The sequence below is a fragment of the Macrosteles quadrilineatus genome, unplaced genomic scaffold (genome assembly GCF_028750875.1).
Source record: "Macrosteles quadrilineatus isolate MER2022 unplaced genomic scaffold, UCM_ALF_1.0 Scaffold_2__2_contigs__length_208266976, whole genome shotgun sequence".
Taxonomy (NCBI): Eukaryota; Metazoa; Arthropoda; class Insecta; order Hemiptera; family Cicadellidae; genus Macrosteles; species Macrosteles quadrilineatus.
The window spans coordinates 11,525,623-12,001,645 of NW_026542595.1; the positions used below are offsets into that span (position 1 = coordinate 11,525,623).

General features: G+C 35.3%; 13 protein-coding genes across 16 annotated transcripts; 6 read left to right on the plus strand and 7 right to left on the minus strand.

Moving 5' to 3' along the window:
- The first annotated feature begins 283 nt into the window (after positions 1-283).
- Positions 284-60,984, plus strand: LOC128986165 (uncharacterized). 2 transcript variants are annotated; one of them, XM_054406348.1, is made up of 6 exons: positions 284-390; positions 1,968-2,384; positions 7,387-7,823; positions 41,178-41,293; positions 42,968-43,183; positions 60,643-60,984. In XM_054406348.1, the coding sequence occupies exons 2-6, from the start codon at positions 2,008-2,010 to the stop codon at positions 60,697-60,699; spliced, it is 1,203 nt and encodes a 400-aa protein (XP_054262323.1). In that variant the 5' UTR covers positions 284-390; positions 1,968-2,007; the 3' UTR covers positions 60,700-60,984. The 2 variants fall into 2 exon arrangements, with proteins under 2 accessions (XP_054262323.1, XP_054262322.1); XM_054406347.1 differs by lacking the exon at positions 284-390 and adding an exon at positions 545-644.
- Positions 60,985-63,087: 2,103 nt separating this feature from the next.
- On the minus strand, positions 63,088-78,963 carry LOC128987684 (putative transferase CAF17 homolog, mitochondrial). Its single transcript, XM_054408665.1, has 3 exons — positions 78,760-78,963; positions 68,155-69,343; positions 63,088-63,221 (listed from the first exon to the last, which is right to left on the minus strand). Exon 2 carries the CDS (start codon positions 69,303-69,305, stop codon positions 68,175-68,177), a length of 1,131 nt encoding a protein of 376 aa, XP_054264640.1. The 5' UTR covers positions 69,306-69,343; positions 78,760-78,963; the 3' UTR covers positions 63,088-63,221; positions 68,155-68,174.
- Positions 78,964-82,391: 3,428 nt separating this feature from the next.
- On the minus strand, positions 82,392-83,633 carry LOC128987883 (uncharacterized). The gene has a single exon (XM_054408958.1). The coding sequence runs from the start codon at positions 83,631-83,633 to the stop codon at positions 82,392-82,394; it is 1,242 nt and encodes a 413-aa protein (XP_054264933.1).
- A 331-nt stretch (positions 83,634-83,964) lies between these two features.
- LOC128987889 (uncharacterized) lies at positions 83,965-86,631 on the minus strand. Its single transcript, XM_054408969.1, has 2 exons — positions 86,339-86,631; positions 83,965-84,772 (listed from the first exon to the last, which is right to left on the minus strand). The coding sequence occupies exons 1-2, from the start codon at positions 86,629-86,631 to the stop codon at positions 83,965-83,967; spliced, it is 1,101 nt and encodes a 366-aa protein (XP_054264944.1).
- Positions 86,632-88,539: 1,908 nt separating this feature from the next.
- On the plus strand, positions 88,540-92,308 carry LOC128987899 (uncharacterized protein K02A2.6-like). Its single transcript, XM_054408982.1, has 3 exons — positions 88,540-89,206; positions 89,402-89,623; positions 91,530-92,308. Exons 1-3 carry the CDS (start codon positions 88,540-88,542, stop codon positions 92,306-92,308), a joined length of 1,668 nt encoding a protein of 555 aa, XP_054264957.1.
- A 5,975-nt stretch (positions 92,309-98,283) lies between these two features.
- On the plus strand, positions 98,284-182,707 carry LOC128985869 (unc-112-related protein-like). Its single transcript, XM_054405822.1, has 10 exons — positions 98,284-98,845; positions 170,543-170,776; positions 171,944-172,194; positions 172,546-172,748; positions 174,597-174,807; positions 175,468-175,655; positions 176,275-176,512; positions 178,084-178,296; positions 180,152-180,388; positions 180,797-182,707. The coding sequence occupies exons 1-10, from the start codon at positions 98,704-98,706 to the stop codon at positions 180,995-180,997; spliced, it is 2,118 nt and encodes a 705-aa protein (XP_054261797.1). The 5' UTR covers positions 98,284-98,703; the 3' UTR covers positions 180,998-182,707.
- Positions 182,708-182,915: 208 nt separating this feature from the next.
- LOC128987069 (small G protein signaling modulator 3 homolog) lies at positions 182,916-222,101 on the minus strand. Its single transcript, XM_054407751.1, has 16 exons — positions 221,765-222,101; positions 213,770-213,969; positions 210,832-210,930; positions 210,002-210,165; positions 209,524-209,734; positions 208,454-208,584; positions 204,859-205,092; positions 204,289-204,383; positions 203,605-203,750; positions 193,760-193,857; positions 192,828-193,010; positions 192,553-192,663; positions 191,650-191,817; positions 190,566-190,708; positions 189,831-189,991; positions 182,916-189,572 (listed from the first exon to the last, which is right to left on the minus strand). Exons 1-16 carry the CDS (start codon positions 221,831-221,833, stop codon positions 189,380-189,382), a joined length of 2,406 nt encoding a protein of 801 aa, XP_054263726.1. The 5' UTR covers positions 221,834-222,101; the 3' UTR covers positions 182,916-189,379.
- Positions 222,102-226,543: 4,442 nt separating this feature from the next.
- LOC128987068 (ralA-binding protein 1) lies at positions 226,544-256,628 on the plus strand. The gene is made up of 12 exons (XM_054407750.1): positions 226,544-226,827; positions 232,912-233,050; positions 241,890-242,116; positions 245,016-245,132; positions 245,602-245,743; positions 246,141-246,318; positions 248,547-248,677; positions 249,145-249,328; positions 249,744-249,933; positions 252,193-252,361; positions 253,959-254,040; positions 256,317-256,628. Exons 1-12 carry the CDS (start codon positions 226,743-226,745, stop codon positions 256,428-256,430), a joined length of 1,758 nt encoding a protein of 585 aa, XP_054263725.1. The 5' UTR covers positions 226,544-226,742; the 3' UTR covers positions 256,431-256,628.
- Positions 256,629-256,786: 158 nt separating this feature from the next.
- Positions 256,787-274,665, minus strand: LOC128985871 (uncharacterized). Its single transcript, XM_054405825.1, has 8 exons — positions 274,642-274,665; positions 268,880-269,111; positions 266,657-266,860; positions 262,024-262,208; positions 259,886-259,994; positions 259,506-259,664; positions 258,250-258,362; positions 256,787-257,433 (listed from the first exon to the last, which is right to left on the minus strand). The coding sequence occupies exons 2-8, from the start codon at positions 269,100-269,102 to the stop codon at positions 257,215-257,217; spliced, it is 1,212 nt and encodes a 403-aa protein (XP_054261800.1). The 5' UTR covers positions 269,103-269,111; positions 274,642-274,665; the 3' UTR covers positions 256,787-257,214.
- Positions 273,880-342,747, plus strand: LOC128985870 (radial spoke head protein 4 homolog A). Of its 2 annotated transcripts, none has more exons than XM_054405824.1 (11): positions 273,880-273,971; positions 291,180-291,291; positions 324,645-324,841; positions 326,511-326,598; positions 327,624-328,034; positions 328,542-328,661; positions 330,157-330,322; positions 331,415-331,572; positions 331,691-331,914; positions 334,707-334,842; positions 342,467-342,743. In XM_054405824.1, exons 3-11 carry the CDS (start codon positions 324,690-324,692, stop codon positions 342,584-342,586), a joined length of 1,575 nt encoding a protein of 524 aa, XP_054261799.1. In that variant the 5' UTR covers positions 273,880-273,971; positions 291,180-291,291; positions 324,645-324,689; the 3' UTR covers positions 342,587-342,743. The 2 variants fall into 2 exon arrangements, with proteins under 2 accessions (XP_054261799.1, XP_054261798.1); XM_054405823.1 differs by lacking the exons at positions 273,880-273,971; positions 291,180-291,291 and adding exons at positions 319,474-320,047; positions 321,753-321,939 and having other exon boundaries at positions 342,467-342,747.
- LOC128985872 (vacuole membrane protein 1-like) lies at positions 293,357-301,197 on the minus strand. Its single transcript, XM_054405826.1, has 2 exons — positions 300,925-301,197; positions 293,357-294,863 (listed from the first exon to the last, which is right to left on the minus strand). Exon 2 carries the CDS (start codon positions 294,836-294,838, stop codon positions 293,654-293,656), a length of 1,185 nt encoding a protein of 394 aa, XP_054261801.1. The 5' UTR covers positions 294,839-294,863; positions 300,925-301,197; the 3' UTR covers positions 293,357-293,653.
- Positions 342,748-360,646: 17,899 nt separating the features above from the next.
- On the minus strand, positions 360,647-388,165 carry LOC128986607 (U3 small nucleolar RNA-associated protein 6 homolog). 2 transcript variants are annotated; one of them, XM_054407056.1, is made up of 11 exons: positions 387,948-388,165; positions 382,863-383,019; positions 382,117-382,243; positions 378,558-378,704; positions 372,002-372,239; positions 370,518-370,686; positions 369,814-369,915; positions 369,287-369,482; positions 367,919-368,158; positions 361,716-361,980; positions 360,647-361,448 (listed from the first exon to the last, which is right to left on the minus strand). In XM_054407056.1, the coding sequence occupies exons 2-11, from the start codon at positions 382,949-382,951 to the stop codon at positions 361,270-361,272; spliced, it is 1,752 nt and encodes a 583-aa protein (XP_054263031.1). In that variant the 5' UTR covers positions 382,952-383,019; positions 387,948-388,165; the 3' UTR covers positions 360,647-361,269. The 2 variants fall into 2 exon arrangements, with proteins under 2 accessions (XP_054263031.1, XP_054263030.1); XM_054407055.1 differs by having other exon boundaries at positions 387,907-388,164.
- Positions 388,166-442,970: 54,805 nt separating this feature from the next.
- On the plus strand, positions 442,971-446,421 carry LOC128983942 (uncharacterized). Its single transcript, XM_054403219.1, has 3 exons — positions 442,971-444,537; positions 445,600-445,697; positions 446,326-446,421. The coding sequence occupies exons 1-3, from the start codon at positions 442,971-442,973 to the stop codon at positions 446,419-446,421; spliced, it is 1,761 nt and encodes a 586-aa protein (XP_054259194.1).
- Positions 446,422-476,023: the final 29,602 nt, after the last annotated feature.

Here is a 476,023-nt window from a genome sequence, read left to right on the forward strand (position 1 = left end):
ATCTCCTTTCTACCCGGTGTTCCTAACACTAAACGTTGTGTTATATACTTCGATGGCACCGCTGCGACTGCTGCGAGCTTTTCGCCGCAGGAATTGGACTTTAGACTAGCCTACTGCCACGGCCGGCCACCTTTACTGCGCATGCGACAGAAAGAACCAACTCAGTTCCAGCATAGACAATAGAATCCAGCTGTTGTTGTTCTTGGTCTCGTTCGTATCCAAATCCATCCTCCTTGCATCAGCTCAGCTCACTAGCTCAGCGCTCAGCTGTTGCAGTGCAGTGTGCAGTGCAGTCGTTATGAATATGATACTTACCTAACCTAAAACAAAACCTTAATACTGCAAAATTGATTGCAGCCGAATTTGGATTATTTTCTTATGGTGATTTGTGTAAGTATAAGCATAGACAATATAGAAACTAACCACATTTTTTTTAGTCTGTGGTTTAAGTTTTCTGAATTTGCACTCATGAGGTTTATCTAAGTCTCCGTCTAGGTTATGTTATGATGGTTGATGGTTGGTTATGGCCGGGTACCCTCTTACTCTTAGCCTACCGTAGTTGCCATTAGTGCCTACTTCTACTTCACTAAATTTCTTATAAATTTTACTTTGTCGTTGGTAAAAAGAAATTGTTCCTTTTAAAGGTATTTGTCTTCAAAGAGGTTTTAAAATATTTTACACCAACCAGACTAGGATATTTTAAAGGCTATTACACCTTAGATTGGCCAGGGCTAGGCCGACTTTCTTGTAAGGCCTATCCTATAGAAAGATAAAACTTGATCGCATTGATATATTTGACTTATGCCTTATTTTCAAAATTATATCATCAATAGGAAGGCTACCTAATCCTATTCCTATCTTAATCACTTTTCCCTGTTGTTTTGTTCCTGTCCTACATCCTTGTAGGGATGAGCATCGTTAGGTCAACCATTGATGTACCGATAACATCAATGTTTTTCGATTGTTTGTTTCGATTTTTCGTATGCTTTTGAACTCTCCAGTAATGGAAAACATCGATAGGCTTCATCAATAAGTTACTTGGCCATAAACATCGGTAACCTACCATCGATGTAAAAACATCGAACATTGATTGATAGGAAAGCATCGATATTTCAATAACATTGACTATTGATGCTCATCCCTACTTCCTTACAGTGATGAGACATTCAAATACATTGATCTGAATACAGTAAGATAACAGATTGACTAGCTCTCAATTCTCAAGAGATATTTTATGTAATAGGCTAGGGTTTTTTTTCATAAATTCATCAACTTACTTCTCAAATGTTTATAGGTAAAACTGTGATAACTTATCCTACTCCATCATAAGTTTAGTTATCGATAGTTGCAATTGAAAAAGAAGTTTGGTTGGTAGGTGTATGGCTCTGGCGAGTGGGATTTTTTTATAGGAATATTTCTCTTTTCCGTGTATTTCTGCTATTTTGTCGGTAATGCAGTACAAACCCATGTATACCCCCTATTTTTGGGGCGAAGAATCTGATAGAACCATCGCCGCCCCCTACGACCCCCCCTTTTTACTGACAACGGGAGGAAATGCCTCCCAAATAAAATATATATTTTATTCATTTACATTGATTTATTATGTTATCATCCCATACAAATACACCCTTTTTAACGCTTATATTATGGCTTTAGAGAGTTTGTCGGTAAAGCAGTACAAACCCAAGATTATCCCCTATTTTATATACGTATATAAGTTACATCCCCTAAAGCCATTTTTAGGCCTATAGTAAAAGGGGGATTTTTTTGCCCCCTAACAGGAAAAGGGGGCAATGTAAGTGTTAATAAAAATGGTGTATTTGTATGGAGGATAGCATAATAAGTCAACGTAAATGAAAACAAATGTAGGTATATTTTTTTTGGGGGGGGGGGCAGATTCCCCTTTCCTCTAAATTGTTTCAAAAATGTAATTCAGCTCCGCACATCTTAACACAATTTTGTTTTAGGAAATCTTTGGAAATATACTTACAATATTACAAAATAAATATGAAGAAAAAATCAAAAAAGAATTTACAGCAAACAAATGAATGCGGCAATAACAATGCAGATAAGAAGTCAAGAAAAGTAGATCCAGGTTCCTCAGCAAAACCACCTTCAGAAGGTTTTAGTGACAAGGGAAAGCTAATGGAAAAAAGAAAACGGAAGAAAAGTGAACCCATGGAATCTAGTCAGAAGACAAATACGTTTGGAGAAGAGATAACTACAATGATAAAGAAACAAAAAAGCTTGCACATTTGTAAGGATGAGGGACAGTATAAACCTGGAATGTTATCAGATTTCCTTCAAAAACAGAAATACGGTCATCTGATTTTACCGTGGAAGTCTACGTTTGGCATGGGAAAGTCTGATGATAGTGTTTCCCTGTAAGTAATAACTGATAAATTATTGGCGGTAATTTAGTTTCATTTTTTAAGATAGGCCTACCTCAAAAAAATATCTAGGGGCAATTCCATAAAATGGTCAACCTCTATACTTTTTTGTCAACTTTATCAAACCCATTACTGTTATACATTTTTGGAAAGCTCGTTAGTGTAGCTTTCCACTCATAACATTGGTTACAAAAAAAAAAATAAATAAAAAATATATACATGTTTTTTTATAGACTACCGTTTTTTTTTTTCGCTCCGATTTACAACCATGTTGGTTATTTTCATAACCAACAAACAAAATTTACTCAAATAAGCCTTATGAATTATTTTTTTGATAGTTTAAGAGTAAAGCTAAATATTAATGCAATTTAGAATTAAGAAAAAGGTTTTCTGTCCACCCTACAGATGTTTAACATTAAGAAAGATTAAATTCTACGTCCGACACCAAAAATGTACGTTTAGTTTTACTGTGGCTAGAGGGATTTTTTTTAAAGCTTGAAAACTAGTATGCAAAGCAAGTTTACATAGGTCTAAATGATCCATGTTTGGAAAAAAATCTATCATGTATGGTTTTTTTTTAATCATGGTGTCGGACGTAGAAAATATTTCCTACGTCCGACTCTACGTCCGACACCAAAGTACTAAAATTGGGTAGTGTATGTTAAATACCGTAACATGCTGCATCCTTATATATAATTCTGTAAGACAAAATTTTTACCAGAAAATTGTGGATGTCTGGTAAGTCGCAGAAAAGTGGGAGAGGACTTAAATTAAAGGTCTTGACCCCAGGGACTCGGGAAAAATAGCAGAATTCCCATAAAGTTACCAGAAAACAAGATATAACGTAAAATATCCACCATAAGAAATGCATGGGGACTGAAAAACGTCTGCATTCTATCAGCTGTTACTTATTTATTTGCAATGTTTACATTTATTCCGAAAGTCAATGTTGGTAAATAATGTTTCAAAATTAATTGTGTTTGATTTTTTTGTTTTCCGTTTTGATAATGAGCGAAGTAACTGGACAGGGTAGGGGAAGACCTGCAAGACGTGGAAGAGTGTCCAGGATTTCAACAGTCTTAAGAAATGCAAAAGAGAACGTCATGTAGGGCCTAACTGTGAAAGAAATCCAGACGCTATTTTACAACCTGTCTTTAGAAGAACGCTGGAAAATGAGTTGAGTGTTGTTTTTTTCACAATCTAGGCTAGGTCCTCTTAAAGCACTTGCATGCATTGTGGCGCATTTCACTTCACAGAAGAGGCCACAAATGGACATTTCAACGCATGTTGCCACAATGGACATGCCACAACCACAAGTAAATGACGAACTAAAAGAACTGGTTTTACATGATTCGAACTTCATAAAAAACATAAGGCAATACAACAGTGCAATGGCTTTTGCGTCGCTTTCCACTACACAAAAAGAGATTCAGGGAAATGGGCCTTACTGTCTTAAAATTCAGGGACAAATGCATACATATATTTCTGACTTACTACCGCAAAATGGGGAGTTGCCTTCATAATAATTAATAATAGCCTAATTGCATTACACCTTTACATTTGGTTCTCAAATTGGAAACTATAACAGAATTCGTAAGATTAAAAAACAAATCATTAGTTTTAAACTAGAAAAGATTTGCAATGTTTGGCTGTATGATTTCATCTATGATTCGTCGTTCTCCGGGCTCAGGCCAAACCGTGTGCACGTTTCCATTTGTAAATATGTTGTGTTATTGATTTAATCATTATTTTACAATTGTATTTCATTGACACAACAGAAGCAACTATAAATACGACTTATAATATACGACTCCAACGGTCCAACGGAAGGAAAACCAAGATATAAAACGAAAAAAACACTGTTAATTTTAAGTTACAAAAAACATAACATAACATAACATATTGATAATTTTAAAAACATATTTCGAAGGTTTGTCTTTTTGTATATGGTTTTTTTATTGTAGTCTAAATTAGGGGCTATGGCCCCTTCAGGCCACTAGTATACTATAAAACCCTAAGTTGAGTTTTTATCATAGTACTCAATTAACCTGCACTAAGGAACCTTTCAGTTTAGTTAGATGTAAAATTTATCCCACACCCCCATTGTTAAACATAAATAAAAACATATCACCCAAATTTATAAGTTTTTGTAAGCTTCAAAAGTAAAAAAAAATATATAACATTTGCTACAACTGTTGGTTATTAAATCTCCTAAACTGTGTTTTAAAGTATTTAAACAAAACCCATATAGGCTAACATGATGGGAAACCAATAAACGTTTAAGTGTACACATTACCTATGAAAATATAATAGCATGCCAGAAAGTTCGCAATATGGCAACATTGTTTCTCTGCACATGATGGATGATGATCTGGAGCACACAAAAAATCAAATTTACTGTTATTTGAACTTCTTGCTACAACAACTAAAATCAATCCAACCAGATATTACTAAGGTCAATGTATTTTCTGATGGAACATCAGCTCAATTCAAGAATCGCTTTATGTTTTCAGTTCTCCCTTTTCTACAGAGTAAGTTTGAGGTTGAGATCCACTGGCATTTCTTTGCAACTTCCCACGGCAAAGGTGTGGTTGACGGCATAGGAGGAACCGTTAAGAGAAGTGTTTGGAACTATTGCAAAGCCAATGCAGGTCATGTTCTGAGCACAGCAGAAGATTTTGCCGAGATTGCTGCTTTAAGGAACCCCAATGTTTTAGTTAAGTTCATTTCAAGTAAGGATATTCAAGAAGCAGTGATTGAGGGTCTGCAAATATGGGAGTGTTCCGTACCAGTACCTAACACTCACAAAGTGCATTATGTGACGGCAGCTGGATCAAAAGATTTCTTAATTGTAGGCGACACAAGCGACGATTTAGTAAAAAGAAAAGTAAAAATTGTTCAAAATCCGGAGTCTTCGGACAGTGATGACTCAGAACAGGAGTATGGCGAGCGTTTCGAAATAGAGAGAAATGACCTAAACCTTCAGGATTTAGTGCCTCAAAAAGACTGGGTTGTGGTTAAATACGATAATGATTACTATCCAGGTGAAGTACAGTGTGTTGAACAAAATGAAGCCAAAGTGAAAGTAATGCATTGCTCCAAGTCAGGTGCATACTATTTCTGGCCAACTGATGAAGACTGTATTATGTACAAAGCCAAAGACATTGTGAAGACAATTGAGCCTCCTGAACCTTACGGAGGAACAAGAGACCACTATAAATTTAAAAGTATCATCGGTCCACTTCCAGATGTGCTCCCTTGAACACATTTTCTCATGTCTTACTTTTAGGCATATAACCCAAAGTGCCCATGAATTTTTCATTTCATTATTTTTTTTAAAGAGACTAATTTGTAGAGAATGGGTAATTTGTAGGAATTAAGAAGCTGTAACTTTTTTAAGTTAAATAAGCAAAATATCTAATAAAAGATGTAAAGTGTTTATCAGTCTTTTACTTTTTCCCTGAAGGTAAAATGTCAAACCATATTGTGCAACGTAAATGTTCGAAATTTAAATATTTTAAACCCAGGTATAGAGGATTTTAGTAATTTTATTTGCTCAGGCTCATTTAAATGCATGAATAAATGTTTAAAAGGTTTCATATAAAATTGTGAACGTTTTTTTACATTTAATTACTACCTATTATTTGTAAATCTAAAAAAAATCACACAACCTACGTCCGACACCAAAAATTCTACGTCCGACACCGTAGGAGATTTTTTTTTGTGTCAAAACTATTGAACCAAAAAACTTGAACCTAGGCTCTTTTTAAAGCTAATAAGTTTCTTTACATCCATGATTTTTTCTGTTGTTTTATCTCTTTAAAATTCACAGATTTTTAAAGTCAAATAAGGAAAAAAGAAATATCGATTTTGTGCACTCTACGTCCGACACCGCAGGAAAAAATTTTTTTAGCCATTAAAGATTTTAAAATTTAAAAAATGTTACATATGAAAATGTTCTTAAAGAACTGTTCTTTCAAATAAAAATACTAAAGATTAAGGTTTTTTACAAAAAGTAATTTTAAAGCATTAAAATAGCAGAAAAATGTGTCTGAAATCTACGTCCCCCCCCCGATTGCCCCTAAAATATTAAAAAAATTATCTTTTTTAACTTTGCAGCACCGTATTTATTTATTTTTAAGGAAGAAAGGCTGTTTAGAAAGTGGAAGATGTACTTTAATCAAATTGTATAAAATAACACATCTATAATGGGTAAATCCAGTGGCATAACCAGGATTTTGTTTGGGGGGGGGGGGTCGAAACCAGTATTACAATACTCCCCATAGAAAAAGGGGGGGGGGGTGGTGGAGCTTCCCTAAAATTATGGTATTTCAAGGTGCTTAAGGTAGTTTATAACACCTCTGAGGGCTCTAAATTAGAGAAAAGTCTTGGTGTAATACCATTCGGGATTGCCTTTAACTGTTTTGAAACCTTTATGAACAAGTTTCCAAAACAATATTACTAAGTTTTAGGCCTATTGAATTTTTATAAACTTTTGTTTTTGAATGCATATATTTAGGTAATATTTATCTACATTTCCAAAAAGTAAGTCAAGTAAAGAAGTAATATATATATATAACCAATACCGTTTTATTTATAATTTTACCACATTTTTTAATGGATGGTTATACTACACCAAATGAAATTAAATTAAAATCCTTCTTTATTGAGGCGAACTTAGGACCTCATGGTACTTTCTTACAGTTAACCCCTAAAAAACTAATAACAACAACAAATTAATAACAAAAAATACAATAAAGTTTGTAACAACTAGTAATAAAATAGCATAAATTTATTGATCTTCCCTAACATACAGTCACACACACAGACACCCTCTGCTGCATCCAGGCCTAACGCACGCCATCCGGGACCAACACAAGACATGACTGGGCTGATATTCTGGTTCTGAGCTTCGATGCAACATTTTTATATAGTGGTATTTATTTAATTTGGTCATTATATGTCGTGTTGATTTTGCATTCATCATTATTTTCAGTGATCAAGATGAAATCAAGAAGGATAAACCAAGGATAAAAATCAATCCATTGTTTGATACATCCAAAAGAAATAATGTAAATACTACTCTTACAGAAAGTTCAACTTATACAGTATTTGTTGGGAATCTGCCTCCAGAAATTACTGTAAACCAAGTCAAGAAGATTTTTAAGAAATTTAGCAATACAATAAGCAAAATCAAAATTAGAACAGAAGAAAGACAAAATCAGAAACTTTGCACCAGTAGCACAAAGATTGACCGTGTAAATGATCAAAGTAAACACGCAACAGTCAAATTTAACTCTCTGGATAGTTACAATACAGCACTAAATATGACAGGAAAATTATATAATGGACATCATCTAAGAATAACTGGTGCTAAAGGTGAAACCACCTCAGATCCCGAAAAAAGTATTTTTGTGGGAAATTTAGCAGTGGGTTCGTACGATACTATACTATTTATTTAAAATAATCTCTAGGCTATAGTTTTCCCACCAAGGCATACAAAGGATTAGTAGATCCTTAACCCTCCAACTGGCAATGAGCAAACTCTGTAGTGGCAAAGCATTTTTTGTGATTTTGCAGTCACATTTTTGAAAATTCATATAAACTAAACCAAATGACATAAAAAAACAAAAAAAAAGGCAAATTTCACGATTTTGCGCTACAATTTTTGAACAAAAACCAAATAAATTTGTTCTCAAGAAATGAAGTTAAAGTATACATTTTTGTAAAATCAATAACATTGGAGATAAATAAAGTTAGAGTTGTTCATGGGAAATGATCATTACCATAAATCTTTATGACTTTTATGTTAAATTTAAAAAAATCTTAATTATTTTTTATACAAATGTTTTGTTATTCAAACGTGTAGGCCTATATTATTTTTCAAACACATAAAACCCAAATACCAACTACATAAGATAAAAGTAAATTTATTCTCCTACATGAAATTATATCTTACTTACTTTCCGTGTCCGGAAATCAGACTTCGCTTTTCCAAAAATTAGCTACCGATATGGCTTTGTCATTCGCTTGTAAAATATCATATAATGTGCAAGACTGGTCTAGGTGTGGACAGATCAGCATATGGCCAGTATCCTGAACAGTACCACACGCACACAAGATGTTTTCTTTAAAAATAGGTATTTACCTTCGTCTACAGCTCAATCTGTTGTAACTTGAGTTACGGCCGTTTCGGCATTATAATGCCATCGTCAGACGTTGAACATTCAGCTGAAGTAGCGTCGTCATAGTTGAAACACAAAACACGAACACGAATAACATTTTACTTTTACAATTAATAACGAAAACACAACGAACAGGCCTGTCGCACACACGGTACCGGTTGACATTGCCACGATCTGAACTGGATGCCGACTGGAGGTTAATCCTGCATCGTTCTTTGCGTAGTGGTGTTATCAGCTGACCTTTGTAGGCCTACTCCTGCCTTTTGTCTCTTGTCCTGGTCTAAAATACTATTGAAAATGATGTGTGATTTATATTGTAGTTTGTCATTTAATATTGTGTCATCAAAATTATTTTCTGTATAGGCTCTGTAAATTTCGTATTCTTCTAATGTGTCCAATTTATTTCCTTTCTTGCTTGTGTGGAGTATATCGAGGCCAGTGTTCAGATCATACATGTCATGGTTTTTATCAACCAGGTGTTGCGCAAAGGATGATTTTTGTTTGTCGGCTCTTGGACATGGGTGATGTTCTTTGTACCTGGTTCCGAATGTCCGTCCAGTTTTTCCTATGTAAAAGCTCGGGCAACTGGCACATTTAATTTTGTATACACCTGACTTCTCACTTTTGTCGATTACACGATCAGAAACGTTTAATTTATTAATTGTCTTGTTGTTGGTCTTGAACGCCAATTCGATACCATGTTTTTTCAATTCTTTCGTAAGTGAGTACTGAATTGAATGTGAGTACTCTACACACACATACTTCTTCTTTTGTGGTTGGACGTCTCCAGACTTTTTGTTTTTCATCTTACTTAATAACCTGTCAATCATATTGCTGTTGTACCCATTAGATAGCGCTATGTGTTTGATCAAATTGAGTTCTTTATTAAAATTGTTGTCTGACATTGGAACATTTAACAATCTATATAACATACTATTATAAGCGGCATATTTCTGTGATGGTGGATGGTATGACGTGTTATGGATGGTTTGGTTTGACGTGGTTGGCTTACGATAAATGCTGAAATCCAATCTATTGTCCAATTTTTCTATTGTCAGGTCTAGAAAATTCATTTTGTTTGACTCCTCGATTTCCATCGTGAATTTCAAATTTGGGGCAATATTGTTTAGATATTTGTGTAATAATTCCAGTTGTCGGACGTTACCGTTAAACAAAAGAATGGTGTCATCTACATATCGGTGGTACTGCAGTATTTTTTGTTTCTGTTTGTTACGATCTGATAGTATAAATTCATTTTCGATATAATTCAAATAAATGTCGGCGAGTATGCAAGATAGAGGGGAGCCCATTGCTAGGCCCTCAGATTTTGAGTAGAATTTTCCTTCAAACTTAAAATAATTCTGTTGAAGTAATTCTTTCAGAAGGACTAAAAATTCATCGACTGCTTCTGGCAACATATTTGAACTGGAAGTCAGGTGACCTTGGACTAATTCCAAAGTTTTCTCCACCGGTACATTGTGTACAAATTAACGATGTCAAATGAAACCAATAAATCATGCATCCTTATGTTTAAATCTTTAGTTTTTTCAATAAAATCATAGATGTTTTTTAGACTAAAATTATTCTGGAATTGGATCTGGTTTCTTAAAATTTGTTCGAGCTTTTTAGCGAGTGAGTAAGTTGGTGCAGAGGTGTGGTCCACCAACGGTCTTATTGGGACGCCTTCCTTGTGCACTTTAGGCAATCCTCACAACACTGGTGCAGTGGGGTTGGTAACCATCAGGCGCTTTATTTCCTCGTCGCTAAAAAGTAGACATAGACATAGACATAGACATATTTTATTTGCACATAACATTCTTTACATGTGTTACATACAGAATAGGTGCATCGTCAGAGTTTGAATTATCAGAATATAAAAAATAAAATAGTAATCAAGATGATAATATAAATTAACAAAATTGAATGATAAAACTATTCTAAACTAAAGGGGCATTGTGAAAATCTGCAATTAAATAAAAGGCTCTATCAATTAAGAGTTCACCTATTTTATCTTTAAAATTATTTTCATTTAGCAATTTATAGTTTGCAGGCAGCACATTGTACAGCCTCAGCCCAGCATATAGTGGACTTTTTTCATAAAGGGTCAAATGGTGCCTTGGAAATCTAAAAATGTTTTCATTTCGAGTATTATATCTATGGTTGATTTGAATTGATTCTGGGAGGTCGTTTTTAGCTGAATGAATGTAGTTTAGTGATTCCAAGATGTACAGTCCTGTTAGGGTGTGGATTTTTAAATTTCGAAAAAGGTTTTTGCATGAACTACGTGGATGAGAGCTGGTCATAATACGGATAATGCGTTTTTGTAGCCTGAATATTGATTTGACTCCGGTAGCCTGACCCCATAAGATTATACCATACCTCAATACTGATTCTACATAAGCATGATAAACCATTTTCAGAGTTTCTTTAGGAACACAGTCCCTTAAGTGCAGAAATACAATTGACATGGATCTAAGTTTACTTTTTAATTGATTCAGATGTACATCCCATTTAAGTGATTCATCTATGTAAACACTTAGAAATTTATGAGACGTTGCCAATTTAAGGGATTCAATTTTATTACCATTGTTTCTGACAGAAAATTTTATTGTTTGCGTTTTTTCAAGATTAAGTTTTAATCCATTGTTCAAGAACCAACCTTCCATGTCATGAACCACATTTTCAAGAGAAGATAGCATTTCAGAAGTACTATTATTTTTTATCAAGGCTGTTGTATCATCTGCAAAAAGAATTAGTTCCTGATCAATAGCTTTAGGGAGGTCATTAATGTAAATTAGAAAGAATAGAGGACCTAAGATTGAACCTTGGGGCACACCTGCCGATAGGTTTTCCCATGGCGAATAGTACTTGATCTTATCCAGTGTTATTACAGTTCTTTGTTTTCTATTAGAAAGGTAAGAACTCAATAGAGAGTGACAACTTCCCCCAATACCATAATCACTCAGCTTGAGCTGAAGGACTGAGTGATCAACACAGTCAAAAGCTTTGGACAGGTCACAGAAAACACCAGCTGTAGCCTGAGACCCGTCCAAAGCCTGGGTAACCTCATTTATAAACTGTGTTAGTGCAGAACCTGTGCTTAAATTTTTCCTGAATCCAAATTGTTTGTTATAAAATAGATGATTGCTTTCAAAATAACTAACCAATCTCAAATTTATGACCTTCTCAAATATTTTAGAAAAATTACTCAATACAGAAATTGGACGGTAATTGTTAATATCCGATTTTAGGCCCTTTTTAAATATTGGTGAGATTTGGGAAAGTTTTAGTTTATCCGGAAAAATTCCATGTATTAAACACTGGTTAATAATTTGAGATAAAGGTTCAGCAATGATATTAACAGTGGCTTTTATCAATTTAATTGGGATCTCATCCCAGCCAACGGATGATTTGTTTTTTAGTGACAAAACAATCTTTTTGATTTCCTCCACATTAGTTAGCCTGAGGCTGCACAATGATATCCCATTATCATTACATATATGTTTCAATGAAGCATGGACTCCATTAACAGTAGCCTTTTGAACATTTAAGTTACTTACTGTATTCGAAAAAAAATTGTTAAAAACTTTAGCAATACTACCAGGATTACCAAGCTCATAACCATTTGTATCTTTCAAAACTATTCTTTCTTTTGGTTTTTGGTTTGTATTGCCAATCTCTTGATTTACAATTTGCCAAGCTGCCTTAGTTTTGTTTTCTGACGTTTTTATAAAATTGCTATTTGCTAGTAATTTTGCTTTTTTTACAACTTTGTTAAATATGTTTTTATAATGCTTAACATATGTAATAAACTGTTGGTCATTACTGAGCTTGGCTTGCATGTGCAATTGTCGTTTTGTTTTACTTGAAATTTTTATACCTTGAGTAATCCAGTTTACAGAGAAAGACTTGGTTTTAGAATTATTACTATTATTTTTAAGAAACTTTGGAGGAAATATAGAATTAAAAGTCAAAAGAAAATCACTTAAAAAGTTACTAAAGTTTTCATTTGGGTTCAGGACTGGATCAAATGTAAAATTAATATTTTGGTTTAAATATGTACAAAATTCATCAATTTTTCTATTTGAAATTATTCCTTTGGTATAGGAACTTGTATTATTATTATTACCAGTAGCATAGACAAAAGGAATACCAAAGACCTCTTTCGGCAGCTGCGCTTGGTTTAGTTCGAGACCTGTCTGTATTGCAGCGCTGCTGTCGCATGACCCGAACATATGGCAGCGCCCAGTGGCAATATGGCGGCGTCCGGTGATTTCTGTATTTAGACGAAGCTGACGAAGGCGTTTCTGTCCGTAGTCAACAGTCTAGCTGTGAATTGCGATAGAGGCAGCGGAACTGGCTGGCGCACGCAGCCTCGCGTTATATCGGTAAAAACCGAGAGTTTACATAGCAATTAGCTTGTGGTTTTTTGTTTATTACTGAGCAATACATTTGAGCACACAATAAGCTTATTGGATATTTGTTTACGACGTCCTTAATTTATTCTTTAGATAATGATGCCATTTGCAAATCACAATGTTAGTTATCATGGCATAAACAATTTAATGATGGATATTAAGTTGATATTTATTTAGACTTTCACTTCAAACTCATTCAGCATTTACGTAGGGGGGAATGTTTACCACCAATTGATGTCCAATGAAAATTATTAGTAGTAGTTTAATATTAAACTGAAAAACACATAACTATTCGTCACTTCGACTCCACTGGATCGTAAGCTTTGAGATGACACTTCAATGCTATTAATCAGTAAAGTAACACAATTCATCGTAACACAATTGTTAAACTGATATGAAATATAGATTTTTGTATGGATTTATAAACAAAACGTTTGATGAAGTAGGCCTAGTTTTGAAACTGTTCAAACTTAGATAAATACAAGTTTGACAATAATTGTCAAAGAGTTTTTGTTACAACTCGGCTTATTTATTTAGTTTATACTAAAAGTTTTTCAATATTGTTAACTTGAGTAAGGTTAATACTACTCAATGTCAGTAAAAATGGACATAGTGAAATTAGACTATGTAGGCTATTAAAAAGATTTTAACCAGTTTATAATGCTGATGTTTAAATTTAAATTAATATGTCTTTTGATTACCTACCAATAATAATATAGTAAGTAATGATATATTAGTGGGTGTCAAGAAATGAATATCACAATATCTTTTTCATTACTATTATTTCAGCATAAAATCTTTGACACGATAAATATGTGTTGTCCAGATAAATAAATAATACTGTACAGATAATATTGCAGTCTACGTTTATGCCTGTTTTTAAACCAGTACAATACACAATGAAATCAGTTGATGAAATAATTAATTTAAAAAATGTCTCACCAATAAAAACCGTGACACAATTTTCTATCCATGTAACAATATTATACTAAAACACGAGTTATTGTATATTGAAATAAAAGAATGACATAAATATACACATACTTACACTTAAAGTACACGGGTAATATGTAGAATTCATGAAAATATACACAATGATAACAAGATTAAAAATTAATTAATTGAGAAATATTTACAAAATTTATTTCTGTAAAAAAGACAAACACAATAATTGTTTACATATTTATTACATTTGCATTATTGGTAAACGCTATGTACAATCCATTACAGTTATAATTGGTCATAGTAAATACGTTTCTGTGCATTATTTTTTAGTTTAAAAGAAATGCGAAAAACAAGTTCAATAAAAACTAATAGGGGTAAAAAAAACAACTTAAAAATTCAAGATATTTAAGATAAAAACGTTGAAATTAATGCACATATTTAAAAATGTACATAGAAAATGGACAATTAGAATTTATCATCCGGTAATAAGCTACGTTATTGAAAGAAGTTAACAGGTTAAATCGATTGAGTTGAAAATAATTTAACTAAAACACTCAGTACAATTTAAAGGAAGGTAAATCACAACTTAAAATCCATACATTTGCATTGAAAATTGTCAAACATTATTGTTCAAATTTGCATTAACAGCGAAATATAGTATTGTAATTCATATTTGGCTTTTTGATGATGATAGTGTATCAAAATAAAAACCTGATATAAAATATTAGCCCTATGTACACATAAATTACCCTGCAATCAAACTTATTGATATATCACCGATGTACTGTGAAGTCTTTTAAAAAAAATACAAAGTTTCTACCAGCTATTTATAAATTTAATCGACATTTGTAATATTTACAGCTGCATAGTCAACATGATTTTTTATACATGCTTTAAGATTCGCAGTTTTCCAATGGAAAAGTCTTTTAGATTGCTCGAAGTCCACTTACACTGTTTATACAGCAACACTTTGAACAGTAGACTTAAGAAGTACTTTGATTGTTTGTCACCACAGTTAGAACAAACCATAAAGTCGCAGCTCACAATTTTTTCAGTTATTCGGATTAATCTACGAACAACGTGTTTTTTGTGACCAATACGCTTGTAGAGTTTGCTGAACACTTTGAATGCTGCACTGGTCACATGCAATGTTCTTTCAGATGGAGACAGTAATCCACTGCTTGGATCCACTTTAATGTTTGAGTATGATTTATTCAACAGCAATAGTTCCTTACGATTTGTTAGAGTAGACCCTGCATCACACATTCTTTGAAAACAATCTTTACATTTGAATTTCTTATTATAGTTTTGCACTAAATAGCCAGAAAAATACACTTGAGAACAATCTTCTAGTGTTACTGCGTCACTTGATCTTGATGAGCTCACAGGTTCGTCCTCACCATTTGACGAAACAGTTGAAGTTTGTGATGAACCGTCCTCTGTTAGTTTGAATTCGGGTGCACTTGATGGTTCCGGGAGAGGAGGCTGGGGTACTTCCAACAGTTTGTCTAGGTCGGGATCATATGATGAGCTTTTAGGTGGCTCCAAAAATTGCTGAACAGTTAATAGTTTTAATGTCGACCGTAAAACCCTTACTGTGGGATTTCTGTTAAAGCCCCCTCGCTGTCTGACTGATGAGAACAAATTTTCCAAGGGGTCTTGGTTGAGCCTGGACGTTAGTAAATATTTACAATTTTCACTCTCTAGAAGTCCAAGGAAGGCAGTGATTGTCAAAATGAAACCATCAAAGCATGGTGGTCTTGGGCGTTTTGCTTTTATTTTTGTAAGACTTGAAAATAATGATAAGGCATCTTTGAATATATTAATTATATGAATGTTTTGGTTGCTTAGGGCACATTTGTCAGGGTTTTTTGAGAAACATCTTCGACTATTCATTGCATCGAAAACGGAATTAATTTTGCCTACAAAATCGGAAGTGTTTAAAGCTGTTGGAGTTTGCAGCTGCCCAGTTGCAACTGCTGTTTTCAATGCAGCAGAGGTCGTGTGGCTGAAGACTTGAACTGCTAGTGAAACTGACATTTTTTGAAAACTGTTGGGCCAGATATGGGATGGAGTTAACTGATGGGCTGCTCTTGTTGTTCCACTTTGTACTTCAATTTCAAAAAGTTTTCTTATGTCGGAGAATGAAACAATTTTGCTGTCAAAGGTAAAATCGTGGTTAAGCAAATTGTTTCTCAATGACTTTAAAAGATGAGGTGGGTCGAAAATAGCAAAGACTTTTTCTCCTTTACCTGTTAAAAAATATGGTTTGTCCATTGTTACACCCAGTTCTTTGTACGCTCTTGAGTTTGTCGAAGACTGGTCACAAACAATCGCTTTGACCGCTAATCCAACATCTGCCAGATTTTCCAGACATGTTTCAATCATAGCTTTGCTCTGTATCCCGTTTAGCCCTTTCTCAGAGACAAAATATCCTATTGGAAGCTTCCACTGGTAAAACAAGCCTCTTATCATGAACACTGTCGCTTGTTTTGCAATTTTGTCGGTCCTCCCTAAAGTTCCCATGTCCTCAAACCCCTCAATCAGATCGTATTGAGGGGAATATTCCAGGCATTGTTTAATAGCCATGTCATCAAACATAACAACGCACGCTTTTTCCATTTCCGTCATGGTATTAGATTTGATTTTTAACTTTTCCATTAAGTTTTTATCAAATCCTGTCGAGTGGCATTTTTTTGATGATAGCCACCGCCTTATAGTTGATTCACCGGGTAAAATCAATATTTTTTGCAAATATTTGTAAGTCGAAGGTGACCTTAGATATAAACTAATGGCTAAATCCCTTTCAGATTTTGTCCATGGCTGACGTTTTTTATGGGTTTGCATCTTAAATAACAAATTTGCCTCTTTCGTTTTGAAGTGGATATTCCCTATTTTTGTATGGTTTCTACATTTGAGTAACTGTCTTTTTAATTTAGATATTTGTGCCCGTTTTGCGGCCAATAGAGCACTTGACTTTTTATTTTTAAGTTCAGTCTTGCTTGATGGAGTTTTAAATAACGTTCTCCTTATGATTTTTCTCGGTAGAATTGGAGATGCGTTATCTATCCAGGTACTCGGCAAAGGAGATACATCTTCTACAATGAAATTAGACGACGGAGTACTTACACATGGAGATGGTTTTTCTGATATTCCAATGTACCTTTTAGGTGACGTCAATTCGCGACGGACTCGAAGAGCAGGGCTTTGTATGGGACTTGAGTACGATGGGCCTGCGACACTCTCGGAGGTAGTGTACGGTTGTGGTAATGCACCTTTTAGAAGACGTCCACTTGGCAAGATGTCTTGCTGCCGAAAATGCCGCTCACATAATTTTCTCTTGCTGAGTGAATCTGGAGATAGGGCAACCAAATCTGGATTTCCTGAAAAAAGACAAATAACAAAGGCTGAGAATCAGCATCGAGTATGTGATTTGTCAAATAATTCTAATGAATTAAAATTAGGTACAAAATAGTACATTTCATAAAATAGTTCAAGAAACCCATTTAATAAATCTATCTGTATCTCAGGAATTACATCCGTTAGCGTGAACGAGTTTGTTTGATATCTAAAGATATCTTTAAAAGTTTAGAATCTTGACTTTTTTAATTTAGGCAAAATGAAAATGAAGTGAAATAACAAATTATTTTTTTTATGAAAAAACATTTTTTTAATACCCTATATATATGAGATTGAAAATCAATCCAGGCAAAAGGAAATTCGCTTAGTCGGTAGGTTTGCTGCAGCGGGGGTATTTGGTTCTCTAAATCGTTCGCAAAATCATTATTTCGGGTAACTTGAAATAGGGAACAGAAAAAAACATATAATACATGTTTCAGTTCGTAAACTTAAATGTTTGTTTGACAAAGGTTTATAAATGTCATTCGAACGCTGCTGATGATCGCCCGATATTTTAAGTTACATATACAGTATTTGTAAACAACCGAGATGTAAACATTTATGACGATTTGTGATTTATATAGCCTCAAATTATATATGGTCTAATTTTATACTGTAACGATAACAAGGTTATGTTCACATAATGATCAAATTAGTTGTTCATTACAAGTAGCGAATGTGTCTTTTTGGTACTTCATATTTTTGGCGTACCAAAAAGAGCCACTTTCGCCCCTATTGATGACAACTTATCTTACTAATATTATAAATGTGAATGTTTGTGTGTTTGTTTGTTTGTTTGTTTGAAGGTCAATCACGCTATAACTAATGGTCGGATTGGGCTGAAATTTAGTATGATGATAGCTTACATTCCCGATTAACATATAGACATATTCTTATCTCAAAAATCCTTTCGGGCTCCGCCCCAGTGGCTCTGGAGTTTCCCATGTTAACCTTATGAGTATTCATATTTGAAAGGGATTTTGTCAGCTGTTTCAATTACACAAGCTTTTCTATGATATTCAATATTATTACAAGTTTTGATGTTTACCAACAGGGTGCAGCACTATTATTTTTTTTTCGTTTATAACAACATAGCTAATTTTAACCAAGCCGTAACAAAAAGCTGTGATTAATGAGAACTATAAAAGTAGGATTGTTTACAGTTAAGTTTAGGATTTTAATTTATAAATTATGTTTTGATATTGTGTGAATCTATATATAAAGCCAAAAGTGCCCATGAACTTTTGAGAAAACTACAAGTCACACCCCCATAAACCATATACTTAATATGTTCGTCATGACGAGAAACCTTGCGCAAAACTGTCCATTATTTCTTAAATTGCCCTATAAGGTCGTAATTGCTTTCCAAAGGGAACTTTCCATATACCTAATGTTAAAAATACCTCAGCTGCATTCATTTGTATGTTATTCTTTCAATTTATTACCTTATTAAAATCAGGTGAGATTTTTTTTGTATTATTGTATTCTGTTTTTTTTATTTCAGATTAACCTAACCAATCAATAGTCTTATAACTTATGAAGTCAAAGGGGTGAAGCTCGTGGGTAACAACTAGTATTCGATAATTTACTTTTTTTATTGTTTATGTGTAGTGGTAGAACACTATTGCTATGGTACATGTGTAATACTATAGCTTCCGTAAATTAACAGAACCAAATTTTCTCAAACTGTGTCCTCTTCCATTGCAAACACAAAGCATGAGAATAGCTGCAATAAGCATTATTTTATTCTTATACGCCAACCCCGTATGAAGGACGGGTATTCAGCTAGTAATTTATAAACTTAAAATCAACTGACCCATGAAAGTACGAGACAAACTAGAGTGATTACTGTCATGGTTTTTTTTTTAACATCACCACGGTGAACTTGTTTCCATCTTGCATATATTTTGCAGAAACTGCAGGTGGCCAAAGGGACAGAAGTGAAAGTTGTGAAGTGCGCAGGCACGTCCTTGAGGAGGGTAACAATAGCGAACGTCCCTTTTTTGTTGGCGAGTGTTGACCCACCAAACTTAACAATGGGCAAGAAAGTGGATGAACGCACCAAAGAATTACCAACCCAAGACCGGCGAATGACAGTTGACAGTTACTCTAGGATGATTTTGAATTACAGTCCAGGAAACAACCATTCCCTTTTATATGCTAGAATATATATATATCTATTTGGAATGTTCATCCATACTTAACATCATCTATAAAATGGTCATCTAATACGCAAGCAGGTTTTTTGTTACAATTACTTCTCCAAAACTACTGAACCGATTGACCTGTTTTTGGTGTTATTGGAAAGAGCGTAACGTGAAGTTGTGCAGGATATATTTTTTTAGGGAACTAATTAGAGAGGGAGGCCCTAGGACTCTTTAAAGTTTCGTATTTCTTAATAAAATTAACATCTGAAACAAACATTGTTATGAAACTCCAGCTGTTTCAGAAATTAAAAGTGAAAAGAAGAACACATGTTACTGTAATTGTAAGCAGTATGTGTGTAAATTATGTAGAAGATAGGCATGGACAACCTAATGAGGCTGTAAGTGGGAAAGATTTTGGGAAATCACTAAAAACGAGATCAGCTTTTAAAAAACTATAAGATATTTACAAGAAATGTTGATTACATTCATGGTAGAAGGAAAATAGATAGGTGTGCTATTCCCGTCATATTCTGACGTCACTCAGATTGCAAACAAAAGATCACCTGCTTATAACTGTCAAATTAGTATGTATTTGTTTTGATTTGATTCTTATTGTTTTATTACGTTAAAAAAACAAGTATAGGAATAATATGAGACTTTCAAAAGTCGGATATACTTAAATTTAAAATGTCATTCACTGAGTCCCATCATAAACATTTAAATTCAAGGCTTTTATCAATGTATTTTTCAAAAAGCTTAGCCAAAATTTATTTCATTCATAAATACAATAGGTTATATTATTTGGATTTCTTCAAACGAATAAAACGATACCTACCCTCTTATTTTTTAGTTGCTTTATATGTAGTTAGTGGAATGACCTAATCCATAGAAAGAGTCTATGATTTAAAAACAACAACTAACAGACTGATTAATTAAGGACACCTCGACCTTAAATTTTCTCCATACGACATTAAGGATAGCATAAAATAAATGTACATAGGCAAGATTTTTTAAAAATTAATAAACATTTTACTTACCAGAATTCTGGGCCCAAATCTTGGCGCTGCATCGCGGAAAATAGAACATCCTCAATCCTTTCACTTTAGCTCTACTGTTCATACATTTCGCATATGCGCACAAATTACCCGCCATTCTGTACTTAAAAATAAATTAAAATTTAACATAAAAACTAATACACTCAATTTGAAGTCTTCGCCCGAACATTTGTCAGCTCGGTGACAGAGGCAGTTTGGCTATGCGCCACGCCGGGTCGAGGATGAGCGCGAAAACATCGTGTACCGATACGGCGGCGTGTGTGACTGAGTGAGTGTGCATAACCGCGCGCGCGCGCGTGTGTGTGTGTGTAGATCAGTTGCCATGCCAACGCCGCGTCGCTTGTACTCCAGCAGACGACGATGCGTGTGAGGACTTAGTTCGAACATGACCCAGTAGAGAGCGGCCCCGAGCAGCGGCATTATTTAAAAATATTTTCCAACGGTCGTTTCAGTTATCAGTCTGTAATGGTCTATTGTCTGTGCCAGTAGTCAATATATTCTTATATTGCCCAGGGAGGCTCAGGAATATGGCGTTATGGTCAGATAAACCTAAATCATTATTCAATTTGTAGTCTACTTTATACATTTTTTTTGTAATCATGTTATCTATACAAGTAAATGAATTGGCAGTTATTCTAGTTGGCTCATTAAACTGCAAACAGAAACCATTACATTCAACAATTTCCTTAAACCTACTTGTGATTGCATCATCCTTTAAAATATTTATATTAAAATCCCCTGTTATAAAAACATTTTTCCTTTTGGCTTTTTTTTGTAAACTAACAAGTAGCTTTTCAAGTTTGTCCAAAAACAATTTACTTGAATTACCTTACTACCTTACTATTATTTACAAGTTTCCTAATTTTCCTTTGGTACACTTTGGTTGGGTCTTTTTTCAATTCTACAATTTGATTATTTGTGATAAACTCTATAACCTTATTTATATACTCTGTTTTGTACATTATTACACTAGTGTTACCTTTGTCTGCTTTACATATTATTGCATTATTGCATATTATTGTGAGAGGTTAATTTTTCTTTAATGCTATTCAAAGCTAATGCATCATTTCTGTGAATGTTGTTGGTTATATTGGATGTTTTACTGTCATTACGAAGTTTTTTATTGAGGTTATTAGTAACTAATGCACGGGCTAAAATGCGCCCATCTTCGTCCGGGATTGTCTTAATAGCACATTCAGCGTTAATAAATTCATTAAATTTTGCTTTTTGAACTTGTTGTGGGAGATTATACTTTAAGCCCTTCTCTAAAACTGATTTCTCATTTTCATCAAATTTGATTTTGGTATTGTTTATTACCCTTGGGTAAAATTCAAAATCAAACAAAACTATGGATTCTTTTGACTTTTGATCATTTACTAGCTTCTGAAATTTCCTATTTTGAGTTGACTTTTTGCACTTAATAATTCTGGTGACAGATTGTTCAACTTGAAATAAAATTTTGTTTAAAGTAATCTGGTGAACATTATTTGCTAGTTCCAAATATTTGTTTAGCAACAATCTATTCAACATATCCTTTTTACGGTAAAGATGTTTTATTTCATTCCTTAACCAAACTTTTTCAGCGCATTCTATAGCTTTAGATGCAGCTAATGACCTGTTTCTAGTCTTTATTTGGATGTATGATGGTTTTATCCCATGTCTTAAACATTCTTTGTTGAATTTTAAGTTCTGTACTGTGTTATGTAATTTCAACTTTATGTTCTTGTATTGTATGGCTAACAATGCTTGACTAGCAGATAAATTAAAATCCATTTTTAGCCCCTGAGCTGTGATATTAATTAAAAATAGGTATTTACCTTCGTCTACAGCTCAATCTGTTGTAACTTGAGTTACGGCCGTTTCGGCATTATAATGCCATCGTCAGACGTTGAACATTCAGCTGAAGTAGCGTCGTCATAGTTGAAACACAAAACAGAAGTGAATGACACCATTCTTTTGTTTAACGGTAACGTCCGACAACTGGAATTATTACACAAATATCTAAACAATATTGCCCCAAATTTGAAATTCACGATGGAAATCGAGGAGTCAAACAAAATGAATTTTCTAGACCTGACAATAGAAAAATTGGACAATAGATTGGATTTCAGCATTTATCGTAAGCCAACCACGTCAAACCAAACCATCCATAACACGTCATACCATCCACCATCACAGAAATATGCCGCTTATAATAGTATGTTATATAGATTGTTAAATGTTCCAATGTCAGACAACAATTTTAATAAAGAACTCAATTTGATCAAACACATAGCGCTATCTAATGGGTACAACAGCAATATGATTGACAGGTTATTAAGTAAGATGAAAAACAAAAAGTCTGGAGATGTCCAACCACAAAAGAAGAAGTATGTGTGTGTAGAGTACTCACATTCAATTCAGTACTCACTTACGAAAGAATTGAAAAAACATGGTATCGAATTGGCGTTCAAGACCAACAACAAGACAATTAATAAATTAAACGTTTCTGATCGTGTAATCGACAAAAGTGAGAAGTCAGGTGTATACAAAATTAAATGTGCCAGTTGCCCGAGCTTTTACATAGGAAAAACTGGACGGACATTCGGAACCAGGTACAAAGAACATCACCCATGTCCAAGAGCCGACAAACAAAAATCATCCTTTGCGCAACACCTGGTTGATAAAAACCATGACATGTATGATCTGAACACTGGCCTCGATATACTCCACACAAGCAAGAAAGGAAATAAATTGGACACATTAGAAGAATACAAAATTTACAGAGCCTATACAGAAAATAATTTTGATGACACAATATTAAATGACAAACTACAATATAAATCACACATCATTTTCAATAGTATTTTAGACCAGGACAAGAGACAAAAGGCAGGAGTAGGCCTACAAAGGTCAGCTGATAACACCACTACGCAAAGAACGATGCAGGATTAACCTCCAGTCGGCATCCAGTTCAGATCGTGGCAATGTCAACCGGTACCGTGTGTGCGACAGGCCTGTTCGTTGTGTTTTCGTTATTAATTGTAAAAGTAAAATGTTATTCGTGTTCGTGTTTTGTGTTTCAACTATGACGACGCTACTTCAGCTGAATGTTCAACGTCTGACGATGGCATTATAATGCCGAAACGGCCGTAACTCAAGTTACAACAGATTGAGCTGTAGACGAAGGTAAATACCTATTTTTAATTAATATCACAGCTCAGGGGCTAAAAATGGATTTTAATGTTTTCTTTGTCTGGAAAGAGACCCCATTTTTGCATGTTTGTCTTGCATTTTGGTACCTCGACCCTGATTCGATTTAGGGTCTTCCACACCGTATAATGCAGGCCTCCACCAGGAGCTAGTTCCTCCCTGGCTGGTATGGGAGGGCAACGTGGCCCCACCTTGCCACCCGATTTCTTGAGAGTGATCCATCCAGGACTCGTGTCCGTGATAAAAAGCTCTTTCTGGACTGAAGCCGTCGCTCTGTAGGTTGGTGGCCGTGTAAGCCCAATTTATATCAATACTAGCTGTAACCCGCGGGCTTTGCCCCGTTTAACTTCTTAATTTTCAAGATTATCTCGTTCGCATGGCTCAATCACGTCCTGGTTGAAGTTTGTTCGCTACGCTCACTCACCTTTAGGTTGGAGCTCGTTCGCTGCGCTCACTTGCCTTCAGGTTAGCTCGTTCGCTACGCTAACTCGCCTCCAGGTTGAAGTTCGTTCGCTACGCTCACTCACCTTTTGGTTGCAAATTAGCTGTTGTCATAAATGTAAAAGAAATAATAGTGCTGCACCCTGTTGGTAATCCTTGTAACTTTAATGCTATTGAACATCATAGAACAGAACCAACTTGTTTAATTGAAACAGCTGTTAAGATTCAATAATTCCATTTCTCATAAGGTTAACATGGGAAACTCCAGAGCCACTGGGGCGGAGCCCGAAAGGATTTTTGAAATAAGAATATGCCTATATGTTAATCGGGAATGTGAGCTATCATCATGCCAAATTTCAGCCCAATCGGACCAGTATTTTTCGAGTTTACTTTTCCCATACACACATACACACATACAGCAACCACCTCTTTTTTATAATAGTATAGATAGATAATAATACGCTACATGAAAATTTGTCGAATGAACTCCTCCGCCATTTCTTAACCGATTTTATCCATTGACGTCTCATTGGAAAGATCGTGTCCTGTAGATTTGCAAACTGACCTTACATTTTTTGAAAAAGTCCCTTGAGCTCTGCCTCAGTTTAAGTTCCCATGTTATCCTTATGAAGAACATAATTGTTTACATTTTGATCAGCTGTATAATTTAATTGCTGTTATTTATTTTTCAATTCAAAGTCTTTTAAACTCATCGAAAATTATGATGACTTTATTTGTTTTTAAAAAACTACTTTACTTCTTTGCAATCGCTTGATTTTGAGCAACGTGTTTACTAGTGGTTATAAAGGCAAATATAAATAAATAAATATGCCTTTTTCATGTGGCGATCAAATCGTTTGTTCACTATGACGAAATGTTTCAAAAACGGGCTAAATGTAATGTCCCAAACCTCAAATTTTGTTAATCTATGTACAAGAAACAGATTAAAAACTAAAAAAATATGTACAAATTTACAACTAACAAAATATCATTCAAAGTGATAAAGTCACAGGCACACCCGCGATATTCGTTGTTGGTTAACAGTCAATAAGTTCAGATAAACCATTATAACAGGTTACGAACCTTAACGTCCAGAATTCCTCAGTCAAACTTCCGTTGGCTAGTTTTGACTACTGAGTAGTCATTTTCAAAACGGAACGTTAAATATTCCATTCATTGAATGTTGTCAAATCTTCTTAAATACAGGTACATTAAAGACGTGTGCCACCAGCCAACTATGTTAAATATCTACTGTGTCATGTATGTGTGTTTAATGTATTTAAGAAGATTTGACGACATTCAATGAATGGAATATTTCAACGCTCCGTTTTGAAAATGACTACTTAGTAGTAAAAACTAGCCAACAGAAGTTCGACTGAGAAATTGTGGACGTCAAGGTACGTAACCTGTTAAAATTGATTACCAATTCCGGAAGGCTTCAACATGATTAAATTTACTTAACACCTTCACTGCTAAAGGAAATTATAAAATGGAATCGTATTGGTAAAAAACTTTATTTTTGTATAACATTCCTTTTTGTGTCCTTATTGAAATACAATATTATATAATACGATCGGAAGTGAATATGACGTCAAAAAGTGACGTCATTATAATGGGTCAGTACTGACCCATCAGGAGCCAGAGTCAGAAAGAGACGGTTTAATGTCACTGAATACATTATATATGTCACTAAAAATATGTGTTCTAAAGATATATGTAGTCATTATCATAAATTAACCAACATAAAATAGTATATCAATTGATTGGAATTGATTATGACTTCATAATGTGATGTCATATACATGGGTCAGTGCTGACCCATCAAGAACCGGAGTTTAAAAAATTGAAGTTCTAAACAAAAATGAGAGATATAACAGATTTGAAATGTTAATATTATTGAAATAAAATAGTTTAACCCTTTCAGTGCTAGGCCAATAATTCATATTTTGTAAGACTTTTTTGTTTGCCTTTTAATTCTATTACCTGTTGTTGAATTTTAACTGTCATGTTGTCACTTCTATATATTAATAGGCAAGCATGTTTCTTTAAAACCATTTTTCTCAGCTCGTGTGTATCGTAGGGAAAATCTACGCATACCGTTAGAAAGCTACTTTCCTGTAGGTGTGCAGAATCCCTTTATAAATTAAAATAGGCTCAAAAATAAGCACAAAAATTTGAATTTGAAATTAAAAAAAATTAACATGGGTCTTATGGGTTGCTATGGTGATGACGAAATAACAACACAATATAAACAGAAAATCAAAACAAATGGAAGACATTCCAATCACATGTTTTATTTACAGTGTGGGGTGAAAATAGAGAAGTTTGTACAAAACATACTTTTGGTCGATTTTTCGACCACGGGGCGTGCTCTCGTTTTATTAATTAGGCTAATTTTGAATAATAACACAATAAGAAAATATATAAGAAAGATAAATCCCGCTATTTGTAGTAAACATTAAATAAAACTTAGTTTTTGTTGTAATTTTCCTGGTTTTCCTATAAATCTTTATTCTGATAGCATTATTTGAAACCAAAATCTCATAAAATCAAAAGACATATAGTTTACAATGTAATAGCCTATTGAATTTAACCTTGATTTAGTTGGACGAGGTTATCGTAATATAGCCATTTTAGGGAAACTAATGTTTTGCAGCAAAGTCTCAGGAACACATTTATGATCACTGTTGTGTTTAAGAGTGAAAATTTAAAAACGTACGTTTTCAGGAAAAGCACTTTGCAAATTTTTTTCCCCTTTTTTCAAAACTTTTATTATTTTTTTTATTTCATTAACATTTAAAGTTTCATAAAATGTCCATGGTAACGCAATATCTTTGGTAGTTTTTTTTTTTTTTTAAAGAGCATCTTTAGTGGAAAAACACAAAATCCTGTCACGACCATAACGGACGTTTAAATGAATATTAAAAATGGTTAATATTATTTTTATAACTATGTTTTGCTATAAACTAATTTACTTTTATGACCATTATACAATAAAAAGGTCCCTGAGCTTTTGGTATATTTGGTTTTTCTAGAAAAAAAAACTCAAAAAATTGAAAATAAGCCAATAAAATCTTTTTAAATTTGTATAACTCCGAAAAAACTTACCTGAGACCCGAAAAATCATTATGTTTGTATAGAGGTGTGCTTCTTTTGTGTATACAACATTGAAATATGACGATATTTTAATTTTTGAAATTTTTATGATAGAAATCATAAACGTGATGGTCAGGGACAAGCGGTACGGTCGTGAATTGTCTGGAATAATCTAAATCTTTCTAAACAATCTTTCAATTATACTGTTAGTTATAATAAAAATATGTGTTTCAATTGAACTAAACTGTTCAATTTACAATTATATTAAAGTTATTGTCACGACCAAACACACTATAATCCATAAGGCTGGATTGGTCGTGAAAAAACCCGCGATGGTCGTGAAACTTTAATCGTGAAATTACGTGTTATTTGGCTCTGTTCTGGCGGTAGCCCTGCACGTCATGTTCGAGGATACAAAGTGGACTTCTAGGATAATCTAGCAATTGAAATATCTAATAAACAAAAATTAACACCATGTCTACTTCATCGAATGACTACGTACGGTCATGGACACACCAAAATTACAAAAAACACAATCTTTCCTTTATTAATCTTGTTATTCCTCCTTTCAACTCGAAACGACCGGCACTACAATCCTGACGTACACCCCGAACTAGTCTCTAAAACCAACTGACTCCATCGACGCCAGGCTTGCCACTGTCGTGCTCCAAAGTTGAAAATTTTTCCCAAATGGTCGTGACGCCAAATCGAGGGACAGACTTATTTTGTCATGGTAGTCAGTTTGCAATGACAATAAAATTATAATATGCACCTTTTATGTAAATTTAATAACCATTGATGACATAAAAATATGGCTTTATATATTTCGGCATGAATAATTAGTCTAAAAACAGCGTGAAAGTTGGAAAATGTACCCTAGGGACACGTCATGGTCGTGAATTTCGAGACTTTAAAAATACGAAAAAAATACCTAGAACCTATTTAAAACCAAATAAATGTGTGTAACATGTTGCCCCCGTCCCAAAAAATATTAAAACACATAATAATAAACTACAAATCCAGTATCTACGAAGTAAAAGGCCAGGGACATGAAAACGTACGTTTTTAAATTTTCACTCTTAAACTAAAAGATTGCATCTAAATAGTCCGTGACTAACTGGTGCTGCTACCTAGTAACGCATTGAACAACCATCTGCAGCGCCATCTGTTCGCAATCGGTGGCGACAGTTTAAATACTGGGTTTTGACTCCCCAGTCTTCAAGCACAGATAGCCGAGAAGGCTAGGGCGTGTGTCACTTGGCCAGTGGCATTCGTCTGCTCGGGTTTGAATCCCGTCCTGTGTGGCAAATAATTGGTGACCTGTGTGTTTGTAGCGATATACTACAACCACTGGGGCATAGTGAGGTGTTCATAATCCTTGGTTTAGACATACACCTCGAAATCATCGGATTGGGCGAATCTTTTAGCTAAGTGGTTGATAGTGTATTCTATGAACATGCAGGTCACCAATGGCCGTTTTGCTATTTTTTGTTAAAATAACCTTCCTCTCTATATCCCTTAGAGATTTTTTAAAACAACGATATATCGTTTCATAGCACTGAAAGGGTTAAAAGAGAATTGAAATTTAATATGATGTCATTAAGCACACAAAAGTAGCAAAGCGAGGGGTGTTCATAGTAACGTGGGTCAGTACCGACCCAGCCGCCTCGGCGGGAGCGAGACGCAGGAACCAACTCAACGTTGAACAAAGCAAGTCATTCACTACATGCTAACGTGGTATAGATCCACCTTCGACCGACCGCTAGGCTCGCACCCGGCCGCGTGAGCAATGGGATCGCCGTGGGTCAGTACTGACCCACCCGCAGCGAACGTGTTTTAAACCAACTAAGGATAGTGTCTCAAGTTTCTAAACTTATGGTCACATTTCAGTCATGGTACAGTTAAATACTATCCAAACTAAACATTTACAACTTATAATCACGATGTAAACTGATACCTAAAGTAAAATCACACCAAACCCCAACTTGTTAGTTGTTGGTCAACAGAGATTGAGGTTAGTTAGTCAGACAAATATTTACAAAAAATAACAGCTGATAACTTCAGCACCAGTGGTGCAATCTAAAACAGTTAAATACCACAATGCACAGAATATCATGGACTTACAAATGAGATACTTTATCACATGGATAATTATATATTTCAGTAAATAAAACGTGTTTTACGACTTCGACTATTATAGTCGCTCTGCCACTTCACGAACATGTAAAAATTAACTGATTTGTTTTTGTTGTTGTGAGATCATATGCAATTATATTGAAATGATTGTTTTGCACTATAATAGAGGAAAATTATTCCTTATTGCAGTGGTATCATCCTTTTCTTTGTAGACAAAAAAAATCCCTTGATATAATTTTTTCGTGTTTGGAAGTTTTGTGATGCGTACATGGTGCAACTGAATTTGCTCAAAATTTTTGTTCCCTTTTGTGTTTTTATTACATTAATCCCTTAGTGAGATAAAGTTCATCTACTGTATGTAAAAAAGTGCAAGTTTAGAATCCATCTTATTTGGAGTTAACCAAAACCTTGCAAAACGTGACTATTATAGTCGCGGCCACTACAGAAACCTCCTTCTGTGACTATTAAAGTCACGCTGCCAGTTAGAGGGTTGGTGTGCATGTATTTTTTAAAATTGTAATTTAGCGAATTTCCCATATATTAGCGAATTTCCCATATAGGGAATAAGCTATTACCGTAGTACTCATAAGGTAAGACCTGGACGCGGGACCGATTTTTTTTTTCGTTTTGAGGTCCCTAGAGGCCAAAAACACCATCCGCTCAAATTCATATATATATATATTTATATATATATTAATAAATGAAATAAATAATTAAACATTCAGGGCCGCTTTCCCCAAATTACGCTTAACTTGAGCTAGTTTAAAATTAAGCTTGAGCTTAAGCCTTTGTTCGTTTTCTCCATGCCCACAGGTAAAAGGTTTAGTTTAAGCGTCCATTTGTTTTGGTTGGCTGCCCTGTTTGTGTTGTTTTCGTGTGGATTGCCTTAGATCAACTGTCAAAAGTTATGTTTATGTTGTATTAAATGAGAGGTTAGGATACAAAGATAGTGTTATAACTGCTGCTGAGGTTTCAATACATTATTAAAGTTCAATTTAATATTTCATAAGTAATTCATCTTGGTTAGGTATCCTTTTAAAGAAGAATAATATGAAGTGATAAAAGAATCCAGGCAATGCCGTTCAGATTACTGTTTGCACATTGTGTAGGCCTATCTGTGGGAACAATTATTTGGCTTTGTAATTTCTGTTCTTGTTACGTTTTGTTGTTCAAAGAATTGTCAGCCTTCAGCAAAAAAATTCTTTCTAAATCGGGGGGGGGGGGGGGAGTCCCTAAATTAAGTGTAGTTTAGTTGTTTTTTGCTTTTTGTATTTAAGATAAGTTGTAACAGTTTCCTTAGTTCATTTTGGCCTTTTACGCTAATCTAATGGCGAATCACATGATTTCAATGCAAGTGTAAGAACAAAGAGACGCATTGTAGTTACTTGATCCTGCATTGGAATATGGAGGGGGACACACGGACATTGTCATCTAGGCATTAGTTGCGCTTCATCCATCATACTGTTTACATAATTTCTCAAAGTCAATATATCCTACACACACATTGGCTAATATTCGAATAAACCTTAAACTCAAGTTTTCAGCATCAAAACCATTATTTTATTTTTATCTTCCCGTCCTCATTAGGACATACTCTCCCTTTTTAGAGTAGTGGTGGTAGCGATACCACCCTGTGGACCCTTGGACTTTACTCACGACCGGTACAATTAAGGAATGTCCCTGATACAAAAAAAATCTATTTGACAAGATCCAATTTTGAGGTTATATTATTGGAAACAGACGACTCATCGACCTCTTTCAACAGCTTTTCTTCTTCTTCTCTGCTGAGCTTAAATAAAGCCTTGTGTTAAGCCTACTGTACTGGTGGCTTAAAATGTTCTTCGGCTTAAGCCTCATTCGGAGAGTGGGGAAAGTCAATATTGAGCTTAAGCTATTACTTAAGCTAAACATCTAGCTTAAGCGGCGTTGGGGAAAGCGGCCCTCAGTACCCTTTTTTTAAGTTATTAATTTATTGAATAAACTTATATAAATATATATATATATGTGTCCGTTAGCACATTAACTCAAGCAAAAATGATCCGATTTTGATGAAATTTGGTACAAACGTGTAAACCTACGTTTATTCGAACGAGTTCGCGATCCAGCATGATCGGACCATGGGAACAGGGGTTTACGGGGGGTTTTATGGGGTAAAAATAGGTTTTTCCCATTTTTGTCCCAAAAAACATAAAATTTAGCAATTTCTTTCCAAACTATTTTGTAGAGCTTAAAAAAACAAATAATTTAGTATATTGAAGCGTTGTTATGCGCCTAATGGTTACGGAGAAAATTCCAAAAAATTGTAAATTTAAAATTCCAATGTTATTCTTATGGAGAATAAGTAAACTGTTGGGGTCGCCGGAATTTTATCCCCCTGGAATTTTACCCCCTGGGCAAAGCTGATGTCACTATGACGTTGTAGCCTGAGTGGCCAAAAGTTTGTTCGCGGCCGGAATTTTACCCCCGCGGATTTGGAAGTCTAATGAAAATAGTCAGAGTGTGATTAATTAGATTGAATTTTACCCCCTGTCCATAAACTAGCGTTTAGACAACTGAAGATGTACAGGCCGGATTTTTACCCCCGGAATTTTACCCCCAGATTCTTACCCCCCGTAATTTTACCTCCTAGCCCAATATTAGAAATTGAATGATTGATTATCTTATTTCTGTTTTTAATTAACTGTAAACATTTCATTATTTAGTAGCCTATCTTTATTTATTTATTTATTTTGTAATCTCAACTAAGTAAACAGAATTCACTGTTTTATTTTGATCATATTAACCAACAGTTGGCTTTAAAGATCGAATCCTGATACTCGAATCTCAAAATTAAAAATAAAAACCTGTTTGATTAGTTAATGTTACAAATAAATTAAATATAGGCTACTTAATAACAAAATGTTTACTATTGAATAAAAACTGAATTAAGATAATTAATAATCATTCTCACTAATTTATATATCTGGCCAGGGAGTAAAAATCCTGGGGGGTAAAATTCCGAGGGTAAAAATCCGGGCCGTACATTCTAGGTTTTAGCGAATTTCCCATATAGGGAATAAGCTATTACCGTAGTATTCATGGTAAGACCTGGACGCGGGACCGATTTTTTTTTTCATTTTGAGGTCCCTAGAGGCCAAAAACACCATCCGTTCAAATTCATATATATATATATATATATTTATATATTTATATATTTATATATATACGAGAGGTCGTCCAGTGGTCGAAACTCGACCAAAAATATGTAATGTACAGACTTCTCTATTTTCTCCCCACACTGTAAATAAAACATGTGATTTGAGTTTCTTCCATTTGTTTTGATTTTCTGTTTATATTCCGTTGTTATTTCGTCACCAGCATGGCAACAGATAAGATCCATGTTAATTTTTTCAAAATTTTAAACTCATTTCTTGTGCTTATTTTTGAGCCTATTTTAATTTATAAAGGTATTCTGCACATCTACAGGAAAATATCTTTCCAACAGTATGCGTAGATTTTCCCTGCGATGCACACGAGCCGAGAAAAAAGGTTTTAAAGAAACATGCTTGCCTATTAATATATAGATAGATATATATAAATATGTGTCCGTCAGCACGATAACTCAAGCAAAAATGATCCGATTTGGATGAAATTTGGTACAAACGTGTAAACATACGTTTATTCGAACGAGTTCGCGATCCAGCATGATCGGACCATGGGAACGGGAGTTTATGGGGGGTTTTATGGGGTAAAAATAGGTTTTTCCTATTTTTGACCCAAAAAACATAAAATTTAGCAATTTCTTTCTAAACCATTTTGTAGAGCTTAAAAAAACAAATAATTTAGTATATTGAAGCGTATATATATATATATAAATATGTGTCCGTCAGCACGATAACTCAAGCAAAAATGATCCGATTTGGATGAAATTTGGTACAAACGTGTAAACATACGTTTATTCGAACGAGTTCGCGATCCAGCATGATCGGACCATGGGAACGGGAGTTTATGGGGGGTTTTATGGGGTAAAAATAGGTTTTTCCTATTTTTGACCCAAAAAACATAAAATTTAGCAATTTCTTTCTAAACCATTTTGTAGAGCTTAAAAAAACAAATAATTTAGTATATTGAAGCGTTATTATGCGCCTAATAGTTACGGAGAAAATTCCAAAAAATTGTAAATTTAAAATTCCCATGTTATTCTTATGGAGAATAAGTAAACTGTTGTAGTTTGCTTGTTTGTGAACATATTTTGATCAAATTTGGAAAATGTTTTTATTTCTCACTACCTATTCACATTTTACAAAAAAAAGTTTTACCCTCCCTGATGCAGCAAACCTAAGTCAAATCAAATCAAATCAAATCAAATCAGTTTATTTCCACAATATATACAAATTTACAATTTTTCAAAAAAATAAAATAAAAATATATATAGCCCTGAAGCATTATACAGTAATTGTTAACGTAAATTAATTCTAGTAAAATTAATTTATAAGTTATAAAAGTAAAAACTTAAATACTAGTTGAGTGTTTGCTCCGGCTTGAATAATAACTAATTTAATATATAATGGAAATGAGTCTACATAGACCTCAGTGGTCTGTGCGTAGACTCGAGTTGCTAAAAATTATATATGTATTTTTTGAGCTAATTTGCAATTGAAGAAAAAGTTTAAAATTAAATAAAAATGTACTAAGTGCTATGGGAACCTGTAAAAATAAAAATAAGTTTAAAGATTATATAAAAAATTGGAGTAAATATTAATTAACATTTTTAATAACAGAATTGTTTAAAGGGGAAGCCAATAAAAATAAAACGGAAAAGAATTTTGTTGGTTGCAAGAGTTTGCAGAGGGGGTCCGTTTAGTGCTGTCAGACAGTGGCAGGTCGCCTGTTATCAGTAGTGATAAGAGCCTCGGCCTCTTCATCGCTGATATCCAATAACCATCTATTAACTCGATTTTTGAATACACCTAATGTAGGAGAATGAAATAACTGAGTTGCTTTATACATAGTGGAATAATTCCGGAACAAAATATGTGCTATGTAGAAACAATTTGTTTTTGAAAAGGATTTGTGCTGCTGAATAGTAGAAATTCCAATTCTATTTGCATATCTTGTATTATGTGTGTGGGTTATGGAAGTAAAAATTGAATTGAAGTTTTTAAATATAAAAATTAGAAGATCTTTGATAAACAATTTTGCAATGGGGAATATTCCAGTTTCATGAAATAGTAAATCTGAGGGGTATCTTTTACACTTTTTGAAACCAGCTTTTAGGATAGACTTTTGAACCAGAATCAGACCTGTGAGATGTGAACTGTACGCCCCTCCCCAAGCTAATATTCCATAAGACAAAACCGACTGTACATATGCAAAATATGTTGATTTAATTTCTTTAAAACTGAGAACATCACTTAACTGTCTAAATGCAAATATAAGTTTTCTAGTTTTATTTTGCAAGAAATTAATATGCTCTATCCATTTCATATGTGAGTCAAAAATTATTCCTAAATATTTATATGAGTTAACTCTCTCTAAGGTATCGCACGAACAACTGTTATTGAATTGGTTGAGACAACTGTGCAAGATCAAATTGGTTAGGTTATAGTCAGCTGTTGACGCGAGAGAAATAGGCATGAATTTTGTTTTGGAAACATTAAGAGATAGTACATTTTGGTCGAGCCATTTTTTTACTAATTTGAGATCTGATTGAGCTTTACTCTTCACACCTTCCCATGTCTTATCCTTAACATAAATCAATGTGTCATCTGCAAAAAGAAACATTTTTCCGAAAATTGGTAATTTAGAAATATTATTTATATATATTAGGAATAAAATAGGCCCAAGGGTACTCCCCTGAATCACCCCATAGTCAACAGGCACCTCATTGCTATTGACTCCATCTATGTATACGAATTGTCGCCTATCTCTGAGGTAGCTTTCGAACCATGAGAGAGCGTTCCCTCTTACACCTATAGCAGATAATTTTGAAATTAGATGCTTTCTGTCTACACTATCAAAAGCTTTTTTGAGATCTAAAAAAATTAATACTGAGCGCAAATTTTCGGATAGAGCACTAAAAATTTCTTTGTTGATATGAAAAAGAACATCTGTAACATTTTTATCTTTTCTGAACCCATATTGACAGTCTGCTAGGATCTGATTCTGGTTCAAGTAATCCACCATTTGTTCCTTAACTATTTTTTCAAGCACCTTAGAGAATGCACTCAATAAAGATATTGGTCTGAAATTATTTTTGTCTTTGTGGGAGTTTGATTTGTATAAAGGAAAAACTTTTGCCAATTTAAACTTGTCCGGAAATATTCCACTAGCCAAACTTAAGTTTATGATATGCAATAATGGTTTAGAGAGTGAATTTACATTTTCTTTGAGAACATCAGCCGAGACACCATCAAAACCGGGGGCAGACCCACCACGTAACGAGTAGACATGTCTGATAACGTCGAGTTCAGTCACTGTCTGGAGTGTAAACACAGTGTCCTGCCTGTAATCTGCGTCGTTGATGATCGGCGGACCGCTGCTATTTATTGAACTGGCAAGGTTATATCCAACAGAAGCGAAAAACGTGTTAAAATCATCAGCTACAATCTTTCTTACATCAGGAGTGATGTTGGATACGTTTGGAAGATATTTCTGAACTGAGAAGGGGTCTTTTTTATTTGATCGCCCCGCCAGCTCGTTCACAACCATCCAAAAGCGTTTGGGGTTGTTTTGATATTGGTTTAATTTTGACCTGTAGTATACTCGCTTAGAACTTTTAATACCACTGGAAATTTGATGTCTTAAATCACGATATTCTTTATTTAAAGTAGCATTAAACGGCTGTTTTTTAATTTTCTTACTAGTTTTATCTCTTTCCCTAATTAGTTTAATCAAATCATTTGTGATCCATGGCTTTAATTTTTTGAACCTCGATGATTTCTTAACAGATTTTTTAGAACTATCTATGGTTTCATCCATGATTTGTAAAAAACGAGATGCACAAGAGTTAATGTCAAGATCGATAAAAAAGTTGCTCCAGTCTATTTGCGCAAGATTACAGGACAGTAGTGTATGATCGATAATGCGTGTAGAAGTATCCAAAGTAACTGACAGTGTATTGGTTGGAAAAGTAATAGTCATGCCTGTGCTGAAATGGTCTGTAACGTGTGTGTGTAATGTTGCTGATTGTACATTTTTCATGTCGTTGTAACGTATGAACATGTGATCAATGCAAGTTTGGCTATTGTTCGTAATTCTTGTTGGTTTGTCTATACATTGAATGAGACCAGCACCTAACAAACAGTTTAAGTAACTGTCGTTTAAAGAATTAATACTCAACAAATCAAAATTTATATCTCCAGTTAAAATAATCATCAAATCTTTGCTCAAATGGTTAAGATAATTTTCTAAATCGTTTATAAATAATTTAGCATCTGAATCAAATGTACGGTATAGTGCTAACAGACAAAATTTGTTATTGTGTAAGTTGAAATTGAGTTGTATTCCATAAACGTCAGCAAATGAGATCTGTGATGCAGTTACTGATAGTCGATTGTTGAAGTAAACAATAACACCGTCGGCTCTATTTCGTCTGTTATCAGTGAGTACATAGTCAAATCCGTCAATCGTCTGTCCCCCTACCCCCTCCTGCAACCAACATTCTGTCAACACAATAATATCCATCTTGGGAATTTCATTTAAATAAATTAAAAATTCATCAAAGTTTTTGGAATAGCTTCTGATGTTTGTGCTTATGACTTTCAATTCGTCATCACCATTATTGTGTGAGAAAAAATTTTTAATTTCAGAAATTGATTTTAGCTCTAAACAATTGTTGTGGAAAAACAAAGAGTTGTCACCATCCGCATTCATCTAGCAGTCTACGCACAAACCACCTGCCCGGCCGGCAATTGTTGATTGTTGAGCCTACTGCTGTTCAATTGTTACATAATAAAGTGTGGTTACTAATAATTTGTTAATGAGAGAGAAAAAGTTCTTACTAAATCTAAATTTAAATGAAATTTCTTAGGAAATTCTGATTGCAACTATTGCATTTTGCTGCGGTACATAATAATAAAAGAACTTACTATTATTAGTGAACAGAGAGAATTAATATTAGCTAACTGAAACTGATAAAAATAATTAAAAAATGGAAAATTTATTACTAACAAAATTGTATGTGCCCATCTTCAAACATATTACTTTAAAACCTATATCTATTTATAAACATACTATCAAAAGATGTCTAAAAATTGAACACATTCATACATTTTAATTTAAACACATTATCTTGGAGTTGTGATATTTTAAGATTAAAACAAAATAGGTAAAATCTTTTAAGTAATATAAAATGGTCTGCTTATCGTTATTAGAAAATTTAAAAGGTAATCTATTTCTTAATTATAATTTATAGAGATTTTAACCTACTATACATTGATCATGAATAAAATTTATGTTAGCCTATTTTGTATTTTCATGAATGAGCAAAAGTTAAAATAATAAAAATAAATAAAGCCATTTTATTTTAATGATTGACAGTATAAGTAGAATATAAATTTTAAAAATGTCTAAAATCGTTCATTAATCTTAACCTAGATATCGGCTAACAGACAAAACTTTTATTTGGAAGATATTTTGTAATATGAGATATTTTACCACGTATTAAAATAAGTATAATCTTCTTTTTTAATCAATCATGAATTTGTAAAAAGTAGTATTGCTAAACATAATAAATAAATAAAAAGAGTATTCTGTCTTCAAAAACTTTAAATAAAGAAAACCTACTAGTCTTTAGCATAATTAATTATGTGAGCTTAAGGTCTTACATGTGGCAAGTCAAACTATTTGTTGTTGCTGTCGTCGTTCCCCTCCTCGGCGTCGTCGGCGACCTCGGCCCCCCTTGTCGGCTTGGCGCTCTGGAGCTTCAGCTTCTTGAAGTCGCTCATCCTTGTTATACGGACGGCCTCGGCCTTCTCAGACTCCTTAACGAGCACCTTTCCATTGAAGTAGCCTGCGCTGTACAACCTCCCCTCTCTCTTCAGCCGACGAGCTTTGCCCAGCAATGTTTTATTGTTCGGTGTTAAATGTTCGTTAATATAAACTGTGCTGGCCGGGATAGATGGGTGGATATCGGCGGTATCAATGCTTCTTTTTTTCCTTATGGCAGACATCCAGGCCTCCTTTGTGCGCCTTGATGTGAACTGGATTATGATGGGCGGGTAGGCGTGCTTGTCCTTAGAGTAGATCCGGAGCCTGTGTGCAATAGAGATTTGAGCTTCGTTGAAAGTAACTCCAAGCGCTCTGGCGATGTGTTGGAGGCAGAGGTAGATGTCCTCCTTCTGTGACACTGGCATCCCTAGGATCTCGATGTTAGCAGCGCGTGAGTGCTGCTCAGCATCGTGAAGCCGCAGCTGAAGATCGCTCACTTCACTTGTTAGCTCACTGTTGACTCCCTCCAGCTCATTGCATCGTTCTATTAGCTTCTCATGTTCGTTGTCCAGTCTGGTAACTCCCTCCTGCAGCCGTTGCACGTCAGATTGTAGTAAGCTGACTGAGGTTAGCACATCATTTACTTTGTCGTCGATTTTCTTGTATATATCGACCTTCAGGGTCCGAATGGCTTCCAGAATAGAGTCCTTATCATCGTTGCTGCGATTAGACGCGCTTGATTTTGAATCCTCAACACACGAATCACATTTTAATGTTTTGTTTCTTGACTTAGTGAAGCTCTGCAGGGATCCAGCGCGCGTGCACGTGGCGTGAAACGACAACTTACAGTCAACACATTTAGCCAAGCAATCACTTTCGCCGACCACTTTATCACATTTACCGCACTTAGACATGATAAACACGATTAGCTCCAAGCTAAAACCTTAGCGTTAAAAAATGAATAATTTTGTATATTAAATCACTTGTTCGGCCAATCCGGGCAGGTAGCGGCACGACTCAGATAAGCAGCGGTCGGAGAGATAGCGCGTCCGCTCCCATCGACTGTCTGATAACAACTTTTAACAAGTACTTGTTAAACTAATTCTATTTAAATAGGGAATAAATGTTATATTTTTAAGTAGACATTTCAGTGTAAATCCAATCAGTCAAATGGAAATTCGCTTAGTCTGCAGGTTTGCTGCGGCGGGGGTATTTATAATTTGATGTGTTCTGATTAAATTCACAACCGTGAAAATATAAGTTTAATTCCGCGTTTAATCCATCGAGCTGATGTCGCGAAACTCAAAAGTTCGCTGCCGGAATTTTACCCCCTGGTTTGTGACGTCACGTTTGCCCAGGGGGATAAAAATCCGCTACCCCGACTGTTGTAGTTTGCTTGTTTATGAACATATTTTGATCAAATTTGGTAAATGTTTTTATTTCTTACTAACTATTAACATTTTACAAAAAAAAAAAAAAAACAGTTTTACTTTCCCTGATGCAGCAAACCTAAGTACTTGTTAAACTAATTCTATTTAAATAGGGAATAAATGTTATATTTTTAAGTAGACGTTTCAGTGTAAATCCAATCAGTCAAATGGAAATTCGCTTAGTCTGCAGGTTTGCTGTGGCGGGGGTATTTTATTGCTTTTGACAATTTTTTATTCCTGTAGACTTGATTGTTGTTATTTTATACTCTTCAACTAACAATACTTCTATTTTTATTTAGGCCTATTTATTTTTTGAGACAAAAAATAGAATGGCTAAATAGTCATTCTCCAGATTTCTTTAAGAAACATAGCTCAAGAAGATAAATATTGTGAAGGAAGATTATTTGAAGAATTTGTGTTAAATAGTAGGCTAACATTGAAAAAGAACTAAATATACTAAAACTATTTAAGTTTATTTTAACAGCTTCAGTACTAAAGGGCTGAGGTCTCTGAAGAGTGTTCTATACATCCACTGTGTTGTGAAATGTGTCCACTGATCTATGGTTAGTCATACATTTTAATTACAGTGTTGGAACACCTAACCATGGATAAAACATAGTCCCTTAGTAGATTTCCCATCCTTATGGAACAGCTGAGGCCAATTTTATTGTTAGTTCTGTCCGGTTTTCTGTAGATGTCGTGTTTTGTTTACAATTTGTTGCTTGTTATTTCAGTAATTTAAAACCTCGTTTAACCAAATAAAACTATCTAATCATAAACAATAATAACTCGTCTACTAGCTAGCTATATAACCAAATAGTGAGACACAAATAATGAGAAACTAACCCTAAAATAATATAAACAAATTGTAAACAAAACACGACAACTGCAGAAAACCAGACAGAACTAACAATAAAATTGGCTTCAGCTGTTCCATGATGGGAAATCTACTAAGGGACTATGTTTTATCTATGACCTAACATTGTCTGAGAACTAACATATAGAATTAATAGAAAAATAGAGTGGGAATGTTGTTCCTGCCCCATTAAACCACTGAATATAATTTTATTACCAATATTCTTTCAAAAGTTATCCAATTAACCTACAATATCAACATCACTGATAGGTTTATTTTTTCCATAATAATAAGATGGAATTTTAAATATACTATTTTTTTATAAATTCGTAACCTTTATTTTGACAACGCTTCTATATAAGTGTAAATATATAAGTGTTATTGTGCATATTTACTAACAAGTAAATTTAATAACATGTACTGGTACTATGCTGGAATAATTTGGTTAGCAAAATTGTCCAAAATTACATCATGTTGTAGGAGATAGTAATTAATTTCCTTTTTTCCTATACTTCCTAGAAAATATATTAATTTGACATAAATTGTATTTTTAATTAGGCCTATTTGTATTTCCTAGGTATATGTGATGATGATCTGTGGAAAACATTTGAAAAATGTGGGGAAATCGATAGTGTACGGGTTATTAGAGATAAATTGAATAAGAAAGGAACCTTTGGATTTGTCAACTTTAAGGTATTGTATTTGTACTCATAAAAAGTTTTTTTTTTAGAATTAACGTTGTCATATGTCATCATTAACCCTAGGACTGGCAATACGACGATTTTCGTCTGTGCTTCGAAAATGCCCTTATGACGAAAATTGTCATATAGTGTCACTTTCTTTTAAACAGCTTAGGCCTATAACTGTTTGGGTACTTTCCTGTTAAAGGGAACATTCATTATTATCGATGATTTTTTTTCGATATATCAATATTTTTGTTTCACCTCACGATATATTGATAGTAACAAATTGAAACATATCAGCTGACAAGTACGATATAGGATAGAGTTAATAAATATTGTTCAGTATCAACAAACAATTTAAAAAATATTATATTGAACAAATTAAACTGTTCTAAACTAACCTAACCAACCAAACTTGCTGTAACATTTCAAAATTCCGTTTGATAGCCTATTCCCCATATGCCTTTTCTGTTATCAAATGGAATATTGAAACGGTAACTTAGCCTATACAGCATGTTTGGTTAGTTATTTTAGGTTAGTTTAGAATAGTTTCATGCCCTAATCCAATTTAATAGGCTATTATTTTTGCCTAAACAAGGTTAGTTCTTAATTTGTAATTTAAATGCGTTGGAAGATATTAAAACAGAAGGAATACCAATCGTGAAGTGAAACAAAAATATCGATATATCGAAAATAAATCATCGATAATAATAAATGTTCCCTTTAACAGGAAAGTACCACTGTTTGGTTAAAAGTATTCCTTGATCTGTTTATAATCATATGTCATTATTATGTGAATATTGTTATTGTTTACATTTGAATCATTTTACAGTTGTACACAGATTTAGTTCAGTTAATAAAGATACTTCTGTTAAATATGAAAATTAGTAAATTATACATGGCACAGTCAAAGAAGATCAAAGAAAGATATGAATATGGATTTTAATAAGCCTGACAAATTGAATGTTATTAACCCTAGCAGTGGCCAATGTTAGAAGTGGGAAATGGCCAAACCCATTTTGGCGATTTTGCAGACCTTTTTTTGAAAATTTGTAAAAATTCAACTGTACAAGTAAACCTAGCCAACCTTATATTCATTTTGTTCGGATAGAACAGGAGAGTCTAGAAATAGTTATACAATAATGATTTAGACAGTGTATTTTTACGGTTTAGAGAAAAAATAAAAAAATAAATTTTTTTTTGAAATTTCAAAAGCAGCCTTGGTAAAATTTTTTCTACAGATTGTTTATGAGAAATTCATATATACATTTTGTAGACAATCTAATTCCCTACATAGAAATGTATAACATGTTAGGAAAATATTTTTTTTATTGGTAAGTTTTTGGGGTGAAATATAATAACAAACGGAGAACCGAAAAAATTGAAAACCTTACAGTGTTAGTTTGTATTGTAAAAAGTTGTATAATATATGTGTATACTAATAATGATATATACACGTTTGTAAAGCTAATGAAGTAAGGAATCCAAAAAAGTCATAAAGTTTATGGTAAAAATAATTTTTTACTTATAAACGTATGTATATAAAAAAATGTTTTTATATTTTAGCGATTTTGTAAAAAAAAATCACAGTATTTAGTATAAAAGGGTGTTGCATTATTTGTCATGTCTCGAAGACAAACACCTCCTCGTACAACTTATTAGTAGTTTGCATTTTTTTTTTTAGTCTGCTGATTCAGTTGCTGAAGCACTGAAACTTGATGGAACACTTGTATTAGAACGAGAGATTAGAGTTAACCAAATCAATAAAAATGCAGATAGCTTATCCAGCTTGATTAATGTTAAAAGGAGTAAAAAGAAAAGGAGGAAACCTCAGTCAAGTACTGTGGATAATGGATTAGAGCCAAAAAAGGTGCTTGTTGAAACTGGGATAACTGTAAAGGTAAGTTCAACAATAGTAGGTACCAAAATTTGTATTTTGTGTTATCAGTTACAGTAGACTCTTGGGCATCTAGGTTGTTGTGCTTATTTTCAAGATCAGAAGAATACTTTCTTGTTATTAGATCAGATTGTTCTTATAAATATCTTGCTTTTTATTGCTAAGGAAAAAGGTTGCCTCAGTCTTTTAAGTCTATATAACCGGGGTTGAATAAAACACTGAATTGACTAGTCCCCATTTACATACTAAGGGTTGATTAATGTTCAGCATAGGGCTAAAAGAAAACTACTTGATTTAACAAGATATTAACCTAAACAACTTTTTTTCCAAATAAACTGTCAATGTAGCACTGGTATAAAACAAAAAATTTTTTAGAAGTGAGTAGCCCATAGTATCATCACTAGGCGTTTGACATATTGCACATTATTTAATCAAACCAAGTTACAAAAAAAAAAAAAAAATACTTTTCATGTAAAGATAACTTCTCAAAACCACTTCCAACTTGATTTCAATTTTGCTATGCAAACAAGCAGCTGTTTATACTCAATTCCATGTTCATCGTGCAGTATGGAACGCTTGTATGTCATGTATTTTAAATAGGAGTTTCCACGCTACTAGCCGTCCTCAAAACATCCATACCCGTTAACCGCTACTTCATACCACTGCATAAACCCTTTTAATTTCGTTTAGGTTTTTATTTGAGAATTGAGTTATTTATCACTTACCTACCTACTCATTTAACTAAAAATATTAAAAGAATGACATTTAAGAACCATTTTGTTATAACTAAAAAAATTACTATAATAATTTATGCACAAATAAAAAACATCTTTACTGGGGTTGTATAGTTGTATAAGGTGGCAGAATATTTCAATTCTGGCGGGGATCATGTTTAGGGTGGTGATAATATATAAGACCAAGCAGATGTGCCCATCCCCCCCAAACCCAGAGGCGCAATCCCCCCCCACCCCAAGCCAAAGGATTAGTTCCCCCCATTTATTCTGCCGTCTATTTAAACCTACCCTCCCCTCCCCCACCAATTTATCTGACAATATTCCCATTACCTCATAAAACGAGCATTTCAAGTATTTAGTAAACTTGAGGTACAAAAAACAAACTTGCTGATGATCAAAATTAAATGTTTAATAAGAAATGTTATTTAAAAATACATCACTATATCTAACTAATAGACGAATTAGAAGTTTTTCAATTTACAATTCAGAATCTATATTGTCAGCCAACATGTGCTCAGTATTGCAATAGACAACGTCTTCAAAACGTACTACAATATACTCGGTGAATTACTCTACTCCAACACAGTACTGTAACTGTACAATATATTAGGTCTTAAGAATTCAAACAGTTTTAAGTGCATTAGTAATACTTTGGAAAAAAGTATCTTGTTTCAAAATTATAGGCAGAGTCACGAAATAAGACATACTTGTTGCTTGCCACTCCCAGGCTGCCTTCTACAAAAATCGCCAGGCAAAATACCCACAATACCTTAATTGCCACCAGTACAAAAGGCTTTTGTGGCGAAGTAATCTTATAATTCGTTTTGATAGCCCCAGGATTAATTTTTATGACTAATAATGGTAGAAACGCATCTTGTCAGACAATCCGTTTGTACACAAAACGATAACAGAAACAGATAGGCCTATCAGTTAACACATGTATATTGCCGCAGGCAGGACTGGAAGTAAACTGAATCAGGTTATGACGGAAAGACGTAGTCTTTGGATTGTCGTCTGTGTTATCAAAACCAAAAACTGATATTGGACTAATTGTAGTGACGGAGGAGAGTGTTGAAAATATAATGGGATTCTCATAATTGAGTTTTCCATTCAAATTATTGACAATAATAACCAATTTATATGCTGGATATAAATGATGGTCTCGAAATTCTACATTACTGCGCGAAAGGAAATTAAACACTTTGAGGAGTTTGAAATATATAAATGCATAATAGCAAAAATTTTTGAGTGAAAACACTCAAATAACAATGAATCCCATTATATTTTCAACACTGTTCTCAGTCACTACACTAGTCGGGTCGCCGTCTACGTGTCACCCCGACAACCCATCACCTCGGTATTTTGGGCACAGACGACAACGTGTCACCTCGTAAAAATATAACGATGCCGTCTAGGTGTCACCTCGTCTAGTTGTCACCTCTTCTCTAGAGGTGATTGTTTGTCGTGTGTAGAGACGACTGCCTGTCACCTCGCACGCTTGCGTCAATGTGTCACCCCGACTACCCGTCACCTACTCTAGGCCCAGGTGACGATCTGTCGTTGCCGTTTACGACAAACAGTCACCTCGCACGCTCGCGACAAGGTGTCACCCCGACTACCTGCCACCCCGACTACCTGCCACCCCGCTCCATCTGTTTACGTTTTCTTATAACGCATAATAGGATTTGTCCACTTGGTTTATCAGCACTACCATGCTTAAAAACAAATAATTGTATATGTTACAATAAATAATAAACAAATAATAAAATACATTATAAATTATTCATGTTTAATCTTCGCTAACTAGATGATACACATAGGCTCCAGCCGGGTAATAAAACTAAAAAATCTAACAAATAATACTGAAATACAGGTAGTTAGAACCGAATAACATTAGGTTGGTTCTGTATACTGCAACAAGTAGAAAAAAAAACAATTGCAATCTAAATGCAGTTATTGAAATGTTTGGACATTTTCCAATGTAGGAGATTTTATAAAAAGATCAGTGACACTGTTACATAAATTTGAGTTTAATCCAACATTGCATGCTCTCAGCTTAAAAAGAAGTCAGTCATTATGTCTGAGGAAATACAAACAACCTTTTGCGATTAAAATTTTTCATGTTAGTGCAAAATATAAACTTAGTTCCAGATCATAACAGGTGTTACATTTGAGAATAAATTTTTAAGACGCCGTTAGACCTTTGACCAATTAATTGAACATACATTGAAATAGCTCATAGTATATTTGGATGAATTAATAATTATTATACACTAGGCCTTCTATGGCCACGAGAGAAATTTGTTTCTTGCATTCAAACACAAAAATGAACTAATTAAATATAAAAAAACTACGAGATATGTCAGAAAAAAATACGTTTCATGCTAAATTAAAATTAAGTTCCTTTACTTTAGCTTACTGTAATCATTAAATTCAAATATCTATTTAATTTTTATAATCCACGTTATTCAACAGATTAAAACTATTATTCAATTAAAAATTAAACCTGATATTCCAAAATATAAGCTTTCAAACAGCACTGAAAGAACTTACACTTAAGAACTTACTGAAGGAAACTTATCTTACATATTGAACACATAACACTTGGGAAGTTCAAGAATAGACTTTTAAATTGTAAAGGATGCATTTACCTGACTTAAGTAAAAGGTATTCTTGTTAACACAAATATACAAACTTTGAGTTTTTTTTTACTTATCGAAATCAAAGATTTTGACTGTAGTTACTGCAGTTTTAAATAACGCCTGTACTGTATAACAACGGTACTTGACAATTGCTCGATTTCGAGCAACAGGTATATAGTACTTAATTATTTTATGAATGCTAATATTATAAATTCAATCTTTCTCAAGTAAGCCTATCGCATGAAAAAACACAATACCGACTAAGATACTATTATTAAAAAAGCTGTATATCTTACCATGTAAACACTTCAAATGTGTTCGCATTAAAACACGTGTCGTTCTGTTCTTTCAAACCCCGAATTAACAAACCAATCCATTGCTAATAAAACGGGTTACTTAAAAAATAAAACAAAATATAACTGTTAACTGTTTAACTGTTATTTAACTGTTAATCACTGTTTACTATTAACTGTTATAAGAGTCGACGTATAAGAGCTCCGCTCCGCTAAAAATCTGGGTTTTCTAATTTTTGTCCCTCAAGACACAAAATTTCCCAATTTATCTATAGACCTCTTTAGAGAGCTTAAAAACAAAACAAATCAGTATATCTAAGTATTTTTGTACAATTATTAATTATTGTACGGAGAAAATTTATAAAAATGTGATCTGAAAATCCCTATGTTATTCTTATGAAGAATATTGTAAAATGTTGTAGTTGCTTGTTTATGGAAATATTTTGATCAAACTTGGCAAATTTATTTATTATATACTGAGCTATTATTCTTTTACTAAAAATACACACTTTATTAGTTTCCCTGTAGCAGCAAACTTAGTTACTCACTAAACTGAATGCTGAAAATACAATTAATTTAAAATCAGTCCAAGTAAATGGGAATTCGCTTAGACTGCAGGCTTGCTGCAGCGTAGGTATTATTTTTTTTACTGATTCTTTGTACTTATTTTTGAGCCTATTTTATTTATATAGGGTTTCCGCACATATACAGGACAATATCTTTCTAAAAGGTTTGTGTAGATTTTCTCTGCGATGGACGGGAAATAAAATATGAATTTACAAAAGACCCATTCTGCTCGGCAGTGTCGAAATAATTATAATATCCTAGAAATAATCAAATTTATTATTTTTGATTTATTAATATTGTTTCTTGATATAGTAGAGTTTTGAACTTAGCTGATTCTAACAATCAATAGTTTAAATTAAAAACTGTAATTCAATGGTTATTTTGAGTCAAAAACATAAACAATACTGGAGCTATTGATTTCAAATCATAGACAAACTTTATAGAAAATATTTTTATGTAGGTTGTTCACCTTGCCTTTGCTTGAAACTCGTCCGATTGGAATGACTAATAGCTTAAATGAAAACCGATATTGCACTGAAGGTTCTTAGACCAAAATATATCTATAGGATTATATAATTATTGAAGCTTGGAGAAAAGATAAGTAAGTACATATAATATATTTGGAATATGGTTTAAATTCACATTAAACTATTAACAAAAAATAAAAAAAACTAAGGAATAAATGTGCGGAGGGGGTATTTTAATCAGCCACAAAGTATATACCATGTAAGGACCGAAAGTTACTTTTAAAACTGTTTGTTATAGAATAGGAAGACCGGAAGCCTGATATGATTTTTTTATATCATACGCACGGTTATTCACTGGCGCACCCACCCACACGTACTGCCAATTAATTGTGTAAATCATCTGTGTTAAATGGATGCTTTTAAGTCCTGAACGATGAATTGAACTTTTATTTCGTAAAAAAAAAATATAAATTTCATAAAAGTATATAAGTTCTCACATCATATCACAATATCTTCAGAGATCGAAAAATGGCAAAATAGAGTGCCAAATTATAATCTGAACTGATTTTACTGGTATGTCATTTCAGTTATTGTGAATTGAAAACAATTTTGAGAAGTTTTTCTAGTGCTTGTTAACAAAACATCTTTAAAAAGTGTGTATCATGTTTTATTTTTGCTCCAGGGTGTTCCAAATCTAGCTACGTCACACAATGTTTGCGTCCATCATCGCGCAGATACCGGGCAGGCCTAATCCGCTGTTGTCAAAACATACAGTAGCTCTTGTTCTTCTCTGGTAATTCCTATCTCTGGGAAGCCGAGGGGGTGCGTCTCAGTGGTCATTGCCACTGCCTCCCTTTTAATTCTTAGAAACAGTGGCAATGACCGTCGGGACAGGGTAGCGCACCCCCTCGTCTTACAACAATGCCTATGTTAACAGCGGGCTAAGTCTGACCAAGTCTACCTGAATATTTCTTAGATTACAACACCGTTTTTAATCCCACTTATTGCATACAACTGCCTCTACATATTTATCTCTACGAAAATTAAGTCATTACTTAAAATGGTAGGTTAAATAATTATGAAGCTCGATGGACCAGGTCAACAACAATATAAAACAAACCCTGATGACTCCGCTCAATTTTGTGGATGCCTCTGCGAATGCTACCTAGTTTATTTTTAATACTAGAGAACCCGCGCGGCTCAATGAGCCTCAAAGTATGAAACATAGCGCCGAAGAAAGCGTAATGCTTATATTCGAGTAATTCTAGTTACATCTTAGAGTTGTTTAAACACTTGTTAGAAACGAATTATAAATATCTGTATTTGCGTCGTAAAGGTTCGCCTACATTATTTCTGCTCTCAGTTTTAACTGATAACTTCTAATAAATGCTAAACGATCTGCAATTCAACTGTTGCCTCACTGATAACCTGTGTTAAGTTATTTAAGTTGGGCCATTTTATTTCTTTGAATTGAGGCATCCCCCTGATCAAACGAATTTTCTCCGTAGAGAATCCTGAAAAGTGGGGTGATGGTGATCTTTGTATATAATATTTATCGGTTGTGACAAAAATAATAGTTTGCTTGTATTCACAAAGGAAAAAAACTATAAAGTAAGATAGGATAGTCAAACATTCTTTTGGAGACGCATATACTAAATAAATACCAATACGGTAAATATTATTCACACATAATAAATGTTTTAAGCAGCCTATATTAAGAAAATTGAAATAGGTTAAATTAAAACCACTAATAGAACAATTCACCACAAAAATCATCATCAGTTTTGTTGTACCGTACCAAGTATAAAGTCAAAGAAGCTGTCTCTATTGCAGTGTTAAACGAATTGATTATCATACTTACTAATATTATAAATGTGAAAGTTTATGTATTTGTTTGTTTGAAGTTCAATCACGCATTAACTACTAGTCGGATCAGGCTGAAATTTGGCAGGATGGTAGCTCACATTCCCAATTAACATATAGACATATTCTTATCTCAAAAAATCTTTCGGCTCCGCCCCAGTGGCTCTGGAGTTTACTATGTTAACCTTATGAGTATTCCTACTTTGTATGGTCATCATTTACATTAATAAGAAAGTATTAAAGTACTAGCTGAGTGTGTCCTTCGTACGGGGTTGGTATACAATGCTTATTGTAGTTAAATACTCGTGCTTTGCATTTGCAATGAGAGAGGAAAAATTTTGTGAAAATTTGGTTTACTATAATCTACGGTATACTATTGTATATAGAACATCTACCATAGCCATAATGTTGTACCACTTCACCTAAACAATAGAAAGCAGTAAAGTTCTGACACTCAGGTTTGTGTTGCTGCTTGGTTCAAATTAGCTGTTGTCATAAATGTATAAAGAACTAATGGTGCTGCACCCTATTGGTAAACCGTATAACCTTTTAATGCTATTGAATATCATAGAAACAAATTGTGTAGTTGAAACAGCTGGCAAAATTATTTAATTCCTTTTAAATGAATACTCATAAGGTTAACAACTTCAAACGAACAAACAAACACACAAACTTTCACATTTATAATATTAGTATGAGCATATGTAATCTTTGGTATGACTAAAGAAAAGAATAGTATTCATATTTAAAAGGAATTAAAGAATTTAGTCAGCTGTTTCAACTAAACTGGTTGGTTCTGATATTCAATACCATTAAAAATTAAAAGATTTACCAACAGAGTGCAGCACTATTATTATTTATTTTTTATATTTTATGACAACAGCTAATTTGAACTAAGCAGCAACAAAAAGCTGTGATACACAATGAAAATTGCAAAGTAGTATTGTTTACATTTACGTATGTATTTTTCTTTTAATTAATAATTTGCGGTATTGTGCGAATGTTTGATAATTTACTTTCTTCTATTATTTAGGTACAGTGGTAGAACATTATGGCTATGTTAGATGTGTTATACTAAACGCAAAGCATGAGTATAACTGCAATAAGCATTTTATACGTATACGCCAACCCCGTACGAAGGACGGGTACTCTGCTAGTTTGTTCATATATTGAATTTTAGTTCAAAGGGATGATCCTATCGGAGTGGCGGTTTGCAGTGGTGTCAAGTTGTCGGTTGCATCGTCGTTAAACCGCCACCTCTCACGCTCGCGTCTAGGTGTCACCTCGACAAGGTGTCACCTCCTCTCTTTGGAGGTGACTAATAGACGCCTTCGTACACGACAACCGGTCACCTCGCACGCTCGCGTCTAGGTGTCACTCCGACTACCTGTCACCTCATTCAAACGGTGACGGGTAGTCGGGAACGATGCGCGACAACGTGTCACCTCAAAACCTGTTTTAAAAGGTGACGGTTGGTCGGGGTGACTGGTTGTCGAGGTGACACGTAGTCGCTGTCCCCACTAGTCCAATATCAGATGTTGAAAGCGCAGACGACAATCCAGAGACCACATCGGTCCATCATAACCTGAACCTGATTCAGTTTACTTCCAGTCCTGCCGACGGCAATGTACACGCGTGAATTGATAGGCCTGTATGTAATCGTTTCGTGTTAAATGTTTGTAACGTATTCTGAATTGGTTATCTATATCTTATATATATATATAATACGTGAAGCCATTTTTTGTTAATGCAACTCCTCCCTTATTTGTGGACCAATTTCAGCGTTTAAGGATTCTACAGATTCGTCTCAACATGAAGTTTTGCAATAAGGTTTTAGAGTTTTAAAATTCCTACTCTTAAGGGTTTGAGATAAGAAATACATAGAACAAATTTTGAAACAAAAAACAGCTGTTTATAAAATAAAAAGAAGCTCATTAGCTTTTTGGGAGTAAATGTTAATGTTTGTAATATTCAGTAGGTTAAGACAAAGTTAAACAGTTAATCAGTTTTGTTGGAAGAACAGAAAATGCCTCAAGTTCCAAGAAGAAATATTGAAAACTGCAGGAGGAGACATTGAATAATAAGATATCTTATGGGCCATTCTTCAGAAAAGGACAGATTTCAATTTTATATTTTTATTTTTATTAAAATTTTTTTTTTTAGATATTTTAATGTATGACCCTTTTTAATATTTTTTACCCATTGCAATGGTCACACTAAATAAAAATCACTTTCATTTTTAGTATTTAAAAACTAGCATGTCCACGGAAGTGACAATAAGTCCACAGAAGTGATTATCGCAACTGCAAATTTTACAAATAAAGTTAAAAAACAAACATAGAATCTAGCAAATAGGTTAGGAAGAATGTTTGCTCTTATTTTTGTAGAGAAACACATAAACTACTGTAAATTAGTATTAGGTTTAATTGCCATTTAAAATAATAGTTGTTAAGTGCAGCAATGCGCGCCGGGCAACTGCTAGGTGTACACAGAAGTGATGTCGACAGAAGTGATGATTTAGCATTTTATGCCTAAAGAGTCTAGCAAATAGGTTAGGAACAATGTTTGCTCTAGAGAATCACATAAACTAATGTAAATTAGTGTATTAGGTTTAATTGTCATTTAAAATAATAGTTGTTAAGCGCAGCAACGCGCGCCGGGTAACTGCTAGTGTCCACAGAAGTGATGATTTAGCATTTTATGCCTAACATAGAGTCAAGCAAATAGGTTAGGAACAATGTTTGCTCTTATTTTTGTAGAGAAACACATAAACTACTGTAAATTAGTGTATTAGGTTTAATTGACATGCATAATTGCTTTTAAAATGTGGTAACAGAAGTGACTATGTTAGCTCGACGATAAATTAAAATTCTAGTTTCACTTGATATAAACAACTAATAACTGAACCGAACACAACCAAACTGATTCTATGTTCAAGATGGTTACTTCTTCTCTGTAAAATAAATAGTGAAAGTTGGCCAGTGCTGCCTGGTGGATTTTTCTGGAACTACATATGCCTGTCCACAGGAGTGATGCAGGCTTTGGTGACCGATCTTCTTTGTTTTTTTTTTTACCTTTAATAGAATGGAAAAAGTAAAATAACAAACAAATATTAATATTCAATGTCTAGATAGCCAACAGCAATTGGATTTAATAATTTTTATTTCAAATTTGTTAGTAAAATCAGCTAATCTTAAGCTAAACCTAGAGGGGGTAACTGTCCACAGAAGTGATATGTCACCTTCTGTGGACGTGAAATGTTAATTAAATTTCATTTAGATTTTTTTCTTTTTACATAAAAAAAAAAAAACGTTGACCTACATATTTAACAACAAGTTATGTATTTATTATCTTAATTTTTATTTATTATTCCTTGGTGACCGTAATCTGTCCTTTTCTGAAGAATGGCCCTTGTGTATGAGGAGAGTAGAAAAAGAGAGGTCTGGTCTAACAGATACCCATTCACTTGGTGAGATGAATAATATTTGCCAGTTCTGCTATGCAACTTGCTTTGGAAGTGATAAAATATACGAAGCACATAGTGTTATCACGGTGGTAAAGTAAAATAAGTGAAGGAATTAGTGTTTATGTATTCAACGATCGAGTAGTTACAGTGAAGTTTATTTTTATGATTCAGGAGAGGCAAATAATATATTATGATGATCAAAAAGATAAAATGAAAATTGCTATCCAAATCTTATAGCTACAATAGTTATCCAACCCATTTCGACAAATGAATCCATACTTTCAAAACTTTGGGACATGTATTAAGAGAAACTCTACTGAACAACATGAGAACGTTCTGATGCCGGGAATATACTTTGACTGACAGACAACACGTTAAAATATGTTAACCAGCTTTCAATAGTGTTGCTGCTTTAGCCTATTCAAAGCAGATTATGGCTGTCCAGTAGGTAACCCAGACTTTGTCAGTAAAAAATGGAGCACATGAAATGGTTGATATCATCATACTTTTCAGGATTCTCTACGGAGAAAATTTGTTTGATTGGGGAGATGTCTAAATTCAAAGAAATAAAATGACCCAACTTAAATTACTTAACACTGGTTAATGGTTATCTGTAAGGCAGCAGTTTTCTTGAATTCTTAATGCTGGAAAAACTTTGTGTTAACATGTTAACTAGAATTGATACAGATCGTTTAGCATTCATTAGAAGTTATCAGTTAAAACTGAGAGCAGAAATTATGTGGGTGAACCTGGACGACGCAAATAGATATATTTAAAATTAGTTTCTAAATAACTTCTTGATCAGCATTGTACGTGTTATTAAATTTACGGAAAGTAAATAAGAGAAACGTCTTATAACACTTAAAAGATATATTTACGCCTATACTGTTACTCACAAGACGGTAAATATACAAAAAAGATGGTAAGTGGTGATTGATTTCGAATATAGGGATACAAGAATCAAGATTTCCATGAAGATTGCAGATATTTACTTCAACAAAGAATGTATCAAGAAGAAAATTACACCACAAAACGCAAAAATCAAGATCAACTGTAACTCCACTGCCGCCAAAAGAACCAAGGAACAAGGAGAGGTATTATTCATCCAAAATATGATCAAACGACTTTACTGTGAAAAAGAAGAACTGAACCTGATTGCCTACGACATCCACCTACAATTTTTGAGATTATACGGACTAATTGCATGGAATCTACTACATGAAGTCGTCAGTGAAGAGGTTGAAGACGCCATGGACCGGAAATATTTACGGATAAACAACAAATTAGACAAGCTCATAGAGAAAAATACACCTAATGAAGACTTGGATAGGACCAGTACAGAACACAAATTCCAGAAGAGAGTCATCAACCTTACAGATATTCTATTCAGTGAAGAAGAAACGAAAATACTGAACTACGGAATGAAGTACAATTTCCCAATGAAGAAGATGGACGAAAACGAACTACTAGCTACTGAAGTTGAAGCAAATGTAAAATCACTCAGAGACGTAGACCATTATGCCGTTCGGAAGGAAGTGACAACAAACGCTTTCACCAGCCAAGGACCCATAGATCCCAGCAGAAAGGAAGAACTGAAGACCTGCAACGAAATAAAGAAGAAGCTGGAAGAGAATAATTCAATCGTCGTGAAAGCGGACAAAAGCAACGCCATCGTAGTGCTTGAAAAGGAAGAATATATAAAGAAGACTGAAGATTTCATCAAAGAAAATAACTTCAAAGAGCTGAAAAAGGATCCAACGCAGAAGTACCAAAAAGAGCTGTCTGACGTTGTGAAGAGATGCACCAGAGTGATTACTGAAGAATGTCGACAGAAGATGAACATCCTAAATTCAAAAGCACCCGTGATGAAAGGGATCCCAAAAATACACAAGAAGAATGTACCCATCAGACCCTTAGTTAACTTTAAATGTGCTCCTACCTACAATGTTTCAAAATTGTTAGCAAGTAAGCTCAGCAATGATTTAGAATTAGAATATATATACAATGTAAAGAATAGTTATGAGTTTGTTGAACATGTAAAGAACATAGATATAGATTCAAATAGTAGGCTAGTCTCATTTGATATCTCAAATCTGTACACCAACATACCTGTAACGACAAATTAAGTAAGTATTAATTATTTATAGATCCAACAGTTTTCAAAACTACAAAGTCTCATTGGTAACTTTTTTTGAGCCATCATAAGGGGTTTTATTATTCAAAAAATCATATAATATGTCTATAATTCTAATAAATTAGATTGTTTTCTCAAAATTCAAAATCAGAGTTTATGCTTATTAACAGAAACTCTAATGCATCAGTAACACTGTTATTTGACACTAGTTATTTTCAAGGCTTACGCTAATTCATCTAACTGCAATAAATTGAGTGAAATTATAAATATTTTGACCATTCAGCATTGTTTAAAGATTAATAAGTGTAAAAACAATAATGATATTAATTGCGTTAGTTACCAAATATGGTTGATCATTCAATGAATAAAATATTTCCCATGTACGTCATTGGAGTTGTAGTATGCTATCTGGTATCTCTTCCTTTGGAAGAAAATTTAAATAGTATTAAAATCCTATTGGTGGATATTTGTACTTAAACACTTCCGTGATTTCATCAGTGTAATGCAGATTAATCTATGATTTTATTTGAAAAAGAAATCTGTTTGTTGGGAAGACACGTTCTAACTTCAAAGAGAGGTATATCGGTTACAGTGTAAGTTTGATTTTTCCTTCGTCACGTCGCGTCAGTTCGTATCGTACTTCTAAGCCAATGAATAACCCTCTAGCACAGTTTTGAGAAATTGGTTGTGGGGTTACTGTTAAAGTTGGAATTCCTTGACATGGGGGATGTCAGTTAGATGTCTCAGCCTTATCAGTTACATAAAGTTGTCAATATAATCTCTCTACGGAATGTTAGGTGTAGTGGAATATACTTGAAGTGAAGTTGGGTTTTATTCTTGAACTGTTAAGGGCCTCCTCATTTATATGGTTGTGCAGCTTCATTGGCAAAAAATAATACGAATGGTAACATAGTAATGTGGCATTTCCAAAAAGCAAAAAATAATGTAAATTTGTTGTTACCTGTAATCGAAGTAACCTCTCTGAAAAGTCTTCAGTATATTGCAGCTTTCCAGCTTAATGACTTTATAAATCATGCACATATTTCTACATAAATATTGTAAAATGTTTTATCCAGTCCCTGTAAACCACTATTAATTTTTTTTAAATATGGACACGGCTCAAATTGGCCCCGTGCCCTTCTGCACTTGTATTACTTTGTATTGTATTACGCAATCGAAGATTTTTCCAATGATTGAAAGCATGTACAGTATGAGAATAATCTCATGAACCTATGATGATCCGTCTAGAAAATATGATAAAATAAAGGGAAAAGGTGTGAAAAAGGCAGACATCAACCCGTAAAATAGATATAAGATAGTTCAATAAGAAATAATTTTAAGATTTATTTTGATAAAAGGATTTTCCACCGATTCCGTAATGGAACTTTATATTGGAACACATGACATGATACAGAAGAAAATCAATTTTAAAATCAGAAAATAACATTGCAAATACTTCTTTTGGGCTATTCTGTAACTCCCAATAAATGTGTGTTGTTTAAAATACAATTTTAAAATTAACAGCTGTTTTATTAAAAAGTATTATCCACATGACCAAAATGTAAACAAATCTGTTGACGGATCTTTAGAGGCTTCTGGGGCAGAGCCCTAAGCGAATTTACGTAGTTTTTCTTTTGATAACTCATCTAGAGACAAAGACCTTTCTTTGGACACCTCCACCAAGTTTCTACGCCCAGCCGTTCTCTCAAATTAGTGGAGACAAAGTTTCCAAATAAATATTTAGATTCCCCCATGTTAATCTTATGGGAGAAAATCCAACTTTGATGGGAGATCCTGCCCAAACTAATAAATATATCAAAAAACTAACAACACTTTGCAAAACTACAGATCAGGGCAATTTTTTTGACACTTTAATCATCAAAATCGGTCCAAAAATGAGGGAGGAGTTCTGTTCACAAAAATCGGCTTAGCGTATTATATATATAGATTCTGTATTCTGCCTGATAATTTTTTCCTCATCGTCCATCCCTTCCCAAAGAAACTTTCTTTTTAAGCCCTCCTTTTCTCCGTAGTCAGTTTGACTATTTCTTACTTTTAAGACATCCAAATTCATCTTCTGAGTACAATCACAAACAAAACCTATGGTGTCAAGTAGCTTGATAGAGTCAAGCAAACTACCTCTCATAATATTAGGGTCCAGCATCAATGCTGCGAGATAGATCGGTCCAATGGCAAATTTATTTCTCTCGATCCAGTGATGCAGTTTTCAGGGGTTGATAACAGGGTGTCCACCGACCGGGAATACCTGGAATTATGCGTGATTTTTTGGTACTTTCCTGTTAAAGGGAACATTCATTATTATCGATTGATTTTTTTCGATACATCGATATTTTATTTTTTGCGAGACATCAGCTGACAACTACGATAAGTAAATATTGTTCTGTATCAACAAACAGTTTAAAAACATTGTATTGAAATGAAACTGTTCTAAACTAACCTTACCTAACCAACCAAACTTGGTGTAACATTTCCAAATCCCGTTTTATATTACTCACATGCATTTTCTGTTATCAAACGAAATTTTGAAATGGTACAGCACATTTGGTTAGTTATGTTAGGTTAGCTTAGAACAGTTGTATTTATGGATCCACATAATTTATTATTTTTGCCTAAACAAGATCAGTTGTCAATTTGTAATTTGTTTGAAAATATTGAAACAGAAGGCCGGAATGGATCGTAAAGGAAAGAAATCAGATCGATAATAATGAATGTTCCCTTTAACAGGAAAGTACCGATTTTTTTAAACCGGGAAAAAACCGGGAATTATGCGTGATTTTTTGTATTTTACCGGGAATTTTCAATTGGCGCGATCGCGCATGAAGATGACGTTTCCATGACCGCGCTCCCGCGTCATAAAATAAAATAAAGTTTCCGTGACCGTAGGAGACGACGACATTTCCGTGACCGCGTGAGACGATGATGATGTCCAAACGGCCGCGGGATGTGTTAGTGATTTTGCCGCGATGACGTTTCCGTGACCGCGGGAAATGATGATAATGTCCAAAAAATATTGCTTCCAGGAAATTATTTTAATTAAGCTACGATCGAGGCAGATGATGATAACTTTACTGTGATCGCGGGATATCTCGTGAGTGGTTAAAGAAAAACAACTGATATTTTGTGTACGGATATACTATGGTTTTACCTATCTTTTGGTGCCTTATGCAAATTTTTACCACTTATAGGGAACGTCCTGTGGAGGATGCAGTAAAAGGTTTTAATGGAAGCCTATGGTAAATGATACATCATTTTAAAGGCCATTTTTTTCTGAGTAAGGAGCCACAAGTTTCATCTCAAAAGGACCACCCTAGCGAAAATGGCGACTGTTTGAAATTTAAAAAAACCACTTATAGGGAACGTTATGTGGAGGATGCAGTAAAAAGTTTTAATGGAAGCCTATGGTAAATGATACATCATTTTAAAGGCCATTTTTTTCTGAGTAAGGAGCCACAAGTTTCATCTCAAAAGGACCACCCTAGCGAAAATGGTGACTGTTTGAAATTTAAATATTCCGTTCCCTATAAGGGGTTTTTTAAATTTCAAACAGTCGCCATTTTTGCTTGGGTGGTCCTTTTGAAATGAAACTTGTGGCTCCTTACTCAGAAAAAAATGGCCTTTAAAATGATGTATCATTCACCATAGGCTTCCATTTAAACTTTTTACTGCATCCTCCACAGGACGTTCCCTATAAGTGGTAAAAATTTTCATAAGGCACCAAAAGATAGGTAAAACCATAGTATATCCGTACACAAAATATCAGTTATTTTTCTTTAACCACTCACGAGATATAATGTTGGTTCCAGACATTTTCAACACCCTGTATAAAAATTGATTACTTGTGTCAGGCAATATTACAGCAATCATAAATTTATTTCTTTACCTGAGAATGCTCTTTCCGATAACTAAAATAGCGAGCTGTGTTAGCGCTAAAACAGCATTGCGAGAGTTGGCACAAGACACGTTGGAAATTTTAGTATAAAAAGTACGACCTGAACTACCTGGAATTTTTCTTTTTTTACTCTTGAATTACTCATGATTTTTTTCTGGTTGGCCTGGTGGACACCCTGTTGAAGGGGAGGGAAAAATTCTCTCTTTTGCCTAGTAAGAACTAAATTTCCCCATTTCAGCTCATTCCAATTAAATTACTCTGAAGAAATAAACTGTAGTTATGATCAAATTTATATTTTCATACTTTTCCTTTAATTAAAGCACTCCTAAATTATATTTTAAAACGTTTTTATTAGCTCGCTTTCTTGTCCGGTACAAATTTTGCAATCAATTTTATACTAACTTCCCGATGAGCTAGACACTTGAAACATAGCTCACAAATGGATTGAGTGGTATTTACTATTCCTAGTGTTTTTATATATATTTTTATATATACTATGACAGTACGCCACTGGCATTACAATGTTTTTTTTTACAATAACATGTAAATTACATTATATTTGACTATAAGTAAAGGGTTTTTATACATCATGTAAAGTCTATTTAATAAGAAATTTTTATATAGGCCTACTGTAATATTTAAATACTTTCAGCAGAACTCCTCAACCTAGTAAGAAGTAAAGCGCTGAATGTTATTTAAATTTTTTCTATATTAGGAGTTTAAAATAACGAAGAAATCTAAATAGAATCTTTATCTGAGGTTTTCACATTTCTGAGGAAGATCACATTTACATTAACAATAATTGCATTTTAGACTTAGTAATAAGACTTTTTTATAACACCTACAATAAATAAAAAAATCTTAATTCATTTTTTTATGCTCTTACTGCTGAAGTTGGGGACCTCTAATGATTGACATTCAAGCACCATTACCATGAGAGAGAAGTAAGGTACAGAGAAAATATTTTATAGTATAAGTTTAAGTGGTGTCTAGCACTAGTTGCTGGTGTCTAGGGTAAAGTCCAACACAGCCCCCTTCACTTTCATGTACTGGTACTCTAAAATGCTCATGGTGGAGGATAACACTGTGCCCTAAGCTATACTAATTTTTGCACAGTGCTCGCCACTCAGGTTCTTCCTTGCTCATCACAAGTATATTTCCTGTGCGATATAGTAGAGCTTAAAGTGCACAGTTGCCCCATAAGCAATTTCCTCTGTACCGTACTTCTCTGTGTTACCATGTAGCTTGACACTTAATTTTATTTACCACCTATGGCCAGACACCCTCTATAAACTTCACCCATGAACGATATAACTGTATGAAGATAATGCAAACTAAACTGATTTCAAAGTGGTGTTTATTATTTATAATGTTTTTCTCTTGTAGACGACTAAGAAGAGGACCACAAAATTAAAGACTCATACTCCTGAAGAAGAATTGTGAATATGTTTATAAGGTCTGTAATTGTAAACAAATACAAAATTGTTTTAAAACTTGAGTTTGGATGTTTCCAAATTAACCTCTTTCACCTTGTACTACTAGCAAATTTATTATACAGCACAGTTGAGTTGTTGAAAATTATTTGCTATTCTATGTTCACAAATGTTAGTGCTACTTCCTCATTTTCTGCAATTAGTTCAAAATATTTTAAGTGTTTTGTCACAAAATATACTATTAATGGGGGAGTGTTTGCTTCTGCCTGGTAGCTTAAAACTTTTTTGTAACAGATTGTATAGCTTCTTTAACTACTGCCAATTGGTTGAATATATATTCATGTACAGTAGAACCCCTCATATCTGACGATGGCATAACCTCGATTATTTTCGACAAACATTCAAATCAACTGCGACGAAGAGAATGTGAGGTAAACGATGGTGAGGGAAAAGTAAACAGCTGATCATGATGTTTTCTAAAAAAGATAATATTATTTTTTGTTGTGTGATTTAAATGAGCAAGGAGCCTTTTCAGAAGAGGACTGCCACTATTTAAACTGCGTAAAACTCACAGATCAGGTTAGGTTAGGTTAGTTTATAGCTTTACTCACCCTTTTTCTTATTTACTGGATATAAATTTATCACAAAAACTCAAAAATCACCTAACCTAAACTGTGTTTTCCACAGTTTAAATAGTGACAGCCCTCTTCTGAAAAAGATCCTATAGGTTTTCACCAAAGAAGACAACAATGATGATTTAACGACCACAGGAGATTTTTAGGGGTTTGTCGCAATAGGCTTATGTGGAAGATGAGTTTAAAATAAATCAACTATCTCACTTGTAAAGAGAGTTATTTTTGCTCCTGATATCTGACCTTTTGGTCGTTCCTTCCATGGTCCTGATATAAGGGGATCTACTGTAACTCACTCACAGCTAACTAACTCACTCACAACTGTAACACACTCATTACATTAAATCAACACTAAAAATGACACTATTCCTCAAAAGCAGATGTTTATGTAGCAAGCTAATTGTTAAAGGTAGTTTCATGAATACTGTCAATGTTGCAAAATTAAATCTTGGAACGAGAAAGATTTGTTTAAACAATCTAACCAAAATGTTTTTGAATTTTAGGAATCTTTAAAATAAAATACACCAACCCTGTACCTATATCTCAACAGGTAAACTAAAGAAAAACTAATTTTTCTTACAGTCATCCGACAAAGTGGGCTTCCTTGCACAGATTATAGTACAGAAAGCCTTACTTTGGTTGGAGCACACCAGTATTCCAACCAAACAACACAAAACTGCATGCTTTTATTATGCACATGATACGTGTATGCTTGAAAATAAGTTGGCAACACTTAAAAGATATTACTTCTACTATCAGCTGGTGGTGGTGGGTTTGGGGGAGCGAGCTGGCGTAGTGGCTAGAGCGCGGGACTTCGGTCCGTGAGGTCCCGGGTTCGATCCCCGCCAAGTCACCAATGGATTTTATCTAAGTGATAATGCCGCAACCCCTAGGTCTAGCCTGAAGTAATGTGAAAAACAATCCCAGGCTCGTGCCTAGCGTCCTAGGACAAAAAAAAAAAAAAAAAAAAAAAAAAAAAAAAAAAAAAAAAAAAAAAACTATCAGCTGGTGCGGCGTTTCCCATTTCGTTCAATGTTTGGATTTAACCTAACCTAAAAACGTGTTTTACAGTGTTTGGAAGACTAATAATTTATATGATTTATAGTAACTTTAGGAAAAAATAATGTGTAATATGAGTGCAAACTGGCTTTGCTGCACTCAAGAAACTTTCCACACTCGCCTCCGGCTCGTGCGTAAACATTTCTCTCATGTGCAGCAAAGTGCCACTTCGCCCACTAGTTACACAAATAACTATTCTATAAGGAAATCAGCTAGACAGGTGCATCTTGAGAGGAATCAATTTTTTACTCCAATTCAAACCCTAAATCTGTTGGATTTTATCCTAGAATCTAGGAAATCTTAGTTACTAGCTAAATTCATTCAAAATTGAAAGTATTTAGAAAAAACTTAGTTGAAAAGTATTTACTTTCTTCTAACTAAAATCTTTCAAAATATAAAGTCATTTATTATTTTAAAAATATTTAAATTGTAGTTGTATATGATTTAAAAGAGTAAAAAGGTTACAAAATAACAAAATATTTGTAAGCATCTTTATTTATCTGCTTTCAGTAATCTGCTATGTAGCTGATTAGGGAATAGGTGAATGTTCTTTTTAGCACAAGAGTTACAGTACAGTTTTTCAAAAAAAGTGCTGCACTCTGATGCTTGGCAGACAGGGTTGGAACAAATGGCACAGTCACCACCAAGAATCAGAAACTGTCCTTTGTTTGGAGGTGAAAATGGGTCTTTCATAATGTACGAGTCGTAGGTAAAATTAATAAGCTTAGAGAATGGTGGTTTTTTGCCCTTGTAATCAAAGTTCTCTGATAAACTGCAAGAAGAACACTTGAAAACTAGCTCTTCTTCTTCTTCAACTTGACTAGAAATCAGGGTTGTCATGCTGAAACAAAATTAAGTACACTTGTCTTTAGCTGTCTTAGTTTCATCAAATCCGTAGGCTACAATCAATTTATAAATTACCGTGGTCTTTGTCTAGGTTATATAAAGGTATGCTGCTTTGCTGAAAATAATTAACCAAGCAAAAATACATTCTCACAAAGAAATGTTCACCACTAAAATTAACTATAGGGTCCAGACATGGTTCAAGTTCCTTAGTAAAAGATTGAATTTTTTTAACTTTATTAAAGAAAGTGGGCCTAATTAATTTCTGTAATGTTTTTTGCCAACTCAAATATGAAATAAACTATTTCCTCAGTTGAAAAAATACTACATACACACACTGAGTTGTAAAAGGTAATCAGCATTCCTTGAAGAAGAGGCCTTTCCTACAAACTCTGGCAGACAGGTGTACTCCTCACCTGGCGAGATATCCTCAAACATCAACCAGATACTAAACACACCATTCTAATTCCTCCGCAGTAAGGGGCCCATCTACATATTACCCAACACTATTTGTAATGTTTTAGAACTAGAATAGGGTGACTTGCCCAGTGAATGACCGCTGCCTATGAATGACCGTTTCCCTCTAAATCATCTATAATAAGAGTTAAATTAAGACAGGAAGTGAAAAATACCTCCGCCGCAGCAATCCTGCAGACTAAGCGAATTTTAACTTGTCTGATTACATTTTTACTAAAATATTTCCACAAATAAGACATATTTATTCCCTATTTAAATAACATTAGATTTAACGAGTGCTTAGGTTTGCTGCTATGGGGAAGGTAAAAAGTGTTTTTTGACCGTACGTCAATAGTATAGGACGAAATAAATAAATTTGCCAAATTTTATCAATGTATATCCATAAACAAGTAAACTACAACAATTTTCATTTTCTCCATAAGAATAAAATGGCAGTTTTAAATTTCACTATTTTTGAATTTTCTTCGTGACTGTTAGGCATATAACAGCGCTCCAATATACTAAATTATTTATTTTTTAAGCTCTACAAAACGGTTTAAAAAGAAATTTCAAATTTTTTTGTTTTTAGGGTCAAAAATGGGAAAACCCCATTTTTACCCCATAAATCCCCCCATAAACCCCCGTTCCCATGGCCCGATTATGCTGGATCGCGAACTCGTTCAAATGAACGTAGGTTTACACGTTGGTACCAAATTTCATCAAAATCGGATCATTTTTGCTCGAGTTATCGCGCTAACGGACATATATATCTATATAAATAAAATTAGAGTTTTGTCTGTACATTGCTTAGAATAATGAACTTTTTGGTTATTTTTACATTTCATAGGTCAGAGAAACCGAATCAAACCTTATCTCAATTTCTGTCTGTCTGTCTGTCTGTCTGTCTGTCTGTCTATCTGTCATTCTCTTGGTAACGCTAAAATACGCACTTTATTACAACTACTCCTCAATAACTATAGCACTGTCCCGCCTGAAACTTATTTTCCAAATACTATACATATATGAGATGGTTTTAGACGTATTTCATCGAATATGAGACAGTTAGATATTTAACAGTAAACCCTTGAAAATCAAGTTTTTGTCGATTTTTGACGTGGAATTTCTGGAAGCCCATGTTAACCTTATGAGAAATGAAATTATTGAATCTTAACAGCTGTTTCAATTAAACAAGTTGGTTCTGTTCTGTGATGTTCAATAGCATTAAAGTTACAAGGATTACCAACAGGGTGCAGCACTAGCACTATTATTTCTTTTACATTTATGACAACAGCTAATTTGCAACCTGGAGGCGAGTGAGCGTAGCGAACGAGCTAACCTGAAGGCAAGTGAGCGTAGCGAACGAGCTAACCTGAAGGAAAGTGAGCGCAGCGAACGAGCTCCAACATACAGGTGAGTGAGCGTAGCGAACGAACTTCAACCAGGACGTGATTGAGCCATGCAAACGAGATCAGATAGTAAAAATAAAAGTAAGCCTACCGTTATAGGATCGACCGGCAGACACAGAGGTAATTTAACCTTTTATTGATTGTCATACCGATCCGGAACAACAAAAAACAACATAAAATGAAGCTATGTATAATAGTTTGGCCAGCATATCTTAAAATATGCAAACCAACTGCTGTTCGTTATATAAGAAGGTTTCAACTGAATATTATAAGATCCCCGTGCGTAGAACGGGTACACAGCTAGTTTGCAACCAAAAGGTGAGTGAGCGTAGCGAACGAACTTCAACCTGGAGGCGAGTGAGCGTAGCGAACGAGCTAACCTGAAGGCAAGTGAGCGCAGCGAACGAGCTCCAACCTAAAGGTGAGTGAGCGTAGCGAACGAGCTCCAACCCAAAGGTGAGTGAGCGTAGCGAACGAACTTCAACCAGGACGTGATTGAGCGAACGAGATCATCTTGAAAATTAAACGTAACAGTAATTTCTTTCCATCTTAGGGGAAACCTATAACTTAGGCGATACGAAGTTCTATGAATTTGAACGGATGGTGTTTTTGGCCTCTAGGGACCTCAAAATGAAAAATTAAATCGGTCCCGCGTCCAGGTCTTACCACGAGTACTACGGTAATAGCTTATTCCCTATATGGGAAATTGCTAAAATTAGTTTAGAATATAGATATTACTCTATTCTTCATATTAAATTGTCATTGTTAATTATTCATGTTTATTGTGATGGTTTATCTTGGACATGTTTTGCATTTTCGTTTTTAGCTTCTGCCACTATAAGATCTCTGCGTGAGGGAAGGCATATTTTATTACCTTAGTTTTGTGAAAAAACTGTTGAAATAGTGATTTCTTTGGATAATATTTAATATTAAGAGTGTATATTAATCTAAAACTATCTGTTTTCATACGTCCAATAAATAAATTTTTATTCAAGCAGTCATGGGTTTGAACTCTAATTTACAATTACAGTACTTCCGAAGTCGGCCATTCACTGGTATAGGACCGGTCATTCACTGGCATGACTTTGGTGTATAAAAAAACAATTCTTACATGCGTAATTGTTCTTTTATGAACACATTATCCACTTACACATTATACACTTGAATACATTATCTCGGCCTGGGTTGAAAATGGTAAAGTTTCATCAAGTCATTTCAAAATGGCGGCTGTTCAAAACTAAAAAAATATGAGGAAAATAATTGTGAATTGTTTTATACAGGGTGAGTTTTAAATAAGTTCCCCCCTACTTTTTTATACATTTCTTAAGATATCAACTTTGAACCACGTCAGATCATTGTAGAGTAGCAAGTACTTCATTTTGACTGGGTTTAAATTTTTAGCCGCCATCTTGGATCCGCCATATTGGATACAAAGTTATTTTTTCAAATGTAAAGGTAGGGTTGTGACCCACCGTTTCAAACAAGACTTTTGAACTGAATACGATGCTGCAATCCACTTAAAAAAATGTTGATCCATTCTAAAGTTATGAGAACTTTTTATAACTTTATTTTTAGTCCATTATAACATTGTGCATTTACAAACTAAGGCCATAATCTCAAAATAGTGCTAGATAAAGATAAGTGGACACCACCATTCATTGTTGACCTATTTTCACTCGGTTATGACGGATGTATTTTTTTCAGCCGCCATCTTGGATCCGCCATTTTGAAATGTGATAAATTATTTTATCCATTTTTGTTATCAAGCTTTCTTGATAAAATATTACAATTATTTTTATTTAAAATGTCAATATTTCAAAAATCAAATATGACAATGAAAAACGGATTGCGGCATTGAATTTAGCATAAAAAAGTAGTTCAAAATGATGGGTCACAACACCACCTTCATATTTAAAATAATTTATCACATTTCAAAATAGCGGATCCAAGATGGCGGCTGAAAAAAATACATCCGTCATAACCGAGTGAAAATAGGTCAACAATGAATGGTGGTGTCCACTTATCTTTATCTAGCACTATTTTGAGATCATAGCCTTAGTTTGTAAATGCACAATGTTATAATGGACTAAAAATAAAGTTATAAAAGGTTCTCATAACTTTAGAATGGTAATGGATCAACATTTTTTTAAACGGATTGCAGCATCGTATTCAGTTTAAAAGTCTTGTTTGAAACGGTGGGTCACAACCCTACCTTTACATTTGAAAAAATAACTTTGTATCAAATATGGTGGATCCAAGATGGCGGCCAAAAATTTAAACCCAGTCAAAATGAAGTACTTGCTACTCTACAATGATCTGACGTGATTCAAAGTTGATATCTTAAGAAATGTATAAAAAGTAGGGGGGGGGACTCATTAAAAACTCAACCTCTACAAAACAATTCACAATTATTTTCCTCATATTTTTTTAGTTTTGAACAGCCGCCATTTTTAAATGACTTGATGAAACTTTACCATTTTCAACCCAGGCCGAGATAATGTATTCAAGCACTTGTGTGCAAAATTTCATGAAAATCGGTTCAGGCATTCGGTCGTTATAGCCAATTCATGGGGACCCAGCATCCTCTTACGGCCGCCATTTTGATTACGTCGTAACGGACGACCGAGGTCCTTAAAAATTGGGGTCTGGGCGGTTTTAGGTTCAGAAACTTGTATACTATAACCACCTAAAATTGCAGCCTCTCTGCCAGAACTGAAATATTTTCCTGCTACCCAACCTGACTACTAGTAGCCTTTTATTGGACTGGATCCAATTTGGAAAGGACACCAACTTTCTTACTAACTCAGATCAGCTGGTTTTTTGGCCAGCCCAATGATCAAGGACAGCTAGGACCAGTTTCAAACTATTGAATTGATTTTGACATTTCTAGGATGAATCGAACCAGCAACCATTTTTTAATGGTATACAAACAATCGGCTAATTACTCAGCCAGTCAGCAGTAAACACACGAAATATGTATCATGCTAATTTAAAAAAATTTGTGTACATATGTACCGTACTTATTTTTTAGATGAAAAAATTCCATCAAAGCAAACTACTTTATTTTACCTTATGTAGACTATCTACTGTCAACTTCTTTTACCACTGCCAAGATCTACTCTGTCTTTAGGGAGTTCTTGAGGCCACCAAAATGGTCTAAACGTCTCTCCCTCAATATTTCCTATTTTAAATTTAATAGTTTCTAAAGCTTCTGTGATTCTCATTAAGCCAATGGCACAATCTCTCTCTAATCCTCTCAGTTTACCGATGGCTGGTTTCTTTTCTCCAGTAACAGGCTCAATAGGAGCATCCAGAGGTATTTCTGCTGATTCTACCTGAGTTTTCAGCACGAGAGGCATTAGTCGCTTCCTAACAACACCTGTATGATGCGTTCTGGCTGTCAATTCTTGACCAATATAACAGCCCTTGTGAAAACTAACTCCATGAAGATAGTCACAATTGGCTTCTAAAGGAAAACATTTTCCAGTGGGTAGCTCATAAATGCCTTCACCAACTCCTAATTTATATCGAAACATGCGATAAGTGAAATCAGAATTTTTCTTATCAATTCCAGATACCCTGAGCCTTTCCACGACATCCTCATTTCTAGGAGAAATCACACGAGTTCCTAACTTTGATAACCTAGGATCAACATACACTAGAGATTGGTTACTAATAGCAATATTGCTGAGATATTTATCAACTGTTGTATTTTCGTAAGATGGAGTAGAGCAAGGTACTACAACCTCTTGTTTAATATTAATTACGTCACTGCCTGGTGTTACGACGGCGCTGGGATTGAAAAGTGCCCATAATTGAAATTCATCATCTACTGAATCAATAGCAACTTTTTTTCTTAGTTTGTACATTTTCAAATGTTTTTCCAAATCTAGCATAGCTTCTTTGTCACACTCTAAGAAAAAAGTATCTTCTTGTTTAGTCTTGTAAATTATAGAGTCATACAATACCCTTCCTTTTGTATTTAAAAACATTGTATACAAACTCTGACAGTGCTGTTCCAAATGCCTAATATCATTAGTCACAATACCTTGCAGGAACGAGATTGCATCACTACCACTCACTCTCAGCAAGCCACGACTTTCAAGTTTCTCCACTTGACAAGTAATACTTGACCACCTTGTTTGAGTTGTATGTACGTTGTTACTGCCTTTTAACTTGAAAAATGTTTTGACCAAAGATTTGGAAATACTTGAAGCCATGCCTTAGTCAAGGAAAGACTGTATTCTTCAATGCAGATCTAAAAAATAAGAACAATTGGATATAGCAATGCATGCTAATCTGCATTATAGAGAGATTCATGAACAATATCAAAATACTCTATCCTTTTCAATTAAAGGGGTGAACTCAAAACACCCCCGCCCCAGCAAACCTGCAGACTGAACCAATTTCAATTTGTCTGATTAAATGTTCACTAAAATATTTCCATAGACAATACATGTATACAGGGTGATCAACTCAAGGAGGCCACCATTGGGATATCGGAAACAGTAAGAATTAGAGAAAACTTTAAACGGGGGACATTCCTTTATTTTTTGTGGCAGTTAAAAATATGATTTTATTTTTTTGAAATTCAGCCGCCATTTTAGAAAGTGACGGCCAACTTTGAAATTTCTTATGGAACACCCTTATCATTTTATGTTTTCGGATAGAACATGCAATTTAAAAACTTTTTTATTCTTGACATTTTTTCGATAACTCCACTCGTTTAGGAGCTACAGTCTATTGAAAAATGACTTCCGATGTACATTTTAAACATCATGTAGATTCTAAACAAGTAGGCTTATAGCAAAAATTCGAAAAGTAAATAAGTCTTAAAATTGCATCCACATTCCATAAAGACCATAAAATACACAGTTTTCCACTTTTCAAGGTTGTCGCCATTTTTGAAATAATAGAATTAATATTTTTAACGAATTTTATGGTCTTTTTGGAATGTGGATGCAATTTTAAGACTTATTTGACTTATTTACTCTTCACATTTTCGCTATAAACCTACTTGTTTAGGAGCTACATGATGTAAAATGTACACCGGAAGTCATTTTTCCATAGGCTGTAACACCAGATTTAAGGTGTGCTTAAGTAGGTTTTAATGCTACAGGGAAGGTAAAAAGTGTTTTTGACCATATGCAATAGTATAGGTCATAGGATAAAATAAATAAATTTGCCAAATTTTTAAACAACATACAGGGTGGAAATTAAGTCTAAGGGCGATGGTATAGCATTAAAACGAATAGAGATGTTTTCTACCAAATTGGGCATATCATTACTGGTAATACTTTTTTGTGTACATGGTGATCGGATGTCACCTATGGGGAATACAGTAAGTTGAAAATCTCAAAGGTAAGCATAGGTTGATATGTACATCAAACTAAAGGTCCTGTTGAACTAAAAACAAAGCCGCAAACCGGGCCTCAAATGGACAATCGAGCCAAAAATGACAGCTGTTCAAAAATTCATTGAATTTGCAATGCTATTATAAGCTACCTCCTCAGGGGGTGTCATAAACAAAAGCATATATTTCAGGCCCGTTTTTGACCCTAACAGCGCCCTAGGCACAACTAATAGTAGCGCCCCTTTGCAATATATATAACGGGTGTACCGACCGGGAAATCCGGGAATCATGCGGGAGTTTTTTGAACCGGGAATAGTGTGAATTTTGTATTTCTACCTGGAGTTTTCAATTTACCGTGATCGCGCATGACAAACGTGACGATTACTATGTCCACACGACGCGGGGGACAATATAATGATGTCTTCATGGCCGCGAGGGGTGGTCAGAATTTGACCGCGATCGCGCAAGTCGAGGATAATGTCCTCACAACCGCGGAATAGATCAGAATTTTGTCTAATTCGGGGTAGACGATGATAATCTCCTCACGACTGCGGGATTGGTCAAATATTACTTTGAGCATGGAAGACGAAAATTATGTTTAAACGACCCGTCCGTGGAAAATAGTAAGAATCTCGCCGCAAACGCGGGAGACAATTACGGATGTTCAGTAAAAGGCCAGCTGACCATATGAGCATACTAAAATAATCCCCACATGTCAACAACAATACAATAGTAAAATTTAAAAAAATGTAAACATTCTGGTTCAAAAAGTGCAATTTTTCTCTCTCGTAATATCGTTTCTTTGTGTAACATCATTCATTTCTCTCTCCTTTTATTTTGACTTGTTTCATTTACCTTTTCCTTTTGTGTGCATTTAATAAACCCTTTTTAATTTGACTCTAAGTTCTGTGTACTGTGAGAACATTTGGACATTCATTAAACATATCTTCTCAACTAGAGACAACATTCGACCGGTCAGATCTTCTTTCAAGACCTTAATAACGTCAAAGTGGTAACATAACTATAGTATAGTTCAGTGTTAAAAATTCAACCAAAAGTCCATAATTATTTTCTGTTGTCAAAATTAAATTAATAACCCATATACAGTCCACTTTTCGGGATCGCATGCAAATACAACCACCAATTTTGTTATGTTTTCCAAACTTTTGGCGCCCCCCAAAAAAGCCAATTGCCTTGCGCCCTAGGCACGTGCCTACTGTGTTTATTCGGTAAATCACCCTGATATATTTATATATTTTTTGTTATTATATACACCAATGATGGCTATTTTAAATGTTACTAAGTTAATTAAAATACCACAGTAACGTACCCTATAAACATTTTATTTTATATTACTTACATGTTTCGGACATTAATGCCATGTAAGTAATATAAAATAAAATTTTTATAGGGTACTGTGGTATTTTAATTTACTTAGTAATATATATATATATATTTATATATATATATATATGCACATACAATGCCGTAAATTTAAGTACAAATGAACAAGAACAACTGAGTAAAAATGGCAGCTGTTAAAACATTTAAAATTGCAGATTCAAAAAATCTTTGAACGACTGCCATTTTTGACTCGGTTGTCTGTTTGAGGTCTGGTCTGCAGCATTATTTTTAGTTCAACAAGACCTTTAATTTGATGTAAATATCAACATATGTACAAACTTAAACTGTAATGAGTTTTACTGGACACCAATCAGCTGATTATAAAGTATTTGGGTGGCAATGAGTGGTTATAAACAAAAACATAATCTCTCTTATGACTGGTGATTTTTAGTCCTTTAGTTGGTGGTAATATATAAGGATTTGTACAGATTTAGTAGTATGGCATAAACTATCGTACGCTACTCGTCCAAAATGTGTTTACCGGACTCGTATGGTAATCCCCTACTCGACTTTGTCTCGCACGGGAACGACCACACTCGTCCGGTAAACACTTCTTTTCAGGACTAGTACCGTAATATACTATTTCCTTGCTATTGTCATGATATGACAACCATGGGTTGGAGCTCATTTTCGCGCATTTGTAGTTGTTTTTTCGAGTTTGTGTTGTGTGCGTTTTAGTTTATAGGCTAAGTGTAAAATTTTTGATACAGACAAATTAATAGAACTTGTTAAAGACAAACCATGTCTGTGGCTGTGGGACAAGAAGCTCAATGAATACTCGGACAGGAGCTGCCAGGAAAAGGTTTGGAACACAAATGGTTTATCCGTTATGAAAGGATGGACCCAATGATTTTGGTTAGTTCCTTTGGTTCCAGCTCAACACACGCTGCACAAGCTAACATAAAGTGTTTTGTCCATGACTACAACGAGTGAATTAAACCATGTTCTAATACAGTACGCAGGCTGGGAAACCCCAACAGGAAGCGGTTCATACGCTCCGTGTGGCCGGGACATTGTCAACGCGGCTTATCATAGCTCGAAGATAAGCCACACAAACGATCCGCCATGTGTGGCCCCGAACTAAAGATTAAATTTTTTTTTTATCCAGCCGGAGGTTCTCATTCAAAAAGTATGTCTAGCCATCATCACGATAACCTACCAGAAAGTACCTCAGCACGTTGTACGAAAATATGCAGGCAGGACTTTATTAGACGACTCCATCTGATAAATCGATTGTTATAGGTAATCACAGGTTCTGGTATGATGTAATTTTTATATGTCTACTTACAGTATTTTTAACGCTGAATCCAAAAATGCAATCAGTTTTTGTCGGAGAGATTCCTAAGTGGCCGTAAAACGAAGGTTAGGATTACGAATCTAAGGATAATTGAGCGGTACTGAAGGTAATGGTAATATGGCGTGGTCTGGACGGATCCGTACTGAGTGAAGAGTGAGGAGTGAGGACTGAGTGAGTAAAGCAACCAACTGTTTATACTTTATCTAATGCGGAATGAAATCAAATCAATTCGTTTTGAAACCAAATTATCAGTTCTTATTTAGGCATGTGAGGAAGGTAGGTCGGGTTTTATGCGGATTTGTGACTGTATTAAGTGTTTTGAAGTGAGGTTAGATTAGGAAGGTAAAGGTTAGGTTATAATGAACCGACTCATTAATTTATGCAACTCCCAGACTGTTTTTGCACTATTTAATTGTGCAATAACAGTCTGGAAGTTGCGTAAATTAATGAGTCGGTTCATTATAACCTAACCTTTAACTTACCTAATCTAACCTCACTTCAAAGGACTTAATATAGTCACGAATCCGCATAAAGTCCGACCTATCTTCCTCACATGCCTTTTCTGACATAAAATGTGATTTAAACATTAATATTAAGGTTGGGTTGGGTTAGGTTGGATTAGATTAGATTATGTAACATCATTTATTAGTTGCTGATGCATTAAATTATGCACTGTGGCACGTTTTCACTTTTAGACACAATGGGATTATGTACTATGGGATTATGCACTATGGCACGTTCATTACCAGACGTTGAGGCATTAGCCAATGGTTGAGGATTGGAATGAGGACAATGATCATGTCGGCAGTGGCCTAGCTTCTATTAGGCCTACTGATATTTAACGTGAATAAATTCTATTTTGTTTTATAATTTATGTTTATGTGATTAATAGTTTATGTATGGTAGTTGATTTATTGTATTTTATAAACAGCACCAAAGTCCATTTTTGAGCGGAGCGAGCGAAGCTCTTATACGTCGACTCTTATGCATTTCGTAATACGCAAACTCCTCCTAGACGGCTGAATCAATCGTTTTCAATTTTGCATGGTGATAAAGACCATATCGGTGAGTGCCAACATCTATATGGCGTTAAAAAAGTCTCTCAGGAATCCGCCCCACTGGGTCTCAAAGTTTCAATGTAATCCTTATGGAAGCAGTATTTGACACGTAAACAAAGACATATGATCAGCTGTTGACTTTTGAATGCAGTAGATAAAGAATTAGCTGATAGCATTATTCCACAGATATTAGAACAGAAACGGTATGGATCATAAATATAATCAAATGACGACACTAGCTTCAGGTCGAGGTGGTCCGTGACGAATCAAGTGGTGAAGGAAGTATTGGAGGAAGTAGTGAAGGTGAGCAGTCTGGAGTGTGGAAACTGTTTATGACGATAAGATTAAGGTACTGTATTTGCATTCCTAAATTTCTATGGGAAGGGAGGAAAACAGGTCCGCGAAGTAGGAAGTGGTGGAGGAAGTAGTCAAGGCAAACTGTCTGAAGTGTGGGGACTGTTTATGGCAATTAGATTAAGGTATATGCAATCCTAAAATGCTATGGAAAGGGAGGGAAACAGGTCCGCGATGTAGGAAGTGGTAAATGAAGTAGTAAAGGCGAGTTTTTCGGAGTGTGGGATCGGTTTATGAATTTTGGATTAAGGTATCTGCAATCTTAAAATGCAATGGGAAGGGAGGGAAACAGGTCCGCGACGTAGGAAGTGGTGAAGGAAGTAGTCAAGACGAGCTGTCTTGAGTGTGGAAACTGCTTATGACGATTAGATTAAGGTATCTACAATCCTAAAATGCTATGGGAAGGGAGGAAAACAGGTCCGCGATGTAGGAAGTGTTGGAGGAAGTAGTCAAGGCGAGCTGTCTGGAGGGTGGGAACTGTTTATGACGATTATATTAAGGTATCTACAATCTTATAATGATAAGGGAAGGGAGGAAAACAGGTCCGCGACGTAGGAAGTGATAAAGGAAGTAGTCAAGGCGAGCTGTCCAGAGTGTGGAAACTGTTTATGACGATTAGATTAAGGTATCTACAATCCTATAAAATGCTATGGGAAGGGAGGAAAACAGGTCCGCGATGTAGGAAGTGGTGGAGGAAGTAGTCAAGGCGAGCTGTTTGGAGGGTGGGAACTGTTTATGGCGATTATATTAAGGTATCTACAATCTTATAGTGCTATGGGAAGGGAGGAAAACAGGTCCGCGACGTAGGAAGTGTTGAAGGAAGTAGTCAAAGCGAGCTGTCCAGAGTGTGGAAACTGTTCATGACGATTAGATTAGGATCTACAATCCTAAAATGCTATGGGAAGGGAGGAAAACAGGTCCGCGAATTAGGAAGTGGTAGAGAAAGTAGTCAAGGCAAACTGTCTGAAGTGTGGGGACTGTTTATGGCAATTAGATTAAGGTATCAGCAATCCTAAAATGCTATGGAAAGGGAGGGAAACAGGTCCGCGATGTAGGAAGTGGTAAAGGAAGTAGTAAAGGCGAGTTTTTCGGAGTGCGGGATCTGTTTATGACTATTGGATTGAGGTATCTGCAATCTTAAAATGCAATGGGAAGGGAGGGAAACAGGTCCGCGACGTAGGAAGTGGTGAAGGAAGTAGTCAAGGCGAGATGTCTGGAGTGTGCAAACTGTTTATGACGATTAGAATAAGGTATCTACAATCCTAAAATGCTATGGGAAGGGAAGAAAACAGGTCCGCGATGTAGGAAGTGGTGGAGGAAGTAGTCAAGGCGAGCTGTCTGGAGGGTGGGAACTGTTTATGACGATTATATTAAGGTATCTACAATCTTATAATGCTATGGGAAGGGAGGAAAACAGGTCCGTGATGTAGAAAGTGCTGGAGGAAGTAGTCAAGGCGAGCTGTCTGGAGTGTGGGAACTGTTTATGACGATTAGATTAAGGCAGTCTTAAAATGCCATGGGAAGAGAGGGAAACAGGTCCGCGACGCAGGCAGAGGTGATAGAAGTAGTAAGGTGAGCAGTGTGGAGTTTGAGAACTGGAAACCGTTTGTAGCAGTTTTAATGTATTTAATGTATTAAATTAATGTATCTTCAATCCTAAAATGCTTTGAGAAGGGAAGGAAACGGGTCCACGACGTAGGGGGTGGTGAAGGAAGTAGTAAAGGTGAGCAGTGTTGAGTGTGGGAGTGGATTAATGTATCTGAAATGCTAAAATGCTACAGGAATAGACTGTAGACTATATGTTAAAATGATTACAGTACGAAGCACGAATCGATACATAGTTTACAATCGAAATTTACAACTGAGTTGACGACAGCTGATTTTTACTCCATAGAGGCTAAACATGATTTTTACTCCCTTATTATTAAAAATGCTAGGGTGAAGTGGGGTAAGTGTAACCACGTTTTGGCATAGTTCAGCTTTGACCTCAAATTGCTATCTTGTTATACATGATATAGTTCTGAAAATTTTTATGCATAATCTTTGACTAATGGGCTTTAAAACAATATGCATTGTTATTAAAAAATAAAATCTTTTTTGGTAAAAAAAAATGACTAAAAATTTTGCGTTTTGTGGTTACACTTGCCCCAGGGTTCGGGGCAAGTGTAACCCCTGCCTGTTAAAAATATATAAAGCATTGAAAAGGAGACATGGGGCAAGTGGCCAGATTCCAAATCTTTTGCTGATTCAAAGACTTTTTGACTTATTAAAATATCTTAATTTTTACTCAAGTTACAAACTTTTTCGTGAACCTCTTCTCGCGTTTTGTGAAAAACGCAAAACATGCAAAACGGAAAGACTACTGTTAAAACATAAAAAACACAACATTAAATGGTACTTAGGCCTACATGGTTTTTAATGTTGTTTAACATGTGTAGAATAAATCTCACAGTAATATTGTTTTTTTTTATTTACATTTGGGCAAGAAAATCCTAAATTATAAAACGGGGTAAGTTTAACGTAAAAGTTATATAATCACTTAAGCAGTTCACTCACAAACAATAATGTTTTTCTACAAACCAACTAACAATATGTGTAAAATTTTACCTTATCTTCTAAATTCCTAATTTTATATTTACAACAAAGTTTTTTTTTCTTTACTGAACATTATATGAGTTACACCCTGGTTACACTTGCCCCGAATCCAAAAAGCCACTTGCCCCGACTGCAAAATTTCAGGGGTAAGTGTAACCACGCTTGTAAAATCTAAACAATAAGAAATAGCACAGATCTGAAATTATATTCAGGTTCTACATGCAAAAATTAGTTTGTAAGCCAAAAACTGTCAAATTTACATTAAAAATGTGAGTATGAAAAATTGTCAAAGTTTGAGGTCGGCACTTGCCGATGGAGTGGAAATGTAAGCCTATTTTAAACATTCTAAAACTATTACTTGCACATATTTTATATGCATTCTTAAGGCTAAATATAACAAAGGAAGGTCCAAATAACAAGATATGATAGTATTTAGGTCCAAAATTAACTTATCAGTTGAGTGATAAGCCGTGGTTACACTAGCCCCCCGGTTACTCTTACCCCACTTCACCCTACTTAGATACCCGCAACGCATGCATTAAAAACCACTGTTTTTACTGCAGTATGACAATTTTTTTTAAACAATATAATATGAACCCTTGATGACTCCGCTCAATTTTGTGGATGCCTTTGCGAACGCCACCTAGTATTTTTAAAATCTAGTTATTGCATATTGTAACTCTGATTTTGCTCTCATGGCGTCGTCTGTGGTTTCGTCTGCTTAGTATAGAATGCAAACAACTGACAGCTGTTTCCACTCCACAAACCTTCCACCCCTTTTAGTGTTAGTCGCCACTAGAACTTGGACTCGTCCATACCACAAATATGTTAATCAATCAACAAAACTGAAGCTTAATATTAATTATATAACTGTACGGCCACTGAAACTCTCCGACCAAAACTTATTGCATTTTTGGATTCAGCGTTAAAAATATTTTAAGTTGGCGACTTATTACAAGTTATCAATTGGATTTAATTTGGTAACATATAAGTAATCAAGAAACTTTTAGGTAATTTATCAGGCTATTACTGTATTATTTAATCTTGTGGTTGGGTTTGGTTACTGTAGTTTTTTTGAGCTGAGCCTAGAAGGGGCCAATGAATCATCACTTAGCCTAAGATCAACCCAATTGGAGATTGGCAGGATTTGGACCAGGGATCTTGGGGAATGAAGTTCCGAGCTTTACCACAGATCCAGCTCGCTCCCTTGAGTAGACTATAGTCAATATATTGATATGATTGAGATAAAATAAGTTACCCTAATTTTGATAGATAACTTAAAGGTAAAAAATGCATTAACTTATAACATAAGTAGCTCAAGTTCAGTACCGGTATTAACGAAAATAGTTTGGGTTTCATTAAGCCCAAGCCTAATTTATTCTGTGTTTTGATACCAAATTGCGTAAAACAATAACTTAGCCCCATGACAATTTATTGCAAATCCTGGTCACCCGGTTTAGAACACCAAATAAATAAATTCTGACCTTTTAAAACATGATTGCCTACTAATCATTAATTTCATGCCAGCTCAAAAAAATTTTATCAGGCCATTGGTTGCTATATTAGCCTAATGTGTTAACTGTATAAGTAGGCCTAACTTAGTTGAAACTAACCTGCTAGCCTAGTAGGAGTAGGCCTAAATGGTGATGTAAATAACGGTTGAAGCAATTTTCAATTTCGACTAATTGGGGTAACATAAAACTATATGACTATTCGAATTCAACTTGAGAATCATAGGAGTTTGTTTAGACCATAATAAAACATAATGATAATTTGTTTTTGTTTTGCTGTAAACACTACTCCACTACTCTCTTTCCTCAGCTCTGTTTTTCAGTTCTCTTGTTCTCTTCTTCTCTTCTCTTACCTGTCGTCTGCACTGAACTTAGCTAGAGCTAAAATAATAACTGGAATGAAATTAAATGAAATGGTTTATTTGCCGTTGATCATATACGTGAGATAGGTATTGTCATAGTGTTAAATTAAATTAAAATAGTTTGTCATAAATCTACAAGTTACAACAGCTAGAAACCAATTTCTACATATGTATTTAAATATTCATAAATATTATAAAATGGATTGTCTAAAAGTTTTGACTATTAATACAACAACAAAGTCAAGCAGTTACCTTATTTTTGAAGATTTTTAGTGTGGTGGTCCTTGCCGATTCATGTAGTTTGATGACAAATTTTATACAATTTGGCTTGTGCGATGTGCCGAATTTTGCCAATCTGTGCTGTGGATTAAATTGAATTTTGTCCTGTTTCGGGTTTCGTGTAGGTATATCTTGCCTGATGGTGAGTAAAAGGTGAAGATTAGTTTTAGTGTTAATTAGAATATGTAGAATGTATAAGTTAGTTGCTGTTAAATTTTCTATTGTCTAAATAAAGGTCGAAAGTGGTCCAATCTATTAGCTCTGCACATGATTCTAAGAACTTTTTTTCTGAATCAGAAGCACATCAGATACGGCCGTTGCATGACCTCAAAAGAACCAGTTCATAAGGCTATTTGCACACACACCGATTTTGAACGGTCGGTAATAAGTCGGTCGATATTTCTTCGGTTCATGGTGCTTGCACACATACCGGATTTTTATCGGCGAAACGACCAGTCTTTGTTTTTGTGTAAAGGACCAGACGGGATTATTGAATACTTATTCCTAAAAGAGTTGTTGCTACGTGGTTATTGTCTGGACATATTAAAGCACCGTAGGATTAAACGTATGTTCTGGATTCATCCAATTATTAAAAGCAGAGAAAAAACGGGAACATTCCACACACTTTTTGAAGAACTAAGGCTTAATAGCAGTAAAATGTTCAACTATTTCAGAATGTCAATAGCATCCTTTTCTATAAAGTCACCCATTTAAAAAGTTATAAACACGCACTACCAAAAATAATTAAAAATATCAGAAGAGCTGCCTTAAATGGAGAATGGTGTAGCGAGAACTGCCGATATGATCAGTAAACAATCGGTGCGTGTGCAAGCTTGTATTTAGTTACGTACGCCACTGCGTCACCGGCACATCCCCGGCACCGGCGGTATGCAGTGACAGTGGCCGGCAGCTCATCGGCATTTTACCGGCGCCGATCAGCGGTCGCGGTCGGGGATAGTGCGGCCGTGGCTGGGTTCACAACGATATGGTAGGCATACGGTTAAGTATCGATCGTCGTAGTATGGAAAGAACTACTATCGAATATCGTAAATCGATTGGCTTCCATAGCGCCAACGCCAACCAGCCGACAGCCAACCAAAACGTAAACAAACAAGTTCAGCTGCTAACTAACTCATGTTTACCAATTTTTATTTTATTTATATAAATGTCATCATATTTTGTAAAAAATATTAAAGACAGACAAGACTTTGACAAATAAGATGAGTGTATTTATTGGACATTATTTACAATCATAATATAATAAAATACCCCCGCCGCAGCAAACCTGCCGACTAAGCGAATTTCCATTTGTCTGAATTGATTTTCAATTAAATATATTTTAATAACATTAGGTTTAACGAGTACCTAGGTTTGCTGCATCAAGGAAACTAATAAAGTGTGTTTTTGAGTAAAATATTGATAGCTTAGTACAAAATAAATACATTTGCCAAGTTTGATCAAAATATATCCATAAACAAGCAAACTTCAACATATTTGACAATATTCTTCATAAGAATAACATGGGAATTTTAAATTTACAATTTTTTAAATTTTCTCCGTTACTAATAATCGAACAAAAATACTTTTATATACTAAATTATTTGTTTTTTTAAGCTCTTTAAAAAAGTCTATAGAGAAATCGGGAAATTTTGTGTTTTGAGGGTCAAAAGTGAGAAAAACCAATTTTTACCCCATAAAACCCCCGTAAAGCCCCGTTCCCATGGTCCGATCGTGCTGGTTCACGAACTCATTCAAGTTTATCCCGCTTTACACCTTTAAACCAAATTTCATCAAAATCGGACAAAAATTACTCAAGTTATCGCGTTCACGGACGTATATATATATATATATATATATATATAAGTCTATATATATATATATATATATATACATATATAAAAATTTGAACGAATGGTGTTTTTGGCCTCTGGGGACATCAAAATGAAAAAGTAAATCGGTCCCGGGTCTAGGTCTTACCGTGCCACCTACGGTAATAGCTACTTCCCTAAAGGGAAATTCGCTAATAAAACATGTGTTAGTTCTATTAGAATAAATAAAGAAGGCAGGCATAAATTAAACATATTAAAGAACACAAATCATACATATTACATCTTTTCCCCTCCAACGGTAAGGACTGCAACTTTAGTCAGAGGGCGGCGATAAGTTCCTTTTGATGTTGTGATGTCTACTATTCGTACTTGGCCATCGTGACCTGGGTAGACAGCCGAGATTCGGCCAAGGGGCCATGTATTTCTTGGGCAGTTTTCCTCAATTATTATTGCAAGATCGTCAATCTTTGGTGGGTCCAATTTCTTGTGCCATTTGCACCGTCTTGAAAGGCATGGAAGGTACTCGTGCACCCATCTCTTCCAGAAGCCGTCTAGGAGTGATTTAACACGAGCTAATTGTCGTTTACACAGTTGGTCTTCGTTTAGGTTGATTTTGTAAGCTTCTCTTAGAAAATGGTTTGGTGTGATTGGTTCGGGGTCATTGGGATCCAGAGAAACATGTGTGAGTGGGCGAGAATTTATTATAAATTCAACGCGAACCATGAATGTCTGAAGCTCTTCGTCTTTTGGGTACTGGCAGCGCATAACACTCCTTAATGCGGTCTTTACAGACCTAACAAGTCTTTCCCAGCAGCCTCCCATGTGGTGCTCGCGGGCAAATGAAATTCCACTTTATCCCGTAGTTCACCACGTCTTTTTGGATCTTTTCATGTTTGAGTGACTTTACAGCGTTTCTAAGTTCCCTATCTGCAGCTACAAAGTTTGTGCCATTGTCGGAATATAATTCTGAGGGAACTGGTCTTCGGCTGATGAATCGTTGAATCGCCATTATACAACTCTCTGTGTTAAGAGAATGAGCCGTTTCGATATGAATTGCTCGAGTCGATAAACAGGTAAATAGGACACCATATCTTTTCTCTTGTCTGCGGCCAACAGTAACTTCGATAGGTCCGAAATAATCCACTCCAGTGTAGAAGAATGGATGTTGCACTTTTGAGGTCCTTAACTGTATCTGAGGAGGATAAGGTTTGGCATTGTCTATGCTACACCTCATGCAGCTCCTTTGAACTTTCTTGGCGACTGATCATACGTTTAAGATCCAGAACTGTTGTCTAGTCATATTGATAACAGTCTCGATGCCCTGATGGAAACATTTCTCGTGAAACATTTTTACGATTAGTTTAGCCGTATGACTTTTGCCATCTAAAATGATAGGATGCTTTTGTTCTTCGCTTATTTCTGGTGAACTATTTATTCTACTCGACATTCTTATTAGAGACTGATCAATGAAGGGATGTAAAGAGAATATTCTACTGGACTTTGGTAGAGGTTTGTTCTTCAGCAGTAAATTCTTTTCTTCATTGAAGCTTGCCTTTTGAGACATTGATATCAAGTTCTGTTCAGATTTTTGAATTTCCTCTGGTTGAAGTTCTGGTATATTTCCAAAATCTACGTTGACCGTTTTCAGTTTCTTTTTGGTAGTGGCGGTAGTAGTTGGTAGCCAAACAAACATGCGGGACCTTAGCATGCTAATAAATCTGTGTACCCATGCTAATACACGTGTCACTTTTTCCCAAGAAGAAAAGTTTTCAACTGTCAAAAGAGGAGGGTTTTCATTACTGTTTACAACTCCGACGAATTTCTTCTTTGTTTCTTCGTTATCCTTGACTTGTAGTGTGGACGGTTGTATTGGCCAGTCACTCGATTCTCGCATTAAAAATGAGGATCCGTGAATCCATTCAGAATGCATGGCTGATGTAAACTTTTTGTTACTTCTAGTTGCAACATCTGCCGGATTTTGTTTTGATGGAACCCATCTCCATTCTTCAGGTTTAGACAAATCTTGAATTTCTCCAATTCTATTAGAAACATACTGTTTGAATTGTCTAGGGTCGGATTTCAGCCAATGCAAAACTGTTACAGAATCTGACCAAAATATCTGACGAGAAATAGTTAAGTCAATGTCTTTTATGATGCTACAAGCTATTCTGCATCCAAGAACAGGTGCTTGGAGTTCTAGTCGGGGAATGGTTGTTTGTTTGAGTGGTGCTACTTTGGCACGTGCCATAACAAGCATGGTCTTGTAAGTACCTCTGGCACATCCATGGCGTAGATATGAAACTGCTGCATAGGCCTCTTCACTAGCATCAACAAACGTATGGAGTTCAACTTCTTCAATTGTTTTGACGTTAAAATAGCATCGAGGTATGGTGAAGCTCTGCAGACATTTTACTTCTTGTAGCCAGTCTTGCCATTTTTTACTATGTTCTATCGAAAGAACTTCGTCCCACGTTATTTTTGTTCGCCAAATGTCCTGAACAAGCATTCTCCCCTTTATAGTAGTAGGTACAACTAATCCCAATGGATCGAAAATGGACATAGCTCCTCTTAAAACTTCACGTTTGGTCGGATACCTTGTTTCAACTAACTGTACCTTTTCGGCGTTCCGGTGAAATGAAAATTGGTCAGTTTCAGCATCCCACCACATTCCGAGGATACGTTCTGTAGGTAGACGACTTTCAGGTTGCAGCTGTTTTGTAGAGTTTGTCTTCAAATCTTCCGGTATTTCAAGTAAAATTTCTTTTGAATTTGACAACCAGTTACAGATTTTAAAACCTCCGGACTTGTGAATTTCTGTTATCTGTTGTATTCTAATTCTAGCTTCTTCTTCTGTAGTCTAGTAGATCGTCCATGTATTCACTGCAGAGGATCGCTTTACTTGCTTCTGGGTAAATTTGTAGAAACCTCTTGGCGTTGCTGTTTACAACATACAAGGCAGTACTCGGGGAACACGTTGATCCAAATATCATTGCTTCCATGATATAGGTATCTGGTTCGTTGTTCGGATCTTCTCTCCATAGAAACCTTTGCGAATCGACATCTTCTTTTCTGATACGTACTTGATGAAACATTTCTTGTATGTCACCTGCGATCGCAAATTTTCTTAATCTGAATTTGAGAAGTACTGCTGGCAGAGGGTTCAAAAGGTCAGGACCACTAAGCAAACCATCATTGAATGACCAACCATTCGCTTTAGCAGCTGCGTCAAATACTAACCTCAGTTTGTCAGGTTTGTTTGGATTTATTACCCCAAAATGAGGCAGATAATACGTCCGGTAATTTATAACATTAGCTTCGTCATCACGTAGTTTTCTGATGTAACCTTTTTCTTCATAGTCAGTGATCTTGGCTTTGTATTTGTTATGAAAGTTTTCGTCTCTTGCCATCTTCATTTCAATACCCTTAAGCCTTTTCAGCGCATTTTCATAGCTCAGTGGATATATAAAGTCTTCTAAATTCCATAGTAGGCCGGATTCATACCTATCCCCTACTTTTTTGGTCGTATCTTCTAAAATCTTGAGGGCTTTTTCGTCTTCAACTGATTTCACATTGTCATCTTCTACTAGGGACACGCCATAATTTTCGATTTCAAAAGAATCTTTGATAATATCATGAAGTTTTTCACTTTCAAAAGACGTTAAAGTGAATTGACTATCTACTCGCCCAATGTGTTCATGACATTTACCGTGCAATGTCCAGCCTAAACGGCTCTAAGACAAGACTGGAGAGTTGGGAGGACCTTCAATTATTTTCCTTGCTAGAATAAGGTCACAGTTGTCTTGACCTATAAGTATTGTAGGTTTCAAATTTGCTGACGGTAAAGGTTGACCAATTGACCGTAAGTGAGACCACTTCTTTTTTAGTTTGACAGTATCCACCATTTGTTTTGGTAAGTCCAATGGTGACTGGGTTCGTACATTGTTTAATGTAAATACTTCGTCCTCATATAACCCTTTAATTTTAACTGTCACAGTCATGGATGTTGGGTCGAAATGTTGGGTTGCATTGGACCAGCATGTCGTGAGGGGTTCAATACTACCGTTGATACTGTTGACCCGTCATCTAAGAGTGCGTAAGTGTCGATCTGACAACTTGGGCCATATAATGTCACTGGACATACTCTTAGTAGAACACGGTTATTAACAACATGACTGCTAATAATTTCTTTATTTTGTGGTTCGCTGTCCTGTTTGGGAAACCTCCTAATTTTGTCAGTATGGAGAAGACGATGGTGAAACAACTTAAACCCATTTATCCCACAAACCTTTTTTACTTTACATTTTTGGAGCTGGTGATGTCGAAAGCAGAAGAAACATAGTTTCTTTTCGACAATCATTTTCCATCTCTGCGATACATCTGCCTTCCTGAAAACTCCACATCGTTCACTTTCATGGCTGTTGAGACAAAACATACAGTTAAACTGTTTGTCTTCGGTAGAATTGGTATAAACCGGCTTTATGTCAGTTTTCTTCTGCCAGAGTTTCTCTTCTGTAGGACGAAAGTAAATACTCAGGATTGAGCATTGTTTTTCCAACCAAGTGGAAAACTCCTTCAAGTCGGGACTGCTTAGAGCATTATTACTTACATGCTCAGCCCACCTGTATTTTAAACTATAGGGAAGTTTGTTGAGACATTCATTTAGTAAGTAAGGGTTTAATACATAATTTTCTAGATGTAATGACTCTGCTGTAGCAGTAAAATTCAAAATATTTGTCGAAAACTCAACAAGACTTGTAGTGTCGTCTTCCTTGACTGAAGGTAGCCTACGAGTCTTTTTTAACATTGACTCCAAAATGAGTTCTGGTCTACCAAAACGCATCTGTAAGGTGTCTTGATAATTGACTTAAGATTTTGACTTGAGACAAAAAGAGGCTTAACCATTCTAAATGCTTCTCCCTCTAGGCAATTCCTTACTCTTATGAGGTTGTCATCCCCACTAAAAAGATAGGCAGTTTTTTCATACGCCGAAAAAAATATCGGCCATTCATCAGGCTTGCCACTGAAGCTTGGAAGTTTTTGACGAAATGAAACAGGCTGTATAGCTTTTTGGAAGGTATCCGCAAGCTTTTGCACGGCTGAGGTCATGATGGCTGATGAGGACTTAAGAACTGTCGGTTCTTTTTCATTCAACCACCTTTCAACCTTGCTTTGCGGTTCTTCCTCATCATCAAGATTTATGCTAAGTCCTACCTTGGTTTCAGATCGATTACTAGGGCGGCTTGACTGTTGACTGCCACACACTGAAGCAGACTCAACAAGCTCTGAAGCTCAGCTCTCACTGTCAGCAGTTGCTTCTGTCGCTCTAGTTCTTTAGCTTCCATTCGTCGTTGTCGCTCCATTTCTTCAACTTGTCGTTGTCGCTCCATTTCTTCAACTTGTCGTTGTCGCTCCATTTCTTCAACTTGTCGTTGTCGCCCCATTTCTCTTTCCTCATGGGCTCTTTCCAATTTCTGTATTTCTTCTAGCTTCTTCAACTCTGACATATGACTATAAAGTCATATGGTTCTTAATTATTATTATGTTGTTTTTTGTAAACAATGTTTTAGTAAACAAACTTACTTGTAGCTCATTAAATGGAATTCTTTATCAAAGATTTAGTTTTATTTTAAAACAAGAAACATGGTGCCGAAACAAAGAACCAGAAATAAGAATAAAGAAAGACAATGTTCTCCATTCAGAGAGGTTGATACAGACACTGATTATGATAAAGATGAGATGAATAATCAAGACTTACCAATGAACATAAAACCACCAAAGCCACTGTTAGTTACCAGTGGTAGTGAAATGACAAAGAAGTGGAATCTATGGCGGAAACAATTTCAGTGGTATACTACTGCTGTCAATTTGAAGAAGAGGACAGTAGAGAAACAGATAGCTACTTTTATGTCAGTACTTGGAGAAGATGGAATTGAACTCTTTGAGTCTTTTGATATTGATGAAAAATCTACTAGCTTGGATGATATAATTGCAAAGTTTGATTCGTATTTTGAAAAGAAATCAAATGTCATATATGAACGGTTTGTTTTCAACAATCTAAATCAGGGTAAAGGAGAAACTTTTAATGATTTCTTAACTAAAGCATGTAACCAAGCAAATAAATGCTCGTACGGAACAATGAAGGATAGCTTATTACGAGACAGGCTGGTTTGCGGAATCAATCATGACAACACTCGCCAAAAACTATTTCATGAAGAAATTTTGACGCTTGAAAAGACAATAAACATACTGTATGTAAGACTTCTGAAGAAGTAGAATTTCAGCTATCTACAATGTCTGAAAAGAAATGCTGCAACGTATATGCAGTTAAAGGAAAAGAAACTTTAGGTGAGAAGCAGGAAGAAAAAACATTAAGCAAAAAACAAGAGGATAACACCTTCACTTGCAGTCGCTGCGGATATCGCCATGGCCCTCGAGCTTGTCCTGCTTACCAAAATAAGTGCTCTAACTGTGGCATCCCTGGCCACTTCTCTAAGGTATGTCGCTCAAAACCAAATAATCGAGTGAAATCATTAAAAACTGAGGACTCCGATGAACATGGTGAAGTATATTCTATTCAACACTCAGGCCAGGTAACTTTAATTAGTTCCTTATCTAACGAAAGAAACCAAAGAGCAGGCGATTGGACTGAACTCTTAATACTTCCTAAGAACCAAGAAGTATTTTTCAAATTAGATACAGGAGCTCAATGTAATGTAATAAGTAAAACTGTTGCATTAAATAGTAGTTTGGAAATTAATGGTTCTAAGATTAAACATTTGATTTCATATACAAATAACAAGCTACCAGTGCTTGGTGAATGTACTGCAACTGTAGAAACAATTAACAAACAACGATAAAAAGTCAACTTTATTGTAGTTGATGGAAATTATCCAGCGATTTTAGGTCGAGATTCATGTCAGACATTGGGATTTGTTAAAAGGGTACATGAATTACACGGTAGCAATCTTGATGAAAACCTATTCAATGGGATAGGGTGTTTGAACAATTATGAATATGACATTGATATAGTTGACAATCCTTCACTTAGAATCTATCCAGCTAGGCGAATTCCTTTTGCATTAAGAGAACATGTTAAGCGTGAGCTTGATTACATGGTAGAGTTAGGTGTTATTAAGCCTGTAACTGAACCTACTCCTGTAGTATCCCCCATGGTTGTTGTACGCCAAAAAGACAAAGTCCGAATCTGCTTAGATCCAACTGATTTGAACAAAAATATTAAACGTCGCCATCACCCACTTCAAACTTTAGAAGAAATAGCATCTAGGTTAAATGGCTCCAAATTTTTCACACTCCTAGATTGCAGAAAAGGATTTTGGCAAATTAAGGTTTCTGAGCGTACTTCTAAGTATTTAACTTTTTCGACGCCTTGGGGAAGGTACAGCTACTTAAGAATGCCATTCGGCATAGCCTCTGCTCCCGAAATATTTCAAGAACGCATGTGCTCCATTTTATCAGGCTTAGATGGAGTAGAAGTTTCAATGGATGACATTCTTATTCATGGCTCAACCATTGATATTCTGGAAAAAAGGACTTCCAAAGTTTTATCTGCTCTCAATATAGCAGGTCTTAAGCTCAACAAAGACAAATGTATTTTCAAAGCACAAGAAATCAAATTCTTGGGACACATAGTTTCTGGAAATGGCTTCCTTCCAGATCCCACTAAGATTGAAGCTATACAAAATCTAAAACAGCCCTCAAATGTAGCCGAGCTACAGCGATATCTTGGCATGGTAACTTACTTGGGTAAATTCATTAATAACTTTTCAAAGTTGACAGAGCCTTTGCGCAAACTACTGAACAAAGGAATAGCCTGGGTTTGGGATTTTGATCAAAAGACAGCATACAAAAAGCTAAATGAAGCTCTTGCGTCACCTCCTTTGCTCCGTTACTTTGACCCAAAACTTCCAATAACATTATCAGTTGATGCAAGCTCACATTCTGTTGCATCAGTGCTCCTACAAGAAAATCAGCCAGTAGCATATTCTTCCAAATCTCTAACTAAAACACAGCAAAGTTACAGCCAGTTAGAGAAAGAGGCCCTAGCAATTTCAGTTGCATGTAAGAAAATTCACGAATATGTACCGGTATGGGGATCACAAGGTCTGGTAGTTGAAACTGACCATAAGCCTCTTGAATCGATCTTTAAAAAACCTTTGCATGACACCCCTCCAAGAGTTAGGCGTATTATTATGGAAATAATACCCTACAATCCAAGAATTGTTTATAAGAAAGGAACAGAGTTATATATTGCAGACACACTGAGTAGAGACTGCATTAATCAGGCAACTCCTGAAGAAGAACTATCTTTTGCAGTAGACTTGGTAATATCCATGCCAAAAGAAAAACTTAAGGAGGCTCAACATCTCACAGAAAAAGAAGCTGAACTTTCCAAACTTAAGCACATCATTCTAAGTGGTTGGCCTGAAGAAAAATCTGAATTGCCAGAAGAGCTATACAAGTATTGGAATTATCGGGGTGAACTAGCTGTTCATGAAAATATAATTTTTAAAGGGGAAAAAATATTGCTTCCCATGCATCTTCGTCCACTTACACTAAAACAGATCCACCTAGGACACAGAGGAATACAAGACTCACTAAATTTTGCTCGAGAATACGTGTTCTGGCCTAACATGACGAACGAAATCAAAAATTATGTTTTGAACTGCAAAATATGCTCAAAGCTCCAAAAAGATAATAACGAGGAAAAATTATTACAGCAAGAAGTACCTACTAGACCGTGGATGGAAATAGGAACTGACATTTGTCACATATCCGGTAATAGGCCAGGAATTTTAGGGATACAACTGCCATTTGACCTAACAAATTCGGACTAAGTGGAAACTTTGCAGAGTTGCTTAGTAAGCCTAAATAAATAAAATATCAAAAGTCCCCATAAATCCCGGCTGTGCTTCAGCCGCCATCTTGGAAAATGGCGGCCAATTTTAACTTTTTTGACAATATTTCACAAACTATTGGTATTAGAGAATTTTTGTAAATACAAAAGTTAAAGAACGTCTAAAAATACATATTTTTATACTACAAGGTTTGCTCTATCTCTAACGGTTACTGGGATAAATAATAAAAATAGTATTAAATTTAAAATTCCCATGTTATTCTTATGGAGGAAAATAAAATTGTTGCAGTTTGCTTATTTATGGATATATTTGGATCAAACTTGGCAAATATATTTATTTTATACTAAGCTATTAATATTTAACATAAATACACACTTTATTACTCTCCCCATAGCAGTAAACCTAGTACTCGTTAAATTTAAAGTTATCGCATTTAAATAGGGAATATTCTTACATTTTTAGGAAGTATTTTAGAAATGATCCAGTCAGGCAAATGGAAATTTATTTTTTGACAGATTAACAATAGTTTTCCCTTATTAATATTAAAGTTTAAGTCCACTTACTATCTTTTCACTACTATGTAACTACTTACATGGTAAGCCTACTTATTAATCCCAGTATAATTATTTTGTCGGTGAATATTAGGAAATTCAACCTTAAAATCCGGACTAAATGCGGATGAGCACAGCCGGAATTTGTGGGGACTTTTGCCATTTTCATCAACTAGGCTTACTGTGCTTAACTGTGCAAAATTTCAATTTAGTCCGGATTTTAAGGTTGCATTTACTAATATTTACCGACAAAATAATTATACCAGGAGTAATAACGTACCATGCAAGTTTTGAGTAGTTACATAGTAGTGACAAGATAGTTGGTGAGCTTTAAATCATAATACTAATAAGAAAAAATGATTGTTAATACGATTTACAAATGAATATCCATTTACCTGACTGGATTTATACGAAAAATTTATCCTAAAAATGTAATATATGTTCCCTATATAAATAACTTTAAATTAAACGAGTACTAAGGTTTACTGCTATAGGGAGGGTACTAAAGTGTGTATTTATGTTAAATATATAATAGCTTAGTATAAAATAAATAAATTTGCCAAGTTTGATCCAAATATATCCATAAATAAGCAAACTGCAACAATTTTATTTTCCTCCATAAGAATAACATGGGAATTTTAAATTTAATACTATTTTTATTATTTATCTCAATAACCGTTAGAGATAGAGCAAACCTTGTAGTATTAAAAATATGTATTTTTAGACGTTCTTTAACTTTTTGTATTTACAAAAATTCTCTAATACCAATAGTTTGTGAAATATTGTCAAAAAAGTTAAAAAAAGGCCGCCATTTTCCAAGATGGCGGCTGAAGCACAGCTGGGATTTATGGGGACTTTTGATATTTTATTTATTTAGGCTTATTAAACAACTGTGCAAAGTTTCCACTTAGTCCGAATTTGTTAGGTCGATTTTCCTAATATTCTTCCACTATAAAGATTATCTTGTTGTTGCAGATTCCTACTCCGGTTTTTACGACATTGTTGAGTTAAAATCTACAACATCTTCAAATGTTATTACTGAACTCAAAAAGTGGTTTTCAGTACATGGAATTCCTGAAACGTTATTATCAGATGGGGGTACTCAGTTCAATTCATTCGAGTTCAAACATTTTGAAAAAGAGTGGCAATTCAATAAAAGAGTTTCAAGCCCTTTGTTTGCAAGATCAAATGGATTAGCCGAACGGTATGTTCAAGAGGCAAAACTCATTCTAAAGAAATGTCTAGAAGAAAAGACGGATGTTTATCTCGCCCTACTTCATCAAAGAAATATACCCCGGAAAAATCTTGGATCTCCAGCTCAAAGATTAATGGGGCGCAGAACAAGGACACTGCTCCCTAGCACAGATACAATTCTGCAACCTAAAATAATTCAAAATGTTCACAATGAATTGCAAAAGATTCGGGAAAAATCAAGACAATACAGTAACAGAACAAAAAAGAACAACTTAGAATTTGAAGAAGGAGAAAAAGTACTGTATAGGAAAGAACACAGAGACTGGCAGCCAGCTACAGTCGTAAGAAAAGGTCCGGAGCCAAGATCATACCTTATAGAAACTCCAGATGGGAATGTTTACCGAAGGAACTCTTGGTTTTTGAAGAAACGATTTTATGACGTGGAAAAACCGGCAGGAGCAAGTACAGTGAACGGAAGTAAAGCTGGAAATGGAGTTAAAGACGTAGATAGTAGAAAGTCATCGCGAAGAATAAATCCTCCCAAAAGACTTGACTTATAAGTGAAGAAGGGAGATGACATATGACTATAAAGTCATATGGTTCTTAATTATTATTATGTTGTTTTTTGTAAACAATGTTTTAGTAAACAAACTTACTTGTAGCTCATTAAATGGAATTCTTTATCAAAGATTTAGTTTTATTTTAAAACAAGAAACAAACTCCACTTCCATTAATCGTCGTCTACTAGAAGAAGTACTAGATTTGGCAGATACTGATGGTTGGTCTTTACTTGGCTTTGGATTAACAGTTTTGTCGTTGTTATTCCCAATTGCTGGAGTATATCTGTCTGGAGGGTGTCTTTCCCTCTCTGATCTCCTTATTGACATGATAAAGTCGGGTTTCGGCACCAAATGTAAAAAATATCAAGACAGACAAGACTTTGACAAAAAGGATGTGTATTTATTGGACATTATTTACAATCATAATATAATAATAAAACATGTGTTAGTTCTATTAGAATAAATAAAGAAGGCAGGCATAAATTAAACATATTAAAGAACACAAATCATACATATTACATATTTACTTAGTTTAGTGTAAAACAGATTGTAAATAAAACTTTGTTAAAAAAACCAAACCAACCAACACCGACAGAAGAGAGAATACAGAGACAACAAAAACTACTAGCACCAGCCTAAAAGAAGAGGACAATTTTTTTTTCCTACAGTTACCTAACAATGTACATGTTCTCTCACTGATTTGAGAAAGCAAAGTGGCCAATTCGCTCATCAGTGAGACAATGTTAACATTGTCTCACTCTAATTACTTTGTCTCACTCCAGATTTGCAACGTGAAGGCACGAAATAGTGAGCGCGTAACATGCAGGCAACGTCGTATGCGCGCGAAATACGTTGGCAGCACTGGCTGTAAATCAGCTGGTCAGCTGTTGTACTGTTGTATTTGTTACTTCACATTAAATGTTACATTAAAAGTTCACTTAAGTGTAAAAATAGGTTATGTTTCTTCACCAATTTATTTGTTTTATGGTAACTGTAGGAAAAGTATAATGTGCAACTCGAGTTCAAAGTACAATTGCCTCACTCGAGAAACTATTCCTCACTCGCCTACGGCTCGTGAGTAAGGATTTCTCTCGAGTGAGTCAATTGCTCACTTTTCTCACTAGTTGCACAAATAACTAATTTTATTATTTAATTAAATTTATTCCAACTTTGTTCCTTTTGATCAGTGTCATGGTGCATGGTGCATTATTATGGAGGAAATATGCAAAGGACATCTAAACGCTTTTAAAAGTAAGGGGGGCGGTAATTTATCTGGCATTAATTTCGTAAGTTACTGGAATATTAATTTTAAAATTCCTCCGTAATTTAAATATATTCATCATGCTGGTTATCAGCCTTACTGTAATTGGATCATAAACATTTTCATTGGCAAATTGTATGCCAGGTTAAGATATTATATGTTGTACTTATTTATTTGCATTCACTCTCACTGTAATATTGTGAATTAAATTATGGCCTTCCGTCGTCAAGGCCACATTATGACGTTTGACGACAGACGAGTTTACTTCCACCATGAGATAGCCGGTGGCCGGTGAGCCAGAGCCGATACTAAAAAGTCGATGTCTGTCATCCGGTAGAAAACAAGCTCGATTCGATATTTAACCGAATGCCTACCATATCGTTGTGAACCCAGCGCTATCCCGCGGTCGGCGTGTGTGCAAGGTCCCGTTCCCGCCTGTGGTTCACTATTGGAATTTGGACGACCGGTAAAAAACCGGTCGTCCAAAATCGGTGTGTGTGCAACGAGCCTAAGATGAGATTGGAATAAAACAAAGTAAGTCATTCTGAGGTATTCATCTGACACAGATTCCCCTAAGCTTCCAAAAAAGATAGCTGACCCGTGAAATATTTTTACAAAGGTTGTTTATGTGAGCATGCCAAGACAGCTTGGAATCAATATAAATACCTAATAGCCTTACTGATTGTAGGTCTAGATTTAAGGAGTTGCTAAGAATAATATTTTGGGTTTTACTTTGGTTACAAAGAAGTTTATTTGTGAACAACCAGTTTTAGAGCATCTCCCTGGTCTTCACTAATTTCTCTGAAGAGCTCTATTTTGTCTGAATTGATGTGTCATCAGCTTATATTACTGACCTAGACCTAGATTTAAGATTCTTTGGAAGATCATTAATATGGCAATTATAAAATACCCCCGCCGCAGCAAACCTGCAGACTAAGCGAATTTCCATTAACCTGATTGGATTTACACTAAAATGACTCCATAAAAATAGCACAATTGTTTCCTATTTAAATAGAATTAGTTTAACGAGTACTTAGGTTTGCTGCAACAGGGAGGGTAAAAAAGATTTTTTTATAAAATGATAATAGTTTAGTAAGAAATAAAAGTATTTTCCAAAATTGATCAAAATATGTTTATAAACAAGCAAACTACAACAGTTGACTTATTCTCCATAAGAATAACATGGGAATTTTAAAATTACAATTTTTTTGAATTTTCTCCGTAACAATTAGGCGCATAATAACGCTTCAATATACTAAATTATTTGTTTTTTTAAGCTCTACAAAATGGTTTAAAAAGAAATTGTGAAATTTTGTGTTTTTAGGGTCAAAAATGGGAAAACCTATTTTTACCCCATAAAACCCCCCATAAACCCCCGTTCCCATAGTCCGATCATGCTGGTTCGCGAACTCATCCAAGTTTATCGCGCCTTACACCTTCAAACCAAATTTTATCAAAATCGGACAAAAATTACTCAAGTTATCGTGCGGATGGACACATATATATATATATATATATATATCTCTATATATAGATATATAAAAATTTGAACGAATGGTGTTTTTGGCCTCTGGGGACATCAAAATGAAAAAGTAAATCGGTCCCGGGCTTAGGTCTTACCATGAGACCTACGGTAATAGCTACTTCCCTATAGGGAAATTCGCTAAAAGAAAGGTCCAAGAACGTATCCTTGGGGTACACCCATTTTGATGTCCACAAGATTGGAGTTGGTACCCTAAACACAGACATGTTTGTTTCCTACCTGTCAGGTAAGACCGAACAACTTTAAGTGATTTCTCCTCAACTCCATAAAATTTTAGTTTGTCAAGTAAGGTATTGAAAGAGGTAAACAATCAAATGCTTTGCTCAGATCTAGCAATGACACAGCAACTGATTCTTTGTTCTCGAATGCATCTAAAGAATTTAATCAACAATCTCCATGACAGCCGATGTAGTTGATCTTCCTCTGCGGAAGCCATGCTGAGAATCAGATAATAGGTCAAGTCTATCAAAATGAGAAGCAGGCTGTCTATGCATAAGAGATTCAAACATTTTCGAGAAGATGGGAACAAATGATACGGGTCTATAATTTTCAGGAGAATACGTGTCTCCTTTTAGCGAATTTCCCTATAGGGAAGTAGCTATTACCGTAGGTCTCATGGTAAGACCTAGGCCCGGGACCGATTTACTTTTTCATTTTGATGTCCCCAGAGGCCAAAAACACCATTCGTTCAAATTTTTATATATCTATATATAGATATATATATATATATATATATATATATATATATATATGTGTCCATCCGCACGATAACTTGAGTAATTTTTGTCCGATTTTGATAAAATTTGGTTTGAAGGTGTAAGGCAGGATAAACTTGAACGAGTTCGCGAACCAGCATGATCAGACTATGGGAACGGGGGTGTACGGGGGGTTTTATGGGGTAAAAATAGGTTTTTCCCATTTTTGACCCAAAAAACATAAAATTTCGCAAAATCTTTTCAAACCATTTTGTAGAGCTTAAAAAACAAATAATTTAGTACATTGAAGTGTTGCTGTGCGCCTAATGGTTACGGAGAAAATTTCAAAAAAATGTAAATTTCAAATTCCCATGTTATTCTTATGGAGAATAAGTAAACTGTTGTAGTTTCCTTGTTATGAACATATTTTGATCAAATTTGGAAAATGTTTTTATTTCTTACTAACTATTAACATTTTACAAAAAAAAAACAGTTTTACCCTCCCTGATGCAGCAAACCTAAGTACCTGTTAAACTAATTGTATTTAAATAGGAAATAAATGTTAAATTTTTAAGTAGACATTTTAGTGTAAATCCAATCAGACATATGGAAATTCGCTTAGTCTGCAGGTTTGCTGCGGCTGGGGTATTTAAAAATTGGAATAACTTTGGAAATTTTTAGGAGGTCTGAGAAGTACCCATGCTGCATGCAAATGTTAAAATGAAGGCCAGGGGTTCTTTGATTATATGAATTGTTATTTTTTTTTTTTATGATATAATTAAACAACCAATAGTAATCCATGCTACGAGAAATTGAAAAAGTTGAAACTATTCTGCAAATTTCTTCTGGAGTGGTATCTTGCCAACTGAAAGGCTCGACTGCTGTTAAACCATTACCCAGCAACTCTGAGACACTTGTATTGGTAGCTGGAATGTTGTTTGAGAGTATTGTAACAGATTCCATTCCATGAAAAAATTGATTGAGCTGTTCAGGATCTAGTGTTGTTTGGTGTATGCCAATTGCATAACAGTGCCAGATGTGCAATTTGTGCATGCAAGAAAATGTCCAATAATTGTTCTCCGTTATGCCAGAACTGCTAAGGGAACTTTTTACATGAAATGCCCATTCTGATGAATGAGGAAGATGAAGAATATACTACGTCGTGGACCTGTTTCCCTCTCTTCCCATAGCATTTTAGGATTGCAGATACCTTAATCTAATCGTCATAAACAGTTCCCACACTCCGGACTGCTCGCCTTTACTACTTCCTTCACCGCTTCCTACGTCACGGACCTATTTCCCTTCCTTCCCACAGCTTTTTTGGATTGCAATTACCTTAATCTAATCGTCATAAACAGTTACCCCACTCCGGACTGCTCGCCTTTACTACTTCCTTAACCACTTCCTACATCGCAGACCTGTTTTCCTCCCTTCCCATAGCATTTTTGGATTGCAGATACCTTAATTTAATCGTCATAAACAGTTCCCCCACTCCGGACTGCTCGCCTCTACTACTCCCTTCATCACTTCCTACGTCGCGGACCTATTTCCTTCCCTTCCCATAGCATTTAAGGGTTGCAGATTCCGTAGTCTAATCGTCATAAACAGATCCCACACTCCACACTGCTTCACTGCTACCCTTGACTACAATGTATCGAGTAATCTTCAGTATAATCTTTGCTCAATAGTAACATCTGATGTTTTCCTTTTGTACTGCATTTTTAATTTGCTAGTATACTGTGGATAGACAACTTACAAGTCTTTTGTTTACTTTTTCCTTGTTATTTAATTCACCCAAGACGGTTACTTAGCAACCTATAAGACTAATGTTAAAAAAATGTGACTTTCAGTTTCATTTTTCTACGTAATTAGATTTTTGCTGGCAGTTATAACTGCAGTAAACTCGTTTTTAGGCCAGGAATAAACTATTTACAAAATTTGAAGAAAATCGTCGGAGCCGTTTTCGAGATCTTTTTTGCAAGCAAGCATACATACATACATACAAGCAAACCTTGCTCATATTAGAGTATAGGAATATTCCATTTCATTTCATTTCATCAAGACTCGCGGCCGCGGTGAAATCATGAACATCTGCCGCGGCCCGCGGGCCGCAATCACGGGGACATCATCATTGACAACTCGCGACAGCGGCTAATTTTTGAACGTCTCCCGTGGGCTGCGATCATGAGGACACATTACCGCCACCCGCGTGTAATTGGCTACCTTTCAACTTAAAGGCTCTGGTTCTCTGCCTTCATATATGCCTCATACTGCCTCATACTACATATAGACTACTTCATACTGCCTCAGTTCTATGGAGTGTAGATCAGATCAGAGTTTCAAACGGCACGGAAGCGCGCGCTCTCCGCCGCGCATGCGCACCACAGTGTTTCCTCCGTCTTCCCACATCCCAGAGAGCGCGCGCCTCGGCCAATCACATCGCCGCTCGCCAGTACGTTGGCCCGCTTACCTTTTACGGCATTACTGACTGACCGTCGCGGCGGCAGGTTGAGTTCGCGCTTAGGTACAGAAGTCGCAGGGCTGATATCGGTCTCTTTACGTATGTCAGTGTCAAATTCACGGTATCCGTGACGGAAATCTTAGTGCGCTTGAATAAAGTCGTATTCTCTTATGTTTCAAAATAGATAACAGCTTACAAACACATTCAGAAACTAAATAAATTGTAATTTCAGGAGAAACCTAGAGAAAAGAAACATACAAGAAAGTGTCCTCGTTGTGGAGCTTACATCCGCAAAGTGATATCAGTGTCTTATCGCGGCCTTATCAGAGTGACGCCAGTTCGGTTGTGTTCGATATGAAATTGCTATGTGTTTAAACCGATTGAGCGCGAGTTTGTTCGAGTCTCACTGAAAGTTGACCAAGTGTGTTAGTCAAGATGATGGCCGACGGATATATTATCGGAGACGGGTCCTGGAACCTGCGGGTCTATGTGACAGACCTCCAGGTGGAGAGATGTCTTAGAGTCAAGGGAGAACTGCACATCGGTGGAGTCATGCTGCGGCTTGTGGAAGATCTAGGTAAGCTAGTGGTTACAGCTACAGCTCAGTAGATTCATCATCAGGTTCTGCCTACTGTACAATACATTGCCTATCGTTGTTAGCTAACTTATTAATACTATCAATGTCTGCGCGAATGTGTAAACATGTATTCAAACAACATACCAGAGCGGCTAGCTGCATGCTAACTGAGAAACAAACTTAACGCGGTCAATATTCCTATTCAATATTCCTTTAGAGTAAACTTTTGTTTAGGGCGTATTTACTCTTTTACTTTGGTATATCCATTTTTTTATTATATGTATCGCCAGTCCAGAGCCTACATAGCTTATGTTTATATAGCCTATAGACTAGAGGTCGTCCAGTGGTCGAAAACTCGACCAAAAATATGTAATGTACTGTACAGACATCTCACACCACACGCTGTAAATAAAACATGTGATTGGGATTTCTTCCGTTTGTTTTGATTTTACTCACATTCTTTTTATATTTCATTGTTATTTCGTCACCAGGATAGCAACCCATGAGACCCATGTTATTTTTTTAATTATAAAAATAGTTTTTGTGCTTATTTTAGAGTCTATTTTAATTTATAAAAGGGTTCTGCACGTCCACAGGAAAATATCTTTCTAACAGTATGCGTAGATTTTCCCTGCGATGCACACGAGCTGAGAATAAAGGTTTTAAAGAAACATGCTCGCTTATTAATATATTAGATAACACTTTATGGTTGGCGTATGATTTAGCATTAGTTAACTCTTAATGCATTAGGTCCAGATGGTGTTTATTATGGGGTAGCGAATTTTTATCCCCCTGGAATTTTACCCCCTGGGCAAACGTGACGTCACAAACCAGGGGGTAAAATTCCGGCCGCGAACTTTTGAGTTTCGCGACATCAGCTCGATGGATTAAACGCGGAATTAAACATACATTTTCATGGTTGTGAATTTAATCAGAACACATCAAATTATAAAAACCTAGAGTGTACGGCCCGGATTTTTAACCCCGGAATTTTACCCCCGGATTTTTACCCCCGGAATTTTACCCCCCAGGATTTTTACCCCCGGAATTTTACCCCCGGAATTTTACCCCCGGAATTTTACCCCCTGGCCAGATATATAAATTAGTGAGAATGATTAATTATCTTCATTCTGTTTTAATTTAATAGTTAACATTTTATTATTAAGTAGCCTATCTTAATTTATTTGTAACATCTACTAATCAAACAGGTTTTTTATTTTAATTTTGAGATTCGAGTATCAGGATTCGATCTTTGAAGCCAACTGTTAAATTAATATGACGTATAAACAAACATAAGAATGGTAATTGATTCTAAGATTTCTTTAAAGATTTAGGCCTATTATACAACCGTGGTAAAGCAATGTTTTTCGTTTGTATTGTAACAATAACAAAATATGCCTTGTTGTTTCTTTACGAAGAAATGCTCACCAAATTATCATTTAAATGAGCTAGGTACTCAGTTTAAGTTACATACTTATTAACCAACAGTTGGCCCCAAACGCAAATCCCGAACATCAAAATTAAACAGCGAATTATGTTTACTTAGTTGAGATTACAAAACAAAAAAATAAAGATAGGCTACTAAATAATGAAATCTTTACAATTAATGAAAAATAGAAATAAGAAAATCAATCATTCAATTTCTAAAATCGGCCAGGGGGTAAAATTCCGGGGGGTAAAAATCCGGGGGTAAAATTCCGGGGGGTAAAAATCCGGTGGTAAAATTCCGGAGGTAAAAATCCGGCCCGTAGCCTATATCTTCAGTTGTCTAAACGCTAGTTATATGGACAGGGGGTAAAATTCCGGTTTTTATCGCTAATTTAATTAATCACGCTCTGGCTATTTTCATTAGACACGGGGGTAAAATTCCGGCCGCGAACAAACTTTTGGCCACTCAGGTTACTACGTCATAGTGACGTCAGCTTTGCCCAGGGGGTAAAATTCCAGGGGGATAAAATTCCGGCGACCCTTTATTATGATCAAGTTCAACTTAAATTCTGGGAAAATGTACATAGCATATCCATAAATCGCAAAGTACCCATGAACTCTTGAGAAAACTATAAGTCCCACCCCTATAAATCATAATACACAATATTCGTCATGACGAGAAACCTTGTTCAAAACTATCCTATTATTTCATAAATTGCCCTTTAAGGTCGTAATTCCTTTCTAAAGGGAACTTTTCATATAGGTACCTAATAATGTTAAAAAATACCCCACCTGTACTTATTTGTTTGTCATTCTTTCATTTTATTACCTTATTAAAATCAGGTGTGATTATTTGTTTGTATTACTCATTGAAATAGGTAAATATTTGGGCCTATTATATATCAGTGGTATTACTGTATTCTGCTTTGTTTATTTCAGCTTAACTTAACCAATCAATACCTAGTTTTATTAGGTAATACCTTTGACTATCAGGGTAATACTTATGAAGTCAAACGGGGTGAAGCCCGTGGGTAACAGCCAGTTATTGTAATGAAGGAATTCTAAATGTAATCAGGAAGAAAATAAAACAAAAGCATGTTACTAATTACATTTGGCTAGTTTTTGGACGTAGCTATACTATTATTTAAAAATATAGTATATACCCGGTACTCAGCGTTTCTTAAAAACTACCTAAGGTTTCAAATTGCATTATTTCTAAAGCATGATATTTCTTATCACTCTTGGCTAATAATATAGTATTTTTTATTTAGCAGTATAGAATTTTCGAGTATAAACACCAAATTTCCTCCTAGGGGGAATAAATAAGTTCTTATTCTCATGTCTATGGTTTCATCGATGAAGATTTATTTTAGAATACAATAAATTGTAATGTCTTTTTGATGAACACATTTTAGAATTTACTGTAGGCCTACTTCAAAATTAGTTGCAAACTAGAGGTAAGTGGTAAATCCCATTGAAAAAGTGCGGCCCATTCAAGTATTAGGCAGGCAGGCATAGTAATCATACAACTTAAACTGTTGTCACAAGAGGGCAGTGTGAGTGTGAAGAGGAAGCTTATGTCAATAGACAAAGCCAGGGGGTAGAGCCTGGACCCGGTTTGTACCGTCACCACGACAACCCTGACCTGCCCTGACCATGTCACGACCTCTAGACACTAGACAGTTACTGAGGATGTAGCCATCTACAGCCTTATTGGATGGAAACATATAGCTAAAAGTCAATACCGCTAATTTCAACAACTCTAGTTGAAAATATCAGTCAGCAACTGATTAATAAACTTCTCACTGCTCACACTAAGTTAAGATAACTTTGAATGCAGCATCACACAGTGCCGTCAAGGAGAGCACAGAGCACTAAATAAGAGAGGACGCCTCTCATTATTATTTTTAGTGCTCTGTGAAGGAGAGGCATCAACAATGAGAATGTGACATTGTTGTACAACTAGGCCTACTATTGAGCACCGTATTCCAAACAATGCTAGGAATAACAACAAAACTTATCACAACTTGCATAAATTTGTCTGAATGATACTTCGCTGTATTCAATTTCAGTATAGCCTTTTGAGTTAGCTTTTAACGCCATGCAGTCTTTACTTTTTGAAACGGTACCCATCTTGAAATGTTTTGCGGGGTTGTAGCTATTTGTATACGAGTAGGCCTAAGACTTTTATGAATTAATACTTTTGTGAATTAGTATTTATGGCCATCATATTATGTAGACATATTGCGTGGAAAACTAGGTTATAAACCATTCATGGGTTAAGTAGACTACCGTATGGAATTGTTAATATAATATCTTCAGATATTATTATATAGGTCTTACAGTATCAGCTAACAAAATCCATCTCCTAAAAAATATGTAGCCTATTATTTTCGAATCTGTTTCTTACGCTTCCTTACGGATGTTTTTCCTGGAAGGATGATGAAGGACTGATTTGGTCAGGGCTTTAGGGTCGGTTCCCCCAACCAGCTGTTTGTCTTTCGGTATTTTCGGCCCAAGCCTTTCTTGGAACGGCCATAATAAAGGAGCCGCGGAGCCGCCTCCCCTTTCGGATAGCTCGCGGGTTCGATCTTTTCAACAGCTTGCAGTTTCATTCATTCTCACATTCCTTCTTTTTTACGCGATTTTTGAACAAATCATTAGAAGTAGGTTTTACTTAAATATAGCTACCATCCATGTCAACTGCATTAAATAATTACAATACGGTATCATTGAGTCTTATACCATATACAGTATTGCCCACTTGGCCACTGACCTATTTATATACACAAATACCCCCGCCGCAGCAAACCTGCCGTCTAAGCGAATTTCCATTTGTCTGAATTGATTTTCAATCAAATCTATTTCAATAACATTAGGTTTAACAAGTACATAGGTTTACTGCTACAAGGAAACTAATAAAGTGTGTTTTTTATTAAAATACTAATAGCTTAGTATAAAATAAATAAATTTGCCAAGTTTCATCAAAATACCTATATCCATAACAAACTACAACATTTTACAGTATTCTCCATAAGAACAACATGGGAATTTTAAATAAACCATTTTTTGAATTTTCTTCGTTACCAATAACTTTACAAAAACACTTTGATATACTAAATCATTTGGTTTTTTTTAAGCTCTTTAAAAGGGTCTAAAGAGAAATTGGGAAATTTTGTGTTTTGAGGGTCAAAAGTGAGAAAACCCAAATTTTACCCCATAAAACCCCCCGTAAAGCCCCGTTCCCATGGTCCGATCATGCTCTGGTTCGCGAACTCATTCAAGTTTATCCCGCTTTACACCTTTAAACCAAATTTCATCAAAATCGGACAAAAATTACTCAAGTTATCGCGTTCACGGACGATATATAAAAATTTGAACGAATGGTGTTTTTGGCCTCTGGGGACATCAAAATGAAAAAGTAAATCGGTCCCGGGTCTAGGTCTTACCGTGCCATCTACGGTTATAGCTACTTCCCTGTAGGGAAATTCGCTAAAAGCAAGCTTTCTTGCACTGGGCCTATTGACTTATTGTTGTTTGTGATAGTTTTGCTACTGTAGCCGGTGGCCAGTGTCCGGTGTTCGCGGGGCCGATGCCGCTTCACCGTGCTACATTCCTGTCCATTGTTTCCTAGAACTGACCATTCCTCCCCTCCGTCTCCTGCTGTACAACTGGAGCGGTCCTGTGGTCCCAGCCTCTACCTCTAGCCTTCACAGGCGATTACAGTCAATTACTGTAAACGAGTATGCATACTTGTAGTTACTAGTAGGCTAATCAACAAAAGAAACTGACGGGGCTTAACATTAATCAAGATAACAGCTACACTCTTACGCGGTAGGTAATTACGTTTTGAAGAAAAGTGACCTTCTTTCTTAGCCTAAATAACACTAGGCCCTACACTTCGACTGAAAAAATAACACAAAGAGCTACTGTAATGACAGAAAGGTAATGTTCTCTTTAAAATAGATCTCGTATCCTCATAATTTCATTGAAAAGTATTCAAGTATTTATAAGATACGTTGATTAACAGCAATTCATATAAACGTGACTATATTTATGTAACAGCCAATTTACAGTGTTTGCTTTTTAAAATTGCAGCATTGCTTTGTCATGTGCATTATTTGTTGCCAATGAAGCCGCACGACCATTATGATCGAGACCCCTAGTTCAAGAATAAAAACCAGCTTTACTACAAGTAATATATTCCTCTACACCTAACATTCCGAAGAGAGATTATATTGACTACTTCATGTAATTGATAAGGCTGAGACAACTGACAACAGATTGTCAAAAAATTCCAACTTTAACAGCAACCCCACGACCAATTTCAAAACTATACTAAAGGGTTATTCATTGGCCCAGAAGTACGATATGATGATGGCCGACGTGACGAAGAAAAAAATAAAACTTACACAACTTAAGGGTGTAAAGCATAGATTTAATCTGCTTTACACTCATGAAATCGCGCAAGTGTTTACCACAAAATATCCACCAATACAATTTTAATACTATTTAAAGGTTCTTCTAAAAGAATAGAAACCATTTAACGTAGGCTAGTGATAATATATAACTCCTATGACGTACGGTATGGGAAATATTTTATTCATTAACCCTAAATGATCAAAATTTGTATAATTTCACTCTATTTGTTGCAGATAGATGAATTAGCGTAAGCGTAAGCGGTTGAAAGTAACCGTCGATTTCGACGGGTTTCACCTAGTTGATAATAAAAAGCCTTATCATTTAGCCTAAGTTATAATCGCTGGTGTGATGACAGGTGAACGTTATGAGTCATCGGTTATAAACGATAGAGTGATGACCAGTGAACAGTATCATCACTATCAGTAGTTACGATCACCGTCGTGTGTTGACCAGTGAACGGTATAATTATCATCAGTTACAATGCGGCAGTGTTAGGACCAGTGAATGGTAGACCTATAATCATCATCAGTTATGAACGCGGCATGATGATGACTATTTGACGGCGTCGCCCCCATCATCATCATCACCATAATCAGTTATTAGCGCTGTTGTGGTATGACCAGTGAACTGTATGGTATAATCATCAGCTCTGAACGCTGTGTACGTAGTTTGATGACCAGAGTCCAGAGTGACATCTTGTGATGTCTGCTGCTGCGGCTGTGGATTTGGCGCATGTCCTTGAGCCGGTCGTCGTCAAGTCCTTGTATGGTGTAGGTAGACTGTAGTCTGTAGAGTGCAGAGTAGCGGACCAACGGACCGCACATTCCACTCCCGGACTCTCGAAAATCCCAAACATTTACTACGTCGCGTTGTCTGCCGGTTATGTTTGCTGCTTTTGTCGTTCTCTGTAATTGGGTTAAATAATTTAAACCCACGTACAGTACAAGTTTGTTGATGATTGGCTTAATACCAACGTAGACTATAACCAATATAACCAATCCAACTTATAATATAACCAACTTATAACCAATCTATGATACCAATTTGACAAGTAGTGTTCTATCTAGCATTCTTTTGTTTAATTCTGTTTTTGTTTGCTTTCAATTCGGGTGTGGTTGAGAAACAACCGACTAAGTCCGAGGTTCAGTTGTGCCCATGTACTGCATGTACTACCACTCTCAACTCTGCCACCTCGCCAGAAACGCTAGACCACCGGACTGATCGCGCGGTCGACGTTCGCAGAACTAGCTTCGCCGTCCGTCAGCGAATTCCTTACCACCTGTCACTTTACCCTCTGCTTACCGCGATTTCTACTTCTGATTGTGCATTATTCATTTCTTGCTATGCATACATATAAGAAATAAGGATAATATTAAGTCTCAACTTTTCCTTAACATGAATACAATAATCAACATCCGTGTTTTTCTTATAGTTTACGCTGGTGTTTTTTGTTTTAAGAATCCATTTGTATTCTATTCTTCGCAAACTATAAGGCAAACCATATGCATAAGTGTGAGCTGAATTTGCATATATTCCCGGTTTGATAGAGTAATAATTTGGTAGCCCTGGCAAGAATGGCCCAAGATTCCTTGGGGATACGTATTCTTGTGATTAACTTTTGATCATCTTTTTCATGAAACAATACAAAGTCTTTATTCAATGGTGCAGAGTTTTATTCCTGGCGTATGTAGAGACTATCTGCAGTTTAAAGGGTTAGAAACATCCTTATATAGCTCTCAGTGTTTACATTTTAGGCAGTGTTGCTGTCTTATCAGTGGTCAACAGTTGGTGATAAGGAACGACCCCGCGACCAAACATCACGTCGCTCGTCCACGCGTAATGTGAAACAACTCTTTTCTCTTCTACACATTAACTGAGCTTCAGAGACATTTTCCTAACCTATGTTAGCAGTACCGTATTGTTTGAATCGTATAAATAGGTATTCATTGCGTAAAATCAACATTATGAGTTACTATTGTCAGCGAAATTTAAACCAACAGTAGGTTCAACTGATAAGACTAGGATAAAGGGCTATATATCACTATTACTTCTTTGTGGGGAACGTATATTATGCGGAACTATTCAGTAAGCTAGCAGCTGCCACCAATTCGATGTTTACACTCTAATTTGCGAGGGTTCGTCCCCGAAGAGCGCGGTATTTTTCAAGTACCTCGGTTATTATGTGGCGAAGAAGCTCGTTAACTAACGATTCAATAGCCGCAAAAAGCTTATTGTGATTTCCCCTTTGTATCGGTATCACAATAAATATTGCATTAGGGTCGGGACCAGGTCAGGCCCCTATGGCGCGTGGCTTCCAAATTGTTATGTGATGATAATGTGAGTCACATTCCCGCGGCTGTCTAGAGTTCCCGCCACTTTCCTGACACCTGATAGGCTGAAGCTGAACCACCGACCACCAATGAAAATGTCTCTGGAATAAAAAGGCTCATTGTATCTCCCGCAGTCAACAGATATTCCCGAAAAGCTTCGAAGGCAGTGTGGCTTTGTGAAATCACTGTAGCCTATTTGGATATTATTGTATCCTACGCACAAGCTAAATGATTTATTTCAAGTTGGATAATGAATACAATTTTACAGTATATTGATAAAATTTGGCAAATTTATTTATTTCATCCTATAGGCCTACTATTGACGTATGGTCAAAAAACAATTTTTACCTTCCCCATAGCAGCAAACCTAAGCACTTGTTAAATCTAATGCTACCTATTTAAATTGGGAATAAATATGTCTTATTTATGGAGAGAGTTTTAGTAAAAATGTAATCAGACAAGTTGAAATTCGCTTAGTCTGCAGGTATGCTGCGGCGGGGTATTATATTATGAAAAATGTAATTTTATGTATCGTTTTTGTTACGGTAATATTCATGATGGACACCTCGTATATTGTTTTATTATAAATCAGAATCTTCACTACAAATATTAATAAATTATATCTACCCAGCATGTACAGTTTATGAATTATTATTTTTTTAAACCACAAAATAATATTTCTTTTAAACAAATTTTTTATCTTGATTTTAGCTCAATTATGTTTTTTTGTTATGGTTCTTATAACAAACCGTTTTTCATAAATATTACAACAATTCAGTCTTAAAATTTTAAAATATCAGTCACAGCGAATACATAGAACGAATAATAGCTCTGATAAAGGTAAGATAATAAGAGTAAGATAATCCTTGTAAGGGTAAGATAATTTTTTCTGACAGAACAAAAAAAAACTAGATGAAAAAGGCTAAAAACTAACAAAATCTATTCTTGTTTTTAAGAGTTTGTGACCGAAAGGGCTGAGTCTTGTGATCAAAGTCTTTGACAATAGATAAAAATACAATATTTATCATTCCATATTACGTAGTGTACCCAATGTGACTCAATTAAAATCGAATATAACCAGCAAGTCTCCATGGGCGTCTGGAGCCCTCATCCCAGGCTAACCGAAAAGAGTAAATAGATCGTTGTGTGAGGTTATCACAAAGTGTAAATACTCGTTTCCGGTTGTGCCGAGATACAGAGGCCTCCCTGATCGCGTCGTCGCCTCCGCCGGAAGCCTTAAGCCACCGGAAATGTTTCCGTGTCTGTTTCTGTTTGCCGACCACCGTAATTAACCCTTCCGCTGTATGACTGACGAGTAGTGTGAGTGAGAGGTGGATGAGGGGAGGGGTGATTATTTTACCTCCCCAGGGGTTGAATTGGATGCCGTCAGGGGCATTGCGCATTGTTCTACAAAGGTCGTCTTCACTGAATAATGGCAAGCGATCTTTTATTTTTGTGACCTGCTCACCTCTTCCTCGGCGAACAGAAACAATATGTCCAATATTCGTCGATAATTCTTCACGTATTTAACTGTTCGAGGTTACTATGGATATTAAATATATCTATACCGGAGTTGGTGAGCGGTATTCGCTTTATATGCGAGTTGCGAGTTGTTGATTCATAGTAACTATTTATTCGTACCAAAATACAGAGGCTTAACGTAACGATGATAACCTCTTGAACTTAATTTCCGGCCACATGAGTCAATTCTGTATCTTGTAGTGCATTTCTACAGTATTTTTGTTGCAACTTGATTGATAAGGTTTTATTGCTAGTAAACTACAAAAGTAATAGATCTAATTATATCAGATATGGTAGTAAAAAATCACTTTTAAACACATATATTATAAGTTTTTTTTTTAGAAATTTTAAACTCTTTTTACTATCCTAATCAGTGTAAATAGACAAACCATTTAGTAATGCTACATCTTGTATTCCCGCAATTTTATTACTGTCTTCGCAATCCTTATTGGTTATGACACAACGACCGTTTCGGAGATTACTCCATCGCCGGGTTTAGTCGTACACTAAACTAAAATACTGTTATATTTACATTTTTCACGGCATTTCTTCATTTTCATTGCGTCAATTAATAAATAGTACATTTACAACACAAGACACGACACAAAAACGCAAGTGCACGGCTATAAAACTGGTGATCGACTGGTCAGATTTTAGTTCCAAGGCAGTTAACCTAAATATTCATTTATTGTACCAGTAGTGTTGTTTTAACTATGTGTGGATAAAAGTGTAGCCCAAGTTTACTTTTACTGTAGTTTGAATCAGTTAAGCGAAAACTTAGGAATAATCTGTAGGCTTATGTATATCAGTACTAGCCGTCATACTGTTCGTACTTCGCAACGGGAAGAAACGCTAAAGAGAATAATGTTTATGTTCCATAGACCTGCTGTATGTAGATAACCTTTTAATAATCCACTAAAAGTAATTAAAACTGGCTACTCCGTTTCCCAAACATTATTCTTGGGGATACAAACACAATAAATTTGTATAAACAAATAGGAAAAAAGAAAGTCAATAAGTTAATGAATTATGCACTTAAAAAATAAAACGCCTATTCGCACAGTACCGTCAAACGGGGTAATTCTGACCCCCCAGGGGTAACATTGACCCCAGGGTCAATTATTTTTATTGTATTATTTTTTAAATAGTAGGTTATAAATAAATTGAAAATAAAAATATGATAAATTTCAGTAGTTTGGTAGCAATTTGAAAACAAATAATATTTAGCAGAAATTAGTTTTATAACAATACAAAAAAATTATAATACAATCATCTACAATACAGCTGTATAATTTCATAACAAAAAACTTTTTCAGCCCAGCAAAAACTGTTGGTTCTGGCACTGTCAGGATTTTATATGGTAAAATATATATGTTTTTAGGAATATTTGAGCACTTATTACAAGCAAATAAAGAAAATGTAATAAATTAATAATTATTTTTTAAGGCCTTGTAACATTGACCCCTTATTTTTTTTTTGCCTTCGGATAACTTTGACCCCTCGTTATAATTCCAAGTTACTAATTAGTAATTAGCCTACACATCATTTTTATTAATTCTGGTATAATTAATTTAATTGATTTATGTATATAATGTAATAGACCTACTAAAAATGTTGATTTATAATTGTTTTATTTTTATCTATGAAGTTGAGGTAAAAGCAATCTGTGGAAAGCGAGGAAAACAACACTTTAACCAGGTCTTTGCCTGTTAAGTTAAAAAAATTAACAGTTTGTTGAAGTAATGTGACTTAATTCTGTGGACAAACTATGGGGACAAATTTACATCCAAAAGAAAATTATGTGTTTTCTATTCTGCCCCATCTGTAGATCTGATTGGTAAGTTGCCGGGAACTCTGGAATCTAATGGGCGCAAAATTTTCTATAACTTTTTTGGAAGGGTTTGAGTAAAGGAAATTTAATGATTTTAGTCACTAATAACTTGTAGTTTTGATGTTTTACCTTGGTGTTACATCCTAATCATGTGATAAAAAAAATTGCTAATTTGATTTATTCCATCATTATAGCCTAGGTGAGTTCATAAAAATTTTTTTTATGTTCACTCCTTGATGTTGTTACCACTCTATTGTTCTTAAGTAACATTGACCCCTTTTACAGGGGTCAAAGTTTCATTGTACACTAGTAACATTGACCCCAGTGCTTTATTATGTATAATTTTAGTATAACAAATGTAGGGGGTCAATGTCACCCCAAGACACGGGGTAACATTGACCCCTTTTATAAGTTTTTTTATGACTAACATATGACAATAAAAAACAAAATAATTACTGGTAGGTATTCACATAGTACCTGTATATCATTTAAAAAACATATTGTGAATATTAATCAATATAAACAAAAATTAATCAACAAAAACATCAAAAAAGGGGTCAATCTAACCCCGGTTGACTAAAAAAATATTTATCAAATTAAAAACTTAAACATAACTGTATAAAATCCTTCTTTGACAGTTCTAATTTTGTATCACAGCTTTTTGTTGCTGCATGGTTCAAATTAGATGTTGTCATAAAATTAAACAATTATTAGTGCTGCACCCTGTTGGCAAATCTTGTAACTTTTTAAAGCTATTGAAAATCACAGAACCAAATTGTTTCGTTAAAACAGCTGATAAGATTCTTTAATTCCATTTAAATATGAGTTCTCATATCGTAGGTTATCATGGGAAACTCAAGAGCCACTGGGGCGGAGCCGGATGTGCACCAAACTTCACACAAACCATCACCATTAATAATGCTTAATAATGCCTGAAAGTTTCATTACAATCTGTCAAGCGGTTTCGGAGTCCATAGGGAATATACACACATCCTTCCTCTTTTATATATAGGGTGTCCCACGAAGGGGTTTAAACGTTTGATTTTATATTATGTGCCCATTCATGCACCGAACTTTTTTAAACTTTACACAGTTTACAAAGTAGGTTCTAAAAATATTCTGGAAAAATTTTAACTCCCTTAACCTTAGTAGAAACAAAATGGCGGCATATTGAAAAATTTACCAATTTGCTTCCTATAAAAACTATTTTCATGATTTTCTGATTTGTTTGATTGTAAAATGAGTTTTAAATGAACAGGTCTTGCCCCATTTGACGGTATCAGAAACTAACCAAGCAATCTTTCAACAAGATGGTGCTCCACCTCATTTCGCAAATCCTGTCAAGCAATAACTAAATGGCAACCTTCATGGTCGTTGGATTGGTCGTGGAAATGATTTTTTAGATTGGCCACCCCGATCACCTGATTTAACTGTTTGCAACATCTTTATATGTGGTTTCTTGAAGGAACAAGCTTATCCCCATAGCTGAAATAATGATGAGGAACTAAAACGATCAATAGAAGAGGAACTTCTCCGGATACCGCAGGGTTTCTCAATAAGAGCTTACGAATAATTTGTTGCGCGCCGTTATCAGTGTTTTGTTGTGGATGGGTTACAGTTTGAATAATTTTGGACATTAAGGTTTTCCATTAGGCTATGTTCTAGTTTTTATATTTAAGTCATATTGCCCTGGAAAGTAACAATACAAATATTTTATAAAACAAAAAATACCTTCTTTAATGTTTTTAAAGCATCGTTTTTCAATATGCCGCCATTTTGTTTCTACTAAGGTTAGGGAGTTGAAATTTTTCCAGAATATTTTTATATCCTACTTCTTAAACTGTGTAAAGTTTAAAAAAGTTCGATGCATGAATGGGCACGTAATATAAAATCAAACGTGTAAACCCCTTCGTGGGACACTCCGTATATAGATTTCACATACGTTTTTTGTGGAATTTGATTTTAACAACAAAACTATTTTTTCGTCATACTGCATAAAAAACCCCGTTATTAATGCATGTGTTGCGGGTCTATGTATCATAGAGAGTAAAAATCAGCTGTTGTAAACAGTTGTAAAGTTCGATTGTGGCAAACGTATCGATCGAAATTAGGTCTACATATCGATTGATTTATTTGGTAAGGTTTTAGCTTATTGTTTTGTTGTCGATTGCTCGACATATCGATGGTATAATGATGAAATGATTGAATCACTTAAAAAACGTTTTGTCTGACCAGTGTGCGGCCGGCCTTACAAAACAGCTGCTATTTGCATTAGCAGAATTGCAACAAACTGGAAGTCGTTTTGAGAGGTTATCTTTACACACAAATTATTTCGTTTTCTAGCTTTGTTTGTTAATTAATGATGCAATATGACGAAAAATATAGTCCACCACACGGGCAAAAAGTACTTTTAAACCCTCGCTCATTCTCTGACCTCGGCTTCGTCTCGATCGTAAAACTTTACCTCGGGTCAAAAAGAGTCACTTTAGGCCCTAGTGATGAAATATACTATTATGAAGCTAATAGACATAGATATTAGCTTAGTTTTCAAAATAGAATTGTCCATCAGTATTCCACCGTTGAACCCTCTATTAATATTTTGTGTTCCTCCTTTCACAGCTTGATAATGTCAGCCAATATCTCTGTGCTCGTCGTATGCAGGCTGAGTCGCATGCAAGTCGTTACCGTAACACAATCATCGTATGCAAGGCTTGTTTGCCTCTTGCAGGCCTTATACAGCAGCGGGTGGCCTCTGGCCTCACAAGCCTACGACCTTGTGTTGCGATATCCAGGTCAGCAATACACCCACTTTCACACGCACATCCGTACCAACTCTTGCTCTTCCTCTACCTCTTACTCTCTACCTCGCCACCACTGATTGTTCCGTATATTCCTTCACATCCTATTGCAGTTCGCTCTTCATCTCCCTCGATTTGTACCGTCTGTTCCGTCTCATCCTATTGCAGTTCGCTCTTCATCTACCTCGGCGTACTGTCTGTTCCGTCTCATCCTATTGCAGTTCGCTCTTCATCTCCCTCGGCGTACTGTCTGTTCCGTCTCATCCTATTGCAGTTCGCTCTTCATCTCCCTCGGCATACTGTATGTTCCGTCTCATCCTATTGCAGTTCGCTCTTCATCTCCCTCGGCATACTGTATGTTCCGTCTCATCCTATTGCAGTTCGCTCTTCATCTCCCTCGATTTGTACTGTCTGTTCCGTCTCATCCTATTGCAGTTCGCTCTTCATCTCCCTCGGCGTACTGTCTGTTCCGTCTCATCCTATTGCAGTTCGCTCTTCATCTCCCTCGGCATACTGTATGTTCCGTCTCATCCTATTGCAGTTCGCTCTTCATCTCCCTCGATGTGTACTGTCTGTTCCGTCTCATCCTATTGCAGTTCGCTCTTCATCTCCCTCGGCGTACTGTCTGTTCCGTCTCATCCTATTGCAGTTCGCTCTTCATCTCCCTCGGCATACTGTATGTTCCGTCTCATCCTATTGCAGTTCGCTCTTCATCTCCCTCGATGTGTACTGTCTGTTCCGTCTCATCCTATTGCAGTTCGCTCTTCATCTCCCTCGGCGTACTGTCTGTTCCGTCTCATCCTATTGCAGTTCGCTCTTCATCTCCCTCGGCATACTGTATGTTCCGTCTCATCCTATTGCAGTCCGCTCTTCATCTCCCTCGATGTGTACTGTCTGTTCCGTATAATTAGTCTCATCGCAGTCCGCCCTTTATCTGCCTTGATGCCACTGACTTCATTTTACAGCAGAGATAATTTCCTATTTCGTTTGTCACTGTTCTCCCTTTTCTATGCTCAATGAGGCCCTTAACCTGTATATATCCGTATATACTGTAAGTGTCTTTCTCAAAGCAGTATAGTAATGTTGAAATGTCTGTGAAGTCAATTAGAATTGCGGAAGGACACAGTGCTGATTGCTGAGTATCGTTATAATGTGGTCCAAGGCGTAGGTAGGTCGGTGTTGGTAGGGTGTTTGAGGTGGGTGTCGTGTAGGTAGTCTGTGGGTTAGCACTGGGACTGGCACTGCACCTGTGTCGCCTACCTATGTCTCCTGGCAGAGAAATCGCCAATGGACTCAGAAACAGTAAGTATAATCAACTAACTATGTAACATACGCGTTCTACTGTTAGCAATGCGCCTGGCTTGAGAAGGTGAAAACTGTGCCACTTGGGTTATCTTATCGCTACCTCCAGAAGTGTGTTTTGGTTGTTGAGAAATAACTACAGAGATCTAACTGTGTCACTTGTTGACATACCGGTACTCGTCAAAATGACTGGCTTCTTCTCAGAAAAGTCAACTTGTATCGTATAGGCCTTTGACATAAAAGTTAACATCAATAATACCCTTTTTTGCAAGTTTTTTGTTGCATGTCGTCATATTAATATATTCAACCTATATTAATAATAAAAACAAAATCATGATCAATTGTACCTAAACTATACAATAATGACATTATTTTTCAAATCTACTTTTTGCGCTAAATTGAATTGCTAAAATTATCGAATGGATGTGAATATTTCCTAATTTGTGTCAAACATCAGAAGTATTCTCTTCTTCGGAATCTACTTGTTATTTACGACGTGTCTTCATTTCCAAATGAGGCCGTGAGTTATACTGGTGGGCGTGGGTAAATAGTTAGAGCCTGGATGGGCGTGGATGCATGACTTGGCGGTCCATCATCATTCATCTGTATACAGTATCTGGGACTGGGACTGATGAATCAGCTGTTGACAAAAACCAGTGAACCGTGAGACTGCCTTGTATAGTGGCTGGGACGAGGTGGCGCAGGGTCAAACGAATACAGAATCCTCCTCGACTTGCAAGCAGTGCATATGTCGTAAAAAAAAACATAAGAATCGCTCTGAATGGAAATTATTCTACTTTTTAAGAATCTGTGACATACACTCCACATACAAGATTGGCTAAATGATGAAAATTATCCCCATTACTCTGAGAAACAAGGTATTCTTTATTGTACGTTTAGTCCATTTTGGAAGTACAGAAGTTATCTTCTCATAGCAAGCATTCTTTGGAAAGTTTAGGATTGTATGTATCATAATTAGCACATTGCTGTTGTGCTGTAGTGACAGACCTCCGGAGAAGAAATCTCTCACCTCTCATGTCTTTTACAAACAGAGATGGAGATGCCGCGTGTGGCCGGCACTCCCAGACGTACAGTCACTCCCAAAGCTGCCTGCGAGATATTGTAACACGAATATAATCTCGTCACGTATAGCCTGCATTCTTCTACGAATATGTGCGACTTTTGTGAATCCAACCAAAGTTAAACCTAATGTATGTATTTTCAATTGTATACAAGTTTACTGAATACTGCAATGTGACGCGTTGCATATTTTTAGTCTTTTCCTACTGTTAGATGCTTAAAAGAAAAACTGTTTTGCTACATAAAAAACTGTTTTACTGCACGCTGCACGCACAATGTCAGAAAAGCAGATCCTGCAATTATACAGCCAGGTGATGTCGTGCACTTGTGAAAATATGTTGGCAATTCTGGATGTTAATATCGATTCTGTTGCACTACAGTATTTATTTACAATTTGAATACGGATTCTTAGGTTTGCTAAAAAAGTAATTACATATCTAAATTAAACAATAGGGCAACGACAACGTCTATTTGGGTGATGCACTTGAAATGTCAAACCTGTTACGCCAATTCATTTCGTCAACTAATATTAATAGTATGAAATATAAGATACATACAGTATTGTAAAATATTAAGATAACGATAATTTTTTAAGCAGAACGTAACCAAAACCCGAATATAGTGTTTTACTATTCTAATGACGTTAAAAGCTAAATCTTAACTTGTAGCTCGATCCAAATAAAGTATTTCGTAATGTAAAAAAATGTAGTTATTACAGGTGTACAATTGTGTTTTATTTTTTTTTAATTTGGGTGCACACCAACTCTCTCTCTCTCCCTCTCTCTTGATTTGGTGTGGGTGAGGTAGTGGCTAATATTGTCGATGAGAGAGAGAGAAGGAAGCAACTTGGGCCGCTTATTAATAAACATGGCACCACAGTGACGTCACCTCTTAATTGATGTGACACAGTTTATAATGAGGTCCCATCCTGCCCAACAATCCATGGGTTCGACCTTTGCAGCGACAACGATGGCGATTACACCAGATCTGTTGCGCAGTAGACTGAAATGTGGAATGGATCAAGGCTAGGTCTTGGATGAATACTTGGGGCTTATCCCAACTCCGCGCAGTGGTCAGAAATCTGTCAAAACCGACAGTCCAACTCCGCGCAGTGGTCACTTCGGATCCCTCGCGGCACATGTCCAACTCCGCGCAGTGGTCAATTTTGGCTCTCACAGCCCTGACGGCGGAGAGTTGGTGTTTGAACTTTGAAATTGTGTTATACTTTATGTTATGTTTATCATTTATAGGAAAGGAAAAGGGATAAGATATACCTAAAACAGGAGATGAAGCTTAAAAACCACTAATATAAGAAGTTTTTAAAAGTCCGTGAGAATGAGTGACTGACGTGTGAATTTATACGTTCCAAATTATACAATAGTCAATCATTCATATTACTGGGCTTATGAGCTCTCTGAACTTTAGTACCAAGTTCAAAAAATATTAGTTTTGTATACAACCGCAGATTGCTATAACAAATTAGCTGTAATCTCTGTTTCATACAACAGTTAACTACACTCCTCAAATTGGAAAAAAAATGGCCGACAAACTTCTATGTTTTTTATGACTTGCAATACAAAATTATACCAATACTTAAAGCAGTATAGGAATTTTAATAAAACTTCAGACTTCAAAATTGACTTTATATTTAATTACTTTACGTAAAAAATGTTCAAAATTCCAAGGCAAGTGAGCCAAAATTGGTGGTTTTTATCAAACATTAATAATAATCATATAACACAGATTTACATCAAATTAATCATCGTTAACATAAACATCGTGTAGGCCTATATTATTTACAAAACAAACAACCAAAAAAAGGACAATCCATTTAAATATCTGGACTAAAAATAAAATACAAATTATTAGCCTACTAAAATTGAATAAGTAAAATATTTACAAATTTACAAAAGTTACACTTATTTTAAACCATGATAAATTAAAATTATAGTTAAACAATAATTATAAGCTTTAAAATGCGAAGCGATATTTAACCTTAACAAAACATTTTACAATCGTAAATAATATTTTAAAAATCACAGTACCGGTAAGTAATATCTTATTAATTTTCCCGAAATACTAAATCACATTATTGGCAAACCTCAAAAACAATCTTATACTTTAAATTTGATTACAAAAATAGTTTTAAAATGTTTCCTTTGTTAAAAATGTTATTAGAAGAGATTATTAAGTTTTGTTATTCATTAAAAAGTCCATTGTAGCCACTTTTAGATGCAGAGCAAACTTTTTATACAAAAAAAGAGGTTACAGCAAATTTGCAGTATATTGCTGCATAAAAAGGTAAAATCCGTGATCGCAGCACACAAGTGTAACGTAAAACTCATGAAATCGTTAATAAAATGTATTATTAAATAATTGTGAACTCTGAATATCAGAAACTTTCATACGTATCCACTCTTCGGACGGACTTTTTGAACTTCTTACATAGTGGTTTTTAAGTTTCACCTCCAGTTGTGAATCTATAATTTTACTTGTATCATAAGCTAAAATATTTCTTTTTCGTCTTATTAAATGGCGCATTTGACGTCGATGAAGAGGATTTTCATTGAAGCCACACCCAGACCAACGTTTTAGCGAATATAGGAAATAAGTTATTACCGTAGGTATTATGGTAAGACCTGGACCCACTGATTTAATTGTTCGTTTTTATGTCCCAAAGGCCGAAAACACCATCCGTTCGAATTCATATATATATGTTTGTTTATCTATTATTGTTTCGAGTAACTTTTACACATGAATGACCAAAATTTATTGACTTTAATGGGGGATTAGAGGTAGAAAACAAGTGTTTCAAAAATGTTTGTGACAAAAGTTATGTATTTTTCAACGTAGAATCCGATTCTGTAATCAAAATTGGTAGTTTACATTTAAAAAAGTCAACTTCGGGTCTGAAAAAGCCACTTCCGGTGTGATTTTGGATTTGAAATTATCACCATTTGGTAGACCGTGCCGAATTTAGCTAGTGCTGTATTATTTTTTGTTTGTAAGAAAAGGTTTCCATCGTTTTGAAAGGGGTGTACGGGTGGTTTTGGACACCCGGTATATATGTCCGTTAGCACGATGATTCGAGCAAAAATAAATTTGGTGAACGTTAAACCGACATTTATTCGAACGAGTTCACGAACCTGCACGATCGGACCATGAAAACGGGGGTTTATGGTGAAAAAAATCGAGTTTTCCCAACTTTGACCCTAAAAGCATAAATTTTTGCAATTTCTTTTGAAAGCAATTTGTAGAGCTTAAAGACTAATAATTTAGTATATCAAAGTATTATTATGCGCCATAATAGTTACAGAAAAAATGCCAACAAATTTTAATTTTATAATTTCCATGTTATTTGTATGGAGAATAAGTAAATTGTTGTAATTTCCTGTAAAAGGAGTGTATTTTGATTAAATTTGGAAATGCATTTATTTTACACTTAACTATTGACATTTAACAAAAACACTTACTACCCTGCCTCTCGCAGCAAACCTATGTGTACTCATTAAACTAATGCTATTTAAATAGGGAATAAATAGTAGCCTATATTTTGAAAGAGATATTTTACTGGTAATGCAATCAGGCAATTATAGAAGTTCGCTTAGTCTGCAGTTTTGCTGTGGCGGGGGTATTATTGTAATAACAGCAGCAAAATTTTTGGAAACATCAACTCACGTCCATGCAAATGTGCTGTAGTCTTTGTTTTGGTAAAAACTTTACCAAAACAACTACCGTAGATATTAGGAGTGGCCACCGGGCGGAGTTGGACTTGACACTAAAAGTGACCACCGCGCGGAGTTGGGCTGAACCCTTCGGGGGCCATAACACTTTTCCTCGGATTAAATTTGACCACTGCGCGGAGTTGGGCAATCCCCATACTTGAGATACAGTATAACAAAACATCCGTAAACAATTCATACTGCTCTGCTCTGAGCCCCCGAGGTACTGTATGCCCAGGTTTGTTAGTACTGAATGTATAGAGCCTGGATAGTAACCTCTACATTTGTCATGTCCCTGATGTAAGTATGTGTTTGATTATAATTGTGTATGCGATAACAATGAAATCAATCAGTACTTGATAATCCGAAAATATAGCTTCATCAACGGCCTTTCAATATGATTCTGGCAATGATACCTACTCAATCACAATAATCGTATTATACGAAATAGACACACTAAAATTATAACACAAAAGGAAAATTGAGCAACGACCAAGTACCAAGTTACTTTTACTCTTTGATAATACTACACAAATTGTAACTAGGTTGTACGCCTTAAGAGGTACACAGAACCATTGTAGGAGGTGAGAAGAACCCTTTTGTGAACATCAGGTTGGCTAAATATAGCCTGTATAGAGCAAGGCGTGGGAACTGGGGACTGTAAATAGTCAACCCAACTTTTGCCTAGACTATTATTTTTTTATAGGACTCCCTAGACTCGTCCATCATCACTGGACCAGAATCTCCCATCACACCGTCTGACCTCCCACAGTACCTCCTAGACTCATCCTTCATGACATACAACTCTAGCCTATAGAATACCTACAAATTAACACTGGACCAAAATCTCCCATCACACCGTCTGACCCTACCACAATATCTTCTAGACTCATCCTTCATGACATACAACTCTAGCCTATAGAATACCTACAATCAACACTGGACCAAAATCTCCCATCACACCGTCTGACCCTACCACAGTATCTTCTAGACTCATCCTTCATGACATACAACTCTAGCCTATAGAATACCTACAAATTAACACTGGACCAGAATCTCCCATCACACCGTCTGACCTCCCACAGTATCTCCTAGACTCATCCTTCATGACATACAACTCTAGCCTATAGAATACCTACAAATTAACACTGGACCAAAATCTCCCATCACACCGTCTGACCCTACCACAGTATCTTCTAGACTCATCCTTCATGACATACAACTCTAGCCTATAGAATACCTACAATCAACACTGGACCAAAATCTCCCATCACACCGTCTGACCCTACCACAGTATCTTCTAGACTCATCCTTCATGACATACAACTCTAGCCTATAGAATACCTACAATCAACACTGGACCAAAATCTCCCATCACACCGTCTGACTCTACCACAGTATCTTCTAGACTCATCCTTCATGACATACAACTCTAGCCTATAGAATACCTACAATCAACACTGGACCAAAATCTCCCATCACACCGTCTGACCTCCCACAGTACCTCCTAGGCTCATCCTTCATGACATACAACTCTAGCCTATAGAATACCTACAATCAACACTGGACCAGAATCTCCCATCACACCGTCTGACCTACCACAGTATCTCCTAGACTCATCCTTCATGACATACAACTTTAGCCTATAGAATACCTAGAATCAACACTGGACCAAAATCTCCCATCACACCGTCTGACCTCCCACAGTACCTCCTAGGCTCATCCTTCATGACATACAACTCTAGCCTATAGAATACCTACAATCAACACCGGACCAGAATCTCCCTTCACACCGTCTGACCTCCCACAGTATCTCCTAGGCTCATCCTTCATGACATACAACTCTAGCCTATAGAATACCTACAATCAACACTGGACCAAAATCTCCCTTCACACCGTCTGACCTACCACAGTATCTCCTAGGCTCATCCTTCACGACATACAACTCTAGCCTATAGAATACCTACAATCAACACTGGACCAAACTCTCACTTCACACCGTCTGACCTCCCACAGTATCTCCTATGCTCATCCTTCACGACATACAACTCTAGCCTATAGAATACCTACAATCAACACTGGACCAAAATCTCCCTTCACACCGTCTGACCTCCCACAGTACCTCCTAGAGACTCATCCTTCATGACATACAACTCTAGCCTATAGAATACCTACAATCAACACTGGACCAAACTCTCCCTTCACACCGTCTGACCTCCCACAGTATCTCCTAGAGACTCATCCTTCATGACATACAACTCTAGCCTATAGAATACCTACAATCAACACTGGACCAAACTCTCCCTTCACACCGTCTGACCTCCCACAGTATCTCCTATGCTCATCCTTCATGACATACAAATCTAGCCTATAGAATACCTACAATCAACACTGGAACAGAATCTCCCTTCACACCGTCTGACCCTACCACAGTATCTCCTAGGCTCATCCTTCATGACATACAACTCTAGCCTATAGAATACCTACAATCAACACTGGACCAAAATCTCCCATCACACCGTCTGACCTCCCACAGTACCTCCTAGGCTCATCCTTCATGACATACAAATCTAGCCTATAGAATACCTACAATCAACACTGGACCAAAATCTCCCATCACACCGTCTGACCTCCCACAGTACCTCCTAGACTCATCCTTCACGACATACAACTCTAGCCTATAGAATACCTACAATCAACACTGGATCAAAATCTGCCCGAAAGATGGCGAAACTCTCCCGCAATTATTTCTTGCCTTTTTATGGATGATCCTTCTTCGTGTGCGATCTACAGGTATGTCGCCAGTCAACGTCATGCGGCAAGTACAAAGTCTGTCACTCTTCATTTCACCTAATTAGACAGAGATGAGAGAGAAGATAGAGAGGTGTCAGTCGGATATTAGAAAAGCGATTCAGTTTGTCAGAGATTAATTGATGATCGACATAACTGAAGCGAATGGATTGATAACGTTTGACTTAATTATCTTTGAACGTGAGACTTTATTTTCGTTGCGGAATTCTTAAAGACAATTGCTAAACAAAATTTACTGATTGGAAACACACAATATCCTAGTCTTTGCGCAGTACCCACTATTCATGATGAATAGGTGAACTACAACACATAAATTGATGATAAAGTGATGGAATCTTTAATCAAAATTATAAAAAAATCCATAAAAAGAAGCGTAACAACAGTCTATGTTTATTTATTCAGCTACATAATGGTGAAAGCTGTGGACAATGTAAACTCGAGCGATGCAGTCTTTAACACGTACTTTGTGTGCGTCTCCAATACCTCACATACCTCATTGTATGCAAACTCGCGCCTTCTCCTTTGCGGCACGGAAGGAACCTCATTGGCATGCGCAGCACCTACGTAGGCAAATTATAGGAGGCCTTGGCAAAAATAGAAGTGACGTCAAAGTCCGGTGTTCAACAATCGAACACTTCCGGCAAAACTGCGTGCCAATGCATTTTAATTGCTATTTAGGCTTAAAATTTATAATGAGGTGGAGCTTTAAACTACCTACCCTGAGTTTCAAAGTGCTATATGATATAGTAGAGAGAATATAATTTGCAATAGCTTTTGGTGTTTTCATACCAAAGAAGACATTCAAAAACGTTTTAATACATATTTACTTTTCATAAACAGTACGGCAGTGGCAACGCAGTTTAGATTATCGTGATTGGATGGTTTATTTCGTATCGTAGCCTACATGGACCGTGTCGTTGACGTGGATGCCGACATGACGTTGGGTAGCCACTGGTGACATACTTGGTAGATCGCACACCAGTGACGTACATGGACTGTGTCGTTGACGTGGATGCCGACATGACGTTGGGTAGCCACTGGCGACATACTTGGTAGATCGCACACCAGTGACGTACATGGACTGTGTCGTGCACGTGGATGCCGACATGACGTTGGGTAGCCACTGGTGACATACTTGGTAGATCGCACACCAGTGACGTACATGGACTGTGTCGTGCACGTGGATGCCGACATGACGTTGGGTAGCCACTGGTGACATACTTGGTAGATCGCACACCAGTGACGTACATGGACTGTGTTGTGCACGTTGATGCCGACATGACGTTGGGTAGCCACTGGTGACATACTTGGTAGATCGCACACCAGTGACGTACATGGACTGTGTCGTTGACGTGGATGCCGACATGACGTTGGGTAGCCACTGGCGACATACTTGGTAGATCGCACACCAGTGACGTACATGGACTGTGTCGTGCACGTGGATGCCGACATGACGTTGGGTAGCCACTGGCAACATACCTGGTATATCGCACACCAGTGACGTACATGGACTGTGTCGTGCACGTGGATGCCGACATGACGTTGGGTAGCCACTGGCAACATACCTGGTAGATCGCACACCAGTGACGTACATGGACTGTGTCGTGCACGTGGATGCCGACATGACGTTGGGTAGCCACTGGCAACATACCTGGTAGATCGCACACCAGTGACGTACATGGACCGTGTCGTGCACGTGGATGCCGACATGACGTTGGGTAGCCACTGGCAACATACCTGGTAGATCGCACACCAGTGACGTACATGGACTGTGTCGTGCACGTGGATGCCGACATGACGTTGGGTAGCCACTGGCAACATACCTGGTAGATCGCACACCAGTGAGCAGTGACGTACATGGACCGTGTCGTGGACGTGTAGTCGCTATCACGCCACCTGGTCTGCCACCCACACTGCCACCTCCGCAGCGTCCCACTCCCGCCTCACCGGAAACTTCCTGTCATTTTCACCCGTTGAGATTTATGGTACAGGAAACATAACATATTACGATTACGAGATTTCTTGTCTATTTGGGACAACAGACTATTGAATTCGAATTCAATCTTCTGAGTTTTATAAAATAGTATAAGTGTTTCGGTTGTAGCTCTAGATTTTTGTTTGTAATCCCAGTAGTGCAAGTGTGCAGTTTTAGCATCCTGCGTTTACTATTGAAATATCTAATAATTGCTGCCCCTCATCGTTGCTCGTGAGTTCAATCAAATAACCTTTTAGCATATTTTTATCTTGGTACTGTACACTATGGTCACCAAGCTGCAGAGGCTGGTCCAGTAGGTCCAGTGGTCGCAGCTGTCTCCCACGACCCTCGACACCCGTGCCAAGTGGTGGGTTTCAAAATTAGCAGCTTTGTTGTCCCGCCAACTCCTACTCTATTTGTAGAAGCATAAGCTTCTATAACCAGTTAAATAAACAATACAAAATTTCGAACACAAATTACGTAATCAGCCTCTCTTTTAACTTTCGTAAGAATCGCATTAACAAACCATTTATAAACATCAATAAAGTTTTACCATCAACGTAACGACCATTGTGGGTATTGTAAATAACAGTCCTAAGAGCTAAGCCAAATGAAAAGCGGAACTGGAACAATAACCATTGTAATGACAATAGCACGGATTACATTTCCTCACTGCGCGCTGTGTCGCGGTTCGCTGGGTCCAGAGGTCCAGAATGCAGCTGATTCGCTGATTCTGCTGACAATTCGGCGAACGACGGCAACGGAAGTGCTCAGGGCAAAGTTCCGTCCGTGCAGCAGTCTGTTGCGTCATCACCGCGTCATCCGTCCGTTTTTTTGTAAGATTCCCTTCCCCAGGATTCGGCATGCGGCGTGCACCTCCTCGCCATGTGTATCTTGTAACAGACTGAGTCACGGACTCCAGATACAGTAGCAACATTGCTGCCAAGTGATTAAAAATGTGCCTACTCATATAATGAATCACCAATGCGACTTCTAGCTACCATTGCCTGAAATCTTAGTGCAGTAGTTAGTGGTCAATTAACGATTGGTACAGGATGTGCATTTCCTTAGAAAATACTTACATGTTTGGTAAAAAAAATAGCAACGTCACCGGCAAAGTTTCACATTTCCATTTGAAAAGATATTTGCATTGTATAATGTTTTGTTAATATGTAATCCTATCTAAGTAGTTCATATCTTTTTCTATGGAGGGTAAACGTCGCATGTACCAACATTAAGTAGTTTCCGGTGCTGTAACCGTGACATATGATATTTTACTATCAAGATAATTGAGCATCTGCCTTTTGTTCAAGACCGCCCCAAGAGGAAATTGACAGCTGTCTTTTATATAGGGGTGAGAATGGGCTTTGTCCTCAGTAGCTGGAGTTTGTTTTTTATACATCTTTTTGAAAGTTCACCCTGGAGACTAAATTGTAATAGTAAGAGAGTACACAGATAAACTATTACCTAAAATATAAGTCATCATTTTTTGGGGAGTTTATACCTACAAGACCTTTTTCTGAGAATTTTCGCTTACATATTAAAAATCTACTCATACGTAGGACATGCGTCCTGGCTTTATTTGTAACAAATAATAAATCAATTGTGCGTAGTAGTTAATAAGTTAATGATGGATCTCCCTCTGGAACCCTCAATAAAGATACTACTGTACTGCATCCTCCCCACTTTTCTTCAGTCGTTCCCAAGCAATCAATCTATTAATATTATTACCAATTTACCCGCGAGGTCGCTGGCGTCCCTCAAGGAATATTAATCAACCGAGACTAATTCATTGAATTGATATTAATTCGTTAATAGACTCTGTGATTCACCAAAGTTATTTATCGTAGGAATACGTTTGTGATGTACAAAGATTGCACATTTATTCTATGCGTTGAACGGCTTTTCTGCAACAAGAAGAGTTGCCGTATTTAAGTCAAAACCTTTACCGAGTGAGGTGAACACCCAGATGTCGAAATACGTTTACTTACTCATTCACTTTACACACCAACCGGTGGTTCTCTGCTACAGTGCTACATTGTCAGTTTCCTACTCATATCTACCCACAGAGGTAGGTAATTAATCACTCTAAACACTAAGCAGGCCCTCATATTTTACCTTGTCCACTACTATGAGTTGCGACCGGCCCGATTCAAACGCGGTCATTTATTACAGAGTAAAATGAAAGCCTAATGGGTTTAATTTGTCCTAGGTCTAATGGCTGTGAAGTCAGCTGACTCTAATAGCTGTGAAGGCTGTACAATGTACAATGCGAGTTGTCAGTCCAACCCACGACTTCAACTAACTGTCTGGTCAATCCATCAGAACTCTTTTGTTCTCGTTGATTTCTACATTTACGTTTCTGAATCCTTTTATATTCATTATATTAATCTCCAATCACTCAGCAACTTCCCCAAGGCCTGTACTCTGTAGTCTGTACAGTCACACTTGTTGTTAGACTTTCTCCTGCCGGTGCAAGTGTGCAAGTGATCTGAGAGGACACATTCCATGAAATTCTCAGATCCATTCATTCATTCTCAAACACCTGTTCGTGTGAGCAACAGATAACCTGTTTATTTTATACACATAACATTGATTTTGATCCCTCAAAGTTCAACAAGTTCTTAATTGAGCAATCACTTCACTACTAGTCTGTAATAAATTAGATCAGCTGAGTCAATCATATTCATTATACACTCGTTAGTCTCTTATAACTTCAACTGTTAAAACGGAAACTCGTAGTGCAACACGTTCTTCACACATAACATATGTTTCAGATAGTTTTAATTAAAACCAAGTCATATACTAACACTACGCTTTAATTGTAATATCAATTATTATAATATTTCTGTTTTTCTAAGCTCCCCCCCTCCCCACTAAACAAAAGTGTTAAATACGCTACATGGTTCCGTTTAACATTCACCAACTTATATATAAATCATTGGTATGAAATACAATCATCCCCATAACTCTCTTCAATTCAAACTAGATTTTGTCATCATAGGCTAATGAATCTAATCCAATCTGCTTGTTTAAGCTGATTTAAATGAACGCGATTGGTGATTAGAGCATTCATCACTAGAGTAAGCAACTTTACTTGACATGGGTGTGAAATTCCCATTAATTTGTATCAGAGCTTGTCATAATCAGTAATACAGGCTTTTGTACAGGGATTCATCGATAATCTTTTAATGTTAAATCGCCGTGCTTATCTATGTTGTGTAATAGTGAAGTAATCTGTATACCAGTCTAATGATTGTGTTTGTATAAACTGTTGAAAGAATGAATGTACAATAACTGGCAACTGCAATGCCATTCACCATCTAGCTGTAATCTATCATACTAAACACTATGTATAATGTACATGGTATTAGTTATTGAACATACTATTAAAAGTCCCTTTACAGAATAAATGTTTATTTGTTCTACCGACATGTAGTTTGGGCCAATCATTGCATTGGTTTTGATGTGCATCTCTATTCAGTATAGTATACTTAATTATATTTTCTGAATTTGTACAATGAATAATTTTTGGGAGTAGGTAACCTGAAATCGGTTAGTTGAAAGTGTTGTTGTTATTATATCTATGTTGAAAGTAGACACCAAGTCCACCGGTGGTCCACAGCAACTTGATGGAGCACTTGCACTTAATGCACGGTAATGATGATTTAGATTTGATGATTACAAATATGTTTTATAACACATTTTCTTACAAATTATTATTTTTTAAATTAATATGGCGTAGAGACATATAATGAACTTGATTCATTACTTTTATATCATTACTCACATTATTATTATTACATTATTATTTTACATTATTGATTTTTGTAGTTTTACATCCCTTTAGAAATGCACCCATCATATTTTCCTGTCCCAAAACAACTATGAGCCAACATTTTATATGTTCTGTATAATATATTTAGATTTGCTTGTTTGTGCCGGACACGCTTGACTCTAAATCACAATATAGGCTATACGCTACAATACGCCCACTACAGTATCTGGTGACATACGACCGCGCTTGGCGACCAGCCCAGTCCACGACTAACACTACAAACACTGTACCGTCATAACCACGCACTACCACATACTACTGGTTAACTATTATCTTTGATTATCAATACAACTTCAGTATCCAATAGTCAATGCTATTATTTAAATTGACACCATATTCCATGTCTCCGTATGAGCAAATGGGCATAGCCTAAGCTTATTTCTTTGATGAGTAATATCATTGAACAATGGTCAAAGTAATATCGTACAATATTGTATATTTGTTTGCTCAGAAGATTTTGTCAATACTACATATAATTCAAAATAGACCATTACAGGGTTCTAAAAATATTCGTTATTTTTGGCAAGGTACACGTACAATTAATGTAACGCTTTTAAATTAAATGGAAGCGTTGCACAAGAGAAGGGACAATTTTTGTATTCCTGGAAAGTATTTTACTCCTTACTTTAGATGCTGACTACAAAAGGCGCGCCATTAACAATTGATTTATATTCAAATGAGTCAACATTCTTGTTTTCTGTAGGAATTTATCTCCTGTGGACAATTTATTAGCGTACAACCGCGCCAATGAGAAAGTCGCTACACCTACAGCTACATCTAGCGGGGACCGGGCACCATACATCAGGGACCGTGTCGGTGTCCACTTTGTAACGTAACTATGCTGTATGTGGAATCCAGTCGTGTCTATCTGTTACGACATTCTCTCATTCTATTCAATCAAAAGTCGGTTTATTTTAGCTGTACTGCATAACTATGTCATATGCAGAATCAATTTCACTTCGGTTATCGCGTTCTCAAGATATGACCTAACCGTCAAATCTATGCCATAACCTATACAACCATTGGTAGGGTGGTAGGCGAGCAAGCTGGTCTAGTGGTAGATCGCGGGACAGACGTCCTAGTTTCAAATCGCGAACCCTCTAGATAACTTATAGCCTGAAGTAATGTGTACAAATATGTAGTACCATGCTAAAATACGTAGTTAAACACCATGGATGTAATATGATAGCGTATATTCATGTGTATTTGTGGATGGTGGTTTATTGTGTGTAGGTGGACGTTATATGGTGGTTATACAGTAGTGTATTTGCGGATGTGTTATGGTGGTTTACTGTGGGTAGGTAGATGCTGGATTGTGGTTCTATGTAGGTAGGTGGACGTTATATGGTGGTTATACAGTAGTGTATTTGCGGATGTGTTATGGTGGTTTACTGTGGGTAGGTAGATGCTGGATTGTGGTTCTATGTAGGTAGGTGGACGTTATATGGTGGTTATACAGTAGTGTATTTGCGGATGTGTTATGGTGGTTTACTGTGGGTAGGTAGATGCTGGATTGTGGTTCTATGTAGGTAGGTGGACGTTATATGGTGGTTATACAGTAGTGTATTTGCGGATGTGTTATGGTGGTTTACTGTGGGTAGGTAGATGCTGGATTGTGGTTCTATGTAGGTAGGTGGACGTTATATGGTGGTTATACAGTAGTGTATTTGCGGATGTGTTATGGTGGTTTACTGTGGGTAGGTAGATGCTGGATTGTGGTTCTATGTAGGTAGGTGGACGTTATATGGTGGTTATACAGTAGTGTATTTGCGGATGTGTTATGGTGGTTTACTGTGGGTAGGTAGATGCTGGATTGTGGTTCTATGTAGGTAGGTGGACGTTATATGGTGGTTATACAGTAGTGTATTTGCGGATGTGTTATGGTGGTTTACTGTGGGTAGGTAGATGCTGGATTGTGGTTCTATGTAGGTAGGTGGACGTTATATGGTGGTTATACAGTAGTGTATTTGCGGATGTGTTATGGTGGTTTACTGTGGGTAGGTAGATGCTGGATTGTGGTTCTATGCAGGAAGGTGGGTGTTTTTCTGTCGCGTGACGACCAGCAGGGCGTGGTGGTCTGGTCTCTAATGCAGCAGATTGCGAAAATATCGCACCATCAACGGATTGACTCTAGAACCAACCACCACACCACTTGGGAGATCAAGTTTGGCAGAGATGGCAGGAATAGTAGTTTTATACTACGTTTGAAGTATATTACATAGCCAATCACCTACCAATTACTGCTATTGCAGAGTTGTTAACAAATCTTAATCCATAAAATTCGGTGATTAAATAAATCCCCTCTAAAATCTCCAGTTTGCAGAGATTATCCTGGGGATAAAACAAAACACGTTTTTTAGAAGTACAATTTAAACATGTAAGATTTGTAACATATATAGACATAGGCAACGGTGGAGAAATATATCTAGAAATATGTCAAATACTTAGTGTAGCTGAGGTAAACGAAATACTCTCAAAATTACTATTACTATTTACAACTGCCTGAATACTTTTTGAATGCACAACACGATGGAATTATATGGATAAGTGGAACCAAAGCTTAGTTGTTTCTTGGTTACACGCCTAATATGGTTATGTGGTGCGGTGTTTTCTTTGAACAACTTGCTTATCCGAGATAAGCTAACTGTGTTGCATAACATCGCGGAACGTGTAAAGGGCAAAATGTCAGATAACAGTGCAGTAATAGAGCTTCGAATTGGATATTTTTATTGTTTATATATTAGTTTTGGAGCTTCTCGTAGAATAACTACAAGTTACTTAATATTTCCACACTACACTGTGGTCATGATTTTGTGCTCTCATGGACATCGTTACGAGACGTAACTATTCTTTCATATAGATAAGTGTATTGGCATTATGCTAATTGTGGCTTCCAAAAATGTAAACCTACTTCAGGAATATTAGCTAAGCTGCTAATATTTGTTTACACAAATGGAGTTTGTTGAAACAATGACGTGGTGAGAGGGATTAGGTGATATTGGACGGACCAATAATAGAGAAACTTAAACAGACCGCGATGTAAGTACTGTAATTTGTTTTGGGTACACTGATGCTTCTTTGTCGTAATAGTGAGAGTGTCAATGACTCCTCGACAGTTAGCAACTCTCGCGTATGTTGACTGTAGTCACCTTTTAGATCGTTGAGAGATAATGTCTACACCTGTCACAGCGACCTACGTACTCACTCCTACCTACTACATGCCACATGTCTGTATGTCTATCAGTTCACTACATCGGTCTAATTCACCTTACGAGGGTTGTCAACAACAGCTGTTTGGATAGCAATGCGTTACAATAGGCATTGTGTTACGCAATGTTGCTTGCTCGACCAACTTAACTTTGTTTTACGTATACATTTGACTACATACTATACTACAATAGGAATAGCTTAATATTTATACACTAGATATATTTTTATTCTTGGAGCCTCTACTCTTTCTCAGACTACATAATTCTTGTCATTATTCAATACTAATCATTAAATTATCTTTCTAAATTTCAATAAGCAATACCTCTAGACTTTGAGGTGGCCTTTTTTCTAGTATCCACCCGGTAATCAATTTCATAAATATTTTAGAGAACTAGACGAATGAACCATCCCTCTATGTTAGATTTTAAGTGAGATCTTTTATCATTGCATCGTAGCTTTCACCTGCGACTTTTCAAAGAAAAAATTAATTGTAGGTTCAAAAATAACAATCTGTCTCAAATTGTTTGCCGTCGGCGCAATGCATAATGAGAATCTTTCACCATCGGCATCACATTGTTCCATAAAGTAAATGTTTACTCGACGTCCTAATCTTGTTTGGGAAGGTCATGGTGGGTCCATGGGGTTGTATATCAGCTGATATCCATTATACACACCCCACTGATAACAGATAACCGTCACCCGGCGACCGGCCACTCAATTACACTTCAGCCCTCTCTACATCTAGATATTGGAACCAATACAACTGCAGTTTGGGGTGCTTCGGAAACAGGAACTAACTTATTGCCTGAATTACGTACTTCTTGAATTGTTCTTGATTGTGCAATTTCATAAGGCTTGAAAGTCATTTGAGTAAGTTATGTTTGATGTTCGCTATCGCTTTTAATCACACGAGTAGGGACGGCAAGTTTGTTGTTAGAGGAGATTATTCAAGGAAAAGTATCTCCTATTAAAAATCTGTGATACATTCTGTTGTACGAACGAAGTCCAAATAAATTCCAACTGTTTTAAAATGTTACTATTTTTACTTTCTCATATCCGTGAGAAAGGAAGCCGGATAGAACTTGCCCAGCAGAGGACGGCTTTATATCTCTAAGGCGAGGTAATTAGTCAAGATCGATTCTGTGAAATTATAGCAACCTCGGGGCTACGGTCTTACCGGTTCTGTAGCGCTGAAAATTCTGATTTTATAGCCTTGCCTGAGCTTGTATCCGTTACACTGCTTTACATATCGCGAAGATGTTAGTCAATACAGAGCAGTGCATAAATCTAATTCATGGCTAAACCATTTTGGTCAAACCTGAAATTAATGTAATGAAGAAAGATCTGCGAAAGCTAGCTACTTTTAGCATTTTTAGGGTAAGAACTCATCTTCAGTATTGGTTGTAATATGAAGCTGTATCAGCCGAAGTTTCTTACTGTTTACTAACACAGACTCATCCTCAACCTATGCACGTAGGCCAGGACGTGTTTATGCACACATCCTTGGCAATGAATGGTTTACTGCTGACTTGTGTGTGTGGTCTGCAGTGGCGTTAACGTCTATAGTTATAGCAACATAAGAAATAAATATCCCCATCTCGGTGGCAAAAGCAGACGTAAGGAGAAAAGTTGAGGAAAAGTTCACAAAGTTACTTTACAATTGGTTGTCTAGGGTGCCGAGATGGATCGTTTCCAAACTAAAAACTTATAATTACGAATTATTCAGTTGCTTATACTGGGAGTAAACGTTTGCTGTTTACAATGGGTAAAAGTAACAATGGGTAACTTTTTTTTACACCAAAATGTTTATAAAGTTGTACTCTTAGTTTAGGTTTATGAAATAGGTTATATTACAGTCATATCCAGCATTTTACAACCAAAAGAAAAATACACAGCTTCGAAACTGATAAGCCGCCTCTTGCGCACTATATTAGCTTAACAATACGATCTTCTGGACAAATAAAGGGGACTGAGAAATGGGAGCGAGCAATTGTTGTAGATAAATGCGGACATTTCAGCAGTGACCGATGTTTGGATAGCGGGAGATACAAGGGAAGTTACCCTAGCCAAGGTCAGTGAGTCATACATGTCATTCGTCATCAGATCACCCTCACAGCTGGACAATAGCCGCGGATTACTGGACAGTCGACTTGTAGATTAAGCCATCTGTGACGGTATAACTTGATTGGAGACAGTTTCGCTGGCTAATCTTGCAATCCCCATCATCAGTCGTGTCTTATTTGACGCCCTTGTGTTAGGGATTGTCCGCTACCTTCTTTAGAATGGGGTGGACGTTATGTGTTGGTATGGTAAATCACTCGTTTGTATAATCAAGCTGATTCACAATAATTATTATAGAAATGAATCTCTTTCAACCTCATAGAAGTGCTAAGGGAGGAAAACGAATTTTCTTCGGGTTTGACACACTATTCGAGTATATTTAGTCTATTTGGGGTTCATTGAAGAATACGATTTTCTTTCGATTATCACACTAGGACTATATTGTAAACAAATACTTCGATGTTACAATTTTAAAGTTATTGTTATGTTTAGTTCACAATCTAAGTAGACCTACACCAAATTCTGTCAATTGTTTGGACAAATGTTTTATTCTTGTACAGTATTGCAATCAATTTTGTCTCTATTCATGCGCAGTTTTCTTACTAGAAATCCATACGAACACCAAAAGGTTAAAGTATGTTCTACCAATAATCTGCGCAGTTGAACGCTGGGTGCTGGCTAGATAACTCACGATAAGAGAACTCACGGCTCGCGGTGACCGTTCCTCGCTTTAAACTTTCTCCTCGGTTGTTGTGCCATTGTACTGCCATCTGACCAAGCTTCTTCGGACAGTCGTGACACACATTGAGATTTGGTATCTCTGGTGCGTGGCATATGAACCAGGACTACAATAATGAATCATTCGTGACAAAGAATCAAGCATCCACATAATGATGCGCAGCAATGTGTGAAATGTGGAACAACAACAAATACTTACACTTGTTGTTGTGGATAAAGCATAAGTATAAAGCGTGAAAACATGAATGAAAGTATGCATCTTCATCGTCAGGATGAGTGATCCGTCGAAGGCATGGGCTGGTTTGATACACGAGAATTGTGCAAGTCAATGATTTAATTAATCGTGCATGACGTGCGTGCACGTGTGGCCGGAAGTGTTTACCTTGTGCACGTGGACATGCGAGCTCCAAATGTGGAGTTGGAAACTCATCAAATTACTGGAAACAACTGCACACGTCACGTCTAGCACAATCGTGAACACTATACAGCTTAACCAGTATGACGTAATGTTCGCAGTAAAACTACATTCATGACTGTGGGACATTGTTTATGGCATTGGAATCATTGCAGTTTAGGCCAGTTAAACAAATACATACAGTTTGTAATCAGAACTATGCATTTTTAACGTGTGAATTTGACGTAAAAATGAAGTTTTCCCCTCAAAAGTATTTAATAAAATTGCTTGAAGGGCAAAGTTTGCTTTTATAAAGATTGAAGATGAAAGTAAGTGATATATTTCCATGAAAGTTTGTCCCAAGTGTGTGACAAGGGATGAAGACTGTCTCCGCCTCTCCTACTTGTTACGGTTGGTTACTTCTGACGCCCCAACACACATCAGGCTGATGAAAACATCAATCCTATCATTGTACGTGTGTCATCGATCACCAATCCTTAGCCTTATGGTAGAGTACGTTTTTTCAGTGACATAAGTTCAAGAATCGAACTAGCGACATTGATTTGTATTTACTTATAAAGAAAATTCTGCCTTTTAGGGCGTCTAAAACTCTTTTGAATGTTGTATCTAATTATCGTAACCAAATGATAAATCCGACGAATTTTCGCACCATAGCCAATCTTTTACCATTTTGAAATATAATGTGCGTACACAGTTATTACTATGATTAGTTTATTTTACTGACAAGGAAAAATACGCACAGACAAGGAACAAAAGACCACTACCACTTCCTTACCTTCAGCTTCAGTTATCTGATCCACCAAAGACACTTGCTATTTTTAGCCTTCCTTGTACAAGAAACGAAAGCCTAAGTTCCATAAACAAAATTGCTATAGGTTCCAATTTGTTTTATTATTTATATTTATTCTTGTCCAACAATCTCCCGTTTCTCTTCTCCGGAGTTAATGTAGTGATAAGGATTCATTCTTTAGCCCCCCACAGCTCTCGGTGTATAACCTCCACCATCATCAAGCCACCCCTCTGTACCATCCACGTCAGCGTCAGAGCGAGTTGTAGTTGTATTATTGCACAAACAATCAATGCAGCACAATGGCAATACCTGACATACGCTCGCCATTATTGTGACGTTCGCACAATACGACCACGACCAGCTGCTGCTGCTGCCGCTGCTCTTGTGTTATGAAGTCATTTATACAACTCTCCATGCACTGATGGTTGATCGCTGATTGCACCTTTGTTGTTAGGGTTACGCGTTTTGCTTGTGGGTACGAAAGGTCTTTGATAAATTAACACTTTTAGAAATATTCATCCACGGTTTGGCAGTTTCCCTATCGAAACGAAAATATTTAGCAATATAAAAAGTGTTAGCATTGAAATACGTAGTACTTTTTCTTTCTGAGAAAAAAAGTACTATATAGTGAATGCGCTATTTCAATAGTTGTTCGGGAAACAACGAACCCACTACTTTCAGTATAGACCCTTATGTTTTTAGGAGTTATAGGAAATATTTAATGTAATTTTAGTCAGGTATAGGATTACAGTCATGCTTATCTGCCCGGATCTCATGGCTAGTTGGAGAACGTGCGGCGCCTGGCCTGTGAGGACTGGGGTGTTTTTTGTAGACAGAACCACTTTTTACTCTCCCCCGGGGGTCTCGGGTCCAGATACTGCAGAGGGTAATGAGGAGCTTCTCTCACGATATCTGTGAAATACTGCGACAGAGACTCGTCAAACTTTGGGGGCTTTTAGGGTTTATTATGTCATGAATAACATCGGTGATTGGAGTAGCATCCTTGTGGATGTAAGTTACGAGCGTTATCCTTTGTCTCCTCGCCTGTATCGTCCAGTACACTTCTCGGTTGGTCCTTTGTGGTGCCACATCGTCCAGACAAAGCACCGCGGCAAGGCGAGGCGGGGCGAGACAGGACACAGGAAGAAGTTACGGTTCAGTTGCAGAAGGAGATTCTGTTCGATGACTCGTCTCACCGCCTCCTTGTCGTCTAAACTTGTGCAGCTTCTGGTAACATACAACTTTATACTATGGAAATGTAATACAATCATTGCGACTCTTTTCATTCTTCGCCTACAAATCGACAACGGCTCTAAGATAACCTATGTTAAAAAAAAAAAATAATAATAGAAAGGGCGAAAATAAAAGGTTTAGTCAAACTTGTAAATTCCGATTAATTGACTAATAATACTATGATAGTTGCATTGAAAACTTGGCATGCACCAATGTTAACATTTTCACATTGATTTTACTAATGAGTATTAAAATTAAAAAAAGAAATATCTACCAGCGACTTGGTAATATTTTCGTAGTTAACATATTAATTTACAAATGTTAAAATTGCGAATTATTTGAACTAATTTCCCTGTAGGTAAGAAGCTATTATAGTAGGTGACACAGATATACCTGGACCTGATTAGCTTTTTCATGTTGATATCCCCAGAGGCCAAAAACAAAAATCATTAAAATTTATATCCTTACAGTATACTGTATATATATTGTAGTATTTCATATTGACTTTGACTTCTTAGTACTGTACTGTAGCTTCATTCCACTGTTATATTGCTAATTTTACACTTGAATTGTATAAGGATCTTAGCTTTCTTATGCAATTATTCTTATGCAATTACTCTCGCATATTCCCAATTCATATTTTTACTTCTAAATCGAAAGCATAAACTAACACGCCAGCTGTTATATACAATGTCTCCTAACGGTTTTAGTTGCCTAAACTCATCTCAACACACACGCACTACTGTCTGTGGATGACAGCAGCCTGCAGCTCATGGCTTGTATTGCACTAATTAGCTGACTGCTGACTGCCTCATTACAGTTGTACAACAGAACTGTGTTCACACTCAGCTGTTGTAGTGTTGTAGTGGCAGATCCACCAATACACAACACTGCCGGCGTCGTTGCGGAGGCGGCTATTTTAATCTGGATGGAAATAGAAAGGTTTATCAAGAGATAGTGGACTATAAACGGCTAAATGCAGCGGTGATGGTAGCGTGGTGCGGCGCCGCTCCTACATACATCATGCTGCAGTGAACTAAATATTGCAACAACTCGACAACTGTTCAGACCCTCAGACCATCAGACCACGCATTGACATCGGGAGAGAGTTGTCAGACTCCAGCACGACTATGGGTCCCGTTGGAACAAACTCAAACATGTCCCTTATTAGATTAAACTATTGTCGAAATTAAGCTCAGGGATTTACAATTTACCGCGATTTTGTACCTAATTCTGTCCAGACGTTGGTCTTAATTTAGAATCTCGTTTTAATTTTAGACTGTTAATACCCAAGGATGTTGCTACTCTATATACTGTGAAAAGTTTACTACTAAAACAACTTGGTTATGATCAAATCAAATTAGGATCACATTAATTTATTACTATACACATTTTACAGATATTTTCATTGAACGTGAATAAAAGCTTATCTTTGTCTAATAACACCTAGAACATGTATATGTGCTTTATATTGTTCACTACAATACGGTAAATATGTTCATATTATTCATTCTGATAGCCCCTGGACTACGAATAATGACTTATATAGGCTTAACTCCGTCAGTAGTCCATAAGTAAATATGTTCATAAGAACCACTTACTTACATGGTGATCGATTTCGATTGAACTCTTCAATAGGATCAAACCCAACCCAATAGGAGAATGATGTAAAACAATAACACTTATACATTTAAGGACCTGAGGGGAAATAATATGACATGGTTCATAAAAAGACATTTGTTAGACCATATAGACCATATACTTGCTTATTACGATATTATTTTTATAGCTCAAAGGTTACGTACGATAAAATAAAGAATCGAATATTGATTTATTAATTTAACAATCGTTGTACCAACGTCAGCAACAGTTGATGGTAGTAGAGTAGACGCGTTCGATGATATCAGTGGTAATGTTACTGTTATTGTTATGTCCGACAATAAAACCCCCGAGATCGTCTCTGGCTGGGTCAACGGTCTTGCGTGTTACAAAGGTTAGCACTTAGCGTGGTGTATTGTGAGATGATTGAAAACAACCCTGCAGAACGGCGCATAGCAATAAATAACAAAGTCATTGACCATTATAGACATAAGAAAAGGTCACGTTAATAGTTATAATAGTTAAAGCATATCTGTATGCTAATGTAAATTATAATTTTACAGTTATGGCTTATTATTTGGAGTAACATTGATCAGTCTATTTTTAATTTAACCAGTGGTGGGTTATACTATTCTTCTATAATAACAATAAGAGCATTAAAGAACTAACACCCCCCCCCCCCCCAAATTATTACACGTTCTCTCCCAGCCGTCACACTCCTATGTGTGTATGTATGGTCTAGGACCACTTCTGGTACTCAGTGTGTTAAATACAGTTTCGAAGTTTCATTTTGTGAAGATGTTTTCAGTTTACTTAATAGTTTATCCATTTTAGTTATGTAGTAAGTAATTAAAATCGTGGGATTTTATGTCTTCGCGCGCTCAAACTAGATTTTGACGTTATTATGCACGTAATTATTATTCAATTTTATATTAGAATCAAAATGGTTATATACAAACTTTTTGAATGCAACATTTTGATACTGCAATTCCTTCGCTACTTCGCCAAGTGATTCGCCTATTGTCTCACCTCTCATACCATCCCCCGGAGGCGGCAAAGGTTTAGCAGGCGGAGGTGGAGGTAGAGGCGGTGTTTTTAGGTCAACCTGGATCAATATGTCCATCTTTCCTCATTAACCCTAGTCCGGATATTCACGTCAGTTGCCCCTCTAATGAGAAGTTCAGAAGGAGATTGGCCAGGTCGTGTAGCTCCAGGGGCGTGTTAATTAAACTGTTTTAGTGAAACTCTGATTCTCGTAAGAAAATACTGCCTAAAAAACAAATAGTCAGTGATTGAGAAAATGTACATAGAGTTTTCCAATAACTACTGTTGCCACACAGTTTTCACGACCTGTCTGGCGTCACCGCAAGTTATATTCCTTGTCTTTCAGCTTTTATATTGTTTAAGACGGTGACACACTATCGATCTTTTCCCCGAACAAGACCCCGAACCGAGCAGGGAGAAGGGAGAAGGGAGGTCGAAGGGAGGATGTTCGATAGTGTGTCACGGGTCCGTACACCGATCAAGACGCCGAACAAGACATCAGGCCGAGCAGGGAGACGAGCGCTCTGGAGGCGGTTTTTTGGCGAAAGATCAAAGAAAAGATCGGTCCGATGTACGGTCCGATGTACGATAGTAGACGGTGACACACTATCGATCTTTTCCCCGAACAAGACCCCGAACCGAGCAGGGAGAAGGGAGAAGGGAGGTCGAAGGGAGGATGTTCGATAGTGTGTCACGGGTCCGTACACCGATCAAGACGCCGAACAAGACATCAGGCCGAGCAGGGAGACGAGCGCTCTGGAGGCGGTTTTTTGGCGAAAGATCAAAGAAAAGATCGGTCCGATGTACGGTCCGATGTACGATAGTGTGTCACGGTACATTTTTGCCCCGAACATCGTCGCGAGCGCCGCACCGAGCGGCCGCCTGCGCTAGCATTGATAGTTCCGCGCTCTCACTCGCACACACTCTCTATCTCTCTCCAAACTTCCTTTTGCCGCGCTCGGTAGAATTCGTCTGGTCTTGGTCATGTTCGGGGAAATGTTCGGAGTAAAATTTTGCTGATATTTATCTCCCTTCTCCCTTCTCCCTGCTCGGTTCGGGGTCTTGATCGGGGAAAAGATCGATAGTGTGTCACCGCCTAGTGTGTCACGGTACATTTTTGCCCCGTACATCGTCGCGAGCGCCGCACCGAGCGGCCGCCTGCGCTAGCATTGATAGTTCTGATTTAATATGGCAATTAAACTCTTTAATTGGTAAAATAAATAAATGTTGGGTAATATGTTGCCGTTATATATTGTAATCATTTAAGATGTAATGTTTGTGGTTAGGTTTGTTTGGTCAAGGTTGAAAGTGTAGAAACCGTTAAATCAATTATATCAATAATATTAAGGTTGAATTAAGTAATTGATGTTGACTTAAATTCTTTCAAAAATAATATAAACATTAATATTATTAAAGGCGATTAAAATGATCATTCTGTAACGATATTTCAATGAATAAAACCAATAGAAATCAATAGATATAACTAAGCATCCTTTCTAGAATATATTTTATTTTTGCGACAAGTTTTCAAAATGCGACTTTTAACAATAATTTTTATGTTATAGACACTTTTTGGCTTTGGTCTGGTGGGCATTTAGATTCCACGGCACTGCCTCCGCGCTCTCACTCGCACACACTCTTTATCTCTCTCCAAACTTCCTTTTGCCGCGCTCGGTAGAATTTGTCTGGTCTTGGTCATGTTCGGGGAAATGTTCGGAGTAAAATTTTGCTGATATTTATCTCCCTTCTCCCTTCTCCCTGCTCGGTTCGGGGTCTTGATCGGGGAAAAGATCGATAGTGTGTCACCGCCTTTACAGCACCAGAAAATGTAAGAGTCGATCTTCCTGGAGTAAACAAGTAGAAGGAATTCAGCACTCGTCAAAGTGATTAGTAAACTAATACAATTTGCAAAACATTAATGTGACATAAATGTGTGATGGTCACAGATTTGTCAAAGGAAAACTAACAAACTATAAATGTTTATTCGTAATTGCTTAAAAGTATTTCTGGTCAACAATCGTGTTTTGCTGAATCCATAATGTTGATTGGCGAGTTTTGAGTATAAAATAGATCAAGTTAATCAATCAATCAATCAATCAATCAATCAATTATTGAGATGGGGACGCCACCTAGGAGCGTATTTTAACCCAAATATGAGTGAAGGATGAGTGTAGAATGGTGTGTGATGACCTTTGTAGCTTTGTTACTGACTAAGATCAGCGGTTTCATTAGTCAGGATCATTTATTTAAAGCCCAATGATCAGGAACAGCTGGGTCCAGTTTATGTAATCGGGATCAAACGTATGACTCAATTACTACTTTTTCCTTGTGTATTTTCTTGTCATAAACTTAAAGCTAAGACAATCGTAAATCGTAAATTATTTCCATGCTACAAACATAATTCACGAGTGTTGACAGTTAACTGTGTTCATGCAATTATGATATTGGTTACTTCTTAACATCAATTAATTGTCCCTGTTTAGTAACATATCCGAATGGGCAAGAGCCATAATAAGCTAGTTTGTTGTCTAAACCTCATTACGATACGTTTACTGCAGAACAACTCGGTGAAGCCTTCTCTAGTTATCTAGCCACCCCTCGTGAGTCAACCACTGGTGGAGTGGGGAAGGTCAGTAATGGAAGATTCTCCCCAACCTCAAATTTGTCTCACTGCTTTAATAGTTATTGTATGGAGCACTCAGCTTATCAAAGTCGGTGAGGGTCCCTGTGTGACCGACCATGTATCTTCTGTGACACTTGAAGATATTGTTATTGTGAGACATTCAAGTGGAAGATCCTTTGACACTCTAGTACTCAATGTGGAACAGATCGCGACCAATATGTGTTATAAACAACTTATTTCCATGAATTATAAGGAATAGTACTAAAGGTCGTACGGAACGAGGTGAAGCTTGGAGGGGAATAGTGGTGTGGTGGGGGAAGTGTTGCTATGCGAGGCGACGATCGGCTCGTCTCCTACCCCCACCATGGATTTCCCCGCTTTAGACCGTTCCCGCCGAAAATCTCAGGCTTCACCTCGTTCCGCACGACCTATATCGCCGTATGACCTGCTGGCTACCATATGTCTCGAGAGCCAACCATCAGTAATCCGCAATTGATTGTGAACGTAACTAACCACTGTTTTTGTAGTCTATTTCTGAGGGTTCATTTTACCATTTCTGGTCGAAGTTGATCGGAATGAATTGTCTCAATGGTATGTAGAATGATAATGGTGTTGTCAGCATTAGGTAATAGTATTCCTAGAAACATATTGAGCCCCAGTAATACTTTTAAGTCACAGTAAAATACTCCTTGGTGCAACCATTTTATTCAGTGGTAAAATGTCCTACTGTATTTGGAAGGACAGTATTATATTAAACTTATTTTCGGTGACCCCCTAGCGTTAACGTAGTCGACTACCACTTACAAAATACTGTAACATACATCGTGATAATCATGTAACGAAACTTCAACTCTTGAAATAACACTGCAAACTTGACATCTGGTATTAAAAAGGTCACAAAATAAAATACTATTTCGCTATTTATTTTGTGATAAAACAGGCAACCTTCTCCAGTGTGTCACAAATATTGTGAGCGAAGAATGTTTCTATCAACAGAGAGTATTTCACGCTTGTGTTATGAGACAGTTTGATATATGTAGGAGCCACGCTGTGAATGTGAGGACGCTGACATTTAGCCCGGTATTTGGCCTCTATTAAGTTGGTACTCAGCAACCCTCCCACTGTTATTCATGTGTTTAAATACTGTAACACTATTAAAAAAACCGCTTGAAATTATTTTGATATGAAATTCAACCTAAAAAATAACTTACTGAAGAAATATTTAAAACGTTTCACCTTACTAATAAGTATCCATTTAGAAAATTGTTCTTATAAAACAAGGGCATTTAATTAATCTATTAATAGCATACTTTGATGATCACCAGTTATAATCAAAGTAAGCAGATTGAAATTTACATAACCTACAGGACATAATCGGTGTTCTTTGCTCCTAGATACCGTTAAAGCATTGACTAGTTAAAGTCTAGAACAATTTTACAAGAATTTGTTAAAATACGTTTTCCTGATATTAAAACCCCGGGTGGATGCACAAGTATATTATCTGTTAACATTTGTACTACACAACTGTTACTGTTTGTCGGTTTATCATGCAAGTTTAGGTGACACATAATCAGACAGAGTACCATATGTTAGCATCACGTTTCCAGGTGATCGTGCAGTCGGTAGGTCGTGTATGTAGCCCGTGGTGCGTGGTCGTAGTCGTGGCATACAACATGCAGATACGGCAACTGGAGCGAGATTACCATAGCTGCTAGGTGCGAAAGCTGTTAGATCTATGCTGCAGTATAGTAATCCACCTCTGATGTTAAGTGTATACTGCAGTACCCACCGCAATCCACCTCTGCTGCTAGGTGCGAAAGCTGTTAGAACTATGCTGCAGTACCCACCGCAATCCACCTCTGATGTTCTGCAGTACCCACCGCAATCCACCTCTGCTGCTAGGTGCTATACTGCAGTACCCACCGCAATCCACCTATGATGCTAGGTGCTATACTGCAGTACCCACCGCAATCCACCTATGATGCTAGGTGCTATACTGCAGTACTCACCGTAATCCACCTATGCTGCAAGGTGTTATACTGCAGTACCTACCACACTCTACCTCTGCTGCTAGGTGCTACACTGCAGTACCCACCGTAATCCACCTATGATGCTAGGTGCTATACTGCAGTACCTACCACACTCTACCTCTGCTGCTAGGTGCTACACTGCAGTACCCACCGTAATCCACCTATGATGCTAGGTGCTACACTGCAGTACCCACCGTAATCTACCTCTGCTGCTAGGTGCTATACTGCAGTACCCACCGCAATCCACCTATGATGCTAGGTGCTATACTGCAGTACTCACCGTAATCCACCTATGCTGCAAGGTGTTATACTGCAGTACCTACCACACTCTACCTCTGCTGCTAGGTGCTACACTGCAGTACCCACCGTAATCCACCTATGCTGCTAGGTGCTATACTGCAGTACCCACCGCAATCCACCTCTGCTGCTAGGTGCTATACTGCAGTACCCACCGTAATCCACCTATGCTGCTAGGTGCTATACTGCAGTACCCACCGTAATCCACATATGATGCTAGGTGCTATACTGCAGTACCCACCGTAATCCACCTATGCTGCTAGGTGCTATACTGCAGTACCTACCACACTCTACCTCTGATGCTAGGTGTTATTCTGCAGTACCCACCACACTCCACCTCTGCTGCTAGGTGCTAAGAGATGTGCTGCGGTATTGTACTCAACTAATGTTTAATCCTCCTAGACTCAACTACTGCTGAATGCTAGAGCTGTTTAGCTCTAATGTAGTGTGGCCCACATCTGTTAGTGAGTATGCTGTATGGTATTCAGCACCAGCTAATTGAACGTGGCGATCGACAAGTGATTGTAAACATAAAACATAAGCCTAAACTTGTTATCTGACCTTGTTGTCTGGCTTAGATTACCCGCGAACACAAGTTGTTGGTTATGTTTACAAACCGTTTATGAGACAGCACACGAAACACTGTGGCCTATACAGTACCTCAGTGCACTCACAAAATGTATTCACGAGATATTTTTGAAAGTTAGCCTAAATCATTCTTCGTCTAACTCCAGTCTTTTACGAGAGTGTGAGCTACCGGTACCAGTTACGCTACCATAATAATAAGAATCAAATTAGTTTTTCCATGTAAAATATAAAAATTTTGAACATTGAGTTTTCATTTAGAAGCATAGTTATTGATGTTTTGAATTTTTGTTACAGGTATGCCATGGCGTAGTTTGAACATGATGAAACCACATGCTTACTCATGGTAATATACAAAATGCAATTATTTTTCATTGTGAATTAGTATGTAGCCTAGTAATGATAAAGTCAATTTCAGATTTAGACTTTTGTTATGATATGCATTTGATTTATTTAACTTAAGTTTTATTATAAATATAGTTCAATGCTTAATCGTTGATTCTCTATGGACTAATATTGCATTATTTCATGGAATTAAAGACAATAAAACAAACAATTTTACACATGGAGGTGGAACAAAGGATAAAAATACGTAAGAGAAATCTTACAATACAAAGCGTTATCCTTATACCTCCCCTTAATGTTTTCCCCCGATGATACGAATGTCTTCTTGCAATCATTTTTCTTGTCCAAAACAACACAAAGAAAGGAAATTCCATCAGGAAGAACCCTTCCTGTCGTGAAAGTTTTGAATTCATTTTTCTCCCCCTTTGCAAGTAAACGACCATATGAGTCACCGTCGCGACTTTATTTCAGGATTTTCCACCGCATTAAGTTGGCGAAAACTTTACAACATGCTCGTCAAGCAGATTCATTCCGTCCAATACACATGATGTATTGCCAGTTGAGGTTAGCGATATGGATTGATTCGTTTTGTAAGTGAATTAGTCTGTCTTGACCACTCCCTCTGCTCTCTGTATGTATGAGACGACCCCTCTCCCTAGCATTAGTTAGCGATATCTATGGACATTCGCGGCATTACGCGTCGCTCTCCCGCCAAATCCGCTTATACGACCCACGTTATCGCTGGACCGAACTGCATCTCAATCACAGATGTTTGGGTTGGATTTAATTTATGAAATTCTGGGAAAATATGAAATTGTAAAGCATTTTTTTGATGCGACGAGTTGAAATTTATACAGCAAAGTTACAATTACTGCACTCGTAACAAATAATGTACAAGAAAATAATTTTGTTACAAACTGTTGCACTGTATTTTTATCACTGGCTTTTTCAAAACTTGCATTGACTTAAATGTATTCTTTACTGCTAGCACTCCCTTAATCTATGTATGGTAGTGACATACATTTTTAAATTTTCTAGTAAATTTAGTTAAATAATTATTGGTTTATATTGGGGGTTTGATCAGATCAAACCCCCAATATAAACCAATTGATCATCCAAGCTAAACCTTATATATATGCTAGTTTATATGATGATAGTTTATATTTAATAAAAATACGTTCAATTGGGGAGCGAGCTTGTCTATCGGTACAGTGCGGAAATCACCTTTTATATTTTAAAGTGATAATGCCGCAACCCTCTAGATCTAGTCAGAAGTAATGTGTAAAACTGGAACAAAAAAGAAAATTATGATAAAATCCGTCAAACACAAAATATTATAGTATTTTTTTTATTATTTATAAGCAATACATATTTACTTTGAGGTCTGTTACAAAATGCATTGTACTTAGTGGAATGGTGGAATTTATGAACTGAATTAAATGTTGGTTAACTTGTCAAGTACTTGTAACAACTTGTAACACCCACCGTATGGAACCAGGGGCCCTATTTTTGAAATGGTTGACAGTTGACTCTACAGTCAACACTCAACTCAACCAACAACAGGATTTGGTATTTTTGAAATCCAACAGTTTGGAAGTGAGTTGGAAATCAGTAGTTGAGTGACTCGTTTTGGAAATGTAGAACATACGACCGCCCGAAATTCAGATGACGTCATTTTAAACCAATCACAATGCAGAGTTTTTGTGATCATCGATCTTACCTCTTCTTACTCTAAAATCTGTATCAGCAAATCTCAATCTAACATATTTCGAGATACTGGAGGTAAACTGTCAACTCCGTTCTTGAGAGATTGAGGTTATGTCTTGCTTAATCTTAGTGATTGCAAATGCAAAAGTACCTTATATAAACTTATAAGTATTAACAATACAATTTACTATGGATGTTTGTTTGTTTTATGGTGTAGCTCATTTTAAGTTTAGGCATATCCTAAATACATTGTTATTTGCTTTCTTCGTATCTATTTCAGAACACATCACCTTATTTTAGTTTTCTTCATCGTTTTGTTTCATGTTATTTTTAATTGTGTTTTTATTTAGGTTAAAGCTTATGGCTATTTGCCATTGCACTGAAAGCTTATCGTAAGTTAAATTAATTTGATCCCTTTATTAGGTGAATGGTATTGAAACAAACTATGATATTGTTTCTCTCTACCACAATCTTTAATACCTTAAATCATAGGTCTAATAACAATAATTATCTTTTAATAAGTTCAATTAGTATGCCTAGTGTATTTCAAACAAATTAAATAGTCTTATAACAAAGTAAGTAGATTAAATACTCTAGTATTGACACAGTAAATAAAATTAACAATCGCATACGCAAAAAGGGGAGCGTTTCATAAACTCCAAATTTCACAAACTCCAACGCTTAAAATATTAAATGAACAGCGCGTTTCATAATGTCCAAATTTCATAAGCTCCAAAACTATAACATTCAAATAATCACTAGTTCACAATGTCCAAGTTTCACAAACTCCAACGTTTAAATATTAAATAAACAGAGCGGTTCATAACCTCCAAATTTCATAAGCTCCAAATCTATAACATTCAAGTAATCACTGTTTCACAATGTCCCAAGTTTCACAAACTCCAACGTTAAGATACCAAATAAACAGTGCGGTTCATAATGTCCAAATTTCATAACCTCCAACGGTACAGTCTGGGCCAGAAGTCTCTCTACAGTGGTTGCCACAGTCAGATAGCAGGCACCGTTCGCCAGCGCTCAACTACTGATTATACGTGCATTTTAACATCGATGTATATATACATCGATGCATTTTAATGATTGAAGAACACTCAGCTGTGTGACTCAAATATGTGTTAGCACACAATGTGCAAATCAAATTTACATTTTTATATTTTTAATAGCTTTAATTCACTGAGTTTCTTAACTGTTCCGTCTCTCAATTAAAAAGCCACTACAAATATCGTAAGAGATTTTTTTTACCGATGAAAAATTTTAAAACATATAAATATATTTTATAAGTATATTTTCTAATAGCTGTTAAAATTTCATGATGATTACATCAGTAGTATTTTTGTTATGGCACGGCAACCTCTGCAGCGACTTCTGCAGAGACTGTACCGTTGGAGCTTATGAAACTTGGAGGTTATGAACCGCTCTGTTTATTTGATATTTAAACGTTGGAGTTTGTGAAATTTGGACATTGTGAATCGGTGATTATTTGAAAGTTATAGTTTTGGAGTTTATGAAATTTGGAGGTTATGAAACGCACTGTTTATTTAATATATTAACGTTGGAGTTTGTGAAATTTGGACATTGTGAAACTGTGCTTATTTGAAAGTTATAGTTTTGGAGTTTATGAAGTTTGGAGGTTATGAAACGCACTGTTTATTTAATATTTTAGACGTTGGAGTTTCTGAAATTTGGACATTATGAACCTCACCCATTGACAACAAATACATAACCTCTAAATCGCAATTAGTAAATTAAAGCAATAACAAAACAATATGGCGTCGACTCAAAAAGATTAATTTTTTGCCGAAACAGAGGAAGAAGAAAGTGCAGTCAACCTCCACTCAACAGCTCGATAGGTGTTGAGTAGTTTTGGTTGTATAAGTCCACCGTCAATCGTTTCAAAAATACGAAACTATTGGAAATAGAATGACTCGACACTCAACTCAACAGTCAACCATTTCAAAAGTAGGGCCCCAGGAACGCTGCTCTCGGTTTACCACACTCTAGCCTAAATGATAAGGTGTAATAATCTGTTATCAGCGGTTTATGAGTTTGTTGTTCACTGTATACGTTACGTAGTCTGCCTTGCATCACGCACCGCATCTACATTATAAACTACGTACCACACCTCACTCATTGTGAAATTTTTGCTGGTAGGATCTTCACTGACAAGATATTTGGTTCGAAAGAACGGTCTAGAAAATGATTACTTTTTACTATTGTTTGTTAAACGTGATTATTTAAATATGAACGACAAGGTAAATGTATCTCTAATTTGGTGCTCAACCGCTCAATGTAGACTTTGAAGCGCAATAACTATGTTTTCAGTATCTCTGGCTTCTTTCACACCATTACGCCTACAACCATAAGTGAATAGGTAACTTTTCATAATTTTTGTGGTCGTAATTAATTGATTTATAACGCTTTTAATCTAATTATAGCCAATGCTTAAATTAATACAGTATCGCTGAAGAAAAGTTATTGATCGATTAAGTTTTATAGAAACGAAAGCCACAAAAATGATGGTCAGTAAAGCGAATGTTTAGATTCTACTGATGGATTTTACGGGTTTCCGGCCCGTTACTTATAAATCGCTCTATCCAGTCCTAAGCCCGACTCATAAACTCTTGTAATGTTCTTGACGCCATCATCACACATTTTTGGCGCCAAGTAGATATAAAGTGAAAAACTTCGCGTCGCGATTTCCCAGTAAAAATATAGTTGCATTCGTACTAATATTCTGCGATGGACCCACAAATGTGTTGTTTACGAGGTACATGTTTGCTAGTTACACACCGCCAACTGATTGTACAACACGCAGTAGTCTCTGTTGATTACAAGGCTTGGTGCACCCACACCCGTGTAAGTGGCATTGCATGACTTGTTTCTTGATTCTCCTGGCTGTGGAATTCATTTCATCAGGCGTGACATCGACAACTATGAATCGACAAATCGTGCCCCGCCCTGCTGACATTTCTTCGCACGTTTAAGTATTTATTTTTGTCCGTTGTCTTCAAGCCGGTAGTGAATAGTTGTTTCCTAAATCAGCCAACGATCTTATAGCCATAGAACTGCATTTTTAAACAAAGAATCAACGTGCAAAGAATAAGAATAAGATAAAGAAAGAGGCCGTTCACTAATTTGATAGCCTCTTTAGCATGATTTACAATACTTCATGTCCGCACGACTTGTTTACCTGTTAATTGTTATCATGTTATTATTTTTTTCAACTACAACATACCTATAATTACGGTACAATTTTGGTACCTACAATCGTTATTGGAGATGCCATTTTCAGAGACCAAACTAAAAATATACCTGATTGAAATCTTGATCCATCCAAATTGAACATCCGCATTAAGGTTATACCTAGAGCAAAATATTCTTGATAGATTTCTGAATGTTTGGTATACGTTAAACTCGTAATGATAAATATATTACAGTATAGACTTGAACCCAAGCGCTGACAACCCTATATAAAGTTTACTTCGTTTGGGAGCCTTGAATGAGTAGCTTGGTTGGAGTTTCCATATTTGTCATCTCCAACTGTTTTGTAACAAACCTGTCAAATTATACCCGTGTTTTATTAACTAGTCGACCTTGCGCGTTTACATAGTTTTATGGTCGGTCCCCTCTCGCTATGTAGAGAGTATTTCGTTGATGTAGGATGCATAAAATAATGTAATATCTTACTTTAGGCCGATTGGTTATTTCTGAACCGTAAACGTGTTGTAAACTATTAATTATATAGTATAATTGTATTGTAAGTATTCGTATGGCCATTTAATGAGTAAAATATAAAATTGCGCCTAATCAGATGCTACGTTTTACCATTGATTTTATTTAGGGTTCTTGACAAAGGGCGATGTTGGTTTCAATCAGCAAATTAATATGTTCGTTACTCTAGGCTACTAATATTGGGTTTGTTTTCGCAATTACATAATAATTGCAGTAATTAGTACAAAAATTAAAGTACAAAGACAAAGCACAGAAAATAGAGAAATCAATTAATAAACAATAGAGAAATGTTACTCTATAGTCAGTCTGTGGTAGGCTACTTGTATGTGATTTGTGTGATGTGTTTAAGTTTAGTTAGAGCACAGTTTACATACACGAAAAGGTTTTATTGGAACTTGATACAGACAATGAGTTGTTGCTTTTTGGAGTTAGGCACGCCTACTGTCTGTAGACGTGCAGTAAATCAGCACTCGTCAAGGTCAGTCACTCTTGTCAAGGTCACTGAAGGTCATGGGGCTACGGCAGCACCTGTACCTGCACCGGTACAATCGCACTCGTTTCATTTTATCTGCACTGGAGTTATCGGCATGTTTCTGACGATGTATCAGCATTTTCAAGGCCACACACAACACCAAGAAGTATGGAGTATTATTGAGCATATACATCTTGCTAAAACAAGCTACTTGTCATAAATACGATTATATTTTGTACTATTGTATATTACTATCTCGTATTATTGTGTAATATCTTTACCTAGTTATATATAGGTTGTCTCTAAATAATAATATTTATCATATAGGTAGTCCTACATAACTATTGTAAAATTAGTAGTTGTTGTCCAATTACTTCTACGCAATACAGTAGAACCTTGATAACAAGACGCTCATGGGGATTATTAAATGATACTTGTTATCAAAGTTGACTCCTTATTGAGGTTTAAAATAACATGTAATTTGGGGTAAAATAAATTCAAGGTGATTTGAAAATGACACTTATTATCGAGGGTGACTTGTTATCGAGGGTCTTCTTATCGAGGTTCCACTGTTATTTATAATGCCGTAAATATAATTTCGATGCATTTAAAACTGGAAGGTATCATAATTACACGTACAGTAATATTATACTCGAGTCGATAAATACTTTCTTTGTACGATTGTTACAAAGTCAGTATTTCCTCATACAAGTAGTGCAAATTGTGCCGTATTGTTGTTTAGTCAGAATCTTGTGGAGGCTAAGGTTCAATTGGATCAATAACCACAGACGCGCAAATCTGTTAAGGTGTTGATCAGCAAATAGATCGCGCTGACTGAATACATTTGACTAGCTACTTAATGAATTGAGCAATGCGTAATTAATTAATTAATCTTGCAATCAATGCAAACTGGAAACTTTGTAGTTATTTAGTTGAATTCCATCAAAGTCATGATGTAAAATGTTAGTATTCCCAAAAGCAATTTTAGTGACAAAATATCTCAATCTTAAGGCATATAATGGACGTAACCAAACGCAATCTTACGCAGTTGCACAATTGTATGTTTTTAGTCTTGTTCCAGTTGTATTGTGTGTGGTGTTAAGTTGTGTAATCAGATACAAACACTTGTGCGTTCTGAGAAACCTTCTGTACATCAACGATCGCATTAAGACCAACCCCCTGTGATCGTCACCGTGTACATAGACCAGACGTGCGGTGTACCGTGTGCCGACGGTGTGGTGTGCCGAGCCGTATTCCGTGCCTTGGGGCCGCGCCGCGCTCCACGCGCTGTTTCCTCTCTATTTTGGGCGGTTTGAGCCGGAATGTTCGGTCCATTAGTCTCTGTTTATCCTAACACTGCCCACATGTCTGATGTCTCGTATACACGTGGAAATCATCAGTTTACTCAGAGAATTCCTAAACTCTCCGAAGGATTCCCTACTAATCCCGACTAATGATGTCATGTGTTTAGGAATTCACTGTATGCCAAACAATCATAGAGTACAGAAATAGCCATCGTTATACGGGGTTTCCAACAAGTGCTACGCTAAGTTCAACCAAATTTGAACATTTACGTAATAAATTCCACAGGTCTGGTGAATGCAAGCTGTATTTATACACTCGTAGTTTCCCAGTGGTGGTGGAGAAGGGAGGATAGAGAAATACAACAGTCTAATTATCAACATTCTCTTTACGTTTATGTACCGTTGATTGTTACACCACAGTTACATCATGCGGCTTAAGGCTTGCTTTAACGTTGAAGGCATAATGCTACAAAAGTTACACGTTATGTGTGGTCCTCGGCATATTAACCACAAAATGACGGTCTTGTTGGTTTAGCCGTAGAAAATACTCATGACACCAACCACTCATTACCTCAGACAAGGCCCGTAGACAATAGTGTTGTGGGAAGTCGGCTAGCCAGCAACAATGGTGTTGGTTGAGCGAATCGCTTGTACAATCTGAGACGTTTCCTTATTAAGTGAGTCCCGCATTCAGATTATACGTGTGCCCACTCTACGTGGGTAGGCTAATGTACGCACAAGCAACGGTATGTAGGCTATATGGGCAGTACAGTAGCGCTATGCCGCTATACGCTCGTGGCTCAAGTTGTCCATTTTAGATTTACATAGATTCTCATCCTTTCTAAATGAGTATGAACAAGCTAGTGTTAACGTCTCTTTTTGTATGTAAATTGTAAACACCAAAATATTGATATCGTGTCGTCCTGCCAGGCATTAGCATTATACAAGGTTGACGAAGGTGTTGCTGTCCATGTCCTACTCCTACAGTACTTAAGAATTTCAGAATTACAACGGGTAGGCCACATACAACAGCATAATATGAGTACGAACAAGCTGATGTTATAACAAGCCTTTCTCGCTTGTTGTGTACCTCATGGTGATATTATCACATCGTCTGAAATGACGAAGTTTTGCTCTCCATCTCGTATTCAAAAATATCAGGATTGCGAGTAGAGGCTGTAAATGAAACAGTAACCCCTGCAATCATGTATTAGGGTAATTTACAATGAAGCATTTAGTCTCAAATAACATTTTTTTACAAGTGACGAAGTTTCAGTGGAATTTCAATTTATTATGATGGAAATTTTGACCTGGCAATCCTGACTGAAGACATTCATTTATTTTACAGTCGATGAAAAGTCGTTCGTTTATAATAGCCTATACTTACAAAAACATTGTTTTGACATTTTTTGAAAATTAAAACAGCCGATTACTTTGGGGATTAAGTTTTTTTGGTAGGAGAGAGCCAAGTTAAATAATCAGTATTTGATCGGAACTTGGAACTATTTTCACCTATATCGAGTTATCTTCAGTGTAATATTTGCTCAATAGTAACAACTGATGTTTTTCCTTTTGTATTGTACTGCATTTTGTAATTTGCTAGTATACTGTTGACGTGTGGGTGGATGGCTTATTATGAACACATGCTACAACTTACAAGTCTTTTGTTTACTTTTTCCTTGTTATTTTGTTCAACCAACATGGTTACTTAGCAACCCATAAGGCCAATGATAACAATTTTTGATTTTCAATTTCATTTTTCAAGTAATTAGATTTTCTTGGCAGTTTTAACTGCATTTAAACACGTTTTTAGGCCTTAAATTAATTATTTTCAACATTTGAAGGAAAATCGTCGAAGCCATTTTCGAGATCTTTGTGCAAGCAAGCATACATAAATACAAGCAAACATTGCTCATATAAGAGTATAGGATGACATTTATCTCTACTGAAGACTGAAGAGTGTCACTGTCTTCACATCTGCATAAGTGCCGTCTGTCGTCCGCGACCTACTTATATTGTCTCGGATGTCGCTATCGCAAGTCATTTGAATGCACCATATACCTCACGAGATGTTTATTCCGAGGTCATTTTTAAGTCAAAGTAGTTTGTTTTCAAGTCTTGTACTCGAATTCGTCGCTCTGTACAACTGTGGTTTTGTAAATACACTGTTTGAAATAGGAACAAATATAACCGAAGCTTATTAGTTTCGTAGGGCAGCCCTTGCTATTCAGTATGAAAAGTAGTTAGCTTTAACAAATCGTATTTTTGGGGTTGGTCTATAAGTATTGTCGTATGCTTTCATGGTTTGAAATTAATACAGAACAACCAAAATACAACTATAGGCTTATTCGGCGGAGATAGCGTGATACAAGATACAAGTCACGGTCGCCGGTTACACTAGCGTTAAACCGCACTAATAGAGAAAACAAGACCGCAATTGTTACAACCATAACTGCTCTTATTGTTCATTGTTTACTCTCAAGGTTATTTGCAAAGATTTGTTATTACTGTATTGGTGTTCTTATTATTTACATTGTGTCTAATTACAGTACTGACCAGTATAAGTGATGGGTATTGAGTTTTATATTTTGTTTCATCACAGAATTTGTCTGTGGTTTCATATTAGGCATAGTGGATTGTATGCACACAATTTGAACTTAACCATTATGATTTGATTAAAGGCCAATTTTTAAGTACAGTACAGATGTTGGCTTTTATTGCTGATTATTCTAATTATGAAACGTGCATGTTATTAGCTAGTTAATCTCAAAATGTACAGTGGTCAAAGCCTGCAGCTTCAAATTCCGTATATCTACGAGTTGGGGAAAATGCGTGAATTCCGCGAAAAGGGGAAACATATTTCGGTATTTATCTTTACACTATTTGGTAAGTGATTTTTTCCGCGGTGGACTGGTAAAATAATGCAGATGGTTGTTTACAATCGTATACCCCTATTACGACATCGGGGTTACTGTTTTTATATGAATACTTGTTTTGAATGATCGCGATTCATCAATGACTTCCAAACACATTTCACGTCTATGAGTCACACAATCTATTCCTAGTAAAACCTAGTTTGCGTTATGACTAAGCAGCAAACAATCCATAGCAACGAGTATCAACTCAATGAGGTGGAACACAATAAACTACAGACCTATATAGAGAGGGTGTAAGCTTTGATTGTTATTGTTGGTGTTTACGCAGGGGCGTTTTTATGCGGCACTTCAGTCGACAGCCTTGGTCTTGTTCTATATATAAATTGATAGGTCTCAAAATAGTACTTCAACATGAAATATTGCATTGTTGTATCAACACAGTCGTTCTAGTAAACATGTAAGTGGTAGTGGTAGTATCCCTCTTATGAGGCTGGCTTTATTTATTTATTTTTTCGATGTCTACGCCGCAGCGGTGGTGTTTTATTTAGCTGCGTTGGAGAGAACGTACTTTTTCTAAAGACATTCAGAATAATGAGCTATGTACTGAATTTTCCTACTTATTTCGGTAAGGCAATTTATATAAGTATATTTATTACTTACCATATTACCAATAGAGACGCTAACTAAAAAATGAGTGAATAATGGGTGTAGAATGAAAGGTGCCTTATGTAGCTTTGTTACTGACTATAATATGGTCATTAGCCAGGACCATTTATGGTCCAATGGTCAAGGACAGCTAGAACTGGGTCCCGTTTTAAAATTTTCTCTGGATCGAACCAGTGACTTTATGATTACGTATTAGCCTATATGTGCATGACATTTCATCTCTTGGTGGTTGATTTCCCAGTCTTTCCACTTGAATACCTGAAGGAATGTCATGACGGAAAACCTGGAAACGATTACTGCAACGTGATTAATCGCCATTACAATTTCACGATCAATTTAATTAATCACAATCGAATTGGTTTTTGTTCCGCATTCTATTTATCGCGTTTGCACAACTTTTGTGTAACCGCGTTGACCTTGAAACGTGACCTTGTGTTGTGTTTGATTACATTGTTGCTGCCGGCATTAATGACATCACGACGTAATAAATCGAAAACTCATCACAATTGCGACGGGGTTTGATTTAAAATATTTAATTTGTTTACCTTTAACATTACTAATTGTTTTGCGAGTGCTAGATTCCCATTTGTGGTTAAACATTCTACCACACAAAATTATTATTTAAATAATCATGAGTTGAAACTACAGGGTCTTTTTTTAATAGGATTAATAATACATTGATCCAACGTAATATTATATTATAAGGTCTCTTTCGTATACGAATGCAGCTAAAATATCGAAATGTCACTGTGGCAAGGTTTTACAGATATACAGGGTGGTCATAAATTATTAGACACATTTTAATATTATATAAACAAATAACCAAGAAACTTAGAAGCATGGGAATTGTTTCATTGTATAGCAAATTTAAAACAGTTTTATACAGTAACTACAAAAATATAATTACAAAAAGGTCAGTAATTATAAAAAAGTGGTTATACAAATTTTATAAAAATCACCTAAACTGTGAGTGTAAGCATCCTAGATAAAACATACTAAGGGAGTATGTTTTATTTATGGTGTAAGCCATGTTTTTAGCGAATTTCCCTATAGGGAAGTAGCTATTACCGTAGGTGGCACGGTAAGACCTAGACCCGGGACCGATTTACTTTTTCATTTTGATGTCCCCAGAGGCCAAAAACACCATTCGTTCAAATTTTTATATATGTATATATATATTTATATATATATATAGACTTATATATATATACGTCCGTGAACGTGATAACTTGAGTAATTTTTGTCCGATTTTGATGAAATTTGGTTTAAAGGTGTAAAGCGGGATAAACTTGAATGAGTTCGCGAACCAGCACGATCGGACCATGGGAACGGGGCTTTACGGGGGGTTTTATGGGGTAAAAATTGGTTTTTCTCACTTTTGACCCTCAAAACACAACATTTCCCGATTTCTCTTTAAACCTTTTTAAAGAGCTTAAAAAAACAAATAATTTAGTATATAAAAGTATTTTTGTTCGATTATTAGTAACGGAGAAAATTAAAAAAATTGTAAATTTAAAATTCCCATGTTATTCTTATGGAGAATATTGTCAAATGTTGTAGTTTGCTTGTTTATGGATATATTTTGATCAAACTTGGCAAATTTATTTATTTTGTACTGAGCTATCAATATTTTACTCAAAAACACACTTTATTAGTTTCCTTGTAGCAGCAAACCTAGGTACTCGTTAAACCTAATGTTATTTAAATATATTTAACTGAAAATCAATTCAGACAAATGGAAATTCGCTTAGTCGGCAGGTTTGCTGCGGCGGGGGTATTTTCTCAATGACTTGTTTTGTGGCATTGTCAGCTGGTCAACAAGGGAGCTTTCTACACCAGCTATGTATGACATTTGACGAATCAAACCTTAAACTGACTTGAGTAACAAAATTACTAGTGTGCAATAAAAACAAAGTCTTTGGTTTCATGAAAGCAAATCTGTAATAACTGTTCGAAGAAGGCTTGCTGTTAGAGTTTGGACGTAATTCTCCGTGTAACAATTCTATTAAATAGTGGTACAGACAGTTCGAACGTCTGAGAAGTGTCCAACATAGCCTAGGGTCCTCACCTCAGAAGAAACAATAACACTTTAGGCGATTTTTACAGTCTTTTATAACTACTTTTCATAATTGCTGAGATTTTTACAATTACTTTTTTGCTGTTACTGTATAAAACTTTTTGAAATTTGCTATTTGAAACAATTCCCATGTTTCTAAGTTGCTTGGTTATTTAATTATTTAATCTTAAAATGTGTATTATAATTTATGACCACAACACGAGTTTCACTACACAACACGAAACAAACGGACTTTTCTGTAGTTTTGTTTACACGAAAACCTCGCATAGACTCGCGCTTCGTCAGCTCAGCTGTGGTGGCTGTGGGAGTGGCGGAGTGGAGCTGTGGAGCGAAGACCGACAGCCTCCCTCTCTGATCACTGCTAATGACCGTATTCAAACAAGGGAGACACCACTTGCACTCATTGTTATGGCGTGTGAGCACTATTTACAGCCCTACTTTATAGTCAAGCGATAAATTGAAATTTTACAAGTCTGGTAAGTACAAGGGGAGCATTATACTGCACTTGTAGGGATTATACAAGACTAAATCAAAATCACCCTCCCCATCAAACTACAGTGAGAATTTCTAGCTTTAGTGATTTGAGAGAATGCCTCATCTAAGTTTAGGCGTAGACTTTCAATAAGTGGCGTATGCTGATTTTGAATTGCGACACATATAAGGATTCTAAAACTACACATACGATTTTCTGGTTCTTAATCTGTAAAAGTTTTGATGGAAAGTTAAGGAGCTGTTGTAAACGTTTTAGCGATAAAATACACATTTTGTTCAGTAGATTCAATTAAGTAAAGAGTAAATGCATCATAAATCGTTGTACAAACTTTTGACTTGTCCAGGAAATTTTACTGTTGTTGCTGACTGCGCAAACACATATTTGACGGATCAACCTCAAAATTCTGAGTGAAAACGCAATAATAAACCAGTCGCATTCTACCGCCTTATTTACGATCGACTGTTCATCTCTGTTGCTGCTCTAGGCGTACTGAATGCATATACAGTACTGTATATCGCTTTTAACAGAGCATGTTTCATCTGCCTATTGCATAGCCTTGATTGCAGTCTCACAGCGGTATAATTTGTTGTGTGCGGGTTGTGTCGGGTGCGTTGCGCGGTGGTGAGACCCGCATGTTTATTTATAACGCGCACGTGCCGCTAAACGCGTTACCAACCGCAGAGGCGAGGGTGCCGATACCATCTGCATAGTGGTGGTGACGGTCTCTATTAATGTCACACTGCAACAGATTTAAGCCGCAAGAGCAAGACAAGGCCGCGACTGCAATTTGTGGTGTTACTAATGGCGTGCTTCTATTTATTTTATCATTTTGAAATATAGTGATCAACCTCTGATCACGTGTAGAGCAGTTTGAAACGTAGCGTTTCGAGTTTGTTTGTTTTTATTTCAATGGTAACTTGGTGAAATATTTAACATCCACATTATTTACCACATTTCGCTCAAGGAGCGGGAATGGATCCGTTTCATATCTACTTTGCAGACATCTACAACATTGGCAGCTCCATTGATAGAATATTAGTAGAATAGTTATTTCTGTATTAAGTATCTGCATTCCTCGTTAAAAAACAATATAATAACATTTTACTGTATGGTGGGACATGAATACCAACTCAGCTCCTGAAACAATAGTTTTACTTACTAATGAAACTTACTGTCAATACGTTACACTTGTAAGAGCCGCGGCTAGAAGTGAATATGTGATGTGTGTGTTCTGAGAAGACTGCCTGTAGTTGTTTATACCACCAAAGTTAAGAGCCTGGTGATGTGAACCCACATCAATTAATTGATCCCACTTGCTAGGCCCAGCCTTGATGATTGGACCCGCCTCCATCTTGGATAGCTGCACATGTGATAAACACATTTGGTCTACAATCTATACAATGTCAGCTGAACACTTGCAGTATAAACATGACGTCACCAACACAGACACACGTGTTACACATTCACTGGTGTTCGTAGATCATTCTAAACCTGTTGTAGTACTTTACAATGTGCAATTGCCTGTATAAAACCCCATACAAGTTCTTTTAGCGCTGTAGGTTTTAAATACAGTGTGATTAATCATATTTTACACTCTATCATCCCGACCACACTAAAACCACCGACTAATTTGCATTTGAAATTTGCAGACGTAGTACAGTACGCCCAATATAATGACCGCTGCAACTGTATCGCTCTATTATTACTAAAAAATACCCCCAGAGCAAATTTTCTCCTTAGCAAATAACCGTAAAAAGACACTTCAATGTACTAAACTATTTGTTTTTAAGCTCATTAAAATGGGTTAAAGATAAATTAATTAAGAAAAATAATGTGGACATGCAAGATATGATATGCGTGTATTGTGGATTTTACAATATAAATCACTGTACAAGCTTGTATTTTATGCTGTTAATGTAAACTTAAGTGATGACAAAGTTTCTGGTTCTAAAGTCATGCAATAACAGCTTACAGAGTAGAGTCGGGATTTCTCACACACGCAACTGAAGTCATGAATACGACACTTTGAATCCTAAATAACTGCGTCGTAGCCGTACTTATGCGATTTTCAGCCTGTTAGCGAATTTCCCTATAGGGAAGTAGCTATTACCGTAGGTCTCACGGTAAGACCTAGGCCCGGGACCCATTTACTTTTTCATGTTGATGTCTCCAGAGGCCAAAAACACCATTCGTTCAAATTTATATATATATATATGTGTGTGTGTGTGTCCATCCGCACGATAACTTGAGTAATTTTTGTCCGATTTTGATAAAATTTGGTTTGAAGGTGTAAGGCGGGATAAACTTGAATGAGTTCGCGAACCAGCATGATCCGACTATGGGAACGGGGGTTTATGGGGGGTTTTATGGGGTAAAAATGGGTTTTTCCCATTTTTGACCCTAAAAACACAAAATTTCACAATTTCTTTTTAAACCATTTTGTAGAGCTTAAAAAAACAAATAATTTAGTATATTAAAGCGTTATTATGTGCCTAATTGTTACGGAGAAAATTAAAAAAAAAATTAATTTAAAAATTTCCATGTTATTCTTATGGAGAATAAGTCAACTGTTGTAGTTTGCTTGTTTATGAACATATTTTGATCAAATTTGGAAAATAGATTAATTTCTTACTAAACCACAGTACCTTTTAACATTTTACATTAAAAAAAACTTTTTTACACTCCCTGTTGCAGCAAACCTAAGTACTCATTAAACTAATTCTGTTTAAATAGGGAATAAATGTGATATTTTTAAGGAGACACTTTAGTTTAAATCCAATCAGGCAAATGAAAATTCGCTAAGTCTGCACGTTTGCTGCGGAGGGGGTATTTCTATATTTAAGCTTCTTTTCGAACAATAGTCGAATATTCCAGCGGACAAATCACTATTAGCAATGAGACATGACGCGAGAGGAGAGAGAGGCGGACTTATATGGTCTGACGCCTGGCTGTTGGTACTGGCTCAGACTGACTGGCTCACAATCATAACAAGCCTGTCTGTAGCAGAAGTTGCTATGACATGATACAAATGCAGGAAATTTTCAAAAAGCGTGGCCCCACTATCAAAATTTGTCCTAGCAAATGAAGGTGATGCAAATGAGATTATAATGTCGTTTTGTTCTGTTCGGTTCAGTTTCGATGGGAAGGATGGACTTAATTATTGTGCATGATCAATCTTAAGAAGCGCAGTTAAGATTAGGTTAGCCCTTACGAAATTTAAGTAACCATGATTCATAGAGGTTAATTACATGTACACATTGACTATTTCTCAATCTTTCATCACCTTCATTTGCATATGACCCATTGAATAGTGGCGACCCTGTAATTTCTAAAAGACGCATAGCATAGTATGCAGCGCTCTTGTCAGTTTTAAAACTAAACATTACTGCATACATATCTGCGCACTTTACATCAACGGTGGATGGTGGATGCAGTCCACAACACCGCATGTTTACATATTATGATCACCGATCTTAAGTGACTTTTTGCTAGTTCACTCTTTGAAGTGATTGTTGTGAGGTAATGCAGTTGCAGTATACAGCACATCAGTAGCTGATGACGTCGATGGCCTTGTGACAGGGCGAGCGGGCGAGTCTCGCTACAGGTGTGTCTGCTATGCGGTGGATGTGTCTCTATGTATGCACATTGGATCACGATCTTACGTGCTGATGCTCTACCTCGTGTGGTTAACCTTCTCTGCATACCAAAGAACAACATCTTGGCTTATCTGTTTGTCCAATGTTTGTATTTGGAATAACAGCTTATGGTGCAGGGGATTGGTAAACACGTGTTATACCATTGACCAGTCAATGGTTATACCCTTCTGGGGTATGCCGATAGTATTTATTTTACAAACGTAACATTTACCACATCCTTATTTTGAATTAAACATAGTCACCACTGATTGACCGTGTGAGTCACTTGAAGCAGAAATGGTAGGCTACCATCGTATTTTGAATGCAGGTGCATTTGAATGGTTCGCGGTAAAGATGGATGGATAAAGACACAAAACCTATTTAGCTGTCGTTCGTTGGTCAGTGGTCTGTGAAACTTATAGCAGGCGCCTGCCTCATTGAGTTATGTGTCTGAGAATTCTATTTATATAAAACATGTCTGGAGAATATTTCGCAGTAACTTACACTTGAGAGGCCAGCTACATTACCAGTATCGGATTCTGACGTTCAGATCACTGTATTTTTACACATCGTTCCTTGAGATTGTAGCACAAGTATGGGAATCACCGGTGCATTAGAATATGCTTCATTAGGCCTAAATAAATTCGAAATCTCAAATTACTTTTTAGAGTCAAATATCGTGAAATATAAATCAGTGAAGCATAAAATGTATGATTCAATTCTCGATGATTGTAGTGAGTTAATTTACCTACACAAAAGCTTGTATGGAGCTTGGATTAAACAGAAGAAATAAAATTATAGAACACATAACATAATAGAACGCGTAATTTTTGTGTGGAAATGCTGGAAGAGGACTAAAACTAGCTTGAAATGAAAAATTTCTATTACTTGTTATACCCATACCAGGGGACCCATTGCAGAGGGATTCAGACATGTTTTTACTGCAACCAAAATGCTTCAGTAGCTTACTCAATAAATTGAAAAAAATATCGAAGCGTCTATGAGAAACGTAGCCTTAATTATACTGCACAGATGTACTAGATTTTTTTTCTAATTCATCCTACTTTCCAGTTCAATGCTACACACTATAGTTCCTACAGAATCCGAACTGTCGGTGGCGTGACCGCGGGCCGATGCGGTTGTTGGATCCTTCCTTGTAACGTTTGTTGAGACCCCGGGGTGGACAGACAACTCTCCGGGTCCGGGTCACAAAAGCCACAAACCACGACACACCGCTCTTCCCTTCACCAGTCGTAATACCAATAGAAGGCAAATTACTAACACTGCAAATGGGAGGGGGAACACAGCTGTTACCAGCCACAGTAAACAGCTACATCTGCGACAAGAGCGGAAACTGTTGATCACTTCCGGTACCTGTGACTGAAACTGGTCGGCTGATGATGGTGTCATGGACGAACCGCACGTGATGTTACGGTGTGCAGTATGGAGTTTGTTAAAGCTTAATGCTGAATGCTACCACAGAATAGAGAATCTCTATTTTATTTAATTGTTCCTGTTTTTATTCTCACAGCTCCTAAAACTCATGTTAGTGGATTTTCTTCAACGAGTACTAACACAAAACAGTCAGTAACTATCTTTATTTGTAACTGTCTCAATAATTTCATTCCTCAGCATTATTCTTTGATGATTCTTTTCAAATGGGTTCATCAAACATGATCAATTTACCTTTATTCGTCTCTGTCTTTATTCTCATCATTCCTCATAATTAATCTTTGATATTTTCCCCAAAGGGGTACTACATTATACAACATAGATTTTTTAAGACAATTACAGTACTTGCAAAATACAGTACAAGAGTACAAGTCTTTATACAAACCTCTTGCCTTTTTCGGTGATAACATTTTTACTTCTTAACTGTAAAGTTTATCCTGTTAAAATATTGTTACTGTTGTATCTCAACTATTCAACATGAAATAATATCTGTAAAAGCACTCCCATCTTACCTGAAAGATCCTCGGGCACGCGTGACAGGGTACATAATATTAGGTACAGTACTTGTGTTAAAGAACGTGGGAGTAAAGCGTAAAGGGTTGTTTGATTAGCTTGTACTTAGATTGCTCATTTGGTCTATACATTTGCGATGTAAGTGGATTGAATGATAGGACCTGCTCGAAGTAAACGCTCAGCTAATGCCTGAAAGTGGTTTTAATAGAAACTATGTAACTAATTTGAAACAAAAAAACCCAAAAAGCCTAAAGAAATTTTGGGGTTATATTTCATCCAGTAAACACGGTGATGGCCCGTAACAACAACTATTTCCCTATCGGAGAATTAAATGTACTTTGACGACTAGGTGCACAATCAATTTTTATTGAAGGTATCACATACAGCAAATAAAAAACTAGTTTAGGTGAATACTATTACAGTATTACATAGAAAGAAGAATTCAATTGTTACTGAACTGGAGTGACTATACAGAGATGTCCTCATCCTTGGATGCCTTCACAACTTGTTGTCCCTGGCCAGAGTCGTGTAAAGTTTGACGTCATGATGAGGTGAGATGGTCACAGGTCAAGGTCACGTACACACCTGGCCGTTGGCCACGCAGTCACGTTAACCAAGAGACGCTCATTAATCTGGCGTACCGGTTGCTTCGTTTGTGCCGATTGACACAGAAATGCCCAATCACTGGTTGTCAAAAATAGGCGTTGTTGCGAGGATAGCAGAAACTGCGATAACATCCAAGCATGTCCGACCTTAAACGCTTCGGGAGGGTTTATTCAGCACAAAGGCTCTAGTTACACGTCGCTTTGTTTTATATGTTAGAATATCGGATGCCTGATTAGCGGAGTTCCGTTGTATTCTGTGTGAGCTGCCTTCGTACATCGCTAGACAGTGCTACACCCATATAGCAGTGATTGGTGTCCCTGGCCAGGGTCGTGTGACGTCACAGTGAGGTGAGAGGTCACAGTCCAAGGTCATCTCACCTCACCTAGACACACTCACAATGTCACGTTGACTGGGGTCCAGGAAATATTTCATTGCAGTAGGAAACTTCTACTTTTTAGACTCTTATGAACACTTCAAATATCGATATTAGTCTATAATTGTCTATTGTTAGTGTAAAATGATCGTGTATTTAAGTTTTTTATAGTTAAAATTATGACAAATTTATCCTTGGATTTTGAGCACCTGACTGAAATTACCACAATTACATATTGATGTAGCCTTTTTAGGTCTGTTTTTATAAAATAGGCGAATTGCTTATACAACAGATTTGCCATATTATTATAGGTACTTTTATCTTAAGTTATTTTATCAACGTAACATGTTAGTGAAATATGAATGGCAACATTGGTGTATGCATAACAAAGTTGCTGCCAACTATGCATACAAGGCAGCTCGGCACTGAATGGAATAATAACAAGCTAAACTGCTCCACTGGTCTCTATTTAATTAGACTCCAACAATTGGCTATATAACAAATCGCGTGCTGTATCTACTGAAACAGCTGACCTTAGTCAGTAACAAAGCTACACAGATCATCTCACTCCATTCTACACTCATCCTTCACTCACATTTTGGTTGAAATACGCACCCCATCATTGGTGGCGTCCCTATCTCAAATAATTGATAATTGTAAATTCAATGTCCCAAATAATTACAAGAGACATTACATCGTTCGCCGCCTCAATTGACAATTTACAATGATACACGTCTTCACTCGCTCGTTAGTGTAAGTATTGTAATTAAATAATTGTTTTATCAGTACAGTTCACCTTCGTACTGTACCGGCTCGCTTTGCTGTGTGGACGGGCAAATAAATGCTGGGTTAAAAGAGGCCGCCAACCTCTTAAAAAAATCCTTGAGAAGTGTTGTGTCCTAAAATGTGTTGTTTTCTTTATGCAGTTTAACAGATATTCAGACTGTAAATGTATGTTGAATGCTTGATCAATATTCTTCACCAAGAAATAACATGGGATGCTTTATAGTAGCCAGGAGCAGCTGTTGGATGCCATTTTACAATTGAAAATATATACATACGACATGATATAATATATGTACTTGTTAACATGAGATACGCGTCGTATCAATTCTAGTTATCCTCCATCACTATGAGTTACAACCATCAACACAAATCCATCATACGTAGGCGAACACTGAACACTGTGGTGTTATCATGTTGAGTAGGCGAAACGCAAGCAGATTTCACAGATGTTACGTTATCAGCTGTGACCTTGCTGTACGCCCGCGCTGTGGTATGATAAGTTGCAGGTAACCAGCAGAGCAGCTGTCATCATGTACACGAGCCACAAAAACGTTTACATCAGCTGCCGACGCCGACAGATACCAATAAATTGTGTACATTTCGAAGACCCTGCAGTCAGCAGTATAACGATCAATATCAATGATTACTGAGTGGTAACTATTTTTTTTATCGCTCGTATGCTCTGTTTACTATTTAATTGAAATAAGCAATTTATGTGTCATTTAAGTACACCACAAATTGATATTTTTACCTCTTCTAGTGCAGTATCATGTTGGTCTACCTTGCTTAACAGCAAAAGATGTTTGAATCGTATATATTTTTGCCAACTCTGTAACCGACAATAGAACAGAATGAATCTTCATGAGATAAGAATATAACATAGAGGGATAAGAGATTGTCAGAAAAATGGGTTAAGCCTTACAGCCTGGTATAGTTAATTGGATCAGAACGAGACTGACTTGCTCAATTTTAAGGGCAACAAGTATGTGCCTGAGAAGATCTCGAAAAAAATGGAGATCTGCTCGAGAATTCGAAGATGGAGCAGGCATCCAACATATTTATTGAAAGAATCAACATTTTTAGTAATATCTGTAAATTTAGATTTATTTGTCTTGTAATTATCTATATTAAATTGAATTATTAAAAAAAAAATCTCCATTACCATTGTAGATGGATACGTGTGCTGGACGTATGGTGTGGGGGGTGTTGGTGGTTCATTGATAGACCAACGATGTATGTAACCTCGATGTTATAGACTAAACTGTAGACTGTTTGACGATAGCGTAGGCTCAGTTGTAGGCCGATGTTGCCAAGTTTGGAGTGACACCCAACGCCGCGCAGTGACGTCACGCACTCTGGAGGCGACGGGTTCGATTCTATTATCTTCCATAATTTATTCACGTAGTGGAATCGCCTGCCAGCTCGTCAGCTGGTTATAGTTCATCAGTTGATTTTATCGCCGGAGGTTTTGGAGAAATTGCCTCATCAATAATACCGCCTCTGTCAGATTTATAACTTCTTCACTTTTGGATGGAGCGTGGCTGGTAATTTGGGGTTGTTTGTTAAATGGCGCTCTTAGGAATGTACAATATAGTAAAAACATATTCATTGGCCACAGGTTCCTCAATAACTTGATCTTCTGTGTGTAATAAGCAGTGTATTTTTTTCTTCAAAAGTTACTACCGTGCTACTACTTGCACACGCACAGTTCTTTTCTTTGCTAAATATTTTAGTTTTCACTTGTTATTATCGGGTATCGCTTACTTGGGCACTTCCTGCAGACACAGACAATGTAATGAAGCCAAGTGTCCTCAGAGTGAAAATTTACGGGTAACTTAATCATTGTAAGATCGATCTAGTTGTCACCACTACCTGTGTACCGTGACAGTGTTAGGGGAGGGGTAGTGCCGAGTGTAGCTTGTAACTTGTGAGATGAAAAGTAAGTGATCTAAAGTAGTATCCTTTTCTTGGAAGGGAGTAGATTGTGCAGTAAAGTAACTGACCTAGAAGAATTGTCATTGTCCTAAGAAGGGTGTGGGTTGTGTAGTAATTGTCCTAGAGGAAGTGTCCTTGTCCTAGGATGGGTGTAGATTGTGCAGTAAAGTATCTGACCTAGAAGAATTGCCCCTGTCCTAGGAAGGGTGTGGGTTGTGTAGTAATTGTCCTAGAGGAAGTGTACTTGTCCTAGGAAGGGTGTGGGTTGTGTAGTAATTGTCCTAGAGGAAGTGTCCTTGTCCTAGGAAGGGTTTGGGTTGTGTCGTAAGTGACCTAGAGGAATTGTCCTTGTCGCAGGAAGATGAGGGTTGTGTAGTAAATGTCCTAGGGGAATGTCCTTGTCCTAGGAAGGGTGTATATTGTGTAGTAAAGTAAGTGAAATTGACCTAGATGAATTATTGTCCTTGTCCTAGGGAAGGGTGAAGGGTGTGGGTTGTGTCGGAAGGAGTGAATTGATCTTCATCACATCGATCCCAGCTCAAACACATTGACCCTACTTACTGTACCCCCATCCACCAATAATTCTTCTATTCTATCCATAGGCCTACAATATAAAATCTGAAAACACCTTTTATTACATATTATAAGCTTTTACTTTAATTGCATTCTTGAGATATAAATGCCACTTAAAAGGGGGTTAGGACAGATATTGGACTTTCAACAGAAAAGATTATTAATATTTGAGTTAAGAAATGTTGTAGTGAGTTTCCCTATGAACAGGGTGGTTTTTTATGATAACACTAATTATATGGCACATCATATTTTATTACGTCTAAATTGGATATTTCTTTATTTTTATTACAGTGACTTATAATACATTTTCTGTTGTTATATGACTGTTCAGCCACAGTACGTTTTCTGTGGTTCAGCACAATAATTTATGCATGGACAAAATTAACAAAAATACTAAACACATAATTACTAGTATTGTTTAAGAATTTAATTTAAAATGTTATGTAAGAAATTACAAAGTAGTAAATGAATAAAATAAAATTTTCTTCTAGGTTTATCTGGATTAATGTATCAACATTGAAGCACGATGTTTTGATATACAATTCTTGACAGTGTGACTACAGTTGTATTGGAGAAGTAAATCTGTCAGTGAATGAATGGAGTAGTGAGCTGAACAGCTCTTGGCCTCATTTCTTGTCGCAAACAGTTTTGGCAAAATCCCTCTCAGACCTTGAATGTTTGCCAAAGATGCTCTCTTCCAACTCCTTAATGATTGTTTTCGTTTTTAACTAACATTGAAATTAGCTTTAATAGTGCAGGCAAGGAAGACAAAAAAATTAGGCCTACCTTTATTTTGACCCAAGGTCAATATAACCGATATTCATGAAATCTTGACAAAACCAGCAATTTGACACTTAAATCATAATAATTGGTCCAAAACTAAGGCGAGGGTGACCACCCAAAAAAGATATAATTTAAGAAAATATTACAAATAATACAGTTTTTGTGAGCTCGCCAACGCCTTAATTTTGGACCAATTTTTATGAAAGTGTCAATTGCTGGAAATGTTGTCAAGATTTCAAGAACATCGGTTATATTGACCTTGGCTGGATAGGCTATGCCAGTTTAAGCATTTATTTTTCATACAAACTTAATATAATTGTATTAATTTGAATAAAATATTTATTAATTTATTATATCTTGTAAATGGTTGAACCAAAATAGTTACCTAGGCCTACATCATAAACTTTTCTCGTACCAAATTTAATCTTCTTTAATTTACTAATATTGTATACAAAAAGTTGATAGTTTTCGAGTAATTTACGATAAACCTGAAAAAGGGACCTTTAGAGCTCCCTTAGCTCCACCACCACCGGTGGGTACTTTTAGTAGCCTATGTTGTTTAGGGACCCTTCCCCTACAACTGCACCAAATTTGCCTTATATGTACATGAATTTTTTCCTCTAAAATGTCTGTGTTGCCTGGACTATAAGTGGAGTCAGGTTAAACTTGTAAGTTGCTTTAATGTTCCATAATTTTTTCACTATAGATAGAAGATTAAAATCTTCTCAAAACGTCTTTCTCAATCAGACATCTTTACATACTGTAGTAAAGTTATTCCTTAGTATAGTTTTAATTTTAACAGATTTTGGTGTTATTGTTTCCTCATAAATAATCAATCGTTTTAATTAAAGAAAAAATATTTGAAATATACCTATGACATTAACAATTTAAAATTAGTATTTGTATAAGTTATTTTGTGAATTAATGAAAATAAACGCCTTATGCTTATTTTAAACCTCAATTGATATACCCATCATAGATGACATCCATTCAAATATAGGCAGTGCAGCCTTATAACTACGACTATGAGCTTTATAACTATGAACTCGTAAATAGTATTTAACTTCATAATACACAAATCATATGTTTGAGATGATTGATATTTACTCTTGAGTGAAGTTATTTGTTCTGTCAACATTGATTTCAGTTATGTTTGCACTAGATGTTCTGTGCATTTCCTATAGAAGCTAAGTAGCTGAGTGGTTACAGTGCTCGCCTGGTCACAAAGACAGCTGGTTTCATCAAAGACAGTAGCTTTTGTGGTTTGGATCTGATGGACTATGCTGTACTGATTGTAGAAGAAACAACTGATCATGGCAGTGGCAGTTCTAGGACCTTGTCGAGATTGGGGGGGGGGGGGGGGGGCTACCGGGTGTCACATGCGGGTGAACCATGAGGGGTTCAGGGCTCTTCCCCCGGAAAATAAGGTATTTCTCAAGCCGTTTAGTGGCTTTAAAAGCCATTTCTAAGGTCTTAAACTGTGTCCAAAAACCTCTGCTATGTTTACATTTGGGAGGCTCCTCCCCTTGGAACCACCACTGATCATTATCAGCATCAAAGCTCCACAGTTCATCTTACTCCATTCTACACACAAACTGTATTCATATTCAGTTTAAAAATGTGTCTTGAAAGTAATAAGTGATTTAACACATGATGTATATGTTGCAGACATCGCCATGGACTGGTCGGACCATGCGCTGTGGTGGCCCGGTCGCAACACTTGGCTGACCAGGACCAGATCCACCTTGGACCAGTACGGTGTACAGGCTGATGCATTACTACACTTCACCCCGATGCACAAGACATTGCGGGTGCAACTGCCTGACCTGCGCTACCTCGACTGCAGAGTCGACTTCTCCATCAAGACATTCAACTCTGTCATCAACCTGTGTAAAGAACTTGGTAAGTCCAGTCATGGCATCATCACTGTTCTCACTGGCTCAGTAAAACATGTGTGAAACCAACAAGTAATATCTTTGGTTTGCGTTTCGGTGCGGGCATTTGAATTTTATCAGCCCAATACATACATTTGTCTGTTCACTCCTTGCTTCACTTGATTCATTCCACACACACACACACACACACCCTTGTGACCCAGGTGGATGGTTAACTGCAAAGTTTGACCATCCTCTTAAAAAATATATATCAATATATAAACGAGTAACAAATTAATTCTATATTCTACGCTTTAGAACACCGTGTTTTAATATTTAAAGTACCTATTAAAATGTAGCAGCTACATAACTTATAGAACCAACAACAGATACTTTGTTGTTGCTACAAATTTAGATATAATTATTTTAAATGTTGTGATTTTTATCTATTTGTATGATCCTGATTCCTCAAGTGAGTGAGTATTTGACACTCTAATAACAATTTAATTTTGGCTCTCATTTAATTTGTTATGGCAATATATTTTGCACTTTGAGTATTGACTATTGGATACTGACGTAGGCATCCCATCTATATGAACCAGCTGTCGCCAATTTTTGTTTAAAATGTTCTTTTTAAACAAAAATTGGCGACAGCTGGACAGTGGTGTGAACCAGTCACCGAATGTGCTAGTGCCTAAAATTATATTTTCTACCTTATTTTAAATTCGTAAAAAAGTGTGTGTATTCAACAAAAATTAGTATTTTAGATCAGCACAGCCAGTGGCTCACATCAACTACAGTACAATGATTTTGATTATAAAACTGGCAACAATTTTAACGTGGGGATGGAATGTCTTGTTGAAACTTTAGTCTTACTTTATAGTCAAAGCTACAAGGATTGTGGTTGGCACTGTTGTATGACCCGTAATTATTCATCTGTAGTTAATATAATTCTTTTTAAAGTTGAGTCTTAGTGCAAGGAAATAAAGCTAACTTATATTGCTAGGTATGAACGTCAAAACTAAATTCCCATTCCTTTGCTTTATTCACAAGTCCATAATACAAATTCAATGTTTTCTAAAAACTATTGCAAATGATCACTTAACACTCTTTACATGATCTAATCCTGTAGCTTATTCATTTAAAAATTTTGTACTCATGGTTGTTCCATATTAATAAATGTTTGTTTTTCCAGGCATTCGTCATCCAGAAGAAATGTCATTTTGCAAGCCTTTGGAGCCCAACCATCTCAAGTACAACCTGAAGGACATGCCTCACAAGAAGAAGGAGATAAATGGGAAACTTCCTGCTGACACAAACACATTCATCGCTAACCAGAGCCCTGCAGGCTCCACCGGGTCCTTGGACAAGAGTGGGACATTCATGTGTGCCCCCGTCACCCCCCGCCATCACACCTCCACCCCCATCAGCTCTCCCATGGCTACTGTACGTACAATACATTCAAATTATGTTTTCTTAATCAATGGATGAAATCCCAAGTTTTGGCCATGACATAAGGTTTTTGTATAATTTCTAGTACCGGCATTTGATAGAAACAAAATATTAGGGAACAATAAAGTTTTAGTTTTCCTTTGATACAATGTCACAGCACCTTTTTGAAATTATTATTAAAATTATTATTAAAATTGTATGTTCTTAAATCTGCAAAACATACCTCATAGTTTAAGAAAACCCTCTTTCATTCCAAGAACTTGTTCTTCCAATATATCAGCATCACTTACAAAAACCATAAGTTTGTAAAACCAAAAACTGTTTGTAATAAAACACTTTGTTTAGTCTGGTGGGACATGGAAGAGGAACAACAACACAGAGTTTAATGGCAGTTACTCCCCGGCTCTCAACGGCACCGTGACATCTATAGAGATGCTCAACGGTAGCCTAGACTCATCCCTGGCCAACAGTCCGACACCTAGCCCGCAGTCTCGCGCATCCCTACTGCGACCAAAGAGTCTGGTGGAGAAGGCCAGGATGAACGTTGGGTATGCATCTTCAATAAATCAAAACCTTTGTGCCCTGGACTACGGTATAGTTGAACTTGACTTTAAAAAATCATAAACTCATAATGTTTTGATAAAACTGAACAATTAGGTGAGATGAAAGACTTGTGATCTCATGTACTGGTAAGCAATTCAATACCCTTGCCTTGTGACATGCCAATAAGACAGCTCTAAAGTTTAAATTGTTGGAAGGGAAATTTGGTTTTATTAATTCTACAAACTTTCACATTAGGTAGTGACATTATTATCATCGTAAGTGATTGTAACAAATATGCCACCTTAGGTTTGATGGTATACTGTTTTCTTAACAACACATTCACATGTGGTTTTACCATGTCATTACTGACATCTTTGTCTGTCGTTTGACTGTCTTTCATGATCTTGATAATTTTAACATTAATATACAAAATTGCTAGGAATATTCAAGATACTTTTTTTATTTTTTTTATTATCTGAAAGTTATCTACCAATAATAGTTTCTTAACAGAACCATGTTTTCCAGAGCATAAAGAAAGTCATTTTTTAAATGAATTATCTCTACAATTTTTAGGTGAAGTTTAAGTTTCTGTCTGTAATACGAGGGCTATCCAGAAAGTAAAGAACGTTTCGTTATCACGCCGCTAGGCGCGCGCCGATCTCGTACATTTTGGTGCGTGCGTACTCGGCAACTCAGTCGGCATACAGCCGTGACAATTGGAGCATTCTCGCGCTGCCCGTTTTTTACAATTTCAACTTAAGATGAGGGCTGCGATAAAAAATCCTGCCAGTTAAGGGGTGCGGTCAGTGATACGGTTTTTGTTGGGAAACACTTAAAACGGAAACTTCTCCTCAAGTTTCACGGACTTTGTGGTTTGAAATTGTCACACAACAAAGCAAAAGACCCGTTATCGGCGGCTTTTGCGAACCTTTTCATCAACTTTATCGACCAGTTCCATCAGTCACAATGCTCGGGCGTCCGCCCTTCGCTTCGACATGACTCATGAGCGTCAGATCGGCCATTTTTAATCTGAATGCACCATTTTCTCAGAACTTTCAATCATTAAGTTCTTTTCCTTAAACTTCATACACTTGGCGATAAATGTCTATCGATTTTAAGTTTACTGCCAACACAAACCGTATCACTGACAGCACCTCTTAACTGGTGGTATTTTTAATCGCTGCACTTATCTTAAGTTGAAATTGTGAAAAAACGGGCAGTGCGAGAATGCTCCAATTGTCACGGCTGGATGCCGACTGAGTTGCCGAGTACGCACGCACCAAAATGTACGAGATCGGCGCGCGCCTAGCGGCGTCATAACGAAACGTTCTTTACTTTCTGGATAGCCTGAGTATAATCTATCTTATACCTCGACTTGAATTATACTGTGGGATAGCAAACATATTGGGATTTAGTTTTGTGCGTTAAAATAATGTCAGGCCTGAACCATCCAACATTCTTGGTTTTACAGCACAATCACTGTCTCTTGGACTTTCTCAATCTAAAAACTCTTGTGTCTTGAGTTAAGAAGATGTACTGTAATTTATGTTACATTCTTGAGGTACTTACCTTTACTTTTGAATGACAGGATAGAAACTTCAGGGTGCTTTTTCTAATTATTTTAACCTAAATTAAAGAACCTGGAGACGCTTTTTAATGACATGGGATTGTTCCCAGTTTACTTAGTTCCATGAAAATGTATTAGCCTATTTTGTATTTATTTATTTTGAAGGATTAAACTCATTATTTTATTATTTCACTTGTAACTTTGTTGTGTTTAGGAAAAATCATGCTGTATCTACTATATACTTTAAAATGAATTACTAAATGAGGTATTACTATATATTTTCCAGGTGGTTAGATTCATCATTATCAATTATGGAACAAGGTGTGAGAGAATTTGACACTCTGAGACTACGGTTCAAGTTTTATTCATTTTATGACTTGAATCCCAAAACGGATGCTGTAAGAATCAACCAGATCTACGAACAAGCCAAGTGGATGCTACTCAACGATGAGTTAGACTGCACAGAAGAGGAAGCTCTAATGTTTGCGGCACTCCAGGTAATACAACGGAATTTATATAATATTAGCCTTCGTTCATGCTATATTTTGCAATACAAATATTTTCACTTTTACTAAGGGCTGCTAACAATCTCTGGTTTAGCTACAGATCACATTTAAATTATAAGAAAGAAAATGTTCTTATATAACAAAGCATTGAACATTCAATTTTTGAGAGGACCCTCTTGTTGTTTTTGGACACCATGAAGTCTTATGTAATAAGACAAACAATCTGGCTTGTACAAGTTGCAGTAAAATAAATTTCAAATAATAATCAGAATGTCATTGTTTTCATGAATAGTAATTAAATATCATCTACATGAAAGTAACCACTGTGGTAACCGTACTCTTTGTGGAGAGACTTGGGTGTAGGACCACTTCTCTTTTTTACTCATCCCAAGCCTAAAACATATTTTGTTAACTTTTTATAATTGTAAAGAATTTCATTGTAACATTTTTCTGCAACACATTTGTAAACTGTCAATGGACTTCAATAGCGATTTACCTTTGATCACAATCATCTATTCACGTACAATGTGATTCATACTCATTCATAATGGGTGGGAACGTCGATTTCCTTACATTGTTTTTTGCTACTATGATGAGATTAACTGAGGGGATGAAGTGAATGACCAATTGACCATATATGTTTGTGTACAGGTGCAAGTGAACCTACAGTCAGGAGTCCCTCAGCCTAACATGGACAGTAGTTCACTTATATCTGCGGCTGATGATGAGATTGATGCTGCATTGACAGATCTTCAGGTATCTCTTGAAGGATCTCACATTTCCAACGTCAATGACATTACGCAAGTCCCTGAACTCTACGATTATCTGCGTTTCCTGAAGTAAGTACTGTATTTCGTAAGAAATTTTTAATTTTAAAATTTTAAGAATAAATAGTTTGGTTTGTATAATATACCTTTCAAATGTAAAGTAAATAAATCCTGGCTTAGATATGCTTTTCATAGTGATGATAAGGGATAAAGAAGTGGTAGCCCAATTAATAGGTACCTAATCAACTGAACCACTTTAAAACAATTCTCCTGTCCCACCCACTTTGGCCATATACTATTTATTCAAAGAACCTCTGCCTCCAACAGCTGAATTCTTTATGAGTCGCATGTAAGGAGCAAACAACCAAGGCAAGATTCATACCTTAGTTTGTTGTCTTCTTGTTGCACAGACAACACATCCGATTTTTCCCCCAACCATCTAACCTCATGACATATTTATTATAAGGACCTTTAATTTGCTGTAATGCCTGGATAAACACAAATTGTTTAGTAATCATACACAACAGCACATTTGATATGCATGAATGAGTAGTATACTTAGTTACGATGATACATTGTTTGTTTATATTTTTTTATTGGTAGATAGACCCATGGCCTTTGAGCTTGTTTAGAGTTTTCCATCACTCTACCTAAATTCAAGTCTAATAACAGAATTCTTAATTTCATTCAGACCCAAGAGATTCACTCTGAAGGCATTCAAACGGTACTGGTTCACCTGTCGTGACATGCGGTTGCGACTGTACAAGTCTCGGGAGGAGAGTGGTGCTGGGGTTCCTCCTGTCATGGAGGTCAACCTACGAGGCTGTGAAGTCACTCCAGAGGTCAACCTCTCACAGGGCAAGTACGCTATCAAGCTTGAGGTCCCCAGTCCTGAGGGCATGAGTGAGATGTGGATACGATGTGACTCAGTAAGTACAAAGTCCTATTTTGATCTAGTTGTTGTGGAACCAAAACTCACAATGATGTTAACATTTTTATTTTTTATTTTTTTTTATCTAGGATAAAATGTATTGCTAGGACTATTTCTTAGCTAACTTATCTTGATAAATAATACCCCCGCCGCAGCAAACCTGCAGACTTAGCAAATTTCCATTTGCCTGATTGGATTTAAACTAAAATTTCTCCTTAAAAATATCACATTTATTCCCTATTTAAACAGAATTAGTTTAATGAGTACTTAGGTTTGCTGCAACAGGGAGGGTAAAAAAGTTTTTTTTAATGTAAAATGTTAAAAGGTACTGTGGTTTAGTAAGAAATTCATGTATTTTCCAAATTTGATCAAAATGTGTTCATAAACAAGCAAACTAGAACAGTTGACTTATTCTCCATAAGAATAACATAAGAATTTTAAAATTACAATTTTTTTAAATTTTATCCGTAGCAATTAGGCGCATAATAACGCTTCAATATACTAAATTATTTGTTTTTTTAAGCTCTACAAAATGGTATAAAAATAAATTGTGAAATTTTGTGTTTTTAGGGTCAAAAATAGGAAAAACCTATTTTTACCCCATAAACCCCCTTTATAAACATCCATTCTCATAGTCTGATCATGCTGGTTCGCGAACTCATTCAAGTTTATCCCGCCTTACACCTTCAAACCAAATTTTATCAAAATCGGACAAAAATTACTCAAGTTATCGGATGGACACAGATATATAAAAATTTGAACGAATGGTGTTTTTGGCCTCTGGTGACATCAAAATGAAAAAGTAAATCGGTCCCGGGCTTAGGTCTTACCATGAGACCTACGGTAATAGCTACTTCCCTATAGGGAAATTCGCTAATAAATGAAGTTTTAAAGTTCGTGTTTATGTTACATGGTTTTAAAACATTTTCAAATACTCGGTGGTAGTGTACACTGTACACCTGATAAAATCTCATTGGAGTACTGATAAGCCACTACAGTTGGAGGCATTGCTTGTTGTGGCAAATTAATATTTTGTTTGTTTGATGTTTGAATCAAAATCAAAACTATTTTTTTATGTCATATTGTGAGCTTATGTAAATTCCAAAAAGCTTTCTGTAAAAAAATGCTAATATAAGACAACAGACATGATTTGATTTCAAACACACACTGACACAAAAATTACACAAATTGTATTCTTAGCAATAAGTTAAAGGTGAAATTTTGTTTTCAGTTTTATAAAAGACTAGCTGTTTGGCCAGCTCTTCTCTCCGATATTTTTTAATAGAAAAATAAATCATTCACCTTTGAAATATAACAGTAAAAATTTACCATCGGACGATGAAAATTACCTACCTATTACTTGTCCTTGCACTTTGTAAGGAGGCAATGAAACTATAGGCGAAGTAATGGAGTAGTAGTTGTTGGGTTAGCAAGGACAATAATTAGATTTGTACAGTAATTATTTTTTTCAAAATAAATATAAGAAGTTCAATAGTATAGCCTGTTTGTTAAAAATAATATTAACAAAAATCAAACATAAAAAAATCAAACTGAGTGGTTGTTGTGCAGGAGAGCCAGTATGCCAAGTGGATGGCAGCATGTAGACTAGCTGCCAAGGGAAGGTCTCTAGCTGATGCTTCCTATGAAGCAGAGGTAGCGTCCATTCAAGCCTTCCTACAGATGCAACATCCAGCTCCTACACCAGCCATCAACCCCGCATCACTGGACATCACGCCTGAGGACTACGTCAGCCCGAGATATGCCAAGAAACTAAAGGGCAAGGTGTGTTTCTAGGTTTTAATGTATTTAATAATAAATGAGTAAACTTTTATTGAATATGTTATTGTTTAAATTAATCCGTTTTTGAAACTACTGTATATTCAAATACCTACAAACGTTTGGCTTTTGTATTTAGGTTTGTTGATATATAATTATTGCCATTTTAAACTTCTTATAGCAGATTACTATTCATTTTGTCAGTTTAATTATTCAAAGTATATCAAAAGTTCTTTTTAGGGGTTGTGATGAAACACTGAAATAAATTATTTAGTTTAGATTTATTACTCTTTCAAATAATGTATATTGAAAAATTAACTTGTTCTCCTTTTTTAAGGTCTGAACAAAAAATGTATGTATTGAATCATAATATTTGGCCATCTTTAATATATCCTTTTCAAGCCGCACCAATTAAGAAAATTACAATGAAATTCTTTGACGATGTTGATAAAGTGATAAGATCAACAACAAAGGAAATCTTAGATCTTCCAAATGATATGCCAAATTCTATGTTTTATACAAGTACTAAAAACAAAGGGATTGGGTTATGTAAATCAATGTGGGAATCATCAATCCAACATATAAACATATGTCGCGTATTAAAACAAACGGGAAACCCCTACTTACTCAATATTCGTCAATTTGATGAAAAAATTAGGTTTTACCTGGAAAAGTTGAATTAAAGTAATGAATTTATCGAATCAAAACCCAAGATACTGCAAGAAATCTTACGAGACTTAGAGTATCAAAATTGGTGTAAACTTCCATACAAAGGGAATGGGGTGGTTCTTTTCAAAGAATGTAATAAGATCAATAACAATTTGGTTAGAGGTTGTGGCCTCACAGAAGCTCAGTTCAAACAATACTTGAAAATGGTCGGAGACGTTATTCCTCTTAGAAGTCTTCATGGGAGATCCAGGGACGGGAACCAGTGCAGGTATTGTCCTGTATCTGAGAAATTTATTCTTGAAACTCTTACCCACGTCCTTGGAAAGTGCCCATTTAGTAGTCTTCTACGGAATACCCACCACCATACGATCAGAAAAATCATAGCTGATCAATTCAGAATGAAAAGTTACGAGGTCTATGAAGAGGTCACAGCTATAGAAGAAGAGGGCTCTGTGAGGCGGAGTGACATCATTGTTATAGACAAAAGGAAAGATTTTGGTCTCATTATAGACCCAACAGTTCGTCTTGAGACAAATGAAAATCAGCCACAGGAAGTTCATGAAGAAAAAGTAAATATTTATAAGAAAACTGTCCCCTATTATTCGGAAAAATATCAAATATCTAAATTTGAAGTATATGGACTACTCATCGGAGCAAGAGGAACAATTCCTCAACAAGTTGAGAAATTTTGGAAGAAATTCAATTTGGAAAATCAAGGGCTATATTTAATAACATTAACAGCCATAAAATTTTCTATTAATATTATAAGAAACCACCTATACAACAATAATTATCATAATTAGGTTTAAACAAACTTGCAAAATTTAATGTCATATTGTTCTTTGTTCTACAGCAGACTACAATGTGTAGTAAGATTTCAATTTTTAAAATAAATTTGAATTTATATAAACAGCAAAAAGGTGAGAAACTGTAGATTCATTCATTGTTAGGGGAAACCAGGGGTAAGTTTTAATTTTAACAAGTCCTTGGTGGAATTAGTGTGGGAGACATCAGCCTTAAGTTTTGTTTGGATGGAAATGATATACATTTGTTAAAAAAAACTGGTTCTTATGTAAAAAAAAACTATGGAATTTTCCTATGCACATAAAATACACCTGGAATTTCCTCAAATAGAAAAGTACCTCATTAATATCTTTAGCTATTTTTTACTATAAATGTTGTCTTTCTCCAGCTTGTACAGAGGATTTTGGAAGCCCATGCCAATGTGAAGGACTTGTCACTAGTGGAGGCCAAGATGAACTATATCAAGGCTTGGCAGTCTCTGCCAGACTTTGGCATCTCTCTGTTTGTCATCAAGTTCATGGGACACAAGAAGGAGGAGTTGTTGGGAGTTGCATTCAACAGACTCATGAGGATGGACCTGAGCACAGGCGATCACATCAAAACCTGGACTTACAACACAATGAAGGTTGGTAACATTTATGGCAACATGAACATCATTTTATGTGTTGTTGTTGCTGATAGGTAGTTCAGTTCCAAACCCAGTTTCTTTGTAACCCTATGCAATTACAAAGAAAGATGTAAAACTTTGTCAATATCGGTAAAGTCATCATGTCACCTCAGCGATCCTACAAAATCAGCTTAGATTATTGGAATGCAAATTTAATTTACTGTTCGTTTACCCTAAACTCCATTTGTTGGCTATCATGGTATTTTAATATTGTATACTACCCATGCCTTTTTATCTTCACACAAAATGTTAGTGTGCTCACTTAAAATGTATTATCATTAGATACAAAGAAGATTAAAAATATAATTGTTAAAATAATAGTGTATAGGTACGTGTTATTTTGCTCACCTAATGTTAATGTTTCAGGCATGGAATGTTAACTGGGAAGTAAAGCACATGATGGTGCAGTTTGAAGAGGGAAACATCATATTTGCTTGTCATTCAGCAGACTGCAAAGTAATCCATGAATTCATCGGAGGATACATTTTCTTGTCCATGCGATCCAAAGAGGCCAATCAGTCTCTAAACCAAGAGCTTTTCCATAAACTTACAGGTGGATGGGTATAAGAGTGACAGAGGAATAATGTTCTTGACAAATATTATTCTTTTCAATATTTACATTTAAATAATAATTTTAATATCATTACCTGAACTATCCAGTTCATTAAGAGCTTAAAAACATAAGTAAATGTGTAGGGTTTGATTTAGTAGTATTGAAAAGCCTTCAATAGTTGTTGATAATGTTATTATTGGATGTTGAGAAATGGTTAATCTGAAATGGTTTTTATAATGCTTATGTTGTGACTGGAATTACATTTCTGTATAATATGTTGTACAAGTACAGCTTGGGCACAGGTTTATTGGATTTGTAGGGGTTGTTTCATAGGATGTCTTTGTACTTTTCAATCAAGACGTTAAACAATTAAAATAAAATTTTAAAGTTGTTTATTAGTCTGTCTAGGTTCAATAAATGTTATTCCAGTTATGACAACACTTTTTTGATTAATGAATGGTGAATAGAATGATGGAATTGTGTTGTTTAGGTAAACTTGTAAATGTTGTAAATTGTGTTTTATTGTAAAAGGTATTTGTTATTGATATTTTTATTTTATCTTTGAAGAGTTTTAATATTTTAAGATGCTTGTAAATAATGAAGAAAGTTACTACTTACCTAGTAACACTAATTTTATGAGGATTTACAGTGTGTGTAATTTTACACAGTTTATCATATCCGTTTTAGAATAGCATGATTAAAATTAATACTGCTTTAACAATTACTATGTTTTAAAAGAGTTTGTTTTCAAAGTGTGTAACAATATTTGACCAAATATAGACTTTACAGTTTAATAAATATTAAAAGTTACTCCATTCATTGCTTTATTTATGATATATATATACATATACCTTGCTGTTTAAATCTCAGTGCCTTAACTAATTCCAAAATATTTTAATTATGATGTTTACTTTGTTTATGAGGTTATTTCTGTTCCTCGTCCCCAACTTAGCTATACTTAGGTTCTCCCTTATGTCAATTTTTTGTTAATTTGTAAAAATAAAAATATTGTTAGTCATAACCATAATTTAGTTAGCATGTCTGTGTAATCTAGAATAGATGTAATATAGCTCTTTGTTTATGTGAATATTTGAAGTTAAAACACAAACGTTTGTCTTCCAACCTACAGAGCAGGCCTTATATTACAAAAACTAATTTGTAGATATTTACACATCATAACATATTTTATGGTTTTAGAAATGCAAATTATTGCAACAACTATTAACTTTTTGAATTTTACTACATGTGCCTATAATTAACTGAATTATTTAATTTAAAATCTAAATGCTTTAAGTATTTTACTGACAGTTTGCAGCTAGGCATTTTTTGAACAGAATAGTTGTTTTCCTCTAGTTTTCATGACAACTCGATTGTAAAACTTTTGTAATTTGTAAAACTCGATGTGATAAACTACTTTGATATGAACCTTACGTCACCATTGATTGTGACGTTTAATGTTTGGATTTGACACAATCAAAACCAGTGGCCCAAAAACTAACTGTATTACTGTATAAAATAAGAGATACATTTTGATTGTGTACTATATTGTATATGTGTAAATACATTTAAGAACACATTTGTTCTTTCGAGTTAAAAAGAAAAGTAACTTAATGTTGATTAAATTTTCAAATTAATTTATTTTCATGGGAATTTGTTGCCTGAAGGATTTATTACTGTAATCAAGTTTTATATTGTTAAAATTAATAAATAGTTACTAATGTGTATTTTTTTTTATCTGTCTCCCCTTTGTCCAATATTGTTACTTTTAAAGAGTTTTAAATCCAAGGGAACTTAATAATGAATAGTAAAATAGGCAAGACCCTATTTTTATATACTAAGTAGTATTGAAGAACAAGAAACTCATTACGGTATATAATAATAGTCAATAATAATATCTTTGAATTATAAACTTGAATAAATAAGACACAGCAGTTATTTATTATTAATGGTATATTTTGTATAACGCAAATTAAAGAATATTAATATACAACACTAAACAATGGATAATATGCACATCTATAAAATAATGGAATGTTTGCTATATAGTATATAATATGTTTCAACATAAACTCATTACAGCCTAGTTAACACTGACTTATCAAGAGATTTCAAAATATCTTAAACTAAAAACTGATAACAGACAATTACAAATTTACTTAATAGGGATGTGTGGATTCTCAATACCGATTCTTGATACCACAAATTCTTGGCCGTTGGTATCGGCATCGAGAATTGATTGTCAGAAGTTGATTCCGATACTGATACCCATCACGCCGCGCTTTCGTAAAATTACCGCTATTGCCAAACGACTGTGGGAGAGGATGATGACACGGGAGATGTTCATGATTCTGCCGCTATTGCGGAAAACGATGGTTTCTACACGGCCACAGAAGAAGTTCATGATATTGCCGCCATCGTGGACGATGACGTTTCTGTGACAGCGGGAGTCAATGATGATGTCTACATGGCCGCGGGAGATGTTTGTGATTTTTCCGCAACCGTGAAAGACAGTGAAGATGTTTCGGTAATTGAGGAGATATTTAGGATTTTGCAGTGATCCCAGAAGACGAAGATGAAACCGCCACGATCACTGGCGATGATCACAATATTACCTTGAGTTTGGCTTGACTGAAAATGTCAGGCTAGCACACCTCTAAAAAATCATTTTCTTTTTGATTTTTGTTGTTAGATCTTTATTTATCTTCAATGTGGTAGTTTTATAATGTGTTTAGAAGTGTTTGAACTTAAATTGGCTAATTGGAATGTATCATTGCTGCATACATTTTTTCTTTACTTGAAACACATCCCATTACATAAAACATACTTAAGGGAAGAAAGACAGGGGTTGGTTTAGTATAACCAATTTATTCAGAAAATTTGGTAAAACAATAAAAAAATTATATTGGTATTGAGAATTGATTTTTCAGGTATTGGTATTGGTATCGAAAATCGATAAATTTTGGTATAGACACATCACTACTTAAGAGTTAATGTAAATAAATACTAACAGTAAAAAACATGAGTAACCATTATTTAAAAAATTTAGTTTCATTGGCCCTATTATCAAAAAAGTATTCACTTACACTTACAGCATCAATAAGGTATCAAAATTAAATAAGCGTTGAGAAAGTTCAGCTCCAAGACAGCTTAGTAGTGTGACTTATATAGAAAGAAACTTTGGAACTAAAATAATTCTGAGCTGGACACATGAGCTGCAGAGATAATAGTATATGTTGAAACAATTTTACACTTTTACGTCAACAACTTGTCCAGTACAACTGGCCAACTGTGCCCAAAACATTACACAAAATATAACAGTTAACAAGATTTTTATTCAAATAGATATAAAACCCAATTTTTTTTACTACGCCAATTTTTAAAAATAATAGGGAAGAAAAACTAAAGAAAGGGGATGTAGAACATTCTACTAATTTAGTTGTAAAAATGGGATATAAATTGTTGTACTGTAGATGTATAATTTTTTCAACATTCAATATGTCAGCACAAAGAGTAAAACTTTAAGTTACTGATAAGTGGTAAGTTGCTATACACTATACATACATTGGTTTACTTTTCATGATGCACTACCTTTCTATAAGAAGTTAATTGTTTGGTTCTATTCCAGATACTTGTAAGGCACCATTTAAAAAAGATGAAAATTCCATTCTGGTATCATATTTAAATGCAACATTTACAAACTCTCTAAATGGTTAAATTAAGACCCTGTCCCTTCGAAACAGCCTAATAGTACTGATTTTATTTTAAAACATTTTACAATACAATTAATAAAAATGATTTGAAGAATCAACTTTGAACAATATAGGACCAAGTTTTTTTACACCAAAGGTTGCTACAAAATGTCAAGTTCCCCAAAAATAACAATCAAATGACAGTCACAGGTAAAAAACCACAAAAAAATGTAAAAACCATAAATGTCTTGAGATTATACACTAGAATTAGTTTTCTTTTTTATAAAATTTGTAATTTAATGTAATTAGTATGATAGTAACATTTTTTAAATTCAGAGTACAAGTGAATAATATTGAATAATGTTTATTCATTTGACAGATATTCAATAAATATGAAAAATTAAGTTATGATACTTAGATTAAAGATAAACACAAGTAGTACACAAGATAAGGTTTTGAATTGAACCTCACAATTGATTTTGCAAAGATTTCAAAAGTGTTAGGTTAGGTACAAACTAAGTTTTTGGCTTCAATCTACATACCTATCTAGTCAGTGGTCAGATCACCAAAATACTGATGACAACAATTGTAAGACAAGATTATCAATCAACATTTTGAATAAAATATTTTTAAGTTCAAGAATAAAATATAATTTAAACATTAAAATTAAACATTTGAAATGTTGAATTCATAGATAGGTAAAATTACTTCCAAACAGCTTGTCCAGGGAAATGGCATTGGTAATTGAAAATTACAAATGTGTAAAATACAAATAAAAAAACGAAAACCGTAACATTGTATGTTAAGTACACATAACAGATCAACTATGCATATAAAACACTATGTTTACAAGAGGTAGTTATTAAAACAAATACATTTATTTTACAATCAACAACCTTTACGAGTTCAATAACTTCAAAATAGCGATTTATAGACAACATTAAATACAAAGCATATAGGCTATATACCAAATTATCAAACTGAGATTTTATTTATGTTACAGCTAATAATTAGAGACAGCAAGCTTTTGAGCTCATTTCGAAATAGTAATATAATACAGTATACAGTATTACACACAACAGCTAATATATTGTCAATTCATAAAGATGTTTACTGAATAAACTAACCGCAATTTATACACATTTAACACGTTCGCTGCGGCACGTCAAATAGCGGGCGTATCCCCAGTGCGGCGCAGCCCTCAGCGTCGAGTAAACCCGATTGCCGCGTGTGATTGGCCTTTTCAATTTTGGTCTGACGAATAGCAAATAACGTGAGGGGATGTCCTGCTTTACAACGAGAGTCGATGTAGTTCGCTAAACACCCACAGATAGCAGCACTGCTTGGAACGTAGCCGGTCCCATTGGAATTGTATTGCCAATGGGAACACAATCTCTTTGGTCTCTTTGGAGGGAAAAAGACGGGACAAAAAGAAGACTTTTGAGATTGCCAGACGGGGATTTTACGGGGAAATTTACTACCAACCTACACCACAACAAAATGCAAGTCACATACTACACGCTAACGTCGTATAGGTCCGCTTTCGGCCGACGCTAGAGCAAAAACGAAGATATACAAAAGGCATTACCGAGCGTTCCCGATGGGGTACAGACGCACCGTACGGGGGCCAAGCGCCGTACCCGATCGGGAACGGCCGCACTCTACGTGTTAAATAGGCTAGTTAACATTAATTAAAAAATTTTAAAATATAAGATTAATTAAAATCAATATTTATATTCAACAATAAAAGCAAGTTTCATTAATAAAACCACAGGCACTACCATGTTATTTTTCTTTTGGTAAATTAAGGAAATATTAAAGTGAATGGCAAACACATTACTAAGTTAAAAGTATTAACACGTTCACTGCGGGCGTATCCGATCGGATACGGGCCGAGCGCTGTTCAGGTGCTGCCGTAACCGATCAGATACGCTCGGCAATGCCTTTCGTATATCATCGTTTTTGCTCTAGCATCGGTCGAAGTCAGACCTATTCCATGTTAGCGTGTAGTGGGTGACTTGCTTTTTGTTGTGTTGTAGGTTGGTAGTAAAATTTCCACATAAAATACCCGTCTGGCCAACTTAAAAATCAACTTGTTGTCCCGTCTTTCTCCCTCCAATTGGCAATACGATGGGACCGGCTACGTTCCAAGCAGTGCTGCTATCTGTGAGTGTTAAGCAAACTATGTCGACTCTTGTTATAAAACAGGACATCACCGCACGTTATTTGCTATTCGTTATACCGAAATATGAGAGCCAATCACCCGGCAATCGGGTTTGTTCGACGCTGCGGGCGGCGCTGCACTGGGGCTACGCCTGCCATTTGATAGCCCTCAGCGAACGTGTTAAAAAAACTAGACAGAAGATATAATGTTAATGTGTTTAGCTCTTTCAGATAAATTTGCTTCCAATACATTTTGCTTTATGTGATATTACACGAGGTAAGGGGGTAGGGGCATTGCTATTCATTACCCATCTTTCCTAAAATGGAATATGTGAACAATTTGCTTTCAGATTTCTAAAAATTAAGACAAATCACAGTAAAATTGTAACTGCATTTACCACAACTAGTTAGTCTCGTTATCTGAAATTTGGAGCTACCTGGTATTGGTAAAATCATTGGAAATTCTGACTTTGTTAAAATAAATCTCCAATACTCTGTTTATGTTTATAACCGCTAATAAACAACAAAAATCATAGATAAAAAATTATTAAGGTTTAATCATTTTTTTATCTATTTGTTAAAGATCTGCTTGTTGTGTGTCTGTTATTGAACACGTTCGCTACAGCAAAAATTATTAAGGTTTAATCATTTTTTTATCTATTTGTTAAAGATCTGCTTGTTGTGTGTCTGTTATTGAACACGTTCGCTACAGCAATAGTACAAAAGTCATTCATATGGACCAGTGACGCATATATGCGATGGCTGGTTTCTACTCATAGACTGTTACATAAAAATAGGCTGCCAACCAATATTTGTGTTCCAATGTTATTAAAACGCTTATATCTTTGTAACGGTCTATTTGAAGGCCATGAATTCTTTGCAGTGTTCTACAGGGATGTCTGCCGCACATCTGCTTTGCTTGGTCTGTGGATATGATAATTGGTGACGCCATATGATACAATAGTTAGACAATTTACTATTGCAACAAAACGTCTTTATCCTAAGTAGATTTTTGATTTGTTTCATTATAAGCTTTGAACACTATAATTAAATAAAAGACATTTTTTGTACAATTCATTTTATTTTATGAAAATTTACCATTGTGGCAAAACATTATTATTCTATGTAGCTTTTATATTTGTTCAATTATTAACTGTTTTTTAAACATAAGTTTTTTTTACTTACTTTCACCTAAAACCAAAAACAAAAATGAACTGTCGCATGTATGTTTGTGCTATTAAAAAAAATATTTTTAACAATTGTCTTCTCTATAGACCGGGCGTCACAAATATGCAACATAACAAAAGGGTATCAAAAATATAAAAAAAAAACATGAATATATTACATATTTACAAACCCGATTACAGCGTATTACCATAGATAAGATAAAACATACCTCCTTGTGCTGCTTAGTAGCCTATAAGCCCTATGGTTTTGCAAAGTAAATGATCGCTGTTTAATAAGTTTTCACCCTTGGTTAACCCTGTTAACCAAGTGACAGCCGGTTTATGTGTAAGATTAAAATGTAGCAAACGTGTTAATCTTTGTTAGGATTCTATTTTGTTTAGAGCAAATACAGGGTTGTGGTGGTTAGCAAGTATTACTCTTAACTTTAACTATATGAAATCTGAGATTTGATTCTTGCATACAGCTAACCAAATCTTGAATATTAATATTTTCTTGACATTTAGTGGATTTGAGATTCTGATTTCATTTTTGACACATCCAGAGGTATCAAGCATTGAATTTTAAAAGTTAGATTTGTTTAAATACAAAATTAAGTTCTATACAATAATTTACAATAAATATAAGGATGTAACATAGAGCATGAGGGCCTAGGGTTTAAGGATTTTTGTGAGGATAGCAGGCTTACCTGAATTGGAATCCAAACTGGTACAGGATATACAACATTTTACACTATATACACAACACAGTAGAATATTCTGCCAGTGCCAGTGACAGTGAGTGGAATATTTTAATGTTTTGTATTTATAGTAAGTTTTATGTATCTTCTACCAGTATGGACTCTTTCCCATTCAGGTAAGCTTGCTATAATCACAAAAAACCTTACTATAAATATAGCACACAAAACTAAATTTACTTGTACAATACCCAAATGAAGGCCCAAACCCCATTTATGTTAGGGTTGCACTATCTGTGTTAGTTATGTTTTTTTATGGCAAAGACGATTAGATACTGCAGCACAAAAAGAAGACTAAGCAAAAATGAAGATAATAAAGATAATATACACACACTCATTGTTATGAAGTATGGTTCATCCACATGTCCTTAGTCCGTCCACATAAGAAAGAGAAGTAAGGTACACAGCAACTACACCAACCTACTTTTGGGGAAATAATCTCCATTCAAGCATTTGATCACCAATTCTTTACATTCCCAAAATTGTGGCATGAGTAGAATCAGTATGGAAACAAAACCAACCTTAAGCAAAAACTTCCAATTGAACACTCAGTTGAGTGGATACGAGAAGGGATAGCTTGGATACTACAGATCCCAGCTGAAGAGATAGTGTGAGGTCGAGGCTCAGAGATCCCAACTGAACAGGTGATGTTTGACCAACATGTCCCGCACTCCATCCTTGAGCGGCTGTGACGGCTGCTTCTTGGCTGGCAACTCCCAGTCTGGGTTGAGGTTGAAGGCGAACTGAGAGAGAATCCTGAGCTCACACTTGATCTGTACCCAGCCTGGACTGCAGATGAAGCTCCAAGGTTGATACCTAATGTGCATGAGTAATGTTAGTGTGCTTTACAATCACTAAAACAACATTGGAGTGCAGCCATATCAATATACATTCAAAATTATTCATTTTGCATAGGCGTAGTAAAATCAATAAAATAATATTCAATCAAAATGTAATGATATTTAAATAATTATTTTTCTATTGGTAAATTTATCTCTAATTAAAGATCTATGATTTATTACATTTTCAAATCTCATGGTTTGTATTCCATCAGGTTTGAATCATATAACTTACCATTTCTGCACAACCTCAACACAGGAACACAGAACCTCCAGCCAGAGATGCAGCACCTGCTCGTTGAGTCCCAGACATATGAGACTACGTAGCTTGACATCCATCTGTACATGGGCGTTGTCATGGCTTAGGTTGATGGCTTGGACACACCTGTACAACAACTGCAAACAAGTGCACAATTCATCACCCAAAGTGTGCGATTTACAATGCAATATCCTAAAATTATCTTGTATGATGTGATATATAATTAAACGGAAATACGGTATTAAAAATAAAATAGCAAATAAAACAAAATTCTCTGGTTTGGGTCTTATAAAAAAACTTGACAACATTATAAATGCTATGCAAATGTATTGATAAAACTCCACTAGTCAATTCACTAAATTAATTCAACTACCATTGAATGAATTTAATGTTGGTCTTTGGTGAGTCGGTGGCTCAGTTGGTAGTGTTGCGGCCCATGGCAGCGATGACATGTGTTCGGATCCTGGTCATTGCTGAAAACATTTTATCAGCGCAGTTCTCCTTCGTATTGTACCGGCTCACCCCTTGCTTTGCTGGATACGTTCCATGCACAGATCTGTAGTGTACTGTATGTGGACGGGCAAATGCAAGGTTAAAAGAGGCCGCCAACCTCTTTTTTTAAGGGAAAGAAAAGAACTAATGCTCTAAAAGCTATTCTGTATAATGTGGATTCTGCTAAGTAATAATGTTCTGGTAAGTAATAAAACATACCTCCTCGGGTGTGAGGACTTTGCCATCTTCATCGAGCCGATATGTTTTGCACAACACAAGTCTGCTGTAGACAGAGCTGAAGTCTCTCTCCACTTCTCTCATGGCAGCTTCCTCGATAAACAACCAGGGATGACAGGGGCCCCCTTCAAACACAAAATACAAATTACACTACTTAATGGAGGATGTAGTTAGATGCTGGATTGGTTTTTTACATTTTCTAAGGCATGTTAACTATGCTTATCTTAGGTGTTTTCAAAACAACAAAAATATACTGTCATAATTACTTTTGTTGGATTTGTTGTCTATCAGGGGGGATAACCAGAAAAAATTCATGAGTAATTCCAGTTCCCACTTGTTTTTGCACAAACTCCAGAGCCACCTCGGTTCACTATTTTACCAATCTTAAATTGCCTACTGAGTTAAAAGAACCAAATTTGTGATAGCTTTAATATTTCCTGACACAAGTACGCAATTTTAAAATATTACTCCGATCTAAAAAAAATCATCGTAACTCGCGACGCCACAAAATTGCCGACAATTAACAATATTTTCCAAGCGGAAATTTCCTTAAAAATTATGGTGAATATCAGAATTACAAATTCCCAGTAGAGATAAGAAATTCAAACATAATTACCGGTTCCAAAAACTCATGCATAATTCCTGGTTTTCCTGGATTTCCCGGTTGGTGGACACCCTGTCTATGTCCTGTCTAATATCTGTTTAACTCCACAAACCCCAATGCTGACCACAAGACACTAACAAGGTGTCGCCCTTTGTTGTTTAGAAACATCAACTTAATTTTCAAGCAGTATTTTGCCTGGGTGACTACACTTTACTCTAATTAGTCCCTCAGCATTTAAGTACCATATAACTCAGAAGCTACATTTCTAAAGTAGTCCTGAAATTAAGAACCAAATTAGAGGTTTTAGCATTTTAGACGAGCCTTGGCTCAGCTAATAAATTGAGTGACAAGCACTTCTAGAGGAGTCATTGTTTGTTTATATTTTAATACCTACAAACACAAATATAACATTCCTAATAATTTGGATGGTGTGAATGAGGTACAGTGATATAAAGTCGTTACCCATAAATGACGGTCGCTTCATGCCGTGTTCCAGCACTTGCTTGACGGCTGGACACAGGGTGCCTCTCACTAGGTCAGTGACCACCTCTGACACACTGTCATCTCCTGCACATGAGTACTGCTTGCTGCGCTCATCCAACACCTCCACGAACTTGGCAGGGAACCATCCTGACAACATCACAAGTCATCCACTGGCAGTATCAACACACAGATCCACCTACACTACTCACATCGCTACTCACCTACAGGGTAACTTTCCAAAAACAAATCAGTATTGTTTTGATGTTTTATTTGTCCTGATAAAAGATATATCTGACAGTACTATTTGTTGTTTAAAGTGTTTTTAGGGTTACTCTAAAGTTATTTTGGGTTTTAGGTATACACAAAAAAAGGGTAAATAACTCAATTATTATTATAGATGAGGTATATTTCCTTATAATATTTTTTAAAGAAGATGAAGTTTGCAATACAATGCCGTTTAGAACTCAGTTGCCGTTTAGAACTTAGTTACCGTTTAGAATTTTAGTTTTCTATCATGTCTAGTTGACGAGATATGTGCAATATTTAAGAACACCTCTCCATATCCCCCTCACCCCCAAGTTGTGCACCTGCTTGGAGGCAACAACATTGGATTTTGTAATCTCCAAGATGCCCTCAACAACAATCAAAAATCAAAATGCTTTACACTTTCAGTACATACTCAACCCCCTATAAATGCTGGACTATATGAATAAAATGTCCTTAGCAAACTTTGTAAGTGTAGTAAATTTATAAATTATTTACAGGAATAACACTGTACCATGTTTGTTGGATTAATAGCAGACAGGTAAAAATTAATTAGTAGGCCTAATTGAATGGCGAAAGAAAGATTTGAAGACATTTAACAATCAAGAATATATTCACCTCTAAGTCCATTCAGCTCCCCAACCCAGCAGTGTTCGTCCTTCTGACTGATGATTGTTATGATATCATTCTTGCGAAAACCTAACTCATCATCATCATGACGCTCAAAATCTATAACATACACAAAATGTAATCAAGCTAACATGCCTAATCAAGCTTTAATTTGAAAATTTAAGACCTGAAATTAATGTGTCTAGTTGGAACTGATTCAGCATAAAGAAAAACATATACTAATTATTTTAATAAAAAAAAAAATATATCATCAGCAACCATACCCAGGAGAGCTTTAGCTCTGCGCTTCCTAGTACGAGACACATCCAGATATTGTTCGTGGTCTCGTGTGTGGCTCTGTATGCTGTAGTCTGCCACCAGAGATACATCTTTGTGTAGCTTGGGGTCTGTCTGTAGGAAGTGACGAGCTACTTGCAGGATGGCCTCTCTCAGGTCTACAAGGATCTCTGTCAGACAACACAGACAAGGTTACATGACATATCAGTCAGTAGCCAGGCACCATCAGCTTGATTGCTACAGTAACATCACACAAGTAAAAGGATTACTGTATATTGTACCTTCATTGAAAAAAAAAAAAGATACTGATACTACTGATGTTGAAATATGGTCCTATATGAAAATAATGATGCAAGTCTATATCTTTTGTCGTTAAAAATCTACTGTCTATTTTCAGATGACTAATTTCAGGAAGTTATAGCTTCATTGATAAATCTCATAGGATTGACAAAAACAAGTATCACATTGAACATCCCATAATGGGGAATAAACGTAAAAAAAATATAATGATGTGAAGGCTGGACAATGAAAACAAGAATGTCCAGACACTGGCCCAGTGGACGGAAGGGACTATATCGGGTCGGATGTTATGGCATTTTTGTTAAAATGTGTTAAATGTTTCTTGGGACGATATGTGTTTTTGATGATCTTATGAGATTTGAAAATGGAAATATGATAATTAAAAACTGATAATAATCTTATATTATAGTGGATCAAAATTTACAAAAAATACAGGACCTATATTATAGTTATAGTGTAAATTCTGGAGACAAAAACGAATATAGTCCTAACAAAAATAATTAAACACATTTTAACTTATGTTTAACATGCATTTACAATTTTTATAAAATGTATTACCTAGACAAAATATATTTAAAGGTAATTTAAATTGAACAGGTTACTAAAGGATGGCTCTTACCTGTTTGCTTAATGTTTTTAGACTTGATGTCTTCTTCAGTGACTTCGTCTCCAAATAATAAAAGTTGAATAACTGATTTGTTCTTTTTGACTTGTCTCCTGATAAAAAATGGAATTTTACAGATTATAATCAGCGCATAAGTAAATATGGATTTTGAAGTAGGCTATTATTTTAAAATATAATTGTTATCTGTGAATCTATGAAGAAGCGTTGGACGATATGAAGATAAAAATTATATACACACGTACTATGGTTAAATGAAAAAAAAAAAATACAAATTATAAAATAAGTACTTTTATTAAATTATTTGTTTAGGGTTTTGGGAACAAGAAATTCTATCCTCATCTATTCAAAAAAAGGATGAAGCTGTCTTTGGTTTTTGCCTAATGAAATCCTATATCCTGGTCATTGGTTCAATGTTTAATCATCCAGACAATGGTGTAACAAAACTTGTCTAAATAGTCTGGGCGTCAGCTAGGGGAACCTGGAAATTTGGGTGGACAAAGGTTTTTTTACTGATTCTGACTCAGTTTTTTGCGCTGATTACGAATATGCCGGGTGCCACCTTGGCACCCTTGGGCAAACGCCGCCATATTGGAAAAATGGCGGCCAAAACTGGTTTTTCGATAAATACTCGAAAACGGTTAGTTTTAGAGATATTTATGTGGAGACATAAAATGTAGAGCGTAAAAAACTACACAGAAATGATATCTACACTTTTTTTGTAAACCTCACGGTTTTAGCAAAATTTTTTTAAATAAGTAATTATTAACATAAAGTTGTAATTTAGTGCAAATACCTATGACATATTACATCCATTCTTAAAAAAACTTAATTATATAAGCAATACACATTTGTACAAGTAACCTTTGTTAAAAATAATTGTTATTAGTGCCTTCAAAGACCACCCCCCCCCCCCCCAGTCACATCACACTCGCCCCTAAACAATTACACTGTACATTCTCGTATTCCCCCAATCTGCAGGTACAGTGAGAATCTCCTGGTTTATTTTAAGCAACAATAGTACTTATTGGTGTGATGGTAAAAGAAAAATACAGGTACAGTTACAGATTTAAATTTAAGTAATGTAAATAATGGAGTTAATACATATAACTGAGAAGTCGCTTGAGGTTTTCGCTTGAGTCATTAGTAAAGGCATGCTGTGGGTTTGGCGTAAGCAATTATTTGTAGATAAAAATGTATCGAACTTGTCACCTACAGCGTGTATAAATCCATGTTTGCGGTCTTTTAAACCCCTTAACATTGGATTTTTACTAGCTGCAACAGCCGCTGATGCTTTAAACCGCCGAGCCTCACTGTATGTACAGGTTACACCAAATTTTGTAGTTCATTGATCAGTTTCTTCTTATTTAGCAGTAACTTAATGATGATATATGATGATAGTATTTCCAGGAGAAGATAACACAATCAAGCTAGGTCCTACGATGTCTGTTTTTTTTTACCAGAATTTTGCGTGTTATAATTGACCCCCCCCCTGGGATTTAGAAAACTCAAACAGCTCTATTGAGTTCCAAACGTGTGATGGGTCTTCTTTCATTATATTAATAATTGATTTCAAAATAGTATCTTCACTACCAAGATTTGTGTTTGCGAATAGGTCTTTGTTTTCAATCTCCAATTACCCCATTGATTCTAACTTTAATTTAATAGAAAACTCATCTTGCCTTAACTCACATTTTTCTAAAACTAATTGTTTTAGAGTGGGCTTGTTCGGTCTACCAACAGTTCGGATTCGGGAATATAGTTGCCATTGGTCGGGATGTTTCAGATAAATTTTCAAACATTTTTCTCCACAGTACAGGCAATATAGTCTAAAATCAAAGCTCTTTATATCTGATCTTTTCAAACGTTTGGGTGGTGGAGGAACTACGGGCGGGCTAATGTTTTAAATGCACGCTGAATGTGGGTCTTTGATATCTATGAGGAAGAGGACACACAAGATTTATGAAAATAATCGAGTAAATTTTCATCCAGGTAGATGAACAACTCATCTTGTAGTTCAATACTTGCTGATTTAATTGATCAGACTCTTACAGGGCATCCACTTATTAACTCTCCATTTTTTCCTCAGTTAAAAAGCAAGAATATTCCCTTCCCTTTGAGGTAAGTTTTCATCCTCTAATACACTTCTATTTTCCGTCATTATCGTATTCAATTCATTGTTCCAATCTAGAACAAAACACATCAATTGGAATTTTCATTAACTTTATAAAGACGTTCCACAAACATATACTGTGCCGGATCTGGGTTTTTTTCGTCGGGGTGGTGGTATTTGGGGGGAAGAGCATGGTAAAGTTATGCCACACCATGTATATATATTTTTTTTCAATGTAAACTTTTAAATAAAAAATCATTCGTTCTAATATTCGATACATTTTTATTTGCCAATTTAATGTATAGGCCTATATTGATACATAATACATTATAATAGAACCTTGTACTAACTAGTATTACAGCTTGTCAATTAAATACCCAACAGAGTAAAAATTATGTAATAGTATCATCGTATTTATCTACTCCTATAGCTAGAATAGCATATGTAGTTGGCAGGTATTTATAAGCAGGTTAAATCAATGACATAATGCAATAATACAGGGTGTCTCAGACCACCCGGCCGGCTTGTATAACTCCAATATGAAAGCAAATGGAAACCTAATTGCAACTAGAACCCCCTATTTTGACCCCAAGGAATTCAGCTAAATTACTTTCAACCCCAAAAAAGCACCCCAAATTGCAGATTTTGGGGGGTAGGGGTGGTTTTTGGGAAATTTTCAAATGTAAAGGGGGGTCGTGTTATACCTCATTTTAAAGGTCCTTTAGTCCTGAGAATTTTAGTGGAAAAAGATTTAAATTATCTTCATCTCTATTTACAGGGTGTTCAAAAACGTACAAAAAATAGACCTTTGAACTACTTTTCACTGTTAAGAGGTGGAATTTCGTGGGGGGTTCAAATTTTGATAACACTTTAATTGCTAAAAGAGCTTTAAAAAAACTCTGGTTTCAACCCTTTTGCTATCTTTTTACTTATGTTATGCATTTTCAAACTTTTCGAAGTTTCAAAAGCTGTTATCTCAAAAATTTCAAACGGCAACATGGGTTTCATTACAAACCACATTGTAGCCCTTAAAATTAGCTACAAATTTTGTATTTAATGTTTTTTGGTATCTTCATTGGTTAAAGAGATATAGCGAAATTAGTGTATTTTAATGTTTTATTAAATGGTATTCAAAGTGTTTGCTGTTGTAAATGTACACCTCTAGGACTCAATTAAAACTAATTTTGTCTAAAAAATAAAATAGTACTCAGATTGTTGATCTTGGAAGATTGATAAAGGAAAGAACACAACTGCAAATATTCTTAGTTATTTTACAATTCCAAAGTTCTAATAGTGCTTTGAATGAATACTGTCTATAAATGATACTTGTAAATAATAAAAAAAAATCATCATGAAATCAATGAGCGTGTGCGTGAAACTGGTCACGTTTGATCAGATAAAACAAATTTTAAAGAACTTACTGGACCTGTACGAGAGGTGAATGCACCTGCGGTAGTAAAATAGCAATACAGTACGTAAATAGCATAGTGGAGAAGAAGTACTATGTGCCTATAAACAGAGTTGGGGTTTGCATTGAACAAAACGGAAGTCAATTTAAGCATTTTTAGACCAAAATAGTTTTAATTGAGTCCTAGAGGTGTACATTTACAACAGCAAACACTTTGAATACCATTTAATAAAATATTAAAATACACTAATTTCGCTATATCTCTTTAACCAATGAAGATACCAAAAAACATTAAATACAAATTTTGTAGCTAATTTTAAGGGCTACAATTTGGTTTGTAATGAAACCCATGTTGCCGTTTGAAATTTTTGAGATAACAGCTTTTGAAACTTCGAAAAGTTTGAAAATGCATAACATAAGTAAAAAGATAGCAAAAGGGTTGAAACCAGAGTTTTTTTAAAGCTCTTTTAGCAATTAAAGTGTTATCAAAATTTGAACCCCCCACGAAATTCCACCTCTTAACAGTGAAAAGTAGTTCAAAGGTCTATTTTTTGTACGTTTTTGAACACCCTGTAAATAGAGATGAAGATAATTTAAACCTTTTTCCACTAAAATTCTCAGGACTAAAGGACCTTTAAAATGAGGTATAACACGACCCCCCTTTACATTTGAAAATTTCCCAAAAACCACCCCTACCCCCCAAAATCTGCCATTTGGGGTGCTTTTTTGGGGTTGAAAGTAATTTAGCTGAATTCCTTGGGGTCACAATAGGGGGTTCCAGTTGCAATTAGGTTTCCATTTGCTTTCATATTGGAGTTATACAAGCCGGCCGGGTGGTCTGAGACACCCTGTATAAAAATCTAATTTTAAGATAATTTACCTTAGTGATTTCCAACCAAAGTATCCAACTACATATCACTTGTACACCACTTACAAGCAACTATCACAACTGTATTTGAAACTTTATTGAAGGCTGAGCGCGCCACCGAGCCCGCCAAAGACTCGCAAACAGAAATAGCATAATGGCCACGGGGTGGGTAACTGAGGGATGTTAGATGAAACTAACAATTATTTTAATCAAAGGTTACTTGTACAAATGTGTAATGCATAATATAATTATGTTTTTTGAAGAATGAATGTAACATGTCATAGGTATTGGCACTAAATTACAACTTTATGTTAATAATAACTTCAATTTCACAAAATTGTGCTAAAACCGTGAGGTTTACCAAAAAAAGTGTTGACATCATTTCTGTGTAGTTTTTTACGTTCTACATTTTATGTCTCCACATAAATATCTCTAAAACTAACCGTTTTCGAGTATTTATCGAAAAACCAGTTTTGGCCGCCATTTTTCCAATATGGTGGCGTTTGCCCAAGGGTGCCAAGGTGGCACCCGGCATATTCGTAATCAGCGCAAAAAACTGAGTCAGAATCAGTCAAAAAATCTTTGTCCACCCAAATTTCCTGGTCATCGTTAATTACAATGGGTCGACGCCCAGACTAAAATCCTCAAACACGTTAGAGAAAACCAGCAAAACAAGCAAATCTGCAGTTGATTTATGACATGATATGGTTATATATTTTGTTTGTTTATTCTAAACAGTCCACAATAAACAGTAAATTACACCTAATTCACCCTCTAATATAAATAACACTGTACTTAAATTTGTTGCTACAAATTGCTATTTGTTAAATGAGGATAATTGCCCAACACCATTATAAATTACTTTCCATTTTGTGGTGCATTAATCACCTAAAAATCAAAGCCACATGTGCACCAGTGCATAGTAACCCTGTTACAGCAAACCTACACTCTAGGCCAAATTCAGTTGCTTTATTGAATTTTAACCTATTACCTTAGGTTTCAGAGTATGACCTAAACCCGGGACCGATTTAAATTTTTCGATTTGAGGTTCCCAGAGGCAAAAACACCCTTCGTTCAAATTCATATATATAAGTCTATATACATATGCAGTGTATATATTTATATTTATGGTTATATAGGTCTATGTGCCCATTAGCGCGATAACTTGAGCAAAAATTATGAGATTTTAATTAAATTTGCTACAAATGTTGAAAATACAAATAAACATCTCAAAATTCTATTTTTACTGGTATGGTAAAAAAGTAAACTGATAGGTTGAAATTGTCGCCTATTGTGGCCACCCCCAGCGAATTTGTCGTCGCGACAAAGTTGCGTGAAAAAAAGTCGCCACGACAAAGTCACCAAGTGTGGCCCTAGCCTTAGGGACATCAAACATTAGTTATTTTAGCCAGCTTAACTTTTAAACTTTACCTTTTTCAAATGACCTAATATTTTAACAGTTTAGGATAGAGTTTCTACTTTGTGAATCACATCTGTTACTTTTGGTAATGCATGTATGTTTTTATTTTTACCCACTCAAAAATTGAAAAGTAACTGCATTGTTTATTTGCAGTTTTTCACTACCTTGGGCCAAAGAGTAGCAGTATAGGGACACCGCAGCTTTGTTCCCAAAGTTGTGTAGTTGACAGACTAGATCCATTGTGGATGTGATAACGATTCCTGACCAGCTAAGATACTAGCAATCAAGCACCAAGTCTTTTGTAAAAACTCAAGAGATTGTTTAGGACACATTTCAACGTTGAACGACATGGTGCTGTCCCCGATCGGAAAACTATAAAGAACTGGATAAAATTATTTAGAAGTACGGCATCAACACAAAAGAAAATTGGTGGAAGCCGCAAGACTGCACGTATACCAGCCAGTGTAGAAAGAGTGTGAGTCGCCGTAACGCGAAGTCCTAAGAGGTCCGCTAGGAAACAAGTGTTGGCACTTCAAATTTCCAACAGATCTCTACGAAGAATTTTGCATCAAGATCTTCATTTCCATCCTTACAAAATTCAAGTTGTGCAAGAACTTAAAGCATAAGACTACAATCGAAGACTGTGTTCTGTGATCAAATACTGACAATCAAAAATAAGGGCAAAATTTGTCGGACCTGTTAATAATGTCTGATGAAGCAAATTTTTACCTTTCTGGCCACGTCAACAAACATAATATGCGGTACTGGAGTGCTGATAATCCTAAAGACCTTCATCCTAAGCCTTTACACAGCCCTAAAGTGACGTCTGGTGTGCAGTTTCGAACGAGAGAATTTTTGGACCCTACTTCTTTGAAGATAATGGTGGGAACTCAGTAACCGTGAATTCAGTTTGATATGTGGACATGTTAAATAACTTTTTTATTCCAAATTTGGAGGGGTTGGAAATTGACACAGAGCAGCTCTACTTCCAGCAGGATGGAGCCACTGCACACACACAGCCGATAACTCCATGACCGCACTAAGAAGGTCGTTTGATTTCAAGATTCGGTGACATACCCTGGCCAGCTCGATCACCAGATTTGTCTGTCAGTGATTTCTTTCATTGGGGCTATTTGAAATTCAGGGTATTTCAAAGTCGTCCCAGAGATTTGCGCGAACTGAAGCAAAGAATCGCCGAAGAAGTTCAAGTGATTCCTCAAGAAATGCTGGAACGAGTATTCAACAGTTTTTTCAAGCGAGTTGAGGAATGTCAACGTGTTCAAGGTCGTCACTTAAGTGATAGTTTTTAAGAAATGAACAAATGACTTAGTCAAGTTAAAATGGCATAAGATAACTTTTGTTTTGATGTGCTATTTAGGTGTATAGTGTAAATCTATTACTTATTTAATACGCAAGCAGGTTTTTTGTGACAATTACTCCTCTGAAACTACTGAAGCGATTGACATGTTTTTGGTGTCATTGGAAAGAGCGTAACGTGAAGTTGTGCAGGAAACTTTCTTTTTAGGGAAATAATTAGAGAGTGAGGCCCTGGAGCCCTTTAAAGTTTCAAATTTCTCCATAAGATTAACATGGTAAACAAAAATTGTTATGAAATTCCAGCTGTTGTCAGAAATTAAAAGTGAGAAGAAGAAAATATGTTAATTGTAAACAGTCAATAAGTTTGCTAATTTAACAGTTTGCTACAAAAATTTACTGACTTGGTTGAAATGAAATATTTACTATTTGAATTAGGGTTGCCGTAAATATTACAATGGAAAAAAGCGAGAGCCTGGATAAATTGATATATAAAAAGAAAACTGAATTAACACTGTGCTGCATTTTCTTAGTAATCATTGAAAGAGCCCATTTGCAAACTATGGAAACATAAGAAAGGCATAAAACACCACCAAGGTGAAGAAATAGAAATAATGTTTTTTTATATATTTTTAATCGTTATTATTATGGACAACCTAATGCGGCAATGAGTTAGGCTATTTGTAAGAAAACACTAAAAAACAAGATCAGCTTTTGAAAAGTGATAAGATATTTACAAGAAATGTTGATTAGGCCTATATCTATCTGTTATGTACATCTTGAGTATTAATCTTTGAGTCAAATCTTTTAAAGTCATCAGAAATTATGACTGTTATTCGTTTTAAAATAACGACTGTGATACTAAGCAATTGCTCGAATTCAAGCAACAGGGACAATAGTAGTATTAAATATGTGTTATTTATAAATTGGCGTTCTCATTGCCTCACCCTGTACATTGATATTTACAATATGGAGTTATATAATACCACAGAAGTTTTCCAGGATTTGTATGAAACATAATCTTAATCTTTATACAATGTGTGTTATGTTAAAAATGAAACAGAAAACATTGTAGAAGGAATGTAAAAGAAATAAAAGACAATTAAGTAGATTAAAACCAACTTTAGTTTCAGTCAAAAAATGAACAAAAAAAAGCAACAAAAACCAATAAAAAATAATAGTTTGTTATTGACTAGTTTGATTCTACCATGTATATTACACATAGATAGTAAGATAAAAAGGTATTTTAATAACTATAAATAATATTACAATAGGCTAAATTAGTATGATAAATTTGATTACAATAAAGCAATGAATTACTTATTAAGTTTGTTTCAATATATTATTTTGTTCTTTATTAAAAGGAATTAAACAATTGACCAATTTAAAACGTTGAAAGGCAAAACCTTGGTTTTGGGAGATTATTGGTAACAATTGTAATACTAGCAGCTTTGTAAACAAATAGTTTAAATTATAGAGCTAATAGTAGTAAATAAATAATAAACTTCCAAAAACTAGGTAAATAAAAAAAGTTATAGTTATTAAATAATACCCATTAAAAAGTATCCATAGCATAATATAAAAAGTCGTCCAAGTTCAAAACTTGGCAAACAAATCGTTGGGCAAAGAATATTAAATTGGATCAAGATATAATTATGTTATAGCATTGTATAGACCATATCCAGATAATACTTTGGTTTGGATTTTTGGTCCACTTTTATGATAAATATTTACAAAAAACCCCTACTGGGGCCTTAAGACATTTAAAATTGGTTTATTTATTTTATAAATTTTAGAAAGATAAAATAGGCCAGCTTGTTTAACATTCTGTTATTAATTAGTTAACTCAATTATTTAGTTATTTTTTCAATTGAGTTATTGAATAGTGATTTCTTGTAGATTTCTAGGTTAAAAACATTTTACCTTAGAGATGAACATAACATTTACAGCTACGCGGAAGTTAATTACTAAGCGAGTCACCTTATCAACTATCAATACTGAAATGGTTGATAAGAAATGAGACCAAGTCTAACTGGGGGTGCCAATAGACAATATAAGGTATGTTTTTATGAAAGGCCCAAGGGACCCTAGAATTAAAATAATCCAACAATGAAACCGTAATATGACACTTAGAAGAATGTTGGATGGTGATTTAGTTACCAGTATTAATAGTATTAATATTAATTGAGTGGTTAAATTAAGTTTATTTTGTACTCTTTTAGTACATTTTTTAATCAAGCTATTGTCCCCGATTTAGATTAGTGAAAAAAGATATTTATATTCTTCTACTGTAATGCACATGCAAAATATGGAAAACAAAGCACAGGGTAAATATTTTGAACGAATAAGTAAGAAAACTTTGATGAAAGTTTGAGTCAGATCCACAAGAATGCTGTTACCAAAGCTAAAAACTGATTAATAATTTTACTTAGCCATGCAACCAAACCGAGGTTTTGCCTTTGCACAATAAATTAATTTAATTGAGAACTTTGTTATGGATCGATTCAAGCTTTTGGTGACATGCAAATCTAAATAGAGTTTTTTATATACAGCAAGCACTACAAGTCAACTGTGTAAAACTACTGGTAAAAGAGCAACAAAAGCATTAGTTCTACTGATTGAATCTCTCTACTGGGAGGGTCAGGTACGGCGTGGCATGCAAGCCCCCACAGCAAGCCTCATCAGATTGAACAGCAGACGACGCACAAGTGACGCTAACCTGCTCAGGTGCTGCTTGGGTAGGTTAGGTGCGGCCTCAGGGTTGCCAACCAATGCGCCTGCGTCTGCCATCAGGTATGCAAGGTGTCGTCGCCTATGAGTCTCCACCATAACCTCACTCAGCGAACCAGCCACTCGGAACGCCACCTGTCACGAGATTATATGTAGCAATAGTTTGCTGTATCACACAAAATTCAATTTGATTTGTTTAAGACTTGTTTAGCAGTGTGCCTGCTCTATAGATGGGGATCTTGTATTTGTTATTTATGTAAAAAAGGGTGAAACGCAAACAATAACTAAGTTAAAAATTTGCTGGTACCTAAAAGTGATTCTCACTACCACTGGTGTCGAGAACCGATGTCAAAACTCGTTACAGATAATTGGGTAGGCCTATATAATAGGGATAATACGTAAATAGGGGACGGACCTATTGGCAGCGCAATATTTGTGAGTTTAAACCGAAATCGACGCATTAGAGAAATGTTTTTAATTTTTAGTAGGTAGGTCAATTACAAAATTTTGTAGACCAACTTTTGTATTCCTTGTGTAATTTTAAGAGGTACTGCAGTTATAATGAAAAATCAAAGCCTATAAAAGATGAAAAGTAAACTTTGAAAGATTTTTAAAAATTGTTGATTTTGTGGATTTAATGATGAATAATTTGGCCATTAAATGAAATATTTACCTCAAGAAGTTGATCTACATCTTCAATATCTCCAGGTATATCAGACAAAGCATTGAATATTTGGGCAGAGTTTTCTAATCCCTTTAAAGTTGGCTCTGGAAAAGTAACAATACACATCTATTCACAATTTTATTTATACAGTAGTACAGTAAACTCTCTAAGCCACTTATGCACTTATGTCCATTTTAAAAGTCTAAAAACTTTTTAGCTTAAAAACAATCTGCCAACTAGCAACAGAAATAAAGTAGGGATTGACACCTTGCAATAGGCACCCAATCACAATTTTTACTTTTTGTGAGCATTGATTTTTCCTTACATTGTTATCGGCTACTACAACAAGACTAATTGCCAAATAGGGGTGGAAACTAGGTGGAATGGTATTGGGTAAAGTAAGAAACACGGGGCTGGTGCAGGATGTAAACAATCTCCATTAGCCTTAGGAGAGGTCGTTGGAGACCTTAATTTACAGACAATCCTCGTACTTACCAAAAGTAAGTAAGTAAGTACTTAGCCAATGTTCTTGCATGAATGCTACCGTTGGCTAAGGAATAATATTTATATAGTCTTTACCTTTAATCTTTAACATCCCAAGTGTGATTTGGAATAAGACAAGAGAGCCATCAAAGAAGAAGAGATCCCATATGCGAAGCAGCACCTTCATGTGGACTACGGATGCAAAGAGAGTAAGGAACCAATGTAGTGTGATGAGGCTGAGCTCAATGTCATGCTGCTTCAGAGTGAGGTCCACATCTGGCAAGTATGAACAGATCAACGTCCTTAGCACTCTCTGGTCTGCTTGGATACCTACAAAGAGAAAGGCAGTGAAGAACCAATGTAGTGTGATGAGGCTGAGCTCAATGTCATGCTGCTTCAGAGTGAGGTCCACATCTGGCAAGTATGAACATATCAACGTCCTTAGCACTCTCCGGTGTGCTTGGATACCTACAAAGAGAAAGACAGTGAAGAACCAATGTAGTGTGATGAGGCTGAGCTCAATGTCATGCTGCTTCAGAGTGAGATCCACATCTGGCAAGTATGAACATATCAACGTCCTTGGCACTCTCTGGTCTGCTTGGATACCTACAAAGAGAAAGGCAGTGAAGAACCAATGTAGTGTGATGAGGCTGAGCTCAATGTCATGCTGCTTCAGAATGAGGTCCACATCTGGCAAGTATGGACATATCAACGTCCTTAGCACTCTCTGGTCTGCTTGGATACCTACAAAGAGAAAGACAGTGAAGAACCAATGTAGTGTGATGAGGCTGAGCTCAATGTCATGCTGCTTCAGAGTGAGGTCCACATCTGGCAAGTATGAACAGATCAACGTCCTTAGCACTCTCTGGTCTGCTTGGATACCTACAAAGAGAAAGGCAGTGAAGAACCAATGTAGTGTGATGAGGCTGAGCTCAATGTCATGCTGCTTCAGAGTGAGGTCCACATCTTCAGAGTGAGGTCCACATCTGGCAAGTATGAACATATCAACGTCCTTAGCACTCTCCGGTGTGCTTGGATACCTACAAAGAGAAAGACAGTGAAGAACCAATGTAGTGTGATGAGGCTGAGCTCAATGTCATGCTGCTTCAGAGTGAGGTCCACATCTGGCAAGTATGAACATATCAACGTCCTTAGCACTCTCTGGTCTGCTTGGATACCTACAAAGAGAAAGGCAGTGAAGAACCAATGTAGTGTGATGAGGCTGAGCTCAATGTCATGCTGCTTCAGAGTGAGGTCCACATCTGGCAAGTATGAACAGATCAACGTCCTTAGCACTCTCTGGTCTGCTTGGATACCTACAAAGAGAAAGGCAGTGAAGAACCAATGTAGTGTGATGAGGCTGAGCTCAATGTCATGCTGCTTCGGAGTGAGGTCCACATCTGGCAAGTATGAACATATCAACGTCCTTAGCACTCTCTGGTCTGCTTGGATACCTACAAAGAGAAAGGCAGTGAAGAACCAATGTAGTGTGATGAGGCTGAGCTCAATGTCATGCTGCTTCAGAGTGAGGTCCACATCTGACAAGTATGAACATATCAACGTCCTTAGCACTCTCTGGTCCGCTTGGATACCTACAAAGAGAAAGGCAGTGAAGAACCAATGTAGTGTGATGAGGCTGAGCTCAATGTCATGCTGCTTCAGAGTGAGGTCCACATCTGGCAAGTATGAACATATCAACGTCCTTAGCACTCTCTGGTCTGCTTGGATACCTACAAAGAGAAAGACAGTGAAGAACCAATGTAGTGTGATGAGGCTGAGCTCAATGTCATGCTGCTTCAGAGTGAGGTCCACATCTGGCAAGTATGAACATATCAACGTCCTTAGCACTCTCTGGTCTGCTTGGATACCTACAAAGAGAAAGGCAGTGAAGAACCAATGTAGTGTGATGAGGCTGAGCTCAATGTCATGCTGCTTCAGAGTGAGGTCCACATCTGGCAAGTATGGACATATCAACGTCCTTAGCACTCTCTGGTCTGCTTGGATACCTACAAAGAGAAAGACAGTGAAGAACCAATGTAGTGTGATGAGGCTGAGCTCAATGTCATGCTGCTTCGGAGTGAGGTCCACATCTGGCAAGTATGAACATATCAACGTCCTTAGCACTCTCTGGTCTGCTTGGATACCTACAAAGAGAAAGGCAGTGAAGAACCAATGTAGTGTGATGAGGCTGAGCTCAATGTCATGCTGCTTCAGAGTGAGGTCCTCATCTGGCAAGTATGAACATATCAACGTCCTTAGCACTCTCTGGTCTGCTTGGATACCTGCAAAGAGAAAGGCAGTGAAGAACCAATGTAGTGTGATGAGGCTGAGCTCAATGTCATGCTGCTTCAGAGTGAGGTCCACATCTGGCAAGTATGAACAGATCAAAGTCCTTAGCACTCTCTGGTCTGCTTGGATGCCTACAAAGAGAAAGACAGTGAAGGACCAATGTAGTGTGATGAGGTTGAGCTCAATGTCATGCTGCTTCAGAGTGAGGTCCACATCTGGCAAGTATGGACATATCAACGTCCTTAGCACTCTCTGGTCTGCTTGGATACCTACAAAGAGAAAGACAGTGAAGAACCAATGTAGTGTGATGAGGCTGAGCTCAATGTCATGCTGCTTCGGAGTGAGGTCCACATCTGGCAAGTATGAACATATCAACGTCCTTAGCACTCTCTGGTCTGCTTGGATACCTACAAAGAGAAAGGCAGTGAAGAACCAATGTAGTGTGATGAGGCTGAGCTCAATGTCATGCTGCTTCAGAGTGAGGTCCTCATCTGGCAAGTATGAACATATCAACGTCCTTAGCACTCTCTGGTCTGCTTGGATACCTGCAAAGAGAAAGGCAGTGAAGAACCAATGTAGTGTGATGAGGCTGAGCTCAATGTCATGCTGCTTCAGAGTGAGGTCCACATCTGGCAAGTATGAACAGATCAAAGTCCTTAGCACTCTCTGGTCTGCTTGGATGCCTACAAAGAGAAAGACAGTGAAGGACCAATGTAGTGTGATGAGGTTGAGCTCAATGTCATGCTGCTTCTGAGTGAGGTCCACATCTGGCAAGTATGAACATATCAACGTCCTTAGCACTCTCTGGTCTGCTTGGATACCTACAAAGAGAAAGACAGTGAAGAACCAATGTAGTGTGATGAGGCTGAGCTCAATGTCATGCTGCTTCAGAGTGAGGTCCACATCTGGCAAGTATGAACATATCAACGTCCTTAGCACTCTCTGGTCTGCTTGGATACCTACAAAGAGAAAGACAGTGAAGAACCAATGTAGTGTGATGAGGCTGAGCTCAATGTCATGCTGCTTCAGAGTGAGGTCCACATCTGGCAAGTATGAACATATCAACGTCCTTAGCACTCTCTGGTCTGCTTGGATACCTACAAAGAGAAAGACAGTGAAGAACCAATGTAGTGTGATGAGGCTGAGCTTAACATTACTACGTTATTGGTGTGGTGGCATGGTCTTTGGCAGACTTACCTTCTACATTGATACATATGTTTTCTAAATCATTTTTCTGTCGAGAAAAACTCATAAGTATTCAATCGACAAGTGTTGAATGTTTTAGAACTAACAGGCAATGCACTAGGAGATCAATGGTTTTGAAAACAACACATGGACTAAACTCAGAATTTTGTGATTTGTTTTAGTGAGAGCTTTGACAATAAGTGTAAGAAATATTTACCAATCAATGTGGAGGAGTAGTATGAGGCCGGTAGTATGTCCTCTACAATGGTACTGAGCATCCAGAAAGCATCTTCCTCCTCCATGAGTAAGAGTAGGGAGGCAGCCATCACTCCTGTACCTTGGCAATACCTAGAGTACAAAAAAAAAAAACAACTGTTTAAACTGATGAGTACTGAAATAAATCAAGCCTTTTAAGAATGTATGCACAAAGCATAGCATTACTAATCAGGAAAGAAATAGTTTAATAGGTATATTAATTTTTTTCAAAGTTGAATAAGAATCCCAAGCTTAAGCTCATTGTTTTTATTTATTAAGATGTTAGCAACCTCTTTTAAAGTTGCATTTGCCCGTCAACATAGACCTTGAACCTGTGCGTTCAACATATCCACAAAAGCATGAGGTGAACTTGTACAGTACAAGGGTGAAGAGTACTAATAAAAAATAGTGGCAGATGCCAGGATCCGATCTCACGACACCGCTGCATTGGGCCTTTAGTCCGTGGCCCCTCCAACTAACCAAGTTGTAGTTTATATAAACGCAAAAAAAAAAAAATTAACGGTCACTGTCCACATTGTTAATATAAATGGAAAATTGCAATTGTATGTGTGTGTGTATATATATATATATATATATATATATATATATATATATATATATATATATATATATATATATATATATATATATATAAATGTCTTTCCAGTTGCGAGGACTCACCCACTGTACAGGTAACCCTGCTCTTTTTATTAAAAACAAATTCATACTCAAATCAATTTGATACCTAGTTTGAGTGTAAAGTGGATGTTGGTTTTTCAATTTATACTTATAGTGTCAGCTTTTAAATTGTACAATACATGCTAACTATATTAATAATTTAATATGCCTAAATTTGCTCCAACCAGGATCTGTACTTTGAATAATTAAAGATTGAGACAGAAGTTTTGTTATTAACTAAAATCAGCAGAACCTTTAGTAGCAGCAATTTAAAACTAAATTTATTAAAATTTTAATGATCAACCAGTATGATTATGCTAGCCTGAATTGAAGTTGAACTTATGCTAATCATACCCAATGTCTGGGTAGAACCATGCCAATGCTCGAAGCACACGTCGTAACCGAGGTATCCCAGTGCTGTGAAGGTGGCTGAAACACGCGTTGCTAGGCATCGTTCTCAACAAGTCTTTCTCTATCTGCTTAGATGTGGACAAAGCATCATTGTTGCTGGCCTTGACCATGTCCTTGTATGACATTTCAGAAGAAAGCTTCTTTTCTAGTGCTCCTAAGTTCAAAATATTATCAATAACATATTAAACTAAATTTGATTATACAGAGGAATGAATATTACAGCCCATTACAGTGGTATGGTAAGACCAGTTTAGTTAAAATACAATCACTAATACTTCTATTTATTCATACTAGCAATTTTCCATCGAGTCCTTTCAAACTCAAGCAATGGTAACAGCACAATTAAGATTGTGCTGCTTAAAAATAATCTTTCATTATTAATTTTGGTTAGGCTACTTTGTTTGACTCCTACTCAATATACCTGACAATCTCATCCACAGTTGAGGACGGAGTGAGTGAGGAATGCCTTCGCGCAACATTGCTCTCAACTTGTCTGTGCGAGGCAGTCGGTGCTCCACACTGTCCCATGACAAGTCACTTGACTCTTTGTTGTGGCTGAACTCCAGGTGTGCTAACCACTTTAGCCTACCACAACATAAATTAAGATGTGTGGGTTGTGTTACTTTGTTATGGTTAAACAGTGTTGAGTATTAAATACAAGAATTCAACAAAACTTATTAAAACAGCACATACGGACAGTAAAAACTTTTAGGTACACAGGGTCCAAAAACAAACATAGCAACAATAAGTAATATGTGAAAGTTTTAACAAACAAAAATGGTTTCACTAACTTTGTATTAAGGAAGACAGTAAACATAATTAAAATCTGTTAGAAAGTACAAGCAGGCAACGATAATACTTTTTCATACATAACCTCCATTAATGCAATCCAGTATCTTTCTTGTTTATGATACTGTGCAGGAGAACACCAGGAAGAGTATTTATTTTTTTACCTGTTCATCCAGAAGTGCTGACTTCAATGTGGTGTAGTTGGAACACATTAAGGACATTCAAAGCTCCAAATTGATCCGTGCTTTTTCTCTCACACATTTTTGGGAATACCAGGAATACAAAACAGATGTTTTGTAGAATGGATGTTGATAAATTAGACACTACTATCAGAGTTTTATAGAACTATATCTGATTCCAGTAACTCTGAACAGATAATCTCTCCAGTATCCCTGAACAGAGTCCTGCATCACTGGTTCCTGCGAAAATCACCATATAGCTGTGAATATACAACACCCTTACCTATGCTGTGTATCTTCAACAAATGGGACTCCTAGAAGCTTGTTAGAATTCTGCTCAGGACCATCCTCTTCTTCTACACGGAACCCGAATTCATCAAATCTGCAGGAATAGTTAGTTATAATTAAATTTGTCATATTCATGCCCATGTCAAGGCATTTTGGGACAACATATTCAAGGTTTGCAGCATACAAAATGTGAATTGGATACAAGTTCAGTAGGCCTAACCCTACAATTGAAAACGTGTATAGGCCTAGCATACCTCTAATCAAATTTAATTTTTACAACTTCATTATCACATCTGAAGACAACAATTGTCCAAGCCACAGTTTAGCTGACAAGAAAAACAGATTATCCAATCTTTGCAGACAATCAAGAACCATGAAATATCTTTAAATCTCCCTGAAGTATGACTGTACACCGTAGCAGGTGCGTTGAGACAACCATATTTGCCGCCTGTATACTTGTGTACTTAGTGTATTTGTGTTTTATTGTACTTTGTGTAAACCTGTTGTGTATTGTAAGAAAAGTGCCAGGCCTTAGGCAGCAGAATTTGGCCTACTTCTTGTTTTGCAAGCAGCTGTATACCACACTATAACTATAGTTCGGCCGCTTAGAAAGCGACCTCCTCCAGCATTGGTTTAGCATTAGCGCGCAGGTTGTTTTCTAAGCGGCCGAACTATAGCTGTACTTCACCTCCCATCATACTGGATTAGGACCTGTGGCTGAGTAAATGCCACATTTTGTTCTATCATAAGTTTTAATACCCCCACCGCAGCAAACCTGCAGACTAAGCGATTTTCCATTTACCTGGCTGGATTTCTACTAAAATATTCCCTGAAAATTGTCAGATTTATTTCCTATTTAAATAACAGTACCTGGGACCAAGCTTTGCTCGGGAAAAATCGTTAGTTTACTCTGAAAGCAGTCTTAGTATTGCAGATACATTAATCAATTCCCACAATCCACAATGCTCGCCTTGACTACTTCCTTCACAACTCCCTACGTCGTGGACCTGTTTCCCTCCCTTCCCATAGCATTTTAGGATTGCAGATACATTAATCTAATCATCATAAACAGCTCCCACACTACGGACAGAAGTTGACTGCTTGACTGCTTCCTTCACCACTTACTATGTCGGGGGCCTGTTTCCCTCCCTTCCTATAGCATTTTAGGATTGCAGATACCTTAATCTAATCGTTATAAACAGTTCACACACTCTGGATAACACTCCTTTACTACTTCCTTAACCACTTCCTACGTTTCGGACCTGTTTTCATCCCTTCTCATAGCATTTTAGGATTGCAGATACCTTAATCCAATCGTCATAAACAGTTCGCACGCTCCGGACTGCTCGTCTTTACTACTTCCTTCACCACTTCCTACCTCGCTGACCTGTTTCCCTCCCTTCGAAAGGGCATTTTTGGATTACAGATGCCTTAATGTAATCATCATTACAGTTCCCACACTCCGCACTGCTCGCCTTTACTACTTTCATCACCACTTCCTATGTCACGGACCTGTTTCCCTTCCTTCCCATAGCAATCATCATAAAGTTGCCAAATTTTATTCAAAGATGTCCATAAACAAGCAAACTACAACAGTTTATTAAATCTCCATAAGAATAACATGGCAATTTTTAATTTACAATTTTTTAAATTACCATACCTCTGTAACCGTTAAGCATACAAAAACGCTTCAAGATACAAAATTATTTATTTTTTTAAAGTTTGCAAAATGGTCTGGAAAGAAATTGTAAAATTTTATGATTTTAGTGTCAAAAATGGGAAAACCAATATTAGCCTATAAAACCCAGTTTCCATAGTACAGTGGAGTCCCGATAATCTGAACAGTAATCTGAAAGTCTGAAAACAAAAAATATTTTTTCTTTTTTATTTAAAAAAATTAAATGTTTTTATTAAACTTTTAACACCTATTTAGCTGTATCTCGTCAAAGTATTCCGGAGCGGCTGGGCGAGATAAACTTTTTTTTGTAGAGTATTTTAGTAAATATTTCACCATTTTTGTTATTAACATTTTTCATTTTCGTCCCAGGTTCCAATCCCGCCAAATCACAAATGGATTTTAATAATAAGTGATAATGCTGCAGCCACTAGGTCTAGCCTTAAGTAATGTGAAAAACAATCCCGGGCTCGTGCCTAGCGTCCTAAGAAAAAAATTATTTTTTTATACAAATTTTTTTAAAAATTTTCAAAAAATTAATAAAAAAAAAGTTTGATCCGAAATATTTGGTAATCCAAAATGGGTCCGGTCCCAACTATTTCGGACCAACGGGACTCTACTGTACGATCATGCTGGTTCAGGAATTCGTTATAATAAATGTAGGTTTACACGTTTATACCAAATTTCATCAAAATCGAATCATTTTTGCTCGAGTTATCGTGATAACAGGCACATATATATACATACCGTATAAATATAAATAAATATATATATATGAGGTAAATATTATATATATATAGCCTACCGTATATATATGAATTCGAACGAACGGATGGTGTTTTTGGCCTCTAGGGACCTCAAAACAAAAAAGTAAATCAGTCCCGGGTCAGGTCTTACCATGAGTAGGTACTACGGTAATAACTTATTCCCTATATAGGAAATTCGCTAAAAATTACAGTGTTAAGGGTTTTCTTTGTCAATTCACTTAAATGTTAATTGTGATGATGGCTGCAAAATAGAAAAAGTTAGTGTGGGCTCTGTAAAAAAAGCTTGAAGTTATTAATAGAGTTGGCAACTGAGAAGCCGTAACCTTAAGTAATGTAACTATATAACTGTAGGTTTAATGATTTTTAAACTCGTTTACAAAGGTTCAAACATTTTCCTTGCTACCCAAGCAAGTTCAGGTTGGATAATCGAGACTCTGACTGCTACAATTCAGCAAGCTATGACATTGTTCATGAGCATAAGCCTAGCTTACCTGTAGTCAGGCTGAGAGTTAGGATCATCAGGTAGTTGACCCAACTTGCTGAGGATGTCCTGGGGCCACATTGAGGGCGTGAGGGCAGAGAACGGACCCCCGGGAGTGGGTGACATCCCCTCCACAGCCAGGCCGAGCCCTTCTCCCTCCATACCAACTCTGCTCTCCTCATCATCAGACGCTGCTGTTTCTACCTTATCCTGTAATTGATTTAATTTTTTTTAAGACACATAAATAACTTGATATTTTTACAATTAAGTTACCAGTAACTTGATGTTTAATGTAAGATTAAATTGCTTAGGCTACCTTAAGGAAACAGATATAAGAATAACTCAATTCAAAACTAAACAAACAGACACATAAGTTATTTCACTCAGCTGTAAACAATGTAGAAAATTTAATATTAGAACACGAGTCCCCTTCTCTATATTAAGGAACGCGGCAGCGTTCCGCCCTGCCAAGTCCCCCAGCGGTACACAGCTGCTGCAATAGGTACAGTACCCATGGATCTGCAATAGCCAACTTGCCAAAAAATGGTATATTACAGTAGAACCTCGATAACAAGACCCTCGATAACAAGACACTCTTGATAACAAGGGTAATTTTCAAATCCCCTTGAAATTATTTTCGTCGTAAAAATCAACCATACGTGGACAAAAATGGCGTCCAAGAAATTTTGTATGATATTAATGTTTTTTGGGGCGCTGAATCCGAATCTGAAGTTGTCCAACAAATATTTCTTGAGCGTTCCGAGATATTCGCAAAAAATTGCAAAATTTTAGCACTTTTTTTCAGTTTTTATATTATAAGTAGATAACTATGAATTCTAGTGAGTTTTACCCCGTACAAAATGGAAGGGGACAAAATTTCCTTCAAAATGCACTATTCACACTTGAAAATCGATTAGAAATAACCTCTGCTAGAGTCCATTAAAAATTGGTTATTTTTCAGAATTCTAAAAAATTTAAGCTTTTGGTCTGATTTTAATATTACTCAGCAAACACCCACATCCATCCACCCTATAACTATCTCAACCCACATTCCCCCATCAATGTACTATACCACTCTTCCCCCCCCCCCCATTCCACAGCGTTCTTTCTACTTTTCTTGGGTAGAATGTTATAAATAATGTTAGAGAGAGGTAGGTTTCCATGGTTATGATTAACATGACAAGGCAGTTGTTATCATTGACCCAACGACACTACACCGAAGAATGACTATTATAAAGTAGTCTGAAAACTACATAAAGGAATCCTTTCCATATCCTTCGTCATTATTTCAAGAAGGATCCACGAGGAAAGGAAAGAAATCGAGCCTCTACATATCTTTCTATCCAGTTTCAAACAGCACTTCCACAGAGTGTTTTTGGTGGCCCTTCTTTAACGTTCAGCTTGTTTGGTCATAGGATAATCGGGGTACGCGTCAAAAAATACCACGGGTTTGGAGTAGTGCCATTTTATGTATCTCATGACTGAGTCACCAATCTCATCAAATATTCAGTTATTTTCCCAAACCACCCTGTGCAGTAGAAACCCTCCAAATATAACATTTTGGGTGTCTTTTGGTATTTCAGAATCAGGCAAATGATGGAATGATTTGTAAAGCCTCGATTTCTTTCCTTTCCTTGTGGACCCTTCTTGAAATAATGACGAAGGATACGGCCTTAGCTTGAATTTCAAGGATTCCTTTAGCTTGTTTTCAGACTGCTTTATAATAGTAATTCTTTGGTGTAGTGTCGTTGGGACAATGATTGTATGGTCGCCATTTAAATGAAAAGTAAAGTATTTATAGCAACTGCCTCGTCATGTTAATCATAACCATGGAAACCTACCTCTCTAACATTATTTATCACATTCCGCCCAAGAAAAGTAGAAAGAACGCTGTGGAATGGGGGGGGGGAGAGTGGTATAGTACATTGGGTGGGGGGGGGGGGGGGTTGATGGGGGAATGTGGGTTGAGATAGTTATAGGGTGGATGGGTGTGGGTGTTTGCTGAGTAATATTACAATCAGACCAAAAGCTTGAATTTTTTTTAATTCAGAAAAATAACCAATTTTTAATGCACACTAGCGGAGGTTATTTCTAATCAATTTTAAAGTGTAAATAGTGCATTTTGAAGGAAATTTTATCCCCTTCCATTTTGTACGAGGTAAAATTCACTAGAATTCATAGTTTTCAACTTATAATATAAAAACTGAAAAAAGTGCTAAAATTTTGCAAATATGTCGGAACGCTCAAGAAATATTTGTTGGACAACTTCAGATTCGGATTCAGCGCCCCAAAAAACAAAAATTTCAGACAAAATTCCATGGACGCCATTTTTGTCCATGTTGGATACGGATTGACTGTACTTTAAACACATGTTATTGTAAACCTGGATAAGAAGTCAACCTTGATAACAAGTCTTATTTTATAATCCATATGAGAGTCTTGTTGGGTACAGTTTCTTAACTGGGCTAAGTATGCTAACATTGATTGAAACTATCGAATTCAAAATATTGATTAGCCTAATAATCGTCATTTTTAAATAGCCTATATCTATTATAAAATTAAACGGTAATTATTTACTGTATTGACAATACAGTAAATAATTACCGTCTCATAAATTGACTAGGCTACGATACATAAACTATTAATCACGTGAACATAAAATATAAAACAAAATAGAATTTATTCACATAAAATATCAGTAATAGAAGCTAGGCCACTGCCGACATAATCATCGTCCTCATTCCAATCCTTAACCATTGGCTAATGCCTCAACGTCTGTTAATGAACGTGCCATAGTGCATAATCCCATAGTACATAATCCCATTGTGTCTAAAAGTGAAAACGTGCCACAGTGCATAATTTAATGTATCAGCAACTAATAAATGATGTTACATAATCTAATCTAATATAATCTAACCTAACCCAACCCAACCTTAATATTAATGTTTAAATCGCAGTTTATGTCAGAAAAGGCATGTGAGGAAGATAGGTTGGACCTTATGCGGATTCGTGACTATATTAAGTCCTTTGAAGTGGGGTTAGATTAGGTAGGTAAGTTAAAGGTAAGGTTATAATCTAACCTAACTTCAAAACACTTAATACAGTCACGAATCCGCATAAAGTCCGACCTACCTTCCTCACATGCCTAAATAAGAACTGATTATTTGATTTCAAAAATCAAAACAAATTGATTTTATTTTATTCCGCATTAGATCAAGTATAAACAATTGTTTGCTCTTTTCACTCAGTCCTCCTCACTCCTCACTCAGTGCGGACCCGTCCAGTCCAGACCACGCCATATTACCATTACCTTCAATACCGCTCAATTATCCTTCCTTAGATTCGTAACCCTAACCTTTGTTTTACGGCCACTACGGCCACTTAGGAATCTCTCCGACAAAAACTGATTGCATTTTTGGATTCAGCGTTAAAAATACTGTAAGTAGACATATAAAAATTACATCATATCCCAATGTAAATACAGTAAATATTTGCCAATTAAACTATCATAGCCTAACCTAACCAACCAAACTTGCTGATAGTGAAAAATTTGCATGAAGGTTTACTAATCGAATCGATAGCTTCAATCGATATTAGCATAGGCCTAGCCCAGTGTAGGATTATTGTTATCAGCTGAGTTATAAAGTTATGAATCATCTGCTATTTGGTTTGTTTACATGATTATTGTTTTTGTAAATAGGTAAATAGTTTTGATTGAGTTTACTTAAAATGAGTTTTATAAATTAGCTAATTATTCTATATTGGCGACGAGAAAATGCCGAAGAAAACAGACCAGTCTCAGTATAAGAGTGTAATTGATTGTAGTAACATGTCTTGCATACAAGATAGAATGAGCAGATTTTCATTTAAAGAGTATAATAGTAAACAATTGCGGGAAGACTACATAGCTCGTTTTGAGTTGACCTGCAGAGTTAAGGGACTGGGTGGTGCTAACACAGAAGAACAAGCGGCTCGGCGAGATCTTCTATTGGCAAATATCGGAGAGGAGCATCTCAGGGCACTGTCGGACCAGATGTATCCAAGGGCCTGGGAGGAATGCACCTACGACAAAGTCAAAGAGGAAGCCAACCGGTTGTTCAAGCCTACAAGGACCCTTTTTGCAACAAGGTTTGAGTTTGAAAGAGCTATAAGAAAAGATGGTGAGACATTTATTTTGTTTAATAACAGATTGAAGTCTTTAGCTAGAAGTTGAAAATATGGAGATAGCTTAGATGAACGAGTACGAGATAGGTTTGCAGTAGGAAGCAACTGTCCAGAATTTGAAGTCGAAGTCAGACAATGATGTCCTGAGGGAGTTAATAACCGAGGTGAGCGTGTTAAGTCAACAGTAGTACTAGAGTTAGCTCAATCCATGGAACGCGCGAGAGAAGAAGTTTCCAAACATTCGTGTAAAAATGAGATTTTCAAAGTAAGTGACAGTAAGGAAAAGAGGAAACCAGAGGTACAGAAATCTACTGGTTTCAATAGGTGTTATAGATGTGGGTTTACACATGACCCTAGTGAAGATAGGTGCCCTGCTATTTCTGCTGTGTGCAAGAAATGTTCAAACAGAGGCCACTTCGCAAGAATGTGCAAAAGTAAAAATAATTTTGTCAAGAGAACAGACGGTAATTTGAGAAAAGTAGATGATTCTTGTGATCAAACTTATGATGCTGAGTGTAGTTCTGATATTGATGTTAGTGGAACACAAATTAGGTCAGTCAAGAGTAAGGTTCCCAGAGCTACAATAGATGTAGAATTGAACGGGTATGATGTTAGAATGGAGTTTGATTCCGGGGCTCGGGTAAGTGCTATAAGTTTGTCTCTTTGGGATAAGATAAATTCAAGTGGCGAATCTCTCAAAAAGACGTCTGATGTCATCACAGGCTATGGGAAAAATAAGCTAGAAGTCATGGGTAAGGCTTTTGTGGACGTTACTTTACGTAATCGTACTAAGCGATTTCCGGTTATTGTATTACTAGAAGATGATGTTCCATTATTTGGGTTGCCGTGGAGTGTAGCTTTCAATCTTAATTTGCCTAGAGAAGTAATGGTTAGGCGTATTGACAATGGAAAGACAAATAGTAAAGAGGCAGGTAAGAACGAAGAAATTTATAGAAAAGAGTTACAAAAAGAAGTTGAGGCATTAACTCAGGAGTTTTCCGAACTCTTTCGTGATGAGCTAGGAACGATATCTGACTCTAATGAAGTCATCCATCTAAAAAGTGGAACAAAACCTGTATCTTACGGGGCACGACGAGTTCCATTCCCCTTAAGGGAGGCAGTGGAGCGAGAACTACAGAGATTAGTACAGGAAGGAGTTTTGGAAGCAGTGGACCCTTCCGAAACACCGATAGAATGGAGTACCCCAACAGTCAACGTAGACAAGGGCGAAGGTAGAGTAAGAATCTGTGGCGATTTTCGTACAACCTTGAATCCAAACATCGTCCCGGAATGACACCTCTTGCCAACCTTTGATGACTTGACTTCCAAATTAACTAATGGAAAGATGTTTTCAGTCATAGATCTTCGAGACGCGTACTTGCAAATGAAAGTACACCCCGAGTCACAAAAGTATCTTACGATAGCAACTCATGTAGGTTACTTTCGCTACAAAAGGTTGCCTTTTGGACTTTTCTCGAGTCCGGCAAAATTTCAAAGGTACATGGAAAGTTTACTAAAAGGACTTAATGTCGGAGTTCTACTTGATGATATAATCATTTCTAGTAAGGATAAGACTACCCATATAACTACTCTGAGAGAAGTTTTGAGGCGGCTAGAATCAAGTGGATTAAGAGCAAAACTGTCAAAATGTAAGTTCTTTCAGAAATCTATAAAGTATTTGGGTCATACAATAGATGGGAATGGTATTCATCCCTCCGAAGACAAAGTTGAAACCATAAGACACGCACCAAGGCCAAGAAACGTGAAAGAATTACGAGCTTTTCTAGGAGCACTAAATTTTTACGAAAGGTACATACCTAATCTTCATGCGATCGCTTCGAACTTGCATAAGCTGACTGGTACGAAGACTAAATGGAAATGGACAGACACCGAACAAACAACGTTCGACAAGTTGAAGAATATCCTGTCATTAGAGAAGACATTAGTTCCATACAACATATCAAAGCCGATCAATGTTGAATGTGATTCTTGTGAACAAGGGGTTGGTGCAGTGCTGTTACATTTGATGCCGGATGGAACGGAAAGGCCAGTAATGCACGCCTCGAGGACTCTAACGGGAGCAGAAAAAAGGTATGCTACAGTTGACAAGGAAGCGATGGCGTTAGTTTTTGCAGTGAAGAAGTTTAGACAATACCTCAGTGGGGGACATTTTAAGGTGAGGACGGACCACAAGCCACTTGAAAGAATATTCAGAATGCATCGAGATCTTACCAAAGTAGTAAACAACCGTTTGGTTCGTTGGGCTTTGTATTTAATGGAGTATGATTTTGAGATCCAGTACATCAAAGGACAGGATAATTGTTTGGCTGATTTTTTGTCTAGGTTTTCACTCAAGACACAAGAAGTATTGGATCCAGATGAGAGAGAGATTCGAGCATTGGTTCAGGAGAAAATTGACGTTGTTTATCCAAATCATGAACTTGTACTGGAGTATAAGAAAGACCCAAATATGAAGAAACTTATAGACTACCTGGAACATGGTTGGCCAAAAGATACAGGAAACTTATCACCGTCCATAAAACCATATTGGAATAAGAGAGAAGAGCTGACATTAGAAAACGGTATAATCATGCGATTAGGAAGAATTGTGGTTCCACAGATTTTGAGAGAAAATGTATTGAAAGAACTCCACAAAGGTCATCCTGGAATAGAGGCCATGAGATCCCTATCAAGGTAGGTATTACCTTACCCTATTAAGGTATGTGTGGTGGCCTAATCTGAATAAGGATGTTGAGGTTTATGTCCGTAGATGCCACCCTTGCCAGAGTAACCAATCAATTGACACAGAGGTAAGAAATACCTCTATATCCTTGGAATGTGCCAAGTGATCCTTGGAAGCGAATTCATCTCGACTTCGCAGGTCCATTCGACAACCGGTTCTGGTTAGTAGGAATCGATGCTTACTCAAAATGGGTTGAGATCGAAGTTATGGACCGTACGACAACTGCTGCTCTTGTAAATAGATTAAGGACTTGGTTTTCGAGGTATGGTGTTCCTAAAAAAATTGTATCTGATAATGGCACCCCCTTCACGTCCCATGAGTTTAAGACTTTTTGTAAGAACAATAACATATGTCATGTCACATCGGCACCGTATCATCCAAAAACCAATGGTTTAGTAGAGAGGATTATCAGAACCTTCAAGAGTCGATACAGTGCTTGCAAACAAGAAGGTCTCAGTTCATCACTTGCACTTTTACAAGTGTTGCTTGCTTATCGAAACACCCCACAAAAAACCACAGGACAACCACCATCAGTCCTTTTCTATGGTAGAAGAATACCAACAGCTTTGGATAGGTGGTTTAATAGCAGAGAGAGAATAGAAAATCAAGTGTGGCGACAGAAGTACTACCACAACTTAAAATCTAAACAAAAGGAGTTTTCTGCCAAACAAGAAGTGTAGGTTCAAAATGAAACGAAGAAGGGCTGGAGACCAGGAACTGCACAAGAAAGGACGGGAGAGCTATCATACATAGTTTTAGTTGGGGGAGAAATAAAGAGAAAACACGCTGACCAGCTGAGAGCAAGAGAAGGTGCAACTGATCCACCTCAAATGGAAAATGCAAACGGAACCTGAAGATGAACATAGTTTCGAAAACTCAGCCTAAATTGGGTGGGGAGAAATGTAGGATTATTGTTATCAGCTGAGTTATAAAGTTATGAATCATCTGCTATTTGGTTTGTTTACATGATTATTGTTTTTGTAAATAAATAGTTTTGATTGAGTTTACTTAAAATGAGTTTTATAAATTAATTATTCTATACCCAGTTAAGAAACTGTACCCCCATTTAATTTTATGTCTAAGCTGATGTTTACTTACATTGTAATTCTCTTTGCCCGAGTAGCCTTCATGAGCCCTAGAGCTAAATAAGGATTTAGCCACTTCCATATCCTAATTTAAGTACTGATTGACAAATTATCATTCAGATTCAAATAAACAGCTTGAAGAGAAGTCTATGACTGGTTTTATAATAATAATGATGTTACACTCAAAACTGAAAACCCTAAATGGCAAATGGATATTTTTTAATTTAAAAAATCTGACTTGAGTGAATTATCTATTACAGCTCACACTTTCAACCAGCAAAAATTGAGAACCTTTTCATTTTGAAAAACATTTATTTGTCAGTGGGATAACTACACTACATCAGTTGACATTTCAATTGACATCTCGGAGTCAACATGTTTTAGGTTATGATTGAGAAAAATAAGTCAGCTGGAGCATATTATAGTCCATTTCCTGTAGAAAAGACTAAGTTAAGCACATGTTAAACCATAGAATAAATAATTTCCATCGATACAGAAACGATTGTCACAATCAAAATTTACAACAGTTTACAACAGCTGATTTTTACTCCCTCCCTAGGGACTAAAAATGAATTTTACTCTCTATAGTCAAGAGAGAAAAGCCCCCCACACACTACCAGACCAGACCTCCAGACCAGACCGTCTGGTCTGGGAGTGTGTAGAGCCGTCCAAGACGGTCTGGTTGCAGCCAGACGGTCTGGTCTGGAGGTCTGGTCTGGTAGTGTGTGGGGGGCTTAAGATGACCGTATGCAACGTAATCAACGTAATAATTGAAGGTATGCACGCACATAGTTTTGCCATCAAGCATCGTTATGTATTTATCTATAATCCCACTCGGCTTATATGTAAACTAAATTTGCTCCTCATGTATTTCTTATGGGAGTTAAATTTGGTTTCTCTTTTCCAAGATCGTTTCATTTGGCTCTTCTACCTGACTTTCATGAGTTCCCAAATTAAAGGTAGGCACGCACAGATTTTCCATAAGGGCCTATTCACACTGGGCCACCATGGTGGCGACACCGGTGGTGACACTGGTGGCCGGTCAAAATGCGCATGGACCACCAGCTCAGCCACCAGAGCAGCTGCAGCCACAAAGCTCACAGTTGGACGTCGAAGAGGCAGGCGCTTATATATTATTATACAGGGTGTTTTTTTAAAAACTTGCATCTTTATTTATGTAAAAACCGCAATAGATAGAAATATGCAGTTTGCGGGAATCATCTATTGAAGTAGGGGGCCCAATTGTTTTGAATTCAACGTTACATTCACATTCCCCCCCTTTCCCCCCCTGCCCTCAACTTATTTTTTTTTAATAGCAAGGTACCCCTTGTGACATATCAAATGAAAGAGCATGAAAAAAGAAAATGTTTGATGAAAAAAATTAAAAATCGGTTCATAAATTTGCGAGATATTCCCCCCCCCCTTCCCCGGAACTTGATAATTTTTTTAATAGCAAAGTACCCTTGTGACATATCAAATGAAAGAGCATGAAAAAAGAAAATTTTTGGTGGAAACAAATTTAAAATCGGCTCATGAATTTGTGAGATAATCCCCCCCTTTTTCCCCTACCCATAACTTGTTTTTTAATAGCAAGGTACCCGCCCTTGTGACATATCAAATGAAAAATAAATTTCACCAAAAATTTTCTTTTTTCATGCTCTTTCATTTGATATGTCACAAGGGGTACTTTGCTATTAAAAAAAATCAAGTTCCGCGGAAGGGGGGGGGGAAATATCTCGCAAATTTATTAACCGATTTTTAATTTTTTTTTATCAAACATTTTCTTTTTTTATGGTCTTTCATTTGATATGTCACAAGCGGTACCTTGCTATTTAAAAAAAATAAGTTGGGGGCAGGGGGGGAAAGGGGGGAATGTGAATGTAACGTTGAATTCAAAACAATTGGGCCCCCTACGTCAATAGATGATTTCCGCAAACTGCATATTTCTATCTATTGCGGTTTTTACATAAATAAAGATGCAAGTTTTTAAAAAAACACCCTGTATATTATAATAATATATAATTATTATTATATATTATAATAATATATAATTATTATTATATATATATATTAATATATATTATAATAATATATAATTATTATTATATATATATATTATTATATTATATATACGCTTATATATTAGCTTATATATTTTTTTGAAATTATGAAAACATAAGAAAACCCGTAGTTTTTTGTTCATCCGTTTTTATGAGATTTAGGTACCAGAGAGACTTTTTTCATTCACTACAAAGATCTTAGAAATAACCCTGACACGTTTTACACTTACTCAAGAATGAGTGTTTTAAGTTTTGATGAGCTTCTGGGACGTCTGAAAGATAAAATATCCCGAGAAGAGAAACTGCTACTAACGTTGTGAAAAATTAAATAAAAACATAGTTAATATACCATTTATTAATACACTGTAATACCTTGACTCAATGTATACATTGCAATGACGAAAAGATGTAAATGAAATAGAGTACCTATACATTTTGTTATAACATTAAAATCGTTTCCCCATATTTATTACCTTAACAACTTCAAAAGATTAGTACAGTAAATTAGTATACTGAGTAATGCCCGCTGGTAGTGACTGGTGGCGCTGCCAGTCGCTCCAATGTGAACAGTCCGATAAGAAACCATGGTGCGACGTGGTGGCGCCACCAGACTGGTGTCTCTGAAAATCGCAACCCCGAGCCACCGCATTTCTGGTCGCGCGGGCAGACGCGCCACCAAAGCTCAGTGTGAAGATGTCCCATTTAAATCAATGCTAATGTAACGTAGCCACCATGGTGTCGCCACCAGTGTCACCACCATGGTGGCCCAGTGTGAAGGGGGCCTAAAGCATCGGCATATATTTATCTATAATCTATGATCGTTTGAATTAGTTAAGCCACGGCCGCCTTTGCCGCCTTTAACTATACAGGCCGTGGCCTAGTAGAATTGGCAACATCGCAAGTGGTGTTGTTCAGTGACAGACGTCCCATAAGAGAACATGGCAGACAGGTGACATCAGCTCATGTTCGCACTTAAGTGATTTAAATTTAAATTTATATTAAAATATTGAAAATAAAACATACAGAATTAAAAACTGAAACAATATGAACTAAAATCTATATCTGTATATTTTAAGCGGAGTCAATATTGTCATAGTCCAGTAACCGATCTTTCGTAAATACACTAATACCATTAGCCATTAGCTCATAGTGGAAGGAAAAACAAAACAGCTGTTACAACACCACTTGCGACGTTGCCACTTCGAAGGCCGCGGCCTGGAGTTAAAGGCGGCCGTGGTGGTATTACCATAGATAAAAAAACATACTCAATCAAAAATTATGATTTTGATTATTTCTAGGATATTATATTTATTTTAACGCTGCGTGGGAGCATGGGTCCTCTAGTAAACAGTTAATATTTCCTTGGTTGTACAGTTTTGGTTGTTGAAAATTAAAACAGTTGACAAAACATTAACAAATCTTTACGACGGCGCTGAAGGGCCACCAACTGAATAAAAAAATATTTTCTTCATCTCTGAGAAAAAAACTTAGAATTCTAAGATTAAAGTCAGAACCCGGGAAGTAGGCTTCCTCTCTGAGAAAAAAGTCAGAATTCTGAGTTTAAAGTCAGAAATTACAACTAGATCTAGTGGGAGTGGGCGTTCCCCTCTGAGATTTAAGTCAGATTTTAACTCTTTGCTCTCTGTCTACCGGTCCCTTTAGCGCTAGGCTAGTCTTGAGTTTGAGTTGAGTATTGACTGAGTGAATGAGTAGAATAAGTTATAGTCTATTCAAACTCAGTCTTTACAACTACAACCATGGACACATATGCCATAATGGCTTTAACTTATCATATGCATCTAAATGCCAAGGATACTTTGGACCTTTGTTCTTGTATTTTCGTCGACGTAAACGTTTGCGGGTCCTGAGGTCAAGTGCTTTAAGAATCGAACTAACTGTGTTTTGTTTTACTAAAGCCATTTTAGATATATTTCAAATGCATCCATCTGTATCCAATTTAGGCCTAACTGGTCTGAGTAGTTAAGCTCATTCCTAATGAAATGTTTCACCTCTTCAATTGAAGACTAATTAATCATCCTACACAAACCTAAACCTTTTTAAAATACGTTTCAACTGTCTAATACTCAACAAAGTAAAGCTATATTTCTGTCTGAGCCAAGCATAATCTAAAATAATCACCAAAATGGCTTCTCTTTTATTAGTGTCCATTTCGGTGCTCAATTCGCCGTTTCGTTAGGTAGTAGACGAACGTCCAATTCAAGGAACGCCCACAAGTTAAATTCTGACTTTAATCTCAGAATTCTAACTTTTTTCACAGAGAGGAACGCCCACAAGTTAAATTCTGACTTTAATCTCAGAATTCTAACTTTTTTCACAGAGAGGAACGCCTACTTGTTAAATTCTTACTTTAATCTCAGAATTCTGACTTTTTTCTCAGAGAGGAAGCCGACTTCTCACGCTCTGACTTTAATCTCAGAATTCTAAGTTTTTTCTCAGAGATGAAGACAAATATTTTTTTATAGTTGGTGGCCCTTCAGCGCCGTCGTAAATCTTTATTTGTTTACGTTGGAAAAATAAAAAAAATACGAAACATGTTGCCGTAGTAAACAATGTACTGTAATGATGAATTTTCGCAGGTGATAAACATTGCGAAAACACTGAAAACAGGTCATTTCACCCACACACACTACACAGTCAGTGTAGTATAGTATACGCCTTGGTGTTAGATGTTTTATCTATGGTGTTAGTTTAGTGTAGTGTAGCGAAAAACTTCTTTCTGCTTTGTTTATTTTCATTCGATTCCATCATAACCTAAAATCAAAATTCTACTAAAGCTTAAACCTAACTGGTTGTGACCGTGAGTTAATTTGATATCGCGTCTTATAAATTTGATTTTTAATAGTTTAGTTTGTTTTATCGATTTTCTGAAATTAACTAAACCTGCTAAATAAGTACTAGTTCGCTCATCTAATGGAATTCGAAAGTCCTGATGTTGAGAAAGATTTTCCAGGTTTGTATGCCTCTGAATCCGGAAAGAAAAGCAACGAAAGTGATTGTAAGTATCGCTGTATGCAGGCTTTCAGTGACAAATATTAGCGAATTTCCCATGTAGGTTAAGGATTTTTAGGAACAAGCCATTATTGTCTAGGCCTCATGGTAAGACCTGGACTCGGACCTTTTCTGTTTGATGTCCCAAGAGGCCAAAAACACCATCCATTCAAAATCATACATAGCCTATGTACTTCATAGGTTGCCTGCCCTAGGCTAGCTACAATTGTCTAACTCATTGGTTTACGAAGCATTTTGAGAGAGAAGAGAGCTTGAAATCCCTAACAAATAAGTTAGTTTAGTAGGCCTAGGCTATATTGGAGTGTTTTTGTGTGGTTAGGCTATTGGTTACGGAAACATTCTAAAAATTGTTATTTTTTAAATTCCTATGTTATTCTAATGGAGAATAAGTTTAAACAGTTGTATTTTGTTTGATTAGGCCTATGAGTAGCCTAACTTACTTATATTTTGATCAACCTTGGCAAATTTATTTATTTTACTACTTATATCATATGGAAGATACATTCATCCCTTACATGATTATGGATAGATTATTTGCACGATTAATGACTTAAGTTAAACCGCTACCAGATTTAGTTTTTGAAAAAATATATTAACATACAATTAATAAATATAATGAATGAAAATACATTTTATATAGGGTCACCTTTACAAGTCTCTGGAAATATGTTGCCTATAGTCAAACATTTGTCACCCATAATTTTTAAACAATAAGAGCAAATTTATTATATGGTCCAACAACTTTTATAGCCTAGCAGTTCTAAAAATCTTGTAAATTGTTGCCCAGCTTATAGTTTGATACATAAAACAAATTAACATGGAAATGAAGAAGGTAAAATCTTCCATATTAACCCTTAATTTGACAGCGTGCCATTATTGGCACATGAGGATTCAAAAAAATGTCACATTCGCTTGTTAACTTTTTAATTCCAACAAACGGCGTCCAAAGGTTCTTTGCCTATTGCTATTATGGTTTAGTGCACTATAGTGGATGTTTTGGAAATTACTATCACTTTAGACCAACGTATAGAAAAGGAAGTTTGGAGGCTTAGTGTAGAAGATTAGTAAATTACTTCTTATTTCAATATTTTAGGCTGTTTACTCATATATCTAAGTGATTTGCACAGAATAAAGATAAGAAAACATAACCCAGGTCAGTAATTAGCTTAAATATGAATATTGATTTTTTATAAACTAAACAATTTGAGTGTGACAAAAATGGCACATTGCCAAAGAACCAGGGAATAATGAAAATTTTTGGGCGAGCCAAAAATGGCACATTACCAAAGATGCAGTTATTTTTTTTAGTTGATTGGGCGCGCCTAAAGTGGCACACTGTTTATAAAACAGTGAAAGGTATTTACATTTGTAAATGTATGTCTCTTATTTCCACAAATTGTAAAATAAAAATATTTTTGTGAGGAAAGATTTTTCACTAGGCTGTTTAGAAAAGACTTTGGCTTTACAAAAAATCCCGACCATCCATGGCAACAAATATCTACCAAATAGAGTTTTATTTCCTGCTGAAAGTGAATCTTCTTATATGAAAGTTGATTGTGCATTCCGATTAAGACTTTGGTTCTTACAAATATTTGCTCACCGTATCGACATATCGTGGAATAACGCATTGCTGCCACGTTGAAAATAATTAAACCGAAAACCAGCAAGACAATATGTCACTAAAAAATTTAGTTATGGGATTTTTGAATTGCTAACCAAAGAAAGGAGTAAAAGACAAGTTCTAAAAGACAAGGGTTTACTTCTTTTCTCACACCAGCTGCTCTATGTATGTTGAAGATGTACGCTTTGATGGTGTTGGACACTACCCTTTCTTTTTATACATCAAGAGGTCGATGAAGATTTTGCAAAAATAAAAAATCGTCGATAGTGTGTTCAAAGTGCAATGCGAGGCTGTAACTGAAGGAAAATAGCAATTGTTTTGTGGGGTTTCACCAAAAGTAGATGACGTTTCTTGATGGACATACCCTAATTAAATTTCAAACGATTTTCCTGATGGGCATGACTAATGAAATATCAATAAATTATAAAATAATGTATTTTCTATTGTAATCACATAGTTTTGTAGAGGTTATACATGTGTATACATTTTAGTTAGTTTTTTATTATTACGTTTATACCATTTTATATTGGATTGATAACTTTTGTGGAGAAATTGATTTTTTTATATCTTACATATAATTATAGTTATACAATTTTCATATCCAATATGTGATAATGTCGACTTATTCAAACCCTAAAGTTTATTTTTAAGTGCTATACAGATAAACTTGTTGTATTTAATTCAACATAAGATTCCTAGAGAAATCTCCGCATCTTTGGCAAAGTGCCAAAAATGGCACACATGAAAAAATTGTGAAAAATACTTATAAGAATTTTAAAATAATTTTTTTGAAGTTCCTTTGGACCCTTTTGATTGAAATATTGCGAGGAAAAAGTAGTTTTCAAAAAAAGATTTGTTTGCCAAATTAAGGGTTAAACATTTACAGCAATATAGTTTGGTTGTGTTTAGGAAACGAAGTTGGGCAATGTTTAGGAATTACCCCAAAGCTACCTTTCTTTGAACACCTATTGTGACCCTCACTCCGTTAATCTTATTATTGCCACTCGACTGAACTTACACTTTTGGAGAACAGGTAGCTCAATAGTGACAATGACATTTCTGTAATATTGTGATTTGACAAAAAAGTCAGTTAGTTTTAGCCTATATTGAATATAAGAAAATTGAACTACCGTTTACATACATTACGTAATGTGTTGCATTCATTAAAATAGTCATATATTCAATCTTCTTTAACAAAAAAAAAAAACGTCTAATGTAGTTACTCTAGAAATCCTCAAAAAACATACCAGGTAAAAAGGGAAATAGATAACATAACTGCCAATTTATTGTCAAAATGACATAACTATTTTTATTAGAAAATATTATTACATTGCACTGGAAATTGCCTGCGCACGTAAAGGAACACCACGTCCGACGTTACGATATCGCAAACGTTTCACGTGTACTCGTGGTCGTCCACGTCACAAACTATTGTCCGTATTCATTGGGCAAAACACAGTTCACAGACAAATTCTTGACAAAACAGGAGGGTATACTAGAAACGCACAGGTCGGCTATCGGGCAGAGACTGAGTGCGAGTGCGTGGCACAACTTGGCAACAGTGGACAGTTTTCTAAAATCTGATTGGATGCCGCATGCCCCGCCCCACCCGACTCAAACTGGTTTCGGTCCTATTCTGTAATCTATTCCACTATAAAAAACACACTTTATTACCCTCCCTGGGGTAGACTTTCATAATTGAGGCCAAACCAACTGGTCACTTTGGTATTATCCTTACTTATTTTAAAGGGATCTATTTTAACTTGTACCAGAGTTTAAAAATAACTACATGATTGGAAAGAACATACTTTAATTTACTTACCGTACAAATTTGAAACAATTAAGTTATAATTAGCACTTTAATTGACTTAGGTACTGTACAAATTTGAAACGAATACAATTAGCGGCCTTTGAGTTCTGCCTCCCAGAAGGCAGTGATGTTGGCGAGTATTTGAGTTGAATGCAGTAAGCTGCATCGGTTATGTTAGGTTGTGTTATCATAAATATGTTTGTATTGACTTTCCTCGTTTCGTTATGAATCGAATGATACCAGATGAGTCATCACTCAGGACACTATCTCAGATACATGTGGTGACAGTTGATGCACATGCTCCGGTCAACGACCTTACCTCGGCCTACTAGGAGGGGATTTGGCTGGCGAAAGTATGACTCATCTGGTTACGTCCCTTCATAACGAAACGAGGAATGTCATACAAACATATTTATGATAACCCAACCTAACATAACCGCCGCAGCGCGCTGTATAAGGGTGGCCTCCAGATAATACCAAAGTACCAAAAATTTAATGAATGTATCGATAGATATATCAATTATTTCATTCGATACCGGTACTTATATCAAGATTGGTTAGTTAGGTTAACCTAACCTAAGTAACTAAATTTGATTCTTTTAATTTACGGTATGCTCTACAGTAGTATAGCACATCCACCATAGCCATAATGTTTTACCACTGCACCTAAAAAATAAAATAACCCCGCCGCAGCAAACCTGCAGACTAAGCGAATTTCAACTTGTCTGATTAAATTTTTACTAAAATATTTCCTGAAATAAGACATATTTATTCCCAATTTAAATAATATTAGATTTAACGAGTGCTTAGGTTTGCTGCTACGGGGAAGGTAAACAGTGTTTTTTGACCTAACGTCAATAGTATCGGATGAAATAAATAAAGTTGCCAAATTTGATCAAAATATATCCATAAACAAGTCAACTACAACAGTTTTCATTTTCTCCATAAGAATAACATGGGAGTTTTAAATTTGCCTTTTTTTCGAATATTCTCCGTAACCCTTAGGCATACAACAATGCTTCAATATACTAAATTTTTTTTTTTATTAGTAGGATTTAAGTAGGCCTAATGCTTTTTAAATTAGGCCTACTGTATGTATTTTTTAAGATTTCCTAGGACAATATTTTACAGTATTACCACATTTTAAATGTTTATGGTTGAGTTTATGCGTTAATTAACCTGTTTCTCAGCTCTGCTGGTTCTGTATTGCCTGCAGCACACTATTGCCGAATGTAGGCGAACTAAGACGAGCACGACAGTGTACTCGGTGTGCTCGTGTACAATCGGGGTATTTGGCATTGCCTACGTTCGTGTTCAGGTGCGTTCGCTTTTTGGTGGTCTCCCGTCACAGATCAAAGAAGACAAACTAGGACAAATGCCGAGCCCAGACGGGCACGAACACAGCCAGTACACACTCCCTGTCAATCGTAGTCACGGGAGCTCTCTATCTACAGTATTTACTGCAGTAGTTGTGTAGTTAAAGTTACTTTTAATTGTTAAGTTACTATGTAATTATTTAAAATAGTACTAGATCTTAGAGATAAATTGCACAAAGTATGGAGTAGTCTAATGAGGTAACACTGTTGTTTTTGGAACTATACCATAGCATAGTGAGCCTGTTCTGTGGCCGTAGGATAATTTAATTATATTTAATAATGCTTATTTAAAATTAAATATCGCTTAAGAAAACAAACATTTAGGTCCTTTTTTTACCACTACTTTTGTTTATTGAAATTCCGTTTATTCACTACCAGAATTTTTGATCATAAACAGTAAGTTTGGTGGGTTAGGTTAGCTTAGAATAGTTTCACTTTATAATTGATATATTCATAGACTAGGCTAACTGTTCTAGAATATCGGAATTGCAATACCGTAGGCCTAAAAAAAAGTAGTGTGGTAGTTAATTAACGGAAAAGAACCAACATTTTAATAAAAAGTGAGCATTAATTTAAAATTACTAAGCCACAGAAAAGAAACATAGGATACATTCAAGTGGTGTCTAGAACCAATCGGAAATTCTAGAATTGTCTTCAATAGTCTTCGACGTCAGCGCCCATACTGCACAAAGTTTGGCGTGAATGTTTTGCCACGAATACGCAATATTCATAGATCGGCCGAAGACAGCCGAAAATGTAGGATACTTAATTAGTCCGGGGTGGTTCAGGTTGCACATTTGTCGATATTCGCGGTCGCAATCCGACCTGAACATTCGGGCAAATGTTCGGCGGTAGTGTACTGGTAGCATAAAACATTATAGGCTATAAAAATAATAGATTTACTATTTATATGATTGAAAATACCTAATAGTATTTTATTCAATATTTTTTTGTAAATTTATACATTGGAGTCAGATGTCTAAGTTTTACCACTATTCCTCTTTAGCATCCCTCCTTAATTTTATTACTACCATTTACACTTGGCTATCATAAAATGTAGACTTGGTTAAGACCATGCATGTTTTAGTAAACTAATTTTTTCCCAGCAGTGTAAATAGGTACGGTAACTTACCTCATTATTTTTTTTTAATTTTTACAATTTTGAAGATTTGGTCTCATTAGTCCCAATCATTAGACCATAGGCCTACAGTAATTATTTGTTTTGTATAAACATGCTTGGTAATTTTTTGTTCTCATATCTAGTCAGTGATGAAGCTCACGAAAGAGTGTCTAAGAAGGATTTACTAATCGGTAAGCGGAAAGACAAAAAAGACACAAAGAAAGACTTGCGATATGCAACACTAGAAGGAGAAAGTTCACCTGAAGATGACACTGATGTGAAGTAAGTTTTAATTTGCATAATTTAGGCTATCTCTTAGCCTTTGTCTAACACTTTCTTGTAAAACTCTATTTAAAAGGATCTAGTTAACCTGACTCTGAGGATGAAAAGTTAGTTTATATGATAATGATGTAGTCAATTAATCATCATTATAGGCTAACTAACAGGCACAAAATCACTTTTATCTTCTGAATCTATATATTAATACGCAAGCAGTTTTCTTTTCACAGTTATAACTCGATAACGGCTTGATGGATTTTAACGTTTGAGGTGTCAAAATAAAGGTATTTTCACGTAGATGTGCAAATACGTCTCAGAATATTTAGAAAGGGCACCACTTAAGTTACACTTAAGGGCTAAAGTTTGGAAGGTGGCGCTATCTGTTGACATTTGATCAAACTCATTTCCCTTTGTTTACAAATAACATATGGACGTAGTTTGAAATAGTTTTTAAGGTTAACCAATAACCACAGACTGCAGGACTTAAAACTTCCAGAGCAAAGCTGGAATTTATATTTTGTTTCAATCTGTTAACTAAGTCTGGTTCATAATGAAGAGTTTAAGAAAAAATATTCAATAATTCTTTTTGTATATGGTTTAATTGATTTACCTTACATAATATTTTACTGATTATCATGTAGTTACAGTTCGATGTTATGAAGTGAATGTTTAAAAGTGATTATTCGCAGGGCAGTTATCCGTTACATTACCATATTATCATGTAATTTACAATGTGTATCAAAATTCCAATTCCTTTATAGTGTTTTCTGTTGTTTGGTTAACTTCCTTATTTCATTTCAATTTAAAATCAAATGCCGGCGAAGAACTGTGAGTGGCTGGAGGGAACGCAAACATGACCGCTAGCATCAACCTCTCAATTAAACATTTGACAGGTACATAGTGGTAGTGCCACCGTTGTGATAGTTCAATCTCGGACAAATGAACGTTAAATGTTTACATTGTAGTGGCTTACATATTTTGAAGCAAGAAAAGACTGGCCGAGGGTAAAAACACAGTGGAGCCGGGCAGGTCGCATACTTGCAAATACGCTGATCCCCGTATTAACCCTAGCAGTGGCCAATGTTAGAAGTGAGGAATGGTCAACCCATTTTGGTGATTTTGCAGACCTTTTTTTGAATCTAGAAATAGTAATATCATAATGATTTAGACAGTGTATTTTATCGGTAAAGTGAAAAAAATAAAAAAAATTGATTTTTTTTTTGAAATTTCAAAAGCGGCCTCGGTATTTTTTTTCCTACGGATTTTTTATGGGAAATTCATTATATACATTTTGTAGACAATCTAATTCCCTACATAGAAATATATAACATGTTAGGAAAATATTTTTTTTTTAGTTTTTGGGGCAAAATATAATGACAAACGGAGAACCGAAAAAATTGAAAACCGTAGTGTTAGTTTATGTTGTAAAAGTTCTATAATATATGTGTGTACTAATAATGATATATACATGTTTGTAAAGCTAATGAAGTAAGGAATAAAAAAAAGTCATAAAGTTTATGGTAAAAATAATTTTTTACCTATAAACATACGTATAAAAAATAATGTTTTTATATTTTAGCGATTTCTCGAGAAAAAAAATTCACAGTATTTAGTTTACAACTTTTGTAGCCTACCAAATTTTTTTACTTCAAACCAACATAATAATCTCGTAGTGTATTCAATTACCTACATAAAAATTTATAACATGTTAGAAATATTTTTTTTGTAGGTACGTAATAGGGACATAATAATACAATAACCGCAAACCACAAATAAGTGTAAACTATAGCCTACAGTGTTTGTTTGTGTTGTGAAACATTATGTAGGCTAATGATATGTAGCCTACATATTTGTAAAGCTAATGAAGTAAGGAATCCAAAAAAGTCATAAGTATGATGGTAAAAAGTTATTTTCACCTATGATTATGTATCAATTTGAGAACGTTTTGAATTTTTTGCGCATTTCGAGAAAATGGAGTGTGCAGTATTTAGTAGCCTATATAATTTTTTTACCAAATTTTTTACACCCAAACCAATATAAACATGTTGTAGTGTATTCATTTACTTTTATAAAAATGTATAACACCTTGGGTAAATCATTATATAGCATATATAGCACCTCTGAATGTCAGAATCGTCATTTTTGGACATGATGCTAACAAAATACAGTAGTATTTAGTATAGGCTACAACTTTTTTACAACATTTTTTACCCCCAAACCATTATAAACATGTTGTAGTGTATTCATTTACCTTTATAAAAATGTATAACACCTTGGGTATATCATTATATAGCATATATAGCATGGCGAACTAAGGTCCGTCTCTTACAACAATCTCTGAATGTCAGAATCGTCATTTTAGGACATGATGCTAACAAAATACAACCTTTTATGAACACTATTTCACACAATTCAGTAATATTTATGCATGAAGATTACTGTTATACACACACACAAACTTCACTAACACTAACACTACGAACTAATAACATATTTAGTAATAAATCGCGGATAACACGAGAACGAAGACTATTAGCGGCAACAACACAAACAAACAATGGTGAATACAAGACAGCTGCAGCTGACAGACTGTAGCAGTAATGACTCACTTCCGTCGTCTACATGCGAGCATACAGAAATAATAACCCTGAGTGCAGGGCTGCCACTCTCTGAATCTAAATTTCTTCCTCTTCAAAATGACATACTATATGACTAGTAATAATAAATTACACTGTATGTAATTCGTATTTTCCACATCGTCACCTGACGACCATCTGCCATTTCTTACAAATTTCGAAAACAGCTGTTTTCATAAAATCGTACCGTTTGTGCAATCAATATTTCGTTCTAAATATTACTGCCACAATGAAGATAAAATCAATGGCTATCCAGTGGTACCACTCGCAACATCCCACGACGAAAATTACCCAAGCAGGGTAATGCCAAACAAGACGTGTTTTGCCAGTTCCCAAGTGTCGGCTGCAAAAGTCGTGCCGCGTCAAAATTTCATTTGATTTCTAATCGTCGTGACATTGTTATATACCTGCTACAGGGTTTGTTTATGTAATAAAATGAAAGTTCAGAATGTGATCTTTCGAATGGTATATATATTATTCTCATCTGAGTTAATTGTAAGTGTTTTTTTTACCGCTAAAAAATTTTCGGCCCAGATCGTCACAAGACGACTTTGGCCATTCTAAGCATCAACGTCAGATCGTCACCAGACGTTGATCGGCCACTGCTAGGGTTAACGGCTGGTTACCTGGAGGGTAGCTGGGACATGCACACAGTGGCGCTCAGTACAGTCGCTTGTCAGCTGCCGATACTAATATTATCACTTATAATATTAGTAGGATAGGATAAACTTATGTTTGAATCCTAGTTTATTTGCTATTTCATTCTATAGATCGTCGAGTACGTGACGGTTCTGGTGGTCGATGGGCTTGGTTCCACAAAGGCACACGGATAAAACCTCTGATTTTAATTTGTCTACGTCCATTTTTTTATTTCATGTAAACAAAACAAAAACTAAATAAATCAACTAAAACAAACAACACTTCGTATACAAAGAATGCACAGTGAAAGATCCCGCGTGGAATTTGCGCACTAGAGATCACGTAGCTGTAAAGTTCTGCCATTTGCGCATGCCCAAGTCAAGCCTTCCCCGCTTGCAGCTCCCAAACAATCGACTTGGCAATTCTTCTAGCTTGCCGCCTAGCTTACTGCTACCATGTCGGCTACCTGATAGGCGCGACTGTGTGCGTACCCATAACAACGCGTGCTTTAATTCTACATCGCAGTAAGCGACTAAGCGACCGGCCAGGCTACCAGTTACCTGCCCTGCTCCACTGTGTTTTTACCCCGAGACAGTTAAGTTAAGTTTTTACTCTTTGTTGCCATAAATGAAAGGTTCGTTTACCTCATTTGTGCAATTCACCAGGTTCTTATTGGAAACTCCCAATCTGAAAATAGGACTGTGAGACTTAAAACCAGAATTTTTTTGGATAAAGTTCGTCAATTCAATTCTGCCTTTACCATGGTCAGCTCCGAAGCTCATTAAGATGAGAAAGATCCACAGGGGATCTACAATTTTAAGATCCGTGACACGTTTTACCACATCGAGTGGGTCCTCTAATTTCTCAAGAAGGTGATGATCCTGAATACGCACAGATATATAAGTAAGTACGACAATGTCTCTAGAACCCAAAGGAGAATTAAGCACAATTCAAACAAAAAATTCAATAAAAAATATGCGGGAAATAGGGTCACAATGCCAACCCATTTGCAAATCTTTGAAGACTGTGGCAGACATTATTTAGGGACGAGAGCACCGAGGAGTCAAATGAGATTCTTATGTACATAATAAGAGACAGAAGAAGTGTCTTGCCTCGCTTCACTACAATGGTGCTACCTGTGTAGATGTTGCAGCAATTTTTAAAGCTGAAAAATAAAAGCACCACCTGGCCAAATAAATCGTATAGTTTTTTCCAACATTAATAATGTTAAACGCGTTTCAATTCTAGATCTGTCGTTAGATCCACTTGCTAACCCTCTTATGTTCCCAACCGGAGATTTGGGTTGGGGCCTCTAATTTAAACAAGCATAAAACAGAACACATCAAAGAAATAATTTAACATGCTACAATAAGAGTAGCCATGGTTGGCGTGAAGAGAGGAATTGAGCTACATTAGGTCAAAAGCTCACTTTACAGTGTGTGGTTGACATCTACTTGCTCATAGAGTGCACGCCTTCTAAGAGATAACCAAAGCAGTATGAGAGTGAATGTAAATTTAAATATTGTAGATTACTTTTATATTTTTTACATCATAATATTTTTATATTTCTATAATCAGTCATATAAATTATTTTAGAGCGATTCTTTGATTAAGGTCTTGCTGTTTATGTTTTTGGATTATTTTTTACATACAAGTTTCAGTTTTGCTCGATTTCGAGCAACGTGTTATCTAGTGTTATCTAAATCTAAGAATACCTACTACACTTAATTCCATCATCTATCCATGATAAGACGATCAAACTGTGCAACACAACATCTTATGCAAAATTGAGGTCGTGGTTTTCTGGTAGGTACCTAAGATGTTTTCAATTATCAGTCATTGGGGTTACCAGATTTGATTCACTAAGGTGCCCTATTTAACATTTACATTGAGTTTGATTCAGTAACTGCAACACTTTTTTAAAGTAAATATTCGTCCATTTCTTGTTTTACAGTGGGGATGAACAGTAGGCCTATCAGCAATCTAACACTTACTTTCTCCCATTGGCTATTTCTTCCAACAACTCATGACTTTTATGGGAAAATTTACAAAAGCTGCAGTAACTTTTGCCATAATTTCACAATTGTGAGTGTTCTTTCTGCCATAATTTTCACAGTAATGGGGGTTGTAATGTTTTGTTAAGAGTTAAACACGTTCTCTGCTGACCGCTAGATGCCGGGACGGCGCCAGGAACTGAACTAAACGCTTGCCGCTGCATAAAGCCTAATATACCATTCGAATTGGCACGACCACCCCTCCCTGAGATTAAAGAGCTTAAATTATATTTATTTATTGGTTATCACACATATAATTGAAGAAACAAACACATGCCACTTAAGCCTAGAATCTTTCATCCACTTTTGGAAGCCCCGCCATTTTGTAAGTTACCATTGTTAGTCCCCACAGAATCCAACCAGCATATTTGTGATTCTCTTAGTAAATCATATATTTTAACTTACTAAACCTATCTATTCTTAAAGTAATTCATCTATTATAACATTAAAATTAAGACTTAAGTTACCTCATCAGACAAATAAATAAAACATTGGTTAGGAATGATCTTTATTAAGAAATAGAGTTCAGTGAGGGCTAAGTTCACAGCCAAAAGAATTTGGTAAATCTCTTAAAGAGCCAGCTAACAATAATAAATAGACATATATAGAAAGTTTTCCTGTGCGTAGCAAATTTGGCTCCCAACATGGGGCTTTTGAATAATATATTACGGTAGTCATAAAATATTGCAATTTTCGATCTACGCTATCTTTAAGTTGTACTAGATTATAAGAACCCAAATTTAATTGAACGTCCCGTAATTTACATTCGCCAACGACAACACAAAACCATACTACAAAACATTAATCAATCACGCACTACTCGCATAATCAGTTTAATAATTAATCATGGCCGAGAATGGATATAACTTTAGACCTAAACGTATAAACACTTTTTTCTTATACATATAAACAACGTATAACGTATAAAGAACGTATAAACACTTTTAATACCTAAACCCGGATTACGACTACAACAGCACTGACACTGAAATGGAAGAGGAACGCCATCTTGATGACATCACACAAAAATAAACACAACAAAAGACATTTGAACACACAGAGGAATAAAGCAACCAGTCTATGGACCAATCAGACGCTAGTATTCACATTCCTACAAATGGACTGTCTAGCAGACTAGATGATTCCAAGAAGCAATGCAATGGCCAAGGTCACATTGATCATAACGGATCAATAACTCAGACACCAGAACACAGCCGATCATTCCCGAACATAGCCGATCATTCCTGAACATAGTCGACGAACCATGTAAACTAAATCAGCTGTCTTTCACACAGTGATGGCTCGTAAACAACCCTAACGTAACTGTTATTGCACCAGTGACAATAAATCCTACTGTCACATCAACAATCATTGCACCATCCCAACATAAACACTTGCATAAACACTTTGATTGCTCTCATGGCCAAATTGGACACTAAATTTAGAGTAACAAAATTGAAGAATCAAATGCTGAAATTAAACCCGTACCCATTTTGTCTCGTTCTGTATTATTTTTTGTTTGTAAGAAAAGGTTTCCCTCGTTTTTAAAGGGATGTACGAGTGGTTTTGGACACCCTATACTGTATATGAATTTGAACGGATGGTGTTTTTGGCCTCTAGGGACCTCAAAACGAAAAAGTAAATCGGTCCCGGGTCCAGGTCTTACCGTAAGAACTACGGTAATAGCTTATTCCCTATATGAAATTACGTTCCTTTTTTATACACTTATTCAGTCACAACAAAATAGGTAAAAATCCATTCATAACCAGTTTATACGTTATCACATTCTATTTAATCAGCCAACACATCATGAAATAGGCAACCCTTTGTATCATTTACACGTATACAATTTACAGTAAAAAATATATATTTAAAAACTGTGCCTAAATTGATTAATGACCTTTTTACTCTCAGAAGTTAAATGTTATATGAGCACGTTAAAATATTTAATATATACAGTAACGTCTCGTAAACAAATCTAACGTAACTATCATTGCACCGGTGACAACAAATCCTACTGTCACATCAACACTAATCGCACCATCAGACATAAACACTTTGGTTGCTCTCATGGCCAAATTAGACACTAAATTGAGTAACAAAATTGAAGAATCAATTGCCGAAATTAAAGCAGAAACTAATAGTAAAATCAACAGCAAACTTAATGCATTAAAAGTTGAACTCACTCAAAGCTTCGATGATAAAGTTGATGCTAATAGCCTAGAAATTCAAGCTTGCCAAAATGCACTACAAACTCAAATTTCAGAAAATCGTGAAGGTCAAAATAAATTCCAAATTGAAATTAACTCAATTAAAATCACTCAGACAACACAAGCTGAGGAAATTATCAAACTCAACGAGAAACTCGCAGACAATATTATTTGTGCAACTAGTGAGCAAAGTGAGCAATTGACTCACTCGAGAGAAATCCTTACTCGAATGGTTTCTCGAGTGAGGCAATTGTAATTTGCACTCGAGTTGCACATTATATTTTTCCTACAGTTACCATAAAACAAACAAATTGGTGAAGAAACGTAACATATTTTTACACAGAAGTGAACTTTTAATATAATATTTAATGTGAAGTGACAAATACAACAATACAACAGCTGACCAGCTGATTTACAGCCAGTGCTGCCAACGTATTTCGCATACGAGCTTGTTTGCATGTCACGCGCTCACTATTTTGTCCCTTCACGTTGCAAATCTGGAGTGAGACAAAGTAATTAGAGTGAGACAATGTTAACATTGTCTCACTGATGAGCGAATTGGCCACTTTGCTTTCTCAAATCAGTGAGAGAACATGAACATTGTTAGGTAACTGTAGGAAAAAAAATTGATAAGTCACTGGATCAGCTGTGTCAATTCGTTGTGTCTAGAAGTGTGATGCGTAGAACAACTGTTATACTCAATTACTATAGTGTTTACAATAAACAGCTGATTCTATTCATCATGTCTTTATGTAATTTTTGTTATTTGTTTTTCTCTTATTATTTTTTCAAGTAATTTTGGCAGTTGAATTACCTATAATTATTGACTTTAATATAGGATTAGAGGTAAAAATACCCCCGCCGCAGCAAACCTGCAGACTAAGCGAATTTCCATTTGCCTGATTAGATTTACACTAAAATGTCTCCTTAAAAATATCACATTTATTCCTTAATTTGAAATCCATTGGCTACTGATTCAGTTACACCAAGATAGCTAAACATAAACATTCGTAACTCGTTTTAAAACTTTATTTAAAGTATAAAACAAAACATAATATACAAAATAAAAGATCGTTTTAAACTTCTTTATAACACTACAAATACTTTTTAGAAATACTATAGTAGGCTAATTGATATTTTATATGGAGATATGAGAAAAAATTAGTAATTAAGTTGTATTGGAGGTGCTTGTTGGCCTTATAATAGATTTTTAAGTTTACTCTAACATATTTTTTATACAGGATCCAACCAAACCATAATTTAGCATTTAATTTTCTAAATAAGTTTTTTAATGATCTTTCAGAAGTCCGTCCAAAATAAAAAAGTCAAAGCCGTTTAAGTTCCCTACTACCAAAAAAGAGAAGAGGGAAAAGTCAAGGGAGAAAGATGGCAAGGACAAAGAGGCAGACAAAGACAAGGAGAAGAAAAAAGATAACGATAAGGACAAAGACAAAAAGAAAGATACTAAAATCAAAATAAAAAAAGATAAGAAGAAGCTGAAGCACGGAGAGGATAGTTTGGAAATAGCAGGTGAGAGTGACTTACGTTTGGTGAGGTGGCGTTAGTGGTGCTGATGGCTACCATAGTTATAGTCTACAGGTGACACATGTGTGTGGTACTGTGGCAGAGATGGTTATCTGTCTCACAAGGTCACATGAGCCAGTATCATGAGGTACTTCCAACGGACCAGGAGCTTTAGAAACACCAGAAAACAGAGTAAGCTGCCACAATACTGTTAGTTAGTAATGTCTGAATGAACAGTAGGAATTAAATCATTTTGATGTAATTGAATTATTACATACAGTTTATTGTTTGTTTTTATGTACTTTAAAACAATAGATGTGTTTGTATTTATTCAGTAGTTATTAAAACAAATTGTGTGTCAATTTAAATGTTTGATCTAGAAAGATTGCAGGTTAATTAATTATTTGTTTAGTCTGGGTTACAAATGGCTTTACTAATTTTAACAACCTTGTTTTTCATTATGCTGCTACAGAGTACTTTGACATTTTCCTTACCTACATCTTTTCCCTATAAAAGTTGTCACCAACATTTATTTTTTAAAATTTTCATTATACATGCATGTACTGTAGAGAAATTATTTTTCCTGCTCAAAACTCATAGCCTAGATAGTTAATAAATCTCAGCATTTAGCCAAGTTTCAGATTGCCATACTTTCATGTTAGTAAAACCAATAAACATAACTAATTTTAAACTTTATCATTGCTAATATTTTCCCAAGATAATTAACATAATATACAGGTTGCTCATAAATTATTGTACCCTCACATTTTAAGGTAAAATAAATAAATTACCCACCAACATAGAAACATGGGAATTTTTCCATTGAATAGCAAACTTAAAACAGTTTTATGCAGTAACTGTAAAAAATTAATTTTTAAAATGTCAGCACTGTTATTGTAAGCTATGTTCTTCTGAGATGAGGACTTTATTTGTGTATGTTGGACACTTCCCAGTAGTTTGGACTGTCTGTACCACCATTTTATAGAATTGTTACACGGAAATTTACAGCCATACTCAAAACGAAGCCTTCTTCGAACAGTTATTACAGATTTGCTTTCATCAAACCAAAGACTTTGCTTGTTATTGCACACTACGGAAGTAATTTTGTTAGGCTACTTAAGTCAGTTTAAGGTTTGATTCACCAAATGTCATACACAGCTGGTGTAGAAAGGTCCATTGAAGGTTTTGCCATGCTGACTATGCCACAACACAAGTCATTGAGAAAAAACCATAACTTACACTCACAGTTTGCGTGATTTTTGCACACTTTTTATTACCACTTTTTATAATTACTGACATTTATATACCTAATAATTGTTTTGCAGTTACTGTATGAAACTGTTTTAAATTTGCTATTCAATAAAACAGTTCCCATGATTCTAAGATACTAGGTTATTTGTTTATATAATCTTAAAATGTGTCCAATAATTTATGACCACCCTGTTATTATTTTTACAACAAAAGAAAAATAAGTGATGTGAATAATAAATGTAGTAAACCATTTGAACTTTTACTAGTTATAAAATTGCATAAGATTTATTTTTTTCATTCTTATTTTTGTATTAACATATTTAAAAGAAACTTAACACAAGTAGGTTGTATATTTTCGTGATGAATGTTTCACTCACTGTTTATCCATATGTCAGACACAAGTACGTGAGCTTGAGTGTTGTTACAGTCAAGTTGCTTTAAAAAGTAGGGCAAACGTAGCATTGCACAAGAGGTGTAGGTGTTATCAATGTAAATACACACCTCACCTCCACACAAGGTCACCAGTCAAACATTTGTTTTTAAAAATATAATACCTATAACAAAACTTACCTAAAATAATATCAGTGGTGCTCGTAATGGACTATAGAAAAGAGACAGACTAGTCATTTCCTCTAACATTTTGCTCCCCCCCTTAAATATTACCTTAAACATGTCAGATTTATTTCCCATGTAAATAACATTAGATTTAACAAGTACCTTACTTACCTATATTTGCTGCTACAGGAAAGAAAAAAGTATATTTTTGGTTTAATGTTAATAGAATAGAATGAAATCAATAAATATGCAAAATTTGATCAAAATATATAGGCCCTATTCATAAATAAGTAAACTACAACAGTTTTAATCTTTTATATGAATAGAATAATATAATGAAAATTCACCATTTACATGTTTTAAGGAAAAAAATTAAAAACCCCAGTAAGAGAAAATTTCAAGAGTTAATAAATCTTAAATGTAAATGCTACATTCTAAAACAATCACAGGGTGTTCCAAAAGAAATATTTAAGTTTTTGGGCATATTTAAAAATGACAGTCATATTTTTGAAATTCTAAACCATCCCAAAACACATTTTAAAAATACAGGCGAGTGTCCCATAAAAAATAGCAATTGTCACACTTAAGATGGTCCACCCATCTGGTGTATACATTACCATGATTATTAATTTTTGCTTTATTTTGATGTATAAAACCTACTTACTTACAAAACAACCCATACTAACAAACAAGCTGTTGGCTAAATTTGAGGAAGCAGCTGCAATCAAAGAGCCATCTGCACGATTGTATGAACTCAAATATCTTGTGGACAAACTACCAAAATGCAACCGTCAACTGCTCGCCTGGCTTATCAAACACCTAACCTTTTACACTGTGCTTACAAACATTTTTACAAAAATAGTCTTTTCGTCTTCTGGGGACATCAAAACAAAAAAAGTTAACCTTCCCGGGTCTAGTTCTTACTATGAGACTAAGGCTATTATCAGTAGAATAGTAAAAGATTATTCCCTATAGGAAATTAACTGAACAAAGTAGAAAAAAGGAAAGGTTTACTATTATTGTTGCTATGTATAGGAAGGTGGAAAAGCCAAATTGTTTAGCCTATATAACCGTAAGAGTATTTTTTTTTTTTTGACAGAGGAACAGCCAGTGTTTGGTGTGGCTCTGTCTTTGGCAGTAGAACGCAGCAGATGTCATGACGGAGTGGACATTCCTCTTGTGGTGAGAGACTGCATTGATTACATCCAGGAAGTTGGTGAGTTTGCATTATTTGCTCTGTTATCTAGTGCAGTAGGGGCCTACACAGTTCTACTTATCTATCTAAATATAAACATTTTTTCATAAACTCCAAAGAAATCTCCCCACTTCATGAAACTTAATGTCAATATTAGTGTTGCCCAAAGGAGCTACTACTTGATTGAAATGACATTTTGATGACAAAAACCAACTTCTTTATGCAATAGTCAGGTAAAATAGTTGGTAAAAATAAATTGATTGGTTGCAAATATTGAGTTTACTGTCCCGCTATCTAATTATAGCCTCAAAATCCACTATTAATTGAAAAGAACAACCTAACCTTTTAGAAACATATTGATTCAGGGTGAACCTAAAGTAACAAATACTTACAAAAATGTTCTGACTTACAGGGGTGAACAATTATTTGTCTTTTGATAATATTTTCTTTGGACCTATTACCAATAATTGTAGTTTAAATATTGTTTCAGGTTTAAACTTTGATGGGTTATACAAAGTTAGCGGAAAGTCTAAAGTGCAGAGTTTACGCAGACTTTATAACCAAAGAGAAGCAGTCAACTTAGCAGACTATGATGTCCCTGTGGCTACTAGTCTACTGAAAACATATCTGAGGTAAGATGAACCTAACCTCACTCTGTAGTTATTGATTTGGTCCTTATCTGACTAATTTGTAATTTTAATGGAATTGGTGTGATTCATGCTATCTGTCTGGTCTGTATAATGTGTCGCAACAGGCTTGTTTGTAAAATTGAATGTCAACTGTTTAAACATTTATTTGTTGGTTTTGGTTGGCCCTACAACACGAGCTTTCCAACTGTGCAACTTCACTAGTACGTGAAGCTGACGGTGGTGTTCTAACAGTAAAACACTTCCTGAACAAACATTTTGTTTTGAACTGTCTGATGGGGATTGCATAATTTAGTCTTTCACGTACTTGGTTGTTCTTCTGATGTCTACAAGGAATTATTCAAAGCTACAAATTATTGTTAATCAAATTAATGGTATTTAGGGAACTGCCTGAACCCATATTAACCAACGAGCTGTTGGCTAAATTTGAGGAAGCAGCTGCAATCAAAGAGCCATCTGCACGATCATATGAACTCAAATATCTTGTGGACAAACTACCAAACTGCAACCGCCAACTGCTCGCTTGGCTCATCAAACACTTCCACCACGTCACTGAACATGTAAATATAGGCCTAACTTTCTACTTTGGTTTTTGTGAGGAAATATTTTTTTTTATTTCATTTAAACTAACTTAGTAAAGTACTATGATTGACTTTTAGTCAATACTACTATTTATTGTGCATGATAAAGTTTTATTCCAAATACTTAAAATATGCAGTGTTGGGGAAGCTACTTTTAAAATGTAGCTAGCTACAACTACTGCTACATTTCCAAAAAAGTAGCTTAGCTACAGCTACAGCTACAGTTCCGAAAAAGTAGCTAGCTACAACTACAGCTACAATGAAATGTAGCTACAGCTACAGTTTTAGCTACTTTCCCAAAGACGTTACTTTTTATTCCACGCACATTAGGTAAATGTAAAATTAATTGCAACAACATTTTTATTGAACAAACATTTAAACAAGAAATGTCAGTATTGTATCTAACATTACTTAGAAAACAAATTATTCCTAGATTTTATTTAATTTGTTGGCATTATAAACCTAACATTACAAAAACAGCATCAAATAGTTGGGTGTCCCATCATATTTAGTACTTATTTTTTAATATTACATTATTTTTAAGCATCTTATATGTAAATTTCATTAAGTTCAAAGGACATACAACCAAACTATATTTTAAAAGTTAATTTAAATCTTTAATATAGATTCATTTATATATGTCTTATATCAACAATTAAGACCACTTAAACTGTAAAACGATGATTTAAAAATACTTTTTTGTGTTACCGAGCCAAGCCTATTGAAATTGGAGTGTTTTTTCTTTCTTTACTTTAAATGTTAAAAACGACATTGCTATAACTTTTAACCATAGTGATAAGTTACTTGTTCTATGAATAACACTTTTCAATGTCAAGAAATCGTCCTTTATTGTCATTATGCATAGGGCAAATTGTGCTTCAACCTAGTTGGTACAGAAAACAGTATTCAGCAACTTATCCTGAAATCGGCTTTTAATTTAAACATGTTGAAATTTGTAAAGTAAAAATAACATGTAGGCCTACTTGGCAATGTAACAAGTTGGCTATAGTAGCTTTGTTCTTGCAAGGACTAAACAGATACATTCCTAATAATTAAACTTGGTATTCGTCATTAAATCATAGCATAGCCTAGGAATAGAGCTGTTAGCAGGAGCAAACTATGCTATTTTTTTAATGTAAGTTTCATGTTATATGGAGATTTTTTCGTTACTATTATCATGTAGTCTAGGCATATTTTAAATCTCATCAGGTAATTTCCTCTTTGTTAATTTAGTAAACCTTTGAAAAATCTTTGTAATCTAACCAAGGAAGGGCTTGTGACGATGAACCACAATCAACAGCTGAAGCAAAGGTTGATAGACCAGCTTTCTCATTAGTTTAAGGTTTAGTGTTGGTTTCCATTAAAACCCTAGTTAAAACACTATCAATATATAACAAAGAAACTAAATTGATTACTAATTTCCCTGTCAATCACTTGCAAGCATTCAATAGCTTGTCTTGTCACTGGTACCGGTAACGTTTAAACGTCGTCTGCATCTAGCGATTTTATTTTATCTGACAGTAATCATAGAGTAGTAAATTAAGGAAATGAAAGCTAAAAATGTGGATAACACTTATTTAATGGCCTCCATATGTCCACACAACGTTGTAATAGGGAATGAAACGGCTGCAACCAGCTGTATGAAGCCAAGAAAGTAGGCCTAATTGTTTTGGAAATCTCAGTTTGAAAGATGTTGTTTCACGTAAGGTTGAGGTTATGGTAAAAATCACTATCTCAAACAATGTTAATGTAGCGAGAAAAGTAGCTAAAATTCCGCTACAACTACTTTAAAAATGTAGCTAGCTACAGCTAAAGCTACAAAATCTTAAAAGTAGCGACGCTACAGCTAACGCTACTAAAAAAGTAGCGCGCTACTGTAGCGTCGCTACTTGTAGCGCGCTACTTCCCAACACTGAAAATATGTTATAGGTACATAATCTGAGAAATAATGTATAGGCCTACATTTGGCTGGCATTTTTGTGTACATTTACTAAACAAATTGATAACTACTCAAAATTATCTTTTAAAACAACTTAAATATGAATAATAGTGAAATTAAAGTTACAACTTCTGCATACTGCTAACTAATATCAAGAAAGCTCACCCAAACCTAGACATAAAGTCGTCATCACCAGAAAACAGAGTTTTCAATACATCATAACATGCGTATATTTCATAATCATTGATTTGATGGTACTTTTTTATAGGAGAAAAACAACAAGATGAGTGCCCAGAACCTAGCAAATTCAATGTCAACTGTCATACAAGCTAGTCAAAAACTGACTTCTGCGCTACTATGCCACTGTGACACACTCTTTGCTGACTGCGAACTTGTAAAGTAAGTTGTCTTCCAGTTAAGAGTTGAGTGAAGATTATTTAACATCATACCCAACTATAAATGTTGTTATTCAAGCACATTCAACACAATTAAAGTTAGCAAAACCAAATCTATTTAATCGCTCAAGAGTACCAATTAATTGTATTGTTATTTTTCTGAGTACAGGCTAATTCACTGTATTTGGCTATTTTTGCTACTTTACATGCAACACTTGTTACATGTAGGTAGAATGTAGTAATTTTTATGGTGGTTTCTGCATTAAAGTAGTTGCTACAGTGGCTCCCATGCAAAAACAATACATTTTAATTTTATCCTTGCATTATTAAATTCTGTTGTTGTTGATATCTGTCTGTGAGCTAAGCTGAAAGTAAATGAAACTTACTAAAATTAATTCTTGTTATTATTCTGTGAGCATACTAGTCTCAATCGAAGTACCTTATGATAATTAGCCTATTTAAACATTATAGATACATTCCTCCAATGAGCTGTGGCAGCCCATCTCTACCAGAAACAAAGGAGGCAATTTTAGAGGAGCTTCGTAAGCAAGAGTCATTGCTTGGCCAGCTACATAACGAGATGCTAGCAGGACTCTGCTCCAAGAGCAGAGAGGAGCAGCTGTGGGAGGTCCAAAGGATCATCACACAACTCAAGGTAGGCCTATCAAAACCACACTAGCCCAGTTGGCGTATACAGTACAGAACTCCCAAAACATGTTATTTATTCTCTTATTGTCGGCTAATAGATAGTCTCCAGTTCCATGGATTTTGGTAAACGATTATGGCCAGCCAGTTATACAGCATACATAAGCTTTGCTACTGATGTTGACAATTTGTTTGCCGTAGCTACAGCAGATAATAGCTCATGTTGGCCATTAAAAAATATTAAAATTGACTTACGACAGCTGCTTGTACTGGCATGAATTGAGGATTTAGGTACGAACACTCTATCATCACTGTATAATTATTAAGAACAGAGCAATGTTTACTCCTAAAAATATGATTCATCTCATATTCTATTCAGGAATTATCTTTTAAAAAATAATTAACAACTGTATTGTGTGAATCAGAGAAAATTACGGGTGCTGGAGAGATCAGCAGAGACATCTCAACGCAGCGTAGAAGAGCCAGGGGAGAGTAAAGGAACCGTTCAACAACAACCGCTACCACAACCACAGTCTCCTAACCAGATAGTTGTAGAGGCAGTGGTTGAGAACACAGATCAACACAGTGGTGGTGGTGACACTGTGGACAACAAGCGTGAGTATACTTTCTAGTGTTAAAACTCACAAGTAAGCAACCACAACCACAGTCTCCTAACCAGATAATTTGCTTACATCAATTTTTGCTGGTACATCACATTCAGAATTGGGTCTCATTAATATGTAGCATATGTAGACATGATAGATCTCCTCTAACTAGTAGGAAGCAGGTTGGAGGTGGCGTCATGGTCACATTACATCGGGACTTCCCCTCATGTGAGATCCATTCTTTAGTTACCAATGTGGAATATGTATTTGCAAATGTCCAGCAACCTAGATTAACGGTCCTGATTGGTGCTGCCTATATTCCCCAAAATGCTCCATCTGAAGTATACTCTTCATTCTGTGAAGCGGCTACAAAAGTAAGTTCTTCTCTTTGTCCAGGAGCCCTTATCGTTGTCGCTGGTGATTTTAATCAGCCTGCTGTTGATTAGAACAATGCCTCCAAATTTGAGGAGGCCCCTGAGTATTTGCTGGACTTGGTGGACTACTTGCATCTGGAACAAATCATTGGGATCAAAAATGCAAGGAGTGGTTTGCTTGACCTAGTGTTTTCTTTAAATCCTGGATTGAACGTGTTTGCTTCTGATGATCCTTTAATTATTCCTGATGATAACCATCCTGCTTTGACATTGGACATTTATGCTCACCAAAATAGTAATGCACAACCTACAACTCTCGAGCCTGATTATCACAAGTGCAACCTTGAACAAGTTTATAAGTGAGTTCAAAAACAGTCCTACCCTGCTACAGTATCTATTAACTGCATTGGAGAATCCTTTATTGACTTTAGCAACAACTTAAAGGAAACTATTCTCTTGAATATCCAAGAAGACTGGTACAACAGACATCCTTCCCTCAATGGCTTACTAGGGAGCTCAGATGTCTTGTAGCAAAAAAAAAAAAAAAAAAAAAAAAAAACAAGTACATAAGAAATTCAAGAAGTTTTATAATCTTTGCTGATCAGGATAAATTCAGCGAAATTCGGAGCCAGTGCAAAAGGCTTGCAAGAGTGTGGCACTCCAACTACTGTATATGTATATCTATAGAGTTGGCGAGAGTCTAGACCCAGCTAAACGTCTTTTGGTGCTATATTCACTATCTTTTAACCCTTTGCACTCCAGGAAAAAAATTGTGGTCCTAGCCAAAAATGCCGGTACCTTGCCGGGAACAGTACTAACCAAAAACTCCTGACATTTTTAAAAATGTTTGTAAGCGTTTGGTAAAATTTGTGTATATTTTTGTCTGAACAGATAGGGGCATACTTTTTGTTTCCTTTTATCCTCTATGAGATTCTACATGTACAGGGTAATCAACTCAAGGAGGCCACCATTGGGATATCGGAAACGGTAAGAATTAGAGAAAACTTTAAATGGGGGACATTCCTTTATTTTTTGTGGTAGTTAAAAATATGATTTTATTTTTTTATTTTGGAAAATGGCGGCCAACTTTGAAATTTCTTACGGAATACCCTATATTTTATCATATTTTTTACCCATTCGTTTAGGAGTTACAGCCTAAGGAAAAATGACTTCCGGTGTACATTTTACATCATGTAGCCCCTAAACAAGTAGGTTTATAGCGAAAATGCGAAGAGTAAATAAGTCAAATGAGTCTTTAAATTGCATCCACATTCCATAAAGACCATAAAATACACAGTTTTCCACTTTTCTAGTTTGCCGCCATTTTGGAAAATGGCCGCCATTTTGGAAAATGGCCGCCATTTTTAAAATAATAGAATTAATATTTTTAACAAATTTTATGGTATTTTTGGAGTGTGAATGCAATTTTAAGACTTATTTGTCTACTATTGATTTTACTGATGTCTGATATTTTGGACGTCGGAGTTTTCGGGATATTTTACGGACGTCCAATATATCGGACCACGGAGTTTTTGGCCGAAATCATTACGTCCGATTTAAGGTTAAAAAACCTATAAATTGGTATTTAGCTTTTAATCATTAACCCCTTAAGCATCAGGGATTACTTTGCTTTGTACTCCCTTTTATACGATGTTTCCCATCTTATAGACAGGAATATCTTAAATCATTAAAACTAGTTTTAGGGCAAGTAAAAAAAGTAGTCAAATGTCTAATTTGTCATGCTGTAATCAGACGCACCGTCTCCAAAGTATTTACTAGAGGTGTTCAAGCAGCGTGATTTTCACAGTTGGGCATTTATGGTTGTGTGATTTTAGATGTGCGTAGGGTTGCGCATAATTCACTAATTTCTCAATGAACTAATTTTTCCATTGCAGCCCCTGAAAAATCCTGGGAAGCCAAAAAAGAAGAACTTGCTGTCACTTTGGAAGCTGAGGAGTTGACAAACCTCGCAAAGTCGTTTCAGGCCTTGATTGAGAGAGAAAAATCAGATATATCAGCATTGAAAGTGCAAATCAGAGCTTTAGGAGGAAATCCAATCATAAGGTTAGTTTGTTTACGTGTTAAATGATAGGGTTATATAGTTAATTTGCTACATGTTCTTATTAATTAAATTAAAAATGGAACCTTAACTTGATATTGAAAAATATATTACTTGTTACGTGATGTATATTGTAATATTTTATGTTGGCCTGCTCTACACAGGCACTATACCTTTCACTATTAACTATAAGAGTTTAAATTTTTCAATCATGACATAACCATGTATTACTTCTAAATTACTTCTTTACAGGAATGTTGTCGATGAATCATTGTTGCAACTAACATAACTCAACTAATCTCAATTCACCTAACACTAACACTACTTTAGAATAATGACATAACTGACAAGGAACTGGGTATGCAATAATGAATTGTCAATTCTCACAAGGATTAATTTTTTAGGGCAGACCAAAATTAACATCCGAGAAAGTTTAAGTTTTGTAGATGTAAGGAGACTAAGTAATATCTTGTTTTTAATGATTTGGATATTATTTTAAAAAGTATTTAGAACTTTGAAGTTGATAGTAGAGATGATAACAAAATTATAAAATCTTGATACGGACAACAACTTTTACAAATTGTTCATAAATATTTTATTATAACACAAGTATTGTTTATGTTTACAATACAATAAGGAAATATTACTGAAATTATAAAACATTAGGAATAATTAATTTTCTAATGTCTCTGTGTTGTTAAGCCAAGCGAGTGAAAATGTGAACGTGAGTCAGTTTGATTTCAATTAGAGGCAATGAGCCTTAGTCAAACCACAGACTCAAACAAGTCAAAATGGAAAGACAGGCAAAATAAAGAGTTAATTTTTATTGGTCTAATTTTGAGTTAGGCTTGTTAAGCTATTATTTCTAACACAGTTATACAAATTTGACTCATTACCATCACAAATAAGTCGGTTTTCACTAATATGGTACATCCTCTAGCGACTTTACTGTACAACTGGATAGTCCGAAATTTCTAGTAATCAGGCATGGAGCCAGTCCCCAGAGTGTCTGATTTTTGGAAGTTCACTGTAGTTATCATTACTGTAGTTGTTGTAATAACAAGACTTATATTATAACTTATAATAACTTATTATGACTGTAGTTATAATAAGTTTCTATAAATTACAAATCATTACAGTAGACTCCCTCTTATCCGGACACCTTTTAACCGGACATCGGTTTAACCGGACTACACTCGGCGGAAATTACATCTCTTTAACCGGACTAGATTGGCAGGAAGCAGGCGGTACTGAAACGACTGTTCTCATGGGAAAGATTTGAGACCAGTGATTTAAGTGTCTAAATATAGTGCATCATAAATTTAAGTCAAATACAGTACAATATGTATTTAAACGGTCCGTTTTACGAGTTTTTGTGGATGTCGGTTTAACCGGAAAACCCGTTATCCGGACTGGCCTCGGTCCCAAGGAGTCCGGATAAGAGGGAGTCTACTGTAATATGAAATGAAATGAAAATGAAATGAAATGAAATAAAATTGCAATATGAATATAAATTAAATTAATAATTAATTAATTAAATTAAAAAAATTAAAAAATTTAATTAATTAATTAAATTAATATGAATATGAAATTGAATTGCAGGAGCTGTATGCCAGAGAGTAATGATACGGACAGCATAAATGAAGGATTGTTAATTACTTGCCATGAAACTTCAACCTTACAGGTAAATAGTTCAGTTTATTATAATTATAAGATGTCCTTGGGGAATTAATCCTTAAAAACACCCACTATGAGGATTAGTTATATTTTAGTAATTCTTAGTATAAGAGTTCAATTTAGTAAATTATCAATACAGTAATACCTCGACAATCTGGCTTGTACGGGAGGCCTGGTAGACCGGATTCAGGAAAAGAGAGACCATTGAGAGATCATGTTAATTAATGTATTACTTTCCTTTAATGAATTTGAGACAGCCAAAGTTTAAAACAATGGTTTGACAAAATAACAACAAATAATTGCAGTCTAGGAGCGAGTTCGTTGTTTCATCCTCCGATTTGTGGGTCTTACTATTGCTGCAGGTTTTTTTGTCCTATAGGACGCTAGGCACGAGCCCAGGATTTCACATTACTTCAGGCTGGACCTAGGGGTTGTGGCATTATCACTTAGATAAAATCTATTGGTGATTTGGTGGGATTTGAACCCGGAATCTCAGAGATCGAAGTCCCACGCTCTAACCCCTAGACCAGCTTGCTCCCCATTACTGCAGTAACAGATACTCCATCGTCTTCCATAGTCACAGAAACGTTATCGACGTATTCTGTAATCACGGAAAAATTATGAACACCTCCCATGGTCGTGTAGACATCATAATTGTCTCCCATGATTGTGGCAAAATTGTAACTGTCTCCTGCGACCGTGTAGACACCATCACCGACTCCCGCGGTCACAGACATCATCGTCGTCTTGCGCAATCACGGAAAAATAATGAACATCTTCTGTGGCCGTGTAGACTTGTAATTATTATAGTCGTCTTCCGTGATAGCGGCCAAATTCTGATTACCTCCTGTGACCGTGCAGACATCATCATCAGCCTACACGCAATAGAAAAATTACCGCTATTGTCCTGATTGCGCGATCATCGCAGACGTATTGGGTATTAGTGTAGGATCGAAATTTGACGATCGATGCTCGATACCGATACCGATGTCCAAGTATCGGTGATATTGACCAACGAGAATCGTTATTGTGAATCGACACATCCCTAATTTTATTTTTAAATAGCTTAGGTTACTTTTATTTGTAATATTATAACCTGATTGTCAACTCAAAGATTACCGGTATGTAATTCGAACCATGTTTATCTTCGTTATTGATAAACCTAAAGCATTCCGGCCGGTTTTCTCCTTCTCAAAACGAAAAGTCGTTTTGTGGTAGTGTTAGGGCGCATTTTTAACCTAATAGTTGAGATTGACCAGATCGTTATCACGATTACGCTTCCTGTCTATGTTTCGTTGTTGTCGCGTTGGTGGCATTTAAACAAAAAGAAACAACAAATAAACAAATTATAGCCACACAAAATAACGATAAATGCACAAATTTAAGTTACAATCATGCTAACACGATCTGTCTTAGCAACACAAAACAACGATAAATACACAAATTTAAGATACAACCATACAGTAGACTCCCTCTCATCCGGACACCTTTTAACCGGACATCGGTTTAACCGGACTACAGTCGACGGAAATGACATCTCTTTAACCGGACAATTATTATCGGCACATTGGTTTAACCGGACTAGATCGGCAGGAAGTGTGCGGTACTGTAAAGACTGTTCTCGTAGGAAAGATTTGAGACCAGTGATCACATGTCTAAATACAATGCTCTCCTAAATTTAAGTCGAATATCACCGTAAACGGTCCATTTTAATGAGTTTTTGGGGACGTCGGCTTAACCGGAAAAACCGTTATCCGGACTGGCCTCGGTCCCGAGGAGTCCGGATAAGAGGGAGTCTACTGTAGTAACAATATCCATCTTGAGGGTTATGTTTTCACAAACTCAAACAACTATGTGTTGAAATAATTATGTTCTTCATAAGGATAACATGGGAACTTTCAAAGCCACTGGGGCAGAGCCCAAGGGACTTTTTCAAAAATGTAAGGCCAGTTTGTAAATCTACGCGACACGCTCTTTCCAATGAGACGTCAATGGATAAAATTGGTTAGGAAATGGCGGAGGAGTTCAACCGACAAAGTTTCATGTACAGTAGCGTATTAATTATATAGATGGTATGGATCTACAACCAACAGATTTAATCAAAGTTAAATAAAAAAGGTAACAGGGTATTTCATTATTAGTTTTGCCTCGGAAAAAAGTTTGAACTCTATAATTTTGTAATTTGTGCACGGGTCCCCTCGTTGAAACTTATTTTGGTACTTTCTCTTATTTTATTATCAAAGTGAGTGTATAAAGCAATAAGTACCTGTTAATTGTTTTTAGGCTGAAAAGGAGGCGTTGACTTCTTCACTGATGGAAGAACACTTCGCTTGTGTAGATCTTAGGGTACAAATAAAGCTGGCCCAAATATGTGAATACATGGCTCATCTAATGTAAGACGATCAAAATATATATCAAAATGTTGACTTTACTGATTAAAATTGTAATACAACATTTAAAATTGTATAAATTATATGCTTAATTAACTTTGTAGAATGTTTGTAGTCACTTAAAAAAACTGTTATTAATTAGTTACAGTAGTCTGCTGTAAAATGTTACACTTAGTCCTTATAAGTTTTATATATTGTATTTTATTTTGTTACTGTATATATTTTGTTATTTTAGTAAAATTGTTATGAATTAATACTAAACTTATTTTTTCTACTTATCTGTTCTTTGGACTAACCTACAGAGGTCTTTAACAAATAGATCAATTTAATTTAAAATAATTTTATATATTGCACGATTAATTGTCTGTAAAACAGTCTGCAACACTCATATTATGCACCATATTATAAGAAACAAATCTTTTTAAATTTCCACACATTTTCTGAATTTTGAATTCCTACATTCAGTGATTTGAGGAAGAGTACATTCATAGACAAACACTTTTTGATCTCATTGATTTATGTTGCAAAATGGAATTATAAATATTGTTAATATGGCTGTAAATATAATTTTCAGAATTTCTGAGTATTACACATAACCAATAATTTATTTAGATATCACAATCTTAAATCTTAACAAACTATTTTTGTTTTGCCAGGCTAAAGATGAAATCAGATTTTTCAGTATTTTAAACTTAGCCAAACGTTAAAAGTAAATTTTGAAACATTTACAAGTTAAATTATCAGGGTCGTTATTCGTGAGATTTCATCTTCTCTTTGAGTTGAAGGGAAATCTAAACAACAATGGACACGCGATTGCTCTTCTTGTCAGGAGTGTAGTGTTCTCGGTCCTCGGGCTGACAGTTGAGAGCGCTGTAGTCAATGGGGAAGCAGTCCGGTTTCTTGGTAACACAGCCAAACAGGTACTGGCCTGGACCATTGGGATACCTCCCTAGAAGGAAGTTGGTGAAGACCAAGCGATATACAGAGTATGATATGGGGTGGTCACCATTCTGGAAATGAAAAAAGAGAGAGAATTTACAACTTGAGTTAGGCGTTAGAGTTTCTGTGACAACTGAAAAGTGATATTTCCAAAGAGCTTACTCCTGCTAGAAGACAGGTAGACAGAATTATTAGTTGAAAATGCTTGGGTCTCATACAGAACACTATGAACATATTAAAAGTATTTATTTTTTTATTTTGTGAAGGACATTGAACATATTATATCGTTTGATTTAAACATTTTGATTGAATTATTTTTTTAAATAATAACAATGGATAATTGTTTTGACAAATTTTCTTTTTACACAAGTTTCTGTATAAATACTTTTAACAAATCAGTTATTATGATCAAACTAAATTCAAATTACAAAAATTCCATCTATAACAGAGTCTTGCTAATCCAAACTAATTGGGATTGGATCTGGTTCGGATTACCACAGTTTCCTGATTAGCCGGAAATACAAAAACATTTCATAAAAATATGAAATAATATATTTTACTTAGGTAAATAAATGTTGCAATATTATTTCATATTCTGTACTGCTATCAGGATCATGTTGCAATATTTTTTTATATACTGTACTGCTATCGGGATCATGTTGACACCCTGAATGTCTTATGAAATTACAGAATTATCATTCATTATCTACTGTAGTTTTGTTCTTACTACACGATGACATTAAAACAGAACCAAAGGATAAATGGATCCTTGTCTACGAGTTATTGGTACTGGTATATTATTCAAGACCATTATTTAATTTAAAAGTAAAAGGTTATTTATTAGGTCATAAATTATTTATGATTGTAAGTTTTTGTTGATGACTTACTGAAGTGAGGGAGTTAAAAGCCTCATCAAGTATTTCACCCACTCGCTGTGTGGTGTAGCCCAGTATGGACGAATAGAACGAGCCTAATTCATCCCTGGATATGATTCCACTCCCTGAAAATATATAGTATTTTGTTTAAATCCACCTCTGCATAAAACTTCTTCCAGTTGTTTCTAGTTTCCACATAGCGTCTTGTGTCTTGTGTAACAGAGTTTTTATCTATTATAACAAAACTCATGACTTGCGAGGGTTTTCTGAGGAACCATAAACAATTAAAAACTAATTGACTGATTTAAACTCTTAAAAATGAAAACCTTAAGGGGTTAAAAAAATTTAAAACAAGTATCCAAAATCCATTTATTTTCCTTTCTTGTTTTGGTTTTATCTACTAGAGTAAAAGGTATAGTAAAAGCTTTCTAAAGTAAATAATAGGACGGACAGTACGTATAAGGAATTAAATGTGTTTTTTTTATCTAATATATAAAATTCTCGTGTCACAGTGTTTGTCTGCAAACTCCTCCGGAACGACTTCACCGATCGTTATGAAATTTGGTGTGTAAATTCTGTAGGTATGCGAATCGGACGTAAACTATTTCCCGTTTCGAAATTCTTAAAAGGGCTCCGCCCCAGTGGCTCTGGAGTTTCCCATGTTAACCTTATGAGAAATGGAATTAATGAATCTTAACAGCTGTTTCAATTAAACAAGTTGGTTCTGTTCTATGATGTTCAATAGCATTAAAGTTACAAGGATTACCAACAGGGTGCAGCACTATTATTTCTTTTACATTTATGACAACAGCTAATTTGCAACCAAAAGGTGAGTGAGCGTAGCGAACGAACTTCAACCTGGAGGCGAGTTAGCGTAGCGAACGAGCTAACCTGAAGGCAAGTGAGCGCAGCGAACGAGCTCCAACCTAAAGGTGAGTGAGCGTAGCGAACGAGCTCCAACCCAAAGGTGAGTGAGCGTAGCGAACGAACTTCAACCTGGAGGCGAGTTAGCGTAGCGAACGAGCTCCAACCCAAAGGTGAGTGAGCGTAGCGAACGAACTTCAACCAGGGCGTGATTGAGCGATGCGAACGAGATCATCTTGAAAATTAAACGTAACGGTACTTTCTTTCCATCGGTCTGTCTTAGGGGAAACCTATAACTTAGGCGATACGAAGTTCGCCGGGTCAGCTAGTTTTTACATAATATTTCAAGAAAATTTGGCATTTTAACATAATAATAATAGAGTTTTTGCTTAGATTTAACTTACCACTCTTGTTAATTGCTTGGAAAAGAATTTTAGGAAGGTAATGCAACCAGAGCGGAAAGTCATTAAGGTTGGTAGCCTTGGACACCAACATGCCCCATGTGCTGAGCCACTCTTCTAGACTGACATAGCGTTTCCAGGACTCTGAGACATCATCTCCTTCTACGACACAAGTTGAAGAAGGAAGTTTATATATACACACTTCACAGTTAATAAAACAGTGTAACGTTTGTTAAAACACTCAAACACAAATCCACACAACCAACACAATAAACTTACAACAGCAAATTATAAACTTCACTCTTCTTCTCATGACTTACATTGTAAGTTTTCCTTAACTGATTGGAGGATATCTTTTTAATGTGCACTTAGTTCAAACTCACCTATTTCTGGATCAGTTGGTAAGAAGGTGTCAAGGAATCCCTGCTGTACTTGGACCATGATGAGAAACTGAGGACTGTTCGTTGACCAATCTGCATATCTCCTCAGTTTCTGAATCAAAATATGAGTATAACCATCAGCATAAAAATGATTGTTAAGTAGATACCTCTGACTATGTACAATTTAGTACTCTGTCTCATTGGTTTGGGACATTGGTCGAGTTATTGTTGTGTAGGGGAATGACACATTCTATAACCAATAATGCAGACGCCGAGGACTCAAATACCTGGGGGGTAGGAGTTGATGGATGAACCCTTTTGAGAATTAGGACTTGTGTATAGTTAGGATGCACCCATAATAGAGAATTTTATAGTTTACTCAAACAAAATACAAACATGGATTAATATTTTTGCAAAAAACTTCATAGATATACTCTACAGTACCCAAATAAATATTGAGGGTGTCCTGTTTGTTTTCATAACTCAATAGATAATTCATATTCAGTTTTAAGGCCCGTTGTCCAAGAATACGTCTGTTTCGTCCAACGCTGAGAAATATACGCTGGCGATGGATGGAAAGTGCCTAAGCATTGATTTCAATGGGGAGCTTGAAGCGTCTTGGCGCTTGAGATGGTGCATGTGACGCTTGAGACGCTGAGCGTCTGACGCGGGGCACTGCTCCGGGAGCAGACGGGATGGCTGATGGTCTAGTCAGCGTCTATTGCAGTGTTGTGCTTGTGTTCTCCAGTGCTCTCAAGCTTATATTTACTGTTTAGCGACAATTTTCTTGTTAAATGATTGCCAGTGCATACGAGGCTTTAATTTTAAAGGAAAAACAAACCTAAACTGGGTTTTTAAATATAATTATTTAGGTTCAAGCTAAGCCTTTAAAATTTAGATTTAAAAAATTCAATACTTTACAGTATCTTAGTGTAAAAGCTAACTTTTATTCTCTTGTTATTGGACTTAAGAGTGTGCATGGATGTTTTGGTATATCCTCTTTCCTTAATTCTCTTGGTAAAAACACTATGCCTACACAATCAAAGTCCACTAACTAGGACCAGAACTTCCTCGTCTTCTATATCATCGCTCAAAAGAATCTTCAACACTTTACTCTTCCCACTCATAATGAGAGTACTAAACTAGAGTTTAACACAGTGAATAACCAACTGTTGAACAGAATAGACACGCTCTTGGACAAGGGACGCAACAGACGCACCTTGGACAACGCACCTTATAAACACTGAAACTTGTTTGGTGTCTCTAGGGACGTTCCGATACCGCTTTCGATACGATACTTGGTATCGATATGGTATCAGAAGTGTGGTATCGATACCATCTCAGTATTGGACCAAAAGTATCGGAAAAATAAACTGGACAATGAACACAGAACAAAAGCTTGAAAAAGCAGGTTGCACTTTCATAAGCAGCACAAATGAAAGCCCTAGTAATTTATCAATAACCCAACCTAACATAACCGATAGCATACCTTCATTTGTGCCGCTTATGAAAGTACAGCCAAAAGGAAAATTAATAAATATAAAATAGGCGAATAAAAATTACAAAGGTGTTATTTATTTAAACAAATGTAAACACATTTAAACGCATTTTGACTTATGCTGGCTATTGTGGCTGGCGTTAAGCGGAGTAATCTATTAAGTCAATCTAATAAGGGAAGTTTTTTAAAAATCTCAACCGTACCCTATATTTTATATTGTAATTTTACCGGAAAAAACATGTAGATAATTATTCATGACCATTGAACTTAAAACAAAAATGTATTTCTTAAACAAACTCCTAATTCTGTAGGAACTACTTTTCCGATACCGATGTTCCGATACTCCGTTTTCAGTATCGATACCACTACAGAATCGAACGTTTCGATACCGATACCGATAATACTGGTATCGGACCCAAAGTATCGATACCTACTGGTATCGGTAGTATCGGAACGTCGCTATAGGTGTCTCTAGCAATTCGAATGTATTAATTAAGGCTGTCAGACATGAGCTTGGAAATTCATTATTGAGGTAAGAGAGCCTTGACCCAAATAGTGCAATACCAGTAAGCAATAAAGAGACTATGGATGGTTATCAAATAAAAAAATTATTTACGTACTGATAATTAAAGAGATAACCTACCTCAGAAAAATTGTCAAAGTCTTGTTCAGATATGAGGTCATCTTGGTCACTGTCAAGCAGGTGTGAAAAGAAATGGCTCATCTTTTCTTTTTGTGTGGAGGATAAAAGGTTTAATGTGGAAGGTGCATTCTCATCAAATGACATAAGATTCTCATCTTCACTAGGATATCTTTTAATGTAAGATGCTGGAATTTGAATAAATAATTAATTATTCACTGGGAGAAGAGACCTATGAATAAATATTCAATGTTGAATATACTGGGTATTAAGAATAATTTGAATAAATAAACACACCTTCAAAGTAAAGTTTTTTTTATCTTCTATATAAAAGAGGAAGTTTGAATACATATATATTTGAACGTTATGGACTCCGAAACTGCTTGACAGATTGTAATGAAACTTTCAGGAATTATTAAGCATTATTCAAAAATTGTTTGTGTGAAGTTTGGTGCAGATCCGTCAAAAGGGATCCGCCCCAGTGGTTCTGGAGTTTCCCATGTTAACCTTATGAGTACTTATATTTAAATAGAATTAAAGAATCTTTTAACAGCTGGTTCAACTAAAAAATTTGAGTCTGTGATGTTCAGTGGGATTAAAAAATTAATAGGTTTACCAACAGGGTGCAGCACTATTATTTATTTTCATTTATGACAACAGCTAATTTGCAACCAACAGGTGAGTGAGCGTAGCGAACAAACTTCAACCTGGAGCCGAGTTAGCGTAGCGAACGAGCTAAACCTGAAGGCAAGTGAGCGCAGCGAATGAGCTCTAACCTAAAGGTGAGTAAGCGAAGCAAACGAACTTCAACCAGGGCGTGATTGTGCGATGCTAACGAGCTCATCTTGATAATAAACGAGCATTTGACATAAAACCACATTAGGACTGGACGACGTCTGTCGGGCCAGCTAGTAATTTGATATATTAGGTCACACACAAAATTCATTACATGCCACATCATCCATTTATAAATCCCAAAGTACCCACAAACGAGAAAACTACAAGTCACACCCCCATAAACCTTATACTTAAAATGTTTGTCATGACAAGAAACCTTGCGCAAAACTATCTGTTTTTTCATAAATTACTCACCTTTAGGTTGGAGCTCGTTCACTAAGCTCAATTGCCTTCAGGTTTTGCTCGCTTCGCTCGTTACGCTAACTTGCCTCCAGGTTGAAGTTCGCTCGCTACACTCACTTACCTTTTGATTGCAAATTAGCTGTTGTCATGAATTTAAAAAAATTATAGTGCTGCAACCTGTTTGTAAACCTATTAACTTTTTAATCCCATTGAACATCACAGAATCAAATTGTTTAGTTGAACCAGCTGTTAAGATTCTTTAAATCCATTTAAATATAAGTACTCATAAGGTTAACCGATCTAAGGTTAGTTGTTGGTAATCCTTGTAACTTTAATGCTATTGAACATCATAGAACAGAACCAACTTGTTTAATTGAAACAGCTGTTAAGATTCATTAATTATTCCTTTTAAATATATAACATCATAAGGTTAACATGGGAAAGTCCAGAGCCACTGGGGCGGAGCCCGAAAGCCCGATCAGAATAAAAACTACTTAGTAGTCCTATTTAATGCCTATCGGTGTACCGAATTTCAGCCTCGTGGGTAAATGGGAAGTGGGAGAATTAGTGATGAGTGACTGAGTCAGTCAGTCAGTGAGTCAGTGTGAGGGCTTTGCCTTTTATACAGGGTGTCCCGGAACTCTCTACCAATATTTTAGGGCATTGTTCCTGGGTAAGAAACATATCTAAATATCATATTTAAATTGTCCGGAAGTCCTTAGTTACTCAGATAGTCGCCATTTTGTTTTTTTCACTTATTAATTTTTTTCTGAAAATTGGTTAAACATACGAAGTTGAAACTTTGCAACAACATTTATGACAACTAGACAAAGCTACAAAAAAAATATGACGATTTTTCAAATTCATAAAACAAAATGGCGGCTGTTTAAAATTTTGTTTCTTAAATTACTCGAAAACCGTTGATTTTACAAAAGTTTTACAGGAATAACTTTTTTAAGGCAATTTTATTACAAATCGATCGACACCTTAATCTTTAAGATCGGACGAGTATTAACTGAGATATGGCAGTTTTAGTGATACGTGACCGCCGGATATTAGTTGCAGCGCATGCTGAAAGCGGTCACGTATCACTAAAACTGCCATATCTCAGTTAATACTCGTCCGATCTTAAAGATTAAGGTGTCAATCGATTTGTAATAAAATTGCCTTAAAAAGGTTATTCTTGCAAAACTTTTGTAAAATCAAGGGTTTTCGAGTAATTTAAGAAACAAAATTTTAAACAGCCGCCATTTTGTTTTATGAATTTGAAAAATCGTCATAATTTTTTTGTAGCTTTGTCTAGTTGTTATAAATGTTTGTGCAAAGTTTCAACTTCGTATGTTTAACCAATTTTCAGAAAAAAATTAATAAGTGAAAAAAACAAAATGGCGGCTATCTCAGTAAATAAGGACTTCCGGACAATTTAAATATGATATTTAGATATGTTTCTTACCCAGGAACAATGCCCTAAAATATTGGTAGAGAGTTCCGGGACACCCTGTATATATAGACTAGCTGACCCGGCGAACTTCGTATCGCCTTAGTTATAGGTTTCCCCTAAGACAGACCGATGGAAAGAAAGTACCGTTACGTTTAATTTTCAAGATGATCTCGTTCGCATCGCTCAATCACGTCCTGGTTGAAGTTCGTTCGCTACGCTCACTCACCTTTGGGTTGGAGCTCGTTCGCTGCGCTCACTTGCCTTCAGGTTAGCTCGTTCGCTACGCTAACTCGCCTCCAGGTTGAAGTTCGTTCGCTACGCTCACTCACCTTTGGGTTGGAGCTCGTTCGCTACGCTCACTCACCTTTAGGTTGGAGCTCGTTCGCTGCGCTCACTTGCCTTCAGGTTAGCTCGTTCGCTACGCTAACTCGCCTCCAGGTTGAAGTTCGTTCGCTACGCTCACTCACCTTTTGGTTGGAAATTAGCTGTTGTCATAAATTAAAAAAAATAATAGTGCTGCACCCTGTTGGCAATCCTTGTAGCTTTTATGCTATTGAACATCATAGAACAGAACCAACTTGTTTAATTGAAACAGCTGTTAAGATTCATTAATTCCATTTCTCATAAGGTTAACATGGGAAACTCCAGAGCCACTGGGGCGGAGCCCTTTTAAGAATTTCGAAACGGGAAATAGTTTAGTGAAGTCGATCGGTGAAGTCGTTCCGGAGGAGTTTGCAGACAAACACTGTGACACGAGAATTTTATATATTAGATATATATGTGTGTGTCTGTTAGCGTGATAACTCGAGCAAAAATGTACAAATTTTTATGAAATTTGGTACAAACGTGTAAACATACGTTTATTCAAACAAGTTCGTGAACCAGCACAATCAGACTATGGGAACGGGGGTTTAAGGGTGGTTTTATGGGGTAGAAATTTATTTTTCCCATTTTTGACCATTTCACTCCAAACCATTTAGTAGAGTTTAAAAAAAGAAATAATTTTGTATCTTGAAGCGTTGTTATATGCCCAACAGTTACGGAGATAATAAAAAAAATTGTAAATTTAAAATTCCCATGTTATTGTTATGGAGAATAAATAAACTGTTGTAGTTTGCTCGTTTAGGGATATATTTAAACCAAATTTGGAAATGATGTTTATTTAATACTAAGCTATCAACATTGCTATAATAAAACCCATCTCAATAGGCCTATCTTCCCTGTAGCAGCAAAACTAAGAACTCACTAATGTTAATTAAATAGGAAATAAGTCTGACAATTTTTAGGGAATATTTTAGTAGAAATCCAGCCAGGTGAAAGGAAATTTGCTTAGTCTGCAGGTTTACTGCGGCGAGGGTATTTTTTATTAATACTTATGAAGTCAAACGGGGTGAAGCCCGTGGGTAACAGAGAGTATCTTATCAATCGCACAATTGCATAGCATCACCGTTTAAATATTCAACGTGTTATATCCAATGAAAGCTTTCCTACTGACTAAGATTAGATCATCTCTAATTGAAATCAAACAAAGACTCTTTGAGGGCAAAGATCTTTCCTAAAAAATGTTGGCATTTTATAAGCTTAAGAGTGTTATTTTAATGCTAGTTATGTCATTACGAACTTATCTCAACACAAATCTCAACGAACTTATGATTTTCAACTTGTCACCCTCCTACGTTAGGCGGCAGAGGCAGTGTGATCCCTCCCGCCATTCCCTAGCTACGCCACCGCTACCTTTAGTAGCCTTTGGTAATATTGGACCAAAAGAGCTGATTGACTTATACCATGATTGACTGCATAATTGTACTTACTCTAAATATACATAGGTTAGCAGTATATATCTCCTTCATAAGAAATTCAAATCCCTTATAATCCCATTATAAAGGATTTTATAAACTGGAATTAAAGTTATCTCTTATAAAAACTGTTTTCAAGTCAAAATGCTTCCATATTATGATAACAGTCCTATGTTTGATAAGTACAAATTTAATCTAACAACAAACTAAAATTTACAATTATTTGTTTATGCTAGTGTGGTTTGTGAAAGTAATAAAAACAGTCTCTAGGCCAGAAAGTTGTATTATATGCCTTGTAGGGTTGGTTGACTTGACTTACCCCACACATGAACGCTCCAGTTGTGAGGGTTGTCAGTGTTAGTCTGGGGCTGCAGCTGTGAGGCTCCTGCTGCCATCATCTCTGCGTTGCCCTCGGGGAGAGTCCTCCACCTCTTCAGCAGCTCCTTGGTCCGATCCTTGGTTCTGTCACAAGCTTGACGCCATGTAGAGATGAACTTTTTGGGCACCTTGGGACTGCTCAGAGCTGTTCATTTATAAAATAAACTACAAGTATAAATTTGTTTTAATACTACTGATCTAGATGTGATCATGTGCAAATTGAATCCATAATACAGTATTTTTTTGTCATATTAATTAAATTCCTAACCAACTTAAGCCTATTGCAGACTGACGTGCAAACGTGTTGCTAAGAGTTAATTGCTCCCATAATTCTGCCAGTTTATTAATTAGTGAGTCGGTGGCTCAGTCGGTAGCGTTACGGACTTCGGGCCCAAGGCAGCGATGTCGTGGGTTCGGATCCTGGTCACTGCCGATAACATTTTATCAGTACAGTTCACCTTTGTACTGTACCAGCTCACTCCTTGCTTTGCTGTAAACGATCCACGCACAGGCACTTAGTCTATGTGGACGGGCAAATGCAAGGTTAAAAGAGGTCGCCAACCTTTTTTTTAAAAAAAAGAAAAAAAAGGAAACATGTTGAACAAAACCAAAGTTTAAATGCTCATGCATGCCCTCACCTCTAGCCACTGGTAATATCAACCTTGACTTGCTCATTTTTCTATAAATAATATTAATTGAAAAGTCTTAAAATAAGTGTACTAGAGAATTGACAAGACCATTTTGAAAATATTTTTTGTAAAAATAAAGTTTACACAGCATGTGTGTTTTTTACGTGGCTTTTTGATGTTTCATGTGCTATCTCGACAAAAATATAAAATCCTTTTTTGAAATGTTTTGTATATTTTTAAAATAAATATTTTGAAATGTTTCAGTTCCAAAATTTACCAATTCTTGTACTGGTATCTATACTGGTATATATCTGAAAAATCAATTCTCAAATCTCAGTATTGATATAATAATTTTTTATCATCATCATCATCCCCCGACTCCGACGATCGCGGCCAGATCATAAATATCTCGTGTAGACATAATCATTCTCTTCCACAATCGCAGCAAAATCTTGAAATGTTTCCTGCGTTAACAGAAACATCACCATTATCTCCTGTGATTTCAATACACACATGAAAATCACCCAAGGTAACTGAATCATCATCACCGTCTTCCACGATTGCGGCAAATTCATGAATCAGGTGGCGTCGTCCTGTAATCCAGCTAATAGAAGGTCAAGAATTGTGGATATTTATAGGCATGCAGTGTGGATGCGATGCTCCCTGGTGTGGATTAAAGTCCGCAATAGTGAGTACTACCACTATCCGCAGTACTATCCTGATTATTTTTTAATTACAAGGAAAAAATGTGGTTCGGATTCCACTATAAACCGTAGGTTCCTTAGTTGCCATTGGCTGTATGGGCTAATAATTAAAAGATGTGTCTAAGGAATATGTCCGCCTTAGTCACTAACAAGACTACAAGATCGGGTCACTCATCCTTCACTCGTATTTGGGTTAAAATATGCAGATAGTGGCGTCCCCATCTTAAATAATTGATAATGATTATAATCCGCTTTCGTGTAGACATTAGAACCAGCTTCCGAGATCGTGGCATGATTCTGATCATCCTCCTCTGATCATACCTCGGTTGTGTGCTTATCATCATCGTATCCTGCGGTCACGGAAAAATCCTGAATATTCCCTGTGGTAACGGAAACAAAAATATTGTCTCCCGTGATAGTGGCAAAAATCCTAAATTATCGTTATTGTTCACGGAAACATCATCGCCGTACGCCGTCTTCCAAAATGAACTTTTCTGCGGTCGTAAGTATAGTCATCATTGTCGTCTCCCGTGATTACAAACAAATTCTGAATATCTTCCATGATCATGTAGACAGCATCATCGTCTTCAACGATCGCAAAAAAATCACGAACATCTCCCGCGGCTGTGTATACATCCGCGTGGTCTCAGAAATGTTATCGTTGTCATCCGTGATTGCGGCAAAAGCATGCATTTTTCAATCGCATGATCTTTGCAGATTCAATCGATACCAATACCATAATGTCCAAAAATCGGTGGTACGAGGATCGACACATCCCTAGTATTTTAATATTAGCCACGTAATACATGTATTATTTTTTTGTCATCTCACCTTGTCCATGCTCAACCTCAGTCTCTTGTGAAGGCACGCTACTCCGTTTGGAGTCAGGTGCTCCACTGAATTTCCTTTCCGGCACTCTGCTGTCACTTACTGATTCTCGGATGAAGCTGACCTTCCGGATGAAACTTGTGTCTCTCTCCTTTTCTTTCCTCTCACCTGTACAAATATTGTCGCAGTTCGCTTCATTTTCTTTGTTGCAACTGAGTTGTTCCATTAATAATGCCTGTAACCAAAATTTAACAAAGTTGAATTTTACAAAAAAAGTGTGCTAATGTTAAAGTACAATACAGGGTGTCTTGCAACCATATTAACAAACTTTGTCACGTTATTCAGCATGTCAAAAGAAACAAAAAATTTAATATAACATGTGCCGATTTTGAATTCACTTATTGTTGTTTAAACGCCACTGTTGTTAAACGCTCAACATTGTTCAATCATGACAAACCCGGAGGGATTCACAGACAAACATATGAATGTGGAGAAGCGTGGAGTGGAACGATCACTTGGAGCATAGACATCATGTAGTCGTGTCGCCGGTATTCAGACCATGATTTCAATATCTTATTCGTAGCTTGGAAAATTGCTTTCGGGTGAAATTTGTATGTGCGTCGAAACGAAAGCATATGTCAATAATTCTCTGGATTGCTAATTGTTTGAAGTGTGGTAGTAATTAGTCAAATTGATTTGAAACTACAGGTCTGATGTTGCGTTCCTGAGGGAAAATTTGACATGCGTCGAACTGGTCGCAAATGTCTATCTCTCATTGAATAGTAAATTATCAAGTCGGATTTTCAATTGATTTAAAATCACAGCAGCTCGAAAAATTAAGAATCGATTTAAGTCCAATATCGTAACAAACGGTAGTCGAGAAATTTCGCTCGGTTGACACCGCTCCAAGTCAAGTTTTAAATGTTCTCCGTGAGTGAATCTTTCATGAGTGTGTAAGTTTATATGGTCACCCTGCCCCTCTCTGGGTACGCCCATGTAAACTGTAAAGTCTGTAAATTTTTTTTAAGTTTTAAAATTTCGAAAAATTAAAAATTTCGAGTTTTAGTTTTGAGTGGATATATCTATTTTGGGCCCCCCTGAAGAAAAAAAGTTGTTTTCGAAGTGATGTCTGTGTGTGTGTGTATGTATACAGAGCTACATACCACAACTTTAGTCCGATTTTGATGAAATTTGGTATGTAGGTACTATTCCATGGTATCTACAGGCGTTTTTTTTTCACTCTTTTAATGGGATTTCCCCATAAAAACCCATAAAATAAGGGGAAAAAAATAGATTTTCTAAAAAATGGCCCGAACGTGTTTATAAAAATTTAGTAGCCTATGTTATAGTCCTGTCCAAAACTGTACAAATGTCATTTCCGTCAAAATTACGGTTCAAAAGTTTTTGTAACTTATGTTATTTTCTTGGTCTGGCTGTATGTGATGTTTATAAAAACATTCATAACTCTTTAAATGCGTGAGCTACAGCGTTGAAATTCTGTAAAAAATTTTATCTTATTCACCACTTCTTTTGTGCAAAATATGAATAAAATTTCTTGAACCATTATGAAATGGTGGCTTTTAAAGATATTTGATGCCAAATTCCACAAAAACCGTTAACTTTACAAAATATTAGCAGGATATGTAAACTTTAGTAACTCTTATGCAGATTACATCGAAATCTTATAAGCTTAGTTTGGACAGAGAATAGCTGAGAAATTATTTTTTGTCTTGCCGTGCCTACATTATTTTCACATTAAACTAACCTTAAATTGATAAAACTACTGTTTAACATTGTTTAAATAGATAAAAAAGATCAATTGTGCTTTGTCCAAACTAAGATTATTATCGTTGTAATCTGTATAACATTTACTACATTTTACATTTCCTGCAAATATTTTTTTTTTAATTAACGGTTTTTGTGGAATCGGGCATCAAAAATATTTTTATAAGCCGCCCTTTTTTTAATGGTTCAAAGAGTTTTTATTCATATTTTGCACAAAGTCAATAAGACAAAAAAATTAACAGAATTTCAACGCTGTAGCTCAAAAAGTTCATGAGCTGTGGATGTGTTTGTAAAAATCACGCGGATAGATAGACCGAAAACGGAATGAGATAGGACAGTGATGTTGTATTAATTGTTTTTTTCCTACAGTCACCCGACAAAGTTAGCTTCCTTGTACTGTTTATAGTACAGAAAGCTGCTAATTGCTGCATATTTTTATACTTTGTTGTACGGTTTATACTTTGTCGCACGGTTTATAGTTTGGCGCACATCAGGATTCCAACGAAACAACACAAAACAGCGTGGTTCTATTATGCACGTAATCCGTGTACGCTTGGAAATAGGTTGGCAACACTTAAAGATAATAATACTATGAGCAGCTGATTGACTATAACTACGATTTAACCTGCCATTTCGTGTTTATAGTTTCTGTATTTCTGAACTTTCAGGACTTTTCTTTTAAACGTTTTTTAAACATTCCTACGATCTTAAATGAACAAGAAAATACCTTTTCCTACAGGTACCTAACAATGTACATGTTCTCTCACCGATTTGAGAGAGCAAAGTGGCCAATTCGCTCATCAGTGAGACAATGTTAACATTGTCTCACTCTAATTACCTTGTCTCACTCCAGATTTGCAACGTGAAGGCACGAAATAGTGAGCGCGCAACATGCAGACAAGGTCGTATGCGCGCGAAATACGTTGGCAGCACTGGCTGTAAATCAGCTGGTCAGCTGTTTTATTGTTGTTGATTATTAAATGTCATATTAAAAGTTCACTTGAAATATGTCACGTTTCTTTACTAATTTATTTGTTTTATTGTAACTGTAGGAAAAATATAATGTGCAACTCGAGTGCAAAGTGCAATTGACTCACTCGAGAGAAATCCTACTCACGAGCCATAGGCGAGTGAGGAATGGTTTCTCGAGCGAGTCAATTGCTCACTTTGCTCACTAGTTGCACAAATAACTATTTCAGCATTTTTTTTAGGCGCGGAAACCACTTCAAATTACAAAAACATACGGAACTATATTCTCAAGTCGCCGAGCACATTTCTTGCCGAGGAAAAATAGTGGAGTGATACGGACCAGGTACTACTTTCTCTAGGGCACCTATTTGTGTTGCCAGCTGAACCTAAAAACGTGTTGTATAGTGTTTGAAAGACTAATTATTTATATGCTTTATAGTGACTGTAGGAAAAATATAATGTGTAACATGAGTGCAAAAGGCCTTTGCTGCACTCGTGATCATTCCGCACGAGCCGCTCTCGTGTGCAGCAAAGTGCCACTTTGCCCACTAGTTACACAAATAACTATTTTTTCTTTTGGCATGCTGAATAACGTGACAAAGTGTGTTCATATCGTTGCAAAACGCCCATTTATTTAAGGTTCAGTGTGTGATATCAACCCAAGATATCAATTACAGCATTCTTTTACAAGTTATACGGTTGATTTCAATGCTTAGGTACTACAATAATAATAGTCAATGCTGCAATCTAGTTAACTCCTGGATTGAAATAAAAATACAAATAGTTATTTGTGTAACTAGTGGGCAAAGTGGCACTTTTGCTGCACACGAGAGCAATGTTTACGCATGAAAGCCGCAGGCGAGTGCGGAATGATCTCGAGTGCAGCAAAGGCCTTTTGCACTCGTGTTACACATTATATTTTTCCTACAGTCACTATAAAGCATATAAATAATTAGTCTTTGAAACGCTATACAACACGTTTTTAGGTTCAGCTGGCAACAAAAATAGGTGCCCTAGAGAAAGTAGTACCCGGTCCGTATCACTCCGCCGTTTTTCCTCGGCAAGAAATGTGCTCCGCGTTTTGAGAATATAGTTCCATATGTTTTTGTAATTTGAAGTGGTTTCCGCGCCTAAAAAAATGCTTTAAAGATATTTTCTTGTTTATTAAGATCGTAGGAATGTTTAAAAAAACGTTTAAAAGAAAAGTCCAGAAAGTTTAGAAATACCGAAACTATAAACACAAAATGACAGGTTAAATCGTAGTTATAATAGTCAATAAGCTGCTCATAGTATTATTATCTTTAAGTGCTGCCAACGCTGCCAACCTATTCCCAAGCGTACACGGATTACTGCATAATAGAACCACGCTGTTTAGATGCCCTAGAGAAAGTAGTACCCGGTCCGTATCACTCCGCTGTTTTTCCTCGGCAAGAAATGTGCTCCGCGTTTTGAGAATATAGTTCCATATGTTTTTGTAATTTGAAGTGGTTTCCGCGCCTAAAAAATGCTTTGAAGGTATTTTCTTGTTTATTAAGATCGTAGGAATGTATGAAAAACGTTTAAAAGAAAAGTCCAGAAAGTTTAGAAATACCGAAACTATAAACACGAAATGACAGGTTAAATCGTAGTTATAATAGTCAATCAGCTGCTCATAGTATTATTATCTTTAAGTGCTGCCAACCTATTCCCAAGCGTACACGGATTACTGCATAATAGAACCACGCTGTTTTGTGTTGTTTCGTTGGAATGCTGATGTGCGGCAAAGTATAAACCGTACGGCAAAGTATAAATATGCAGCAATTAGCAGCTTTCTGTACTATAAACAGTACAAGGAAGCCAACTTTGTCGGGTGACTGTAGGAAAAAGTTTTTGTTTTACCTAAACGGACGAATAATTTGTAGTAATTCTGTTCATAGTAAACACATGATACACACAAGAGCATTCGTTTTCAGTTTCGATAACTGGAGTGGAGCATAGCCGTCTCTAATAATACTAGAGTAAGAGTAAGTAATAAGAGCAAGAGTAAGTAATAAGAGTAAGAGTAAGTAATATTAGAGTAGTAATAGTATACTAGAGATGAGTGGAGTGATTGATTACATTATCTTTGAGTGGACTCTTTTAAGTCATCGGAAATTATGACTGTTATTCGTTTAGAAAAAACACCTGTAATACTTTGCAATTGCTCAAATTCAAGCAACAGGTGCACTAGTTTTTTTTTAAATATTTGTTAATTCCCATTTGTTCTAATAGTTTATTGAACATTAGTACTTCGCGACGGAGTGATTAACAGTTATACGCCCACCATTGATTATATGGAAACTTAATCGAGAGAGAATGGAAGGTAAGTTTAAAAGAAGTTTAATATATATTGTTTTTCAACTAGGTTGTTTTTTATACCAATGATACGCTAAAACCCCTAACGTTTTAAAATATCTAGATATTGCGTATGTTGAATGTGGTGACATCAACAGGCTTACTTTCTTTTCATTGTTCGTGCGATTTCTAAGTAGCTTATTTTAATCGTTTTGTCAATAACGAGAGTGACTCTTCGATCGAACCCACTACAAACCCCTCGCCTACAATCAGTGCCACTTACTGTCATTCCCACTGTCAGTATCGTTTAATATATCCTACAGTCACATTGATTCAATGCATACAACAAATACCAATTAATTAGTATATTTTGTGTTGTGGTAACACTGAAATGACGAATCAATTGGGTTCATACATGTTTACGTACTTTAAAACATCTTGATTAGCATTGTACGTACAGGTTGTTAAATTTACGAAGAGTAAAAACAAAAATACTTCTAATAACCCTTGAAATATATATTTACACTTAGCCTATGCTGTCGAATATTTTTCATTCACTGTATTTCATTACTGTTGACAATTTTATTGGATAAGTTTTTATTTATTAGGTTAAGAATTAATTGTTGACGCTTGTGCTTTTGTGCAGACATTTCGGTGCAGAATGAAGTTTATTTGGTTTTACTGTAGTGTTCACTCACAACATAACAGCCCTGGCCATGTAGTTGCTGTCTTGTAATGTATACTGGTAGGTTAGCCTAACTGCTGTGCACGAGACTACCCTGGCCCACTAAGCCATTGATTTTGTTACTTTGCGTGATCAGACTACTTTGCATGCGAGTTTGTGAACGTGATTGTTTATGAAAAAGCTTTTAATTTACAGTCTCGTCCGCAAAGTACTACATGATATGATATTGTGTGCAGTAAAACTAAAATTGTTTATGTTCAATCATCGTAAGTGCCAATCCGTAACTTTCTTCTAAAAAGGAAATGGCAACAATAACAACGGTAGTATTTAAATGACGACTGTTTGCACCACGTTGTTGATTATTGTGTCTATCTATGACAGAGGCATTTTAACGTGTTTTTTTTTGTAAGGGACGGTCCAAATCCTGGCCTTGTTACTATCTAACGTCGACCTGAAAAGTCGAAAAGTAGAAATATTTATTATTGGATAGCACAATGACAAGTTGCGTCCGGGTCTGGTAACTACCTCTCTGGAATCGAACCAGCGACCTTCAGTTTTATTTACGATAACCACTCGGCTATCCAGACAAGTTAGTTAGGCTATTGTTGTGTACTATTATACTAATATTACCACACATAGACCAATTAATGTTTAAAATTCATTTTAGATAAACCGACCACGTAGTTTGCATGTTTATCTATTATGAAACAAAAATAAAACGGGAATTGTAGGTAGTTATAAATACAATTTAATTTGAATTTCGAATATAAGAAAATACCAAGTCCTGGGGTTGTACACTTTACCGGCGCTGCTAGTGTACAAAGCTGTACAATTTTGTAACTAGTGTACGTTTAGGTACAGTAGATAGGTACAGATATTCTTAACCTACTATATTTTGTAAGTAAAACACAATGATCACTAATCCTATACATTGTACAAATTACAGAGGAGAACATACTGTAGGGACTTGTATCACATAAGTACTGTAAAACATTGCATGTGTAGTATTTTAAAGTACCTTATATTCATATTGAGTAACATGTAATTTTGTTATAGGTACACGTTGTAAATAAACTTAAAACAAGTTAAATAAGTTAAACAAGTTGTAAATAAAACTGTTCACTCGTAGCTCAACTGAGTTGGTTTGTCCATCCAAGAATTTGTTTTCATGATCGTTCATAGTTTTATTAAAACAATCCTAGTTAGCACAACATATTTTCATCACTTTGTCGCGATCGTTCATATACAGTGTACTGAGGAAATTTGATTGTCGCGATCGTTCATATACAGTGTACTGAGGAAATTTGATCAGTGATATACGTCATTAGTTAAGGATACAGATCAGGCCCAGGATGTTACGTGGTCGTGTCAGTGATATCAGATGATTCACCACACTCGAGTTTGCGTGATAACATTTATTTCTGTTAAAGTAAAAAAAATTGTAGTTTTTTAAATTTTCAGTAGGTCTGTCAAAATGCAGTTAACATACATACCTAGTACTAGTAGCATAGAATACATTATTTCATTACATTTATGTTATAGTATTTTAATTATACGCTAGTAGTGCAGATCGCTCAAGTGTTTCGGTATATACAGCCTAAATGCCTAACAAGTTTTAAGTATAAAAACATTTATGATGGAAAAACTGAAAACTGTGACCTTGTGTGACAAAGTGAATCGTTATGCTATTTAACATTGTAAAATAAAGAGCCAAATACTTGTAAATACGAATATATGTGTTAGATAGCTGTGCGTGATGAAATAATACATGTTTTTGGATAGCTAGCATTTTTGTGTGCCATATTATATTCGGAATATACCTCAGCAATGAGATTATACGTTTATTATAATTTAAAATCACTTATTTTTTGTAGTAATAAATCAGTAAGGCTTGAATCCTTAGTTCGTCAAATGGGGAGATTTCAAATCGCAAACGTTATAAAGACACGGGAGTTTAATGATCTAACGCATATCACAAACCCAAGTTCAACGTTTTTAACAATCTTACCTGTTTAGGTGTTATGTAGGCGGCCCAAGTCTTGGTCTGCAGTTATAAGACAAGGTTTGACTTTACAACGTTAAGCTACGGTACCAAGAGACAGTCCTGAGTATGCAGAGTGATTGTTGTACGACGGTTGCCGTGGTGACGACTGTACACTGTACATGCGTCGTGAGTCTCTGTCAATTTAATACACCGATACTGTATCACATAACTGGCAGGGCCGGATTTAGCATTTTTGCGCCCCTAGGCCCAAAACAATTTTCCGCCCCCTAGTCTGGTCACAGTTACTTTCCTTCAAAACTTTAATACGCTACATGAAACTTAGTCGGTTGTACTCCTCCACCATTTCTTAACCGATTTTATCCATTTACGTCTCATTGGAAAGAGCGTGTCGCGTAGATTTGCAAACTGGTCTTACATATTTGAAAAAGTCCCTTGGGCTCTGCCCCAGTGGATTTGAAAGTTTCCATGTTATCCTTATGAAGAACATAATTGTTTACATTTTGATCGGCTGTATAATTTAATTGCTGTTATTTATTTTTCTATTCAATGAAACGCATTGAGTACATTTATTTACTATTTGAGTTTATGTAAACATAACCTTCAAGACGGATCGTGTTAGTACGGTTGTATCTTAAATTTTTGTATTTATCGTTGTTTTGTTTTGTGTACTATGACGGATCGTGTTAGCATGATTGTAACTTAAATTTGTGGATTTATCGTTGTTTTGTGTAGCTATAATTTGTTTATTTTCTGTTTTTTTTTTCTTTTAAATGCCTCCGACGCGACGAAAACGAAACATAGACAGGAGGCGTAATCGTGATAACGACCGCAGCTACAGAACAGTGGCGCATAAATGATAGTCAAACTAGTATGTTTTCTGTGGTCAAAGGTGATAAGGCTTAACTCATCACAGTCAGCACCTGACCCTGGCCAACCTCAACTATTAGGTTACAAATGCGTCCTAACACTACCCCAAAACGACTTTTCGTTCTCAATTGGTCCTTTAATGACCTGTGTTGCCTGTACAGCGAGGCATTTTGAGAAAGAGAAAACCGGCCGGATTAGGTTTATCAATAACGAAGATAAACATGGACAATCTTATATGGCTATAAGTCAGGAAATGTTTGTAGAAAACATTAAAGGAAAAACCTAGTCATAAACTAGACATTGACAAATTTTGAATTAACAATGTCATAAGAAGTCGACTTGAGTGAGTTATATTTAATCTATGGTTGTACTGCATCTAGGCTTTGACTATTCAATGATCTAGGTTATATTTCCAAAGCAAAACAGAGCAATATTCCGGCCAACCATACCGATCCTTAGGTCTGAGGAGAAAATTACAGCATTAATGGTGCTTTGGAGGGTATTGAATTTTTCTAAAATATAATGCTAACTGAAATTATTTTTTTTTCTTAAATTTTAAAGGTAAATTCATCGTTGTTTTGATATTCAACACAACGTATTGAACGTTAAACAAAAGTTATTAACAAATAAAAATATATATTATTTGTTAATAACTTTTGTTTTGTGAAGTGAGGGTGGTAACAATGTCTACCACGCATGCGCCCCTAATCACTCTGATCAGATAGTACCGAGCCCGAGCCAGCATAGTGGCAATGCAGTGGCAATACGATGCGTACCGCTAGGGAGCTTGTCAACGGCAACATCCCTACAGCCTACTCCCGTATAACCGGTGTTCGCTACCAATTTTGTAACGAAATTGATGCGTAGTTCTGAAAAATAGTTTAAGTTTCCTAACAATTATTTCCTCTTACGAACCTCAGAATCACAACGCTTAAACAGGCCGTTTTTTTTATCAACTAAGACTATTTATTTTCATTTTTAGATATAAAAAAATCCTCTCGGTTGTGCGCCCTCTGGGACCTTGCGCCCATAGGCCCGGGCCTACCGGGCCTATTGGGAAATCCGGCCCTGATAACTGGACATAGTGGTTTGCAAAATTTATTTGTGTGAACCTCATAGGCCTACTGATAAATCATTAAAATATATTAATTTGTCACGATGGCACCCTTACGGGTCGCCGGAATTTTATCCACCAGGAATTTTACCCCCTAGGCAAAGCCAAAAGTTTGTTCGCGGCCGGAATTTTACCCCCGCAGATTTGGAAGTCTGATGAAAATAGGGATCATCTTCAAATGGTCCAAAGTCGTTTGGTCCACAGTTTATATTGCCGTTCGTTTGGTCCAAAATCGTTTTATCCAATTTCATTTGGTCCAAAGTCGTTTGGTCCACAGTTTATATTGCCGTTCGTTTGGTCCAAAATCGTTTGGTCCAACAGTTAAAAACTCGTTCGTTTGGTCCAAAATCCTTTGGTCCAACAGTTAAAAACACGTTCGTTTGGTCCAAAATCGTTTGGTCCAACAGTTGTAAAACAGTTCGTTTGGTCCAAAATCGTTTGGTCCAACACATTAATACGAGTTCGTTTGGTCCAAAGTATAAACTATTGCGTCCCTCACATTGAAGGCGTTCAAATATCCGCCGTCGTATACAATAATAATATTAATACAATTTTTGCTTTAAACATGTTGACTTTCTATGTTTTTAACGTTAAAGACGCCATGTTTTGTTGTATTCAAACCACTAAAGCGTACATAAACAAACTTAAAGCTCAATAGTGTATCATACGGTTGGGAATCTTATAAATTAACAGTTTTTATCACATTTGGCGACCTTCTAATATACAGAGTGTTCAGTGGACCAACGTGTTTTAAATGTTTATCATACACCTTAATTTGTATTGTTGTACCGGTACCTATTTACAATGGAGTGTTTACTATTGATCATGGTTGTCTATTAATCAAAAGGTTAAAATAGAACATGAAAATTACATTAATTAGCCTACTCATATTTTCTGGACGTCCACAATTTCCTGGTAAAAATGTTGTCTTACAGAATTATATATAAGGATCTTATTTTCTTATTTTAAAATTGATGTTCTTCTGTATAATGTCATGTTTAGCAATATAACGTTCCATTACGAACAGTTATATAATCTTAATATTACAGTAACTCTTTCAATCATTTCTTATTGCATTATGTTATATCTATTGTACTGGTTGGTGTCTGCCTTTTTGACTACTTTTGCCGATATTTTGTCTTATTATTCAAGACTGACAGATCATCACGAGATAATTGTTATACATGTGTATTTAATCATTGGACAATTTCCCATTATGTAATACGATACAGAATAATAAATGTGCAGAAGGCTTTTACAGTCTATGAAAATGAATGTTAAATAGGCTACTTTTATTTATCATAGACATATCATTAAGGTACATCAATTATAGGTCTACTCTTTGTGATATGCATAATTGTCTGAGACAAACATTCAGGCACGTTGCCCATATTTTTTTTTAAATAATAGTGGTTTTCAGTTACTGGATTAAATTTTTAATAATTTTATGAATAAATGCATGATAAGTTATAGAAAGTTATTAATCCTAAATTTCAGTTTATTACAGACTTTTAAAGAGTTTACTTTGATGTATTAATTCAGCTTAGTGAAAGAATACACAATAGAGCCAATGAATGTTATTCAACTAAAGAAGTGTTGTACATGTTTACTGGCGCTACTCAGCAACAAAAATCATTGATCTCTCTAAGTTACTTACCCAGATGGTGACATAAAACAGGCCCAAACTCCATACTATAAACAGTTTCTCAGGCCAGAGTCAATTTAAAGCGCTTGAATTGTGGCATTTATTAATTCGGCTTATATTTCTCGTAACCAACGGATTGTTCATCTGCAGAAGAAGTTCAGTGTGCTCTTATCGTGTCTAATGACATCCAAACACAGAAACCTTAAATTACAGTAGTACCTATATCTTGACAGATGTTTTGCAGTAGCATGTTACCTTTTGTACGATATTACGGACCGTGGCCCACTTGATTGGCCTTAAGTGGGAATTTTTTTAATAACACTACACCTTAACTGTAAAACAAATTTCACAAAGAGTGATCACCATTTTTTTACCATTTACTGTCATGACAGAAAGGTCATCCTCTTAAAGAAGAATTGAACGTATCAATGATTAGCATTACACATAGTATAAATAAGTCAACCCTGAATATGTCTTTACATTTTTTTCAAATGCTGAATTTGTGACACAAAAGCTGAATGTTTACAGCTGTTATGTTAAGCAAATTATTTTATGCCAAAAGCTAGTTTAGAATCTTAGCGTCGGCTGCTAGACTTTTTAAAAATTAAAACTTAATTTCTAAAAAACTGGGACCCTAAACTAAAATTATGGCTTCGACATTCCCTAGTTCTCAAAATTATCTTTCTTGCAACACAAAAATCATGAAAATCCGTCGAGTGGTTGATTCAGAATCGTGAAATAAAAAACACTGTTTCGTTTTAATATTATAGATTAAATAAACCATCTGTTTAACATTAAATGCAAACTCAAAGCAAAGTCAATGTTTATCCACAAATCTAGGGAATTAAAACGCGTTGTTTTAAGATTGACTGGGGATAAAAAGTAAACATTACACAAACACATTATATATAAATAAATATATGTATATGTACGTGTATATAAATGCAAACATATCAATTATTTAGAAACCTGTTACGTTTCTTCTTTTTGTTGTGTTAGAAAACAACAAATAGGCCTCGGAAGGCAGGAGGTTGGGTTGACGACGTGACGGCGATTATTTGAACGCCTTCTATGTGAGGGACGCAATAGTTCATACTTTTGGACCAAACGAACTCGTAGAGTTTTGGATAAAACGACCCGATCGAATGGTCCACAGTGAAACGTACAGTCTATTTCATAAGTTTACTCCACAATACACAATTGTAATTCTGGTTTTGCCTGTACTTTTGGACCAAACGATTTTGGACCAAACGAACTGTTTTACAACTTGTGGACCAAACGATTTTGGACCAAACGAACTGTTTAACAACTTGTGGACCAAACGATTTTGGACCAAACGAACTGTTTTACAACTTGTGGACCAAACGATTTTGGACCAAATGAAATACTCCCCAACTGGATGATAAAACGATTTTGGACCAAACGAACTGTTTTACAAGTGTTGGACCAAACGATTTTGGACCAAACGAACTGTTTTACAACTTGTGGACCAAACGATTTTGGACCAAATGAAATACTCCCAAATGTAATTAATCACGCTCTGACTATTTTCTCAGAGCGTGATTAATTACATTAGCGATCTATTAGCGGAATTTTACCCCCTGTCCATATAACTAGCGTTTAGCCAACTGACAATGCTAAATTCGAGGCCCATACAACTACATACAACTAATAGTACAACTAATAGTTACTAAGTATACAACTAATAGTTGTTAATTTAATAGTAAACATTTTATTATTAAGTAGCCTATCTTAATTTATTTGTAACATTAACTAATACAGTTAAATGCAGGTGTTTATAGTACAGAAAGCTGCTAATTGCTGCATATTTATACTTTGCCGTACGGTTTATACTTTGCCGTACGGTTTATACTTTGCCGCGCATCAGGATTCCAACAAAACAACACAAAACAGCGTGGTTTTATTATGCACGTAATCCGTGTACGCTTGGAAATAGGTTGGCAACACTTAAAGATAAAAATACTATGAGCAGCTGATTGACTATTATAACTACGATTTAACCTGTCATTTCGTGTTTATAGTTTCGGTATTTCTGAACTTTCTGGACTTTTCTTTTAAACGTTTTTAAAACATTCCTACGATCTTAATAAACAAGAAAATACCTTTAAAGCATTTTTTAGGCGCGGAAACCACTTCAAATTAGAAAAAAATACGGAACTATATTCTCAAAACGCGGAGCACATTTCTTGCCGAGGAAAAATAGCGGAGTGATACGGACCGCGGGTACTACTTTCTCTAGGGCACCATTTGTGTCGCCAGCTGAACCTAAAAACGTGTTGTATAGTGTTTGAAAGACTAATTATTTATATGCTTTATAGTGACTGTAGGAAAAATATAATGTGTAACACGAGTGAAAAAGGCCTTTGCTGCACTCGAGATCATTCCGCACTCGCCTGCGGCTCGTGCGTAAACATTGCTCTCGTGTGCAGCAAAGTGCCACTTTCACCACTAGTTACACAAATAACTATTTCTCACTTCTTACCCTCAAAACACAAAATTTCCCAATTTTTCTCTAAACCTTCTTAAAGAGCTTAAAAAAAAAACAATTCAGTATATCAAAGTGTTTTTGTACGGTTATTGGTTACGGAGAAAACTAAAAAAATGGTAAATTTAAAATTCCCATGTTATTCTTATGGAGAATATTGTAAAATGTTGTAGTTTGCTTGTTTATGGATATATTTTGATCAAACTTGGCAAATTTATTTATTTTATAGTAAGCTATCAATATTTTACTAAAAACACACTACTTTATTAGTTTCCTTGTAGCAGCAAACCTAGGTACTCGTTAAACCTAATGTTATTTAAATAGATCAATTGAAAATCAATTCGGCCAAATGGAAATTCGCTTAGACGGCAGGTTTGCTGCGGCGGGGGTATTTAATTTTAATTTTGAGATTCGAGTATCAGAATTCGATCTTTGAAGCCGACTGTTGGTTAATATGATCAAAATAAAACAGTGAATTATGTTTACTTAGTTGAGATTACAAAATAAATAAATAAAGATAGGCTACTAAATAATGAAATGTTTACAATTAATTAAAAACAGAAATAAGAAAATCAATCATTCAATTTCTAAAATCGGCCAGGGGGTAAAATTCCGGGGGATAAAAATCCAGGGGTAAAATTCCGGGGGGTAAAATTCTGGTGGTAAAAATCCGGGGGCAAAATTCCGGGGGGTAAAAATCCGGGCCGTACAATCTAGGTTTTTATAATTTGATGAGTTCTGATTAAATTCACAACCGTGAAAATATATGTTTAATTCCGCGTTTAATCCACCGAGCTGATGTCGCTAAATTCAAAAGTTCGCGGCCCAAATTTTACCCCCTGGTTTGTGACGTCACGTTTGCCCAGGGGGTAAAATTCCAGGGGGATAAAAATCCGCTACCCTACCCTTACTGTAATCCGTGATCACGGCATTTTCTTAATTACTTAACATCGCCGTGATTGTCCTTAAACCTCTCGGTAACTTCACGATAATCTTTCATGATTGCCAATACATCGTGATATTTTTGCGATTTTTATTTGATTTTATCGGGATATTTTTGATTGCGGAATATGTCTGCAAAATTTGTGCGATGGAAAATAAAAATTAGCAAGAGATTCTCCTTATAAAATCACTCCATCCCAAATATAACACCTTTCTATTCTCTTTCTTCAAAGCTATAGGCGAGAACTGAGTGAGGTTCCTGTTTGACATAAATTGCAAGTTAGTGTAAAACGGTCTTGACTGCTGGTAGCATATAGCTGATGCTAGTTAGCAAAAACAAACAGCGGTTTTAAATTGCAAGTAACGCAATGAGACAAATATTGCTGTACACACACAGTATCTTTAAAAACAGTAGTTTTCATCACTTGGAGCGAAAGTAGCTCTTTTTGATAGGTACGCAATGCGCCTTGCTTGGAAATACGGTTAAGTGCCAAAAAGACGTTTTAGCTCCGTGTGATGAACGTGTGATAAAATATTCTTCATTTGTTATTTACTTGTTAAAATGTTTGTTAGGGTTATTTATACAATCGTTAATTGTTCAGTTACCATTGTAAGTGCAGGAGGGTGATTTAGATCTCATATTTCCCTTATAAATTATTATTAGCAATGCTTTGGATGTTGTACAATAGATTGTTGTTTTTTTGAAACATTATAGGCTGTTGTTAACTATTTGTTTGTCTTTGCAGTTTACCCACGGCCTTTCACTTTTTAGTTAGAGATGTGAGGGGACCACTCGCACTGTCACTATGGGGGAAGGGGGCATGCTTCCTTTAGTTGCTCGTCTGGGGGCGGTCCGAGGGGCCGGCTCAAAAGGTAGCAGAGCGTGTTTGTGCTCTTTTGTGGTTGGATCTGATTCTTGGGTGTTTCTGGTCTGACAGTCTTAGAAGATTTTTGGAGAAATGTTATTGTGGTGGGGTATGCACACTTTTGCAGTTTTTTATTAGGAGCTCGCCCTTGGCCGAGTCACCGGGTAGAATCTGGTTAATTACTTGCATCCTTCGGAAGCAAGATTTTTCAAAAGCATGGCCAAACCCATAATTGAAACTTTGTGTGTGTGTATGTTATGGTCTTTTTAGAATCTAGATGCAATATTATAAGACTTACTCTGTGCATTTTCGCTCTTAACGTACTCGTTTAGGAGCTACACGGTGCAGAATGTACACCGCAAGTCATTTTTCTTATCTTGTAAAACGAAATCGCAAAAAATACTTTATCCTTACTAGTCCAGTATAATTAGACATTGTGGTATGCAAAAATCGGGTAGTTCTGATTTTTGGATATGTTGTTAGTGTTGGGCCCATGACATAAAATCCAAGCTATCCACCTCGAGATACCAACGCGCGCCGCGGGGCGCGCCACTTACTTGGTCAAAATACAGACGTTCAAAATAAATCAATTTTCCAAAAGATGTATAAAAATTGTGTTTTTTCAATATTTCCACAATATACTTGTTTGAAGCAAACACCTTATTGATTTAGAGAGAACGCCAGTTTATTTGCTATTAATAGAAAATAAATCAAAGTTTGAATAAAAATACCCCCCCTCAGCAAACCTGCAGGCTATGCGAATTTCCATTTGCTTGATTTGATTTTAACAAACCTATTAAATAACATTAGTTTTAACTAGTACCTAGGTTTGCTGCTACAGGGAGGGTGATATAGAATATCTTTTAATAAAATAATAATAGTATGATAAGAAACAAATAAATTTACCCAAATTTTATAAAAATGTATCTATAAATAAGGAAAAAACAATAATTAAAAATCTTCGCTATTAGAATAACATGAGAATTTTTCATTTGAATTTGTTTTTAATTTTCTCCGTAATCAATAACTGTAAAAAACATTTTTTTGTACTAAATAATTTGTTTTTAAGCTCTACAAAATGGTTTAAAGATACATTGTAAAATTGTATCTTTTGAGGGTCAAAAATACGAAAAAACTGTTCTTAACAAAAAACCCCATAAAGCAACCGTTCCCATGGCCTGATCATGCTTCGCGAACTCGTTTTAATGAATGTAGGTTTACATGCCGAAAAACGGACCTTCAACATATACCTTCAACGGCAAAACTACTCTTCCCAAAGCTGTCAAAAGTTTATACATAAACATTTGAGCTAAGCTTTGGGTACAATACTTTCACATGAAGACAAAATAAAACAGTTTAACATAGTTAACAGTTTATTGAGGCTGAAAGATCAGGCAAATGAGATCTTCCAATTACAATCACTCTACAGCTACAGATCTTCCATGCAGCGGGTCATTTTCCCATGCCAAGTGCGCCTATCTATACAGGACATGCTGAATATGAATTGAAATACATAATTGATGTAGAAGAACACAAAAAATTCACAAAGAACGGAAATTTCACTACAAGACGTACAGACAAGTTCTGGTCTGGAATTCGGTCTGATTAGGCCATCGAACAGGCCCGCATAAAGACAACGAAAAGCTCTGGTGGATTGACTCGAGAACGAGGGATAACCGGATGGCTGGAAAAGACTCCCTAGTTTTACAAATACCTCACGATACTATTTGTTCAAAGGGATGAGTAATAATCCTTTCATGCTTCAAGGTTTTGGTTTCGTATGTTGGCAATAAGTTGCGTACACCTATTTGACCTTGAGCGTAGTTTTGGTAATAAATTATAATACAAATAATAAAATATTAATGATAATAATGAGTAAAAATAGCTTGCATGTCTGCAGGGCTACAAATGGTTCGCATATTGAGGTGTGATAGTGTTAAAAAAACTGTTATTTTATTACCTTACATTTGATGTATCAGCATAGTCACCTCTATGGTATCAGTCGTTGTAATTTGTATCTAGTACAATAAATAAATGAATTTTCAAACTAGGTGAGTTTTTTTGGAGACCCTGTATTTATGTCAATTAGCACGATAATAACTCGAGCAAAAATCATCCGATCTAGTGGAATTTGGTACGAACAAGTAAACGTGCATTTATTTATTGAAACGAGTTCGCGAAGCATGATCGGCATGATATAATATAAGGACTATATCAGGACCATATTATAATTCCTTAATAAGGCCATAGGAACGGTTGCATTTTAGGTATTTTGTCGGTAAGAATAGTTTTTTTTTAAATTTTTAACCCTCAAAACATACAATTATTTAATTGTATCACTAAACCATTTTGTAAATTTGTAGAGCTTTTAACAAATTTAGTACATAAAAATGGTTTTTACAGTTGTTGGTTACGGAGAAAAAAATTTCAAATTAAAAATTCCCCATGATATTCTAATGGAGAATATTTTTAACTATTGTTTTTTTCCTTATTTATAGATACATTTTTATAAAATTGCGTATATTTATTTGTTTCTTATCGTACTATTATTATTTTATTACAAGATATACTATATTACCCTCCCTGTAGCAGCAAACCTGTTATTTAAATATAGGTTTGTGAAAATCAAATCAAGCGAATGGAAATTGCATAGGCTGCAGGTTTGCTGAGGTGGGGGTATTTTATTCATACTTTCATTTATTTTCTATTAATAGCAAATAAACTGGCATGCTCTCTAAATCAATACGGTGTTTGCTTCAAACAACTATATTGTGAAAATATTGAAAAAATCACAATTTTTATACATCTTTGGAAAATTGATTTATTTTGAAGGTCTGTATTTTGACCGTTATTTACGCTAAATACTTTCTTTTGGGCTTAAACTGTCACAAATCTATCCTAATTTAATTATATAAAGTAATACTTTCAGTAAAATCAACTGTTCGCGAGATCGAGTGAAAACCCAAAGTAAATGGTCAGATTTTTGCTATTTCGTTAACAAGTGGCGCGCCCCGCGGTGGTATCTCGAGGTGGATAACTTGGATTTTATGTTATGGGTCCAACACTAACAACATATCCAAAAATCAGAACTACCTGACCTTTTGCACAGCAACCCCCTATTTTATTGACAAATTTACTGGACTATACTTACTTAAGTTACTTTTTTACTTTTTTATTTAAAGTTACTTTAATTACTTAGGAAATTAGTAATTACATAACTCAAGTCGTTGCCAACACAGCAATCACTAATGCAACACGACGTGTGTTGCCAACATGATAGGTAATGTCATCAAAAATATTTCAAATTTTAAAATAGGTTGGAAAGTAACTTATAGAACGCATTATTTTAAACGAAAAGTGGTAGACCACATGTTTTGTTGATAATAGCCAACTTATTTAAACATTAACATTTTTGTTGTAAAATAAAAATGTAGGTAACATAAAAATTAATCCAACAATTTATCAAAATGCTTTATTAGTTATATCAGCTTACGTCTCCACATGAAACAACAAGCATTAAATAGGTTTTAATTTCACAATAAGTTTAAAAATTTACTTTCACTACTGTTTTAAGTAAACAATAAGACCGCATGTTCATAATAGCCTATGAACATGAGGATATTGATTTGATAACACCTAGTTATTTTAAAACTAATGTTTAAATGTTTCACTAGTTAACCGCCCGTGCTCCGCCACGGGAATATTGTCAGCAATAAAAGACATAATAATTAACAAATACTGTTTATTTTTGTATTTTATTTAGGGGCTGCTTAATTTTTTACATGAAACAGAACTGGTAGTTGACCTGTATAAACTATTTTATGTTAAACAAACCGATATATTAGTTTAACCAAATAAATGTTTTAGTGCCTGGGGACCGAGCTTTGCTCGGGAAACCTTATCACTACACCATACTTTGAGAGTATTCTTTGGTCAATGTAAATCTATCCCAAAAATATTAATTTGCGGTAAATTGTTTCATGACATCAATTTAACTTCTATTAAAATAATGATATCATAGTTTACTGAAATGATGAGATAGTAGAGTTTTTAACATTTTGTTTGGTTCCTCATAAACGCCCAAAACTATAGATAATACAGTATTTTTCACGCTGAATTCGAAAAAGGCTATCAGCAGTAAGAAAATCTTCTCACCTTCCTTCCTTTGAAGTATTAGTCACTGCAAGAACTTGGACCGGAACCTTAATAAGCAGCAACTTATACTATAGAGATAATTTATTCATTTAGATTCCTATATTCGTTGTTTTTTTGTTCATTACATTTGTTGTATGGAATAAAGATACTGTAGTCACTTACATGTAAATCACGCATCAGCAGTTGGTCGCATTTCACGAATCTTTGACTCATTCTGTGAGTAAAAGATCTGTGTTTACGTCGTATATTTAAAGTTGAACATACTTGGGTTCAATATTAGAGGGTATTGACATTCCAATCCGATGGTAAAAGGAGTTCCGGATCTTAAGATTATAAAGACTACCTCTACCAGAAAGATGTTGATGCAAGTGAGACTTAGAACTCGCCATTTCAAATGCAGAGTTGTATGATATTATATTATTCAAAAAGTTTTTTTGTTGTTTCTTTTGACCCTTAATACTTTATTTAAAGTCGCTGTAGCCCCGTTGATAAGATTTTCCATAAACTCAAAATGTTGATAAGGAGCTCATTTTACCTTCCCCTTGTGACAACATAAGGAGAATATATTTGTGTCCCTGTTAGTCTGTTCTGACTCAAAATTCATACATTTGCAGTAGTGACAACTCCAATTTAACGACCCCAATTCAAAAGAGTTGGTGTTTTTTTTAGGGACTTATTAAATAACAAACAACATCACTACTCTTTACTTTTTTAGTTCGATGGTTCTCTACGTGTTTTTTTCGTTCTATATGTCTCTTTACGTCCGGTTAAGGATTACCTTTTCTTTTTCTTTTTGTACATTTCACACCCTGGGGTTAATGATACAGTTTTATAACGCTGTAATGACCCGAGTCAACATTCCAAGTCACATACTTCTTCGCCAGAACCAAAATCGTAAAAAATATTTAGGCTATAGTTCACTGATAAATTGTAGTTCCACGTATCCCAGCGTACTCCCCATCTCAAAAAGGCAAAGTTTGGTACTGCTGAACGTCAAACATTGATCTTGAGTAAGATCAATCACTTAAGATAAAATGTTTGTATGTTTCCCACTCATTAGCAATTGTATCTGTACAAATTGCAAGCGGATTTCCCTATGATTGTTCTGGTGGCTATAGAGAATAAATTATATTGATCAAAACAATAAGTTTCCGTTCCCTACTATAGGTATTATTTTACATTCCATACTCAAACTTAAACTCAATTACCACTTTCCTTCAGATCACTTCGCAGGAAAACTAAAACATTGCAAACATACAAAATTTTCACCAAAACATACAAATAATGTTCAAATACATTTATAAATAATACATTGTGGTATTAAAAGTTAACACATACACTTTTCCTTAATCAAAATCGTGTGTTTATAAACAGGAATTCCTAGAATAATAATGACATACTGAAAGTGAGGTTATGAAAATAATAACAAATGTCTGACAAACATTAAACAGCTGACGAATAATTTATTAACTGTGTATTATATTCTTCAATAAGAATTGTATTGACTCGACCTTTGAAGGGCTGTAGGTCTTAACCCTTAGAAAAAACGTGAATTCTAATGAAGTTCGGCAAATCTATGCATTATCCCCTTTAATTTGACACATAGATCTTGTGGATCGGTCCAGTAATTACTGAGAAAACAGTGTTACAACTGTGTATTAAATATATAGATACTCAATGTTTATGTATGAATAAGTGTTGTTTAAATTTTTGACATGAACAATCCAGTTTCATCTGGTAAAAGTTCACAACAGAAGGTTACCTATAGGTAAGGTAAAAAGTTTTCGTGCCGGTTTCGTGTCGCCCAGTGTGAAAACGGCCATTCTTAGTATTTTAATCTTTGACTATTAAACCTAGTCAATGATTTGTATTAATGTTTTGTAATCTATTTTCAAAAATGCAGTTCGGTTCTAAATTAAATGAAATTCAGTCGGTCCAAACTCTTAATTTATTCAACCTACAGGTTGTGTGAGAGAATTGCAGGGAATCGAGTTATAAGAAAAGAGCTCAATTTGCAGATGGCTCTAAGGTAACTGCTTGATTATGTGCTTCATCAAGGGTGTGTAGCTAGCCAGCTAGCGGTTAGCTATGTATTGATGAGTTTTTCGATTGATTGGCAATTAAAACATAATCATTCATGATGGAGATACAAACGTTGGCTGAACCCTTGAATTTATCCTGAGGACACGGCTTACTGCGAATCACAGGCCCAAAGAAAGAGCCAGCTTTGATGATTTGCTTGACTAAACCTATGTTTCAATAGTTAATTTCCTGAAAAAAGCATCTCTAATATATTTGTTCTTTTTTTAGCAGCTTTAAAATTGCATAATTTGCTGAGATCATTTAAGCTTCCACAAATATTGATCAATACTCTCTCCAAGTTCCTGACTCTTGTTATGTACACCTAACATAATCTGTTTTTAAATTTGTGTACTACTTTGGCTGTTGTAGCACCTGCAGTGCCTTCCAAAGCCGCCGTTTCTGTAGCACCCCCTTGCATGCAGCAGTCAAATCACCCATGCGAAAGCCTTGTGGTAATGACTGTACTTCTTGACTGTGGAAGGTAAACACTTTAAAGCTAATAAACACCTTTGGGCCCTAATAAAATTGGTGATTCTTACCTTCTCAGTACATCCTAGGAAAATTAAATTTCCTTTTTTCGAAATGTACGAAATAACGCCCTGATTCTGAGAATGATAACATAAAACATTACACTTTAAATTTAAAAAAACCATCGTTTTAAGAATCTGGGCCTTATTTCCTACATTTTGAAAAACAAAATTTATGAGGGTGCACTGAGAAGGTAAGAATTACCATAACATTTTTGAGCTACTGAAATTAAATAAATAGTATTTTTGGGGCGTCTGCCACATCATCAGGTTCATCCTTTTCTACAATTCGTCATACACTTACAAAACATACGTTGATAGGACACAACAAAAGATTTTAAATTAATTAGATCAATGTCATAACGTGCACGCTTTTGGACGGCTGTGTGTTTTGTGATTCAATTTTATGTGTATGGCGAATCGTAGAAGAGCAATATGATGATTTGGCAGTTGCCACGAAACATGTAGTTTTAACTAGACTAATAAAGATATTGTAAGGTAACATAATAGCAGAGTGAAAATTTAAAAACGTACGTTTTCAGGAAAAGCACTTTGCAAATTTTTTTCCCCTTTTTTCAAAACTTTTATTTTTTTTTATTTTATCAACATTTGAAGTTTCATAAAATGTCCATGGTAATGCAATATCTTTGGTAGTTTCTTTTTAAAAGAGCATCTTTAGTGGAAAAACACAAAATCCTGTCACGACCATAACGGATGTTTAAATGAATATTAAAAATAGTTAATATTATTTTTATAACTATGTTTTGCTATAAACTAATTTACTTTTATGACCATTATACAATAAAAAGGTCACTGAGCTTTTGGTATATTTGGTCTTTCTAGAAAAAAATAAAAAAACTCAAAAAATTGAAAAAAAGGAAATAAAACCTTTTTAAGTTTGTATAACTCCGAAAAAAAACTTACCTGAGACCCGAAAAATCGTTATGTTTGTATAGAGGTGTGCTTCTTTTGTGTATAAGACATTGAAATATGACGATATTTTAATTTTTGAAATTTTTATGATAGAAATCATAAATGTGATGGTCAGGGACAAGCGGTACGGTCGTGAATTGTCTGGAATAATCTAAATCTTTCTAAACAATCCTTCAATTATCCTGTTAGTTATAATAAAAATATGTGTTTCAATTGAACTAAACTGTTCAATTTAGGCCTACAATTATATTAACGTTATTGTCACGACCAAACACACTATAATCCATAAGGCTGCGATGGTCGTGAAATTACGTGTTATTTGGCTCTGTTCTGGCGGTAGCCCTGCACCTCATGTTCGAGGATACAAAGTAGACTTCTAGGTTAATCTAGCAACTGAAATATCTTATAAACAAAAATTAACACCATGTCTACTTCATCGAATGACTACGTATGGTCATGGACACACCAAAATTACGAAAAACACAATCTTTCCTTTATTAATCTTGTAATTCCTCCTTTCAACTTGAAACGACCGGCACTACAATCCTGACGTACAGTCCGAACTAGTCCCTAAAACCAACTGACTCCATCGACGCCAGGCTTGCCACTGTCGTGCTCCAAAGTTGAAAATTTTTCCCAAATGTTCGTGACGCCAAATCGAGGGACAGACTTATTTTGTACTGGTAGTCAGTTTGTAATGACAATAAAATTATAATATGCTCCTTTTTTTGTAAGTTTAATAACCATTGATGACATAAAAATATGGCTTTATATATTTCGGCATGAATAATTAGTCTAAAAACAGCATGAAAGTTGGAAAATGTACCCTAGGGACACGTCATGGTCGTGAATTTCGAGACTTTAAAAATACGAAAAAAATACCTTGAACCTATTTAAAAACAAATAAATGTGTGTAACATGTTGCCCCCGTCCCAAAAAATATTAAAACACATAATAATAAACTACAAATCCAGTATATACGAAGTAAAAGGCCAGGGACATGAAAACGTACGTTTTTAAATTTTCACTCAATACTTTTGTTAATATAAATCAATATCCAGAAGTAGGAAAATCAATTCTAAATAATTAGTTTTGGACCTTTAGAAATTGGACCCTGTGATGTGAAATGTTCTTTATTAAAGAGGCAGACTAGTAATATGGTATAAATAGATTGCACAACATTTAAAATCTTGGTTAGCAACAACAAACAAGTATTTATTTATACTTTGTACTATCATACAAGTAAAACAACAAAATAAATATACAAAAGAGTCAAAAACTATACAAAAACCGTAACAACAAAAACACATTTAAATGGAATGGTCTACTAAACTTCTAGGTACACAAGAGAATACTGGCATATCACCTATAAATATTAACAATTCATTTTTCTTTGGCCAATCTATTTGAGTTTGTTCGCTTATAATAACTTTGAGCCAACGCATTTACAATAGAAACCACAAAATATCCGATCATGACTAAAATAAAACCATTATAAATGAGATCAATAGACCCTTTGGGACTGTTATCAATAGGGTTGTGAAACTTTTCCTTTTGTTTTTTTAAATAAAGATCAAACAAATTTTGCAAATCGATCGAGCCTAATTTTGGAAGGTACTTAAGAAAAAACAATATCTTTGACACTAAGGCATCATTGAAAGCAACAATAACAACAATCTTTTGGATCATGACTTTGATTATTGCCTTTCCAATTAGCGTGGCTCCGAAAAATGTCCAAAAGGGGACAAGAAAGTGACCACACATAATTCCTGCAAGATCAAACATAGGATTAGGAACTGATGCACATACGAGAATTCCAAAAAACCCTACCCGTTTGATCAATTTTCCAACAAAAAGCTTAATACGATCAGTAAGACATAATGTTTGTGAGTTTCTTTTCTTCTTCTCCAATTCTTTTAGCTCTTCAATATCTTCTTGACCATTACCGGTGAGCCGAGCGGTTTTTGCAAAAAAGTAAGGTGGTAGCTCACCCAAGGCAGTTCCTGCTCCCCACATTGTAGCTTCTAACCATACTTTTTTCATAATGTTCCACACAGTAGTGACCCAACGAGGGTCCACTCCTGCCGGACAAAGGATCTTGTCTGGATAGGGAGGTTCTGGGAAGTTTAGACCTCCACATTCATAAGCAGCAACTGTCACTGATGCTATGTGTGGTCCCAGATAAAGAAGAAATGTATGCAAACCTGTGCCCAAACCAACTGAAGACAAAATGCCCAGTCCAACCCAATAGAGACACCACTTAGCTGTTTTTGTACATCGTCCAATGACAGGCTGAAGAGGGCCTTCAACATAAGTGAGCCCTAATAAGCTTACTATTAGGAACATAGTTAAAAGTATATACAATCGGTATTGAATTATCTTCTTAGCCAACCTACCAACTTGGTACAATAGCTCATAAAAAAAATATGTCAACGTTTTAAAAGGTTTTTTCCACAGCACTAGGTCACTTTGGTTCTTCAGGAACTTTTCATTGGGCTGTGCCTTCATTGTTTGACATCCAACAGTTCCACTGTTGTTTTCTGTCTGTCTTCTTCTCCCTGGTGGCATCTTTTTCTTTTGTTTCGCCAGTTTCCTGTAACAAATTAATTATTTAAACTTATCTTTCTCACTAATATCACAGAAAACATATTACTATAACCCAGAATGCCAACCGCATGGTAAAAAGCATTCTGGGTTATAGTAGTATGTTTTCTGTGCTAATATGGTCCATATTGATGTCATCCATCATCCATCAGAAGGATTTATGGAGCATGAGCATAGGGGGATGGCCAATCTGAGTGGGCTGTGCTTGATGATGTCACTGAATACCTGGTTGCAGCTGTCTCACGGTGACAAAGAAAGAAAAGCAAAATATATTACACAAGAAACTAAAATTATAACAAACCACAAAAGTGTCATTGGCTAGAGGCCAGCTAAGCACGACCCCAGGTATGCAGTGACACCATCACACACAGCCTGCTCAGTCTATATTACATACATCTTGTGGCTGTGGTACTCATACTTACTTTCTGTGTCCGGAAATCAGACTTCGCTTTTCCAAAAATTAGCTACCGATATGGCTTTGTCATTCGCATGTAAAAGATCATCTAATGAGGCAGATCAGCAGATACACTATGGCCAGGATCTTGAACAGCACCACACGCGCACAAGATGTTTTCTTTGTCTGGTAAGAGACCCCATTTCTGCATGTTGTCTTGCATTTTTATACCTCGACCCTAATTCGATTTAGGGTCTTCCACACCATGCAATGAAGGCCTCCACCAGGAGCCAGTTCCTCCCTGGCTGGTATGGGATGGTTAGTCAACGTGGCCTCCCACCTTGCCACCCGATTGCTTGAGAGTGATCCATCCAGGACTCGTGTCCGTGATAAAAAGCTCTTTCTGGACCGAAGCCGTCGCTCTGCAGGTAGGTGGCTGTGTAATGGGTGACGAGGTTCTGTCTCTTGCTTAGTCCTTTCTGCGTCGGCAGCGATATCACGTCGGATTGATGGAGGGGCGATCCCTATGATAGGGTAGAGTTTGTGTACTGGGGTTGGTTTCAAACACCCAGTTACAATCCGAGCCATGTCATTGACTGCAATGTCAACCTTTTTTGCATGTGACGATGCATTCCATACTGGTGCAGCGTACTCCGCAGCCGACACACTGAGCGCTAAAGCTGAGGTTCTGAGGGCATCAGGGTTAGCACCCCAGCATCTGCTGGTGAGCTTCCTAATGATATTATTCCTCGCTGAGACTTTACTTCTTGTCGCAATACAATGCGCCTTAAATGTCAGTGTGCGGTCCAGTATGACGCCCAGATATTTGGGTGTAAGACAATAATGAAGACGGTTTCCCCGCCACCTCACATTCAACTCACGGCCTGCTTCTTTATTGTTTAGGTGAAAGGCACAAACTTGGGTCTTAGCGGCTTGAGGTGATTTGTGTCATAGTACTGGGAAAGTTCATTTAGAGTCATAGTCAGCTTCTGTTCAACTTCTTTAAAACTCCTACCTTGTGCCGCCACTGCCGTATCATCAGCATATATATACTGACGTGTAGCGTTTGGCAACGGTTGGTCGTTAGTGTAAATGTTATAAAGAGCTGGAGCTGGGGCTAAGACGCTACCCTGAGGCAATCCATTTCTTTGATTCCTCCATCTACTTTTCTTGCCTTGAAGGGACACGAAAAACCGCCTCTTATGAAGAAAAGTGCCTATCATTGCAGTCAGCTGATAGTCTTTGGTAATACTGTACACTTTTCCCAAGAGTCTTCGATGGTTTATGGTATCGTAGGCAGCTGTTAAATCTACAAAAGCAACACCCGTGATCTGTTTTCTCTCAAACCCATCCTCAATGTGCTGGGTCAAGTTTAAAACTTGGCCACAACAAGACTTGCTGATCGAAAGCCTGCCTGTTGTGGAATGATCTTTTGTTCCAGAAAATCGCTGATTCGATTGAGTATCAGACGTTCTAATATTTTATATATGTGGCATAAGAGAGAAACAGGTCGAAAGTTCTTAGGATCGTTTGGATCTTTCCCAGGTTTGAGCAGTGCAGCCACACGAGCTTTCCTCCATGCCTTTGGTATATGCATTTGGCTTACGCACATGTTCATGAGGCTCAACAACCATTGCATGGCATTTTTACCTAGGTTCTTTAGCTGTTCGACTCTGATCTCGTTAATACCTGGAGCTCTATTAGTCTTTAAGCTGGTAATGACTGCAGTTAGCTCGGACATGGTTTGAATGGTTCTTCCAGGAATTGATTCTCACTTGCCACATCACGCACAACAAGCTCCCGGTATTTCCTTCCATAGGTTTTGCCATTTAAAAGAACTGCGACTTGATCGGCAGTAACTGTTGTAAAGTTGTCTTTTGGTTTTGTCGCATCTCCATTTATGTTCTTGAGGAACTTCCAGGCCCGTCTGCTGTTCACCTGCATATCTAAACTCTCCACAAGATCACACCACTTAGTTTTGCGATTTTCGGGAATGACTGACATAAGCTCTTCACTTGCTAGAAGTGTGTCGTCAGCAAAGGGATTATTGTCAAAGAGACCTCGCTATCGTTGTAGCAATGGCTTTGCCTTTTCAGAGAGTCCTGCCATGTAATGGGTTCGACAGCCTCTAGGTATCATTTTTCTCGAGACCTGCTGGACAAGCTTAACGAAGGAGTCAGACATATCAGGTTGTGGAGGGCTATTGGCGATTTCACTGTCAATGATCTCCCTAAAACCCGTCCAGTTGGCCTTTTTGAAATTAAACCTGTGCCTTAGAGGAACAACTTCAGGTTTAACAACAGCAACAGGTGCATGCTATAGGTCTGTGTTGAGTTCGGGGAGTCGGATCACCTACAGACTTTTCACACTGGGAGGCAATCCTGCTGCTCACAAAGATGTTGTCAGGGTTATAACCCCTCTTCCATCTACCGCTGTTAAAGGAGCAAGGGAGCTTAGGATCATGTATGAGCTGCAGGTCATTTGCCTCAGCCCAGGTTTCAAGTTTTGTCCCATTGTCATAACCAACCAAACCTTAAAATCGTATTGTTAAGGTAATGGTGTTCCCTCAGCTAATGAGAAGCCCACAGTCATCGTAAGCTCATCTATACCTCCCCTGAGTAAATACCAATTTAAAGTAGGCCTGCTTAAGCAGCAACAAACAGCTGTGATACACAAAGCAAACCGTCAAAGTAGGATTGTTTACAGTTATGTTTTTAATTTAATAAATAATTTGTGATATTGTGCGATGTTTGATAATTGACTTTATTTATATTGTTTTTGGTGCAGTGGTAGAAAATTAGGTTAAGGCTATGGTAGGTATGTTTTAAACTGTAGCATAATGTAATTAAAGAACCAAAAATTTTCTCAAACTATGTCCTCCCCCATTGCAGACGCAGAGCACGAGTATAACGTATAACTGCCATAAGCATTTTACTTAAATATGCCAACCCCGTACGAAGGAAGGGTTAGTTTCTCTGCTAGTGAGTGATTAACTTATATAACTCCAAATGAATAGCACTTGATTGTTTTAAGTCTTTAGAGATTGCCCGTTTTAATTGAACTTTTGAGTTATCCGACCTAGCTCTGGTCCCGTTAGGGTAGGTTAATAGGGGTCTACTGTTTAGGTTACGGTACCATGGTCATCTTATTATGCATAATTTCCTAAATAGGCCTATGTTAAAATGTTTGATGAACATGGTGAGCTTGCTGGGAGGTTTAATGAATTTACTCCATTGTACATCCTGCAGTGGCGGCTGGTCCATAAGGACTCTGGGACGGAGTCCTCCCATTTTCAACAAAATAGTAAAAAAAATAATAACATACTTAAAAATAATTTGTAGGCCTAATCCTACATTCATTGTACATAAACGTCAGTAGGGTCAATGTTCTTAGGACAGGCAGTAGAGGACGCTACATGTTTTTGCAACAGGTAGTACGCTGGGACGCAGTAGGTATGAGTCCAAACTCCCATATAAACTGCATGGAAATATTCGACCAATCACAGCGCTGCATCAGGCTCTAATGAAACAGATATAGGGCGTTTGGGACTCCGTCCAAACAGTAGTTTAAACTATTGCCACAACAAGCGCTGGGTGCAGCGAGCGATCTTGATCTGTCATTGTCAATGCAATTATTTAGAGATGAGATCAGTCAAATAGTGAATACTACTGTAGTTTTCTGAGGTTATGTTTATCGTGCCATGCCGCCGGTATTCTATAGTTGTTAATTAATTAATATACAGTTGTACCTGTACCTCTAGCCTAATTCTTTTCGTTATAAGTGTAGGTAGTTAAGTGCGAATTAATGAACAATGAATTCGGTGACAAACATTTCTACGAAGTACCTATGCCAGTGGTGAGGTGGTAAGTTTTGAACAGAGAGTTGAGTTAAAGCTGCTAGGTCCGCCAAAACCTGATTTTGTTATAACCCAATCTCAAAAATCAAGCAAGAGTAGAAAAGGATTTTCTAGAAATTAATTTAAAACTAAAAATTAAAACTAGGTTTAAAAAGTGCAAGTTAAATTATGAAATAGAAACCACAATAGAGGATTAGTTGTTATGTTTTGCAATATCTATTCATATTTAATATAGGCCTAGTTCTATTAGGATAATAAATCTGATCTATTGAATAAATTGGTAAAAACTATTTAAAAATATACTTTACTCTACTCTACTTATGTCTACTTGCTCATGACAAATAACAGGTGAAATGGGAGTTTTTGGACTATTATTGGACACAGTTTTAGGCGTTAAAAATTGCTTTAGAAAGTCATCAAACGGCTTTAAAAATGTAAAATTTTTCAGGGGGAGGACCCCTGGAGCCCCTTCTCCTTGACAAGGTCCTAGAGCCGCCACTGACATCCTGATTTTAAAACATCAATGTTAACAACTGTAGGTCAATTAAACGAAGTTATGGATGGTTGATTAACCCTCCGAGTGTCCCTTGTTTTGGCCTTAATATCTGCCTATTTTTAGCTCATTTGCAAGGTTTTATTAAAACGGATCTGAGAAGCTTAAAAACAATGTTAAGTTAATTATACTTACTGTTCTATATACCATTTTGTTTGGAAAATCATGGGCTTCAATATTATATATAAAACATAAAGAACATTTGTTTAAAAAAAATTTCTTAGGTAAAAAAAAATATTTTGGAAAATTTTAAAAGAAAATATAAGTTTGCGCTCAATGAAATTGTATAAATTATAGGCCTATAAATATTTGAAAATAGCCACTTATTTTATGAGGATTACAAATATATAATCATATAGTGAGGTAAGTTATCAAATAAATAAGTTATGAGTGAAAAACAGATTTCAGTACATTGCGTTTAGCTAAGAATGCATAGCCTAACCATAGCTAGGAATCTGGCTGATAATTTACATCAATATCACTACCTACTTCTTCGGGATCATCAACCAGCCCTTCAAAATCACTTAAATCTTCTTATAATGCACCACGTATATCACTACTTTTGATTTTTAACACTAAAACAATTATAAACGTAATAAAACACATCAGTTATCGGTCCGAGGATAACCAAGCTTTTTACAAATACGCACGTCAGCTGTCTGCTACAATTACGATCGGCTCGGAGAACATACAGCGCTGAGACAGACCTCTGGAGAAAGCTTATAATTTAACGAAAAGAACGATACCTAACTCGATCCAGTTCAATCCGATTCAGTCAGTCATAGAGCCTTTGCCGTAAACAGTGTTCGTGAGTCGCTGCAGCGACGCATGACACTCGGAGGGTTAAATTAATTTCCAACCATTTAGGATCGATTTAATGTTGGTTTATTTGCAGTTTTACACTGATCTATTTAGGCATAACTGCATTAACTTAACCTACTTTAGGCGGGTGGGTACACTTCCATATCTGTTGGCACAAACAACTGAATGAGTAATTTTGATTATTTGATTGTTTAATTCAATATATGGTTAGGTTAGGTTATCCTTACCTACAATATATCGATCAATATTTTCATTCGGTTGTTTAAGCTAACGGATATGGAAGTGTACCCCTGTAGGCTAGTGTATAACCATACATAGGCCTACAGTAATGGTTATACAGTAAAGTAGGTTAATGCAGTTCTTAGTATATCAAAATGACAAATACAGTGAAAATTAATAGGCTAGTTGAAACAGTTGGCACTTACGATATGTGAAAACACTAGTCCTGCAAAGATTCAGCCTAGGCCTATGCTGATGCAGATTTCAAAATGTTCTTACTTTATAAACTAGCCTAGGTGTTTAATACTGTGATAAGTATTGAATATTAGTCAGGATTAGATTTAGAAATTAAGAGTTTTAATCAATTTAGTTTGGTATAAATAGTTAAAAACATGAAGGTAATTAATTGTTCAAAACATTTTTAATACCGTTACCAAGAACAACTGAACAAGATCAACATTTAACATAAACTGACTGAACAGCTGTCATTTGGTCTGCTAGCTAAAGAAAGTGCGTCTGCTTTCTGGTAGGGGAGTTCCCGCAAGGCTCAAAGGACGTTCCATGATTGACGTCATAGTGATGACTGATGGCACGTTTCCCACAGCTTTTAAAGTATTAGTCGTCTGCCAAAGTGTCAAATCGCCAAAATTGGTTGTTTATTTAAAATGTTTATTATTTCGACTTGACATGGGATAGTGTATGGAACTGTGGGATAGCCTACAGTTTTTGAGACCGTACGGTTTATATACGATGAATTTTCAAATAAAAATAACGAGCTCTATTTGTAAGCTAGATAACCTCTCCATCCACGAAAACTGAGAAAAATACTCTCCATCTACCTTTTTAGGGATACGAGAAGCTCCATCCATACTATATTTGGTAACTTGGCCTTAAAAGATGTAATTTTGCATAGCCTCTATGACGCTTGATCTGTACTCGTAATTTTTTACAAAATTTATTCAATATTTCATACGTTTTTATGATTATTTATAACAAATTTACATAATTAAAAGCACCAATTCGCCCAGGTTCCCCAACCCCCTTTATTAAGCTTGAAATGGCTAAATTCCTTTCCCTCCCTTTAAACATTAAGCTTAATTCCTTTATACTTCCAATTGAGGTTATAACTTTAATCAACAAAAATGAATTTAAAACTAAACTTCGTATTTTGTATTTCAAAACTAACTTGCAATCTGTTAATGTCTAATTCAATAGAACTCTTTTTGAATAAAAATTGGCAACAGCTGGACCTTGGATGGGATTTTTTGTTTTAGTAACCAAAAGTCAATGAAATTAGCTAAATAAAAATATATTTTACCCCACAGTCAGTTTTAACGAGCTTCCCACACAAGAATTTAGTCCAGAAAATGGCTGTTTGCCGCCAGCTCAAGCAAATGGGTTTTCATTACGTACTACTGTAATCATTAACAAAATAGCATCCACCTTGCAAATTTGAAACTGCCAACTTGCACTTGATTGCGTTCAGTAGTGTATCCGTATTCTGAAACCGAAACCATTAAGAGGGCTTTAAACCTTTACCAAACGGCTGAAAAACACACCTCCGTATTACTCAAATTCTGAGCTTATTAAATCACTTATCGAGTTTCGGTAAACGGCAAAATGTTTCTCATGAAATAAACTAGGGTATTAACATATTTTAAGGTATTTAACTTTTACGAGACATATTTTATTCAAGGTTGAACTTAATGAAAATTGGTCATCTTCTTCTACATAATCCTTAAACTTTTAAAACAAAATTAGAACGTTTTTCCATTTTAAACCCTTTATTAGTTTATTGAGATGGTTTCCCGCTAAGTAGAAATTCATAAAAACCAACAGCTAACTCAGAAATTGAGTAATTTGTGAGGCTTGTTTATGAAAATCGCTTCGCAAAACACCCCCGTACGAAGGACGCTCTGGTGAGCGTTGATGGAACTATCACCACCGAGTCGTCAGTGTTACCAACCAGCCAACCTGTTTCTCTGCCGTTGCCCATTGGGACGGGTGTAGTTCCCCAGAAAGGCCCACTGTGTCCTTGAATCAAAATAATAGACACAGTATTTGTTACTCGATCCATATCGTAATTCTTGATAAATGGCTAAGTCAAATTACATTATATTCGGAATTTTACCATTCAGAAAATAATAAAATCGATATCGTAAATAAATATGATTAAACCTAATAAATGGCAATACACCCAACATTTGAATCAAATTAGTCCTTCCATAATTTTTTATATTGTCAGTTTTGGTTTTACAATAAAAAGTATAACTTCAATAACAGCTGGATTTTATAAAGTTTGCAATCACTTAGGTGCGTGCAATCGGTAATTTCTGTTATTATAACTTAGTACATGGAGGCCAAGTCTTGTTCGGTTTTGGTTAATTGGGTTTAATCCTTAAAACTATACCGATTATTAACTAAAGCGATTAATCGTAAGCAGACATTTTATAATTTACAAAAACATTATTATTACTGAATTAATAGTTCTCTGTTTTATACAAAATATGCATTGAGTTGTGACAAAAACATTATTGAGCTGTGACGGGAATTACGTAAGTAATTTAGTCTTACATTAATAATAGACAACTAAACAAAAATAAGATACACTTTTATGATCTCTCGTAGTTTAAATGCATCTTGAACAGATATTTTCTCCTCTCAAGTCATTGAAACCCGTTGTTCGTCTTTTACGGTCACCAATGACAGCAGATCAAAATATGATATACAAACAAAACTAAATTAGTTTCTAAATGGCTTGTGACAAAGATTTTCGCTTTTTGGCTACTACTAACTTTTAAATAAATTGTGACTCTGTTTGTTTTTTTATTGTGATTTTGCATAACGGATTGCGGTAATAGTGCTATGCCAATTAAAACCCTCATATGTAATTAGTTTACTTGGAATGCCCCAGTACTTCGTGGATTAAATTTGGTGGGAGAGGGCTAAGTAAAATAATCAGTATTTTATCGGGACGATTTTCCCCTATACCGAGTAATCTTTGCTCAATGTATCAACTGATCTTTTTCCCTTAGAACCCTAATGTATTTTTTAATTTTCTAGTATACTGTGGATGGCTTGTAAAACACATGTGCCAAGTCTGTTGTTTACTTTGTCCTTGTTCAACCAACAATTACATTTGACAACCCATAAAGGCCAATGTAAAATTGTTAAATGAGTTTTATTGCGAAATACGAATATTGGTTGGTAGTGTGCCACCAATCACGTTTTTAGGTGTACAAGTCCGGCAAGTCCCTAATTTCAAAATTCAGTCAAAATCCTTCCGCTGGATTCCAGAACCACTAAAATGGGCAAGGAATGGATCTGGGAAGTTTGAACGTCATGCAATATTGACGTTGAGCCTACGTCATGGAACGTCCTTTGAGCCTCGCGGGAACTCGACCCCGTCTGCTAGTGCTAATGCTCAGTGGTGCTAATTGCTAATAAATAAACAAAGCCGAATAATTTTGATACACAAAAAAGGTAAACCAATCAGCTGTGATGTAGCAGCAGTAATGTCATTGAGCTTGCTAAATAGCATCGACTTTTGGATATAGCCACGGCCGCTTTTAGAGGTGGCCGTGATATCGCTTTATTAATTCTAGTCTATGCTCTCTTAGCAATTCATAGAAAAATCCATGTCGTTATGTCCATCGTTGTATTTGAATTTGCTGTTTATATGGTTATTGAATTGATTATACATCCCCCAAGAGAGTATACTTCCTGTTTAGTTTTTATTAATTAATTTTAAATAAAGGAGACATTTTTTAGTAACAGTAAAAGTTTCTATTCTCAAAAACATAACAACAACTTATTTGTAAACAGATGTAAGATAAACATGAAGAATCATATGTTATTTTAAAAGCATAGAATATTAAATATCTAAACATCTTCCCCTTTGACAAATTCAATTTTTCTTTTTCTTATGAAAAATGAGTTTCTTCTGAATTGTTTTCCATTTGTATATTGCACTACGTATGATCTTGGAGTTTCACCAACTTTTACTATGATAGCTGGCTCCCAGATCTTGGTCCGAACATCTTGTACATAAATGGGATCCTTTTCATTATATACTGTTTCTTGTTTTGTCGTCTTATCATAATATGATTTTTGATTGATTCTTTTTGTCTGCATTTGATCTGCTACATCTTGATGAATTATCTTTGGCTCTAATCTGTCATTTGGAAGAGGTAATTTTGATCTTAATACCCTCCCCATTAGTAACTGAGCTGGAGAATAATCAAGTCCTGCAACAACACTGTTTCTGTAGTTAAGTAGGCTCAAATTTAGATCTGATCCTGATTCTGAGGACGTTTTTATAAGTTTTTTAGCAATACCTACAGCTTTTTCTGCTAAGCCATTGGCTTGAGGATAGTTAGGACTTGTAGTTTGTATTTTAAAATTCCACTCCTTTGCGAACTCTCTTAGTTCGTAAGAATCAAAAGGCATGTTGTCAGCTATCATAATCTGTGGAATCCCAAATCTTCCAAATATTTGGACTAATGCATTCTTCACAGATAAACTGTTTTTACTATTCATTTTGACCACCTCTAACCATCCAGAGTAGAAGGCAACAAGTATCAAGTATATCTTCCCAGCACATTCAGCAATGTCTGCGGAAACTTTCAAGAATGGAACATTAGGTGTTTCGTGGCAAATGAGTGGATCTTTGATGTTTGATCTTCTATATTTCTGACAAATATTACATCTGTCAACAATGTTCTTCAAAACTGCTCTTACTCCGGGCCAGTAATAGAAATTTGAGACAATTGAATTCATTTTCCTTTCCCCAAGATGGGTCTCATGCAGTCGGTTGATAATTATGGGTCTCAGTTTCTTCGGAATAATTATACGGTTTTTGAAATACAGTAAGCCATCATTCAACTCAATGTCAGATCTGATATTAAAATAATGTGCCAGATCTCCACCACAAGGCAATGATGTAGGCCATCCATTTACATAATACTTCACAACTTGTCCCAAAACGTCATCACTTGCAGTTTCTTTTTTGAACTCTTCAAGTCGTTCATCTGAAAAATTTACAATTCCTGTTTCGGTTACACAGTGTACCATATCTAGCATGGTGAGGTCAACTGGCTCATTTGTTTTTACGCCACATCGTGACAAGAAATCAGCTATATACATGACTTTCCAGCCAAGTACTGTATTTTGAAATTGTAGGGCAATAACTTTAGCCTAAGTCTTTTTAATCTATTATTCTGTATTTTATTGATAGGTTTTTGCATTAGTGACACAAGGGGCATATGATCAGATTGAATAGTGATGTCTTCATGTCCGTATACATAAGCGTGTAGTTTTGAACAGGAGAAATATACTGCTAGCAATTCCTTCTCAACTTGGGCATAACCGACCTCAGCTGAGTTAAGAGACCTAGACGCCATGTAAACAGGTTTGTTGTTTTGTAGCAAACAGCACCCAAGAGCATCTTGAGACGCATCACACTGTATGATTATAGGAGCTGTCATATCAAAGGGAGCAATAATCTGGTCACTAGAGATTAGTTGTTTAATATTATCGATAGCTCTTGAGTGTAGAACAGTCCACTGCCAATGAACATTCTTCTTTAAGAGCTCCCTAAGTGGCGAAGTTATTTGTGATAAGTTAGGGATGAAAGACCGAAGGAAGTTTACCATACCCAGGGCCTGATTAAGGCTCCTAGTCGCCAGTAGGCTGAAGTTTTTTTCGCGCCCCCCCCACTCCTCCCTACCACAAGCCCTCCTCTCTGCCACCACTTTCAAAATTTCAAAGTATGAATACTAATTCTGAATTTAAAAATTAAAAATTACCAAAGGCATTATACTACTATTTAGTTTATTTAAAAACAAAAGAAAGCTGATCATAAATTAATGCATGGTTTGATTAGGAACTTTTAAAACTGCAAATCGCCTTATGTACAATGTTAAACAAATGCCATGATGGCCGCCAATCCATGTCGTGCTGCACTAGTGCTAACGAGGCTTAAAATAGTAACAAATCGGTTGTTCAAGGAATGTAAAACTTTTTGATTTAAAATAATTTATTCATTTTACAGTTTATTAAACATATGATTGTATTAAATCAAAAGTAGACCTAACCTAAAATATCCAAAAAACCATACGTATATACGTACTTTCTAAATTAACTGTTAATCACCTGCGCCTAAAACAGTTTTATTAGGGCCTTTAGATGGGGTCTTTACGCCCCCAGTCCCAACTTTTTTGTCTTAGCTGTCTGGCGCCCCCCCCTAAAACACTTGGGTGACTGGCGCCCTAGGCTCCAGCCTAATTAGCCTAATTGGTAATCAGGCCCTGATGACCATACCCAATAAACTTTGCAGTTCTTTCTTATTAGAAGGGTTCTTTAGAGCTTTTATAACTTCAACTTTCTCTGGATCGGGACGCATACCATTTTTGCTAAAAATAACACCTAAATATTTAATTTCAGGTAGACAGTATTGGAACTTGTTTATATTGAATTTAATATTCAGACTTCTGGCCCGCTCTAGGACTTTCTTGAGTATTTCATCATTTTCTTCTTTAGAGTTAGAAGCTATGCATAAATCATCAAAGTAGACCGTTACTCCTGGAATATCCTCAAAATATCTTGCTACACACTTATGAAATAGTTCAGGCAAATTACTTAAACCAAATGGGCAACGTAAAAATCTATAAGTTCCATATATTGTACTGAAGTTACAAAGTTGACTAGATTTTTCGTCTAGTTTGATGTGATAGAAGCCATCTTTTATATCTAAGATGCTATAAAATTGTTTATTACCTAATTTTGGAAATATCTCATCAATAGTGGGAATCGTGTATCTCTCTCTAACAATGTACTTATTCAAATTTTGTGGGTCAATGCATATTCTCAATGAGCCATCAGGTTTTTCAACTATCACTACATTTGACACCCATTCTACAGGCTCATTGACTTGTTCAATTATACCTCTATTTATGAGATCATCAAGCTTGTCTTTAAATTTTTTGGTGATTTTCAATGGGATACGCCTAGCTGAATTGGCTTGAGGTACCGCATTATTTGTCAACTTAATAGAACATTGGTCAGGAAAACAGCCCAAACCACTAAATACATCTTTGTAAATATCACATATGTTTTGTTTGCCATTACAAGCACTCGTATTCAAGTTTACTTTACCTAGGTCATCGATTCTTTGTATCAACCCTAATCTAGTGCATGCTTCAAGCCCTAAGATAGGTGTGGAACTGCCTTTTACTACAATACAATCCATTATATCTAATTTCTCATTCGTTTCTACTTGAACAGTAATCTCTCCCAAAGGTATTATCTTAAAGCCACCATATGCTTCTAGTCGTACCTTACTTTTTCTTAGTTTACATGATAAGCCAGAGTTCTTAATGATATCATAAGGTATTACATTTACCTCAGCACCCGTATCAAGTTTGAAATTGACACGTAAGGTATTGTCTATCAGTAAGTTTTTGAACCATACCTTTTGTTTGACGGCGTTTACCAAGTGTACAGAGTCAATCAATTCAGCCTCGTTTTCTTCAGCCTCTTGTTGTTTTTCATCAATATTATACAAAGGTTGAGGTTTGTCTTTGTTCTGCCTTGTTGCTGGAGCACGTTTCTTCAAACAGACGTTGCTGAAATGGTTTGGCTTCTTGCACCAATTACAAAATTTGCCTAATGCAGGACAGGTCTGGTTATAGTCGTGATTCCTTCCACATTTCCTACATTGGTGTTCAGAAATGTTATATGATTTTGGCTTTATCTGGTCAGTACTGAAAAAAGGAACCCGGTCGTTTTCTTTGTTTATAATCTTCAATTATTTTCAGCAAGCTCAATACTCTTGCAATATTCAATAATTTTGTCTATTGGTGCATCATCCCTTAACAAACGTTCCTGGGTTTCTCTGGAAAAAATTCCAAGTGCTATCTGTGCTTTCATTAGTTTAGACTCTTGATCTTTAAAATCGCAAATCTTTGCACGATGCCTTAAGTTAGCTAGAAACTTGTCAAATGATTCTCCTTCAGATTGTCTGCATGTGACAAATTTGAAAACATCCATAATTTCATTCTTTTTTGGCAAACAATAATTTCCCAGATCACCCATGATGGATTCTATACTTTCATCAGTGACATCTGTGACTAAAGAATTGTACAGCTGTAAAGCTTCTTTGCCCATCAAATTCTTCAATCGTGCCACTTTTACAGGATTGGGTTTCTTCATTGTCTCTGTGGCTACAAAGTAGTTTTCAACGTCTTCCTTGAACTGCTTGAAATTTTCTGGCATATTGCCAATTAATGATAACTTATCTGGTTTATTGAATTCCATTTTTGAGCAGTCACAAACAAAATATAAATACACTCAAATGCACGACTGCGCCATGTTTAGTTTTTATTAGCGAATTTCCCTATAGGGAAGTAGCTATTACCGTAGGTCTCATGGTAAGACCTAAGCCCGGGACCGATTTACTTTTTCATTTTGATGTCCCCAGAGGCCAAAAACACCATTCGTTCAAATTTTTATATATCTATATATAGAGATATATATATATATATATATATAAATATATATATATATATATGTGTCCATCCGCACGATAACTTGAGAAATTTTTGTCCGATTTTGATAAAATTTGGTTTGAAGGTGTAAGGCGGGATAAACTTGAATGAGTTCGCGATCCAGCATGATCGGACTATGGGAACGGGGGTTTATGGGGGGTTTTATGGGGTAAAAATAGGTTTTTCCTATTTTTGACCCTAAAAACACAAAATTTCACAATTTCTTTTAAAACCATTTTGTAGAGCTTAAAAAAACAAATAATTTAGTATATTGAAGCGTTATAATGCGCCTAATGGTTACGGAGAAAATTCAAAAAAATTGTAAATTTAAAATTCCCATGTTATTCTTATGGAGAATAAGTCAACTGTTGTAGTTTGCTTGTTTATGAACATATTTTGATTGATTTTGGAAAATACTTTTATTTCTTACTAAACTATTATCATTTTATAAAAAAAATCTTTTTTACCCTCCCTGTTGCAGCAAACCTAAGTACTCGTTAAACTAATTCTATTTAAATAGGAAATAAATGTGCTATTTTTATGAAGGCATTTTAGTGTAAATCCAATCAGGTTAATGGAAATTCGCTTAGTCTGCAGGTTTGCTGCGGCGGGGGTATTTATTAATTAATTTTAAATAAAGGAGACATTTTTTAGTAACAGTAAAAGTTTCTATTCTCAAAAACATAACAACAACTTATTTGTAAACAGATGTAAGATAAACATGAAGAATCATATGTTATTTTAAAAGCATAGAATCTAAACACTTCCTGTTTAACTTCTTGGGTGGATGTATAATCAATGGCTATTGTTTCTGACCCCCCATTCAATTTTGTTGTCTAGACATAGTTGTACCTTGCTGAAGTGTACAGATAGCTAATAAGAATAAGGAAAACTGAATAATATTTATTTTAATAATGTACGAGCTGCGAGCTGATATACCAGTGCTTTGCAACGGGAAGGTATTGTGACCTAGACAGCCATTTACGTTATTTTAGCTCAATAACATGATTTGATTTGATTTGACTTCCCGAAGTGTTTTTAGGTGAGTGGGGGGGGGGGGGGGGTCATAAACAATACCCATTGATTATAAATATACCAAGAAGTTGAACAGGAAGTATAATCACATCCCCCTTGGGGGATGTATAATCCCCGGTCGTTTCTGTAATGCAATAACCATATAAACCGCAAATTCAAATACAACGATGGACATAACGACATTGAGTATCCTATTCTCTAATACGAGCACAGTCTGTCTGTTATATATATCTCGAAATACAGTGAAAGTATTTTAACTAAATTTTGAAATTAGGGACTTATAGACCTAAAAACGTGATTGGTGACAGCCACTACCACAGGAAAATTCATATTTTACTACATAACTCATTTGAAAATTAAAAATTTAACATCGGCCTTATGGGTTGCTAAGTAACTATTTTGGTTGAACAAAATAACAAGAAATAAACAGTATCAGCAATCTGACACATACTTTCTTCCATTAGCTTGTCAACAACCTTTATCATGCAATGTAACTAACTATGATATTTAAAAGGCAAAATCACAAAAGTTGCTTTCTTAACTTTTTAACCTTAATTTTTACAGGAATTAGAGGTTGAACAATTTTGTTTAGAATTATAAAGGACAATAACAGACAATTTTTTACCATGGGAAAATAACATAATTTACAGTAACTTTGTAACCTTAATTTTTACAGGAATGGGGGTTCTACCAGTACCATTTTGTTTAAAACTTAAAGGACTAAAACATTCTAAATGTTTATCAAAATCATTAGGGCCATTTTCAAGAAAATCCTATTTTTCCGTTATTTATGGGTTTTTATAAAAAAATCACCATAAAAAAAAATAAAAAAAAATGAAAAAGCCTGGAGATACCATAGATTAGGAGCTACATACTAAATTTCATCAATATCGGACCACAGGTGTAGTCTATAGCTCTGTACACATCCACACACACAGACATCACTTCGAAAACCACTTTTTTTTGGGTCCAAATGGGCCCAAAACGGATATATCCACTCAAAACTCAAACTCTAAAATTTTGACGAAAACAATACTTTCTTATAACTTGCTATGTATAGGGGGAGAAAGTAAAATAGTAAACAAAGGATGACTTGTAACATGTGTTTATAAGCCATCCATAGACTAACAGATCCATAATAGACTAAAAAATACAGTACAAAGACACAAACATCAATTGGTTGAAAATTTGAAATTTTAACAATAAACATCAGTTCAGTTGACTCAAACAACTATCGAGCAAAGATTACACGATATGGGGGAATATAGTTCTGATCGAATACTGATTATTTTACTTAGCTATCTCTCACCAAAACTTAATTCCCAAGTACTGAGGCAATTTATTGTTAGCAAACTTTAATTTAGGATTGAAATAAATATTTCAAAATAAATTATATTATTAAATTGATACAATCAAACATTCAGTGAACTGTTAAGGCCATTACAAAATAAAAATATAGGCATATGGCACGGCACGTAACAATGAAGCCTTGAGTGTGTGAAATTGCCAAAAATTATTGGTATGGGCAAATTTCTTAGGGGCTCTGCCCCACAAGTCGATTTCCAATGGGGTATGTTTCATGCTTCCAAAGGTTTTTTTTTTTTTTAACTTAATTTAATTTACAATCTGTTCAAGTTGAACAATAAGCAAATGATATAAATAGTAATACAAAAATAACTTGAAGAACATGAGCTAGTAATTGACCACCGTCAAAAATTATTTAATTTTATTTATTTAATGGAACAGCTGGTCAATACAATTAATTAACTGGTGTTGTTTACTAGAAAAAAGATGTTTGTGATGCTTTATTTAGATTCATGGATAATGCGCATTACTATTGACTATATATTTACTAGATAACACGTTGCTCGAAATCAAGCAAGACTGCAACTTGTAATAAGAGAATAAAGAAAATTACCCCCTCCGCAGCACAACTAAGCAAATTTCTATTTACCTGATTGGATTTACTCTAAAATATCCCCTTAAAAATATCACATTCCCCATACAAATAGCATTGTTTAACGAGTAGGTACTTAGGTTTGTTGCAACTGGGAGGGTAAAAAAGTGTTTTTTGTGAAATGTTTCATAGGATGAAATGAATAGATTTTCCAAATTTGATCAAAATAAGTTCATAAACAAGCAAAATACAACAGTTTAGGCCTACTTATTCTCCATAACAATAACATGGGAGTTTTAATTTGTTCTTAAATTTTCTTTGTATCTATTAGGTCCATAATAAAGCTTCAATATACTAAATTACTTGTTTTTTAAGCTCTACAAAATGGTTTGAAAAGAAATTGCAAAATTGTATGCTTTTAGGGTCAAAAATGGGAATAACCAATTTTTACCCCATAAAACACCCCTTGAAACCCCGTTCTCATAGTCCGATCATGCTGGTTCGCCAACTCGTTTGAATAAATGTAGGTTTACACGTTTGTGCCAAATTTCATCAAAATCAAATAATTTTTGCTTGAGTTATCATCTAATAATAATGGACACATAGGTGATACATATAAATATATATATATATATATAAATAAGAATATATATAAATAAATATATATATATATATATATATATACAGGGTGGAACGAAGTTAGTGTTAAAAATCTTTATGTGTTAAACTACTTAGGATTGGGGACAAGTACGTCACAGGTAGGGAATAGCAGACAAATAATATTTTTCCTAAATATTTGTATTTGCTTACATAAAATAGCCACAAGTGCACTAAACATTGTCCCCATTAAATTTCCAATAGTAATAGTAGGCCTACAGACTAATTGAGATGAATCATCTGTATAAGCCTTTATTCTGCAACGGAAATTTGAATTTGTGATTTTTGAGAAAAATGAAAAATGTTTTACATAAGTTTTTCTATGTTAAACTGGACTATATAAAGTGTCAAATATTACTAACAACTTCTTCAGTTAATAACCTTTAAGATTATGTATAAAAACCTACTGTTTCTTTGCTTTTTCATTCTTAAATTTAAGAGATTCTCTTTAAAAACACAGAATGGCCAAAATCGCATTACTTTAAAATAACATGTATATGCTTAAATAATTTGGCAATAGCTGCATTACAAATTATGTTTGAATAGGGTTTATTGTAATTTTTAGAATTCTTGTGAGATTTATTATAAGGATATTAAAGATCTATAAGATAAACATCCATATTATGTTATGTTTTGTAATACAATAATAATTAAGTGTTTTTATTTTTGAATACATTGAATATTGTTTAAGGTATTGGTTACATAGTACTAGCTTAAGATTTTTTTAAGCATAAGGAAATACTTCCTCTAAAATAATTTAGATGCTACACTGTAAATGTTGTCAATATGTTCACCGAAAACCCAAAACTAAACCATGTAAAGTGTGCCAATTTATTGATTGTGGGCGCTTAAACACATGCAAATGGAAAATAACACAGTAAAGTGATCTTTGATTTCTAAAATATTTTTTTAACACCTCCAAAATACTTATTTTTAGCTATTCAAACACAAACTAAAAGTTAATTTTAAAGCACACAATACCAAACAAAACTTAAATAAATGTTCCGTAACGTTTCAATAGTTGCCTTTTACTTGATGCCAATAACTTGAGTTTTTTTTCAAAATGTCCTCCATTTTCCCTGATACACAGCCAAGCTTGTTGGCATGTGGCACCAACAGTAGCGTTAAAAGACAAGTTGCTCTGACTAGCACATCTGTCAGAATGACAGAAGAGACAGACAGACAAACAGACAAACAGAAAGATAAACAGAAATTAAGATAAGACTCCTTTCGACTTTCTTAGGCTATGAAACGTAAAAATAACCAAAAACTGCATTATTCTGACCAAATGTATAGACAACACTGTAATTTTATATATATAGAAGAATATATATAAATATAAATAAATATATATATGACTTTGAACGGATTGTGTATGTATATAAATTATAAATTATTAACTTCCATTATTCACGTAATAAACTCAAATATCTTTGAAGAATAAATATCTAGGGCAATATTCATATATAAATAAATCAATTTTAATATCAATATATGTATATATATATCAATATATAAATGATAGTTCCTAATCAATTTCACTCCACAAACTTTCTGTAACTTTATTCTCAGGAAGTATGGCCAAGCCGATATAGATCATTAATTTATACGTACATGCTTTTTACTTTACTTAAATATTTTTAAATATATATTTTTGTCTACAATCTTTTTTTTCTTATCTGACATTTTAAATGATAAATTGAGGATTAACATTTTATTTTTGTTTCACAACATAGATCCCATAGATTCTTAAAAAAATCTTTTTGTTTCAAGAATTAAATCAATTATCTGTTAAAAAGCCAATTCAAAAGTAAGATACGTATTTATGTTCAGTTAAAATAAAACCGGTCCGAAGCGCATTCTGATCGCTCTTCATACAGTGTTAGATAGTTTGTTGTCATTTAGTTTAGTCTGTTGCTAGTAATGTTTCATTAATAATAAGTTTAAGACGATTAGTTATTGATTTTATACCATCTTCCTTGTAAATCGGGCAGGTAGGGGTTTTTTCAGAATATTTTTACTTTTTTCGCTGTAAGATGCAAAGCGAGGAGCTAGAAAATGTTGAAAATTTTTTAGAAGTAAATGAGTTTATTTATAATAATTTCAACAACTTTAATTTTTTCGAGGAGGTGGATTGTAATGTACAAAATAGTGTGTTATTTCTTAATCTGAATATTAGGGAGCTACAATAGGAATTTTGATGAGTTAACTGTTCTTTTAAATAATTATGATAAAAAATTTGATATTATAGTTTTAACTGAGACTTGGACGGATGAAAGTTGTGTGCCTGTAAGTATGGATGGATATGATGTGTTTGTAAGTAAGGCTAGAAGGAATCAGAATGATGGTGTGATCGTGTATGTGAATAAATGCTTTGCTGTGAGTTGTGAGGAAGTGCGATTGTATGGTGCCACAACTATCAAATTAGACATATCGCTTGGCGGTGGGGGGCTGTCGTTGTTGGCTGTTTATAGGAGCCCGTCGTCTGACCTTGAACCTTTTATCGACGATCTGGAGAGTTATCTGGATGATCGGTCCCTTTGCGGGCGGTGCTGGCTGGTTGGTGACCTCAATTGTTGCATTCTGCCTAACAATGAAAATATTTTGTCCCAGAGATATCTTGACGTTCTTTATACGGCAGGCTTTACACCATGCATTAATAGCCCAACTCGAGTTACAGCTGATTCCAAGACCTGCATTGACCACATTTTTACCAACATAAAACATGTAAATACAGTTAAGTCAGCAATAATACACACTTCAATAACCGACCATTTTATAACTGTTGCATCGGCTGACTATAATCATTATAAGGTAACAAACAGATATTCCAACAAAAGCTTTACTTGTGTCGACTCAGAGGTCGCCCAGCGATTGTTGCGGTCACATGACTGGTCCTCGGTACTCGCTACTGAGGACGTCGATGTGGCCTGCGAGGAGTTTGTGCGACAGTTGCAGGAGATCACAAGTGCGGCTACTTCAAATAACAGTTTTTCTGCCAAAAAAACCAAATTAAAACCATGGATCACTGTTGGACTTGTTAATTCTATTCGTGTTAGGGATAAAATCAGTAAACAGTTGAAAAAACAACCTTTCAACCCGGCACTTAGATTACATTACATAAACTATAGGAACACTTTGAATACTGCAATCAAAAGTGCAAAAGAAAAATACTATAAGGATCAAATATCCGACTCATTAAATAACAAACGTCGCCTTTGGAAAAACATGACAGAAATTATGGGACTTAATAAAAAAAAGGACGATTTTCCTGTAAAACATTTTATACCAGATAACCAAACTTTAGAAGAGGACTCAATAAAAAAAATTGCTGATGCGTTTAATGACTACTACGTAGATGTAGGTGCCAACCTAGCTCGTGCTGTCCCTCAGGTTCTGGGGCCGGTAATCAACGATGACGATTTCCAGACGGATACCACTACCCAGCTGTCGCCCGTGGGTGAGGCGGAGCTGTCAACTGTCGTTCGGGGTATGAGAGGGGGGTCTGCTCCTGGGGCTGATAACATTCCGTCAAAACTTATCAAAAATAACTTTGAAGAATTGAAATATCCACTTTTACATATCATTAATACCAGTTTTTCGCAGGGCACATTTCCAAAAATTTTAAAAGTTGGTAAAGTAGTTCCTATATTTAAGAATGGTGAAAAAAATCAATTGATCAACTATCGTCCAATTACTTTGGCCAGTGTACTCGCTAAACTTATTGAAAAGTGTGTTAGAAAACATCGAAAACTACTTAACAAATTTTCAATTACTTTTTGATAAACAGTTTGGTTTCCGTAAGGACAAAAATTTAAATGATGACCTTTTTCTTTAACTAATAGTCTGCATGATTCTATTAGTAAAAACAAAAAACCCTTGATTGTCTTTATAGGTTTAGCTAAAGCCTTTGACACCGTTGACAGACGATTACTTCTTAATAAGTTGAAATGTATAGGGGTGAGAAGTGTCACTTTAAAATGGTTTGAAGATTATCTAGCTGAACGTTTCCAAATTGTCTCGATTTTAAACCAAAACAGTTCGCAAAAAAGAATTGATTATGGAGTTATCCAGGGTTCGACCTTGGGGCCTCTGTTATTTTTAATATACATAAATAACCTGGGCAAAATTAACTTAAACAAAGGGCAGATCTTTCTGTACGCCGACGACACGGCGCTCTTGTTCGAGGGCGACAGCTGGCCGGAGGTGTACAGCAGCGCCGAGCGCGGCCTTCTCACTGTCAAGCGATATGGTTCGACCAGAATAAGCTAACTGTAAACTTATCAAAAACAAAATACATGCCGATTTCACTAAGATCTGATTACGATCCTTTAGATTTAGATTTAAAATTACATAGTTGTGGTGCCGAGATTGAATGTGACAAGTGTGAAAGTATTGAATGTGTGAATGAGTTTAAGTATTTAGGGGTGATGTTTGATAGCCGGCTGAAATGGACTAGTCACATAAATCAAATTAGATGTAAACTACGTAAATTCATTTTTGTTTTTTCTAATATATCCAAAATTTTACCTCTTGATCTTCTAAAAAACATTTACCATGCATACATACAGTCTATTCTACAATTTGGGAATCTAGCGTGGGGTGGTGGCTATAAAAGTATTCTGGCCCCTATCGAAATTATTCAAAAAGCCATTATAAAAATTGCTCTACGAAAACCTCGCCGCTACCCCTCAGAATATGTCTTTGACGAGTTCAAAGTTTCAAATCTTGCACAGCTTTATGTAAGATCATTAATCATATACATTTTCAAAAACAAAAATTCTCTTTTTAAACAAACTTCTCACAACTATCCTACAAGATTTGCTTTGAACACCGGGATAGAGTTACCTAAGATCACTAAAAGTATTAATAAAACGTCCCCCCAATACATTGCAACAGTCATTTTTTCAAAATTACCCACTCAGCTAAAAAATCCGGAGCCGTGCAGTCTGCTAAAATATAAAAAACTCGTAAATAAATGGTTGGTGGAAATCGGACGCGGGCATATCGACAGCTTGTTTGTATCCATGTATTCCTTTTAAAGCCGTCACAGTCAAATATATCGATGAATGACCGTCTGGCTGTGGTGTTTGTGTGTGGATGTGCGTGCGTGTGACTGTGAGTGTGAGTGAGAGGGAGCGAGTGAATGGACATGCAGGGACAGAGCAGAGATGGCCTAACTAATGGAACTGTGGGGCCAGCAGCCGCCTGATGTCCTGGTGCAACTGAGCTGAAGTGTGTTGTCTGTTGGGTGTGTGTTGCTGTCTGTCTGTGTGTGTACGTCTGCGTATGTGTGTGTGTGGTTTCCGAGTCTCAGTTGATACGTACGCGGTTGTTACGTATGTGTAGTTTTGTTTTCGTCTTTACTTCCTCTTGTGGTTCCAATAGTTTTTAAAATTTCATTTGTGTTAGCTCAATGTGCAATCTTTCTCCTTATTCCAAAAGTTTGTAAAATAATAATTTTAGTTATTAATTCATTTTTCTATTTAATTGTATCATTGTATGTTTGACTACTGGTAAAGCTCATTCCCCACACACAGGCTGTGCCTATGTGGGGAATAATCCATCTGTACAACGCTATGTAACAATTGTGTTTGTGTTTTTTGATGGAATAAAGTATTTTTCATTTCATTTTTTTCATTTCATTTCATTTCATTTCATTTTCATTTCATTTCATGTGTTTTTGGCCTCTAGAGACCTCAAAACGAAAAAGTAAATTGGTCCTGGGTCCAGGTCTCAGCATGAGTACTACGGTAATAGCTTATTCCCTATATGGGAAATTTCCTAAATATTCCCTATACATGGGAAATTTGCTAAAAAAAGAAAATATTTAAGTAAATATTTCACAATCTTCGTAAAAAAACATTATATTATCAATAGAAAATCAGACTAATATTTTCAGAATATATATATATATACCAGTAAATGTAATTTATGAAATCCCATTTCATTCATAACACCAAATAAACAATGAAACCTAATTACAGTCATCTATAAATCCGATTATCCTTCGGCTATAGGGTGCTGCGCTTCCCACAATGACTTCACTTGTATTTAAAGCAATAATAAGTCATGGAGGGAACAGTCATTCTCCTATATTAATTAATTTACTACATAAATTAATGCAATTATCCATCCTTTATTAAATGTTGAACTTTATTTTTGATAAACAAATTTCTTTTTGATAATTTGGTGAAAAAAAACTTGTCTAAATCTTTGTGGGGTAACTATGCCTATGATGATTAAGTATTGTTTTCCATGTTCTCATGACAGTTTTGCCCTTTTCATCTGAGAAAATTGCTCCAAGACAAATTTTTATTTAGGGTACACCAAAACCTTAGTGCCTCTGAGCAAGTGCAAAATTATGCTCAGTCATAGATGTGATCATATACTATTTTTTTGGCCAAAGTCATTAAGCAAGCATATCATCAATAATTCGTTATAAACCATCTTACAAATTACCTATACAATGTGTACTGTAAGAATAATCTTGTCTATTTGTAATATAACTAGACAAAATTTAACTGTTATTAAATACATATGGCTGAAAACTATTTACTACTGTTTACTACACTTCTTCCACATGTTCACAGAAATAATAATGTGTTTACTAACAAACATAAGTTACATAGGTAAGTTCAACATAATTAATTGTTGATACATTCATCCTGTCGTTTTATCTTCCAATACCTAACAAAAATATTCACCAAGGTGAGGAAGATATTTGCTTTTTCTTGGCTGTGGAGTTACCCCTCAACTGTATAAAATCTGAACCAGTGTAACTTTGATAATCACATCACTTTCTGAATGAGTAAATGTTCAAATTACACCTAGTACTTAACAAAGCCTGGCATTCACTCTAGAAAACATGTCAAACCAAAGTTTAGTTGGAAACAATATCAAAGAAGATGAAAATCATAGACTTGTTTCGAAACTAGATGTAAAGCCAAGCGTCAAAGGTTTTCAGAGAAATGTGAAGGATTGGAGTACAAGTCAGGGCTCAAAAAGTGATCGGAATGTGAGTTTGAAAAGTGATTTAAGGTCTAGACATTCAGAAATAAATAGAAAGTCAGACGCTACAAATAAGAGCATTTCAGTTGCTTCAAAATTTACAAGTGGGATTCCTAATATTGATAATGATATAAGATTAACTAAGTTGTATCTTCAAACACAAGGAGCCCACAATTCATCAGTGTAAGTTTTTAGAATATTTAAGATTTAAGTTTTATTTTAGCTTACATTAACTTATTAACTTTAATATTTGAGACAAAGTTATTCTGCAGTTATATAAAAGTAGGCATATTCAATATTAGACCAAACATAAAGAGAAGGAATAATGTTTAGCCTATGTATTCAACGGTCGAGTTGCTAATGCTAAAGTTTATTTTCATGATTCAGAAGAGACAATTAATATACAATGTTCAAATAGAGAAAATGAAAATTGTCATCCAAATCTTGTAGCTACAAGAGTTATCTATTCTATTTCGACAAATAAATCCATACTGTCAAAACTTTGGGACGGGTATTAAGAGAAACTCCACTGAACACCGTGATCATGTTCTGATGCGGGGCATATACTCTTACTGACAGACAACACGTTAAAATAAGTTTACCAACTTTCAATGGTGTTGCTGATTTAGCCTATTCAAAGCCGATTATTATGGCTGTCCAGTTGGTATAACCATAGACAAAAAGAATTAAATATAGACTGTCAGCTGTGCTGCGGTTACCATAGGATCTGGCGCACACACCTGGGAGCGCCATCATGTAGTTACGGCATATGTGCTACGTAACTGCATGGTGCTTCCAGCGGTCTACGCCAGAAACTATGGTAACCATGGTAAACACAGCACGGCTGACAGACTATAAGTTATTTAATTCTTTTGGTCTATGGTATAACCCGGAGTTTTTGGGTAAAAAAATGGAGCACATGAAATGGTTGATATCATCCTACTTTTCAGGGCTCCTATACGGAGAAAATTTGTTAGTTTAGGGGATGTCTAAAATAAAAGAAATAAAATGACCCAACTTAAATTACTTTTCACAGATTATCAGTAAGGCAATACCGGTAGTTTTTTTTCTTTCAATTCTTAATGCTGATAAAACTTTGTTGCAACATGTTGACTCGAATCGAAGCAAAGGGTTTAGCATTCATTAGAAGTAATCAGTTAAAACTGAGAGTAGGAATAATGTAGGTGAACCTTGACGACACAAATAAAGATATTCTAGCCTGAATTAGTTTCTCTAACAAGTTTTTAAATAGCTCTAACGCGTAAAAACTACAATTGCTTGAATTTAAGCAAAAAGTTTTCCTCAACGTTATGCTTCACATTATGCGGCTCATTGAGCTGTCCATGTTCTGACGATACCAGTGAACCACGCTCTGCTACCATCTGAACCAAGCCTTCGCACCTGCACCCAAGCAAATGTATTGGGAAGCGTGATCCCATGTGCAGGTATGAGGACGGGTCCACAGCTCTACCTAACAACAAGAAAACACCTACTATAATTCGGCCGCTTAGAAAGCGACCTCCTCCAGCATTGGTTTAGCATTAGCGTGCAGGTCGTTTTCTAAGCGGCCGAACTATAACTGTATAATTTTAAGGGGAAAATATCATTTTATATTATATTTACTTCCCAAAATGTATTTAATTTAAATCTGTTTAAACCCTTCAGAGGCTAGAGGTACCAGCTCTAGCTCATGCGAGTGTTTGTAGCCGCTGGAAGATCAGTCATACGATGCTGGGTTTTCTGCTGGTTCTAGCTGGATTGTTAAGTGGGGAAAGAACCACCTCCGTGTGGCAGGGGCTTTAGGGAACCATTTGTAGTGTAAAACTGCCTATCTTACTTTAGGTAACATTTTGATCATGTAGACCTAATACTTAGAACCTCTTTTCAGATGGTCTCATTTAACAAATGTTTTGAATAAACTAATTTCGGAAAAACCTGAAAATGTGATTGACTATTTTGAGGAATACAGCAGAAAGGTAAAAGAAGAACAACTTTTGAACGTGGACTTGCTGAAGGATATTTATGTTCCTCTACCACATTTAGAAAAAGCTAAAAATAATATTTCACTTTTAAATGTAAGTAACATTGTAATGTCAGCATATTGTAGTATTGTAAATTGTTAACAACACTGTAAAATCACTATTCAGTCCTACCTCGTTAGTACGAACCTCGGTAAAACAAATTCCTCGATAAGACAAATTTTTAAAAATCCCCTTGAATCATTCATATTGGTAGGTCAATGCTAAAAACACCTCTATACATCATAGTAATTAAGTTAAAAACCTCCATAAGACGAATTTGTTTGTGACATGGGCTAGGACTGATTAACCTCTTTACAACGAATATTCTTAGAACAAAACCTCTACAAGACAAACGTGACCTCTATAGACGAATTTCTCATTGTCTTAACCTCCATAGTGCGTAGGCGTAGTTTTCAAAACAAACAGAAGCTTGTTTCAACATGAAACCCCCACCCATCCCTCCTCCTTCCTCAGTCATTGTTTTGTTCGGCACGTGCCTGTGAACTGTCCAGTGACTTTCTGGCTGGGGTTTTCCCTTGTTTTAGAGTTATATGTGTCTTAAGTGTACCTTGAGTGTACAGGAAAAAAGTCAACAACGGCACTATCAGTAGAGTTTAAGCGTACAGTTTTGAAGCATGTGGAAGAAAACCCGTTGAAGAAGAAAATCACCATCGCTAAGGAGTTTAACATCCCTCCAACAACGTTAGCAACTATTAGCAACCATCATTAAGAATAGAGACAAGTACGATGAAGCAAGTGGACTAACAACAGAGGTCAATTTCTACATCTAGGAGATTTCCATAACCATCGGACGAGAAATGGAGGCAGTCTCAGTTATCCGAGGCACAGAACTACGGCCTTTGAGAGGAATAAGTTTTACAGGGGAATTACATTTTTTAACAAATTGCCTCTGGCAATAAGATCCAAAGACTCTTTACTCCTATTTAAGAGACACTTCAAAAAATTTCTAGTTTCAAATGCTTTTTATTCTGTCACAGAATTTCTAAGCCTCTAATGTGTATTTGTATATACAAGGGTACTATGTTGTTTAAGACTCCCATGTTATATGTTTTAGTCTTAGTTATGTAAATATTGACAATGCATGATATTTGTTACATGTTATTATATAAAAATCTAATGTGCAAATAAACGATTTGATTGGATTTTATTTGCACCCTAGTAACACGAATAACTATTGTACAGTAGAACCTCTATAAGACAAATTTCAAGGGGTCGAGGTATTCTTAATAAAGAGGGTAGTTTTATCGAGGTTTGATACTGCTGTTATTCTTCTTATAGAGGTTTCTCCTCGCTCTAAGATAACCTTTATAAAACGAAGATGTCTATGGCCAACCTCTATAATACGAATCATTGTTACTGTTAAACCTACAGTGCTAAAGTTATTTTTTCAATTTAGGATTAGGGAAGAAAAACATAGTTTTAGCAATTATAAAAAATATTTGTTTATGTATAAGTCACTTAAGTATCAAAACAAACAATAAACTGTGGAAAACCATGTAGGCCTACTGTATAATAGATTAAAAACAAATCAGAAGTCAAAATTCTGTACAGTACAGAATAAATGAAAAGCAAACTTTGTGGTACAATATAAGAACAATACACAACATCGCAATACAATATCGCATACTGTACTGTCCACAGACGCACTTTCACCACACACATTTTTAAAAACAATATCGTTCCTTTTTTAATTTTTTCTAGCCATCCAAAATACTGGCACGAAAATTAGGGTGTCCCAATTGTACAGCAAACTGCTGTGCCTTTTCTTGGAGAATAGTGCCTCCGATTGACAAATTTTTATCGCGGCACTGCTTTAACCACTTTAAAGTGGCTTAATCTACATCCTGAAATTCACCGGTCTTTGCATGTTTGTAAAACTTAGAAAGTCCACTCAAAAACCAAATTTAACTCCCATAAGAAATACATGGGGAGCAAATTTTGTTAACACATAAGCAGAGTGGGATCCCAGAATGCCAACCGCATGGTAAAAAGCATTAAGTGTTTTGAGAGAGCTTTGCCTACAGATTGACAGGCAAAGCTCTCTCATAACACTTAATGCTTTTTACCATGCGGTTGGCATTCTGGGTTATAGTAGTATGTTTTCTGTGGTATAAGCCGAGTGGGTTTATAGATAAATATATGGCAATGCTCGATGGAAAATCTGTGCGTGCATACCTTCAATTTGAGACCTCAATCATGAAAATAGCTTGGGTAGAAGAGCCAAACGAATTTGGAAAAGAAAATCCAAAATTTTTAAATAGGTATATAAGATGGATTGGCATTACATATTGCTAAGTGTTTTGAACGTTTTAGATAATAAGGAAACTCCTCCCACTTTCAGTCCACCCAAAATCTACATCTAAAACTAATTAGCCAAACCAACCTAAACTAACTGAAGTGTGTAATTTGTTTTCTTTCTACAAATTACAGTACCTAAACCAAAACAGTATACAACACAAAGCAAAAACAAATGGAATTCATTTGAAGTTTCACAATACTTGTGTTTTGTTGTAGAGATTGAGAGGTTTTTGGTTATATTTATAAGACCATTTATATGACGAGGAAACCTGTTTCAGTTTTGTGATATGGTAGATATAACAATACTAATACATATATGGATAAAGTTTTACTGGGACATAATAAGATACTTATTAAGTAAGATATTTAGAATATACTTGTTGACAATAGCATATATAGCGTTTTTTAAATGTTTTTTGTTAATTGCTTACACCTAACAGTCGTATGGAGTCAGAGAAGATGAGGAAGAGCCAGGGGCCGAGGAGATGGAAGAGAAAAAGCCTCCCACACAGACTGACTTGGAGGAAACAGCATTTTACTTCCTTGAGGCTGGCATAGCTATTCCAAATATTCAGATTTTCAATATTAATATTGCATTGAAAAAACTTGCCGAAGAAAACAATTTAGAAAAATCAAGGTGAGAATCTTTTCATGGGTTTTATTTGCGATACTGTACATGTTTTTTTGCTGCAAATAAGTTTGTAGCTTATTACGTGTTGCAATAGTTCAAGGGTCGTCCAGGAAGTATAACAAGACAGTAAAAACAAGTAGGGTGACTGTTAAATAACTCCCCCCCCTTGCGATAGGGTCATGGGTAAATGTAATTTGAGTTTTAGGAAGAGTGGTAGGGCCTACTGGTACTGTAATGAGCAGCGAGTTACAGTACAGGACAAAATAGTCGTGATGCTAAGTTAGTTATTTGAAAAATGTTAGCATTTACTTTGAAGCTTTAAGTAGCATATGTTAATATTTCACAAAATATTGGCAAAAAACCATCTAGAGCTTTTCACATTGCATTGGACCTTCCTACTTTGCTAAATTTTTTTGTAACGCAAACAGCTAACACAAAAGCTAATATGCTAATTAATGTTCCTCTCTTCTACTGATGGGCTAACATCTTTCTGCAAAGAATCAATGTGTTGTTGTAAATAAACCTACAGGTTGGTGAATACACAGGTTGGTAGAGTTAATCTGAGCTGATTTTAATGTGCAGAGATGCTTACTATTGGCTTACGTATGCTTTCTTGGTCCAGTTAACTCCTCCTTAACTCCACAGACTAGAATAGCAAACCTTCCATCTCCAAAGCAGTGTTTACACGAGGCCAGTAGGCAGACAGGTTACCTTAGGCATGTTGCCTTAGGTAGCTTGAAATACACTATCTGAGACTGATAACCTGCCTTGCATAGCTTGGTTGGTGTTTGGCTGAAAACTGACCTTCCTGCATGTATGTGTAGAATGATTTTGTATTATTGGTAAAGAATTATAGCCAAGGATTTTTAATTATGGATTTGGTAAGGAAAAGCAGATTTACCTTTTGCATTGTACAAGGCCAACACACACCGGGGATCCATCCATTGGCAGACTACAGGTAGAAAAGTGAGGGTCCAGGCACAGACAGACATTTGCGGAGAATCGGTCACCGAGCAAATCTGTCGTGTCTGTGAGCTGACAGACACAGTGTGCGTTGGCCCATTTAATAAGCAGGGAGTCTGTTGACAAAAATGAATCAATAGTTATTTGCGCTCATGTTACACATTACTCCCTACAGTTACTAAAAAGCATATAAATAATTGATGCACGTGCAGCCCATGTGGTGGCGTCCCACACTCCCGGGGCGTCTCGTTCTCATTGCGAGAGGAGTTGCACCCAGAGCGTACACGTTGGGATCCGAAAGATGGTGAACTATGCCTGGCCAGGACGAAGTCAGGGGAAACCCTGATGGGTCTTTCAAACACTAAAGAAAAAATAACCAAACAATACGTTTTAGGTTAGGTTAAATCCAAGCGTTGAACGAAAATAGAATGATAGTGTTGACAACTTATTTTCAAGCATACACGTAAAAACACGTTTGGATATAAGTTCCTTATAAAAACACTGTTTTGTGTTTTTTGGTTGGAATACTGGAGTGCGGCAAAGTAAAATGAGTGTGGCAAGTTACCACACTCATGCAGCAATTAAGTAAATGCAGCAATTAGCTACTTTGCATGCTATAATCAAGGAAGCTTGCTTTGTCAGGTAACTGTAAAAAAAAACAACTTTTTATTTGCTGCAGTACATTATAATGTAATAGTATAATTTTGTTTAGATTTTGGGGACAAATTTTTGGAACAGCTCAAGATTATTTTGTTTTGGAATATGAACTTTCTGATGAAGAGTATCAGAAGAGAATTGAGGTTAGCACATACAAGTTTACAGATTTTTTCATTTTTAATTTATTTAAATAAATGTATTATTTTTTCTATGTACAATGCAATATTGTGGTTATTCTAAAAACTAGTATAATGTTGAAAACAATTTCACACAAATCGTTATCAGTTAATCAGTTTTCAAATAACAAAAAATTATAATATAATGTTTCTTTATACTATTATGGGTCTGAACCTCGATCTTGCCAATCTAATCAGTGTTTTACAAAAATACAGTTGAATAGGTAACCAAGATAATATGTTTTTATGCTGATAAAGAAAATATCAAACTACAAAAGATTTATACCTGTATTACTGAAATACCTTTTACCATTTTTCTGTGGTTTTTTCAGAGTAGTATTGGATATAAAATTTCAATAAATACACAACAGTAAAATTATTAAGTATTATATTTAATGCTAATATTAAAATTATTGTTGGTGGCTTGATATCTAAGAATTTAGTGACCAAGTAAAATGAACCCTCCTCACTTTTCTTTTTAGCATCCCTTCCCTTGTTCATTTTATATTGTATATTGATCCACTTACACAATATAAAAATCATATTTTGTTAATGATTTTCATCAATTTGTTTTTGCTGATAAAAAAATCTTTTTAGGCCCCGTCCTAGCTGGACGGCAAGAGCGACACGACCGACGTGACCGTTTGCCGCTACTGGCGGCAAAATGTGTGTCCACACAAAGCGGCGCGACAAGGCGACGCGTCATGGAATGAGGCAGCTGTTTTGGGTGTTCATCCGTCACGTCGCCGGTATAGCGCAACCGACAAGAGCGGCGCCGCTGTTGCTGCTCAGCTAGGACACTCGCTGTTGTCGGTCGCGCCGCTCTTGCCGTCCAGCTAGGACGGGGCCTTGGTGTGAGAGGTCATGCTGTCTTCCATCTCATATATCCAACCCTGTATAAATAAACTTTGATATATTTGTCTTTCTATAAATAACTCAAGAACTTACTTTGGATAACTAAAGGAATTAATTATTTGTATTTATTTGTACAGCTAGATGACTCAGAAGATACAACTGAAACTGAGAGTAAAGACCAAGCCGAACAGGACAATGAGGATGACAATGAAGACGAAACAGGAAAAGAAGACACTCTAAGATCAAGCACTGTAGATGATGGAGGAGTAAAAGAATCAGTAACCTCGGCAATTGAATCTCTTAGAAGTGCAGAAAAGCAAGAGAGTATAGATTCAAAACATTACATGCAGAAAATATATATCAAAGAGGAGAAAAGCGGAGAATCTCTGGCCCAGGAGGGATTAGAGGAGGAAGAAGACCCTCTCTTACCTCCACTACCACCCCCAAGAAAACTTCTATCTTATAAAATCCCTCCCTTACTGCAGCCAGTGATAAAAGAAACAATCAAGATACCAGCTGAAAGACTTGGAGAGGGAATAAATAAGAAAGTAAGCAACTGTTACTAAAACATGTCACAGCTGAGCTACTTACCAAATCATAAAAATTTATACCTAATTTTTGAAAATACAGTTCTATTTATTCTTAATTCAGTTAATGTACACTATAAACAGTACTTCTGCTTATTAAACATCTATGTAAAATATCAGCTAGGAAACATTCTGTAATGAATAATTGCTGAAATATTTGAAATTCAGGGAACAGGCAATTTATTAGAACTTAAAGAACATTCTGATATAGATAATTACAGCGGTTTAGTTCAAATGAAGTTGAAATCTTAGATTTTACTATAATAATTTTAATGGGGGGATGTTTTACTTGACAAAACAAATACCTATATTTGGGAACAGACGAATAACATTCGTTGTGAATACATGTACCTCCCGAAAAGTATGGACAAATAATGTAGTGTATCTTTATTTGACTTAGGGACAGATTTGAAAAAAAGATAAATCCAAATAGACTTTGTCTTCGTTACCTTAATGCTACTTTTCCAGATTTATTACGTATGCAACACACCAGAGCTTGAATGGACAGAACTTCCAAAAGTTACTCCAGAACAAATCAATGTAGCTCAACAGATCAAAGCATATTTCACAGGAAACCTAGAATCAAAGGTAAATATTTTTATTATTACTAGCATCCAAGTTTATCAACCCTAGTAGCACAAATATATATTAAATACATATGAATAAATATATTTAAAATCTATTTGATATATCTCAAGTGTGTATTAATGTCAATTTTATATAATATTTAAAATATATTATATATATAAAAAATATGTTTTTGAATCTATTAAATATTAAAAAAATTTGTTCCAAAAATATATTTTAGTGAATAATATTTAAATAAAAAATGTATTTAATATCTCTTCCAAACATCCCATGGGGCCTAAACATAAAATAATGAAGATTTAGTATGAAGAGCACAATTGTCAGTTGAGTAAATTGATTAAATAGTTCATAAAAACAAATTTTGAAAAAATTACTGGATAAAATTTTTTTGCCCGGGTGGGTCTCGAACCTGGGTCCTTCGACTTATGAGCCTCTTACCTTACCTCTGAGCTACTTGTGACTGTTGCTAGCATTAGTTTTCAAATGGTGAAAGAGCGGCCGTCAGTTGCAATGGTTGCAATACTTGAAAAATTTTTGAAACTACAGTATAATATGATTCTGTTAATCTTTTTTTCCGTAATTCGTTTCTTAAAAGGTCGCCAGTCGCTAGCACCCTTTTCTAGCCAATCATTCGAGATTTCTATGATCACATTCATTGTCACATATTGCAATTTAAAAAATAAAACCCATCAACACTTTTTTTCGTTTGACCCAAATGTAGCTGCCGAACATGTATACTGCCTCTTAACCATATGCGTAATTTTTTCTTTACGTGCATGATAGAGTGACACCATTCAGAGTACGTATTATTATTAACTTAATTTTAACGCTTTCACAATAGCAATTATCATACAAAAAATGCATGTATAAATTGATAGACACTATAAAAAACAAAAAGATGCAAATTATTTATTTGCTAATTATAAAAGATTATAGGCTATAGCCATTATTCTACAAATATGTTATTATTTTATTAATAAAAATATCTGACGTGTTTCAAAATATATTTATAAATACTTTAAATATATAATATAGTTTCAAAAATATTTTATATATATATTTAAAATATTCTCAACACATAATTTTTTTAAATATTTAATAGAAAAAATATGCATATAAAATGTGTATATTATAGATTCTATACTTATTTGATCAATATATATTATGAATCTATTTTATATATTCAAAACTTATATTTAATTTATATTTTGCATTGCTTTTTGGTAATATTTTAAATATATATTTGAATATATCAAACTATTATTAAAGATATATTATTTATATATTTTATTCGAGGTTCTATCAAATACAACTTTAAATATATAAAATATTTATAAAATACATATTTGTGCTACTAGGGAAGTGCTTTATTCTATAAATATTTTTAGTAAACCCTTTCCAATAGTGAGTGAACATTTTAAGATCACAATTCAAACTTATGGATAGCTAAAAAATATATATCAAAATGCACACACTTGATGGAAGTATGTTACAGATAGTGACATACCCAGCATTCCCTGGACAAGAGAAGCACTATTTACGAGCTCAGATCGCTAGGATATCAGCTGCAACACATGTTTCTCCTGTTGGCTTTTATAAATTTTCTGGGGGAGAAGAAGACGAGGAAGAAGAAGAATTGGCTGAAGAGGAGGAAGAAGAAGGTAATGCTATTACATTAGTAATGTAAGTTATGGAAAGGTAAGGTAAAGAAAGAATGATAAGGTTCAAAAGAGCATGTTTTGATTAGTTAGTTGATATGAGGAAAATAACCTTAGGACACTGTACCTACACGGATTGGTTAGATCCTATAAATGAATTAATTAAGTGAATGATAAATGTTAACAGTAGGCCTACATATAAACCTATAAATCTCATAGCTGAAATGCCATAATTATAAAGCACAGTTCTCTCTAATTTCTGTTGGAACGAATTTCAGGAGACAATATTAATTCATTATGGCATAGACAACAAAAATTAAATATAGATCGACAGAAGAGCTGCGGTTAGCATATGTTCTAGCGTCCACCACTAGGAGTGCCGTGTAGTTACGGTGCACACCGCTGAAGCGTCTGCTGGTAGCATACAGCGAGGAGCAAACGACAGCAGCGAATCGAACAGCGAATGAACACCGAGTACACTCTAGCGGCACATCGCAAAACCTTCCTTTGACAGTCTTATTCTATTTGTCTATGATTATATGTAGATTTATTGAGATACAAGAAAAAATACAGCAAAAGTTAGCATAAATATCCTATACTCTTATATGAGCAATGCTTGCTTGTATGTATGCTTGCACAAATATCTCAAAAATGGCTCCGACAACTCCCCTCAAATGTTGTAAATAATTTATTTCATGCAGTTAAAACTGCCAACGTAAATCTTATAACATAACGTAAAAAAATGAAATCGAAAGTCATTTTTAACAGTGAGCCATATGGGTTACTACTTTGGCAACAACATAACACACACTGAAAATCGTAAAAATCAGCAGAAAAGAAATAAATATAACAGCTGATTAGGTTTTTAATTTATGACTGGAGGACAGTGAGATGCTATCCTTATAACTGGAATTGGCATGTAATAGTAAACCGGCGGCACTGTTGATTTTATTGCTGGGTCCTCCTGGTACTGCAGCATAAAAAACAGAGTAAGTGACTCAGTTAATCTATGACAAATTGTTATGTAGGTACGTTTAAAAAAGGTAAGAACAGAAATTGGAAGCAAGAGTTATAAATAAACTAATAACATTCCAGGTAATCAAAAAAATATTGAACAAAACAAGAAATACCAGCCGATACCAGTAAAGGAGCTTACCGACCCTAGTCTGACGTCCTGGGTTCATCATTCAAGATATATTTTGAAGCAGGGACGAGTGGATTGGTGGAGTACCAAAAAAACAATTGTCGGAGAGGTGAGCTAAGATACCCAACCGAATAAAAAAAAAAAAAAAAAAAAAAAAACTATGATTGGTACTTGAATCAAAGTTTTGATGGATTTTTTTTTATATACCTATTTGTTTTCGTTGACAGGAAGAAGCAGAAGAGGAACAGGAGGAAGAAGAAGATGAGGATAAAGAAGGTGGAGAGGAGAAGGAGACAGGACCTGCGTTGCTAACACCACTATCTGAGGACACACCAGTGGACAGTCTACCAGCGTGGACAGTGCGTAGGACACGTAGCTACAATCCTAACATGGCTGGGGCAGTGGTCAGGTCTACAAGGTGGCCCGGTGCAGCTGCTGTTGCTGTAGGAAAGTAAGTGTACAGATATCATCACAATCAATGCACATATTGAATTAATTTGAACTAAAAAGGAAAAGAAACTCTTTTTATAAGAGAGTTATTAGGTTGAAATCATAAAAATGTCATAATATATCTTAGTCTAGAATTGTTAGACAATATTAATTTGCATTTTGTTATACAAGTATTTTTGTAAACGTTCTCCACCAGCCATCACACTCCTGTGATACAATGGTCTACCACAATCTGGTAGTGAGTGTGTGTATAAGGGAATGTTGTGTCAGGTAAAGTTTACTTCTCCAGTTGAAACAGCTCAAATATCTTCATATGGTAAACCGGTTGTAAAATATCTTGTAGATTGTTAGGCGCTATATTTAGAATGGCTACGTTAATTTCTAATTTCTATATCTCATGACTGCATGAGAACAGTAATATAAACAGCATCGTTGCCACCCTGGGCGAGATTTTGTCAGGCCCCTCCCATCAACTTATTCACTTTCCTACCCAAAATCTAATTCATACACAGAGGTGCCCATCCCCCCTAAACCCAGAGGCGCAATCCCCCCCCCCCAAGCCAAAGGAGTAGTCCCCCCAATTTATGTTGTCGTCTATTTAAACCTACCCTCCCCCCACCAATTTATCTGACAATTTCCCTTTACCTCATAAAACGAGTATTTAAAGTATTTAGTAAACTTGAGGTACAAAAAACAAACTTGCTGATTGAGAATCAAAATTAAATGTTTAATAGGAAACGTCATTTAACAATACATATCTAAGTAATGGTTGAATTAGAAGTTTTTCAATTTACAAAATGCCGAATTTGTATTGTCAGCCAACATGTGCTCAGTATTGCTATAGACAACGTCTTCAACACGTTCAACAATAGGCCTATACTCGGTGAATTACTCTACTCCAACACAGTACTCTGTAACTGTACAATATGTTAGGTGGATTTAATGTTTAGAGGGTATTAAGAATTCAAACAGCTTTAAGTGTATTAATAATACTTTGGCAAAAAGTATCTTAATTGTTTCAAAATTATAGGCAGAGTCACGAAATAAGTCAGACTTGTTGCTCGCCACTTCCAGGCTGCCTTCTACAAAAATCGCCGGGCAAAATACCATGTTACCAGAACAAAAGGTTTTTGTGACGAAGTAATCTTATAATTCATTTTGATAGCCCCAGGATTGCCTTTTATGACTAAAATGGTAGGAACGTATTTTGTCAGACAATCCGTTTGTACACAAAACACGAAACGATAACAGATAGGCCTATCAATCCACGCGTGTATATTGCCGCGGGAAGGACTGGAAGTAAACTGAATCAGGTTATGACGGAAAGACGTGGTCTCTGGATTGTCGTCTGCGTTATCAAAAGCTGATATTGGACTAATTGTAGTGACGGAGTATGTTGAAAATATAACGGGATTCATAATTGAGTTTTCCATTCAAAACTATTGACAACAATAACAAATTTATATGCTGGATATAAATGATGGTCTCGAAATTCTACAGTACTGCACGAAAGGAAATTTTTAAATACTTTGAGGAGTTTAAAATATATGAATACATACAATTGGGGACAGCACAACATTTTTGAGTGAAAACACTCAATTAATTATGAAAGCCATTATATTTTCAATACTCTTCTCAGTCACTATAACAATAGTCCAATATAAGCTGTTGAAAACGCAGACGACAATTCAGAGACCACGTCGGTCCGTCATAACCTGAACCGAACCCGATTCAGTTACAGTTTACTTCCAGTCTTGCCGACGGCAATGTACGCGCGTGAATTGATAAGCCTATCTGTAATCGTTTCGTGTTTTGTGTTAAATGTTTGTAACGTATACTGACGACACCTCCAGAAGGGGATCTTTTGTAAATCCTGACTATGGTGGAGTTAAAGAACCAACAAAACATATGTAGCATGTAAAATTCTACACTGGTATGTTAAGGGTTGTCTGACAAGGTGCTTTACCATTCTTAGAAGCAATCTTAATTACGAACGGCAAAATGTTGGTGTTGATAGTGAGCTACTTTTAGTGAGAAACACTTTTTCGGACTGCTTGTACAAAACTATACAGCCATTATGACAGCTAGCAAAAATTAAATATCCCCCCCAAAATCCCTTAAAAATAGTCCCCCCCAAAAATTCCTGTGGCGCAAACGCGCCACAGTACCCCCCTCTGGGCACCCCTGTTCATACAAGGTTCATACACAAAGACAATGCAGATGTCATGAAATCTTTTGAATCCACATTAAGTTAACAGGTGTAGAAAGCTATCTCGGGAAGACTAAGACCAAAAATGCTTTTCAAAGTAGTGTCATTCAGCGTTGTGCATCAACACCAGGATTTCCATTATTAGAAAGAAATTTAGGATTTTTTGAGAGGATAGCAGGCTTACCTGAATGGGAAAGAGTCCAAACTGGCACAGGAAACACAAAACAAAACTTTACACTATTATTATAGTGTAAAGTTATAATAATAGTGTAAAGTTATTATATATTATAGTGTAATTATATATATAATTATATAGTGTGTAGTGTAGTGTGTATGTAGTGTAGTGTGTTATATAGTGTAATTATATAGTGTAATTATATATTATTATACACTATTATATATTATAGTGTAAAGTTTTGTTTTGTGTTTCCTGTGCCAGTTTGGACTCTTTCCCATTCAGGTAAGCCTGCTATCCTCTCAAAAAATCCTAAAAAATCTAGGCCCTTGTGCTCTATGCTACACCCTTAGAAAGAAATTTAGTTGATGGTGTTGGGAGTGTAGTTTGACCATGCACTGTTGTGCAGGAGGTGTGACAATGTTTACTGTGGCTGGGGTCATAAGCTGAATCTGAGTGGATTCTCTCCAGCAAGTCTTCCTCATCCAGAGTACGAGTATGATCTAGGACCTGAAGTTCTGGAAATACAGGACCCCACTGTTGAGGTAAATTCAATATAAACAAAAAGAGCCCTGGTTAGCGATATTTTTATCTATCATTTTTTTGTGATGAATACATACTCGGATATAAATACCCATTTTTTACTTAACACGCTGCTACGGACATTCCGGAACGTAAAATGGGCCACGGCGCCAGGAGCTAGGAACATTCCGGAACGTCGCCGTTCATTGTTGTTCAATGTTACCATGGATCAGCCAGCTCGTCACGAGCGTCCTATATTTCTTTGCAGCTCGTGGGGACGTACTTTTCTGACAATAAAAATTATAGTTTCCCAAAATCGCCACTAGGGTCGTTTAGAACAGGGCTCCTCCCACCTCTTTTGTGCTAGATAGCGAAACTACTTTACTGACTGCAACCTGGGTAGTGCTGCTATCTATCAGAATCACTTAATACTATGTCCAAAGCCAGTTTTATTGCAGAACATTGCCATCCAGTACTGTTGTTTTAAATGTAATTCAGTGTATCGGCAGCAATATTTACGCAGCGACGAGCGTTAGTTCAGCTCCTGGTGCCGTCCCGGCATCTAGCGGTCAGCAGCGAACGTGTTAATAATAATAATAGTAATATTAGAGTAAATTGAAAGTTATTTGAAACCTGTGAGTTGGTATTAATGTTCCTTAAAAAACATGTCTTGTTTAATAACAAATGATTCGCATTCTACATATAACATAGGCTTTGTTAAAAAAAAAACGAATTTCTTTATCCAACTTTTATTGTTTTGATTTGAGTACGAAGAATGCAAGGTCCGTTTCTGGAATTCCTCCAAAGTACTTCCTAAAATTGTCTTCAAAAAGATCCTATGTTTTATTAATTGGAACAAAATTCATACAATAAGTTATTGAGAAATTGAGTTTAAAATTTTATAATTTTGCTTTTATATTGTAGTAAATAACTTAGTATTAATATTAATTGGCAAAAGTTGTTTGTGTCCACAAAAATAAACAACGGTGTTTACCTCTGTAAGAGTAAAATTTTTTTCTCAGTTGCTTCAGTACTGTATGTTTTACTTCAGACAAAAATGTCAAGAATATAAAAAATAAATTAAAATAGCAAAGAATCAAAGTTGTTAAAACTTTGTCAGGGAAATTTCCCACGAAATGAAAACCCATGTAGTCTGCCTTACAAGCTGGCAGCAGAAAAGATCAGGAAAAATGAAGTTCTCACATCTCTAAGAGTCAACGGACAGCATACAGACACAGCAATAGAAACTATACAGCTTCTACTAGAGACTTTGGTCCCTCCTGATACAGAGGACGAGACAGAACCCCATAGAATAACAAGAGTCAATAACCTACATAATATATATACAGGGTGAGTCTTCTAAGCTATCCTAAACAGATTACAGACGAACGGCTTGACATACAGAGATGAAACAAAACTTTTCCCCGCTAATTCATACCCAAGGAACAACGTAAAAATATTTTTACAATTTTTAAAATACAGGGTGTTCAAGAAACTGGAGGTAATGGGTTCAAATCTCAGAGTTTTCAAATGTAAACATATGTCATGTTATGCATATTTTTAAAGCTCTAGACTAGACAAACAATTTAGTGAAAACAGAACTCATTTATCTTTGTCCGTTTCAAAATGGCAGCCATTTTTATAGAAAATATTGATACTTACAGAATACCCTGTATCTTGAAAACCACTAAACTTATTTTCGTTCTGTTTGAAAATTCTTAATCCTCGTAGGTTCAGATTTAATTTGATATACGACAAGTCAACATTTTAAAAACTAATAATTTTTTCTATGATTTTAATTTTTTTTGAAGTTGGTAGCCTTGTAAATGAAAATTTTTAAATGGCAACATATGTAAAATTGTGTATAGTTTTGAAGCTCTTGTAAAAACAAAACAACTTTTAAATTTAAACCTACCGTCTATCTTTGGTCGTTTTCTAGTAATTAACCAAAAACTTCAATTGCCCATATAAAACCCATGTTAAACGTGCATTACTGAAGATTAGTAGATGCAGATACACTATTCCCTTGGTACTGCGCGTTTAACATGAGTTTCATATGGGCAATTGGAGTTTTTGGTTAATTACTATAAAACGACCAAAGATAGACGGTAGGTTTAAATTTAAAAGTTGTTTGTTTTTACAAGACCTTCAAAATTATACACAATGCCATTAAAAATGTTCATTTACAAGGCTACCAACTTCAAAAAAAATTAAAATCGTAGAAAAAATATTTAGTTTTGAAAATGTTGACTTGTCGTATATCAAATTAAAGCTGAACCTACGAGGATTAAGATTTTTCAAACAGAACGAAAATAAGTTTAGTGGTTTTCAAGATACCTACATGATATTCTTTAAGTATCAATATTTTCTATAAAAATGGCCGCCGTTTTGAAACGGACAAAGATAAATGAGTTCTGTTTTCACTAAATTGTTTGTCTAGTCTAGAGCTTTAAAAATATGCATAACATGACATATGTTTACATTTGAAAACTCTGAGATTCGAACCCATGACCCCCAGTTTCTTGAACACCCTGTATTTTTAAAATGGTAAAAACATTTTTACGTTGTTCCTTGGGTATGAATTAGCGGGGAAAAGTTTTGTTTCATCTCTGTATGTCAAGCCGTTCGTCTGTAATCTGTTTACGACAGCTTAGAAGACTCACCCTGTATATAACTAGTGCACCTGATGCTCAACTTCAAGTAATTGCAAAGTATTACAGGCGTTGTTTCAAAACGAATAACAGTCATAATTTCCGATAATTTAAAAGAATCAACTCAAAGATAAATATAATCAATCACTCCACTCCAGTTATTGAAACTGAAAACGAACTCAATCTGAAAACGAACGCTCTTGTGTGTTTAATATGAACAGCTGTTTTAGTCTGCAATTAATACAATTTATTCGTCTTTTTAATTAAACAAAATCTTTTCTTCTTAACAAATACATTGGGATTTTAATGGCCTGTGGGGCCATATTCTACACAAAAAATACTTAATTTTGGCACATCGTTTGTAAAAATCGGTCTATTATTAACGGAGGAGTAGTGTTTCATGGAAATTGCCTTCACATATTATATATAAGGCTAGCCTATGAATATATATGTATATTAATAACCTACGTGCAACATCAAACAATCTGGAACCACCATTTACCATACATGAACTGGAAGATGCTTTAAGAAATACAAAAATAAAGAAAGCAGCAGGACCTGATGATGTATCACCTGAAGTTTTTGCTAATCTGGACCTGGAAAACCACTCAACTATGCCAAACCTATGAAACTGCCTCAAACTAAAATACTTTCCGATAGTGTGGGAAGAAGCTAAGGTCAAGACTATAAAAAAGGCATGAGATAGAGATTGGGCCTATCATCATACCAACCTATCAGCCTTCTACCTATAGCAGGTAAGATTCTTGAAAGGCTAATTAAGGAGAGGATCTCCACTCAGTTTGAAGAAAACTCACCAATAAGTAATTTCCAATATGGATTCAGATCAGACATGTCCACATCCTCTATAGAAAAATTAACAGCACTCACCCAAACTTTGGAAAACACTTATGTGATGGCCATCTTGATCAACATTAAAGATGCATTTGATGCCCTATGGTGGCCTGAAGTTCTGGCAAATCTGAACAGGCTAGGAGTTTCCAAAACAATATTTGGAGTGCTGGAGTCCTACCTGTCGGACAGATGGGTGTCCATTAAGAATGAAACCGACATAGTAAGAAGATCACGCCTTGAAGATGATCTATGACCAAGGGATGTCTACAAGGGTCAGTTCTAGGACTACTAATGTGGAACATAACTTTTGATGTCCTGCTTCACAAGCAGTATCCTGAAAATGTCCAGCCCATTGCCTTTGCTGACGATGTGGCCTTCGTCGTCCCAGCAAACTCAAGAAAAGAAAAAACTAAAGGGAACGCTGTTATGGAAATTCTTATGGAATGGACAACAGATACCAAAATGCAAATATCAACAGGCATGTCAAACATCATAATCCTCAAAAGAAAAATGTCTGCCAGGCCACCTGTTATCAAGTACAGGGGACACAAGAATAGCCAATGCAAAGGAAGTGAAATATCTTGGAGTGCCGCTTGATTCAGGCTTAACTTTCATACCACACATCAAAAACCAAGGAATTAAAGCAAGAACCTTGTTTGGGAAAATCTCCCGTACCATGAAACTTAGACATGGTGCTAGTGCAGTAAGTCTGAACTTTCTATACAAAACCATCTTCATCCCAATATTTGGATACGCAGTTCAGGCCTGACAGCACAGGATACCAAACTGCTCTGTAAGTAAGAACATGAAGGAGACCCAAAGGCAAAGTGCTCTTTAGCACTTGCTTATAAAACTTCCCCATTACAAGCGCTATGTGTCATACCTAACAACATGCCGATTCACATCAAACTGAGAGAAATAAATGAACTCAGTCAAAGAAAAAGGGGTGAAAGCCAAGAAACGAAGAAGGAGATAAAGGACAGCTCTTTTAGAATCTGGCAAGAAGAATGGGACAGTGCCAAAACTGGTAGACACACTTATGGACTTTTGCCATCGATCCAAGGATGACAAGAATTGAAGCATTTAGAAGATCTAGATCATGCAGTCATACAGATTCTTACAGGGCATGGAGGATTTAAATCCTAATATTTAACAAACATGCTCACACAAGAAACTGTACAACACTACTTCCCAAATTGCGATGCCAACTGTGCAACGCAGACTTTTTACTCGATACTGTCCTGTGCTGTGCTGCACTGCCCTGACCTTGCCGTACAGCTCAATATGCGCCTGGGCTGAAAGAAGTGCACTGTCAAACATGTGCCAGAAGGGCCATTTTACATCAGGACCAGCCAAATTCGCCACAGAGCAGAACCCGGGATTAGCAGGCCCGTGATAAAAAAAAAACAAAAAAAAACACTGTACAATGGGACATGGGGACGCCACTCGTTGGCTCACCCCAGCAAGTGAGCCCATGTACAAGCAGAAGGCCTGGAAGGTAGGATTCAAGGGGGCAGTGGTAGAAAAGACGGAGCTAGATAGAGATACAAAAAGACTGATCTGATACACGATGAGCAAACAGACGAGAGACTATGACTACAACCACTATGAAGACAAAGTTGGTTGGGAAAACACATAAATGGGACAGCAACACTACGAAACAAATCCAAACATTCCAAATTGAGAAGTATCAAAATTGTCCGAATCACAAAATAGAGAAAGAAAGAAATATAGAGAGCATTAGCACAAGAAAACCAAATCCCTCAAAATAATACAAATCACCGAATATGACATACCTGACAAGACACTAAGAGTAAGGCAAGGCTAATCTAAAACGACCAGTGGACCTCGGCTCCTTGGGTCCCCCGCTAATCAAGCGGTTGCGGAGGAAAAAGGGCTAGCATAAGTTAGGTTAGTTTAGTAGTTAAACAAACAAACAGGAAATGCAAGCAATTACGGAAGGAACCTGGAAATAAATAATAAAGGTATAGAGAAATTAGGAACACTGGTATACAAGGTAGGAACGGTGAATAAGGGGGAAAAAAGACAAAAATTACTGTATGTTAAAAACACATATAATGTGTCAATCACTAATGAAATTAGCTATATGATCCCAGACAGCACACTTTATCCCAGGGACATCCCATAGTAGTCCCATACGTCCTGAGAATGTCTCGGGATATGTACGCTATCCTCAGGATATCCCGCAAAATCCCGGGACGAGTACGAAATCCACATGATATCCTACAATATACCGTAATGTCCCGGGATTTGTAAGTTAACCTCAGGATATCCTGTAAAGTCCCGGGATATGTACGAATGCCATAGGATATCCCAGAATGTCCCATGACATCCCGGGGCATGTACAAAATCCACTGGATATCCTGTAATGTTCCGTAATGTCCCGGTAACAAACTGAAGAAAAAAAAGACTACCACTGATGAAATGTATATCTAAATTTAAATGTTCAACAAGGACAATATATAATAATTTGTTTTTTTGACTAGTGCTTTCAGAAACTTGGTTTCCATCTTCAGGCTGTGTTTACACTAGTACAAAAAGTAAATATTTACTTAATAAATTAATTTTAAATAAAGTTAAAACAGATGATTTAAAGGATATTGGAAAAATAAAAAATAATATTAGAAAAATTTATCTTTTGAATTTTGGATATGTTACAGTGTTGTTCTTGATGTAATTATTTTCAGTAATTCCGAATTTATAATTGGGCCGTCTTCATTATTTAACAAATAATTTTGGTCTGTTTGTTTTTTCTAAAAATAAGATTCCCACGCATTAAGATGTTGAGGTTTTTATTTTAAATTTTATTAATTTAATTAATTAACTAATTAAATTTATTTTTTAATAATTTATTTTAAAAGTTTAAGGTTTCCCAGATTGAAAATATGTCTTGTTAATACTATGGCTAGCAAGGGTTGACTTTACTTTACTGACATATACTACCACTGAGTTCAGGAAAACTAGAGTTCTATCATAGTTGTATAAAATGTGAATTTAATTCTAACTTTAAATTAATAAAACAACCAAAAACTAATTTTAATCATATAACAATCAATTATAACAGTATTAACAGTGGTAATCTAATGGTGATTAAATAATCTATATTCAAATACCAGTATCCTCTCCAACTACCAGAAAAACAATTCAACTACTTGAGGCCTAAACAGATAAACAGAATCATATATATATATATATATATATATATAGCCTATACTGTAGTATCAAAAATATTTTAAGTATTGCGACCATTGCAACTGTCGGCTACTCTTTCACCACTTGAAAACACCCATAATCATCAAGCGCAGATAGCTCAGGAGGTAAGGCAAGGGGCTCATAATGCGAAGGTACCAGGTTCGAGACCCGTCTGGACCAAAAACTTTTTTCTCGTTTTTTTCTTCAAAATTTGTGTTTATTAACTATTTAATCAATTTACTAAACTTATAATTAAGCTTTTCATACTAAATCTATATTATTTTGTGTTTTTTATGTTCAGGCCCAGACCACACTTTATCCCAGGGACATCCCACAGTAGTCCCGTATGTCCTGAGAATGTCCTGAGGACTACCCTGGGATGACCTCGGATGTCCCACGGATATGCGTGTGAGCTTATCCGTAGGGCATCCCCGGGCGGGGACATTAGGCATTCCTGTGGATATCCTGAGATATCCCAGGTTGACTATAGGACCACTATGGGATATCTTGCATATCCTGTCGCAATATCCGTGGGATGTCCTGAGGAGAAAGTGTGCTGTCTGGGATGTTTCCACAATCTTCTGGGTCTATCCTGAAGTTTAAATCCTAAAGTGTAAATGTAAATCCTAGCATGTGACGGCAGGATATAAAGAAACTACCTATATCTTGAAATAATCTTTTAGCCCTGGGCTGCAAATGGCTTTGGCACATTTCCATTACTTCCAATATTTTTGAGATTAAACTCTCTGAAAAGAAGTTTTTGCGCTATTTGGAGATTCTGATTTAAAGATTCTGACTGTGATTTGTTTTGTTCTTTAGCAAACTAATAAAAACACTATTGTAAAATTACAAATTTTGCACTCCGTGCATTAGGCAAGTCAGCTTATACTATACAAATAGGCCTGTTTATGATACCTATTTATGTTCACAGGTTGAACAAGCTTGGAGAGAAGCACACAAAAAGAAACCTCCACCAAAAGAAGGAGAAGAAGAAGAGGAGGACGAAGAGGGGGAAGAAGATGAGGAGGAAGAGGAAGATGAAGACGATTAAATTGTTTATATTTATGTCTTGATCTGAATATAACTAAATTGAAATTTTAAAAGAAAAATATTACATAAAATTAAGAAAAATCACTTCAGTGGTTCTCTATACTAACTTTGTATCCAATGTTATTTTATTTGTGATGACAAAATATCAAATTTAATTTTTAAATATAGTAAAAGTTGGATTAATTGCCATAACTAATATTGTTCTCTCAATACATACACGGTGAATAAAAAGTATTGCTAAGTAAATATACAGACAAAGATATATCCTTTTGGTTGTCGTGCAACCGTAGCAGGAAGTTTCATTTTATGATTTTGAAACTTTTGGGTGGCCCAAAAAAAATTTTGAGATTTCGGGGGCAACTAAAATTTTTTTAAATGATAACCCCCTTAAAGTGATACCTCATTTTGAGGTGTTTAAAAAAACCTTAAGAATGGTGAAAACCAGAGTTCACAATATCTCTTCTCTATCCAAAGTGGTAACCAATATTACCATTACATTGATTTTTAAAACGTTTTTATTAGCTCGCTTTCTTGTCCGGTACAAATTTTGAAATAAATTTTATACTAACTTCCCGACGAGCTAGAGACTTGAAACTTGAAACATGGCTCACAAATGGAAGACAATGCAATGTTATATAATTTAATTTTCATATTTCCCTTGGGCTACGCCCCATGGGCTTGTTTTTATTAAATCGCTTTCTTGGAAATTTTGATACTTCCCGATGAGCTAGAGACTCAAAATTTGAAAAATAGCTCATAAATGGATGACAATGCAATATTATATCATTTAATTTTCATATTTCCCTTGGACTACGTCCCAAGGGCTTGTTTTTATTAGCTCGCTTTCCTACAAATTTTGATATCAATTTTAAACGAAGTTTCCGATGAGCTAGAGACTTGTAACTTGAAACATAGCTCACAAATGGATGACAATGCAATATTATATAATTTAATTTTCATATTTCCCTTGGGCTACGCCCCTTTGGCTTCCAAGTTTTCCATGTTTACATTTTAAAAGAATGTAAACATATAAATTAATTTAAGTCAGCTGTAAATACTTAAATTTGACAGTTAGAAGAGCAGAGGTTAAGAGGTACAGGTTCTGCTCCCGAGATATTCTAAAAATATAAAACAATCATTTCAAAGTAAAGATAAAACATCTGATTACAGATAATAAGGTTTTGGGTTTTGGTTATGCATTAAGAGGCTATATAAAATAGATTTAACATACAGGGAGCGGCAGAAATATCTGACGGTTTTCAAGCGAGTACAGTCCGGCAGCCGTGTGGAGGGGGTTGGTGGGGAGCGGCTCATTCTCAAGGCCAAGTGACCCCATTTCAGTCGCCATGGAGCATTGGAGCAGTGGACCATTATACATTGCGCGTATGTCGTTGAGGCGTATTTTAAAAATGGCGATTCTGTTGTTGATACGCAACGTAAGTTTCGTAGGCATTTCAATGTGGCTCGTGGGGAACCTATCCGATCCCGAAACACCATCAAATTGTGGGTGGATACCTTTAGATCACAGTTGCGTATCAACAACAGAATCGCCATTTTTAAAATACGCCTCAACGACATACGCGCAATGTATAATGGTCCACTGCTCCAATGCTCCATGGCGACTGAAATGGGGTCACTTGGCCTTGAGAATGAGCCGCTCCCCACCACCCCCCTCCACACGGCTGCCGGACTGTACTTGCTTGAAAACCGTCAGATATTTCTGCCGCTCCCTGTATTTACACATTAAAGACTAAAAACAGGATAATAATTTATAAATAAAAATACTTTTTAAAAATAACAAGTTTTTAAACACACTAAAAAGTATACAATAATTTATTAAATGTTGAGAGAATAAATACTTGTAAAATTTAAAACGAAAAACGTGGGGCGCATGCAATTGATCATAATAGTTCAATAGGTGAAGTTAATTTTAAATCAGCATGCGCCCCACGTTTTCCGTTTTAAATTTTAGAAGTATTTATTCTCTCAACATTTTATAAATTATTGTATACTTTTTAGTGCGTTTAAAAACGTGATATTTTTAAAAAGTATTTTTATTTATAAATTTTCGTTATCTTTTTAATGTGTAGACTTCTATACATCTGACCGGCTACCATTTATTCACCCTCTATTAGATTTAACAGTTTCTTCTAGTGATGTGTTGATACCAAAATTTATTGATTCTCGATACCGATACCTGAGAAATCTATTCTCCATACCGAAACCATTTTTTTATTGATTTACCAAATTTTACGAATAGATTAGTTACACTACACCAACCCCCCTGTCTTTGTGTCTTTCTATTAAGTATTTTTGAGGTTATGGGGTGTTTTCAAGTAATGAAAAAATGTATGCAGCAATGATAAATTCCAACTAGCCTATTTAAGTTTGCCGTCATTAAGTATTTTGAACAGCTACATTTGGAGACTGTACTATGCAATTTATTAAACCCCTTCTAAACACATAAAAAACTACCATATTAAAGATAAATGAAGATCTAACAACAAAAATCAAATAGAAATTGATATTATAGAGGTGTGCTAGCCTGACATTTTCAGTCAAGCCAAACTCAAGGTCTCCTTGTCTTCTCTGATCACTGAAAAATCCAAAACATCTTCCTCAACTACGGAAACATCAACATTGTCTTTTGCAGTCGTGGAAAAATCAAGAACATCTCCCGCCGCCGTGTGGATATCATCAACACTGGCGGTCATGGAAACATCATCCTCGTCTTGCGTTCATGGCAAAATCATTTAACATCACCCGTGGCCGTGTAGACATCATCATTGACTCCTGCGGTCGCGGAAACGTCATCGTCATCGACCACAATCGCGACAAAATGATGAACATTTCCCACAGCTGTGTAGACGTCATTGACCCCTGCGGTCCAGGAAACGTCATCTTTGTCTCTCGCGATCATGGACAATTCATGAACATCTCCTGCTGTCGTTTAGATATCAGTTACTCCCGCGGTCAAGGAAACGTCATCTTCGTCGTCTGAATAATTCTCATACCGGATTAAAGATAAGAAAATAAAATATCTGGTTTTACAATACCTTTATCAGTCCCAAAAGTAACTTTCGTCAACGTGTGTGTTACATGTTTCGGCGAGCTGCCATTGTCAAACACTTCATCATAACATGAAGTGTCCAAAAGAAGAAAATAACCAACTTATTAAATGCACAGAAACCTAAAGAACAAATTGTACTTTTTAATTTTGACTTTTACCCTAGGACAATTAACAAAACAGAAATAAGTTTTGATGAGGAGGAAATGCGTATGCTGGATAAAGGCCTAAAACACAACCTACCTAAGATGAACAAAAATCAAGTTTTTAATAGCTTAATTGACGCAGAGTGCGCTATTAGAGCAATCGCAGATGATGAAGCTCAAAACATCACCAGACTTTCAATGGTTAATCTTATAAATAAACATAAATCTAGGAGTTCTAAACCCATTTCACCCATTCACAGACATGATAGTTTCGTTCTAAAGAAAATTAAAGATAAACTTTCTTCAAATAATGCAATAATTTGTAAAGCTGACAAAGGCAATTCGTCTGTGATAATGTATAAACATGACTATGTAAATAGAGTAAACAATTTTTTAGTTGATAATGATATAAAACTATTAAACAAAGACCCCACAGTGATTTATCAAAAAAGGACCAAGAGATTGATTAACGAAAGTAAAATAATATTCACGGCCGATGAGATGAGACAGATAAAGTGCATGAATCCACGTGCACCTGTCCTGCGTGGTCTGCCCAAAGTCCACAAGGAAGGCACTCCCATCCGCCCATTGGTCGACTACACGTCTGCACCTACCTACAAACTGGCAAAAAAATGGAAAAAATCCTAAAACAAAATATTAGCCTTGAAACCAATTATAGTATTAAAAATTCCTATGAACTGATTGAAAGAACTAAACACATCAATGTAAATATGCACAACACATTAGCATCGTTCGATGTAGTAAACCTTTACACGAACGTCCCAATTGAGAAAACTTTAGCTATTGTAAAAAATCATCTGAACGGTAGTAATTTGTTACCAGAAGCCGTGACAGAAGTTATGATATTACTAAAAGAAGTACTAAACCAAAACTATTTTTGTTTTGAAGATAAATTTTATACCCAAACAGATGGCCTTGCAATGGGTTCCCCGTTATCAGGCATACTAGCCGACCTTTATTTAAATCACATCGAAAAAGAATACATATTTTCAGATCAAAATAAATATAAAGGGAAAATAGTATCTTATTTCAGATACGTTGATGACACTCTAGTAGTGTTCAACGGCAATGCCAGGCAATTAGAACTACTCCAAAACTACTTGAACGGCATCGCACCTAAATTGAAATTCACACTTGAGGTAGAAAAATCAAACAAGATAAACTTTTTAGATTTAACATTAGAAAAAACTGAAGACAAAAAATTATCATACAACATCTATCGCAAACCCACTACTTCAACACAAACGATTCATGCAACTTCCTACCACCCTTACTCACAAAAAATAGCTGCTTACAATAGTATGATTCACAGATTGTTAAACATCCCTCTAAATTCTGAGAATTACAAGATAGAATTGGAAACTATCAAATTTATTGCCGCTTCAAATGGATACCAAGATGGTTTAATTGATAAACTCATCGGCAACCAGCTCAAACGGAAAAACGAAGCAAAACCCCGTCAACCTGATAAAAAATATGTCTGTGTTGAATTCAATGAAAACATCCAGTACAACCTCAAGAGACATCTAAAACACAACAACATCACCTTATCTTTTAGAACAAGTAACAAAGTAAATAATATCTTAAAGGACAATAGCCATAACAACAAAACCGATAGATCCAGTTCAACAGGAATTTACAAAATAAATTGTGCCGAATGCCCGAGCTTTTACATTGGACAAACGGGTCGAGCATTTAAAACCCGCTATAAAGAACACCGCCCAGACCCGAGAACAGACACACAAAAATCAACATTTGCCCAGCACCTTATTGACTGTAATCACGATATGAATGACATTAACACCGGTCTGCAAATACTACATTACTGTCAAAAGGGAAATAAAATGGACGTCTTGGAGGAGTTTGAAATATACAAATCAATAAAAAATCTGGATTCCAACAACCATATCCTGAATGACAAACTCCAGTTTAAGTCAAATATAATTTTTAATACGCTACTACAACAAGGAAACAAATCTGATCAGCTGACCACAACAGATAATGAAGATAATTCAACCAGATAGCGCTGACTTGAACCCTCCACCGAACCGACAGTCTGTTCCCGCTCGTGTACCGGCAATGTTGCGCATTCATGATAGGCCTATCAAACTACATTTTTATTGTTTTTATGTCGTACGTGTCGTGTATGTTGTATGTCGTGTAATGTGTTGTGAAAACGAAGCTATTCAAGCGGATCTACATCTTCCTGTATTGAAGTGTTTGACAATGGCAGCTCGCCGAAACATGTAACACACACGTTGACGAAAGTTACTTTTGGAACTGATAAAGGTATTGTAAAACCAGATATTTTATATACAGGGTGTCTCAGACCACCCGGCCGGCTTGTATAGCTCCAACATGAAAGCAAATGGAAACCTAATTGCAACTGGAACCCCCTATTTTGACCCCAAGGAATTCAGCTAAATTATTTTCAACCCCAAAAAAGCACCCCAAAGGGCAGATTTTGGGGGGTGGGGGTGGTTTTTGGGAAATTTTCAAATATAAAGGGGGGTCGTGTTATACCTCTTTTTAAAGGTCCTTTAGTCCTGAGTATTTTAGTGGAAAAAGATTTAAATTATCTTCATCCCTATTTACAGGGTGTTCAAAAACGTACAAAAAATAGACCTTTGAACTACTTTTCACTGTAAAGAGGTGGAATTTCGTGGGGGTTCAAATTTTGATAACACTTTAATTGCTAAATGAGCTTTCAAAAAACTCTGGTTTAAACCCTTTTGCTATCTTTTTACTTATGTTACGCATTTTCAAACTTTTTGAAGATTCAAAAGCTGTTATCTCAAAATGTTCAAAGGCAACATGGGTTTCATTACAAACCACATTGTAGCTCTTAAAATTTGCTATAATTTTTGTATTTAATGTTTTTTGGTATCTTCATTGGTTAAAGAGATATAACGAAATTAGGGGAGCCTACCAGTAGACCGACAAGATACTTGGTCGTCTGGCCACTAGACCGTCTTTTTTAATTAAATAGATAAATACTGAAAACCAGTACGTCGACAAGTTATTTCATCGTCATTCCAGTTGACCGGCCTGTAAAACTAAATTATTATATACGAGAAACCTACTTGTCGTCAATCGACCCGACCGACTTACCACTTGCTCGTCTTTTAGGTGGGGATAGGGGGCAGAGTGGGAGGAGCTAACCGGGGATTACCCAGGAGTTTGAGGCGCTTCTCGTGGTTGAACCACGTCGCTCGAGGCTAGAAGCCAGTCTTGCCAACTGAAAGTAGCCTAGCTCCGTCGAACACTACACACTCGGCGTGTTTATACAGTCTGGAGTTTAGTTGACGTTGGCGCGCAATTCTAATGGATAGTTTCGTCGTTTCTATAGCAACCGTGAAGTGACCTCGTTCTCGCGCATTCCTCTGCCTTTGTATTATTTAATCTGCTTTGAAAGATAAGACTCGCTTATGTGCATTGACTATTGAATCAAATAACAATATCATTAGGGGGTTTTGATCGTTTGTTTGGATAAAACTACGTACCGTATATTGTAGAATTACATTTGTAGTGTGGTAATATGGTGTATATATCTATATATAATTAATACGCTACATGAAACTTTGTCGGTTGAACTCCTCCGCCATTTCTTAACCGATTTTATCCATTGACATCTCATTGGAAAGAGCGTGTCGCGTAGATTTGCCAACTGGCCTTACATTTTTTACAAAGTCCCTTGGGTTCTGCCCCAGTGGCTTTGAAAGTTCCCATGTTATCCTTATGAAGAACATAATTGTTTACATTTTGATCAGCTGTATAATTTAATTACTGTTATTTATTTTTCAATTCAATGAAACGCATTGAGTAAATTTATTTACTATTTGAGTTTGTGTAAACATAACCCCCAAAACGAAAACGGACCGTGTTAGTATGGTTGTATCTTGAATTTATATATTTATCGTTGCTTTGTGTCGCTATGACAGATCGTGTTAGCATGATTGTAACTTAAATTTGTGCATTTATCGTTGTTTTGTGTAGCTATAATTTGTTTATTTGTTGTTTTTTTTTCTTTTAAATGCCTCCGACGCGACAACAACGAAACATAGAAAGGAGACGTACACGTCAGCACCTGACCCTGGACAATCTCAACTATTAGGTTACGAATGCGAGCTAACACTACCCCTAAAAGACTTTTCGTTCTCAATTTGACCCTCTATCAATGACATGTGTTGCCTGTACAGCGAGGCATTTTGAGAAGGAGAAAACCAGCCGGAATGCTTAAGGTTTATCAATAACGAAGATCAGGGATTTAGGTAATCAGGGTCTGAGTTACAGAATGGTAATATTTGAGTTGACTCTTTTTAAACTCTTTTTAAACTTTGAGTTAAACTTTTTTAAATATGACTGTTATTGGTTTTGAAATAACCCCTGTAATACTTTGCAATTGCTTGAATTTGAGCAACATGTACACTAGTATATATATAGGACCTGTGTATAATTTTGGGTAACATGGAGGTCAATTTACCTTGTGTAGGCCTATATCAAAAAAGTTTAATATCTTAAATTAATCCAAACGATTCATAGTAGCCAACAGGCACAAAGTATTGTAATTATGCAAGATGTTGTAAATTTCAAACATGTGTAACAGTTAAGTTTACTGCAACAGTAGTTCGTTAGGATTGCCTATTTAAGTAAGTTGTTATTAGGTGTAGAAGTCGTTCATCAAGCGTCATGAGAAACGAAATCTGTTATAGAAGTGAAAAAATACAGTTAATCAAATGGTGCTGTATATAAAATATCTGCAAATAAAATTAGAGTTTTGTCTGTACACTGTTCAGAATGACATATTTTCCTCCTCGATAAGGGTTTACCTCCTCGCAAGTTATGTCAAAAAAGGTGTAATTGTAATTTTACTAAGAAAATTAAATCCAAAAAAAGGACTGGTTAATAGAACCAGATTAATGGCGAAAGTTATGAATGATGAAGTCTTGAAATTATTACTTGAAGTTCAGCTGGAAAACGAGTGTTCCTCTAAAATTCGTCCTCGAAAAGTTGGTCTTTATCTGCTAGAGCTGCATCCCCTGCTTACAGCATGGGGAATTGTACGTAACAATTTCAAGATGCCGCGCTTTTGATGATCTAAAAATAATGGTTAAAGAACAACGAAACCAAGGTCATTTGGCTGAAGACGTTAGAGTGTTTACAAAAAGACATGGTATGTGAAGAGTTTCTTATTTAACATTTTAAAAGTAAGATAAACATTTTAACTGGTCTGTCAGTCAGTATTCTAAGCCTACTCTGTTAAAACCTTTTTTAAAACAGTATTGAGCTTAAGATTTTTATTTACGGTTAGTTAAAAGTTAAGCGCTTAAAATTCTTCCTTTTTTTGTATTGAGAAGTTAAAAGGTAATAAAATTTTTTTAATGATTTTTAAATAGGTACTGTATAGTTAATATTAACTGGAAACAACTAGTCTATACTAGAGTAACAAATTACAAAATACAATACAAAGGAAAAGGGCATTCCTATGAATGCTATTGAGCATTGATTATTTAATGTATTTGGGTTTTATGATGTATTACTAACCAAAGGAATACTTACTAACCAACCGCGATACCAGTGACTTAATAACGGTCAACAGATGTTGGGTATCACGAGCTTAAAGGATCGCTAGACAAAGTTGCCCGAATCGCATGGATGGTAAAATAACTTCTGGCGATGTCTAGAGAGATTGTTATTTAGAACACATGAAATCCTTTCTATAACATAAATGTCGGCTAATCGTGTGATTCCAAGTACTTTCGCCTGATTTGAAACATATTTCCAAGCCCGTGCCAATATTACTTGTTTCTGTTCGAAAAGGCCATTGCTGTGAGAATATCAGGTAAAACTAACATAGGAACTTGAAAAATACAAATTAACAATAAATTGGCAACATAATAAATATGGAGCATTACTGATATCGCAAGTAAAACAAAAAAGACTTAACTATATAAGTAATCGCAATGGGAAGAGAACGCGGAAGAAAATAATGTCTGTATATGCTGTATATGCTGTGTATGCTAAGATCTGTATAGTCCTTGCCTTATATAATTGACAAATGCTTATATTTGCTCCAAAAAAAAAATACCAAACCCTTCAAATATTTAAGTTGACGGGAGCGGGACCTACCACTTCTAAAGAACGCCACCGTGTCTGTCATCCCTATTCTCTTACTTAAGAACACCCCTAAAAACCTTCACCGAATAGGTAAGGTACTATCGTAAAAATAACGAGGAACTTATATAAATCAGTTTTAATTTACAATTCTCTGGACGTACATCACTGTGAGAACCGTAGTCTTGGGGAAAGTCCACGGGTGCAGGACTCGCCACTAGGGCGGTCAATATCTTCAAAAGAACGCCACCGCGTCTGCTTTCCCTAACTTAACAACACCCTTATAAGCCCTAAATGAATAGAGACTATCATAAATATGACAAGCACCTTTTACAACTTCTTTCCATTTCCAATCAACCTGACCTGTCCTTCATCGGCGTGAGAACGAAAGTATTGGGGAAGTCCAGAGAAGCCTAGAACTGCGTAGATGAAAGAGAAGCCGCGTTGGATGACCTTGCCACCCCTTCGCATACCTTCATCAGCAATATCTCATAGTGACTTTTTACAACGCAATTTTTGTTGTCAATTTGTCTGATCTGAACAATTTAAATATTTCAAAATTAACTAAACGAATAGCTGATTATAATTGATTATTTTTATTGGTATTTGTGTAGCCACAATATCCGGATTGAGCGTAGTAAACGAACATCAACCAGGACGTGTTTGATTGATGCGAGCGAGCTCATCTTGAAAATGAAAGAGCATTTGACATTAAACCACAATAGGACCACATGGTATATTGGATTAAAATTTGCACTGGTTATCAGTGTTCGTTGACTTTGGAAATAAGTCAAACGTCACAGTGTCTAATGCTATTCAGCAAACATTCCACATAATTAGTTCCACTATTCGATCAACTTGAAATGCTTACATTTCTTAATAACGCTGCCATTGATTTTTATCGTATTAGCTTATCTAATGGCATAGTAAATACAACCCAAGGCTTCACCTGCGGTGAAGCAGCCATAAATATTTTACAGTACAGTACATAAGAAATAAACAGAGTATTACAATCATGACAATAATCATCCGTAGTGGCTTAGCCAAAAATGACAAAAGTAAGATATTATCATCATTGTGTCACGCACAGTTTAAATAGACACAGTTTAAATTTCGATCATAGTTATGTCGTGCGCCAGGATGGTGGGCAATGACGAACAACAATTATGAATACTATTCTTTATTAAACACAAGTTGTATTATCATACTTTTCAATAAATTCAAATATTTTCACAGTGTTACATAATTACACTAAATTATCATACTTTATTATTGTTACCTTAAAATAAACCAACAGCATCATGGCTGAGTGAGCTCTCTGATATTCGAGAAAGGTTTGTGAATAAGTCCTAAGTTTTGTCGGTACCTAACTAAAAATTCATAAGTTAAAACATTACAACAAGTATTAGTGAACTTGGCTGATTTAGCAGTAACCCGAGGGACTACTTACAACTCAGAAGGTGAGTGCTGCCAGCAGGAGTCTGTAGAAGAGAATGATCTCTTCTTCAGCTAAAAACCTATGAGTTGCAAAAATCCCCTCTCTTAGTTTCACTATAATCTACATTGCCATATTTGGTAAATCCTTGAAATAAACGATTCCTATTGGTTAGTCTATTCGAGGACAACAACAGGATGCTCATATCTGTAAGTAAGCGCGTGACGACTGATAATCATAACTGGACCAACTATCCTTTTAAATAAAATTATTTAAACAATTAAACTTTAGAAAAATATAATTTATATTAAAACCAATCTAAATAAATTCCAACTAAAATTTGAATATATATCTATATATAGTGATGACAGCATCACAGTTAGTTGTAATAAACATTATGAATCGGCATATTTTGGTGTAGGAGTTAAGAATTTTATATTTGAATTTCAACGCAAAAAATCTTTTAAAATCAATATTTGATTTTCTCCGTAATTTTCTCTCTACAGCTGAAACCATACATTTTCGAAACTTTGAAAATACCAAAATCGTATTCCTCACCTACTAAAACATACATTTCGACATACGAATCAATATATTTGTACAATCCGTTCCTTAATAAAAACCTATATATTTTCATAATCGTCGCGCGAAATATAAGAATTTGTATTGACCTTATGGCTACATTATCGATCATAGTTGTAATAAACATTATGAATCGGCATATTTTGGGGTAGGAGTTAAGAATTTTATATTTGAATTTCAACACAAAAAATCTTTTAAAATCAATATTTCATTTTCTCCGTAATTTTCTCTCTACAGCTTAAACCATACATTTTCGAAAGTTTGAAAATACCATAATCGGATTCCTCACCTATTAAAACATACATTTTGACATACGGATCAATATATTTGTACAATCCGTTCCTTAATAAAAACCTATATATTGTCATAATCGTCGCGCGAAATATAAGAATTTGTATCGACCTTATGGCTACATTTTCGATCATAGTTGTAATAAACATTATGAATCGGCATACTTTGGGGTAGGAGTTAAGAATTTTATATTTGAATTTCAACACAAAAAAATCTTTTAAAATCAATATTTGATTTTCTCCGTAATTTTCTCTCTACAGCTTAAACCATACATTTTCGAAACTTTGAAAATACCAAAATCGTATTCCTCACCTACTAAAACATACATTTCGACATACGGATCAATATATTTGTACAATCCGTTCCTTAATAAAAATCGATATATTTTCATATTCGTCGCGCGAAATATAAGAATTTGTATCGACCTTATGGCTACATCATCGATCATAGTTGTAATAAACATTATGAATCGGTATATTTTGGGGTAGGAGTTAAGAATTTTATTTTAGAATTTCAACACAAAAAATCGATTAAATTATATATTTGATTTTCACCGTAATTTTCTCTCTACAGCTTAAACCATACATTTTCGAAACTTTGAAAATACCAAAATCGTATTCCTCACCTATTAAAACATACATTTCGACATACGGATCATGGTATGTCCGATTCGTGGTTTAATTCGATTCGTTACAAATTATTCAATTAAAATGCAATCAAAAACTACTTTCGGCCAGATATTTGGTTGGAATGTGGAATATCTTAGCTATTGTATAAAATTATAGCTTAACTAGTGTACATGTTGCTCGAAATCGAGCAATTGCAAAGAAGTACAGGAGTTACATATAAACAAATGACTTGTTAAAAAACTAATAACAGTCATAATTTCCGATGATTTTAAAAGAGTCAACTAAAAGATTATTAACTAATGGAAATACTCACAATTTACATAACAGTCCTATTCCAGTTTAAAGGGTTATTTTTTAACTATCAAACTGCCCATGGACGGGAAATGGTAAGCTTACAATTTAAGTCAAAATAAAAAGTCTGTCAGCTTTTATAATGTACTGTACCTAAGTTATTTAGCCAATTTGTAGACAATAAGGTGTAGGCTACAAACTCTACAGAACTCTCATGCTTCCATGGGGAGCAACTAATTATTAATATTTAATTCCTGACAACAGCTGGAGTTTCAAAACAATGTTTGTTTCCCGTGTTAATCTTATGGAGAAATACGAAACTTTAAAGGGTCCCAGGGCCTCACTCTCTAATTATTTACCTAAAAAGAAAGTTTCCTGCACAACTTCACGTTACGCTCTTTCCAATGACACCAAAAACATGTCAATCGGTTCAGTAGTTTCGGAGGAATAATTGTCACAAAAATCCTGCTTGCGTATTAAATAAGTATAGATGTGACTGTGGACCCAATTTTGTACTAAACACACGCTGTTGTTTGATCTCGAGTAGCCGACCCAGTGTTAGCATCAAGAGGGCAAAAACTAGGAACGTAGCGCCAGCCACGTCCCTTTCACTTTCAGCAATTTTACAACCCTCGCCAACCCTACACATCCAAAGACAGAGAGAGAGAGAGGGAGAGAGACAGTAAAACAGCTGTCGAAGTCGATCGGGTCGACCTAGCCTCGGTCGTCAACTCGCTTTCTTTTTCTTCGCCTACAAGCGTTTGAATAGGGGCGCGGGAAAACTACTTGTGTGATGCGGCACGCGTAATACCGGAAAAGGCCTTCGGGTAGTTCTAGAGCGCCGCCAGAATTGGGTCGCTGGAGTCGCGTTTTAGTTGCCACTTTACTATTGAAGATTCTTAAGTGGCAAAAGAGTTTATGACGAAATATACCCCCACCGCAACAAACCTGCAGACTAAGCAAATTTCTATTTGCCTGATTGGATTTACACTAAAATGACTTTTTGAAAATATCACAGTTATTCCATATTTAAATAGAATAAGTTTAACAAGTACTTAGGTTTGCTGCAACAGGGAGGGTAAAAGTGTGTTTTTTTTTTTTGTAAAATTAATAACATTTTATAAATAAATAAATGATTTTTTCTAATTATATGCAAATATTTTCATAAACAAGAAAACTACTACAGTTTACTTATTCCCTGGTGTGAGTGAGGGTATACATTCAACTCTAGAAAATACGCTGGTCAACGAACGACAAAGAGCCGCCGATGTCTAGAGTTTCCTTGGATGGGTGGCCGACCGACCGGTGGTCATAGGGTGACGACACAAAGGGGGTGGTAGGCGGGTATCCGTGTCGGCCAGTGAGTCAGTGTTACCGGTGTTACTTCAAAGATGAATTATTGCCCTCGGGGAATCCCGAGGTAGGCGCGGCGCCGCCAGCTCGACACTTGTTTCGGTCACTGGTCTTGGTTGATTGTTTCGTTTTCGTTTTACTATCTTTTGATACTTTTACATAAACGATATAGCCATGATATATTACTAATGAAAATTCAATAAGTACATTGCACACTAAAAAAAAAACTTACATATAGGATAGTTCATGTAAACAGTTGTTGCTTAAATCGTTTGGAACTCTGGCCACGTCTATATTCTTCATTAGAGTGAACTTAACTGCAGGCTATTCAATAGACTGTGAAAAAAAAACTGTGAATGATTTTATGTACTTGGTTTTTTTTATAATTATAGCAAAAGCTACCAATCTTTGTCATCCGCGTCATAATTCTTGAGCTAACTACTTCTGCAGTGATATACCTTACACGTCACAAAACTGTATTAACCCTAGATCCAGTACCTCTGCTCCAACTAGTATTATAACATTGCCGTCCAGGAATCTTTGAACATATAGTTTGACAATAATTGCATGGATAGTACAGCCATTTCAACAAGGATTTATTTACTATATGTTCTTAAAACTGAAATTAATTAGAAATACTATTAAAATAAATTAAATTAATTAATTTGATGTGAATTTAGCTTTAGTTAACAACACTCATACAAGTTCATAAACATAAACCAAATACAATTTTTTTTTTAATAGAAACGATTTGCAGGGTCGTCCAGATGAACTTGGAAATAGTACCATAGATAAAAGGAGTAGACATACTCTGTCATACATACATGTCTATACTTCTTTTATCTATGATAGGCTAGTTCATTAGAAAATCTGAATATACAGTAGTGCCGTGCATTTGAAGTACTTACTCAGAACACAGACTTACTTGAGGACAGTTAAACAATAAAACGCAAAGATCCACGGAAGTAAAGACTACATTATTTAGTAAAAAAAAAACAAGGATGCGTCAGTTAGGGCCAGTTAGACAATTGAAGTACACAGAATTGAATCACCATAGCATTGTCCACGCAACAACGTGAGAGGATAAAACATGTACTTCTTCAATTATAATTACATGTTTCTGTGTAAAACCGAAGACGTCTACAGACTTTACTAAGAAAAACTTCTCCCCGGTAACACAGGCAATGGGAATTCCTTCTAGACAAGGTTTTCAATAGGCCTACAACAAAATCATAAAACAAAAGATGTTTCTCAGGCTAAGTAGCACACTGTGCACTTCAGCAAATAAATAGTTTACCGAGATAACTATTGCTTACCAAGACAGCAGTGTCATTTAAGGAGAAATAGTACAAACTAATGTCACCAAAAGTCTAAATTCATTCTCTATTTTATTTTTTAAGAGAGGGAAAAATAGACAACAAAGCTTTAAATAACCGGTATTATCAATTTGTATTTATCTCTCAATTGAATAAATGTAACGGTAGTTACCTCACCACTGTTAACAATATTTGACCCTCCTATTACATAAATATGTTAGTTAATTTAATATTCAAACTCGTGTACATGTTGCTCGAATTCGAGCAATTTCAAAGTAATACAGAATTTATTTCAAAACGAAAAAAAGTAATAATCAATGAGTTTAAAAGAGTCAACTCAAAGATCACCAGTGTGTAACTGCTGGAGATACTCACGATGTATATACAGTAATCAACATTTCCTGTAAATATTTTATCATATTTCATAAATTGGTATTGCTTTTTAATGTTTCTACAAATGTTTCCTGACTTATAACTGCATAAGGTTGTCCATGTTTATCTTATTTATTGATAAACCTACGTATGGCACCACCCTTGTCGCCAGCAGTAAGTTTACAAATTTCAGTAATTTTTTAATAAAGATAAACACTTTTTTGATCATATTAAGGACTTCCTGTTGTCTGTAACAATTTTATTTGTTCAATCGGCGTATTTTTATTTATTTAGCTAAATAAAACATTTATTTCATTGAAGTAAACTAATATAGGCCTATTTATATTCACTGTACTGTGTATAACAAAATATCGATTGAGAAACAAACAATTACACGTAATAAGAACGTCGCTAGTCCGCTGCATTGTGATAGCTGAAAATCGTCGGAATGAAAACCGCCGCTACAAGATACAGAAGTTGGTACGCCTGCAGTGCCCTCCACAGCTGCGCGCGTCGCTGGCACTGCCGCTCAACACATCCCCACCTAAAAGACGAGCAAGTGGTAAGTCGGTCGGGAGGATTGACGACAAGTTGGTTTCTCGTATATAATAATTTAGATTTACAGGCCGGTCAACTGGACTGACGATGAAATAACTTGTCGACGTACTGGTTTTCAGTATTTATCTATTTAATTAAAAAAGACGGTCTAGTGGCAAGACGACCAAGTATCTTGTCGGTCAACTGGTGGCCCCCCCGAAATTAGTGTATTTTAATGTTTTATTAAATGGTATTAAAAGTATTTGCTGTTGCAAATGTACACCTCTAGGTCTCAATTAAAACAAATCTTGTCTAAAAAAATAAAATAGTACTCAGATTGTTGATCTTGGAAGATTGATAAAGGTAAGAACACAACTGCAAATATTCTTTAGTTATTTTACAATTCCATGGCTCTAATAGTGCTTTGAATGAATAATTTGTTTGAATCAGCATTAATAGCCTACATACCGATGGACTTCTACAAATGCTTAAATTGCCTTCCATTTTGTTCCATGCAAACCCCAACTCTGTTTATGCACGTAGTACTTCTTCTCCACTATTATGGTACTGTATTGCTATTTTACTACCGGAGGTGCATTCACCTCTCGTACAGATCCAGTAAGTTCCTTAAAATTTGTTTTATCTGATCAAACGTGACTAGTTTCACGCACACGCTCATTGATTTCATGATGATTTTTTTTATGTACCAGTAGCATTTATAGACAGTATTCATTCAAAGCACTATTAGAATTTTGTAAATTGTAAAATAACTAAGAATATTTGCAGTTGTGTTTTTTCCTTTATTAATCCTCCAAGTTTAACAATCTGGGTAGTATTTTAATTTTTTAACGTAATTAGTTTTAATTGAGACCTAGACGTGTACATTTACAACAGCAAACACTATGAATACCATTTAATAAAACATTAAAATACACTAATTTCGCTATATCTCTTTAACCAATGAAGATACCAAAAAACATTAAATACAAAAATTATAGCAAATTTCAAGGGCCACAATGTGGTTTGTAACGAAACCCATGTTGTCATTTGAAATTTTTGAGATAACAGCTTTTGAAACTTCAAAAAGTTTGAAAATGCGTAACATAAGTAAAAAGATAGCAAAAGGGTTAAAACCAGAGTTTTTTGAAAGCTCATTTATTAATTAAAGTGTTGTCAAAATTTGAACCCCCCACGAAATTCCACCTCTTTACAGTGAAAAGTAGTTCAAAGGTCTATTTTTTGTACATTTTTGAACACCCTGTAAATAGGGATGAAGATAATTTAAATCTTTTTCCACTAAAATACTCAGGACTAAAGGACCTTTAAAAAGAGGTATAACACGACCCCCCTTTATATTTAAAAATTTCCCAAAAATCACCCCCACCCCCCAAAATCTGCCCTTTGGGGTGCTTTTTTGGGGTTGAACATAATTTAGCTGAATTCCTTGGGGTCAAAATAGGGGGTTCCAGTTGCAATTAGGTTTCAATTTGCTTTCATATTGGAGCTATACAAGCCGGCCGGGTGGTCTGAGACACCCTGTATTACAGTCCCGGGGCTACAACAATGAATTTTAAAGATAAGAGTTTAGAATACAATAGTACATTATTTACATACAAAAACATTTTGTGTGAAGGTTATAAGTTTATAGTAAATCAAATAACGTGAACAACTATTGTTGTACATCTTTCTGAACCCAAATATCCTTTTTATTCCAACCATTAATTGATTAACCTAAAAGTAGGTCATCCAACCCAACTTTGCCCCCTTTATTTTGGTTAATCAGGGCTTTACTGTTGCTCCAATTAAGCATATTGTTTTAAAGTAGGCCTAAATTTATAGTGGGTAAAAAAACCAAGTTCTATAACAAATATATTCTTTATTATCAAGAGTTAAGACATTACAGATGATGAATAATTATTTTGAAAGGAAATTTACTGTATGAATGTTAAAAAACCTTTAACATACAATTAAACAAAGCAAAAATTAATGAATGAGGAATTTCTTGAGGATATACAAATAATACTATTACTGACATTTATATGACTATCAAAACTGTCAAACTAAGTAAAACCTGAAGAAGACTGATAAATAACACTTTAACTTATTTTTATAACTATTAAAATCAATAGATAAGATGAACAAAAATCAAACCATTAGATATTTTATAATTACAGCTCTCCTTTTACTGCACTAAGGAAATTAGTAATATTATCACCACATATTAATAGGTGGTGAATAACTGTTGACAACTGAAATAATAAAATTTTCCACTTAATTTTGTAATTACACGATGGATTACCCTATGGACTGTTTGAATTAACTAATGAAAGTTTTAATTACCTGGTTATTGTCACAACTATCCGAGATCGTTTTGACAGTAACCAAGTAATTTAAACCTGCATAAGTTAATTTTACAAGGTTATTGGTAGTAACATTTACCAACAAATTTGAATACAATACATCAACAAAAGTAAATGATAGTTTAACATAAACCAATCATACATTATAAAACGTTTGTTAACCAATCCTTTCATTTAAACTTTCCATCTTTAAGCCCGTAGGGGGTCTGTGCGGATATGATCGTCAGTTCTGAGAGGAATGTTTCAAACTGCTGCGGAGACAGGTTTTTACGAGCTCTCCAGTATATCTCACTCAGCCTCTCCGTATCACCAGAGTTGATCTCAAACTTGCAGTGGTCCATCCATACATCTAGAAAAGAATTACATTGAAATAAGACATGGCATAAAAATAACAAGGAGATTTCATTTGATAAGGCTATAAAACATAGTTTCATATGATTAAAATAAACTAACAGTCATTGTAAAGAAGCAAATGTCTGTCAAAATATGAATATACAGCCAGTGTGATGATCAAATCAGAAGTTAAATTAAATCAAGAATACTGTAATGGTAAGTTTGTTTGTTGTACGACCATCACAGGATAAATAGGCGGTTAATGACATGGCGGTTTACTTACTGACATCTAGATCACCGAACTGTGCACATGCGATTGTATGGCAATGACGGATTCGCTTCATGCTCATGGACGGCTGGATGGACTCCAGGTAGATCATCTTCTTGTGCATCTCTAGACATGGGGCAGAGTTCTCACACAAGTTGTCGTAAGTCTTGCGAGCGACCACAATGCCTTGGGTCAATACTAGCCACTCCAGGTACATGGGCTTAAGAGGCTGAGATATCTCTCGGCACTGGGTCCAACTTTTCTTGAACAACTCTTCAACCTGTATCATTGTTATTCTTTATAATGAGTTTCATGCATTCAGTTATACATAAATAAATATAAATACATTTAGTGATGTGGGCCGGGTAAATACCCAGTGGGTAGGTAAATATAAATTGGGTATTTACCTGGGTATTTACCCCAGGCCTGGGTAAATACCCAAAAACTGGGTATTTATAATTGTTATTAAAGTTAGAGAAGATTGAGATGTTTTTTTGCAATTATTACCCTGAAAGGATAGTAAAATGATGATAAAATGTGTTGAACAAAATTTCATATGGTCACTACTAGCATTTTACTTCTCGGTACAATCGCCATAAATACCCAGGTCTGAGCATAAAGCATAATCGGCATAAATACCCTGGTCCCATGGTTGCACTGGTCCTGACTACTTGTGATTTTTTAATTTCTATGCTAGATAGATGAATTTATTTTATTGGAAGTGAAGAAAAATAATTTGTAAAGTAATAATTATTATTTAGAAAGACAGGAAAATGTAACCTAGTAGTGGCCTATGTGTAAACAACTTAAGAAAATAATTAAAATTCAATCTGTAGGATGGCAGGATTTAATAATATTTTTGTTCTAGATCTTTTGTTGGTATTAATAGTATCAAAATAAAAAAACTAATTTCATAAACTTGTGGTACAAAACATTTGAATCTATAGCACAATAAATCTTTCAACAATTCCTGGATATTTATAAATCAAAATAATTTTGTTTATGTTATTTAATTGGTTATAAATTTATAAAATGATAAAAATTGAAATAGCTACAGCCTTTTTTAATATAGGCTACTATTTTTTAGTAAGTTAAATATAACTGATGTTACTCGATTTAAGACACGAAACCCCATGCTTATTTATAATAAAAAAAGTGCTAAATCATTAAATAAAAGGAAGCCTACTAGCAAAGCTTGAAGTAAAAGGTGTTATAGACTATCCGTTATTAATCATGTAATGATAACAATAACATATTAAGGGGTAAATATAAATGAATTTCAATCGATTTCATAAATACCCAAAATACCCGGGTATTTATGGATTTTGGGTACTTACCCGGGTAAATACCCAGGGTATTTACCCCGAGTTTTAAATACCCGGGTATTTTACATCACTAAATACATTCAGTACTTATTATGTTATGTAATTTGTTTTATTATATTCTCTTGACCCAATTACATTGGTAAAATTATCGCTACGTTGTGCTACAAATGTCAAGAGTGTGTGATTTTGATACTTTAAACCACCTATTTTGCATTAATAAATTCTGATATGTCCTATGGTAAAGCAATTTATGGAGGTTTTTTTTTTATATTTGAAAAATGCTTTTTACGCACACAGGTAGCCAGCCTGTAGTGTGAGACTCCTGAAACTATCACAGACTACTCACTAAAAAACCCCCTCTACTCTGTTGGACACAGACCTGGAATTGTTTGTCACATTACTTCAAGTCAGGCCAACATGTGACCTAAGCCCTCACCGTTTTTGGCATTTAGATACTTTATGACCTACACCGCATCCCGGTCAAGGTCGAGCTTCTTGGCACGGAGAATACCCTGGATGTAATGTGACACACAGGTCCAATTGTCCTCACCCTCCGTCATCATCGGTATGACCGTGTCCACTGACAGCAGTCCTACTAACTGTTGAGTCTCCAGGCGGGGCCTTTCCCAACGCTGGCAGTGGAAAAAGGTATGTTCCACGTCGTCGGGAATGCCTGGGCAATATATGCAATCGGGTGACACGGCTTTGCCCATCCTGAACAGGTACGACAGGAAAAAGCCGTGACCCGTCAGAAATTGGGTGAGGTAGAAGTCCACCTTTCCGCACCGCCGATTAACCCAAGGTTGGACTTGCTGTATCAGTCGCCTGGTCCAGCGTCCCCGAGTCTCGTGTTCCCAGCTCTCCTGCCACAGCTGGTAGGTGCAGGTGCGTTCCTCTGTTCGTGCCTGGTCCTCCCCATGGCGCTGATATATTGCCTTTCTCTCCGCCGCCAAAAGTTTGATGGGGATGACTCCAGCAACCACCAGGACAGCGGGTTCGGACACTGTTCGGTAGGCGGATGCAACTCTTAGTGCTGCCTGACGCTGCACTCGGGCAAGCCGCATCCTATATACCTCCTTATTGAGAGCGTCTGCCCACACCTGAGCACCGTACAAGAGTACGGACTGGACAGAAGACATTAACAGCCTTCTACGGCTGGACCGAGGACCTCCGATATTGGCCATCAACCGGCTAAGAGAGGAGACCACCCTAGTGGCCTTGTCCGCTGTACGGAAAATCTGATCCCGCCAGCTAAGCTTGCTGTCCACCATAACCCCAAGGTACTTGGCAGAACGAACGGTGTGAACTTCGACAGGCCCTACCCTCAACGGCACGATGGTGTCAATCCGTTTTTTTGTTAATATCACGATCTCAGTTTTGCTCAAAGCAAGCGAGAGACCGTGGTCTGTCATCTATGCGTTTATGGTACGCATAACTCGGTTCAGCTTTAGCTGAGCCAGCTCAACGCTACGTGCAGCTATCAAAACTGCAACGTCGTCTGCGTACCCAACCAAAGCAGTTTCCTCAGGCATTTCAGACCTCAGGAGGCTGTCATACATGACATTCCAGAGGTCTGGGCCGAGTATGGAACCTTGGGCAGCACTGGAAGTGACACTCATCGTCCGTGGGCCCTCTGTAGTTTCATACATGAGGAGGCGGAACCGGAGATAATCCTCTATGATACGCATGAGGTATACCAGAACGTGGAAGGTGTTCTCCAGAGCATCCAGCATATTATATTGCACCACCTCGCGGAATTAAATGTGTTTAAATGAGTTACGAGTAGCACAACCCTACGAGAGTAGTGGTTAAAATCTTCAGCTCTCATCACGGCTTGCTTCACCTCCTCAACTGCGTCAACCGTAGATCGCCCCATCCTGAATACATTCTGGCGAGGAGACAGGTCCCCCGCAGCGACCACGGCTGAATTCAGTCGGGAACGGATCAACTTCTCGAGGACTTTGCCAGCCGTATCCAACATACACAGAGGTCTATAAGAGGATGGCAGATCTAGGTCTCCCTTCCCCTTCCCAACAACCACAAGCCTAGCAGTTTTCCAGCACGAGGGGAAAACTCCTTCGACTAGGCAGGCGTTGTACATGCGCAAAAGGATCAAGGGGTTAATAGTCAAAACCTTCTTGAGGACTTCGCCGGGTAACCCATCGGGTCCAGGAGCCTTATTGTTCTTCAGGGATAGGACGGCCGCCTCCATCTCTCCAAAACTGAAAAGTGGTACGTCATCCACCCTTCCGAAATCCCTCAGTGGGCGCAACGTGTGAGCTGGGAAAAGGGACTCGACTATCCTCTCCATAGTGGCCCCATCCATGACGGAAGGTGGAGAGTGGGTGCCAAGTTTCTTGGTTACAAGTTTGTAACCCAGGCCCCACAGATTGGAATCGACGTGGAGGTACTACAAAGAAAAACATAGAAAATTCTTCATAAAAAAAAAACACTTTAAATTATTTTTAACATTAAAGATCACCAATCAGTAAAACCATTTTTTTCTAAATTAGGTGATGGACAGTCTATGACACGATATTACATGTAAAAAAAATTAACCTCCAATCTAAACTAATAGTACAAACATTTGAAACTATAAATTAAGGTACACCAGGCAAGTTGAACAACATAAATTACAGTTTTTTGAAAAGAAAAGTAGTTTCATTGAACTCAAGTGTTTATTTAGTTTACATAAAGTTATATTGGATGAAAATAAATATTTAAAAAAAAACTAATTATTTCCATTCCATTGTCTTTGCATTCGTTAGATGAATATTGGAATGTAAGGATTATAACATAAATTCTAATTTAAAAGGATTAATTAAAAAAAATGTTTTGCTACAAGTAAGGTAAGATGCATCTTTATATTTATTTGAAGCTATAAATTGTATAACTTAAACTATAAATGAATAAAAAAAATTTGAATTGAATTTTAACAGCTACTTCGGCTGAGCCATTGCTCTGATGAAACTGAGATTTGTTTTGTATAATAAATTTTACTCTTTGGCATAATTTACAAATTTTCTGAACTCAGCACTAGTGATGCCAAACTACGTTCCACTATCTGAGTATAAAACTTTAGGAATACCGTGGCGAGAGAACGTTAACTTACAATTCTCAATTACTTGAGAGGCAGTGAGCGATTGTAGAGTTGTCATTGAATCGAAGAAGACATAAACAGGGTTGGTACTGATTTTGGAAAATGAAATTCCCTGACTTTTCCAGGTTTTCCAGACTGATATTATACTTTTTCCAGGTATAGCCTACCATAAGACGATATGGAATAGTCAGAATCAAGAATTATTAGAAAAAATGTAGGCCTAAATAGTTTACTCATAAAACCAATAAGAAAAGAATTAAACATCTGGAATCTGGAAAATTAAGAGTACCAACTAACTTAACCTCACACTTTGTGTTCTATTTGGCCTTGACTTGACACTAGCAGATAGACGATACGGTGCTTCTGATACTGATATATATCGATATTTTGCTTGCGATATCATCGGCTTATATCGGAAGAAACATGTGATATTGGAAAAATAACTAGCATGCTTGTACCGGAGACAAAAAGTAGTACCAAACTAAACTATTAAATGTTTCAACAGGAAAACTTTTTTTTATAAACTCCTACAAGTGCAGTTTTTTTTTTTAGTTTATTAAAGTTTGAATCAGTATTGGTATAAATTCAATGAGGAATTGTATTCAGTATCGTATTGAAATTGAAACGATGAATGTAGGCCTATCCTTCCGCGCATCGCGGTACTAGCAGTGTTTCCATACGTGGGATTATTATCCCGATAACAGGATTTTTAGAGCATGAGCGGGATTTAAAGGGGATGTGGGAAAAAACAGGAGTTTTGGCTATGACGTCCGTTTTTATTTACTATGCTTTATTTTAGTGAAAAACTAACCCCAATCGAAAAAATTACCTTAACAAAATATAATAGCAATGTTAAAACAACTATTTAAACACAATATGTCTAATTTAACACTCAGAATTTAACATCAAAAATCTTAAGGGATTAAACGGGATTTCTTAACCCAGTGACCGGGATTATATTCTTTTGGTCATGTAGAAACACTAGGAGCTCGGTGCGTTCAATTAAAGCCAGTAATCAGAGGGTGATGATAGAATGTCTGTCGATGTTCGATGTTTTTTATATCGATGGTAGGTTCCCGATGTTTTCGTCAAACTTCGATGTTTTTGACCAAGTATTGAGACGTGGAAGCAAAATGTAGCATATCTGTAAAAAATGTAGTCTTTAAAGAGAAATTCCAGATTTTTTCCAAAATTCCCTGACTTTTCCAGACCAACAAAATTCCCTGACATTTCCAGGTTTTCCCTGACCTACCAACCCTGCATAAACTTTTATATGGTTCCTCCAGACACCTCTAGGAAATCATCAGTTAACAGAACAACCAGACCAAGACGGCTTATAAAAGCTCACCAGAAACTCAACCTTCAAAGAGGGAGATGTAATGGTTGGCTCTACAAACAATTGTCATTTATATTATCATGTGTTTATTGTTATGGGTTACTTCTTGTCGATTTGTACTAATCAAAGGTTTTTACCTAAACTATTCTATCCTGATAATTCCTATTTTCATGGGTATACAGTACTTTAATTTGTAGCTGTGTAGCTGAGTGGTTACAATCCTCAGCTAATCAAATGGCTGCCAGATCGATCCTGAGAAAAATCAGTAGCTTTTTGATGGTTTGAAACTGGGCCCTGTTGTCCTTGATCATAGGGGGGTGGTTACAAGTGACTCGTTACCTACTGTGGATGATCGCCTAGCTTCTATACAAAGCTAAGTTTTTTAAAGAACTGCCCTCGTACTACGGTGTCCATCAGTGAGTGTATGTAAGTTAACTGTTCAGGTGTTGTAGGTTACCTTATTGTTCCTCTTAGTCTGTTCAAACTGCAGCATGAGTTGCCAAAGAGGTAGAGAGTTTTTGGTCAAAGCAGCCACACCTTGCTCAAACACCTGATTGGCCTGCTTCTCCTCCCCCTTGGTCAGATGCACCTTCAGTAGGGTATGCCACAATGTCACTGATTCTGGCAGCTTCTTCACAGCTCCCTGCAGCACTTCCACGAGCTTCTTGTGCTTCTCTGGCATTTGTAAATGACTCACCTACACAACACATACTCAGTATATAATCCACCAATTGGGTTCTCTATTCCTACATTAATTATACAGTAATTGAACAGCAGTTTATACAATTTGGCAAAATAATGTGTTCTAAAGTATAACACAACAATCCTCATAACCTACAACAAAGATTGCTGTCTAGTAGGCCAATCATAGCCTGTTGTGGTCCTGGTCACAGCCTAGGTTAGCTGGCTAACCTGAAACTGAGGTTAGAGATCCTAGGCTATGCCACAGAGAAGTAAGGTACAGAAGAAACATTCAATGGTACACTTAAGTGGTGTCTAGCACTAGTGCTGGCATCTAGGGCAAAGTTCTGCACCGCTCCCTTCACCTTCATGTACTACAACGCTCATGGTGGAGGAAGATCGTGTACCCAGTGCGATAGGAATTTCTTTACAGTGCTTGCCGTTCGGGCTCTTCCTCGCTTGTCACAAGTATATTTACACCCCAAAATTCCAGAGCTGAAAGCGTATGGTACTTATGGTACTACTTCCCATAAGTACAGTAGTACCATAAGTTCTCTACCTTCCTTCTCTGTGGCTATGCCTACATTAACGCCCAACCATATTATTTCATACTTACCTTTATGGCAACAGTTTGTCTACATAATTGGTAACAGATGACGAAAATACATTTTAGTTAGATAGAATATTAGATAAAATTATGCTGAACAAAAATACCTCGACCTACCAACCTTAATATTGATTTATTAATTGGGCCTCCTTAACTGTCAAACAATCAGAATCTGAAAATACCCAAATCCAAAAATCTCTAAATATCCGATTTATGTAAAACGAGCCTTAACTATCCGACCTGAATTCAATGCAAACTGAAGTTACACTCTCTGCACACTTCAAGTAAAACCTCCTAAATGGTAATCCTTAAAATTGCATAAAGTAACTAGTTTCGGATCTCATTTGGAGCTGAAACTATTTGCTTCATGTACCGTAATTTATTTTTAATACTGATTTCTGTCGAGTAAGCTGGCCCTTTAATGTAGCCTAACTAAAATAATTTATAGTAAACTTTTCTTTATGCCACACCAACTATCACAGTAACAAAATCTAAGGGAGAGATAGATGTTTAGACTGTTGCACACTATGTACTTACCCACACGAGGTAGTATTTTTCCGTCAGTTTGCCAGCAGTAGCAGCCTTTTGTAAGGCGGACTGCAGCAGTTTGCGCTTGTAGTTGGGCAGTACGAAGGTATCTTTGCCCAACTCTATTAGAGCGTCCAGGTAGTAGGCCCACATCTTGCCAGTGTTCAGCCTCATGACAGCTGTCTCGTACAAGGTGACACATTTCCTGCGACACATTTCACTCTACAGGCTTTCATATCAACAGCTGGTCATCAGATTGTGCAGTTTGTAGTCAGCCCCATCATTGATAGAGTTTGTGTAATGTTTGTGGTTTGCATTGCGTTATGTGTACTTTATAAATTTTTATGTATCGATTTTACCACAATGTGCTGTAAGTTTTCACAATGTTGTTCTTGCAACAAAACTAGTCAGCACCATATTGTAGACAAAATTTGGTTGTTATTCTTAAATCTATAAAGAGTTGACTTAAACTTTAAATCCAATAAAATGGAGAAGGTAATGGTACCAAAAATATTTTGCTGGCAAATGATACTTACTGTATTTTGGCTTTGGGTGTAAGCTTTCCATCAGAGTGATTCAGTTCTCTTGTAGCAATTATATCCCACATTCTCTCATTAGTGTCGTGCTCAAACAAGTCTCTGGAACAATACAGAAAGTGACACTTTTGAAGTACGTAGACCAAAAAACTGAACATCAAAATACAAATTGCTTTACGATAAAATACTCTAACATGCTCTTGACATAAATGTTTGTTTTGATCTGATTTAATTTTGTTTTATTTTTCTTAATCTTTAAAACACAAGAAATTTTAACCTTTGTTTTATGGCCACTTAGGAATCTCGACAAAAACTACCGACAAAAACTGATTGCATTTTTGGATTCAGCGTGAAAAAAAAGCTGTAAGTAGACATCTAAAAATTACATCATATCCCAATGTAGACATATTTAAATAATTGCCGTTTCTTGTAATCATAAAACACATCACTGACTTTACGTAGCAATAGATTCAACAGTGTGAACAATTTCAAAAACATAGAGCGATGAGTATAGGTCAGCTAAAGAGCTGCAAATCGTGTCATTCTGTTAACAAATTTTGTTAGTAAGCGGCGAGGAGCCTGGTTGGGGCTAAGGACACACGAGCTAAGGAGCTATACACAAAAACAACCCTTAATTAAAAAACTACCCTCGTATGTCTTATGATACATGTATACAATATAAATAGGTAGCCAATAAAACTTACTGGGAGATTCTGTTCTGAAGAGGTTGGGCAAAGCTGTATTCTGCACAGATGTTCATCAGATCGTTCATCAACTCCACATCATTCAATTTCTTGATTGCACTGTCATAAATGCTTTCAGCTTTCTTGGCACTCAAATGTACATTTGTAAGATCCAAAGCCATGTTTTTATCTTAAACAAACATATTTTTTATGTAGGCCTATTATCAATCTAGACTAACATATTAATGAAAGCAAATGAGTGTTGAATAAATGGCAAGAAAGCTTTGTTAGTGACTAAGAACAGCTGTTTGTTGATTGAATGTTTCTACTACATTATTGAAGTGATAACGTCAAATAATGGTCATTTTAATGCCATTAACCAAATAAAAATATTAAATGGCATATTAAAATGTAGCTTAGAGTGGTTATACTAGGCAAAAATTATTTAAATGAACGGATTTTCTCTTTTTATACACTGTACAAAGTTGTCTAGGAAATTCAAACCCCTAATCTGAATACAACATGTTCACTGCAAATGATATTATTCTATACGTGAAGAGCTCATTTATTTTTATATCCAATAAATTGTATAGAATATCTATTTTTGTTTATTTATAACTAAAACCTAAAATTGTTAACTTATATCAGTTTTGAAAAAAATAAATTAGTGAAAAACATATGCGCATCATTAGCAAATTAGGCTACACAAAATAAACCAATGCCGCACTGGTGCATTATCAGCAGCGAACATGTCAAAGAAAATAATTTTATTAAACCAAGTGGAAAAATAATTTTTTTAAGTAAAATGAATTGAAGAAGAGTACCAAACTACATATAGAAAACAGCAGATCTAAAAAACACTCTGCTTTTGCGTCCTCTTTCCGTTGCGAAGCACAGGTATAGCCGCTATTCACTTATGAAATGTAAATTGTGACATTCTGTTTGAAAGTAAAAAAAACTATATGGTGTAATTTGGCTGTAAATAACAAATTGATCAAATCTTACTTCTGTAATCGGCATCTAAAAGTACAGTATTTCTAAAGGCAGTCTCTCAGAAAGTATGAAGGTAAAATATGGGGTAATAGGTAATAGGGAATCGTCGTGGGTCCCCATGATTTAATTCAGATAAATTTTAAACAGTAATTGCTATAATAAATGCTATTGATTGGTGTTATATATGCTAAGTTGGTTTAACTTCATGGTTTTAAATTGCCAGCTGTTATCAAATGTTAATATTTTTATTAGAATGCTTATTAATAATTGGAACACATGTTTATTAATTTTTAAAAGAAAATGTAAACCAAAGTTAGTAGAATTGTGTGTTGTCTTTTGATTGAAGGAGATGTTAAAATAATATATTGTTATTACCTAATTTCACTGAGTACTCATCATTTTTGTCAGTTTATTCATAACAATTGGTGAATGAATTGTATTGAAATAAATAATTTAGCACTAACTAGTGTAAATGCAGTGACTTTAAGCTCCAGGTAGAAATCTAAACCTACCTTCCAGTTCTTTTCGTTTCCTCTCAGCATCAATAAGCTCTAGCCTAAAGGCTTCTGTTAGCAGTGATTTGTTATCTTTGTGCACATGAATTCCCATAAGGAGATATTTTCTGGCCTTCTCAATATCATTACAATCATCAAGTTCAATTTTGGCGGCCAGTTTATACAGTTCGGGCTTGGAATGTCCGTGCTGGTCCAACATTTGTTCCAGTACACGACTGGCTGCTGAGCTGAATCTCTGCAAATGCATTCTTGATCTTAGTCAACAATCAGTTCATGAAACCAAATAAATAATACCTACCAGTACCATAGCAGGGTTGGTACTAAATTTGAAAAAAATCCCTGACTTTTCCAGGTTTTCCAGACTGATATTAATTAGGCCTCTATACTATTTCCAGGTACCAGAATACCGCAAGTCGATATCGACTAATCAAAATCAAGAAATATTAGAAAAAATGTAAATGTTTAACTTATTTTAGATTTAATGATTTCAGTTATTTAAAGCAAAATAACACAATGCCTCACTTTAAAAACTTTAACCCTCCGAGTGTCATGCGTCGCTGCAGCGACTCACGAACACTGTTTACGGCGAAGACTCTATGTCTGACAAAATCGGATTGAACTGGATCGAGTTAGGTATCGTTTTTTTTGTTATATTCTAAGCTTTCTCCAGAGGTCTGTCTCTAAGCGCTTTATGTTCTCCGAGCCGATCATAATTGTAGCAGACAACTGACGTGCGTATTTGTAAACAGGTTAGTTAACCTCGGACCGATGACTGATGTGTTTTATTATGTTTATCATTGTTTTAGTGTTAAAAATCAAAAGTAGTGATATACGTGGTGCATTATAAGAAGATTTAAGTGATTTTGAAGGGCTGGTTGATGATCCTGAAGAAGTAGGTAGTGATATTGATGTAAATTATCAGCCAGATTCCTAGCTATGGTTAGGCTATGCATTTTTAGCTAAACGCTATGTACTGGAATCTGTTTTTTGCCCATAACTTATTTATTTGCAAATCTACTTCCTCATATTATCAGGGCCGGATTTCCCAATAGGCCCGGTAGGCCCGGGCCTATGGGCGCAAGGTCCCAGAGGGCGCACGGCCAAGAATATATATTTTTTTAATACCTAGGCTATCTAAAAATAAAAATAAATAGTCATAGTTGATTAAAAAAAACTCCAATGCACTGTGATTCTGAAGTTCATAAGAAGAAATAATAGTTAGGAAATTTAAACTATTTTTCAGAATTACGCATCGATTTCGTTAAAAATTTATACGGGAGTAGGCTGTATTAGGGATGTTGACGTTGACGAGCGCCCAAGGGGTACGCATCGTATTTGCCACTGCACTGCCACTATGCTGGCTCAGGCTCGGTTCGGTACTACTGTACCTCGTACTACTACCATAGATTAAACATACTCCCTTAGAGAGAGTATGTTTAATCTATGCTACTACTGATCTGAGTGATTAGGGGCACATTCGTGCTAGACATTATTACCACCCTCACCTCACAAAACAAAAAATATTAACTAATCCTTTGATTAGTTTACAACAATCTGCAGAATCAAGTAAAAATATATAATAAGTTGTGTTGAATATTAAAACAACGATGAATTCACCTTAAAATTAACGACAAAATATTCATCTCAGTTTTGCATTAGATTTTAGAACAATTCAATACCCTACAAAGCACTATTACGCTGTCATTTTCTCCTCAGACCTCAGGAGGATCGGTAGGTTGGCCGGAATATTGATATGTTTTGTTTGGAAATATAACCTAGATGCAGTACGACCATTGATTATATTTAACTCAAGTCGACTTCTTATGAAATTGATAATTCAAAATTTGTTTATGTCTAGTTCGGTTCATGTTGGTGACACTGTACGTTAGTTTTGACGTAATTTTGTTTATATATTATTTTAGGGTTAGTTCTATGATCTGTGTTTCAATTTCTTGTAATATAAACAGGAGACGACCTATTGTTGATGATTAGATCGTTTTATTGTGGATAAACTAGGTTTGAACATAGATAAAACATACTCCTTAAATAACAAGAATTCTTTTCAGCTAATCCAAAATGATTACAAATCTACTAAAGGAGTATGTTTAACCTATGGTATCACGTACTGTATGGAGTTCATGTTTTTGGGCCTGGAATTGAAATCAATGGCCATGTTTTTTTTTTTTTCAGGAATTCTCGGTGGGTTGAGTTGTTTTATTTCAGTCCCACGGCCACAAACGTGAGCATTTATTAAAAACATAAAATTGCTAAAAAAGTGTTTAAGACGGCATTTTGTTAAGGCTAAACAAGTCAATTCTTAAAAAAATTTCTATGATTCCAACGAGGAGTGGTATTCAAGCAATTAACTTAGGCATACGGCAGGGTGTCTACTACATTCTGGATAAAAAATTCATGGACAATTCCCGTACATTTAAGGACACTTTGCCGTAACCTTTGTCGGTGTCATTAGGCGTACCGAATAATTTTCCTGATTTGTCAAACTGTATTAATCTTGTTATTCACTGTAGTTGTACCAGAGAGAAAAGTAAATAGTAATAGATAAGAGTTAAAAATTACAAAATAGAAATTTATTGAAAGTAAACAAACATAGGCCTACCTATACTTTAGGTAAAGCTTTTATAGTGTAACGGAGAAACGCAATCATTGCCTCCTGCGATAGCGACAAATATCTCCATCCGTCACGTAAACTTCAAAACATAGCTTATCCGATCCAGGCGGATTAATTTGGCATGATTCGCCCTGGCACAACGTTAGGTTCTCGACTACTTTTGAAAAAAAATCTTGAATGCATATTGTTACTCAATTCTTAGTACAAAATCAAGGTATGGTAAGCGGCTATTAATAAGCAATAAGCACAGAGTAAGATTATTGTATTTTCATTTGTAAAGTTAATATCGACACATAGCAATCATTAGTTGTTTATCTTAGGCTCAATTACATTTTCTTAATATATTTTACAGCTCTTTCAAGAATCAAAATACCCAGGCCTAAACCTAATTATTTAGGAGGGCGTATATAAACTGAGTAACAAACAATGAGGTTATAATAGCAGCAAAGTTACTATCATCATTATAGTTCATAAGATTTTGTTTGCTTAAAGCATACAACTCAATAAATAAATATATGGGAAACAAAAAACATTGAAACCTGAATAGCCAACCAACAATATAAGACAAAGATACAGAAAATGCAATGACATAATTTGAAACCAAGCAGGCCTATATAGTGATAAAACATTAATGCAAACAACAATGCTTGTGGTTTTGTCAATTGAAAGATAAAATGTCCATAAAAAGGGGTAAACTTACAAAATAAGACTGTAGATTATTTACATGTTTAATATGAAACCATAAACAGTTTTATGGCACTAGGCACTGGCCGCGGCAAATTGAATCTTCAAGCCGAAAGTACAAGTAAGAAGTGAAATTTAACAGCCATTATAAAGCTACGGTATTATTTTCATGATAAAATAGGTTTGGGATCTAATAATAATTACCCTAGTAATAAAAAAAGAAGTTGTAAAGGAATAAAAGTGATACAACTTTTAAGAGCTAGCTGCTGAGTCAACAGTTCTTGGAAGTACTTGACTTGACACTTGATTGTCGTGATAAAATATTAATGGGTTTGAGATTGTTAATGGGATTTTTATTGCATAATTACTCTAGTAATAAATTATGAAAATGTAAACAAACATCTGATAAACCTTTTATGTGCTCCTAACCAACTAGCGATCAATAAAATTATGGCCCATTAAAAATTTAAGGACATTGTCTGGCATTTAAGGACAATTCCCGTACATTTCATGGCCAGTAAAAATTTAAGTACAATTCCCGGTTTTCCCGGATTTCCCGGTTGGTAGACACCCTGGCATACGGGCATGATGTAGTTTTTAATAAAGGTTGAAGAAAGTTACTGTGACCAGACTAGGGGGCGGAAAATTTTTTGGGCCTAGGGGCGCAAAAATGCTAAATCCGGCCCTGCATATTATTATATGTTTGTTATCCTCATAAAATTTAGAACAAAGTGGCTATTTTCAAATATTTATAGGCCTATAATTTATACAATTTTATTGAGCGCAAACTTATTTTTTTTCAATTTTTCCCAAATAATTTTTATTTTTACCTAAAAAAATTTTTTTTAAACAAATATTCCCTAGGTTTTATGTATGATATTGAAGCCCATGATTTTCCAAACAAAATGGTATATAGAACAGTAGAATTAACATTGTTTTAAGCTTTTCAGATCCGAACCTTGCAAATGCGCCAAAAATAGGCGGACATTAAGGCCTAAACTATGGACACTCGGAGGGTTAAAACCAACTAACCAACTAATTCACTCTAAAATGTTCTACTTGGCCTTGACACTGGCAGACAGACGATGCGATGCTTGCGATACCGATAGATATTGATACTTTGCTTGTGAAATCATCGGCTTATATTGGAAGAAAACATGTGATATTGGAAAAATAACTACTGTATCGTGTTTGTACCGAAGACAAAAAGTAGCACCGTACCAAACTAAACAATCACCGGTTTCATTTCACAGGATAAATATTTTTTAAATACTCCTACAAGTGCTGTAATACGTTTATTTAGATTTATTAAAGGCTTAATCAGTATTGGTAGCCTATAAATTCAATGAGGAATTGTATTCAGTATAGTATTGAAATCGAAATGATAAATATGTAGGCCTATCCTTCCGCGCATCGCGGTACTGGGTGCATTCAGAGCCAGTGATCAGAGGGTGATCGAATAGCCTGCTTACTAAAATCCAAGCCTAGGATTGGCTAGACAAGTGAACAATCTGACCGTTTAGCTTGCTTTGAACACACTCACTGACTTCCTCCACCCACCAGATCCCATACAGATACTGGTGCTGAGTGAATGAGCATCAAATCACTCCCAAAAACAAAACTTGTTTCAAACTACAGTATATACGGTATCGATTCCTCCCCGTGCCGATAACTAACTAACTATCGATATAAACACGTGCATCAGTGCTTATGTTGTTCTTTCTGTCATTAGTCATAACCCTGACAAAAACATATAAAGAGCAAAATGTAGCATATCTGTAAAAAGGTTTAGGAGAAATTCCAGAATTTTTTCATAACTCCCTGACTTTACCAGACCGACCAAATTCCCTGACTTTTCCAGGTTTTCCTTGACCGTACCAACCCTGCATACTTTATTACTAAGGCCTAAATAAAATGTTAACTTCTAATTAGGGATGGGTTGGTTGTTAAAGTCAGTTGTCGGTTTTACAGATATTTAGAAAAAAAATCGAAAATTGACATAAAACTTTTGGTCTATACCTTGCTCCTATTTAGGTTTTTTGCATTGACCCAGTATCTAATGTAAACAGATTAGATCCTGAACAAATGAAGATGTTGGTGTTCTTAATACTATTGTGGCGAAATGCGGTGTGTGAGTGTTAATTAAAATACCTGGGCCCAATATATCTTCCTCCAACCACCGCTAAATCACGCACATTTCCTGTCGTTGCTCAAACCATACTGAAATAAACCTATCATCCTCGTCAAAGTGCACAATAATACCTCAGCTGCATATCACAGCCAGCTTTTATGTTATCTAATATATCTAATTAATAAATAGTGAACAGAGATTTAACTCTATAGATGGACTTATTCTGATTGTTAAAAGTATCTACAAGTAGCTAACGTGAATTTAAATATTGATTATAATAATCTGGAAAATGGACCGTGAGACCACAACCGGCTTGGTAAACTTAATAATCTACATAATTGAATATTAATTCTTTGCCCTAGTCATGACCATCAATCTCTATTGCTACAACTGGATCGCGTGCTGTGTGCTGGGTTTTCGGTCCGGCCACTCGGCGCTCCCCCCACCACCTAAGATCTGAGCTGTCTCTCTCTTACTCATTACGTCTTATGGCGTTTCCGTGTTTGCACTAGCAAAATACGCTATATCTCCGTTCATAGTGGTTTGATTATCAATTTAGTTACACAGTTGTAATCTGCATGAAATTTTGGATATTATGGTATATATGTTTTGTATCAAAATAATTCTTTTTTAGATTATATTAATATTAATACTTAAATCTACTAAATACAGTTTGTTATTGCCACTTTTTAAATTAATTATAAAGCTGTTATCATTGCTAGTGATTATTTAATTTAATTTAGCATACACACTCATGTTTTTAATGTTTAATCTTATGTTTTTTATGCATTTAACATGTAAGAGAGGACACATGCTGATCTGCAGCGTTAAAATAAAAAAATAATATCCAAGAGTAATACAGTATCTTGAGCTTAACTGATTCAAACAATCAATAAATCAAATTAAAGCCTATACTTTACTGATTATTTTGAGTCCAAAACATATAAAAATCATCAACAATACTGGAGTTATTGATTTTTAATCATTGAAATGTAGCTTGTTTATACACTTATACATTATACTTTTGAATAGAAAACTGCTTTTGTATTCAACAGTACAGTAGCTATTGTGTCAACAGGGTGAGACTAAGGTAATGTGAAAGAACTTACCATTTTTTGACAAAATTTGACATATGCCATCCAGAGACGAAGATCTTTTGGAAAGGATCGAATTGCAAGCATAAACAGCCGATGCAACCTTCTTCCAATGGCATACTCAATGTTGGACAGCTTAGCATTCTTCTGAATTCCTCTTTTCTGTGGCCGACATAACAAAATAAAATACATTTTTTTACTATAAAAATGTTAACCCAACAAGAAATTAAAATTGAAATGGAACTAGGCTAAACAACTTATTCGGGCAATTGTCATGGTTTTTTAAATACCCCACACCTGAGTTACCTGAGTTTTTGAATCTTCATGAAAATCCCATTAAACGCAAATGGACGTTAAAAATAGCGTTTGACGTTTAACGTAAGAGCGCCGAATTTAGAGTTTTTGCATCTTCGTGAAAATTACGTTTAACGCTACCAATAATGACATAACTCATTGCAATGTAAATGTAAAATGGAGCTGAGGTGTTGTTTTTATCAATGCTTAGAGGTTAGGATTGTTTAATATACTTGGTTGTGATTGCTTTTGTAGTTATGGAGAACATTTTAACTTTATCAGCTTTAGGAGCTATAACAGATCATGGTTCTATGGTTTTCACATATAACTTCTGTTAATAACACTATTTTATTATTTAAGGTGAATCTCAAAGAAATGTTCAATATTGGAGAAAAATTGAAGCAAAAAATCTAACTAGACTTTAAAAATAAATTCTGCATACACTTCCAACTTAGGTTATGTTTAATTGTGTTTACACTTAACAGCTGGCTTTAATGGTATGATAAATCCTGTGAAATAGCGGGCCCAGTATACGTTATGGAGCCCGGTAAACGTTAAACACTAAAAATTAACGTTTAACGTTTAGTGTAGGTACTTAGTTAACGTAAGGTACAAAAACTCTTTAATATAAGTTTTAAAAACAGTAATTACTTAAGGAATTAAAATCAAAACAAACACAGACAGATAACAACAGGGTGTCTAGTTTATTTCCATTATAAAATTCAAGACTAATTCCAGACTTGTCAAGACTAATTCCAGACTTGTCAAGACTAATTCCAGATTTTTCAAGACTAGTTTTTTCAACAATTAGTGGGTGTTGATACCAAAATGTATCGATTCTCGATTCTTGATACCGATACCAATTGTTATAGCTTAACAAAATTTTCTAAATAATACTACACCAACCCCTGTCTTTTTCATAAAGTAGTATTATGATAATGTGGTGTTTTCAAGTAAAGAAATAATGCAGCAATAAAAAATTCTAACTAACAAATTTGGTTTTATTTTATCATGAAATCTTCTGCATACCGTACGTTTAGACATCATCATTGACTCCGCAGCGGTTACAGAAACGTGATCGTCGTCGTCCGCGATCACGGCAAAATAATGAACATTTCCCGCGGCCTTGTAGACATCAATGACATCATCGTCGTCTCCCGCGGTCTCAGAAACGTCATTGTCATCGTCCGCGATCGCGGCAAATCATGAACATTTCCCGTGGCTGTTTAGACATCACCGTCATCTCCCGCGGTCACGGAAACGTTATCGTCGACGTCCGCAATCGCGGCAGAATCATGAACATTTCCCGCGGCCGAGCAGATATCGTCGTCTCCCGCAGTCACGGAAACGTCATCGTCATCTCCCGCGGTTTCGGAAACATCGTCATTGTCGTCGTCCACTATCACGGCAAAATCGTGAACATTTCCCGAGGCCGTGTGAACATCATCATCATTGGCTTTCGTGGTTATGTAAACGCCAGACGACGATCGCGGCAAAATAATGAAAATTCCCAACTTTGAAATGAAATTTAAGACTATATCCCGACTTTTCAAAACCATTTTGAAATTCAATACTAATTCCCGGCTTTCCCGACTACTAGACACACTGTAACAACTTCTGGTGTATTTGAAGGAGAATGTGCCAACTAACTTTATTAAAAACAAGTGATAGGTTCTGGGTGTAATTAGTTGGTAATTGAAATATTCTGAATGCATAGATTAATGGTGTGATTGAATGAAGAATGATCACTTTTGAAATTCTTAATGCAGACTCACAAATTTATATCTATATAATTAATACGCTACATGAAACTTCGGTTGACAGGAGACGGGTTTTGTCTGGACTCAAACTCCGCCGGGTTAGCGTCGTCTGTTTTCTTAACTGATCAGTTACAATAAATGTCTCGTATTCAAGTTTGTGTCGTGTTTAAATGTTTATTTATTTTCGTGTAAATATGACGCTCTTCGTATGAAGAAAGAAAACTGTCCTTGTGCAGCCTGATGATGGTGTCATACAGACACCGAAACTAGTTGTGCTAACAACAAAATTGGATTGCTTTATAGCAGGTATTTAAACCTTTTCTAAGACACAGGTTGTTTATTTTTATAATTTCGAAGGTTTAATAGTCTCATTTTCCAAATTTGTATATTAACCCTTACGACTCTCGTGTCGGCTGGTAGCCGAAATCACCAATCCACCGTTCTTATCGCAGGTCGGCCAGGAGCCGACATAGAGTTTTAACATTCTTTGTTGCGAGTTTTGGTCAAATATTGATTCGATGCTGTGCTGTGATGTTTCGATTCAGTGATTCTTTATTTATGTTTATACCTCTTTGGAAATTATTTGGTGGTGGTCTTTCGAACTAGGAATACAAAATAAACCGGCTGTCTGTTTCTGCTAATGTCTGCTGCCGGCCGAGTTTGCGAGTTCTGCATATGTGTCTAATGATTGTCTTCGAGTGTGATTGTTGCGTTGTATTTATTTGTTTATAATGTCTCTATCCAAAGATGAAGATATTGATTACCATCCTGACTTCCTTTCCGATGGCAAAAATATCTTTGACGATGAAAACAACCATATTTCTAGTGACGAAGAACGTAATGATGTTTTGGCATAGCTGAAAGTGAACATAAAGAAAGTGACAACGATTGCGAAAATAATGAAACTAGTGTAAATGTGACTGAAATTGCACTGGTCGTAAGAAGTAATAGTAGTATTTCATTCAATGAAAACATACGTGATGAAAGTGTTATTGATTTAGACAGCCCTAGTAGACCTGCCTCACATCTTGATTGTGCTGCAATTGATGAAGTCCAAGTTGTTAGTAACAGCAATGATACCGGCAACAGTAAGAAAAGAAAAGTAGCTCCTAAGCTTATGCCTAAAAAGCCCCCTAAAATAGTCAGACCTAAGTGGACAATTATCGACCAATAACAGCACTTCCCTGATTTCTTACCTCTACCTTTTACTAATGTTTCTGGTTATGTTGCTTCTTCTTTAGGCTAAAAAAAATCCATTACTGAGGTTTATTCAGCTCTATATGATAGAGGAACTATTGCAAGAAATCACAAGTGAAACTAATCGGTATACGGTAGCAAAGATTTGGCCTGATTGGACTCCAGTTACCCTAGATGAAACTAAAGCCTTTCTAGGGGTGATGTTACTATAGATATATTAACAATCATAGTAAATAAAATTTATGCCATATATCATAATATCTGTGACAACTTCTATAGCAGGTAGCATTAATTTTGTAAATATAACAAAACACTCTACCCACCTTATATCTGAGTTTTAACATTCTGAGAAACTGAGTTTCAAAATTGATGTATTTTATAAAGTCATCTTTGCGCTTTGTAGTCCTTATGATCTTATACTCATAATCTTTCCTCATATTTTGAAGAGACCTGTAACACATTAATGATAAAATAAACTAGGTGTGCGGTCTCAGGTCCGCCAATTAAGCGGAGTGAACAAAATACAGTAGACTCCCTCTTATCCAGACTCCTCGGGACCGAGGCCAGTCCGGATAGCGGGTTTTCCGGTTAAACCAATGTCCCCAAAAACTCGTTAAAACGGACTGTTTACTGTGATATTTGACTTAAATTTAGGAAAGCATTGAGCATTCGAGCATTGTAGCCTATTTAGACCACTGAGATCACTCTCAAATCTTTTCCACAAGAGTAGAGAACCTAACGTCCATTTACTGGTTTTTTATGGTTAAGTCATAACTCTCCTAATAAAAATGGCTCAGTTAGTTCTTGTTCTTACTGGCAACAACGCTACTTATATAAAGTAATCCGAGGAGAATTTTGATTTTTCCACGTCAACCACAGCCTTATTTGAAGTACTTGACTGAGATGTACCGAAATCGCACAAGCAAGCTTTAGTGGGGATTGTACTTTTAAAAACAGTACATTTGACCGGCTCTAACTTAATACAAGTTAGGCTATCTTAATAGAAATTATGAGTAAATGATTATGTTAACTAATTAAGAAGGAAAGTCAGCTTAACTTAAATACTTACTGAACTTCATCCTTGTCAAAAAGAAGAACCAGCATAGCTTCCAGTTCAGGAATCATTTCTTCGGTACGAAACTCCACTGTTTCAGCCATTTTGGTGGTTGGAAAAACTTTTTCTTGGGAGTAAAATCAAATTTCCAACAAAAAACTGAGTGACAATGCTGTAAAAGAAAAAAAAATAACTACCTTCCCTAAATCAATTATCAATTTATTGAGATGAGGACGCCACCTAGGCCTAACTTAAACATACACCCAAATATGAGTGAAGGATTAGTGAGAATCATTGACTATTGGATGCTGAAGTAGACAACCCATCTTTATGGACCAGCTGTCTCTCATTTTTTATTAAAAAAGAAGCAGTTGTGTGAACCAGTCACAGAATGCGCTACGGTCTAAAATTCTATTAATTTTCTACCTAATTTGTTGTTGCTGACGTAGTAGAGGTAAGATAGCGCCACTCATCTCCATTCATACTTGGCTTAAAATACCTACTTTGTATGGTCGCCATTTCATGAAAAAGTAAAGTATAAAGTATCGAAAATGTTGTAAGGCAGTGTTATTATGGGAAACAATAAATCAAACAGCTTAACGTTTCTTAAATTGTCTTGGAAAACTTTACAGTAGGTCAACATATTAATAAATGATGCTAAGTCAACACTCTACTACAGGATTAAATAAAAACAGAATTAGGGTGATCCCTATAGTTTTTTTAAGTAGGTAGGCCTATAGGTCCACAATTGAATTTTGTTTGAGTTTGACTTGAACTATAATAGCCTACTTGACACAATCATGTCAATATTAAAACTTTAATGACAAACTCTGGCCAAAGGTATGATATAAGCTGGCAATGCCCAGGCAGAAATTTCACTGCTTTTGTAGAAGTTCTGCAGACAACTCGTCCAGCTCACCAATGGTTAGGGGCCAACCTAAATGTGTGATTTTCATTTTCTGGGTTACTGCAGATAATTTGTAGGTTAAAATAATATCTATAAACATCAATTTAAGAAAATCACAAATTACTTGCTATTCTTACTTTACTTTAGGGCTCGTATAATCGAGAGTGTAAGGCCTACTGTATATATTAGTAAAGGTTACCAGTAAAACTTTCACAGAAAGGGTTTTAGATGTTCCTATCTTGTTTCAAAATCTTGGGCAACCGGTATAGCCTTAGTTTTTAAGATACTGCCGCTATAAACTTACTACTAATGGACATCTGAATGATAAACACACACAAACACAACTCAATGAAAATTAAGTTTGCACAGACCCAGAAATAACCCACATTAGCCTACAGCATTTGGTTAACTTTAACTTAACAAACAAAACCAACGAGTAGGCCTAACTAACTTTGAGATGATGTGAGCTAGGCCTAATCTATTTTGAATGACAATAAGTTAATTATTCCTAATGGGAATTAAAAAATATTAACATTAAAAAGTTGAAACCTAACTTAGTTTAAGAGGCTGTTTCTGTTACCTATTTGTGATTGTCTAAAAGGCCTAAGTGATGTAAACAAATAAGTTAGGCATAGGCCTATTGAGAATAAGTGAACATTATGACTGACTAACCAAGATTACACTATAAAACAGAATGTCTTAACTTAGCACCAGCCTGGGATTGTTTAGCTAAGTCCACACCTGTGCGTTTTTGTGTGCGCCAAGCGCATGCCTTGACACAGATGGGCGCAAGTAAAGAATGCGCCAAGGAATGCCGGCAAATATTTACCGTATTTACATTGGGATATGATGTAATTTTTATATGTCTACTTATAGTATTTTTAACGCTGAATCCAAAAATGCAATCAGTTTTTGTCGGAGACATTCCTAAGTGGCCGTAAAACGAAGGTTAGGATTACGAATCTAAGGATAATTGAGCGGTACTGAAGGTGGTAGGCTAATGATAATATGGCGTGGTCTGGACGGGTCCGTACTGAGTGAAGAGTGAGGAGTGAGAACTGAGTGAGAAGAGCAAACAACTTGATCTAATGCGGAATTAAATCAAATCAATTCGTTTTGAAACCAAATAATCAGTTCTTATTTAGGCATGTGAGGAAGGTAGGTCGGGTTTTATGCGGATTCGTGACTGTATTAAGTGTTTTGAAGTGAGGTTAGATTAGGAAGGTAAAGGTTAGGTTATAATGAACCGACTCATTAATTTATGCAACTTCCAGACTGTTTTTGCACAATAAAATAGTGGGTGAAACACAATGAAATAACGATATCAAAAGAAAAATACGAGTTTTATAGTTTACTCTTTCTTCTATATTGTACGTATTGATTTCTTACGTTTGTGAAATTTCCTAAACACTAATTATACCTCCTCAATTCCTCCTATCAGAATACAGCATTGTCTTCATTCAACTAGGAAAAGGTAGGCTATGTAAAACATGAGGAAAGTGACGCATGAGTGTGGATAGCTAACTTAAAAGGCATGCCTCAATGCTTGCAATAACGCATTCGTTAAATGCATGTTGAAGTTGAATTAAATGTTGAGTTGAAGGCTGAAATGAAAGGTACGTTAAAAATTGAAAGCGCACAAGTGTGGACATAGCTTTGTTTACACATTAAGTTACTTCAGGTTAGATCTAGGGGTTGCTGCAATAACCCTCCGAGTGTCCCTTGTTTTGGCATTAATGTCTGCCTATTTTTTGCTCATTTGCAAGGTTTTATTAAAACGGATCTGAGAAGCTTGAAAACAATGTTAATTATACTGTTCTATATAGGCCTACCCTTTTGTTTGGAAAATCATGGGCTTCAATAGTATACATAGAACATAAGGAACATTTGATTCAAAAAAATATTTTGGAAAATTAAAAAAAAAAGGTTTGCGCTCAATGAAATTGTATAAATTATAGGCCTATAAATATTTGAAAATAGCCACTTTGTTCTAAATTTTATGAGGATTACAAATATATAATAATATAAGGAAGTAGATTTGCAAATAAAAAAGTTATGGGCAAAAAACAGATTTCAGTACATAGCGTTTAGATAAGAATGCATAGCCTAACCATAGCTAGGAATCTGGCTGATAATTTACATCAATATCACTACCTACTTCTTCAGGATCATCAACCAGCCCTTCAAAATAACTTAAATCTTCTTATAATGTACCACGTATATCACTACTTTTGATTTTAAACACTAAAACAATGATAAACGGAAAAAAACACATCAGTCATCGGTCCGAGGTTATAACCAAGCTGTTTACAAATACGCACGTCAGCTGTCTGCTACAATATTTTCGGAACTAAAATGAATAGCGCTTAGAGACAGACCTCCGGAGAAAGCTCTGAATCTGTCAAATAAAACAATACCGGTACCTAACTCGATCCAGTTCAATCCGATTTTGTCAGTCATAGAGCCTTCGCCGTAAACAGTGTTTGTGAGTCGCTGCAGCGACACAAAACACTACACAAAGTGTGTTATGTGTCGCTGCAGCGACAAATAACACTCGGAGGGTTAAGTTATCACTTAGATGAATATCCATTTTTGATTTGGAGGGATTTGAACACGGGACCTCAGACACCGTAGTCCCGTGCTTTAACCCTCCAAGTGTCCATAGTTTAGGCCTTAATGTCCACCTATTTTTGGCGCATTTGCAAGGTTTTATTAAAACGGATCTGAGAAGCTTAAAACAATGTTAATTCTAATGTTCTATATACCATTTTGTTTGGAAAATCATGGGCTTCAATATTATATATAAAACATAAGGAACATTTAAAAAAAAAAAAAAATTTTAGGTAAAAAAAATATAATTTCGAAAATTTAAAAAAAAAAAATAAGCTCGCGCTCAATGAAATTGTATAAATTATAGGCCTATAAATATTTGAAAATAGCCACTTTGTTCTAAATTTTATGAGGATTACAAATATATAATAATATAAGGAAGTAGATTTGCAAATAAATAAGTTATGGGCGGAAAACTGATTTCAGTACATAGCGTTTAGCTAAGAATGCATAGCCTAACCATAGCTAGGAATCTGGCTGATAATTTACATCAATATCACTACCTACTTCTTCAGGATCATCAACCAGCACTTCAAAACCACTTAAATCTTCTTATAATGCACCACGTATATCACTACTTTTGATTTTTAACACTAAAACAATGATAAACGTAATAAAACACATCAGTCATCGGTCCGGGGGAACCTAGCTGTTTACAAATACACGCACGTCAGCTGTCTGCTACAATATTTTCGGAACTAAAATGAATAGCGCTTAGAGACAGACCTCTGGAGAAAGCTTAGAATATTACGGAAAGAACGATACCTAACTCGATCCAGTTCAATCCGATTCAGTCAGTCATAGAGCCTTCGCCGTAAACGATGTCTGCGTGTCGAAAAATCGACAAGTAACACTACACAAAGTGTGCTGCTTGTCGAATTTTCGTCAAGTAACACTGGGAGGGTTAAGTTACCACTAGACCATCTCGCTCCTCAAAATTAGGTCTATAGGCCTATTTCACATTAGTGGCAGTCTAGCTGCTATCTTATTGAAGGTTCATCCAGCACCACTCAGCGAGCATATGTGCTCAAGGACTTTGACGCAAACCACTTTATTCCTCACCAGGGGCTTAGCTTACAAGGGGACAGCATAACTTAGGATCAACTTATTTAAACTATAGGTTAACTTATGCTGGCTATTTATTTACAGTTAGGCCTACATGAGATTTTCTTCAAAATGCCCAAGCGTAGCTTAGTCCAGCTTATGCATAGCATAGCTGTTGGGTTAACTTGTAGGCCTAACTTACTGTACCACCAGTAAAGAGAAATGTAAGTTTGCTTAAGTTTCTCTTGCATAGCCTGGCCTAGGCCTAGGGCCTATATCAGCATTATGGAGCTCAAGGGTTAGAGTGTAGGGATAGGCCTATATTGGACTGTTAAAAAATTGTCAAATGAATTTCAAACATATATTTGTAAATCATAACAACTTAAGGGCATGCTTAAATTAGGCTATGTTTAAAACTGAGATTCGTCCAAAACAATAACCCAAGTGGTTACGCTAAGCCAATAACTTATAGCATAATAAAGACCAATAATGACTTACCTCAACTGAATTTATTAACAAAGAAGTGGCAGTTAACTTACTTAAAATTAATTCTCGAAAAGAGTTAACTCTTGCAATTCAATAGACAACTATATCTGACATTTTCTGTGATTTTGTCAATATCGCATGCTGGCTGTGTCTGCTCAGCTGTGTGGTGGGGTCTGGGGTGGGCCTCCTCTGTGGCTATGATGCTATGATTTTCCATTTTTCTGCCTTCTGCTCTGCCTCTTATCTTCTTCTAATATATAAAATTCTCGTGTCACAGTGTTTGTCTGCAAACTCCTCCGGAACGACTTCACCGATCGTTATGAAATTTGGTGTGTAAATTCTGTAGGTATGCGAATCGGACGTAAACTATTTCCCGTTTCGAAATTCTTAAAAGGGCTCCGCCCCAGTGGCTCTGGAGTTTCCCATGTTAACCTTATGAGAAATGGAATTAATGAATCTTAACAGCTGTTTCAATTAAACAAGTTGGTTCTGTTCTATGATGTTCAATAGCATTAAAGTTACAAGGATTACCAACAGGGTGCAGCACTATTATTTCTTTTACATTTATGACAACAGCTAATTTGCAACCAAAAGGTGAGTGAGCGTAGCGAACGAACTTCAACCTGGAGGCGAGTTAGCGTAGTGAACGAGCTAACCTGAAGGCAAGTGAGCGCAGGGAACGAGCTCCAACCTAAAGGTGAGTGAGCGTAGCGAACGAGCTCCAACCCAAAGGTGAGTGAGCGTAGCGAACGAGCTCCAACCTAAAGGTGAGTGAGCGTAGCGAACGAGCTCCAACCCAAAGGTGAGTGAGCGTAGCGAACGAACTTCAACCAGGACGTGATTGAGCGATGCGAACGAGATCATCTTGAAAATTAAACGTAACGGTACTTTCTTTCCATCGGTCTGTCTTAGGGGAAACCCATAACTTAGGCGATACGAAGTTCGCCGGGTCGGCTAGTATTTGAATAAAATAATGACAAAGACGTTAAAAATATAAGCCTGCCATAGATTAAATATACATTCCAAGACATTACACTGTATAATTTAATGTACAAAATACTTTTTTAGCGAATTTCCCCTATAGGGAATAAGCTATTACCGTAGTACTCATGGTAAGACCTGGACCCGGGACCGATTTACTTTTTCGTTTTTTAAGTCCCTAGAGACCAAAAACACATTCCGTTCAAATTCATATACATTTAATATATATGTGTGTGTCCGTTAGCGCGATAACTCGAGCGATTTTGATTAAATTTGGTACAAACGTGTAAACCTACGTTTATTCGAACGAGTACGCGAACCAGCATGATCGGACCATGGGGGGGTTTATGGGAAAAATTGGTTTTTCCCATTTTTGGTCCTAAAAACTTAAAATTTAGCATTTTCTTTCCAAACCATTTTGTAGAGCTTAAAAAAAAACAAATAATTTAGTATATTGAAGCGTTATTATGCGCCCAATGGTTAGGGAGAAAATTCCAAAAAACTGTAAATTTAAAATTCCCATGTTATTCTTATGGAGAATAAGTTAACTGTTGTAGTTTGCTTGTTTATGATCATAGTTTGATCAAATTTGGAAAATGCATTCATTTCATACTAAACTATAAACATTTTACAAAAAAAACCGCCTTTTTACCCTCCCTGTTGCAGCAAACCTAAATACTCGTTAAACTAATGTTATTTAAATAGGGAATAAATGTGATATTTTTAAGGAGACATTTTAGTGTAAATCCATTCAGGCAAATGGAAATTCGCTTAGTCTGCAGGTTTGCTGCGGAAGGGTTTATTTCTGTATAACTTAATTTCTGTATAAATGGAATCAATATTTTCATAGCCCAGCAACCAAGCTTTCGCATTTTTAAAAAATACCCCCGCCGCAGCAAACTGCAGACTAAGCGAATTTAGACTCTTGTCTGATTACATGTTTACTAAAAAATTTCCTTAAATAAGACACATTTATTCCAAATTTTAGTACTAAGTTATTTCTTTTTTTAAGGTCTACAAAATAAAAAAGAAATTGGATTTTTTTGTTTTTAGGGTCAAAAATGAGATAACCCCATTTTTACCCCATAAAACCACCATAAACCCCTGTTCCCATGGTCCGATTTTGCTGGTTCGAATTAACGTAGGGGTAGATTTACACGGTTGTACCGTTGTACCAAATTTCATCAAAATCGGACCATTTTCGCTCGAGTTATCGCACTACAGACACACACACACACACACACATATATATTATATATATATGATATATATATTCTAAATATATAGAAGGCAAAGCCCTCACTGACTGACTCACTCACTCACTCACTCACTTATCACTAATTCTCCCACTTCCCATTTACCTAGGAGGCTGAAATTCGTTAAGGGTGCGCTTTACCTCAGCTCGGGCTTCAGTAGCTACGTTTCACCATTGGACAGCGCTGCGAGAAGCGCTTGCAGGCGTTTCCAAGATTACTGTTTTAGAATTAACAAATAATGATAGCTACGCACTCTAAACGGCTTATAGTAGTACAAAGACCAATCTATAGTTCTGCGTTTTTCAAATGTTCAAAAAACTTTTTTTCAACAAGTTAAGGCTAGTTGAAAAGACCATTTTTTCTTGTACTACAACTCAAGTTTATAAAGTGTGTATTTAAAATAATTGAAATATAGAAACAAAGAACTATAGAAAATTTCATCCTCTTTAATATGAGACCTTAACTTTGATTCTACCTTCAATGTAGCAGGTGAAAACAGAAATCTTGCAAACCCTTGCATTCGGTTGCGCGTCAGGGGTAAAGCGGGCCCTTAAATAGGAAAACTAAGTAGTTTTTATTCTGATCGGGCTTTCGGGCTCCGCCCCAGTGGCTCCGGAGTTTCCCATGTTAACCTTATGATTTAAAAGGAATTTCTTAACAGCTGTTTCAATTAAACAAGTTGGTTCTGTTCTATGATGTTCAATAGCATTAAAGTTACAAGGATTACCAACAGGGTGCAGCACTATTATTTTTTTTTAATTTATGACTACAGCCAATTTGCAGCCAAAAGGTGAGTGAGCGTAGCGAACGAGCTAACCTGAAGACAAGTGAGCGGAGCGAACGAGCTCCAACCTAAAGGTGAGTGAGCGTAGCGAACGAACTTCAACCAGGACGTGAATGAGCCATGCGAACGGGCTCACTTGTAAAGTTAAACGGGGCAAAGCCCGCGGGTACAGCTAGTATATACTTATAATACCCCCGCCGCAGCAAACCTGCCGACTAAGCGAATTTCCATTTGTCTTAATTGATTTTCAATTAAATATATTTTAATACCATTAGGTTTAACCAGTACCTAGGTTTGCTGCTACAAGGAAACTAATAAAGTGTGTTTTTTTGTAAAATATTGATAGCTTAGTACAAAATAAATAAATTTGATCAAAATACAAAATATATCCATAAACAAGCAAACTACAACATTTGACAATATTCTCCATAAGAATAACATGGGAATTTTAAATTTACAATTTTTTTAATTTTCTCCGTTACTATTAACCGAACAAAAATACTTTTATATACTAAATTAATTGTGTTTTTAAGCTCTTTAAAAAGGTCTAAAGAGAAATTGGGAAATTTTGTGTTTTGAGGGTCAAAAGTGAGAAAAACCAATTTTTACCCCATAAAACCCCCCGTAAAGCCCCGTTCCCATGGTCCGATCATGCTGGTTCGCGAACTCATTCAAGTTTATCCCGCTTTACACCTTTAAACCAAATTTCATCAAAATCGGACAAAAATTACTCAAGTTATCGTGTTTACGGACGTATATATATATAAGTCTATATATATATCTTACTAATATTATAAATGTGAAAGTTTGTGTGTTTTTATGTTTGTTTGTTTGTTTGAAGTTCAATCACGCATAAACCACTGGACGGATTGGGCTGAAATTTGGCATAATGATAGCTCACATTCCTGATTAACATATAGGCATATTCTTATCTCAAAAATCCTCTCGGGCTCCGCCCCAGTGGCTCTGTAATTCCCAATGTTAACCTTATTAGTATTCATATTTAAATGGAATTAAAGAATTTAGTCAGCTGTTTCAACTAAAAAAGTTGGTCCTATGATATACAAAAGCATTAAAAAGTTATAAGATTTACCTACAGGGTGCAGCATTAAATTTTTTTTGCATTTAAGTAAACAGCTAATTTGAACTAAGCAGCAACAAAACACTCTGATACTCAATGAGAACTGTCAAAGTGGAATGGATGTCACTCACAGTTATGTTCAAGTTTTTAATGTCATGAAAAATTTTTGATTTTTTGTGAATTTTTAATAATTTATTTTTCTTTATTGTTTAGGTGAAGTGGTAGAACATAATGCTATGGTAGATGTGTAATACCATAGTATACCGTAAATTCAAAGAAGCAAATTTTATCAAACGTTGTCCTCCCCCATTGCAAACGCAAAGCTTGAGTATAACTGCAATAAGCATTTTAGCGAATTTCCCATATAGGGAATAAGCTATTACCGTAGTACTCATGGTAAGACCTGGACCCGGGACCGATTTTTTTTTTCGTTTTGAGGTCCCTAGGGGCCAAAAACACTATCCATATAAATTCATATATATATATATATTTATATACATACATATATATATATATATATATATATATATATATATATATATATATATATATATATATATGTGTCCGTTAGCGCGATAACTCGAGCAAAAATGATCCGATTTTGATGAAATTTGGTACAAACGTGTAAACCTACGTTTATTCGAACGAGTTCGCGAACCAGCATGATTGGACCATGGGAACGGGGGTTTATGGGGGCTTTTATGGGGTAAAAATGGGTTTTTCCCATTTTGGACCCAAAAAACATAAAATTTTGCAATTTCTTTCTAAACTATTTTGTAGAGCTTAAAAAAACAAATAATTTAGTATATTGAAGCGTTATAATGCGCCTAATAGTTACGGAGAACATTCCAAAAAATTGTAAATTTAAAATTTCCATGTTATTCTTATGGAGAATAAGTAAACTGTTGTAGTTTGCTTGTTTATTAACATATTTTGCCCAAATTTGGAAAATTTTTTTAGTTCTTACCAACTATTAACATTTTACATAAAAAACACTTTTACCCTCCCTGTTGCAGTATGTTTTAAACTGATTCTTTTTAAATAGGGAATAAAAGTGATATTTTTAAGGAGACATTTTAGTGTAAATCCATTCAGGAAAATGGAAATTCGCTTAGTCTGCAGGTTTGCTGCGGCGGGGGTATTTAACTTATAAGCCAACCCCGTACGAAGGACGGGTACTCTGCTAGTACATATATAAAAATTTGAACGAATGGTGTTTTTGGCCTCTGGGGACATCAAAATGAAAAAGTAAATCGGTCCCGGGTCTAGGTCTTACCGTGCCACCTACGGTAATAGCTACTCCCCTATAGAGAAATTCGCTAAAAGGCAAAGCCCTCACTGACTCACTCACTCACTCATCACTAATTCTCCCACTTCCCATTTACCTAGGAGGCTGAAATTCGGTACACCGATTCTTTGGGCATTAAATAGGAAAACTACGTTGTTTTTATTCTGATCGGGCTTTCGGACTCCGCCCCAGTGGCTCTAGAGTTTCCCATGTTAACCTTATGAGTACTCATATTTAAATGGAATTAAAGTATCTTAACAGCTGGTTCAACTAAACAAGTTGATTCTGTGATGTTCAATAGCATTAAAGAGTTAATAGGTTTACCGACAGGGTGCAGCACTATTATTTTAGCGAATTTCCCATATAGGGAATAAGCTATTACCGTAGGTCTCATGAAAAGACCTAGACCCGGGACCGATTTACTTTTTCGTTTTGAGGTCCCCAGAGGCCAAAAACACCATCCGTTCAAATTAATATATATATATATATATATATATATATTTATATATGTGTCCGTTAGCGCGATAACTCGAGCAAAATTGATCCGATTTTGATGAAATTTGGTACGAACGTGTAAACCTACATTATTCGAACGAGTTTGCGAACCAGCATAATCGGACAATGGGATCAGGGGTTTATGGGAGGTTTTATGGGGTAAAAATGGGTTTTTCTCATTTTTGACCCTAAAAACTTTAAATTTCTAAATTTCTCTCTAGACCATTTTGAAGAGCTTATAAAAACAAATAATTTAGTATATTGAAGTGTTTTTGAATGTTCATTGACTACGGAGAAAATTAAAAAAATTGTAAATTTAAAATTCCCATGTTATTCTTATGGAGAATAAATAAACTGTTCTAGTTTGCTTGTTTATGGATATATTTTAATCAAATTTGGCAATTTGATTTATTTCATACTAAGCTATCAATATTTCAATTGAAAAAACACACCTCAACATCTTCCCCGTAGCAGCAAACCTAACTACTCACTAAAATTAATGTTATTTAAAAATGGAAATAACTCTGAAAATTTATAGGGAATATTTTAGTAGAAATCAAGCCGGGTAAATGGAAATTCGCTTAGTATGCAGGTTTGCTGTGACGGGGGTATTTTACATTTATGACAACAGCTTGTAACCAAAAGGTGAGTTAGCGTAGCGAACGAGCTAATCTCTAGGCAAGTGATTGCAGCGAACGAGCTCCAACCTAAAGGTGAGTGAGCATAGCGAACGAACTTCAATCAGGACGTGATTGAGCCATGCGAACGAGCTGATCTTGAAAATTAAGAAGTAAACGGGGCAAAGCCCAAGGGTACAGCTAATATATATATATATATATATATATATGTATATATGTATGTGTGTGTATGTGTGTGTGTGTGTGTGTGTGTGTGTGTGTGTGGGTGTGTCCGTCCAGACAATAACTTGAGTAGTTTTTGTCCGATTTTGATAAAATTTGGTTTGAAAAGGTCAGGCAAACTTGAATGAGTTCGCGAACCAGCATGATCGGACCATGGGAACGGGGTTTAACGGGGGTTTTATGGGAAAAAGTGGGTTTTCTCATTTTTTACCCTTTAAACACAAAATTTATAAACATTTCCCTAGACTTTTTGAAAGAGCTTAAAAAACAAATAATTTAGTATATTGGTTAAGGATAAAATAATAAAAAATTTCTTAAATACCCACGTTATTCTTATGGAGAATATTGTAAAACGTTGGAGTTGGCTTATTTATGGATATATTTTGATCAAACTTGGCAGATTTATTTATTTTATACTAAGCACCTAATATTTTAATAAAAACACACTTTATTAGTTTCCCTGTAGCAGCAAACCTACGTACTTGTTAAACATAATGTTATTTAAATTTAATTGAAAATCAACTCAGATAAATGGAAATTCGCTTAGTCGACTTGTTTGCTGCCACGGGGGCATTTACCCTCCCTGTTACAGCACTTACTTAGCATTAGCTCCTTAAAGTAATGCTATTTAAATAGGGAATAAATTTGATATTTTTAAGAAGACATTTTAGTGTAAATCCAATCAGGCAAATTGAAATTCGCTTAGTCTGCAGGTTTGCTGCGGCGGGGGTGTTTTCATCAACTCGTATGATACGTGATACACTGATACAATAGAATGAGCTGTACTTTGTAAACTACAAACAACTGAACGCAATAACAGCATTTTCACGAGCGACTATAATGGATGACGGAAGATGTCAGAAAGTGAGTTAAGAGAGTAAAATGTTAAAACGAAAGTTTAAATGTCTCCAGTGCGGCCAAGTCAAGAAACTTTACAGGCTTCCTGAAGAGGCAACTTACACGGGGTTATTGTCGTAACAATAGAAGTGTTTTATTCTTGATGGACTGTTGTTTGCACTCAGTTCCGGAAAATAGAGCGTAGTTTTTATTTCCACAAAACGGCTAAAACGAGGACGGTTTTAATCCCATTACTCCGCTATAGCTTGACATTTCGGATTTTAAAAACACTTTAGTGTATGTTTCTATTTTTGCCTTATATAATATTTAGGAACGGCAAATACGAATGTTAGTAAACATCTATTTTTTTTAACTCTCTATTGATCACAATACACTCAAAATTATTGTGATAAATATATTCAAATTTGCTTGTACAGTAGTTCTATTGCATTTATAATTTTTTTACAGTAAACACCATTTTACAATAAAGACATAAGAGCAAGCTAATGCATTGTTTCAGGTGTTAAATAGTTTCTATTTCAACAGTGTTAAGTGTAATATTGAATAGCATTTGTATAGCTATGAAGGAAACAATAGGTATCAATACCACAGGTTTAAAGCGATTTTATAAGTACAATACCAATACAGTATTATCATTGAGAATTTTATGTTAAATAATGGTTTTACCTTCTACATCAGACATTTATTGTTTAGAAGACATGGTATGCATTAAGATTCCTCCCCCAGTGCTTATTCGTAACAGTCAAGACAGGAATTCTCTTTCATTTTATCACATGTGTCAGTTAAACTGTTCATGTATTTCATATCAAACACTTAGGCTATTAAAAGTCTCAATATTTTAAGTCGGTTGAAAATAAAATTGTACCATGGCCATCTTTTTTGATGTAAGCAAATGTAAACTTGAAAAAGTTCAGATTCAGCACAAACGATGAAATTTTAAAAGCCTATAAGACGGCTTTTCAGGGATATCACCCAAACCCGCAAAAGGCACATCTGGAGGATCAGAGCTTTAAATTGATTCCCAATATGAATTTAAATATAAATATTTAGGGATCCATTTGCTGCACACAAAAATCCTAAAAATTCTTTTAATAATATAGATTTTCCAACGAAAAATCATAAAATACGAGAAAAATCAGATTTTTTCAAAAATGGCCTGAACAATTTTGATAAAAATGTAGTATGTTGTAGCCCTGAATTCTGAAAAAAACGGTGGAACTCACATAAAATGGTGGATCCCTATAAAAATTACGGTTTAAAAGTTATTGTAAATTATGTTATTTTCCCATACAAAACCATAAAATTAGAGAAAATGGTATTTAAAAAAAAAAAAAATCGGTTTTGATTGAAATTAGCATGTGATTGTCCTTATAATTCTTAACGACATAGTGCAACTCAATTTAAAATATAATAGATACTCACACCGATTACCCATGATAACGAATACAAACCCGTAAAGAAGCGAAATGCCTTTGTAAAAAATTCAGTCCGGAAACATTTATTTGAATTTTCAATGGTTCCCGCGGCGGCCGCTAGGTACACTCATCGTACACTATCATGAGCGATCAAGTCAGCTGACTGAGTGAGAGAGAGTGAGACAAAGTATCTGCTTAGAAAGAGAAAGAGAGCGAGTGAGTGAGAAAGAGTAGTGCGGCCGCCGCGCGAGCGATCGTAGTGGCGGCCGCGCGAAGTTCATTTCGTTGCAAAATTCCAGTCTGAATTATTCTCCATAAGCATTTCGCTTTGTATCCATTGCCCATGATAAAGGTTGTTGACAAGCCGGATAAAGTATGTGTTAGATTGCTGATACCGTTTATTTTGTAGTGAGCAGCTTACCGAGGTTATGACCTCATGATAACCTCATATGACCTCATCAGGGTCTTGTCAGTCTTGCGAGATCGTCTAGTTGTAAGTTTCGAGGCAGTTTTATTAGAAAACATCCGCCCGTGCTGCGTCGTGTGTGGAAGTTCCCGAATTTATGTTAATCGTTTGTCAGTATGTTTCGTGTTTTATTTATTTAAATGGTATCTTTGTGTGTTCTGAAAACTCGACGATCTCGTAAGAGTGACAACAAGAGCCTTAGGATGAGGTTATAGCCTCGAAGCCGGTAGCTGCTCACTACAAAAAGTTTAGGATCACAGACGGAATCAGCAAATTTTATACCATTTTAATACAGCATATATTTGCCTGTGCTTAATTAGGTTTCAATCTATATAATTAATACGCTACATGAAACTTTGTCGGTTGGGTTGAACTCCTCCGCCATTTCTTAACCGATTTTATCCATTGACGTCTTATTGGAAAGAGCGTGTCACGTAGATTTGCAAACTGGAAAAGTCCCTTGGGCTCTGCCCCAGTGGCTTTGAAAGTTCCCATGTTATCCTTATGAAGAACATAATTGTTTACATTTTGATCAGCTGTATAATTAAATTGCTGTTATTTGAACCAATTTTATACATTGACGTCTCATTGGAAAGAGTGTGTCGCGTGGATTTGCAAACTGGCCTTACGTTTTTGAAAAATTTCCTTGGGCTCTGCCCCAGTGGCTTTTAAAGTTCCCATGTTATCCTTTTGAAGAACATAATTGTTTACATTTTGATCAGCTGTATAACCTAATTGATGTTATTTATTTTCGAAATCAATGAAATGATGAAACGCATTGGGTACATTTACTGTTAGTTGAAATTAAATATTTACTATTATTGAATTTGGGCATTGACTATTGGATACTGAAGTATTAATAGTCAAAGATTTGGGTTTGCGTACTTATTAAATGTAAACAATCCAGAAATCCTGGACAATTTTATATATTACACCACATAAGAAAAATGAATTGACATATAGTACTGTATTTCTTAAGCAATCATTGAAAGGACCGAGTTGTCAACTAGGGAAACATAGGAAAACCATTGAACGCCACCAAGTAAAAGAAATAGCCATTAAGTTCTTTAAAGAATTTACTATTCTTATTAGCCTATATATAATGAAGAACACCTACAATATGAAGATTCCTACAAACCATGAACGATGATGATAGCCAAAGTGCTACTATTTTTGTAGGAAACATGGACCTTACTTTGTGATAATTGCAGAGGAAAGCCCTCTAAATAAAACTGGTACGGCAAGGAAATTAATTTGTTTAACAGTCAAGTAATTTTAGAAGAATATGACAACATCCAAGAAACCTGTATTAAAACTTTTTTGTAGGATTTAACAATTATCTTTGACTATTAATACTTCTGTATCCAATAGTCAATGCTATTATTCACTTTTAAGAGAAACAAAATCCATATGAACAAAATTAAGGCCTTTTTTCAACTCCGCATTTTTTCTTGGTAAATAGAATTTACGTTATAACAATAACTAACCAAAGTAATGCCAATTGAAGCAAATAAAAATTGTGACAGTGATGTTATGCAGGAAATAAAATATGCAGTAAATCAGGTAGTTCTGTAAAAAATTTCATTTCTATTAAAAAATGACTGAAATTTGTTAACATAATGGTGACAATGGGTGGTACCATGAAGACAGACTACATTATCATTGACGAAGATCAACATGGACAGCCTAATGCGGCTATATGTGGGAAACATTTGTAGAACACACTAAAAACCACATCAGCTTTGGAAAATGATTAACTATTTACAAGAAATTTTGATTATATGGAACTGTTATGTACATTGTGAGTAGTTCCATTAGTTAAACAATGTTTGAGTTGACTCTTTTAAACTCATCGTGAATTATGACGGTTTCGTTTTTAAATACGTTATCTGTTGTTAAATAACTCCTGTACTTCTTTGCAATTGCTCGATTTCGAGCAACATGTACACTAGTTTAATTTATTGTGTCGCTATTTATTTTCGTTCTATGTTGTTATTTTGGTTTTGCTGCTCAGAATCTATTGTATTGCTATTTTTTGCTAGTTATTTATACTCATTATTTTAAAGGTTATCTTTGTTACATCATGTCTTGTTCTTGATAGCTCGTTGTCTCCAGTTATTGCTACTACTTATGTACAGAACTATACTTCGTTCCCAATATTTAGGCGGTTTGAGGGTAAGTTCTCCCACTACCTTTTTTGAATTTAATGTATGCTGCTTAATCAGCTGTTGACCTATTATTTTAAAGGGTCAAGTGGAGGGGACAGATTTCTTTCCATAAACACCTAAATATTGTGAACGAAGTATAGTTAGTTGTCACACAGAAATCTTGTACTTTCCTGTAAAAATTGTGAGTCCGTTTACAAATAAATGAATAAATAAATATAGGTAACATATTGACCCCAATTGATCATTTTTACTGTAAGGAAACAGTGAGCTCTCTTAGCACCTCGCGCTCTTAGCACAACACAATTTTTGTTGCAGTATGACGAACAAAATATTCATCATAAAAATAAAACTAAACGTAATTGTTAACATTTACTAAGTTGGCTTCGATTATCCTATGTAGACCTAATAAGGGTTAAACAACTAGTATTTCAAACATGGTATCAAATTGCTTCACTATGAGATCAAGTTCGTCGGAATTTTGCCTTACTGTGTAGTAAACATCGACATTAAAATTATACATACAGGGTGTTTTTTAAAGAATATGCATAGATAGAAATATGCAGTTTGCGGGAATCATCTATTGACGTAGGGGGGCCAATTTTTTTGAATTCAACGTTACATTCACATTCCCCCCTTTCCCCCCTGCCACCAACTTATTTTTTTTAAATAGCAAGGTACCCCTTGTGACATATCAAATGAAAGAGGATGGAAAAAGAAAATGTTTGGTAAAATGTATTTTTCATTTGATATGTCACAAGGGGTACCCCTTGCTATTAAAAAAGTTGTGTGTAGGGGAAAAGGGGGGGATTATCTCACAAATTCATGAGCCGATTTTCAATTTTTTTCACCAAACATTTCCTATTTTCATGCCCTTTCATTTGATATGTCACAAGGGGTACCTTGCTATTAAAAAAAATTAAGTTCCGGGGAGGGAGGGGGGGAAGATCTCACAAATTTATGAACAGATTTTCAATTTATTTCATAAAACATTTACATTTATCATGCTCTTTCATTTGATATATCACAAGGGGTACCTTGCTATTTAAAAAAACATAAGTTGGGGGCAGGGGGAAAAGGGGGAATGTAAATGTAACGTTGAATTAAAAAAAAATTGGCCCCCTACGTCAATAGATGATTCCCGCAAACTGCATATTTCTATCTATTGCGGTTTTTCCATAAATAAAGATGCAAGTTAAAAAAAACACCCTGTATATACATCGAGAAATTTATCAACCAAGTCTCATTCAAACACCCTTTAAATTATCTTTAAATTGTATTGTGTGTAGTTTAAACAAGCTTTTCTTACTGTCACGAATTATATTGTTGACTAATCTTGTTTCTAAAAGAATACACACTTTCATCATAACGTTAAATAGTATTAATGTATTTATTATTTATATATTTATTCGTACTATCATACACATCAATTTACAGATTCACTATAAGAATTAAATAGATACTTTGATTGAACATATTTACAAATTAGAGTGTTGTACTGTATACCCCAAAGAGGGTACACCCGATTTAAGTCTAGTTTTCACTATCGTTACACATGTCCTAAAGTTACATAGTAAATAAGTGTAATTTAAAAACACCGAACAAAAACGTTTAGAAACGTTATCTTTGTAAGACGTGACATGTTACGGGACGAAAGATGAAACCCTGTTATGGCCACCCTAAGCTCGTTCATTAGCGACACAGACAACTAAATCCAAACGAATAATTCGTATGAAGAAGGCTTTGTTGAAACGTCACGACTTTTTGTTTCCCAGATTTCAACTTAAAACCATCAAAGTTCTTGTTTAAAATACAGTCCACCCCTCTGAGCTTTCGTTTAAGGTCTTGTTTGATAATGTATGCTTTTGTAAAATAAAAACTTTTGAAAGTAATAGTCACTAAGCTATTCGATGACTGCACATGAAAAACCTAAAAGAATTATTTTCAGACCAATTTCATATGAGAACGAATATTTTAGTTACACGAGACTTATTTAAATATTCAACACGTTAATGTGCGTATTGTCTACTTAAAAGAACTGTTTTACAATACATATTGCATTTTCATATTTTATTCATCATTCAATGGATATTCGGCAAATGAAAATTCACTAAGAGGGTTTTAAATGCTGTTGTAATTTAATATAGCTGACCGTATAGTGCGTGATAGTTGCGTATTTTCTGTATCACAATGTTGTGCGAGCTGATCACCGTTGTAGGCCATGTAGTTATCAACCGGGGAGAGGTGAAGCATGCATTGACTGGTCGATCAGATAAAAATCCAATCTGCGTGTCTTTGACTCATGTTAATAATTAAAGCATCAAAGTCAGCTTATTGCTGCGTCTTACAGATACTCTAATTGTTGTTACAATGCAAGAGCACTTAGAAAATGTAAAATATATGTAATGAAATATAAATTCAGATTGTAAAAGTGTCATTATGGAATTTATGGAGGGTAAAATATGTCTAATAAAACTTAAAACAGGTGTAACAGTAATCAACTATAATAATTATAAAAATAATCTTTTTATTGGAATTTTTCATTTTACTGACTGTATAACACTTTCGTAATCGTAAATTAAATTTGAAAATCATTATATTTACACTATTTGATGTGTTTGAGTAGTTTGTTATACTACAAATTGTTGTGTGAACTGCGATAAAATACCTATGAACAATGTGCAGTATTGATTCAACAAATCTTTCGATTACAGTTGCGTTTAGGAACAAGAGAAGAATATTCACCTCGTGTGAAATTAGCCGTTCGTGATTGCTGATAGCTGGAGCCATTGGGAATAATTTAGAAAATTGATGCGATTTCCAAAGCGAAATCTTTAGGGCGGGTCCGGCACCGCTTTTAATTGCATACAGAAAACGCTATGTGCAGATGTTTAATAATCAGCTAAGTATGGTATAGATGAAAATGTGTAGGTTCAAAACATAACTTTTATACGGAAATATTTTATTCTATTAAAACTGATGAAATGAGGGAATAAAATACATAAAATACTTTATTAATAATTGATGTAATGAAAAGGAAAGATATTAAAACATTAACACTTCAAACTGTGAACATATTAGGACAGCATAATAATCTATTCAAGCAGCTGATATTAAAAGACACATTAAAAAGATATTTGATTATAAAGCATTAAACAAAGCAATACTATATAAAATCTTCAACATTCCCCCTTAATCAAACATCTTTTTTTATTATTTAATCTGAGTCTTTAAGTCCCATGCCCGTCACAAAGTTATTAAATTTTTCATGTGACAATGATTTGGTTAAAATATCAGCCGTCATATTTTCAGTTGGCAAATACTTCATTTAAATGCACTTCTTAACCATATTCTTGACCTTTAGCAACAAGACGTGCTTTGAACTTCTCACGATCACCATCTACATTTTTCTTAGTTTTATAAACCCACTTGCGTTTAACCATATTTTCATTCTTCGGACGATCAACCAACTCCCAAACATTGTTCTTAATCAGAGAATTATACTCTTCATCCATGGCATTCATCCATTCTTCTTTGAAATTACTTTTAATTGCCTCATTGAAAGTTTGTGGTTGATCAAAAACATCGACAGCTTGATATGAAACGAAGTCGTTCATCCATAATGGTTTCTGCGATCACGTTCAGGTCTCTTATCTTCTATCGAAGAATTTCCTTCTTCCAAAACTTGCTGTTCTAGATAAGAATTTTTATTTTCTGAAACTTCCTGTTAACTTTCACTGTTAGAATGAACAAGATTTTCTTCGTTGTCAACAGATGTTATATCATTGTTTGGTTCTTCCACAAGTTCAGTTGTGCTTCTGTTTATAACAGTATATTTAACTTGTCGACTTTCATTTTTCAGGTAATCATTAACATCAGAGGTGAACACCACATTGGTTTTCTACAAAAACAACATCACGTGCTTTTATTATAGAATAAGGTTTCTTAGGATCAATTAGTCTGTAGCCTTTGGAATGTTCACAATATCTAACCATAATACAAGGCTTTGCTTTTGTGTCAAGTTTCTTTCTGTAACATTTGGGAATATGAACATAAGCTTTACAGCCAAAAACCCGTAAGTGACTTAGATCAACCTTTGAACCAGTCCAAACTTCCTCTGGTGTTGCATCCTTTAAAGCTGCTGTAGGACTACGATTCTTCAAATAGATAGCTGTGTTTATAGCTTCTCCCCAATATCGTTTTCCTAAACCTGAATCTTGAAGTAAACATCTTGTCTTTTCAACTAGTGTTCGGTTAACACGTTCACTTACACCATTTTGCTCTGGAGTGTGGGGTATAGTGCTCTCATGAATAATGCCATTTAAACGTAGAAAATCTGCAAATTGTTTGTTAACATACTCACCCTTGCCATTATCAGTTCTCAAGCACTTAATTTTAAAGCCAGTTTGATTTTCAACTTCCATTTTGAAGTCTTTGAACTTACTTAAAACTTCATTTTTGTGTTTAAGTAAATAGCCAAAAGTTTTTCTCGAGAGATCATCGGTGAATGTTAAAAGATAAAGAGATCCACCCCAACTTTTAACTGACATAGGTCCACATAAGTCTGAATGAATTAGCTCAAGTAATGAAGTAGCTCTGATACTTTGACCTTTAGGAAAAGATTTTCTTGTTATCTTACCTTCAATACATGCGGTACAAGTATTCTCCTTTTCTGATTTTGAATAATTTACTCCATTAACTAAACCATTTCTTAGTAAATACATTCCTTTATGACTTAGATGGCCTAATCTACGGTGCCACGTACCTTTGGTAGCAACTGTAAGAGCAGCTGATGAATTATCTTCTTTGAATTCAGAGTGACCATTCAACTCTGTTGGCTCAATTAAGTTAAGTTTATATACACCACCGTCATTCACAGCAGAAATGTCACTATTTCCCTCTATTCGACAGTCATTTTCTGAATAAATTATGCACGAATCTTTGTCAAAAACTACTATTTTACCTTTTTCTGTAATTTTATTTACAGAGAACAAATTAGTAGCAAGTTCTGGTATGTAAAAAACATCCTAAACAGTAACTTTATTAGAATTTTCTATATAAAGTTCAATATCACCAACACGATTACTTGTGAGTTTTGCATTATTGGCCACCAAAACTTCCTTCTTTTCAAACTTACCATTTTTCACCATTTGATTACTCATATGAGTTGTACAACCTGAATCAATTACCCAATCATTATGATCAACTTTGGATGCATAAGATTTTATATTTTCAGTATGGAAAACAGTTGTAAGCAATAGATTGTCATTTTCTTTGTGTTTCCCAACATAATTTGCCTTAGATCTTTGCTGAGAATTATTGCCAAGATAAGGACAGTTAGGCTTAATATGTCCAGGTTGATTACAAAGATGACAAATAATTTTCTTCTGTGGTCTAAACTTACCTTTTGAATCTTTCAACTTCTCAATTTTCTTGGCATAAGAATGTTTAATTGCCAAAGCTGATTCACTTCCAGTTGAAGTATTTTCAGACCTCCTAAAATCCTCTTGTAAGAGACGAGTTTTAACAAACTCACTAGAGACACTTGTTTGAGTAACTTCAATACCCATAATAAGTGGTTCATATTCTGAAGGTAAACCACCCAGAAGTAACATTGCAACTTCTTCATCATCAACAATGTGATTTATGTCTGCTAACTGTTGAACTAAGGACAAAGTTCCATTTAAATAGTCTGCCATTGTGCTAAAATCTTCCAATTTAGTTCTAAGTAAACGTCTTAAAAGACTAAGTCTTCTAACCAAACTTTTGTTTTCAAAAGCATTCTGGAGATTATCCCAAGCTTCTTTAGCAGTGTTAGCATTCCTAACGTAAGGATAACAAGTAGGCAAAACATTTAAACAAATTTTTACAAGAGCCTTTTGATCCCTGTTTTAATCTTTAATTTCAGTATCATCAGATACACAATCCCAAAGTCCATCAATTATTAATGCCATTTTCATTGAAAACTTCCAATTGTTATAATTTGAAACACCCTCTAGACGTTCAACATTACTATTTCCTCCCATTATAATATTTGTCATACTAGACAATCCTGTATTACTTGAGGTAGGTGTAATAGTAGGAGTTGTATTAGTGTTTTCTTGTGTAGTTTCCATTTTAGGTCAAACAACATAAAAATTCAGTTCAAGAAATTAGGTAACAAAATATTATTCATAAGCCTAGAAATCTTACTAAACACAATCAGTCCAGAATTCTTCATTTTAATGTAGTTTTATACATATTCAAAATGAATTATATCAAAAACGTCTTCTGGACCCGTAACCTGATGAAATGAGGGAATAAAATACATAAAATACTTTATTAATAATTGATGTAATAAAAAGGAAAGATATTAAAACATTAACACTTCAAACTGTGAACATATTAGGACAACATAATAATCTATTCAAGCAGCTGATATTAAAAGACACATTAAAAAGATATTTGACTAGCTGTAACCCGCGGGCTTTGCCCCGTTTAACTTCTTAATTTTCAAGATTATCTCGTTCGCATGGCTCAATCACGTCCTTGTTGAAGTTTGTTCGCTACGCTCACTCCCCTTTAGGTTGGAGCTCGTTCACTACGCTCACTCACCTTTAGGTTGGAGCTCGTTCGCTACGCTCACTCACCTTTAGGTTGGAGCTCGTTCGCTGCGCTCACTTGCCTTCAGGTTAGCTCGTTCGCTACGCTAACTCGCCTCCAAGGTGAAGTTCGTTCGCTACGCTCACTCACCTTTTGGTTGCAAATTAGCTGTTGTCATAAATGTAAAAGAAATAATAGTGCTGCACCCTGTTGGTAATCCTTGTAACTTTAATGCTATTGAACATCATAGAACAGAACCAACTTGTTTAATTGAAACAGCTGGATTCAATAATTCCATTTCTCATAAGGTTAACATGGGAAACTCCAGAGCCACTGGGGCGGAGCCCGAAAGGATTTTTGAAATAAGAATATGCCTATATGTTAATCGGGAATGTGAGCTATCATCATGCCAAATTTCAGCCCAATCCGACCAGTATTTTTCGCGTTCACTTGTCACAAACATACATCCATACATCCAAACTTTCTCATTTATAATATTAGTAGGATTATATAGCATTAAACAAAGCAATACTATATAAAATCTTCAACAAAAACTATCTTATTCATTAGACTTGCTGCTAACTTGCTGCTTTTTGAGGAAAGTATATTATCGGCTATGAGAGCAGGGAAGCAGCTGGATGTGGCCTTCGTTGACTTTGCTAAGGCTTTTGATAAGGTAGACCACTCCATTCTGATATGTAAACTGAAAGCCTACGGGATTCATGGCTCACTGCTCTCCTGGCTTACTGATTATCTAATGGATCGACGCCTAAGAGTGAAATTGCCTGGTTTGCTCTCCAAAGAGTTTCACCAAGTGTCAGGCGTTCCCCAAGGTTCCTTACTGGGTCCATATTTATTCATTGTCTTCATAAATGACATAGTGTCGAGTTTGCAAGTGGAAGCTCTGCTCTTCGCTGATGATGTCAAAATTTTTACGATGGTCTCCAACCAAGATGATTTTTTACGACTGCAGTCTAGTATTAATTGTATCATGGATTGGTGTAGAACAAACAATATGAAACTAAACTTTTCTAAGTGCTCTGTAATGACCTTCGGCCGTCTACGCTGTCCTCTGCTATTCCAGTACACATTGGAAGGACAACCATTAGAAAGGGTGTTTTCCATCAAGGATTTGGGTGTTACCTTTAGTGCTGATCTATCCTTTCATGAACATGTTTATGATCTCTGCAAACGATCTCACAGGCTATTGGGATACATCTTTAGATCTACTCGTGGAATGACAAGCCCTGTTGTTTTAAAAACACTATATTCTTCCTTTGTACGCCAACTCCTAGAGTATGCCAGCCCAGTTTGGTCCCCTTACCAAGTTGGTTTGACTGACGAGCTTGATGCTGTGCAGAGGAAATTCCTGAGGTTGGTGGGAGTACGACAGGGGCTTCGTTGGACGGAGGTTCCACTTGCTGATCTCCAGGCTGACCTCCATCTCCATGATCTTCAAGTCAGACGTGAAGTGGCAGATGTAGTATTTCTCGCCAAGGTGATCAATGGCCTGTTGGACTGCCCAATGCTTCTCACTCAGGTGGACTTCCGCACTCCATCAGTGACCCGATCTCTGGATCTGTTCGGCAGGAGGCATCATGCACGTGGTTACGACTTTCACAGCCCACTTGCAAGAATGATGAGGCTTGGGAATCGATTCTGCCACACAGTCGACTTTTTCCACGAGAATACTTCCTCTGTTCGTAGAAGAGTTCTCGAAGCCCGTCACACCATTGAACATATATGAAAAGTCTTATTGTTGCTGTTGTTGTTAATGTCATTTGTTGTTATTTGTTATTTGTTATATTTATTTATATTGTTTGTTATATTTATTTATATTGTTTGTTATATTTATTTATACTATCTAGTAAGGAACTTCCATGTGTGCCTGATAGCTTTCTAGAAATTCTTCTTTGTGGTATGTCAATAGTTTATTAATTAGCCACAGTGTTGTTGTTGTTGTTGCATCGTTTGTTATTACTACTATTTATTTGCTTGTATGTTATGTATTTGTTAGCACTCAGTATCCATTATTTTTTTTAGTATGTAAATAGTACCTAGCCATCTTTCTTGTATTGAAATGTATAATGGTTTTGCCGTTGGAATGAAATAAAATAAAATAAAATAAAATAAAATAAATAAAATAAAATAGACTAGCTATAATTTAAAGGGACATTTAAATATGCATTTTTGTAACAAATTTGAAATGGGGTAAGAGTACAATATTTTAACTATAGTTATAGATGAACTATTTGGCACTTAAAGAGTGTCATGCTGGTCTGTTTAACTAGCTGGAGGTTTTCTAACAGGATGAATTAATCATATTATGGCTGGATAGTTTAATGGACCAGTACGGCAACCAAAACTGCTTGTATTGATAATAGTTCTTATCATCGGTATGCACAGAAAAGGAGTTAAAATTAATAATTGAATAACTAAAGTTTCATATTTTACTCAAATAATAAACTGGACAATCTTAATCTTTAAATTTCGATAGTGACCGTAGCTAAAGTAAGAACCAAAGCGAATAATATTTTTTATTTTCTTGCTGGACCATCTTAATTCGCACAAAATATTGCTTTGTTCCAAGTTTACGTTGGTAACTGCGCGCTTGTGGCCAAATCGTGCTCACATTCACCTAATTTGACTAACTATTAGCATATCTAACTTAAGCAACATGCGTTCAACTAAAAATAATTAATTTCCATAAACGCATTTTAATTGAACCAAATCGAACAGATACATATTTATTAACAAACAGAAATTGATTCGCCCAAACTAAATAATAACATAATACTGATTACTAAAACAATAATCTGTTGACTGAAAATGAAATTTAAAAAAAATATCAAAGACAAAATGTTAAGCAAAAGTTTATTCTGCCCTTTCTCTTAATCCTGCTAACTCAGTTCAGTTAATATAACTACAAAAACTATTCTAAAAATGATTTAGGAAAGACGATCACATACATAAACATAAGAGATGTGAAATTGGAATTCCTTATTAATAAAAATTTCTAACAATAATACCTTACGATCGTTTTATACAGTGATGCAAAGTTAGTTACGTACTTCATCAAACTATTTGCGTTGGGCTTTTTAGGTGTGCATGTGAAAGTTAAATTCTGACCAACAAGTCAAACAATGAAAGGACAAAGCAAACACAAAACTCCATAACAACAACTCCGTAGTTGGTGTAGCCCACATTGTTTAGCAAACACTGTTAACAATTGATATCAGCATTACAGGCCGTGGTTATTTAGCTGAGCCATAATACAACCAATGGACGTTAAAACTCAGCGCACATCCATTTTCTTGTTTTTAGAATATCCAGCAAACCCCGATGATGATGTAGAAATGAACTAACTCGTAAATTTGTCTAACTTTAAAAGGCAATTTAGCTTTACTTGTTAAAATGATCATAGATATTATTTATAGCTGTACAGTTAAAAGATTAAAATAGATTTACTACTAAAACTCTCTAATTCCGATTTATCTTGTTGTACCAAGCACACAAGTTGATTTACACGTAGTTGATCTATGTTAAGTTTCAGTTTACACATTTATGAAATAATGATGTTGAATCTTAGTTGTGAATAATTAACAAGGGTGGTAAAATATAGTTTTACTACGTGCAGGTCAATGTGATAATAAACCAATTTATTACAATATCTGTATTACAAAGCGCCACACCACCGTTACTTCAAACAAAGTTTAATGATTTCTGAAAATAGAAATTGGTTTAACTGTCATTACCCACTCTCAACTACATCATAACAAAAACAACCAAAGCAATGTTATACTGTATAAAAACTCACATAATAACATTATTTATGACTTAAACATTTAAGTCATAAATAATAATAATATATTAGTCCGTAAGGCACATGCCTTACGGACTAAAAGAACGACTTGATATAACAATTATTCTTTCGCAAGAGGTGTAAAACATTAATATTGGGCAAAAATAGTTGGCGCCAAATGTCGAGAGTCAACAAACAGGATAATTTACCCTCTCCCTCGTGTCATCGCTGCAATTTGTGGGGCTTCATAGATTTATACGATATATGCCAACTAATGATATCGTATACTGTAGGTTTACGTTAGTCGTGGCAGTTCAAATGTAGGACCATTTCTATAGACTGTTTTGGCAGCTAATGAAGTGGCACATCACAAAATGTGTGATAAAACACCCGATAAAATATTTATAAATATTTTATGTTCAACATAGGAAAATACTTTGTTAATATAAAGTAAAGGTCATCCAGTGGTCGAAAACTCGGCCAAAAATATGTAATGTACAGACATTTCTATTTTCACCCCACGGTGTAAATAAAACATGTGATTGAATTTCTTCACTTTGTTTTGATTTTCCGTTTATATTTCGTTGTTATTTCATCACCAGCATGGCAACCCATAAGGTCAATGTTATTTAAAAGTTTAAATTAATTTTTTGTGCTTATTTTTGAGCTTATTAATTCATAAAGGAACTCTGCACAACTACAGGAAAATATCTTTCTAACAGTAGGCTATGCGTAGAGCTTCCCTGCGATGCACACGAGCTGAGATAAAAGGTTTTCCAGAAACATGCTTGCCTATTAATATATCGGACACAGGCACAATATTGTCAATTGATGATATGCTGGAAAAATATTTCACAAAAGGCAGTTTACTTTACTAAATTATTTTTCCGTAATATTAAAGCAGGAGCATTGTGTTTAGAGAAGAGTGTAAAATCGATGTCATGATTTTTGAATATTTAAAGTGTATCCTTAATGACAAACAAAGCTTCTTAGTGCATTTATAAATAATATAATTTTGGTAGTAACTATGAAATTATTTGCCCTATTTCGCTAATCAGTAAACCCTAAACACGTTTCCATGTACAATAATTATTTATACACATTCTGCGTAATGAATTTTAAAACTCTCATAGTAAATAAAATTTAACTATTCCATAATATACAAAGTAGGTACATTTTAGTCAAAATTCTAGTAGTGCATTCCAGGACATAACGGCTAGGAAAAAAGGAAATATTGTAGATAAACCTTGTGGCATTTACCATACCAGACCCAGACTGATCCCACTTAAAACGTGGTTATGACTTTTGTTTGAACAATTAAGTTGAGCACAATTCGCCCAACTACAGTGACCGTGTATGTTTAACTTTGAGACCTCAAGACCGTGTTTTTGCCTCAGACGTCGAGACTAGAGTCAAATACCCGCATGTCTTGTTTGACCTGGATTGTGGTCAACTTGTTCCCAGAGTTACTGCATGTGAGCAACCACAACAATGTAACTATCACGGAACAACTGGCAGTTATTGAAACATACAGTAGTCAAAGCTTGTGTCACTGTAGCTAACCAGAGCATTTTAATATGATCACAGAATGTGTTCTCCATTAATAATGGTGGCAAATATAGGGATCAATTTAGTAAGAAAACTTGAGCAGAGAAACATGATCAATTAATTATCAATGATCAATTATCAATTATTTAAGATGGGGACGCCACTATGTGCGTATTTTAACCCAAATATGAGTGAAGGGTGAGTGTAGGATGAGTGGCGCGATCTTGTAGTCTTGTTAGTGACTAAGGCCGACATGTTCCTTAGACACGACACAGCTGTTAATTAATAGCACATATAGCTAATGGCAACTAAGGGATCTACAGTTTATTGTGGAATCCGAACCACATTTTTTCCTCGTAATTAACGAATTGGTTTAATTATTAGGATAGTACTGCGGATAGTCGTAGTTAATCCACACCAGGTAGCATCGCATCCACAGTGCATCCCTATAATTATCCACAATTCGTGACCTCCTAGTAGCTGGATTACAGGACGACGCCACCCGTCCCAGTCATTACACAAGGAATTTAGGTGTAAATTTAAAATGTTTATGTAGCGCATAAAATGATACGCTGGTACGAAATAGTTTTGTACAAATACCCAACATGAGACAGCGGTGTGAGCGGTCTCTTTCTAATATTCGTGTTTATCCTAAACCTCAGAGACGAGTACAAAAAGTCAATCAAATTAAAATGATTTTTCTCTTGAAAAGCCCGCATGACGTACGTCAACAAATGTGCTCACGTCACTGAACAGTCAACCTAGGTAGCGTTGATGTTCACAAGCGTCACAACTGCCAACTGCTTACATCACATTGTTTATTTCACCCAAACAGTTTATTTCTCTTTGACTTGGTGTCATACTACTCAAATGGTCAAAGGTTATGTATGAACAAACAAATGGTACAATTTGAATGTACCCTTCCTAGGTGGTTCTTATTATGCTTTCCCTGATAGTTATAAAACTATAATCGTAACTGGTACTGTAAAATATGATTGAGGGCTATTGAGGGATATTGATTTACTATATTTTCAAGTGTAAAAATATTTTTACCAGTGAAATACCGGTAACCATTCCTGGAAATCCCACGTAAAAAGAAATACTATTCTAACAAAATGTAAATTTTACGTGTCTTGACGGACATAAACTGATAGGTAAGGGAGTTTCCAGTTTACTAGCTAAATTGGGTGTCCAACCAATTTATAGCTATTGAAACAACGAAATGTGATTTATTAGAAACAATTAATTGCCATTTTTCTTGTACCGTTTAATAACTGTTTATGATTTGAAACAGCTAGCTTTGATTAAAATTTTTTTAGAATTATAGGCTCTAACTGAGCACAACTGTTGTAACGTTAGTTAGCTACAGTATAGCTCATTTCACTTGTAGATACAGTTTCAAGTGCTAAACCACCTATAATCTCCGGGTGTAACTACCCTAGTTAACTACTGTAGCGATAACAAACTTCAATGTGGTAGAACACAGTCGGGAGACAACCTCAGGTAATTAAATGTAACAAAGAATATAATAGTATTTAGTGATAGTAAATTAGTGGTACAGACTGCTATGACTGTAATATTATTGATCGACATATGTTTGAAAGTTTTAAAAGTATTTTACAATATGTACAGCTTATAGAACTCTAATTTATTTGACTTTACAACAGACTTGCAGAGTGCTATCTGAAACATTTCATCAACAAAATGCAATAGTAAGTTGAGAGAAAATACCGATGTAATTCAAATTCCCAAACAATAACCTGAAAGATGGTAGGCGGCAATAAACGCAAAGATTGCTCACTTAATTAATTAGTGTCTCTTTGATCAAATACTTCTCATATTGAGTATATAGTCCAAGAATTTTAGGAATAATAAAGCCATTCGACCTAACAAATTCGGACTAAGTGGAAACTTTGCACAGTTGTTTAGTAAGCCTAAATAAATAAAATTTCAAAAGTCCCCATAAATCTCTGCTGTGCTTCAGCCGCCATCTTGGAAAATGGCGGCCAATTTTCACTTTTTTGACAATATTTCACAAACTATTGGTATTAGAGAATTTTTTTAAATACAAAAGTTAAAGAACGTCTAAAAATACATCTTTTTCATATTACAAGGTTTGCTCTATCTCTAATGGTTATCGAGATAAATAATAAAAGTTAGTATTAAATAAAAAAATTCCCATGTTATTCTTATGGAGGAAAATAAAATTGTTGCAGTTTGCTTATTTATGGATATATTTTTATCAAACTTGGCAAATTTATTTATTTTATACTAAGCTATTAATATTTAACATAAATATACACTTTAGTACCTTCTCTATAGCAGTAAACCTAGTACTCGTTAAATTTAAAGTTATTTAAATAGGGAATCTATCTTATATTTTTAGGATATATTTTAGTAATGATCCAGTCCGGCAAATGGAAATTAATTTTTTTAGACACATTAACAATAGTTTTCCCTTACTAATATTAGTAAGTTTAAAGCTCACTCCCTATATTTTCACTACTATGTAACTACTTACATGGTAGGCCTACTTATTACTCCCGGTATAATTATTTTGTCGGTAAATATTAGGAAATTCAACCTTAAAATCCGGACTTGAGTTGGTTGGTTGCCTTAACTTGCAGTTGAGGCACAGCCGGTATTTTTGGGAACTGTTGCCATTTTCATCAAATAGTCTCACTGTGCTTAACTGTGCAAAATTTCAATTTAGTCCGGATTTTAAGGTTCAATTTCCTAATATTTACCGACAAAAAATTATACCGGGAATAATAACGTAGGTACCACTTCAGTTTTTAGTAGTTACATGGTAGTGAAAAAATAGTAAGTGGGCTTTAAGAAAAATGATTGTTAATATGATTGAAAAATGAATATCCATTTGCCTGACTGGATTTTTAATAAAAATATATCCTAAAAATGTAAGATAGTTTCCCTATTTAAATAACTTTAAATTTAACGAGTACTAGGTTTACTGCTATAGGGAGGGTACTAAAGTGTATATTTATGTTAAATATTAATACCTTAGTATAAAATAAATTAATTTGCCAAGTTTGATAAAAATATATCCATAAATAAGCAAACTGCAACAACTTTATTTTCCTCCATAAGAATAACATAGGAATTTTTTATTTAATACTAACTTTTATTATTTATCTCAATAACTTTTAGAGATAGAGCAAACCTTGTAATATAAAAAAGATGTATTTTTAGACGTTCTTTAACTTTTGTATTTACAAAAATTCTCTAATACCAATAGTTTGTGAAATATTGTCAAAAAAGTGAAAATTGGCCGCCATTTTCCAAGATGGTGGCTGAAGCACAGCAGGGATTTATGGGGACTTTTGAAATTTTATTTATTTAGGCTTACTAAACAACTGTGTAAAGTTTCCACTTAGTCCAAATTTGTTAGGTAGATTTTCCTAATATTCTTCCACTAATAGTAGAACCAGCCATTTTACAAAAAAAAAAGAAAAAAAAAACACCACTATTACTATACATTGGTATAATGATTGAATCACTTACCTTGTTCAATGGAATTCTAATGTTGTCTAATGTTAAAATGTGCTCTGTTTTAATTAAATACTCGTTGCTTTAATTAAATTGTTGCTCGGAATGGGTAAATAATTAGAAAAAATATATTATTTAAATTTGATATGATAATATTAGGGACTATTAATTGATTGTACGCCACAGTATATTGTTTTAACGAACTTCCGACGCAATGATTTAGTCCAGAAAACAGCTGTTTGCCGCCATCTTAATCAAATAAGGTTTCATTACGTACTACTATATTGTAATGCATTTTTACCGGACACCAATCAGCTGGTTATATTTTGGTAATGAGTGCTTATAAACAAAGACATAAAGAGAGGTAATGAGTAGTGAAAGATAACCCTTTAGTCGGTAGGAATATTTAAGGATCCGTAACGTTTTTTTTTTATTTTTAAGCTAGCTTAGAGTAGTATGGCGTAGTATATTACGTTACTAGTCCTGAAAATTTTGGACGAGTGACGTACGATATTTTACGTCATACTACTAAATCTGTACAAATCCTTATTTATTACCACCGACTAAAGGACTAAAAATCACTAGTCATAACCTCTAAGAGGGGTTATGTTTTTGTTTACAACCACTCATTGCCAAATACAGTATAATCAGCTGTTTGGTGTCCGGTAAAACTCATTACAGTACAGTAGTAGGCCTACGTAATGAAAACCAACCCACGATTACTGACGTTTTTGGTTCGAAAATAAACATTATTTAACATTGCTTAAATGGAACTGCCAAAACATATGTTCAATGCTATTAGTATAGGATTCGGGCCAACAGCGTCATTTGTTTATGTTTATGATCCATACCGGTATTTTTCTAGTAATCGTGTGAAAACCCATTTGATTAAGCTGGCGGCAAACAGCTGTTTTCTGGACTAAATCCTTACATGTGAAGTTCCTTAAAATAGTGTAGTGTGGCGTAAAACGTCACTCATTCAAAATGTTTTTACCGAACTCGTATGGTAATTCCACACTCGACTTCGTCTCGGACGGAAACGACCACACTCGTCGGGTGTGAAACACCTATTTTCAGGACTAGTAACGTAATATACTATTAAGTTCAATGATCCAATATGAAAAGAAATTATATATGTTTTATTGTGTTGGGGGATAGTTTATGGGATACAAATACAATTGGCTCTCACTTAAAGCATGATAGTTAGAAACAGGAACAAGAGAAATCCACATTAGTCTTGATATCAAAAGTACTATTAACTTGAATTAGTAATAACGCTCAATCGTTTGATAGACCAAATCTAGAGGAAACGTACCGTAATAGCAGCAGTTCTTTCCTTACAACACTGCCATAGTTTTGCTATTAAGGTTCTACTCCTGTGTATGAGTAGGTGTAATACAAAGTAGCGCGTAGCCTAGAGCAAATATTTGTAGCGACATTTCCTGTAGAGAAAATATTATTACTGTACTCTTATAGTAAGATATACTCGCATAGTCGGGGTTGGAGGAGGTACTGAAGAGATCTAGGCACCTCAACGGTAATAGTATATTACGTATTACGTTACTAGTCCTTAGTCCATAAGTCGAGTGCGGGATTACCATACAAGTCCGGTAATCACATTCTGGACGAGTGACCACATTTTTACGATATTTTACGCCATACTACTCTTAGCTAACTTAAAAATAAAAACAATCTCTATAGTTATCCACCGACTAAAGGACTAAGAATCACTGCTCATAACCTCTAAGAGAGGTTATGTTTTTATTTATATCCACTCATAGCTGGTTGGTGTCCGGTAAAATCTCATTACAGTACAGTAGTACGTGATGACACTCCATTTGATTAAGCTGGCGGCTTAGATCTGTTTTCTGGTCTAAATCCTTGATTGGGAAGTTCGTTAAAACGTTGTAGTGTGGCATAAACACATATACTGTACAGTGGCGCGCGTATTATGAGTTGTCATGGTGGAGACGCACTGCGTACATAGAGGTCTACCGCGGGGCCTCTTTTATTTACAAACTACTAAACTATTGTAGTTTGTTTTACATCGCAATTGACACAGGACCTCTATCTCATCAATATGTGAGTATTTGGGTATATTGTACATTTTCATTTTAGTGCCACCGAAAAAAGTACAGTTCGTTGAAAATTGCTATACATGTATATAAACATTGTCCTTATGGCAGCGACTCCCTTAAAGACACATCAAATTTGATGCAATTTGAAACGCAGTACGTTATATCCCACATTGACTTTAAGGAGAATGAATTAATTGCTGTTTTTGACTATTTGTTTATCATTATATCTATACAATTTTGGCAAATTCCTTTTCTGGTTTTAACTTATTTATTTTAATTTTTGAAATTGAATTACAAAATCTTTCAAGATTTATAGCAGGAAGCGTCTTGAGACAAAGTTACTGAAATTAATTGTATTTTATTATGAATATGTGAATATAAACAGATTCCACCATAAAATGTAGGTCCCTTGGTTGCCATTAGCTGTATGGGCTCAGCTGTGTTTAAGGAATGTCGGCCTTAGTCACTAACAAGACTACAAGATCGCGCCACTCATCCTACACTAATCTCCATTCATACTTGGCTTAAAATACCTACTTTGTATGGTCGCCATTTAATAAGAAAGTTTATTATAAAGAAAGAAAGAAATAAAACCTCTATGAACTATATTATTTTAGTTTGCAGATTTGCAGAAACGGAGATACTTCCTAAAACAATATTTAAATATGATGTATACAAACTTAACAATATTTTATTCTTCGCGGATTAATAAAATTCATGCCGTAATCCTACTTAGTGATTAGTTCCCCCAAACTATTAAACTACGGATTAGTGATAAAAACTTAAAAACCCCACTATTCAGGTTTCTATCTCTAGTAATGTTTCCTTTTCAGGATTGTAGTTTAAGATCCATCCGTATCTGTTCGGAATAAATAAGACCTGAAAGAAAACAAAAGGCTGTCTCGTCGACAGCGATATGTTAGAACAATGAAATTTACTGTTGAAAACATAAACCGCTGTATTAATAAAGCCTGTAAACCTAAAACAAAGCGAATCGCGCTTTTGTGCTCGGTCACAAGGAAGTATTTGTTTAAGCGTCACCAGCGATGTTGTTTCATATCGGTTTAACAAACGCGAAGATATATTTGAATAAATGTGTTAAAACATTTTATCCGAGTAATAAAATTAACCTTTATTAGTAACACGATTATTTTTTTATAAAAAAGATCGGTTTATTTTACCATAACATAAAATACATTTTTGTTTACTTAATTGAATGTAAGATGGTTAATCTTTACTACACTTTGTAGGTACTTTAAACGCTATTTCATAAATATCACTATTGATTATAAGCCATACTTGATCAATGGTACTATACTATAAAAACAAACAACCCACTGAAAACACACACAAATATCACACACTCACACTAAAAATGCAGGCAAGACACTTTTCAAGCTGGATGAAAGTTTGTGGTCGTACAAAACAGTAACACCTTTGATAAAAACATAACCAGATGGGTTTTTATGTTTTCCAAACGTAAGAACACAAATGAAATATAACTATTTGTTCAAATCATTAATTAAGTAGATTACACTATAAAAACCTTTGGTTTGGAAAAAAAGGTTTTTATGAGTACTTCATTCCCTAGTTAACCTAAACCGACGTGTACCTTGGATAATCTTCCAAATGCCTCTCTCTTATAATACGCATAGTCAAATAACACTCAACAATGTACATATTTATATCCCATAGGATATGAGAAACATGATTGGCTAGAAAGTATTTCAGTACATCGTATCATGAATTGAAACAATCTTGATATTTCATAGTATATAAAGTGGGGAAGTTCGCATATAATTAGAAACTAAATTTCATAAACTGAATTTGATGCGGAATGTGAACATGTAACAATCATTATGAGAATATATAAATAATAATATTTATCAAGCTGCAACTAGGATGGCACAATCTAAGTTAATCTAAATAAATAAATTGGCTAGCATGTAGAAGTTAGTGATGAAAAAAGTAATGTGGTTGGAAAGAGGACTGGTGTAACTTCACATCTGGGTTAAAACCTATACTGAATAAACATTGTTGGCGCAAAGTGGCTCGGATCGCATATCCCTATCGAGTAGATCAGCGTTTACACTTCACCACACAATATACCTTAATGTTCATACATGGATACGGATATTACCAACAGTGAAATAAACACCATAGTGTTACGTGTGTAATACACGTGAGGATAAGCTAGTCTTTGAAACATGCTAGACATTTGCACGTATTTTCTATGACAATCTAAAACACTCTCACGAATATAAATAAACGGTATCAGCATTCTGACACATACTTTCTCCCATAAGATTGTCAACAACCTTTCTCATGAGTAAGCGGTGAGAGTAAATATACGGAAATGGGATTTGTACAATTTTCTTCAGAATTTAAAGGACTATAACATACTAAATTTTTATCAAAATCGTTCTAGCCAATTTAGGGAAAATCCGATTTTCCGTTATTTTATGGGGATTTTTATCGGAAAATAACATAATTTACCATAACTTTTGAATCGTAATTTTTACAGAAATGGAATTTGTATCATTTTGTTTAGAATATAAAGGACTATAACATACTAAATTTTTATCAAAATCGTTCGGGCCATTTTTGAGAAAATCCTATTTTTCCAGTTTTTTTATGGGGTTTTATGGGAAAATCCCCATTAAAAATAAAATTATCTAAAAAATGACAAAAACTATCAAAATTGTAAGGATCATAGCATACTCTGTTAAATCAAAACCGGATTTTTGTCTAAAATCCTATTTTTTGTTATTTTATGAGGGTTTTATGGGAAAATAACATAATTTACCATAACTTTTGAACCGTAATTTTTACAGAAATGGAATTTCTATCATTTTGTTAAAGGGCTACAACATACTAAATTTTTATCAAAATCGTTCGGGCCATTTTTGAGAAAATCCGATTTTTCCAGTTTTTTATGGGTTTTTATGGGAAAATCCCCATAAAAAATCAAAATTTCAAAAAAATGAAAAAAGCACCTGGAGATACCACGGATTAGAACCTACATACCAAATTTGATTGAAATCGGACCACAGGTGTAGTCCCTAGCTCTGTACACATCCAGACACACAGACACACAGACACACACACAGACACACCCACACACACATAGACATTACGTCAAAAACCACTTTTTTGGGTCCAGGGGGACCCAAAACGAATATATCCACTCAAAACTCAAACTCGAAAATTTTGACGAAAACAATACTTTCTCCATATGGTATAGGGGGAGAAAGTAAAAAACAGTATATTGTATACAATTTTAATTCATTACCTACTTATTTTATTTTAAATTTTCTCAAACAATGCAGATTTTGATGTCATTTGAATGCGATCGCAAAGATAAGAAGTGCCCTAGTATTCTATCCGCATTTTATGAACATTTCTTTTATGTAGTTTTGTGTGACTGAGTAGGTAGTGAAACATCTGCTGTAGCCATATCCGCTATTTTCAACCCAGAATTTCCAAAGGAAAGACTGAAACAAAATCTAGGTCTGGACATATTGATATTCATTAAAGTTAATGGTCTAAACAACGATATTGTAGTACATGTAAATTGGTTCAGTGAATATATTAATCTAATTAGTTAACTTTTTAATATGTTTAGTTCTTCAGGGAGTCAGATATAACGGAATTCTATCTCTGTCGTGATTCTATCTAAATATTTACCATCACACAAACTTAAACTTTTATGCAGTTATCAGTAACAAAATGGTAGAAGCCGAAACTGGTTTAGTTGAATTCTACGTCATCACTAGATCTATCTGTAGTCTATCGTTCTGTTAGAGAAAAAAGTTGATATACCACAGAGGTATTAAGCTTAAAATGCAATTGCAGGTTTATGAAAATACATATAATGACAACGCATTATTATTGGAGTGAATAAAGAGTTACTCAAAACAAATTAGTGCCAGTGAAGGGAAGTAAAAAAAAAACTGTTTCATTTCCTATCACTGGGTGCAACATGTACCTGTTTTATTACATAATAATTATCTCTAGGCAAATACTGTTTCAATTATAAATAGTTAAAGAGATGGATGGGAGAAATTGCAGTTAAATTGTAAATGGTGTTTATTTTTTGTGGTAAATATACTTCAGGAACCTTAAGGGGTAGGATACAAATATTTTGGCGTTTACGACCAAAGTTGAAGACAAACAGGAATAACGCGGAAGAAGTTGCTGCAGAAGTCAAGCTATAAAATATAAAAGTCTCTAGCTTTTCTGTTGTTTTAAAAATGAAATAGTATAACAGAGTTCGTTCAGTTATATAGTTATTAAAAGTATAAAGCGAGTTGGATCGTTTATTATTATTTGCTAGCCAGAAGCCAGTAATATTGAATTGTTTAAAGTATTGCTTTATGATTTTAGTTCTTAGGCTACGATACTATTTCCTCTATTCAAAATTGAATCCTCAATATTAAAATTCAGTCTTGCGGATAGAATTCCACGTAAAGCCATTCTCGAACATTGCACCAAATTCCGCGACTGACTACTTGTGATCCGATAGGAAGGATAGTTTGGTTACCAAAGTCAATAGTGTTGGACTGAATGTGCCACTCATCCTACACTCATCCTTCACTCATATTTGGGTTAAAACACGCTCATAGTGGCGTCCCCATCCTAAATATTTGATTGATTGAAATTTTTTATATTGAATGGAACAAAATGCGCAACACAATTCCTACTTCTCCCTTCAGGTTATGGTTTGCGTTTGTTATTATTGTATTTGGTCACGTATACATTTGATATCCATAAAACTAGAAGTGTTTGATCTATACAAAAAAATAATGAAAGGGGGAAAGAGGACTAGTTTGATCCTCAAGTAAAACCCCCATGGCGTAAAAATATAGTCTAGGTTACAAAACAACTGATCAATGAACAAATAAGAGGTTAATTTAGCTTAGTGTCTTCTTGTGACTTTTGTATACTTCCTCTAAGGGCGGATCTAAGAGTCACAAGACGACACTAAGGTAAATTAACCTCTTATTTATAAGTCAAGTGACTCGAGACTACACAAAAATGATTAATAAAGCCTAACATAGTTGACAATACAACATATTTGTGGCAACATCAGTGTTCAGATCAGCAGTCCTTATCTAGAGAGGGAGTTATTAAACGTATACTGTACTTCATATTCTAAATGGGTTTACCTCAATAGGTATAATATTCCATAACAATATTGTAGTTAAATATTAAATGTAAAAGTGCATACATTTGCCGTAGTAAATGTGGATTTATTTTCAGTGCCATAAATAAATCTTACATTATACATTTGGAGGATGCTACAAGAAACTGGGCTGGCCTAATGAGTGTGGGATTTGCGACTTAAGCTTATTACATTTTTGGAATTATTCCAAGTAGGAAGTACCAAACCTACCACGAGCAGTGGGGATAGGCTTTGCAAGAACTTTACAGTTTATTTAACATTATTTGGCATTCCCTAATGTACCGACAAGTTTCAAACATTGGTTTCTACCATATTACTTTTCATTTGTAACATTGGTTCCATTTTCACGATACCAACAGAATAAAAAGTGTTGAAAAATGTTAAGGATAGTAGAGCATGAATACTATTTCAAACTTTTTCATCGTAACAACTGTGTTAGCTCAATGTTAGGTTGCAAAACATAGACGGTGTTTACATGAATACTCAATCCCTCCAGGGAATGTCAATGGAACTTAAAACATGCATTATTTTATTTTGTTACGGTGTTTTACTTAAATTGATTAAGTTCTCAATTAATTTTTCTCTCAGGTTGAAATGTTTTTAGTTTACAACTACGAGCCACCATAAATCAGCTAAGGAGTTAAGCCTCTTACCTAAAAGTATAGTTATATATATCAATATCTACCATATTGGCCTAACCATTTTATATTGTTGGTGTACTTGTATGCCGGTATATAATATGGTATTATGGAAGTAACTTTATCTTAGGACATATTATTAAACGTTTTTAGCATACAATATTTTGTCATTTTAAGCACTACCCTGATGAATAATTTTTACAAACGAGTTTTAGGTAAAACATATGAGTCCAAATAATTTGACTTCAAAATTCGTGGTTTTGCATTTTTGAACATTTGTCAGATAATCTACAAAGGAAACGAAGTAATTTCTTAATACATTTTATTGAAAAACATGCATAGTCAGCAAAAGTAGTTGGCGCCATCCACTGAACCCAAACAGTGACATTAATCACCTCCTCGCCTCTTCTCTCAAGTATTCTGAGCTTGACAACGGAAAACCTAACGACACAATATTACAAAAAGAAATTTAATCAATTAAATTAAAAATAAATGAATTGGTTGAATAAAACAAAATTCAAAATTCAAATATCAACGCTTGGAATATATAACCTAATCTTCAAACAAGTTTACATGTTTAATATTTACACGCGAAATACAGAGATCCTTGTACCTTCACAACCCTATGAGTAATTTAGCTTTATAACATCCTGGCTGCAGCAAACCTGCAGACTAAGTGTAATTCAATCCGTCTGATAAAATATTTCCCTGAATAGGTCATATTAAATGTCATATTTTATCATATTTAATATAAAATCATATTAAATAAAATTTTTTTTCCCATTTAAGTAACATTAGATTTAATGAGTACTGAATATTGCTGCTACGGGGAATGGAAAAAGGTTTTTGATAAAATGTTAATGGTATAGGATAAAAAATATCTAATTTGATCAAAATGTATATCTATTAACAGTCAAACTACATCAGTTTTCCTTCAATTTACTCCAGGAATGACATGGAAATTTGAAATGTATAGTTTCCGGATCATCTCCGTGATCTTTAATTGTACAACAATGCTTCCAGGTTTCCAATATATCATATGAATTAGAACGGAAGGGGTTTTTGACCTAAAAACGAAAAATTAAATCGGTCCCGGGCCCAGGTATTTCCATGAGAAATACGGTAAAAGCCTTTTTCCCTATGTGGGAAATTCATTAAAAAGTAATTCCTTCCCGTGTCTAAGTCTTTCCGTTCTACCTATGTTAATAGCTTCGTACTTTAGGGACTAAATACAAACAAAATTAATGTCAGATATTCATGCCTGAGAACAATTTTCCCGTCGTATACTCCCTGAGTCTGAACACTTGCATGGACTTAAACCTTTTTAAGCTTTCTCTAGACCTGAGAGTATAATTAGTAAAAGCCTTTTACACGAGAGATCCTCTTTTCATCCTTACATATCATGGGAGTACTACATTTAAAAACTGTAGCCTTATTTTTTAAATAAAATAATAGAGACAGTTCTTGTTAGTACATTTATTTTTACTCTTTTAAGAACAACATGTAAGTAAACGCTGTGTAATTTACCCTACGGTGTTTTTAACAAAGGAAATCCATATAAAACAGGGACATAAGGGTTTTTACGTAACTTCTTAAATAACAATCGGGATAACACGGCATTCATGTAAAAAAATCAAAACTACGAGTCAATACTAATAAGACTTTGTAAGTAAATAATATTTGAAGTAATCAGCAGGATTAAATATTAATTGTTCACCCGCTGCTGGGGGTAGTTCTGGTTTGAAGCACACTCTTAACTAACCACGCGAACACAATTCGCCCAACTACAGTGACCGTGTATGTTTAACTTTGAGACCTCAAGACCGTGTTTTTGCCTCACACGTCGAGACTAGAGTCAAATACCCGCATGTCTTGTTTGACCTGGATTGTGGTCAACTTGTTAAACTCAAAGTTAATACAGTAGTGGACATGTGGCCTACAAGCTGACAGACATATTAGCAGTATAATATCCTCATAATAATCACGTGGTTTTATTGCGATAGTTTTGTTTATACTTTTGGTTTATACAATGACGTAAACAAAGTTAAAAACCTTACTGACAACTGAATTGTCGCTGCTTTAAACAGATGTATATTGTAAACACAATCATTAAATTCGATGGGTTAGGTTAAGCTGTTCACTAACAAAACGTTTAAAAACTACGAATTCATTTCGATGAGTGCTTGATAGACCTGTAAGATTGTTAGAATCTTAGTTACACATTTATGATTGGAAACATAAATAAATGCATTAAAATTTAGGAAATATAAATGTAGGCCCTAACTACACGTGTTTCTACAAAACCTTCAAACAGTATGTTTAACAACAAAATACTACTTACAATTGCACATTTTAATTTTATTTCAATATTTTCTACAAACTTGTACAAAAATTTCTCCAGAATAAAAATCTTCAAATATTAGAATAAACCGATTCTTTTTCTTAATAAAATGATCTAACAAGTGATACACTTTTTATTTACTGTACTTTATAGAAGGTCCAGAAAATCTCGAGCCAGTTTTTGAAATCAGTTGTAACAACCGTTACAAATATTTTAAATTCAATACAAAGTACCCATAGACCTTAAAAATACCATGTCTGACTCCATATTATTGCCATTAGGGCATCAGGGAACTTAAATTTGCATTTTCCGTAGTTTTCTGACAAACTATCCTAACCTCAACTAAAGGAGTGATAAAGGGACAAGTATCTTTTGGTTAACCAATAAACCCAATACAGTTGATATACGACAAAAGTCTGTAGCCACCTAGCCACAGTATTCGTTAACATATTAATCGCTCCTTAAAATATATAAACATTAGGTATTAGTAAACACATGGTGTTATAGTAGAGTGAGGATCATTACAAAGATTTTTTAGTAAACTCAAAACATCATAGTAAGCACGATCGTTTGAAGGAAGTGCGTAGTTCATCTGTCCATTATTTCTATATAGTGCTATTTTTGAGTACACAAGATTTGGAATGGAAAAAAAAACGAACTCCAGATTCTGTTGAACGGAAAACATTGTTGCTTAAGTATACCCCTGAGATAAATAATACCTGGCTCATTTCACTGAACTGTTATAGTTTACATGCGATACAAAGTGTTATCTGCAGATATTACAACACCAGTTAGCTACTGTAGGGATAGAAACTTCATTGTGCTCGCTAGAACTAATGAAATACAATATTACATGTATGCTACCTTGTATGAACTAGTGAATGGAATGAAGACCATTGCTAAAAATTAACAATATCTTCCTCAACATTCATTATTCATTAAAAATATATATTTATATTGTTAAAATAATATGTATTCTAAATTGTGTTTATAAATGTTTAGACTGTATCAGCCTTGTTAGTCTAATGGTGAATTGTCGGATAACTGGTAGGCTCCCTTTACCGATACGATAAAAACTAAGATAATATTTTTCATTTGTAATCTTTGCAAGAGTTCTGCTATTGATAGGCTACATGTATTTAAAAATCTCAAATGACTTTTAAAAGTAGCCAATTGTGTAATAATTTATGTTAAAACAAAACAATGCATTAATTAATTTCATGATTTAATTTATTTTGTTCATCTCAACCGGACAAGCCCAGTTTTGCTGTTAGGGCCTACCCTAGTCATATTTGGGGCAGGGTTCAAAATATGCAGAATTTATATTCGCAGCGAACAAACAAAAATACGATTAAGGACCTTGATGAAGCTAACCAGATTGGCGGAGTTTTTAGCTGCAATCCTCGGCTCGCTGCTTTGGGAATAGATCAGCGACGAATGTCAACAATTACCTACCTAATTAGTCTCTTTGACAAAACACCGCTCGCTTTTACATTGCCGCTATAAGTAACGCAATTATGTGTTTATGCGATAATCGTCTCTTTGAATTCAGAATTTGTTTGACCCAAAATATTTCGTTTCAAACGAACTTAATTTAAAACAATTGAGCTTTAGGTCGATATCATAGAGTATGTGTTAAATTATGGCAAAATAGAGCATCCTTTGGTGCAATTCTATTGAGGTAAACTTTCTATATCCAACTTCACATCATTCTATTATGCTTTAGTTTTCAATTGGTAATAAATTAATGTAATAATCATACAAAGTTTTAATACCTTTAAAGGAGTTGTTATATAACAAGTGTTTTTTCACACTAAACTGTTTGTTAGTTAGTATTAGTTGATTTTGTAGTAGAGTAAATGCCAGAGAAATTGTGTCCTGTCTTTAAATTCATATTTCAATGTGAACAACTTCACATTATATATATATAATATACGGGGTGGACCAAAAAAACAGGGACAATTTTAAAATGTTATTACTCAGCTGTTATAAAGGCTGGATAGTTCATTGTTGTGGCAAATAGACGTTTATTTGATGCCATTTGGTGTATTGTTACTTTGGATCATCAATGGTTGCCGCAACATCGTGCCTTTGTCATAGAGACTTTTTGAAGAATAATTTGACTTTCATTTCTACTCAACGTCAATTTTGTGTTCACTTCAACTTTGGCCGTAATGGTGCAACCCCAAACCGAATAAACTACTCAAAGATGGGTAAACAATGTCCTAAACACGGCTTTTGTACTCAAAATTAAACCTATGCAAATTTAAATTTCAATGCAATGTTTTGCAAACGGTTGGCTTTGGACGCTCGACGCAGCACACTCGCGCGAACCATTTCAATGTTTTCCGGCGTTCCGAGGTATCAGACTAGGTTTGACTTTGAGTGCAGAAGCCATATTCTGGAAATTACTTACCCAACTTTGAATAGTTTTTCGATTTGGGGTTGCACCATTACGGCCAATGTTAAAGTGAAAACGAAATTGACGTTGAGTAGAAATGAAATTCAAATTATTCTTCAAAAAAGTCTCTATGACAAAGGCACGATGTTGCGGTAACCATTGATGATCCATTGTAACTATACACTAAATGGCATCAAATAAACTTTCTTTTGCTGCATCAATGAACTCTCCAGCCTTTATAACAGCCGAGTAATAACATTTTAAAATTGTCCCTGTTTTTTTGGTCCACCCTTTATATATACGGGGAGACATAAAAACGAAAAATTAAGATTTTGACCACTAGACCTTAAGTAATAGCTTATTCTATGTATGGGAAATCCGTTAATGGTAAGATTTTCAAAGGAAAATAAAAAACTTTGTTTCAGCTTTTAGATTCGTATTATGAGTTTGCTATGAAATCATTAGAACCTAAATCTTTGAATCTAAAATCTTTAAATCTTAGAACTATAAATCTCTTACCGATTTTGAGCTATAGCCGTTTAAAAAAACCGTACTTTTCTCAAAAAAAGGGGGGGGGGGAATAAAACTTTGAACTGCCATTACTTTTGATAGGATTGACGCAGAGACCTCTAGTTTGTACCATTCTCTTTCTTTTATTATGAAATTTACAATTTATGTATAACTCAACACAGTGAAACATTTCGTCTTAGCCCCAAACTACTCCTTCTGGTGGGGAGGGGGTGACAGTTTACATACACAAAAAAACTTTCTTTTTTTTGATCATATAAACATTCCATGAGTGTTATAATTTTATCTATATTAATAAAAAAAATATTAAAATTTATTATCTATAATAAAAAAATAAAAAAGGGGTTGAGACTTTTCGCACACACGGTATGTTACCAGCAAAGTACAATGTATACTTAGATATTCAATAAAATGCCTAGGTAATACATACATTGCATATAATGAGCCAGGAAAAGTATGAAATAAATATAATGGTATATATTCAATGACTAGTCCCAATGTTGAAGCAGATGGGCAACTGATGGGCAGAATGCCTAGTCGTCTTTTAGAATCACAGACAATGGACTTGCATTATACTGTACATACTGTAGTTTGCTGGCCAAATATACACTTATATTGTAACCTTTTACTAAATAAGTACTTGTTGCAAATGTAAAAGCGGCGGATAAAAGCGGCAAATGTTCATAAATTATGTTAGATTTCGAACAGGCTTAAATATCAGTCTATAATCAGATCTGATGAGGCCGCGTATTTTGCTAGCGTAGTGGTTTCCCTATTGAATTTTGGTGCCAAAGGTACGGGTTCTATCCCCAACACTAAAAGTGATAGGTTTGAAAGCATTTACCATTTACCATTTACCGTTAAAAGCATTTGTCACATTCTTTGCAAATGTCGCTGTTACTGTATGTTTGTGGGATCCGGCGCGGCACGGCATGCTACAGGAGTCATCAATCACAGCGCTGCTGTTATCACTACGTTATCAGACTTCATGCTTGTGGCTAAGTGACAGCAGAATGTCACTTGGCAAAATACTGAGCTCATTATTTTCCCATCTTGTAATCTCTTGTCATTAACCCTACATTATCCAGCATCTAAACGCTTCCTTGTATTGTTGGTGAGCCGATTAGCTTATTGAGCGCGAAAGATTCTTATTACATTGTTATTATTCATTATTAAGTAATACATACTACTTCAGTTGGTGTAAATCCAGTATAGCATAAAATGAAATATTTGCTACCGTGGTGTACAAATTTATTGACTCAATTGGTCTTTATTACCATAAATCCTCGTCTCATGATTTGTTAAGAAAGTTTATAATTTGATGACAGTAAATTTAAAGTAGAAATCCATTTAATAGAATATTTTTTTATAGAAAGTACAATAGGACCAAAGTTAACTGGAGCATACACCTTAAAAATACTCTTTAATGTTACATAAATTAGTAATCGTTTCCTCATGAAATAAAAATAAACAATATCTTAGAAACATTACATTTACGTATTTTTATCGGAAAAAAATTGTAAATTGTTGCGTATCTTATGAAAATGTAAAGGGGGTCGGCTTCACTTTGCATGCAACAACAATGCTTTTGCGATATCCTTTAAATACATCATAGTCCAAATAATCCGTCCTTGTATGCTGACAAAGCGGCCAATATACGATAACTTGAGTCTCTCCTTTCATGTCTGGCGGTTCTGATCTTGGCCGGTCTGCAGCTTTTGTCACTCGGGCTTTGTCCACCACTCTATATCTGGATATTGATGTTTATCCATAATAATATCATACAAGGAAATGTTTTACACGTGCAATATACGTTACTTATAGAGTCATCGAACACAACAAACACTATTTGAAAAGTGAAAAAAAAACACTACAAATTGAAATTATAAGTGGTACAAACATCTTTTATTTATCTCCCATAAATACTTTCGTCACCGGTGATTGGGTCGGAAAGAAAGTTGAGTTGTGCTGTTTGCATTTATTGAATATTTTTTTTGTAAAAAATTGTTTTAAAACTGAGTAACACTACCATGAGAAAAGTACGAATATTTATTTAGTTTGCCAGAGTAACCATTTGTGTACAGATACTTTTATTTTGAAACGGTTTATTAAGATGGAAATTGATTTGTAAATTTGCATTACAAAAGTGATTTTGTTTAGTAATACGTCCAAGCAGCCAACGTTTGTCGATTTGTTATAAGCAAAACATTGTAACACACTTTTCTAAAGAAAAAATACATAACTAAACAAAACAAACTAAAAATGTTAATTTAATGCTCTTTACAAATCTTTCTGCGTTTGTTACAATGTCTATTGGCCATTAACCAAGTAAGATGATGCATATTTTTTCATACCCTTTTACTGCTAAATATGAAACACATATCCTAACATTGTCACACTTATTATTTTAGGTCAGTTATTTAGCTTTATGGTTACCTGTGTTTTAATATGAAATCACATCATATCTATTGTATAAACAATTTAGTTTATATAGGCCTATTCGATTTAAAAATTTTGCTAGAGAGTACAACTTGACTTTGTAGTACTTAACTTTGATTGCGTTCCACTTTTTCATTCATGCTCGTCAAATTAGGAAAAGGAAGTCGCTCACTCTGATTTTAACTGCAAGATCGTACAGCGACTGCGCTGCAAACGTAAGTACTGTAAAAAGTTCAGCTTCTTTTGCTGCTAATGGAAAATCTATTAGCACTATAAATACAGCAAATTAAAATAACATACAAGGCTAACCAAACTATTTTACAGTGTACTATTTATGTTTAATTGGAACATAATGTAATATAACAGTATAGTTTGATTTGAACCTTCCATATTGATACACAACCTTTTCTTTTCGCGTTGGGAACATTAAAAACAATTAATTGTACACACTCGCAAAGTAATTTGAACACAATCTCTTGTGGTTCTAAGCTTGAAAATAAATTAAAAAGGCATTAGCTGGTCAAATAACTTCTTGAAGCTTTCTTAGAGGTTTTTAAAAACACGTTCTTTAGTAGCTTCATAGAATTAATTCATGTTAATAACAGTTTCAAAAAAGCAGACCTCACCACTACACTATATTTAATGAGTTAGTGATCAAAAATACAATTCATGTTATTAACTATAATAATCATTGGTTATGATGTAATATCTTTTATTTATCTGTATTTAGAAGGGTTAGTGACATACTACACTATATTTAATAAGTTAGTAAATGATCAAAAATACAATTCATGTTATTAACTATAATAATCATTGGTTATGATGTAATATCTTTTATTTATCTGTATTTAGAAGGGTTAGTGACATCTTTGACGGGACAAATTATGTCTAAAAGAAATATGAATGCAAAAATTAAGTTTAATTTATACTAGTTATTTGCTTTTAGCCTCTTTTGAATCAGCCTAAACATTTTTGCTAAATTAGAAATTTTACATGTTGTACATTTTTTTTATTCATATACGTTCGTTTAAAATATTTATGATTGGTTATTGACAAATCTGATAACGTTATGAAGTTCTGATAACGTTCATTTTTGTTTAGCCAGGCTAACACAATACAAACGAACATAATAAAAACTACTTAAGGCTAGTAATATAACAATGTATGGCGTTAAAATTAGAACCTTTATATATCATTTGAAGGAAAATCTGATCTAGAACATAATATTGCTTAATGTGTTGGTTAGAATATAAAGTATAGTAGCTTTTAAGGGCAACTCACTGGATTTAGGATAGCACAGAACAAATTAGCAGTAAAAGTTGTTTGATAGTTAAACATTCTTTGGATATTTGTCATATACTGCCACCTTCATAAACACAAGACCAGCTATAATCATCCCAACAAAAAGAAACCCATGCCAATCTTCCATGCCCGGTCTTCTCAACCTTCTGTCTAGTTCTTCTTCTTCCATTTGAGAATATTTCTCTAACACACTTTGTTGACTATCTCTCAAGACTACTAACCAAGCATGACTGACTTCCGTCACAGATATGCTATCATTATTGCATAGATAAAATAACAATTCCAACGATTATTTAAGATTTATTTCTTATTAATTTAGAAAAAGTGGTGCCGTTTCGTAACAAGCGTAAATATTATATCTCCAGTATTGTTACATACATAATTGAGTTATAGTGGTGTTGCAGATATTGGTTAAGTGTGCAATAGCTTTAAAAAATATACCAATAATTTTTAGAATTTTACTTAATTATAATCCAACTTGAAGCATTTGTAAGCAAAGCTTGTAGTTTGTAGTATGATCGTGTGACAGTTTGTGTCATGATCTTCAAAAAACTACGTAAAAGCTTGCAAGAATAACATTTAGACTAGGCTATTCAGACTAGCGTTTAAATTAATATTAAAGAATAATGATATGAATATAGCATGAATTATGATAATACTGTATATGAATACAAATATGTTAAAAACCACTCAATCATTTGAACGAATTAATGTAGGGAGCTGAAAGTTATCATTCTACAAACTATAGAAATTCTGAATATAACATAAATATTAAGGAAACCACTAATTCTGTATCAGTGAGAAGATATGTGGATATAAATATTAAGATTATAATTACTTCTGTCATAAAGAGAAAAACAGATGGCGGATCTAAGTAGCCTACTGTAATTAGTTTAAGTGTTCGAAGGTATTTTTTAAAGACGCTTTTTCTATTAATTTAAATAAATTAAAAAAGACCGTTAAGATGGTCTACAGGTGGGTAGTAAAAAAAAATATTGACCAAGGAAAAAATTTAATTTAATGTAAATGATAAAATTATATATTTTCAAAGAACCATCCTCAACTTACACAAGGATATACTTTCTCTTACTTGCTTCATATAACGGTAAACAAAGCCAGCCGCATACCTATGAATGGAGGCTTTGTTGTATATGGCTCTGGAACGTATAACTTCGTGAAGTTAACAAAGTCCAAAGGAAAATGTGTAAAGAGATACCAAGTCTTATTGTTTCTCGAGGCCATGAACTCTCTTTTCAATTATGGAAAGGAATAAAACGTTGAATCTGTTGAAGACAACCGACTGGATATATACGTTTGATATCTTTTATATACTTACTCCCTTTCACTCACATATGCGTGATATTTTATGTACGCAGAAGTCTATTGAAATAAGAAAAGGTCTGACAATATAAAATTTGGGTTGCTGTAAAAGCTCTTCGTAACTTTCAGAATGTTATTTCCTCGGTGTGAAATTTCTTAACCCCACCTGTTATGTGGCTTACACAAGAAAGTATCAAATATTGAGACGTCAAGGTAGAGTTTATTTACCCATAAGTTGAAGAACTTTAAAAGTGATCTCAGTTTTAAACAATACGTTAAATGAGAGCTAAAATGATAATCGTCAATTATGATTAGGAAGAATTGTAGATCAAATGATTATTCACGTGATATTTAAATTGTTTATACTTTTACTATGGGAGTACATTACGTGGTATTAGAGAAAACAAAAAATCCTTAGTATAACATAGATACACCGGACTACCATTGACTTTCATACAGGTACAACGCTTAGACGTGGATACTTGGGCTGATATTTGCCAAAAACCATATCTTTATCTTAAAAACTTCTCATGGAACTTAAGATGCTGTAATAGTCCACCAGTTGGGCTCTTAAACATTGTCTAATATTAGTTGGCAGTCAATTTAAAGCATATGTCTTACTGTTGTTACAATGAGTAGCCTACGGTAGAAACAATAGGTGTATATTAATTTAAAATATCCCACATACTTAAGGGTGCTAGTAATAGATTTCCTAATTTTTCTTTCTTGCATAGCCTTATGAATGGCTCACACTAGAGCAATGACATTTTGTAATTGGTATACGAGTGACTATTTGAACTGAAAATCTAAGCCAATGAGAAGGAGAAGTGATATAATGATTTTTAAAATTTGGCTATTATTTATTATTTATAATGCTAAAAATAAGAAAATTTGGTCAAAAATAAAAAAAATGTTTGTGCTTAGGATATATTAAGAAAAATACGGAAAATTGTTTTGAAAAATCCGGTCATTTCAATTTCAATTTTTTTCAATAATTTCAGTTCATTTCAAAAATAATAATAATAATGATGATGATGATAATAATAATAATTATTATTATTAATAATAATAATATAATGTATAAGTAATAATTACATAATAATATAATAAATAATAATAAAATGCTTGATCATACTGATGGTTTAATGATTAAAATCCAATAATTAGAACTGAAGTTATATCAAATTTAGTTAATGACCTTATATTAAGGGTGTACTTAACCAAAAAATTTACTTTCAACTATGTTTATACCTATTCTTATGCCTATAAAACACGTGGTATAAGTTTGAAAGACCTTATCACTGCTAAGGAAGTTAGCATTTTCACTGCCATATCCCCTTAAAAGATAATTTCATCTTGTAGGTACTTCAACGACATCTTCTCTAAAGACGAACAGATTATGTACATGACCAACGTTAAATTGTTACTCGTTTGTAATGTAAAAGCTGCTTGAACATGCAATTTAAGAAATTTAACAGTCACTACATCAAAACTAAATGGTTTTACTCTAAAATATTGTTATTGCTTTCTAATTTAATCTAAATATTTTTTTTCGGAAATCTTTCACTAGATTTATTATTAAGAACTAAATAGTAAACATAACACTGAAAATAAAATGTCTTATTTAAATCGATGAAACATGTATCTCAATTAACAAATAAAGAGTTTTGTTGTGTGAACGAAAGGTAATGAAAGTGTTCTAATATTTAAAATTTTTGCTTACAATGATATTTATATGGTCAGGTATATGTAAAAATGCCTGAATCAAAATTCATGTTTCTAGCTCCTGGACTAGATTGTTAAGACAATAGGTTTTACATTACTCCGTCAAACAGTCTAACGATTAATATTGCTCTTCAGATCATCAGCAATATAGCTGATGAGCAATATTAATCGTTGGACTATTTGACGGAGGTATTTAAAACCTATTACTGTTTTAAGCCTGATTGAAATTGAGTATTTTAGATAAAATTAACTATTTTATGCGACATCTAAATTAAATCATTTATTCTTGGCTTCACTACAGTACCCTATGTTGATCGGTTCCCTTTTATATGTCACATTTCAATATTTGTATGTTTTTATTTAACGTTTCAGTAAGCGTATATTTTATAAGAAAAATCTTACATATCTTCTTCATAAGTACACCATTGTCTTTTTTATATGTCGTAGGCCTACTATGTAGCAAATAAATCTCCACCCCTTACATTTATTTAAAGAAATTTAAGCTTTTATTAAATTAAGTGGTACGAGTGAATTTTGTTTCCACAACAGTTTAAAGAGCAGAATTTTCTCTTCTGCATCGTAAGGGTACGGGGCTAGTCAAGAATAAAGGTTAAATAAAATAGAAAAAATAATAAGGACTTACCGTACTTATATAGGCAATATGTTTTGGTTTTAATGTACCGATCTAGGTGGTATGTGTATTTTTCAAAATTGTATAGAACATCACCTAAAAATTTGCTAAAATATTAGGCACTATAAAAAATTTAAAGTAAAAAAAAAACAGCTGGCTTAGAAATATAGCTACTTTTTACGTTTATATTTTAAATTTCCCAAAAACCAAAAAATATATTTTAAGAGAATTTTCATTACATAACTACTAAAAATCAGGGTTTGCTATTGTACGGCTCTCTTTGAAATCTTTAAATATAGTTATAGTTCACAAGTGCATATTAAACTTCCGCTCCTTTAATCTACTAAGAGTCTTACAAAATTTAACTGCTCCAACAGATTTTATTAAATGTGACAGGAACATTAAAAGCGAATGACATTGCCTACAGTAACAAACGCGACCAGCAAAGGTCTGGGGTTGACCACGAGCGGGGTTAGCGCGGGGTTAAGGATCTGAATTTAAATTATTTATCTCACTCAAAGAGGAACAGATTGGATTTTTATCTTGAGATCAGCCGACCACAGACAGCGTCGCTCTTGAGGAGTGATGACTTGTCTTTACGTCTTGCTCTAGAATGTGGATAATGTAAGTTTCAAACCGCATGCATTATTGACTCAAAATCGTATTCCAAATTCTCTTTGGCAATAAACATTATTTTTATACTATAGAGTACCTACACGGTTTTATCATTTACCTGTGATTCCTATCCTTATATATAATACGTGAAGGCGATTTCTACAAAACACAACTCCTCCTTTAATAATGGACGCATGTTTAGAAACGATGTGTCAAAATTAAGTATTTTTTGTGTATAAACCCCCTTTCACCAATTCCTGCAATAAAACTCTTTGGGCTTTTATTACATTATTTTTGAGTTGACTCTTTTAAGTCATCGTGAATTATGACTGTTATTTGTTTTGAAATAACACCTGTAATACCTTGCAATTGCTTGAATTCGATCAACAGGTGCGCTAGTTTTTATTACCTGTGATTATAGTTTCTTTTTATTCTTATAGTTCCTTTATCTGTGGTTCCTAACGTATTTAGAACACAAAAAGAAGGAGAGTAATGTAATGTAAAATCTACTGTAAAACAATGGTAGAATACAATTAATACCTTTACGCCACACTAAACTGTTTTAACGAAATTCCCAAACTATGATTTAGCCTGGAAAACAGCTGTTTGCCACCAGCTTAATCAAATAGGGTTTCATTACATACTGTACTGTAATGAGCTTTTACCGGACACCAACCAGCTGATATATTTGACAATGAGTGATTATAAACAAAAACATAACCTCTCTTAGAGGATATGAGTAGTGATTGTTAGCCCTTTAGTCGGTGGGAATGTATACGGATCTATAGATATTTTTTATTGTTAAGTTAGCTTAGATTAGTATGGCATAAAATATCGTACGTCACTCGTCCAAAATGTGTTTACCGGACTCGTTTGGAAATCGACCACACTCGTCCAGTAAACACATATTTTCAGGACTGGTAACGTAATATACTACTATCGAAATATAAACAAAGTAAATGTACATAGAGGAGTAATTCATTTTCTATCCTTAAGAAAAACCAACATTTACTTACAAATGATTGGATAACTCGAATGTTTAGACGTTTAGGGGGCTTAGTTCATTGGGGTTTAAAGGACATTATTCCTCTACTCTTTTGGCTGGATTGTGGATTCTGCCTTTGTAAAATGCTATCCCTGTAGGTTCAGTAATTCTTTCGTTTACCCACAAACAACATATATACATACAACTACCACCGATATGTCATAATTATTGACTAAAATGTTAAAGACTTTCTATGTTCAAATACATGTCTACCCCGAAGGTTCTTTATACAGCGGAAGGCATTCAATGTTTTCCTTCTAGAAACCAACATAAAGTTAATGATGTAGGTATTCTGAAAAATCTGCACGAATACTATTTGAGCTTAATTGTCAAATACGGGTTTTAGAAATAAACATATTTGACACGACTGAAAACACATTCCATTAAACCAATACACTTAAACTGTTATAAAGTGTTTAATAATGACAATTAAATCATCATTAATAAGATAATCTATAAGAGCTAGTGTAGGCCTACTTGCTTTGAGTTGTCATTATGTGTTGCTATATGCTGCCCTCACGGCGGGTAGTGTGAGAGAGAACGGAATCTAATTTCACGTGTTTTAAACAAAGCAACGTTGTCAGCGACCTCTCAACAGACAATGAGATTGCCGATTTCCCGCCGGACCCAACTTCAATTTCACTATATTACATCGCCTCCATTACAACATTACAACATTGTAACGCTGAACAATGATCGATCTTAGAACAACGCTTAGCATTATATCGGAGCTTAGTTGAAGTCATGTGTTACTTATTAGTAATACAGTACTTCGATTGTGATTTATTAGTTAACTAGTATCATACAAAAACTAATAGTTGATTTAAAATACGGATTTTCCAACTTGGAATTCAATGAAAGAATCGATGAAAGTGTCCACTTGCATTAAAACCTAATGAAGAGTGAACAATTGGGTAGGAAAGGTTTGCTAATTTATCCTGGTTTTCTTGAAATGCATTCAACTCATAAATAATACAAATACGTGAATAGTTTATAACTATATAAACCATTTTAAAGTTAAATAAAGTTATACGTTTTAAAATACAATAATCAACGTTTCAATTGATTGAAAAATAATCGATCAAATAAAGCAACAAGAGCTATCAAAAGAGAACATTGTAAAAAATAAATGAAAATAAAATATGTCTACACATTCCTTCAACCTATGAGGGCTAGAGAGAAATCATTGTGACAACGGTGGAAGTCTTTTAAAATTGTGCTAAACTTCCTGTATCGTTATGTGTCTGCAAGTATTTTGTCTTAATAAAAAAAAATCAACACCCAGCAAAGGAATAACAATATATTTTTAACCGGTTAAAAAGGGTTTCCGTGTTTTTGAATTCAATGTAACGATTATAGTTATACATAAATATCAACATAAATCTTTTTTAAATAAATAAAGACATACACATTTTTGTATACTGTAGATGTAGTTTTCATCAAGCTACAAAATACTTGTAGCCAATGACTAAACCCGATTTATTATTCTATCAGCATTATCTGCAGATTTAAATATAATTAATCCTAGATCTTTTAATAGATTTAACCTCTTCAAATAATTGCTTAAAGTAATTTTGGGTCTTGACCGGAAATATATAAACAGATTTGCTGGGACCTAGGTGCATCTGGGGAAGCAATCAAGTCAAGTAAATTAGATTTAAAGACAATTCCCGTGATTGGGCCCGAGTTGTTACTCAAATTAAATAGCTGAAGAGATCACAATCTAGTCTTCATGAATCTCCTGAGGTCAAATTGACAATACAAACATTGTTGACAAACCCAGCCAGTCTCAAAGATGTTTGTTTGATTATTTAGTTACCATCAAGCGAGTAAGATAGGTAAGTAATAAGATTCCAGTTAACGCATATGATAAAGTAACTTTTTAAAGGCACTACATGGTGTATAATCGCAAGCAAAACATATAAAGCTTCCAAAACATTCAATTCGTAGACAAGCATTTTACAGATAATTAATTAGGGAGTAAACCTATTGAAAATTGATGCCTTTGTTTATGAGCATTGAAAGTATACAAACTGTGAATTTGCGACGGGCATGACCACAAAATACTAAAATGATTTACGATTGTTGTAATAGAGGTATTCAGAGTTAATGTGGAAGTCAGGTTTGAATCGATGTTTTGTATCAGTCTGTTGTAAACATTCATTTAATAAAATATAACATACCTAACAACAAATTAGGTAATAATTTTAGTAGAACTAATAAATTAATGTATAAATAAGTCTTCCTTTGATCTAGGTAAAGTGCTAAACTAAATCACTGAAAGGTGAGGTTTTTAAACGAAAAATAATCTATTTAAAATAACGGTTTTTATATTTAAAGTAGGACTTCATCAGTAACATTGTTCGTGGCTATAAAAATGGTTTGCCACAGTTAACTTGATAACGGTTGATCTTAAATATATCATATACTTTTGATCCTATCCTAAGCTCTAGAAATTTGTATTCGATATTATTTTTATAAAATCAAAAGAAAACACTGAAGTATTACGACAGGTTTGATAAATTGTATAAACTATTAAACATGTTTCTACACAGGTATTTGTCAGCCGTCACGGCCAGGCAAGCGCCAACTTCTTCTGAAATACATTTAAGTGACGAAGTCTTTCACGGTTCTGACTGTTTGAATTATATAACGTTTCTGAGTTGTTTTCTACAAAAATTTAAACCAAATAAATCTCTCCTAACAGTTTGAGCTTATTTGGTTTTATAACATTTTCACCCATATCTTATCTGCAATAACATCGCTTGTTTTAAGTGATAGGAATAATAGAATGTCTACAATCGTAATGGTATTTTCATACTGAACAACGCCTTATGAATGGGTCTCAATAGATTGTATATTTTACGTAGTGTTTTTATTCGTTGTATGGGTTGTAATACAAGATTTCGGGTTTTTAAATTACAACGAATTTTTGAGAGTGGTAACTTTTTGTTATTCTTGAATTTTAATACATAAAAACAATTATATAAGGAGAAAATAATAATTATACGAGTAAACTTAGATAAGGGTTGAGATAATAAAATACTGCTTACAAGTAGCTTAATTTTCATTCTAGTTTTATCAATTCATATGGGGTAGCTCAATATTAAATTATATTACTAATAATTATGGTACAATTATGGTATTTTATATTATGGTAATTATGGTACCTCATCAAGTAATCTAAATTTTGATGTCAACTTAAAAACCTACATGTTAACCTGACATCAAAATTTAGATTACTTGACGAGGTATTGTATCATAATTATTAGTCATATATAGTAATCCACGGGCCATTAACATGGAATTTAATAAATTATATTAATATAGAAATAAATAAACCTTTCTTTCAGCACCTTTAATTTGGACATTCTTTGGCATAAGTTAACACTCCTTTAACTTCAGGTTTGCCTATTAAGATTTTTTTGTGGCTTTGGTTTAGGTTTGGAATATGTTATAATATGATAACGTAAATTATTCGAACAAATTATTTAAATAACTACTATATTTATTTAGTAACAATTGCACAGTAGTAATTAAATATTCTTATGATTGTAAATATTAACTGCTCTCAATAACTCGTTTGCTGAGTATTTTCTAGTTTCATGCTTAGCTTATTAAACATATAATTTAACTGTAGACTACATTGTACTACTCAATAATTAATAGAGCAACTCATTATAATGCTACTCATCGAAGTTATTATTCAAGGAACTTACTATACTGTATTTACAGTTGATAGTCTGAACGTTGAGTCAAAAGACCCTTTAAATATTCTAAGTGGCTGAGAAAAAATAAGACTAAGTGGTTAAAGTTGACTAAGGTGGTGGTTGTAAGGTTAAAAACCAAATCTTTAAAAATATCGCAGAGATTTTTATATTTCATGTACACTAGCTTGACATTCGTAAATAAAAGATCTGATTAACTAAGGTTTTTATCAGGAATTTGACATAAATCAATATTGATAATCCTTTATTAAACTATTTATTCTTCTTTTTATTCATGCTTTTGTTTTATAGTAGGTTGTGTTAATTGCGTTCATTGAAGTTCATGCAAATTGTCATTCAATTCAAATAGAAACTCGGAAAACCTTACAATTATGTTTGACCCACTAGTAAACAGCATGAGTATTGATATATTACAAGTCTAGATGTACACTAAACAGCTCCTTAAACAAAATCGTCTCTTTATCTAGAAACAGGACACCATAAAACCTTATTATTCATGGGTGTTAAACCTTAGTAGAACTGTTGTTGCTTACCTATGCTGAACGATACTTGGGCATTAGAATAATGTGTTTATAGGGACGAGTATTTAGTTATAGGTTCCCAATTTCCGTACAAAGAAACACGCAAAAACAAGTATCTACAGAGATTTAGAATCAATTGGTCGTTCAATAGGGTTATAAAACCGAAGGTTTTATGTTTGAAACGATCATAGCTCTGCCAAACATTTAGGTGAGCTAAACGTTTCAACTTAAACTATTCCATCCAAAAGTGGTATTATGGCCCAGTTTTATGAAGGGCAGCCTTAAAAGGATTTGTATTTTAATTACGAAATGTTTTTATCGTAAAAAAAACAGTGTAAAATAGTATAAAATATTGTATACTACTTATAGACAATAATACTAAATTAACCATTAAATTGAGATATTCTTTAATAACAAAAATGTATATATTCCTAGGTCATTTTCATATACATTGAAACCTTAAAAAAATTGCTATTTAATTATCTTAAACACTTTTTAAACATTAGTAAATACTGTTTATGACATGTTTTATTAACAATATAGTTGTGGTTAAATTCCTAATACCCACAGCAGGCTTAGGACCTAGACCAGAATCGTATTAGTAATTACAATAAATAATTATATAGCTTCTAGTTTTGCTATAAGGGTTTGCAGTTAAATATTATAACATAGGTCGTCTACTTATTGGAGTGTTATACTTTCAAAAAGGACGTTCTGCCCTTATCAGTAAGCCAAACAGTTGGAAGCTAACACAAACACAGAACTGTAACAACAACATCGGCAGCCAGCAGATCAGAAACATTGTGTGTAAACTAAACTCACTTATATTTGTACAGGGCGTATTTAATTAGGATGGGAGGGGTACGTGTAAACCGAGTATTTATTGTATGGCCACTGACTCGCTTATGATTGTAAAGTTTACTATGAATCATTCTCTCTTTGTACTTGTACAAAAATCCACAAATTTACATATGGCTTACACTAGTTTCCTAATTGAGATCAATGCTTTACATTTGCTCTTGGTTTTAACAGTAAAGGTGCACAAAATGAGTCGTGTAGTATGTCTGGCTTGTTCCATGAGTGGTATAAGGGTAGTAGGGAGGGGTATACGTACATCATACTTGCGTAAACAAGATGTAAATTACTTTAAAACAGTCTTTGTATTGTCTTTTTACTTTCTCTCCCTATCCCTATACATAGTGTATGGCGAAAGTATTGTTTTCGTCGAAGGTTTTTAGTTTGAGTGGATATGCTGTATTAGTGTTGTCCTGAGGTCTACATTAATAGTTTGTTTATTTGCTTGTCATCTGGTTTGATATATTATTGTTTCATGTTTACTTTAAGTTTTGGATTTTGTTATTAAATACAATGAAAGAAGTGGCTCTAACAAAATGGGTTTTAATTTAATATATTTAAGGGCACAACATGGTGGCAGCGGTAAAGACCCAATAAATTGAGTAACAGGGTGTCTAATATATATGCTGCATTACAATGTCAGACTCAGAAAACTCAGATATAACAGTAAGAAGACAAACATCTAAAATGACACAACATTCAGCAACATTGGGCTTCATTGATAAATACTCCTTTAAACCAGAAGATTGGGGCCCATGGTTAAAAAAGTTCAATAGGTACAGAAATGCTACCAATTTAGATCAAATAGATGGAGAAAAGCAAGTAAATTTCCTTATAATATCCATGGGTGATAATGCAGAAAATGTATTAATAGCAGCAGGAGTAACAGAAGAAGATGAAAAGACTTATGATAAAGTGGTGGAAAAACTTAATAAGTATTTTACACCAAGGGTGAATTTGACCTATGAGAGAGCGAAATTCAATCAACGAGTACAAAAGCAAAATGAACCGATATCCGATTTTATAACAGATGTACATCAATTAGCTTCTTCATGTGATTACAAAGACATGAAAGACAGCCTTATTAGGGATAAACTCATTGTTGGAATAACAGATTCAAAGTTATCTAAGGAACTTCAACTGATGGCTGACCTAACCTTGCATGAAACAATAAATAGATTGAAACAAAGTGAAATTATAAAGAACCAACAAATTACTGTTAACAGATCAAGAGAACAAGATTTTGCAGAAATAGACCAAGTGAAAAAACATCCGAACTTGAAACAAAACATAAGACAATATACTTCTAATTGTTTTTACTGTGGAGGACAGAGGCATCCTAAGGAGGAATGTCCTGCTCAGAATATTGAATGCTACTACTGTGGATTGCAAGGACACTTCAGCCGATGTTGTAAAAAGAGACAGAATAATAAATACAGAAATCAGAACAATAAATACAGAAACCCAACCCTGAATCAAATTCAGGAAAATACCGAGAACAGATTGGAACAGGATAATAGAAGCGAGGACGGGTATTACATTAACAGAGCTGAAGTTAAGAAAATAAGAGCGACAACAAGGAACTACAATAAACAGAATGAATTTGAAATTGATGTAAAACTTGATGGGAAATTGGAACATTTCAAGATTGACAGTGGAGCCGACGTGACGATTGTGCCTCCAAGAATGGCTAGAAACAAATTATTGACTAAATCAAACATTGTTTTAAAAACACCTGGAGGGAAGTATTTAACAGTTTTAGGTAAATTTGAAGGTGTAATTCAGTATAAGAATAAAACAACTCGTCAAACAATATATGTGATCAATGGTCAAGAGGAAGCATTGATTGGGAAACCATGCATCTCAGCCCTAGGGTTCTTAAGGGTCATCAGAGGAGTTAAAAATGACATTCAGTCAAGTGAATATTGTAGCAACCAGAATATCAACACAGACCTACAGAAGATCAAGAATAAATATCCAAGTTTATTTAATGGGATTGGTAAGATGAAGAAAGGAGCTCAACTTAAACTGAAACAAAATGCGGTACCGATGGAGTTAAAAACTCCTAGAAACATACCTATTCCACTAAGAGAAAAAGTGAAAAATGAACTTAAAAGAATGGTTGAAGCGGGAATCATTGAAGAAGTTTGCGGACCTACGGAGTGGTGTCATCCAATGGTGGTAAGACCTAAACCTAATGGCAGTGTGAGAATATGCATTGATCCTTCAGCTTTAAACAACCATTTACAGAGAGAAAATAACGTTTTTAATACTGTTGAGGACTTACTTGGATGTCTAGGGAATTCCAAATGGTATTCAAAATTAGATGCTAATTCGGGGTTTTGGCAATTACCGCTAGATGAGGGTTCCTCAAAATTGACAACATTTATAACACCATTTGGTAGATTTTGTTTTAAAAGACTTCCCTTCGGAATTTCAACAGCCCCGGAAATATTTTGTAACAGGATGAAAAGTATTATTGGAGACATCCCAGGAATTTTGTGTTATATGGATGATATTTTAATTACCGGAGAAAGTAAACCCGAGCATGACAGCAGACTAGACCGAGTGTTACAAGAATTGGAAAAAGAAGGAGTTACCTTAAATGACAAGTGTGAAATAGGAAAAACAAAGATTTCATTCTTAGGTCACATTATTTCTTCTGGTATGATTCAAGCAGATCCCAAACACTTACAAGCAATAATCGATTTCCCCACACCCAGTGATGTGGGAAGTGTTAGGAGATTTCTAGGGATGTTGAATCATGTCGGAAAATTCATAGAAAACCTTGCTGATATCGTTCAACCACTGAGGGAACTACTAAAAAAAGATAGGGCTTTTGTTTGGGGTCCTAGTCAAGAACAATCATTTAAAACAGCCTTAAAGAGTTTACAAACCACTCCTGCCTTAATACCATTCAATTTGAAAAGGAGAACTATAATTTCGGCCGATTCATCAGCTTATGGTTTGGGTGCAACACTTTTACAAGAACATCAAGGACATTTAAAACCTGTGGCCTACGCATCAAAGAGCTTAACACCGACTCAACAGAAATATGCACAAATTGAAAAGGAGGCTTATGCAATAGTATGGGCATGTGAACGTTTCAAAAATTTTATAACAGGATTGAAGTTTCAAATTCAAACTGATCATAAACCTCTGATTCCTCTTTTAAGTAGTAAGGGTTTGGATGAACTGCCGCTAAGAGTTCAGAGATTTAAAATGAGATTAATGAGATATTCGTACGACATATTGTGGGTACCAGGAAAACAATTAACAACTGCCGACACGTTATCAAGAGCGCCAATCAACAAAACTGAAGAGGAAGATATTGAGAAACTTGCAGAAGAAGCAGAAGCATGTGTAAGAACAGTAGTTCAATCAATCCCAGTATCATCTAATAAATTAGATGTAATAATAAAAAATCAAAGAGAAGAATTACAGGAATTGTTAGATATTACAATTCAAGGATGGCCTAAAAATAAGAACCTATTAAATGAAAGATTAAAAGAATACTGGGATCATCAAGCAGAATTGTCGATCAATGAAGATATACTTATGAGAAATAATCAAATAGTGATTCCTCCATCCTTGAGAAAAGAAATGTTAGATAATATTCATCAAGGTCATCAAGGTATTAAAAGATGTAAAGAAAGGGCTAAAATGTCAGTATGGTGGCCCAAAATTAATCATCACATCGAACAAAAAGTAACCTATTGCCCGCAATGCATTGCTGACAGAGTGCCTCCTCGCCATCCTATGATTCCTACAGAGGTTCCTGAAAGACCCTGGCAGAAAATCGGAGTAGATTTTTGTGAATTCAACAATGATAAATACATAATTCTCATGGATTATTATTCCAAATACATCGATGTATATAAGGTATCTAACTGTTCAACGGCAATATTGATTAAATCAATGAAGACATCGTTTGAAAAGCATGGCATCCCCGAGTCAATTAGATCAGACTCAGGTGTGCAATTTCTATCAGAAGAATGGGAACTATTCAAATCAGAATACGACTTCACAGTGGAAACTAGTTCACCATACCATCATCAGTGCAATGGTCAAGCTGAAAGTGGTGTGAAAATCTTCAAAAACATATTAAAGAAGTGTAAGGATAGACATCTGGGCTTATTGGCATACAATACGACGCCAAAGGAATGTGGTTATAGCCCATCACAACTATTAATGGGACGGATTTTAAGAACAAATCTACCAGTGAATAAAGCTACTCTACTTCCAGCCACTCCAAATCACAATAGATATAGACTTAGACAAATGGAAGAAAAGAGGAAACAGGAACAACAGTTCAATAAAAGACATAGAGTGACCCAGGTCAAGGATTACCCAGAAAACGCTAAAGTTTGGGTATCGGACCGAAGAGAAGAAGGGGTAATCAAGGAGAAGTTAGAGAACAGGAAATATAACGTTGAAACAAAAAAGGGAGGAAGATATATCAGGAATTCAAAATTCTTATTCCCTATGTTCTCCTCTGGAGAAAGAGAAAATCCTGATAAAGAAAACCCCCATACACAGACACTTCCTCCAAGACAGACACATACACCAAGATCCAACCTACATAATCATTCTTCAACCATACACAGACCTACCCGAATTGTTAAACCTGCCAAGAGGTTTATAGAAGAACTTTAAGAGGGAGATGTCCTGAGGTCTACATTAATAGTTTGTTTATTTGCTTGTCATCTGGTTTGATATATTATTGTTTCATGTTTACTTTAAGTTTTGGATTTTGTTATTAAATACAATGAAAGAAGTGGCTCTAACAAAATGGGTTTTAATTTAATATATTTAAGGGCACAACAAGTGTTTCGAACCCAAAAGAGTGGTTTTTAAAGCGATGTTTGTGTGCGTTTATGTGTGTCTGTATGTGTGGATGTGTACAGAGCTCAAACCGCACTTGTGGTCTGATTGTGATGACATTTTAAATGTGGGTACTAATCTTCATCTCTACAGAGATTAATTTTATTAAACGTTTTAAGTTTTGATTTTTGATGGTGATTTGCTAGAAAATCCCATAAACCTAATACAAGAACTAATTTTCTAAAATGGCCCAAATGATTTTGATACAAATATCGTATTTAATAGTACTTTTATCTCTCTCTAAAAAAAAAACAAAAAAAAAACGGTGCAACCCTTACTATGGTAAAAAGTATAGTTTAAAGGTTATTGCAACTTAAGTGATTTTCCCATAAAAAGCCTTGAAATTACAAAGAATATGATTTTTTTTCGTAATAATCTCGGCTAGTTTTGATTAACGTTTAGTCTTTTATGGTTTTTATAATAATTCTAAACAGAATGGTGTAGTCTCCAGTGCTGTAAAAAGTACGATTCAAGAGTTATTGCAAGTTTGCCCATATTAAACCACAATTCTGTTCAACGCTAACCTATAATAAGGGATGTTGGCAAGCTAATGGGAGACAGTATTTGTGAGATTGCTGATAGCGTTTATTTCGTTTACTTATTTAATAGTATCTGTTAACCGTCGGCTTCATGCTACATAATTTTGTGATTCATTACTACGGTACTATGGCCTCTCTGAAGCAGGGACTTGGATATAGGCTAAAATTACGTTCAATCAATTTTCCGTCTAATAAGGATTTAATCCATTAATATATAGGCAAATTCACCAAATAAATTAAAATGGGTTTACTGAAATTAAAATAAGGAAAACCCTTTTTTTCATTTACAACATTAACCATCATCTTACCAGCTTCAAATTGCTCTTTCTGTAACTAGCTAGATAATGTTTTCAACCAAAATTATAACCACACTGTATTTCCGTTCACTTGGAATTATACCCGTAATTTGCCAGTAGTACAGTCAGGTATCCCTCAACTTTATTAAAGTATAAAATATATATTAAAGTAGTAGTTACATAAAAACTTTATTTATGTAACTTTTGGTGAATTTAAATTTAAAACAATCTTGGATACTTCCTTACTTACCTACTTTTAAATGCTTCTTTCAAATAGTGCTGGCATAATCTTCGATGATTTCTTAAAATTATTTTAACCCTAAAAGGCCCTAGTCGCAGGATTTCTTTACACTTTTACAGTATCTACGAGGTTTACACTAAGCGGAATAAATGCACACACATAAAAGTGGCTTTTCTCAAATCTTCAGTAAAGGCATTATTCAAACTTGCTTTCTTTAATTTATAAATGTTACATACATGTTTCCACGTTTGAGATGGATAAGATTTGATATGCAAAATTTGGAGATAACTTGATTACACACAAACAATCTGTTATCATATTTCGATGATTTGGTCTTATATTTCGTGAAATATAAGAGTATATTTTGTGTCAGTCAGTGGTATTTCAGAAATATATATTATATTATTATTATTTAATATTAAAAAAGGTCCTGCTTATTGGCTTGAACCAACACACAGAATTCCCTGTGTAAGGTTTAATTTCGTTAACCTTAAGGCACTTTTGTGAATATGCTAACAAATTACGTTCCTACCTCTAACGTCATACACATCCAACTCAAACATGTCTGATTATATCGAAACTTTTCAACACTGTATACACAAATACATTTTCTAGAATGAAATAGTGTTTCTAGCTTAAAGTTGGTTTTGAGCGTAATACATGAAAATGCAACAGAAGTCTTCCTGGACCGCGCCCAACACAGATGTTCTGGGCTGGAGCAGATCCAGATCAACAACTTGCTAAAATAACAATAACTGTTCCGCCCAATATATGGTCTTATAACGTCATTGCAACATTTAGGTCATTTTGTACAAGTTACAGTGATCATTTCATAACAGCGAACAACGAAGCCATGGAGCCCATTCGTACCGTTTATTGATCGGAGGACGTAGATGAAATAAGTTGCATTCTGTACAATAACTACTAATGGAATAATATATCCTTTTTTTTGTAAATACCCTACTAATAATTAGTCACACCTGTAGATTATACAGTTTTGTAAAAGTCTTCTTAAGTTGATACTGAATATACTAGATACACTATTTTATAAAATATACTAGATTTTAGGTACTCTGCTTATTTATTTACTGATTTTTACATTTTGAACAAAATATTTCCTTGGAAAAACAATAGATGAAATGGAAGTAGAGCCCATCGGGAAATCAACAATCTTATTGTCGGGTTGAAAAGCAGCTGACAACGCTGCTTTGTTTGAGTTACATAAGATGAGAGGGTTGGGGAAATAAATATTGTCAGTACTGTAGTATGTATTATTTATGACTATTTGAATTATCGTAGCAGCATGCAAAGCTGATAATGGATTATACTAATTTTATATTTGGCGGGGAATATTGTAAACTGTGATAGTTATTTATTTAACTTTGAAATAACTTCAGAAAGGTCTCTCAAAGTCTTTTAGGTTGAGATTTAGGGTAAGAGGGCAAAGGTCTTTTGACAGAATATTTTGGGGATCTGACATTTGCAGTATCGAAAGTAAGATTAATAAAAGTTCAGTAATTGAAGTTTATTTGTCTATGGTTATAGTAATAAATATTCAACTGCAATAGTTATAAATGTTACACCACGAATAGCCGTCGTAACAAACAAATAAGATGACAACTGATTAATTATCTTATGATGAATAATCTTGATTAATTCACTTATTGCGAGAATTATTACAGCGTAGTGCATAAATCTGCTGATAAAAACCATTAACCAATACGGTCTGAGTACATATTATAGGGTACTTTAATTCAGTGTAAGTATATCTTCATGAAACGTACGATTCAGTTGTACAAATCCCACACAGTCCATTTTCCAATCGCCAATAAATACAGGAATGTTTTGCCGAGGTAAGGCAGACTGGCAGTCGGCCAACTGCTTCTGTTGCTCAGGCTATTGATCATCCCCAACATAGACGTTAAATTATATTTCTGTACTAATAGTCATATAATACTATGGATTGCAATGCTCTAATCACACTTTTAGACATAAATAATAGATGAGTATATCCTTTGAGATGTTGTTTACTTGTGCCATAAAGATTGGTAAACTTTGCCAGTTTATTTGCACAAAATATCGTGGATGAAGTATGTAAATCTCTACATAACAAATAAACAATATAATTATTGTCTGGTGATATCCAAGGCTCGTCATATACAGTTTGACACACATCGAACACAATCGTCCTGGAGATCAAGTTCAGAACCTCATGTCCATGACAGTTGCGTGTGAGTATATATACGTATCTGTAACTGTATGTAACAATTTCCCGATATCAACATACAATAATAAAGGTAAGCGAAGCGTACAAAATCTTCAAGAACGAATAATACCGTTCCTATAAGTTTATTGCGGACATTTTCCATCACGATTGTAAAAAACAATACACAACGTTTTGGTATCTGGAATCTGATCCCGTCCTCAGGTGAAAAAAACTAAACTAACACATTACAACTAACAATATACAAACGCCCAACCTAAGTTGGAATACACTACAGAAGGTAGCAGTCAAAAATATGCACTGTATAGCAGTCAATTCATGATACAACATGCAAATAATAACCAATCACAAAACACTATAATCTATAAAAGGTGTAACGTTTTGTGATTCGTTATTATTTGCATGTTGTATCATGAATTGACTGCTATACAGTGCATATTTTTTACTGCTACCTTCTGTAGTGTATTCCAACTTAGGTTGGGCGTTTGTGTATTGTAAGTTGTAATGTGTTAGTTTACAAAACTACACACTGTATATTGTAAGTACAGTACAGTACAGTACTAACACAAGTTTTTCCACCTGAGGACGGGATCAGATTCCAGATCCTGAAACGTCGTGTATTGTTTTTTACAATCGTGATGGAAAATGTCCGCAATAAACCTTTGAACAACATTAACTCACCATCACCAACAATGAACTTCAAACAAAGAATTGCCTAAAAGGGTGTAAATTGAAAATAGAACTATGTACATTCCACCACTCTTACGGTTTTGTTTATTATTTTTCTTGAGAATTTATAACGAATAACCAAGATGACTAACCAGTTACTGAACTTGTAAGTAAGAGGCTCGCTTTTCTATGAAAACCGAATGCCAATATCGGTTGTCGAGGACTATAGTCTGATCCTGACAATCCGATTACAAAGTTTGCTAAGCTCTAAGCCAATTAGGTTTACATCGTTATTTAATTACATCTCTCTTTCTATTATTTACTCTTAAGTTGCTTTCTATAAGTGGCTTCTGTGAATAAGACTTTAAAAACTTAAATTGAGCTTCAAGATCAATTTATGAGCATTCCAAGCTAAATAGTGGGTTTTGAGTTAAATAGGTTAGTTTAGAAAATAGTTTCACATGTCAGAGTAGATAAGAATAGACAAGTTCTTGAATGGTTTTAGAAAAAGTTCATAATATGTTTAGTTAAATCGTAGGTTTATAAGATAAGATAAGATAAGATAAGAATATATTTTTCCTACAGTCACCCGACAAAGTTGGCTTCCTTGTACTGTTTATAGTACAGAAAGCTGCTAATTGCTGCATATTTATACTTTGCCGTACGGTTTATACTTTGCCGTACGGTTTATACTTTGCCGCACATCAGGATTCCAACGAAACAACACAAAACAGCGTGGTTCTATTATGCACGTAATCTGTGTACGCTTGAAAATAGGTTGGCAACACTTAATGATAATAATATAAATATAATACTATGAGCAGCTGATTGACTATTATAACTACGATTTAACCTGTCATTTCGTGTTTATAGTTTCGGTATTTCTGAACTTACTGGACTTTTCTTTTAAACGTTTTTAAAACATTCCTACGATCTTAATAAACGAGAAAATACCTTTAAAGCATTTTTTTTTAGGCTCGGAAACCACTTCAAATTACAAAAACATACGGAACTATATTCTCAAAACGCGGAGCACATTTCTTGCCGAGGAAAAATAGCGGAGTGATACGAACCGCGGGTACTACTTTCTCTAGGACACCATTTGTGTTGCCAGCTGAACCTAAAAACGTGTTGTATAGTGTTTGAAAGACTAATTATTTATATGCTTTATAGTGACTGTAGGAAAAATATAATGTGTAACACGAGTGAAAAAGGCCTTTACTGCACTCGAGATCATTCCGCACTCGCCTGCGGCTCGTGCGTAAACATTGCTCTCGTGTGCAGCAAAGTGCCACTTTCACCACTAGTTACACAAATAACTATATTTCCAAAATTACAAATTACAAAAATTACAATCGTGGCTTTAAAGCAAAGTACAAAGGAAAAAATCCCCACAAAGACTGTACATCTGCGTGTGGGGAGAGTCTTCTCCGTCGCTCACCACTTCACAGACAAGATAACAAAATAAACAAACAATTATTTAAATAAAAAGAAGTATTTTTTTTGCCATATTGTTTGCAAAAAAAGACTGAATTGAACATGAACAATATTTGAAGTACTTGAATGAGGGTGCCAGTACTGAAGTAGTTTGGTATTATTATCCTAAATTTAGTTTTAGAATTGTCATCGACTTTCATTATGCCCTGTACTGGGATCTGATGAGCTCTTCGGCAGCATCATCGCTCAGACCGAGAAGCCAACGCCCGATCTTTCCGCTGAAAACCGGGACACTGTCTCCCTCCCATTCTCTTATCTGTATGGGGAGATTAGGGCGTATAATGTGGGCTAGATAGTGAGGGGTAAGAAGCTGTGCTTTATTGTTCAATTTGGGAACGGAGATGCCTATATGTGTTCTAGATCTAGTGTCATAAGAATGTAACGAATCGGAGAAAATTTTGCTTTTGTTATTTTTTGAAAAGGTTATAACTGTTTTTAAGAATAGTTTCCTGATGTTAAGGACTGGAAAATTTTGGAAAAGTAGGTAGGTGGGGTATCTTTGGTATTTTTTTAGTATGTGTTTGATTATGGATTTCTGGGTAACAGCAAGAGGAGCCACGACAGAGGCAGACGCAGCCCCCCACGCAAGTATCCCGTACTGTAACAGTGACTGGACACACGCAAAGTATACACACCTGCAATGGTCCACAGACAGCACACAACCAAGCTGTGAAAAAGCGAAGATCATTTTTATTAATCTGTTGTTGACGTAATCAACATCCCAGCTAAGTTTGTAGTCAATTATGACCCCAAGGTATTTGTAATTTTCGACTTGCTCAATGATTTCACAATGGCACGGCGCTGTCCATGGACCCCCGCAGCCGTGCAACCTGAGCACTCTATGGCCCGGACCACTGTCGCATCTAAAGTAAATGGGCAGACATTTGGTCTTGGACACATTTAAGGATAGTATGTTGTGGTCAAACCATAGTTTGAGCTTGCCCAAGTCGGAGGACGCCCTGTCATATACGGCGTCCCAATTTGGCCCGGAGGAGACTAGAGCCGTATCGTCAGCAAATAGGAACACACCTTAATTACCTTTAATTGACAGATTTGAGATATTGTTAATGTATACTAAAAATAAAAGAGGGCCAAGCGTGCTTCCTTGGACGACTCCATAGTTAATGTCTGTGTTGTCACCGTTGACTCCACGTATTGCTACAAACTGTTTTCGACTGTAAAAACAGTTTTCAAACCAAGTTAAGGAAGTATCTTTGACACGTAGTAAGTTTAGCTTTCTGAGTAATAAATTCCTATCTATAGATAAGTATAAGTAGTACTACGAAATTACAAACATTTCTTTGTTTGGATTGAGAGAGGGTTCAAACTTGTCCTAAATCACTACGCCTTAGTTAAAAATGTGTTTGTATCCGTATTAAGCTCGTAATATTAGATTGCCGTCATTGTATTCTAAATACAATGACGTACACTGTACATCATACTAATGTTATAAATGTGAAAGTTTGTATGTTCGTTTGTTTGAAGTATAATCACCCATTAACTACTGGTCGGATTGGGTCGAAATTTGGTACGATGATAGCTCACATTCCCGATTAACATATAGACATATTCTTATCTTAAAAATCCTTTCGGCCTCTGCCCCAGTGGCTCTAGAGTTTCCCACATTAACCTTATGAGTATTCATACTTAAAAGGAATTAAAGCATTTTGTTAGCTGTTTCAACTACAAAAGTCGGTTTTATGATATTCAATAGTACTAAAAGTTATTAGTAATTAGTTAAGTTAAAATGTTTACCAACAGGGTGCAGCACTATTAATATGTTTTTCATTTATGACAATAGCTAATTTGAACCAAGCAGCAACAAAAAGCTGTGATGCACAGTAAGAACTTAACTTTTTCTATTGTTTAGGTGCAGTAGTAGAACATTATGGCTATGTTAGATGTGCTATACTAAAGCATGCCGTAAATTAAAAGAACCAAATATTCTTAAACCGTGTCCTCTCCGTTTCAAACGCAAAGCAAGAGTATAACTTCAATAAGCATTTTATACTCATACACCAACCCCGTACGAAGGATGGGTACTCTGCTAGTTGACAATAAAGTTCACTTGCATTAATCACAAACAACTTACTCTGGAATGTTTTACCTAAAAAAATATAAACTTTCCCTATTAATTCCAAGTTTTAAGAGGAAACATGAGAGTGGCTTCATATTTACTACAATAATTTTGACACATGATCCTTGTTTACAGACACAATATAAAAGGTGTCTTTAAAAGCAAGGGTAGAGGGTTTGTTCCGTAAAAGTGCGGTGTTAGGTGTCCTTACCTTATAAATATTTATAATGCTGAGCCAGTGCTACGTTTGCAATATTGAAAATGCCCAAGACTCGAAAGTCTTATTTTTGTAGCAGTCTCATAAAATGTAATAAGAGCTTTCTACATCTTTTCTTTTTGTCGTGTTATTTACAGTAAATCTTAAACGTGTAAATACTTAAAAATGTTATGGATGCATTGAAAAACGACTTCATATACCAAGAACTTTTTTTTCAAACAATTTGTTATGTTTTGATAGACCCTTTAGCTTAACTAGGTGAACGATGCAGATGTCCGCTAACAAAATTGAGCGGAGCTAGCATATCTATCTAATAATTTTCCAAAGTCAATGCTACACCTGGTTAACGTAAATAGGATGTATACTTGCAGTATCACACCAAAGTTCCTCATTCTATCATAGCATTAAGGTCAATATTTGGTAATATTTGGTTCACATAAATGTAATGCCTATTTGCAGTATCCAAAGTCAATGGTAGTTTATCATTTATTTTAATACGATATTAATACGATTTTTCTTCCTTTTGTTCTGTATTTTTAATGTGCTGGTTCATATGATTCGTTAACTAACATATGTTACGACTCTTTTGTTTACACTTTTATTGTTTTCTTGCAAATAATGTCATGGCGAGCAATAAACCCGGCCCATGTTCAATTTCTAGTAATCCAATGGACCCCTCAAGCTATAAACCAATTTCATTGCCTTTAGTTTATTCAAAAATAATAAAAACATTAGTTAGGAAAAAATATGCAAACAACTTTGGGAATCTTTAGAAAGTAACCAACTACTTGATGAGGAACAACATGGCTCTAGACCAAGGAAATCTACCATTACCGCAGGAATAAATGTTATTGAATCAATTATAGACAGTGTAGATAGAAATGATAATGTATTTGGGATTTTCCTCAATCTCCCAAACCATTTGATAGTGTATCACATGATATTTTACTCAATCAGCTTAGGATGTTAAGGAATTAAACTGGTTAATTTAAAACCTTAAGATTAGATATCTAGTGTGTTGAATTGTGTAATACAGAAATTCACAAATATAGCAAATTTAAGTGCAAAAGGCAAGTTTACATTTAATTTGAGGCTATAAATTGTGGAGTTCCTCAAGGTTCAATCCAAGTCCCCCTTCTATTTATATGCTACCTAATTGGCATATCTGCTCAATCCGAAGACAATGTTGCTCTGTCTGCCTATATGCAGACGATGCAAATATAACCATTCATTTAGGTAAAAAGGAAAATATTGAGCTTGCTTCATTCATCGGTCTCTCTAATGTTAAGGAGTTCCTAGATGGGAAAACATTATATTTAATCTTTACCAGCATCTAACCTTGACTAAACTTGTTGACCATGTTGTTGACAAGATGTCGTCTGGGTGCTATGCATTGCAACAAATGAACAGAGTTTGCAATATGGATATTTTCAAATCATTTACTTTGCTCTAGTAAAATCATGTCATACGGTATTGCGATACGGAACTAACTCAAACAAAAATTTGAACCAAATAAAAAAAAAACTGAAAAAAACATTCAGAATAAGTTTTAGTCCAACGCAAAACAATCCGTCAAAAAATAAACATAGACAGGAGGCGTAATCGTGATAACGACCGCAGCTACAGAAACAGTGACGCGTAATAGGCTCAACTATTAGGTTAAAAATGTGCCCTAACACTACCCCAAAACAACTTTCCGTTCTCAATTGGCCCTCTATCAATGACCTGTGTTGCCTGTACAGCGAGGCATTTTGAGAAGGAGAAAACCGGCCGGAATGCTTTAGGTTTACCAATAACGAAGATAAACATGGTCTGAGTTACAAACCGGTAATCTTTGAGTTGACTCTTTTAAATTAATTGTAAATATGTCTGTTATTCGTTTTGAAATAATAACTCCTGTAATACTTTGCTATTGCTCGAATTCGAGCAACATGTACACTAGTTACTATTACTTTACTACCTACTATTACTGATAGTAAAGTAAAAGTAAATTATAAAACTACCATGATAAAGAAAAGGTAATTTGTGTGCTAATCAAACCACAGAAAAATACCACAAACAGGTAGTGGTTTCATCTTATGTTTATCAAGTAAACTACTTGGAAGAGAGTAAAACAGTTTTGAATTAACCTAACAACATAATTGAGTGCTTCAAAAATAGCTACCCAAGCAGTGATAGGAACATGACTGAACGTACCAAGCGTGGTTGTGAATTTGCTATCAAACTGTTGATTGCTTTAACACAAGTTTCTACTTTATTTTACAGGACACTTGTAAGTGATACTTAGATTTTGTTGTAGCAATGGTATAGCTGTTTGAGATTATAGATAAAACTTGAAGCACTTTAAATCAGGTGAAAATTAGGCCCCCTGTTTTTTTTTTTTTTTTTTACTTTGAATAATACATTCTATGGACTATGGAATGAGGTAAACTAGATTACGTTTTTGGAACAACCAAAAGAAAGGTACTTCAGGAACTAAATGTTATAAGCTTAGTTTAATGAAATATTGGGGCTTGATCAAAGTGCAAAACTTTTAACCACTAAAAAGTGTAAAATATAGACCCGGAGAAATATTGTGTCTTTATAGTACGTACGCAGTTCCAGAACAGTGACGCTTAATTATTTTATAAAATTTATGTTGTTTTACTAATATAACATTCTACAGGGTGATTTTGAAATTTTTAAATGAGTTCCACCCCCCCCCCTACTTTTTTCTAAATTTCTTAAGATATCAACTCCGGACCACGTCAGATCATTGTAGAATAGTAAGTACTTCATTTTGACTGGGTATAAATTTTTAGCCGCCATCTTGGATCCGCCATATTAGATACACATTTTTTTTTCAAATGTAAAGGTAGGGTTGTGACCCATTATTCCAAACATTATAACTTTATTTTCAGCCCATTTTAACATTGTGCATTTACAAACTAAGACCATAATCTCAAAATAGTGCTAGATAAAGATAAGTATACACCACCATTCATTGTCGACCTATTTTCACTTGGTTATGACGGATGTATTTTTTTCGGCCGCCATCTTGGATCCGCCATTTTGAAATGTGACAAATTAATTTAAATATGAAGGTGGTGATGTGACCCATCATTTTGAATGATCTTTTTATGCTGAACTCAATGCCGCAATCTGTTTTTAATTTGAATGTTTGGTTTTTGAATTATTGAAATTGTATGTAAGATCATTTTAATATTTCATCAAGAAAGCTTGATAACCAAAAACGGATTGCGGCATTGAGTTCAGCATAAAAAGTAGTTGAAAATGATGGGTCACAACACCACTTTCATATTTAAATTAATTTGTCACATTTCAAAATGACTGATCCAAGATGGCGGCCGAAAAAAATACATCCGTCATAACCAAGTGAAAATAGGTCGACAACGAATGGTGGTGTATACTTATCTTTATCTAGCATTATTTTGAGATTATGGTCTTAGTTTGTAAATGCACAATGTTAAAATGGGATAAAAATAAAGTTATAAAAAGTCCTTATAACTTTAGAACGGATTAAGATTTTTAAAAACTATTTGTGGCATTGTAATCAGCGTAAAATTCTTGTTTGGAATAATGGGTCACAACCCTACCTTTACATTTGAAAAAAATTTTATCTAATATAGCGGATCCAAGATGGCGGCTAAAAATTTATACCCAGTCAAAATGAAGAACTTACTACTCTACAATGATCTGACGTGGTCCGGAGTTGATATCTTAAGAAATGTAGAAAAAAGTAGGGGGGGGGAACTCATTTAAAACTCACCCTGTATAATGATTGACAAACTTTAAAAAATAAATTTCGGAAGTAAAAATCAAGTACCTATTTATTTGTTATTAGCTTTGCCTTAGGTTTGGTTATCATATGCAGTAGAGGTGTTTTTTTACATATATAAGGGTTTTTCGAAGTAATTATATAATATTGTTGACATTTTTAATATTATCAATATTATTATCCCATCAATTGAGTTGCTAGCTGACAACACTTAAGCGTAATCTTTGTAATGGTTATTTTTTATGATTGTTAGTACGCACTTGCATTATTCGAATGTATTTGAAATACAATATGTTAAACTGAACGATAAAAAAAGTAGCAAGTTATAGTTTGTAAAGAGTTTTTAGTCAAATAATCACGATTTTAACATCAATCAAACAACAAGAAACAGCCATCAACAGTTAAGTTTAACTGTTCTTCTGGGAGGTGTTATTTCTGTAGTTGTCCGTGCCGATGGAGAGCTTTTGTCGAATACAGAAATAAAGTGATCTTATATGAGATTATTTATTGTTTCATTTGAGAATTGGATAATAATTTTGTCACAATGTGAGTTGATTAACAAAGTGAACAAACATAATTCTAATAAAATTGTAAGTTGTATAATTTTAATTGTAATAAATACAACATGACTACTAATATTGTAAGAATTGCAATAGAGGATCAAATGATTTGTAGGTGATACTCTAGCATAACAAAAACTACCATGTAGTATACTAAACTATAAGTTAGCTTAGTCATATACTACAATAGGTGCTATGCGAAACAAAAAGTGCAATTATTTCACTATGAGTTTAGGTTTTAGGATTCACACAATTATTAATGCAAGTCATATCTAAGTCTATATATATATAATGAGGGTGTGTGTGTGTGGGGGGGGGGTATGTACCGTGTTTTCCCCATGACCACTCACTGCCACTCACTCATGGTTGTAGTAGTAGATTGCTACTGGGATGCACTCCAAAGTAAGACTATTTACACTTCGACAATTGCCTTGGCCTCTGCCCCACGGGCTTTCAAACATCTGTGGTGAGGTTTTTAAAACTATACAACCACTGTTGCACTCTTTAAAACCACGTGAACGGTGAAAATCATGACATTTTATCATAGCATTCCCTTCTAGTTTGATATTTCTCGGGTAAAAATGCAGAGTGTAAGTTTTTCTCATTAATAATTAGACTATTGTCATGTGTCCATCAGATATTAAATAGGTTAAATCTTCCTGATTATTTTTTGTAGCTGTTTCTAAAGTTTTATGGCCTGAGAAGATAATGATGTCATTAGTATATGCCAATGCATCAAAATTGGTTATTCTATTTTTAATAGATCATTCAAGTTTATAATGATTAGTAGGTATTGGTCCAATTCAGCTCCCTTGAGGCACGCCATATTTGATCTCATATTCATCGCAGAATTAATTCAAAAATTTTTTATTTTTAACGTAAGCAAACTCAAATTATATTAAATTCTCATTTTCCTTGGTCTTGTATTTTAAGTTAAGTTTGGCTAAAAAAATAACTCTGATCAATATTATTATTATTAGCCTTTCTTGAAATACATCTGTCAAACCTAGCAGCGTTTCCAATGGACCTATCGTGATTTATAATTACTCAGCCTATGGTAGTACTTTAGGACAACCTGAGAAGTTATTTAGTGAAAACACACATGAGATCGGCATTGATTTAATTCCCAAGTCAAATTTTACGTTGGGTAAAAAAGAATGGTGGAATGTATTTTAAAACTTCTCTTTGGTACTTTAATATGTGATGCATATGAATGTAAGATGCATCAACAGTACAAATAAATCAGCAAAAGCTCTTTGATGTATGAATGGATTTCAATCAGCTTGGATGTTTTCCCCCTTCATTCGTATGGTTTGATACAATCCGTTTCCCGTTCTCATTCTATACATGGTGGCTTACAGTGATTGAGTATCAGCTAATCTATAGTAAGAGAAGTTTCGACAAACATATATGTGAACAAATTACATAAATAAAAGAAATAGGTAATTGTTTAAACTGTGAAAGAGTAGTAAGAAGATAAAAACATTCTTGGTTAATATTGATCAAACGACTATTTGTGGTTTTTATTCTTTGAAGTGATAAAAACTTCTAATTAAGTTGAGCTTAGATATGTGTACTCTTACATAACGCCAGGATCTAACCATCTAACATAGGCAAATAATGTTAACGTGCTGTATTAGTCGTACGGAAGTACTGAGGTTACGATATTTCGTCACTTTTGTTGTGGTGTTTCTAGATAAATTATTTATAAATTAAAAGGTTAAAATATAATTTTAGACCATAGAATTTTACAGGGCCACATTCTGGGAGAGGCTCATTTAACTATGATCCCATTTAAATAAACAGTTGGGTACATCCATATAGATGGGACGAGTTTTATAGCACGAAATCCAAAACCAATGGTACAACCTAAACACTTTTCTATGATGTGGTTCAGTTTATATGTTTTAGTACGTAGAAATAAAACCACGGATTTCAAGCGATATATGATTCTACAGAAACTAATTAATTTGACCTTTTCAAAGATTAAAAACCACAAACTCACATACCATAAAATGTGTAAATAGTATTTGTATTTATAAAAAAGAAGCTTAGCTGTCAAAGTTGTAATGTATTTGAATGGGTTGTGTGAAGCAACGAATTGTTGTTTTTTTTGGATGTCAACAGTCTGACAAATCGACAACAAGAGATTAAAAATATTGTTTTGTTTGTCACTGTTCCGTTTGACGTACGTGCCAATAGTGGACCGTGATACATTAGAGATTACTTTGATTGAACGAAACTTTAATCCGAAGCGAGAGATTCATGATAAAAGTAGCGTGTGATTAAATTTATTTAAAAATAACTATATAGATTATTGAAATTTAAGCTTTTAACACATAATATAAACTATATTTTTAGGTTAGTCATCCAATAATATTGGATATTGCCTTATATAATATATTACATTGCCTTAACTTTTAATAACTTATTATTTTAACATAGCTCCAATTCAGTAAACAAATTGTATAGGTACTACTTTATTGATGCGTTAAATTAAGTTTTTAAGATTTATTCCTTTATAAAAAAAAAAAAAAAAACGAATGGTAGGTAATTAAACTCTTAGAAAATTTTTATTAAACCTTATATTAAATGAACATGTTCACTTATAATAATCACATATTTCATGTTTTATGTATAAGGAATAAACCCTTGGTAAATACATTCAAATATGACTGAGAATAATAAAAATACTGGACTTTAATTTGGTTATTATATTATAAGAATTAAAGTTGGCCAATTTCTAGCCATCAAAATACTTACCGAGGTGAGTTGAAATAAACCTCTATATTTGTTATTTTTATGATTATTCTAATATTAACAAAATAATAGAAGGAAGACAGCTAAGCCACTGAAACCTCAGTAGTGGATCAGGTACCATGGTAAATAAATAAATATCATATGTTAAATAGCAATTAATTAAATTAATTAATTAACAGGTAAGTAGTCAGAAGGTACTACAATGTTTTTAGCTATTTTACATACGGCAATTGGCGGCTGAAAGTTCCGTTTTGCTGGCCATGCCAGCCGTCATCGTAATTTGGGGACCGAGCAGGTTTTCACATCCCTAGGGCCACAAAATCAGCTGCCAGCTTACTTTCTTAAAACATGAATGCATAATGCATATTAAATACACATTCAGTATCCATAGAATTGATTTATTGTCACCGCTGCCTAGCAACTATTTATTATTATTTTTGCTGATTCCTCAAATTATTTTTGCACATAACCTTAAAGTTTTAGTTCCGTTTACTATCAGTGTGCATTATTATTGTGGTGAATAGTGGCGATAGAGAATAGTGTAGTTAAAAATAGCGTTCGTACCACGGACCGTAATGGTTTTGCAATTCTCGATCGTTTTAAGTTCTCGACTTTGTCTCGAACTTAAAAACTATCTCGAGCCGGCAAACCCTTATTTTCGGCCCTAGGTACGAAATATACCATTAAAATTTTATAAGATTTAATTCAAAATTAGTCCTTAAAGAATTAAAACTCAAGTGAGCAGTGATCAGACCCTGTGTCCAACAATAGACTCATGTGAACATTCAGATAGTGAATCTGAAGAGAGAAGGAAGCCACAATTAAAATTGTTAAAGAAGAAGTCCAGATTTCATATAAGATAAATTAATTAATCTCACTAAGAAAATCGAATTAATATTTCATTTATTACAGTTAAGCTCAAGGGGAGTCAATTTCAACGTTATTTCCAAAATGAAGTATTGACGTTTTATTTTAAACTCACTTATTAACTCAGTAAATTCAGTACACATTTGGACTTACCTAGGATAATCTCAAAATTTGTTGGAATGTTATAAGCAAAACACATTAGATATATGGATATTATTGAATTTATCAAATCTTTGCATTCAAGCCAGCACGACACTCTACCGTGAGATAGAGCCAATTTAAATTAAAGTATTGTGAATTTGAACCTAATAGGCATAAATTTCAAAATAATCTTCCACTTTTAGCGAATTTCCCTATAGGGAAGTAGCTATTACCGTAGGTCTCATGGTAAGACCTAAGCCCGGGACCGATTTACTTTTTCATTTTGATGTCCCCAGAGGCCAAAAACACCATTCGTTCAAATTTTTATATATCTATATATATATATATATATATATATATATATATATATATATATATATATATGTGTCCATCCGCACGATAACTTGAGTAATTTTTGTCCGATTTTGATAAAATTTGGTTTGAAGGTGTAAGGCGGGATAAACTTGAATGAGTTCGCGAACCAGCATGATCGGACTATGGGAACGGGGGTTTATGGGGGGTTTTATGGGGTAAAAATAGGTTTTTCCCATTTTTGACCCTAAAAACACAAAATTTCACAATTTCTTTTTGAACCATTTTGTAGAGCTTAAAATAACAAATAATTTAGTATATTGAAGCATTATTATGCGCCTAATTGTTACGGAGAAAATTCAAAAAAATTGTAATTTTAAAATTCCCATGTTATTCTTATGGAGAATAAGTCAACTGTTGTAGTTTGGTTGTTTATGAACATATTTTGATAAAAGTTGGAAAATACATTAATTTCTTACTAAACCACAGTACCTTTTAATATTCTACATAAAAAAAACTTTTTTACCCTCCTTGTTGCAGCAAACCTAAGTACTCATTAGACTAGTTCTGTTTAAATAGGGAATAAATGTGATATTTTTTAGGAGACATTTTAGTTTAAATCCAATCAGGCAAATGGAAATTCGCTAAGTCTGCAGGTTTGCTGCGGCGGGGGTATTTTTATTGTAAGTCCATATTCCATAGTCCGTCCTTCATTGTAGCCTTTTAAATTTCGTTACCTGTCTGTTAATTTTGTTTCAATAAAATACCTTTTGTATCTTTTTGTATATACCTTGTGTACATTTTTTTATTATCTGTTATTAAACATATTTTGTACCTTTTGTATATACCTTTTGTACCTTTTTAATTATCTGTTATTAAACATAGAATAGGCCTAGCCTAAAAGGAATATTGTGTGGAGAGTTTAAATACTTTTGTATGATTAAAAATAATATTTGTTCGCAATAAAAAATTGTTTAACTATGATTGTCCCCTTTTAAACACCATAATTTATATTTCATCATGAAAAAATTAGGTGTTCAAACCATTATTTTTAAAATAGTTGAATGATATTGTAGGATCATAAGATTAACTTAACAATATGAGAAAATGAATATAGATATTATATCTAAAGTTTAAAGTATATCAAAAACTTGTTTATATATATTAATTTTTATTGGGGGGGAGTGCGCGCGCTTAAGGGTTAATGTAATGATATCCTCTATCAGAAGACTAAATAATGTTATTAATAGGGTATCTTATATTTCACGTGTTTAGTATGCCGATTATGTGAGCGTGCTACACGGCATCTACTGAGAAATTTCCAAGTGTATGTACATTTAAATTTAATATCATGCGTTGCCCATATTTTAGTAATACTCCTCATTAATATGTGTAGTGCTATACCATTATTTTAACAAACTTGTAAATGGCTAGTGTACAGCCCGGGCTTACTGAACGACCCATATTCTGGTTAAACGTACCTACCCGTAATATTGTTAAACATTAAATACAGTTAAAAGTACTGTATTGTAACTGAGGCAATATATTACTCCGGCAAAGTTTTGAGAAGTCAATAAAATAAAAGAATGTTCCTGCTACCTACAGTTTACACATGTTATCATATTTTGGAATCCAAAGTAGAGCAGTGTAAAGCTACGTTGTGTGTATGTTATGCATGTGAGGGTTGCGATTAATGTAATGGCTACTGAGGGAATTACTAATGTAGCATCGTTTGTCGAATCTGTTGAGTCTACTCCTTACATCGCAAGAAGTGTTTAGCTGCGTTACAGGATTAACGCCTTGTTCAAGTCACTTAGTTGTACATGTTTTGTGGAAAGTTATTTTGTAAGCTAGGTGAAAATTGCATACTAATAACTACTATTTACTACTACTTACGGTTTAATAGGCGCATCTATTTTGTAGGATAGACATATTGAACAGCTCAGGGGGACGGTAATTCAACGAACTTTTGAACATTAAATATGGCGTCAAGTGATTCGTGCTGAATACGCTCTATAACATGCCAAACTATTATTCTTAAATAAGTTGGCTTTGAGCCCTGAATTAACAGACAATATGATGATTTAAACTTAATAAGTAAACATATCTAGATTGTTGGTATTACCGTATCCCTGAACGTTGTAGACCTAAGGTTCAATTACAAAGATAATCTTTTCCTTCATTTTGCCGTCTTTGGTTGTTTCTTGTCGTATTGTTGTATCTTGCAATGATTTGGTAATACGAGTATTAACGGTTGTCGTGGAATTCTGCATCATATATTCAAATTGACTAAATTTTGAAACAGTTTATGAATTTTTTTTCATATTATGTACGAAGATATGGGCTAATAAGATATTTGCAGGATCTCAATGCTGTAGATCAAACCATTAGGCATTTTTAAACGTTTTTAGAAAAACACATACAGACAAGACATACAAGCAGGTACTAAACGGACGAGATAGTATAATATCTAGGACAATCTTTGTTACCTATTTTTGCCCAAGGAATCAATAAGTAAATTGTATCCCCACCTTTTTTTAAAACTTGTTATACATGTGTTATATGCTGCCACAAAAGGGTCCTTGTGAATCTATGATACCACACAATACATTGTGTGGTATCTATAGCTTACACATGCTTATCGTAAGCAATATAAAAACACCAAAAATGTTATTTTAACTCTCTGGCCATAAGAATAAGATGTATGTATTTGAATTTAAATTCAAAGATACCAATAACTTTGTATTCAGAGTTTGCACTAAATCGACATTTTGGAACTTGGCCGCCTTCCAGTCTACCTCCAATTGTGACAAAACAATTCTTTGAAAATAAATGGCTTTGCTGGAGACTTACAGGTCGGTTTTCCATATACATTTTGTCATGGGGTTTAATAATTTGACATTTGAATATATAGCATCAAACAAATTGAGATTTCAGTGTGCGGTACTATTTAAGAATATTTTAAATCGTGACACCATATTCCTATTTGTCTCCAGTTATTGACAGTGTTCCATTTCCCAGACTATTTGAGAGCCTTGAAAAAGATTCCTGGAATGTGTATGAGCAAGTCAGATCAGTGATATGAAAATTAAATCAGAGGACTCATACTTTCAGTGTAAATTGCACTCAGGATGAGTAACGGGCGATTATCAAGCAGAGTATATCGTAGAGAATGTTTATAGACCTGATGTGGCTGTAAAGTTCAGGTCGCTGTGATGTTGTGCCGAGATATTATCAAACTGATAAAGAAAGAAAAGTGTTATAACTGACTTCAAAATGTTAACGTTCATAAAAACGTTTAGTTGTTTTATTTTATTTTAGTGACATCTTACTAATATTATAAATGTGAAAGTTTGTGTGTTTGTTTGTTTGTTTGTTTGTTTGAAGTTCAATCACGCATAAACCACTGGACGGATTGGGCTGAAATTTGGCATGATGATAGCTTACATTCCCGATTAACATATAGGCATATTCTTATCTCAAAAATCCTTTCGGGCACCGCCCCAGTGGCTCTGTAATTCCCCATGTTAACCTTATGAGTATTCATATTTAAAGGGAATTAAAGAATTTAGTCAGCTGTTTCAACTAAAAAAGTTGGTTCTATGATATGGAAAAGCATTAAAAAGTTATAAGATTTACCAACAGGGTGCAGCACTATATATTTTTTGCATTTATGAAAACAGCTAATTTGAACTAAGCAGCAACAAAAAACTGCGATTCGCAATGAGAATTGTCAAAGTAGGATTGTTTACAGTTATGTTTATGTTTTTCATTTCATGAATAATTTGTGAAATTTTGCGAATTGTTGATAATTTATTTTTCTCTATTGTTTAGGTGAAGTGGTAGAACATTATGGCTATGGTAGATGTGTAATACTATAGAATACTGTAAATTTAAAAAAGCAAATTTTATCAAACTGTGTCCTCCCTTATTGCAAACGCAAAGCTTGAGTATGACTGCAATAAGCATTTTATACTTATATTCCAACCCCGTACGAAGGACGGGTACTCTGCTAGTCTATATATAAAGCCAAAAGTACCCATGAACTTTTGAGAAAACTACAAGTCACACCCCCATAAACCATATACTTAAAATGTTCGTCATGACGAGAAACCTTGTGCAAAACTATCATTTCTTTCATTAATTGCTCTATAAGGTCGTAATTGCTTTCCAAAGGGAAGTTTCCATATACCTAATGTTAAAAATACCTCAGCTGTACTTATTTGTATGTTATTCTTTCAATTTATTTCCTTATCAAAATCAGGTGTGATTATTTTTTGGTAGCCTATTACATTACTGTATTCTGTTTTGTTTATTTCAGATTAACCTAACCAATCAATAGTGTTATTAATACTTATGAAGTCAAACGGGGAGAAGCTCGTGGGTAACAGCTAGTTAAATTAATTGTATTAGCGTTTTAACTTTACATTTGCAAAAATATATAACTACTAGCTGTACCCAAGGGCTTTGCCCCGTCAAACTTCTTAATTTTCAAGATGAGCTCGTTCGCATGGCTCAATCACGTCCTGGTTGAAGTGCGTTCGCTACGCTCACTCACCTTTAGGTTGCAAATTAGCTGTTGTCATAAATTAAAAAAATAATAATAGTGCTGCACCCTGTTGGCAATCCTTGTAACTTTAAAGCTATTGAACATCATAGAACAGAACCAACTTGTTTAATTGAAACAGCTGATAATTCATTAATTCCTTTTAAATATGAAAAATCATAAGGTTAACATGGGAAACTCCAGAGCCACTGGGGTGGAGCCCGAGAGTCCGATCAGAATAAAAACAACTTAGTTTTCCTATTTAATGCCTAAAGAATCGGTGTACCAAATTTCAGCCTCCTAGGTAAATGGGAAGTGGGAGAATTAGTGATGAGTGAGTGAGTGAGTGAGTGTGTCAGTGAGGGCTTTGCCTTTTATATATTTAGATATTTAATAGGAATATAAGCTTTTATAAGGTTACTATGCTTGAATGGGGTAAATATAGCATGTGGTAATATTAGAAAATTCGTTGTTGTAAAAAAAACTTTTCACAAACTAATGCTTTTATTGTATATCTTTATGTGAATCGTATATAACTAAACAGTTTGATAAATATATCGAGTTATACACTCTATCTCCACCTGCAACTGGATAAAGGAAGACGGTGAGCAGACTTATGACAGAACCAACAGTATTACGAAGTAAGCCGCTCAACCAACGACTTGCGGATTACTCGTGTTTAAAATTTCATGTGCAGATATGTTTTGTCTATGTAACTCTACATATTTTAAATTCCTATGTTTTACTGTTAATATTACTTCACAATAAAGAAATAAAACAAAGTAAACAAGTAGTGTAGTATTTTATGTAGGCCTACCTATATATCAAGTAAGACACAATGAACGCTTTAAAAACGATTTTGAGCTCTGGAATGCAAATTCTGTGCAATGTTGATGAATGCATTAGTACTTGACATAATATACGCCCAACATTGCATCTCGTATATGCTACTTGAACTAATTGAAAACAAAATATTGAAACCTCTTAAAACTGACAAACTGATCACTAATAATGTTTTCGTAGAACACAATATTACATCTGTATGCTACTTGGAGCAGTAGTCCTGCTGACAATCCTGTTAATTTATGCACGTGTACTGTATAGTGTTTGAGCGGTGGTTGCTGCTGCTGGCTCCAATAAACTTAATGATACAATACTTGCACAAGACGTTTTAGTCTACACATTTTAATCAGCTTAGTTAATTATCTTTATATCATAATGTATTTTTACAATACCGCGGTATTAGAAGTTAGGTACTGATGAGTAAGTGAATATATGAATTTCAGGGAAGTGTCAATTACAGTATAGCAGGACGTTCCAACAACGTCATTGAGCATCAATAGCTTGCTAACGGCGTTTAGAGTTGTATTGCGAAACGTTTAGTGTCTTCGAGACGATTCTGAATCCCCATCTTATACTTTTAGTGAGATGGTAGTGTACTAGATACGAAGTAACGTACAAAGATAAGACCATGTACTAGTTAAAAGCCATTTCTAACGTCGTTTAGTAAATGTAAGAATCAGAATGTCAAAGAATAGCATTCCATATTGTTTTGTACCCTATTCTATATTAGCTTTATATACAATACTGTATATAAAGTACAATATATAAAGTACAATATATAAAGTACAATACTGTACCAATGTTTTAGGCTAAAACTTTAAGGCGATCCTGAAGATTCAGTGTTGACAAATTTTTAATAGTGTAACATATCAAATGTTCGTACTCTACAAATATATAAAAAGGTTTTTAACTAAGGTGAATATAGATTATTACAAAAAAAGTGAAGATTTTATTAACCAAAAATACATATAACTGGTATTAATATCAGCTTCCTGTCGACCTTGATTAGCTTACAAAGAAGTTGTAAATGGCTGCAGTGAGGTATGCAATGGATAGTTTCATATATTGGGCTGATTTTGAAACTGCTTTTGTTGGAATACATTTTAATGACATTTTTAATCTAAAGGCAATTGGATTTGAGATGAAAGCCGAAACACACCAAGACTTCTCCGTGTGTCTTCCTCTTTGAGCGTTCTGTATTGAATTTAAGAATAAAAACAAAAATAAATAAATAAAATAAAATAAAAAGTTGGTGCAAAATTTTTGGTCATTTTTTCATTCATACGAAAAATGCTCTTCGTTTTTAAGGATACTGTTGGTAATGAAAATACCCCACAAATGTATACCTGCAGATTAGACGAATTTAAATATTTCCTTTAACTTGTAAGATTAATTAGCTATTTAAATAATTTTGGGTTAAATGAGTAACTAGGTTTGCTGCTACAGAGAAGGATTTTTTTATGTAAACAGTATAGCATTAAATAAAATAATTTGCCAAATTTAAGAAAAATGCAGTAAAGTATTAACTCACAAACTACTTTGAGATCTATACACAAACAAGCAAACTACAACAATTGGCTTTTTCGCAATACAAATAAATTTGGAATTTCGAATGTGAATTTTTTTCAAATTCCTCAATACTATTTAATTTAATAATGACGTATCAATATACACAATTTTTGATTTTAAGGTTTGCAGGATTGTTCTAGTGAAAAATTTGACATTTTATGTTCATGCCAAATTCCATCAAAATTGGACCAAATTTACTTGAGTTATCGTAGACACGGATACTAACCCCTGTAATCTCTGATACTAACACACACATCTAGACACATATATACAGTATATGCATATATAAACATTAGACCGAATAGTATTTTCGACTACTGGGGACATCAAAATTAAAAAGGAATTTCGTCCCGGGTACCGTAGGTCTTGCCGTACCACCAATAGTAATATCTTCTCATCTTTAGTGGGAAATTCAGTAAACAAATTGAAATAAAAACCATACATGGGTATTGCGATGAAATATCTTCTACTAAGAACATAAGTATAAGCTGAACGTGTTAAACACAGTTGTTTTGGCATGACGAAAAAAACTTTTATTAGTCTATGGTTAGTAAATACTAAATAACTTACTACCAATATTACAAATACTTGGTTACGTCGGTCTGCTCACGTCGTCTGCTACTATAATTGACTTGAAGTTTTGTTTTGAGTGCTGCGATTTTTTGTGTAAATAAGTGTACTTACCCCACTACCAAGCCTAGAAAGTGATTATTGTTGGACGTTTCGAGGTTGCCGATCTACGTAAGCTATATGATTCAATTATCAGTCGAGTAAAAACTCACACATTTGCATTAATTTTTAAACGAATCTACATCTGAACTTGTCAATAACTTTGTTTATTCATGTCTGTCGTTTTGGCGGCAACAGTAATATGCATTTAACCTCACTAACTGCATTAGTTTTGACAGTCCAATTCCGCTAGTCCGCTCCATCCAGTTCGACCCGGACTCAATCCAGTCTACGCTAGTCTCCCTCCAGTCACAGCCTTTAGAATATCTGCACTGCGAGTAAAATACTATAACTAGTGTTCGATAGTGGTGTATCACATCACCCAAACGTTCTGTGCAATAATTTTTCTCCAGATTGTTGCATTATGAATCCCCCTAAGGATATATGTGTGGTCTGCTTTATTAAGGTCTTACCTACTGATAAAAAAGCTGAATGTGATGAATGTGACAGATGGTTTCACTGTACTTGTGTCGGCTTATCGTCCTCTGAGTATAATACTCGTAAGCTGGCTGCCAACAACAAACAAGTTTGGAAGTGTAACCGTTTTGACTGTAATGCAAATCCTGATGTTACTGTATCTGCCAAATTGAATAAGCTCCTAGACAACTTTGCCCAGCTTCCTACTAAAGAAGATTTTAGCAAATTAGCGAGCGGGATTTCCGATCTTAAGGCTCAACTGAATGACCTCTCCTCTAAGGTCTCTGACATCGAACCTCGACTTGCCGTTGCTGAAAATGACATCTCCGACTTGAAAGGCGTCATCTCTGAACTGAAATCTACCTCCCTGGACCAATCTACAACTGAACATATTTTTGAGGAATTCAATGACCGGATACGTCGGGCTAAGAACATTATCCTGTACAAGCTCCCTGAAAGCAACTCCAACAACGCTGACCTGATTAAGGCCCATGATCTGGATACTCTTAATAAAATCTTTCAGAGCCTGGGGGTAAGCTTCTCCTCTTTCAGTTTCTTTAGAATCGGCCGTAGTAAGGGTCGAGCTCCTCGTCCCCTGAAGGTTACTCTTCCATCTTCTGATGATGTTCGTTCGTTCTTTACAACGTTTTCTGTTGATAAGATTGCCTCGATTCACGCTTCTTTCTCCGAAATAGAGCTTTCTAGAGATAGAACTCCAAACGAACGTAAGCTTTTAAGCAAACTACGGAAAGAGCTGGAAGAGCGCACAAAAACAGGCGAAACCGATCTCACTATCAAGTTTGTCAATGGTACACCCGCTATTGTGAAAAAGCCAAAAAACGGTTAGACTCCCCAGTCCTTCACACAATTCACATGTTCTATCAAAATGTGAATGGACTGAGAACGAAACTTTTGGATCTAAGGAAGTCACTCTCGACATGTGTCTATGATATTATTGTTCTTACGGAAACTAACTTGTTACCTAATATTTCTAGCTCTGAACTTGGTTTCCCTAGCACCTTTGATATATACAGGCAAGACCGATCTAAGGATAATAGTGCCAAGTCTTCGGGTGGTGGTGTGATGATGGCTGTTGACAAGAAGTATTGCTCAAGGAGGGTTGATATCCAGAGCGAAGATGTTGAGTGTCTGGTGGTATCACTGTCGTGTGGCGCTCTATCGAACTTTCTTCTAAGTGGCGTCTACCTTCCCCCTAAATCCCACAGAGATCTCTACCAGGAGTATTTTTCCATTATTGAAGAAGCTGTTGTTACCACTAATCCCACTGAGTCCCTCCTGATTGGCGATTTTAATCTACCTGAAGTGAACTGGTGCCAAACTGCCGACCCCCCCTACCCCCAGTCAGCTCAGTCCAACGTGGTTATGAACTCTATGTCCTTTTTGAATTTAAGTCAGTTCAACGATGTCCTAAATGACCGTGGAGTGTGTCTAGACCTTATTATGTGTTCCCTCAACAACATCATGGTATCAAAAGACACTGATCCTCTGGTTCCAGCGGAGTCTCATCATCCTGCTTTATCAATAGATGTACCTTTGCCTCAAAAAATCTCTGACAGAGCTCCTATTTTCCGACCAAACTTCAGTCAAAGCGATCTACCTGCTATTCATTTGGAACTTCAGTCACATGATTTTAGTTGGTTTGACCCTGAGTCAGATACCAATGCTTTGTTTAATAGCTTCTGCAGTACAGTCAGTACCATAGTTTTGCGTCATACTCCCATGAAAAATATTGCCAAGTCTCCCTTTCCCGTCTGGTTCACACCCCAGTTGCGTCAGCTGGTGATCGAGAAGAAAATCCTTCACAAGGCTTTTAAGACGTCCCTAAAGGATAATGATTACGTCAAGTTTGCACGTGTCAGAGCTGAATGCAAACAACTCTCTGGAATCTGCTACAAAAACTACTTGCAGTTTATTCAAGCTAATATAATGGGCAATCCTAAGTCTTTCTGGGGTTTTGTGAGGAACCTTAAATCTTCTGATGATCAGCCTAGAACCTTCAAGTATGATGATCATTCATCGGAGCATCCTGATATAATATCCAACTTCTTTGCTGACTTCTTCTCGTCGGTCTACACCAACGATCATGCCTATAATCCTCCACTTGATGTGGGAGCTTCAGATGTCCTCTCTTCCTGCTCGCTTCAGCTTGGGGAAGTTGTCGACTGCCTCAGGAACCTGGATGGATCTAAGGGTTGCGGCCCTGACAACATACCGCCTAATGTTCTCAAATCAAGTGCTGATGTACTAGCTCCTGTTATTTTAGTTCTGTTTAACCACTCTTTAGCCTCGGGTGTGTTTCCTGATGCCCTGAAGAGTGCTTACATCTTACCCATTCACAAATCTGGTCCTACTCTAGACGTCCGCAACTACAGACCTATAGCTATCTTGAATACACTCTCCAAAATCTTTGAAAAGTTGATCCTCAAAAGACTGAATTTTGCCATCAAGCCGTATCTCTCTCCACTGCAGCATGGATTTTCTACCGGACGCTCAATTACCACCAATCTTTTGGTAATGCAAGCTGACATCCTTGATGCCTTTCAAGATCGCTTGCAAGTGGATGCAATTTATCTTGACTTTGCTAAGGCGTTCGACAGGGTAAACCATCCGCTCCTCCTCACCAAGCTCCAAGCTGCTGGTGTAACTGGGAAAATGCTATCTTGGTTCCGGTCCTACCTTGCAAACCGCCCCGTCCAAGTTAAGTTTCTTGGTTCTTTATCTCACGAATTTTTCCCCACATCTGGTGTTCCCCAGGGCTCACACCTCGGTCCACCACTTTTCAACATCTTCATAAATGACCTTGTGACCCACGTAGGTAACCATTGCCTTCTATTTGCTGATGACCTGAAGATATACCGTACCATTAGAAGCCACGAAGACTGCCTTCTCCTCCAACGTAGTCTCGATGCCGTCCAGAACTGGTGTCTCTCAAACCACATGGATCTAAACATTAAAAAGTGTGTAGCCATATCGTTTAGTAAGAAGAAGTCTCAGTCTCAGTTCGTATATAGCCTGGGTCAATCTAATCTTGCAAGGGTTAATGAAGTGAGGGATTTAGGTGTGACCTTAACCTCCTCCCTGTCATGGGAACGTCACATTACCTCTAGTTGCAGAAAAGCCCTTCAAGCCCTGGGTTTTGTTCTTCGAAGCTCCAAATATTTCCAAGACGTTACTCTACTCAAAACCCTGTTCCTGGCCTTCGTATTGCCACACCTAGAGTTTGGCTGTTGTGTTTGGTCACCTCACCAGGACTATCTCAAGACCGAACTTCAAATGGTTGTTAATCACTTCTTGAGAGTGGTCGGTGTGAGGTTGGGCTACAACTACAGAGAGGTACCCATCCAAGAAATCTCCAAGGCCCTTCAAATCCTTCCATTGGAGTCCAGACGTGAGATCCAGGACATCTTGCTCATTTACAAACTGGTCAATGGCTTCATCGACTGTCCCGGAATTCTCAAACTTCTGAACTTCAGGGCAGGTAGATCTTCAAGATCCAAGGATCTCTTCTCTCGTGAGCATCTCAGCACCAACTACCATCTCTTCAGCCCACTGCCTAGAGCCCAACGTCTCGTAAATGCTCTACCTGATCATATTGACCTCTTTAATATGTCGCTGGCTACCTTCAAGAAATGTGTGGTGATTTCGAAGTGGTGAAGTGAAGATCTTTCTGTGTTTTGTGCCTGTGCCTCTCTGTATGCAAATTCTTCTACTGCCCTTTCTGGTTTTGTTTAATTGTATGGCAGTATTCTTCTCACATTTTCTGATATGTTTGGGTTGTTCTTTGCTTGGTTTGTTCATGCATTATTATTGTTCTGTTTTTGCACTCAAATGTTATATCACATAATTTTCTCAAATTAGTAAATCATTATTGTGAATTTCGCCTGTTTGTCAACTTGTATTTATTGTTGCTATTTATTGTTGTTTTTGTTTTTATTGTTGTATTTATTGTTATCTCGTAGCTTGTTACTGTTCTGAATTGTATAACATTTGCTTCTTGTTAGTTCCTTAAATTGTATCTCAATCTAATCATCTATGTATTGGCGTCAGCCGTTGAAACGATAAATAAAATAAAATACTAACTAATAATAGTTTTTTTATCATGCTGCAGCAAAAACAGCCGAGTTTAACACGTGTGTTTCTGATTTAAAGTACCTCTTTTACTCTCTAGGGAGTCTCCGTCGTAAACCTTGATTGTAAGCCATCTAAGGTCGTAAGGCAGTAACTAAAAATTAATTTTACATTTCCTAATTTTGTGGTTTTAAATCTCATGTCGATTCGATAGTGTTGTTAATCGGTTAAAGCTTTCTGAACAAACCTTTAATGTTCATGCGTGAAACCTGTTGCTCAAAAGGTGTTCAGATATATTTCTTACAAAAAATAAAAAAATCTTGTTCGGTCCCAATCGGTCAAGGCGATAGATTGATGGAGTGCGAAAGCCCAATATTATGGCTTCTTTGTCGTCTTAAAGAACAAGATAGCATTTCTTTACCTTGAATGTGCCT

Excerpts from the sequence above, each read along its gene's own strand:
- LOC128985869 (XM_054405822.1), top strand. The coding sequence starts at position 98,704 with ATGATGGCCGACGGATATATTATCGGAGACGGGTCCTGGAACCTGCGG. Across the intron at positions 172,195-172,545 it reads TCAGCTCTCCCATGGCTACT|TCTGGTGGGACATGGAAGAG; the intron begins GTACGTACAATA and ends CACTTTGTTTAG. Across the intron at positions 178,297-180,151 it reads CCAAGAAACTAAAGGGCAAG|CTTGTACAGAGGATTTTGGA; the intron begins GTGTGTTTCTAG and ends GTCTTTCTCCAG.
- LOC128987883 (XM_054408958.1), bottom strand. The coding sequence starts at position 83,633 with ATGCTTGTTCAGGACATTTGGCGAACAAAAATAACGTGGGACGAAGTT.
- LOC128986607 (XM_054407056.1), bottom strand. The coding sequence starts at position 382,951 with ATGGCTGAAACAGTGGAGTTTCGTACCGAAGAAATGATTCCTGAACTG. Across the intron at positions 369,483-369,813 it reads ACACCCAAAGCCAAAATACA|GAAATGTGTCACCTTGTACG; the intron begins GTAAGTATCATT and ends AATGTGTCGCAG. Across the intron at positions 361,449-361,715 it reads GTTCGGTGATCTAGATGTCA|ATGTATGGATGGACCACTGC; the intron begins GTAAGTAAACCG and ends ATTCTTTTCTAG.
- LOC128986165 (XM_054406348.1), top strand. The coding sequence starts at position 2,008 with ATGAAGAAAAAATCAAAAAAGAATTTACAGCAAACAAATGAATGCGGC. Across the intron at positions 7,824-41,177 it reads TGTGGGAAATTTAGCAGTGG|GTATATGTGATGATGATCTG; the intron begins GTTCGTACGATA and ends TGTATTTCCTAG. Across the intron at positions 41,294-42,967 it reads TTGGATTTGTCAACTTTAAG|TCTGCTGATTCAGTTGCTGA; the intron begins GTATTGTATTTG and ends TTTTTTTTTTAG.
- LOC128985871 (XM_054405825.1), bottom strand. The coding sequence starts at position 269,102 with ATGGAACAACTCAGTTGCAACAAAGAAAATGAAGCGAACTGCGACAAT. Across the intron at positions 262,209-266,656 it reads CTGGAGCGTTCATGTGTGGG|CATCTTACATTAAAAGATAT; the intron begins GTAAGTCAAGTC and ends TTCAAATTCCAG. Across the intron at positions 258,363-259,505 it reads CCAAGCAATTAACAAGAGTG|GGAGTGGAATCATATCCAGG; the intron begins GTAAGTTAAATC and ends ATATATTTTCAG.
- LOC128987684 (XM_054408665.1), bottom strand. The coding sequence starts at position 69,305 with ATGGCTTCAAGTATTTCCAAATCTTTGGTCAAAACATTTTTCAAGTTA.
- LOC128983942 (XM_054403219.1), top strand. The coding sequence starts at position 442,971 with ATGTCAGACTCAGAAAACTCAGATATAACAGTAAGAAGACAAACATCT. Across the intron at positions 444,538-445,599 it reads AAGACCTAAACCTAATGGCA|GAAAACAATTAACAACTGCC; the intron begins GTGTGAGAATAT and ends TGTGGGTACCAG. Across the intron at positions 445,698-446,325 it reads CAGAAGAAGCAGAAGCATGT|AAGAATGGGAACTATTCAAA; the intron begins GTAAGAACAGTA and ends AATTTCTATCAG.
- LOC128985872 (XM_054405826.1), bottom strand. The coding sequence starts at position 294,838 with ATGCCACCAGGGAGAAGAAGACAGACAGAAAACAACAGTGGAACTGTT.
- LOC128985870 (XM_054405823.1), top strand. The coding sequence starts at position 319,722 with ATGTCAAACCAAAGTTTAGTTGGAAACAATATCAAAGAAGATGAAAAT. Across the intron at positions 328,035-328,541 it reads GAGAGGGAATAAATAAGAAA|ATTTATTACGTATGCAACAC; the intron begins GTAAGCAACTGT and ends CTACTTTTCCAG. Across the intron at positions 334,843-342,466 it reads TACAGGACCCCACTGTTGAG|GTTGAACAAGCTTGGAGAGA; the intron begins GTAAATTCAATA and ends TTATGTTCACAG.
- LOC128987899 (XM_054408982.1), top strand. The coding sequence starts at position 88,540 with ATGCCATTCGGCATAGCCTCTGCTCCCGAAATATTTCAAGAACGCATG. Across the intron at positions 89,207-89,401 it reads CCTAGCAATTTCAGTTGCAT|ACACACTGAGTAGAGACTGC; the intron begins GTAAGAAAATTC and ends TATATATTGCAG. Across the intron at positions 89,624-91,529 it reads CAAGTATTGGAATTATCGGG|ATTCCTACTCCGGTTTTTAC; the intron begins GTGAACTAGCTG and ends TTGTTGTTGCAG.
- LOC128987069 (XM_054407751.1), bottom strand. The coding sequence starts at position 221,833 with ATGGAAGTGGCTAAATCCTTATTTAGCTCTAGGGCTCATGAAGGCTAC. Across the intron at positions 210,931-213,769 it reads AACTCTCAGCCTGACTACAG|ATTTGATGAATTCGGGTTCC; the intron begins GTAAGCTAGGCT and ends CTATTCCTGCAG. Across the intron at positions 210,166-210,831 it reads GTTGAAGATACACAGCATAG|GCTAAAGTGGTTAGCACACC; the intron begins GTAAGGGTGTTG and ends ATGTTGTGGTAG.
- LOC128987889 (XM_054408969.1), bottom strand. The coding sequence starts at position 86,631 with ATGTCAGAGTTGAAGAAGCTAGAAGAAATACAGAAATTGGAAAGAGCC. Across the intron at positions 84,773-86,338 it reads GTAATCGATCTGAAACCAAG|TGAAAAACTTCATGATATTA; the intron begins GTAGGACTTAGC and ends GTCTTTTGAAAG.
- LOC128987068 (XM_054407750.1), top strand. The coding sequence starts at position 226,743 with ATGGAATTCGAAAGTCCTGATGTTGAGAAAGATTTTCCAGGTTTGTAT. Across the intron at positions 248,678-249,144 it reads GCTGACTGCGAACTTGTAAA|ATACATTCCTCCAATGAGCT; the intron begins GTAAGTTGTCTT and ends TAAACATTATAG. Across the intron at positions 252,362-253,958 it reads GGAGGAAATCCAATCATAAG|GAGCTGTATGCCAGAGAGTA; the intron begins GTTAGTTTGTTT and ends ATTGAATTGCAG.